Source organism: Pleurodeles waltl, chromosome 11, assembly GCF_031143425.1.
Source record: "Pleurodeles waltl isolate 20211129_DDA chromosome 11, aPleWal1.hap1.20221129, whole genome shotgun sequence".
Taxonomy (NCBI): Eukaryota; Metazoa; Chordata; class Amphibia; order Caudata; family Salamandridae; genus Pleurodeles; species Pleurodeles waltl.
Window position 1 is genome coordinate 547,708,923 of NC_090450.1, and position 576,716 is coordinate 548,285,638.

Genomic DNA, 576,716 nt, shown 5'->3' on the forward strand with positions numbered 1-576,716 from the left:
TTGCAGAAAGGTGGCATGCGGGCCTGGGGATCAGTATGCTCGGATACCTCTGATGGTAGTCTTGTTGTCCATGCAGAGCTTGAAGCTGAGGTGCTTCATGGGGGTGGTAGTGCTGTTGGTGCACTGTGTGGTTTCTTTGTGGACTATGGCTGTTCCTCCTCCTCTTTCAAATGTGATTTTATATCCATTGAGGATTGCTGTGGCAATGTCTGAGGCACATGTGGGTTTGAGGCAGGTTTTGTTGAGGAAGAGGATAGCGAGTATGAAGGTATTGATGATGAGGTCCCATAGTTTGGTGTAATGCTTGCACGTCGAGCGTGTGTTGCAGAGCAGGTAGATGAGTTGGTGTGTTGCTTTTGCTATGTTGTGGTGAGAGTTTGACGTGGTTCTGTGTGGTGTAACAGTGGTTGTGCAGGACAAAGTGCGTCTGGTGCAGGAGAACGGTCCCACGGTTGGTGCGCTGTGGAAGCAGCTTTCGCTGGGTCGTACGATGTTTAGGTCATGGAAGGTGGTGGCGTCTTATCTGTGGGTGGGCCAGGGACCAGGGGTCATCCTACTGGATGTGCTCCAGGCACGAACGGGCACAGACAGACTTGCCTTTGGCATTCTGGTGGCGCAGCTGCACTGCGGTCTCCATTAAGTTTGTCCTGGGAGGAGGCAGGGACGCTGGGAGGCAATGAATGGGCTAGGTAGGAGGTGGGAAATAATGGGCAGCAGGCATGGGCAGCAACGAGGGAAGAAGCAAGGAGAAAGCAGTGAAAACCAGGAAAAAATAAGGAAAAGGCTCACAAAAATCAGGGGAAAGCAAAGAGAAAGCAATGAAAATGAGGGAAAAGCAAGGAGAAAGCAGAGAAAATGAGGGAAAGGCAAGGAGAAGGCATACAAAAAATGGGGGTAAAATCAAGGGTAAGACAGGAGCATGAGTGATGCAGCAGAAAGGGGAGAGCTGTGCCTGGGACCTTTTGTAACTACTTACCTCTTGTTCTACATTCAGATACCCTAGCTTGGAAAATAACTTTCAGGCTAATAATTACATCCGTCAGTGTCAATGATACCTTGCTGCTGGAAGCATGTAGTCTCCTCTAGTGCACACAATCTCTGGACTACATAAACATCTACAATATGGAAGGATAATGACTCTGGTAAAAAAATGTTGTATTCAGACATTTGCCCAGGATGTCCCTAAACTAAATGAAATCGCAATGGGAGGGTCCTTACATGAGGAGTTACCTTGCTTATCATGGCTTGTTCTAGTTGATATCCCCCTCTGTCAGGCCTCATCTTCCCACTTCCAAAGTTGTACACCACACTATCAATGCAGCGCACCATCACTTCCCCTGACCATTCTCTCTCTGGCACAGCATTATATCCTTCCCTTGCTATTCCTTACTAGGTGCCCTCAAGATCATTTATCAAAAATGCAATAATATTTCCAATGTGACTGCAAATGACTTCTACTCCTGGCCATTACTCAACCTCCTTTCAGCAATTATTCTCCACCAAACATATTTAATCTCCTAATCTTCTCCTTCATAGTATAATATTCTGCTGTAAACAAAGTAGATCACAGTGGAAAAGATGGAGCTGCATTGATCCATTTTAACTCACTCTTTTTCAAGAAATTACAAGATCCACCCTATTACTCAAGAGAATATATTCTAACTAAGGTAGTCGCAAGCCGTATCACCACCTGGTCTGTGAAGTTCTTTACCCCCACCCAAGAAATACCTTCTTTTTGAGTGCCTTTCTCTTGAGCAACACATTCTAGCTGCCTTTGACCAAGCTTTTATTTTTAATCTTTGTGCATTTATTATCTTGGAAGATGCAATTTGTAGAAGTCCACATTAGCAAAGACATGGGTTTCTCTTGGCTCTATCAAACTGGTTAATGAACCAACTGAGAGCGAGGACTTACACTAAAGCTATCGTTCTTCTTGTTATCTGAGCTTCAGATATTAGGGCTCTGACAACTCACCTGACTGGTCACTATCTAATCAACATCCCCATTGACAATGATCTTGGGAAAAGATTTCATATTTTTTTTGGTTACGGGACAGATCACCTCATAGAGAGTTTTGAATAAAATTCAGTCCTTCACCCAACAGCTTCTTGAAATGCCCCAACCACATCTACATACTGTAATATTTCTGTATCCAGGGAGTGAATGCTTGTAGTTTGCTCTGCTGGAGTTTTTCAGGGCAACGTTTTCTGCAGATGAACAAACCCTTGATTTGGGTAGGCTTGAGGAGTCTGAGAGTGCCATAGTTCTGTGCTTGACAGTTCTCCAGTGTGTATGAATTCCTCATTGTTTATCAGAAACTTGTTTTCAACAGTTATGTAGATTAAGCACTAACCCCACTTGGCATTGGCTTATTTGTCAGAGCAAGAATAGGACACAGCTCTGTAGATATGCTTACAAGCAGTTAGAAATGTATATCTGAAAGGGATTTTGTTTCTCAAGTTTATGTTACACTTTTATGGATTTGGCGGCTGCTGCAGGAGTGGGACAAGGGGCAGTCCTTGGAGTGGGTGGGGCAATGCACAGAGTGGGGAAGGATAGTAATAAAATTGATAAATAAAAGACTTACCTGCTGCTGCCGGCCATCTGTTTTCCTTTGCTCCTGCCACAGATGCTCCTCTTGTTGCTCCCCACCCACTCAATCCAGATGCTTTTCGCATGCTGTTCCCCCAGCATGAGAGAAGCACTGGGATTGGCCTGAGTGGGCTGAAATGCCGCTCAGTGAGGGAGTGGAAGCCAGCGATTGGTCTCCACCTGGGTGTGAAACACAGCTCGGGTGGAGGGTTCTAAGTGTGCATGTTGGTTTGGCCGGCCTAACACGGCTGGCCAAACTGACATGTGCACTTAGAGTGCCCCTAGCATTCCTCTTACCCCTGTTGATGGCCCCGCCCTGCACAGGTCAGCAGACTGGCTAAGCGGAAAAATAAAATGATAATAAAATACTATTATTATCATTTCATTTTTTGCTTTCTGCTGCCTTTCTGCAGTGGGGTGATACTCCTCCACCATAGGAGACGGACCTCCCCTGTCTGGGCACTAGCAGTGCTTAATTTGAGCCAGTGGTTGCTGGTGGGTGCCATCAGCACTCATTTTGGGATCACCACTGTTTTTTTCAGCATCAGATATTTACAAAGGTTAAGACATGAAAACACACTCATTGCAAAAAGGCAGAGAAGGAGATGGAAAAAAGAGAAACCATGAACCTCCAAGAGTGAGCATAAGCTGCATTGAAGTGGCATGAAGTGAATTTAAGACTATGCAGCCTTGGAATTCGGTGCACCAATATTTAATTTATGAGTAGAGCTTTGGGCCCCGGACTCATTGTTCAGAAAGTAAGCACTGGGTGCAAGCAGGGCCGGACTGTGGAATGAAAAGCAACCTTGGCAAAAGTGTTCAAACGGATACCTTTGTCTTGCCACAATCTCTGTCGATCTTTCTTCTGAAGATTGCTTGCAGTATTTAAACTCGGGGAGCTGTAAAAAGTGTCAGAAATACCAGCAGCGACCCTAGGCTTTCAGAAACGGCCTCCAAGTGCACCAACCTACAAGGGAAACGCTTGGTTCAGTAAAGGGCGTGCTAAGCCCTGGGTGCAAACCATATTGTTATGTACGAGACAAAAAATAGTGTAATAACTTCCTCAGCACAGTAGGAACAAGGCGTTTATCTCACCCGAAGTTAAAGCATTTCTTTGGCACCCGTTTGGAACAGTCATCCGGAGGAAGTGCTAATCAATTAACACATGCAGGTATTTTCTGAGTTCACACACAGAGAAACACATGCTATTGGCTCTCTATTATATATTGAAAAGTAGGTAAACACTGCATTGTTTCATCTAGCTCCCTGCTAATGAGCAGTATAAAAAAAACCTTGGGGATAGAAATCATATCACACCAGTCTCTTCTTGTTTCCACTTCTCCTTAGATTTTCCTTCCACTTTTGGTAGGTTTGTTAGAGTTGATTTGAGGATTGCAGGGCACCGGGACTTTTTTGTCCACAAGCCTCAGCAAACACTTACTCAACTACCTGACCAGGACTGCCCCTTCACATTGACCCTTTTAGACCTTTTGACCACCTTCTCAAGTTTGAACATTTACATGCAGCATTCTCTGATGTCCCACTGCCTTTCACAGTGTCACCTTTGCATGGAGGACTTGTGGCTCTGCCTGACTGGTGAAAACACAGAAATCCTGCTCCTGGGCCCTGTCATGGGCCCTGTCAGAACAAGCCCTTTGATTCTACCTGGGTTTGTGAAATAGAGCAATCTTCCAATCTGTCTAAAAAAAGCACATATTTTGGGAGTGGTCTTTTAGTGAGATTGTAATTCACAAACTGCCTTTCTAAAGTCACTACAGCCAAAAATTGAACCAAAACAGTAATATGTTACTCCAGCTCAGAGCCGAAGTAGGTCCAGCATCACACATGCCGAACCACTAGTACTGCAACACCAACCTATGTAAAGTAATGGATGTAGGAATTAATAGCAAGGTGAAGGTATTATATGGTATGACTAGGTAGTTTGATCCTGGAATATCAACACAATACCCAGTAGTGGACCTCGGATTCACCCTCAGCAAACCCTACCTCAGTCCTGTTAGTGTGGCAAAGAGCAGTCAGGCTACTTAGAGAAACAGGTGTAAAGCATTTCACATTATCAAACTGGACGATAAATAAATGACATGACTCAATAGAAATCCGAAACCAATTTAGAAAAATTGATTCAATTTTAATCTTAACTAAAACACCAAAATTAACTTTGTAACTTTTGTACAACCGGAAGTTGTGACTTTTTAAGTCTGTAGAAAATACAGTACTTTGTAGATTTAAAGGGCTACTATTGAAGCCAATGAGGAAAATAGTAGTATGCACATGGGCACTTGTAGGGTGAGTTGCGGTGAACCCATGGGAACTTAAGGTTCTGCAGGGGCCGGTTGCAGAGGTGACTTGGCTGTCTTTGGTGCTGAACTGTCCGCAGTGGCTGGTGCATTTTGCACTCCGTTGCAAAACTGGACTTGGGGGTGGACTCACACTCTACCTTTTGGATGTAGAGGTCTTTTGGGGGTCAGGACCAGGAATCAACGCTTGTATATTCACCACCTAGTCCAGTGTCTCCTTGTACATAGGTAGCTCCTACCTATCAATCACTGGGCTGGTTGTGCCAAAGATTAATTGCTGCTCCAGTCAAACTCACATTCTTCAGGTTGCAGTCCCACAGGAGAGAGGTCACTGGTGATGTCATTTCTCTATGCTGGGGGTGTCCCCTGGAGTCAGTGAAAGTCGTGTGGCCTTCGGTTTCTGGGCATGCGACAGACAAGCCTTGGTAAATGTAAGGGTGGTCCACTGGCTTTCTGGCTGCTAGAGGTCGTTTAGCAGGGAGTAGTGGCTTGAAACTTGGCACGGGCTGACCTCACACTCTTAAGATGCTAGGAACTGAGGCCCATATTTATACTCCCTTTGCGCCGGATTAGCATCATTTTTTTAATGCTAATTCGGCACAAACTTAACACCATATTTATACTTTGATGCTAGACCCGTCTAACGTCAAAATATCCCAGTGTGCGCCATTTTCTGGATGCGTGAAACCGCCTTGGGCAATGAAATGCAAGGTAGGCGTTCCCGTCTAAAAATTGACTTAAAAACCGTACCCCATATTTATCCAACCGCGCAAAAATGGCGCACGGCTGGGAGGCGGAGCTGGAAAATGGCGCAAATCCCGATTTGCGTCAAAATTTAACGCCTGGGTCAGGGCAGGCGTTAAAATGGGGCAAAGACACCACTACTTAAGGAAAACTCACACAAGCAACATCATAGCTCAAAAAGGAAGACATGGAGGTGATACTCATGCAGCATGCACGAAGACGCAGAGCACAGGAGCAACAGCAGCAGCTACCACCACACCAACATGGACCCCAAAGGCAACGCAGAAGGCAGGAGAGGATATTCAGTACCAGGACAAGCCTTCAGGTCGTCAGGTAACATGCCATCATCCAGAGGTACAGACTAAACTGGCAAGCCATACAGCAGCTGCTGTGCCACATTGAGCCACAGTTGGCACCCAGCTTGCAGACACCCCACATCATTCCACTGGAGACCAAGCTGCTAGCTGTCCTGCACATGTTGGCAAGTGGCTCTTTTCAAACTACTGGTGCCCTGGTTGCCGGGATCTCACAGCCCTCATTTTCAGCCTTCCTTCCCAAGGTACTTGATGCCATCATCTCCCTCACACCCCGTCACTTCAGCTTCCCCAACACTCAGCAGAAGCAGCAGGAGACCAAACAGGGCTTCTATCAAATTCATGGCTTCCCGCACGTGGTTGGTGCCATTGACTGCACACATGTTCGGATTGTGCCACCTGCTGCAACCGAGCAACTATTCCGCAACAGGAAGCACACACACTCCATCAATGTGCAGGCCATTGTGGATCACTGTGGATTGTTCACCAACATCATGGCAAAGTATCCTGGGAGTGTACATGATTCATTCACCTTCGGCCACAGCACCATCAGTCAGCACTTCCAGGATGGATGATATGGCAATGGCCTACTTGTTGGTAAGTACAGAAACCTAGTTATTTACACACAGCGCAGCAACCCTGTAGGGCACCCAACACATACACCACTACATTGACACGTGGCCAGGAAGACACTGTGGTGTGACACTGGTAGTCATGTTTGATATCCTGACCCAATGGGATACACACCTACAGACAAATGACAGATGCAAATAACAAGAGATGCCACTCTAGAGCCACACGGGACCAATTTAAAACCCCACAGTGACAATGACATGGCCATAACTGGCAGTACAACTTGGAAGATGAACCTTTCAATATCACATCAATAACACTCAATCCCACACCCTTCCAAGCAATACGTCCTGTGTAAGGGGTGTGTAATGTGTGTTGCTGCAGGTCAAACACCATGAGACACATAGCATGATGACGCTGACTCTAATGAAGGTGACATGGAATTATTGAGGCAGTACCAACATTTTACATCACTCCTGGGGTGACATTGCCAGCTAGCATTAAGGAAGGGGACTCTGCTATGAAAACATGTGGATGTGACATTAATGCAAAGTGCACACTGCTACACATACGGATTGAGACAATTCCCCATATACATAACAGATGTACAGGCAGATGGACCTTCCAACACTAAAACCTTCACCCCCACAACCAAGTTATCTTTCTTTCCTGGATCAAGTTCAGTAGTGTAGGTACACGTTTGCACATGAGCCAACTCGGTGAGAGCACAAAAATAGCTTGGCCTAGAACTTTTCACTCATGGGATAATTGTGTATTGTCAATTGTGAACACTTCAGTGCTGCCAACTTATGGAGATGTGTTGTGCATTGTCACCTAGCCAAATCAAAGGCCTCACTGTTGCATTTCACCTGCAATTATATATGTCGAATTGGATGGGATGTTCAGGCCATGTAGTGCAACCATGTTACCCCCATAGTGGAACTGATTGTGTGTGTGTGTGTGTGGACGTATCATGTCACCTCCAGTGAAGTCACACAGACACTTCTTTCACATTACATAATGCATGGGAGATACACATTGAACTGCAAGTTTCTAAATATGCCACTGATATCATGTCAATCAGCCAAATACCAGTTTTGATAGTTAAACAACCCAATGCAGAAAGAACATCACAGAGACTAGGATCCCACACAATACCACAACACAGATGAGTCACAGATGACACAAGATAACAACTGCCATGTAAAGTGACAATCACGGTTCAACCAACAACAAAATACTTACCCTCATTTTCTCTTTTAGCTGATCAGGGTTACGGGAGCCTGGACATCTCCGGATGCAGCCTCCTATATTCCCCTGAAATGGTCTGCAAGATAATTTTGACCTGTGCCATCCTGCACAACATTTGTGTGTGGAGGAACATTCCCCCTCTACTAACCGGATCAACAAATGTCTGAAGAGGAGGAAGAGGAGGATGCTGTCGGTGAAAATGAGGGGGAACAGCCAAACACAGCTGCAGGATTGCGTCAGAGACAACACATCGTACAAAACTTCTTCTAACTATAGTCACCATCACCACTTTGTTATCATATGTAATTAAACACCTCACTTCATCACTCAATCATGTTCTGGGTAATTATTTATGCATCACATGATTTCTAGGAATCATAATCAGAGTTTTGCCTCATGGAGCAATGCAGAAATACAAATTTGCATACTGAAAAAGCCACATCACATTTGATGGGTATGAATGTACGGCAAACATCACACACAGTGTTAATGACATGTATCCTGTCTATTTCACATTTGAAGGGCAATATCAGAGCACCACAGCTATGTCCATTGCAACATATGACACACAACTAAGACACAATCAATCATAAGGTAAAAAAGTGCATCATGCATGAGGCAGTGGATGTGCAATTGCATTGGTAACAAGAATGTATGACCAGACCCTTGACAGCAGTAAGTGTGACATCAGCTATCCCTGCAAGTAGCATGTGTGACAAGAAGTGCATCAAACATGAAAATGGATAGCACAAGTGCCCCACGCATGACAAGCATTGGTCACAACACAGGCCCTGCGCAGTCCATCCCAGATAAGAAGTCCTGCCACTGCCATGTTTAACATCTCTGCCCACCCTTCTCTAGGGGGCCCTGTAAATGGACTATCTGTACCCTGAGAATCTTGATCTACACACACCCAGACTCGCATTCTGACTCCTGTGTGCTTCCCACTTCAGTATGGCATGCCTTAGTCATAGTTCATCAGTCTGCATAGACATCAGCTGCGATAATGCACTGCCTGGTAGTCAGTAGAACCTGTAATCAGCTGTCCATTGCTTCCCATATGAAAGGTCCAGTTGGCACTTTGAACTTGATTCTCAACTCCAGGACTCGTGAGAAACTGAAGGTGCACACACCTATGACCACTTCCATGCCGACCAGCCATTTCAACCTGCCCTGCTCTCGCTGCTGCCTGGAACTGCTTAGAAGCTGCCATTTTCTGAATCTCCTTGTTGTGCATTGGCGTACAAATCACTTGTGTGCCAGAGCCCTTGGGGGATTGTGTAACATTGCAAACCACAGCACAAACAGTTTTTAGTTCCCACAGTGGTGTTCCTGCTTGTCCCAGTCAGAGTCCGCTCACTGTGTATTTGCCTTTTTCATGTTTGTTCTTGACGGAGCCTGCATCCTTTTTAGCCAGACTGGTTCCAGTCTTTGTGTTAAACATAGAGGTTCCCTGTGGCTACATTTGTCTCATAGCTGCTTTCCATGCCCTCTGTTTCCGCCTGGGGTATTGTGTCTGGTAGGTCTGCGATGAATCCTCAAATGTATAGTATAGTTTAATCAGTTTACTTATCGTATTCTGTTCTGGGACATGTATTTGAATGGCCTAATCCAGCCCCCTTGTTTGGTTTTGCATTTATTCATTAGTGCCAAACAGTGACAGTGTGCTATGGCTGTATGCATGGATTTGGTACGGTGCCTAAAGCACAACAAACAAGGGCTGCTAATGTGTATGTAAGGACAAAACATTTTTGTGCCCTGACGGTCCACACACAGATTGACTTCTGCTGCCGCCTTTTGATGGGGCTTGCGTGGTGACTAGCTGTGAAATTAATCAGCACAGAGGCACTGATGTTCCCTGTTGCAGTGGGAATTTTAGAGCCCACCCTGTGTACAAATGTTGTGATGAAAGCTGCCTGTTTCCTATTACTGATTCATAAAGTTTTTGAGCACACCAAGGTTGCTCTGACGTCAGCCTTATAAAAGTTCTGCAGTGCCATAGCTGGACTATCCCCATGTGTGTTGTTAGTTGATCTTTGGCTTTAGGTCAATTCTGCTTTGAAGGATACTCTGTTTTTGTTTTTTTTGTATGTTTGTTTATTGATTTTCGTATTGTTAAATTCAGGTAATACAGTACAGCTTGATATTACGTTGTTACAAACTGCGGAAGAGTGAGTATTATCTTGACATGTGTAGAAAGAGGGACCATAAATACACATATTGTAGTGACACATTCCCCATTTGGTAGTAACCTTTCTGAGTGTATATACATACATAGTTTATAATAACAAAGCTGCAAATGGTGTCAACAAATCAAGAACAATTTATAATATGATAAAGGAAAAAAAAATAATTAACAAGTAACTAACAACAATCATCATGCGTGCACATACGTATATAGTGTTGTGAGATGTCAAATATATAGGAAGGTTCAGGTCGTAGCGTGTATAGTGAGTGGTGGGAGCCAGGCTCAAGTCCAGTGTCATGCTGGTATCTGGTCTTGTATATAAGCATAAAATGGCTCTGTATAAATGCCAGGGAGGGCCTCTCAGTTCACAGTGGATGAAGGTCATTTTTAGCTTCCACCTTCAGAACCAATGACTCCCAATATTCCGTCCCTGTGTTAGTCATGCCCTGTGTCTGGAGCCACCGTAAATGATAAGCTTCCGCCTAGGACCATATCAAAAGGTCTTTCAACCATAGCGACATGGACGGTGGGGTCTGAGATTTCCAGGTCATGGCTATCCTGCGTTTGAAAAGCACAAATGCTAAATCTATGAACCTATGAAGGTATTTGTCTCTTTTTGTTTTGGTTCGAATGCTTAACAGGCAAGAGGTCGGTGACACAGGTAATGTATAGTCCATTATGTGCGTAATCGTTTCAGTGATGTTGTGCCAGACAACCCGCAACATTGGGCATTCCCATACCATATGATAAAATCCCACTGGGGATGTAGTGCACCTAGGGTAAACTGGTTTGTGCGTTGGGTACATACAATGGAGGCATTGGGGGTCTAAATATGCTTGGTGTATGTAGTTGAATTGAGTGATTCTAAATCTGGCATTGCAGGAAACCTCCTTTACTGAACGCAATGCTGAGTTCCGCTCTAGTAACGTCAATGAATTTGATAGTGCTGTGTTCCATTTTTCGGATGTTGTTTGCAGTGGAGTGTTGGTAGGTGCACGGAGTGCCGCGTATAGAGTGGTAACGATGTGTTTAGTGGTCATAGCCGACAATATGGCGTGTAAGACATGATAAGTCGGTGGCTCAGTATTCCCTGGACCCCATGTACGACGCATGCCCTTTATTAAAGTGTAATAAGTGATGAATTGCCCTGGTGCAATGTCATATTCAGCAATCAGATCTTGAAAAGATTTAAGCACATCGTCTGAGAAGAGGTGTTCCATTCGTGTGATGCCCTTATCCACCCATAGTGCTCGTGCCTGGGGTGGTATATTCTGTGGTATTCCAGGAATATCCCACAGTGTTATCGCTGGGACTTTAGGTTCAAAGAGTCGCGGCCAGGGGAAGCCTCGGGATTCCCTCTGCAGGCGGCGCTGTAGGGGCTCAGGGGGGACAGGTTTTGGTACTCACAGTATCAGAGTAGTCCTGGGGTCCCTCCTGAGGTGTCGGATCTCCACCAGCCGAGTCGGGGTCGCCGGGTGCAGTGTTGCAAGTCTCACGCTTCTTGCGGGGAGCTTGCAGGGTTCTTTCAAGGCTGCTGGAAACAAAGTTGCAGCCTTTCTTGGAGCAGGTCCGCTGTCCTCGGGAGTTTCTTGTCTTTTCGAAGCAGGGGCAGTCCTCAGAGGATGTCGAGGTCGCTGGTCCCTTTGGAAGGCGTCGCTGGAGCAGGATCTTTGGAAGGCAGGAGACAGGCCGGTGAGTTTCTGGAGCCAAGGCAGTTGTCGTCTTCTGGTCTTCCGCTGCAGGGGTTTTCAGCTAGGCAGTCCTTCTTCTTGTAGTTGCAGGAATCTAATTTTCTAGGGTTCAGGGTAGCCCTTAAATACTAAATTTAAGGGCGTGTTTAGGTCTGGGGTGTTAGTAGCCAATGGCTACTAGCCCTGAGGGTGGGTACACCCTCTTTGTGCCTCCTCCCAAGGGGAGGGGGTCACAATCCTAACCCTATTGGGGGAATCCTCCATCTGCAAGATGGAGGATTTCTAAAAGTTAGAGTCACTTCAGCTCAGGACACCTTAGGGGCTGTCCTGACTGGCCAGTGACTCCTCCTTGTTTTTCTCATTATTTTCTCCGGCCTTGCCGCCAAAAGTGGGGCCTGGCCGGAGGGGGCGGGCAACTCCACTAGCTGGAGTGTCCTGCTGGGTTGGCACAAAGGAGGTGAGCCTTTGAGGCTCACCGCCAGGTGTGACAATTCCTGCCTGGGGGAGGTGTTAGCATCTCCACCCAGTGCAGGCTTTGTTACTGGCCTCAGAGTGACAAAGGCACTCTCCCCATGGGGCCAGCAACATGTCTCGGTTTGTGGCAGGCTGCTAAAACTAGTCAGCCTACACAGATAGTCGGTTAAGTTTCAGGGGGCACTGCTAAGGTGCCCTCTGGGGTGTATTTTACAATAAAATGTACACTGGCATCAGTGTGCATTTATTGTGCTGAGAAGTTTGATACCAAACTTCCCAGTTTTCAGTGTAGCCATTATGGTGCTGTGGAGTTCATGTTTGACAGACTCCCAGACCATATACTCTTATGGCTACCCTGCACTTACAATGTCTAAGGTTTTGTTTAGACACTGTAGGGGTACCATGCTCATGCACTGGTACCCTCACCTATGGTATAGTGCACCCTGCCTTAGGGCTGTAAGGCCTGCTAGAGGGGTGTCTTACCTATACTGCATAGGCAGTGAGAGGCTGGCATGGCACCCTGAGGGGAGTGCCATGTCGACTTACTCGTTTTGTCCTCACTAGCACACACAAGCTGGCAAGCAGAGTGTCTGTGCTGAGTGAGAGGTCTCCAGGGTGGCATAAGACATGCTGCAGCCCTTAGAGACCTTCCTTGGCATCAGGGCCCTTGGTACTAGAAGTACCAGTTACAAGGGACTTATCTGGATGCCAGGGTCTGCCAATTGTGGATACAAAAGTACAGGTTAGGGAAAGAACACTGGTGCTGGGGCCTGGTTAGCAGGCCTCAGCACACTTTCAATTGTAAACATAGCATCAGCAAAGGCAAAAAGTCAGGGGGCAACCATGCCAAGTACCCCCCCCCAAACGAAAGAGGATGAGACTAACCTTTCCCAAGAGAGTCTTCATTTTCTAAGTGGAAGAACCTGGAAAGGCCATCTGCATTGGCATGGGCAGTCCCAGGTCTGTGTTCCACTATAAAGTCCATTCCCTGTAGGGAGATGGACCACCTCAACAGTTTAGGATTTTCACCTTTCATTTGCATCAGCCATTTGAGAGGTCTGTGGTCAGTTTGAACTAGGAAGTGAGTCCCAAAGAGGTATGGTCTCAGCTTCTTCAGGGACCAAACCACAGCAAAGGCCTCCCTCTCAATGGCACTCCAACGCTGCTCCCTGGGGAGTAACCTCCTGCTAATGAAAGCAACAGGCTGGTCAAGGCCATCATCATTTGTTTGGGACAAAACTGCCCCTATCCCATGTTCAGAGGCATCAGTCTGCACAATGAACTGCTTAGAATAATCTGGAGCTTTTAGAACTGGTGCTGAGCACATTGCTTGTTTCAGGGTGTCAAAGGCCTGTTGGCATTCCACAGTCCAGTTCACTTTCTTGGGCATTTTCTTGGAGGTGAGTTCAGTGAGGGCTGTCACAATGGATCCATATCCCTTCACAAACCTCCTGTAATACCCAGTCAAGCCAAGGAATGCCCTGACTTGAGTCTGGGTTTTTGGAGCTACCCAGTCCAGAATAGTCTGGATCTTGGGTTGGAGTGGCTGAACTTGGCCTCCACCTACAAGATGGCCCAAGTAAACCACAGTTCCCTGCCCTATCTGGCATTTGGATGCCTTGATAGAGAGGCCTGCTGATTGCAGAGCCTTCAAAACCTGCTTCAGGTGGATCAGGTGATCCTGCCAGGTGGAGCTAAAGACAGCAATATCATCTAGATAAGCTGTGCTAAAGGACTCCAAACCAGCAAGGACTTGATTCACCAACCTTTGGAAGGTGGCAGGGGCATTCTTTAAACCTAAGGGCATAACAGTAAACTGATAATGCCCATCAGGTGTGGAGAATGCTGTCTTTTCTTTTGCTCCAGGTGCCATTTTTATTTGCCAGTACCCTGCTGTCAAGTCAAAGGTACTTAGAAATTTGGCAGCACCTAATTTATCAATGAGCTCATCAGCTCTTGGAATTGGATGGGCATCTGTCTTGGTGACAGAATTGAGCCCTCTGTAGTCCACACAAAACCTCATCTCTTTCTTTCCATCTTTGGTGTGAGGTTTGGGGACTAAGACCACTGGGCTAGCCCAGGGGCTGTCAGAGCGCTCAATTACTCCCAATTCCAGCATCTTGTGGACTTCCACCTTGATGCTTTCCTTAACATGGTCAGACTGTCTAAAGATTTTGTTTTTGACAGGCATGCTGTCTCCTGTGTCCACATCATGGGTACACAGGTGTGTCTGACCAGGGGTTAAGGAGAAGAGTTCAGGAAACTGTTGTAGGACTCTCCTACAATCAGCTTGCTGTTGGCCAGAGAGGGTGTCTGAGTAGATCACTCCATCTACTGTGCCATCTTTTGGGTCTGATGACAGAAGATCAGGGAGAGGTTCACTCTCTGCCTCCTGATCCTCATCTGTTACCATCAACAGATTCACATCAGCCCTGTCATGGAAGAGCTTAAGGCGGTTCACATGGATCACCCTCTTGGGGCTCCTGCTTGTGCCCAGGTCCACCAGGTAGGTGACCTGACTCTTCCTTTCTAGCACTGGGTAAGGGCCACTCCATTTGTCCTGGAGTGCCCTGGGAGCCACAGGCTCCAGAACCCAGACTTTCTGCCCTGGTTGGAACTCAACCAGTGCAGCCTTTTGGTCATACCAAAACTTCTGGAGCTGTTGGCTGGCCTCAAGGTTTTTGGTTGCCTTTTCCATGTACTCTGCCATTCTAGAGCGAAGGCCAAGTACATAGTCCACTATGTCTTGTTTAGGCTCATGAAGAGGTCTCTCCCAGCCTTCTTTAACAAGAGCAAGTGGTCCCCTTACAGGATGACCAAACAGAAGTTCAAAGGGTGAGAATCCTACTCCCTTCTGTGGCACCTCTCTGTAAGCGAAAAGCAGACATGGCAAGAGGACATCCCATCTCCTTTTGAGTTTTTCTGGGAGCCCCATGATCATGCCTTTTAATGTCTTGTTGAATCTCTCAACCAAGCCATTAGTTTGTGGATGGTATGGTGTAGTGAATTTGTAAGTCACTCCACACTCATTCCACATGTGTTTTAGGTATGCTGACATGAAGTTGGTACCTCTGTCAGACACCACCTCCTTAGGGAAACCCACTCTGGTAAAGATACCAATGAGGGCCTTGGCTACTGCAGGGGCAGTAGTCGACCTAAGGGGAATAGCTTCAGGATACCTAGTAGCATGATCCACTACTACTAGGATGTACATATTTCCTGAGGCTGTGGGAGGTTCCAGTGGACCAACTATGTCCACACCCACTCTTTCAAAGGGGACCCCCACCACTGGAAGTGGAATGAGGGGGGCCTTTGGGTGCCCACCTGTCTTACCACTGGCTTGACAGGTGGGGCAGGAGAGGCAAAACTCCTTAACCATGTTGGACATATTGGGCCAGTAGAAGTGGTTGACTAGCCTCTCCCACGTCTTGGTTTGTCCCAAATGTCCAGCAAGGGGAATGTCATGGGCCAATGTTAGGATGAACTCTCTGAACAGCTGAGGCACTACCACTCTCCTAGTGGCACCAGGTTTGGGGTCTCTGGCCTCAGTGTACAGGAGTCCATCTTCCCAATAGACCCTATGTGTTCCATTTTTCTTGCCCTTGGACTCTTCAGCAGCTTGCTGCCTAAGGCCTTCAAGAGAGGGACAGGTTTCTTGTCCCTTACACAGCTCCTCCCTTGAGGGTCCCCCTGGGCCTAAGAGCTCAACCTGATAAGGTTCAAGCTCCAAAGGCTCAGTTCCCTCAGAGGGCAGAACTTCTTCCTGAGAAGAGAGGTTCCCTTTCTTTTGCTGTGTTGCAGTTGGTTTCCCAACTGACTTTCCTTTCCTCTTGGTAGGCTGGGCCATTCTTCCAGACTCCAGCTCTACTTGTTCACCCTGTGCCTTGCACTGTGCTCTTGTTTTCACACACACCAGTTCAGGGATACCCAGCATTGCTGCATGGGTTTTTAGTTCTACCTCAGCCCATGCTGAGGACTCCAGGTCATTCCCAAGCAGACAGTCCACTGGGATATTTGAGGAGACCACCACCTGTTTCAGGCCATTGACCCCTCCCCATTCTAAAGTAACCATTGCCATGGGATGTACTTTTCTCTGATTGTCAGCGTTGGTGACTGTGTAAGTTTTTCCAGTCAGGTATTGGCCAGGGGAAACCAGTTTCTCTGTCACCATGGTGACACTGGCACCTGTATCCCTCAGGCCCTCTATTCTAGTCCCATTAATTAAGAGTTGCTGTCTGTATTTTTGCATGTTAGGCGGCCAGACAGCTAGTGTGGCTAAATCCACCCCACCCTCAGAAACTAGAGTAGCTTCAGTGTGGACCCTGATTTGCTCTGGGCACACTGTTGATCCCACTTGGAGACTAGCCATACCAGTGTTACCTGGATGGGAGTTTGGAGTGGAACCTTTCTTGGGACAGGCCTTGTCTCCAGTTTGGTGTCCATGCTGTTTACAGCTATGACACCAGGCCTTTTTGGGATCAAAGTTTTTACCCTTGTACCCATTGTTTTGTGAAGAGGCTCTGGGCCCACCCTCCTGTGCAGGTTTTTGGGGGCCTGTAGAAGACTCTTTACTATTTTTAGTTTTGGTTGTCTCATCACCCTTCCCCTGGGGAGTCTTTGTGACCCCTTTCTTTTGGTCACCCCCTGTTGAAGTCTTGGACACCCTTGTCTTGACCCAATGGTCCGCCTTCTTTCCCAATTCTTGGGGAGAAATTGGTCCTAGGTCTACCAGATGCTGATGCAGTTTATCATTGAAACAATTACTTAACAGGTGTTCTTTCACAAATAAATTGTACAGCCCATCATAATTACTTACACCACTGCCTTGAATCCAACCATCTAGTGTTTTCACTGAGTAGTCAACAAAGTCAACCCAGGTCTGGCTCGAGGATTTTTGAGCCCCCCTGAACCTAATCCTGTACTCCTCAGTGGAGAATCCAAAGCCCTCAATCAGGGTACCCTTCATGAGGTCATAAGATTCTGCATCTTTTCCAGAGAGTGTGAGGAGTCTATCCCTACACTTTCCAGTGAACATTTCCCAAAGGAGAGCACCCCAGTGAGATCTGTTCACTTTTCTGGTTACACAAGCCCTCTCAAAAGCTGTGAACCACTTGGTGATGTCATCACCATCTTCAAATTTGGTCACAATCCCTTTGGGGATTTTTAACATGTCAGGAGATTCTCTGACCCTATTTATATTGCTGCCACCATTGATGGGTCCTAGGCCCATCTCTTGTCTTTCCCTTTCTATGGCTAGGAGCTGTCTCTCTAAAGCCAATCTTTTGGCCATCCTGGCTAACAGGAGGTCATCTTCACTGAGAGCATCCTCAGTGATTTCAGAAATGTGGGACCCTCCTGTGAGGGACTCACTATTTCTGACTAACACAGTTGGAGACAGGACTTGAGGGGTCCTGTTCTCCCTATTTAGGACTGGAGGAGGGACATTGGCCTCCAAGTCACTAATTTCTTCCTCTGTGATGTCATCATCAGAGGGGTTGGCTTTTTCAAACTCTGCCAACAGCTCCTGGAGCTGAATTTTGGTAGGTCTGGAGCCAATGGTTATTTTCTTTATATTACAGAGAGACCTTAGCTCCCTCATCTTAAGATGGAGGTAAGGTGTGGTGTCGAGTTCCACCACCTGCACCTCTGTATCAGACATTATTCTGCTAAGAGTTGGAATACTTTTTTAAGAATCTAAAACTATTTCTAGAATCTAATTTCAAACTTTTAACAAACTTTTAAACTCTAAAAAGACAATGCTAAACAGGGACTTAACACACAAGGCCCTAGCAGGACTTTTAAGAATTTAGAAAACTTTTCAAATTGCAAAAATCAATTTCTAATGACAATTTTGGAATTTGTCGTGTGATCAGGTATTGGCTGAGTAGTCCAGCAAATGCAAAGTCTTGTACCCCACCGCTGATCCACCAATGTAGGAAGTTGGCTCTGTATGTGCTATTTCAAAGTAAGGAATAGCATGCACAGAGTCCAAGGGTTCCCCTTAGAGGTAAAATAGTGGTAAAAATAGATAATACTAATGCTCTATTTTGTGGTAGTGTGGTCGAGCAGTAGGCTTATCCAAGGAGTAGTGTTAAGCATTTGTTGTACATACACATAGACAATAAATGAGGTACACACACTCAGAGACAAATCCAGCCAATAGGTTTTTGTATAGAAAAATATATTTTCTTAGTTTATTTTAAGAACCACAGGTTCAAATTCTACATGTAATATCTCATTCGAAAGGTATTGCAGGTAAGTACTTTAGGAACTTCAAATCATCAAAATTGCATGTATACTTTTCAAGTTATTGACAAATAGCTGTTTTAAAAGTGGACACAGTGCAATTTTCACAGTTCCTAGGGGAGGTAAGTATTTGTTAGGTTAACCAGGTAAGTAAGACACTTACAGGGCTTAGTTCTTGGTCCAAGGTAGCCCACCGTTGGGGGTTCAGAGCAACCCCAAAGTCACCACACCAGCAGCTCAGGGCCGGTTAGGTGCAGAGTTCAAAGTGGTGCCCAAAACACATAGGCTAGAATGGAGAGAAGGGGGTGCCCCGGTTCCGGTCTGCTTGCAGGTAAGTACCCGCGTCTTCGGAGGGCAGACCAGGGGGGTTTTGTAGGGCACCGGGGGGGACACAAGCCCACACAGAAATTTCACCCTTAGCAGCGCGGGGGCGGCCGGGTGCAGTGTAGAAACAAGCGTCGGGTTTGTAATGGAAGTCAATGGGAGATCTAGGGATCTCTTCAGCGCTGCAGGCAGGCAAGGGGGGGGTTCCTCGGGGAAACCTCCACTTGATCAAGGGAGAGGGACTCCTGGGGGTCACTCCTTCAGTGAAAGTCCGGTCCTTCAGGTCTTGGGGGCTGCGGGTGCAGGGTCTCTCCCAGGTGTCGGGACTTAGGATTCAAAGAGTCGCGGTCAGGGGAAGCCTCAGGATTCCCTCTGCAGGCGGCGCTGTGGGGGCTCAGGGGGGACAGGTTTTTGTACTCACAGTCTTAGAGTAGTCCTGGGGTCCCTCCTGAGGAGTTGGATCGCCACCAGCCGAGTCGGGGTCGCCGGGTGCAGTGTTGCAAGTCTCACGCTTCTTGCGGGGAGCTTGCAGGGTTCTTTAAAGCTGCTGGAAACAAAGTTGCAGCTTTTCTTGGAGCAGGTCCGCTGTCCTCGGGAGTTTCTTGTCTTTTCGAAGCAGGGGCAGTCCTCAGAGGATGTCGAGGTCGCTGGTCCCTTTGGAAGGCGTCGCTGGAGCAGGATCTTTGGAAGGCAGGAGACAGGCCGGTGAGTTTCTGGAGCCAAGGCAGTTGTCGTATTCTGGTCTTCCTCTGCAGGGGTTTTCAGCTAGGCAGTCCTTCTTCTTGTAGTTGCAGGAATCTAATTTTCTAGGGTTCAGGGTAGCCCTTAAATACTAAATTTAAGGGCGTGTTTAGGTCTGGGGGGTTAGTAGCCACTGGCTACTAGCCCTGAGGGTGGGTACACCCTCTTTGTGCCTCCTCCCAAGGGGAGGGGGTCACAATCCTAACCCTATTGGGGGAATCCTCCATCTGCAAGATGGAGGATTTCTAAAAGTTAGAGTCACTTCAGCTCAGGACACCTTAGGGGCTGTCCTGACTGGCCAGTGACTCCTCCTTGTTGCTTTCTTTGTTCCCTCCAGCCTTGCCGCCAAAAGTGGGGGCCGTGGCCGGAGGGGGCGGGCAACTCCACTAAGCTGGAGTGCCCTGCTGGGCTGTGACAAAGGGGTGAGCCTTTGAGGCTCACCGCCAGGTGTCACAGCTCCTGCCTGGGGGAGGTGTTAGCATCTCCACCCAGTGCAGGCTTTGTTACTGGCCTCAGAGTGACAAAGGCACTCTCCCCATGGGGCCAGCAACATGTCTCTGGTGTGGCAGGCTGCTGGAACTAGTCAGCCTACACAGACAGTCGGTTAAGTTTCAGGGGGCACCTCTAAGGTGCCCTCTGGGGTGTATTTTGCAATAAAATGTACACTGGCATCAGTGTGCATTTATTGTGCTGAGAAGTTTGATACCAAACTTCCCAGTTTTCAGTGTAGCCATTATGGTGCTGTGGAGTTCGTGTTTGACAGACTCCCAGACCATATACTCTTATGGCTACCCTGCACTTACAATGTCTAAGGTTTTGTTGAGACACTGTAGGGGTACCATGCTCATGCACTGGTACCCTCACCTATGGTATAGTGCACCCTGCCTTAGGGCTGTAAGGCCTGCTAGAGGGGTGTCTTACCTATACTGCATAGGCAGTGAGAGGCTGGCATGGCACCCTGAGGGGAGTGCCATGTCGACTTACTCGTTTTGTCCTCACTAGCACACACAAGCTGGCAAGCAGTGTGTCTGTGCTGAGTGAGAGGTCTCCAGGGTGGCATAAGACATGCTGCAGCCCTTAGAGACCTTCCTTGGCATCAGGGCCCTTGGTACTAGAAGTACCAGTTACAAGGGACTTATCTGGATGCCAGGGTCTGCCAATTGTGGATACAAAAGTACAGGTTAGGGAAAGAACACTGGTGCTGGGGCCTGGTTAGCAGGCCTCAGCACACTTTCAATTGTAAACATAGCATCAGCAAAGGCAAAAAGTCAGGGGGCAACCATGCCAAGGAGGCATTTCCTTACAGTGATTGTTTGGGATATAGATAACGATGCCAGGATGTATGTGCTACTCTCAACAGTGGATTTGTTGTGGAACCACCTGCCATAGTGCTGGACAACCAAGTATATAGTGCTGCATCACCCAGTTGGGCTAATACATCACATGTCTCCGGGTGCATCGGGGATGTCAGCCATGCAGTTGGACACTACAATTGCGCTGCTGCGTAAAAGGACTCAAAGTGTGGGGCTCCTAGGCCACCCTCGCAGAGCGGTCTCTGAAGTTCAGAGAGAACTACTCTGCGGCATTTGTCTCCCCATATAAGTCCAATAATAAACTATGCAGCGCCTTAAAGAAGGCGTATGGCACTTGAACGGGCGGAGCTGAGAAATAATACAGCAGCCGTGTTAGAATCACATCTTGGATATCGCCACCCTACCCATTGGGGACAAGGGCAGTGATTGCCAGAAAGTAAGGGATGTGCGAGCTTTTGTTAGCGCTCTAGTGAGATTACCATCTAGGAGGTTTTTAGGTGAATGATAGATATATATTCCTAAATACTTGAAGGTGTCATATTGCCACTGCAATCCTGTGTCATGCGTAGCGAGACGTTTAGCGGGAGGGTATAACGCTAGTGGAAACACACATGATTTAGGCCATTTAACTTGGAGTCCTGATGCTGTCCCAAAGAATGAGAGTAAGTGTTCTAGTTCCGGGAGCGTGGAGTGCACATCTCTGATGTATATAAGAGCATCATCTGCATAGAAGGATACCACATGGAATCTCTGGGAGTCCCATATTCCCGAGGCCTCAGCTTTGGTGCTTAGGTAACATGCCAGGGGTTCCATGGCCAAAGCAAATAACAGCGGTGACAGCGGGCAGCCCTGTTGTGTGCCGCGTTGGACATTGAAGCAACTCAATATCCCTCTGCCTGTCTTCACTCTTGCCAGTGGTTCCCCATATAGCTTCCTAACCCATCACAAGAGGCGAGGGCCAAATCCCATTCTTTCCAGGAAAGCAAATAAGAAGTACCATCCCAGCGTGTCGAAGGCCTTCTCTATATCTACGGAGACCGCCACGCAACATGTGTCATCCTGCGGCGTATTGTGTATTAGATGTAGGAGGCGTCTGATATTTAGATAAGTGGTGCGACCTGGTATGAAGCCTGACTAATCGTGGTGCACCAAAGAGTGCGTTACAGGTATCAGGCGGTTAGCTAGTATCTTACCTAGGATTTTGCAATCTAGGTTAAGTATTGATAAAGGGCGGTAAGATCTTGCATCAGCCATATCGCGCCCTGGTTTAGGTAGCACTACAATAAGAGCTTCGCGCAATGAGCGTGGTAGGGAGCCCTAATGAAATGCTTCCTGATAGACCTCTAATAGACGTGGGAAGAGGATAGTGGGATACGTGGCATAGTATTCAATGGGCAAGCCATCAGTGCCCGGTGTCTTGCCACGCGCCAACTGTTTGACTGCAGTAACAATTTCATCTAATTGTATAGGCTCTTCTATGAGATCCCGTTGTGTATCTATTAGTTTAGGAAGGGATACTTTGTTCAGAAAACTACATGCTCTCTCTGCAGTCAAATCCGCTGGCCGTTCATAGAGTCGTTGGTAGTAGGCACGAAAAGCGTCATTAATTGCGAGCTGTGACGTGGCCATATGACCATCTGGCAGCAGGATGGACATTGCTGGTGTACTGTGGTCTACCTCGCGGAGGAGCCAGGCGAGCACCTTACCTGATAGATCTCCCTGAGCATGTTGTAAGTCCATACGTGTGTGATAATCATAATGGCTTGAAGTGGATTGTGCTTCATGTCTACTGCGTCTAAGTTGTCGTAGTTGTGTGGGTGACCCGGGAGATTGCGTAGCATGAATTTCTGCTTGATGTAAATCCCGTTCTATCTTATTTAAATCTCGTGTTAATTGCTGTCGTACTCCCCAAGTTGTGGCCATACAATGCCCTTGGATTACCATTTTATGTGTTTCCCACTTCGTTGCACGGGAGGAAGCGGTGCCAGCGTTTGTTAGGAAATATTGCCTGATAGTATCTGCCAATGACTCACGGAATGGGGGGGTCTAATAATGCCTCCGTTTGCAGGCGCCATGTGGGTATAGCAGGCCGTGGTAAACCCCAAGATAAAAGTGCTGTAAGCGGATTATGGTCAGAGTGTGTTTCAGCGAGATATTCTGTTTGGTGCAAGAGGGGGCCATTATTGGTGGTACTAAATAGGATGTCTATCCTAGTATAAAGGTCGTGTACCGGGGAATAAAAGGAATAATCATGATCTTGTGGGTGACTCAGTCGACAGACATCAGCTAGTCTCATGTGTGTGCTCCAGGTCCGGAAATGACGGGCAATTCGCAGACTAGGGGCTGCAGATATTGGGGGTGAGAACGGTCTAGTTGAGGATCCATTATACAATTGAAGTCTCCACCCCAGATCGCAGGAGCAAGTGGGTCATGGAACAGGGCAGGAGTAAGGGAATCTAAAAAAGGGACCTGATTAGTATTTGGGGCGTAAACAGCCGCTAGGTTAATGGGTGTGCCGTCTAGCCTACCCTCCAGTATCACATATCTGCCTTCCTTGTCTACTAACTGAGACGTAAGGGCAAAGAGGATGCCAGGAGCCAACCATATGAAGACACCTTTGGCAAATGCTGACGTAACAGTGCCATATATTTGACCACCCCAGCGAGATCGTACCTTCATTAATTCTACTTTCGTGAGATGTGTTTCTTGAAGCAGTGCAATACGAACACTATGACGTTTGAGATATGATTGTATTTTATAACGTTTAGTGTATGATGCCATACCACTTACATTCCAGGTCAGGACTCTGTACTGTGGAGCCTGGGACCACAGTGGTGTGTGAGACATCATTCCTTAACGTTGAAGCAAGGTACAACAGACAATATAGCACACTGACGCATTCTGCTTTCGGAGACGTGCACATGCGAGGACGGCTGAAGCAATATGACCCAATATTTCAAACATCGATGGTATTCAAAGCTGCATATTAAGAAGCATGGTGAATCATATAAAAAACCAATATGAAAAAACCCCAACAGTAAAAACAGTCCCTACCGGGCCGCAACTGTATATTGTTCCACCCAATATACACTAACCGATAACAAATAACAGGTATCTCTGTGTCTCAATGTACAACGCGTCCAAAGGTACATCTTGGTGGGGTAGTGACGAGGTGTAGTGGAAGTATACCCCACTACGGGGCCCCTGATTATTGATGCAGCAAAGGAGAAAAGAACAAATTAGATGACGTTCGCAAGGATATCCCGGTATTCTGTAGTGAAATATATATATTTATGTATATAGAGGGCAGTAAAGTACCATGTCCGCATATCCTGCTATGAACTGTCAAATAAAGTCATCCACCAAGCCGGGGGTAATGTGTGGGGCTTTATTGCTGCCAGTCTCTGAGATCCTAGAAGCAGTGTCCGATCCTGACGTTTGTATGTGCTCTGAGCGAAGTGTGTTAAAGGAATTCTTACAGCAGCGTGTAGCTGTCGCTACTGCTTGGTCTCTTTCTACTGCTGCTTGTTCCTGGTTTGGGCGGGTGCGAGCTGGCCCTCCGCGACGACGTCTCGACTTCGGGGTGATCCATGTGTCCACCTCCTTCTCGTCCTCTGTTACCACAGCCAGTCCCTTGGCATGGAGCCAAGTCCATACATCCTCTGGTGATTGGAAAATATGTGTTGTCTCTTGGTCTACGATCTTAAGTTTTGCTGGATAAAGAAGGGCATATTTGATTTGTAGAGCGCGAAGGCGTTGTTTAACCGCCATGAATGACCCCCTTTTCCGTTGCACCTCCATTGCGTAATCTGGATATGCTGATATTGAAGTGTCTTCGAAGTACCAAGGACCTTTGATGCGGAACATATTGCAGGATCAAGTACCGGTCACAAAAATTCAGGAGGCGAGCTATGAGAGGGCGTGGAGGGGCACCAGCTTTGGGAGGTCGGCCCAGTATTCGGTGGGTCCTTTCAATGGAGAGCAAGGGTGGGGCGCCGTCGCGGAACACCGTGGATCTCAGCCATTTTTCCAGAAACAATTCTGCGTGAGGTAGTTCAGAGCGCTTAGGAAATCCAATAAACTGGATGTTGTTTCGTCTCGAGCGGCCTTCTGCGTCTTCAGCTCTACGGTGGAGGGCATTGAGTTCCTCTTGCATGGATGCTATTTGTGTTTGAAGTGATTGAAAGGTTGGTGGTACAGTCTGTGTGATTGCTTCTACCTGAGTAACACGCTCTGTGAGTTTACGATGATCCGCCCTCAACAGGTTTACTCCCAATGAGACCGTGTCTATCTTGGTTTCCAGTTTGTGATAGTGGATCCAAGGAATCATGGTCAGTAGTGGCCATAGTATCACTTGTTTATTTGTTGGGCCGCGGTTTCCCCATAATGACAGAGGGCAGGAAGACTATGTCAACGAGCTGTAACCCCGGTTATTAATCCGCTGTATATGGTAGTCCCAGTACAGCACTAACTCAGATGTGGTGCAATGAGTAACACTTTCCGAGACAACGCAGCCATGTCACAGTCTCCGTGGGCGCGGTGTCGTATGGATTTGAGCACACAGCAGCTCACGCGCGAGGGAACATCCAAACGTTGCGCACTAACAGTGCCAAGTTTGAGGTAATGCCGGAGGTAAATGTCAACGTGACTTGTATGGAGGCATGAGAGCACAGGTCCCCATGTTTATAGTGTATCTATAAGGTGGTCTGTTAGTTTGGCTATAGCGCTACATTTGCTTGTTTGCCCCTAGCCTTGTGGTTCTAGGTTGTCCTAGGCAGCAGCTAAGCTTGTCCCCCTCTCTCAGGCTTGGCAGGTCAATGAGCATGCACTCGGCACTCAAGTGTACAACCAGTTGAAAGGAGAAAAGAACAGCGAGCAAACTGTCCATATAGGGATTATGCCGAGCGGAGGTGCCCTGCGGTGCACGCATCTCCCTTCCCGCAGCCGCAGTGCACCTACCGCCTTATTGCTGTCTCGGTCTTCACAGCAGTGTGTGCTCCCTTTGACAACCTGAAAGCATCGGGCGCCGCCAACCGACGCCGTCTCGGCCAGCCTCACGCTCTCCGACGTCCTTCCGGGGCGCTCCGGTCCATCTTCTCAGTCGAAACGGGCTGCGAAGACGTCATCAAAAGCCCAGCCGCAGGGTCGGCGCACGAAGATCAGCAGCCCCCTGAACCAGGCAGCCATTTTCACCCTCTCAGTCTCCGGCCTCATTCAACGTGCGAGGACCACCACATCGTGTCGCGCCACCACGGGAACTGCTGATTCTCTCCACTGCGGATAACAGGGCCACAGGGTCTATTCTGCACGTATAAGGCTCCCTTGGTAGTTGTTTGTGCAGGATAGTGATCGGGCCCCGCGCGGAGCTCGTTGAATAGCATCCTATACGGCCGCCATCTTGGCCACACCCCTTGAAGGATACTCTGTTAATTCAGGGATTGCGTCCACAGACTCATGACTAGACCTGCACATATCTGTGAGAACATGGAGGCCAATACTGACACAGGGTACACATGGCCACACACTTGAACTGGACACCTTTGTGCAATGAACCACTGGAAATATATGAACACATGCAGCATGGTCTGCTGGTCCTCCACAGCCACAGGACAAACATAGGCCATTTACATGACTCAAACTGTGGTGTACATAACAATTTTAGGATTGGATTTGAAACACTGTACCTACCTAGCATGTTCAAATGATGGACTTATGGGTAGTATACACACAAGTGACCATGAAATGGTATTCAACATTTCATTAAATGTGATGGGTTACATATCTGACATAGCCATTATCAACCGTCCTCTATCTATCCTGTGTATAGTTCGTCATGGGAAATGTTTTGTCCCCAAAGTCAAAGAAGTACACACAACATAAGACGCAACATATATAACAAACACATATTATGACTGATGTACCTCAATGAATGGCATCTGATGGTTATACACAATTATAGCACATTCATACATGCACATAACGCCAAAATTTTCTCTGGACGTTCCCACAGAGGCACAACAACAATTTGAAGAGCCAATTCACAGACATAAACACACAGGCCATGAGTCTATTTGTTTAGTTGCATAGCCTTGCTATCCTCTATTAATGCAACACCTGCTCAAACTAGGAAATACCAACTGTATTCCAAAAGTTTGTGTTGCTGTTGCGTCAGTTAAGAGAGCTAATCTGGCACAACAACATGAGTATTATAGTCCTCAGTAGTGCGGTCTGCCACATGTGCCCAAACACTAGAACACACACTGCAGGTCATACCATCCTATCTTTGTATAGTTATAGGCTGCATGAATGTTAAAAAATGAAAAATAACACAAACACAGTTTAAAACAGATTTTTTGATGAAAACATGTAAAAAAAAGACGCATATGCGTCAAAATATAACATATATGCGTTAAAAAATGACGCTCACACCCATAATACATCGATTGGTCCCTAGCGTTAATTCCAACACCGCACCCCAGGAAATCGGTTATCCGTTAAAAATGTATTGATCCTTGAATGCGGGGGGATTTTCACGCATGTGCGCCAAAAAATAGTGACGCAAACCCCGTAAGCGTCATAAAATTACAAGCAATATAAAAAAAACGCCCTGCAATTGAGACAGGAAGTGATGTAATAGGATATCCTGTTTACAGAAATGGCACAGTGTGTGTACTTTCACTTTCACTTTGCAGTCTGTGATTATTCTAGACTGTGTGGCTGTGTCCTGAGTTTTCTCTGTGAATATTGTGCTTTTGACTCCTGTGTGCTATTGCCATTGTATTCTGTTGTTTTGTAAGTGTCTGTGTTAATCTGTGTAAGTGTTTTATTGTCATTTATTATGATTAGATTTGTCTTTGTACTGTTGGGAGTATGTTTGTGGGTATTGTTATTTGGGGCATTGTTGGGCTGTCTGTGGGTTAGATAAGTTTCCTTTTCATACCTCCTTTCCCCGTTTTTCCATCTTTACCCCTTCCTATCCTATTTTGTTGGAGATGTTGGGAAGGCCATGTCTGGGGCGAATGGGTGAGGAGGAGCTAGGGGCTTTTGTGTGGCAGGTGTGCCACTTTCTCCCCCTGATGTTGGAGGCTGGGGGCCGGGTGACACAGGGGTATCACATGGAGGCAAGGAGGCTCAGGTGGGCAAAGGTGCTGTTCCACCTAAGAAGAATCTTCAACAGCCAGCGCAACGACCACCAATTGAAACATTGCTGGGCTGACCTGTTGGCCCGAGAGCAGGACCTGCTCGACCACCTGGGTGTGGTGATTGGTGGCCCTGTTGGTGGGTACAAATTTGACTAATGTGTACAGTAAAATGCTCTAGAGTGACAGTAGCAGATTTTGTGACATGCTGCATGCAATGTTTGTGGACATGTGGAATGCAAGTTGAACAAACTGTGGCCCTGATTTATACAAATTTGGCAAGGCATTACCGTCATTTGTTGACGCTAAAGCTGCACAAACTTACAAAATACAACTTTATCTTGTAAATGAGTGTCACTTTGGCATCAAAAGATGATGGTAATGCAGCACAAACCAATGTATGATTCAGGGCCTGTGAGTGTACCAGGAATGGGATGTATTTCACATGCTAATACAAGGAACCAATGTAGTCCCCAGTTTTTTTAAACCATGTCTGAACAGTATTCATGGCCATACGTACAAAGCTCTTCCTAACCTCTGCTAATATCTGAGGCCGATATTTCTACTTTGTTTGTGCAGCATTTGCATTGCTTCTGGATGCCAAAGTATAGCACACTTGCTACAATCAATTTTTTTGTGCTAATTTCCATAGCTGTAGCGTAAAGAAATGAAGCAAATGCAACACAAAAAAACCACAACTGGCCCTAAGTTCATTGTTTCTGTGTGTTTACGTCTGGACAGATAATCTTTCACATGGCCAAACCTAATTGTGTCTAGTTGCTACCAGATTGCAGTAGCACAAAACAGGTTCATCTAGTGGCTTTTCGGAGTAGGCGTTGAAATCCTATCATTGAGTAGCATGGCCCAACAACATTTTTGCCTTGGGCGCAATTGCTGGTACAGAGCTGGTGCAGTTACCATCTGTGCCACTTTATAAGCAAACATTTTGTAAAGTCAATGAGTCATCATGGGATCCCTGCTCTTTGTGAATGCATGTTCTCTAACTATTTATTTGCATGATGTTGTGCGAGGGACCACTGATTGCTTCCATTATACAATTTAAGTGACAAAATAGGTTGTTATTTTACTTTTGGTACACCCCTGCTGATATAGTGCAGCAAATGTACAGTTAGTAACTTCTCAGTATGAAGGCTATCACAGACATGGTGGTATACTAAGATCAGCAGGCCAGCATTCCTGTGAGTGTCGCCATTCCCAGGGTGCTTTCAAATAGAGACCTACCTCATCAAGATTGCAGAAGTAGGACATTTGCTAACCCATGTTTTAATTAGCGGACAGTGTCAGTTCGGTTGTATTACCACAGACCACCCAACTTGGCAATTCAAAGTTAATGAATGTGGCAAAGTGTGATTTACAATACCTGATATAGGTACACAGGGCCCAGAGTAACACATTTCAGATGCAATGAATACACCTGTGCCCATGCATTCTGTCACAGATGATCCAATTAGACACTGTCAGCATACATCTTTTTGTTGTTTTGAATCAGATAAATGGCCAATCCATGTTTAGTGTAACATTGTCATCAAGTAACACACAGGATCCCTGCCATCATGTTGTCATAGGGGGCATATACGGCTCTGGGTACACTGCCAATGTGGCATATGTAACCCACATATAACACTGGCATACATATAATGGACCATTGAAAGCACAATAATTCCTGAACTCAAATCAACCCACATGAGCATCACACAGTAACTCATTGTCCCTTGATGCACAAGCCACAATACCTGAGTCACTGGTATTGCAGTGTACCAGGAATGTGGATTTGCATGTCTCTCATAATAACAAATGATGAAATAGAGTACCCTCTAGAATTAATTAAGCACAAAATTGAGTAATCATGTTTGGCACCACATGATTGTAAGGGCCAGTGCATACTCACTGGAGTGACAGTGTCAATGCATGTTTGCAGTACAATGCCTTTTGGTGTGTCTACATGCCTGATGTGCAGCTCTATCATATAAAATATCACAAATAGTACTTTGTTGTTCCAAGTTTTGTACAGTGAGCAGACATTGAGCACATATCACCCTTCCATGTTTTACAGGTGGACCCGCTCCCTCTACAATTGGTGAAGTGGCTCAATTTGCGGACCCAGGCGTATCCAGTAAGTGTTACTATGTTTGTCCTGTGTTGTGTTTGCAGCTGTTGTGTGATTGACTCCTGTGTGTTGCACTCCTTGCAAGGTATGTGTGCTGGCACGTGATCTGATATGTGACTTGACTGGAAGTTGACATTTTGATCCATGTTAGAGTTGGGCATTCTGTGGCGGAAAGTCATATATTGGGAGTCGAGTAATGCGCTATAGGCATGGACAAGTGAACTGGGTGATTTGTTGCTACATGTATGACAATAATTAATTTGGAGGTGGCCAGTGTCATTAATTAGTCAGCAAGTCAAACCCTGATTCACACAGACCAGTGATGCATAAGTTTTACCCACAGACTTGAGCATCCCTGTTAAGTAATGAACATGTAGGACTGTATGGGTGACTTTCCGGCAGCAGCTAGCTCCACATGTTGTACTCCATTTATGTTGCACTTGAGTGAAATGTCATAGGCGTGCATGCAGGACAAGGTCAGATGGGTGCTTGCATCAATGTGCTTGATTTAGAAAAATAAATGTAGATGTGATTGTCCAATGGTTGACTCAATCCTAGTTGGCAGCCCTCCGTACCTGTGGTGGACTGACTAAACCCATGGACAGCTGTCCAAAGCTTTGTGGTTGTCCTTGATGTTTGAAAGTATGTGTTGCATGTCCACCCCCCCCGAGACACAATGTTAGGGCTAGAAAATATGTGTACCTAGGTGTGATGATCCCAGTGTAGATGACAGACATGTAATTCTAAGATTCATGTGTTCCAAACTACAATGTCCCCTCATGATTACCAGCTGCATACCATCCTGGCAGTTACACATACAAATCACAGGTCTTATGTGCCTTGATTGTGATCCTGAAGATAGTTATTAGTCGACCTGGCACATGTGGAGTACTTGCAGCAGTTGTGATGTGACTAATAGCAGTACAAAGATGCAGAGATAATTTCATTAAGTACACACCTTGTTGTGCATTGCTGTGCTGCTAGATAGTTGATGGGTAGGCTGTGTTGGTATGTCATTCCTCAGGGACATTCTATCATCTGTACTGTGATTTGGACAGTATGTGCTATTTTTGATGAAGTGTTAGAATACCATCTGTAGATGTATCACACAATGATGTCACTAATGTTTGGCTTTCTTTATTTTTACAGCTTCCAACAAGAATGCCCAGGAGATATGGGAATTCCAAAGGTGAGCAGTGTGTTACCACCACATACTCGAGGTGGAGGCTGGTTTCTGAAATATGGCACTTACATATCACCATGAGAGAGCCACAGGGGTAAGGAGGGCATTTGCCCAAAGGGGGCCAGCATTGGCCACAACTGCCACCACCACCACAGCTCAGACCACAGTGGCCCCAGGGATGACAGCCACTGTAGCAGGTCCCTTGACTTCGTCAGCCCAGGACCCACAAGCAGCACCTCCTGCACCTCCCCATCCAACCACGGCACCAGCACCAACTACAGCTTTTACAAGTGGTACCCAGACAACCCCAGCTGCTGTTGTAGACAATCAGGATTTACAGACACTAAAACGTGACATGCAACAAATGTTGCACAGGATGGACAGGCTGCAGCAGGAGGTGTCCCTCAATAGCAGGAGACGGTGGGGTATTAAAAAGGCCCTGCGGAGGGCCAATTTGTAACTTTTGGATCCTCACCCATGATTCCCACCCCTCCCTCCTCTTTCCCCGTTCTTTTCTTTAGTGGGTTTAGGGGGCTTATTGTTAGGTTAGGGTAGGCTGTTAGTTTAGTTAGTATAAGTGGGTTGGGGTGGAAGGTGTTATATTATTACAGGTTTTTTGTGGGTGGGTGGGCGGGGGATGATGTTGGGGTTTATGTGTATAAAATAAAATACAAAAACAAAATTATAAAAAAATATACAAAAAAAAATATATTGGTTTAGGATAAGTTAGTATGTGTTTAGGTTAGTATATGTTGTCCTATATGTGTCCTGTCATGTAAGGGGGGTTGGTGTTTAGAGTGTTTAGTTAAATGTGGTAAGTAAGTTTAGCTTAGGGTAGTTAGGGCCAGTTGTGGGTAATGTGTAGTTAGCATAGGTTAGGTTAGGAAAGGTGTTTCCCCTAGTTTAAGTTTCCTTTATTACTGTAAAATAAAGTTTTAGGTACTCCTTTACAGTATGTGTCATGTGCTTGGAGATCAGGGCATTTGCATGGGTGTACAGTGTCAATTTAGTATTTGCAGTTGTGTTCCATCCTGCATCAGAATCCCATTCTTGACCTGGTGATTCCCAATTCCAAGTGAGCTGTCACATTGGCAGCTACAACAAAGCTACTTCTCTATGCATCTGACATCCATTGCACACACCACTCAAGGTAACTGTGGTTCCCAATGTGTTGTAAAGGTGGGTGTGTTTTAAATCTGTCATTGTTTGAGTCCTATATTGGATTCTTGGGCAAAGTGGGATGTCTGCCTGCAGCCTGATGTTCATGTGAACCCTGATAAGCTGAGTGATGTTATAATCTTATGAAGTTCTGTATGCATAACTCATACCTATCATTTATTACATTGCACTGCCAGGTTACATAGTTGTCCATACACTCGTACACATCCATTCCTGCTGTATGGTGTGTGTGTGTGTGTGTGAATAAAGTTTGTAGTCAGATGTCACATACATAAAGATTGTCTTGAAGGGAATGTTGGCCACATTGAGTTTCATCTTATACATACTTTGGAGCTGACTTTTTCAGTTCTACGCAGCATTGTACTGTTTGTTCTCTTTTAACTTCAGAAATAAACCTAAGGAAGCCCAGATGATGATACAATCCAGACCCCAGTGCATAGCTATCAGCCCACATTCTTTCTACACTGTTGTATTGACATTCTATAGCCATTGACATGTTACATACATCACAAATCTCCTACACAGTTGATGTGTCACATTACACAGAGACAAAGTGGTTGTGTAAGTGCTATTTATTTTAAAGTGCTGTAGTACAATATTTACATAGTCCAGGATTGTAAGTCCATTAGTGTGATGCCTTCTATTGTGATGCAACCCAAGTGTAATGGTGAGGGACATGTCATTGGACATGCTGTGGTGAAGTGTCATTCAGTGCATAGGAACATGAATTGCCAATGAGGTAGTGAGAGACAATTGCAGTGCATAGTGGTAAGGTAAAAAGTGTGCTGGAGAACAGTGCATGTTACCAACTGTAGCAAGACTGGCATGTAAACAAGCACAGGACCTAGGAAATCTGTGCCCATGTGGCATGGACTTGTGCTACCGGGTACTTCTACGGGTGAAGGTGATCTGTTCCACGTCTTCATCTTCTGATGTGTGTGTCGTCTCCTCTGCCCTTGGTGGTGTTTGAAGGGGCAACACACACTTCAGTGTTTGAAGACGTGGAGTCAGAATTCCCAGTAGCTGCCAACTGTGGGACTATTAAGGGCATTACTGCAGCAAGGAGGAGCTGCTGGTTCTTGAGTATAGCAGCTACATCACTGTGGTAGGCAGTCAGGTCAGCCCTGAGGGGGTCATGATTGCATTTGTGCACACAGTGAAATGTTTGGGATGCCAGGGGATGTGCCAACTCTCTAACTGCTGTGGTGAAATCCCTCACACATTGTTGTAGTCCTTGCAGGAGGGGTGGTAGCCCTTGCATGGTTGCTGACTGTTCTGCAGATGACATCATGCACGTGCGCATCCCCTCAAGGCTGGCTTCCATATTTTGTATCCCCACCCACACCTCCTTGGCCAGCTCCCGCTGTACTCCCACTACTGTCCTCTCAAAGGTGGTTCCAGTGTCCTCAGAGTCCTCAGCTGGGTTGGAGCTGGCAGGTCGTACTATTGGGATGGTGGGTGGGGCCTCTGTGATGGCTGCTGCATCTGTACTCCTCCTTGCGACTGAAGGTGGGGTCTGGAGGGTTCCAAGGACATCTTGGAGGCTCTGCTGGTTTATGTTTGTCAGCTCCTCATCCATGTCATCAGGGAAGTCCAGGACAGGCATATCCACAGGAGAGCCATCGTCCTCTGCAATGAGATATTGTACAGTTAGTGTGTCTGTGTTGTGACAGTTGTAATGTGACGTCACTGACTTCCTATTAGTGAGACATTGTAATCTTGGTTCCTGTTCATTGTTCCTGTCATTAATATTAGCATTCTCACAGGCCTATGCTCCACCTTCGTGTCACATGTAGTGTGGACAGTTTGAGGAGTTGTCTGTGTCACATCCTCTAGGTGTAGGTTCTGTCCAAATTGTATGTTGCCACCTTCTTGTCCTACTCAACCCTCCCTCTACTTCCATTAGCAATTTTTCGATCCCAACCTACCTTTACCCCTGCAGTTTAAAGGGGACCGGTACCCCCAGTCAGGGGAGTCTTCCATGGAGTTTCATTGTTCACAGGCACCAATGAGTCTTCACCTCAGGCACATGTCGGATTTGCGATTTCAGTGCTTGTCTCCATAGGTCACTCTGTGTCCTCTTCTTTGCAGTGGGGCTGGAGTCCAGGTCCTGTTGTTGGTGTAGATGTCTCTTTGTGCTTCTTTTTTCTTTTCCTGGTAAGATCTGAGTGTTGGGGAGACCCTTTAGCCTGGCTTAGGGGGCATTTAAGGGTGTGGGGGACAGTGACCAATGGGCTACTAGTCCCTGCGGATAATTTGCCTGTGGTGTGACAACTTCATGTGGGAGTATATCACTTTCTACCCAGAACCCACCATTCTTGTGGTCTGCCAAGATGGCAGAACCCTCCCTCAGTGGTGCAGACCTCCTATCGCCCTTAGGGTGTGACTAGTCCTATGAGGGTGCACGCATCCTGCATAGTTAATTTCCCTCCTGCCCAGACGGGCAGGGCAAGAAGGTTTTTGTCCTCCACTTGGGGGACAGCTACTTACATATCAAAGGTGGGTGAAGCCTTTGAGGCTAACCTCCCTGATGTTTTCTCACTAGCTAGCCTGGGTGGGAGGAAGTGTGACCTCTTTCCTGCTCAGGCCCTTTGTTTTACATCCTGCCAAGGTGCTAGCACTGCCAGCAGGATGTCAGGCTCTTGTCTGGTGGCAGCAGCTCAGGATAGCCTGTCAAAATAGTACAGGACTTGTTGACTTGGTGAGCACTCTCTAAGGGTGCCACATGGGCATTTGCTTTTTAATCCTAAACATGGGAATCATGTTCAGGGTTAAAAGCGCAGTGTTTGATATCAAACACGACAGGATTCAGCTGGGCCACTGTAGAACTGGACATCTGAGCAGTGGTCAGATGGCAGTCTATGTCATACAATGGTCCGCCGGTTACTCAGGCCGGTATCACGTTTGAGATGCCAGCATGGGGGCACATGTGCTCGTGCACATATACCCTCACTCATGGAACAGTGCACCCTGCCCCCTGGGCTAGAGGGGGTCTACCATTGGGGTTGCTGACCTATTCATGGGCCGTAGTAGGGACTGGGTGTGGGCAGTCTCACTCAAGAAGCAGACTGCTCATGCAGGCTGACATGGCAGCTCTGCAGTCTCTATTTTACTTGGGGTACCCAGGGTGACACAATAAGTGCTGCTGGCCTGGTATCCACCTTTATCACCTTTGCCCTGGGTACCATTTACTAGGGACTTACAGGGGTGGTAAGGTTCTTGCCAATTGGCCTATGCAATTTGTCATATTATTTTAAGGGAAATAGCATTGGTACTAGTGCCTGGTTAGCAGGCCTCAGTATATTGACAGGTGAAAAGTAACAGCATCTGACAGCAGAAAGTAGGGGGGTGACCATCCATCGATCCAAGGGGCACTTCACAACTTTACCCCCTCCCCACCGAAGAAAGGGGATGTGCGCTAACCTCCCTTCTTGTAGTCCCCATCTTCTAAGCAGAAAAACCTGGAAAGGCCATCTGCACTGGCATGGCCAGTCCCTGGTCTGTGTTCCACTACAAAATCCATCCCCTGTAGAGAAATGGACCAACTCAACAATTTGGGGTTGTCGCCTCTCATCTGCATTAAACACCTGAAAGGCCTGTGGTCAATATGAACCTTGAAGTGAGTCCCAAACAAGTATGGTCTCAGCTTCTTCAGGGACTAAACCACAGCAAATGCTTCCCTCTCAATGGCACTCAAACGCTGCTCACTTCCTGCTAATAAAAGCTACTGGCTGATCCTGACCCTCATTGGTGGCCTGTGGCAACACTGCTCCAATCCCTAGTTCAGAAGCTCCTGTCTGGATAATGAATTCTTTCCCACAATAAGGTCCTTGTAGGTCAGGTGTTGAGCACATGGCTGCTTTCAGGGCATCAAAGGCATTTGGACATGCTGCTGTCTAAATTACTTTCCTGGGTTGTTTACTAGAGGTTAATTCAGTGAGAGGGGACACAATGGTTCCATACCCTTACACAAACCTCCTATAGTACCCTGTCTGGCCTGAGAAGACTGTGACCTGGGTTTGGGTTGTGGGAGGCTGCCAGACCAGAATGGCCTGGATTTTGGCCTGGAGAGGTCTAACTTGGCCTCCACCTACTATGTGGCCCAAGGAGACAACATACCTCTGCCATACCAGGCACTTACCGGCCTTGATAGTCAGGCCTGCCTGCTGCAGAGCCTGTACAACATCTCTGAGGTGGACCAGGTGATCCTCCCAGGTGGAACTAAAGACAGCTATGTCATCAAAGTAAGCTGCACTAAAGTTGTCCAAGTCTGAGAGAACTCGATTCACCAACCTTTGAGAAGTGCCAGGTGCATTTTTCAAGCCAAAGGGCATCATTTTAAAATGAAAGTGTCCCTCAGGAGTGGAGAATGCAGATCTCTCCTTTGCTCCCTGGGCCAGTCTAATTTGCCAGTACCCTGAGGTTAAGTCAAAGGTACTTTGGACTTTGGCTGCCCACAGCTTATCAATAATCTCATCTGCTCTGGGAATGGGGAAGGCTTCAATCTTAGTGACTCCATTCAACCCCTTATAATCCACACAAAACCTCATCTCATGTTTCCCACCCTTTGAATGAGGCTTGGGGACAAGTACCACTGGGTTAGCCCAGGGACAATCAGAGGGTTCAATCACCTCTAGCCCTTGCATCTTCTTGATCTCTGTCTTGGTGCACTCCTTAACTTGGTCAGACAGTCTGTATATCCTATTCTTGACAGGGAGGCTGTCACTGGTGTCCCATTCATGGGTACACCATGATGTCTGTCCAGGGTTTAAGGAAAATAGCTCTGCCTGAGAACCTGCCTACAGTCAGCCTGTTGCTGTGCAGTACGGGTAGCTGACAGCTCAACACCTTCCACTGTACCATATTGTGGTTTGGATGACAGGAGATCCGGGACTGACTCACTCTCCTCCTCCTGCTCTCCATCTGTGACCAACAGCATGGTTATGTCAGTTCTGTCCTGGTGTGGTTTTAGGTGATTAACATAAATCACTCTGTGAGGATTCCTGGGGGTGCCTAAGTCAAGCAAGTAGGTGACTTCCCACTTTCTCTCCACAATGGGATATGGCACAGTCCGCTTGTCCTGAAGGTTCCTGTGAGCCACAGGCTCCAATAGCCACACCAGCTGCCCTGGTTGATATTCAAACTGAGCTTCCTTCTTATCATACCAGTGTGTTAAAAGCTCCTGGCAGGCCCGAAGATTCTTGTTTGCATTCTTCATGTACTCAGCCAAGTGACAATGCAGGCCTAGTACATAGTCCACTATGTCTTGCTTAGGTTGCTTGAGAGGCTTTTCTTATCTGCCCTTCACAAGACTCAGAGGACTGCTTACAGGGTGCCCAAAGAGACGTTCAAAGGCACTGAATCCAACCCCCTTTCTGGGGAACCTCCCTGTATGGAAACAGGAGGCATGGCGAAAGGACATCCCACCTCCTTCTGAGTTTCTCCGAGAGTCCCATGATCAACTAAGCCATTAGTCTGGAGGTTATAAGGGGTGGTGAACTTATAAGTGACACCACATTCATCCAATATAGCTTTTAGGTATGCAGACATGACATTTGTCCCTCTATCAGAGACCACTTCTTTAGGAAATTCTTCCCTGGTGAAGACACCCAGGAGGGCCTTGGCTGCTGCAGGTACAGTGGCTGTCCTAAGTGGGATTGCCTCTGGGTACCTAATGGCATAGTCCACTACCACTAGAATAAACCTGTTCCCAGAAGCAGTGGGTGGGTCAAGGGGACCAACCATGTCACTCCCTATCCTCTCAAAGGGGGTCCCAACCACAGGTAGTGGAATTAAGGGAGCCTTTGGCCGTGAGCGTGTCTTGCCACTGGCATGGCAGATCACACAGGAGCAACAAAACTCCTTCACTTTCTCAGACATTTGAAGCCCATAAAAATGGGCCACTAACCGGTCCAAAGACTTGGACTGTCACAGTGGAATATCATGAGCCAAAATGAGCATGAACTCTCTGTACACATGGGGGACCACCACTCTCCTGACTGTCCTGGTTTGGAGTCCCTGGGCTCAGTGAACAGTAGGCCATCCTCCCAATAGACTCTGTGAGTACCACTTGTCTCCTTGTTCTTGCCTGGCAGCTTGCTGCCTGAGGCTCTAAAACGTAGGTCAACTTCTTTGCTCCTTGCAAAGCTCTTCTCTGGAGGGTTCCCTGCACTGAGTAGCTCTGCGAGGTCAGGCCAAGCTTCTTCAGTTGCACTTTCCTCCTTAGGCATCAGGGCCTCTCTCTGGGATGAGTTCTCCCCCGATCTTGTTTGGAATTAGAGGCTGGGTCAGCAGTTTTCTTGCACTTCCTCTTGCTCTTAAGGTGCTGGGCCATAGTTTCAGGCTCCAGTTTCTTATCTTTGCCTTGACATGCAGTCTGTGCCCTTCTAGTCACACCCACCCACCCAGGGAGACTCAGCATTGGCCTTCTCTACGTTTGCCCAAGCAGAAGTTTCCAAATCATTTCCCAACAGACACTCTACTGGAATGGCAGGAGACAGAGCCACCTTCTTTGGGCCAGTTACTCCTCCCCACTCTAGATTCACCAATGCCATTGGATGTGACCTAGTATTATTATCAGAATTGGTAATAAAGTGATTCTGACCAGGGGTCATCTGGTGTGGGGAACCAGCCTGCCTGTCACCATAGTGACACTGGCACCTGTATCTCTCAGAGCCTCTACCTCAGTCCCATTGATTCCTGACCACTGTCTCTACTCTTCCAAATTGAATGGTAAAACAGGCAAGGGTTCAATGTCCACCCCACCAGGGGAAACTAAGGTAGGCTCAGTATAATCTTTGGCCTCTCAAGAGCACACTGCTACTCCCAACCTAACACTAACAATGGCTTTGGACTGCCCCTCAGTGGGGGACTTCTTGGTGCAAACTGAAGCATCTCTCTTATGCCCTGGCTGACCACAGTCAAACCATGTCCCAGCCTTCTTGGTATCACAGTTTTTACCTTGATATCCCTTGTCTTTTTTCTGGCGAATAGTCTCAGGCCCACCCTCCTTGGAGTTCTCTTGGGGGCCTGGTGAAGACTCTGTCTTTTTACCCTTGTCAGCGCTACTCCCATTTTGTTGGTGAGAAGTTTGGGAACCGTTCTTGTAGTCACCTCCACCTTGGGCCTTTTAGTCCCGTTTTTTAATCACAGGAGACGGACGCGATCCCTCGCATCTTGGTGTTCCATTCAGATTATGAAAATACCTAATCATGTACACAACAACTGTCTTCAAAAAGCTGAACTCTGTCTAAAGGCCTTGAGAAAGCCCCGGCTTACGCGCCTGGTGGGGCGAAACACGTGTTGGCTGACTCTCATGTTTCCTCTCTGAATTCATTTCTGATGTATCTTATTTTGGAAATTATTTGTTTTCCCCACACAAAATAAACAAATAAAATTGGATCAACAACGACGCTTCTTGTAATCCTGTCCACTTGAACTTAACTGAATTTATGGCATTTGGAGTATAAATAAAGACTCTTTTCAGTGGGACTTTACCACTTTCCTTGGTCACCTTGGGCCTTTGGCCTGGGTTACCCTGGACCTAACCAACTTGTCAGCTATCTTTCCCAGCTCTCTTGGAGAAGACAACTTAGAATCTACTGGGTGCTGTCGCAATTTCTCTGTATAACAATTAGTCAAGATATGCTCTTTCATCAAAAGATTATATAGCCCTTTATAAGTGTTAACTTTATTCCCTTTATCCAGCCCTCTAGTGCTTTGACTGAGGAGTCTACAAAGTCCACCCAAGTCTGGTCTTGGCCTTTTCGGGTATTCCTAAACTTAACTCTGTATTCCTCTGTGGTGAGTCTAAACCCTTCAATTAGTGTCTCTTTCATATGAGGATAGAACTCATGCCCTTACTCAGGTAGGGTCAGAAGTCTATCTCTGCCCTTAGCTGGGAATAACTCCCAAAGTAGAGAGCCCCAGTGCTGTGGACACACCCTCCTCATTCTGCAACATCTCTCAAATGCTGCAAACCATTTGTCTATGTTGTCTCCTGCCCTATATGCAGGGACAATCCCTTTGGGGACCTTAGGGTCACAAGAACCCTCACTTTCCTTACTTTCTTTGCTGCCACCATCTCTGAGAACGAGTCCCAATCTAGCTCTCTTCTCTTCTATGGCTAGTCTCCTTTCCTCAAGTTCAAGCCTCTTCTCCTCCAGGGAGAGTTGTGGGATCTTGTCATCAAGGATCCTACTCCTTCTACCAATGGGGGGCAGAAAGAGTTACTTAGGACACTTCCCACTGGAGAGGGAGTCTGGAGAACGATGGAAAGTCAAGCTCCATTCCACCTTCCCCTTCACTTACTGGGACTAAGGCCGCTTCCTCCTCTCTCATGGACTCCGGTTCTGAGTAGGATGCCTCTTTCCTATTTCTTTTCTCTTCAAAAGAGGTGAGGGCCTCTACAAGGTCTCCTCTCTTCACAGTAGCTTTAAAGCTAAAACCTCTAGCTTTGCACATTGCCCTTGAGTCATCGATCTTGAGGATGGAAAGAATGGGCTGATTGAGGTCAGGACCCTCTCCATTGTGCACTGGTTTGTCAAAGGAGTTGGGAACTTTTTTTAAATTTTAGAAAACTATTTTACCTAACTATCTTAGCTTCTTGAAGAAATTCCTTTGCAAAGCATATATGGCCTATTGGAATGGGATTTAACACAGGGCCCTAGCAATTCTCATTACCCTGCTTTTTAGAAGAAAAAAAATTAAAAATGCTCTTTGAGTCTAACAGTCAATTGAGGATTTCTCTCTTGTGTACTCAAAAACATACTTATCTCTCAGTGGTAAGGTGTAAAACAAGTTCAAGATCTGCACTGCAACAAGACCACCTAGCCCACCCTCAGGATGTGGCTAGTCCTATGAGAGTGAATGCCTCCTGCATAGCTAATTTCCCACCTACCTGGCCAGGCAAGGCAGGATTGGCTTTGTCCTCCACTAGGGGGACAGTTACTTGCACATCGAAGGCAGGTGAAGCCTTTGAGGCTAACTACCCCGATGCCTTTCTCACTAGCCAGCCTGGGTGGGAGGAGGTGTGACCTCCTTCCTGCTCAGGCCCTTTGTCTTAAATCCTGCCAAGCTGCCATCACTGCCACCAGAAGGTCAGACTCTTGTCTGTTCTAACAGTGGCTCAGGAGAGTCCGTCAAAACAGCACAGGACTCAATGACTTGGTGGGCACCCTCTAAGGGTGCCATCTGTGCACCTGCTTTTTAATCCTAAACATGGGCATCATGCTCATGGTTAAAAAACACTGTATTTGATGCCAAACATGATGGGATTGAGCTGGTCCATTGCAGAGCTGGACATCTGAACAGTGGTCAGATGCCAGTCCGTGTTATCCAATGGACTGCCCGTTTCTCTGGCCGGTATCGTGTTTTAGATGCCAGCACTAAGGCATATGTGCTCCTGGACATATACCCTCACTCATGGCTAGAGGGGGTCCGCCTTTGGGGTGGCTGACCTGTCCATGGTCAGTAACAGGGACTCTGCCTACGCCTGATGTGGGCAGAGCCTCACTTGAGTGGCAGGCTGCTCGTGCAGGCTGACATGACAGCTCTGCAGTCTCTCTTTTACTTGGGGTACCCAGAGTGGCACAATCAGTGCTGCAGCCCTGGTATCCTCCTTTACCACCCTTGTCCTGTGTACCATTTACTGGGGACTTTCAGGGCAGGTAAGGTGCTTGTCAATTGGCCTATGCAATTCGACATACCATTTAAGGGAAAGAGCATTGGTACTGGGGCCTGGTTAGCAGGCCTCCTTACACTGACTGGCGAACAACAACAGCATCTGACAGCAAAAAGTAGGCGGGAAGTGACCATCCAAAAGGGAACACTTTACAACACTACGTATAATAAAACCCCATGGACAATAATGTTAAATTGAAGTAAATTATTATTTAAAATAGTTAAAATATAACTAAATATAACTTTATTTTAAAACATATAAAAAATAAAATATATCTATTATTTCATTGTAGAATATATGAAAAAAAAGTTTATTAAATGTATAAAGTAATGCATCAATTTGTATAAACATAATTAAATTATGTTTCATGAATTCTTTATATCACTTTTAATAACTATTAATGCATAATAAACATGTATTTTTTTACACCAGGTTCGACTTCCAAAGTAAACTCCAAAAATAAGGAGTTTTTTATTTGCTTCTTTATTTAAAATAAATATCTAATATTAATTCATAGTAATATTAATTTATATTGATATTTGAAATAAACACATATTTACTATTTTTGTTAATTTTGTATTAACTTTTATCTATATTTCACCATAGGGGAATTCCACAGTCGAGTTGGAAATCTCGGATAAAGTATGGGGAAAATTAAACATGTTTATTAAATTTTAAAAGAAATTAGTAAAACTATTTTTATGTTAAAAATTGTTGAAAATTAATTTTATGATATATGTTGAAGAAAATAAATACAAAAGGTATTGTTTTAAAAGCATCAACATTTATATTCAGGTAAGACTTCCTGACATTCATAGAAGATAAATATTGTAAGGCATTTTAAAGAGTGGTAGTGTAGGTGCATAACCACAAGGGTTCTGCCATTACCTAGATGAAATAACGACTGTAGTGAGTTCCTGGCCCATGGAAGTGAGGTAAACCTAATACTCCACCGAGCAAGGTGCTGGATACCTTGATCTATCAGATTAGGATGTATTCATTTATATAGCATTGTTATCTATGGGTGTAGTAGAACTATCAAAATGAAACAACACAATAAACAATGGCAAAAATAATATTTTCAGTTATATGTTTTGTTTTTGCCCCAAAATGCCATTGTTTTGGGAAGAACAAATACAAATGAATTTTTAAAAGCAAACAATAAACCTTACAATAGAGAAGGACGAATATAACAAAACCCCATACCTCAAATTAAAAAGAGTAGAATTAGCACTGGGCAAGTTGGCCACACGTTCTTCTCCAAAACGAAAAGGGAAAAACCCCTCCTCGTTCTTACCTACTGGCTGAAGTGATAATTTTTTTCTCTAGCGGAAACGGAAATAAAGCACACCTGTCTGTAAGATCTCAACTAGGTAGATAAAGAACTACCACGCAAAAAAATAGTTACTGAAATGGTGTTTTCTTGAAAGACAAATCTATGCTGTTGTTAATACATCGACAGGTCTTTTAAGGATTTGTCCAGTGTTTGCTCGTTTCTTAGACCTTAAGGATCGCCTTTCAAGATAATGAAAATGCACGTTGAATAATGTCATTCAGTATGGAATTAAGTAACATTCTTCTAAAAGTTATGTTTCAGTCCTAATAAAAAAAGGTTGTTTTTTTTTCAATTGAAATTGTGTCATCATCTGGTTCCTACATTGCAGTGAATGGTTGGCCACAATGATCGCGGGAGACCTAGCTCATTAGCGGAATGATTGTTTGTGCTCCCTCTGCGATAACCACCCTAAAATTGACCAAAGATCCTTTGATCATTAGGTCCATTATGAACATTACTTCGACTTCAGTTATTAGGACTTCATCTAAATTGACTGTGCCTGGATTTAGAACAAGGCTGGGCAAAGTTTTAATGATGGCTGTGTAGAGGGATGGAGTCGGGAACCGTTACACTAAAAGAAGGCAAGAGAAGTTTCCCAACTTCCCACAGTTGCCCAACCATAGTTAAAGCCTCCGCAGGTTGCCTTTGATGGTGTTTTCTTGCTGCTGGAAGTCCCGGTAGGGCTATAAACTGGACCAGAAATTGTTTTGGTAATCTTCAGCCCTGAACCTTCCTGTGATCACCAGGTAAGGTGTGAAATGAGGTGTGTGTGCGTCACTCTTGGGCACAGTGTGAGCAGGACCAGGAATGCAGCAGAGAGATGGGCTCTTTGTCCAGAAGCCTTGTGGGGGTGGGCGGTACAGGTGTAAGTCTGGGACTTTGCAAGGGTGGGAGCGGTGTCCAAGTAGCCCAGACTGCCAGTCACATTCCCCTGACTGTCCCCCAGTGTTTCTGGGAATCGTTCCCCCAGAAAGGTATGGTTGCTGAAGCAGTCCTTTTTTTCCCATAAATTTTGTATAGCTTTCACAGTTACAAAAAATGAAATTGTATTTTGGAAGGCTTTGCATCTTCACACACCCCGAAGTCAGAATAGTACATTTTCTCCACTTCCTCATTGCCAGGCTACGATAATAGCTTTACTCTCTGTAATGTCCATGGTCAAGGCAATAGTAGAAACGACTATTGAATAGATGAGGTACATCCGCGTATGAGAGTTCTGGACAGGAGGTCACGAGGCCATGGACCTTGTACAATTTCAATACAATGACTTCCTTAAACTTAAGTGAGTTTGACCCAATGATGCGAGCACACTATTGATTCCACAATTCCTGCTCTGCATTAAAGAGTTGAACACAAAGACCCTTGGTTACAAGGACATTATTACATAGGCGCTTCATGCACTATACGATGGTCTTGAGCACGATGTTCACGGGAGTCTGCACATGCATGAATCCCACATCACAGATGGGACTTTACACGTTGACTCACAGTATCTATGTGCATTGTTGTGTTGGGCCTTATACCACACCAACAGGTTGTGCATGGTGATCCAGGGAGGTGCTGAACATTCGAGTAGTGATAGTTCCTGCACCAGAGGAAGTGCTTGGACACTGTGATCCACAGCAGTTTCGTATATTACTGTTTAACAATAGTTCTTGCATCCAAGCAGTGCTTAGGCACTGTGACCCACAGCATGGTTTACATTAGTACAACAACGGTTTCTGTACCACAGCAAAGGCTTGGGCACCGTGAACCTGCCCCACAGCAGACACTTAAGCCCTGTGATCTTCAGGACAGTGTACATAGGTTTAGCAATGGTACCTGTGCCAGAGTAAGAGTTTGGACACAATAATTCACCTTAGTCTTGCATATCACACGAAAAGTTAATGTGCCACAACAGGGGCTTGGACAGAATGATTCACAGGAGACATCTTTGTGATTATAGCAATGGTTCTTGGCAGTGTACAACAGGCACATGTAAGTATAGCAATGGTTTTGTACTACAGAACTGGCTAAAACACAATAATCCACAGGGGTCTTGTAGACAATAACTGTACATGTCAGGAGCTTGGACACTACCACCCATAGGAATCATGTACATTAGTATACTGATGATTCCTGCACCACAACAAGGACTTAGTGGCTGATTTAAACCTTGTGGCCTTTACTCTGCCTGCCAGGGTGTCATAGAGCATTACATCTGCCACCTTGAAGAACTGAAGACCAGCATTATTTTGAGTACAGTGCTGGCCCAGCGACAATCTCTGCCTATTCACAGTAGCCCCCACCATTGCCAGTGGTGGCTGGTGATCTTTGAAAGTGGTGGGGCATAAAACCGGACAGAAAAAACAGTGAGTAAGGGAGTGAGGGGTGTGAGTTCAATTCTGAGAACCCTGGTACAGGGGCATTCTCCCCAGTGAACATTTTGAAAAATTGAATTAAAGGGTGCATTTTATAGCATATTTTTCTCACAAATGCTAAGAATTACTAAAAATATTCAGTGCCCAGACTTTCGTCCAGAGTGGACTTAATCCTGCCATGGATGGCCCCAAAAACCTTGGAATTGACACCAAATATAGAAGGGCCAAGAGCCAGCCAGCAGACTTGCTTGTGTATTAGAACATTGAAGACTATGGAGTGCTGCGGGCTTTTACTGGCCGATTTTAATCCCCTCGGGCTCCGTGAGCAATTTGTTTTATTTAATAGAACATTCTGCCCTGAGTGGCAGAATGTTCTAATAGCCTTAGAACCTGCGGTAGCGGGCTCTACCGGCTATTAAAAGCCCTTTCCCTTGTTAAATGCCCTCGCCTTCGGCTCGGGCATTTAACGCAGGAGCGGGCCTTTATTAGCTGGTAGAGCCCGCTACGGTGGGTTCTAAGGCTATATTCAGGACTGGGCAACAACACACACACTCACACTTTGAGAAGATTTTCTTTTAACTTAAATTCTGCTACCTTAACAGGTCCGAATTCATCTTCTATTGAGCAGGCAGTGCATCATTGACACTCAGATCACACACTTCCCTCCTGCTTGCAACATCTTGGGTCGCACATGCAATGTGACTGACAGCACAAGTCCTCATTGACCTATGTCCTTTCAAACACACTGTAACTATGACGCTTGCCACTGTCTTTTGAAAGGGCACGTGTGTGTATGTGTAGTGCTCTAGAAAGCGCTGTGAGGCTCTTGTGATGCCCCCGCGACTAAAACAGAGCTCTGCTCCACAACATTTAAATGCATTAACAGGTCATAGTTGGATGGTCAAGTGTGCCTTGTTGGCCAAGATATGTGCATTGTATGAATAAATGTATTACTAACTGTCTGGAAATGTAAGTCTGAAATTATAAGCAGTAATTACAAACAATCGGAGTGCTCGTAAAAAAGTGGGCGGGGGGAGCCCTAACGGATGAGTCCACATTTGTACTCTCAATTAGAATGCTTTAGAAAGAACAAATGTGAGATGTACAAAGCAGGATAAATAATGGCAACGTATAGCCTCCACAGCAGGACCTACTGTTAATCAATAGTGACAGCCTTGAGATTTGTAGTTAACACACAAAACCACTCAACCTGCATTCAATATTAACTTGGTCTTATACAGCGTTTCCTACCATTTATTGTCTTTTCTGTGGACTGTAAATAAAAGGCACTAATTCCAAATTAAATTGCTCAGTGTTTAGCTAACTTTGATGAAAGGCTCATTTGCTCTTGTAGGTATTTCAGCTGTTGACCTAAAGATCACACCAGCTCTCCCTAGCGAATATTTAACTCATTTAAGACATCACGGTTGACATTTTCTGCAAAAAAAAATGTAAAATCTTGACCTTTTTAACAATGACTCAGATGTACGCTATCCACATTATCCATACAAGGAACTAGCCATGTGGCTAAAATGAGAGCAAAATCTATACTCCTCAGTCATGGTGTGTGTGAACGTTCATAAAGAATTTATGGCAGATTCTGCGTGTTTCACGTGAGGCAGCATTTATTCACGTGTGCTGACATCTCCTCTCTACTGTGCCTAACAAGAAGTTGGTACTTTTAAGGCGGGACTGGCAAGGCTGGTTTTAATTCATGTGATTGGCGCTAAAATCTATTTCAACACTCCGGCCCATATTTACAAAACCCTCAGGCAACGCAGCAGCCAAAAAGGCTGCACTGTGTGACAGGGAGGGCGCAGGAGAGCGCCATATCTACAGATATAGCACTCTCCTCTCCTCCCTCAGCGCCAGTGCTAATATCAGCTGCTGTGCACCCCGTGCACACCTTCGCACCATAGTGCAATGGTGTGTGCATGAATCTAGCATAGGTTTTGTACTGGAAGGGAATAATACTATGTTAAATACACTTTCAATCTTTTCTTACTTTGTATGTGTGCTGTACAGTGCAGCATGCAGAGTTGGAAAAGAAAGGAGAAATGAAAATATTTTTCTTTTTAACGCTTCCTTTCAAATGGCGTTAATGTTAGGTACAAAACCCTGTCTACTATTGTTTGTAGATACGGTTTTGCATCAAAAGCCATGGGTGGTTGCATTGGAACACCCAAAAGCAGTGCTTTGCGCTGCTTTGTATTATTTTTAGAGTACTGTGATGGATGGTTTGTGATGGAAAGAAACTTCGGAAAACTAATTTCCTGTGATGGATGGTTTGTATTTCCTGTGATGGATGGTTTGTGATGGAAAGAAACTTAGGAAAAATCATTTTGTGCTGGTTAGTGTCACCTTTGTGACGCTAACCAGCACAAAATGTGTGTATACCTCCGACTCTGACTGATACATACGATTAGGTTTAATATTTAGATATGCATAAGAACATAAGCGAGTATCAATGTGCGTTCCTGTGTAAATGGTTTCATTACACCGACGCTCTTTTTTTGTAAGTGATGCGACTTTTGGTGCAACATACCCACAAGATAATGGAGTGTTAATTACAGTTGGAACTCTGTGAGAAGCAGGGAAAAATATAGGGGACTGAACCTCAATATCTGCCTTTGGAAACATGTAACTAGTGGTTTTGTGATCCACCGGCTGGAACTGTACCGAAAGCAGTGCTTAATTTGTGCTTGTTGTTTCCGGTGCTGAGCACCGGCACTTATTTTTGAGGGCCGGGGCTTGTTCTTCTTCAAGCATTTGCTGCGAGCAAAAGACAAATATGGCAAAGACGGATGAAGGGAAAAACAAAAAAGCTTCAAAAATGGAGAAAACAGCTGCAAGAGTGAGCTGAGGGGGACAGGGAGTGGCTTTATATGGATTGAAGAGGCCCGCGATGGCTTTATGATTACGCTGCCTCGGTATTCTGTGTTCACAAATTTAATTGCAGCGGCCGCGTGTTTTAGAGGAGGGCTTTGGGCACCGGCACCTCTTTATTCACAAATTAAGCACTGGCCGAAAGCCGTACCTGTGATAGCTCTGTCCGTGGGCGCAGGGTCGACAAACAGCTGCGCAAGACTGATAAACAGTCACACCCTTGTGGTGCTCTACTTTTCTAACGGCGCAGAGAACAAATCTCGACCTGCTGCTGAAAGATAAACGCATGCAGCCTTTTTCGGAGTAAACACTGAAGATGGGCGACCGGACAGTGGAATCCCTTGTACAGAATCTTCCAATGAGGTGCGCTTGAAGCACAAGGGGTCTAGCAAGCTGGGCTTCGGCGTGCAACGCTCGACCCCGCTTGTTTTTTTATCAGTGCCTTACACTACAGAACCACATCTCCCTATTGGATTTAAGGGCTGCTAAAATGTAAGCCCTACATAATGACATCAGCAAGGGGCGGATTTGTGTTCTCATGCACTCAATAAGTCAGCCAGTACCTGGCTGCCTGGTCCGCAATTGGACCTTGGACCAGACAACTAGGTAGATGTGGAGATTAAGGGGGGTGGGGGGGGGGGGGGGGTTGGGGTGTGACACGCCCTAAACTATTTAATGGGAAACAGTTGGGTGCAGATGCTTCAAGTCGGGTATGGTGAGCTGTCAGTCGGATTTCACAAGACATTTTAAAATGCACACAGACACACGTAGATAAAAGACGCCCACGCTCTGGCCCTCTCTGCTTTGAAAGTGTTCAACACGTTTGGTTATTTTGCAAAATATTGTGTTTTCGTCTCTTAGTACTCCGGCCAATCCTCATTCCTCTCCCTTCCCACTACCCCTTAAGCTCCTCCCATGCACCCTGCTTGTTGTATGATGTATTTTAACATTATACGCAGGCCTGATTGTTGGGAAATCTGAAGCTGACGCCCCCCAAATTTACTGACAAAGCTACGTCGCTGCAGCCAGGCACTGATGTTTTTTTCACAAGTAATATTTTGAGGAGTGAAATAAAATAAAAATGTTTAAATAGTCCTGCACATCAGAGAGGTGGAGCACTCATGGGAAAACCACCACTGACCATGGAAGTTCCTGGAAAGACACTGAAAGTTTTATACGCTGAAAATGTGGCCGCACACTACACTTTTTTTTAATCAAATTTGGAGTTTGTTTCTGAAAAAAAATCTAAAGCCCCCCCCCCCTCCACCAAACCCCCCTCCAAACCCTGGAAGATTTATTCCCAAGGCATTGGGACCATTATTTCTTATTGTGTTAATGGACAGAAAAAACAGACTATAAGACCACCTTCTCTAAATAGAGTGGGGGTCTGATACCCTTACTTCGCAGGGCCTCTCCTCAGTCATGCCATCAAAGAAAGTTTTCTAATGGGGAGCCAGAAGTGATACGTCTGGAAAACTGATGCCCACCCAACTCAAAATAGGTTGACAGTTAACCCTGTCACATTTGTGACGAGTGCTATGTCCACTAAGATCTACATCAGGAACTTAGACACTAAAATACATATGTTATTGTCAAGACCCCTGGAATTATCTAATTCTGCGGCCATCGCGTTTTCCACATAAATATGGATTAGCCTCCTTTCCCACATAATCCATCATCTGCTGCACACATTTCAGATTTTAACCAAAAAAATGTCTCTAGCTCAAACGGATAAAAGGTTACTAGAAAGGCAGCAACGCATGTTGCCACACAGTGGAAATTCCTTGCAGTAAAATGACTGGTCACTTTTCGATTGCTTATTGTTTTGTTTGGGAGTTTATCTGGAACTAATGAGTTGAATTCTTTCTCAGACAATGTTAAAATATGTTTGGATGACAAAATAATAAAGTAATACTGTAAAAAAAATTGCTATTATATGCTGTATACTTTTTAGTTTTGTTGCTGCATAATTTACTTAACACTGCTGCATGATTTGGTCCTGCCCTGCCATATGATTCCAGTGGCCCTGGGTATGGAATAACGAACCTTCTACCACCATAACAGGCCTTTGGACAGAGTAATTCCTGGGATGCACATTTGTTAAGATAGTGACAGTTCTTTTACTACAGCAGGGCCGGGACTCAATATGTCATGGCTGGGTCAGATTCATTAACATGGTGGCGGTTCTTTTACTACAGTAGGGCCAGGCCACTATGCATAGGCGGTCCATCCACGAGAGTGGCGAAGCGTCGTCCCACTAAAAAAATGCCCCTACAGTGGAAAAATAAAATGGTAATGAACTTTCTTTATTACCATTTTATTTTTCAGCATCACGTCCTGAACCAAGTGTCACGACGGAGCAGGGCAATTGCTGCTGAGTGCAGCAGGGAGCTCTGCGCTAGTTTAAAGTGCGCATGTCCCTTTGACCAGCCGTCTTGACGTCCAGCTTGACATGCGCCCTTTAAACTTCTCTAACCAAGCTGGGGTTAGACAAAGCACAGGCCTCCTGCGATCTTGTGAGCACTGAGAGAGGCCGCTCCCACCAATCCTGACGCTGCTTTCATGCTGGTTACTAACATGAAAGCAGAGCCAGGATTGGCTACTGCAGTTTCCTGGGACCCATTGCGCATTGGAGCAAGGAGAGAAGACGAGATAAGAGGCAGTCCCAAGATAAGTGCTTTTTTAAAATGTTATTATTTTCATACCCTCCTTTCTCCTCATCCCTTCCCCCACCCCCTTCCGCCTTTGTAAATACGAGGCAGGCAGCACTGTCACTATGATCCACGGGGGAATAATTTATTAGTACAATGACAGTTTTTTTTTTTTTTTTTACCACATCAGGCTTTTGGACTTCAAGATCAATAGGGCTCACGAAGATAAGTTTTGGATCACTGGCAGAAGAGATCCTTTAATGAAAAAGTAATCTATAAAACGGACAGACAACCTCGATCTAAGCGCTCTGAGTCCCCTCTTGGCCTCGATCATAAGCACGTTCTGCGCACCACATGCGCTATTCCCTCTGCTCCCACCCCTCGCCTTTCCCGCCACACACACACACGTGGTGCCAGCCAGGATATTAATATATTAATTTTCCTCAAGGGCCTGGGGGATTCGAATGAAATGTCAAACCTCGTTCGTGCACTAGAGACCTGATGTGCGTGGGAGCAGGTCAGAGCTGACCCCGCTCTGAACAACGACCCCCCGGCACATGTGTGCGGGAAGTGGGGTGGGGATGAGCAGATATGTGCCTCTCTACATTTAATCCTTGTCTTCTGCTTATAGCTGATACCTGAAGTGTCGCGTGAGAGGAATTCACCGTTTGTGATGCCCGTTCATTTATTGTTCCCGTCTCACTATTAAACTCTCTACGAAACTGATCTATCTATCTATCTATCTATCTATCTATCTATCTATCTATCTATCTATCTATCTATCTATCTATCTATCTATCTATCTATCTATCTATCTATCTATCTATCTATCTATCTATCCATCTATCTATCTATCTATTTGTCTAGTTATGATCTCTCTATCACTCCTAGCTCTTCTCTCATCCTCTAACATTCTCTATCCGCTCTCGTTAGCTCTCTCTTGCATTCTCTCTTGCTTTCTCTCAACGCCTTTTCCTCACTCTCCCTTCAACCCCTCCTCTATCTCTCCCTCTCTCTTCGTTCGTTTTCTCCCTGTCTGTGCCTCAATCTAATTTCCTTCTTCCTCTTTCTATCTCAATGTATAGCTTCTTTTATGAGGTCTGTCTGTTTCTCTGTCTATCTGGCCTTAACGTACGAAGAGGAAAACGTGGCCGGGTTATTTTTTTATTTTTTTTGGTGTAAGAGCAAGTCCTTCCAGTCATTGCCAAGGATAACGTGGTCTGTATAGTGGTTACGTGGTCGTTGACAGATTTGGGGTGAGGACGGACAGTTCCTTCTGCTTGTGTCTTACAAGTCGCGCACGCGTAAACACAAAAGAGAATACGTGAAGACCGATGCCATCTACACATGGACAGGATTTATGACACATGCTAACAGCACCTACACCAAAGTGATATCTATAGCCATTTTGGGGAATAATCTGACACATGTAACAACAGCACCGGCATATTTCTATCCCTCCCCCTCCCCCACACAAACACAAAAGGAATAGATAAACCAACATCTGTCAGAACCAGTAAAGTAAAGAACGTATCATCCCTTCTGTTTGAGGGGGGGGGAGTAAGGGTTGATTAGAACCTATACATACATGGGAGTACACAAACACGGAGATACAGAGGGAAGGAAAAGCAATATTATGTTTGGAAGACAGTCAAAAAAAGAGAGAGAGAGACAGAAATCAATCTGATTTAAAGTTCTGTGGCCTTTGAGGGTAGCTAGAGAACTTCCCTTGAGAAGAATCTAATTTTAATTCCCCAGCTGCTTAGAAGGAAACTAGTGGATGTCATGTAATAACAACATCTCACCGACTGTTGGTGTGATCTTGGGCAATTTCAATTTCGCACTGAAAATTGCACATTAATAATATTTGCGATTTAAATGTATCAACATCAGCCCAGCTGAACTGGCACGAGGGCAGGGTAAGGTCGTAGGTTAAGTGCAGCGATCATTGACATATCTTTGCTCTCTCAATGAGAGTGCGCATAATGGGACGAGCATCTCCTTGTTTTACGTCCGGGATCACTATCAGAGTGGCAAAGCAAATACAAAGTTGCAAGTCTTTGGAACATGAGAGCCAAGGCCTGTAAATCAAACTAAGGAAGGCTGATGGCTTTATCATTACTCCGCTATTCCGACATTATGCACTTTTACCTTGCCACTAAAACACAAATTGGCACTCTAAGCCCCCAAGATCTGCTTTAAATGCAAAATGAAATGCTTGATACTTTTAGTTCAGTGCCCCAGAGAGGTGGCCTCTAGACTGTAACGTTTTATCTCTCCTGGTGCTCTGACCCAGGCAAGCTGCACTGCGGAATCAGGCCACAGGAACATATGCGCCACAGATGTCCTTAATGACCATCAGCTTCCCGTGGCACGTGCAGGCATCTGTTCCCACAAGCAGCAGGGTCAGTACTGATATGCATAAGGTGGGTCTCTGGAGCTGATTTAGAGTTTGGGGGACAGGTACTCATTGCAATGGCAACAGTAAACCCTGTCCACCAGTCTTAAGGGCTGCCCACCCAATTTTGCGTCGGACAGATTGCAAGTTTTACGCCAGCTGAATATAATTTAATTCAGCAGCAGAAAAACTTCCTCAAACAGCCTGACAGAGTAGGCGCTATCGGAAGTAAGCCATCTGACCATATGCCCATTTTAGAGTGGATAGTCGGATGGATTCTTTTTTACTGTCCATCACTGCTATGTCTATGCTGGTGGTGAAGGAGAATACAAATAAAATGACCTCCATACAATGGAAGAAAACCTCTATGTTGTAAGGCCATTACTTTTTTGATTTTCAGAAGCAAATTTGGGAGTTTGTTTTAGAAAATAAAAAAGCTTTGGAATGTGGGGAGGTCCAGCAAACTTATCCTACATTGACAGGAACCGCAGTGACAATGGTTCCTACCAATGTATAGAAATGTCTGCTGGCGGTAGACATCAGTAAATGTGAAGGGTGGTGCAAAGGTAGGGTGGATTGCTCTGTCTTCTCATACTTCCTCTGCTAAATCACGCTCTATGTCTAGAATGGCACAGTGGGAAAAAGCGATGGTTTGGAATGCTACCCAAAGTATTAGCCAGTAGTTAGACTATTTACAAGCATTCATCCTATCGCCTTTTGGGTGTTTAATTTCCCTGCAGTATGCGTGGAAACCTGGACCTAGTGAAGCTTTCCAGGCTTACTACTGCCAATTTTTCAGAATTCTAAAAAAAGTAGTACATTTGCATCAATTTAAGGAATTCTTCTATGGGTGCAAATTTTCAACTATTTTTGTAAACGAGTCACTATTTACATGTTTAAGTTATTGATCTAAAAAATGAATACGTTAAAACCTCATAGCGAAATCAGGATGACGAGGAAATCCAGCACAGACATAGAAGATCCAACACAGGGCCCCCAGGCCCAAATACCAAGCCAGGAATTAATTTATTTTGGGGGGTGTTGAACCTCCAACATTCCCCTCTTGAATGTACACCTCTGCTTACAGTGGTCTTTGGGCCACCCTTACCACCGATTGGCTTTCTTTTCACTCTTGTTTGCTTTCTTCTTATTTGATGTCTTTCCTTGATATTGTCCCTCCCACTCCGGATATCCCCTTTACCATACTTTTGTTCAGATCACTTGTAATCTTCATCGACTCACATTCAGGGAACTCGTTTTTTTCTTTCTGTACTTTCTGAGAGTGTATATGTTTTCTTGCTCTCTCCCTCATGTGTCGCTGCCACTTAAAATGCCTTCCCCTGATGCTATGTGTTGCTTCCTTCCCTCTCTGCCTCATCTTTCGATTTCCGCAACCCCTATTTTTTCACTTGCTTTATTTTTATTTTTCCACATCTTGGGTTTCTCCTTTGCTCCCCTGCCCACTCACTGTTGCAACCCCCATTGACATATCCCCTAACTGCTTTTTAAATGTACAATTTCTTGGGGCACAGCAGTTACAATTTGCTGCTGTGTTTCTCTGTTTCTGAAACTCACTTTTGTGTGCATTTAAAATCGTTATTTTTTTCCATTTACCACTCCTAGTGTTGTCCTACACCTTGGAACAGCAAAACAGCACAATGACATCTCTGTTACACCTTATGCGTGTACATGAATGACGGTGTATGTGCACCTTTATGTCATCACGTAAGACCATAGTGTCAAAGTGTACAAGTTTGGGAGTGCACATTTTTAACATGCTTTTTCTCTCTCTCTCCTTCTCTCTCTCTCTCCTGCACAACATCGGCAAAAACACTGGCAACGTCCAAAGATCACAAAGACAACACACATTGGCTTTGCCATTGCTTGTTGTTACCTCTACAACTAGAAGTCTGCAAGCCTGATACTCCAAATACTGTCAGGCTTCATGCAAAAAATGTAGAACGTCCTTTCCAACAGAGTTTTTTTCAATGATTATCTCACACAGTGCACTGGTGTGGAACAACCAATCCCGAATTACATAACAACCTGTGAACAGGGTGCTTATCCAATCCGGCCAAAACATCATCTTGCTTTCTGGATAAACACTGGACGGTTGAAATGGAAACTTTCCTCTTCCATGAAACACATGGTCACGTGTAATTTCAGAGCCTATCAGTTAACTGAACCCATACTCCAACATTTGTTTCAATGCACACTCTGGAAGCCTGTCACACGTTAGTAGCATTGGAGGTCTCTCCGCGTGCCCTATAAAAGGGATGACTGATGTTTTACTCACCCTGCTGACCATTGCTTTGCAAAACAGAGCCCAAGTAGAAGATAGAGTCTGGAAAATTAAGGTTATACACCTATTGATCAGTGCGCTGATACAACTAATTTTTTCCTTTAAAACGTGGTGACTTTTAATTTGCCAACAAACACGTGTGGAATGAGATTTTGACTCACTGCTCAGATTTCACGACTTCTGCTCAGATTTTAAAACCAAACAACCAGCCGACATCACTATGTGTGGCATCAAATACAGCAACCATTTTTCTAAACCTGTTCACAACTACAATATTGGAGAAAGGGAAGGGAACAAACAATGAAAAAAGTGAAAAGAGGGGAGGGGAGCAAGAAGAATAAAAGGAACAAAACTAAGAGATTTAGAAAAGAAGGGAGTAGAACAAAAGGAAAAACGAAACCGCATAACGAGTTGTGACTGGAGTACGAATGAGAGGAAAACCGAAAAAGAGAGGACGGAGGGAAGTCAGAACAGAAAGAATGGCAAACAGGAAAGAATGGAAAAGAGAGAAAATAGGACACAAGAACAAAAGGTGAATGTAATAGCAAGAAGAGGAAGAGCCAGATTGGGGTAAAATTAAGGAACACACAAAGGAATGGAATTTATTGGATATTGAAGAAAGAAAGGAGAAACATGAAAATAAAGGGAAAAGAGTGGAAAGCAAGAAAGAAGGAAAAACATCAGAATGGGAAGAGGAATGATGAAATGATATAAAAAAATGAAAATGGGGAAGGAGGACGTGAATGAAGTTGCTGAGAAGAGGAAATAAGGAAAAAAAACTAATCAGATGATCAATTTTGCTGAAACGATGGAATTCTGAAGTGACAGAATACATTTCTTGTATTGTACCCACAACGTCCTGGGCACCTATCAGTCTGGATTTGGGATTGGCTGCAGCACAGTCTACTCCTTTCCATGAAATTGATAACTTTCTCTGCCTACCCTATCAAGTCACTCATGCTAGGTTGATTGTAGTTCTTCAGCTCTGAGTTCAACTGAAATAATTGAGCAAAGATAGAGCAAAACATCTTTCAGTAACACGTGATTCGTAGTTTGACTGCTGGAGTGATTTGCATCTTTCTTGGGTGGACAATTGCAGGCGGTCAAACTTGGGAATACTTCTTGTGAAAGTGGTGAGCACGGGTGAGAAAATGGGAGAAGTGAAACTCCCTAGCCGCGAAGTCTGGCATGACCGTGGATCTTCGCACTTCGCGAAGAAATAAAACATTTCCAATTTCACTTGAGGTGTAGTCTTGTTTTGACAACTCCATTCTCTGCAGGTGGATGTCCCAAAACACCCAACATAGATAGACAAGACTTCAGTCTAAAGGAAACTATGTTTTCAGTGTCACTCAAGGCATGCTAACTTTGAGTGATAGGAGGGAAACTCAACAACCACAGCTTACAAGCCAAGTCAACTTCTTTCTCTGTAAGCTTTGTATTTCACGAGACTCAGAAGTTTTAGTAAAAAAAAACATAAGGTGTGGGCTTTGCATTTTTGGGCAGCCCAAATGGGGTGGCCACAGACTGAGCTGTCTGTCAATGTTTTCCCCTGTGGAGCTGCTGGGAGTGAAATGTGACTCAACGATAATTTGTTTTGACCTGGGTATGGACAGCACCCAACTTTATCTTAAGGTTTCTTCTGTAGAGGTTGTCAAGTGCCTTAGTGTTGCTAGAGGGCAACAGAATATTTGATTGCCGCTGATTACCTTGAACGGAGTCTTCCGAAGGCAAAATGTTACTTTCACCTTCTTCTGTCTACCAGCATCTCCTTCAGCTGTGATAACTAGAGTTGCTTATAAATTAGATCCTATGAGGGTTCCCATTTACAACTGGTTTCATAAGCCAGGTCCACTGGCTTCTTCTGTGATGGCAGACTAAAGATACAGAACCACAGTCAGCAAAAGTCACATTCTTTCTGTTCTCAGTTGCACCATAAAAAAACCCACAAAAAGTATACTGCAACAGAGCAATAGAATATGGTAATCCAGGCGTTGGTCACCTCTTGCCTAATTGGAAGAATCATGCTTTTGTTGGCCTATCAAAATATTTTACGGTAGCGCACAAGACTGCTTTGTATGCTGCTTTCTTTCTAGTTGCATGCACTTGCCAATGGTTCCAATTTACCAAAATCATGGGACTAGCAAAAGTGCCTTTCATGTCACGTGAGTCTGTAATGACAACAATAGGACACATGACCCCTGACCAAGTTATTGGCAGGAGATCAACATTCAAGGACATCAAAGGAAATCTGAAGTCTACTTTAGGCACAAGACTGACATATTTACAGCTCAAGCATGTCTTGGCATCCGTAGTGCCCAAGGTTGAGAGTTCATTGTTTAGGTCAGTTGTACATGAGGCATTGACCCAAAGGAGACAGCATGATTGACAAATATTGACTTTCTACAATACGACGATTATGAAATAGATCACAAATCAGCCACACAGAGCATGAATAGAAAAATAAGCTATAAATTAAGGTTCTGATTTATACTTTTTTTGTGCTGCCTTTGCTTCATTTCTTTACAGAAAAGGGCGCAAACTCACAAAATACAATTATATTTTGTAAGTTTGCACCGCTTTTGCGTCAAAAAGTGACGCAAATGTGGCACAAAAAATAGTATAAATATGGGCCATTGTATTTTGTAAGTTTACGCCACTTTTGCGCCAAAAAATGACACAAAGGCGGCGCCAAAAAAAGTATAAATCAGGGCCTAAGTAGGAAAAAACAGATATTTGGTTAATGAGATTGGCAGACATCAATCAACTCCACAAGAAGCTGTGATGAAGGTGACACAATTTAAACTACAATACAGCTGACATCTGGTCCCATGGAAGTTAGAGAAAGCAGAATACTCAGTGATGCCAAATGTGGTGCATTCTTGGTGACGCAGATGCTACACATCTCCTAGGTATGTCCAGTTATATAATAGTCAGAAAAAATGCTGTAAACCAAATGTCAAAAGATTGCAGGACTAGTGACATGGTAGGACGCAAGTGGATGTGAAGCTTGAGTAACTGTGAGGAGATATGTCAAAAGCTGGAGCATTATCTTGACAATATATTCTGAGAAAATGGTTAACAATCTCAAACCCCCACTACAAAGACCAACTGGAGGAAGAATCAAGGGTCGTTCCATATGACAGGGTGAGGTTTACGATATAGGATCATCAGAATTCATTGCACCATGCACTCACTAACCACTTTCATGTCAAACAAACTGAGGAACGGGACAGCAGGACGGAAGTGGGTTAAAAAAGAGGCCAATCACAACTGTTAAATTAATGTTATGCAAGAGAGGAAGTAAAATGGTCAATTAGAAACCAAGACATTCATCAGTCTGAAAAATGTAATTCATACAACAGAGATTCTGCTAAACAATAGGTCACCTCCACATGGCATGTTGAGGGCAGGAAGCCATGAATTCCACTTTGAAAGTCCTTATCTTCTGTACGCACGTAACAGGATTTGGAGGAGACTATTTAGAGTGTAGTAGATGTGGACATTCTCTGTAAACTAGTGAACGTCCCACTTCCATCACATTTGCTTTTCCTCCACCCTAATTAGAAGAGATACAACCTTTTTGTTTTGGAAAGCAAGGCAGAACCTCAGATGGCCTCTGACATCGAAAATGACCTTTCAGTGGCCTCTCAGTGAGTACACAATTGATGCCAAGATGTCAAGAGTCACCAACAGCCTTGCACAAGCTTCATCACCAGGCTTGACTAAAATTACTGGGGAGCTTTACCAATGTGATAGTGACCTAGTGGTACTTTCATGTACACAGTATTGGTTTAGCTCCTTATGCACTTTCCCCACCCCACACCCACGGGTCAATACTTCTCAGTTCTCACTCTCACCTTCCTTTTTCTGAGATTAATTACGTACAGTACAGATCAACTAAATAGATAAAATACATCATTACTGAGGCCTTTTGAATTCTCACAGTGGCGATACAGAATTGAGGTGTCATAGAGAACAAAGTCTCTCCTTCCTAATGGAGTATTTATTCCCAGGGAGCAACGAGGACTCTGTGCGACTTCCTGGTTGGTGATATTTTAAAATAGTCTTCAATAGATTAGCCTTTTCATGGGCCCCCTATGGTTGAGGTCTACGGAGGCCCTGTCCCCTTTGAAAATCAGTCAGTCACGGGTAATTATACTCGAACATTCCCCGAATCCATATGTGGAGAGGGAGTGTGTGTCTGTTTGTGTGTGAGAGAGAGAGAGGGTGTGTGTGTGTACGCACACGTATGACCTTGATATTCTACTTTTTTTTATCATTGCTCCCAGTGGTCATGGACAAGCCATGCTACAAAACAAATGTAAAAAAATGTGCGTTTTGTATACACTAGCTGAGCCCCAAAGCAGTCATGAATATTGATGCGCACTCCATACCATGAGATGATGAACTCATTTATGAATTGGGGACAACTAAGTACCAGAGTACAATTAATTTAACCAGTGATTGCTGGCAGATTGCTGCGACATCTGGTACAGAGCAAAATCTAGAATTCTCTACCATGGTAAACCTATCATAGTTCTGGGTAATGCTCTTTAAATTGGAGAATGGTACTTCCATCTTTCATAGTTTGGCGAACCAGGTTCTGCGTGGCATGGATAACTGATCTTCTTTGCTAAGGTCAAACAAGAATGCTCAGAGCTGGTTTGTCGGTCCTCTTGGGTCACCTTTGCAAAGTGCGGAAGGCATTTCTATTTCCACTCAACTAAGTGTTAGTGCTCAGTGGATTGTCATAGGCACCATGTTGCTGATGAAAAAAAGATAATATTGCCAAGCTATGCAGTACCATAACAAAATGTGAGGGCCCCCTTAAGATATGCTGAATGGGCACGCTACACACTCATCAGTAGGGGCTAAGACGGACCCCTCGAGTATGGGTAAGTCCCGGGGACCCCTCCACACTGCAGATGGTGCAGGGGCCTCTATTATGCCCCAGAAGCTATGGTCCAAGCCATTGTAGACAGGAGTCTCCCAAATCCCAGAACAATGTTTCTCTTGCTACTGGCACAACTTTGCCACAACCACAAGACACTAGTGACACTGCTAACATTCCTGACCTCTGAGGCAGCCTTAGATGGCTTTTCCTCCTCTGAATGTCATGTCTATTAATAAGCTGAAAATTATCCTAAGTGAAACACCAATGTAAAAGGCTCCGGACTTAAGGTAGCCCTTAATTATTGAGATCAATGCCCCTACCCATGGAGTTCTTCCCAAGCTTTGCCCACTCAACAACAAGATGGAGTGCTAAGTGATCATCAGAGCATCACTGAGATCCCCTTTTTAACTCTTTGGGACACATACGTTATCTAGCTAAATAAATTATAAACTCGTTAAATGACTCATGGCCTTGAAAGAGGGCAATCCCAGGCTGCTTTGATTGTCCATCTCTCTTTAAGGATTAGGGGCCAGATGTAGGAAACTCCAATTTTGCGAGTCTGACCGACTCGCAATTTGCAACTCGCAAAATTGGATGCAGAAAGGTGTCGCAGACACCTTCTGCGACTCGTTATGGGGTCGCAAAGACCCACCTCATCAATATTCATGAGGTGGGTCGCAGTTTGCGACCCCATAGCGAGTCCCTGCACTCACAGGGATGGTGGCCTGCTGTAGTCAGCAGACCTCCATGTATGTGACTGCTTTTTCAATAAAGCAGTTATTTTTTTTCATTTTGCAGCCCGTTTTCCTTAAAGGAAAACGAGCTGCAAAATGAAAACTAAACCGAAACCATTTGGTTTCGTTTTTGTTTCAGAGCAGGCAGTGGTCAATAGGACCACTGCCTGCTCTGAAAAAATATTTTTTTTCGGTATTCATAAAGGGGAAGGGGTCCCATGGGGACCCCTTCCCTTTTGCGAATGAGTTACCACCAGTGTGACACTGGTGGTAACTGTGAGTTGGTTTGCGACCGCATTCGCGGTCTCAAAGCAACTCTGCATTGCGATGCGGTCGCAAATAGGAAGGGAACACCCCTTCCTATTTGCGAGTCGCATTCCCAAATTGCGAGTCGGTACCGACTCGCAATTTGGGACTGAGCATCACGTTCGGCCTTTTGCATGGCGCAAACTGCGTTTTTCGCAGTTTGCGACATGCAAAAGGCTTCGTACATCTGGCCCTAGATTTCACAGTGAAGCATGAGGCAAGGACTTCAAAGTCAATACACAGTACTCCTCATGAACATTAGGCAAAAGGGAATATGCTTGAGAAGAGTAATTTCCTGCTTACGAGTCATCTGGGAGTGGTGAGCTGTGAGTAACAAGGCTATAATGTCTCTATACCCACTATGTACTTCTATGTTTGTTTTTGTTCCAACCTCCTCCCCTGAAAGATATTATTTGGAAAATTCTCACCTAGTGGGCTTCACATCTCTTAAACCATCAATGTACCACTGTTTCTGATTGCTGAATTATGAGGCAGCTGTGCTGCCTAATTGATGGCTTTTTTAATAATAGCTGGGCGTAGCATTTTTCTGCCTCCCAATGGCAAGGTCTATCAGCTTCCGTTTTATATCCAGAGCATTCGCCTCTGGCTCGATTGTTAATACTTTTGTTGCATTTGTAGGTTTGTAAGACTTCTGCAACTGCATGATCTCTCCTATTTGATCAGGTGTTCCTATGCATGTGGTGCACGTGACCCCACCCTGTAGATGCCCCTTGTAAACAAGATGATCTGTGTGCCATGCTGCTTACTAGAAACTCCTTACAAGGGGTTATATGTTTCTTATGTCTGGCTTATGTGAGCTGGAATACGCATCAGCTCCAGCTCAAACCAGTTCCCTCTTTGTCTGCCTGAAGAAAAACCTGCAAGCAGCATTGGATCCTGATAGGACAGATCGATTTTTTTTTTAGCTATGCCGTCTATCTCTCTGGGCCTAGATAGTGTTCTGGTGTGCACAGAACAGAATAAATACTGGGCTGCTTAGTACAGTGTTTGAGAGCAACACTGAATCTGGATCTGTTCTGGATCCTCTGCCTGCAACATATAGATGCTGAACACCAGTGGCCTTCCTACACCGTAAACTAGTGACTAGCCTGAAGGCAATGCTGGATCTTAGGGCCATATGTACGAGAACATTTTCCCATAGACACAGAATGGGTAAAACCCTTTGGTACATCTAGCCCCTAGTTCCTTGGACCCTGGCGTATGTAAACCCGCCCCACATTGTGATCCCTGCCTTTGGCAACTCACTAGTGAAACAGTTGTGTGCCCATAATCAGTGGTTCGTGAAATATTGGGCACTGTAGTTTTTCCGAGTGGCACAAATTCTAGCCACTCGAGCTCCTGGGAACACAGACTTCTGGAAACCAAAAAGCACATCTACCCCAACCAACAAGTAGAAAAAAGCATGTGAAAGGGCCCTGTACTATGTACCCACATTGGCTGAAGGTAGTAAGTCCCCTTTACCTCTGCCCCCATACTTTCTAGTGACGTAGCCACTAACTAATGGGAAAGAGACAGAAATGTAATGGCGATAGCATAGGAAAATAGGAGAAGATGTAAAGAATGAAGGCACAACGCTAAAAGCAGACATAGAGGAAGACGAAGGAGAAAGAGGAGTGAATGGAGCTGGGCTTAAAATGGGACAAACTGACAGTAAATGGAGGAAGTGGGTATAGGGTGAAAAGTACACGAGAAATGTAATTAACAAGGACATGAAGAAGGAAGGAAAGCAGGATTCGCGGAGTTGGAAAAGGAAATAAGATGGAGCAAAAGTCAAAAAGGAGCGTGGGTAGGAGAAAATTGAGGCTGAAAGATGACGGATGTGAAGAGAGAGAAAAATGTTTGAACGAAAGAAAGATAAGGAAGAAATTGGGTTATGAAAATAGTGAAAGCGTAAAAGAAAAGGAGTGGGGAAAGGAGGTGGAAGGAAGGAAGTAAAGCTGGCTGTAGGAGATAAAAAAGGCATAAAGTTGGTGACCTTGATAAAGTCTGGGTTTCCAGCCTGATAAATGACAGATTGTGGAGTGAGATGCGAGGTGAACGAGCGGCCCTGATTACTATCATTGGGCGGGAAGCGGAGGCATGGCAGCCGCCCGCGGAGGCCTGCTTGGTGCGGTGGGTGTGGAAGGCATCATCAGACTGGCAGTTAGCTTTCCATCAGCGTCATGCGCGCGGGCTCTGGAGCCTGGGAGATGAGGCGCGTGTGCGCACTGTGGGTCAGAAGCCGGGCCCGCCTGCACTCTCCTGAGCCATTACGGAGCATCTCAGCCAGATGAACAATTACAGGCATATAAAGACATCAATCAGGGGTCCTGGTGGGGAAGGGAACGGGGGGGGGGGGGGGGGGGGGGGGGGAGAGGGTATGGGAATGGAAGCCCAGAGGGGGCAACAAAAGCCTTGGAGAGAAAAGACGAGGCTAGATATGGGATTCCACAACCATGACTAGTACCTTATATATTCAGTAACCCCTCCCGCAACACTGCGGCAGGCACCTAAGAAAAACTTTGGACTCGTCGGCTTACTTATCTATATAGCTTTCTATTTATATATTTATTTATCGCCTATTTATTTATCTATTTATTTTGGAGGAAGCAATCAAAAAGAAGGTCGTGAATGATGAGGCAAAGAATAGGGAAGGCAGAACCAAGGAGGCGTGACAAGGCTGGAGATGAGAGGGGAGTATGGAGGAAAGGACAGCGCCAGGAGGCCATTAGTCATCGAGGGAAAGGAAAGGTGAGGGTTAGAGTACCTCATAATTAGGACATTAACGCAGAGGCACTGCTAGGGAAAGGCCTGGTGGCAAGAGTGCAGAAACAGGAAGAAAAGGGCGATGCACCACGAGTGTTATTTAACACCACACCTATTGACTTTGTCAATACTTATTATTACCTGAAGTGTGCACATGTAGACCTTGGCCTCATTAAGAGTTTATCAGAGCAGTCGCCCTGCCAAACTCATGGTTTACCTGCCTCATTTAGGTGCAGAGAATTTAGGGTTTCCACTGCTGTAACCTCAGCTAGCTCTGCTTTTAGAAACCCTTGACCAGATGGACTGTCTGCCTCTGGGATGACAGATCATAACAGCATTCACTTATTTAGGGTTGAGTGACTATTACTTGTTTTCCCTGTCCATGAGTTCAGGGCAGGGAGTTACGTTTTTTTACTACGCACCTGAGTGACAATCTGATCAGACTTCAAATCAATCTCTTAACTAGATGGGGTATCTTCCATTAGGGAATCGGAGGCCGTAGCGTCTGCTGACTTGATGGGCTTCCTGCCAGAGGCTAAATTAACCCCTTATGAAACATTAAGGCCTCGATGACATGCGGCCTGGTGCAGAATGTGATAATTAGACACTATGGTGTTTGGAATTTTTTGGGTGTGATGAATATCTCTTAATCTGATTTAAGTCCTCAAAAATGGGCCACAACGTGTGGAATGTGGTACTTTCCCATGGAAATGCATAGGCCTCAGCATTTTCTGGGCATTTTTCCAATGGTACATATTGGGAGGTTTGGTGGTGGAAATGCATACAGTGAATGCAGTGTTTATCACATCCGATAAATAAGTGGTGTGGTAAAACTATGCAACGCATAATTCCAACTCCGGCTCAATTTTTTTTTTTTTTGCAGAGGTCAGATTATTCCAGGAAACTCATAATTCAGCCTATAGATTCAAAATGAACTATTTTAGTCTGAGAGTTAAAATCAACCGTGTTTTATCAAATTGTATTGATATGCATTCATGCATGTCAACATCATTATTTTGGGTGAATATTATTGTTAATTGAATCTGGCGACTGTACATTTTTCGGTCCTAGAAAATATTTGCATTTTTAAAACGTTGACATCCCTTCTATATCAATGTGTCAAAATGGCAAAATAACACTGTCATAAGAATGTGTAACATTTCCACATAATTTGCCTTTTCTTGTTGCATAAGTAAGTCAGCCCTGCTGCATAATTTGGGTGCTAATTTCCTTTATCACAAGATATGAAGTGCTGCAGATATGACTGACTCTATCCCAGCCCAATGCGCTACCCAGGGGCCTCGGCATGCCTGGAAATTTCCAATTTCACTGGGAGGCTGGTTTTCCATTGAGCCCTGTTACATTGTGAATTAACTACTTCAGGGTGGTCATGCTTAAGTGAGAATTACCTTCTTGTGAATTGCTGGAACTTGTTTGATGATCGCATCGTCACCCCAACTCCTGTTTTGGGAGTTCCTCGTGAGTCTCAATGAGGGCATAACAGGGAACCGGAGTCCTGTCAGGTGAGCGTGAGAACAGCCAGGCATCCTCAGTGGCTGCAGAGATGCTTCCCCTTAGAAACATCATTCTAGTCGCAGCTACGTCGATTATTCCCCCCTTGCTCCTGCAGGCCATGCGAGAGTGATGGCGACTCTCAGCCTTCGGTAAGAACCCAATAAGTCACGGGGTTCCAAGGGCCGCTGAATTATAAGGGCGAAGGAGCAGGAACACGACTGGCGAAATTATGCCATTTGTTTTTTGTTTTATTTTCTTGGTCTACCTGCTACGTTTTATCCACTTCTTTCTTCTCCTTGCGTTAATAATGAATCGGGCCCTCTAATGCAGGGGTAGTCAAGCAGCACGCACGCAGCAGATTACTCTGTATGACTTGTAGGCTGAAGGGAAGAGCCCATCCTTCTCAGAGCTGTAGCCAGGACTCTGAAAAAGAAATGCATTCATGCTCTCGCCAAAGCCCACGTGCACGAATAGGGAAAGTGTGGCTGAGACGAGAAATTATGATTTCCTTGCCCATCGTCGGGGCACTGGAATTATGCGGGGAGGGAATTATGCAGGGGAGGTACACATTGTCTGGCAGGGTCGACTAAATTATGCTGCACGAAAAGCCAAGTTATGCGGCGTAATGCTGCAGCTTTTTTAATAGTATTACTTTTTTGCTTTTTCATTTTCAGACTTGTCAGCACTATCTGGGCATAGTTTGCACCTCATTAGTACCAATTTAACACCCAAACATAGAAATAAGCAACAGAAAGGGGGGTATTCAACCTTTGCAAAGGGCCTTTCACTTTGCACCAACACGTGTCGCTGCATGTTTAGTAAGTTTTAGACCACTGGAGCTAGAAAAATATGTTTTGTTAAAATCTGCAGATTATGCAGAAGATGATGGAATATTTTACAAATGCGGCAAATCCATAATTATGTGGAATCCACCACACAAGCGCATAATTCCAGTGGCCCTACCTATCGTCAGCTCCATGACAAGTATTGGCAAAGCTAGTAGGTCTGACTTTGACCACAAGCTTTTTGGTTTCGTCAATAATTGTTTTGTTTTGTCTTGGTTATTTAAAACTGTATTGTTTAGGGAAGCCACTGAGCACCTGTCATTAAAAAAAATGGCTAAAAGCAAAATATTCTTTTGGTCTCCAAAACACATCCTGCCATAGTAGTCCGTAGCACTTAATACTGCTTCTTAGTGTTTGGATGTGTTTCCTGTGAAAGGGAAGGATGCTGTCACTCACTATTAATTTAGCCAATATGTGAAGTGGGTTTACCCATGGCCCATGATGTATGGGGCAGAAGAAACAGGTGAATTACACAAGAACAGACCAAAGGATGAAGATGGCTGTGAGAAAACCTCTTCTGAGTACATTACACATATGTTTTTAGTAAAATCAAACGGTCTTGGTTAACGAAAGACCTAAAAAGGGATGCTATGAATAAAAAACAGTTTAACAGCCAGAAGCAAAATGTGTGGATCCAGAAATGCCGAAGGCACAGGTTTAAGTCTGCTTCTAGCTTTCCCATTTAAGGACATGGCCTTGGATGTTAAAAGTTGTGAGGTTGAGTGACTTTCACGAAGTGTGAAGCTTGCAATTTTTTTGAAACGAGAGACATTTTTTTTTTTTTTTTTACTTGTGCGAGGAACTGCTTAATGGAGTGGGGGTGGTTACCAGGTGACGCCTTGGAAGCCAAATCCAAAGCAGACAATGAAAATGTCATGAAGCTAGAGTCTGATCATCTTGAAAGAATTCATTGCCTGAAAGTTAGTGTTATCTAGACTAGCACTTCTTTCAGTTTGTGTAGTTGTGACAGAAAGAGCCAGAGCACAACCACAGTACTGCCAAGGTGTGGCCAGGTGTCGCTAGACCTAGTACACTGTACAAGAGCCTAGCACAAGAGCTTGATCGAGGAAAAGTGATCGAATCCCAGCACACTGGGTGGAACAATAGAAGATGACTCTTGGGATCAGACAAGAGACACCAGAACCAGTCAAGTATCAGAGTCCAATCAGAAAGCAGTAGAATCAAATGTAAGAGACCCCCTGATCCAGATAAGAGTCCTAGTGCTCTAAGTAAGACTCCATAAAGGAAATAAAAGTCACAAAATCAGCAAGCAGAAACTGAAAATCAGTCAAGTGACCCCAGAGCCCTGTAATGGAAACCAGAATGGATCCAAATAGGGCAGCAGAGAGAACCTATAAAGAGCAAAGAGAACCCAGAACTGAAGCAAACGACCTAAATACCATGCAAGAGAACCCAGAGTCCATAAAAGAGACCCAAATCTCAGACATGAGAACAAAGAGTGTAGCCAAGAAAGCCCTTTAAAAAGAACACACAACCTGGCCAAAAGATCCCAGTGCCCAGATAAGAGAACCCAGAATGCAACCTAAATAACCTAAAGATCAAGCATCAAATGTTAGCCCAACAGAAGAATGTTGTGCCAAGGCACCCATTACCCAGACAAATAACTCCAGAATCCAGTCAAGCAAACCAAGAATGCAGCCAAGTAAACCAAGAGCCCATTTGGGAGAATCAAAATTGCACCACTGAAAGTTCAGGCCCAAAATGCACACACAAAACCCCCGAGTCTAATTAAAAGCATGAAGTATACATCCAGTGTCCAGCTATGATATTGAAAGCCCAGTTGTTTTGCAGAGTTTAGACAGGAGACTTGGAGATCAGTCAAGGATTCCAGAAAAAAGCCAAGACATCTAGGTATCAAGCAGAGTCAAGGAACCACAGAGTGAAGCTAAGGGAACAGAGCCCTTCCAAGAGTGTACAGTGTACTTAGTGGGCCACTGTCCACTGAACCAGTTTTGGTGAGTGATTAGACTAATGCATTACCTGTAGGAGACTATGGCCCTCATACAACCCTGGCGGTCAAAGACCGCCAGGGCTGTTTTGGAGTTTGCACCGCCAACAGGCTGGCGGTGCAAACTCGTGTATTACGACCGCGGCAGAAGAGCCGCTGTCGCACGGCCGGGACCGGCGGTTTACCACCACGTTGGTCCCGGGAGTTTACTGCCACGTTGGTCCAGGCGGATTTAATCCTCCAGGATTACGAGTCCCCCCCGGTAGGAACCACCATGAAAAGGCTGGCGGAAAGGGGAGTCGCGGGGCCCCCTGCCACAGCCCCATGGAGCTTTTCACTGTCTGCATAGCAACTGCACCTGTCGCACCGCCGCAACACCGCCAGCTCCATTTGGAGCCGGCTCCTGTGCTACGGCCAGCATCCCCGCTGGGCCGGCGGGCGGAAACTCGGTTTCCACCTGCTGGCCCACCAGGGATGTTGTGATGGCCACAGCGGAAGTGCGGCCGCATTGACGGCCGCACAGCGGTTACAACTTGGCGGCGGTGGTTGCCGCCCACCAAAGTTGTAATGAGGGCCTATGTCAGAGTTTATGGTCAAAGGTTTTAATCCTGGTGGATCCACTCGGCCTTTCAGCATTCTGAAGTTGATAAAATGAGTACTGTTGAGCTGGATAATAATAAAAATATGTGTGTTATCACTAAGATGCCCCATCGTGTCAGGAAGCCGAAACTTTACAAAACAGGTCCCTAAATCAAATCCCTAAAAAGTTAAAGAAACTCTGAATTCAACACATTGGAGTGAAGGGAAATCAAAAGTCATCTGATTCTTTCCCTGGCAACTTTCCATAGACAGCTATCCTCAGGAAAATGTGCTGCTTTCCAAGTAGGACTCGCTATCATTTGGTGCTGGCATTGGGGAATAAGTGCTGGTAGAATAACACATATTCCAAACTGGGTATATTATTGTGAGGTACTGCAGAGAAGTTCCTAGGATTGGCTTTGGTCTTCCATACCAACAAAGGGTGCCTAATGGTGTCTGGCTTTACATGACTTCACAAGGCCAGTTGTCTTGCTTGCTTACAACACAGCTGAGCTGTTTTTTAGCTGCAGAGTGAAAGCCATTGAAAGCTCAACATTCTGCAACTGGAAAACAATAAATGTGTCAAACAGAGTAGAAAACAACTTACTTAGGACATGAAGATAAGGGGTTGGTGAATTGGGGGCTGTAGCATGGTGGATGGGATATGGACTATGTGAGGGGCGTAAGGAGTAGATAGCACTGCTTAATGTGTTAATAAATAAGTGCTAGTGCCCTTCTCATGGGGCCTCTGCAGTATGCACTCTCCAATGTCCCTGCCAGCACCCAAGCTAGAAAAATGGCGTGCTAGGCAGGTATTATTCATTTTTTATGTATATTGAATTAATTAACATTGTTGATAAGTCTCGTTTCAAAATTAGATAGACAGTGCCATTGTCTGGTGGACTGTCATTTGTGCAGTTTTGAGAAAAAAGTGCTGGCACCGAGCACTGGAACCCACTGGCCCAAGTTAAGCACTGGTAGCTGGTTTGTGGGGGGAAGGAGGTGGACAATGAGGTAGGGTGCAATGTGAGGGAAGGTTTGTGAGCAAGAGACATACTGGAGTTGAAGGCTGTGATGGGGCTGCTCCTGAGCAGCAGCAGTCCACATCCGGGTCCTTGCGGCCACTTCTAGGAGGGTTTTCCTTTTGTAACCAGCCCTCCTTTTTTGTGTAAACATTTGAACATTGCAAACCATGGACTTCTGAACTTTGTACACCCATAGTTCTGAAAGGACTAAGAGTCCTTGTCCAGATGATATATGTGCAGGCAATAGAAAGGTGGAACAAATTCTCACTTGGGAGGTGACAGGTGGGGGCACAGGTTGTTCCTTTTCGGACTAGCTGCAGAGAAGCTTGTCCCCAGAAATATCTTTCTTGTCGCTGGTATATCGATTATCTTCCTGTTCCTGGAAAACATGCAGAGAGTGATGTTGACTTTCACCCGCTTTGAAGAACCCCCATAACTCAAGAGGTTCCATGTAGCCGGCTGAGTAATAAGGGTGTAGACGAGCAAGGAGCAGGAACACAGCTGGTGATATTATGTCATTTATTTTCTGGGCTACCAATAGCGTTTTGTTCACTTGTCTGTTTTTTCTGGGGTGTTAATGAACCAGCCCCTCCAATGTAGGGGTAGCCAAGCAGCACAGGTGGAGAAAATACTCTATGTAGCTTGAGATTCTATCGGCCCGAGGCTATATCGCTCAGAGCCGCAGTTGCTGCTGTCAAGGAGAACACTTCTCACTCTCTGCAGAATTGTTGCACACCATTAACAATTTCCATTGTTTATTAAACGTACAGTTAATCTAGAGATGTGACCATAGAGTACAATCACATTTTTATATATAAAGTGCCTAATGATCGTACATATACATTTCCACAATCTTCTTCACTGTTGTATATTGCTCCTTCCTTCAAAATGTGTTTCATCTTATGGGGATTGCATCCTCCATACATCCAAAGGACTAATGTCTAAAATCTATTGAACAAAACTGTGACAGATGTTCAAATCAATCAGTTCAAATGAAATCTTGTTTAGCGATATACACTTGTTTGTGATCAGCATTCGTGATGCAGTATAATAAAGGGCTCCCAGGAGTGTTCCTTATTTGACCTGTGTGTATGAACGCTGGCATGGAGTTCGCAAACTTACATTTAGAGTTGCGAGTAAACTTGCCAAAGATAGCAATGCAACATATAGAAGGGGTATGGCACTGAATAAGACAGTTTAAAAAAAATATTATTAAAGAAAAGAAAATCCCATTTAACAATGGAATGTAAAGACAACTCCCTGATATATTTACAATTTCAAAAAAACACAAAATAAAGCAGAACAATTGAGGTGAGGGAGAAAAGATATGCAGATAGGTCTACCATTTTTGGAAATAGTCTCAAATTCATGCAGTCCAAAATTGTAATTATGACATTTTTCTGTAAAGGCCAAAGTTATAGGAGTGTTCACCCAAGACCCTCACCTTTGGTTTATGTCTTTAGGATTGCTTTACTACATTTCAAATGAAGTCAAGTGATTATTTTTTCACGCTTAGTAAAGAAAGAGTGAGAGGCCATCCAAGTGAACCGAGAGGCAGCATCTAGCATAAGATTCAGGATAAGACCTTAGCGTTGAGCAAAGAGACCTACAAATGGAGTAGGTGAGTCCACACAGAGCACAAAACCCCACAGTCTAAATAAAAACACCACTGACCACTTAAGAGATTACAAAGTTATTCCAGGAGAGCTCAGACAAAACAAAGAGAGCAATCCAAAAGACACCAGACCTAACCAACAGACATGGCACCTCACACAAGATGCTTAAACCCTGTTAGAGAGACCAAGAACTCAGGCAAATGTCCTTGATTCTGGTGAGGGGAGCAAGAACCAGCTCAAGAAAACTACTGCCCACTCAAGAAACCAAGATGGTCCTACTTCTGTACTGGACTTTATGGGAAAAAATTCGAAGCTCACAAAGATAAAAGAATCAAATTCAGGCAAGGAGATTCAAACATAGATACTATTTCAAAATTCCTCTAAAGGGACATATAACCTTGTGAGTCAAATCATACTTTCTGCCTCAAGAGTAGAGATATCAAAAGACACCAAAGACAGGTAGTAAACGCAAATCTCCACCAGTATACCAAGAATTTACTCAAATGACACAAGCATCAAAGGAAGAGGCTTATAAACAGAAAAAGAGTTCAGAAACCATGCCATGGTCCAGATCAAACGCTCATAGCCAAGCCAAAGTTACAGGATCAACTCTAAGAGTGATTAGAACTTTAGAATGTGGGAGTTTCATTGAAAACAATGGAGTGCTCTGGGCTTCTAATGGCTGGTACAAGCCCAGAGCTCTAACATTCCAATGTTGTCATTCACAGCTGTTGCTGTGAACAAAGGCCTCACAGAGCCCGAGGGAATTTCAATCCCCTCAGCCTCCATTAGGCCTTTGTTTTATTTATTAGAACAGTGGTTCCTAACCTTTTGAATTCTGTGGACCCCCACTTTATCATTACTGGAACCCGGGGACCCCTCCACGGAATCATTTTTCGAATCCATGGATCCCCCACTGAGTCATTACTGAAAGCTGGGGACCTAACCTGTTAATATTATTTAATTTTCTAAGCAGTCGTGGACCCCCTGAGGAAGCTTTGCGTATCCCCAGTGGTCCCAGGACCACAGTTTGGGAACCACTGTATTAGAATATTCTGCCCTCTTGTGGCAGAATGCTCTAATAGCCTTATAACCCTCCGTAGCTGGGCTTTACAGGCATTAAAGTTCCGCTCCCTTGTTAAAGACCCAAGCCAAGGGCCTTTAACTCTGAGGCAGACCTTTAATGGCTGGTATAGCCCACTATGGCGGGCTATAATAGCCCAGACAAAAGACCGAAGAGCATAGCAAAGAGCACCATAGACCAGCAAAGAGAACCGGATTCCATTACTGTGAGAAAACGTCTAGCAAAAACAAAGAGAACCCAGAGTCCAGCTGCAAAACATTGCAGATCTACTGGCTAGTGAAGTGAAAAAGATGTCAGCTAAAACCAGATTATCAGCAGAAAGACCCAGGTCCCAGTTGATAGGCCAACAGCTTAGTGGAGGATTATTTTAGCCCAGTCAAGAGTTTCAAAGCTCAGCCAAGTTTCTACAAGACCAGCCCACAGACCGAGCCTCCACACAAGGAACCTAGCCCCCTGAACAGATTAAAGCTAACCAAAAGAGCAAAGACAAATGCAAAACAAAAGGCCCGCAGCCCAATCAAGAGGCCTGACTGCCGAGCCTTCATTCCAACTCTTTCCACCACATGCTTCCTTTCGCTCCATCTCACCCTTGCAAGTTATTTTTATCCCTACTTTCTCGTTTTTCCGATGTTTTCCTATCTTTCTCTTTTTCTTGTTTTCTTCATTTACTGCATTCCTCTCTCTTTCGTTCTTGTTCAAAGACTGATGATTCAAAAACAGCCTCCATTCAGAGAAAAAAGAATGTCTGCAACCTTCATCACAAACGAATCACGGGTGACAGAGAAAGGCCCGAACAGGCGCTCAGCAACACATAAAAAATCCCGAATCCCTTAGGCGTGCTATGGGACCTACGGTGCAACCAGGAAAATCAACTGTAGCCAACAAGCTGGAACAGAAATAAACTAAATGATTTAAAACTATCATATACATTACAAGAACGATGTGCTGCACGCATACTGAACACTGCAACAATTCTGTGGCATGTCACCTGCATATTGCTACTGCATAAATCACTAGCGAGGCAGAGAGAAGCCAGTCTGTGGAGGAGCATATGGAGGTCACGGAATCTGTGTTTTTTAAAGTCTGTAGCGTTTTGCATGTAAATTTCTGCAGGATGTAATTCGGGACTTTCATAATAACGTGCCTCATCCTTACTTTGGTGCAGTGACAGCTCTTGAAAAGCCTGCCTCACCCTTCTTTGAGGACACAGTCTACAACAGAGGCCTACTTAACCAGCCCTCAGCTCAATACATTGCGCGGTGCTGATTTGCAAAGAGTCTACACACTCTGAATTGGGGGCAACCTCTCCGAAAATATGGGTCACGCGTTCACGGCGTTTCCGTTTCCGCTCTCTCCGTTTTGTGTCACTCAAGAGCAAACCTGCGTGACGGTGTGAAGTGACGCCTGGTGGAGGGGGCCAAGGTGGCTGTTTATCTCTGAAGCAGAACTGAATGCAAAGGCGACGTTTTAGCAATCATTCGTTCTCTTTCATTAGTTTGAACGGGGCACCTTTTCAGGAAGGAGCCCATGACAAACGTATTCGGCTGGCTTGGGCATTAATCTCAGAAGCACTGTAGTTAGCTGCAGCGTTTCAAAAGACGCAGTTAAGCTTTATTTTAATAATGAAAAAGGTGGCTAGTTCCGGTGAATTGCCCAATGGCACGAATTCTTCAGAAATGCAAAGAGAACAAGGTGCAAAATGACGCTGTTTTCAGTGGTAGGAGGCAAGGGATGAACTTATGCGATGTTGCGCACAGCTAGGACATTTCAATATAATACAAGTGAGAGAGACGTATCTCAGAAAATAGAGAAAGAAAACTACTGAAAAACTAAGAGCACCTATGAATGGCGTAGAGAGCTACTGTCGTGCTAAGAAAGCCACAGGACAACCCAATGCCAAACTTAGGTCTTGAAAGCCACAGTGTAACTGAGATGGCTGAAGAAAGATATGAGAGTTTAAATCTTGAAAGTCATGGCTCAGCCAATAAAGATATACAAACAAAAAAGATACATCACATCTCTCCTCTTGAGCCCTTACCTAACCATCCTCTCAGACCTCATCAATCCGGTCAGCTTAACCTGCTACATCTGCCCTGCCTACAACCAGATCACTATAAAGTTGCAAAACCTAAGGGATAATAGACCTTCTAGTCTAGCCCACAGCCACTAAGCCAACGAGCTGCCAACAAGTGGATTCCGAGTAACCACCAGAATCTGAACTCTTTTAAAACAGAGATCCTAACTTCCAGAAAATGGACAAGCTGTGACCCTACAACCATCGGGCCCACCACAAGCAACATTGACAGATATGAAAAATCACAGCGTGATTCCAACTTTTACTTTGTCCCCCAAGTGAACAAACTCATAAGTAATGCTTTCTGTACAACTAAATAGCTCCAAGGATTCTTCCCGCATCTAAGTGTCCCACAGGCACTCAAGGACACTGTTGTGACATGGTGGAGAGATGACAGGAAGCAGCATTGTATCAAAAGTTGTAGGGTTTATTCTCAACACCAACACCAGAAGTCAGCATATGGCATCTCCCAGCAACTCCTCCAGGGTCATTCAGCAACAACCATTGGTTTGAACACTCCCAGGGCTTCACCAGTGATTATGACATTCCAATTATTAAAGCAACATACCCGTTAAGCTCATAACACTTCTTCCTCATCTAAACAAATCTAAATACAAAAGACAAAATAGATAATACAATTAAAACAAAACAAGACATATCTTAAACTACAAACAATAAATAAAAATAAGAAATACAAATTTAACATTTTCATGAAAACTACATTGTCACAACACTAAATAATCATTAAGGTACCTGGGTCTTCTTACACTTCTCTTAGATTTTTGATCTTGGGTGATATTATTGATACCAACATCTATCTTATAGTGTTGCTGCAAACCCAAGTCAAGGTTATCATGAAACTGCAACCTTGAGTCTCCAACGACACCTCTCAAGCACACTCCACTACCAGAAAGAAAATCACCACTTGTAGCCGAATAAGCACTCCCCTCAGAACACATCACATCGTTTTGCTCCTCCTCTAGCGATCAGAGGAGTAGAACCACTCCCCAAAAGATCAGAAGAGTCTAGGTAATTGGTGCTACTCAGACCTTCACTACCACGCACTCTGGCCACATTTCTCTTTGTCACCATTTCCCATTCTCCGCCCTGACCGTATGTTTGGGGACTTGAACAATCTTTGCCTTAAGATAACATCTAGAAGAAAATCTTTTAGATTCTTTCAGTCTCCTCACTCTGACTCATTCCCCTATACAAATTTCAATATCTCTCACATTCTTCAGGTCATTGTATCTGACTTTAAACTTACCTTGATAATTATTCATCCTGGCTTTTACCTGATCAACACTAGGAATTCTGTTATCCACCCTGGTACAACTCACAACACATTTCAATGACAATTTACTAAAAGAGTACTTACCCCTTAACAACACAAAAAGGGCCACCACCCCAGTGGTTGAATAAGGTGTATTGTGATAACACCAAATTCTATTAGTGGCTACTCCCTGCACACTCAAACTTGCAGAAATCACGAACTGAGTAGACTCTTTGAACATCCATTTCACTCTATCAATTATTCCATTCTCTTGTGGGCTATGCAACACTGTAGTAAGATGTTTGACACCCAGACTCTTCAAAAACTCAACCGTATATTGAGAGACACATTGGATCCCATTTTCTTTGACCAAAAATGCTGGGATCCCTTCAAGATGAAACAACTCCTTCAAAAGTGCAATTACATTGAAGGTATTAGGCTCGTTGATATATCTGTATGAGAGCCACTTAGAAGGATAATCCACCACTATCTAAACAAGTATTTTTATTTCAATCAATTCACATATCAGACCAATAAAGTTTGTCACCAATTTCTTCCAAGAACACATAGGATACTCCACCTGGACAAACTGGAATGTTACAAGTGTGAATGGACTTGTCCACCTGCAAACATTCTACACAATTTTTCACCAGTACTCCTGCATCTGTATCTATACCTGGCAGCCAGTATTACAAGAGTAACCTCTTCTTTGTACCAGTAACTCCTACATGACCCCGATGAGCCAGTTTCACCAACCTGCAGCTCAAATTGCTTGGCAAAATGAGAGAACTACCTTTCAGAATCAAGTCACCTTCAATGCGCAATTCATCCTTAACTTTGAAATAGGGTCTACATTTTTTGACAATCAGTCCTTCCCTAGGCCAACCCTGACCAATATACTTCTTTAGTGTATTCTGGCAATTGTCTTTATTCACGCATTCAATCCAATCCTGATGCTAATAAATTCTTCAGACGCAATCAGACCATTCACCAAGCCAATGACCACCTCCTCCTCGTCACACACAATACCATCCTGAGTGAGGTTTGATGGAAATCTGGGTAAAAAAATGTGCCCTGCTGTCTTTTCCTTTCAGAAATGCGCTTCGCCTTGAAATTTAACTCATACATTTAGGAAAGCAACCAAATTAGCCTTGGGCTGTCATCACCCAACCCTTTATCATTCCACAAATATGCCAAAGGCTTGTAATCTGTAACTAAGACAATTTCCTACCTCACAAACATGTGGCAAAATGATGTGCACCCCAAAACAAACTAAGCCTTCCCTCTCAATAGTACTGAATTTTTTTTCAGCTGTTGACAGCGGTCTGTATGCAAAGGCAATAGTATTTCCTTCCCCTCAGCCATCTGGCTAAATACCACTCAAACACATAATCCACTTGCATCCCCAGGCACTATGGAAGGTACATCATCCCAGAAGGTTTACAAAGCAGATGCCTTAATGATAAGGGATTTCAGCATCTCAAACATCTCAATTTGTTGTTGTTCCCAAACAAAGTTTGAACCACTCCTCAACAGTTTCTTCAGAGGCTCAGAGTGTAATACAAAATTCTGCATAAAACTTGAATAGTATTCACACAGACCAAAAAATATTTAAATTATTCCTTGTCAGCTGGAGAGGGACATTTATCAATAACTATAATGAGATCCCCTTTAGGCATTATACCTTGTGTTGATATTGTGAGTACTAAATATTCCACCTAATCCATCATAAATTTATATTTTTCCTTTTTGACTGTGATGTCATGTTCTTCCAGAATACCCAAAAACTTATCATGCTTGGATAAGTGTGAGTGTGCAGAATCATAACACATCAGGATATCATCATGATAAACTAATATACCACTTTCTCCCTCAGAAACGGGTACATCCGTTTCAGAAACTCAAACGTTGCTGAGGCTAGGCCGAAAGTCATTTGCAAAAACACAGAACGCACAAAAAGGCATGTAAAAGCTGTTAGGGAATGGGAATGTTTACTAAGCTCAACGTAGTGAAAAGCCGCCCTAACGTCTGTAATGGAAAATAATCTCATTCTTCTTAACTGTGCCGATAAATCCTGAATCCTCTGCAATGGGAAACAAGCCACCTTTATGTTCTTATTCAAGGGCGTCAAATCAATACAGAGCCTGAGATCACCTGTCTTCTTCAAAGCCACTACTATTTGAGAACCCCATTGTGAGGAATACACTGGCTCAATAACACACTCTTCACACAGTTTGTGTAAATGCTCTTCTAATGCTCAAAGGAACATCATGAACTATGTGAATCACCAGGATGGCATCAGGTGTAAGAATGATTTTGAGCCCAAACCATCTCACTACACCCAAATGGTCTTATGTTTCTCCATCATGTCAGATTACATATTCAATTCCATCTCCAACTTCTTGAGAAAGGAAATGGGGTGCTCCATCCCTCACCTAAGAACCATACCAAATGTATCTTCATCCTCCAACGCAAATATTATAATGTTTGTGGCTACATACACTTTGGTATAGATCCCTCTGCGCTTGTATCTCACATTTTCCTGAAAGTGACCTCTCATGTCAACTCCTGCCCCCAAATGCGACTAAGTGAATACTGGGGGCAACAGATTCACATGTGCCCATTTTTTAGCACATAAATGGTCAGAAACTAAATGATGAGGCCACTGTGACTATCATCTCCACCTCCCCAATTTTTACTTCACAAACAGTTTAGTTCAGTTTCATTTGGTGGACTTATAGAGCGCATAGCTACCCGGAAGCATCCCAGCACTAAAACAGAACTGGGAGGAACCAAAAACAGGACTATGTTGAAAAAAATAAAGTCTTCAGTTTTCCATGAAAAGAAAGTTCAGAGTTGTCCAGTCGGAATTCCAATAGATGGGAATTCCATATATTGGCTGTACTAAACGCAAAGGATCTGCCTCCCCATCTTACTTTCTTAACACGACAAGTGTTAATTAGAGCATCAGATGAGGAACTAAGAGATCTCTGAGGGATGTAGGGTGTGATAATTCGTCTAAGAAAAGCCGGACCCTTAGAATGAAGAGCTCGGTGCACGATACACATAGCTTTAAAGTAAATCATTTTTTGGCTAGGAAGCCAGAGGAGGGAGGCTAAGGCTGTTTTGGCAGATAGAAAACTAGGGATGTCCATGAGTAGGCCGACTGCCGCGTTTTGCACTACCTGCAACCTCTTTAGTAGGCAAGTGGGAGAGCTAAAAACAGACTATTCCCATAATCCAGACAAGACAATATAAGGGCCTGAATGATAACTCTTCTGGCAGAAAAAGGAAGAAACTCAAAAATGTTCCTAAGGATTCTTAAAAGACTGAAGCCAGGGGCCGCAAGTTTATTTGAATGACATTCCATTGTAAGATGAGAGTCCAGCCAGGAACCTAGACTTTTTATAGTTTCTTTTGGAGCGGGGAGATCTCTCAGTCCCTCTGGGATAGAAATAGGGGACTCAAGTAGTGAAAAATTCCCGACCAACATAACTTCAGTTTTTTCGTCATTGAGTTTAAGCTTGCTGTCTGGCGGCATCTGAAAGACAGCAAGATAGAGCGGCCTGATGAGAGCTCGCATTAGTAGAGAAGGAGTAGACCAACTGAGTGTCTTCAGCATGAGATATTAGGGATAGACCACAGGGTTCCACGATCTTTGCCAATGGAGACATATATATATTAAAAATGGTAGGGCTCAGGGAGGAGCCCTGAGGAACCCTGCAAGTAAGGGGAAAAATATTGGAAAAGAATGACCTATCCAAGACTTATAAAGACCTATTTTCCACAAAAGAGGAGAACCATTTAAAGGCAATACCCTCAAATCCTGCTTGGATGGTTCTTTGAAGTAGGATTTTGTGATCCACCATGTCAAACGCGGGGCTCAAATCTAGTAGAATGATTGCTGCATAGCCACCTGCATCCAGACATTTTTGAGTGTCTTCTGTCACAGCCAAGAGGGCAGTTCCAGTGCTATGTTGTGGTCTGAAGCCCATTTGGGTGGGACGAAGAAGCTTATGTTCTTCCAAAAAGCCTGTCACTTGTTTATTAACATGTTTATCAATTATTTTGGATGCAATGGGAAGAAGAGCAATAGTTCTATAATTGCTAGGTAAAGATGCATGCAGCATAGGTTTTTTCGGTAAAGATTAGATAACAGCATGTTTCCAATTGTGCGGCAACTTACCAGCTGTGAGAGAGTCATTAAGAATATTAGTTAAGACAGGAACTATAACATCCGCACCTACGGCTAATATGGATGGAGAGGCAGGGTCCAGAGGGGATCCTGATTTTATATTTGACAGATAATTTCCAAGTAGTTCTCCAGTCATAGGCTGAAAGACTGAGAGAGTAGGTCTGAGAGGAAGATATTCATCCTGTTATGTCAATTTAAGCTCTTGAGAGAAGCTGTTAGAAAAGGTTGCCTGAATAGCAAGGATTTTCTTTTGGAAGAAACATGCCAGATTATTACTGTGTTCTTTAGATGCTTCTGATAAATTAGTAGAAGATGGTTCATGAGTCATTTCTTTAAAGATTAAGAAAATCTCGTTAGGGAACAGGATCTCCTTTCTTTTCATCATGAACTTGATATGAAAATACATCAACAGAGGACAGTATATTTACCGACTATACCAGTCTTTTCTTTAGATCTACCTCTTCCAGATTCTTGATTGAAAGTGAGTCATCTTGTCTACCCATCAACACAACCTTCTGCAAGTCCTTACACATGCGTGCAAAATGACCTACTGTATTTTCCTGAACTTCAAACATGTTTCACCCACTGCCATGCAATTACTGGACTTGGCAACTTGAGCTTTGGAACCACACCTAAATCATGTCCCTTGTGCCATTCTCTTTTCTGTTTTTCTAGACTTCATTGTCATATTTGAAAGCTTTTAGAGGTATGAGATACTGCATTCACACTTTCAGTTAAAATCTGTTTAGATCTACTTAGCTCTTTAGATGCTAAAACAGACCTTAGCTATCTCAAGAGTCTACTCTAACATAGGATTCCTACAACATAGACTCCTCCCTTGAATTGTGCTGTCACAACAATTGACTACAAGTTCATCCCTTAGATACTGGCCAAGTGGACCTATAAACATACACATAGAAGCTAATAATCTTAACTCTGTTTAAAAATTGTCAATAGACTTGAGCTGGAACTGTTTATGTGGAAAGACTTTAGGCCTGATTTAGATCGCGGCGGAGGGGTTACTCCATTGCAATGATGACGGATATCCCATCCTCCAAAATCTAAATACCATTGTTCTTTAAGGTATTTAGATTTCAGCGGGCCGGCATATCTGTCACCGTTGCAACTTAGTAACCCCTCCACTGAGATCTAAATTAGGCCCCTTTGTGTCTTTCTACAATCGCACTTTGGTAATCTCTGAAGTGATTCTCCAATATTTTCACAGCTTCTGTGAAGATATCTCATTGGACTGATGACGGAGGATTAACTTGACACTGTGGCATCTGAGAGTCCAGAGAGAATCTGCAGTAACAGTAATGTAGCTTGAGTAGGAAAAATCTGATTCCACTCTCAACATTCAGTCAGGAGCCCGAGGGAGCACGAGCGTGACCACAGGCCATATGGTGTGCACTCTCCCATTGCGTATGGCCTCAGCTCATGCTGAGCATACCAAAGGAAATATAAGTTGAGGTCTCAGCTCAGGAAACTGTTGCAGAAAAAGAGCCGCAGACTTACCCCTGAAATCCTGGGCAACACAAAGGATGAGATAGCTTTAGTTTAATCTGAAAAGCAAGTCCATGGGTCCTCAAGGTGCTGGCTTCCAACTTTCATCACCAATATATGTTGTGGCGTGGCAGAAAAACGACAGGAAGAAGCAGTGTGGCAACAGTTAGAGGGTTTATTCTCAACTACCAAAAGTCAGTACAAGCCGCCTCCAGGCAACTGTTCCAGGCACACTCAGGAGCAACTGCAGGTCTGGAACACTCCCTGGGCTCCACAGGTGACAACACATAGAAACAGCAATAACATTCCAATTATTTAAGCAACATCCCCATTAATCCCATAACAGACACCATTGCCCTTGTCAGATCTCTTCTAGATCACTAAATAGTCTCTAGCGTTTGCTACTGTGTGAAGACTGCAAAGAAGTCAAAAAGAGTTACCAAGACAAATCTTACACCTGTGCTTAGGGAACCTCATCTGACCTGGACTCCAAGCACCAAACTGCATCTTCATGGCCAGAAGCACCCCTTATCAATATCGCGTAGGCTCTCATTATTCAGGATTTTGAGCAGCAGAATCGCCTGCGGTGTGGGAGACTGAGTCTGACCCACTGCAGGTGACACCTGTCGCCCTAATCCGGGTTTTGTTCCTGCTAATGCAGTGCCTCATCTCTACCCAAGGGCAAGGATGATTGGGCAGCCGAGCGCATGACATAATTTATTTCTCAGGGAAACCATGGTCACTTTGGTCTCATCCGTTTCTCTCAGTTATATTAGTCTCACATACACACTGACAAACAGAGGCAGTATATGTTTCAAAAAAGGTTTAATGAAGCAACTGCATCTTAGATAGCAAAGCATGTACTGCAATAACCAGGACGATACAGCATGACAAGATTAAAATTGTGACAAGGAGAGGAAAGCATAGAAATAACGCTACCATATTGTCACTAGAATCAATTGACTCATTCCTACCTAGGCTATAACAGAGCACAGCATGTTGAGCTCTAATTCTACCCTTCAGGTTCCCCTGGGAAGACATCATCCCCCATACCAGAGAAAAGGCCTGAAGTCTTCATAAGCAGCTGTAGCAAAACGTTCAGCAATCAGCATACAGTTGTGGTCATCTGGCTGGAATCTCCTTCTATCATGTAAGGGTCAAGGAAGTGTTTTTGTAATAAAACAGTTGATGTTCTGAGAAAATGTCCCTACGTAAGGATGTGTGTTTTCTATGAATGTCAGAGACAAAACTTGTACCACGTTCACCAGCAACCTTTCTTACTGCAGCCTTGAAAGAAGCACAGAGTGAACAAGAATGTCTTGTTTAACAACATAGTGCTGGCCTAAGCAAAAACAGCTAGATAGAAATAAATAAAAGAAGACTGCAAAAGTGACTATTGTAGAATAATAAACAAAGCTGAATAAAATATATCTAGGTTAAAGTGCACAGCGGCAGGCCTAGTATGCTAAAATAATGTCCATGGGGCTATAACTAAAATGGCTACACAACAACCTCCCCTTGTCGGTTGAAGGTGGTTCAAAGCCTAAATATGTATAAAAGCTACTAAAACTCAACCTAAGATATATGTGTAAAAAGTGTCAATAATGAGAAGTTAAAAGGACACATAAGCATATATAAAAGGACAATTTAATATGTTAACATGTTACGTAAAAAGGGACCGAATCAAGAGTCAAAGTTATTTTGAAAATTGCCAGTTGGATCTGGGACAATGAACAACAGGAAATCTTCCACTTCGCAGGTGTTAAAGTTGGAAAGGCATCGCCAAGAAGGACCAAGAAGCAGTCGTGTTCCATAGCCTGAGCCTCAGCCAAGGCAGCAGCGTTCCATGGTGTGGCCAGTAACGAGTTTAGAGCCGCATCCTCCAGGAAGGGCATCTCATAAGCAGCTTCCCGTAGCGAACACACCCTCAACGCGCATGTCCGGTAATTAACCCTCAGCAAGAACATCAACAGATCAGCGTCCAATGAAGGCAAGCGCAGCGTAGAAAGGCAAACTTTCAGTGCATGTTAGAACAAGCACCAAAGGCACCGAAAGACAGGCTGCACACATTGCAAAACCGGTCTGAATGAGAGAGACCAGTCACACTCCAATTCCTCCAGGAGTGTTTCTCTAAAGTCCTGCATCATGCGTTCACAACACAGCTGCGCTGGTGGGAGCACCATCATTCCTCCTTGTTGCGGCTGGACAGCCATTGCGCATGAAAAGTAGCAACAGAAAAATGCCAACTATTATAGCCAAAGTTATTGGAAATACCCCGAAAGTACTGGAGAATATTGAGTGGATGGCTGATGGTATCAAACCGAATATGGAGGAGAAGGTGTGAACTAAACCAGAACCAATAGCCTTAAAGAAATTTGCGATTCCAGTAGTACTGGATGCATTAAATATTCATCCCACAAGTTCACCAAAGGGTCTCGGAAAGTTGGTACTTAAAAGGGACTATATCTCTGCTGACAGCCTTTGCACCTGAAGTGTGTAGGTCTTGCGTGCAGATGTGAGGGCCACATGTTTTTGAAACAATAAAGCTTTAAGTCTGGTCAACTTGTCAAAATTTACATTAGAGTAGCAATATGGGGCCAGATGTCAGCTACCTCTTTTAATCTAGTGGGAGGAAAAAGTACGTTCCTGCAGCATATAACAATCTTAGAGAACGAAACAACATAAAGTATTCCGGCTCGCATCCCACAACAGTCTTCACCATTGAAGGGAGCATAGCTGCCATTTGAAAGCACCTGGAACATAGGTCTAACCAAGTGGACTGGAACTCCCTTCAGATAATAAGCCAAGTTCGCTGCAGACATGTTACACGCCCCATGCAAGGACAGCTGTTTACAAACAATCGAATGGCTGACAGAAGTCTCGCATTCACTGCCGCTAAGAAAGACTTCTATCATGCCACTGAGACATTTGTACGAGATGAGTAGCTCCCACACCTCATGGATTTAACTATCTCCCAGCCTTTCATATCTGCCTACCGGAATGTGTTTTAAACAGGACGTGAATGGTAGTGTGGAAATAGGCAGATTAATGACCCGGTGTATTAGTCACTCAGCAGATGGTATTTCAGCCACAGTAAAAGGAAACTTTTCTAACTTTTCAATGTTTAGCATGACATAAGCTACTTCTTTCTTAGCCATTAGCTGTTGTTGTCACGTTAAAATGTAGAAAATATGTCCCTTGCGCTAACGTGTTACCAGGGAACACGACCTGCCTTCAGTGTTTGAAGTGTTAAACCCAACTGCATAATGGACCTTAATTGACTCTGTCCATGGTGTAAGGAAGACATATCTGTTTGTATAATGTTTATAGCAGAAGAGACAATGTTATTTAAGGTATATACCTCGTCGGACAGGGTATTAATCCCATTATCTACAACAGCTAATGCCGTCTGTAAGTTTTCTTGGTCTATTTGCCTTAACCGGGCAGCAGCTTCTTGTTGGAAAAGCTTCCAAATTTCATTATATACTTCATATAAGAAGCACCTTTTGTGTTGTTTTCCGGGGACTAACGGAAAGTCCTGTAAGTCAGTGTTATTAGACAGGAGACTGAGGTGTTCTCTAACCGCATCTGGTGAGGAACTCTTCAACCATTGCTGGCATAGTTTCCCTACACTGTATGTTGTTACGATACCCACATGTTCGGATGATATATAGCAAGGGTCTGGCCTACTAGTTCTAAAACACCCAGTGGAGTTTATAAACGTTTATGACACCCATTTTTATCTATTGGCCACAATAACCACCCTCAAGGATGTGACAGTGAAGCATTAAATGTGCCATTCTGGACCCATTCATCAAGCTGATCTTCAGTTGCATTTATATATTTTTGCCATTTATGACATTTTGCAGGGGCAGAAATACTGGGCGTGTTCAATTCCTTAATCTTTGCTAAGCCTAAACAACTTGTTTGTTGTACAGTTTCATTTAGAAATATCATTTGAACAGGTATCAGGAGACCTCTAAATAAAGCTTCCTTCCCCCGTATTTGCCAATGTCTAGTTCCCCTCACACTTTTTAAGTCAATCGACTTCAGCCAATATTCATAGCCTTCTATAGTCAACTGGGAAACAAAGGAATCCGAATAAAGAAATTTTGTGTTGGTCAATAATATGCGTACATTTTCTGTCGGTAGCAATTTAAAATATTATGACTCAGCATTTTTAACATCGTGCCCAGAAAAATATGTAAACTTTTCAGAGTACGTTTTAGAGCTCCCTTGCGGTGGAGTTGGACAATGTTCCCATTGTGTGTAATTAAAAACAATCTTGTGTACTTGCTCTGTGGATGAAATGGTGTCTATAATAATTATTGCAAAACATATCACCATAATTCTCTTTAGATTGATAAACATCTTTGTTTTCAAATACAGTGTACTACTGCAATTCAGTCATCATAGAATCTACTGTTTTCACATCCCAATCATCAGAAATAACTCCAGGTATTATTTTATCGTTCATTGAAAGTTTAAACACATATGGTCTTTGAATGACCTCTGTAAGGGCCATATATATCAAATGTTACTTTATCCCAAACAATCCCATCTGGAATTGGTATAGCGGAAATGTTCACAAAAGACAAGTCTCTGTGGACCTTGTGAGAGGAAAAATGTGGTTTTTGGACTTCATCCACCAGTTCAAAGGGTTGATTTTTCAGGAAGGAAATTACCATGTATTAGTAAATAGAATGTTATAACAACCCAATCCAAAGCAGGAAAGCCAGTACAGTCAAGGAAAGCCACAGATAGTTCCATGGAAGAACAAAGTAAATTGTTTTAAGCCAGTTTATCAGCTTATGTCTTTTTTGAAAGTTCAGGTGTCAAAGAGGCGAATGAGTCTGAAACGTTGTTGTTGATGTTGGCAACGTATCCAGAAGCAGTTCGTGCAAAAGCTGGAGCCGTATTTGTAGGTGGAGTGGGTGTTTCCCGTGGTGGCTCAGAATAAATGGCGCCATCTATCTGTTTTGAATTTGTGTCAAATCGATCAGTTATTTTTGTATTGTTTGATGTCAGTGGAACCAATGCAAGATCATTTTCCACCCTGCCAAAGCTCGGAGAGGTGTTAGTGTTGCTGCTCACAACTTGTAGAGGAACTTCTTGATCAGTAGTGGGAGGGATTTGGGAACTACTGGCTGTTCCTTTTGGTTGGCTGTGCAGGATCGGTCACATAGTGTAATTTGACATTGTCGATAGATACAAAGCGGTTTTCTCTGGCATCTGCCAACGGTGGTACAATGACAGTTCTGGTACCGTATATTCTCAAGACTGAGTCTGGTGCACAATAAGAAGGACCAAGCTCCTTTTTCACAGCAACCTTTTCACATACTAGATCCCCAACTTTAGGAATACAGCCTGTAGGTGTTACAGGTACATCCTTAATTCCTGTGGAGGCAGCACTGGCAGAAGCGTTCTCTTCACAGAACTGTTGCAATTTCTGTAAGAGAGTGACATATTCATGTATGTCAAAGGGTGTTTCTGCCACCTCCACGCCAGGACCTTCAAGATCTGGAACATACATTTGAGTTCTGAACAGGCACTCATATGAAGTATGACCCCCCCCCCAGGGACCTTCTAGGCAGATTGTTAAGTGCTCTCTGGACTCCATACAGGATATTAAGCCAACTATGACTCGTACCTAAGACTCTGGCTGTTATGGACTGCTTTAAGTCACAGTTTAATCCCTCCATGACACTATTTCCCTAGGGATGAAATGGAGATGAGTACTGGAGTTGGACCCCCAATGTAGTCATGGCGTCCCTGAATGCCCTTGAGGCAAAAGCAGGGCCCTGGTCCTAGTGGAAAGCCGCAACTGCATATGTACCGATAAAAACTTGCAAATCTTTAATAACAGTCCAAGAGTCAGCCAAGTGTTGTGGCCACACCCATAGAAATCTGGAGCAGGAGTCAACAGCGACTAAGATGTATTTGTATGCACTGTCCGGTGTTAGGGGACCACAATGGTCCAAGTACACACATTGCAAAGGTTTGTTGGAAATTAGAAGGGGTGTCTGCGGTGGGCGCTTAACAGTGGAAACTTTAATTTGTTGGCAGATGTCACAACAAAGGACATACTGCTTGGCCTCTTTGTATAGGCCTGGCCACCAATAATGGGCTTGTAACAATGATATTGTAGCCACCCCACCAGCATGGGCAGATGCTGCTCCCTCATGCGCTGCATTAATCAACTCTGGTCTTATATTTTGTTGGGGATATCTCAAACACCTACGCCTGGTATATTAACCTCAGTGTTTAGGCAGCCTCCCATTTTGTAGGAATATTTAGCAGGAAATGCTTTTGGATAGGGCGTACCTTCAGCCGTAGCTTTCACGGCAACCTAATATGTCCTCATCCGGTTTCGCACCTGAGCGGGTTGCTGCAAAACAGTGGCCGAAGCTACTACTAACTTTGCGGCTTCATCAGCCAGTGTATTCCCAGTGACGTGTATTCCAACGCGCTTGTGTCCAAGTCGGTGTACAACATGGACATTTAGTAGCGTTTCCTTCAGATCTGTTACTTTCCCCCACAGAAGTCTGTGTTTAATGGTGTTGCCTTTAGAATCTCTGAACCCATTCTGGCGCCAGTAATGCAGGTATTCATTGAAGGACTGTACACAGTAGTACGAATCACAAACGATCCGTGTTAACTGTACAGGATCCGTATGTTCCAGTGCGATCACCAGAGCCTTCATCTCTGCTAATTGCGCTGTGCAATCCCCTAGGGTTTGAGTATACGTATATTGGGGACAAAATGTATTATCCTCCATGTAGCCACTTACGACTGCGCAAGCAGCGGAATATTGATGCTTTGTGCCAATTGCAGGTTGTGCTGAGCCGTCGGTGTACATGACTCTTTCATACTGATCAATAGGCAATGTGTTTGCTGGAACTGAGTATTCTAATTCATATTGCAAAAAGTTTCGAGTTTGTAATTTTGGGTAAAAAATGTAGTCTACATCAGTGGCTGTCAAAGACGTGGCCCATTGTATCCAATGTGGATGTAATGCTTTAGCGTTTGGAATGCTGGCTTTGGTGACAGCCTCAAGGGCTGGGATTGGAGAGATGACATTTTGCATTTGCCTCGGGCCAGAGGTGTTTCTTTAATGACAGCCATCTGCACACCAGTGAGGATTTTCTCAGTGGGAGCAAAGCGTTGTTCAGCTGCTGAGTACAAATGTGATTTGTATGCAATTTGGACAGTCTCACCCTTATTGAAAGTTACATAGGTGAAACCGATGGCACCAGCAATTACTCTGATGACCAAATGTGTTTTGTTGTCCCTTGTGTGTAAGTGTTGTGCTGCAAGCATGTCTGTCTTCAGGTCTCTGAGAATGCGTGTGTGTTCGACTGTCCAAAATGTACTTAAAAAATCGGGACGTATCAAGTCATATAAAGGTCTTATGCGTGATGCATAATCAAGAATGTAAGTTTTGCCAAAATGTAGGAAACCCAATAGAGATTGGAGTTTTTTAATGGCATTTGGAGGTTGTAATTGTGTGCATTTTTCCAAGAATTGTGGCGCTAAACTCATTCCTTCACTCAATAGCTCATATCCCAGAAACAGGACGCTGAGAAAGGCTATTTTTGTTTTTCTGAAATTGAATTTGTAACCAAATTCGGCAAATCCCACATCAATGTGGGCTACCCGTCTTAAATGTTGCAGCAATTCATCATCCGTAAGATATAGATCATCTACATAGGACAATGCTTCAGGGTCAATGTCGTGCAATATTGAAGTCACACAAGCTGCAAACAGTCCTGGACTGTTCTTGTACCCCTGGGGTAAATGACAGAAGCCTAGTGCACTGAAACGTGTTAAGTCTCTACTGTCAGGCGCTATATTTTGGCAGAAGAAACCATTGGAAATGTCCAGTGTTGTTTTGTATTTTTTGCGCACTCTGTTGTTCATGAGTGTTGTACTATGTGAGTTTTGTATTGCATATGTGCATGTATGACTGTTTAAATGTCTGTAGTCTAAGACTATTCTATATGAATGGTCCAATTTAGCTACTGGGAATAAAGGATTATTCATTGGGGAGAAGCAGGGTTTGATTACGCCCTGGTACTCTAGTTGAGTGAGGATTTCCCTCACAGATGCTTTAGCATCATGTTTTATTGGATATTGTGGTTGAGGTTGGGGTTAATTTTTAATAGGAATTACATGGTAGGGGGATTCTTTGTCCAAACCTACGTGGTTGCGATATAACGCGGGTGCCTGCGCCAATGCCCAATCTATGGCGTAGGACTCTGCACGCTCTTCGGGAACATGAGGCGAGAAAGAAGGTTTGATAACATCTTCCCCACATGGGCAGGTACGGACTAATTCAGGTAGCCAATCTTGTTCAGCCAACAAAATATCATATATATTGACCACGCGATCCCAAAAGATTGTGTCTATTGTGCGTTTAATGTCTCCTAATTGTAACGTTACTTTGTACACCCTATCAGGCGTGGAGACATGCATGTCTGCAGTTTCTACCTGTAAAATGTCATCAGTTGCTTTCACCTCCCAATGCTCTAGAACACTCCGGCGAACACTCGTGACCTCTGCCATGCTGTCTAATAGCGCTAGGGCCTACTTCTTGTTCTTCAGTAGAGCCCTCTTCTTGAGTGGCATGTTGAACTACAACTGCTGCCACCTTTTTCTTTGGAAATTGGGGTTTTTGTTGAGGAGGTTTCTCTTCCTTTTTAACAGAAACCTCTGTTGAGCGCTGTGATTCCTGTCTCAGTTTCACGTACTCTGTTCTTCGTTCTCACTGCCCACCTCTCTCACTGTGTTTTTTCAATGAGTCCTGAAAGGAACGAGATTGGCATGTATCAGTATATTGATATCTGTCAGGCATTTTTATATTAACTCTTTTTCTGAGAATTCTATTTTGTGGGGTCTCTGTGTGTAGAGATTCTCCCCTTTCTTTTTTAGGAGTCTGTTGTTTTTTATCCCAGTGTTTCTTATTACCCTCAGGAGCTTGCTTGGTAAAGTCTTTATTAGATTTACCCTGGAACTGTGGTTTTATTGGTCTGGCCCCCAGGCTATCTCAACGAATACTAGAGTAGGTCTCTGTGATAATCTTAGGCAGCTTGCGTTCTTGATCCTGTTGAGGAACATCCCGGAGCCGCATGCGCACTGATAATGCGACCGCTTCCTCTTTAAGGTTACTTAACATAATTGAGGATACTGTGGCAAAATTGCCCATTAATTGCATCCCCAAATCCAGGGCCAGGGCAGCCCCGTATTCATCGTGAATTTGTTTCAACCTTTCTGGTAAATTGGCATGTGTCGGTGTACCGTGCACGGTAGTATAGAGCATGGCAAATACCGTGCCCCATGTATTACAGTTATCTATTGTGGGAACCATCTCGAATGGCAAGCACATTGTTAATATTCTGTGTTTATCATGAGGTCCCGTATGGGGCAAAACTGAATTTCCCATGATTGAATTTACAGTTGCAGGGTTAATACCTGATGTCACTGCATGTGGTTGTGCTGGAGCAGCATGTAATGGGTTTGTATTTAATGTTTTCATTACAAACTGTACTAACCGTCAGCTCAGTATATAAGCAACGGACTTCAGCTACAGCTAGATTTGCCACAGCAGGGTGAGGTGTATAAGTGGCCAATAAAGACCAGGTTGGGCCATCATTACTTAGAGGACCTATCCTAACAGGTAAAATTGTGTGGGGTAGGGACCATCAAGCCAATTATTATGTTCTTGATAAGATAGAGGTATTTCTAAATATGCATATGCTCTGCATTGTCCAGGCATATTTGCAGGTGTATAGTTATGAAATGTGTTTGTCTTCTCATCAACTTCTGGAAATGTGACCCAAGAATAGAAGAGTTCTGTTCTATAAGCTGCAGGTGCATCCACCACAAATGTGACTGGACCCCCCTGGCCCGTTAGGCCATGTGCCAATAAATGTGCAGTCAGGGGTTGTCTCATATTGACTGCAAATGCTACCTGTTGCGGATGCATCATATTAAATGGTAAATTTGTTCAGAGATAATCACACCAAATGGGGATTATCCTTTTAGAGCTCAAGCTTGAACAACCTCCAGTGTCAGATAGGTGCTCCCTACTTAGCTGAGGAGGAAATTCTCAATACCACGGACATCTTCGTATATGGTACTGAGGCGTTGCTGTATATAGTGAGACAAAGATACTCAGGAGGACCAAAAAATTAGAGCCCGACCGAATGTTGGCGACACCATGTTGCATAGGATTTCATTATTCTAATGAGACTACTAGATTTTGAGCGGCAGATTCGCCTACGGTGTGGGAGACTGAGTCTGACCCACTACAGGTGACACTACAGGTGACACCTGTCACCCTAATACAGGTTTTGCTCCGGCTAACTAGCAGTGCCTCATCTCTACCCAAGGGCAAGGATGATTGGGCAGCTGAGCGCATGACATAACTCATTTCTCAGGGAAACCGTGGTCACTTAGGTCTCATCTGTTTCTCTCAGTTACATTAGTCTCACATACACAATAACAAACAGAGACAGTAAATGTTTCAATAAGGTTTTAATGAAGCAACTGCATCTTAGATAGCAAATCATGTACTGCAATAACCAGGACGATACAGCATGACAAGATTAAAATTGTGACAAGGAGAGTAAAGCATAGAAATAACTCTACCATATTGTCACTAGAGTCAATAGACTAATTCCTACCTACGCTATAATAGAACACAGCATGTTAAGCTCTGATTCTGCCCTTCAGGTTCCCCTGGGAAGACATCATGCTCCATACCTGAGCAAAGGCCTGAAGTCTGCATAAGCAGCTGTAGCGAAGCGTTCAGCAATCAGCATACAGTTGTGGTCATCTGGCTGGAATCTCCCTCTAACGTGTAAGGAACCGGGAAGCGTTTTTATAATAAAACAGTTGATGTTCTGAGAAAATGTCCCTACGTAAGGATGTGTGTTTTCTATGAATGTCAGAGACAAAACTTGTACCACGTTTACTGGCAACCTATCTTACTGCAGCCTTGAAAGAAGCACAGAGTGAGATGTCATCGGTGACATCATCAGTGATGTCACTGACCATGTCATGACTGATGTAATGTGTGGGGTCATAAGGAGTACATTGTGGGGTCATAATTATAGTAAACTCAGGTAATTATAACTACTGAATTTTACTGGTGTTGTATGACTAAAATGTGGGCCTAACTATAACAATCCTGTAACCTTTGTTTTTTCAGTGAATTTTAATTTTTTTTAAATTTTGTTAGCTAACTATAGTGTCCGATGAACCTTTGTTTTTTAAAGTGAATTTCTAATTTTTTTAAAATTTATTTTCTAGCTCTAACCACTAACCTTTGTGTGAGTGTCTCAGTAAGTCTGTGATTGGGTGTGAGAGTGTCTGGGTCTGTCAGTGGGTGTGTGATTGTCTGAGTAGGTCTGTGAGTGGGTGCATGATTCTCTGAGTGGGTCTGCGAGTGGGTGAATGAGTGTTTTGGTGAATTTCTGTGTTTTTTAGTTCAAAATGCTAATGCTGTCACTGATATATTCACTTAATGATAAAGCTACTTTAACCTTTGTTTTGACAGTGAATTTCTACTTTTTTTTAACAGATTGTTTTATCACACCTAACTATAATGGTACTTTAACCTTGTTTTTTTCAGTGAATTTCTAGGATTTTTTTTAACTTAAAGTAAATCTTAATTACAATATGTAAATGCAACCCCGCAGTGCACAGCTAGGGTTAGCTTCAGGGCCAGGCAGCATCCCCACCATACAGCCTAATCCACACTGAGCAGGGCTTTCAGCTGTGCGCAGTGGGGGTGTGCCATAGGGCCTGACCCTGGGGACCCCATCCCCCAGGGCCTTCTTTATTAATGGGGAAGGAGTCTGGCCGGACCCCACTTCAAGTGCCTCTTTAGGACCTAGTGACCCCATCCCCAAGGATTTTACATATAAGGTAAATAAATGGGATGTGGCATGTTGCCTCCTCCTGAGCCTCTTTTGGCCCCGGGGAGCCCATCCCCACGGCTGTACATGTATGTTAAAAGGGGAGAGTGGCCACCCAGACCCCCCTTCCTGGAGCCGTTGTCACTCCCAGAGACCCCAAGGACCACTTACTTATTTAAAAGGGAGGGGGGTCACACCACACCCCCCATTAGCCTCTTTAGGCCCTGGGGACAGCATTCCAAAGGGCCACACCTATATCAAAATAAACATTGGCAAAGCCAATAGGTCTCAGCAATCCGAGAGCTATTGGTACTGTCAATGTTAATGTCTTTTAGGCATTTTGAATAGCAGTGGCATTTACTAAATGTAAGCTCAGCATTCCATCCTTCGGACTGGAAAAAGTGGGAGTTGGGTTAGAAAGACTCGTGAAATTCAAACTTCAGATGTATCCAAATTGTGTTTAGCAAGAGGAAGAGCATTTCTAGCAGCTCAGTGAGTTGCGTAACTGCTGCAGAGATCTGTGTTCCCCCCTAACTTAGTGGAACCTTACCTTTTAACCTGCTGAGAAGCTTGGAGTGAGTACCACTGAGCTGGGCAGCAGCAGCACCTTTTTGTATGATTGTCGAATAACTGCAAGCTGGCAGGACCTAATTGTTCACTAGTCCAATGGAAGCACAGCAAGACTATGACTCCCAGAATGTATTAATTTGTATGTGGTAGCTAAGGTCTAAACACCGATGCTTGACAGGCATGGATTGCTTGTGTGATCTGTGTGAATGACCTGTGTGTGACTGTATCACCAGGAATAGATATGAGATGAAGGAATGCTCATAAAACTATTGTGAAGAAGACGTAGTGTGGGTGTTTGAGCTGTGCAACGTATCGTGCAAGGTACACCAGAAAAAGCAATTTCTGTTGAAAGGAGACTGCCCCTGGCAAGATGTTCTCCCAGAAACCCATAGCGCTCGAAAAATAAGGTGGGAGCTTGGGTGAAGAATGAAGGGTAGGGGGTTACAGAAAGGCATCCAGGTAGAGGCGCTCAGAAATCTTAAGCTGTTCTTAGTAGGTCATTTAATTGTGGACATCTGATGTACATTCTGGCTCTTGTGGGCAGCACTACAAATACCAGAATGCAATGCAGAATCACAACTGTATGCGCTGCTGTGATGTACGTTAGGGCACCTTGCAATCATCGGAAGACCCAGACACACAATGGAAAGAGGTGCAGAGCTAGCTTATATCGAGTGCAGCCTCCTAGTGGCGGGTCCATGTCCTCGCTGTGTAGGAGAAAAGCCATAAACTGGAAGTGGAAACATACTGCTGGTACCCTTCCAAGCACTGCTCAAGTGATGTTATCACTATTTGTCGGGAAAAGGGCAAAGTCTACCCTGAAAACACACCAATAGCAGCAATCCAAAGGCGAGGAAGTGTGTCAGGTTCTCGGTCCCAGATTCATATTGTAACTGTTCATGCTATGGCAACTAGGAAGTGAGGTATATAGTACACACAAACTGTGTGGCAGGCCACATCTCGCCCCCTTAATGTTACCACAGCTAACATTGTTAAGGGTGTCAGAGAGAAGAGGGGCTAGGGAATTCTCAGTTCTCTTTATTTCGGTACAGAAGGACCTCGATCTCTCCCTGTCTGCTGTGATGAGCCAGCCAGACATTTAGGAGTAGTGGCCGAGCAAGCCTGCCCATACTCGGCGTGCAACAATTGCCTGTACAACTAAGACCAGAGCTGCAGGGCAGGAATACGAGCTGTTCATCTGAGATTTTAGCTGGTTATATAGTGCTCTCAGTGTACCAGTGCCAGTGAAGTACCCTTGCACAACTTATAAGGCAGAAGGTAAAATAACATTTCAATTGCGTCCTTTGTTTGTCAAAAGCTCTGTGTAAATATACAAACTGGGACCTGCTAAAATATCCAGGTTGCAACCAATGTTATTGGGGAGGATATGGCTTAATATCCAGAGTTGGTGACATAGGAACTGGAGATTTGGGTTCGAGTCTCGACATCAATCAACTTCCTGTGATTCCAGGAAAATAGCTTATTCTCCCTGTGCCTACAAAAAAATGAACGTGTCCTTGTGTAATGTGACTTGTGCTCATCAAAGCGCTTTGCCCATTTGTGCTAAATAAAAGTTGAAAAAAAAATGGAGTTAACGTGTGATTATGATACCAAGGTGCTTCTAGTAAGGTGCGTACTTCAAGCTCATTGTTTAGTGTTCGGATGTAAGGGGGTTGGCTGGGGTTGGGATAGGGCGGATGGCAGGGGGACAGGAGTACTGAGCGAATGAAAACATGAGCACACGTGTGGAGTACTGAAACAAAAAGAAACAAAATGCTCCTGAATCGAGAGCAGTGGATGGGCTCATGTTCTTGGTCCATGCTCTGAGGGAGGGCTAAACACAAAAAGAGGCATGATGCATGCATGCCATAGACAAATACAGACACAGGCTATGACACCGACGATGGAGCAAACAAACGGGAAGCCAATGGGGGTGCTGAAGCCCACTGATTAAACATAACACATCTATTTGAGACAGCACATGGGCTGTCTAGCTAAAACCTAAAAATGATAGAGAGGTCATGCAGCCCTCCTCCCTGAGGCTCTTTAGGCCTAGGGGACCACATCCCAGAGGGCTGAGTACTTTTCCAAGGGAGGGACACGTCGCAGCCCCCTTTCCAAAGCTATCAGCCTCAGGTACCCCATCCCCTGTGGCCACTTATTTAAAACATCCCCCAGGGCCTGCTTGGTTCCCCTCCCCAATCCTTGTTAGGGCACCCTCTCTGAGCCTTGCTGGGCCTTGTTATGTTCTCCAGGGCCACTCTTTGAAGTAAAGGGGAAGGGGGTGCACATGGCCCCCCTCCCAGGACAAATTTGTGCACAGAAGACCCATCCCCTAGGGTTAGTGTGATTTTCAGGGGGAGGGGGGCCCTCAGCCCCCCTTCCCAGGCTGATTTCAGTCCTGAGGACCCCTTATCCCTGGGGCCCAGGTTGATATTCAGGGGGAATGGGCACACAAACACCCTCCTCCATACTGATTTCAGCCCTAGGGACCCAATCCCCTGGGGCCTTCCACTGTTAAAGGTGGATGCTCTAGTGCTTACCCAGAGCATTCACCATAGTCTCATTGGTGCTCACGGGGTACCCCAAGGCCCGTCAGCCACAACCAGCTCCCCACATACAGCGTGAGGTGGAATTGGTTCTGCCTATAGGCCGCTCCATACGGGTATAAGCAATATTTTGATCTGTGTCTGCTTTGATCTGCCTCTTCAGTGTAGACAGGGAAGCAGATCAAAAGTCTTCTCCCAGAGGGCGGGAGCATTATTAAAACTTCTGCCCACTGGGAGCAGACTTGGTGTTTGCTCCAGATTAGTGTGAAATTAGAAAGTGATCCCACCAAGCGAGAGCAGAAACTGCTATGCCCCTGGAGTGGGCTCCCTGATACATAGCTTGTGAGCCGGCCTGGTGTATGGGGTCTCCAGGGCATTTAATGGCTCAAGGAGTGAGGCCGAGCATCCCTTCTCTTCATTTTGTAAAGTTTTGGCACTGTGGGTGGGCTCCCCGAGGCCTTTGCAGGCTCGGGAAGGAAGAGCGCACTGCCCACCAACCCACATATGACATTTTCACCCAGCAGGTGGGCTCAGTTGGGCTTTTGAAGGCTCAGGGAGAGGCCACCATTTTGTTTATTGGCTTGGTACTATGGGGGAAAAATAGCAGTGAAAAGTGAGATAAAGGGTCAGGATAGAGGCATCCTGACCCCAGAGGACAGATTACATACCCACACACTCACTCAACTTTCTCTGCATGGGGTTGGCAGTATGTGGAGGGGTTTGCAGTATATTAGGGCTTGGTTGTAGAGCCTGGCTGCAGGCGAGGCCCCATGGTCAACCCCATGCAATGCATGACCAAAGGCTGTGCATGGTGTGGGGTTGGCAGTACATAGAGGATTGGGTGCAGGGCCTGGCCACAAGGCAGGCCCTGCAGTCAAGCCCCCACTATGTTAAAAAAAAATAGATATTCACTCTCACAATCAAAGGAATGTTATAGTTGGGAATTAGCATTTAAAAACATAGAAATTCAATGAAAAAAACAAAAAGGTTACAGGGATGTTATAGTTATACATTATGAATTTACTCACACAAAACCATAGAAATTCAGCTGTTGTGTTTAAAGTTATGACAGGTAACTATAACTCATGCACTAAGGTACCTATAACTCGCACCCTTGCCATGTACTGCTACTTTCCCCACACATTCCATCAGTTTTAACATCTTCTATAACATCATTTATAATATAAATGCAAACTTTGCAATAAAATTATTGGTAAGAAAACTTTGCAACGTGGCGTGTGAGTTATGGTTACACACCCACTCACACACTCACACATCCACTCACACATTCATACACCCACACAACCACATACACACGCAGTTACACATCTGTATAGTCCCTCCGACACCCACTCACAGACCCATAGCATGGGGTTGGCTGCATGCAGGGAGTTGGCCACAGCGTCTGTCCAGATACCAGGTCCTGCAGCCATCCACCTGCCGCACATGACCAAAGGCTGTGTGCAGTGTGGGGTTGGATGCATCTGAGGGGGTTGCCTAGAAGTTACAGTTTCTTGAGATAAGTATAACAGTAACTGTTGAATATATATATATCTATATGTCTTTATCTATATCTATATATCTATATATCTTTATGGCTATATCTCTATATCTTTTTTTTGGTAAACAACTTTGTTAGATTTGCACTTGAACATAAGGACAAAACAAATTCAAGACTAAAACTGAAAAGGTCACATCCGCACCTGATAGGCGCTGCATTGTACAATTCCAACATGGTTAACATAAGCATATATTCAAGACTAAAACTTAAAAGGTCACATTCGCACCATATCTCTATATCTTTATGGTGGCCACCACTACATAGTTATAGTTCAGACCTAGTTTCTATAGAAAAAGCTGTTATTTTCTTCTCTATATCTTTGGTGCCGCTTTATCAATCTTCACAAAAGTTTCCCCAAAAATTTGACAGTCACATGAGCTGCTGTGTGAAAAATTTGGGGTTGATCCATCAAGTGGGGACAGAGATTAAGGGGTGGTGAAATTTAGAGCATTTCCAATATTAATTCCCATGGGAAAAATTGAACAGCGATGGGGCGAAAACCACTATTTTGTTATTTTGTGTAAATCTGTTCAGTAGTTTTTGAGAAATTCAAGAATATCCAAATTTGTATACCTAGGGATGTGAAGGATTCGCGACCACTACACGAACCTTCAAGCCTTGAGGAATACTGTGATTGGTTAGTCGCAAACTGTTCAGAAAGTTGCAGCTGCCATTTTATGAACTGGGGCACAGTCCAAGGAATGGAAATAGGGGCTCATAGTAACAGAAGGGGCAGAGTAGAGGTACACTGACCCCATTTGGGCATTAAAGGGTGTGTGAGAGGACAGTTGTTGGGTTTAGAAAGAGAAAAACCCTGTTTTTGGTTACAATTGTGGGGTTGTGACTCTGTTGAGGGTATCAGCGGGGCCCCTATATAACGGTGCAATAGAGTCATGACTCTGGGCGAGCACCCAAAAAAAAGAGGCACTCAGACACTTATGCCTTCTCACAGATCCACTCATACACTTATACACCCACCCATAGACCCACTCAGACACTCACGCATCCACTCACAGACCTACTAAGACACTCATGCACTCACCTAAAGACCTACTGAGAAACTCATGCACCCACTCACTGACCCACTCAGACACTCATGCAGCCACCCACAGATCCACTGAGACACCCATGCACCCTCTCACAGACTCAGTAAAAAGCTCATGCACCCACTCACAGACCTACTCAGACACTCATGAGTCCACCCACAGAGCCACTCAGACACTAATGCAGCCACTCACAGACCCACGCAGACACTCATGCACCCTTTCACAGACTCAGTGAAACACTCATGCACCCACTCACAGACTCACTCAGACACTTGTGCAGCCACCCACAGAGCCACTCAGACACTCATGCAGCCACTCACAGACCCACTCAGACACTCATGCACCTACCCACAGACCCACTCAGACACTCACAAAGCCATTCAGACACTCATGTACTTACCTTCAGACCTACTGAGACACTCATGCACCCACTCACAGACCCACTCAGGTACTGATGAAGCTAGTCATAGCCCCACTCAGACACTCATGCACCCACTCACAGACCCACTCAGACACTCATGCAGCCACCCACAGATCCACTGAGACACCCATGCACCCTCTCACAGACTCAGTAAAAAACTCATGCACCCACTCACGGACCCACTCAGACACTCATGAGGCCACCCACAGAGCCACTCAGACACTAATGCAGCCACTCACAGACCCACGCAGACACTCATGCACCCTTTCACAGACTCAGTGAAACACTCATGCACCCACTCACAGACTCACTCAGACACTTGTGCAGCCACCCACAGAGCCACTCAAACACTCATGCAGCCACCTACAGCTCCAGTCAGACACCCATGCATCCACTCACAGACCCAGTGAGACATTCATGCACCCACTCACAGACCCACTCAGACACTCATGCACCCACTCAAAGACCCATTCAGACACTCATGCACCCACTAACATACACACTCCAGACAACACATGCACCCACTCACAGACCCACTACAACACTCATGCACCCAATTACATGTGCACTCAGACACTCATGCACCCACTCAAAGACCCAGTCAGACACACATGCACCCACCCACAGACCGAATCATACACTCATGCACCCAATAACATACACACTCAGATACTCATGCAGCTATGCACAGACCCACTCAGACACTAATGCACCCACTGACAAACCCACTCAGACACTGATGTACTCTCTCACAGACCCATTCAGACACTCATTCACCCACCCACAAACACACTCAATAACTCATGCAGACACCCACAGGCTCCTCAGATACTCATGCATCCACTCATAGATGCACTCAGACACTCGTGCAACCACTAACAGACCCACTCAAACACTCATACACCAACTCACAGCTCCACTCAGACACTCATGCACCCACTCACAGATCCACTCAGCTGCTCATGCACTCACCTACAGATCCACTCAGACACTCATGCACCCACTCACATACATACATAGACATTCCTGCAGCCACTCACAGACCCACTCAGACACTAATGCACCTACTCACAGACCCACTGAGACACTCATGCCCCCGTAGACACACTCGGCCACTCATGCAGCCACCAACAGATGCACTCAGACACTCATGTGCCCATTCACAGACCCTGTGAGACACACATGCAGGCACTCTCAGACACACTTAACCACTCATGCAGATACTCATGGACTCACTCAGACACTGATGCACCCACTAACAGACCCACTCAGACACTCATGCACCAACTCTCAGCCCCACTCAGACACTCATGCAGGTACTCACAGACCCACTCAGACACTCAGACACTCATGCACCCACTCACAGATCCACTCAGCTACTCATGCACTCACCTACAGACCCACTAAGACACTCATGCACCCACTGACAGACCCAGTCAGACATTCATGCACCCTCCCACAGACCCAATCAGATACTCACTCACCCAATCACATACACACTCAGACACTCATGCAGCCACTCCCAGATCGACTCAGACACTAATGCACCCACTCACAGACCCACTCAGACACTAATGCACCCATTCTCAGATCCATTCACTCATGCACTCACTCACAGACCCACTCAGACACTTATGCACCCACCAACAGACCCCCTCAGGCACTCATGGAGCCGCCCACAGACCCACTCAGACACTGATACACCCACTCATAGATACACTCAGACATTAATGCACCCACTAACAGACCTACTCAGACACTCATGCGCCCACCCACAGCCCCACTCAGATACTCATGCAGGTACTCAAAGACTCACTCAGACACTCATGCAGGCATTCACAGACCCACTCATGCACCCACTCACAGATGCACTCAGACACTCATGCAGCCACCCACACACCCACTCAGACACTCATGCACCCACCCACAGACCCACTCAGCCACTCATGGAGTCACACACAGACCAAGACAGACACTGATGCACCCAGTCACAGATACACTCAGACACTGATGCACCCACTAACAGACCCACTCAGACACTCATGCACTCATACACCCACTCACAGACCCACTCAGTCATGCAGCTGCTCAGAGACTCTTTAGACACTCATGCACCCACTCACATATGCACGTAGACACTCATGCACTCACTCACAGACCTACTCAGACACTTATGCACCCACCCACAGACCCACTCAGCCACTCATGCAGCTTCCCACAGACCCACTCAGACACTGATACGTCCACTCATAGATACACTAAGACACTGATGCACCCACTAACAGACCCACTCAGACACTCATGCACCCACTCACAGCCCCACTCAGATACTCATGCGAGTACTCAAAGATTCACTTACACACTCATGCAGGCATTCACAAACCCACTCAGACACTCATGCACCTACTCACAGACTCACTCAGACACTGATGCAGCCACCCACAGATCCACTCAGACACTCATACACCCACTCACAGAGGCACTCAGACACTCATGCACCCACTCACAGACCCACTCAGACAGTCATGCCGCAACACACAGACCCATTTAGACACTTATGCACCCACTCACATACGCACTCAGACATTCATGCACCCACCCACAGACCCACTCAGACTCTCAAGAAGTCATTCTTGGACCTACTTTGATAGAGTATGGTTTTTATATGCATTGTGTAATTGGTTAGCTAAAAGACATTGTTAGGTTTGTGCCACAGTTCCATAAAACTTGTCATGATCCTGGGAGATTAAAATATGGGTGAGAGATATAGAAGGGGTCAGAGTAGATGTACTCTGACCCCTTTGGGATATTAGAAGACATATGAGGGATTCCTTATACATAAACAAATGGTTTGAATTGATATGGAGTCACAACTTCGTCACAGCGCAAAATAAAGCTGCGATGGAGTTGCAACTTCAAATTTCTCAAAACCAAAATGTAAACTAGTTTTTTTAATGAAATTAATTATAGTTTAGCATGGGAGGTGGCTCTAAAAAGAGCCTTTGTATTTATTTGTTTGTATAAGATTACTGGAGATGGGAGCGGATGCAGAGTTTGAAGTTACTCAAAAGCATCTTGTTGCCTTTATTTGTAAAGTTCACACCAGCTCTTCTTTATATTGCTGGAATGTCAAATTGTAGATTATTATTGTAACTACAACCCATATTATGGTCTCTGAGATATTCTGAAAATGTTTTGTTTTTCTCCATTTCTGTTTCTGGCATATATTTGAAAGCACAAATGTTGTGTGACGGTAAAGTGTCATTAATTGACTAAAGGTATCTTTCATTAGAATTTCTAATCATACTCCAGTGTGTGCTTAGGTCATTACCACTACAGCGCACACTCATGAAGTGAAGTGGTTGGCAATCTTTAATGCTTTCAACTAATGGAAGCAACTGATACCACTTTAACCCTCCCTGGCCAACCCAAGTGATATCCCCATTAGGCAAACCCAGGTCTCTGTTCATGCCTCTCATTCAAGCGCACTCACCTGCCCATCAAACATAGCTGTGAACTACAATCCACACTCTCAGCATTTTGAATAGTAGAAGGAGCAGCACTGAAGAGAAGGCTGCAGTTGACTGAAGGAAGTTTGAAAATGTGAGGTGGTTAAAATGGAGAGAAGCAGTAGGTTAAAAAAAATAAAAAAAATGTTTGGATGTTTAAAATAGATGACTAGATAAAAGTAGATTGTAATTTACAGCATGAAGAGTTACTTCATCTGTGATTGGATGATATTTTGCTGAAAAGAAAAATATATAGTTTTTGATATGCTCAGATTTGCAAACAGTCAACCACAACTGGCACAGAACAAATTTTAAAGCTACCATGCTCCTTGCAGACAGTGTTATGACCTTTTGAACTGCTGGTACAGTGACGTGTTGCAAACAAGGTTGCTACAGCAGCTGAAACAGAACACTATGGGGGATTGCCTTGAAGGGCAATAGAATAGTACACTTATTTTTTTCTTTTGCAGGTGATAACTTACAATAAAATAGTTCTGTTAGTGTGTATTATGACTAATAGAAAAATAAAGGGAAATATTTCTTCTTAAAGTTTTCTAACCCTGTCCAGAGTTGTGAATCCATCAGAGTTTTATACTGGGGGGCCACGCTGGGGGACGCGAAGAATTCCAACTTCAGTAGCATTGTATAACACATTGGGTGAACAGGAGGAAAACAAGGGGTTTAGAGATATTAACCATTCAGTTCTTGAGTAATAAAAGATAAATATGAAACACACCTTTGATTTGTTACGCAATACAATACCAGTGAGAGCAGAGCTCAGTAGGTTGCCATTAAGGTTCCCTTGGTGTGAGAGTACAGTACTATTCTTATGCTGAGGTTTTATGATTATAGAAAGAAAAGAGTACTGAAACATTGTGATAGTATTGTAACTTTCAGAAGCAAATATCTAAGAGGTATGTAAATAGAAGTATATATGTTTTAGTGTATGTATAATTCTAGAAATGTGTATAAATAGCACGAGCAAACACTTATAAAAGGGACAGAAGTGTGTACTGTATGAGACAGAGAGTAACAGGTATTACATGTGTGATTTTAATATATAGTAATACATGTACTTGCCTAAAATTGCATGAATCAGTGCTTCTATTTAATACAGGTACTTTATGTATATATGAAACATATTAAAATGTGTTTCCTTATTTGTATGTGTAGTGAATAATACATCTGACATACAAACATGAGAAAAGTAAGAAAACTTGATTATTTTTACTGTTCTTCCTCTTTAAGATTAGTTATGAAATTCTGTGGCACTGGCATGTACAGTATTTCCAGGTTTGTTACATACAAAATGGAAGACATTATGATGTAGTGGATATGTTTTGCATGAGATTGCCCCAAGTAACATCAATGGTATAAAATGTTCTTCAATAAAATGCATTAGAGATCTCAATGTATTATAGGCCATTAGAAAGTATGCAGATTTTACTGTCTACACTATGATAAATATGGAGATATTGAGTGCAACAGTAATATCTTTAAACAGTTATGCAAACAGTTATGCAAACAGTCATATCTTGAGGTTCATTCTAATAGTTAGAGGGAGAGAGACAGAGACTCAATAATTAATTCATTTGCAAAAGTAATAGGTAAACTGCTGAAAATTATTGTCACAGTGAGAAATATTAAGGGACATTGGTATTTACAGTGGTGTATATAATTAGATATATCTATATATATATATATATATATATATATATATATATATATATATATATATATATATATATTGTTCTAGAAAGTGTACATGAATGCACCTACTAATAAAGTGAAATATTCAATGATATAGCAAAGCATATACTGAAGATATGATTTTAACTGTGACACCAATAATACAGTAGCAGAGGATGAACGGCATAGTGTGTTTAAACACGAAAAGGAGCGCATGTAGAATGTGTACTAAATAGTGATTTCTCTGTTTCAGAAATATGTAACTGTTTATTAATAATTACTGGGAAGTTATCCAAGCAAATCCGAAGGTGTTAATGTATTTTTTCTCTTTTTCAGATATCTGTTTGTATTAAAAACATACATCTACAAGGCCAAAAAAACGGAAAGCCGTAAAAAAATGAGGAAAACATATTATCACCTTGCAAGAGAAAATCAAAAGGGTGAATATGTGGAAAAGTAAGAAAAGACAAAGGAAACAGCGGTAAGAAAACTGAACAATTTGTAAGATTGTTTGCAAAAAAATGCAAAGTGTGCTTAAGGAGGTGCACGAAAAGAAAGATTTGAAATCAAGCAAGGATGTAGAAAAATCATGTCAAATGAAAAGTAAGCAGACATTGAAGAAACCAGATACCATAAGTAAGATAGCAACAGTTCAAAGAAATGAGAGGAAATATGTTCTGTAGAAGAGGAATTCGGAACTTAAAAGCATGAATCAGTATAAAAAGAGAACACAAATGGTTGAACAAAAGAAATGTGTTTTGGGTGTGACAGATAAGGCTTTTCCCCTAAAGAGAAAACCTTTTGTATTGCTACTTAAAAGAATGAAAGCTCTAGACAAAACAGTTTCATAGATGAAGAAATGCAGCCAAAGAAAAAGATGTATCAATAAAAGTAATGTTTTGCAATTTTTTTTACTGCTGAGTGGAAGCATTCCTCCAGTACAGAACCATTCGTTAATGAAGAAGGTTATTTGCAGGACAACGCATTAGTTCATGCAGGTAGATTCAACTGGTCTTTGTTATGAGATAAATGAAGGGACACGTATGGAAAAAGAAAAGACTGTTCCTAAGGATATGGAAAAGGTAATAACTGAAGGGGTTCAGGGAAGGTGTAGACAAGCACCTGTTTACAAATTGAATTGTAGCAGTATTTGTAGGATTCTGCGAGAATCTATAGATTTGTTAAGAGTTTTTGTATGTGATTTTCCATGTAGAAGTCTGAAACAGAAGATAAGAATTTTGCAAGGACTAGATCCATGCAGAGTTAGGAACAATACTAATTTGCAGGGACATTCATTAGCATGTTTGTCAAGGAAAATGTGCCAAAGCACGTTTCATCACTTTAGGGTGTTGGCAGTTCACCATTCAAAAATGTCAAGTCTTGTAAGGAGACTTTACTTTGTGAGGAATCCAGCATTATGTTTAGGGAAAATAAATTGAGTACTTTTGCATGGTACCAAAGAAGAGGTAGAGAAGGTTTGTGATGATGTACAGTTTAGTTTTTTTGGACCTGAAGACGAGTTGAGGGAAGATGAGGAATTTGTAGTTGCAGGTATTGAGGAAGAAAGTTCAACTGTTGCCAATGACAATTTTAAACAAGCCAAAATATATATGCATTTGCTGTAGACACTCTCACTATAAAAGTCAAATACAAAATGTAGATGTAATTTCTAAAACTGAAGGAGAAAACCGAGAAAAGTGGCAAGAATGTGCTGCTTATTTATTTGTAGCTTTGACTTGTCCAGTCAGCAGGCTATATGTAAGTACTGCTATGATAAGTTAGAAAATTGAGAACACCAGCTAGAGCAGTGTATAAAAGGTTGGAACTTGTGAGTATTTCAAAAGAATTGCAAGACTTAAATGTTGATGAATCTATCCTTCCACAGTCTGCACATCCAATTCAAGCACTAATACGATTGGAACCAAAAACAGGTATATTGCATCCAATAGAGTTATTGAAAGGCCTTAAAGGAAGAGTAGTGTATTTGCCACTGGACAGTAAAAAAAATGTTGAGACAGTAAGAATAGAGAAAGAAAATGAAGAGACACTTGTTATCTTGGTAAATGGTGTGCCAACTAAGGATATACAATTGGAAACAGATAGTAGTTGTTAATAAAGTTAAACAAGCACCATTATACTTGGTACAAAATAATGTGTATTACAAGAATGTTAACCTCTTAGATGCAGGGCCTTCCGCCCCCCCTGTGCTGAGCCCTTTTTTGGCTATTTGGGGTAGTTTGCGCTTAGGTGTACATAACTTTTTGTCCACATTAGCTATCCACACCACGTTTGCGTCCTTTTTTTCCAACATCCTAGGGCTTCTAAAGGTTCCCAGAGTTTATGGGTCCCCCTTCAAGAGACCAAAAAATTAGCCAAAACACAGCGAACATAAAAAAAAAAATGGGAAAAAAGGGCTGCCAAAAAGGCTTGCGTTTTTTTCCCTAAAAATGGCATCAACAAAGGGTTTGCAGTGCTAAAATCACCATCTTCCTAGCTTTCAGGAACAGGCAGACTTGAATCAGAAAACCACATTTCTCAACACAATTTTGGCATTTTACTGGGCTATACCCCATTTTTACTATTTTTGTGCTTTCAGCTTCCTTCCAGTTAGTGACATAAATGGGTATGAAACTAATGCTGGATCCCGGAAAGCTAAACATTTCTGAAAAGTAGACAAAATTCTGAATTCAGCAGGAGGTCATTTGTGTAGATCCTGCAAGGTTTTCCTGCAGAAAATAACAGCTAAAATAAAGAAATATCGAAATTGAGCTGAAAAAAACAGCCATGTTGCTCCACGTTTTACTCTGTAACTTTTTCCTGCAATGTCCGATTTTTACAATACACCGTTATATTTGCTGGACTCTTCTGGTTGCAGGCTTTAGGTTCATCAAGATCCCTAGGAACTCAGAGCCAATAAATGAGCTGCACCTTGCAAATGGGTTTTCATTCAATACGGGTATACAGCAATTCATTTACTGAAATATAAAGAGTGAAAAATAGGTATCAAGAAAACCTTTGTATTTCCAAAATGGACTTAAGATAAGGTGTTTAGAAGCAGTGGTTATTTGCACATCTCTGAATTCCGGGGTGCCCATACTAGCATGTGATTTACAGGCCATTTCTCAAATAGACATCTTTTTTACACACTGTCTTACATTTGGAAGGAAAAAATGTAGAGAAAGACAAGGGGAAATAACACTTGTTTTGCTATTCTGTGTTCTCCCTAGTCTCCCAATAAAAATGGTACCTCACTTGCACGGGTAGGCCTAATGCTCGCGACAGTAAAGGCAACATGGACACATCCCATTTTTACATCGAAATCTGACGTGTTTTTTTCAAAGTGCCTAGCTGTAGATTTTAGCCTCTAGCTCAGCCGGCACCTAGGGAAACCTACCAAACCTGCACATTTTGAAAACAAGACACCTAGGGGAATCCAAGATGGGGTGACTTGTGGGGCTCACACAAGGTTCTGTTACCCAGAAACCTTTGCAAACACCAAAATGTGGCCACAAACACTTTTTCCTCATATTTTGGTGACAGAAACTTTTTGGGGAATCTGAGAGGAGCCACAAATTTCCTTTTACCCAGCGTTTTCCCAAGTCTCCCAATAAAAATGGTACCTCACTTGTGTGGGTAGGCCTAGCGCCCGTGAATTGAAATGCCCCAAAGCACAACATGAACACATCACATTTTCCCAAAGAAAACAGACCTGTTTTTTGCAAAGTGCCTCTCTGTGGATTTTGGCCTCTAGCTCAGCCGTCACCTAAGGAAACATACCAAACCTGGGCATTTTTTAAAACAAGATACCTAGGGGAATCCAAGATGGGGTGACTTGTGGGGCTCTGATCAGGTTCTGCTACCCAGAATCCTTTGCAAACACCAAACTTTGGCCAAAAACACTTTTTCCTCACATTTTGGTGACAGAAAGTTCTGGAATCTGAGAGGAGCCACACATTTCCTTTTACCCAGCGTTCTCCCACGTCTCCCAATAAAAATGGAACCTCACTTGTGTGGGTAGGCCTAGCGCCCACAACAGAAAATGCCCCAAACACAACATGGACACATCACATTTTGCCAAAGAAAAGAGACCTGTTTTTTGCAAAGTGCCTATCTGTGGATTTTGGCCTCTAGCTCAGCCGGCACCTAAGAAAATCTACCAAACCTGTGCATTTTGTACAACTAGACACCTAGGGGAATCTAAGATGGGGTGACTTGTGGGGCTCTGACCAGGTTCTGTTACCCAGAATCCTTTGCAAACCTCAAAATTTGGCCAAAAAAACACTTTTTCCTTACATTTCGGTGACACAAAGTTCTGGAATCTGAGAGAAGCCACAAATTTCCTTCCACCCAGCATTCTCCCAAGTCTCCCAATAAAAATAGTACCTCACTTGTGTGGGTAGGCCTAGCGCCCACGACTGGAAATGCCCCATAACACAACATGGACACATTACATTTTCCCAAAGAAAACAGATCTGTTTTTTGCAAAGTTCCTATCTGTGGATTTTGACCTCTAACTCAGCTGGCACCTAAGGAAACCTACCAAACCTGTGCATTTTTTAAAACTAGACATATATGGGAATCCAAGATGCGGTTAATCGTGGGGCTCGGAACAAGTTCTGTTACCCAGAATCCTTTTCAAACGTCAAAATGTGGCCAAAAAAACACTTTTTCCTTACATTTCGGTGACAGAGAGTTCTGGAATCTGAGAGAAGCCACAAATTTCCTTCCACGCAGCATTCCCACAAGTCTCCCGATAAAAATGGTACCTCACTTGTGTAGGTAGGCCTAGCGCCCGCGACAGGAAATGCCCCAAAACACAACATGGACACATCACATTTTCCCAAAGAAAACATACCTGTTTTTTGCAAAGTGCCTAGCTGTGGATTTTGGCCTCTAGCTCAGCCGGCACCTAGGGAATCCTACCAAACCTGTGCATTTTTTTAAACTAGACACCAAGGGGAATCCAAAATGGGGTGACTTGTGGGGCTCTCGCTAGGTTCTGTTACCTAGAATCCTTTGCAAACCTCAATATTTGGCAAAACAAAACACTTTTTCCTCACATTTCGGTGATAGAAAGTTGTGGAATCTGAGAGGAGCCACACATTTCCTTCCACCCAGCATTCCCCTAAGCCTCCTGATAAAAATGGTGCCTAACTTGTGTGGGTAGGCCTAGTGCCCGCGACAAGAATAGATCACACATTGGTCAATGTTGGTCCTTACATGAGGCAATTGTTGACCCTGGGGTGATCTATTCCTGACGCTGGCACTAGGTACAGGCACTCAAGTGGGGTAGTGTTTTTATCAGGACAGGTGAGGAATCACTGGGTGGTAGGAATTCTGTGGATCCCAGCATATACCTGTAGTTTGAGTGACAGAAATGCAAGAAAAATAGAGTTTTTGTTCAACACTTCAGCTTTGCCGGGTATTCTGGGTAAGAACACTGTGGGGAATCCACACAAGTCACACCTCTGTAGACTCCCCCAGATGTCTAGTTTCCAGAAATGTATGGGTTTAGTATGTTTCCCTATATGGCCACCGAGCCCAGGACCAAAAACACACGTGCCTGCCTTACAAAACCAGGTTGTTTTGTGAAATATAATTTTGATGTCTCCACAATACGCTTTGGGCTGTGGAATTTGGGGCTAAACTAAATTGGAGAACTCCCAAGAGAGCACTCTTTCTCTGTGCTTGCTGCCGCATTGACCTGCTCTCTGGGTTTGGCTAACTTGCTATTGTCCCGTTGCACAGACTGTGCTTGCGAAGGGACAGCAGGACTGTCCTCATCGCCTCCCTCATAATTACTGGGGAGTTATTGAAGGGGACTCTTCTGACTGAAAAATCAATCCCAGAGTCTGCGCCACTGTCCTATTCTTCAGATGCTGTCTCAGTATCTGCTGTCTCAGTCTCTGATCCTATATCAGAGCTGTCCTCTATAACCCGAGTGAGGGCGTGAGCAGCAGTCATCCAACGAAATGCCATCTCTGCTACTGGCTAAACGTTTGCTCTAAAACACTAGCCTACGTAGACAGTCACAAAATTGCTGGTGTGTGTGTGATACGTGCAATAGTAGAGGTCACCTTACCTTCGCTTCTTCGTTCAATCAGCACATTCTTTCAAGACACTCAAAAAACACCTTGTCATATACCAATCATCACAGTCTTTAGCACCTCTGGCGCTCAGTCCAACAATCATTATTGGTGCTCCCACTCCCATGTCCTCCTCCTCGGATTCCCTCACTATCACCCAGCAAAAGTGCCCTTCATCTCTCAATAGCCACCCTCTCCGCAGGGCGGGTGACGGGGCGGGGGGAAACACGGAAGTTCTCTCGGGGTTATTTAAAAAAAAGAAAATCGCACCTGAGGATTTTTTAACCCCAAAACTGGTGTCGGACACTGGTCGTGACCCATACCAGAGAGGTAGTGTCCCACACCAAAGGGGTTAATGTTGAACTTGATGTACCTGATGTTGATGATGGCACTTTGTCAGGGTGTGGCCAAATAGAAAAAGTAGATCCATCCCAAGCAGAACACATTTATGAGCACTATAGCATCCATCCATTACATTCTAAGAAAGTAATTTGAGATGCTATTGGCCTTTTCCAAATGAAGCAAGCTAAGGAAGCTCCTATGACTGTGTGGTAAAAAAGGTTTAGAGGCTCGCTGTTTTCTCCACTTGTTTCCTTCTGGAATAGGAGTTTGGTATGATGATTGACCCATACAAATACCAGCAGCTAAATAAAGATCAACATAATTATATTCAGAAAATTCAAGATTTAGACAGTGTATTCCATATATATTTCATCTACGTTTTGAGAGTGACTTGTTTGGACTTTCATATGTGGTGAATCACGTCCTAAAAACAGGAATTGGTCTTCAAAATATATCTGCAAGAGTCTTTGTAAATAAAGTTAATGAAAAGGATGTGAAATTAGAATGCAACTTGACGAATTTGATGGCGTGCCTACGGGGAACCAATAAATATTGGTTCCGGCATCATTGAGAACTGAAATGTATGCTCAGAAACCTAGGTCCACCAAGATGGTTTTTAACTTTGAGTTCTGCAGAGTATGCATGGGATTACCTAATTTTATTCCTAAAAAGCAAACTCTAATATTCAATATATTAATGTAAAAACACCTGTAGAGCAGTGTACATTAGGTCCTGCTAATGTGTGTAGATAGTTTAACAATAGATTTCAAGCCATTCTTGCTTTTATCTGCTACTAGACGAATTCTCCTCTAGGAAAAGAAACTGATTTCTTTTGGGAGAAAGCATGCCAGGCAAGAGGTGCTCCACATATTCATGTGCTAATGTGAATAAAAGATGCACCAAAATTTGGATCAGTAACTGATGGGCCTGTGTTGTTCATTATAGAACATTTTCTTTTTAATTTTATTTTCATTTCAGGTATAAATATTACAAAACAGAACAAGAACTATACATAAGTAGCATTCAGCAATAATAATTAATTTACTTCAGATGGTCGCATCATTATTACCTTCACTAATCCCCTCATATTGGTCGATTAGTTGTATTTGTATAAAATATTTGCTGTGTTTGACTTGATTGCAGAATCAGCAATATATTCACAACAATCCTGTAGTCACTTCCCAATACGTAAAAACAACCAGGTTTAGCTAATCATTTTATATAATGTTAACATAGTATTAACAAGCAACTTTTACTTCGACTCTCGGTATTCCTATTGGTTACATAGCTTTACGTTGGCTTACAACACCACTAAATACTGCCAGATAGCTGTAAACCTTTGTATACTCCAGATGTGTTTTGAGTACACTTCCTCATATTTCTTAGTTCTTAGCATCATATTCGACCAGTTCTGTAGTGTACGAATCGTTTGAGTCTGCCAATACTGCGGTATTAGCGACTGAGCTACTGCAAAGACAATCTTAATAAAATATTGTTGATATTTAGTTAGTTGACTTGATTTCTCAGATATTCCAAACAGAACTAAACTTGGCACCACCTCAATCCGAAAGTTAGAACTATGATTTATTACCTCGTATATCGCCAACCAAAAGATGGTTAATTTGGGATCTTCTAAAAAACATATATAGCCAATTCCCCTTCCCATCCTGATGGCAGCAAAAACATTGATCAGGAATTAATGGAAATAGTCTATGTATCGTCTCAGGAGTGTAGTAAAGCATCCATCTAGAGAGGAAAGACATTCTTTTATAGTTGGCTGCCCTCAAAGATTTGTACTCAACTTCCAAAATTATTCTCCAGTCTTCGTTAGTAATTACACACTGTGTTGTTTTGAAAATGTTATCCCTAAAATCTGTGATTAATTCACATGTGGAACGATCCACTAGCAATCTGTACCAATTTCCTATACCCACTAATTTACTCCTAATTAGAGCCCTCCATGTCGGGTGTTCTTGGTTGCCTGCCATTGGTATGTTAGTATTAAGAAAATGGGAGATCTATAAAAAGCTCAAAAAGAGTCTAGTTGCCATATTCTCCAACCTTATTGTGATCTTCTCCCAAGTTATATATCTACCTCCTGGAAGGAAATCACCCACCTCCTTGAACCCTTTACTATTCCATTGAGCTATCACTGTTTCTGAAAGGTTTAAGCCAAAGTTTTTACACTCCTGTAATTGTCAATAAGTATAACTTGACAGTATTTGAAATGTTTTATTCAAAATCTCTACTCTTTTACTAAAATCGTGAATATACTTATATCCTGTTTTTTTCGGAAGTTTAGCGGTTTTAATAAATGCTGGGGACTTATTGCTGACTCTGCGATCATTCTATCAACCAAAAATATTTCCAGGGTCTCTTTGTTATGGAGATATTGTGCCAATGTATCCTGCAATGCGGCCGGATAATATATTTGAAAGTTAGGAAGTGCCAAGCCCCTTTGGTGTTTGTTGAGCTACACAATTGAGAGCCTTACCCTTGTTTTCTTTCATCCATATGAACCTTTGTATCATGGAATCCAATTTGCAAAAATAGAAGCTATTTATTCTTATTGGTACATTAGTGAATAAAAAAAGGAAAAGCGGAAGAATTGACTTCTTGTTTAAGGAGACTCTCCCTATCAAAGTCAATTGGAGAACCCTCAATCCATCCAAAAGTGTTTGTACTTTTTCAAGCATCCTGGCATAACTTAGGTTAAACACATGTCCATAATGCTTCATGACATGTATTCCCAAATACCTGATGGGTTCAGACGAATTAGTTTGCTTTCGCAAGCCAGGATGGAAATTCTCTGTTCCTGCTTTAAATTGGAGAACCTCTGTTTTACTTTTGTTAATCTTATAGCCCCCTATTTGAGTAATGTGAGAAACTGGGGCTGATTGCAGAGGCCCCATAACTTTTTGCCCCCATTTTCCACTTTATGTTGGTGTTTTCCTGACTCTGATGGTGCCCTGGGTACTGCTAACCAGTCCCAGGGCCTGTGCTCTGTGTAAAATGGATATGCAAATTAGGCTAATTATAATTGGCTAAGTTAACCTACCTATAAGTCCCTAGTATATGGTAGGGCATGTAGGTTTAGGGACCACAGCATAGGTGGAGCACACCTAGGTGCATTGCTGAGGTGCCCAGTGTCATTTTAAAAGCAAGCCTGCCCAAAGTTATATGCAAATTCGACTTTGGAATTAAAGGTACTTCCAAAGTCTTAAACTACCTTATTTTTACATATAAGTCACCCCTAAGGTGTGCCCTATGTGCCCCTAGGGCTGGGTGCCATGTAACTATAAGCAGGGACTTTATAAAAATAGATTTATAAGCCCTGGTGAGGTAAAAACAGCCAAATTCGTTTTTCCCTCATTGAAGTAAATGGCCTTCATAGGCTAGAATGGGCAGACTTTATTTTAAATTTTAAAGTCTCCTTAAATGTTACATACCAAGAATTTGGTATCAAATTGATTTTTATAATAAATCCCACAACTTCCAGTTGTTGGATTTAATATAACCAGTTCAGGTAAAAAGTTTAGACTTTACCTAAAAAGTTGCCAATTTCAGCTCTGCATTGTTTTTGCTGCTGTGCTCTGATTGGCCAGCCTGCAGCAGCTTCTGCCAGGCTACTTTAATGAGGTGTGAAGTGGCCTGACTTCACACAAAGGAATGTGCTTGGGGGAGAGAATCTCCCCTCAGCAGATGGTGAGGCAGGAAGGGGGAGGGCTGCCAAACTGGTCTTCAAAGGCAGAGAAGGACATTTGCAGCACCCAGCAACACCCCCACATCCTGCAACCCCAGACAATTAGGTGCCCCCTTGATTAGATTAGGAGAGGGCAGGAGAGGGGTGTGTTTATGATTTTTAGCCACACCAGTGGGTGGGCTCAGCCAGATGTAACCTCCAAAAATCAGATTCATCCATGTTGGATTTTTAGAGACTGTTGCCTTCTGGGATGGATTTTTGCCACACTTCCCAGGAAGTGGTCATCACAGGGGGACGACCCTGTCCCTGATTGGAGAACCAGGGCCCCCCTGCTTTTCACCCAGGAGCAAGGATAAAACTGGCAGACCTGCACCCACACCTCAGATCCCCTCCAGAATTCAACAAGAAAGGAACTAAAGAAGAAGAAGGACTGCCCTGCTGGACCCCTGGCCTGCACCTGGAACCTGCACTCAGAAGGACTGCACCAGCTGCACACTTGGGCTTCACCACAAGAAGGACTTTGCCTGGCTTCAACTGGTTCAAGGAGGGACTCCCTGTTTGCTACAGGTGAAAAATTGCTAAACCAGAGTCCCCTGCACCAACTCCTGAAGAAAGCGACCAGCTGACCACTGTCCAGTGGCCAAAAAGGAGTTTGCGCCAGGTGCATTCTGGGAGTTGAAGTCCGCACCCCCCAAGGACCATCACAGAACTTCTGGACCCTTGGGGTGAGCTGTGGACCCCAAAAGAACCTTAAAAGAACATCTGGGTGAAGCCCCAGAAGTTTGGAAAAGATTGGAGATTTTTTTTTAAAAAGCTCCATAAAGTGACCGACCCGACGCGGAAATTCTAGCCGGCTTGCCTCAACCGCGACCCGGCCTGACTTCGTGGTTCGTCCCGGTAAAGAAAAACATCCAAAAAAGAGACTAAGTCCGAACGTAAAAAGTTGACCGGGACCTTCCAGCCATCGTATCCGAGAAGGGCTCCACGGACGTCGGATCAAGATCCAGGTTTACCCCGGTCGAAGGATTTTCATCTCGAAAAAACGACTAAGTCCGAAGGTAAAAGTCTCCACCGAGGAAACCCACATCGCGTATCCGGACAAGGGCTCCAGGAGGTCGGATTCAACTGGCAGGTTCGTCCCGGTGAAGAAAAACTTCAAAAAGAGACTTAGTCAGAAGGTAACTTTTTAACCGAGGCCTCCCGCGACTTGTAGCCGAGCAGGGCTCCATCGCGGTCGGCCTGAAAGTTTGACTTTGCCCCGGTCCTGGTGCAACCAGATGACCCGATTGGCGCTTTTTGTTTCTAAGCGCTAGAAAATAATAATACTTTAAAAATTCATATCTCCGGTTCCCCTGAACCGATTTTAATCGTTTTTGTGTCATTTTAAAGATAAAAATATAAGCTATTTTTATAAATTGGTTTTGGATTTTTAAACTGTTTCCTGTGTTTTATTTAATTACTGTTTTGTGATATCTGAATGCTTTACACTTTGTCTCCTAAGTTAAGCCTTGACGCTCGATGCCAAGCTACCAAGGGTAGAGCTGGGATTAATTTACTGAGACCTAACTGTACTTATGTGGAGGTTTGTGGCTTGTTGCTAGGTGTAGGTACCTACCTGCCCTACCAATAACCCATTTTCCAACAAGTAAACTCACTGATTTTATCCATCACTCTTTGTACATTGTAGATCTCTGGTTTTCAATATAAAATAATGTCATCAACAAAGAGGTTAATTTTTGGCATAGCTCTTATTGGCACCATAATTTTGCTCGAGCTGCGTATTATATGAGCCAGAGATTTGATCAAAAAGGCAAACATTATAGGGGAAAGAGGACAACCCTGTGTCCCTTTTGATCTGAATTGGGCCTTTGACCTTTGAGTTGATAACAATTCTGGCATGGGCACCCTGATATAACTCTCTTATCATCGTCGTGAATTGCGAGGGGAAGCCGAATTTGATCAGGCAATATAGCAAGGCTTCCCAGTTCACTAAATCGAAGGCTTTCTCTGCATCTAATGTTATCATTACCTGAGGGATTGTATTGAAAGAAAAATACTCGACTGCCTGTCTTAAAAATTTGGTATTGGATGACATCAGTCTGCCAGCTACAAATCCATTTTGATCTTTTTATATCAGTTGTTGCACAAGCGGTATGATCCTAGTAGCCCAGACCTTTGTTAAGATTTTATAATCTGCATTGAGCAGGCTTATTGGGCGGTTTGAATCTGGTTTCAGCTGACTTTTATCTTTTTTTAAGAAACTGACTTTTGTTTATTCTTTAAATATTGGAGGTATTTCTACACCCTCGAATATGGCTGTGCATAAATCTGTTAGGAACGGCAAAAGCTCCTCACAGAAAGCTTTGTAAAATTCTATTTGAAAGCCATCTCCACTAAAAGCTTTTGCACTTGGCATTTTCTGGATGGCTCCCTTTATTTGAGAGAGCATAATCTTCTGTGCTAATTCCCTCTGAACAGTTAATGGCATCTTTGGTAGCAGAATTAGCTTATAATACCGCTCTATCTGTGCAAGTAAAACTGCGTAATTAATCTCATAAATTCTAGAGTGATGTAACATAAATACCCGAGCAATATCCTTCTCATGTGTAATGATTGCACTTGTCACGGGATCATGAATTTGATGTATTTTCTGCCTTTTGTGTTTTATACAGGTGGTCAAGCCAAGTATTTATCTATTTGTTGACTTTCCTCATAAACATGTTGCTGGTAGGCCCTAGCTGCTTCTTCAAAGATAAAGAAATCTTTTAATTTAGCCTTCGTTTGAATGAGATTACACCTGGCCTCTTCCTGCCCCCTGTTTTCATACAAGCATCTGTAGCCCTATCTATAGTCATCTGAAGTTTTTTTATTTCAATTTCACGCTGTTGAGTCTGCAATGCTTTGAAGGAAATAATCTGACCCCTTGCTGTAACTTTGAAAGCCTCTCAAACTTTTAACAAAGATGCAGAATTCTGATTAAACTGAAAGAACTCCTGTAGGAATTTTCTCATATCTGTGCACAACACCTGGTTGCTAAGTTAGGATCTACTGAACTGCCATCTGGGTCCCTCCTTGCTAGCCACCTCTAGTTCTGTTGTCACCATGACCGCTGAATGGTTAGAAAAAGCGTTTGCCCATATATGCTGACCAACATACTTCAATGTACGAGACACTAGGAAAAAATCTGTTTGTGAGGCTGTTTTATAGCAGTGTGAAAAGCAATTATTTTGGGTGGCTGCTGAGTACTCTTCTCACCAATGATCCCTTAACTGAAGATCGTTTTTTGTTGTATTCAAAATTCTTTTAGTTTTGGTTTTAGTTGTCTCTTCCCCCGATTAGAGGTATCTAGTATAATATCTTGAATATTGTTAAAATCCCCTCCAATACTAAAGGGGCCTATGGCACTCATCGCTATATTATAAAGTTGTACTAGTGGCTGTAGTTAATCTGTGAGTGGCCTATAGTAATTGACCAGATTAATTTGAATTCCTGACAGTATGACCTTTAGCCAGATCCATCTCCCTTTGGGGTTTCTAATAACCTCTTTAATTATTCAATTGGCTCTATTACTCAAGTATATTGCCACCCCTCTTACTGCCAGCCCAGAGGAAGCAAATAGGGCTACTGAGTACTGTTTTGGGATAGATACTTTGGGGTTATTACTTTTTAGATAGGTTTCTTGGAAAAAATGACTTCAGTATTGAATGATCTCAGCCACTTTAACATTGCCCTGTACTTCTGCCCATTTGATATTCCATTTGCATTGCAGGAAGTAATGTTAAGGTTCACTATATCTTATAGTTAGCCTGATAATGGCCTTTTTCCAGCCATACCTAGTGCCTGCTACTATGTTGAGAAAAAAGAATATGTGAAATGTAGCATACCAAAACAATCTGCTGAAAAAGGGCTGTGCGAGCAAGTATTGTGTTTCCAAACACATAGATGTGGAAAATATTGCTGTCGTACATACAGATCCAAAGGACATTTTTGCACAAGATGTTGATTTGGATTCCCACAGCCTGTTAACAGTTTTTTGTCCTCGCTGAGACATACATTGATGAAGAAATTGCCAGAAAAGGCATATAACTTAAAAAGAACAAAAGAGTATAAAATATATCAATGATTACAATCCACTCATTTTAAATATGTGATATGCTAATGTGGCCATTCAATTTGTTTCAGACAATTCCATTGCTGTGGCTCGATATGTTACATCACATACTACAAAATCTGAAAAAAAAGTGAAATGAAGGAGATGTGGGAGGAGCTTTCTGCACTTAGCAAGAAAATGTATTCCTTCAGCCTGAAAAAGCTTTCTCATAGAGAAATGGAGTCCTTTGAGGCATGTGATAGACTTCGTTCAGCAAGTTTGTTTTCTCAAAATCAAAAGGAGTAGTCTGGGTAAGCCTTGGCCTATCTCGTACAAGAAACAGAATACTGAAATCTTTCCCTGAAATTCAGTAACAGGCAGAGGTTGAGCCTGACAGTACAGATTTTGTAAAATTGAATATGTTTGATACATACTATCCAAAAAGAAATACCCATCTAGAAGACAAACGCCTTTATGAAATTCTTCAAACTTACAGATATAAAAGAAATGTTACAGAAAATATAGAAGCAGGAAAGTCTGCAGTTCACAGATGTTATAGGTGTTTAGTCAAACATGAAAAACAAAGTTTAATTAACCATTGAATACTTAGGTGTCAAGCTGATGAAAAAATTGAATTTTTCTATTTAGCTCTTCTTTAACTGTTGAAACCAAGACACAATGAATTGGAATGACTTGGAAATTGTGACTGATATGTGGAATCTTTTAATGCTGTAAAATATACTATTCCGTGTCTCATGTTTAAAAACTACTTACAAATGTTAAATGAGGAGACAAAGGAAGAAGTAAATATTGCTGCTGATATTTCAAAGGCTAGTTCTCAAAGCAGCCAGAGTTGAGCACCTTCAAGTCAAGATCCGCTTGGAAAACCTATTATTGAAAACAAAGCTGCAATAGCTATGAATGAAGTCGAAACTGCCCTGAAACAAGCTAGACAGGATTCAGAAGATCTAGATGCTAGTTGAACAATTAAACAATGAGCAGAAAGATATTTACTTTTGAAGTAAAAGAAAAAATAAAACATGGATTATGACATGACAAAAAAGAATGCAGTTGCTCATTATTTCAGCCAATTCTATTAGACATTAGTAGTCAAGCTGGTAATGGAAAACACCTTTCAATTAAGGTTATCTCTTCTTACTTGCAGAAAATTACAGATTCCAACTTATCATGTATAGTAACTGCACCTACTAGATCAGCTACACACAACTTCAAGGGAATAACTTTACACAGACTACTAATACTACCTGTAGAACATAATAATAAGTTGGAATACATCACGTTATCTGGGGAAGCGTGTCATGAGATAGCAAGAGTTTTGAAGAGGAGGACATTTTTGATTACTGATGAGGTAAGCATGGTTTTAAATTTTATGTTTGCTTTTGTTCACCTGCGAATGTAAGAGATATTAAAATCAGAGTATAATATCTTGTTTGGAGGAAAACGTTTTTGGAGACCTACTATAACTAACTCCTGTAAAAGGACAGCTGGTTTTTAAAACTCTCTCACATGATGACACTCAAAACTCACTAGGAAGTATTGACAATGTTAACATTTGGCAATATTTTGAATACAAGGAATTTGTGAAAAATATGTGTCAAGCTTCTGACATGCACTATGAAAACATTCTAAAAGAAATTAGAGTGGGAGTTCTCACACAGGAGGCAAAATTAATGTTGAAAAGCTGACTTATAAAGGATCTCTTTCCCTCTAACAAGATACCAGCTGAGCTGATGTATACGTTTTCCAAAGAGGGAAAGCATATGGTTTCTTTGATGTCCACACTACAAGAATATGTAATGTTTAAAGAGGAGTTGCTAAAACTAGAAAATGAAAACATTTTGGAGATTACTGCTGTTGACCAAATGGAAAACCGAGGAGTAACTATACTACCTAGTGAAAGATTTCAAGAAAAGTTGGACTGTTTGGAAAAATGGACTACTAAGACTGCTTGATTAGAAAAGTCTTTACTTTCGGCAAGAATTGTAGAATAATTTTAAGACGTAATTTAAAAGTTGAAGAAGGATTGGTAAATGGTGCCATGGGAAAAATTGTTGACTTTCTTTATTTTCGGAAACCGTAATGAGGTTGAATTTCTGGTTATAAAGTTTGATCAGGTTGATGAGTCAAAGCGACTTGGACGATATGTTGTACGGTTTTGCTTGTGAAAGATTTGTATGTACGATGAAAACAGTTTCCAGTTTGTCTTGCATGTGCTCTACAAATTCACAAATCCCAAGGCCTAAGTGTTGAAACTACATTTATTAATAGTGGAAGTACAGTTTTAAAAGAAGGAATGTCGAATGTGGCATTGTCAAGAGTTCAAACGATAGCTTATTTCTAATAGATATTGATGAAAAAAGGTAAGTGCAGACGTAAATTGTGTGACAGAGTATAAGAGGTTAAGAAGTAAATATGTTCCTCATTTAGAACAGCACACTGTTTATGAAAATAAGATACTATGGGGCATGTGTAAGAGCCTCTAGCACCATTCTAACAATACATTAGTGCCATTTTTTTATACGTTTATGTGGCATTACAAGGCCAAAAATGCTGCGCCATATTTACAAAGTGGCTCATTGCTTGCGTTGTGCCACTTTTTACCCGTTAGCGCTATATTATGCCTGCGCCAGGCATAATGTATGCAAAGGGGGCGTTCTCCCATTAGGGAGGGATGAAAAAATGGAGCTATTAAAACTAACAGATTTCTTTGCGTCATTTGTTTGGCACTTTTAATGCCTGCTGAGACCAGGCTTTAAAAGGAGGCACACCATTGATTACAATGGGCCTCAATTAGCTTTGCAGGATTAGCATCAACATTTCTTACGTTAATCCTGCAAAGCTCCGGACTAGGGTAAAAAATGTTGATGCTTGTCCCCTAACTACCGCCATACTGCACCATAGTTTAAATATGGTGCACACATGGTGGCATTAGGGGAGGGCTAAAGGGCACAAGAAAAGTGGTGTTGCACTGTGTGCAACACCACTTTTCTTAAATATGCTCCTATGTTCTAACAAGTTAGAAGCCTAAAGAAGAAGGTGTAAAGAAAAAAAAGATAGAAAAGGATGCAGACATTGTTAGTTTCCAGTTGGATAACACTACTGGTGTTAATTACTAAGCTAATTGTGTTGTCAATGTTCTCTTTCATCTCCCACATGTAGTAAATGCTATCCAAGAAAAATCATGGAATACATTGTGTACAGCACTTTTTACTTGTCTTCTATGGTTATCTCAAAACAGAACTGCAGAACAATCTGCTTCAGGAATTCGAGGGCTAGTAGATAAATACAGTGGATCTATAGTATTTACTCTAAATGCTCGGCAAGATGCACAGGAATTTCTTATGGCGATCCTTGGAATTTTAGAAGGAAGAAAATTTGAATATTGGTGATATATTTTGACTCAGTTATACATGGAATCATGAGTGTGAAGATTGCTCTTTCTCATCTACTACTGAAATTCTATCTGAGCGATTTTTGTACTTAACTCTTCTGGACTATAAAACTGTGTCTTTTGACAAACCAATGAAAAGAGAATTAAATTTTTGAAAAAAAGTCATAAGTGCTTCCAAGTCCCCTGTCAGAATTGGAATTTGTCACTTCTTTGAAGAAAAAAATTGTTGTCGCGTATACATCGTGAGTAGTTGAAAAGAAAAAGAAATACAAAAAAAAATCAATTTCTATTGACTACTACATTTAGTTAGTATTGACAAATGCCTTGTCACAATTACATTTCGAAAAGTTGTTTTTATATGTTTTCACAATACAGAAAATACAATATAAACAATATTTATATATGTATCACTGGCTTCTTCACAGCTTTTCTATATGGATTAATGTCCACCCACATGGGTCACTCTATGGATATGTGTCTCACTTACTCTCTTACTTTATGTAATAAAGATGTCTGACATTATTCAGGACTGGGTGCATTAGTATATATATATATCACCATATGACTGGGTATATCAGCCTCTGCATAGCTGTATACATGGGCATCTCAGTCTATCAATTAGTGTGTAGCTATCTGGCTCAGTGTATGCATCAATATATCCCTCAGTTTGTCAGTGTATATATTAGTTTCTACCTACCCATATACCTCTATATATCACTGTACTCCTAAGTGCCACAGTATATATATGTATATTTGCCTGAGTGCATCAGTGTATGCATTGGTGTGTACTTGTGTGTGGTAGTGTATACATCAGTGTGCCCCTAGGTGTGTGAGTGTCACTCTATCCATCTCACTCTGCCTGGGTGTCTCAATGTATACATCAGTGCACATCTGAATGATTCTCTGAATACATCAGCGTCCACCTGGCTGTGTCACTGCATGCACCAATGTGTGCCTGAATCTGTCAGTACATGCATAGTTGCATGTATCAGTATATGTAAGAGAGTGTGCCTGGATGTGTCACTGTATAAATCAGTGTGTGCCTAGGTGTGTCAGTGTGTGCATCAGTGGGTCCCTGATTGTGTTATTGACTTTATCAGTGTGACCCTTGGTATGTGGCTTGGTATATTAGTATCTGCATTGGTGAATACACAAGCTATTTTATCACTATTTCACTTGTAATGAGACTGACTTTATCTTTTCCTTATTAGCTGTATAAGTACCATATGTTCTAGTAGAGTACATATATACCCTGGGCATAGGCCTCTACAACCTTTTACCTCAGTCAATAAAACTCAGAACAACATGTTTCAACTTTTAATAAAAATACACTCTCTTCTATAGTCTACATGCATCTCCCTTAATGGGTGACTTTCCTTTTCTCACAACAGACAGTATAAACCTACTTAAACACATTTTCTAATGCCAAGTGAACTTAAAAATAAAACTATTGTCACAATTAGTACCCTAAACCATATTTAAACCACAATTTATATACATAAGAATCTATATCATAAATATAGAAAACTACATATTGCATTCAGAATATTACATCCACAAGACATCTCTTACTACAGCCTATGTACTTAAATTCTATATGTGTACATCAATATACAAGTGGTTGTTTATGTCTCTGAATATGTCTCCCTTTATATTTGTATGATTTTTTTATCTGCTTAACAGTATAAATTAGAGAGTACAGCAAGTGCAGTTTTGAGACAATAAAAATGAAAAACACGTTTTTCTCTTCTATAGATGGAGCATATCTGTCCCCATTCACCTACCACAACAAAAAACCGTTCTACCTGCTCTCACTCAATCTAGCTTCCTGCCAGAGTTGGCCTAATTTCGTTCAGCAGTTCAGGCTGTAGTCGTGTCTAAAGACCCTATTGGATAATGCCTGGGAAAAATGTGTTTTGGAAACCCCTTTTTCTTGGCCCCTCACTTGAGTGATCACCCCGAAACTGCCAAGACAGCACCTGAAGTGAGTGTCAAACTAGTCTTGAAACTTTTGTGAAGATTTGTCAAATGACACCAAAGAAAATGGCAAAACAAAAAAAGCTATAACTACCTACCGGCGACCATCAGAAGGTTATACATACATATATATATATATATTTATATATAAAACTTACTTTATAAGTATATATTCACTGACAAAAATCAAAGGTTACAAGGACGGTATAGTTAGGTTGATATTTCACTAATACAAAACCATAGAAATTCAGTAGTTATAGATAAAAGTAATAGTTATAGTTATACTTATATTAACAAACTATAACGCATTGTTCTTCAGATAAGTATAACTATAAGGTTCTATGGTTCTGTATTTTTAAAATGTGAGGCTAACTATAACGTCCCTCTAACCTTTGTTTTTTTCAGTGAATATATATATCTCTATATATATATATATTTGCTAGTGGTTTTGGTGTTGGTGTTGTATATATTTGCAATAAAACAGATTACTCTCCTGGAGTACAATGTGATTACAATTGTTTACAATTGATTGTTTGAACAATTAAATAAGGGAATGTCCGTCCCTAACGTATGCACCAGCCTGTGGAAGTGCACCGCAATTAGGACCTCTTTCTTGTACGATATATATATATATATATATATATATATGTATGAATATATACATATATATATATGTATATATATATATACATATATATATAAATATATATATATATATATATATATATATATATATATATATATATATATATATATATATAAAAAACCTACTGGCCGTTGCCAGTAGGTAGTTACAGTCAGGGCAATGATCATATTGAAAAAGCATTTTTTAGACTAACCTATATCTTTGACGCCATGTGATGAATCTTCATGAAATTCTCCAAATAAAGTGTTCCAGAGAATCTTGTTGTATCTGGGAACTTTTGGAGTGATTTGTCAAGCCCTTTTGAAAAAATGTGGTTTCACCACGAGCAGTGGCAGATCCTCAGATCTGGTCAAAAATTTTAAAAAAAGAAACAAGCATGGTTTTGTACACTTGTTTTCATGAAGCCCCCGGAGGGGGGCAGGTCCAGGGGGCATTGAAAAAGGAGGGAGACCCCCTCTTCCAGGGCTTCTATTAGCCCTGGTAACTGCCACCTCCCTGGGGTGATCAGAAAAAATAATGCGGAAGGCCACGTGGCACCCCACACCCCAGGGACTGCCACCTACCTGGAGCAAAACAATTTTTTAATGGGGGCGAGGCCCTCTGGCCTCCCTTGCAGCTCCGGGGACCACCACCTCCCCAGGGCAAAATATTTTTTTTATATGGGGAAGGACCTGTGGACTCCCCCAATATACCAGGGACCACCACCTACCCAGGGCAAATGTTGAATTGTATGTGGGGGGCTGCATGCCCCCCGCAACCCAGGGGATGGCCACCTCCCTGGGGCAAAGATTTAATTGTATGTTGGGGGCTGCATGGCCCCCCTACACCCCTAGGGACCCCTCACCCGGTGGACCACTACCACCTTGGTGCAAATACAATGTTTGATGGGGGGCCACATGGTCCCCCTCGTGGAGCCATACATAGCTCTGGGGACTGTCACCCCCACCCCCCAAGGTTGGCTCCTGCTATCTTCCGGGCTGCTCATCCCTGGGACATAGCTGCTAACCGCTCCTACCAAGCAGAAGTAAACATAACTCCACTTTTTGCAAGAGGAAGCTGTCAAACAGCTCCATATTGCAGAAAGCAGAGTTTTTATATGCATGCAGGGAAACAGCTAAAAACATTGCTCCCACAAGTGGGAAGTTGCTATTTCAAGCAGCTCCCTGCTTGCGGTAGGAATGCTGCCTCCCACAGGACATGAGGAGTCGGCTAAGAGCGCGGGGGATGTCGGGCACCCCCCCCCCCCAGTCTTGTTGCTTTCTCTTTCTCTTTCTCTCTCTCTCTTCCATCCCATTATGGAAGGTCTAATGTAACTATAACTCAGACCCTTGCCATGCACAGATTTCTTATCAATACTTTTATTGTAAATGTTTCAGTGATAACAGCAAATATGTCATACAAGATCTCATCAATGATATTTTATGTGGAGTAATTATCTGTGCATGGTGAAGGCGCGAGTTATAGTTACCCTATGGCGTGACTTATAGTTACTTGAAAGAACTCTAACTATAACTGCTGAATTTCGATGGTTTTGTACGAGTACATTCAGACCCTAACTACATGGTCCCTTTAACCTTTGTTTTTTCAGTGAATTTCTATATTTGTGTAATGTAAAGAAATTTTAATTACTATATTTTATTCCAAACTCTGGGGGTTATTCTAACTTTGGAGGAGTGTTAATCCGTCCCAAAAGTGACGGTAAAGTGACGGATATACCACCAGCCGTATTACGAGTTCCATAGGATATAATAGACTCGTAATACGGCTGGTGGTAAATCCGTCACTTTTCCGTCACATTTGGGACGGATTAACACCTCCTCCCAAGTTAGAATAAACCCCTCTGTGCGCATGGCCTTCGACCATGAGCGACAGGGGTTGGTCGCAATGCCTGGCTTGCAGCCCAACCCTTGTACCCACCCAACCCTGCGCCACGCCCAGCCTTTGGCCACAGTGAAGGTGGGCCACAGGGCCTGTCCCTGTCAGTGAATATGTGAGTGGGTGTGTGACTGTCTGATTGGGTCTGAAAGTGGGTGTGTGAGTCTGAGTGGGTGCATGAGTGTCTGAGTGGGTGCATGAGTGTCTGAGTGGGTGCATGAGTGTCTGAGTGGGTGTGTGAGTGGGCGCATGAGTCTCTGAGTGCATGTATGAGTGAATAAATTAGTGTATGAATGAGTCTGTTTTTTCTTTCAATTTTTTTTATATTTACGAACATATTGTGAATAATTTGTGACAATTTGTGGAAATTCTTGAATTCTCAAGAATATCATGCATGGTGACAAGAATTTATCTTAAATCTATAATTTGCCCTGAAACACACCTCCACCACACCCCTGGGGTCAGGGTACTTTCACCCTGACCCTTTATACCACTTTCAATTAGGATTTTTACCCCCGGGGACTGTGCCCCATGAAATAAAATGTGGGTTGCAACTTTCTAGACAGGTTGCCATCAGCCAATTACAGCGCTTCATTTTGCATGCACATTCGTGAAAATTCATGGATAGTCGCAATATATTTGCGAAATAATCACAAAATCTCTGCAGCCATGGATATACAAATTTGGATTTCCCTGAGTTTCTTCAAAACTTCTGAAACAATTTACGCCAAACAAGTGAAAGCACAATCTGTGTACCAAAAGCTATCTTTCTGCCAAATCTGGTGTAAATCTGTCCAGCGGGTTGGGCTGTAGTTATGTCTAAAAGTCCTATGAGAAGTAACATGGGAAACGCAACTTTTTGACAACCCTTTTTTCTCAGCCCCGGCTTGACAGATGACCCCAAACCTTTCCATGCCTGACAAGAATCACAGCAACATCTTTTTGAGAAACTTTTGTGAAGATTTGTCGAACGGCGCCAAAGAAATAGGCAAGTCAAAAAATGCTTTTTCTCTGGAATCATGGTCCTAACTATAACTACCTAGTGGTGACTGTATGTATAGAAGGAATATCATTCTCAAGTAAATTATTTTTGTCATTGTTTAACAAAGAAAAATTGTGAATTACTCATAATGACACCGATCATTACACCTGTGTAGCAATAAAAAGGTAATGCACATTACATAGACAATGTGAGATTTACACAGGAGCATCATAGGTAGAATTGTAACAGACAGTGATGGGAAAATCCATAAGAAATACCTTTAGTATGAACCATGTTGCAATAGCAATAGTGCCCAAGTGGGCTGTACAACTTCAAACAGTAATCCATAAAATAAGAACCCATAGTATGAGTATACATTGGAATAGCAATAGTGCCCCAGTGCGCTAACACATTGTATCCACATAGGATGGGTCAACCAGAGAAAATAAATTCCTAGTCACATAATAGAAACCATAAACAAATACTGCCCAAGTTGGCTGGTGTCTGGCACCAGAGATTAAAAGTAGAGTAAGTACCGAAGAACAGCTATAACAATGGCAAAACAAATCTTCCAGGGATCCAAACAGGTAAACATAAACATACGTGTAGGTCCTAGTAGAAAGAGAAACATGGGCCCACCTTCAGTTCTCTTTGCATATGAAAAAAATACAAAGGGAAAACAACTATCAAACGTGCAAAAGACCCACATAAAACCACCTACCAATCTAAACATCTAAAGAGAAAAAACAGAAAAGAAAACTATCACGTCTTATCTGTCGAGTTTCATGTAGGGTCCCCATATGGGAGAGAAAAGGGTAGGGAAATCCAGCCGGATGAGCACTGCTATGCCTCATCCAACGAGTGCCTTCCTTTTCTCCTCAAACATAAAAAGAAGGAAAATATGTAAGGAAAATGGATAAAAACACTATGCCCATCAGATATAATAACTAGAACTGGACATAGATAGCGGGCAGAATGTGACTGAAAAAATCAACAGACATGTAAGGAAATAGAAAAAAGGAACTATGTCCCATGTAAGGGGATGCTAAGTTCTTCTTCAGTGTTCCACCCATTGGGGATTGTAGTGCCAAGATCAATTTTCCATCTAGACTCTTTTTGTCTTAGTTTAAGTTCACTGTGCCCGCTCCCAGCACATGGGGGAATCTGTTCAATGGTAAAATATGGAAGGAGATTCCGGTTATGGAAATGATCAGAAGCAAAATGTCTTGCCCAGGGATAATGCTGACCCCCCTTGTCAATGGCACGCATCTGCTCCAATATTCGCTTTTTGACAGGATGTTTGGTGCTACCTATGTACCACTTCTTAAAAGAGCACTCCAAAACATAGATGGTATATGGTGTGCTGCAAGTTAAGCACTGTCTGAACTCTCTTACTCCTCTGCCAAATGGTACCATATGAAATCTTTTGCTAGGGCTATTCTTACAAGCATTACAATTCTTGCAAGGATGAAAGCCACTAAGTTCATGTTCTATAGAGGTCCTTGTAGCAATGTCACTCTTATCTAGAAAGTACCTCAGGTTGTTCCCTCTTTTAAAGGCTAAATTCGTTTTTTCTTGAATCAAGGGGCCTAAAGTGGAATCAGCTGTCTGAATATTTCAGGGTTTCTTGACTACGTTGGAAACTTTTTTGGTGGCAGTATTGTATGTGGTAATGGGTTTAGTGGTGAGGTTGTTCTCAGCGATGCTTCTTCGCAGTTGCTTGAACACAATGCTATCTCTAGTGAGTGCCCTAACACGTTTCTTGACTTTGTTGAGAAACGAGTCTGGGTAGCCCCCCCTCACACATACACTGCTCCTCCTTTGTTTATGAGGAGTAATCACAGCAGTTGTGTTTATATGGGATGAATTAACCATAAGGAATATTCCATTTCATGGTGTCTGGGTGGCTACTCAGAGCATGCAGGATGGTGGTCCCTGCTGATTTTCCTATGCAAAAAAATGTGTGAGAATTCCCTGCTTTATTTATACAGTAATGTCAAGAAACTATTCTTTATTTGCTTTTATTAAGTCTAAAGCCTAATTTCCAGGTGGTCCTTTTGAATTACGAGACAAAATCCGTGTCGGACTCCTCTGGGCCTTGCCGCATGATGACAACTGTAAAACTGAAAAGTTAACACAAAAACGAGTTGTGTGATTGTGCCCTAGGAATCTGATAGGTTAATGTGACCAGAAGGCAGATTCAAATAGATTTGTCAGGGTCTGTTTTCCATTGTCCTCATAGGGTTTTAGGTATAGATGTGAAAAATTAGACAATTTTGGCATTTGCAAAGAACGTTCAAGTGTCTGACTTTGTCCCAGGTCAATACAAGAATTCACAAGTCCAGTGGAGACATTTACCTGCAGAAAATCATTTTTTTTCTTGCCTTTCATGAGCTCCAGCTCCAAGAGACATCGTGGAACACATTGGACACCTCCTACTAAGCTGTGCCTTATCCCTTCCCCTATGAAAAAAGTCTTCCACTTTTTAGATCTTGTGGACCACTGCCTTCTCCCCCAAATTTTACAAAATAGAAAAAATATGTTTTAAAAGCAACACAGCTTCCTTTGAAGAGTACAGCTTGCTCCACAAAAAAGCTTTCCCATTGAGAAATGCAAACACAAGGAAGGTTGTCTGATGTTTCTCGTAGGCCACCATCCTACAACCAATCAATCAATCACAGGTTGTCAGAAATAGCGACCAACTTAATTAATATTCAATAGGTAAGTCATTTCGTGTCCCACTGCCACTGAAGAATTTGAGAATCATCTGTTTGTACATAGGATTCATTGTAAAATCAGAGATATGCTGCAAAACATCAGTGTACAGTTTGCAATCATTTTTTCGACCAATCTCTTATTAGGTCTGGCCCACAGAGATTGGATCTCATCACTCTCTCAGGAACATCAGCTGAGCACTGCCTTCAATGGAAGGGTGTTGATATCTAAAGATATCAGTGGACCTTTAATATCTTATCAACCTTGGCACAGGTCTTCATTGCACATGGTATAGTTTTAGAATATCTCTGTGTTTCCAGTTTTCTAAGCTTGGTGGAGGTCTGTCTTCTTTGAGCAAAACCGCCTTTACTGTCTATGAAATACATGGAAACAATATTCAGAGATATCCTCTCTTTCTTACCACAATTACCTTCTGTGACATAAGGACGTTCTATGTGATCTGAATTTTTTTCATGATGAAAGATTCATAATCTACTGTATAACAAATTTATATTTGGATTATAGAGTTCACCAGGCAAAAAGCAATCACTTCCTCAACCTATATACAATACTGTCAAAGAAAAATAACCACAATCTGTGAAAATACGAGAATCCTTCCAGTTTCTCATATAAATAACAATGCGTGCAAATATAACGTCATAATGCGTAAAAGATATCTTCTGAAACAGTACGTTACTAGTGAAGATTAAGGCCCATATTTATACTTTTCTTAGCGCCGCATTTGTGTATTTTTTTTACGCAAAAGCAGCGCAAACTTGCAAAATACAATTGTATTTTGTAAGTTTGCGCCGTTTTTGCGTAAAAAAGCGGCGCAAATGCGGCGCTAAAAAAGTATAAATATGACCCTAACTCTACAAACAAAAATTCCTGGGAATAATTCTTTGTACACACTTCAATCTTTCATCCACGCCAAACATGATCACAAATAGTTTCCGAGATTTGCCTTAACTCTGGCAACACAGTGCTGGGCGCAGCAATCAGGACAATGAGTAATAGTAATGTATGCCCTGTGACTTCAAAATGCCTGCCACTATTTGCAAAACTCGTGAGAGTCCTGTGGCTTCATGAGACGTGCAGATTCCGTAACTAATCCTAGGTATCTTGCATCCAGCAAAGAGCCAAAGCCTCCCTCCAAGTTGCACTGAAACTCCATGCACAGCCAGCTTTTCCTGCTTCTCAATGCAGGTACCTTCAATCAGTTTGGAGTATCGTGCTTCTCCACTCTTAGGAGCAGATTTACAAGAAAGTGGTGCATCAGGTCCCGATGTGTCACTTTTCTTGCATCCCCCTTGCCCACCCTAACAACACCATGGTGGTCGTTACCAAAACAGAGTCAACATTTTTTACACTGTTGTGGTGCTTTGCTGCACTAGTGTGAAAAATGATGAGGTTAGTACAGCAAAACACCAGGAGGCCCATAGATTCCTATGGGTGCGTCACTTTAATGCCTGTCCTGAGCAGGAGTTAAAAATGATGGAATAAATGGTGCAGTGAACTCTTGTAAATTTCACTGCGCCATTTCTTTGGGCATACCTGCATGGGAATGCCCTCCTTTCATACATTATGCCTGATGCAGGCATAATGTGGCGCACGGGGTTGCAAAGTGGCGCAATACATGCATTGCACCACTTTTTAAATATGGCGTGGGGAAATGGCCACTTTAACGCCCCTTAGCGTAAAAAATTACACTAAGGAGGCATTAAGGCAGGTCTATGGGCTTGTAAATCTGTCTCTTAGAGTGCAAACAGATAAGAAAGGTCCACAGATCATAAAACTAGTGGAGGTGTGTAACTAGCAGTTACAGCATCTAGAAAGCATCAGAACAAAGGCAAAGCTGACGGACTGGTATGTAGGTGCCAGTACATATTCAAATATTGGGTAAAGTTGGACAGGGCTTAAGCTCCATTGAGCACATACCCAATTCTCAAGGCTTTGTCACTCTTATAAACAGATGGGATTTTTGATTCAAAGCCCATGCTGAGCTGCAGGAACTGGCCAGGGCTGGAGGAGATTGTGGATAGCAGCTTTAATCCAGATATTAACAAAATAGCTCCTTTTATGGAGGTTCTCCCTCTTTATCTGTGAGTTTTGGAGACTTCTTCCTAAACATTTTAGTTTGTGCAGGCCTGGTTAAAACTGATGTTAGTATGGGATGGGAAGATGATGAAGGCCAACTCCAAGTTGCTCATAATACTCAGGCCACTGTCAAGTTTTCTGGGAAACTTAGGCAAGCTCCAACAAGGCAGAGAAAAGATTATCAGACATTGTAAGACTGGTCACTTATTCTGTAATAAAGGGCAGGAAATCAGGCACAGACATGCTACTGCAAGTGATATCATCAGAGGAATGTGATTGTTTACTGTGAATGCACTGATCTGTAACAGGGAAATGATGGTTATCTGATGTAACAAACCCATAAAAAGGAGTCAACGAACAACATTGTAATACAACTTCCGGTTTGAGAAAGAATTCTTCACAGGCATATAGCTGTCATGGTATTTGTAAATCATCAAATGACTACCCGAGGAGGTGGACACCTAAGCTAGCGAGGGGCGTTAGTGCAGGCAACCTCTTTTGATGTTAAACAGGGTAATCCTAGTCCAAGTAACACCCAAGTGGTCAGCCTCAATCAGATGACAATATAGCCTGGGACGGTTAGTAGCTGTAATAATGAACACAAATCAAAGGGGAAGAGTCTGAAAAAGGCGACATCAACTTCAAGAGGGGAACAAAGTGCAAACCAGCACTTAAGAGTCAGGTAAGGATTGTTCAGGTCAAAGTCCGAAAAACAGCAGTCTGAGGCAGTGGGCATGACAGTTAGACTACGAGATGAATCAGTGTTTCAGAAACTCAGAAATGACACCATAAACCAGCTGGTTGAAGAGCAATGAACAGCAGCGAGACCTGGTATTCATATGCTTCTTGCTGACTCGGCCCCTCAGTCATCAACCCTTTCCGCAGACAAGTACATTTTTGCCAGATAGCTGTTTTGTGCGTGCATTGCATTGTCTGTACTCTGTGAGCGGCGCGTTAGACCTGAAGGCATACTTTTTTCACTCACTACATATTTCTGGCCAATGAAATAGACAATCACAGCTAACCCACATAGGGTGACCAAAATTTTAAGGCCAAAAACCGGGACAGTTCCTAAAAAGAAAGAACGAGGACTACAATTTTACTTCAAACGAGCGCACAGAATGACAGCGGTCATCATCACAGAATTACAGAAGAGGCACTAAGACTATAAATAAAATGCTTTTTTTTTTAAAGCCAGTAACGTGCCTATTAATGAAATTGCTTCCTGATAACACCTGATAACTACCTCTTATTTGGAAAATAAAAAAAATCACCTTCCACGGTTTTCAGGCGACTCTCTCTAAAAATTGGGACATGAGCTAAATTTCCCGAAATCTGCCGGGCCAGCTGGTGAAACACCGGGACTGTCCAGGCAAATCCGGGACGCCTGGTCACCCTAATCCCGCACCTCCATGCAGAGGACCGGCGCGCAACGACACAGCACATGACAGGAACTCCTTACGAGACTTGATAGCCAGAATTATCCTTGCAAACACAAAGCCCTTTCTTTTAAAGTGGCGCATCCATTTTCTGTGCATATTTGCATTTCACATTCTAGGTGGGTGTAGATGGTCCATGTAACAGGTGCTGCCTATGTGTCCTTAGGGGGCATTAGAACTCACTGTTTGGGCAGTGGAACATTGATGCTTTCCCATTAAATCAGCTGCCTAGGGCTCTGCAGAGGGAACACAGCAGCTGGTATCTTGTGGTCCCTTGAACTAGTGCCAGATATGTAAAAAATAAGGTAACCTTCAAAGGGGAAATATAATGCAGGGTGTGGCGTATCGACAGCTGTCACTGAATTTTGCATAATTATGTCTCTCCAGCTAAGAACTGATTTATAAGCCTCAGAATTCGTACAGGACACCCACCCACTATCCCTAAAACTCACCTGAAAGACCAAGGGATCTGTCAAAGAATTCAGAATATCAGTGAGGAAATCCAGAGTTCAGCCAGGAGGCACTGAAACCAACTTACATAATTAGGGCCAGATGTGCAAAGTCTTTTTGCAATTGCAAACCCTATAATTCACAAAATCCACATGGTTTGCAACTGCAAAATATGATTCTGCTAGGTACAAAACCCATGTTTCGAGTTGGAAAAATGTTTCCAACTCTCCATAAGATTTTTTGCTATCCATTCTAAATCACAATTAGAAAGAAGCATGAAAGTGTTGCTTCTTGTTAGTTGTGAGTCTCAATCGATTGAATTAATAGTTTGCAATTGCAGTTGCAGTTGTAAACCTTTGATCAGTTACTGACACTTTAAAGGAAGATGAATGTAGATTTAAGGGTGGTATGGGTGGAACAACCCTCAATAATTAATTAGTCGATCTTGGTCTGGCAGTATCCGTTGCATCAGCAGTCTGCAGCATCAGTGACATTCAAGTCACTGTTGCTTTAGACTGGGCAGAGATGGGTGAGCCAAAATATAAACACAGCGAATTGAGCCAAAATGGAGCCAAGAGTCAAGTTTGGCTGTAAATGCCTGGGCATGAGTCAAGATATAGAATTATTTGGCGTGCAAATCATGCAACAAACATCATGCAAAAATATGATATAATCGCATTAAATTAAAGGGTATCCTTCAACATGCTGATGCATTTCACCTTATTACTTCAGCTTACTTCATTACATTTAGAGGCATTTATGAAAAGTAATAACTTTAAATTACAAATTTAGAAATATTCATGCCTCCCTCCACTCTGCTGACAATGCCACTTATGAGATCGGAGGCAAATCACTTGTCATGTGTATCCCGTACATGGCCTAGGATCTTAACTTACAAAATATTTGTCTTAAATATAGGAGGCTTTAGTAGAATTCTTCTTGAAATCACAGATATGAAAGTACTCCCATTTGTGATAATGAAGAAAAAGGACGATTGGTGACAAAAAATATTTGCCTAGGATCACACAATTTCTTTGAGTGGGGATTTTCTGGTATCACATTGTGCAATTCAGCCAGTAGGTATGTATCTCTTTCACTGACTTTGAATCAAAGGGCACTTCTTTGTAAATTCTTGGCACATGAGGATAGAACTTGGGGGCAGTCAGATGCCACATGAAAGGTCAACTTGTGTTGGGCATGAGAGTCTAGGAGGACCTCGAGCTGAGCCAGAGTTGAGCATCCGGCTTGAGATTTCAGTATCTCACTCACCTCTAAGACTGAGCCTGGGATTGCAGAGTGGCCTAGAAAAATGTTGTACCGGCAGGGTAAAGGACATGCATCTGATTGGGCCCCAGCCCGTCACTCCATCCACATCAGTATTCCACGTGCAGGACTTTACGTGGGTCAGGAACTATCAGGGCTAAGATGTGGCAGTTGAACTTGGCCGCTATCAAGTCATAAATTCATGTCCTTTACAGACAAAAACAATGCTCGAATTCCAACACCAACTGTAGAAAGCCTTGAGGTAATCCATAACAACGATGCAGTCTGGGTTTACAGTACAATTTAACTTAATCTTACATTTCCTAACAGTGTTTTTTTTTACTATATGTTGTGTTTCTGTAGTTTTATTATGTGAACAGAGTCACTTCTAGTCATCTGAGTTAGTTCTGGTTGTGGGTGAATGTTTATGAAGGGTCATGAGTAAGAGCTTTGGAGATGATTCTGTTGATTGTGAGAATTACTCACTGTTCCTGTCATTGTGTCATAAAGATGTTCAGAATTTCTGCCAGTGGGGCCGGCAGCTTTAGGAGGGAGGGGGACGGGTGGGACAAACACACACACACACACTCATTATTTCACACACAGACACGCACGCACGCACATCCATAAACAACACTCATACCATTCAAACATGCACGCACGCACCAAACATTCATTTTAAAAGATTGCACACACTCATTCTTTCACACACACACACGCACATCCATTAACAACACTCATAACACTCAAACATGCACGCCCGCACCAAACATTCAATTTAAAACATCACACACATACATACACACACACACACCTTCAGCGTCCAGGTCCCAGGAGGGTTGGGACTGCTGCCTTCCTTCATTGGCTGACCTTAGGTCAGCCAATGAGGGAAGGCAGAAGTCCCAGCCTCGTCACAGAGTGGGATGGGGTCAGTGAGACTGCTGACCCCACCCCACTCTGTAACGAAGTGTCACGGATTGACACTCGCCCTGGGCACTTCAGGGCTTAAACTGAAGCGCCCAGGGAGAGTGTCAATTGGTGACACTTTCCTCGTCACCCAGGGGAGGGCCTCGAGGCACCTTTGCTGAGCCGAGGAGGTCACACCCATAGGAGCTGTGATCTCCTCAGCCCAGCAAAGTTCAGCTCAGGCAGCCAGAAGTCTGCGCAAATCACGCATGTCTGCTCCTGGCTGCCTGAGCTGAACATGGAGAGTGTCTGTCAGGCTGACCTTTGTTCAGCCTGACAGACACTCTTCATGACGGGCAAAAGGTGGGGGGGCATGGCCCCTCCGCCCTAAAGGATGGGCCGCCACTGATTTCTGCATATACTGTACAATCTGGGCTACTAAAGGGCATGCACCTGCTGCCCATTCTAAGCCTGGTCTGCTGATGTTAGGTAGAAGCTTAGGCTAGCCTGCTCTCCTGAACCTCTGTGCCCTACATTGCTTTGAAGGTGAACTGGAGTACGGTGGACAACAAAGCACAGGCTATCCCACAGAGGCCCTTCACTGGCTGGCCTTACATTTCCAGATAACTGAAAACAAATGCTCATAACCCTGTACATTGCCCCCATCCAGTGGTGCCAGCGCACTCTATCCTTTTTAGTTGGGTAGACCTCATTGCTTGTTGGCAAATCTCAAACTCACACACCCCTAACATTATTGACTAAGGTACATCCCTGAAAAAAATGTAGTAAATGATTCACAAAGGCTTTTACCTTTATGAATCCCATTGGGAGATCTCAGGTAACAGGCAGTAGCATTGGAGACCACTACTTATTCTTCCTTGTGTTCCTCCAAATAAGAAATGTTGTTTTTCTTTTTATTTAAGAAACAAGGACTGCTTTAAAAAGAGGTTTCCCATTTGGAAATAAAAACACAGGGATGATGGTCCTCTGTACCTTGCATGTCATCATCCCTATGTTTGTAAGCCATTAAGAAGGTGCACAAATAGAGAGATGCCTAAGTAACAGTCAGCAGGCAGGTCCTTCTGAAATTCCCAACAACTGGAGATTTTGTGAGACAACCTTTTACTGCATACTTCGCGTCACAAAATCAGAGACAGGTCGCTAAAAGTCGGATCGCAAGTTGCAATCATTTTTGGCGACCTCTCTCTAGCACACTGGGCCTTCAGACCCATTCAAGACTCCACTGCTGGTAAAGACATGGGATCCACAGTCCTGTTTTATGATGAAATAAACAAAACTATAAATCCCTGAAATCAAAGAAAAAATCTGGCCTACAGCAGCACATCATGTATGGACCTGGGAAACTTGGCAGGGTTGCTACAACAAAGGAGTTTGAACAGCACCACCTAAAGCATCACCTAAAGCATAACCACTGGCATCTGACTCATATATAAGAAGTTATCATGTCCCCACCTCCGACGCTTTATAAGGCAGCATCAATTATTCAACACTAAATAATAATTAGTGGGAGGCCTAATAAATAAGTCCTGGCATCACCTCGTCCTCTGCATCGATCGGAGCTGGTGCGGTTTTAGAGAGCTGATCTTCTCGGTAGTCAGAGTCATGTTAAATTTTAATGAAAGGGCAGGTCCCGCCACAGTTCACAGCGCCTAGGCCTTCGGAGTGGAAAAATGGTTAAGCGCCTTTATTGTCCCCCCTCAGGGACATGCCAGCGCCTCGCAACACTAATAGGGAGAGAAATGTGCAAATGAAGGCCATCTTCTGCTCGTACACGTGTTTACTCTGACAGAGAGGAAGCAAAGAGAGGATGATGGATAGAGAGGAAGATTTAATGTGTGCCGTCTCTGAATAGCTCCAAGAGGGCTTCAACACATTGTATACAAATACCCATGTTATGATTGCTCATGTTATTCTTCTGGTAGTAGTGAAATGACCCACTGTGACTCGGTGTACAGGTACCACTTCAAGTAATTGGGATACACAGAAATTTACTAAACTACACTGCATGCTAAAATGCTTCCTTTGGTCGATTAGATATTACTGTTCTTACACCGGGAGCTTTACCTACGGTGAGATCCATGCACACAGATACCGAAATGTGTGTGTGCACTGACATGTGTACAATGAAGTGGCAGGTGGGTTTGAGGAAAGCTCGAGGTCTCAAAGGCCAAGATACGCAAAAGTTTTAACTCGGTTTTTTAACGCAAAAATCTAAAACAAACTGTTGAACGGATTACAGTAAACTACGAAAAACAGGTTTCTTTTTTAAATAAAGTTCTGTATTCATACCAAGTTTGGCGACAATTTGTTGAGAAATATTTCTTAAAAGAGCTAAAATAGGCTTTTTTGACCCACCTCCCCCTTATTTCTTCCCCTGTGCGGACCTTTTTTGCACGAACCGAAGGGGTAGTAGGCTCGCACCATATTAGACAATATACTTACTTCATCAATGATCATCGTCTTCACTTTCTGTAAGACACAATACATTTCAAATAAATACAACTTCAGGGGAAACTTTGTTAACATCTTACTTATTGTCATGTTCAACAAGGAAGAAGAAGTAGCAATTTATACCTCTAATGTTGCAAACAGAAAACCCTGTAGGAGAAGTTACAAGCTTTAATCAGTTTGAGTCTGTTTCCTGGTGAAAATCAACTGTTATTGGTTAGATGACAAATATTTGCCTCTCTTGCTTGTCCCCTAAGTGGTGGCTTTTGCATTCTTATGGACAACTCCGAGATCCACTGCTTTAACCACTTTCCACTGTCTTTTCTTTATTTAACTTCTCTTCCATTGAATCCAATAGAACTATTTATTCGTTGGCTTCTACCATGGATGTCTCAGCCTTCTTCATGGCTACTTATATCTCATTCTGAATCAGTGGGTCTCCAAGTGCATCTCCCATTTCTAAGACGGAGCTTTGACTCCCTTTAGAAGGCCCTTCGAAAGTTTTTCAGCAATTTTACAATGCTTGCTACTTGTTCCAACATGTAACCAATACCCCATTAATGAAGTACTTTCAATATGGTCTTTCATTGCTTCAAATGGTCTCTCGTATTATTTATACGCTTTCAGCAACTCAAATTGTTGTATCCATTGCTTAAAAAGCTCAAAGAAAGACATGTAGCAAAGTTCTTTCTTTTCTGAAGTCTGACAATAAAGTCGGCAGTGATTGATTGGACTCGGGGCCAGATTTACGAGGCCCTTGCACCCCTTAGCGCCACATTTGCGGCAAAATGTTTGCCGCAAATGTGACGCTAACGGGCCACTGTCAGAGAGCCATATTTACAAGGTGGTGCAAACTAGGTTTGCGCCAACTTGTAAACCCTTTGCGCCACGTCATTAATAATATATGCATGATGTATGCAAAGGGGGTGTTTCCATCATTAGAGGGTTGCCAAAAATGGTGCAATAGAATCTACAAAATTCCCTTGTGCCATTTCTAACCTCATTTTTAAGTCTGCTTAAAATGACACTATTGCCCCTAACATGCGACATGGTGCGCCGTATTGCAAATATGGCACTACCATGGTGGTGTTAGGGGACACAAGTGGGCCGCAAGAAAAGTGGCGCATCATTAGTGATGAGCCACTTTCTGGTACATATGGCCCTAGGTTTCTTATGCTTCATCAACCTGCCTTCACATCCAGCTCCAACAAAGTTCCTAGCTGCCTCTCTGGTGCTGCTCCCCTCTGATGTGTCTGGTACTAAAGTACTTCGTACAAGCCAGCATTGGCAAATGCTGCACTCCTCGGATAGTATGCAATGGTGAGACAAAGGCCCCCGCAGTGTGGGGGGGCTGCTGAGTTCCAGGGGGTCCCCTCAGCACAGAACACTGTGCATGGGTGGAAGGCCCCAGACTGGGTCCAGGAGGGAGTTGGGCTCCCTCCAGGTACTTTGCAGGGGGCCCTCCTCATGTTTCGTTACACCACTGATAGTAAGTGTGAAGCATGTTTGTATTGACAACATCCAAATTTTCATGGTCCAACCCAGCCATGTCTCTTATCTCATCAAAATCATTTACAAGTGTCTTGCAAGATGAATTTGTTCCTAAAGTTGGCCAATCAATGAGGCCTGTTCTCAAAGGTAAACTTACACATGAGTAAACCTACATGTCAGTTTACTCTCACGCATTTGAGTAACTTTAGTACTTTTGAATATTAACCATTTACAAGTGTAAAGGTATTCAAAAGTTTAGACTTACCTGTCTCCACTCCTGAAGCAGGGAGTGGAGCCCAATTTAGGAGTGCAACATTGTTACTTTCCAAAATGAGCAGAAGTACGTTGCGCACCAAACATGGGCAACCGCTGGTACTGCAAAACCCTCCTGTAGAAAATAAAGGCAGCAGGGAGTTAAGATTGAACCCCATAGGAATAAAACATTTACTGTTAAACAGTTAAGAGTAGGAACAACTGGTAAGGATCAAGGGCCATATGAATGAAGCATTTTTGCCATGCAAAAGGCCCAAATTCCAAAATCGGGACGTGTGCACTGGCAATAATGCTTCTCCAATTGGAGAAACACCTGAACTGTAATTCTCCAGAATTGAAGTTTAGATGTAGAAATCACTATTTGAAAGGGGTGTGTTTAGTGCATTCCAAATAGCTATTGCCTGTGTTATGTTTTAAGGTTTGTTGACTGAAATGAGAAAGCAAAACCTTGGTATTTTACCACCCACTCAAAGTTGGTGGTAATGCATCTGCAAATCGGAAGGGAATGTTGGAAAAACATTTTTAAGAGCAAAATGAATTTTAAATTTTCATTGCTTTCTTTTCAAACGTACTCTGTGCTTTTAAAAAAAAATGATTGCTTTATTTAAAAGCAATCACAGCAATTAATATTCATGTGGTAGAACACAAAACACTCTGCACAAGAGCCATCCACAGTCATGTGACCCTGAACACTGGCAGAAAGGCACATTTGGTTCAGGCAGAGAAATGCCAACTTTCTAAAGGTAGCATTTTCAGAATAGTAATTTAAAATCCGACTTTACCACTAAAAAGGGTTGTAAATTGTAATTCAAATGACTGGAAGAAGCATTCCTCTATCTGTTCCAAGCTTACTTATCAAGTATAATGAGGTAATCCATTGTTAGTTTATGGGAGAGGTAGTCATCCAGCTGTCAAAACAACTTTGGACAGACTAAGGCCTATAAAAAGGTTTCACATAAGACAAGTTGTGCAGTGCTTCTTGAGGGGGTGGCCCAATGAGTGTTGCAGCCCAATAGCATTTGATCTACAGGCCCTGGTTGCAGGTAGGCCCATTTACTAGGGACTTATAAGTAAATTAATTGTGCCAATTGTGTGTGTAGCAATTTACCATGTTTGATGAGGTGGAGAGCACAAGCACTTTACGACTGATTAGCAGGGGTAAAGTGCACAGTGTCCAAATGCCAACAAAAACAAATTCAGCAAAACAGGGAAGTGAAGTTAAAATGACAAGGGGAATACCATTTCAAGGATGTTTGATTTAACAGGCATCATTTTGTTATCACTTTTATCTTTACATTCTTCTAGAACACCTGGAGCTCCCTCAAGTAAATATTTTCCTCTCCTATGAGCAATAAGGCCAAACTAAACTTTAGGCTTTCCTCATTATCTTCAATATTAAAGGTTACATTTATTCTTCTTGTTTGCTCCTGTTGCCAGGCACAGAGACAACACCTTTTGTGAGAGCTTCAGCACTTTGGGGACAATCAGAAAGTTGACGTAGGAATGCATTCTGGCCATTGCTTGTCATTGACTTACTTTTTGTTACTCACATTTTCTTGTTTTCAATTTTCTGGCTTTATTTGTTTTAGGCAATCCAGCTTGAGTTCGCTCCTTCTCTTGCCAAGACCTAATTTAGAGTATCCTTCCAACTGCTCCCTTTCTGTAAACAGGCCTGTAAATCTTGTTCTTTACATTTGCTGTGCATTTAAAGACTGAGGTCAACTGTCAGGCAATGTCTTTCAAGGGCACTTGTTTACTTTTTTTTCTCTGACTTCAAAGTGAGAGGATTTAGGTGACAATCTTCCTCGATACTTGGGGTAGGAAAGAGCTTTTTCTAGCACACGACAACATTTAAATTAAAAATTTAAGTATTTCAGAATATATCAGAATTAGGAACACAATGAAGCACATTTTTTGTTATTTCTGAAGTGTGTTGGAAACAATTTATTATGATCAAGACAAATCATTACTCTAGGTGATGCATATTCCACACATGTTCGTCTGTGCACTGTATAGATTTATTTTAAAATTGTATATCTGTGCAACTGTAATGGTCATTTCAATTGAAAATGTGTTGTCAGTAATGGCAGTGTGCTACCACAACATGACTACTCCCCTCTGTGCCACTGTACCCTACTCTGCACCACTCCACACCACTGCACTCTACTCTGCACCACACCACTTTACACCACACTACTGCACTCTATGCCAGTTCCCGCTACGCCTCTCTTCTCTGCCCTGTACCACTCTACTCTATGCCAATGGATTATTTGCTGCGCTATGCTACACCGCTGTACTTTTTGCCACTGCACTGTACACCACTCCAGTCTATGCGACACCAATCTACACTGCACAATTTCACTCTACACCGCTGCTCTCTAAGACACTTTGCAACACAGCACTCTGTGCCAATGCACTTTATGCCAATGCACTTTACTCTGTAACACTCAACTCTCAGTCTCTGCACTCTACTTCAATCCACTGTATGCCACTCTAATCTACTCTGTGCCACCTCACTATGTACCACTGCACTTTACACAACTTTACTCTACACCATTAGACTCTATGTCACTCTACAAAACTGCACTCTACCTTGCACCACTTCACTCTATGCCACTTCACTCTACTTTGAAACAATCTTCTCCATGCCACTGCCTGCGCTTCATGCCATTCTACTCCACTCTGCACCACTCCACGCTATGCCATTACACTATATGCCACTCTACTCTTAACCACAGTATCAAAAGACAAGGTGTTATTATTATTATTGGCTGTCCTAACCGGGACAGGTAATGCACCACAATTGTCTGGCCACTAACAATTGTTCCAAATGGAGCTGTCTCCACCGAACAGCATGATCTTCATTTTCTCCCAATTCACTTTTAGCCAATTCTTTCTAATCCTTCTACTCATCTCAACCATGCATCTCCTAAACCAATCTACCACCTCTTCCCAGTCATCTGAGATGGACACGATGATCTGGGTATCATCTGCATAGGATTAGACCTGGAAGCCGAATGAGCACACCAATTTTGTCAAAGGGACAACACACAAATTAAATAAGATGGGACTTCAGGAGGACCCTTGTGGGACCCCACGCAGCAATCGAAAGGGGTGGCTTTAAAATCAACACAGCTGATTGTAATGGCCCTATCCATTGAAAATGACTCCAACAGCTTCAGGGCCGTGTCCTTCAGCATGACCTGTGGAAGCCTTCCCACCAACAAGGAATGAGAAATGGTGTTGAAGGCTGTTGGCAGGTCTAACAAGACCAATATAGCTGTCCCCCCTGATCGACTTGTCTATGAATAAGATCCGTGGTTGATATGAGGGCTGATTCTGTACTATGATGCTTTCGGAATCCATTTTGTGGTGGATCCAGAGCATTAATATCACAACGATAATCGGACAGTTCCGCATTAATATGCTTTCCCAGAATCTTAGCCAGCAGTGGCAACAGAGAGATGGGACTTAGGTTTTTCAAATAATTGGGATCTGCATCAGGTTTCGTCTGCAAGGGAATGACCACTGCCTTCTTCTAGTCTTGTGGATACAATCCGGACTCAAGGATCTCCTCAAAGATCCCTTCTAACATATCTGCCATCAGATCCTGGACTAACTGCATGATCCTGGGTGGACAAGGGTCATCTGGGGAACCTGACGTTGTTCCAGCCAACAGAGTCTTAATGTTATCAGCTGACATTGGGGGGAATCTATCTAAACACCTAGAGCTATGTATGTCTAGTGACCCTCCTTCCACTTCCTCCAGTAGTTTCAGTCCAGCTGTCTCTGGACCATCCGCAGAAGCCTCAAACTCCCCATGGATCTTCAAGATCTTTTCTTTAAAAAAACGGTGCCCCTTTTTCACAGAAGAATTGAGAATTCTCAATCTCCTATAGCATCGGTGGGGGGGGCACTAGGAGTTTGTATGGTATTGAATAATTCTCATGGGACATTGATGGCAGCCCTTATCCTCTGGGAGAAATAGTTAGATTTAGCGCCTTTGAATAAGTCATATATTTTCAAACATGCAAACAAGTTCCCCTGCAGTTTACTCCTTTCTTTCTCACTTTGCATACATCTAACTTTTGCAGAATTGTTGTTTTTTCCTTGACATTGCCAAGTGTGTATTCTTTTGGAAACATTTACTATTTGTATTTTTGTTCTTATGTTTGCTAATGCCTAAAGCTTCCATTGATGTGTAGGCTTAGGTGTCACCTCAGACTCATCATTAACAAAATGTTTTCATCCTTTTTCACTGGATCTAGCTCAAAAATATCCACTGGTTTGCTAACTGTTATTTGATAACTACGTCTATTAGTAGCAATTACATGTTGCTGACTAATTCGCTCTATTAAGTTTTAATTTCACTTTTGTTCCCTACCATCATTACCCCTTCCAGGTTTACTCCCTATGCACTCATTATTGTTTTAACCTTCATTGTTGTATAACTTTGTCTTCTGTGAATTTCTTAGTCCCATGTACAGCTGATGATGGCTATACTGGTTGTTGTTAAAAATCCTCTAGTCGGGTTATAGGCTCGGTGCTGCAGGCAAGTGCCTATAATTAGAGACAGGACCTTTAGCAAATAGTCTAGGCCAAATCAGGGAGCTAAGATGCTCTTAGACAATCCACCCACTAAGGATACAATTTTGTAAATGAAAGAGGATATATAGAAGGGCAAATACTGAAATATTGCAGCTGATGATAAATACTCACCATTTGGAACACTCAGGGGGTCATTCTGACCCTGGCGGTAAAAACCGCCAGGGCCAACGACCGCGGGAGCAACGCCAACAGGCTGGCGGTGCTCCCATGGGCATTCTGACCGCGGTGGTACAGCAGCGGTCAGAAACGGAAAACCGGCGGTGTACTGCCGGTTTCCCGCTGCCCTGGGGAATCCTCCATCGCGGCGCAGCTTGCTGGGCCGCCATGGGGATTCCGAGCCCCATACCGCCATCCATTCGGAGCCGGCATCCTCATGGAAGGGGGTTTCCCGCTGGGCTGGCGGGCGGCCTTCTGGCGGTCGCCCGCCAGCCCAGTGGGAAACTCAGAATAACCGCGGCAGTCTTTTGTCCGCGCAGCGGTATTCTGCCGGCGGGACTTTGGCGGGCGGCCTCCGCCACCCGCCAAAGTCAGAATGAGGGCCTCAGTCACTCCAGTGTCTTCAATGGAGCTCTCAGCATTCAAACGTTTGACTAAAATGTGAAGACATTATTTTGCCGAAGACTGCATAGGAGCCTAATTACGTCACTTCTAAACATTACATTTATTTCCACTGTTTCTTCTAAAGGCCACTTTTAGAAATAAAGTATTGTATTTATTACAGTCTATTCAATTATCTCTTGTCAATATATCTCTCATTTATGTCTACTTTCCTAACTTACAAAAGTCTATGTTACAGCATTGCCACCCACTGCCAATGTCTCAACATGGTTTAAAAGGCCCTCTTTTAGTTATAAATCTTGTTTAACTTGAATGAACCCAAACTCTCAATTTCCTATGACCTTCAACATGTTAACTGATCCTTACTCTCGTTGTATTTTAACACCATCAAGTTCATTATCTTTATTAAACAGTTCAACCAAGTTAACTTCAACATCTCCATCACTTGCGTTGTAAATCTCTAACCAAGTTACAGAATTGGGACTACTTTAATATCATACAACTCGACACCCCTAAAAAAAACATACTCCTTACACATTTGCTCTTTACATGCTTTTACTTCATTAATGTTGATGTGACATGTCTCACATATAGTTAAAATTACTTACTCAGAATTGGGAATGTTGAAATGTTATACAGTTCTGCAACTCTAAAATATGGTTCTCCTTCCATGCCTTTATTGGATTTTCACTCCATAGGTCTTACTCATAATTTAAAAGGTTCATTTTCTACAGCAAGCTTAAGTCTTCCGATCTTTTTAGATCTGTGATGTAATAGTGTATCTGTCAAGCAGACTCATTGCTGACACTGCAAATAGATGGGGCTTTGGGTCCACCCCTTTCAGAAATGGCTTTAGTCCACCAACTTCCATCAACCACTGGCATGATACTTTGTCAATCATATGTTACGTCCGCACGGTGGAGTGCTCATCTCACTGATGCTATTGGCTGGTTAAGTGTATCCTCCCTTCTTATCCACTTGAGTGCTTGCACCGAACTGCCAGAGGAAGTAGTTTACAACGAAAACCTTCTATGTCCACTTCTCCTGGCTCCTTCTCCTGTGTATCGCGCTAATGGATTAACACTGCAAGCATTAGCACTTTACACCTACTCCTATTGGCTTTTCCAATGCTTTTTTACTAGTCTGTCATCTGTAAGGGCCTCTTTTACTTCCGTGCAAATGTCAAAAGAGTCTCTTATTTCAATGGATTTTTGGTTGCTGTGAGTGTTTTTCTTCATTGTACTTTGGACTCTGTAGGATTTCTGCTAGGAATCAGTTTCTTAAGTAAAGTGATTGAAAATGTTTTTTACTTCTCTTTAGTGGTTGAAGCACATGTCAGAATATCATCTCACAAGTGCACTGCTATGTAATCCTTGTGTTTACTCTCTGGTGGGCTGCCTTTCATGTAAGCCTGAGCTATCCTTTTAATGCTCTCTACCAACATTACCTTTTTCCAGCAAGCCATTCCACTTCCTCATTTTATATTCATGAATTCATCAGTTTAATCGTTGTAATATAGTCCATTCACCAAATAAACCTTTTCTTTCTCTTTTTATTAAGCTTTCAAATATTTTCTTTAGTGTTTGAACTAATCTCCAGCTTCTAATGGACCAAAAGGAAACTGTGATATAGCTACTAGAGGCCTCCGGGTTCAACTGCTTCAGAATATATGCTGAAAATAATGCCACTGGCTGTTCCTTGGCCCTTCCAAATTGGCATATTTATTTGTTTAGGCATAAGAGAGATACAATAGTTTGATCACAGTCGTACTGGCCGTCCCTGGCATCGGATATTTACCCCGGAAGCTGGAAGTGCGGGGGCTTGTTTTGCTACTGCGGGTAGGTTTTGTAGCAGTGCAGCCGTTTGAAGCAGAGTTACTTCTGTATCCAACAGTCATCGGGCAACGATAAAAGTGCGAAGATAACTTTGGTGATTAATCTACCTGCTGGTGAGAAATCAGAGGTTTGTCTAGTGGCAAATTTGACTCATCAAGGGTAGTGCAAAGGTACATAAGCCTGCTGCAAAGAACGCCTACTATGCAGATCACATAACACGTGCCTCTGTATATGTGTGAGCTATAAAGTGCTCCAACACCCTATGTTTGTAAGAGACACACTATAAAGCAAATAAAATAAATGTGAGAGAGATGATTCCTCCACGCATCAGCATACAGCTCCAGTGCCTTGAGATCCTCATGGTTGATTTGTCGTGCTCCATAAATGTTTGATTGATTGATGAGAGCTGCTGTTAAAGGGTGGGGGAATCGTTGAAGAGCCCTGACAAAGATTGCCTTATCCTGGTGCAATGTAAGGTCATCATTTACTATGCTTTAAAAACTAGTACCATTGAAAATATAATAACAATGTGCTGTAGAATGCACTGTTTTGTCATCATTTCCCAAATATTCTAGTGGGGGAGAGACCCCCCTGAGCCCCATTGTAGTGATCGGCTCACTCATTATGAACCCTGCAGGGGCTGGTCTGACATTTGTCAGGGCTGCTTTGGGTTCCCAGTCTGGCCTTGAGTGTGATGTTCATGGATTGTTGGAAAGATTATCTAATTGTCAGCAAATTGATGTTTGACCAGTGCACTATGGTTGGAACAGATCAGGTATTTGAACTGATGTTAGTCTGACAATTAATACGAAAGCCACTTTCAGATAAATCATATCCCTTTGCCATTCTACAGCCATTGTGTATTCAGACATAAATATAACACAGCACAGCAACAAATGAGGCTCTTTCCTACAATGTTTTGTCCTCAGTTTGAAAAACATCCTAAGAATGTTTATAATGCTATCTGAACATATTTGCAAGTCCACAGTATGCCATCAACATTCCACAATAACATTTGATTTTCATGCAAGATATGTTTACAAACAATGGTGTGACCTTGGCTATTGTTGCAGATTGCATCTTCCTTTTCAAAATACAAAAATGGCTTTACCATATTACTTTGTGAAAACATTTAATTCTTTCAACATGCAAAAGGCTTTTCTCAGAACTGCCTTCCACTACAAACTTTATGTCTAATTTTTCTCTGCTCCCTTATTATTATTATTCTTTTACAAAAATCATGTATCTGCAGTTGTGAATTTCATTCCGCTCCCTTCATTTGATTTCATTACTACCCTCTTTGGCTGAAGGGCATGGACATCAAGTAGCAATCCTACTTTTAGTCACAATCTTTGTGCCCTTAATATGGTGTCATTTTTGTTTCCACCCCTCATTACTTTGCACCTTTTACTACTCCAACTTACCTTTCTTACATTGCTGTACTCGTAATATTTACTATTTGCAATGACTTGTATACACAAAAGTCACAATTCTATATAAGATAGCAAACCACATATTTGCAAATGGTTCACTGTGTTTACGGACTTTACCAGCAAATAGTGAGGAATATCTTTAATAAGGGCATACAGCTTCAACTAAGCTGCATGTCCTATCATTCAAAGAAAACCTTAGAAAGATAAGGTTTTTATATTTCAATTTTAATGATCCAATTGTTGTTTAATTCATTTGAAACTCTTTTTAGGTCAATGCGTACCAGACAGGGCAACTGTTTGGTTTGCTAAAGACATCTTAAGGGCATTCAGAAAGCTGACCTAGCAATGCATTCTGCCTGTCGGTTACCATTGGTGTTGTAGTTTGCAATTCACATTTTGTGGCTTTCTATTTTCTGGTTTTATTTGCTTTAAGCTGTCCAGTTTGAGTTGATCCCTCCCATTGCCCAAACCTTGTTAAGTGTATTCTTCCACTTTCTGTGAATAGACCTTCTGATCTTGTTCTTATCATGTCACATTTGCTGTGCATTCAAAGACAGAGGTCGAATATCAAGCTCTCTCTCCTGAGAAAGCTTGGTCCTTACAGTTCTTAATCTTAATAAGTGTGGTCGAAGCAAATATTTGAAAACAATCAAAACCCACCATTACACTAGGTGATGACATTTGCACACATTGCCATTTGTATACAGTAAAACCATATTTTGGTGCAGATGCATTGGTTATTTCAATTGAAAATGTGTTGTCTGTAATGGCAGTGTGTTACCACACCATGCGTACTCCACACTATGCCTGCCACTCCACTCTCTGCACTTCCACTCTATGCCCCACCAGTCCATACCATGACACACAACTCCACTCTCTGACATGGCACTCCACTCTGTGCCCCACCACTCTATGATACTCTATGACATGCCAAACGTCATGACTTCATGACACTCAGGCTATGCCACTAACTCCATAACACAATACGCTGCTCCACTCTATGCCCCTCCGCTCCACACGATTTACCCCACTCCACTCCACTCTATCCCACTCTAATCTACTCTACTCGATCCACTCAATCAATCACAGTACACCCATTCCACTTCAATCTACCCCACCTCACTCCATTACACCCCACCCCAGTCTACCCCACTCCAATCTACCCCACTATAACCCAATCTACCCCACTCCGATCTACCCAAATCCACTCTACCCCACGCCACTTCAATCTACCCTATTCCGCTCCACTCCTTCAGCCTTATGGAGTATATGGTCACTAGAAGCCATAGATGGGTTATAGTTTGTGTTGCAATTGGGTTCCATGCATTTAGTATGCCCAGACTTGTTGCTTTTTCACCCGGTTTTGGACCTGTTTCTGTGGGTGAGTCTCACTTCTTGTGTCTTACCCACAGTAATCACACAGTGAATGGACTGCGCGTGTTAACCACTAGTGTCTGCCTTTTCAGATAATGCTGCTGTGACACAGCTAGGGTAAGACGAACTTGGTTACATGTGAACACTGCCTGACTAGTTAGTGCCTATTGAACAGTCAGGCTTCTAGAAAACTTGTTCCACAATTGACAAGACTATGGGGGTTATTACAACTTTGGAGGAGGTGTTAATCCGTCCCAAAAGTGACGGTAAAGTGACGGATATACCACCAGCCGTATTACGAGTCCATTATATCCTATGGAACTCGTAATACGGCTGGTGGTATATCAGTCACATTTGGGACGGATTAACACCTCCTCCAAAGTTGTAATAACCCCCTGTGTGCCTTCATATGGGTAGTGAAAGGTATGTATGGAGTTATGTGTGGCATTTGTTGATTTTAACAGTACTTTTGATGTAGTTGATTGTCCAACACTTTAGTATAAGGTTGAAAGACTGGACATTCTGTATGATTTGATACTCCCACCGATATCCCTCCATTCTGACAATTGGTTGAAAGTACTCTGGGGAACGCTGGAAATGAATACTCAGATACAATTCCAGTAGATAGTGATTTTACACAAGGGTGTATTTGGCTCCTTTTTTCTTTTGCACTTCCACATAATCTTTCTGTGAATGAGAGGAAAACTAAAATTATGATAAAGAGGGTCAAAGTGTTAAATCTCCAAAATATTTTTTTAATTGGGGAAAGTTAGAGGTGGTAAAATAGTAGATATACTTAGGAGTGAGTAGTTTCAACTATTTTCATGGGTACATCAAGATACACTGCATTTTTCTAAATCAAATACTACAGAAATCTGCCTTTGCACTTTTTTCAACACACAGGTGAGTAGAGATGTTCAGTCACTTTTAATGCTGAATATGGCTAATGTTATTCATGTTGCATTGTATGGTATAGAGGCAAGTTCACTTTCTTCCTTTAAAACTATATCCAACATTGAATCTGTCTTGTGGAAAGGATACCTTGGCATACGTTCCTCCAGTTAGATTGAAATTATTGGTCTCGAACTGGATGTGACTGGCATCATCTTCCGAGCTTATTGATAGAGCATTATTACTTTTTCAATTGTTCAGTAGTCCTGAAGATACTTTTAAAAACGTTTTTTTGCCAAGAACTTTCAAGGGATTACCAAGGGATTTATACACTTGAAACTATTTGCAAATATAATTGAAATCAGATGGCTTTAAATAGTAAGGTACTATCCTTCTTAACTTGTAGTGCTCTAAGGTGGAGCTTAAAAAGGAATGCTAAAATTGGAAGCTTTCACCCTGATTTGCAACATTGTTCACTGATGTCTGCTCTTCAGTTCAGCTGTATGTTTGTAGATGTGTGCAATTTTATTTACATGCTAATTTATGCTTACTGGAACAAAGATTTATTGTGACATTTAGGCTTAATCAGATTCCATTTGGTGAAAATGTGTGGCTTAAAAAGGGTAGGTTAGCTTGAAAATCTACTTGAGCCACAGCAAAATCAACTCATGGTGCTGTTTGTGCTGATTTTTCAGTGTGAAATGGGCTTTCAGAATTAAATCAAAGTTCGAGGACTGCGACATGCCTATTTTTTCCCGTTGGTGAATCTCTTCAGAATCTCGTGGAATTTTTTGAGCTCTATCAAATTCAGTGGAGTCAAATTCCATGAGTTCTGACGACCCCTAATTAACAGTGTTTCACTCATTTCCCTGAGGAGGAAGGGGTGGGGAAGAAAATCTGACTCAACTAAATAGCTGACACACTCTCCCTAGGTTGGGCACTCTAAGGCCCACTGAACAAAGAAATGAAGAAAGCCCAGACCTCTGGAGCCAGCTCAGGAAGTGCCTTCCCTCTTAAGTTGTGATGCAAAAGTCCCTGGCAGTTATGTCAGCTAGGGGTGGAGCTGAAGCTCCCAGAGGAGATGTGAATAGTGACTTCCTGATGGCACCATTTTCAACTGTCTCATTTTGTGTGCCGGAGTGTTGGGACAGGGGTGGAAGAGTGATCTGACACCATAGGATTCGCAAGTGTGCCTGGCTTCTGAAAATGTCCACTTCCATAAAGAAAGTATTTTATAAGGGAGAGAGTTGTTATAGTAGTTGGACTCTGGACCAGGACTATGACAGCAGCAGACCCATGGAATGCTGAAAAGACAACCTCCCTCATGGGCTAGGGATGCTGCCCACAGTTAAACCCAGGACCAGTGAGTCTCTCTAAAACTAGCGATAATGGTTTCCTTAAACTCCCTAAGTGCCAGTTGGGGGATGATCTGGACATTTGAACCTTAGAAGGAGAAGAGGAGCACCAGAGACAAAGAAACGGGGAAAGGCTAGTTCAGGGAGCCAGTGCAACCAGCTCCCTGTAAAGTGAAATGATTTTGAGGCCAGAAGACCTGCAAAGCTTACCCCCAGAAGTAAGTATTTGCATCCTTTTGTCCTTCTTGTGGTGGCCCCAGGTGGACAGGTGGACCACCAAACAGAATTTTCTATTTTGGGGGGATTGCATGAAGCACAGTACCCTCTCCCCTCCAGTGGATTGATAATCTGACCCTAAATTTATGGGGTGTTTCAATCCTTGAACCCCAGGATTTTCATCACTATTTTAAGAATTTACTAAGGATGGAGATTTTGTTTCTCAACTGGGTCTGCGGTGTCCTTTATGGGTTGATTGTATGGCTGTATTTCATGTGGCCCAAAAGTGTATATAAAATACGAAAACAAATGTTATAACTGTTTTGAATGCTTTACTAGCAATATTTAACTGGCAATGGTTTTTGCTAAGCATTAACATGCTTTATTGCTAATATTAATTGCATTTAAATTGTGATATAATGATGGGCCTATTAACATGAGGTCATTAGTCTTTTCAATGTGGTGACCTTTCACAAAGTCAAACAGGCTTTGCTTATACATTGTTGTGATGACCCCTTGACAATGCCAATAGGCCTATTTTTGTTAAAGTGATACCCCTGTATTATGGGTGTTCTATCTGGTGATGGTAGGTAGGGTGGTACTGTGATTTTGGGGGCCATAATCTTTTAGAAGTTGTGTGATTACAGAGTGTCACAAAGGTATTTTATATTTGCCTGCTGTACCTATTTGTAAATGAAAGCATAGCAATTAATAGTAAGTGTGTGTGTAATTAATGTACTCTTCTTTTTCTAAAACAAAAGCACTGTCTGGATAAACACTTTTTGAGTTTTTTTATTGCGTGCTAGTGAATGGTGGTTCCTAGCCTGTGTTGCCTCCCTTTAGCAGGCCTTGTGCTGCTCTGCTTCCCTGGGAGAGTCAATCTCTACAATGGGGTGCTTGGATCCCATGAAGAAGAAATTGTAGGTCTATTGCTTGCACATCCTACACAGTACACATCCTAATAACTAGCCCTAGGTGAAAAATGTTGCTCTGATGGTGGAGTTTGTGGAGTTTTGCCCACTCTGCTTGGAACCCAGAGTACCAGCAAAATCCAGCCAACTGCCAAGTGGCAAAGTTTTTTCTCATGTGCAGCTCGCCAACATTAAGTTGGCAAGCATGAGCAAGAATTTGTGTCCCCCAGTATGATTTTTGTGTGCTAGAACTCCTCCCAGAGAGATTTCTCAATGCGGGTAGTCACAGCAGGTTGCCACTGTTCAGGCTGAAAAAGATACCGCTAGAGTAGAAAATTTACTCAAGCACCAGAAAGTAGCAGCGCCCTCTGGTGTGACGTATGGTGCTATTTGCGCTGATGTTACATTGTGGAATAAGATCCAGGTGCTAAAAATCAGTGTGAGCAGCACGACATGCCCAAATTCCACCCACTCGCGGAACTCCACAGAATCACACAGAGTTTTTATGAAACTCCGCTGAGTTCCTGGAATGAAACTCTGCGAGTTCCACCTAGGCCTACTAAACACCCAGTTTTCCACAGTCTAGAATATTGGGTAGGAAATGTCGAATTACCAGAATATTTTAGCCAAAATATTGATGTCTAAAATATATAAAAGTTTAGTGCATACAGGTAAGAATAGATTTGCAATTAATAATTCAACATCTAAGTACCTTGAAAAAACATATATAACCAAGGTACATAGATGTGGCGTTAAATATAGTAAACATATGCTTACCTATATCTAACTGACAACATTATGGTTCTCGAAATGTTTGCTATGGTATTCTGGTAATTTCGTATTTTCTTCTTGATATTTCAAACCTGCACCCCCTAGCTGCAAATATGAACCATTTTGCACAGTTACTTGCTATGTATCCTCTCTCTATATATATTCACTCATAATAGTATTTTGAAAGTGAAGTGATGGTTCTGTAATCATATATGAATATAACCAAGCTGCTGGTATATAAAACAAAACCATAGAAATGTCTCTAAACTGTATTTCAGTTAAAGATGAGTTATTGGCACTATCCAAAACCTACAAAACACTAAGTGGTAAGGGGTAGTGGCCACAAAGCATACTTTGACCATGTCCTGCACCCACTCCTCCATCCCAGGGCCAGCGCAACCGCTGATTTGACTTTTGTCCTTATGTCAAGTCCTCTTAGTCCCACCCCAGCTCCTCATATTCTGCCCATTTTTCCCATCCCCCTGGGTCTGCATGTCCCCACTCTCAACCCATTTCTCCTATTCACCCTTTTCTCCAAGGCATAGCTTCAGGTAATGTTTTGTAATCACTGCATTACCCAAGCCATCAATCGCTAACCACCACTCTCTACTAGGATGAGCCTATAGCCATACCCAGCGGGCACTCCCACCAGGAATGACTGAAGGTTATTTCTTGTTCTAACTCACCCTTGTGCTAGTGCCCACTCAGTTTCCTCTCCCCCAGTACACATCAGGTGCAGCCTTTGGCTTACCCAGGGCACCTTGCCCAGATTACAGCCTCAAGCACACCATCGGGCCAGTCTTACATTACCACTCACTCATTTTTGAAGAAAAGTCACTTGTATAATTGGGCAATATGTTATTTCCAATTGTTATTCTCTCGGTGACTTATTAACAGGCAGTCACAAGTGCAGTTATCTTGCGGGCACTACAGTCATGCTTTGAATGGTGCAGCAGGTGCAGTGGCATCAGGCCAAAAGTTGTCAGAACTCTTCTAAACACCATACATTGCTATATTTTACTACTAAACAGGCTGTCACAAGTGCAGTTATCTTGCAGGAATTAATGTAATGATTTGAATGGTGCAACAGGTGCAGTGGCACCGGGGTCAACAGTTGTCATAGCTCCTCTAAATTTCAAATATTGCCATATTTTACTACTAAGCAGTCAGTCACAGTTGGGGTTACCTTGCAGTTAAAAGGAGCATGATTTGAATGGTGCAGCAGATGCGGTGGACTTTACCAAGCACACATTACTATACTCTAATACAAAGCCTTATTAAATATGGTACAACTTATGAGTTTGGATTCCTGGGATATTAATTGAACATACATCACAACATAAACAACTATTAACAGTTTATAAAATTAAAAACAAATAATATTATAACATTTTTCATATATTTTCAATCCAGTTAGTTAGATAAAATGCAGAAGAAAAAAACAATGGTGAAACCAATTGGATTTGCCAATGCTTGTTTAATCTGTACCAGCAAATGCTGAGCACGGTTTGTTGTGTTTGTTGTTTGCCTTTTGCTGGTGAAGTGGTATCATTGCACAAACCGTGGGCTCCAGTCCAGGCCTTGGCAAAATGTGCTAATTTACTTTGTGGAAATTACTCAAAATACCCCAAAAAAGTACTCAAGATTCTGTTATTACATCAAATCCTGACTTTGGTAGTTTGCATTTTTTAAGCTTGAAGAGCATCCTCATGTCCATTTTTGACACGAGGATGCATTTTGTGTTAAAAACAATACCCCCAAATCGCACATGATGTAAATAACAGCCACACGCTTTTGGTTAATTTGCTTTCTTATATGTTCAGGCAATAGGACTTTTATGTGATGTCTCAATTACACGATATGGCGTAATAGTAGTCTTTTTGTGTGACAAACTTAACGTTAAATGCCAGAAATTACACAAGATTACTCTGCCATAAAAGAAAGTTCACTAATGCCTACTCAGGATTTGGCATCCTAAGTTGTCTTATGGCCTACACAACTACATCAAAACTGACTTGGCATGGTCCTGGGTCAGGGTGCTTTCCATTCTTGCCTATCAAGAATTGGAGTATCCAATCTGTAGTGAGAATTATTTCAAGTGTTCAGTGCTGCGTCTGGTTTGTATTTTATAGTCACTATTGTGCAGGGGCGTAGCTTGGTCCGTAAGATTGGAGGGGCTTAAATGGTAGTGGAAAGGGAGAGGAATGCAGTTTGGTGGGGATACTAAGTGAGAGAAAACATATTTTGTAAAATAACAAACATTTTTGAAGACTTTCCAAACAGAGAGAGGGAGTGTGTCTGTGTTTTGTCCATGTCTATGTAAAATTCCGACAGACACCTCACCAACCCTGACTGAAAGCACCTGCACCCAACTAGTTAGTTACCAGAAAATACATTTATTAAGGCGGTATACTAGAGAGGGTGCTCGGCTTTCTTGTGTACCAAGATTTAGTTTACAAGACCTGAGTCTCACCCCTCACCCCACTACTTTGATCTAGCCCAGGGTTCTGCAAAGTCGGTCCTGGAGAGCCAGGTCCATGACAGATTTTTAGCATATCAACATTTAGAAACAAGATGTTTCAGAAATCTACATTTTTCTAAATGTGGATATGCTAAAAATCTGGCATGGACCCGGCTCTCCAGGACCGACTTTGCAGAACCCTGGTCTAGCCCTTTACAGAAATTGTTTTTCCTGATTTTTTTTCCGAACTAGATCTCAACTCAGGAGTCAGAAGAAATGTTGAAGGATGGGTGACAAGCGAACAGTTTGCTGAAATTATCTGAAGAGCAGAGCAGAGATGATGGTCCGGATTGCGCAAGACGAGGTGCACAGTGCTACAACCAGTCACTGCCGCCAACATAGAGGTTGACAGACAGCACAGCGGCACAGATGACGACCAGCAGCGCCAGTTGTGACCAACAAACGGGGTGATAACAAACATCCCAGCAGCACCCATGCTGACCTGAAGACCCGATGACGAGCAGCTGCATACATGATGATCAGTGGTTCAGCAACATAGGTGGTGAGCAAACAGCAGCATGGCGAGAACCAGCTTCGTGGGTGATGATCACTTACAAGGCACCCAATTAGCAAGCTGATCAGTAAAACACAACTGATGCCAAGGCAGTAAGCACTGTTGTTACAAGAAGCGCAGCGGTATATGTGAGGGTGGGTGATGACCAATAGCACAGTAACGTAAAGACAGACCAGAGCACAGAGGTAAAGTCAATGATCCGGATGTGCCGATATGGAGCCCCGAAGTGCAGCAGCGTGTATGATAAAACGGAGATCGACAACAGAATTGGTCCACAGCAAAGGGCTTTACCAGCTAAGACTATGACCAACAGAGCAGCAGCAGAGATGAGAATCAGCAGCACGGACGGTATCCAGCAGCATAGATTCTGCTCTCTTACCTACGATACCCACGATACTGTGCAGAGATTCAGCAATACTCTACCGTATGTCTACTACACTATTGGTTGACTTTAGGGCTGTGTGGAGAATCTGGATATCTCTAAAGTAATACTGCTCTACTCCACGTGGTAGCTCTAATTCATCACAGAGTGTCAGGATTACTCCCTGGTCCCTTCTGTATTACCCTTGGAAGGGAAACAGCCTTTGCAACGTGGCCCAAACCACGCAGGCCGTAAGGACGCAAGCAGAATAACGCTTGCCTGAACAAGGACTGCCTTTTTCTCTGCCTTAACCACGCATGTGCCAACCCATGCATATGTGTGGTTAAGGCAGAGAGCAGTCTAGTGGATCGGGAGAGGACTCAGTGAGGTAAGTGCGGCTGGGAAGCTTTTTTGGGGGGTAGTTTCTAGGAGTGGGGGTGGATTAAGGGTTTAGTGTGGGTGGGGGATTGGGGTAGGTTGTTTATTTTTAGGGGCGGGAATGGGGGTTGTGGAAGTTTATTTTTTACAGCTTAGGGTGGGGGTCGGGGTCGGGTAGTTTATATCTTTTTAGGGCGGGTAGTTTAATTTTTAGGGGTGGAGTTGTTTGTTTTTTAGGGGCAGGTTTAAGGAATGGCAGGAGGAGAGGAGGAAGGATCGGGAGAGGATGTGGTGAGGTAAGTGGCGCTGGGGCAGGGTTTGCGGGGGTAGTTTTTAGGAGTGGGTGGATTTAGTGCTGAAGGTGGGTGGGGGTTGGGGTAGTTTATTTTTTAGGGGTGGGGGCATTGGGGAAGTTTATTTTTTAGGGCTTAGGGTGAGCAGGGGGTCAGTTAGTTTATTTTTTAGGGGTGAGGAAGGTTTAAGGAAAGGCAGGATGAGGGAGGAGAGGGAAGGAAGAAGGTTTGGGAGAGGACACAGTGAGGTAAGTGGGACTTGGGAGATAGTTTTTAGCAGTGGAGGTGTATTTAGGAATTGTTTGGGGTAGTTTATGTGTTAGGGGCGGGGGTAGAGGGGTCTGGGTAATTTATTTTTCAGGGCTTAGGGTGGGTGAGGAGGTCAATGAGGTCAATGTAGTTTACTTATTAGGGGTGGGGAAGGTTTTAGGGCTCAGAGCATGTGGGGGTTGTCAGAGTAGTTTATTTTTCAGAGGCAGGGGTGACAGGGTTCAGGTTGTTTTTTAGGGCTTATAGTGGGTCGGGGTAGTTTAATTATTAGGGGTGAGGAAGGTTTTAGAGCTCAGGGTGGGTGGGTGGTGTTGAGGTAGTTTAGTTTTAAGGGGCAGTGGTTGGGGGGTTGGAGTAGTTTTTTTTAGGGCTTTGGGTGGGTGTGTAGTCGTGGTAGTTTAGTTATTAGGGGTGGGGCACGTTTTTAGGGCTCAGGGAGGGTGGGGGTATCTGGGTAGTTTACTTATTAAGGGTGAGGGTAGTTTTCTGCCTCAGGGTGGGTGGGAGGGGTTGGGACAGTTTTTTAGGTAAGGGGGGTTGTGGAGTACTCCACAGAATTTCAGACATATTACCCATTATACACATAGGCGGTCATTCCGACCCTGGCGGTCATGGACCGCCAGGGCCGGGGACCGCAGGAGTACCGCCAACAGGCTGGCGGTGCTCCCAAGGGCATTCTGACCGCGGCGGTACAGCCGCGGTCAGAAACGGAAAACCGGCGGTGTACCGACGGTTTTCCGCTGCCCTGGGGAATCCTCCATGGCGGCGCAGCCTGTTGCGCCGCCATGGGGATTCCGACCCCCATACCGCCATCCTGTTCCTGGCGGTTTTGGCCGCCAGGAACAGGATGGCGGTATGCGGTGTCGTGGGGCCCCTGGGGGCCCCTGCAGTGCCCATGCCAATGGCATGGGCACTGCAGGGGCCCCCGTAACAGGGCCCCACCATGATTTTCAGTGTCTGCCATGCAGACACTGAAAATCGCGACGGGTGCAACTGCACCCGTCGCACCCCTTCCACTCCGCCGGCTCCATTCGGAGACGGCATCCTTGTGGAAGGGTGTTTCCCGCTGGGCTGGCGGGCGGCCTTCTGGCGGTCGCCCGCCAGCCCAGCGGGAAACCCAGAATACTCGCGGCGGTCTTGTGACCGCGCAGCGGTATTCTGGCGGCTCCCGCCGGACCTGCGGATACCGCGGCCGGCGGGAGTCAGAATGACCCCCATAATACTGTTCAGAGTATCTGAAATATTAAACAGGATCCCTGTTTTACTACTATGGTATTCTAGAATACTGTGCAGAACACATTCAAAAGCAGGAAATATTCTTGTCATATTGCTCCTGGTACCTCCGTGCAGCACCGATTATCTGGAATACACCCCATTATTCCTTCTATACCACCCATAGCACCTGCGTACAGCGTACAGTACACGGAGTACTCTATCCAAATCCTGCAATGCTACTATATTATACCTGTAATATTGTACACTGCATATAGATTAAAAACGGGCACAATTCTTGCCACATTACTCCTGGTACCTGCAGTAAAGCACGGGTTATCGGTAATCCACCCGAGAATTCCTTCTTTGCCAGTCATGGCACCTATGTACTGTGTACAGTACTGGGAATACTCTACCAGAGCCATACACTATTGCTATACAATACCTGTAATATTGCACACTGGGTGAAGAGTACGAGCTTGAAGGGTTCCTGCCACGTTATTCTTGGTACCTGCAATGCAGCACTGTTTATCAGGAATGCTCCTCAGTGTTCTTTCTATACTACCCATGGCACCTGTGTACTGTGACCAGTACATGGAATACTCTATAAGAGTCCTGTGATGCTACTATACTATAACTGTAATATTGCACACTGTGTGTGGAATAAAAGCTGGAACGATTGCTGCCACATTACTCCTGGCACCTACAGGAAAGCACTGATTATCAGGAATACACCTGAGAATTAATTCTTTAACAGTCGTGGCACCTGTGTACTGCGTACCATCCTGGGAATACTCTACCAGAGCTCTGCACTGCCACTATACTATACCTGTAATATTGTACGCTGTGTGTAAAATACTTCATAGAGTTCCTGCTGTATTATCTGTGAAACCACAATGCTGCACAGAGTACTGGAAATATTCCCCGGAATTCTGTTCTACAACCCATAGTATCCGTCATCCTACTAGGAGTATCTGTAATGCTAAACATAAGCACTATAGTACTAGCCTTGTTACCAAACGTATTGTAGATTATTCCATAGGCTTCTTGCGGTCCTACTCATGGTAGCTATGGTGCTACATAGAATGTCTGAACATGCCAAGGACTTCTGTTATACTACCATGGTACCCTCAATACTGTATAGAGTATGTTCAACTGGAACCCTGCTACAATATCCTTATACCTGCAAAGATGCTTGGAGTATCTAGAATTGTCCATGGGAGTCCACCTATACTCCTTAATGTCCAGGTATCGCTGTACAGTCTATCTTAAACACGCCACGAGTATCCTCCTATTCCATCCAGGTACCTGTAATACTATATAGAGTATCGGGAGTTGTTCATGGGAGTCCAGCTATGCTCCCCAAGGTCCAGATATTACTTCACAGAGTTTCTTGAATACCCCACATATATCCTTCTCCACCACCTGCGTATCTGTCATACTGTTTAAAGTACCTGAATTGTCCATGGGAGTCTGCCTGTTCTCCTTAGTGTCTAGGCATTGCTGTACAGAGTACCTTGAAGACATCACGGGTATCCTCCTGTTCCACCCAGGCAGCTGCAATACTGTTTAAAGTATCTGGAATTGTCCATGGGAGTTCAGCTATACTCCCTAAGGCCTAGGTATTATGGTGCAGAGTTGCTGGAATATACCACAGGTATCCTACTCCTGCACCCGGGTGCAAGTAATACTGTTTAAAGTAACTGAAATTATCTCTGGGAGTCCAGCGATACTCCCTACAGTAAAGGCATTCCTGTACAGGGTATCTTGAATACTCCACAGGTATCCTCCTCCACCCAGGTACCTACAGTGCTGTTTAGAGTATCTGGAATTATTTATGGGAGTCCAGCTATACTACCTAAGATCCAGACAATATTATACAGAGTATCTTGAACACACCACAGGTATCCTTCTTCTCTACTCAGGCACCTGTAATACTGTTTAGAGAATTTGGAATTATCTATGGGAGTCCAGCTATACTCCCCAAGATCCAGATATTTTTGTACAGAGTATCTCGAATACTTCACAGGTCTGCTCCTCCATCCAGGTGCATGCAGTACTGTTTAGAGTATCTGGAATTTTCTATGGGAATCCAGCTATGCTCCCTAAGGTCCAGGCATTATCGTACAGAGTATCTTGAATACACCTCAGGTATCCTCCTGTTCCACCTAAGTACCTGTAATACTGTTTAGAGTATCTAGAATTATTTGTGGGAGTCCAGCCATACTCGCAAAGGTCCAAGCATTCCTGTACAGAGTAACTTGAATGTGCCACAGGTATCCTGCAATACTACCCACCTACCCCCCCCCCCCATGATGTTTAGTGTATCTTGAATTCTCTATGGGAGTCCAACTATGCATTACTTACAGATTATCTTGAATAATTCACATATATCCTCCTATTCGATCCAGTTACTTGCAATCGTGTTTAGAATATCTTGAATTGTTTACAAGAGCCTTCCAAAACTCCCCAAGGTCCATGCATTAACGTACACAATATCTTGAATACTCCACCTATATCCTCCTATTCTACCCGAGTGCCTGTAATGATGTTATGGGTATTTGGAATTCTCCACAAACGTCTTGCTATACCCCTTAAGAGCCAGGCATTGTTGTACAGAGTATGTTGAATATTCCATGCTTATCCTGCTACACTAACCACGTACATGCAATGCTGTTTGGAGTATCTGGAATTATCCATAGGAATCATTCTATAGTCCCCTACTTCCCTGCACTACTGTACAGAGTACCCTAAATACTCCACAGGTATCCTGCTATACTGCCCAAGTACTTGCAATGTTGTTTCGAGTGTCTGAATTCTCCGCAGGAGGCCCGCTATACTCCCATAGGTTCCTGCAGTGTTGCACAGAATGCCTGCTGTACTACCACGTTACCTGGAGTGCTGCACAAAAAGCCCACTATATTCCCATGTTACATGTAGTGCTGCGCAGAATTCATGCTGTCCTACCAGGTTACCTGGAGTGCTGCACTAACACGTTACTTAGAGTGCTGCACAGATTTCCCGCTATCACACCATGTTACCTTGAGTGCTGCATAGAACTTGTGCTGTACTACCAAGTTACCTGGCGCGCTGCGCAGGATTCCTGCTGTAGAGGGCTGCACGAATTTCCCGCTATACTAGCATGTTACCTGGAGTGCTGCACAGAGTTCCCGCTTTACTACCATGTTACCTGGAGTGCTGCACAGAGTTCCCGCCATACTACCATGTTACCTGGAGTGCTGCACAGAGTTCCCGCCATACTACCATGTTACCTGGAGTGCTGCACAGAGTTCCCGCCATACTACCATGTTACCTCCCGCCATACTACCACGTTACCTGGAGTGCTGCACAGAGTTCCCGCTTTACTACCATGTTACCTGGAGTGCTGCACAGAGTTCCCGCCATACTACCATGTTACCTGGAGTGCTGCACAGAGTTCCCGCCATACTACCATGTTACCTGGAGTGCTGCACAGAGTTACCGCTATGCTACCATGTTACCTGTAGTGCTGCGCAGAGTTCCCGCTATACTACCATGTTACCTGGAGTGCTGCACAGAATTCCCGCTATACTACCGTGTTACCTGGAGTGCCGAACAGAATTCCTGCTGTACTATCATGTTACGTGCAGGGCTGCTCAGAACTCCTGCTGTATTACCAGATTACCTGGAAGAACCAAAGGATTTGGTCTATACTACCTATTTTCCCTGCAGTGCTGTACAGAGTATCTCTCCACCTACACATACTACAGTATTGTATATCATGCTTCAGCATTCGTGTCTCTTCACCTTCCTCTTGTATATTTTGCACCGTGTAGCCACCTTATTGTTTTTAATGCACATTCGCGTGACCTCCACCATGCAATCTCATGGGTGTGATGCAGTTTTTCCTGCTTAGTTTCTTCATCTCTTTTGTCTCACCAGCTTCCTCCATTTGCATCTCCAGTGTCCTCCGCTCTAGGTCCCCTCAGTTTCCTCCGTTCTCACTGTCCTCTGTTCTACTCACTCTCTCATATCTTCCATAGCACATCCTCTGTCTGCCAAAATGCACCTTCCTTGGTATTCTGTGGCCTGCTCTCCCTCTCTGACCACAGCGGCACTGCATACTGTGTCCTTTACTCAGTGTAGCCTAGGCTATTTCCTCCTTACTGTCCTTTAATCATCACAGTGTCCCTGTCTGCACTTTCTCGGTATACACATTTGCACCCTCCACGGTATGCCCCCGAATGGCCCTTGTCAGCACCTTCCATCGTCACTCTGCTTAAAACGTCCCACACACCCATCCTCGTTAATCTCCTCCTATACTCTCTTGGGTAACCTCCACCAGCAACTGCCTGGGTTTTCTTCGCCTGTGTCCTTCTTGGTAACCTCTCCCTGCACCTTGCCTGTTGACCACCTCCTGTACCCTCCTCTTAATCCCTCTCTTGCACCCAGCTTGGTATTCTCTTTCAGCAGCCAGCTCGGTTTCCTCCTCCTGTGCCATCCTCGGTACCCACCACTCACACCCTCCTCGATAGCCTCTCCTGAATTATATTCCTCATGTAACATCCTCGGTATGTTCCCTACTTGGCGATCTCTGCAACCTCCCCCCGCACCCTCCCCCTGCACCCAGCACGGTAACCCTCTCCTCCATCTTCCTCTGCATCCTCCTCTAGCACGCTCTTGTATATTATCGTCTGCTCGAAATCCTCCTCCTGTTCCACTCTCCTCTGTATCCTACTCCTGTAACTTTCCACGTGCCCTCCTCCTGCACACTCCTGTGTACCATCGCCGACTCCCTCCTCGGAATCCTCTTCCCGCACCCTCCTTTGTAACCCCCTCGTGCAGTCTTCTCCGTATTCTCTCCTGTACCTTCTTATGTATCACCTCCTCCACCGTCCTCGGTACCCTGTCCTGCCCTCTCTGTAGTTTCCTTCTCTCACTCGGTATCCTCTCCCCGCTCACTCCTCAGTATTGTCCTCTTGCACCATCCTCAGTATCCTCTTCGTGTGCCTTCCTGGTTATAATACTCTGGTACCCTCCTCGGTGTCCTTATTCTTTCCTTTCCTCTGTACCCTCATCGTGCACCCCCTTGGTATCCTCTTCTTCACTTTCCTAGGTATCCTTCTCCTGCACTCGCCTGTATATTATCATCTGTTCAATACCCTCCTCTTGCAGCTTCCGATGTAACTTCCTCGTGCGCCCTCCTCTGTATTCTCTCCTGGACCCTCCTCTGTAACCCCCCCTCCCCCCCTGTACCCTCCTCGTACACCCTCCTTTGTATCCTCCTCGTGCATCTTCCTCAGTGCCCTCCTCCTCAGTGTCCTCTTCTTGCACCCAGCTCTGTATTCTCCTTCTGTGCCATCCTCAGTATACTCTTCGTGCACTTTCCTCTGTATTTTCCTCCTGCACCTTCTTATGTATCCTCTCCTGCACTGCCCTCGGTACCCTTTCTGCTCTCTCTCTGTAGTTTCCTTTTTTCACTCGGTATCCTCTTCCTGAACGCTCCTCAGTATTGTCCTCTTGCACCATACTCAGTATCCTCTTGATGTACCTTTCTGGTTTTAGTACTCCGGAACCCTCCTCGTTTCCCTCTTCCTGTACCTTCTTAGGTGTCCTCCACCTAGATCTTCCTCCGTATCATCGCCTACGCCCTCCTCGGTTTTTACCTCCTGCACTTTCCTCTGTAGCCGCTTTCTGCACCCTCTCAGGAATTCTCTCCTCCACTCTTCTCAGTATACTCCTCCTACACCCACCTCGGTATCCCACCCTGCACCCTCCTCTGTACCATCCTCCCGCACGATCTGGATAATATCCTCCTGCCCCCTCCTCACCATCCTCCACCTGTACATCAGTATCTTCTTCGTGCACCTTCATAGACATCTTCCTCCTGCACCTTCCTTGGTATCCACTTCTTGTACCATCCCCAGTATCATCGTCTTGTACCACCTGGGATTAATCATCCTGCACTCTCCTCTGTATCCTCTTCTCCACCCTCCTCTGTATTTCTTCTTAACTCCAGCTTAGGGTTCCCCGTCCTCTGTTTCCTCTTCCTGCATCTTCACAGGTATCCTCCTCATGCAACCTCCTCTGTATCGTTTCCTGCTCCCTCCTCTGTAGCCTCCTCGTGCACTCTCTTCTGTATTTTCCTTCTGCAGCCTCCTCTGTATCCTACTCTTTGGTGAGCCTGATATCCTCCTCTTGCACCCTCCTCTGCTTCCTCATCCTGCGCCTTCCAATGTGTCCTCCTCCTGCAGTCTTCTCTGTATCCTCGTGTAGCCTCCTCGGCATCCTCCCTGTATCCTCTTTCTGTTCCCTCCTCTGTATCCTCCTCGTGCCCCTTCGTTTGTATACTCCTCCTGCACCCTCCTCTTTATCCTTCTCTCGCACATTTCTCTTGGTATCCACTTCCAGTACCCTTCTTGGTATTTTGTACTCTCCACGATATCCTCCTCAGTAACCTCCTCGCGCCCCCTCCTTGCTATCCTCCTCTTGCACACTCTTCTCTGTATCCTCCTCCTGAACCCTCCTGTGTATCCTCCTCGTGACTCTCATCTGTATCTTCCTCTTAACCCCACCTCAGTAGCCTCCTTTCTATCCTCATCTTGTACACTCTCCTCTGTATCCTCCTCCTGTATCCTCTTCCACCCAGCTTAGTATCCTCGTAGGCTCCCTCTTTGGAATCCTTCACCTGCACTCTCCGTGGTACTCTCCACCAGGCGGCCACCTCACTTTCCAGAGGCCTCCCTCCTCCTCAGTAGCACTCACGATGGGGTGCCCTCAATGCGCTCCACTCTGTACCCCTTTACTGTGCCCTGATCCTTCCTGGTCGTAGGAGCTGTTTAAATCTCCGAGCAAAGGCACCTTCCTCCTCTCCTCACCACAAACTGTCTCGTCTCTTCTCTTCTCTTCCTTTGCTTCTCCGCCTTCACCATTATATCCTCCTCTTCTAGGTCTTGCGTGATCTTTCTGCACTCCTGTGCCCCTCTACTTCTTCCACTTCTGTGTCACCCTGAGTCCTGCATCACCTCTCTTTCCAGTACCCGTCTCACCCCTGCACCCTCCTTCTTTCCCCTCTCCTCTACATCCCTTTCTGTTCCTCCTTGCAGCCTTCCCATCCTTCGTTCCTCTCCTCCTTACGCCCACCATCTCCTTCCCCCTACACCCATCCCCTCTCGTCCCTGTACCCTCCTCCTCTCACCCCTGCACCCCTCCTACCCCCGCACCCCTCCCCTGCTCTGCTCTCCAGCCTCCCAGCTGCCTGGGCTGACCACTTTCACCGAGAGCTGCACGGAGCAAAAGCTGCAGTTCCGTCTCTTCCCAGTTCCCTTCAGCCCTCCCTCCTGTACTCTCCCTCCCCTCCACCCTCCCGCCTCACCGTCAGCTGGGACTCCACCCGGACCTAGGAGCGCTGAAGCCAGCTGCAGATGCCCCACGTGAGAGCAGCGGGGAGCATGACAAGGATCGCGGTGCACCCCAGGGCCCGGCACCCCCTGCACCCCTGACGTCTGCACCCTCTGCACCAAGCTCCCACGCCCCCATCACCTGTGTTCTGCTGTCAGGACCTTTCAGCATCGCACTCAGGGCACCCGGCTCCTGTCTGCCCAGGATGCATGTGACTGGGGTTTGCCAATGATTATTGCCCGGACCTCGGATTTTTATACCTTGTACAGATATTGGGGACCCGAGAGCATTTAGTCCCCCGCAAGGGGAACCCCTTGGATCCTGCACCATTAACTTCCCCAGGAGATCTGCGAATCTCCCACGCTGGTGAACATCTGAGCTCGACAAGCAGGAACGATGAACCAGACACTCTGAATTCTTGAGTGCTGCAGGTAACATCTAGATCCCGGGATTTGTGTATTCTGGAACCCAGGATCCGGAGAAACGTCTACCTAGTCCTCGGACTACAGCATCAACCATTCCCGAACAGGGCACCTAGGATCCGCGGACTGGCACCTAGGATCCGCGGAGGAACCGGGCACCTTATGGATCTCGAAACCCAAACATTCAACTGAAAGAGGAGCTGGGATTTTCGAACCCCGAACGCGAATCGCGATTTTTTTTTCTGCATCCTTACCTCTTGGCTGTACCACTTACCACCACACACTTCTGTAGCGATACAAGTTAAGCGTGCAATCCTTCATCACCCCTCGCTCCTCCGAAAGATGCTGAGGACCCGCTGTCGGATTTTGCAACAGTGGAAGAGCTAGGTGCATATTTTTGGTACACGGCTGAATTTTGGAGAAAGCTGCCGTGTTTTCGTTAGGGGAAAAAGACGAGGCAACGGAACCGCAACGTGATCGCTGGATTTGTGTGATCTGTATTTTTTTGGGGGATTTTTGTGGTGAACCAGTTGGATTTATCATGTTCTTCACACACGCCGTCTGCATCATCCTCTTTTTGGGTGAGTCTAGCCTCTCGGCGCTAGCACTAGCAGTTGTATATGTCTTCTAGAGGTTTGGGGGCATTTATCGTGTACGGAAAGAGGCAGATTCCGTGTCCTGCTCCAGTTTTCTGTGTTGGGGCAGCCTTTCTAACCGGGGCAGACACCCACGATCTTTAAATTGGGTTGGGGTACAAAGGACTAAGCTTGAGAGGTAGTTTCGTGTGTTTGTTAAAGTTGGGGAGGGAAACGGGGTGAAATTCGTCCTAGGGGAATGTGACATGGCTGTGCTTCCGTTTTCTTTGGTGGGGTGCCTGGAATGCTAATGTGTCTCCGGTGAGGGTGTAATTTTCTTCGACGGGCAGGTGGCAGCTATTTCCTTTACTTTGGGGGTGTTAGCTTTTTTGTCATGTTCTGCGTTTGGAGGGGGTGGCACAAGTGTCATGTGTCGCTAGTGGCCTCCTTTGGTGTGTGCCTTGGGGTTGGAGGGCCCTGAGGGGCAGGTGTCATGTCATGGGGGGCATGGGGTATTTCTCGTGGGGTAGATGCATTTTATTCAGTCTATTGGGTACGTGTGGACCTGGACACATATGAAGGGGTAAATGCCCTGACTGCAGTTTATTGAGGTGGTCGGTAGTGGGATATGTCTTTATTTTTTGTTAGGATGGGCATTTTTTGGGTGCTAGATGTCCTATCTTGTTGGTTTAGTCGGCATGGGCACTTTTACGAGGCGGCTAGTTGTGATGGTGGACACCGTGCGGATTTCTGGAGGGGCGGATATCTCGGCTTCAGTTTTTGAGGTGAAGGGCACAGGGGGCATTTCTCGAGGGGCAGCTGCGTTGTCTTCAGTTGATGAAACATACAGCACTGCAGGCAGCTGTCTACGAGCGGGTGCCCTCTGTTCTAGTTCAGGGGCACCGAGGTCATGCCAGTCAGGGACAGATCTGGCTTGCGCTTTAGATTCGAATGTGCACCAACCTCAAGAAGGAAATCTCCTGGTGCGAAACTGTCAAATGTGGAGAGGCAGATATTATGAATACATTAAAATTCGAACGTCAGTCTAACTCGTACGATAAAGACCCCCATCCCTCGCCTTCCCCCCACCCCACTACTCACCCCCCTACATGTATGCGATTATTTCCTCCTTCTCTAAGTAACTGAGCCCAGATCATACCTGTGGAACAATGTCTAATTATTACACCCCAACATACGCACACACGCACGCGCGTGCCACGGCAGGCTCACACACACACCTTTGCTGAAGGTGCCCATTTCCTCTCAGTTTCCCGCCCACAACCCCAGCCACCAGAGCGCCGGCTCTACCAGCTCCCGAGGTGAGGGAGCCACCAGCTCCCTACCCCGGGGATGTGTCCAGACTCTCAGTTCACGAACCCGCAAACACCTGACTTCCAAATGACAGCAAGGTTGCTCGGGCGAAGGAGCACCCCATGCATGCCCCTCTGAGCCCCCCTCCGCCCACCCCCACAGGTGCACGCAGTAAGTTTGTCTGTCTAGAAACGGTGCCCGTTATCCTCTGCTCTTAGAGAGTGTCCGGACCGCCAAGCTAAAGATGTGGGTTTTGGGGTGATATTAAGGGGTGAACCGCTGGCGCGGAGCACGTCGTTGACTGTCAAGGAATGGCTGTATTAGCAAGGAGGGGAGCCTCGCAGCGCTGGGGCACGATCCACACATCGAGAGGTGAGGCCCAGGCAGGCTTCCCATCCCTGCACCCGCTGTACAATCTCAGCCCGTGCTCACAGGTGCTCACCGAGCCACACCCCTGCTGCCCCACCCGAACCCCGCTTTCTCTCCGCCTCCACCTCTCCGCCTCTCGCTCGCTCCCCTCGTGACCCCCCTCCCTCTCTTGCTCGCTCCCCTCGTCACCCCCTCTCTTCATCTCTCCCTATTTCCCCGTCTCTGCCTTCTACCTCTCCATCTCACTCCACCAGTGACCCTCTCTCTCTTCCATCTCCCTTCTCTCCCTCTCTCTCTCTCTCTCTTCAACCTCCCCCTCTCTCTCCCTCACTCGTCCCCCCTCTCTCTTCCATCTCTCCCTCTCTCACTCGCTCCCCTTGTCACCCCCCCTCTTCATCTCTCCCCATTTCCCCGTCTCTCTGCCTTCCACCTCTCCCTCTCGCTCCCCAGGGACCCTCTCTCTTCCACCCTCCTCGCTCCCTTTCTCTCTCTCTCTTCCACATCTACTCGTGCCTCCTCTCTCTTTCTCTCTCTTCCACCTCTCTTACTTGCTCCCCCGTGACCCGTTCCGTCTCCCGCTCTCTCTCTTTCTCTACCCGTCTTTCTCTCTTCCACCTCTCCCTCTTCTCCCTCTTGAACACCCTCCCTCCCTCTTTCTGTCCATCTCCGCCCCTGTCTCTCTCCCACCTCCCCCTCCCTTGCTTTTCATCCCTGTACCTCTCTCTTTTCCACCTCTCCCTCCCTCCTTCTCTCTCGTGACCCTCCCTCTTTCTCTCCCTCCCTCCCTCCATATGTCCATCTCCGTCTCCATCTCTCTCTTCCACTCTCATCGTGACTCACGTTAGTCTGTATTTCTTTCTGTCCGTCTGCCTTCCTCTTTTTCTGCCTCCATCCACCACAATCCCTGTGTTTTTTTTGGTTATTTTTTTGCTGCGGCGGGCTTGGAGGCATGTATTCTCTATGTAATCGAAGATGCCTCCCTCCCCTGAATGGCCTCTTGAATTCCCTCATTAAGTGTCTTTCTACTTTGACCCCTTTCGAAAAGTACCCCTCTGTGGCCCCCTTGGCACCCCCCCCTTCGAACCCCCCACCTTCCCTTGAGTGCCCCTTCTTATTCCCTTTTCCCTCTAATGACCTCTCCCTTCAAACTGCACTCCTGTGCCTTGAATCCCAACCCTTAAACGAGAACAGACGTTTAGTTGAAAAGAGATGGACAAACCCATGACCCGTGTACGTGCCCTGTAAATAATGTGTTTTACCAGTAAACAGAAAAGCAAACCATATGAAAATACCCAGTGGGAAACCAGATTTTGCCAAGGCTAGAGGGCCAGGATGAGCTACTATGGTGTGCCATTTTTATTAAAGCGCCTGTGCCGTTCACATGACACTTCAAGGCGCTTCTGCTGAACTAGACTTGGGGAGTAAGGCAGGAGTAGGCAAAAGCGTTGGAGGGTTGACTGAGTTTATGAAGTGATCGTGGGGAAGAGAGCGCAATTTGTGAGGAAGACGCGGATTGAAGAAGGTTTTCATAACAGAGCGATCTAACATTTTGGAAAGAATGAGTTGTAATTTTCACCTTCGAGCTGATTTAAACACTGTACGTAGCAAGTTTGACACTGGCCTTTTTCGCAAGCAAGGAAATGGTCACTTTGACTGCTGTTGGGACAATAAAATACAATTATCAGGGTCCACTGGGCCCGTCGGGGCTCTGATTCCTGGGACCTCTGCACCAATGGCAGCTACGCACAATTAAATAGTCCCCCTGAGTAAAAAGAGGAGGACCCCTGACCTGGGAAAGATAAAGCGAGTAGAAAGCTGAGCGGGGCCAAGAAGGCGGCGATTGAGTGAGTGTGTGCGCTTGTTAGGTGGGGGAGGGGAGTCTGATGTTATTTCACCATTTGATTCACCACCCCAGCCATCTTGTTTTCGTCTCTAGTCTTCATTCTTAGGGCAAGCGCCCCAAAGCAGTCATCTGAATTATTCAGCACCATTTAGAAATCTTTGAACTATACCATACCGTGTCACACAATACCATTCCAAACCTTGACCTGCCTATTCACGCCTCCGTAATCACACCGTATCCTGCCACTCCAATCCCCTCCACACTGCCTTACCGTACCTTTGCCACCCCACACCACACCATACCACACCACACCATACCATACTACACCATACCACACCACACCATACCATACCACACCATACCACACCACACCATACCATACTACACCACACCATACCACACCACACCATACCATACGACACCATACCACACCACACCACACCATACCATACCACACCATACCACACCACACCATACCATACCATACCATACCATACCATACCATACCATACCACACCATACCACACCACACCACACCACACCATACCATACCATACCACACCATACCACACCACACCATACCACACCATACCACACCACACCATACCATACCATACCACACCACACCATACCACACCACACCATACCATACCACACCACACCACACCATACCATACCACACCATACCACACCACACCACACCATACCATACCACACCATACCATACCATACCACACCACACCATACCACACCACACCATACCATACCATACCACACCACACCGTACCGTAGCACATACCATGACAAACTCATCGTGCTGCGCTATGCCACACTCCATAACACCGCATCACTCCTCACCACCCCACTAACATTCACTCTAATTAACTCCACCCACCACACCCCAGTAGATGATACAGCACTCCTGACAATACCATGGCATAATTTACTATTTTAGTGTATTATACATAGATTATCTGCTAACCTGCTGGCACTGCTTATCTATCGTAGAATAACATACCATACCATATCGTACCACACCATACCAATCAGTACCATGCTATGACACTCCCCACTCATAACACTGCATCACTCCACACCACCCCACTAACATTCACTCTACTTAACTCCACCCGCCATGCCCCAGTGCATGATAAAGCACACCAGACAATACCATGCCACAATGTACAATTCTAGTGGATTGTGCACAAATTATCTACTAACCTATCAGGCCTGCGTACCTACCATACCATACCAGACCATACTGTACTATGGAATGACATGATTTCCTGCATCATACCACACCAAATACCACAAAACCATACCATGCTACACCACAAATCACACCACACTCCACCATTCCATCTCGTACCATGCCATTCATGAAATGCTAAACTATGTCTTATCATACAATAAGTTATCATACCGTGCCATGACATACTTTATCATACCACACGTCACCGTGCCATAAAAATATTACACAACTTAACAGCAGTGTTTGATGTTTAGTAGGTATTCACAACACAAGGCCTGTCTGTCACACTGAACGCATTTTCCTGTTTTCGTGGGACTCTCTGATATTTGAACCACCCGCCCCCGAGAAAAACCTGTTTTCCACGTTTTTCCTACTGAAAAATAGCTTTCATACGAGGCAGGCCAACGGAATATTAAACTACATCTCAAACAGTACATCTGGAGGTCTCACAAGGGACTGCTATTTCGAACGTGCCTTGCAGAAAGTATAAAATGCCCCGCCCAAGTACCACTAGCATGCATGTTAGTGGGAGACAGCTTTGAATCCAAGCAGGTCTGACTCAGCCTTTCATCGAAGAGCTATATAGATAGTCAGAAGGATAGATCGTGTCATTATTATAACCAAGCCTTTTCGGATTCAAGGTTTCATCGATGGACCTGCAGCTGCTTCTCCTGCCCACTTGGGGGCACTGTTGCCTCTGGCTGTGGCCATTTTACTGTACAGTAATTTTAATCTCCCCTGCACAGGAGAGAAATGTGCTGATTTTCCCTTTCGTCTTTTCATTTCGTCTGTTAAAAAAGAGAAGAATGCAGTTTTTTGATCAATAAGGTTTTTTAAATCGCTGTCCTCGCGCTATCTCCGTGGAGTCAGGAGGGCACGTCACACACCTCGCATGCCATCTTACACCAGCATTTTTGAAAGACACACAGCGTCCCGAAGCCTCCTCCCCTCTTCTGCAGGTCTGTGTTGGGCCCTTACACCTGACACTAAGAATACATTATGTTATTTTTATTTGTATCGTTAAGCTTGCTCCCTGGGCAGGGCTCCAAGAATTTTCCAAAATTATTTGAATTCTTGTTAACCTTTCCTATGAAATCACAGTGTTCTAAGTGCCGGGTTCTTTTCACAATTTTCAATTGACTGAGAAGTCGAGGAAACCATAATACGCGACTGACATTGAGAATAGAATATCACATTGTTGTCCTTTATATCTTGAAACATAAAGGTGTCAATAGCTAATAAAGGAATAAGAAGCATAACACAATTGTTTTTAAATTGTCATGCAATACCTGGAATTAAAACTAGGGGGTTGATTTCCCCCTATCTTACTCTCAGCATTTAGCACTAGTTTCTTAGTGCAAAATGTTCTCTCTTATCCAAAATGAAAGCAGGGACAGTGGATTAACAAAGGCCCCCACAGCCCCTGGCTCCAGGGGCCCTCCTCAGAACAGTACACTGGCCTGAGAGGTCCTATGTGAGTCTGGAAGGGGCTTCATGTACTGGCAGGGTGGGCCCCTCAAGTTTTGTTATGCCACTGAGCAGGCATGCATTTTGCACTAAGACATTAAAGCTAAATGCAACATAACACATACAGCAGCTAAATGTGCTCTCTCTTAGTAGGATTTCCCCCCCAAATTACTATTAATTATGCAAGCAGGTGTAATCACGTTATGTGTTATTCTGTGTCAAAGAGTAATGTGGAACTAGTGAAATTACTCCGGAGTAATTGAATTTTTGCTCCTACCTAATTAAAAAATGCACAGCTATCTGCAATATTATTAAAACAGTGCACTGAATTCCATGGGACCTCCTTGCAGATATCCACAAATTGAACTTGTTTGAATAACCAACCAAAGCATCTCTGAGCCTTGAGTAAAATTAGAAGAGGTCCTTTACACCCTTTTAAACAGCTTTTGACATTCTGGGAATTTATGACTTTTCAACTGTTTCCTCAGGGGTAAGAAGTGATTTCATAGGGCAAAGGTCATCTGAGAACTTGTGGTACAGTGGGGGGGATGGAGAAAATGAATGCATGAGAGCGCTATGGGCAATGGCGTTTTTAAAGGGAATTTGTTTCAAAGCTTAGTCGTCACCAATGCGAAATGGTGGCTTTAAACACAATGCACAGTGCTTGCTTCTGCTGGGGTATACCAGCTGACCGGATGTGCTGGGGGTGATGTGTGAGTGTGATCAGCCTCACAACTGCTTAGAATTGCTGGGAACAGAAAGGGAAGATTTTTTGAGAAACACAACCAAAACTGGATTACTGTGATTAGGCACAGCACTGACAGAGTATAAAATCTGTTCCATCCTTTAGCGTTTTTTTCAGTGGTTGGTGTCTGAACTGTAGCAACACAAGGAAATCTTCAGTCAGGCACTGGCATGTACGTCTGGTGCTAAGTCAAACACATATTTGGCTTATCACTTTTGCTTTTTGGATGCAATGTGTTGTTAGCAAACAACCAGATAATCCCGAGTAGTCTAGCTTGGTTGAGAAGACGTGAGATTTAGTAATGGTTTGAAATTGTTTTAGAGGAGCTGGGCTGGAATCCAAAGGCACATGTCAGAATTTTATCTGGATCACAAGTCTCCTTCACTGCAACGCGTGGCACCCCTCCCTTCGGAGCGTGATCAGGTGGGGCATAGTGGCCTGGTTTGCATGGTTTTCGCGATCATTCCCTAGTTCAGTGCCACAGATAGGGACATGTGTGGGAATGGCTCAGTTTTCTTGCTATTACTGGGGAAAAGTGTCTTGGGAGAGGCGTGCTCCTACATACACCAAGTAATCAATAGGCCACAAGTTGTGTTATTTAAGGAGGCAAAGGAATTTAGGCCTCTAGAAAGTTTAAGACGTGTCAGGGCAACTGTCAAGACTACTCTTTGTGCGGTGGCCAGGGCCGTCAACCTTTTAACTGGTTGTACCCTGCTGGATGTCTCTACTGAGATGCTCAGGCCTACAATATGGCAGTCCCCTCGCACAAGGACCAAGATCCAACTTCCTGGGTCAGAAATAACTAAAGAAAGCTGGTGTGATGTAGTTCAGGGTTGACACTCTTACTTTAGACCAGAAAGAAGAAGGCATAGGAGGCCAACAACTGCTCATAGCTCAATCATTTTTACACAGCAAATTGAATTTTCTGGAGGCGAAAAGCCATGGATGACACAGTCTCTAAATTGGTCACTCCGTAGGCAGCTCAACAAGCCTTCTGCCACCACCAGATAGTAAGAAATCTAATACTGCATTACCACCGCTGGACGAGAGGAGTCTTCTCTCCACAGCAGTTCTGCGAACAGGCAAGACCATACCCAAACTCTCAGCAGAGACTGTTGGACTCCTTCATAGGAACAACGTTTTTGTTTCTTATTTGCATCAAAAGTCTTGCATGAGACTTTCAAGCCCATCATACCTAGCAAAATGTTCATGCCTGAAACAAACTAACGCAGAGGCAGAATTAAGGATGGGAAACTCCTTTGTGAATCCCAAGAACTTTCTATGGAAACATTCTGAATTCACCCATAAAGGTAGACATTATCAGAGAAAAAATACACCTTCTTGGAATGATTATTTGGGGTTGCTCTTTGTTCACAGAAAGGGCCATTGATCGAACAGGTTTGAAGTGGTTGGAAGGTCTCTGCGAATCTACGCACAATAGGAGTCGCCACATGCTAGTCATACTGGTAGGGGAAACGTGTTCACAGATTTTAACACACGCTGCAGCCAATGATTGATCTCTTTCTAAGACGCTGTTTGGAAAAAAATGTGGAACAAAATTGTGCACCTTGACACACATTTGCAAATGTATTTTCATATCTACAAAAAAATCCCTGGAGTCTAAAAACACTTCGAAAAAGGACTTACAAAAGATGGCTGGAGCAACTGATACCATACTTATCACTATAGTGCATTTGCTTAGTTAAAAAAAAAAAAGTGATGAATGGGTGCACGAGTATGAGGGGCTAGCCACCATGGAACCTCTGCTAGGTAATCACCTTGCTCATAAACTCTATACTAAATATGTTACTCAGCACTCCAAAGTAAGTCACTAAAGCAATACAAATCCAACGATAATATGAAACAACTGTTCATGTTTCAAAAGAATACAGTCGAAAAGTCCTATATGTAGGTATTGTTCAGTTCTTTATTTCTCATCTTCTCCAAAAATTGTTTGGATTGTAGACATAGGCAATGAGTACCCCGCACCCAAGAGATTTCCTCAGGCCTCCTTCCACACATATTTTTGGGAAAAAAAAAGAAAAAGACTATACCTGATTACTAAGTTACCTCATTGAAGGACCAAAGGCATTGCTTTGACACCACAAAATGTGATTGGCAGGAGCCCTGAAGAAGTCTCCCGGGGAATGAAATGCATTGGCTATGCCTACAATCAAATCATTTTTAAGAGAAAATCAGAAATAAAGAATTATATATGCTACATAAAAAGGCAATTTGAATTATTGGGGCCACTTGAGTTAAATACAGTAAAATATCTGGTGGTAATAGGATTATAAAGGGATGCCTTACATACGTACAGATGTTTAAATAAGCATTCCACTTCGACCTGCTGTGAACAGAGAACGTATAAATTAAGCACTATTTTCTATGATGACTGTCCACATGTTGCCTGTTAAGCAGTCTACCACAAACTGTGCCTCAGTTACTGAGCACAACGTGCTTTGCATACATTGTCTGATCACAGACAATTCTTTGATTGTACGATTGTAGCTTCCTATCATTAGTAAGCAAGGGAGACTCGCTTAAAAAAATATATATATATTCAGCACAAGTACAGGGCCCTGAAAAAGCACGGGCCTTGGAGAAAATGCACCCTCAGCACCTCTTCTGAAAGCCATACCAGTTTTTTTGTTTTCTGTTTCTCATTGCTCCTCCCACCCATTTACTGTTCCCCCACTTTCGCTTTCTGTTTGCCTCATGTCCTGGTCCCCAAGCACCTGGAGGGATGATTACCAGTGGCCTCCGTAGAAAGAAAATCTATGCTTTCAATAGTGTCTAATTCTGCTCTACAGCTCCTCTAGCGGATGGTTCTGGCGGCTGGAGACAGATGTACCCTCAGGGTGGATATGAAGAGGCTCCTTACTATCCCAGTAGTGGACCACTGGTTATCAGTATATCACACTGGACAGCACGGGATTCTCGTCAGTGGTAAACAACGCAGAAGCGGTACCAAGAGAGCTGAAATTAAACAAGTAGAACATTTGTAAAATGGCCCTCTCCATAATGCAGTTTGAGTCTTGGTTGTTGCTACTTCACCACAGCCTGTCAGACTTCCCAAGTGAATTTCCTAATCCAGAATGAACTGTTGCTGATAATCTTAATCTCCAGCAGTAGCTTCAGGCAAATGGTGATAAAGCTCCAGGGAGAGCAACAGAAAGCTGGGTCAAGAACGAGTGAGGGCAGTCAGAGGGAACCCTCTAAGGGCCGCTTTACCGGATGTGGAGTATGTAAATCAACATAAGCAGCGGCTGCCGCTGCAAATCTCAAGAGGGGGTGGGTGGGACAATGGGGATGGGGGAAATAAATAATTTTGAAAAAAAAGTTACCCATTCCCGATGCTGCTACCTCGCTCCTCTTCTCTTCTCTTCTGGTGTCCCAGCATTTCCTCAGACACCAGCACAGGCTGCTGGGCAATCCTGACACTGCACTCATGCTAAATCTAGAAGGAGGGCAGCACCAGGATTGGTCTGGGCGGCTTAGTCTGCCACACAGACAGTGCACGGGAACCTGTGGCCCAGCTCCGCCCCGCCCCCTCACTGCACATGCTCCTGGCTGAGCCAGCAGCTGTAAAATAAAACAATAATGTAATATTGTTTTATTTTACAGCTGCTAGCTCTTAGCCATAGGGTGGACACTCCTCCGCTATTGCGGGGGAGCCGCCCCTGAAAGAAAGAGGAGTGACAGGAGTAATTCAAGCAGGGAGGTACAAGAACCCATGGCACTCAGCCTTTGGAGGAAGGAGAGTAAGGCATGAATTAGAATAAAGTCAGTGCAAAGTCCTTAAACAGTCAAGGCAGGAAAGCAGAAGCTTGTCTAGACAAACAGGAACAGTCTAGCAGGGCATGTCTCATACTGAGGAAGTTTCTAAGACACTGCATTTCTATGGGTTTGCCTAGTTTAGGCCTTTCTCTGATGGCTAATTAGTGTCAGATGCACTGGCGTGGTGCCTGAGCTTGGCCCCCTCCAGAGTGACTTGCAGTATAAATGCAGAGCTTTATTGCTAGAGGCTTCCTACTCCCTGCATGGTCATTGTGCTTCCTAGAGCCCCTTGATCTGTTGACTGCCACCCCTACAACATCCGTAGTCTGCATGGTGTAGTCCAGTATAGGTAAGTGGGCACATGCTTCCTGCAGTAGTTTGGGGTGTGTAGTGGAAGGATGAGTGCAATGGCGAAAAAGTCCTAACAGCAGGACATTCTTCCAGTGCTGGCAGTCAATGGAATTCCTTTGGTTTCATCTTCTGTTTTTCGAAATGGATTTTCAAGGTTGTTACTTCTGCTATGTGAATTACGCTTGCGCGGTCGCCTTCATGAAATCTGTACTTATAGGACACCCTTGCGTACAAAATTCTGACCTGGTACATGTTCAGCATTTTGGGCTATTTCTAGGACAATTTCTACTCAAACGGTTCCCTGCATGCAAAAATTATGCAAAACCATACGTAAAGCGAAAAATATGCAAAACATGTGAAACCCAATATTCAAGATTTACATGAGAATACGTTTGTGCAGAAAATATTCCTCTGTCTAATGCAAGGGGATAGCCATCATGGCAAACATGTCACTGGTGGAAACGGTGTCAGAGGGAATGCAATTTTTAGTTTATCTATTTTTACGACAAATCTATCCTGTGTCCTTCTGTTTGGTTAACAGTAAATCATGGAAGTCCTGGATAGAAAAAGTACAGAAAAGTTCCCACATACTTGGAACATGTTCTCAGCATGGGAAAGACATTAATTTAGGCCTAGGAGGAGTTTGCGGAGTTACGCTAAATGGAACTCCTCGAAGTAACCAAAAAACTCTTCCGCACTGCACCGAATTCCGCAAGTGGCAGAACGTGATAGGTCACACAGTTTTCGCTTTTGCCCTGGGTGTTTGTCCCACCTTGAAAAATCAGCGTAAACGTAACTACGCATAGCACAAGAGGGTGCTCTTTCTTTTCTGCGACTCAAGTAGCTTTTCTACTCCAGCGACAGCTTTCTCAAGGCGAGCGGAAGGTTTCTCAACGCAAGTGATAGAGATCATCCACGTTGAGCAATCTTGCTGGGAGGTGGTCTGGAGTAAGATTTTCCTCACTTTCGCTCGCCAACTTAACATCGGCGAGCACAAACAAGGAAAAAAACTCTGCTCCACTATGCTATGCTGAGTTTTTCCAGACTCCGCACTCTAAATGGAGCGCAGAGTGGGAAAAAACTCTGCAAACTCAAACCCACCCCTACATTAATTATACTGCATGCAAACATTGGCCCCCTGATTTTGGGGAGGTGGGTCTAACTTCAGAAGTAACATATTACAACAGGTCCACCATGACAGCATAGCATGGTGGGCCTGCTGCTCCACTTTTCCTCTGAATTGTTCCTGCCAAAGATATGGAAGCCATTTTAGGGAAAATGTGCACCCATAAAGTCGGCAGCTTTAATTTTAAGAGGGCAACTGCACTTGATGTGCCAGAGGCACTGCTCACTGTGCCAGCCTTTTGACATGAGGCCCTGGGCGCTAAAAACAACCCTCAAAGTCTATGTTACACTTCCTTTAGAGAGGTAGATGCGCAGATATATCTGCACACAGGAAGTCCTCGGATGAACCTTACTTGGTGGGAGAAAGACCTGACACAGTATGAGATTGGATGGGTGCCAAGATGGTGATGACCCTGCTGGGGCTACTTCATATAACTGTTAAATTATGTTGTGCCCTAAATTCATTTGTTTCTCATATTTGCCATTTCTTACAAAATAAAGAACAGATTGTCATTGGAGATGCAAATCTCAGTTTCAGCTCCCATATGGGTCTTTTGATGCTGGATGCAGTTGGCATGCTACCTTACACTTGGGGAGCCCTTTCAGCTTTCAAATACGCAATCCATCATTGGTGCCACTCACTAAGAAGGGACTGTGAGTTCTTCACCAAAAAAGCACAGTGTTATTGGTCTTTCGTGATGCAGTGAAAGCATTAGCTTGGTTGTTTATTCTTTTTTCATTCGTCTTTTGCATTATACTGTGCATGGATCGGGCCACGGGGGGTGATTGCACTACTTCAATACACTAGTGATGTATTGCATCCGAAAATTATATCTCTTTGTAAACATTTCTCTCTCCGCCCTTCTATATTATTGTTCTCGCTTCTCTATGTAGGTTTAAAAGTCTCGACTCACCTCTATTTCACACACACGCATACAGTCTCTCTCCGTACATATGTAATTCTATTCTTATCTCTTTGTGTGCCAATTTCCATCTCTGCTTATCTCTTTTCATGCCCCGTATCTCTCCCTGTCACCTTCTCCGTATCTCTCGCTCTGGCGTATTTCTCTCTGCTACATCTCTCACACGTCCTCTCTCCGCCCATCATCACCTCTGCCTGCCCTAAACCTGCTCTTTCTCTATTCCTAGGCTCTCGTTTCTTTCTGAGCTGTCCTCAATTATCCCTGCGATCTCTCTCTCGCTCTGTCTCGTTCTCTGTCTTTCGAAATACGCCAACCACTGCTCACTTGTCAGCCTCTCTTCGGTATCTGCTTCCGCCAGCTGTAATGTTCTATAGCACTGTCTCGCGCCTCTTACCGCGTGCACCCTAACAGTAGGCTCGCGCCTCATCTTCAGTCTCTTATTGCCTCGCTTTTCCCGCGCAGACACGGGTGTGCCTCCCGCCCCCTGCTTCAAGGCAGCTTCAGAATCGTTGGTGGCTGCTCAGTGGCAGCTTACCGCGAACCACCGGAGTGATTTTGGAGCCGGGGAAGGAAGTGCCTCTTAGAGGACGGACTATTTCCTCCTCCTTCAACGGGGTGACAAATCCGAGAGAGAGGTACCATGGGCCTACTATCGTGGAGTTTTCTTTCTTGCCTGGATGTGCAGGGTGGTTGTGCAGACTGCGTGGGGTCTAGTAGAGGTGGGCAAGCCATGCAAGGCTTCGGCCCAAATGTCTTGTCTGGCTCGGCTCTTATCCCATGATGGCCAGAGAGCCAAAATAGAGCCGGACGGGCAGCCGTAAGCATCGCCCTTTCCCTTCTCAATGGAGTTTGTGTTTGTAAACTATTCCTTTCAATGAATGTCACTCGGTGCTTTCTTCTAATCTCGTTTATTACGCTGATGATGACGAAATCACATTTTTTAAATGTTAATACGTTTTGCAAAACCTTTGTCCTGACGTTTGTTGTTGGGTTTAAGTGCCAAAATGTCAATGTTTCAGCTCATACCCTGGACCTTATTACTAGGGCTGAACTCTCGCTCGGCTCTGTCTGTGAACTGACAAAAGGGAAGGGACTCCAAAACTCTTCAAAACCCCACGCCTGACCAGAATAGTATGTTTAGCATCATGTATTTGATTGGATTTTTAAAACAGTAACAGGATTTAACTGTAATGTTTAAATAAGTGTAGACATGTTTAAACATTGCCAATGTAATGGAATAATGGGAACAATTCGGAGGGGGGGGTCCCAGTGATTTCTTTTTCCACTGGGGGGGGGGTGCAGCATTAACACGTTTGAAGACTACTGTACTGGTCTAGAGCGATTTCAGCGCTCACCACAGTCAACAGTGTAACTTAGGAGGCTCCACCATTCTGAGGGCCCCTCTTCAGCCCAAGAAAAATGTATGTCTGTGAAATATAGGGAGAGTCGGGGGGCCCTGATAACATTCTGTCGGGACAGAGGGGCATTTTGCATTGCGCCTCTGACCTCAGGAACACCTGCCCCCCAGATTGCGGCAGATGCAGCCCTCGCTTGAAAAGCAGCTAGTCTCCAGAGTTGTTTCACTTCAAGACCAGTCATTCCCTGGAGTCAGTCACTTCTGGAGCGGCCTCTTGTCACTGAGATGGTCACAGCACAAACCGCAGTAGCGTCACTCTCCGGAGTGCTGTGCATTAATAAGTCACTTCAAGAGCAGTGGCTGAGCAGGACATTTGGCACTCCCTTCAGAGGCACAGGCCCCTCCGTAATCCTGTGCATTCAGCACTCCCTTCAGGACCAGCTCTCTCGCCAGTCAGCACTTACTCAAGGATCAACCGCTCTCCGGAGTGCTGAACATTCAGCACTCAGTTCAAGAGCAGTCACTCTCCGGAGTGTTATCACTTCATGTACAGCCACTCTTCGGAGACTACTCGCTTCAGGGGCAGCCACTCTTCTGAGATCCACCGTCTGCTCTCACTTCAGGAGCATCACTCTCCTGAGTGCTAAGGAGTCATTCACTTCGGGAGTAGCCAAGGTGATGATCAGTCAGCGCTCACTTCAGGGCCCCCTCGGGAATGCTGTCCATTTAAGAATCACGCCAGGAACCCCTGCTATCCGCAATGGTGCTGATCTAGTAATGGCGTCGGGATCAGCCTCTCTCCAGAGTGATGACCGTGCACCACTCACTTCAATTGCATCCGCGCTCCAGACAACTGAGCATTCAGCACTCAGTTCCTAAGCAGCTGTTGTGTAGAGTTTATGTTTTTTAGTTTTACATCCGCTGGCGCTTATTTCAAGAGCCCCTGCTCTCCGGTATGCTGTGAATGTAGCACTCCACTTCAGGAGTGTTCGCTCTCCAGAGTGCTGGGCAGTCAGCCCTTAGTTCAGGAGTGGCTGCTCCGTCCAGCACTCCTTACGGGAGCAGCCGCTCTCCGAGGTGCTGGGCAGTCAGCCCTTAGTTCAGGAGTGGCTGCTCCGTCCAGCACTCCTTACGGGAGCAGCCGCTCTCCGAGGTGCTGGGCAGTCAGCCCTTAGTTCAGGAGTGGCTGCTCCGTCCAGCACTCCTTACGCGAGCAGCCGCTCTCCGAGGTGCTGAACACGAGCAGACACTTAACCCCCTCAAGGAGCAGCCCCCGTCTTTCAGAAGCACCGAGCGCCTTCACTGCAGGGACGAGCTGCGCAGCCATACTGGCTTTACTTTGTCACCACATCGAGAAAAGACTGGTTGAAGGAAAATATTCACGAGTCACAAAACGAATTTCATGTAAAGAACACACATGAGAAAACAACCCCCCTTGACTGATTTGAAATAATAGCTAGTTTTACTGGTTGTCGCATACTGCTCAGAACTTTCTCTCCCGAGTTTTGAGTGTGGAACGGATTATGACTTTGCTAATCAACAGATTTTTTATTAAAACCTCATTTTGAGTGTATTTTATAAAAATAATAATTTTACTCTGGATAGAAGAACCCAAGGTCACCAATTGGCTGGATCTGAACAATGCTGCAGTTGTTTTTGTTACACGAACGCGACCAAGAGCCTTAATGACAGATACAGACTATTAAATCTACTTTAGCCCTGGGTGAGCAAGTCAAAGCCCACAGTCATAGATGCTGAGACAAGGAGGAGATTACATATCTGACCCCTCTTCCGAGGCCTGCAGCTGTGGCCTCTGAGCCACATCTCCGACCCTCCCAGAGCAGACCTTTTCCAAAGAGTGAATATTTGCTAACCTTAGTGCAAAGAAGGAACGCAGACAATACAGTTGCTTGCTGCCTTTACTGATATTTCTAACCACGATGGAGTAGCTCGCAGTTAGATGCCAGCGCCTAGACAACATCTCTAGGGAACCTCTTCCACCGTGTAACTGTTTAAAATGTAAAAGGAAATGTGACTCATCCCTTCCACCCTCTGTGCTTTGTTGTGAAGGATGAGCGTGACGTTTCTCAGCATTTTGTTAAATCTTTACAAAGGTTTTATGGAGGAAACTCTTGTCAATTTCACACACCTCTAATCAGGATTGCGTTTTACGTTTAATATGTCCTGTCTTATATTTACAATCAACGTCAGATTTGCGCTCCAGTACAAAGAAAAATCAGCTCACTACAGTCTGAGAATAATGTGTTTATGATTAAGTTAAACAGCCACGGCGTAAACACTGCACATATGACATCCCCGCTCCTGTTTCTTCGAGAATAGTGACTGCCATCCACGCGTGCCATTTGTTTGCAAACGATTTTCTCTGAATAGGTTAAACAGTGTGCTCTTCATTGGACTGATTTCTTGTCCAGCATTCAAAAGGAAGAAAAGGTTCCCCTGGCTTCTGGCAGAATTTGTCTCTCATGTACTATTTTTACTACTCAAGACCTGATAATGAACATAGGCTTGGAAGTGCCAGTCCTGAGTTGAATTACATTCCCAGTGTATGTAAGTGTCCCGAACACCACTGCTCGAAGTGTGACAGGGTGTGGTGCATAGTCTCACAATCGTTTGAACATACCAGACTCTGGGGCTAGTTATCTTGCCCACTGCTTCCATGCTTTGCAGTGGAGCCAAGACCTCCCCACAAGTGCCTCTCAGGCCCCTAGCCTGCGCTGGCGGTGGAGGGGTGCACCACCCTATAAAGTAGAGTAGCGTCTCTATCAACAGGAGTGGGACCAATGCCTGGGCGACCATGTGATGGTATTGCCATAGCAACACAGAGGGATGATATCTTCTTACCAAACCCCCCTGAGTGACTGAGCGGCAGAAGTTAGAACCTTGATCTCTGCTTTTCCCAACAAAGCCCAATCTTAGATTGTAGTTTATACAGCACCTTCTGGATTTCCAACAAATTGCAGAGAAGGGAGTAGTATAGCCAATGCTCAAGATATATTATTAGTCACAGGCCTTCCTAATAATATGCCTTTTGTTGCATATTATTAATGTGCCAGAAGAGCACATTCAAAAATCGTTTGGAAATATGAAGGGTTGCAAGTTCCTTTTGGAATACCACGCTTTGCGGGGGCACTTGAAATGCATGTGAAATATGTAGCAAGGCCCTACGAGCGAACATCAATCTGCACGTCACTTTCCTTCAGCATTTCATTTTTGTTCACTACCTCCTGAGAGGGTGCTGCTGCACCTTGTACATCTCCTAAGCCATCTATGTTCAACGGAGCCTCCAAAGGTACTAGCTCCTCTTGTGCCACAACTATTCCCCACTAGGGAGCTACAAGACCCCAGCTGAAGCAGTACATTTGCTACATATCTATTGGAGACTCTAGAGAAGCAGTGACCTTATTCCTAAAATATTCAAATTCACATCCCCCGTTGCACTTCTTCCAATATGGCAAACATGGATGTTCACTCACACTGTGTGGCATCCACCATCTTATCTCAGGAGATAATGAGACCTGATTAGGAACTATGCAGAACACATACCATCATTGATTGAGGCTATCCATGTTCCAAATCATGGTGTGAATATCCACTTTTCAGTGTAATGCTTTTGGAAGAGAAATAATGCAAATACTGAAAATAAATAAAAATCCTGCCTTTAGCTACGGGCCCACATACTAAAACACAGGGGTTCAAGCCCCCAATGCAAAAAAACTCAACAAAATCTGTGAATACAACACATTTATTATCCTCATGTAAGATTCACAAAGTAAAATCCTCATCCCACAAAAGGAAGAGAAATTATGAACATTTTCTTTTGAGTTAAAACACATAATATTCAAGATTATGTGTGGAAGTATAGGTGTTGGTCGAAATGCAATTGGCTGTTATCTTTTGAGAAAGTTGATATTAAGGTAATGCCTTGTGTATAAGTCACTCAAGATACAGATCTGAGATTCATAAAAGGTCTCATAGCCTTGGCAGACATCAATTTCACAATTCCTGGAAGACCTTTTCTACTTGACAGAATCTCATGTGGATGAAAATGAAATGAAAAATGTATGAATCATGAAAAAAAATGCAAACTATACAAGACCCTATAATCCTAATTCTGAAGGCTACACAATAATATATTTGAGTAATGAAAATTTGAGCCAGGGCTGATTCTCAACCAATATTGTAAAGAAAATATAACAGAAAAGATACTGCCTCAAACCAAATCGTACTTCATCCAACTCCCTGCTCTCACCTTTCCATGGTATCCTGTTGATTTGGAAGTGTTTCTAAATTGAAGGACTCAACAGAGACCAATGAGTGAGAAAGATTAATAATTGTGAGCATCAAAATTCACAGCCCCAGGATCTCCTTGGAAATGTGTTTGGATATTAGTTAAACTATTCACATATACAAAAACTGAATAAAGCCTGGAATTACTTTATTTAATAATAAATCACAAACGTTTTTAGTTTGAAAAGGGATGGGATCAGGGGTAAGATAGAGATATGGCTGGGTTTAGAGGTGGTGGGCAATATTTAAGTTAGTCTTCACAATTGATTCACGTTAGTAGTTCAAGATGGCCACCTCATCCTCGGCTCTTTAATTGGATTGGGCAGTGAGGTGTCCTGAGTTTTCTGATGCAAATTGAGGATGTAGTACTTTTTGAGGAGTAATGTACTTGACCTTTATTCTCCCAATGTCAGCATGGAACAAGGTTCCGGTAATAAACTAAGAAGTCAAAATGTGGTGAGCTGATCTTCATTTACCAATGAAGAATTAGAATCACAATAACAATCAAAATGGATTCCCAAAGATATTTTAGGTCTGGGATAAGGAGCTCGGTCCATTCTAATGACAAGAGTGGACTCGTTGCATGGCTGAGCCTATCAACTAGAAAGGGTCACAAAAAGTGTTACCTGGAATCTGAAAGGAAATGTAAAGAGCAACATGCTATCGACTACATAAGTATTCCAAACCATGAATTTACTACAAAATTCTGAAGAAGGTAAGTGACAGTGCTCGTTCTTTAAAGTAAGTTATCTTAAATGGAAAGGGCGTGCCTATCATGATAGTCCATCTCCCTGGAGATGTCCTTGTAGGCAGCACCCTAAGCCTCACCCAGTGCATTATTTCGAGTGTACCAAATTTGCTTTGGTTGCAGTGCACTCCCATACCCTTGTGTTCAGAATATGTCCGTTTACTGTTTGCCAGTGACATAATCCATGCCATGTCATACTCACAATAAGAACCCTGAAACATCAAATGACGATGGTCACTTTTGCTATTAGTGCAACCTAAGCCACACAGTGCCAAGTAAGTGAGCCTGATATTATTCTTACAGCCACCAGCAAAGGCCCATTATTAGTGGCCATTTATTTCTGATCGGAGTCAGTGGAATTACAAGACGATGGATCCGATATTTTTCACTAAGACATTACAGCTGCAGAAAGCAGCTAAAATTTCAGGGTAGACTACTAGTGAGAAATGAGGAATAAGGAGGGAAATTGGGTGCAGAATTACTGATTTTCCTAGCAATTTCTAGTTTCCGAGGAAACGCCAATTGCAAAGCTTCATAACTTCGGGGCTGATTGAATAGAACTTATTGGCCAAGCTGCCATAACCATGTAATGAGACCCTCGGGATCATAGAGGTGGGTTCAGAAGGTCGAAATTGCCAAGTAACGTAAGGGCATCAATATTTATAACTGTGCCAACTTAACCATCCTCAAATCTGCCACGGGGCTAATCCATCAACTAGAACAATCTCCTCCAACTGTACTGGGAATCACACATTTCTGACCATCATATTAATCATTACATTAACCTGAAAAATTAAAGGATACATAAAAAATAGCACTTGTGAAATGATTTAAGAGCCAGTGTGTGATGTAGTCATCCATCTAGAGGATGGCTGATCAAGATCCACAAAAGAATACATAACATAGCAACTAAGGAACTATTTATAAAAGGCTATCGAATTTCAGACCCCCTCTGTCTGAACAGGAAGTAATGAAAATAAATCACATAGCATAGATAAGATTCCCATTCAGAGGCAGATGACATGCTAACATAAGCCCTGCCAAAGTTGTCTCATAAGGAACCAAGAGCTAGACGTCATGTATGTATGGAGGTAGTTATGATGAACACCCAGTTCTACAATGCACCATTTGAAATCAGATGCCCTCAAGAGTTGGTTGTAGTTTTATTGTACACGGTGTGTGAAGAAAATTCGTTATTGTTCGCTGGTTTAAGCATTTAGGTTGGCCATCTCTTAAGGGAGCGGCATTGGAAAGCTATTATCTGCATATCTGGATATTTATTGTAGATCGGAGATGTTCATGAAAAGCGACTCACCCTGGGCCAGATCAAAATGAATTAACGTTCAGGAGTGCTTTGGCAATAAAAACCTGTTTGAGTGACAGATGTGCCACGTTGTCTGTTGTTGTTCAGCGAACCAATCAGTTGTCCCTAAATTTCGTGAGACGACACCTCACAAAATGGGACTATAGTTGCAGAACACAGAAGGGGGAAAACATTTTATTACTAGTGCTGCAAATGCTGGCCTGATAAAAGCCTATGTGGTCTAGTGTCTGTTCCAGCTAAGACCTCTTTCTTCCACCCCCCTGCACACAGAGCCTCTTCATCTTGCTCTTACTTTTTATCCCTACTCTCCCCCTTTATCACAGTTTTCCTATATATCTCTTCCTCTTACTTGCTCCCTTTTCTATTTTTCCTTCTCTTGTACTACGGATCAAAGTCTGACGATGAAAAGTAAGTCTTGGTCCCCTAAGCTGAGAGCCAGTGTCAAACACCTGTAATCACTTGCACGAGTGAATCACTGGTTAGCAATGCAACCTAATCAAAAGATTGTCTGCACTCATAAACATATTTGTAAACGTTTATGAAACTACACAAAGGAGTGTATCTAAGAACCTCTACCGTCACCTTAGCACCTCCATAGCATCATTTTTTTCGCTAAGTCGGTGCTACAGTGGCATTTCTGCAACACCATATTTACAAAGTGGCGCAGTGCATGCATTGTGCCACTTTATAACCCCTTGCACCACACTCTGCCTGCGCCAGGCATAATGTATGCAATGGGGGAGTTCCGTCTCTATGAGGCCACCAAAAATGGCGCAGTGAAATTTAAAAGATTTTCACCGTTCTGCCCATTTTGCATGTGTTATTGGCTGATTGTCATGATCCACTGCCAATTAGCATTGTGCTTGCATCAGCTTTCGCCACAATAGTTGATTAATGCTATCATTTGCATCGCTTGGCAATTAAATTTGGCAGTGGCTGAAGCTGGGATGATAGAATGCTGCTCATTCTAAGAATAAAGTACTGTAATAAACCAGGTGGAAGGTGGGCTTGACAGTTTTCACCACGAGGTAGCAGAAGCTTGCCAATATACTCAGAGTAAAGAACAGACTGATGAATCACAATGTATCTGAATCTTTATTGAGAAATCTGTATTGAGGCTAAACCAAATTAGGTTAAGAGGTTTGTTTCCTCAGGTGATGGATGACATTCAGGCTTTTATTGGTATGTACATTGCTGGGCCTAAAAGTAACCGTGAATTGGAAATTTGTGAAAAGCAGAACACAGCGATCATGTTGTTAATAGATGCATTTAGTTGCACTGTGACATTTTTAGGCCCTCATTGAGAATGGCCCATGATCATTTCTATTTGGCCATACTGGATTTACCATTACTAGTGGTCCAGATAATAACGAAATGAGAAACCTAAGTGAGCATGGGTGTTTGACTGGCCTCCGATGGTAGGCCACACACACATGGGCACTCAGGTGCACTCTCCCCTCCTCCCCCTTCCTTGGCCTAGCCCCAACCCTCCCTGCACTGCTGGCTGTGCCAGAAGCAGAAAAATTAAACAATAGTAAACCATCATTTTATTTTTCTGCTTCTGGCTCAGCCAGTGGGTCGACGCTCCTTTGCCATAGCGAAGGAGCCGCCCCTGCAATTTATGAATGTTTTTCTGCTGTACTCCTCCTGGAGATTTCACCTGTTTGAAGAAGGTGAAATCGTTGGGAAAAAATCCCACTTATCTGTCCGCAGTGTTACCGCCAAACTCATATTTCCGATCAACTCAGTAACTACTATTGGAATTAATGAACCACTAATAATGAGGGCCTTAGAATGTGTCTAAACCCGTGTTTTCCGTTCTGCACCTTCTCTGTAATGACGCTCTTTATAGAAAACTCCTCCTCCTACGGTGTGCACTTCTGCCTGGTGAGGATACCTGCCTTAACAAATAAATGATTAGGTCAAATATCTTTGCTGTTTGATGTCACTACCTTATCATTATTCTGAACTGTATTTTCAAACACTGGACTGAACCACATAAAAATAGGTAATTTTAGGAAGGTCCACTGGAGTTATGCAATTCTGCAATTTCAGTGCTTTCTGCAAAAGTCTGGATTTAACACACCTTAGTTTCACGTAATCCATCATCTGCTGCATTATTAGCAGATTTCAGAAAATAAATGTTTCCCGATCCAATGGATCAACAGTTAGTAAAAGAACCAGCAGGACACGTGCTACATCACAGTGGCAGTCCATTTGCAAAGGTTAAATGGTGTCCTATTAGTTGATGGTTTTTGTATTTAGATGTAAAGCTAGAATTAACGAGGTGAAACATTTGCCCTCTCATTTCTAAGGGTGTGCAAATACTTTTTGCCGGCAAAAATTAGCTAATTTGCCAATTTTCTCACTTAGCATGTATTGCAAATTTTCCTGGCTTTATTTCTCTCAGGCAAAGTTCATTCTTTTTACATTGAGATCATTTCCATGCTAATAGTACCCATCCATGAAAAAACACCCACAGAATGCAATCCACCCAGCTGGCATTTTTTAATAAACATTCAGTTCTGGGATATGTATGGATAAGTTTTCTTTGTCAATTTACATTTTGCTAAGATTTTTCAATAAACGATGTCACTGCCGAAGAGAGGACCATTAACTGGGATCTTAAAATGTGTCTTCTTTAAATACACTTTTTAAATGTTGAGAATTATTTGTAACATACCTTGCTGCAAAAGTCAGAAGGTTGCAAAAATCCTTTCAATTTAGCACTTCCATTTATTTCATGTTATTATCCGGTTATTACGCTCTCATTGCCTCTGTTCTATCTCCTACCTGTTTGTATAGCACAGTGCAACCCACTGTGTCTGCCGAACCCAGGGAGGTTCTGCAGAACATGTGAGTAATGGGCACACCACATATTAATTATAAAATGAGTTCTTTCACTTTGCATAACATAACTTCAAACACCATCTAAGTAGTCAATGGCGTCATATAAGGGAAAATAAATTAAATAAATGGAAATAAAAAATAGATGGGTCTTGGCACCAGTGCTTTGGTTAAACAAGGAAATAATTAACCATATTATTCAGTGGTTCCCATAGATGAAGCTATCCAAATGAGGCCAATTTAAAGGACATCCCTAATTTACCTAGTAAATGAATCCTCTTCCAACTCTAAGGAAGGATCCTACTTACAGGGAGGTGGAGTATAAACACATGTAGTAAGGGTGGGGGGTCCTCTGGGTGTTCGACTTCCTGAGCTAGTATGTCAAGTGGAGTAATTACTGCGGAATCCTGTGCCTTGTGAAGAAGCCTTCACTTGATAAAGCAGGATTCAGGGATATAACTGTGACCCCCCACAATCACTGCAGTGATGAGTAGACTCTCAAACCCTCTTGAATCAAAAACTCTTCTATATCCATCCCCTGCACATCCTAAATGGAATTTTAGCCACTGTGAATTAGAATTAGAACAAGCACCTACAAGCAGCCTGAGATCCCGAGACACCTAGAAACAGGCTGTCTCCTGTAAGAACACCGCACTCCTGCAGGAAAACCTGGAAGCATCCTGGGAAAGCAGCAATTAAAGACGCTGACGCCGAGGACGCTGGTGCTGGGTAGACCAAGGCAAGAGAGACGGGAGAGGACGAGGGAAGTGCTGCAGTGCTCCAGATCTGCAGCACGGCACGAGGCAAGTGGGGCAGCGGTGCCGCGGTGCCCCAGGGGCCTCGGGAGCCTGGACCTTGGCCTTGATCACGACCAGTGTAGGCAAACCGGTGACACTTCCATTGCCATTTTCCCACCTGCCCGCTAGCACTAGCAGTCACGGCGGAAGCTTTTCACCTGGCCCCTGCCTCCTTGCTCCCATTGCTCCTGCTGTGGAGGCGGCCTGAGCTGCGGCCCTCCGTGTGGCCAGCTATCCAGCTGAAGTCAGCCACCCGGTGGGGGAAGGACTTAGGACACGCCCGCGTAGGGCTGCCTGACTGCCTGACTACTTCAGGTGACTGCACCAACTGTCCTGCAGTTTGCTCCAGCTGCATAAGGCACCCTCAACTCAGATGTCGGACTTTGGGGGTTGTTGAAATTTTTGGGCCTCATGAGGTGTGCGAGGACTACATCGAGCACATAGAGGAGGCGGAGGCGGGCAGCAGGTGACAGGCGCAAAAGCAAGCAACTCAAGTAAAGTAAGTTATGTTAGAGAGTGACATCAAGGAGAGGAGGAGGAGTAACACGTTAAGAAAATTAGTAACCTCTCGGCAAAAAACTGTCGAACTGTAGTGAGAATTTAACAAAGAACTCATAAGGAAAGGTTACATTCCCCCAATATGTATGGAACAAGGGGAAAATCAAAGAGGGTCAAGAAAGCTTTAGCTCACACAACAAAACCCCTATGCGCTAAGCAGGAACCCGAGTAGGAACTAGAGCAGGATCCTGGAATCACGCAACTAACCCCAGTGAAACCTGGAAGACAAATAGAGGCTGCTGCAAGGGGGTCCAAATTCAGAAGCCTAGGCAATGAAAGCGAGGAAGTGGAGAAGGAGGCTGAGATGTCCAATCTGAAACACTTTTTGCCAATTCGTGCTGATACTGATGACACTGATGATAAGGTGTCTATTGAGAAAACATGCCAGGGCACAACTGATGACATTGGATGTGTAACATTGAATGGGGGAAAAACTGAGGGAAGCACTACAACCCCTGTCTACCCCACAAATGCACGGAGCAGGAAACAACAGAATAAAATTGTCCATCAAGAACCAGTTGGAAATAAAGACACAAGAAAAATCAAGCAAATATCATATAATCAGAGATTAAAGGCTCCTCTACCCCTTACAGACAAACACACCGGCCAGGCAAACACAAATGCAAACACTATAACTAACTACTACAATTATTTTAATTCAAGTGCTGATTGGTTGCAGGCGAAGGCGCAGTAATTCATGACTTGTGCTGGCCCAGTGCAATCACTGGGGGAAAATGGTGACGCTAAGGAGATGGGGGCTGAACCAGAACAATCAGAGGCCTGGTAGTTAGAAACATCCCCACCACAATCAACTAATGCATAATTCTTCAAAGGATTGAGAATCAGAAGCAATTATGCCACCAGAACGGGAAGAGACACCCCTAGGGGATCTATCTCCAGGAGACCAAACTAAGTGCCATGAACTGCATAAGAATTATTCCTGGACCCAACTAGGATCACAGTAACACGGGAATTCCTTTCAAACAACTTTAACAGAAAGTATTCAAGTGGAGGCAATAGCATATCAGAATAAAAACATGAAGAGGTCTGAATTAGGACAACCATCAATCATGCAGTCCTCCAAGCCCTCAGCGCCACAGTCCTCTCCCATAGGCCAAGTAGGAAAAAACAATTCTACATTATGTAGACAGGATTTTAGCTCATTTAGGGGGTCATTATGACCATGGCGGTCCTGCAACGCCACGCTGGTGGGGACGGCCAGACTGCCGACAGCGTGACAGTGCAGGACCGCTAAATTATATCACATAAATCGCGTTCCCACTGTATACAGGGGAAGTCAAGCATTCAGCTTAGGCATCACAAATAAGAAGAGGTTGGAAACAGATCTAGTAGCGAACCCAGCGACAAATGAGGCAAGTGAGGATCCATCTAATGGAATGAACAAACAGAGTCCAGAGACATCAAAACCAAGGCAAAGTCTCAACAAAGATGCACATCCAGAAGGTGGATGGTCACCAAAATAGCATCTCTAGCCCAAGTACACTATCCGAACACAGTGGAAAATCATAATGAAAACTGTCAACAAACGTTTAACACCACTATTGAGTGTACACCGCAAAGAAATAGCAAAAGAAAAATCAGTAGGTCGAAGTGCACTGAGGCTGAGGACAGTAAACAAAGCACAAAAATAACCACCTATGTGGAAACTAATGAAAATCTAATATCTCCGCCCCCCCCCCAACAAAAAATAAAATATTGTCATCAGGCCTGGCCAGAAGAACATAGTTGTCAGATGAGGCCTTTCCAGCAGTCGAATGATAGTGTTCTGCCTGCACCACCACATCCCGCACTCAATGTTAAAAGCAAAGTAAAAGAGGAATTCTGGCCCTCAAGAAGTCAAATACAAGAAGAATGTAAGAACACTGAGATGCATTACGGAAGGAGTAAAGATCAGGAAGGGCCAGTATCCATACGGCCTGCAATTAATGCTAACAGTAAAGAGAAAGATGAAAGCCGGCATCAAAGAAGTCAGACATAGGAAGGATGCAAGCATAACGAGATGCACTCTGAAAGAAACAAAGATCAGGAAGATACGATTATGTTCACCCCTGAGTACTCTTTAAGAGGGAGTCAAGATATTCTAAACAGGAGCAATATCTTATACCTTGTCAACTCCCTGTCAGGCTTGCCTAATGTAACAACTAATGATTTGCTTTCAGTAAGATTCATAGAAAGAAAAGGGTCAAATAGCGAGGAATTATCAGAAACAGCCTGGGCCTCGTCATGGATAGTAAACCAGATCCTAAATCAGTCCAGTCTGATGAAGACTTGGGAAATAACAATTGACATTCCACAAAAGGAACTATACCCATCAATATTTCTTTAAAAAACTCAAACACAAATGTACAAAGTAAGTACGAGCCTAAAGATAACTTCGGCTCGATATTGCAGGGAGCAATTAGCTCCAACCAACAACTACCTAAACGGATAAATCTGAGTAACATGAGGTTCCATCTATTAGTTAACACCCCAAGGAATATCCCTGGTATAACATCACAGCCGCAGATATATGAAGAACAGTCATATAGAAGCCTGTAGCAAAAAATGGATCTTCCGAATATAAAAGATGGAACTAGACCACCACTAAAAGTCTTAAGCTGGAATATTGCAGGCCCAAAAGCCAAAAGTGAGGACAAGGACTGGATAGAATTTAACAAATAACAATATATCAGCTGCTTTCAGGAATCTTGGTCCATCAACACCATCGGCTTAGATGGGTATTCCACTTTTTATCTACCCGCAACCAAACAAAATAAATGTGGAACAATAGGGGGCCTGACTATTTGGATCATAAAATCGCTACTTGAAAACTCTGTAGCAACCTACATTGTACTAAGCAAGGATATCCATACATTAGCAGTGAAACATGAAGCGTGGTCACTTGAAATAGTGAATGTGTATTTCCAACCTATTAGTTGGGTTCAAGTCAAGCTAGGAGTTCGGTTGCTCAAGGAGCACATCCTAAACAGAAGAACTCGAGATCAGTGGAAATCTACAATTGGCTCCATGAATGGTTGCTCTTTCCAATCCCCACCCTATATTTGGGGATGAACAATTATTAGAAGAAGACAACATTTGGAACATTCTGATCCTCCCCATCAAACGATGCAGAGATTCAAAGAAAGGAGAATTAATTTTTGAAGCCCTAATTGAAGGTGGGATTTGCACTTTAAATGGAAGAACTAATTCAGACAAAGCATTGACATCTACTTCAGAGTTGGAAAAAGGCAAAGTATTATTGACTTTATGGCAATAAACATTGAAACTACATCATAGATATGGAAGTAGGGGATAGGATCGAGAGTGATCCTGACCCACTGTTAACGGAGATGGTCCATCCTGACATGGGCACCTAGAAACCTGTTCCTCTACATACAGGAAACCACCCAACATTGTAAGGGCAGATGTGGGCGAACTTCATATGGGTGCCCCCAGTGAAATCTGGATGTCATCACTCTCCATGATTCTAGACCTGCCAGGTAATGAGGTCTCTCTCCTCCTGCAAAAATTTAACAAAATTCTAATACAAACATCAAAGGAAAGCACTAAGAATGTCAAAAACATCCCAACGGATACTGAAGGGTGGTTTGATGACAAGTGCATAAAACTAAAAAGGTACTATCACAAGCTCTAAGGAATCGGCACTTGAGTATCTTCAACAAGCAACAGTTCTCAGACTGCAGGCAACAATACAAGAAATTACTAAGACACACAAAAAAAGACTTTTCCACATAAGCTCTGGGGAGAACTCTTAGATAGATTCTCGGCAGGAAATTCAAAAAGATTTTGGGAAATAATCAGGTGGGGAAGTGAAGGACCTCCATAAAAAAAATGTAGAATCCAATATCAATCCACAACTCTGGGTAGAGCACTTCTCTGCTCTGTACCAAGAAGGTCACAAGCAATTGTCGGATCGTAGCGACTGTAACCCAAGCAAGATAATGCCTCCACTTGAGAACTGCATGCTAATGACTCAGTGGTCCAAGGTGTCTGAATATTAAACAATGGTTGAGTCAGTTTCTAATAATTATTCTCAGACAAAGACCATACAAACGATCTATGTTATACCCTGTGCTATCATGCTAATACATGAATTCAGTGAGAAAGAAATTGCACAAACCATTCTCTCTCAAAAAAATGCACAAGGCTGCTGGCCCAGATAGAATTCCTTCAGATGTATATTGTAATCAACTATCCTTATGGCTAACTGTTTTAACTCGCTTATATAATAGCGTTTGGTCCTTTGAGGAACTTCCGCCCCATGGAGAAAATCAATAATTGTTCCAATACATACAAAGGGGACATGGTGTGCAACTACAGGCCAATCTCATTTCTTGACAGTGTTGAATTGTTTTTTGCCAAATTGATTCAGTCTCGCCTAGACCAGTGGATAGAGGAAGGAGATCTACTATCACCATATCAAGCTGGTTTTAGGAGGGGCCAAAGTACAACAGATCAACTCTTTAAGCTGAGCATGATCTGCTCCAAATATTTCTTCCTAAAAAACTCTCCGCTGTATTTGATATTCGTAGATCTTCAACCAGCATTTGATAGTGTGGATCGCCAAATATTATGGCAACTTCTGATGGAAATGGGTATCCCAGGAAAGATCCTAAGGCTACTAAATTTACTACACACAGGAAACACCACCAGGGTCAGATACAGCCCGAGAAATGACTGTGCGGCAGAGATTCCAATCCAGCGAGGTGTCAAACAAGGTTGTGTTTTGGCTCCAACCCTATTTAACCTTTATATAAATGAAGTGGGTCAAAAACTGGAGACTTTAAACCTGGACATGCCGAAACTAGCTAATGAATGCATACCTAAATTGCTTTTTGCAGATGATGCCGTATTATAGGCAGAAATTTAAATATCAATACATCGTCTACTAAAAGGCTTTGAGTCTTTCTGTGCATCAAGGAATTTGACGATGAACACAGGTAAGACAACATTTATGATTCTCAACCAAAAACAGAAGTTGCGAGCTACCTTTAAGGTTAACAAAAAGTCTTTGGACCAAGTAGTGACCTATGACTACTTGGGTTGCCGGGTGGATGATAAATTGGCTTGGAACCCGCAGGTATATAAAAGCAATATCTCCTTGGGCAACAAGCTGGTGCTGTACTCAGATTTGCAAATTCCACTGGGCATCACTCAGTGAGCTCCACACTGCTTGCGTACAACATGAAAGCGAGGGTGGATGCACTGTATGGTGCGGAGATCTGGGGATTTAAAAAGATCCCAGCAACACAAATAACTGAAAATAAATTTATACGACGACTACTCTTCCTAGGTAGTGGTACACCAACGGACGTGATAAGAATAGACTTGCAAATGAGAAAAATTGAGGATTATACAGCAATGACTCCCATAAGATACTGGATTCGCATTTGGACAAAGGAGTAAATGAAATCATATAAATCTGCAATGATTGACATCATGAATCTACAAAAATATTGAAAACTGCCTTGGTTCAATCATGTTTCAACTACCTTGGCTGCCATAGGCTTAGAAGAACTCTGGTCCCATCCAGAAAAATTCACAAAACTTAGCCTTGCTGCAGTCATAAAGGCATATTGGGACCATAAGATTCTGAGGACTTGTAACTCAACCAGTCCTTTGTTAAAGCGTTATATTTTATTTACCAAAAGCTTAAACCAGCCACCTTCATGGATAGTATTTACCCGGAGGAAAAAAAAATCCCTTTATTTTAAATTTTGTATGGGCACGTTACCAGTGATTTAAGTGACTAAAAAGTGGCAGACTGTTCCACCGGAGAGATCTGATTGCTGCCCCAACCTCTGTGATGGTCAAGAAACATTAGTTCATTTTCTCTTAATATGTCATTTTACGATTCAACTTTGAAAATTGTATTTATGACCACTTTTTAAAAAGTATGGTGTTAGGAAATGTAAGGAAGCTGAAGTGTTGTGCATGCGCTCGGATGAAAAATACTTTGTGATGATTGTTTCAACATATATCTTGGAGGCATGGAAATTAAGATCGCCAATTCAGTCACAACTCTCAGTATCCTAATAACTGTTTAGTGGGTTCCTATAGGTGCTTATTTTGGGGGGAAATGGTGCAGGAAAAGGTATGACAGGGAAAGCATTCTGGGACGCTAATAAGTTGGAGGGTCGAACCAAATGGACTTATATGATCAGCTCCAGGATAACTATACCTAACTTTAAGTTTGATCATACCTCCATTGAGTCGATTAGTGTGTTATGTGAATAAGTCATTAAGGCCCTCATTTCAACCTCAGCGGTCTTTTTTAAAGACCGCCGAGGTACCGCCATGCTGAAGACCGCCAGTGCAGGTGTGAGTATGTACATGTAGGGGGGTGTGGCGGGGGGTCCTGCCATGGTCATAATTCCATTTTTTTTTCACCCGGCCTGTTGGCGGTTTTACCACCACTTCTCCCCGTCCGCCAGGGTTGTAATAAGGGCCTAAATGTCTAGTTAGCCACTGTCGCAAAGCACTTACATGTCTATAAGGGTACTCTGGGCTTTGTGCGCTGGTGTATGCAAATGAACTGATTGTTAAGCATAGTTTTTATTGATAAGTTTGTATTTTAATGTGATTTTTAACGTATCGTGAGGTGATTTTTGTATTTGTATGTATGAAATTGTTATGGCCGGATAGCTGATAACAACAACAATAAATGGTAAATGAAAATGCTAAATGGAATTAGAATTGTACATGATCATTTGGCATTACCTCACTGGCAGAAGTGCAGTACATCTGACTTCGAATGAGCAATCCAGCCCGAGGTCTTCATACTCCCTTTTAGCTGCAGTCTTTTTGTTCAAAGTGTATTTCAGACGCAGCTGCATGCGCAGGCGTTGCTACCTGGTCTCTTGATGCTCAGTGTGAGGGGTGAGGGAAGACCTGCTGGCCGCATGAGATCCTCGACAGGCGCAGCTCTCAGGAATGAGAAAGTTAATGGGGGATGCAATGTAGGTTACATGCTTCTGCCCACACCTGATGTGAGAACATTAAGTCTGCCGCGTGCGCACGGTCCGGCTGCCCACATCTCAGACCCTTACATCCTTTATCTGGGCTCTGCCTGACACTGCTGGAATTGGCTTTGGTGTCTCTAGAGCAGGTTTAGGGGGAGAATGGTGCTGCCCTTCCTCATCATCTAAGTATGGCTTGTGTAAGCCTCGCTGAAGGTCAGACGCAGTGCCAATTAAAATATATAGCTATGCTGCGGTGAAGTGCAAGCAGACGACATCAGAAAAGACGGTGGTGGGGGGTTGTATCCAGCAGAAAATGGGGAAGAGTCCTGGAAGAGGGAACACTGCATTTAAAGGCACAAAAGCAGGATTGGGACAAGACTCCCGCATCAAGAGCACGGTTAAAAACAGAAAACAGCATCATTTTGTAAAATAGGCAGTAGGCTCTATAGCACTGAAATTCGTTTAATATATCCAACATCAAGACTGTGCAATTATATTTTGTTTCTGCCTAGATATCATCTCTTGTGTTCAGGTTCTGTTGGTTAGTAATGATTGAGTTCAAAATTAGACAAGAAGATTAACATGGTGTGCAGTGGCGGCCCGTCCTTTAGGGCGGAGGGGCCACACACCCCCACCCCATGAAGAGTGTCTGTCAGGCTGAACAAAGGTCAGCCTGACAGACACTCTTCATGTTCAGGTCAGGCAGCCAGGAGCAGACATGCGCGATTTGCGCAGACTCCTGGCTGCCTGAGCTGAACTTTGCTGGGCTGAGAAGATCACAGCTCCTATGGGCGTGACCTCCTCGGCCCAGCACAGGTGCCTCGAGGCCCTCCCCTGGGTGACGAGGAAAGCGTCACCCATTGACACTCTCCCTGGGCGCTTCAGGTTTAGCCCTGAAGCGCCCAGGGCGAGTGTCAATCAGTGACACTTCGTCACAGAGTGCGGTGGGGTCAGCAGTCTCACTGACCCCATCCCACTCTGTGATGAGGCTGGGACTGCTGACTTCCCTCATTGGCTGACCTAAGGTCAGCCAATGAGGGAAGGCAGCAGTCCCAACCCTCCTGGGACCTGGAGGCTAAAGGTAAGTGTGTGTGTGTTTGTATGTATGTGTGTTATGTTTTACATTCAATGTTCGGTGCGCGCGTGCATGTTTGAGTGTTATGAGTGTTGTTAATGGATATGCGTGCATGCGTGCATGTGTGTGAAAGAGTGAATGTGTGTGATCTTGTAAAATGAATGTTTGGTGCGTGCGTGCATGTTTGAATGGAATGAGTGTTGTTAATGGATGAGCGTGCGTGCGTGTCTGTGTGTGAAAGAATGAGTGTGTGTGTGTGTGTGTGTGCCCCGCCCGCCCCCCTCCCAAAGCTGCCGGCCGCCACTGATGGTGTGAGTGCCTCCTTACAGGAGGGCTGGCTAAAGCAGGAGGGCACGTTAGGGCTGTGGATGCGTTTTCTAACCAAATAATGACCTTAATTCAGGATTCCTCAACCAGGAGGGGCACTCTGGGACTATAGCGTGTGATTTATAAGTCAATGCTCCCATAACAGAGCATGTTTAGGTTGCAGATTGAGACTTGCTCTTTCCAGTACAGAATGTATGATTGAAGTGGGCTTTGGGTCAGAACCTTGCTCATGAGGGATGCATGTGTTTTCTATTTCAGTTCTCAACTCCTTATTTAATGGCTTTTTATGTTTGTGCTTTTCCCGTCCTGGAGCATGTTTATCTCCCAGGGTTCTGGATTAATGAGTTGTACCAATCCATTGTACATTTGAGCGAACATTGGGGGTTATTACAACTCTGGAGGAGGTGTCAATCTGTCCCAAAAGTGACGGTAAAGTGACGGATATACCACCAGCCGTATTACGAGTTCCATAGGATATAATGGACTCGTAATACGGCTGGTGGTATATCCGTCACTTTACCGTCACTTTTGGGACGGATTAACACCTCCTCCAAAGTTGTAATAACCCCCACTGTCTCCTTTTATAAGGGCCCAGAAGTTGAAAAGTGCTGGTGGTCTTACTGTTTCCTTTTTTTGCTCATTGTGCACACAGGGTTCATTCTTTTAAGTTTTAATTAGCTGCTCTAACAACAAATATTTGTGCACCAGAAGCCATCTTGGAACAAGTTTTCATCATTAGAAACTACTAGCAAGTTTGCCAGACCTCTGTATGCATGAGTCTTGATGCATGCACATGCCCACGAATGAAAAAGCAATGACTAAACCAATAGCAATTTTGGCACCTAGAACCAAGGCCTATTGGCTTTGACCATGCTTGTTGCATAAGGAGGGGCACCTAAGGACTTTGGATTATTTTGTTTTTTTTATAAATCTTTGCCATTACACCAAATAATACTTCCACTGTGAGATGCACATTTTGTCTGTGCATTGTATTCTTCGAGGCAATTCCTGTAGCAAAGGATTTGTGAAGGAACCGACACAGTAAGGCACTGGAGAGATGCTGTGCTTAAATTGAGCAGGCGGGCCTATAAGCACTTATGTAAGGGAACCAGGGCATATGTTTCATCATCAGACCTTAGAATTTTAGAAAAGGGGAAAGAAAGGGAGAGAAGAAAGACCGAATGCCCCATCTAGATTGCCAAGGGCTCTCAGACACTTGACCTCTTAAATCAAGAGGGTTGAGATAGAAATGGGGCAATAACTGTTAAACTAAAAAATGTATTCATTTATATCATAAAAATCACTTTGGTGTCACTTTTACAGTGTTCTTGCAGACTACCTTCCACCAAACAAACTTCAGTACACACGGCAAGAGCTCTGTCATACAGACGGTGATACATAATTCTGCCTAATACAAGTGTTCATATTGTGGGTCTGTATTTTGCTTTCACAGACCAATCTAACACAATTCTACGGTAGATTTACTCAAAGGGTCTTTTGGTGTTGTCTATTAGACAATATACACTTATGTTGCCTGTCGCTGAATGTGCACAGCTGAGAGGACAACTTAGTGCTACTCTGGACTTACAGTCATCATGAACATCGGTATATGTGCAATTTAGTCATATAAGTGCCCCTTATTATCATTAACAACTGGTTATTGATGACTGTTGCAAGGTATGGTACCAGGACACACAATTTTAAATATTGGCATGGTAAATATTTTTGTGACCATGATATTGACTGCCAGAATATATTGAAGGTAAGTATTTATAGGGGTTGGAATCTGGGTTACTGGCTGAGTGGGTGAAACCCTATTTAAGCAACAACCACACTCTCAGTCAGGGTGAAACACAAGCAAACCTCAAAATAGTCTGTGTGTAACCCTCTGGTAGCTTGGCATACAGGAGGTCAGGCTTAACTTAAAGGCAATGTGGAAAGCATCTATGCAGTACCTCAAACAGTTATAAAGTGAAAACACAACACAGGAAAGATCCCACACCAACCTAAAAAATTCAGTAAACTTTAATAAATAGTTTGGGATCAAAATGACACAAATTCAATCAGTAGAACTGGAGGTGTGCAATCTAACGTTTTCATTGAAAACAGTGCTTCGAAGCACACAGTGCCTACTGTGGTTATCTGGTTGTGCTGAATCGGGACAAAGTCACAAGTTGAGGTCGATCACAATGGAGCACGGGCCGGATACAGGAACCAAGTTAGGCCTGCTGAACAAGGTATCTTAAATCCTGTTTGCAGGGCATTGCGAGATGCCATGATGAGGATACATCGCGCAACAGCGGTTCTGAGGAGTTGTGGGGCTGTGATTCGGAGTTCTCTGTGCTATCGTCGAGGATGTTGCCAATGAGGGACTAGTGATGTGAAGTCCAGCGCTGAGGATGCATTGCACAGTGGTGCTTCTGAAGAAGCTACAGGGCTGTGATACAGAGTTGTGTGTCTTCTTTGAGGATGCTGTCTGTGAGGGGCTCGTGATACAATGGCCTGCATAGAGGATGCATGCGCAGTGGCGGTTCCAAGGAGCCTGCAGGCTGCGATGTAAGGTTTGGCATCGGGGATGCGTCACGCTGCAGTGGTTCCAAACCAAAGCTGCAAGGAGATACTTCATACTATTTAGATTCTGTCCACAGGACCACAGTTGGGTTAGCAGCGCACAGTGAGGCCCATTCCCAAAAGTGCAGGACTCGGGTGGTTTTACTTGGGGGTAGGACTCGCAGCAGGCAGAGTCCAGGTTCTGGGTGCAAGGTGGCTGGAGCCCTTTCTGAGGCTCTGGTTGGGAGGTTAGCCAACTAGTCCTTGGAGGCACTCTGGTGAGCATGAGTTCAAGATTCAAGTCCAGGAAGCAGGGCAGAAGAGTAGCAGTCCTTCTTGCAGAGCAGCACAGCAGTTCTTCTGAGTCTTCCATAGGTACAGAAGTGTACTGAAGAGCTCGGTCTGATGGTACAATATTTATATTCTTAAGTCTACGTATGTATGTTTGACAATATATATATTTTCTCAAGGTATTCAAATTTAGATGTAAACATTTTATTGCATTTCAAAATATTTGTATTCAATATTTTGACATACAAATAAGCTTAATTACTCTCTGGTCCCACTGGAGCAATGCAAAATCCTTTCAGTAGATTGAGCCCAGTCACTGATCCAGAAAGTTTTGTACCTGAAACAATCTGGAACTCAACAACTGACAGCGACCGTGAACTATATAACCTTTTGGGCCAGTATTATCATTATACATGTTGTTGGACATGGCCTTTTGCTTGGTGAGATGTACCAGAAGACCCACAAGCTTGGGGGAAAATCCTTCTAGTTACAGCTTTCAGCATCCCTTATTCAGGCACATCTATGCTGGCAGGCATCCCAGGAATCCAGAAAACCGCCGATCGTACGTGACCGCAACTGTGCTAACTTTTTTCTGTGGTAAGATCCACATCCACTGGGCCCAAGACCTTCAGGGACTGGCATGCTCCACCTAAGGACTAACTTGTGCCAAGCACTGCAAAAGTTGAGAATGGCATTGTATAAGGGGTGTACGAAATTCTCGTGTTTCCCTCTGCTTAATTCCGCAAAATTTCAGTAAAATAAAAAAATAAAAATCACAAAGGGTAAAGCTGGCATTTAGCACTATTTTTAGAGCAAAAGGCATCCGCATGTCAATTTTAGACAAAATAATGTATTGTGTCTTAAAAAATAGCACTGAATCGCACATGACACAAAGAGTAGCCGCTTGTGTTCTGTTCCTTCCCACTGTTTCCGTGATCCTGCAATTCAAAGGTGGCGGCTTGTCAGTTCCAAAGTCTGTCCCGTCGTCTGACCGGCCTGCCTCCAGTCTGTTACTCATGAGAAACAGAAGGTGGATTAGGCCTCCTGCGAATAACTCCATGAGCAGTGAACTTGGATGGGTTCTATCAGAGGAATGTTCTGAAAATAGAAGTCCCTGCCATGGGGGGAGACATGACAGTGCTTTTGAGAGATGCCCTTATTAGGATGAAGAAAGTGTGTCTGGGATTTGTTTTCTTATGTTTATGGGGATACGAAGTCTGTTGCTCGCATTTCTCCGTGTGAGGGTGTGCTGTTTAAATGCAGTGAATCAGGCAGTGTGTGTGCGTGTTGTTTTGGCCAATTTCAGTGCTGTGACCTTAGGAGCTTGACCTATATAATAAAAGCTGCCTTGGAGTTACCTGCAGTTGTGGTCCCAGGATCCACAGTGTAAAGAACCTGCATAGTGTGAGCAGAATGCAAGTAACACTGGTGTGTCTTGCTGTATCTTGTTTTCTCTGTGTTTTATGGGTCCCTGTCGTTATATAGTGCTTTATTGAATGTTGCTGTGTCACTTGAAGTGCTCTCAGACAGTTATGTCAGTCAGGTCCAGGGTCATCCGTAATTTTTGCATTTGATTTCACATAATTGATGGAAAATTGGGAAAAGAATATGCAAAAGTATGCAAAATTGTCTTCCGGCGCTTATTTTATAGCAAAATCACTGCTAAAAAATAGCACAAAAACCTCAAGTGCTAAAAAGTGCAGCTGCTAAGATTTTAGCTTTTTCATGCACTCACACTATGGGGCTGATTACAAACTTGGTGGATGGGGCTACTCCGTCACAAACATGACGGCTATACCGTCCACTGTATTATGAGTCCATTATATCCTATAGAAATTGTAATAGAGCAGAGGGAATATCCATCACATTTCTGACTGAGTATTCCAGCCACCAGGATCATAATCAGGCTCTAAAATTTTCCAGGAACGACGATGTGACATAACAACATAATTTAAGGCATTTTATTTAAAAAGTATAATACAAAATTACTGAAATTACACAAAATTACACTGGAGCAACAGAAATTTCACCAGGGCCCAGTCAGAACTAGAAACAGAAGAGGGAAGTGTAATTTTTGTGGTCAGGTATCTGAGAGGTATATACATGTGACCTGTAACTGGACTTGATGTTTAGTAAATATTTTCTGATGTGTAAATAAAGCAGCAAACTGTCAACGAAGTTCAGACTTATGACTTCATATAGGCGACATTGCTATGTGTGCCTGTACTAGAAAAATCCTACAGGAGCAGGGATGCTGTTCCCGTCATCCAGGAGCCTCTGTGTGCAGAAGCAGTTCCTTGTTGATTTTCTCCATTTAAAATAATTTCTCAAAGTTTGGCATAATTCCAGCACAGCAAAGCTATTGCTAGATATCTAATGCTGATTTCTCTTTATGAAGCCTGATCACAGTTCGTTTGCTGTTCCATCTGCTCTTTCATTATTTTGTAGAAGCTTGATGGAAATGTAGTTCTCTTGGGCTACTGGGAAAAAAACCTTGTCTCAGGGACCATGGTTCATTCTCTGAAGTGCCTGGGCTCTACTGTCACCAGTGAGACAATGGACTCAAACACTGCCCTTTGTTATTATTAAAGTTACACCTCATCCTTTCTGTCCAGAGAGGTGTGGCCTCTACCACACTGTAGCACATACTCCATCGGAGTACCTGGGAGCACATAGGAGAACATAGGTGCCAATCGGTGTTTGCGTGCTGGAATAAATTGTGCCACTCTAGACCTTTTAACCGCCATTTGGGAGTTTTAGCACATACGTAGAATGGTAAAAGTGAAACTACAAGTTCCAGCAAGCAAAGTGCTCTTGGCTAAAACTTGTGCTGCTGTGGAAGGCGAATCGCAAAACATAGGTCCACTTGATATGGCAGTAACTGTGGATCAATCTACTTCCCAGTCCACTCAGACCAGCCATACCTCCCCGTTCTCCAGCCAGAGGCCAGGAATGCTGGTCAAATGTGCAAAGTTCTCAGATTTTACACGTCCAAGCGTGATAAAGTTATCCTGTGTAGAACTTTCTTTGCATTTCGGGATGTACCGTCAGAAATATTAATGGGATAAACAGGAACACAGGGCTTAGAATGCATAGACAAAGTGTTGACAGGCTAGGGTGCTCATGCTTAGGTCTGGGAATCTTGAGATCTCTTAGCGACATATATCTATGAGGTGACGTGCAAGGAAATTCACTGAACACCATCAAGTACAAGTTTTTGTAAATAACAGTATTACAGCCCTACCCTCCAACGGACCCAGCAGATATTTATTTAATGAAAGCAAAATTATGCTTGCCTGAAGCCACCTCACTTACTATTGGCATGTGCTTCCTAGAAGCCTCCAAGCAGCAGAAGGATTTCTGACCAGCTCTGTTATCTCACTGGCACTTGTAGAGCGCACAAATGCTGAGTGTTGCCTGCCCTGTCACATGCCTGTCTGCCATATTTTATATTATTGTACTTTTACAAATTGACCACACCTTGCCCCATTTCCCACAACCTCTCCTTTCAAACAATATTCCTACAGTCTAAAAACAACCTCCTCAAGTCTATCTACTCAGCGCGCCAACCATTAAAGAATTCACAACTCCCATAAACTAGGCCATCACAAATTTAAATCATGCTGGTGCATTTAGCCTAATTTTGGGAATTTTGCATTATGCTTGTTGCACAAAATTCCTTAAGTGATGCCTTTATGCCACGTTGCATAATTACGCCGCCATTCACACAGAATTATAATGCAAGAGCGCAGAAAAACTACGAACAACCAAACGCCAGCATCTTGTATTCTTTGTGCTTGTGTTTTTAGCACAAAATGCATCCTATAGTCAAAAAGTGATGCAAGGATGCAATATTGCTCTAAGTTACGGATTTGTATTTCATTCAATTAAGTGTAATTTCACCTAATTGTTATATGAATGCAATTACAGTTAAAATACAACGCAGACTGCCATTAGTATGACCTTGTAGCCTCTTGGCTTTTAAGGGATGGGTCAGTAATAATTTCTGGGGTTTCTGTCACACACTGTGCTCTGAGTCATCCTGTGATAATAAATGTATCTTGTTGAATTCTGGTCCATGACCAGGCATTAGAGAACGTTGAAACATGCAAAAGGCCTACAAAAATCATTTATCATAATGGATAACTGTTGTCAAGCTATTTTTTCTCTAATCCAAGTTTCACTACTTCTTTTAGAGAAACCCGTGTTTATTGTTTAATGCATTCAGTATTTCGAATTTGTGCTGGATATGCCTTCTGTGGCTTTCCTGTGTGCATTCGGTATTACTTCCCTGACCCCTTGTTCTGGTAAGTGACGTGGTCATATCAAGGACACTCATTTTATCATCCTTCTCACGATAAAAGGATGAGCTTTCTTACCAGCTGTGAAGTTTTCTGTAGCACTAGGTGAGATTTCAATTATGCTGGTGCAATCTCACATAATGTAAATAATTTCACGTTATGCTTGTTACGTGAAATTACCTTATTATGCCACACTGCATAATTAAATGCCGTTTGAGATTAAAACGTGCGGGTGCAATGCGAATGACCAAAACGGTAGCAGCTCCTGTTTCCGGTACTTGTGTCTTCTGCACTATTTTTTTGTGGGACATGCGTCCTTAGGTCCAAAATAGACGTGAGTATGCATCGTGCTCCTAAACATAGCACCAAAAGCATCATTTTGCTTAACTTTCCTAAAATGTAACATAATTACTCACTGACAAATTATGCAAACTACACAGGCACTGAGTTTTTTTTTTCTCACTGTAATCTGGTCAATGTCATAGTCACCTCAAAGATGCTCCTTTTATGTCCACAGAAGGATAAGAGGAGGAGCGTTCTTAGTGGCTGTAATGTTTTCTGCCTCTTCAACGGATCATATATGAAGGGGAAGTGGTTAGGGACAAGAAGGGTCGTGAGAATCGATTTAGAAGGCCAGGTTGAAGTGGACCTTTTAGGTGGTCAAAAGCTGCAGATTTCCCCTTCTGTTAGAATTGCAGACTTCACTTTCTGTTTGTAGCAAAGGGGCCGAATATCAAGACTTCTCTGAAGCCAGCTTTCTTTGAATTCACTAGAAGATCAGTATCAAACAGAACTACAAAACTAAACACAGTTTAAGCCATTCCTTGAACTTCTGAGCAAATACATAGAGAAAAAAGTTTATTAAACGAAAGAAAGTTCTTGGAATGGTAATCATAATAAAGCATTTGGGCCCCGAGACCAACTACATTAAAAAATATTCAATCAGTGTGTATTCTCAAAGTGTTCTTGAGATAAGAGGTAATTCATCTGTAGGAGATCTGGGGGAATTATATTTGAAAATATTGTTATTCCATAAATAAAAAGTGTGTATTTTGCCTGGCTCTTTGTCTAAGATTTCAGGTCTGCTCAAGCAAGGTATGAATCACAAAAGGGTACGCCAATTGACATTCATCTGGGTTCTTTCCTTGGACTGTAAAGGACACTCATTATTAAGAGAAAGTTTCATTAACGCACCATGACTTGAAGAAGTCGCTGACTTCTGCGCATTCGGACTGAAACGTGTCGACTGAACACAACTGCCCTCTTACAAGGACAGGCAGGGAACATTCATACATCTCAATTGAATTATCATGTATAACTAATAGAGACATGAACTTTTAAAAAGTTAATATTTTGAAACACTGTTTGTATAGATTGTGCGAAGAGTGCTGCATTCTCTTTTTCTCAAGAATATGTTTCCTTAGCTCTGTGGGTGGGTGACTCCGAGGAGAGCACAGACACCATAGGCTGCTGAACTACTGATAGATAAAAGGGAACTGCTGACTGATGGAAATAACAAATACGCCTTCAAATTTGTACTCTCTGCACATGAATAAAAAACTTGAGGAGAGGACATAAATATATGAGCTTCAAGAGAAATAAAGATACTTTCTGTTTGATAAAAATTAAGTCTTCCTCAGGGTTGTATGATGGAACCAGGCATGCGGCAACCATGCATGCCTGAACAACGCAGTCGGAACAACAACCATGCTGTTTTCACGCATGCCTTTAGCGCGCATGCCTTTACAACAATTTTTCGTTATAAAGGCATGCCTAGTAAAGGCATGTGTCGAAGCGGCATGCCTGGTTGTCGCATGCCACCCCCACCCTAAAAACAGAAGTACCTCGACACCCCCAGTCTTAAAAACTAACGTGATACCCCCCATCCTGAGCCCTAAAACCGACCCCACCCCCAAAAATAAAACAACCCAACCCCTAAAAACAGAATTACCCTGACCCACCACCCTGCCCCTCAAATCTGAAGTACCCCAACCCCCACATTTAAAAACGACCCCAATACCCCCACCCACCCTGAGCCCTAAAACCGACCCCACCCCAAAAAATAAAACAACCCAACCCCTAAAAACAAAACTACCCCAACCCCCCACCCCTCCCCTAAAAACCCAACCCCGCCTGCCCTGAATACAAAATTACCCCACCCCTGCCTCTAAAAACCCGACCGCCCACCAGCCCTAAATACAAAATTACCCTGACCCACGCCCCTAAAAATCAGACCCCACCTGCCCTGAATACAAAATTACCCCAATCCCCACCCTGCCCCTAAAGGACAGCTGCCTAATACTGCCAAAGCCACCATTACTTTATGACTGCAGAGTCTTCGCACATAAATAGATAGGCCTGCTCTATTCTTTATGTGAGGAGACTCCTCAGTTTTAAAGACACTGCTAGTAAAGTACTTTTGTGAATAGCAAACAATTGAAAACCTACACAAAAGAGAAAGTTTACCTTTGTAAATCAGGCCCCAGGTCATCTCCTCTGTACTGTAAGGCTCCATAGCGGTTTGTTTCGTTAATGGGGCCCAGTCTCTAGATGAAGTGGCAGGCTCAGTTTCGAAGTGGTCAACTGTGAAAGCCTCTTTGAAAGTATCTCACTCAAGATACTGTGACAATGTCAGAAAAAAGACAGGGGAAAGGTACATAAAGTTCCACAATTTGTAGGCCTTGCGGCTGTGCTTGTACCTCTCAAGATATTCAAGAAAATTGCCTCAAAGACTGTGTACAGTCTACCTCAAGAGATATTTGGTCACTTTCACCCAAACTAAAAACTGTTATTGTTCCCAATATTTACTCTACTGTCTGACATTCTGTCCAGGAAATATGAACACACATGACATGGGGACCTAAATTCTTTTTGAATGTTTGGCAGTGGAGGCACTGTCATAAATCCATGGTGCTCCCACCCATGACGCTTGCTGTTCTCCTGCTCTATTTGCAATCTGGGGAAGCCTGAGGTTTACAGCGATGGAGCCTCTGCAGAGTCCATCACTGCAAGCCTCTGAATCGGCCACCAGCCAGCCAAGGGACCCCCCAGGTCACAATTACAGTCATCACACAATTGTAACGGTGGCGCGCTGTCACTCGTTTTCCTTGCCCATGTTCACCGTATGATTTACGTCAGAAGCAAGCAGGGAAAATGAAGCATGGCCCTTATGCATAGGCGGATTCTCTGAAGAAGGGTACAGTCCTCAACCAGGGTGCAGAAGCTATGAAGTCCTGACAGACTTGTGGACTCTCCATCAGGGTGTAAATGACCAGGTTACCTTGCAAAATCTTCTTGGCTCTGATACCAATATAATATTTTTGTGACTATTAGCCAGGTCTCTCAAGGGGGTCCTTACTTACAAACAAGAAAAAAGGTGTGTTGCATTTTCACTGGGAGATAGGAAACAAAAAGTGAATACATCTGGCCAAGGGGGTTCTGATGAAAAAAATAATCACTTGGCCTTAAGAGGAGTAGTTTTTATATGTCACCAGCTACCACAGAGAATTCGCTAAATCTCTGGGTTTGTGACTGCTAAATGGCTTTTGGGAATGGTATGAAGTGCAACAGAAATACCGTAATACAAGGCAATACAAAACAATATATGGTTGGTTGAAACTCTGCAGTTCATTGAAATTACATGTGCAAATCAATAGGCTGTTTGTAAACTGACAGGAGCTATATTTGTAAAATAGGTACACGACAGCTATGCAGCATGAGTCACAAAATTGATCACAAACGTATAGGTGTGATAGCGAGTGACATAAAAACTCGATGTTCAGTTGACAACGGCAAGTAACATATCTGTCATTTTCTACTGTCAGTTCATTCATCCAGACTTCAAATCCTTTTCGCTGTTGCACTTGAAACTTGGGAGAAAAAGTGCTACTTATTAGTTGTGTCTCAAATAATAGCTTTGGTAAGTACATTCGACCAGAAATAGTACCTCGGAGTGCGATTTTATATTTCCTAACATGGTTTTTGTGTAGCACACTTTTCGTCAGTTTCTTGGCGCAGTCGGGAGTCACGCGGCAGAGTGAAGACTTCCTGTCTGCGTGCTGCTGATTTGCCTGAAGAAGGGTTCTCTGTAGGTGTAGTTAGGTCTGGTTACCTTCTCCCTTACGTATTACGTGAGTGTGACCACCCTTCGATCTGTTTCGGTATATCCGGGGAGGGGGGGTGGAGGCGCTACAACCACCAAGCTAACCTATGGGCGTAAGTGCATAGGAAAAAGAGCTTGAGGGGTCAGGGGCATACACATCTTCACATGCTTCTTTTTTCATTAAACATATAAATGTGATCTCTCAGAGAGTTTGAGTCAATCATCTGCAGCTCATTAAGGGGGTGATTCTAACATTGGCGGGCGGCGGAGGCCGCCCGCCAATGTTCCCCCGTCAAAATACCGCTCCGCGGTCACAAGACCGCTGAGGGTATTTTGAGATTTGCCCTGGGCTGGCGGGCGGCCGCCAAAAGGCCGCCCGCCAGCCCAGGGCAAATCTACCTTCCCACGAGGACGCCGGCTCCGAATGGAGCTGGCGTAGTGGGAAGGTGCGACGGGTGCAGTTGCACCCGTCACGTATTTCAGTGTCTGCTTTGCAGACACTGAAATACTTTGCGGGGCCCTCTTACGGGGGCCCCTGCAGTGCCCATGCCATTGGGGCCCCGCGGCACCCCCTACCGCCATCCTGTTGCTGGCGGGAGACCCGCCAGGAACAGGATGGCGGTAGGGGGTGTCAGAATCCCCATGGCGGCGGAGCACGCTCCGCCGCCATGGAGGATTCCCCCGAGCAGCGGAAAGTCGGCGGGAGACCGCCGACTTTCCGTTTCTGACCGCGGCTGAACCGCCGCGGTCAGAATGCTCGAGGGAGCACCGCCAGCCTGTTGGCGGTGCTCCCGTGGTCGGTGACCCTGGCGGTCACCGGCCGCCAAGGTCAGAATGACCCCCTAAGTGCCTTCATACATGGCTGTGTGTCACCAGGGCTCTTTTAATTGAGGTATATTACATTGTCCCTGATGCCTACAGACAGATTTACGTCAGTGGGGGTTAGAGAAAATGTAAAATGCTTCAATTAAAGGAGCTGAGGCGCAGCCCAGCCTCCTCTTTCTGCCACTTATAGACCATCACGTGACTGAGTCAGATCGCTGGGGGATCAGAAATGTAGTTCAATGTTTACAGTTTGTAGGAGTTTTCACTATTTCGGCGGGTTTGAAGGGGACTGGAATGGGGTTACATTAAAGGGTATCTCTAGGTAGAGTTACCCGTTTCTAAACTCAGCTCAAGAAATGTAGCAGAAGTGAGTTTTGGAATCTCTTGAGCAAGCTCTGATTAAAGTATTATTACTCTGGCACAATCTTGAGTAGTTCATGTGTTTCGCGGTAACATGCGTTTTATATAATTTTTCTGCTCAACGATTATGCTTATTTGTGTAATTTATCCTCACTAGGGGACTTGGTTTAAGAAGAAAATGTCTTGTGAACTGAGTCTGTGTTGGCAGAATTGTACTCATCAAAGGAATGGGTCTTATAACAGGTATTACTTGTATAAGTGATGGGGGCATTTAAGGATGTTTATCATCAGGAACTTGAGTTTAGCACGGACTAATGTAATAGTGGGGCATTGTGTCTCACAAATCAAAGGATTCTTATAAGCAGGGACACTGAAATTATGTGGTTGTGCGGCAACTGCACTTTTTACATAATTATAGATCTGCCACATTTGCCAAATAATACACCATCTCCTGCATATTCTGCAGATTTTAACAAACAAAAAATGTTTCTTGCTCAAACAGTTCAAAAGTTACTAAAAACTCTGCATTGCATGTTGCTGTACAGTGGAAGGTGCTTTGGAAAGGTCGGCTGGTCACCTTTCTGTTTCTTATTGCTATATTTGGATGTTAAACTGGTGCTAATGAGATGCCACCAATGCCCAGACAATGTGAACAAGTGTAAAAATGACAAAAATGAAGTAATACTATCACAAAACTTGCTACATTAGGCTGCATAATTTGCCTTTTATTGCTGCATAATTTATGTAACCCAGCTGCATAATTTAGCTGCCCCCCTGCTGTATAATTCTAGTGGCCCTGCATATAAGGGATCATTTGATTGGGGGTAGAGGGCTTCTTAAACAATGTGTCATGTGTGGGATGTTCAAATGTCCTTTTTGGGGTGAGCTCCTATTATATGAACATACTTCTAATAAAGGTGCTATTGTAAGGGTGAGGTGTTGACACATAGGTGGTCCTACAAAAGACCTTCATGTGCATGAGGTTCCTATAGGGCACTAATCACATGAGTGGGAGTTCTAAAATGGACATTCTATTTTGGGGGATTTTTTTTCCTTAAAAGGATAACCTTATATGGCAAATATTATATAGGTTTTCTGCTTATTGAGGGGCACTCCTTGAAAGGACCTGCACGTGTAGGTGATTCTTATACTGGGGCATTCTCATCTGAAGAGAGTATTTTTACAAGGGTTTCTTCATTTTCTTATTCAGATGTTTTTGTAAGATAGTAGTCTCATAAACTGCAGTTATGTTAGTTGGTTGTTATTTCTGGGGGTACCTGGGGAGAGGTTTTCTCAAAAAAGGCTATTTTCAAAGAGTGGTTTTTGCAACGATTGGTGTCTCCTAACAGAGTAGGATGGTTTTTTGGGGGCCAACTTTCTCATTGTATGACACTTGTCTATGTACATCTTCTCTATAATCATATGTTCCTTTTTGGGGAAGTTTTGTTTTATAAATGGATGCTCTTTTCAAGAGAAGTTTTTTTAGACAGATTTTCTTATGTGTACATAGCTCTTATGTGGTCACTATGATTTTACTGGTGTGTCGTATTAAGTGGGTGTTCTGCAAAGAAGGGTATTCTAAATATATGCTTATAAAGCAAACACTCTCGTGGGAGGTGTTCTTTCAAAGTGGCTGTTCTTTTAAAATGGTTGTTTATTTATTAAGGGATTTACTTGCATGGATTGGTTTTCTCTAAGGGTGTTTCTCGCAGGGGCCATCCTTATGAATAGAGATGTTCTTTCAGTTTACGAGGTTCTTACAATGTAAATGTTCTTATGCAGTAGATGTCCTCATAAGAGGCTTTCTTCTGTGTGTGATGTTCATGTAGGCGATATAGACTGTGTTGATTTTTATATATGGCTTAATTTGTGATTTTGCTTCCCTTGTTTCATTTCCAGACAAGATCCTGAGCGCCATGGCTGCCCCGTCTTATCTGGCCGGCTCAGGCCCTCACGGATGGCGGGCCCCAATGGACTGTGTCCGTGCCAGCGAAGTTTGTGCTGCAGACCAGAGCTGCAGTGCCCGCTACCGCACTCTACGACAGTGCCTCGCTGGCCGAGATCGAAACACCATGCTTGCCAACAAGGAATGCCAGGCCGCGCTAGAGGTGCTGCAGGAGAGCCCACTCTATGACTGCCGCTGCAAGCGGGGCATGAAGAAGGAGCTGCAGTGCCTGCAGACATACTGGAGCATACACTTGGGCCTAACTGAAGGTAAGGGGAGGAAAGAGATCCCACATTTCCCAGAAAACACTGAAGATGCCGCCAACCTATGACCACAATCTAGTTTGTATCCCTATGAAAGGGGCCCATTCTAAGTCAAATTATACACACACGACAAGACTGTTCCACGCCATAATCCAGCATGGTGTGACTGACACTGACGGTGGCAGTGGTCTCCATGGTGTACTTGTAAATGAATGCTCCATTTTGGTGTAGACATGTCACTAGCTTGTCACGCTGTGACAGTGGCAAATTGTCTTGTATTGGGCTATCTTCAATACAATGCCTTTGTGTGCACGGCCTGTGTTTGTGCATCCGTTGAATAATGTCCAGTATAGCTATAGCTCTCTGACAATGTTTTCTATTGCTGTAGCCATGTGACAAGTCCCTGTGTGGGAACAGAGTGGTTCAATGTCTCCATTCTCTATGTAAGGCGCAGTCCTGTATGGACATATGCGGGCACAATGTCCCGCATTGCTGTAATCTTAGCTCAATGTTCTCAGTACCTGTAGCCATAGCATAAAGGTCTGCCATGGCGTAGCATTTGCATAGGACTGTGTATTATAGTTTCTGCGCCACAAGTCACTGCCTTAGGGTTGCTTGGATGCGATCCCCTATATTAGCACCGTAATTAACTGTCAGGGATTGGCTCAGCCTTTTAGATTGCTCTGAATCCAGTCACTAACTAGTGTTCCTTGCCTGTATTATAAGTTCAGTCAGAGCATTAGGCAAGGATAGGATAAAGGCAGGCATGGGGTGCGTGTATCTGCCCGTGTTGGTTGAGTTTGCGGTGGGCGAGTTAACAGCTGTTGCTCACTTGCTGTAGGGCATTAATATCTATTTATTGGTTCTCCCCAGCATTATTTACCCTCTCCGTCAGCGTAGGCCCACAACTGTGAGATGGTTGATTAACAGTGGATAACGTCCTCTGCAGGGTATAGTGACAATTCGAAGCACCCGATGAAAGGGCAATAACGATCAATTAGCAGTGCTTAATTTGAGTCAGTGGTTTCGGGTGCAGGAACCAGCACTTATTTTTCTGCCTCAAGCATTTAGAGCGAGCAAAGAACAGGTATGAAAAAGAAGAAGGAAGAGAAAAACGAAAAAACGTCACACAGGGAGAAAGCTGCAAGAGTGAACCGAAGGGACAGGGAGTGGCTGTAAGTGGATTGAAGAGGCCAGAGATGGCTTCATTATTACGCTGCCTCAGTATTCTGTGCTTGCACATTTAGGCCAATATTTATACTTTTTTAGCGCCGCATTTGTGCCGCTTTTTTACGCAAAAGCGCCGAAGCTTATAAAATACAATTGAACTTTATAAGTTTGCGCCACTTTAGCGTCATAAAATGACGCAAATGCGGCGCTAAAGAAGTATAAATATGGGCCTTAGTCTACACAGTTTTCAAAATAGTTTCCGTTGAAATTTGACCTATTTCAACCTTTTGGGAAAGGCCATCACATGTGAGTGTTCTAGCTAACTATGACTGACGTTACTGCAATGACAATATGCTATCCTTTTCTCAGAATAAGCAACATTCTCTAAGAATAAAACAACAATTAACAAACATTTGACAGCTGATACTAGGCAAAAGAATTCAACGCACTACACACATTAAACTGAACTTCACGCTGCTTTTTGATGTTTGCTATCTCAGCACGAGGGATTATGTTGTGATAATTAATTAATTCATATATGTATTTATGTGTGCATTTATTTATTTATTTATGTTACCTGCATTTATTACTGTATTTGTTTGGTGGGAACCTGACCCGAGGGTAAACCATTTCCAGAATAGAGAAAACCCACTTAGCCAGCATGAAGTACTCAAGAAGAAGGCGGAGACCATTAAAGGTTCACAATTGGGGAGGTTGAAAATAGGGGGGCTTTTGATTGTGCTGCAGGGTATTCATTTACAGGGCCAGCCTTAACCTTCTGGGAGAACTTTCCACAGCCGAGGGACATTGCAGAGTAGTGCTTGGAAGCACAACAGGAAAATGTTTGCCTCATAATGCAGACTGTTTGCAACTCTGCTTCATCCTTCTGTAGTTAGCTAACTCGCTTCCAGTTACATGTAATTCTCTTCCCTTAGCTGTCAAGAGCTAAAATACTCGAAGGTGCCAATGTTCCAATGTTCTAAATACATATATACACCTTGGCATCCGTGCACCTTCTTAGTTTCCAGAGTAGCGTACACAGAGATGTTTTAAGGCATGGGCAAAGTGGACAGTTGGTCAGGGTCCCCACTTTTCAAGGGCCCCATGATCTTTCTTGCATTCCAAAACATCTTCGTCAATTTCTGTCAGGGGCTCTCTCTTCCTAGCTCTGCCTCTGACTTTCTCTCCTCTGTATCATTTTTTGGAATTTTCAGGACCGAGGAAAGACATTCAGCAGTTTTTCTGTGAAAATTAAAGTATAATTGAATATCATTTGGCATCATCTAGGCTTGAATTAGCAGAATATAGGTAGTAAAGTTCAAATTGCTTCCAAATGAGGACATTTTCCTTGCCCAGGACCCCGAAAAACCTTAAGATGAGGCTGAGAGTACACTGCGATTCTTGTGTTGTGTGTGACCTCGAAACAGATCATAAAGTAGGTAAACTGGTTGTCGGAATTGTAGAATGTTACGTGCAGTGTAGCATATTTTCAAACTGATTATAGTTTTTAGCGGCAAGAAACCAGCGGAGATGGTCAGAAGGGGTCATTGGGCATCAGTGTTTTTAGATGGTTGTATGTCAGTATATCTGTAGCAAAAAGGTAATCTGACTTAAATATCATGGCCTAAATATTGTGTACAAAAATATGGCTCTCTTGGGTGTAGATGTTCTGTCATTAACTCCAATGGGGCAATACTTTTGTAAACAGTACTTAGGAGACAATATTTCTGTCACACAATATCTAGGCCACGATGTTCTGGTACCATATCTTTCAGGCTCTCTTTCAATGATGTCTTTGTAGCTTTGAAATCAAAATCTGGCAGTGGTAGTATCAATGTTTCTGAGCCATCATTGCTATCCTTTCATTTCTTCTTTGGGAATCTTTGCTGTCCTCAGCTACGTGAATGTTTTGGGTTTTATGTATTCCCTCCTGCATTGCCTAAGTCTCAGCTGTCACTCAACCCAAGATAATGACTTTATTTAGCATCAGTAATTTCATAATCATCCATCCTGTGAACTATGCGGATAGCTTGTTGTAGTCACTTGGGATTAAATTGTCGAGTCCCTGAAGTAGGTGTGAAAACTGCAGCCTGTCCCAGTGGCAAAACCTAACATTATATTCATCCATTATTTCATGAATCTCTTGTGCTGTTCAGTGAAACATGTGCCTCTGATAATTACATTTTACAGTTATCTATTTAAAAGAGACATTCACATAAATACTGAGGAAAAACATTCTGCTCTCTGTAGTGATTTGAACATCACCAAATGAAAAAGATAAGACATTCATAAAGATAAGTAGGCCTTTCTGTACCCCAGAAAGACAAGGGCTCATCTCAAGCACTCAGAATGGATTTCAGTGAGAGTATAACTGTGACTACGTGGGTCAGCTGAGCACATGCTAACTGGTTATGTACCTCTCTGATGGTGTGGGTCTAGAATTATGAGTCTGGAATAGCTTCCTTTTGTAATATTATGGCCAAAACATTCAGCACAAAACTATCGACTGGTATTTATATATTTTCAATACTTAATTCCACATATTGTAATTGTAAATTGTATTTAAATAGCTCTCACTACTCCTGACAAGGAGTTGAAGCCCTTTTTGCGAGTAGCACACCACCCTCAAACCCAAAAGGATTAGTGGTGGATTAATATAGGGAATAGTTAATTTGAGAAGTGGACATGTGAGTCAGTTAGTTGTATTGAATAGAATAATAGAGGGATAGAAGAGGAAAGAGTTTAGAAAGTCTTATTTGGGAGATCATTCTAGTAAGATGAGGTTTAGGGTGAGTAAAAAGGAGTGCTGGAGGAGGAAAGCGTCTGTAGAAAGGGATTAGGGAGCTCATAACAGTAAAAATGAGGTTTGGGATGAGTCAAAGGAGGGATGCATGAGGGAAGAATTTAGAAAGTGTTGTTCGGGAAATCATAGTAGTAAACTGAGGTTTGGGGTAAGCAAGGAGGTATAGACGAGTGAAGGGTCTAGAAAGGGTTATTTTGGAGATCCTAGTGGTAGAATGAGGTTTAGGATGAGTCAGAGAGTGGAGATAGAGGATATATTGAGAGAGGTATAGGGTGAGACAGTGTAATGCACTGGAGAAAGTGAACGTTTTTTTGTTTTTTTTCTCTCTTCCACAATAGGAGTAAAGTAATAAGTATGTAAATTCATGAAAGGGTATTTATGTATAAGGAAGATAATATATTGAGATTTAAAGTTGTATTGTATAAACTCAGACTTTCATGTGTTGCTGTACTTGAAACTAATTAATTTGTGCATTTTTTATAATGCAATTATTCTTAAAATGTTATCTTTTCCTCAATACTTAAATAATGAAGAGCTATAAGATAAAATAGTTCTGATTTTTTTTAAACCAATTGTATTAGTTTTCATTAAGTCAGTATTACATAATGCACTTGAGATACAAAACTAAGTATAGGTTCCATATCACATCATTAAGGTCAGATAGTTATGATAATATTTACAAATTGTGGTAAATAAGTGAAACAGAGACCCATAAGCATCTAATCATACAACATATATAAAATAAAAACTATGTAGTGACTTGTAAATGTTAAGCATAGAAATGATATATATATATATATATATATGTTATATGATATATATATCAAACCAAAGCCCTTTCAGGGTTAGAGTGACGCATAAATTATGCAAAAAACAAAGGAGAACTCTGGGAAGTTCCCAATTTTAGGTGGAGAGCTGCTCTTGTAAGGAGCACCCTGCAACACCAGCGACACTCTAGATTTGCTCACCTCAAATGTCTGCTTATCTAGCAAAGTTTTTAAGCATAGGATCAGCACAGTGCCTGGAGTGGTAAATGGCTTTTGTCGTTTACAGCTCGGCGAGGATGACACTGTGTCAATCCTATGCTTAAAGATTTTGCTGTACAAATGGCAAAAGACTTTGTCACTATCTAGCTCGGCGAGGACAGCACTGTGCTGATCCTATGCTTAAAAACATTGCTAGATAAGCAGACATTTGAGGTGAGCAAATCTAGAGTGTCGCTGGTGTTGAAGGGTGCTCCTTTCTAGAGCAGCTCTCCACCTAAAATTGGGAACTTCCCAGAGTTCTCCTTTATTTTATATATATATATATGTGTACATATATATATATATATATATATATATCTCCAGCAAAGCAAGTTATGCCTACTCTGGAAAAATATTACAAAAATCTTTTATTCAACAAGAATCGTTTCAGCCGTCACTGCGGCCTTGATCGCATGATCATTCTACATTTTTCACTTCCTCAAATATTCATAGTAAACGTAAAGAACGGACCAATGTGACATGTAAGTATAGTCGTGATCTTAGAGTGGTTCACTTTGACACAAATTAGATAGTTTATGACCCACAATACATGATTGCTGTTTAATTTCAGGAAATGTATCTATAAAATACCCAATGATATATAAACTTCGATCAAATAACATGATATGAAATAATATACTAAATATACCATCTAGAAATTTCATCCCAAAATAAATCTACATGTGAATTGTTTTGATGTTGTGAATGATGTGGTGCTTTTGCCTTGTCATAACATGCACCTCTTACTAGTGTAATGGATGTAAGTGAAAACAATCAAATTAAAATTGTGACATATTATGGCACCAATTACTCAACCACTATTTAGGAGTGGATTTCTTTCTGGTCCCTTCCGACGCTGGTTGCAGCAGAAGCATGTCCACTTGTGTTATGATGGTGCAGCAAAGTAAGCCAGACAGAGAATGGCTGGAGATGTGCCTGGATTGCGCAGAATATTTTCATTTTATGTCTGATTAAAGAAGACACAGGGAGGCTTAGAGTAGGTCTAGACCTGGAAGGATGGAGTAGGAGTACAGTCGTCCAGTACACCAGCCAGAAGGCTGCTAAAAGGCACTACAAATTCTTGAGTGCTTACAATTCCTACTTCTTAGTAGAAGATAGTGGAGGGCATTACTATTGAGGGCTAATTACTGGCATTTAATTATATAAAGGTGTGCTTATCATTACAGAAACTGTCATATTGAGCCTTGGTTGTTGAGACTATGAATGATGAAGGAATTTTTCAGATTACTAGATCTCTAAAATAATGACTGCCTTACCAGTTCATGATAAAAATGCATGACTGATGACTAAGCAGCAGCTTCATACTCACTGTCAAAAAATTTCTTTATTTGCTGAAGGGTATTCAGAAAATGCCAGAAGTCATGTGCAAAAAAACAGTGATTGGGGACACTCATGAACAACCAACACAATCATCAACAATCAATCAATCAACATTTATAGAGCATGGACAATCACCTGTGAGGATCTTGAGGTGCTGGAGCTGCATGCTGCTGCATGGAGGAATGATCATTCGAACATCCAGGTCTTTAGTTCTCTTCTACATAGCTGGAGTGGCATTGCGGTCCTGAGGTGCAGGGGGAGATTGTTTCAAGCATTGGCTGCCAAGTGCGGGAAGGAGTGTTCTCTGCTGTTGGCTCAACAGATCTATGGTGTGTCTGCGAGGGTGAAGGAAACTAATCGGGGGTGTCTGCAAGGGAGTGGGAAGCTGATCAGAGGTGTCAAGTCGGTTGGCGAAAATCAGGCATTTGTTGATGTATGCTGGGCCTGCATGGTATAGGGCTGTTAGAAATGGGGTCTCTGGTAGGCAGTCAGTTTGTACTCTGTCCAAGCAGGGACCCTCACTCTAGTCAGGGTAAAGGAGAAACACACCTGGGTAACCCCCACTCACCCCGTTGGTAGCTTGGCATGAGCAGAAAGGCTTAACCCCAGAAGCAATGTGTAAATTATTTGTACCAATACACACAGTAACACAGTGAAAACACTACAAAATGGACACCACACTAGTTTAGATAAATAGGTAATATTCATCTAAATCTAACAAGACCATAATGACAAAAATCCAACATACACAAGCCAGGATATGAATTTTAAAAAGAATAAGAGTCATAATCCTTAGAAAACAGTGAGAATGCTGTTGTTACACAAAAGCACCTGGTTTGCATCAAAAATAAAGCTGCACGGGCGAGCGTGTGTCAGAAAAGTCAGCAATGTGTTGGTTCCTTACTTGCAAGTGAGGCCGTGAGTCGTTTCCTTCTCCGGTTGGTTCGGCAATGCGTCATCAAGAGAGCGATACGTCGATTTCCGGACTGGGCACTTCAGATCTGGGCAGGCTTTGCGTCGATCTTTCACACCCAGTGATGTTGCATCTGAAATCTGGTCACACGGTGTCAGGAAACAGTGCTGCGTGGGGCTTGTGTCATTGTCAGCAGCCATTAGTGGGTGTTGCGCTTCGTTTCTCCAGCAGCGATGCATCAATCTTCCAGCCGCGATGCATGCGGAGCGTCGACGTCAGCAGCGAGGCTGGTGGCGCATCATTAATCAGCCGTTTTGCGGATGGTGCAACAAAAGTTTCCCCTAACGGTGGTCTTTGCATGGATTTCAGTCCTTTTCCGCCAGCTTCACCTTTTATGGATCCAGTGACTGGATGGGGCACCAGTTGGCAGGGCAGGAGTCTCACCAGAGAGTCCAGGTGCTGGCACAGGAAGTCTTTGATGGACTTCAACAACAGGAGCAAGCTCAACTGAAGCCCTTGGAGATTCTTCCCAAGCAGGAATGCACAGCAAAGTCCAAAAAACAACTTTACCAAAAGATGTATTTTTAAATCGTGAGTTCAGAGACACCAAACTCTACATTTTTATCGACCCTCAAAGGAAATCTGTGCTTAAATATTATTTAAAGGCAGCCCTCATTTTAACCTGTGAGAGAGATAGGCCTTGCAACAGTGAAAGCTGAGTTTAGCAGTATTTCACTGTTAGGACATGTAAAACACACCAGTGCATGTCCCACCTTTAACATACACTGCACCCTGCCCATGGGGCTACCTAGAGCCTACCTTAGGGGTGCCTTACATGTAGAAAAAGGGAGGGTTTAGGCCTGGCAAGTGGGTACACTTGCCAGGCCAAATTGGCAGCTTAAAATCTCTCACACAGACACTGCAGTGGCAGGTCTGAGCCATATTTACAGGGCTACTCATGTGGGTGGCACAACCAGTGCTGTAGGCCCACTAGTAGCATTTGAATTACAGGCTCAGGGCGCCTCTAGTGCATTTTACTAGGGACTTACCAGTAAATCAAAGATGCCAATCAGGGACAAGCCAATTACACATACAATTTCCACAGGAGCACTTGCACTTTAGCTCTGTTCAGCAGTGGTAAAGTGCCAAGGGTACCAAAAGCAGCAAAAACAGAGTCCAGCACATAGTCAAAACATGGGAAGCAGAGGCAAAAAAGACAGGGAGACCACACCAATGATGCCAGGTCTAACAAGGGCCTTGTAGGTGTGGGTCAGTATCTTGAACTGGCATCTCTTCTGAATCGGGAGCCAGTGTAGTTTTTTGAGATCGGGTGTGATGTGAGTCCTTCTGGGGAGGTTGAGTATAAGACTTGCTGCTTAGTTCTGTATTGTCTGGAGTCTCTTCAGGAAGCGTGATATGATTGCTAAGCTGAGTGTGTTTCCATAGCCCAGTCTGCTGGGGATGAGGGCCTGTGTTACAGTCCTTCTGGTGTCTGCTGGGGGCTATTCCACCTGAAGATCTTGCAGAGCATAAGAAGGGTGTGGAAGCAGGTAGATGAGACTGTGTCACCTTGGTTCCTTATGGATAGCTTGCTATCCAGAATGATGCTGAGGCTGCGGGTGTGACCTGTTGGGGAAGGGGGGATGTTGAGCTCTGCAAGCCACCATGTGTCAGTCCATGGTGAGGTGTTGTTACCAAAGATGAGGACTTCCATTTTTCAGTGTTGAGTTTAAAACAGTTCTCCTTCATCCAGTCTGCTACGTTCATCATGCATCTGTGGAAGATAGTTTTTGTGGAGGGAGGATCTTCGGACAGTGAGAGGATGAGCTGTGTGTCATCAGTATAGGAGATGATGTTGAGTCCATGTGATCTGACGGTGACACCCCGGGGGGGCATTGTAGGTGTTGAAGAGGGTTGGGCTGAGGGATGATCCTTGGGAGACTCCACAGATGATCTTCTTGGGCTCTGAGGTGAATGGTAGAAGACTGGTCCTTTGGGTTCTGCCACTGAGGTACGATGCGATCCATTTGAGGACGTTTCCTTGATTCCCGATGTGGTGGAGTCTGTTGATCAGGATGTGGTGGGAGATGGTGTGAGACACGGCATACAAGTCCTGGAGGATGAGGGCTGCTGTTTCCCCATGGTCTAGGAGGGCTCTGATGTAATCTGTGGCTGCACTCAAGGCTGTCTCTGTGCTGTGGTTATCTTGAAATCCAGATCGGGAGGGGTCCAGGAGGTTGTGGTCTTTTAGGTGTTGGGTGAGTTGCTGGTTGATTGCTTTCTTAAGGACATTTGCTGGATAGGGGAGCAGAGAGAAGGTTTGGTAGTTCTTCAATTTTGCTGGGTTGGTTGATGTTTTTTTCAGGAGGGTTTCACTTTTCATGTGTTTCCTGACCTGTGGGAAGGAGGCTGCAGTGATATAGGTATTCAGGACCTTCCTGAGCTCATACCCAATTGTCTTGCTTCCGAGAATTATGACGTGGTGCTGACTATGGTGCTTGGGTGCTCTTGAGAGTACGGAGTTCATGATGGAGATAGTGGCTTGCATGGTGAGGAGTTCCCAGTGGGTGAGAAGGTGCCCAGGGTTTGTGTTTGTGCATGTGAGCTGGTTAATGCTGCCTGCAGTGGAAGGTTTGAGCTTGAAGGTTTCGTAGATAGCCGAGATCTTGTCGGGGAAGAAGTCTACGAGTTTCTAGCCCAGTTCTTGGGAGAGAGTGATGTCGCTCTCAGTGGCTGCAGGACTAGTGAACTCCTTCATGATGGGGAAGAGATCTTGCTGTGGTTTGTGCTGGCTTTGATGTGGTCTGCTAGTGTGTTCTTCTTAGTTTTCTTCAGGAGGTGGTGGTACTGGTTGAAGGCGGTCCTGAAGGTGGTGCAGTCTTCTGTTTTTTTGCTGATGCACCACTTCTGTTCAAGTTGTCGGCAGTTGCATTTGAAGGAGTGCAGTTCCTCTGTCAACCAGTTTGCTTTTTTGCTTTGTTCTTTGAGCTTGGCTGTCTTGTTGGGGGCGATGGCATCAGCACATTCTGTGATCCACTTGGAGAAGCTTTTGCTGCTTGTTCTGGGTTGTTTGTAGAGTTGGACGTAGAAGCGGAGAGTGTTGTTCCAGTGGTCTTCTGATACCTTTGTCTAGTTTCTTCACGTGGACCTGGGGGCATGGTGCCGGGACATGTGGTTCTGGAGATGGTGAAGTGCATGCTGTATTGGTGGTACCAGGTGACTGGTGTGGTATAGATGTACCTGATTCTGTCACTGGAGGTGAAGATAGGGGTCGAGCGAATGTCCTGCAATGTGGGTAGGGTCGGTGATGAACTGCTTGAGGCCGATGTTGCTCAAGGTTTCCAGGAGATCAGTGGAATTAGTATCACTGGAGTCAAGGTGGAAGTTGAGGTCCCCTAAGAATATGTAGTGCTCGAAGTCAGTTGCTTGTGGGGCGATGAGTTCCAGGATGGCATTGCAGAAGCTGGAGTGTGGTCTTGGTGGTCTGTAGACAACGGTGCCTTTGATGGTGCTATTTCCATCTGTGTGCCGTTGGAAGTTGAGGTGTTCCATTACTGGTGTTGGGATATCAGGGGATTTCATTCAGCGGATTGTGTCCTTGTAGATGATGGCGATTCCACCTCCGTGCTTGTTGGTTAGGTCCTGGTGTGTTATCTTGTAACCTTTGGGAATGGCAGTGGCGATGTCTGGTCCGGAGTGGGGGTTGAGCCACGTTTCTGTGAGGAAGATGTCATCTAGGGTGAGGGAGAAGATCATGTCCCTAACCTCTGTGGCGTGTTTAACTAGCAAATGTGTGTTGAGTATCATCAAATCCAACAAGACACCAAGGGCCAGATTTACAAACATTTTGCACAAACCAGTACAAAATGTTTTTTGTTATTTACTTTCCAGCTCAAAACTTGTTTTGTGCTGGAAAGTTACTTAAAAGAAATGTTACTTAGCGTCAAGGGGGCGTTACATGGGTGGTACATGAGAATTCCCATGCAACCTACAATGCTTTTTAACTCAAAACCCTATCTTCTAAACTTGAGACGGGGCTTTGTATCAATTATTAATGCTGGTGATAAAAAGATACATTTTATTTTCCAACATTATATGTGTGCTGCTCTGTACAGCACACATACAAAGTAAGAAGAGTTGTAAAAGTTGTCCAGGCATAATTTTTTGTACTGGAAGGGAACCCTGTTAGTATAAAACCTATGCTTGACTCACGCACACAACCTTGCTTTATATCGCAAAGGTGTGTGTGGCGCTCGGCAGCAAAATTCTGCGCCAGCGCTAGGAAAAGGGAAGGAGAGAGCCATATCTCTGTAGATATGGCACTCTCCTGCCATCTACTTCGCATGCAACACTGCACTTTTGTGTGCTGCGCTAAGCTGCATGAGAATTGAGTAAATATGGTCCAAATTTTCAGGTGTACGTCATATAAAACATAAGGTGTGTCAATAATAATAGTTAGCCTGGTGTGGTATTATTCTTACTGTCTATGTACTGAGTAGCAGCTGGATCCTGGCCTGTATGATGCTTGTTTTAATAATTATTTGGTACTTTTTAACCTTATTTTTAGTTTTTTAGACCTTAGTCCATTCCATTTATGATTTTAGCCCCGAAAAAGTATGCCCACAATGTGTGTTTCAGCTCCTTCAAAGATGGCCACCGTGTAGGACGTTTCTGCCTTTCTCAAAGAAGGTTGCCAATCTTTCTATGCCTTTCAAATGCTCCTCCTCCTAATACGTGCAACTGTTCCTTCCACTATGTCTTTCTTCTGTCCATCTCAAAGATGTCTATTGTGTATGTTTTCTGACTTCCTCAGAGGTGGTTATTATTGTCTTCCTTTTGTGTCCCTCCCAACAATGGCCACAGAGTAGACTAGCTTTCTTCACTAATGTGATTGAATTCATTTCTGGTTTCTTTAATATTTGTATCTATTTTCAATAAACGCCTTTTCCCTTACTTGTTGATGGTATGGGCGGCGGAAGGCATGTTTTGTTCAGTGCTTGCAAAGGACGTGCCTTACACGGCTTTGGGATTGATGTTCTCCTTCTGAGAGTCTTTGTTTAGTGTTTTCACTTTGGCTGTTATTTTCTTGGCTTCATTTTTCCTTCTTGTGAGACTTTCTGTTTGATATTTTTGTAGGATGTAACCTATATCGCGCTTCTTATGTATTCCTCGAGAGACTAATGAGCTAATGAAAGAAATATGCTTGCATTCATGTAGCTTGAAAGTAGATAGTCTTTAGGAAAACAGAAAGGGATGCTGGGCTTTGTTGCTGTATGGTTTTGTTTCTAAATGCGATTCTATCTTAAAATGACCCGTGTACAGAAATGTACGTTTCTGGGATGTTCCCCCTATCCTTTTCCTAAGACCTCTGCTTTGGTACTGTGCTCATGTAGACAATTTACATATTGTAAATGTATTTATAGAGCGCTTATATGTGATCTCTTTAAACATGTATGCTCTTTGTGCTCGAGAGAGCGCATCTTGTAAGTCAGTTGTGTGCATGTACGATCACTGCTCAACCACCCAGAGGAGAGATGTGTGTAGTTTAAATATCATATTCTATTGCCAACGGGCACTTTCTAGCATCAAAGGATCGGGCTGATTCAAGCGATAGGGGACTCAGAAGAGCTTATAAGTAAGTTGCAGAGCACATTCGCTCACCAAAGACTTCCAGGAGCTCCTTTCACAGCTTGTGGCAAGCACAAGGAGTTCCTTTATATCTTCCTTATGGTTGTGATTGCAAGCCAGACTCCAGCCTGGCAGCACTTCACACTTGGGCAACTTGGCTTTGAGGTCCTGAGATGATACAAGACAGATTCTCAGCATGCAGGGTAGTCTATTTTCACCTTAAGGTCAGCGCTTAATTTGTGCAGGAACATATCCATTGCTGTGGAAAATGTAATATGATATTTAACTTGTAACTTATGATTGGAAAGTGCAGGCAGATCCAACTTGGCAGCATACAGACTGACGTTAGAATCCGGTTATTCTTTGCACATATAGCAATTATGAGATATAACACATATTCTGTATATAGTCAGCATTAGTACATTCCAGTCAAATACACATATTACACTACCTGCCATCACTTTATTTGATCTACATATATGGATGCCTGCACAGGGCCGGCACTCAGGATTACATCAGTTAGTCCCATCTCTACAAAGCAAGAGTTATGCTGGGCTTCTGGGAAATCTGAAGAACGCCACAAACCATGGCAGTGGGCATTAGGTATGACTGTGCCAGAGTAATTTAATGTATGATTTATTTTCTGTGTGAAAGAAACACTGTTGCTATAGTATGTTCACAGAAAGCCAAACCACCAAACATGTTCGTATTGTACCAAGGATTTGAGTAGATGTTGCTAGAGACTTATAATACAGTGGGCATTTGTGTTTCAATGGTGTTTACAACGCAGGGTTCCCTCCATCTTAACATCCTTTGTAATAACGTGGGGTTCCCTCCATCTAAACATCTCTTGCAGTGATCAGCTATTTGTGCTGTCTCTCTGAGCCTTCACTGATTGGCATTCCTAATATTGCAGGGCTGTATGCCTCTGCTTTAAAATGACTCATTTTATATAAATAACTTAGTAAATGTCCGCCTTCATTGAGAATATGCTAATGAAGGTTTAATTATTCTTGCAAGGCAGCTCAGTGTTTTTTTAGTTGGTGTGTGAATGTTAAGTGCAACTTCCGGTTATGAGGCATCTGGTTTGGAGGTGCGGCTTTCAGTTTGAACTAGGCTGTCGGTGTCTCTACTGGTCTGCTCAGGCTGAGACCTCCATCCAACCACATGGTGTAATTTGCTCATAATGTTGAAATCTGCATGGACATATCATATCAAATAACATGCGTTGACATTGGCTAATCTATTAAATGCCTATGGAGATTATTTTCATTTTTACGCTGATGACACCCCGTCCTTCCAGAAACTTCAGTAAAAGGTGAAGGTTTCACCAGGCTCCCACAAAAGCTGTTGCTTAACTATGACCAGGTATTGAATGTTGGAGAACATTTACAACTTAACCCACAAAACAAAGTTCTGTTAACTTTAATTGATTGACGACTACAGGATGTTTCACTTTGGCCGGCGTTCTTTGGAGCATGACCATAACCTAATCAAACTGTAGGGAACCTAGCATAATTTTGGACATCAAGCTGAGTATTAATGCTTATTTTAATATGGAATCGTATGGTGCCTTTTTTGTCCTCTAGATCATGCCCTTGAACTCCTTCACATGTAGTCTCGGAGACATTTTGGCAACCACGTGCACTTTGGTGCAGTACCCAAGGGTGATGTTCGGCTGCAATGGATCCCAAACGATGCAGCCTGAAATCAGATCAAACGTGTCCCAGCTCTCGAGTCTAAAAATGGTTACCAGTTGTGAAGAGGTTTCTTTTCATGCCTACATGCCTCGTTCACATGTTCTACTCCTGAAAGCCAATTCTTGGACTCCAAATTGTACCACTAACCAGGGTCAACATTATGATGGTCCTTGTGGCTGAAACTTTACGCCTCCTGCTTCAGACCTGATCTTATTGGTGTCAGTGTCTTCAGGACACATGCGGTAATAAAGCACAAGGCGAGGTATGGATAAAACTTAACATAACATGAAAAAGGACATCAGCAATGTAGTCTGGTCTCGTAAATGAAAATTCTACCTTAAAAAAGATAGCTGCCCCAGGTTCAGGTTTGGAGAATTTTTTTTTTTTTGGTTAGTATGTCATGTTTCCAAAATGTTTTTTTGTTGTTTCTAGGCACTATACAAAATGAATTCATACATTATAAATAAATTAATAGATCCTGGTGCCGTTGAAAAACAATTAAAAAATATATATTTTATGAAGTTTGAACCCAATAAACGTGGAGATCATTTTTGTGAAAAAAGATTACATTTAGAGGTATGTGAAGTTGTGTAGATTTTTCCTTGTGAACTATCTTTAATTCTTGTAATATGTATAGAAATGTGGTTTAGCCACAGGCTTCACTGGGTACATGTTGTGTGTAATTGCTTGCAAGTTACCAAAACATACTAGTGGGAGAAAAAAATGTGGCCCAAATTCGTTTCAGAGTTATTACAAGATATATCTGCTTCAAAACAAGTTTTGTCAGGACAAATAACGTAATCAGTTTAGGCATAAACAAACATTGGCAAAGCCAATTAGTTTTGTCTATACAAGAGTTATTAGCTTTGCCAATGAGTTTCAGCCATGTTGTACACCAGTATGGCTAAAAGTTTGTGGCATAAAGGAGAGTTACATGGAGTGGACTGTTGTGGATTGGATTGGCATAGAGTGGAATACAGTGCTGTAGAGTGGAGTGATGTAGAGTGTTGTGGAGTGGCATAAAGTGGAGTGGAGGGTTGTGAAGTGGCATAGAGTGGAGAGGTGTATCTTGGAGTGGTATAGAGTGGAATGTCATGGAGGGTTGTAGAGTGTTGTGGAGTAGAGTGAAGTGTAGTAGAGTGGAGTGGAGTAGTCATAGAGGGGAGTAGAGATGAGTCATAGAGTTGAGTGGAGTGGAGAAGAGTGGAAGAGTGTGATGGAGTAGAGAGGAGTAGAGTAGAGTGTTGTCGAGGAGAGTGGATTGTTGTGGAATAGAGTGGAGTGGTGTGGAGTGGATTAGAGTGGCACAGAGTGGAATAGTATAGGGTGGCATAGATTGGAGTAGAGTGGATTGGAGTAGAGTGGCGCAGAGCATAAAGGTGTGGAGTGGAGTAGAGTGGCGTAGGCTGGAGATATGTAGAGTGGATCAGAATGGAGTAGAATAGAGTGGTGTAGAGTGGAGTGTCCTGAAGTGTTCTGGAGTGGCAAAGAGTGAAGTGGACTGGCATAGTTTAGAGAAGCAAAAGGGGTTGTGGAGTTCTGTAAAGTGTCAAAGAGAGGAGCAGAGTAGACTGGAGTGTCATGGAGTGGCATAGAGTGGAGGGTTATTGAGTGGCATAGAGTGAGTGGAATAGAATGGCTTACAGTGTTGTAGACTGGAAGGCATACATTGTTGTAGAGTGTAGGGGTGTAAAGTGGCATAGAGTGTTGTAGAGCTAAGTAAATGGGCATAGACAGGATTAGAGCTGAGTATCATAGAGTGTCATGGAGTGGGGTGTCATACAGTAGAGTGACATAGAGTGGCGTACCATAGAGTGGCGTGGCATGGAGTTGAGCAGAGTGGAGTAGAGTAGAGTGGCATAGAGTGGCATAGAGTAGAGAGGCCTATAGTGGAGAGGAACAGAGTGTTGTAAAGTGGAGTAAAGTAGAATGGAGTGGGATAGAGTGAAGTGGAAAGAGCGGAGTACAGTAGAATTGAGTAGAGTAGCATACAGTGGAGTGGAGTGCAGTGGAGAAGAGTGGTGTAGAATGGAGTGGCGTGGAATGGCATGGATTGGATCAGGTGCTGTAGAGTAAAATGGTGAAGAGTGAAGTGGTGCAGAATAGAGTGGCATAGAGTGGAGTAGAGTGGTTCTGCAATGGAGTAGATCAGAATAGAGTGGTGTAGAGCACCATAGAGTGAAGTGATATAGAGTGGCATGGAGTAGAGTATTGCAGACTGGAGTGGGAGAGAGTGGAGTGGGATGGAGTGAAAAGAAAAGAATGGAGTACAGTTGAAAGGAGGAAAGTGGCATAGAGTGGAATGGAGTGGAGTGACGTAGAATGGAGAGTCATGGGGTGGCATGTAGTGTTGCAGAGTAACATGAAGTAGAGCAGATTAGTGTGGCATACAGTGGAGTACAGTGATGTAGAGTGGAGTGTCTTGGGATGGCATGGAGTGGTGTGGAGTGTCTTAGAGTGCTGTGAAGAGTCATAGAGTGTTGTAGAGTGGAAGTAGAGTGAAGGGGCATAGAGTGGAGTAGAGCGTAGAGTGTAGTAGAGTGAAGTGTCATAGAGTTGAGGGGTATAGAGTGGAGGGGCATAGAGCGGGTTGAAGTAGAATGTCATAGAGGGCTCTGGAGTATCATAGAGTGGAGTGCCATAGAGTGAAGTGTCATAAAGTGGAGGGTTAATGAGAAGAGGGCATAGAGCAAAGGGTCATAGAGTGGAGGGGCATAAGGTGGAAGGGGTGAAGAGTGGAGTAAAGTGTCATAGATTGGAGTTGAATGTAGTGACATATAGTAGAGTAAAGTGTCATAGAATGGAGAGTCATAGAGTAGAGGATCATAGAGTGGAGTGTTGTAGAGTGCAGTGGCGTAGAGTAGAGTACAGTTGAAGGGTGGAGTGGCATAGAGTGGAGTAGATTGGCCTAGTGTTAAGGGGAATCAAGTGAAATAGAGTAGAGTGTCATAGAGTGGAGTGGCATCAAGTGTTATTAAGTGGAATATCAACAAGTGGAGTAATGTAGAGTGGAGAGATGTACAGTGAGGGACATAGAATGGAGTGTTGTTAAGTGGAGTAAAGTGTCATAGAGTGGAGAAAAGTGTTGTAGAGTGGGGTAAAATGTCATTCAGTAGAGTAAATTGTTATTTAGTAGAGTGTAGTGTAGTTGAGTAGCGTAAAGTGAAGTGTCATGGAGTGAAGTTGAGTGGCATAGCATGGAGTAAAGTGGCATGGGATGTCGTCAAGTGGTATAGAGTGTCATAGAGTGGAGGGAAGTGGTGTGGAGTGGAATGGAGTGAAGTCAAGAGAAATGGAGTGGAATAGTGTGGCATAGAGTGGTGTACAGTGGAGTAAAGTGGTGTGGAGTGGAATAGAGAAGAGTGACATAGAACGGAATAGAGTAGAGTTGCATAGAGTGGAACAGAGTACAGTGGCAAAGGGTGGAATAGAGTGGTGTACAGTAGAGCTGCCTAAAGTGGAATGGCATAGAGTGTTGTGGAGTGGAGAGGCATAAGTGACATAGAGGAGAATAGAGTAGAGTGGCATCAAGTGGAATAGAGTAGAGTGGCATAGAGTGGAATAGAGTGGGGTACAGTAGAGTGGCATATAATAGAGTGACATAGAGTGTTGTGGAGTGGAGAGACATAGAATGGCATATAATGGCATGGACTGGAGGGGCGTAGAGTGTCATGGAGTGGAGTGGAGTGGAGCTGAGTTGAGTAGAGTGGAGAATGCATGGTGTGGTAGTGCACTGCAATTACAGAATACACATTTTCAATTGAAATGACCTTTACATTTGCAGACATACAGTTTTACTGATAAAATTATCCAACGCACAACCAATAATGTGTGGAAATGGCATCATCTAGCGTATTGATTTGTTTGAGCATGTTAAAATATGTTTACCAACACACTTTAGAATTATAAAAATACTAATTAAATTGTGCTTTCCGTATTCTGATATGTTCTGCAATATTTGCACAGTTCATTTGCAGCCATTTAAATTGTGTTCTGTGCTAGCAAAATGTTTTGCTTTTGACAACCATAGATTGTCAGATAAATTCTCTCACTTTGAATTCAGAGAAAGAAAAACAAACACCATGCTTGCTCAGTAGGCAGAGCCTCCCATTTGGCTTCTGTCCTTGGATGTCCAGCAAATGTTCCAAGATAAGAACAAAATGTACAAGCCTATTTACAGAAAGCAAGCACTTGTGGAAGAATACAATAAACAGGTTATAACCCAAGTAGGGACAAAGACATGCCGGACAACCTAAAAGAAATAAAGAGAGCAAATAGAAAGCAAGCAACTGTGAGTTACAAAACACAAAGCCAATGGAATGGATTCCCAGGGAAGCTTTCAGAATGTCCCCAAGACGTTTTTAACAAACCAGACAGTCAACCTAAAAAGGAAAAATATTGTTTCCACATGTAGTCCAACCACATCTACTCAAAATTACTTTAGCAGCATATTCAAATTACGCCCACCCTTAATAAGTGTTGTCTTTGGTACTTTCCTATATCTGATGAGTGGCTCTTGTAGCACCTGGTGGCCTGGTATCAACCTATTGTAATGGCACCTTGGTATCGTATGGTACTGGTATCAGCGCAAGTGTACAACAATTATGCATGTTCTGATAACACAGTGTTGTACGCCTGACGGCAGGCGCTGTTCTGTGCCCTGGTAACACACAGCCCAATTGACTGTGAACAGCGAGTTTGCTCCTCAAACACACGGTGCATGGGGCTCTTTACACAGACCATGATCCGCCGCCCTGCGAGGAGAGTCCTGCTTGTCATTCAGAGCCGATGCTTCTCACTGTTTTGTTATTCATAGAATTCCGCACTTTAAACAAAAATGAGGCGAAGGCAGCGAGTGAGAGTCGGCTCTTCATTTCCAAGCCGCCTCGCTGTGGACTGACCCAGGCCTGGAAGCGGAAGAGTCAGCTCTCAGGGACCGAGGCGCGGGGGCTGCCTGATTAGCCTCTCGCCACATCGCAGGCTTTTACCCCTCCCGCTTCCCTCTTGAATTCCACCCATCCCTGCCCTCAGGGGGTTTTCTTGCAAGCTGTGAAGCAGCTATTCTAATTACAGCTGAGAAGCGAGGGGCAACGGAGAGGCGAGAAAACGTGTGCAAATCCTCCCTTGCGGCCCGCGTGGTTCGCAGCTCTGTCGATGCACCTCAGTCCTGCCACGGAGCACCCTTGGTATCCCGGGACGTGCGCCTACGCAGAGGCTTTTAGAAACTCATCAGGCTGGTCACGCACCAGTCGCTATATGTCCAGTTAGGAGACTCACACTCAACCCACTAGTGTGAATACAAAAGCTCTACTGGTGCACCTCATTCCCATCATGCAACACCGTGTGATATTTCTGTACTGGGACCAACACGTAGCTCTTTGGATACATATCAGTCTCGTTACGTACCAATATCTTTAATTTTAGTTCAAGGCACAGCTGTACCGGGGCACCACAAACCCATCATGCAACACCTTGCGATATTTCTGTACCGGTAACCACACGCAGCTCTTGTAGTCCACCGCATCCCCTGCTGCAGCAACCCCTGACACCCTGGTACTGGGATCCACACACAGGTCCGTGCATTGAAAGCCGCTAGTCCTGCAGCATCCTGCTAATCTAATTCTGAGGCCTACACACAGTTCACATGAGGCACCTCAGTTTTCGGCTGCATCGCCCCTGAGTGAATGATATTCAGCACAAATAATGTGTGAGGCCTTACTAAGATATGCTGGGAGACCCTAAGTGTAGCAAAAATGTCCGGAGAGGCTGCTGGACGTATACTTGAAATGACTCTCGTTTGCCATGTCTTATAAAGCCGTACGTTCTTTGTGGTGAGGTTACAACATTAAACCATCTTTGTGGATGAGCCTACGTGTGTGTGTCACCATCTGTACGGGTGAGGGGATGTTTGTGATAAATTCCTAGGGATTCAGGCCGGGGTGTCAGAAACTCTCCCTCAAGGTTTCAAATGGGCAATGGCAAGCCAGATCAGATACGTAGGGAGTGTCCTGGGCACTTTGACACTCCAGTGGGGGGATTAGATGTTGTCCACACTCAAAGGATTAAGCCACTTTCAGATGATAAGAGGGAGCAGAATTAGCACATAAGTAAGCTGTGCCACCCAGTGGTTCGCCAAAGACACACAGAAGTTCCTCCTGTGGTAAGCACAAGGCATTCATGGATTTTCCTTGGTGGGTGGTGAAAAGCGCTGTACTCTCAGGTATGTTTTCCTTATACGTGTGATCATTAGGGTATGCCTCCTGAATATCAAACCTACAATATCGATGTATTCAAATATTGTGGATTACATTTTGAACCTCAATCTCGAAATTTAAGAATAGCTTTTCTATTCCTAACTCCACAAATATGTACCATGACTATATCTAGCTCATAGATGTGGGGTAAGAATAAGTACATTTATACTTCCTCTATATGCACTTACCTTTTGATATTTTGGTTTTTGATGTTTTGTCCACGATTTTCTTGTATCTTGATATTCTTAGCCTCGATAATCACAAGTACAATCATCACCAGACTTCCACGTCTTCAGTTCTAGCAGCACTCCACACTTGTGCAGTGGTCCTCATAGCAACACTTGGGCTGCTGGGCCATTGGTTCTTTAGCTGATAAAAGACAGGTCCTTGGCATACAGGGCAGTTATTTTCACATGCCTTAAGGTCATAGCAGTGCATGTTTTTTCCTTTGTCTCTTCAAGTCTAGTTTGACTCCTGTGAGGGCAACCAACCTTCTACTGGTGGAATCCTTCCACTGATGGTGTACACAGCCTCCAATGGAATTCAGAGGGGAGCACATTCTCTGGTTTACAGGATCACTTATATTCTCATACAGTATCAACTGGGGTCAAATCAGAATTTTTGAACTCATGCAGCACTGCTATTTTTGAGATCCATTTATGTTCAAGGTTACCTAAATTTACTCTGTACAATTTTGGTGACAATTCTCGCATAGTCTCATCAAAATGCTATCCCATAACGCTACTAGAAGTTTCAACAAATGAATTGCTGCCTCTAGATGATGCACACTTTTGGAAGAAGATTTGAAAATTAGTTGTAAATGTTCAGTAATTTAAGTTCACTCTGCTTGATACAACACAGTTATTTTTTTTTAATTCAAAATCCGTAGTAAATGAAGGCAAAATATTCTTAATGCGTTTCAGACTTCCCCCATCAGTTTTAAATCCACTTAACCATTTTTGCATTCAAATTACATTAGACAATTTAATCTATTTAATTCTGTAGCAATGTACTTAATATGCACCGCTACAAACACCTATTTTAAATTGTTTAATGGGCTCAGTCTGTCTGCACAATGCGCACTCAGCTCACACATTTGTGAGATCCGCCTAAATATGATAATTTAAGGAGTGGACTAATGCTGTTAATAGGCCTTTAAATGGCCCTTTGATTAACACTTGCATTACCAATGCACTAGTGATTTGGGGTTTACTCCACCACTTGTTTCTACTACAGAAGCTGAGCTTACACTAGAGAAATGGCTGAGCCCAAAGTGCGTTGCTGTACAGTGCAACAAATGCAGGGGAGTTTGGGCGCTCACAACGTACAGACATCCAAAGACTGGGGGCATAACACAGACCCCTGCAGCCGCTGTGGCACAGGGAGTGCCCAACCCCTACAGGTGCCCCCAGACACTTTAAGGGGACCACAGTCAGGCCAACGTGAATGAATATGTGTAAGCTATTCGCAGGGCTTTAAGGGGGATAAAACAAGTGTAGGGTTAAATTCATTCAAGTCTTACTCTACAAACAATAACTGAAATCAGAGCAGCATATTTTTTCAAACGCATTAAAACACTTCACAAGGTGCATATACATTTCTGTGTTTTAATGAAGGCATATTTATGGTAAGGACCTTTCATTAAACCCTCTCGGTTGCATTAATTAGCTATTAAATGAGTGTTTCTGGGTATGTATTCACATAAGCATTCAAGTCCAACAGGAAAAGACCTTGAATAAATAGATGTTTCAGAGCATTTCAGCAAAGAAGCTGGAACATTTCAGTGCCTTTTCAGAGGTATTAAACGTTATATAAATGGTGCTTTGTCCATTTGAAGAAAAAGGCAGATTGACATTTGCTCTTTCCACTCGATATGCAGCTGCAAAGCTTGGTAGAAGAAACCTTACAAACAAAAAGCCCACACTGACTTCAATTACAGCAAGTTCCCTTTGCTCCAAAAACTGCTGATCTGATGACCAGACCAACCTTCTTTTTCACAAATTCATTATATTCGTTCCCACCCAGTAGAGGACCCCCAGAACGGGACAGGCTCGCCTGATTCCCGCAGTTGCAAACAACAACAAAAAATAGTCTGATTGCGGCAGGTCCATGGTTCATCGTTTACTGGTGTGGGGGAACCGAACAAAGACAATACAGCTGAAGACAGAGTCTACCGGTTCTCACAAGGTGAGTTCAAACCTTTGGTTTGCCGGAGTCACCTCACTGAGAGGATTAATCTAGATCCCAAAAAATCCCTTTTGAATTACTGCAAGACCCGGCCGGTCCAGCCCCCCTCAAAAGCCCTGCCTGTGGGAGACACGGGTAGCCCGTCATAACATTCTGCAGGGGAGTCGCATCAGTTTACCTCACGCCATTGTCCAACATATTGCTGTAAAAGGCTTATTGAAATTGTCCCGGCTAAGGTCTGTAATTAGGGGGGGCAAGCTCCGGGCCCCCCTGAGCACAGTACTCTGGCCTGAGAGCTCCTGAGTGAGTCTTTAGGGGGATGGGCCCTCCCTGTACTGTGCACGAGGGACCCTCATGTTTGGTTACGCCACTGGTCTGTAAATCAGGTACAACAAAGGTGCTACATGTGAGTCCCACATATTCTGAGAGGTAACACTGCACCCAGTAAATATTGATATTGCTGTGTGCAGTAGCCACGAGATGAGGTATCACTTCCTTATTCCCGGTGGTCCTGACGGGAACGAAGCACGTGCGAAATCTTAGCTTTGCTCACAGATTACCAGGTTTTGATTCTCTTCCCTGTTCATATTTACATGGACTCAATCACCAGATGAGCAGTTGTTTTTCCCTTATTCGTTTTCTGCCGCAATTACGATTTCAATGGGAATCAAAATGAGCCCATTTGACCCCCACTGCAGAGCACGGAAATATGGTGACGGATGTCACGCCCATTCAAATCTTGGTCTTTCTGTGAGAAGGTCAAAGGAAGTTCTATCTTGCACAATGATTTTCTTGTGGCGGGGTGAGGTGGAAGATTGATTGAAATAAAATGTGTCCTGACAAGCAAGTGGGGTGATAATTGAGCGGGTGAGAGCAGGTCACTGACAAATATATATTCTTGTTTATAATCACAGTGCTGCCGCATACTAGAAACTCTTTGAGCCTCGTAGGCCTGTAAATGAGAGATGTTGGTTACTCAAATCAAGCATATTTATCTCCTCAAAATCAGAAGGATGAAAGGCTGGGATGCCTTCTTACCTTGATTGCAAGCTTGTGGCTTGCAGGTTACCAAAGATGTCAACAGGTACATTAGTCCAGTCAGCAATGGTACCCGCTGGTGATGAACTTCTTTCCCAAGACTGCTTACCGTGAATAAGGATGTCACTTGTACTGAAAGGGAGATGCCAGCTCCAGATGCTGCGCGACAGCGTTGGTGGAAATCGCGCAGACTCATGGGGGCACACATGTGCACATTGCTCACAGTGACTGCTGAACATCTGCATCTCTGATTCAGAAGCAACGCCCCCATCTACCCACACTGTGTTGCATCCCCTCTGCTGAGTCTCAGCTATAAACCGCACAGCTGGTCCCTCCCGCTGTGCCGCGTCACCCAATGCTGTGCCACCAACCGAACGCAGTACTGCCAGCTGGGTTCCTAGAGCCTTTGATGTGTTGCCTGTGGCATGAAAGCGTCAGAGTAGCAGACAGGGACTGCGAATAGAATAAGCCTCTTCAGTTACAGAGAGAGACCATTGCTTTGCATCAAGTCAGGAAAAGAATGATTGCTTACCTTAGTTTAGCAACACTACAGGGCGAATCCACCATCAGAGACATCAGATCCTTTCAAGTTCCACATTTGTCAAACTTCACTTTGAGAGGCAGATTTAAGAAAAGCGGCGTTGCACCCAGTGCAACTCCCCTTTTCTTGCGCCCCTTAGCAGCCCCTACCCCCACCATGTGTGCACAGTATTTAAAATACGATGCACCACGGCACAGGGTAGGGGGCAATAACATCAACATTGTTGACGCTATTGATGTACTGTTCAGGGTTAGCGCCAAAATGTTGGCTTTAACCCTGAACACTACATAGGGGCCCATTGTAACCATTGGTGTTCCCCACTTTTAATGCATGCTCTGAGCAGGCATTAAAAATGCCACAAAAAATGGCGCAAAAAAGACTTTTAGATTTCTTTGTGCCATTTTCCAGTCCCCCTAACAGGGGAATGCCCCCCTGGCAAACATTATGCTTGGCGCAGGCATAATGTGGCGTAAGGGGTTACATAGAGGTGCAATGCATGCATTGTGCTACTTTGTATATCTGGCGTGGCCATTTTGGCCTCCTTGGGCCACATTAGCATAACAAAAAACTGATGGTAATGTGGCACATGGAGGCGTTAGGCCCTCTTAAATATGTACCTTAGTTTTTTGACTTTGGTAGACGCTTTGGGGAAATTTCAGTGGTCTTCTTCAAAGTTTTTTTTTCCTGATTTCTTGCTATCGATTAGTGTACAATATGCTGTCCCCAGTTAGGCAAGAGAGATATATGTTTTAAAGCATTATGGTGCATCAAGCAGTAGACAATAGGTGGTCTACTCACTTTAGAAGCAAAATAAAACTTGTGCCTCCACCATTAATATTCTTGTCCAAATGACTGAGGCCCTCGTTACAAGCAAGGGAGAGTAGGATGAGGTATCTACCACACCTGGTAAATACCATTTCCCGGAGGTGAAATGTTTACCAAGTCTCTTCCTAATTTCCAACTTACAAATTAGACATACTTTTTGTCTAATCGGTATTTAACACACCAACTGCCATAGTTTGCTTTTTATGGACCTTCTCTGTGAATACGTTTCAATAGGTGTAACCTTTCTGAAAGTATAGGCGAAAACTGAGAGGGTGTAATACATATTGCATAATTTGTAATTCCGATCACAGTGCACATGCTTAGTTCTGAACAAGTAATGATGTCCTCTATATAACGAGAAAGAATCACTGGGAGGAATATCTTTATTCACAAAAAGGGAAAACCATGTGGAACAGGAATACTAGACAGACACAGGAAATGCACCATCAACAGTACTTTAATGCCATGACAACTTAGACCGAATGTTGGACCAAACAAAGAGGTGGCTACATTGTTACCCTTCTTTTTTGATACAAGGGAACATAAATACTATTGGGAATAAAAACATGCTGTAAGAAATTGATTTACTCCTTGAGGGGGTGAAATCTACTTAACCAGTAACCACAGTCATTGTCAGGATGAAGTCACAAGCAAACTCTAAATTAACCTACGTGCACCCCTTGGATAGCTTGGCACAGAGCGGTAAGGCTTAACTCAGAGGCAAGATGTAAAGTATTTATGCAATACTTCAAACAGTAACATAATGAAAACACACCACAAAAGAATCCCACCCCAGATTAGACAATTAGAGAATTTTTAAATAAATAAAACAAGAAAAAAAATTAAAAAATCCATTCAGTAGAACCAGAGATATGCAGTTTTAAAAACTGAAATGGAAGTAGTACCAAAAAGCACAAAGCATCAACTGTGAATATCTGGTTGTGCTAGACTGGGAGAAAGTCAGATGTTTAGGCTGACTGTGATGGAGCATGGGTGGTCTTCAGGGACCCATTTAGGCTTGGTGAACAAGAGTACCTTACATCCTGGATGCAGAACATTGCAAGGTCCTGCGTTGAGGATGTGTCGGACAGACAGAGTGAGGTGTCGGTTTCAAAGGGCTGCAGAGCTATGATGCGAAGATATTGTGTCATCATCGAGAATCTCTTCGATGAGGGCGTGCATTGCTAACTCCAGGGTTGAGGATGCATCAAGCAGTCAAGGTGATGAGTCAGTTTCAAGGACCTGCAAGGCTGCAATGTGGGAACCTGCATTATCACTGAGACTGCCGTATATGAGAGATGTTCACACTTAGCACAGTAAAACTCACAGTTACAGATTCCAGGTGCTAGTTACAAGAGACTAGCTCTTGGAGTCACTCTGGTGGTCCTGGGTTCAGGTTGCATGTATAGTACTTGTTACCCAGGCAGGAAGGCAACAGGCAGCAGATCAACACAGCAGGGAGGAGTCCTTAAGGGCAGCAGTCCAGCAGAGTGGCAGTCCTTTCAGCAGCACCGCAGTCCTTCTTCCTGGAAGAGTTTTCCACAGGTCCAGAAGTGCACGGAAGAGTTAATGTCTATGGCCCAATATTTATACTTGGTGCCCACCTTGAAGTAGGAGAATCATCCAGAGGCACCTCCTCCCAGAGGTGCTTAGAATTTCCTTCCCCTCTGCCTTGGCCCCAGATTGTCTGGGGTCATAATAGACTATGGTCAACCTCTTTGTGAGAGTGCTCAGGGTTGTAGCACCTCCTCTCATTAACTCAGAGTGGCCCATCCTGCTTCATCAATTTCTTGTTTGTCTCACTGTCTGGGAGCAATACACAAAGACCAACTGCTGATACACCTAGTCATGTGACACAAGCTAAGGCTGCAGGCACCAAATGGGTATGACAAGGAAATGCCAACTTTCTAAAATTGGGATTTTCAGACTTGTGATTAAAAATCTGACTTTACCATTAAAAAGGGCTTTAAATTACAATCATTGAGACACCAAACCTAATCAGTCTACCTGCTCCCAATTGGAAGTTATTACTTATTAAATGTAATAAGGTAACTCCAATGTTATCTTTTGGGAGCGGTAGACCTTGCAGTAGTTAAAAAAATAGTTTAGGAGTGCTTCAGTAACAGGACATGTAAAAAGTCAAAGCACATATCCTACTTTTTAAATACACTGCACCCTGCCCTCTGGGCTGTTCCCGGCCTACCCTAGGGTGAGTTATATGTATTAAGGACTGCTTATGTGGGTGGCATGATCTGTGTTGTAGGCCCATTAGTAGCATTTAATTTACAGGCCATCGGAACATGAAGTACCACTTTAGAAGGAGGTTACAAGTAGGTTATCATTGGGTGTAAGCCAATTCTATCAGGTTTTAAGGAGAGAGCACATATACTTTAGCCCTGATTAACAGTGGTAACCTGAACGGAGTCCTAAGGCCAACAAAAAACAAACTCAGCCAAACAAAATGTTGAGGCTAAAGGTAAAATAGTTGGGGGTTACTCTACCAAGAGGGCCATGTCCAACACATATGATGATATTTCCTTTCTAGCCAGGATGTAATATTTTGGCAGGCAACTAAGGACATTTCAGGTAACCTGTCGAATGAGGCAAAGTTTTTATTTTTCAGTGTCTTCTTCTGAACTCTCTTTCCAGACAGTCCCAGTAAGTATATTTTACTGATATCAGTGGACTGTGGATGATTCAGGAGACGATGCCTCTCAGATGAGCTACTATTTCTACACTATCACATTAGGTGAAAAGCAAAGTTCTTTATTTTATATTCCTTAAGTGGCATTGCACAAAGTTCACAGCTTCTTGACTTGAGACAAGAGGCAACTGAAAGGAGAACCTTAGCTACTATGGTCAAGCACCCTGGAAGGAATCTTACCCTAACATGTTTGAGTCATTTGAACTGTTTAGTGGGTTGAGACAAGAATATTGTGAAAGCACTATTGCAACTTAACTGTGACTTTGACATGAACATGGAGGAAGCCATGAGACATATTATGAGGGTAACTCCGATGCTAACAAATGAGACAGTCGTCTAGATAGGTTCAGACCATCCTTCCATAGATGGTTTGGAATATTGCCATCAGAGGATTGTCTTGGGAACTCAAACTCTCTTTTGCCCTTCTCATTGGACGACACTCAATGTAGTGCTTCAAATAGAAATATAAAAATGCAGCTACTCATTATCCCCGTTAACCTATGTACGAATGAGAAGTACTGGCATTCTTCCATTAAAAGTACTGAATCCCAGCTGAAAAGAACAGGTACTCTCCCTTTCATGATGAAGTGCAGCTTTTCACTACCAGACAGGATCTGCTCATTTAAAACAGTGACTCCATACTGTTCTCAAGAACATATCCGCTCGATCATTTTTTAAGATCGTTTCTCCTTTGGTTGATGTCCTCAGATCATGCATGCACCAACTCCTTCTCACTGCCCCTTTCAACCTGCCTTGTTAATTGCAAAGGCGCATCTATCACCTGTGGCATGCTGATATCTGTTAAGATGCGGTTTCATATGTTTGCTATGTCCTCACACGTATCTCATCTCTCCATAAGCACAGTTCATGAATGTCTGTACTGAATGTCCACTTTGACCTACGTACTGTAGTCTTGATCTTCAAGTAAAAGTATTTCTGTAGGGGTCTGCAAAATTACGAAGTTCGGCCAGTTGCAGCTTTTCAATTTTGTTAAAAATAAACTTTGCAAAGACCCCATAAAAAAAAAAGAGGGACAGCCTTAGTTTTCCACACATGGGAAAGGTCAGAAACGTACTCATGATAATGGATGGAATAAATCACTTTCCATGACGGGAAGGTGAAGTGAAGTTGGAGGTAGAGGTTTATCCACAGGGAAGAATATTTTCCCTGTCCATTAACAAAAGTTAGCAAGTGAATTCTCGGCGACTCACAGATTTGTGCAAGGATAAATTGACACTTGCACAATTGATTCGAGGAGTGAACCTGGAATCCTATGGCTGTTGCAGGGATCCAGGCATCCTCAAATTAGATATTCTGAAAGTTGTACATCTATCCCCATGTGAGGTGGTAGTCCTGCTGAAGCAGATTTACTGCTTTCTTTGATAATTGAGCCCTCTGTATTTAGTGTAGGTATTGGACACAATTGGTCACTTCTGTTTTTGAACACCCCATATTTAAATATACTGCACCTGCTCATTAATCAGTTTCTGTGGCAAGTGGCATATCCTGGGTGTCATGGGCCCCAATGCCTGCAAGGAAAATAAGCCTCATTTCCCATGGTTTCAATTTCCCTGATAAATATCGAGGACATAAATATTGTGGTACAAGAATATTATGGACAAAATATTGAAGACCAAACTATTGAAAGGTAAGTGCATATAGAATAAGAATATATTTACCATTAAAAACTCCTCTCTACATACCTTGAATATGCATATATATCACCAAGGTACACATATGCAGAGTTATGTACAGAAAATCTGTACATACTTAATTTTGATATTTTAGTTCCAATATTTTGTCCTCGATATTCTGAAACCATGATATTCCATGTTCAGTATTCAAGGGGCACACCATAGTTTGCTAGTAAGCTACAGCTATAATTGGATGCTTTGGGCTCCTCACCGCCTGGGTGCTGATTTCACCATTCACAATTGATAGCTATGCCCTGTTTGTAGCTTACTCAAGCCACACTTTGACAGGTTTTACACTGTTCACTTATTTATTAATGAGTTTTGTAACATGAGGAACAGTGTTGCCGCTACAGAACGTTAAAAAAAGAAGGTGACCAAACTTTGCAGGGTCGGACTTGGGTAGTTATAGTCCAAATGAATGTTTCTGATGATATTCAAGTATTGCTTTTTCATCACCGGTATTCAGAGGAATGCCAGCGTAGAAAGATCTGTTGTTAAGCCTTTTCTATATTGCAGGTTCTCTTTTCAAAGTTGGTTTTGAGGTGTTTCAGAGTCTAGATCCTTTGACTCCCAGAAATGTACATCCTTGTTTCTCTTGTTTGAAGGTCTGTTGGTGGGTAAAACAGGTGTTACCATTGGTAGAGCATGTGCATTGGCGCAGGAGACCAGACCTCTGGGGGGGCATTGATCCATAGTAATTGCTGTATTTTACAACCATAAGTGTCAACATCAGGGAGTGCCCTGGTGACTCCACTGTACCTGGGAAAACAAATATAATATACAAAAGGTATGGTATATTGTGGGGAGGAATATTGTACAAAGTGTTACAACAGTGAGTACATGAATTAGTCACTGGAATTGTTGAAATTTTTTCTAAGAAAATAATGTATTCTATTAAACACCATAGCACAATAAACTGTTACTCAGTCTACTAGCACCTGAAATATGAGAAAAATCATATCAACATCCACAACCATATAACACACATAAAAGACCACAAAACAAAAAAACATGCCAGTCTTCTGGCTAAAACAAGAATAATTGTGCCAAATACATTCTTACTCCAGTCTTCCGGTACAATAAGCGCAGTGTGCCTGTAATCCATATTTCAAGACCAGTCCACAAAATAGGTAGTTCATGGGGAAATCCACACAAAGAGGGACACTTCCATACACTGTTTATCCCAAGTATAATTGAATAGCTCTCACGTTGAAATAACTCCTCCAAAAAGGTGTTGATGCATTTCGACCCCTATCAAATTCAGTGCTCGTCAAGACAATAGAAGAATGAAGTACCTAAGACAATACAAAAGGAACTCCGAAGGAAAGTAAGCACATCATACACTCTGGAGGGCTTAGCAATAGCCCTCTGTCGCGTTTCAGCCAGGCATTCTGTCATGTGGCACATCAAAACAAAATGCGACCAAACCTACGTCCACTTCCTTCAGACCTAACTTGGCCAACCCAGCAGCGCACAGGTGCAAGTTAGGTCTGAAGGAAGTGGACACATTCAGAAGTGATTTTCAGATTTTTTGTAGTGTGGAAAGGAATGAATACGGGCTTTTAGCCTATTGACAAGGAAGCCTGGTGTGGTCTGGTACTCCTAGTACCAGAATCTCTGCATTTGCCCCATTCAGGGAGAGAACATTTATTTTTGTCCAAAGGAAAGCAGGGCCAGTGCAATTCATGATGCTTTTGTGGCTGTCTCTTTCATGAAGGTATCAGAAAATATGTCTGAGACAATGGTAACTTACAAATGTTCAATACTAAGGGCTAGATTTAAGAGGTCCTAGGGCCTCTTTGCTCCTCATTGGCATCATTTTGTTTATGCTAATGTAGCCCAATGAGGCCAAAATTGCCACGCCATTTTTACAAAGTGCCGCAATTCATGCATTGCACCACTTTGTAACTCCTTGCACCACAATATGCTTGCGCCAGGCATAATGTATGCCAGGGGGGTGTTCCCCCGTTAGAAGGGCCGAAAAAAGGGCACAAAGAAATCTAAATGATTTCTTCGCGCCATTTTTTGTGTTTTTTTTAATGCCTTCTCAGAGCAGGCGTTAAAAGGGGGCACACCATTGGTTACAAAGGGGCCGCTATGCACTGTTCAGGGTTAGCGCCAAAATTTTGGTGCTAACCCTGACCAGTACATCAATAACATCAAAACATTTGATGCTATTGCCCCTTACCCTGCGCCATGGTGCGCCATATTTTAAATACGGCGCACACATGTTGGCGGTAGGGGGGCGCTTAGGGGTGCAACAAAAGTAGCGCTGCCCTGGGTGCAGCACCGCCTTTCTTGAAACTGTTGCATAAAGCAAGAACTGTTCAAGTGACGGAGTCCAGTTCCTTGCTGACACTTGGGGCATATTTAGGAGCCCCTAGCACCACCTTAGTGCCACCATAGAGTCATGTTTTTTTACGCTAAGGTGGTGCTAAAGTGTCTTTTTCCACGAGCCATATTTACAAAGTGCTGCAATGGATGCATTGTGCCACTTTCTAAACCCTTGTGCCACATTATATGTGCGCCAAGCATAATGTATGCAAGGGGGGCGTGCCGGCTCTAGGAGGCCCGCAAAAAAGGTGCAGTGAAATTTTAAACATTTCACTGCACCTTTTTTGGTGTCATTTTTAACGCCTGCTTAGAGCAGGCATTAAAATGACACTCCCATAGAAACCTATGGGCCTCCTTGCACTTTGTTACACTAGGGTCAACATTTAAGACACTAGTGTGGCAAAGCACCACAATAGCGACAAAAAGTTAGGTGTTGGTGGGGGGGGGTCACAGAAAAAGTAGCACAACAGCTCTGGTGCCTCACTTTTTCACTGATATGGGCCAAAGGGCCTGATTACGAGTCTGGCGGTCCTAGTACCACCAGACTCACAGTGGCAGTTGTATATATATATATATATATATATATATATATATATATATATATATATATATAAATCCAACACAACACGTTGCCAAAATGTACAAGCAATTCCAGGGTCACAAAAGCAACGTACCGCGGCTTGATATCAATCCGCGTATTTAATTCGAAATACAGCAGCAAAATACCTGATGTGTTTTGGAGCCTCCGCTCCTTGCTCACAGGTTCAAATACATGCCATTAGAGTTTGGTGACATTACATAACAAACTTCAATGTAGTGATTAACAACATAAATAACGGACCAACACTCCGTTCTCCGTTTTCTGAGAGCGTGTCGGCCATATTAGAGTGATTCGATTTATATACTAATTCTACCTTAAACCTATGTAACACCAATTGCAACACTTCTATTCATTCTGGAGTCACTCTTGAAATGGAGTAAATTAAATCAAATCTAATATAGATCCTTTTCAAAGTAACTAAATATAAAAATTATAAACATTATTGTTGCTATACAAATAATCAATATGAATAGATAAAACATTACAAATAAGCACCGTAGTGATTGTTTTAATGTCTTACTAAATCACTCTTAACCAAATTGATGACTGCATTTCAAAATTATATTCCCCATTATGATATAATAAAAGAAAACAACTTCCGACTCCATAATCACTTTAGTTGGATCGAATCTCTTGAAGCGCTTCAGATGACCACAAAAAGAATCAGATATAATAACTCTCTTGTATTTCCATATCTCCATTCCAACTCCGTCTTCACGATGATGCCCTAATAAATATAAAGATGAAAAAAATAAAATTAATACTCAAACTTAAGTATCATGTCTAATGTCCACTAAACCCGATACCTAAATAATCTAAAAAAATCCTATTGTTTAGCACCTGAAATTCTGAATGCATTAAAATTCAACCTAAATGTACTGATAGTTCTTCATCCACATTTAACCCTCCTGGATGATAGTTCTGTATTTTATAATGAGTTTAGATTCCAATCTCCTAAATTCCTGTTCCCTGATGTCTCCTCTCAAATGAATAGGGATACTGTCCGACCCACAAATTTTTTATAAACTAGTATTTTTGGTGATACATAGCAAAGTGTCTGGCAATAGGGTATTGCTTATCCTCATTTAATATAGCTCTCATGTGTTCAAGCACTCGTTTTTTAGCTTTATGGATTGTGCTGCCAATATAAAATATATCACGTGGACAGCCTAACACATAGATGCTAAATTCCGTATTGCAGGTTAGATGTTTTTTAATCATATATGGCCTTGTTTGTTTCGGTAACTGGATTTGATGGCAGCTACTGCTATATTTACAAGCTTTACATGAGCAACATGTGAAAAAACCTTGTATAGATGTGTGTCTGCCAGTTTGTTTAGATTGTACCAAGCTTTCACAAAGTTTATCCTTTACTGAGGTACATCTTCTGAAAGGCATCTGGGGTTTCTCTCCAATACAGTCAACTAGATGTTCTTCAGTTTTTAATATATCACAATATTTTTTAGACTATGTCTTACCTCCCAAGCTTGGTTAAATATATTTGTGTACAGGTACATGTACATGTATAGGCACATAGTTATGGAGTTAAAGAGAATCTATACTTATTTTTAGATATTTTTGATTCAATATTTTGTCCTCTATATTTGTATACTGCAATATTTTAGCTTTCCTATTCAGAGGGGATACCAGTATTAGTGTGTTTGACTGTGAGCGAAAACGATAAATCCATTGTAGACATATGAAAGGTAATAACTTGCAAGATGTGTATATGCTGTGGCAAGTATTCCTATTGAAGTGCAAAGTAACAATAATATTAGTACTTTCTACCCTGCTTTGTGAAGTGTATCAGAAAAGATAAACCCTGAAACCTCATAAAATGCAGAAAATTGCAAGACTGTGGAACAGGAGAATGTATGAATTTTTAGCAAGAAGACCATGATTTTGGTGACTGGCTTGTCGGAGGAGAGATTATCGGGAGAGGATTGAGAGTTGGCGGGACAAGGGGATGGAAAACACAGTGCTGCATGGAGTAATGGGTAGATGTGTATTTGCAAATAGAGAAATCCTGAAAAGAACAGAATTGCTGGTGACTCATTATATTGTGCTGTGTTAAAGAATTAAAAAAATACAATAAAATATATATTAAAAATATGACCATAGTTTGGCCTTCAGGAGGCAGCAGTTGTGGTGAGAGAGAAGTACTGTGTTACTAAAACAACACTGGCACAATTAGCAGGAGCCCAAAGGGCCAAGGCTGGCCATGGGACTGGAGGGTGCAGGGGGGTAGGTTGATGATGGGTTGGGAGGTTTTGAAAAAGAATTGTAAAATCCTATGCTTGAGGAGAGGTATTTTGCAGTGGAGGAGAGGCAGAGATGGTGATTAGGAGAATGGATGTGTGGAGAGTGAGGGGTGCCGGTTTTAGCGGTGAGGGATGGATATATTTAGGGAGGTGGAGAAGGACAGGCTTGGGAGTGGTAAATTGACAGTGGAAAAGGTTCAGGATTTAGCATCAGAGGAGTGAGGAACCATGAAACACAGGTGTTTAGGAAAATTGCAGAGCTGGAAAGAGGATGAAGTGCAGATCGGGGGAAAGGATGAGGAGAATTTTCGGAAGTGGTAGATGAAATGGTTGACTAGAATTAAAATAGTATTATTTGGAAGTGACAGATGGGTAGTGTTTGGAACAGTCCAAAGAAAGAATTTATATGGAAAAGGATGACAGTCTTGAAAATAGAAATGGTACAGATTTTGGGGAACAGAGAAGAAAACGTTTAGGAAGTATAATGGGAAAATGCAGAGGAGTTGAAATACCATCATTTGGGTGCAGGAGTTGTGCAGAAGTTGGCTTTAGGCAAAACGCAGAATTCATGGAGAGGTGGATGGCCGCTTTGGGTGGTGTGAGGGTGCAGATTTTGTGGAAGGGATAAGGATACATTTTCAGGAGGCAGAGGAGCATTGTTGGGCAATGGTGAAATGCTATTGTTTGGAAGCAGGAGAGAGGCATGGTTGTAGGTAACAGAAGTTCTGGATATAAGAGAAGGAGGATAATACACCTGGAGTGTGGGAGAGGTGCAGGTTTGGAGTTAGGAGAGGAATACATTTGAAAAGTGGGGGAAGATGCAGGTTTCGAGAATGATAAAATTACATTATGAACAGCAAGTGTGTTGTACCTGGCCATTTGTGCATGGTCACCCCAGGAATTTGTGTTTATCTGCCTTCCGTTGATGACCTAATTTTTGCTAGCTTTTAGGGCTCAGTTCCCGTTATTCTCTGATAACCGATGGTAAGGTGCCTGTGCTCTCTCCTTAAAACATAATGATAGTGGCTTACACCTAATTAGTACATTTGAATTACTTGGTTCCTCAGTAAAGAGCACTCCCTGGGCCTGTAAATTAAATACCAATAGTGAACTGTTGCACTCATTATGCCACACCACCAAAGTAGCCCTCAAAACATGTCACAGGGTTGCCCCGGCATCATGTGTATGTAATTTTAAACTGCCATTTTGACCGGATGAAATAAACCTTTAAAAAGTAGGACATGTATACTTACTTTTTACATGTTCTGGCATCGAAAAACTCCTAAAGTAGGTTTCTCTGTTGTACAGCCTAGCTCTCCTATTGACTAACACTTTGTTACCTTATTACATATGCTGTTTCCACTCAGGTGAATAGTTATGTTAAATCATCTTTAATGGTAAAGTTGGATTTTAAGTTGCAATTCTGAAAATGGCACGTTTAAAAAGTTGGCATTTTATTGTTCTAATCAACTGTGCCTCTCTGCCAGTGTCTTGAGTCACATCTGTGTGAATGGCTCTTCTGTTGCAGAGAGTGTATTGCTTCAGACAGTGAGACAAAGGGGATTTAGGTGTGGACTTGGGTCATCCTGACAGAATGACTGGGAAGGGGTTCTACCCAGACTCACTCACACTGTAAAGAGCTTTGCCTACACTAGGCCTGCCCTGCACTTTGTCACCCTAAACAGTTTGGAGCCTGGACCAAGGGAAGGACAAAAACTGACCAGAACCAGTTTTGGGGCTAGGCTAGTGAATTCCCTCACACAAAGAGGGCTTAGATAACCACTCATTGGAACACACTTGGACCTGTGGAAGACTCAGAAGAAGGGCTGCTGTGCTCCCAGAAGGACGGCCTTGCTGCTTGAAGATTTGCATTGCTGTCTGGAAGAAGGAAGTTTGGACCTACTTGTCTTGATCACAGGCTACCCAGAGTGTGTCCAAGGGTAAGTTGTCTGACCTCCTATGTGAGCTGAAGGTACACAACAAGCTTCTAGAGGCCTCCCTGCAACTGCCCAGATAACCAGTTCAAACTGGATTTGCCTGAGCCCTGCTACTAACCTCTTTTCAAGTGAGTCCTGATCTCCAAGAGGTGCCCCCAAGTCTTGGACCCTTGGCTGGCATCAGTGACAGCTCCTCTATAAGAAAAAGGAAAAGATCCTGACGGTTGGGCTCTTCACCACCTCAAATGAGCCTATCTGTGCCAACCAGCAATGCAAGACTTGCAGTTCACGCATAAAGCACTCATCCACAGCTATCATCCAAAGCGAGGATCCAGCAATGAGCAGCTCTTCACCCTACAGCAATGACCGGCCTTGATGCTCACCCTTCTGGTGCTGAAAGTCTCCTTCTTGTGGCCCTCCTGACAAGAATGGGACTATTCATGTCAGACTTGAGAAGGTAACTACAGCTCCACTAACCTGCTGTCTTTACTCCATCTGTGGTTTATCACGGTCAGCCTGAACTTGTGTCTTTTCCCCCATCAAGCGCAGCCAGATACCCACAAGTGGCACTTTCTGCTTCTAGGTGCTATTTTTACTTAAACATTGAAATTCAATATCCCAGGTTCTACTGACTGAATTTTGGTATTCTGGACTTATTTTATTTATTACATTTTCCTCTAGTTTTCTAGATTGGCTTGGAATTTATCTTGTGTTGTGTTTTGTCTTTTATTACTGTTTGTGTGCTGTCTAAATATTTAACATGTTGCCTCTAAGTTAAGTCTGACTGCTTTTCTGCCAGGCTACCAAAGGCTTAAGCACAGGTTAATTTGTTGACTTAATTTGGTGACTTTTGTTGTTCACCCGGTGAAGGAATGTGGTTCTTGCCTGAGTGGGGCTTCTATTCCCCCTCAACCAATAGCCCAATTTTTTACAATGTGTATCACAGTTCATCAGTGGGAGAAAGGCAGTGCAGATTGGGCCTTGGGAGAGGCATAAAGATAAGAAGTGGGGACAAGGCCAAAATTCAGTAGTGAGAGGAGGGCAGTAAATGTGAGGAGGACTTGGACAGCGTTGGAAGGTGAGAGATGTGCATATTTATGGATGGGACGGGAACACCTTTGTGGCTGGGGCTGGTGTGGGGCTCATTTGATGGTTTTGCAGGATGAAGCTGTTATGTTCTGATTGGAAAATGCCTTAGTGCTTCCTGCCTCTGCTCTGTATAAACTCTTCCCACAGCTTGATCTCAGGAGGAAGCCATTGATAATGTTGGTTTTAGAGGAAAATAATCAGCTCAATATTACAGCTACTTTCGCTGCTAAAGATGGGAAATTGTTGCTGGGTGTCAGCCATTGATTTGAGGCACAGTGCTTGGGTGGCTACAGTCCAGCTGGCTACAGTGCTTTCCAGGGATTCCCTCATGGCCAATCAAAACTCACAAGTCCAGCAGAGTTGAAAACTAGCAATGCATTCTCGGGACTAGGGGATGTGAAAAACAACTTTTTTCAGCAGACTGTGCTGCAAGGGATCCCCGAAGTTCCTTCATAGCCTAGCTTTTTAAAGCATTGGTCAGCTCCCAAATAACATTACAGTGTCATAGAATGGCCAAGATCCACCCATTCTCGAAGATGAGGTGTGTATTTATGAGTTATACACCTACCATTGAGAATGAACACTTTTACGCCCATGCATTATGATCCTTCCTTATAAAGACAGGAATCTGTCACTGAAGTTTGCCTTCTTTCCATTGTACAGGTTCAGCGTTGGAAGCAATCTTATAATACCCATTCAATAAAGATGTTTTTGATATGTAATGTAGAACAGAGCTAGCTGCAAACAGCGTACAAAAACTTTTGTATTGTATTGTTTTAAGGTCCTAGGATCCCGTTGAGAGGAGGTTACAGAAACAAAGACATGATAGGACAAGAGTTCAGTAGAGAAATGTGTACTTTAACATTATTGCATGTACAAGACTCTTCCAATCAGTCAATCCACTCTAGTGAAGCCTGCTACCCAACCAATAACATGTTCCAGTGAATTGCAATGAAGAATGAAGTGCTTGCTATACAAATGCAATGCTACAGCTTTCATTCTACAAATGTAATCTACCACATAGCGCAGTAGGTTTCATTTTCAAGAAATATTTGTATTTTCCACAGAGTTAGGAACCATTTTGGGTATATTTGTGGTAAAATGTCAAAATAGCAACATAATATCACCAAAGAACGTGCTGCTTTGGCATCGTGATTTGCCTTACGCTGATTAATAACTCTGTAAACACTGCTACATAATGTAGTCCTCAATTGCAGAATAATTGCAGTGACTGTGATTATATGTCAGAAAACGGGGAAAGAGAGGTACTTAAGAAACTGAGCCCAACTCAAAAAGCACTTTCTGAGGGAAATGCAACTTCATGGCCAAAAATATCTCATTAACAACCACCAGGAATCAATGAAAGTATTCTTGACATCAGTGCTTAATTTGTGCTTGTTGTTTCCGTGCTGAGCACAAGCACGTACTTTTTTTAGGTTCGGTGCTTATTCTTCTGCCTCAAGCATTTGCTACGAGCAAAAGACACATTTGGTAAAGACAGAGGAAGAGAAAAATGAAAAAGCGTCACAAAGGGGGAAAGCAGAAAGCTGCAAGATGGAACTGAAGGGGCAGGGAGTGGCTGTAAATGTATTGAAGAGGCCCGAGATGGCTTCAGGATTACGCTGCCTCAGTATTCCGTGCTCGCACATTTAATTGCAGCAGCTGCGTGTTTCAGATGAGAGCTCTGAGCACCGGCACGTTTTTATTTACAAATTAAGCACCACTTGACAGATATAGATGGATTAATTACTGGGGATTTCTCTGTCCCCATCGCAGATATATCTGCAGCGCCAAATACTATGCAACGAGTGGGACGTGAGTATTACAAGGTGTAGTTAGCTAGCCAAGCTTGTCTACCCCCAGCAACATGCATCTTTGTGTGGAATCAGAAACCGGAAATGGCACGTCCTACCCTGGAAATGGTCGGAATGTTACTCCAGCATAGGAGAGAACTGAAGTAACCCCCCTTTCAGAATGGGAGGGTAAACGACCCCCAACACCCTCTCCACATATTTTGGTGGGGGTGTATTGGAAAGCTTTGGAAAAGAGAGTACATGTGTTTTTTCACATTTGTCTTCCCTTTTCTGAAAATGAAACGGTATGCTATGTACAATCCAACACAGAAGGAGTAGGCAGCATTTAAAACGTCACGTGACAGGGTCAATAGTACATCTGGAAACCTATGATTCATGTAGCTTCCTAGCCCTACTATTATGCTTTTTTTTATGAAAGGCAGAGAAAGTGCAGAAGTACATCCATGTAGAATCCTAGGTCTCTATCTATACTTTGTTAATTGCAGTTTAAAGAGCAAAAGCACATCTTATTTTATTTTTTTCCACAGTGAAACATTTTGGACATTCACAATGATACATAAGTGAACACTCCTTGTAACACTCACTTTCATCCTCTTGTGTGTGATTTACTACTGCAGTTGTTTCCTCATTTGTGGTGGAGAAATCTGCGTAGAAAATCCATTGACACCTAGAAAGCATTTTCAGCCATGAACTTAGTCGACGATCAAAAATTCCTTTTTAATTGGGCCCTAAAGGTGTTACAGGTGCTACTAAGTAAGCTAAGTAGACAAAGCATTTAGGGGGTACGGCCTGCCACTGGACCACCTGCCCCCGCTTTGCATCCATGATACTTTAAAGCTAATTTCTAACCTTTGGGATGTTATCCTTTTGGCTTCAATGACATACTTTGCGGGGACGTAAACTATTTGTAGGTTACTTTGTGCTACCTGGTTGTTTCTTTCTAAAGGTGATGGCTTTAGCAGTTATTCCCTATGTGTGAATGAGTTAATCTATATTTGTTAAGCACACAGGTACCTCAAGAGAAGTGTCCTAGTGTTGTTGTGATAGATCTAACAAGTGACTACTAGATTGTGATGTTAAACAGGTAGATCTTCAGTTGTTTCGTGACGCCCTAGTGATTGGGTTGGGTACTGAGAAGCAGGGGCGCAGATTTCCATGCTTTAAACATCAGAACTGACAGGCAGAGGGGTTCAATACTGTATTTAGGGATCACTGTCAGACATTGTGAGTATGAGTGCACAATATGGAAGGGAAGTATCAAGAGAACTGAGGGGACATATCAGCATCCGGTCCAATCTTAAAAGTAGCTGTGTGACAAAGGCACAGTGCTTTAAAAAGACTTCTGCAAGCTATAGGTAGCCAATGAATTTGATAAAGGTGTATGAAAATGGACAAACTTGTTTTTAAGTCCCAAAACTGTAAGTTCTGCTGCATTTTGTACCATCTGTAGCCTGTGTAAAAAATATTTTGGGAGACCAAATAACACAGAGTTACAGTAGTTAAGTCTGTGGATTATCAGAGCTTGAACTAGACTTTTTCTAGCGGAAGAAAGATGGAATTGAAGAATTTTCCCAATAATACTTTACTGATGGAAGCATGTGGTGGTAAGACTGTTGATATGTTCTTCACAGGAGAGTTTAGAGGCAAAATAATCTCCGTATTTCTGGCATGATGAGAGGGAATCATAAGTGTCTCGTTTGGTATCCTGGTAGAACCTCTGGAGCAGAGCCTTCCAGTTGCCACATTTCAGTAATGAAAAGAAAGTCCAAATTATGTTCCAGCATAAATCCATTTACTTCTAAACAATGCTTAACAAGATGGCGTGTGTTAAAGAATGCACATTTTAAATTAGTTCACAAACAGTAGTAAGTTCATAAGAGTTCACAGGGTGCTACGGGGGTAAATGAGACCATGGTATTGTGTTTTGGTTCAATGACTGGGTAGCGTTTGTCTTGTTTACGTCATCTACTGAGTGTTATGTGTGACTTTGTTATGCTGTCTGCGGTAAAAGTTTCTGAAATCGTTGTCTGTTATGCATGATATGTTATCTGCTAAGAATGAAGTGTCTGCTATTCGTAGTTACCTTCAACAGGCGAGAATAATGGTAGTTGTTGGTGATGTACAGTTGTACTGCAGGAGATTGCAAGAGAGGTTTACCTCTTTCGGTGGTGTGGTGCCCTGTAACAGATGACAGCTAGAATTGTGGTTTACGCTAAGTTGGGAACAGTCGTACTGTGGGTAAAATGTACTTGTGTGTCCTGTTAGTGATGTGGTTATTTGGTGTAGGTGCTGTCGTGTGGTCACATCTAAGTGATTTGGTATCTGCTACAATTCTGGGCTTGGAGTGGTTGTCATCTATGAATAATGATGTGTCCCGAAAGATGTGAGGGCTGTAATGCCTTATTTTCTATAAGTGGTGTGATTTGTGTATATGTGAGGGTCTAGTGGGCTGAGCAGGCAGCAGGGACTTGCTACACAAGGGAGCTGGATTGATAGCTGACTTGTGAGAGTTGAAATACTCTTGTCCTGCGAATGTTGTGGTTTCCAGCTGGAGGTAGGGGCTGAAGTGATAGTGTCCAATCAGCGATGTGGTGTACTGCTGCCGGTGCGATCTGTAGTAGATGTTGCTCTGGTTAGTTTGATTTCCTGCTCTGGTTATGGCTTGAATAGTTGAGTCTTAAGAGTGTTGAGGTCACTTGCTGCAAGGACAAGGTGTAGTGGTTGTGTCCTCTGGGAGATGTGATTTACTTCTGTAGCTAACCTCTATAGTGTTAGCATCCTGTGAGTGATATGGTATTTTGTTGGTTTTTGGAGCTATCAAGTCTGTGTCCCAGGAGTGGTGATGCCCTCATACGTGGAAGGGGTGGAGTTCCTGGCTCTTGAGTCAATGTGTCAACTGGGTTCAGGAGAGAGCAGCATGTACAGCATGCTTTTCTATCCAATAAATGTGATATATTTCCGCAGAAGATTGCTTGTAATGTTTTCTCTCATGTGGACTGTTCTTCTGAATTTTATTCTAAACAACATAGTGTTTCATCTTTGCAATGTTCTCTCACGTGGCAATGTTGTTTTGACCTACTTGTCTAAGTGACATAAATTGACAGACAACTGCCTGAGACCTCTAATGATAGTTTAAAGAGATATTTGGGCAGGTCAAAGCCAAAACTATCATTCAGCCACTGACTATTGCTGTTGCTTTTCCTACCTCTCTAGATTCGAGCAGAGTCCTACTAGTTTGCTGTGAGATGTAGTGTGGGTCTGCTTCAGGACACATATAACTACAACTTTCTGTCTCTTCAACCCCCACTCATGTTGTTCTGTTTCCCAGTCCATAATCCTGACCCATGGTGAACAGGAACAGATTACTTTGTGAACTAAGCAATTTAAGCAAGAGGGATGCACACACAATTGACTGAGTATGGTGTCTCCATGTGTATAAGAGTGTATATGTGTTTATGTATGTAGGATCATACTTCTTTTCATTGTGCATGTGTGTATTTCTTCATTTGTGGCTTATGATTGAGAGTTACTTAGGCACAAGGTGGTATTGACCAGGGTTGGAGCAAAACCTGAGCACATCATGGCGTTGGCTGGTATATTATTGGGATACCTCCACACATGGCTGTAGTCATTGTTATATGCTATACCTTGTCACAACATGACATTGACTGGCCTGCAATGGATGGAAAGTCATTAACTGCCATATAGCAAATCATTTACACATTATACAAATGTGTTGTGTGCAGGCCCCTAGGTATCCTCAGCATTCTTAACACACTTGTGGAGGATCAGAAGGAACATGATGCTTTAATTGGTATGTAGTGTGTAACTGGGAAGAAGATGGCACTGACTGGCATGTAATGATGGTACCTAGACACAGCATGTCATTGGCTGTTATATAATGATGGTACCTAGACAAAAGGTGGCAATTACTTTTATATAATGGTGACACACAGACACAAATTGCCAATTACTATTGTATAATGGTGGCACATAGACACAAGAATGCAATGACTGTGATATAAGGGTGGTAGTTGACACAAGATGGCAATGACTGGTATACAATGATGGTACCTAGACACATGATGGCAATGCCTGTTATGTAATGGAGGTACCTGAACACATGATGGCAATGACATATAAAATGGGAGTACCTTGACACATGTAATAAGAGCACTTAGTACACGTCTAATGGCATGTATCTATTCGCTAAAATGTTACAATACAATATGGGAACAAAATGAATATTGAAGAAAACACCCTGGCATTTAGTGACAAATAAGTAAGTGTATTTTCAGAAACTGCACTCTGGCACAATTACAGCAATGTACTAAAAGTGAAAAGCTGATGTGTGGGGACAAAATATTTTCATAATAATACAGAGACATACTGATGTTCTGATTGGTGTCAACATGAGGATATTAAAAGTAATGATAAGCTACTACTTTAAGACAGGATAAGTGTATTTTCAACTTGTTTCAAGCTGATGTACGAGTGAAATTTTGAGGATTCCTATACTATTGTTACTGCATTGTTTCCTCCGAAACAAAGAACAATTTATTGCCACTATGGTTGTTTTGTCATGAATAGTCATGATCTAAGTTAAGCGCTTTTGTGCCCTTGCTATCACTATGAGTAACTCAGTGCTTTACGTGGAAATATAGAAGTGCAGGTACTCACTATTTGGAGTACCTGTTTGCTCCTTAGAAGTGCAGGTGCTCTGTACCGGATGATATCAGCCCATTTGAAGCACTGATGTAACTGCTTTCTGAGTCTAAATCCTGTAAGAATTTGTTTGACATAGGTCTTCTATCTGAGTCTTTAAAATGAGTCTACTGTAGACACGGCTCTGTTTAAGCCCTATTACTGTGATATCTGTTTAAAGCTTCAGTATTCTACTCTTCCCTTCCAAGTGGATTATCGGTTAACTGGTATCCAGTGCTTAATTTGCAAAAGAATAAGTGCTGATGCCCAGCGTTTTGCTCAGAAGCCCGTTCAGCACTGATGAATGCCGGGTTACTGAATACCAAGGCTGTGTGGTCCTGACAAAAACACAACAGGGAGTACGGGGTTCTTTTAATGTAACGAGGGATAGATCAATGGTGCATAAATTGTGACACCAGATCCCTTGTGGTCCTCAATTGGGGTCGGGGTATCAGTTGGCTATGGTGCTGCAGAGGGTCCGGGAAACAGAGGGGGGGAGAAAAAGAAGAGAATATCCTTTACGGACTAGGTGGTCTCACACACTATATAGGCGGTCATTCTGACCGCGGCGGTCGGCGGTCGCCGCCCGCCAAGCGGTTCCCGCCGAAAGACCGCGGCGGCCATTCTGGCTTTCCCGCGGGGCCGGCGGGCGACTGCCAGAAGACCGCCGGCCGGCCCAGCGGGAAAGCCCCTTCAACAATGAAGCTGGCTCGGAATGGAGCCGGCGGAGTTGCAGGGGTGCGACGGGTGCAGTGGCACCTGTCGCGATTTTCACTGTCTGCAAAGCAGACAGTGAAAATCTTTGTGGGGCCCTGTTAGGGGGCCCCTTCACTGCCCATGCCAGTGGCATGGGCGGTGCAGGGGCCCCCAGGGGCCCCACGGCTCCCGTTCCCGCCATCCTGGTTCTGGCGGTGGACACCGCCAGAAACAGGCTGGCGGGAAGGCGGTCGGAATCCCCATGGCGGTGCTGCAAGCAGCGCCGCCATGGCGGATACCCTGGGCCAGCGGGAAACCGGCGGGAAACCGCCGGCTCCCCTTTTCTGACCGCGGCTTTACCGCTGCGGTCAGAATCGCCCAGGAAGCACCGCCAGCCTGTTGGCGGTGCTTCCGCCGCCCTCCGCCATGGCTGTCATGGACCGCCAGGGTCAGAATGACCCCCATAGTGTCATGCTTCATCATAGGACCACCTAGCCCCACCCAGGTAGGACAGTGCCACCTGGGCGGACTCAACCTCACTGTTAAAGGAACAGGAGGGAGTGCCTAAATTAAATCTGGTTCTGGAAATAGAGGGATCCAGCTATACTAGGGAATAAAAACACCTAAACAGATACCTGTGTGAGTATTTAATAGAAGGTTCTGTTTGGTGTGCTTAAAAAAGAGGAGATTGGGACACCTCTGTGAGAACAAGGACTCACAGGGTCACCTATCTAGGAGGAAAGAGCCGACATGTTTCTGCCCTCAGTAATGAGCTCTGGAAGGTCTCGGGGCATTCATCAGGGCGAAGGATCCCTGCTACTCATGCTAAGTGTATGAATAAGTGCGGTGAAAATGACACTATATAGTGTGTGAGACCACCTAGTCTGTAAAGGAAATTCCCTTCTTTTTCTCCCCCCCTCTGTTTCCCAGACCCTCTGCAGCACCATAGCCAACTGATACCCCGACCCCAATTGAGGACCACAAGGGATCTGGTGTCACAATTTATGCACCATTGATCTATCCCTCGTTACATTAAAAGAACCCCGTACTCCCTGTTGTGTTTTTGTAGTTATTTTGGGAGCTGAGTACGGCTGTGTTCTGCTTTTGTTTTTCCCTTCTCTCCCATGCACTCTCTCATTGTGAATTGTGTGGTCCTGACTCCACCTCATGCCTCTTTATTCCACCAGCAGACACTTCTTGCCCCTTTATGTCACTCTTGCAGGTTCTTATTCTTCCCTGCTTTCTCTCTTTGTCACTGTTTTTCACTCGTTCTCTCCTCCTTCGCCTCTGTTGTATTTTTTTTTCTCTATCTTGCTCTGTATCAAGGTTTTTTTAGGAAAATAGGTGCTGGTCTTCAAAGATCAGTTTCAGTGGGCCACACCGGTAATCTTAGACTCAAATTAAGCACTGCTAATACCACAGGGAATCTACTTGGGAGGAGAAGGACATGAGAAGAAAGGAAGAGGAAGGTAGATGTGAAGGTAGAATCTTTGAATATTTTAATATGTTACTGAGGGTTTATTTAAAATTTCATGAACATGAGATTAGAAGTTACTGTACTCCTATGGTTTCGTAGCTAATTTTGCGTATAAACTGTATCTTTTCCTTGTACAATGCTCTATTTAGTCTTTTTTTCAAAGTGTTCCTAAGGATAAACTTCCTTACATTAAAAACACTCCTTGGTTGAAACAGCCTTGTGGCTCTTTAAACCATGAATTAAGTTTTGGAAAACCTAATGAGTGCTCTTTCAGAACACCGGGTATGACAATTCTCTCTTTAGAATTCAATCAACACTAAGAGCCATCGAGAACGCAGACTAGCTGCCTCTTAGATGAGTGGCTTGTCCACAAAGGACACCACCAAAATGTTCAGACAGGCTGTCACAACAGCTAGAAGTTGCAATCCATTGCACAGCCTAGGGAAGAAAAGAGCTATCCATGCTTTATATTTTGGGCTGGGAATATATCACTATATGTGTGTGGTTACGTTATGCAGATTTGTAGAGTGCATTATCACCAGCGAGGGTATCCTGGCACTGAGCAGGTGTGAGTCAAGCCGTACCTAGGGACTAGTGGGACTACTCCAAAAACCAGGTCTTTAGCTTTTTGCGGAATTAAAGAAGTGAGGAGGACGCTCTTATGTGCAGAATCAAGTCACTCCATGCTTTAGGAGCGATTTAGAAGGCTCGCCCACTGGATCTGATTCTCCATGTGCGTAAGATGTGCGCAAGTAGGTGTCTGGAAGTGTCTGGAACGTTTGTGAAAGCAGATGTGATTTTTGAGGTATGATGGGCCAGTGTTATGGAGTGCCTTGAAAGTGTGTGTGAGGAATTTGAGTAGTGCTCGTTTGTGATTGGGACGCCAGAGGAACTCCTTCAGGTGTGGTGTCATGTGAGTGCTGCTTGCATGGTTGAGAGTGATTTTGGCCTCCGGGTTCTGAATATGGTATTTGCATAATGTGCAGTGTTTGCATTGCATTGCCTAATCAATAGTGTTAACCCACCAGAAAGACAGTGGAGTGCTGTACAGTGAAGATGGAGATACAGTCAGAGTGGGTAAGTGGGGAGGTGGCTGGTTTCTCAGGTGGAGGTAGACTATTTGTTATGTAGCATGCAGTGTTACTTGAAGAAGTGCACCTTCAACTCTTTCCCAAATTGAAGAATGGTAGGGACTTTCATGATGGATATAAGAATAGTGTAAAATGTTTGGAATAAAAAAGGCCATTTAATAATGATCGATCTAACTCAATGTTTGATTTGATGTCCTTTTTCTATTTAAAAAGATCTTCAATTCATTAAACCAAGTGCCCTTCATTCATTGTCCATTTTGCAAACCCTGCTTGTTGTGTGTGGACAAAATTCTGTTAAATAAGAAGTAACAATATTTGCTAGTTGCTTAGAATCGGAGTCTATTACAGCAAGTGGATGGTTTGATACGCACAAGTGACAATATGTTTGTAATGCAGAGGTAGCGTAATGGCTGCTTCTTCTATTGTGGGTGGTAATTGATGCGTAACAACGTCAGATGCTCGAAAATATCTTCATTGTTTGGAGGGAAATCCTTCTGAATCTAGTGGTTTATTTTTGTATATAACAATATAAACTGCTATGATAGTTTTCCTTAAATCTGTATTTTTTTTAAATCTCAGTTGCAAAGTGTTTTTGAAATTGATAACTCGATTAGTTGGTGCGTAAACAGCAGTAAAGAGATTATTGAAAATGGGCTGAGGTCTGGATTACTGTGGCAGCACTTTATAAGGCACCACTCGACAAAATGGGTGCCACAGTTCGGTGGAGTTTGTGACAAGACCTTTGATGGCTTGTCATTTAGAGCAACATACTATTGAGTGCTACAATGTGCAGGCATTGCTAATTGGCACAGTTAAATAATGAACATTAAGGCAGTGGAGCAAACCCCTTGCCTCCAAACTGTAGAAAAAAAAAGAGATATAAGAAATGTGGATCTGATATTTTTTTCCTCAATGGTGCATTAATTCTAGCCAAAGGAACAGCACATTCATAGAAAATATATGTATTGTTTGCTTTGCCTGCAACAAAGAGGTGCTTCAGAGGGCCTAACATAGGAGAAGTTGGGAAAATTTGCAGGTGGAAACGTGAGTCCTAGTGATAATGTGGGCATTTTCTCTGGTGCTCTGATTAGCGGTGTCTATATTGTGTGGTGAAAATTCATTGGATAAGCCCTTAATGTGGCACACGTGCGGCTCGTGCACTAGCATTGGGAATGAGACCGAGATTTGGTCACCTGACCACTAGTGGGTGCACGAAGATTCCAGAGTATAGTGGGTCAGAATGGCGCTCCGAAACAAAAGTGTTGCTTGAAGCAGAGGTGAGAGGGTTGAGGTGCTCATCTCGGATGTGCCGAAACCCAGCCCCTAGTGACGAGCAATGTGAATTCCACATTTTGCTTTTCTGTTAAGGGCGGGAAGATGTGTGTTTCCTCAGAAAGAACGGAGAAGATATGCCATCTTTTTTGGTCACCTCACAAAGTGCCACTGCATTCACAACCAGGTCGCTTTGTTTTTCAGGTGAGGAATTTTATGAGACTTCGCCGTATGAGCCTGTTACCGCACGCCTCTCCGATATATTCCGACTGGCTTCCATCGTCTCAGGTAAGAAGAATTTTTTGGGAGGGAAGTGTTCATTTCTGTGTTAAATTAAGCAGGTGGGGGATTTTGGCTCTAATAGAATCATTTAAGACCTAATCCATGCGTGCAAGCCTGGTGCTAATTCCTTTTTAGTTTCAAATTCCCAGTTCCGGTCGTATTTGCCGATGTGCTAATTACACAAGTACTATTGCCTACCCTGCATTATTTGCCCACAGTTGTGTAGCAGAAAAAATATTGACAAAATATAGCTGGTAAATAGCGCATAATTGTAATTCACGCACAATGGAACCATCAGAGGTGTTTTGATGTTCACACTGTGGAGCACCTTTGCACAATCTATGATGCACAGTTTGGAATTTCATGCTGTTTGCCCCATGATTCTCACTAGGCCCTGTATCATATACTGGTCTGGTCTGCGCCCGTTGCAGCGGTTGGGGATCGGCTCAGTAAATCCTGTTACACTTAGGCCCAGATTTATGAGAAAATGACGAAGCTTGATGCTGCGCCAAATTTGTCAGCACTGCGCTCCATCATTTGCAAGTTTCCCTGAAGGCAGTGCAATGAGTGACTGTACACATCTGCAAGGGGATGCCTGGAAGGTTCCTTGGACCTTTTTTTACCCCTTAAAGGGGTCCAGTCAGAGAAAACACTCACTGTGTACCTCCTGACAACTCCTTTGCACCTGCATACATCTGTAATATGGCACATAAGCAGAGTCAATGTGTTCTCTCATTTGCAAGGGGACAAACCCTTTGTGCCAATGAGGGAACGCCCCCTTGAAATCCCGCTGGCACTGCATGTGAGCTGCATTACAGGTCCTTTTATAAAACCAAACTGGCTTGGGGCGAAAAATGGCGGCACATAAACCTGTTGTCATCAAGGAATTTTCTTGCTGGCAAATTGTGGGTGTTGGACTTTTGCTTATGCAGGGTCATCCCCAGTCTTTTTGCCTCCTGCCTCCTATTTTTTTCTGACCTGTTGTTGTTGGCTTTTCAACTCTGAGCACTTTACCACTGCTAACCAGTGCTAAAGTGCATACTGTATGCTCTCCGTGGAAATTGTATGTAATTGGTTTATCCATGATTGGCATATTTGATTTACTAGTAAGTCCCTAGTAAGGTGCACTAGAGGTGCCAGGGCCTGTAAATCAAATGCTACTATTGGGCCTGCAGCACTGGTTGTGCCACCCACATAAGTAGCTCTGTAATCATGTCTCAGACCTGCCACTGCAGTGTCTGTGTGTGTATTTTTACACTGTAAATTCGACTTGGCAAGTGTACCCACTTGCCAAGCCTAAACCTTCCCTTTTCTTACATGTAAGGCACCCCTAAGGTAGGCCCTAGGTAGCCCCAAGGGCAGGGTGCAGTGTATGGATAAGGTAGGACATATAGTAATGTGGTTTATGTGTCCTGACAGTGAAAAACTGCCAATTTCGTTTTTCACTGTTGCAAAGCCTGTCTCTCTCATAGGATAATATGGGGGCTACCTTTAAATATGATTAAAGTGTAGATTCCCCTAGAGAGTAGATGGACATGTGGAGTTTGGGGTCCCTGAACTCACAATTTAAAAATACATCTTTTAGTAAAGTTGATTTTAAGATTGTGCGTTTGAAAATGCCACTTTTAGAAAGTGAGCATTTTCTTGCTTAAACCATTCTGTGACTCTGCCGTGATGGTGGATTCCCTGCATTTCCTGATTAGCCATCTCTGCTAGGAGGGAGGGGTGGAGTGGTCACTCTCCTCTGAAAGGACTGTGCCTGCCTCTGACAATGCCGGCTCCAACCTCCTGCTGTGTGTCTGATGACTTGCCTGGGCAAGGCAGGATTTCACAAGTAGGTGTGAGTCCCCTTTGAAGAAAGGTGACTTCAAAGACTAAAATGGGTATAAGAAGGGCACCCAAATCTACAGACTGGAGAAACACTTCTGGAACCAAGAGGAACCTCTGCCTGGAGAAGAGCTGATAGCTGAGGAAGACGTGCTGCCCTGCCTGTGACTGTGCTTTGTGGAGCTTTCCTGCAGTGCTGCTTCTGCCAGAGTAAGAGGGCAAAGACTGGACTTTGTGTGCCTTCCATCTTGTGAAGAAATCTCCAAGGGCTTGAGTTAGAGCTTGCCTCCTGTTGTTTGAAGTCTCAGGGACAGCAAAGACTTCTCTCTGCCAGCACCTGGAGTCTCTGGAGAGACTCCTGTTCTGACAAGTGGTGCCCTATCCAGTCCCTGGGCCCTTGAAAGGAAAGCTGGTGGAATCCAAGGAAATCGACTTCGGACGACTCCGGACCGACGCCGCTGCTGAATCCGGTAACGCCGCCTGCACCTGACGCCGTGACCTTCGCTGGAACGCGACACTCTTCGCAGGCCCGTCGCCGCAGCAGCCCCGCTGAAGTCCGCGACTCCGTGGAAGTCGCCGCACCACGTCGTGACCGATGCCGCTTGAAGTGCACGGATTCAACGTTTCGCACAGACGCCGCGATTCCTGACTTCGCGCCTTGGCTTGTTTTCACTCTTCACCAAAAGTACTGTACTTGGGGGTCTACACGACTCCGTGTCCGGCGCCGCTGGTGTCGGCTTGTTGGGAACGACTCCGTCACGACGGCGCGTTAACATCTCATTGAAGCATTTTTGTTTCTAAGCGCTATTTTTGAGTTTAATCTTTAAAAATTCATAACTTGACTTGTGTATGTCGGATTTTTGTTGTTTTGGTCTTGTTTTGTTTAGATAAATATTTCCTATTTTTCTAAACTGGTGTTGTGTCATTTTGTAGTGTTTTCATTGAGTTACTGTGTGTGTTGGTACAAATACTTTACACCTAGCGCTCTGAAGTTAAGCCTACTGCTCTGCCAAGCTACCAAGGGGGTAAGCAGGGGTTAGCTGAGGGTGATTCTCTTTTACCCTGACTAGAGTGAGGGTCCTTGCTTGAACAGGGGGTAACCTGACTGTCAACCAAAGACCCCATTTCTAACAGTGGGTGTTTAGAGGCTGCTGGGCAATCTAAATGTTAGCAAGTAGCATATGTGAAATTAACGTTCAGGAAAATACGACTCGGGTTGTAATCAAGACCTTAGACTGACATGTACACATAAGAAATTAATCTGGTATGATCTCTTTGAGTATGTACATTGTTTAACCATAGAACTGTGGAAATGGGTTTTATTGTGTCTGACGTCTAGAAACCAACTTCGCTCTAGTATTATTTTCACGGTATCCAGTTCACTTTAGATGAGGGAGGGTTCTCCACGACATGCTTATTCTCATTTAGGAGGACATCAGCCAACAACTTTAGATGGGAAGTGTACATCACCCCACAGCAATGGAAGACAGTCCTGGATTCTCCTCTGTCAAAGCAGTGCATTTTGGGAGATATAACCTTGATATAATTCGATCAAGCCAATTTGACTCATCCATGAACAGCAGAAGGAAACGTCAAAACTATAAAAGAGATTCCCCTATGGCATACGGAAACCCTAGGATTCGTGTCCCTACTGCAGATGCCCATTTATTGCAGGTGGTGGAGGGTGGGGGGGAGAATGTTGTTGATTGTCCACAGTGTGAAATTCTCAACCTACTACCTAAATCCATTGGTTTTGATGATTTTAGTGAATAGTTGACTGCAAACATGTTTTATGACAGCATAAACTTAATCCAAAGAATACTTCCAATGATGTCTTGAATAATTGAAGAAGGTTTATGCTGAACATGTATCCAAAAGAAAGTAAACAATTTAGAGGCCAACTAGCCTGCGGGCAAAGAGGAAGGATTCCTTGTGATGCAGTGTCTTTAAAAGTGTGACAGAATTGGGGCAGAATGAATCACGTAAAACCACTTTCTGACTTGAGATTGAGTCTGCTTCAGCATTAACCCCTTCGCTGCTAGGCCTTTTCCCATTCCTGTGCCAGGCCTTTATTTGCCTATTTGGAATAGTTCTTGCTTAGGCCCTCATAACTTTTTGTCCACATAAGCTACCCACGCCAAATTTGCGTCTTTTTTGTCCAACATCCTAGGGATTCAAGAGATACCCAGACTTTGTGGGTTCCCCTGAAGGAGGCCAAGAAATTAGCCAAAATACAGTGAAAATTTCGTTTTTTTTAAAAAAAATGGGAAAAAGGGGCTGCAGAAGAAGGCTTGTGGTTTTTTCCCTGAAAATGACATCAACAAAGGGTTTGTGGTGCTAGAATCACCAGCTTCCCATCTTTCAGGAACAGGCAGACTTGAGTCAGAAAGCCCCATTTTTCAACACAATGTTGGCATTTTACTGGGACATACCCCATTTTTACGATTTTTTGTGCTTTCAGCCTCCTTCCAGTCAGTGACAGAAATGGATGTGAAACCAATGCTGGATCCCAGAAACCTAAACATTTCTGAAAAGTAGACAAAATTCTGAATTCAGCAAGGGGTAATTTGTGTAGATCCTACAAGGGTTTCCTACAGAAAATAACTAAAAATATATATTGAAATTGAGGTGAAAAAAACAGCAATTTTTCTCTACGTTTACTCTGTAACTTTTTCCCGCAATGTCAGATGTTTGAAAGCAATATACCGTTATGTCTGCTAGACTCTTCTGGTTGCGGGGATATATAGGGCTTGTAGGTTCATCAAGAACCCTAGGTACGCAGAGACAATAAATGAGCTGCACCCTGCAGTGGGTTTTCAATCTATACCGGGTACACAGCAATTCATTTGCTGAAATATAAAGGGTGAAAAATAGCTATCAAGAAAACCTTTGTATTTCCAAAATGGCCACAAGATAAGGTGTTGAGGAACAGTGGTTATTTGCACATCTCTGAATTCCGGGGTGCCCATACTAGCATGTGAATTACAGGGCATTTCTCAAATAGACGTCTTTTTTACACACTCTCTTACATTTGGGAGGAGAAAAGGTAGAGAAAGACAAGGGCCAATAACACTTGTTTTGCTATTCTATGTCCCCCCAAGTCTCCCGATAAAAATGATACCTCATTTGTGTGGGTAGGCCTAGCGCCCGCGACAGGAAATGCCCCAAAACACAACATGGACACATCCCATTTTTTGACAGAAAACAGAGGTGTTTTTTGCAAAGTGCCTACTTGTAGATTTTGGCCTCTAGCTCAGCCGGCACCCAGGGAAATCTACCAAACCTGTGCATTTTTGAAAACTAGAGACCTAGGGGAATCCAAGATAGGGTCACTTGTGGGGCTCTGACCAAGTTCTGTTACCCAGAATCCTTTGCAAACCTCAAGATTTCGCTAAAAAAACACATTTTCCTCACATTTCGGTGATAGAAAGTTCTGGAATCTGAGAGGAGCCACAAATTTCCTTCCACCCAGCCTTCCCCCAATTCTCCCGATAAACATGATACCTCACTTGTGTGGGTAGGCCTAGCGCCCGCGACAGGAAATGCCCCAAAACACAACGTGGACACATCCCATTTTTTGACAGAAAACAAAGGTGTTTTTTGCAAAGTGCCTACCTGTAGATTTTGGCCTCTAGCTCAGCCGGCACCTAGGGAAACCTACCAAACCTGTGCATTTTTGAAAACTAGAGACCTAGGGGAGTCCAGTGAGGTGTGACTTGCGTGGATCCCCCAATGTTTTCTTACCCAGAATCCTCAGCAACCCTCAAATTTAGCTTAAAAAAACCTAATTTTTCCCACATTACTGTGTGGGATCATTGCACTGGGACACATTTCATACCAACCAATGTTCCCCTCAGTCTCCCGGTAAAAATGATACCTCATTTGTGTAGGTGGGCCAAGTGCTTGTGAAAGGGAAGAGCCAAAAACATGTCGATATTGAGGGGGAACAAAGCGGGTCCAAAAGGGCAGTTTGCAAAATAACATTTTTAGGCTGACAAGTGCAGCAGAATTTTTATCGGTATAGATGAGACAATGCTGGGTGGTATGAATTTTGTGGATTTCTGCAGATTCCGGAAGGTTCCATCACAAAAATGTGGGAAAATGTGTGATTTCCAGCAAAGTTGGAGGTTTGCAGGGGATTGTGGGTAAAAAAATTATGTGAGGTGCATGTGAAACACACCAGTCTGGAATCACCCAGATGTTTAGTTTTCAGATGTGTCTAGGTCTTGTGGATTTTTCTACATGGCAGCGTCCCAAAGTCCATAAAGTGCAGCCCTCACCATTCCAAGTGGGACGATTTTGAGAGTAAGCCAAGTTCTCGTGGCCCAAATGTAAAACTAAAACCCAAAATAATCAAATGCCTTCTTGCTTGCTGTGGGATAAGATGTTTTAGAGTGTGGGGGAGAGCTGAAAGACTGGTACCCCTTCAGTTGAGGTGGGGGCGTAACCAGGCCCATACTGGTTGGTAGCCACCACCCCAATATTTATTGTTTTTTTAAAATTCCCTGGCATCTAGTAGACTTTCTGCCCCCCGGGTTGTGGATCAGGGGTAATTGCCCCATCTGCCCACTAGTGGGCAGAACAACTTTGGCCCCATTTATTTGGGGTGTGGGTATGGCCATACCCCCACACTCTTTTTTTTGGAAAACAAACTTCCCTGGCCTCTGGTGCGCTTTCTGCCCCCCCCCTTGGGGCAGATGGGCCTTCAAAAAATAGGCCCACCTGCCCCCAATGGGGGGCAGATATGGCCAACAGTAATGTGCTCCCATGGGGAGCGACCCTTACCCAAGGGGATGCCTCCCTAAAGAAAACACATTCATACACACACACCAATCCCTGGTGCCTAAGTGGTTTCTGCCCCCATGGGGGCAGATTGGCCTAACAAAAATTGGCCGATCTGCCCCCAAGGGGGGCAGAAATGGTCTAAATACAATTTGCCCCCCAGGGGACCGACCCTTACCTAATGGGTCACTCCCCATCTCTAAAAAAACAAACAAACAAAAAAAAAAACACAAAAAAAAATTGCCCTGGCGCCTAGAGGTTTCTGTCTCCCCTGGGGGCAGATCAGCCTAATAATAATAGGCCGATCTGCCCCCAGGGGGGGGCAAAAATGGGCAAAAAAAATGTTTACCCCCAAGGCCCCCCGGAAGCGACCCTTGCCTACGGGGTCGCTCCCCTTGCGTGACATTGGCGCAAAAAAAAAAAATCCCCGTGCCTAGTTGTTTCTGCCCACTTGACCTAAAATCACATAGAGAATCAGAGTGAAAAATCAGTGAGATTGATTGGGTCAGACTAAGTGGGACTGCGTATGTCAGTGGGTCTCAGTGGGTCAGAGAGGGTTGATTTATGTTGGTGAGTCACAGTGGGTCAGAGTGGGAATGAGTGAGACTGCATGAGGCAGTGAAACAGAATGGGTCACAGTTCAGCTGAGTGGGTCAGAGTGAGACTGAGTGGGTCACAGTGGTACTGAGTGGTTCAAAATGAGAGTGAGTGGGCCACAGTGGGAATGAGTGGGTCAAAGTAGGAATGAGTGCCACTGCACAAGTCAGCAATACTGAATTGGTCAGCGTGGAACAGAATAGGACTGAGTGGGTCAGAGAGGGACTGAGTGGGGCAGAGTGGGCCTGAGAGAGGCTGCACAATGCAGTGAGACTGAGTGGGTCACAGTGGATCTGAATGGGAATGAGTGAGACTGCATAAGTCGCTGCAGTTGAGTGGGTTAAAGTGGGTCTGAATGGGTCAGAGTGGGAATGAGTCTGGCAGGATAAGTTAGAGGTACTGTGTGGGTCAGAGTGGGAATGCGTGAGACTGCATAAGTCAGTGAAACTCAGTGGATCAGTGTGGGACTGAGTGGTTCAAAGGTGGACTCAGTGGGTCAAAGTAGGAATGAGTGAGACTGCGTGAGTCAATGACATTGAGTGGTCACAGTGGTAATTAGTGAGTCAGAATGGGAATGAGTGAGACTGTGTAAGTCAGTGAGACTGAGTTGGTGAAAGAGGGACTGAGTGGGTCAGAGTAAGGTTGAGTGGGACAAAGTGAGTATGAGTGAGACTGCATAAATCAATGAGTCCGAATGGGTCACTGTGGGACTGAGTAAGTCAGAATGAGAATGAGTGAGACTGGGTAAGTCAGTAAGAATGATTGAGACTGAATTAGTCAGAGTAAGTAAATGTGAGGGCAATTGCGAATTAGAGTAAATCAATCAGACTGAGTGAGAATATGTAAGTCTGAGTGCAAGCAAACCCTCCACCAAACCCTCTGAGAAGAAGTCTGGCTCGCTCATAGAACCATAGAAATTCAGCAGTTATAGTTAGAGTTCTTTCAAGTAACTATAACTCGCGCCCTAAGATAACTATAACTCGTGGCTGGCCATGCACAGTTTTTTTACAATAATTTAACTTCTAATGTTTCATTGATATTTTTATTGACGTTATAAAAGTTGTCATGAGTGCTGTGATATCTGAGGTAATTAGCAGTGCATTTTCAGGGGTGTGAATTATAATTACCTTAGGCCGCGAGCTTTCAAGTAACTATAACTTGCGCCCTACGGTAACTATACCTCGCACCCTTGTCATGCACAGTTTTCTTATCAATAATTTTATTGCAAATGTTGCAGCGATAGCATCAAAGATGCCATACAAGCTCTCATCAATGATATAATATGTGGAGTATTTAGCTGTGCATGACTAAGGCGTGAGTTATAGTTACCTTAGGGACCGAGTTATAGTTACTTGAAAGAACTTTAACTATAACTGTTGAAATTCTATAGTTTTGTATGAGTAAATTCAGCACCTTAACTATAATGTCCCTGTAACCTTTATATTTTTTTTTCAGTGAATTTTTTTTTTATTTTTTTAACGTAAAGTAATTTTAATTACTATATGTTATTCCAACCTCCTCCACACACGGCCTTCAGCACAGCGAGGGTTGGTCGCAAGGCCATGTCTGCAGCATTTGGCCGCGCTCAGAGCAGGTTGTCCACAGGGCCTGTCTCTGTCAGTCTATCTGTGAGCGAGTGCGTATGCATCTGAGTGGGTGTGAAGTGGGTGTGTGAGTCTATGAGTGGGTCTGAGTGGATGCATGATGTCTGAGTGGGTGTGTGAGTGGGCACATGAGTCTCTGTGTGCATGTATGAGTGAATGAATTAGTGTATGAATGAGTCAGTTTTTTCCAATTTATTTCACATTCGCTAATATTTTGTAAATGATTTGCGAACATTTGTGTAAATTTTTTAATTTTATCACAAACCGCGCATCGTGATGCAAAATTATATTAAGCCTATAATTTGCCCCTAAAACACACCTAACAGGGTCAGGGTACCTTTACCTTGACCCCTTATACCACTTTTAATAAGGGTTTTCACCCCAGGGGACCATGCCCAATGAAATAAAATGGCGACTGCAACCTCTAGTCAGGTTGTGGTCAGCCAATTACAGAGCTTCATTTCACACACCCATTCGTGAAAATCCACTATTTTCATGATTTATTCATGAAAAAATCATAAAGTGGCTGTGGCCAGAGATATACAAATTTGTCTTCCCTTTAATTGCTCAAAAACTACTGAACGGATTTATGCCAAATAAGCGAAAGCACACTCTGCGTACTGAAAGCTAGCTTTCTGCCAAATTTGGTGTAATTCTGTCCAGTGGTTTGGGCTGTAGTCATGTTCAAAGGTCCTTTTGGAATTAACATAGGAAACAAACATTTTTTACCCCCCTTTTTCTCAGCCCCCGCTTGACGGACTTTCTGTGTGCAACAAGAATCATTGGAACACTTTTTGGGGGAAAATTTTGTGAAGATTTGTCAAATGGTGGCAAAGATATAGGCAAGTCAAAAAAATGCTTTTTCTATGGAAACATGATCACACAAAAACAATAGCTCTCATCCCTCCGTTCACAGTTATTAATGACTTTATTTCAAATGTTGCATTGATATTATCAATGATGTCATAGAATATGTCATGAATGATGTAATATGTGAGGTAATTAAGAGTGATTTGTTGGGTTCTGCGATCCTCCGCAGCATGAACTGAACATACATTCAAAACCTTATTTTCTCCAAAACTACTGAATAGATTCACACCAAATCACAAAAAGCATGTTTTCATGGTAATGATCTGACTTTATGCCAAATTTGGTGTAATTCTGTTCAGCCATTTTGTCTGTAGCTGTATCTAATATTCCTATGGAAAATTGCATCCATATTCTGGATTTGTCTATATGTAGTTTTGTAGATAGACACAGAAAAATTGATAATGTGCTTAAACACCATTTCCACTGGATGGAAACAGCCTGCGAATGCTCAGCACATGCTTTGCACATGCCTTGCACATCTTAAGAAGCTCAGCCTGGAAATTTAAAGACAGCGTTGTCAGGCAGGCCCTGCATGTCATGTGACACAGGCAGTCCTTAATTTGAGCCAGTAGTTTCTGGTAGGGGCCACCATTAGCTTTATTCATTTTGGGGACCAGCACATATTTTTCCGCATTAAACATTTTCTGAGTGCAAGAGAGGTAAAACAGATATAATGGAAAGTCAGAGGAAGAGAATGACAAAAAAAACACGTCACAAAGGGACAGTGCAGGCATCCACAAGAGTGAGATAAAAGAGCTGGGAGTGTCTGCTGGTGAATTAAAGCAGCATAAGGTGGATTCAATAGTACACGACGTTGGTATTTGGCAACCAACATTTAATTGAACCATCCCTGGGCTTTTGAGCACTTTTGGGCACCAGCGCTCATTCTTTTGCAAATTAAGCACTGGGCGCAGTTGAGTAGTGTCCCAGTCAGCCAAATACCTATACATATCGGTGAGACGCAGAGTCTCGTAGGCCCCAGATCACAGGGTGAGGTCATGGTGTTGCCTACGCCATAGCACAGGCCTCAAATACTTGTATCAAGCAGATGTCCATAGGCCTTGGTGAATGCGACCCCTGAAGGCCACACTGCCCTTGATTCAGAGAACTATGCGGAAAGGTTCCTTTTCTTTAGGTCTTGTGGCAGGATTCCTGCACATCTCAACAGCGCCTCGAGTGTAAAGCAACGCTTCCTTCCCTGAGTGACAGGACAATATTTACCCAGTGTAAGATGTTTGGCGCTGCGCGCCTGGAGCTGAAGTGTTCGATCGTCAATATTTGCTCAAGAGACTCGCAGCTTTCCAGCTTCGTGATGGGGAATAATGAGAGGCTGCGACATAAAGACACGGATCTGGGCCCGCAGCTTCGTGTCAGCACGCACTTTGGATATCATTGTACTATTGATTCTATAGTGTTTGGAGAGGAGCCTGTTTCTAACTCTAGGAACTCCCATATTTGTCAGAGGGGAAACCGTGGCACAGTCAAATAAACATATTTCCAGGTTCACAGTTAAGCGAAAGAGTAAGTCGGTTTTAGAACTTCGGTTTCCTCGTTTAATAACAAAAACCTTAGCTTCAATAGAGACTATTAACAGTGATTTCTAAGAATGTTAATCAAGCTATAATACGGTAGGTACATTTGTTTTTTTATGATGCTGACACCATGATTTAAACTGCCTTCTTGTAGGGGTGGGAGCAAAATTCTGCTCTGCTGGCAGAGTTTGCAGAGTTTCCCCCACTTCGCGCTCTGCTTGGAGCACGTAGTTCCGGCAAACCTCCACAACCGCTGAGTGGGCAAGTTTTTTCTTGCATGTGGTTCACCAACGTTACTTTGCGAGTTTGAGTGAGAATTTACATCCCCAGCACGATTTTCAGGCACTTGAACGCCTCCCGGTGAGATTTCTCAATGCAGGCGGATGCGGGAGGTCACAACCTTTTGCGTTGAGGAAGCTGCTGCTCGAGTAGAGACAGAATAAATCAGCGGCCTCTGGCGCCCTGAGGCAGAAGGAACAAATACGATTTGCCTAAGATCACACAATTTTGACCTAGTGTGCAAGTAGCTATGAGTGCTTAATATGACGTACCTACAAGATAGCACAAGTTGCCGGATTGTAAAAGATCTAGCGTGAACTTACAGTGGACTTACAACCTGCCAATTGCTTACCATTGGTTGGCTTTATTGTCACTCTCATGCTTGCCTCCCTCTTGTATTTGTCAGTTCCCTGGAAATATCCTCTTTTCCATCATTTTGATTGGCTGACTTGCATCATTCTACTGCTCACATGTACAGAAGTAGTTTTTTAGATCGAGCACGCAAGCGCTCTGGCCTGTTGTAATCTATTTGTGGGCTTTTAACCACGCCCACCACATGCCCATCACTATCACTCATTCATGGGCTTGCCTTTCACAAATCCTGTGTTATCATCAGTAAATGCTTTATGTTTGTCCCTCCTTGGGGCAGTTTTGTTACTACTTTGGCCATCGACCCTGTTACATGGGTATTTGCACATTTGCCAATAAGTTTGACTGCAAGTGAACTTCTTTTTCCTTTTGTGTCTCTACTTTGCGCTCATGGCAGACGTGTTGCTTTCAATTGGCTTTATTATGTCAACTGTTTTACTTTTCATTTTCATTTTCAATTTATGTGGCAAGAAAAGTCCAGTTAGGAATTTACAATGCTAATAGCTCTAACTCGAGAAAACATGAGACCCATTGCATTGCAAATGCTTGTTCTTTTTGGCTGAGCACATTATGAGTATCTCTCTCCCTCTTGTACTACTCTGACACCAAATACCAGCCTCCTTTCCCCGCATTGCTCTCTCCTTTGTGTGCTGCTCCCGCTTTCTGATTGGGTATAATTCTCCCCCACACTCCCATGCCCCTTCCCTCTGTGTTGCTCTCTCCCTCATGCATTTCTTCCCCACCCTGGTGTTGTTATCTCTCGTGTGTTGCTTGCTCTCTCATCTAATTTTCATGCTTGCCCCCATGTTTGATGGTGATCTCTCTCCATTTTGTGTTTCTCACCCTTCCCCATGTTGCACTCTTTCTCATGTGTTGCTTATCTCCTCTTCCCACATTCATTCTCTCACCTGCTATAACCCCAAGGTTCTTTTATTTCTATTTTGTACTTTCATGCTAAAGGGGTAGCATTATGACTCATTTTTTTATTTTTTGTGTGGCTGTGGAGCATCTGCAAAGTCAATTGGTCCAAAATGCAAGACCTATTGGATTTGCCAATGCTTATTTTAATTAAGTGTGGTCGCCTCACAAGGTAGAATGACATGCCTCATACTATATTTGCTGTGCAAAGTTTTTGAATCAGTGATACTGTACAGCAGGACATGTATATGCTGGACCTGTGTGAAATTTAAATGATGCCTGTGTAATTTGTGTAATTTTGGGAATTTTGCATTACAATTGTTTTGTGAAATTCCTGAAATTATGTCATTACACAGTTTCACATACTTACATACCATTCATGGCAAAAATGTACCATGAACACCCATTCTCTTAAAAAATGTACAGTAGATGAACAGGAACAATAGAAAATGAGTGGATGTTATTCGCAGTGCGTTTATGTTTTTTTGCACTGTATTTTTTTAGTACAAAATGTGTCTTCACCTTACAAATTGATGGGAGGATCATATCATGCTAACATATAGCATGAATTAACAGATTTGTATTTCATATAATTATGTATGTTTTATTGTACTTTTTCTGAAAACTTGCATAATTATGCAAATGCAAATCACAGAAATGTTGCTCACACATTTTATATATATATATATATATATATATATATATATATATATATATATATATATATATAATGCTTTAATAGTGTGTCACATGCTGACAATGCAAGATCAACTGATGGTTGCTTGACAGCAATATATTTAGAAATGGTAAGTACTTGAAGTTTTCCAAAATCTCCATAGATCTTCGCTTTACATCGGTCATAAGGTAGTATCAGTGCTTATTGTGTGCCGTGACTGACACGCATTTTCAGGGACTGGGCCTTATTTTCCATCATTAGACTTTGACCCTGGGCAACAGAGAGCAAACACTGGCAAGGCAAATAGGTAACCCTTTTTGACCTATTAACTTTGCCTATAGTTTTTGCTATTGCTGTGCTCCATCAGCAAAAAATAAACACTTTTTGTTGATGCAGTGAAACATCAACAAAAAAAAAAGAAAGAGATGCGATGACGTGAATGTTTGCAAGTGCGCATGATGCTGCTCGAGATGATGTTGAATGTGCATTTGTGTTACCACACAAGGTTGTGCCTATAGAATGACATGGGTGTCATTTAAATATTTTATTTAATTACCATTCCAAGATGAAGATCATCACTTGGAGTAATAAATAAAAACATATTTTTTACTCGTGTGAAGGTGCTTTCTTTGAAAACATAGCATCTGCCACACCTGCCAAAAAAAAATATATTTAAGGGCCGCGTGGTTGGAGAGCAATGGAGGAGAAGGTGGTGGGAAGGTCACTTAGAGCGGGTGTGGGTAGCCATGGACTAGACTGAGGCCAATGGAGGCAAAATAAATAAAGAATAAAAAGGCAAGGTGGGAAAGAACTAAACAGGTTGGGCGGAAGAAGCAGCAGCACACAAAACGTGAGGTGGGTGAACCAGCACATGAGATCAAGAGCAAGTGTGAGAAGCAATGGACAAGCTGTGGGGTGAATGAAAGAGGAAGCAAAACAGAGAGTGAGGGGCGGGTAGTGGAAGGAGCAGCGTATGACGGATAGCAAGAAAACACATTTACTCTCCTTGACAGCTCATGCTTTCGCTCACAATATCAGTGATAATTCTGGGCAAACCTGCTAGTCTTGCTGGGACCATTCTGAATCCTGTCATCAGTGCTGCAACCCCTGTTGTTGATACACCCCCCGGTGTCACTTCTATCACTTCCTGGAGATGCTTTTGCAGATATTCACATGCTCACTTGTCAATGAACCTATTGCTATATCTATACAGAGAACATCCCTATTCGTGGTCTGAAAGGGACAGAAAGAATTGGATGGCATCTAATAGGGCCTTATAAATACTAAGTGATATCACCTCTTTGCTGCTCTAATGTTCTTCCACCTTCAATGTCTTTTCTCACCTATATTTTGATGGTCTTCTAGAAGTTCCTTCTCATGCTGTCTCTATCCCTTTTTCTGTCTGTCTCTTATTCTCCTCTTCCTCTAATTCACTCCTCAGCGTTAGTTATTTTTTTCTCCATCTCTACTTGTCTTTCTCATTTCCTCCCTCATTTGTCTTTTCTTATGGTTGCTTCCACCACACTCTTCATTCGTACTCTTGTTTGACACCCTGTTGGCATGTCCTTACCCCGTCACTTTCTTCTCAACCCATCTTTCTGTTGCCTCCACTCTTACTTTCTGCTACCTCCTATTCTCTCTCGCTCTCCACCACCAGGTACGCCTGTTGAACAAGTTGTGGACAAATCATATTGGTCCACTGAACTGTTGCTGGTGCTGGTAGACCTCTTTTTCCCCCTCCAGTTTTTCATTTCTTTCCATTGTGTTTATTCAATTTTTCCTGTGCATGTGAGATTCAAGTGACCTCAAGAAGACCCCAATATGGTTTTGTAATAGCTCTTCAGATTTGGTAACAAGGCCCGATAACGTGCCTGCCTCCTCCTTTATTGTTTGTCTTCCTCCTGACCCTACAATTCTGTTGCATTCATCCTAACTGAATGATATACTTTGTGAAGGGACGTTGCAGGTTTGTCAGCAGGAGGATAAAGCCAGCGCATGAATTTATCTGCTCTGCATTCAGCTATCCTTGTAGGTAATTACCAGCAAAACACTTTGAGTGATACGTGAATAGTCGGTCATGAAAATATTGCAGCAGTAATGTCAAGTGGTTACAGCATAGTGGCCGAAATATCAAAAACCATAATAATGAGGAGGTAAGTGCACTAAAGGAGGTACAGATTTACTGTTTTTAATTCTACATTCCGGTCAAGGGTTACCACCCAAATGGTCATACTGTGAACTCCCAATACTGAATGCAACACACAGATATAAAGAAATACATATTTTGATTCTGACCTCCTTTTAGCCACCCTGAAGTTCCTCATTAGACACTCTAAAATGCAATTAGGATGAATGCAACAAAGAGAAATACATATTATAGCTTTTCCCATAAACTATGTAAAATGGGATTAGATATCTCCTCTTTGTAAAGGAAAAATTCAAATTTCAATCACATCGGAGCAAAATAATTCTTTGATCCTGAAAACTGGCAATGAGGTAGTCTGATAAAGGAGATAATTCTACAAATGTTCATATTTTTGTATATACTTTTTGAGAAGTACAAACTGGACTTTTCATCTGGCTAACATGGCCTGGTATTCCCCATACATTCTGAACATGTCAAAGTGGCCCCAGTCTCCTGTTTAGGTCAAAGCCAGTGCAAACAACATCTTAAGGAGGTTCAGAAAGCTTCAGTGGGAATGCATTCCACCTATTGTTTACCATTAGCTTTGTGGTTTTTAACTCACAGTTGCTTGCTTTTTGTTTGCTAGCTTTCTGTTTTAGTCTGTTCAGCTTGAGTTTGTCCCTTCCGTGGCCCATACCTTATTTACTATTTCCTTTTCCCTTTGAGTTCTCCCTTTCTGTAAACAGGCCTTTAAATCTTGTTCTTATCTTGTCACATTTGCTGTACAAACAAAGACAGAGGTCAAATGTCAGGCTCCCTCTTCCATGAGAGCTTGGTGTTTACTTTTTTTTCTCTGTCTTCAAAGTGAGAGGATTTGTGTGACAATCATGCTGGCCACTGAGGGTAATTCTGTTAATTCTGAAGTGTGGTGGAAACATATATTGATATGATCAAAACAAAGCATAGTGGAAACAAATAATTTAAAACTATCAAAGCAAATCAATAACTAGGTGATGACATTTCCACACATCGTTATTTGTCCGCTGTATACTTCAGTAAAACTGTATGTCTGTTATGGTCATTTCGATTGAAGATGTATTGTCTGTAATGGCAGTGTGCCTCCACACCATATATACTCCACTTTACCCCACTCCACTCCACTGTGCACCACTCCAAGCCGCTGCACTCAACTCTGCACCACTCCACACTATGCCACTCCACTCTATGCCACTCCACACTACTTCACAGCACTCTACTTTGAAACACTCCTCTGTACAGCACTTTACTCTATGCCTCTTTACTATGTATCAATCTACTCTATGCAAATGCACTCTTCCCCACTCTAGTCTACTAAGCACCACTGCACCCTTCACCACTGCACTCTACACCACTCCAGTCTACGCCACTTCACTCTACTCTGCACCACTCCACTCTATGCCACTTCATTCCAAGCTATCCTACTATCCTACTCTGCAACACTGAACTATGTCACTGAACTCTACATCACTCTAAACTACTCTGAACCACTGTACTGTTTGCCACTCTACTCTACACCACTGCACTCTATGCCACTACAATCTACCCTGCACCACTGCACTTCCTTTGGGCACCACTCCACTCTACACCACTTCACTCTACTCTGAAAGAATCTACTCTGTACCACTGCACTCTATGTCATTGCACTCTGCACCAATGAAATCTACTCCACTGCAATCTATGCTGCACTTCTCTGCTCTATACCATTCTCCCATACTCTCTACTACTCTCTTCTTAGCCACGGCACTCTACTCCAATAACTGCATTTTATGCCAATGCACACTATATCACTTTACACAAAACCAGTGCACTCTATGCCAGTGTTCTCTACTCCAATCTAATCTGCACCACCGCCATAGTCTCTACTCTGTAACACTCTACGCCACTGCAATCTACTCCACTCCACTGTACACCATTGTACTCTATGCCATTTTGTTCTACTCTACACCACTGCTCTCTTCCACCTCTTCTCTGCACCATTCTTATCTGCACCACTGCACTCTACTCTAATGCACAACACTGCCACTGAACTCTGCACCACTCTTTTCTAAGCCACTGCACTCTACACTGCATCACTCTACTATATGCTACTACACACCACTCAACTCTGTATCATGTCAGTCTACACAACTTCAGTCTATCCTGCACCAACCCACTCTGCACCACTTCACTGTACGCAACACCACACCACTTTACTCTGCAACAATGCACTCTACACTACTGAACTTTACACCACTCTATTCTGCACTACTGCACTCTTCTCTGCAGCACTCTTCTCTACTAGACTCTGTATCACTACACTCTACACCACTACACTGTACGTCATATTACTCAGCATCACTCCACTCTACAACACTGCACTCAATGCCAATCCACTCTGAGCCACTCTAATTTACTCTGCACCACTGCATTATATGACAATACACTGTAGAGCACTCTACTCTAGGCCACTGCATTCTCCTCCATTTCACTCTACTCTGAAACAATCTACTCTGTGCCAGTGCACTCTAGCCACTCTATTCCACTCAGGGCTATTCCACTCCCCTTTTCAACAGTGCAATCTATCCTCAGCCACTCCACCACGCTTTTCACCACTCTTCTCTATGTCACTGCACTCTATGCCAATGCACTCTATTCCACTTTACTCAAAACTAATACACTCAATGCCACTGCACTGTACACCACTCTACTATACCCTGCAACACTCTACACCACTGTAATCCATGCCACTGCACTCTACACCATTTCACTGTACAACAATGAACGCTACGCCACTCTATTCTACTCTGCACTACTGTACTCCACCCAACTTTACTCTGCACCATTCTGTTGTACACCACTGCACTCTACACCGCTGCACTCTATACCACTCTACTCTACACCACTCCACTCTACAACACTTTACTGTGCAATACTGCACTCTCTGCCACTGAACTCTATGCAACTCTACTCTGTGCCACTCCACTCTGCACCACTGCACTCTATGCTGCTCCACTCTATGCCACTGCACCACTCTACTTAACACCACTGTATGTCAATTCACTGTTCGCCAGTACAGCCTATACCAGTACACTCTACACCACTACACTCTATGCCACTTCACCCTATGACAACCCACTCAACATCACTCTAATCTATTGTGCACCTCTGCAACCTATGACACTGCACTGTACTCCACTCTACATGTTTCTTCTCTACTCTGCACCACTCTTCTTTATGCCAATGGACTCTACTATACACCTCTGCACTCTTCACCAATGCAGTCTGCCCAACTTCAGTCTATGCCCTTCAACTCTACACTGCACCACTTCACTGTATGCTAGTGCACTCCATACCACTACTGTTTGCTACTCCACTCTACCCTGTACCAGCCCTCTCTATGCCACATCACTCTACTCTGAACCAATCTATCTACGCCACTGCACTCTGTGCCACTGCACTTTATGTCACTATGCAACACTCCACCCTGTTTTGTGCCACACCATGCCACCCTTTTCTGCACAACTCTACTCTTCGCCGCTGCGCTCTATGCCACTAAACTCTAAACCACTGCCCTCTATACTCAACACCATTATACTCAAAACTAATGCACTGTACGCCATTGCACTCCATCCAACTACTTTACACTGCTGCACTCCACACCACTGTACTGTGATCTGCAACCTTCTATGCCACTGCAGTCTACGCTACTGCATGCTACACCACTGTACCCCATTGCACTCTATGTCACTGCACTCCACGTAACTCCGTTCTACTCTGCACCACTGTACTGTAGCCATTGCTCTCTGCAGCACTATACTCTGAAACTCTCTATGCCACTGCACTCTACTCCAATTCACTCTATGCCAATGCACTGTACACCACACCACTCTATGCCACTGCACTCTGTGAAACGCTACTCTCCACCACTCAACTCTATGCCACTCAACACCACCACTATGTAGGCTGTTCTACTCAGCATCACCCCATTCCATGCCACTGCACTCTATGCCACTATACTCTATCCTTCACCACTCCGCTCCACCCTGCACCAATTCTCTCTACTCTGAAACAAACTGCTTTTTGACGCTGCCCTCTGTGCCTCTGTACTCTACACCAATGGACTCCCCTCTGGGCTGCTAGACTCTATACTATTGCCCTCTGCGTCATTGCAATCTATTCTGCACCACTCCACTCTACTCTGCACCACTCTTCTCTATGCCACTCTATAATAGTGCCCTCTGTGCCACTGTATTCTATACCACTTTACTCAATACCAATGCAGTCTATGCCACTCCACTCTATGCCAATCTATTCTACACTTCTGTACTTTACTCCACTTCACTCTAGGCCACTCTACTCCATTCTACAGCACTTGACTCTACAACACTTCACTCTTTGATGCTCTACTCCATTAAACTCTACACCACTCTATGACAGTCTACTCTACTCTATGTCACTCCACTCTACTCCACTCTATGCCACTCTACAACACTATTCCATTCTACGACACTACATGCAACTTTCTCTATGAAACTCAATGCCACTTTACTCCACTGTATTCTATGACACACTACTCTACTCTACTCCACTGTATGCCACTCCTCTCCATGCTACTCTATTCCACTCCACTCTATGACACCTTACTGTTCTCCACATCACTCCACTATACAGCACTCTACTCCACAGTATGCCATTCTATTTTACTACACTACTCCACCCTATGCCATGCCACTCTACAACAATCTACTCTGCTTTACGCCACTCTTCTCTAATGCCACTCTACAAAAATCTATTCTGCTTTACGGCACTCTTCTCTACAACACTGTACTCCTCTGTACACAACACTCTCTACACCACTCCACACCACTCTGTGTCACTCCCCTCTATGACACTGTACTCCATTCTGACACTCTACTCCACCATATGCCACTCAACTCTGGCACTCTATTCCACTCTACACCCTTCCACTCTACAACACCCTACTCCCTCCACAAAACACCACAACACAGTAGGCCACTTGACTTTATAGTCACTCCTTGACACTCCACTCCATGGTACTCAACTCTACTCTATACCACTCCACGACTCTCTACGTCACTCCATAATGCTCCACTCTACTCAACAACACTCTATTTTATGACACTCCACTCTCCTTTATGCCACTAACTTTTAGCCATGTTGAACAACAGCCACACTGGTGTTCAACATGGATAAAACATTTTGTCAAAGCCAATAGCTCTTGCATAGGCAAGACCTATTGGCTTTGCCACTGCTTGTTCATCCATGTCATTAAATATGTGCCTAAAAATAGGAAGAATAAACATTGCAATGTGAACAGAGGCTACATTGTCGAAGATCGCTCAGAACATATGCGGATTTTAAGCACTTCAGGTAATATAATATTTTTACAGTTGAATGCCTCCCTTTAAAGTAATACAAAAAACAGCCTGGCCTTTTCTTGTAATTTGGCACCACCTAGTGATAGTGCTCTATGGCAGCCGCCCTATCTCATCTCATAAAAGCACCCATCATTGATGCCATTAATGGGATATGGCTAAAATCAGAAAGAGTAAGGATGGAGCAACAACCCCAGGTTAGCTTGCACTTAATAGGTGTTCAGGTGTGCCAAGAAGACATAGGGCCTCATTTACGAGGCCCTAGCCGCACACTGCACCACCGGAGGGTAATTTTTCTTTATGGTCTGGTGGTGCAGTGTGCAGGCCCATGTTTACAAGGCCATTTAAAGCCACGTTGCATGACTTTTCATGGCCTTGTAAATATGGACTTCTTTCACGCATAACACTGAGTGAAAGGGGCATTCCATGGATGTTGCTGTGGGTGTTCCCACGCAACACCCAAGGAATCCGAAGGAATCTGATGCATTCCCAAATTTACAAGTCTGGGAATGCATCATATTCCTACGCCACCTCAGGGGAGGCGTTGTAGTGGGGCAACGGGGAGAAACAACATTGTTTCTCCTCGTTTCTTTCCTCTTTCTATGTGTGCTGCAGAAAGAGGAAAGTGCCATTAATGATTATGAGCAGGAAGGTGTCTATTCCTGCACATAAACAATCATCCCTGCAAGACAGGCCCCCTTGCACCACGATGCAAGGGTGATAGCATTTGCATTAAGCCGCAATTTGTGCATTAGAGCAGGGGACAAGGACAAGAATGTGCTGTATCTTATAATTACTGCATTTCTTGCCCTTTTGTTTTGACGCAGGGCGGTGCAGCAAAAGGGCTTGTGGGTCTGCTCTGCGCCAAAAACTTAGTAAATGAGGCCAATAGTTTGAGAAGTGAGAGCGCTGTCTTTACTCAAACCAATCTTCTCTTCTGTCAAGCCCTTTCGGTTAGATGGTAAACATCAATTCCAAGGTAAGCTACTATGGCAGGAGGATAGTGAGCTGTGCCTCCTACTCTCAGTCCCACTTCTCTCCCATCTCTCACTCCTCCCATCCTCCGGTGCACTATCTCCGCTTCCTCTTGCATAAGGAGCATCTCTCTAATGAGGCAGTGGCTGCAAGGCCCCTGGGAGCCGCTGGGAAGAAGCCCGAGTGATTGAAGCAAATGAGCTTCTCCTTGTTGTTTGTGGGTAATAAGGCCGGGCCAGCACAGAGGTAATTGCCTGTGGGGAATACCGGGGAATGGCGCTACCTTTAGAAAGGGGCCACGGAAGACGTAGCACGGCTGAGTGTTGGGAACATGGGACTCACGTGGAATGTTAAGCGTGCTGCAAATGGGTCACATGTAGCACTTGCTCAGAGCAGCTCTGTGCTCCACATGGAAGGAAGACTATAGGAACAGCCCTACTGACAGCCCTTTCAATGGATACAGTGTCGTACTAGGACCCGAAGGTGCCTGAGAGAAAGTGGCAGACACTGAAGGGAAGCATGGCATAGCATAGCATGTGATAGTACAGAGGTGTCCAACTTAGGTCCAGAAGAGCAGGATCCATGCCATATTCTCAGGTTTTGCACCTAAGCCTTCATGGCCAGCACCCCTACTTATCTTGCAGTTCAGCTCACCATCTCTGACGATTCTGTTCTGTCTTATAATTTGTCTTATAATGATTCTGTTCTGTGCACATCCGTAGCCAGGGCATCATCAAACTGCAGAGTACGAAATGTGAAAAAAGGCAAAGCAAACCAGCAAGCTTTTTCTAACTATACACCCAGGATCTGGAACAAACATTCATTACTCCATCAGGATCTCTCACAAGGTGCTCCAATTTAGGAAAGAGTTAAAGACGCAGCTCTTTAAAGAAAACCACCTCAAAATGTGTTAAAAGTCTGTAAAGAAGTTATCTGTTGACTTCCAACCTTCTTTTGATCCTGTCCAGCACTCTACTGATTTATGGCTAGGTTTGCACTATAAGAAAAACAACGAACACAGGGGCATACATAAGATCCATTGTTATATATTGGCTCTGTATCTTAATCATTGTGGGAGAGGTGAGCCAGAGCAGGTATGAGCAATCACATCTCAGGCCTGCGAACTACATGTAACTGACACAAATCCAAACCAGCAGGTCTTCAAGGACACTCACACACAGGAAGCTATAGCTTTTGAAAGAGGTTCTAACTCCATCTTTGAATTTCCATTTAAATCAGAATTAAGATCTAGTTGTGAATGTGTGCCACTTGTGAACGAAAGATAAAGCAACAACCTAAGCCAATGAAAGCACGTGCCTGAGAGTGTTTGTAAAACAACAAACCATCTATTGACTACATTTCAAAGTCTCACATATCAATCAAACAAACTTTCAGACTGAGTGACATTAAGCAACAAGTAAAGGAAAGAATACCTTCCCGACAGTGTTTGTAAGGTAACACGCCAATTGCTAAATTCCATAGATTAATGTACCAAGCAACCACACCCATGGATTCTGTGATAGTAAGCAACAACCCTGCAACGGTAAGGTCCTTCAATGTGTTTACAAGGCACCCAACCACTACAAATACTGACTTAGCAATCAACCACACTCACAACATGCATGACAGTAAGCAACAGGGGAAGACGTAGGAGGAGCCCAACCTCCAAATATTTTCCAGTGCCCCAAAACAACTAGTAGAATGTAGCAATGAAGCAAATTCACAGACACCATAATACTGAGTAACTTGACCAGCAACGAACAAAAGAAGTAATTCCCAAGAAGAGCTTACAAGGGGACCAACGATTAATTCAGGTTATTTGAGGGCCCAACAACTGGACAACTAAGAGCCCATCACAGTGTGAGTTTTTTATGGCAAGGAGCCATCCAATGACTGTCTTCAAAATGCTATCATAGACCTCGCTCAACTGAAAAAAACAAAAGGCACGCAAACGTGGTACAAGGTCTGCATGATGACTCCTATGAGATGAGAGGGTGATAGTCAGCTTAGAGGTGCAGAAAGACCAGAGTTGGAGGAAGACCAATAACTCAAGGCTACAAGTCAGAGAATGAGCCAGCATTGCACGTGTGCAAGAGCAAACAAGGTAACTTTTCCTTGTGTTCTTCAGAGCAGTGGTGGGCCAGCACCTAGTGGGTTTGGGAGTAGAGGTTAAAGGTAATCATAGTACTGTGGAAAAAGTACTTTAGTACATTATTCTTGAATCATGGTCAATTTTTCTATAATTCAAAATGTGCAAGGTAGGAATGGGTGGTCTGGGAGTTCTGCCCTAAAGAATTTCTGTTTAAACCCAGTAACAAATAGTGCATTTGTAAGCACATAGGGTCAGTAATGTTCACTAACGACTAGTGGGATTTCAAAGTGACTTTACGGAAAAGTGAACAAAATCATTTTCCACCTGCTTCAGTTTGCAAAAGTACTTCATTTGTACAGTTGCACCATTGCACATGCATTTTTCAAAGATAAGCTTGAGAATGTCCTTGTTGCCCTCACTAGTGGTGAGCATGGCTGCCAAACTGCTAACCCCTCTTTAAACCACTGGTATGCATGATGTACGCCAGTATTTGTTCATTTTCAATGATAAAAGAGGCATATTCAAAAGAAGTCTTTATAAACGATTGTAGGGGGCACTCAGAAGTGACACAGGCTACGACATGAAGCAGAGGATACAGACTGATGTGTACTCAGAATTTACTTTGTTAAGGATATGCTTTAGAGAGGCGATCAGTGCAGGAACAGCATTGAGAATATCAGACAAAAGGTACTTGAAAGCAGGCTCAAGAGTGACAAAAGTTGGGGAATGAATATATCCCCAGTTTTTGGCAAGCTGTAAAGCTTCGTATCTGCTTCTGCTCAGATTGAAGGGCTGTCATATCAATTCCACCATTTGTGGGTATTAAGTGGCCATTTGGGCCCCTATTTACATGGCCCCTGCACCACCATTGCATCACATTTTGTGATGCAACAGCAGCGTAAACCACTAAATCACAATTTGCGTGGCTTTGAATGGCCTCAAAAATATGGACTAAGGCAAGGCAGTGCAAATCGCTGCTTTGCCTTACTCTGCACTAGTGAGGCATTCAATGGGAGTTGCAGTGGGTTATCCCATGTAACACCCATGGATATTGATGCATCCCCAAATTTACGAGACCTTGTAAACCAGGGGAGGTGCAACCAGGAGAAATATCACTATTTCTCCTTGCTTTTTACTCTTTCTATGTGTGCTGCAGAAAAAGCCTCCTAGGATTGTTTTTGTGCAGGAAGGGTGCCCATTCCAACATAAAAACAATCCTGCATGCAACGTAGACACTTGCACCAGGGTGCTAGGCAGACAAAAGTGCACCAGCACAGGGGCAAAGGGCAGGAATGTGCCATGTTGCTTAAATACTTTGCATTCTTGCCCTTTCCCTTTGATGCAGGGCAGTGCAGCAAGGTGACCTGTTGTGGTGTCCTGCGTCAAAATGTCTTAAATATGGGACCTGGTGTTTAGCAGCACTGAATAACGGTGCTGATGAAACTGTTGCTCCTGGCCAACTCAGTGCAGAAAATTGCAGTAAATGGACCAGCAGTGATAACCGTGCTAAATTTGAGCCGGTGTTTGCAGGTGGTTGGCAACAGCCCTTATTTTTGAGGGACGGCACTTATTTCTTTGCATCAGGCAATTACTGCGAGGAAAAGACACATATGGGAAAGATGGAGGAAAGAAAGATGGAAAAGCGTCACAAAGGGAGAAAGTTGAAAGCTGCAAAAGTGAGTTGAAGGGGAAGGGAGTGGCTGTAAATGGATTTAATAGGCCCCAGATGGCTTTAGGATTACGCTGCCTCAGTATTCTGTGCTTGCACATCTAAATGCATCAGCCTCCTGTTTCAGAGGAGAGCTTGTGCATGTTTACAAATTAACAATTTCTCATTTAAGTGTGAGCCCTAAAAGGGATAATCCGAGTCCAAGACTCACATAATGGAATATGCAAAGTTCCGTGGGGGAGGGGATATTTTGTGAAGAAATGTCCTCACTGGGCTTTGGTCTGCCTCAGTGTAAGGGTCAGCATTTATCTTTTTAATGATGTGCGTAGATTTGCCCCCACCTAAAATAGTTCATTAGGTACACATTTAGGAGTGCTCCCTGAAAAATTAACTGCGTGTATTAATCCACAGAATAACCTCAGGGGTCGAGATAACAATGAAGCATTGACACTAGGTTCTGTCAGAAACGACAATGAAATCCGAAACAGAGCAAAAATAAAAGTACAAATGAAAGGAGATTTTTAAATAATTAAAATTGTCACCTAAGTTGGAACCAAAATTGGTTGAAAAAAACATATAACTTCATATGCTGATGTGTAAACAATGCTGGGAAATAATAGCCACTTGTCTCTGTTGTTGTGCACAGTTCTTTTTTCCACCAGCAGAAATTTTACAGTTTTTCCTCCTGCAAATGTGCGACCTCTTGTGGTGTTCCTTTGCTCATGTAAACGTGTTCTGCATATTACAAAATAATGTTCCCCGCACAGCAAACCACCTTTTTTCTCGAAAAAAACCCCAAGGACCCCATTATGAGTTCGCAATTACCTCAGATGAGAGAAACTACAGCTGAACTACATGGCTTTGACTCGTGTCTCCAAAGGAGGTGTTTTTTGTGTGGCTCTTTTTGAATTGTCGCAGTTTTGGTCATGTTTACAGTCACCTATCTGGCGTTATCAATATAGTGGTCATTTGTATCGCATGCACACTTGTAACGCAGCGTTCACTGCGCTTCTAGTCCCCTCAGGTTATGCACCTCTCACTTCCGCACGCTTACAATTGTGTATACAGGTCGACACCAGGCCTTCATCCCTGTCGGGTTATTTTCCCCTTCTCTCCCAAGTCTAGCTGGGTTCGAGTTGCTGTGTATACTTATTAGAAGTGGTTGCTGTCAGCCGAGTTGTGTCAGTGGGTGTTGGCAATGCTTCTTATTTTAAGTTCACAGGGGGCATTTCATTAGATTTATACTATAATGCCAAATGTAATATGTCCCACTCAGTGGAAGTAGTCCGCGCCCTGTCTGGTGATATGTTCGTTTTAGTATGTTTTGTCTCCGCGTTGCTCCATTTGATCAGGTCCAGTTCCGTGGCCAGTGTACTAATGATGCAGCCATCAATGCTTTCCAGTGCATGGCTAGCGCTCTTTCCCCAAGAAACAATGCCACATCTATGAATTTGGAGGTGTGTTTGTCCTTCTTTGGTCTCGCGAACCATCCTAGTAGGAATACTGTGACAGTATTAGGTAGTGAAGTATCACTGCCTGGAATGTCAGGAACTGGCTCATATTTAAACCATAATCATCTACCAGCTCAACAGTTGTTAGCAGATCACCGGCGGTATGTATATCACCTAGGGCCAGATGTAGCCAAGTAAAATTTTGCGAGTTGCAAATTGCGAGTCATACCGACTCGCAATTTGCAGCTCGCAAAATGTTATGCAGAAAGGTGTCTCAGACACCTTCTGCGACTCGCTATGGGGTCGCAAAGACCCACCTCATGAATATTAATGAGGTGGGTCGCATTATGCGACCCCATAGCGAGTCCATGCACTCACAGGGATGGTGGGCTGCTGGAGACAGCAGACCTCCATGTCTGTGACTGCTTTTTTAATAAAGCAGTTTTTTCTTTTCTTTTTGCAGCCCGTTTTCCTTAAAGGAAAACGAGTTGCAAAAAGAAAAACTTCCGAAACCATTTGGTTTCGGTTTTTTCAGAGTAGGCAGTGGTCCATAGGACCACTGCCTGCTCTGAAAAAACTTTTTTTTTGGCATTCACAAAGGGGAAGGGGTCCCATGGGGACCCCTTCCCTTTTGCGAATGAGTTACCACCCACTTCAAGTGGGTGGTAACTGCGAGTTGGTTTGCGACCGCATTCGCGGTCACAAAGCAACTCAGCATGGCGATGCGGTTGCAAATAGGAAGGGAACACCCCTTCCTATTTGCGAGTCGCATCCCCAAATTGCGAGTCGGTACTGACTCACAATTTGGGGATGTGCATCGTGTTAGGCTGTTTGCATGGTGCAAACTGCGTTTTTCGCAGTTTGTGACATGCAAACAGCTACCTACATCTGACCCCTAGTGTGGTGATTCCAGCTTGGCTCCACATCTGCATGACATGATTGGCGGCCACTTTCACCAGTTTTGGTCTCGTTCACAGTGGGAGGTCCGAGGAATATGGTGCCTCTGTTACCAGTCTCCTAGAGTAGAGATCACAGCAGGCGGTGACCATCCGCAATGCTCGAGGGTAGGGGTGCCTAGGTTTAGTCATATCTTATTGCAATTTCAAAAAAATTCCCCTCCCTTTGTATGTGGTGATGTCCCATCTTTCCTGATCTGTCTCTAGCATGAACCATCTTGGCAGCCCTACTGCGCAGCGCTACATAGTAGATTTCCGACTTTGACTCTCCCATTCCCCCACCATATAAGGGGTGCTTAACTTTAGTAATTGCTAGACACCTGCATTGGATTCCTCATATCAATTCTGAGAACATGGATCCCGGGTCCCAAAAAAGGTTTTTACCAAATTCAGGATTAAAGCCATAAAAAGTATAATAGATGGGGAAGAATAATTATTTTTATTATAGCTACACATCTGAGAGGGGAAAGTGTCAGAGTGTCAGGCTGCATGGTAAACCTGGACCCCAAGGTATTTAAAAGTGATAAGTTCCCATTTTAATCATCCCCAATATAAAATGGGTGGTCCACCGAAGGTGGTAACTTCATCAGGGATTGATAGCACTTTTACTAATTGACGTGGAGTCCTGACACTTTCCCAAAGCCAATCAGTATAAGTTCAAGTTGGTGTAGAGTTTGTTTTGGGTCTCTCAGAGACAGCAGCGCATCCCCTGCATACCATGCTGTCACATGATGCCTGTCACCGAGTGGTATTCCTCACTGCGGGTCCCTGGCTCAAATTAGTACTCCAGAGGTTCAAGAGCCAGAACAAACAAAATCAGACACAAGGGGCAATCATGTGGGGTGCAACTTTTTAGTCACCATTCATCTGAGAACTCTCTACCGGTGCAAACCCTGGGCAGGGGTTCTGACTATAACAGTTTGATCCATGTCAAGAGAATACCTTCGATCCCCATGGCAGACAGCACTTTGAACAGGTATAGCCACTTTAAGGAATAAAAAGGCCTTTCCTATGTCTAAAGACACACTGTTGGGGCTTCACGCCCTCTGGACACCAGCCCCATACTTTGAGGTAGGAAGTGGATATTGACATGAGTGTTGTTGCTCGGTAGAAACATGCATTGATTTAGGTGTACCAGCCCTGGTAAAAAAAACAGTAGCTTGTTCACCATAGCCTTCTCTAATATTTTAAATTCTGTAGTTAATAACGAGAGCAGTCGATATGAACAGACATCTAAAGGGTCTTGACCAGGTTTCGATAGGACCACAATAATAGCTTCTCTAGTGGATTCTGGTAGAGGTCCTGAATGCAATGCCTTGGTGTACATTTGGTGTAATTCAGGCGCTAATCGGGAAAGATAAGTAGTGTAAAAATTTGTGGGAATGAACCATCTATCCCTGGTGTCTTTCCTTTTGCTAATTGACCTATGACCACCCTTACTTCTTGGAGCTCCAGGTTTGCATTCAGAGAAGTGACTTGTGTGGCAGTAAGCTTCCAGAGCTGAATCCGAGAGAAAAACTGGGAAACGCAGGAGTGCTGTGGGGTCCCATGTGCTGCTTATAATGTTGTATGATAATCACCAAATGCTCCATTTATTTCTGTCTGTGTGGCGACTATTAGAAGGATGTTTGGGGAATAGCCCCTATAGGTTGCTGTTGAATATCCGACCCCAGTATCGTGCAAGGATACGGCCTGTTTCATCACCCTCCCCGTGCTGATACCGTGAGGTATTTCTAATGTAAGCATCATAGTCTCTCATCAATGATTGATGTGTTTTTGTCAACTCCAGTAAGTGTGTTTTGTCATGCAGGTTCTCCACCACAGATATTTCGAGGTCTTGGTCTCTACTATCTCTAAGACCTCCTTCTCAAGTGCTTTCCTAACCACGTACGAAGTTTTGACACAGATTCCCAGGAGGCATTGCCTTCATAGTCTCCGAAATAACTGTTGGTCACCTCACCAATTGTTTCTCAAAATGAGGGGCGGGGGTCTGAAAGTGCATGTGGTTGTAATCGCCACAGAGGTTTGTCTGTTGGAATCCTCCTTAATGCCCTAATGCCAGTGTCGCCAAAATGGGGTTGTGATCCGAGTCTGTACAACACAGGTATTCAGTGTTGTACGCGGTGCTGTAAATGGCTGGTACTGTCCAGTACTGAGTACCGGCACTTTTTTATTTTGAGAGGGAAAGTACCTGCACCTCTTAAGAAAAATGCAATACTTTTAATTGGAGAGTACCAGCACTTCTCAGAAACAAGCAGGTACTCTGGTGCACTTCTATTTTTCCATTTCAAGCACTGGTCGTACGTGCATGGTATAAGATCCATTGATCCAGGTATACTGTCTAATCGTGTAATAGTCTATGTGCTCCCGAGTAGCAGGAGGATTCTCAGGTTACAGGGTGTGCCTTTCGCCATAAGTCTGCTAGCCGCCATTCTCACTGGGCATTTTCAGAAACCTAGTGTCAATGGCCTACTGGGCCTGATGGGAAATGTGGCAGTGAGCGGTCCAGGGTGCAATCTAGTGCCAAGATATATTAGACCCCGCCCCCCTTTTTTTTGCTGAAATCTGAGGGATCTGGTGAGGTGGGAGGACAGAGTATCTATAAACTGTAGCTTGCTTGTGTTGGGTACAAACATACTAGCTATCAATAGAGCCAGCCCGTCACGTGCCCCATCCAGTATTGTTAATTCGCCTCAGGATCTGTTGCAGTATGCTGTTTCGTGAAAGGTAACTCAAGTGCCACCAATGTCAACGTGCCCCTTGCAGAGGCGGAATACACTGTCCCATATAGTTGCTCTCTCCAGCCTTTCTCTAGTTTCCCCAATTCCATGGCTTTCATGTGTATCTCTTGTAAACAGGCTACATATGCATTCCTGCAGCCGAGGAGAAATATAACTCAAGCCTTTTCACAGAGGAACCCAAACCTCTCACGTTCCAAGTGATAAAGTTATATCCATGAAACATACCTATGTGTCGGGGGGGGAGGGTAATAATGTGACTCGGCCCTTAGCTTGTGTTTGCAAAGTGTGTATACTGAGTAGAGCACTGTGGGCTTGTCACGCTTCGAGTTAGTATATATGCCTAGTACCTGCATGTGTGTGTGTGTGTCACTGTACACTCATCCAAGCCAAACGTGCTTCGACCACTTGAAATGAAACTAAATGAAGCAAAAACAACAATGTAACCATAATCTGCAAATACGTGCACATCTGCAACTGTCTGCCGGATGTGATCTTAAGGAATTTTGCAGTGGTGCTCATCTCCACAATCACAGTGATAGTGGTTGCATCCCCAGCATGTAGTCGGCCATGTTTTGCTTCAAACATTTCTATTAGCTTATCCACTGCGCTTGGGCCCTTTCTGAGACGTCTTTGTGATCTTGATAATTCAAATCTGACCACCTTGGATCTTGGTGGAGTGCCCAGCGGGAGTGGTCTGGATGGTGCTCTGTGACTCTCTCAAGAGTAAAAAAAAAAACTGGGACTGAGTGTTTGCTAACACTTTGTTAAGTAACCGTTCCTCCTCCACGAACAATCTTGCTGAAGGCCCCTCCGTCCATTGGGGTAGGCCCACCATTCAAATGTTATTGTGGTGTGCCCTCTGATTGGGACGTTCTGCCTTCTCCTGCAATGTCTTCAAATCTCAGCAGATTTCTTTGATCCAGAATTACAACACAGCCACTGTCACCCTCATAGTGGCTAGAGTAGACTCAGTTTCCTCCATCCTGTCAGATATTTTCCTATGATCTGTTCACAGTAGCCCAACATCAATGACAACTGCATCAATTTTCTGTATCAGGGCCACTCAGGAGTGACGAATAGCTTGTAATATCAGATCAGAAAAGTCTGCTGTTATAGTTTCTCTATCTATTCTGTGTCAATGGTTCAAGTGGTGCAGTCTTCAAACTCTTATGATCGTCTTGGGAGCCAGCCCTTGCACTCCCATTGCAGGCAGTCTTACGTGTTATTTTGCTCATGCTTTTGGGAGTAGGCAGTGGCCCTGCAATCGGTGACTGGGTCTGCAACTCTCTTGCAGCTGTGTTCTGCATTACATGTTTTGCGTCATGAGTGTACCTGGTGGATATGTGTCATGATGTCCCGCTCTCCCAGAGCAGGGTCAAGCGGGCAGTCTGCTGGGCCTCTGCAGGTCTCAGGCCTGATCCGTGGGTCTTAATGGGATCCAAAGCCTTTAATAGTAGTAGGCTGTCCCAGTTTAGTCTGATTCCTCCCCACTCCCCTCAGAGGTGATGGCCCCTTGGGGTGCCCCCTTTTTTGTTGGTAGCCCATGTACCACAAGAAGGACCAGGAGAAAAGCATAGGCCTTAGGTTACCTCACTCAATTCTAGCTGTAGCAGTCCTTGCCCCTAGCATTTTCAGGCCATGGGTTTCAGGTATGTCCCACACCGCTCAGCCTCCAGTCTCTTGTGCTAACCAACACCACCAAGGGCTCTAGCCTAGCAGGTTCAATTAGTGGTACCATTTTGAGCCTACTGGGTTCAGGGTGGTCGGCTGCAATGATATCTTGGATGGGAACCCTGGCACCTTGCCATGGGTCTCACCTCATCTCAGTTTTCGAGGTGCCTCAGTTGCAGCCCAGCAACTATCAAGGAGGTGAGGAGGAAATAGTTAGGTCCAGGCCCTAGGATGCCTCACTCACTTCTCAGTCACGTCTGCATCAATATCAGGCAAAAAGTGGGGGGTGACTGCAACAGGGAGCCATTTTCCTACAGCGATGGAATATTTGGATTAGTCCAGATTAGTATCTGTGCAAATACCACTGCAAACAACATATAATGGGACCCCAACTGCTTCCTGAAAATGATATGTCATGCAGAACTGCTTTGTGTTACAATAGGGTAAATGCAACATTAAATATTGTAAAACTCACGATGTTTAGACAAAGATGGCAATGTGAGAAACTGCCACCTTTGCATAGTTGGAAGTGATCCTGCCTTATGAGTTGCATACAGTTTTCTCTACACAATTTGCTGCAGTGTTAAATATTGTTCGTAGGTACTGTGTCAGAACTTGAACTATTGGAATAGTATGTGAATTTATCTACAGAACTACTTGTTAAATAATGTAATGTTTGTCATGTTTGTCAATATGTTTTAACAAATATTCTCTTAGGGGTTGAGCCTCTCCCAACCTTTGGGAGAGTGTTAGAACTCAATGGAGGGTTTCAGAGCCACAAGGGGTTCCTGGGCTCCTTTTACCTCTGGTGTTCTGGACCACCACTTTCCCAGTGGACAGAAAATTGAGCACAAAGTACACACCTTTATCACTTGATTTCAGCGCAGCTAGCAAGAGTGGTCTATTGCTCCCCTAGGACGATGTCGTGGACTAAATTTAGAATTCAGGAGCCGCACAGTGCCATTTAATAGATCAATTGCAATCTAGTACTGAGTGTTAATAAGAAGAAACAATTTACTATACACACAAGTAAACATTATATCAGAAAAAGGATATAACAGGAAAAGAAAAGTTTATTTGTATTGTCAGAGGCTCTTGAAATATTTGGATCTAACTTTATAATGGGTCATCTGGTACCATGCTAGAGTGAATGTTCCTATTTGAAATACATTTCACTTGGGCAGTGACTGGATATGAGCTGCCTTTCCAACGGTTTCTATTGCTGTGTACAGTGTCTTGTTCTTTCCACTCAAGAGAACCTGAATGAAATCAACACTGGTGTTGGGTTTGAACGGCACACCCGACTACAGTATTCCTGTTGCCTATCAATACCAAACACAAGAGATAACAACCATTGGCTTGCAAAGCCAATAGGCTCATCAGTGCAAGAGCTATTGGCTTTGCCAATGTCTTTTAGGCATGCTGCTCACTAGCGTGGCTGCTGTTCAGCATTACTAAAAGTTATGGCATAGAGGAGAGTGGTGTGGCGTGGCGTACAGTGGAATGGCAAATGTGGAGTAGAGTGTTGTAAAGTGGAGTGGCGGAGAATGTTGTCTATTGGAGTGGCATAGTGTGGAGTCACGCAGAGTGACATACACTGGAGTGGCACAGAGTAGAGTGGACTGGTGTAGAGTGCATTGGCGTAGAGTGTTGCAGGGTATAGTGATGTAGAGCGCAGTGGCATTGAATTCAGCAAGGTACAAAACAGCATCGCAGAACGCAGTGGAGTAGATTAGAGTGGTGCATAGTAGAGTGCAGTGGTGCAGAGTGGGGTGGTGCAGAGTTGAGTGACGCAGATTGGAGTGGTGCAGAATAGAGTGCACAGAGTAGAGTGGTGCAGATTAGACTGGTGCAGAGTAGTGGTGGAGAATTCAGTGGCATAGTGTGCAGTAGCATAGAATGCAGTGGTGTAGAGTACAGTGGTGCAGAGGACAGTAGCACAGAGTAGAGCTGAGTGGCATAGAGTGCAGTGACATGGAGTGATGCAGTGCAGAGTAGCAAAAAGTGGTGCAAAGTAGAGTATAGTGCCATAGAGTGCAGTGGCATAGAGTGCAGTGGAAAAGAACGGAGCAGTGTAGAGTGGAGTCGTGCAGAGTAGAGTGGTGGAAAGTTCAGTGGTAGGGAGAGCAGTGTTGCAGAGTAGAGTGTCAGAGTGCAGTGGTGTAGAGTGACATATATTGCAGTGGCACAGAGCACAGTGATACAGAGTAGAGTGCAGTGCTGTAGAGTGAAGTGACAGAGTGCAGTTGTGTAGCGTGCATCGGCATAGACTGCAGTGGTTAAGAGTAGAGTGATAGAGTGCAGTGGTATAGATTGGAGTAGTGCAGAGTGGAGTAGAGTGACTTACAGGGCAGTGGCATAGAGTAGATTGGTTCAGAGTAGAGTGAAGTGGCATAGAGTGGAGTGATGCAGGGTAGAATGCAGATGCATAGAGTGACATAGAGTGTAATGGTGTAGAGTAATGTGATGGAGCTTGCACTGGCATAGAGTGTAGTGGTGTAGAGTAGATTAAAGTGGCATACAGTGGACTGACATAGAGTGCAGGGGCATATAGTTGAGTGTTACACAGTAAAGTGCATTGGTTTGGAGTATATTGGCATAGAGTGCAATGATGTAGAATGCAATTTTGTAGAGTGGCATAGAGTACAGTGGCACAGATCAGAATTGTGCAGAGCAGATTGGTGTAGCCTAGACTGGAGTGGTGTAGAGTGCAGTGGTGAAGACTGCAGTGATGTAGAAGAGAGTGGGGAAGAGAGCATTGGCACAGAGTAGAGAGATACAGGGCAGAGTAGGGAGGAGTAGTGTGAAGTGGTGAAGAATGCAGTGGCATAGAGTGGTGAAGAGTGCAGTGGTGTGGAGTGGTGCACAGTAGAGTGCAGTGGTGTGGAGTGGTGCAGACTAGAGTGCAGTTGTGTGGAATGGTTCAGAGTAGAGTGGGGTGGCATAGAGTGGAGTATCCATAGTGTGGAAGCACACTGCCATTACAGAAAAAAACATTTTCAATTGCAATGACCATTATATTTGCACAGACATACAGTTTTACTAATAAAAATATACAGTGCGCAGACAAAAATGTGTGTAAATTGCTTAGTGTAATGATCGTTTTCATCATTTAAAGTATTGTTTCCACACTTCAGAAATAACAAAAAATGTGCTTTATTTGTTTTCCTAATTCTGATATATTCTGAAATACTTACACAGTTTATGTTGTTGTGTGCTAGAAAAACACTCATTCCTACCCTCAGCCTCCAGCAAGATTGCCACATAAATGCTCTCACTTTGAAGTCAGAGAAAGAGAAGTAAACAAGGTCCTTGAAAGAGAGTGCCTGACATTTGACAGGTCAGTCTTTGAATGCACAGCAAATTTGACGAGATGAGAACAAGATTTACAGGCCTGTTTACAGAAAGGGAGCACTTGGAAGGATACTGTAAATAAGGTTTGGGCATGAACTCAAGCTGAGTAGCCTAAAACAAATAAAGCCAGCAATTGGAAAGCAAGAAATGTGAGTTACAAACCACAGTCAATGCAAGCAACAGACAAAATGAATGCATATCTAGGTAAGCTTTATGAATGTTTCCAAGAAGGCTTTAGCAAACCAGACAGCAGTGCTGTCTGGTAGGCTGTACCATAAAATGGCCTACTCCTGCTGCTGTAACCATGTGACACCACCGCTGCCAGCTCTTTCCAGTGCAGTGAGATGACAGCAGTCACTTTCTCTCTGTGACAAGCCATTTCACAGAGGACCCTCAGCATTAAATATGCATAATTGTTGTGTGTGCTGAGGCTGAAAAAAATAAACCAACAGTGACATGCTGCTTGGGGAACTCAAGGCATAAATAAAAGGTCTACAGTGCCATTTGGAGGATAGTTCCAGCCCAACAGCGTGTTTCAGGCGTGTTACACCACCTTTGTGAGATGTATGACTGGTATGGTATCAAAATATTTTCCAGTGTTGCTTTTACCTCACAAACCAGCCCTGTAGTCGTGTTCATTAAGGTTAACTATATTATTACCAATCTATTTAAGATGCACAGCGCATACGAATGACAACTCTCTTTTCCATAGCTGGAAAGAAAAGGTCATCTTGGATGACAGCGGTGCCTTGCCAAAGGTCACACGGTTTGGAAAGTACCTCAGAATAAGATCAGTGTAGTTTGACCCATACTGTGTGCCTTTAGGAAAACTGAACAGATTAGTTACTGCTTTAGTTGTGCCAGAGTGGAATTTAGGAACCCTCAGTGGGGCCAATCAAGCAAGTGGAAAATGAGGCTCGTGGAAAACATGCAGTGGAAAATGAGAGTATATATGCAGCTTAATTCAGGAAACTCAGTCTGAGAAAACGGTCTGTCTCACTACAAATAAAAGACTCCACCAGCTCCTCGTAGCAGACCAATGCTAACAGTTCATCGACAGTTCAACTTAACTTACTATGCAGTACATCAGTGGCCAAAACCACACCATATAGAGATATTTTCCCTCGGGTACATAGATTACAAAGACTGACACTGTCAGCCTACTGACAGTAAGCACTGGTTGCCGGGCTGTTACCTCGAACTCCTCTCCCTATATGGGATATTTCCGCCACATCCCTCTTCCATCCTTTAGGAGAGAAACACTGGACTTGACATCACTTGTCCCATGGCTGTCACAAGCCACTCCTATGTAGGAGCCATTGGCAAATCAGCTCAGGGGATAGTCCGTCTTTCATCTTTACTGCTTCTCTGATTAATTCAGAACAGGACAACGTCCAGGCGCTCCGGCAACCATATTTGTAGCCGCATAAACAGCACTATAGTATCTGTTTTGAGACATCCGCGTACTTCAAGACGCATCCCTCGTTCCTCAAACATTACTCCTCGCTCCTTATCCGTCATTGTTCACCTCTAATTTTCCATTCATCACTCCTCAACCTTTGCACCTCATCCCTGAGTCCTCGTCCATCGCCCTTAATCCTCACCCCTCACTCCTCTTCCCCCTGCTCATCATTCACTTCTCATCACTCAATTTTTTATCTCATTCCTTTTCTCACTTCTTCGTTGCTTTACACCCCCATCCTCGTCCTTCTCTCCTCATCTCTTCCTTCTCAATCTCCACCACTCATTCCCATCTCTCCATCCTCATCTCCCACTCTTAATCCGTATTTATCCCTCACTCCTCACTTCCGATTCCTCCTCACTTATCATCCCTCGGCCCCCGCTCTTCATTCCTCACTCCTAACTTCTCATCACTCGTTCCTATGTCTGCATCCCTCACACCTGGTGAGTGAGTGCTCCATACTCACAACTGTGAAATTACTCCTAAGGGGAAGTGGGAACGTATTATTGGGTGCAGTATCTCTTTGTGGCAGGCACAGGGGTCTTCCTATATGCGGAAGCAGGTTGGGCAGAGAAACAGGAACCGCGTATGGTCTGGGTGCTCCTTTGCAACCATCAGTAGATATTCTGCTAAGGCCGCATTGTGCCCTCCCCTTAAATTCTGACGCTGATTAGCAGTGGCGGCAGAGGGAGGATGCGTGTTATGCCAACGGGGCATCTGGAAACCCACCCGGCCCTGACATTGATCTCACTGACACCCGGTGTCAAGCGCAGTACCCACAGAGCGAACGCTGGCACCTGGCACCAGGCATGGAAGAGCGCCAGCTGGCTCGAGAAGCACACTGAAAAATAAACCAGTGTTACAAAGTCATCTTCAGCCATCTCCTGTCCAGATATATTTGGTGCACTGAACAGAAACGTCATGGCTTCTGGTGCAATCGGGATAGCTAACAGCATGCTAATAATACGGAATTGCCAGGTGAGCTAGTTGAAAAAGCCTACATATCGGCTAGCCGTGTGTTAAAAGAGCAGCCTAGGGCTAATTTTCAGTGATTTGCTATTAAACATGTCAAAACATAAGCGAGCAGTTTTATGTTTTTCAACAGCTTGATATTCGCTTCCTATTCATCGTGATCTACTAGCATATTTCTTTCTTACATCGGACAGCGTTTGATCCTGTTTAGGCGCATTGTGGAGAGAAGAAGTACAATGAACAAGGAAAAAAAGAGAAGGCACCCACGTGCCATTTATTAATCATTAATTCATCTACACATACATTTAAACCAATGTTCAAAACAGGTATGTTTCTTTTACTATTTTCAGTCAGTTATTTAGTGTTAAAGCGCTCTATAGATTTTGAAACATGAACATATTGCAAATCATAACATACACACCTAGAAAAATAATAATAAAAATAATTTATACATTAAAAGATTACAAATAATAAGGGACGGTGTCTAAAAAGTCCAAAAAGTTTAGTAAAAACACGTAATAAGCATTGAGTGGTGGTTTTGGCTTGACTTTTTAAGGTTCGATGAATGAGGTCCTGTTTGCCGTAAGAGTTCCCAAAGGCAACAGTTCAAATACTCTGTGTGGTAAACAGCCAAGGGAAATACCTGAGTTGATCAAATGCTTCTCCAAAATCTATATGTACAAAGCAGACGTGTTTCGACCTCCTTCTTGTGGGACACACTAATAAGTGTGGTCATCATCAGGGTAGTACCCCTGGTACACTGGGCGTAAAAGATAATGAGATTTCATGTTACTTACATAAAAGGTAACAGTATTGTGTTGGAATGGAGACCTTGCTTACTAATATATCCTATATGAATACGGAGGACTGTTTGCACATTCATGATTCCATTTTTTGCACATTAATGATTTCATTTTTTCAAGTGGGGGCTGCCCATTTTTTCTCTCTACTGACATATTTTGCCATTAAGTTGTGAATGAAGTAACCTGTGAGTGAATTGTACACCAAGGACAGGTTACTAGTTTTATTTCTAGAAGACAGCACAATATTCTACGCACTAGCACAGTGGTTCCCAACCTTTTGATTTCTGTGGACCCCCACTTTAACATTAATGGAACCCAGGGACCCCCACTGAATCATCATGGGAATCAGGGGACCCCTGTCTAAGTCATTACTGGAAGCTGGGGACCTAATTTGTCAATATTTGTTAATATTTTTTAATTTTCTAGGCTCTTGCGGACCCCCTGAGAAGGCTTTGCGGACCCCCAGGGGTCCCCGGACCACAGGTTGGGAACCACTGCACTAGCTTATCACTTTGTCTTTTTTGCTTCTAATGCATGCTCTCTTTTTGTCAGTGCATATAGAGCATTGTCTCAATTGGGCCACTAATCATATAAGACTTCTTGCTGTACTTGGGCTGCTCCCAAGAATCAAGATAAGAATAACACCTTAATATTTAGCATCCAATTTCAAATCCATTCACAATTACAGAGCATTTTAAAACTTTCAGTTTCATGTAATTGTACTTTTTTAATCTTCCAATAATATTTACTTTTCCAAACACATGTGGCCCACCTAAGTATGCATCAGGACCACCAGGGGTCTGCAGACACAGGTTAAAAACCAATGTAGATCATAGGATTCTGCCACCACCACTACATCCAAAACAGGTTATACATTCTGTAATGGATTTTTAAAACGCAGAGCATCCACATACGAGTTGGAAACTTATTTTGCGTAGTGGTTTCCAGCTCATCATGTGCTTATTGTGTGATATTGGCAATTCACTGGTGACCTTATGAAGTGTGCTGATATAGTGAGGTGCACACAGCACCAAGTAAGCTGGCAATTCTGTGAAGGCTTTAGTATAAGATTCCCTTATTGATGTCATACCTTTAGAGAGAAACACAGAGTTCAAATAATGACAAACGACTTTGGTAAAATACATTATACAATATACAAGCCATTGGTGCCATGCTTCCTTGACAAATCAACTTTAGAAGACCTCTTTCTTAGCCAAAACTTCAAGGATTTAATTCAGCATATTGAATATGACCGTGACTTCTATTGTAGCAGTATGGCATCCATGACAGCCTTGCTTTTGTCTGTCACAGATTATAGTAGGGTCACTTTTTTTTATCGGAACTGTGGTGAGGTACTGTTTTCCTGCTGTTGCTCGGCTGATGATGACTGATACCCCGAAAGCGGTCCCGGGATTCTTGTTTCTGGTCCAAGGATGGACCTGGCTTGGCAGTTCGGGCTGGACTGTTCCCATGGGTAGCAGGGTGAAGACTGATTTGCATATGGCTGGGTCCAAACTGGGATGGCATAGTGAGCTGAAAAAATGATGGATTAAACCCAAATCTGGGACTGGGGGGTGAATGTTTGATTTGTTCCGCATTTCATCCATCATCTGTTCTTTTTGCTATTTTATGGTCAACAAGCCTCGAAAAATAAGGCCCAGACTTGACCTATCATAACACAGCCCTGGTGAAGAGGGTACTTGTCATTAGATTCTTTATGTACATGGTGCTTTGAGTGTGAAAACTGCTTGTGGGACAGAGGATCTCTTAGAGATCAATTTATCAAAGCTTTGAGCGAATGCTAAGGCACGCACAGTGATGCAAAGTTATGCAAAGTGGCAAAAAGTGGGTTTTATTCTCTAGCACAAAACTGTCTTGCTCTGGAAAGCAACATTTAAATTAAAGTAAATTGTGCTTTGTGCTACTTTGCATCAAGTGTCATTCAATGCTCCTACCCATGGTTTTTGGAAGCAAAAATGTTAGGTACGGCTTTGTGTCAAAAAATATATCCAACTTGAGGCAAACACTAAAACTAGAAACCTTTTAATTTCTCTTAACTTTTCACACATTGTCCACTTCCTGAACTGCACAGCACATATCCAATGTTTAAAACGTTTAAACGTTAGTCTAAGCATAGTATTTTATTCTAGAAGGGTACACTTCCTGTACCAAACCTATGGTAGACATTATGAAAATCTTGCTACAAAATTCTTGTAGAAGGATATTTAGGACCCCACATTCTTTGTAATATACTGCACCATTGAAGTCAAACCTAAAAATATAAATTTAAAACGTGGTTTTGGTCAAGCATTCACCCACTACTTATTCCAGGACTCTCGTTAAAATATTAACAAATCCAGTATGAGAATTTCAAGGGTGAATATAGCAGGGAGAAAAAATACCCGTTTTTAAAACTTAAATACAATCCATGATTTGCCATTGTCCAAAAATATTCACCTAAAAAATAATAATAAGATATCACTACAGGTAAAAAATAAATTGGAGAAATAATTATCACATAGATCCATTGTTTCTAAGTTTTGAAAGTCATGCTATAATATGCATAAGTGGCGTGCCATGCTATGGCATGCTGCTTCGCGTTTTATATCGTGCCTCTGGTCGCCCAAAGCGGTTTCATAGCCTATTTTTGCTTGCAACCTTAAGGTCAGATTTTTAATTTAGAAAAGATGTTTCTGTGAGGAGCACTTTCTTCTGCAATGCTACCTGAACTGTGAATGGTGCTCGCCTTGGGAGTTTGCTGCGTATGCTGGTGACTTTGACTGGATTGTGAGTGCTTGGAGCCTAGTGGGTTTGTTTGCTACCGAGGAATTTCGAAGCTTTTCCAGGAATGGGTTTGAGAGTGAAGAAGAAGGCCTACAGGATGATAAAACATTAAGAGTGAGACCCCAAAGTGTCCTTGGGTAGAGGCATGCAGTCGCAGGTTTATTTTCACTGACTGTATTTATAAGAGGCCTAATATTGATGCTTTTGAATTATGATTGCACTTAGATTCCATTCAGAGAAAGGATGGCCCTATCATTAAAGACAAATTGTACAATTTGTACTCAGGGTACAGAATGGCAATTTAAATAAGATTTTAATCACGACCAGAGGCCAGGGATATTTATTAAATAAACGATTCAAGGACAGTGACTCAAATTTAAAATCCATACTCCCTGATTCAGATCCTTTTATGCTAGGTTCAGAAAACAAAGACCCTAGTCAGGAGTTGACCCAAGTGACGGACATATAACCATCACGCAGAAAGTAGGAACTAAGCCACCCCTTCAAGTAGGCCCACCCATATACCCCACACAACGCACCCAAGAACTCACTACGAAGAACACTCTTGTTGAGCAAGACTATGCCAGCCCACACTTCTCGACGTCAAGAATCCAAAAACAACCCCTTGCACTCCCACATGACCATTTACCCACCTGAGCTCTCCCAGCACTTAGGCAGACATAACCAAACTCACAACTGCAAACATAACTACAGCCATAACCATGCACCAGTCGCCTGAGAGCAACAGATCCTGCTCCCTTACTGATATGTAAATATCACACTAACACAGTGACCAGATGACGCATTCAACCGTTACCATCACCCTTATCATAACCAACGGCAGGAACTCACAGTAACTATAATTGACCATCCATCTGGCCATCAAACACATAAATATTCCCAAGTACTGCCTCCTTGACCTTTACAATTAAGGCCACCAACAACACGCTCATTATGCTGACTCCACAGAAAGGCACTTATCGTACTTGATAGCAATGCCCCAACTTCACCAATCCCGTACTCACGCTCCTATACCACATCTTCAATAACACACACACTCGGGCTCTAATTCTCCTGTTCCCTGCTTTACTATTAATACATAACCATCCACTCCAGTGACCACTAACCCACTACAGAAGCATTCTGATTACCTCAAACAAGATACTCAACAATGGATCACACATCCAGACAAACACTCACCCCTTCATAACAAACAAAACAAAGCCCACACCAACAGCACCCTCAGCTTTCTGAATCAAGACGTTACTAACCAGTGAAACACATTCTCAAAATCATACTGCTCGGTCACAAGGCCTTTCAGCTCCCACAAATTCAAATGATTGAAGAACCACTTAACTCTATCAACTACCCAGCTCATGATCACAGCAACAGCGTCCTATAAAATTGTGCAATGGACCGCTCAACCCATACACCCCTCTCACAAGCAAATCATGCTCAGATTAAAAACACGATTTTGACCTTAGACCAGATTCTAAAAAGGCCTTCATTTGTTTCCCAGGAAACCTAACTCATCAATCTCCACACTGAATTTCACAACCTACAACACATCTAAACACTTCGTATATGAGATATACCCATAACACACACTTCAACCAAACCTGTGTCATAACTGTGTAGGCCGAAACACACATACCAAGGAGTACCACCCTCACCACGGGAACTACCCAGTCCCCAGGATCAACTAATGACTGTGTGATACTCAAAATGAAAATAGCTACACTTTTTTCTTTACCCTCAAATAAACAAGATCATCCCTACTACATCCCTCGAACAATGTCCCTTAATACAACCTTACCCACATAAATAATTACACAGCATATACCAAACATAACAGACACATATTCCTACACAAGACATAATCTCACCTAACTCCATATTGTCCTCACTAGAATACTGATAAATTATCCCCTAAATTTGCAGATGAACTTACTATATGGAAATGTCATCCTAGATAATCTACACATCACTGTCAGAGGAGGCTTCAAGATTTAGAACAACCTGCCTAAACAATCATTCAGTACTCTCCTTGGTCACTAAATTTGGAATTGTACAGCTGAATAGGACAAAGGCAAGCCCACTTATTAGAACAGATGGTGCAATTGTGCACTCTATCACGTGTTTAGCAGTAGTGCCACCTATGCCAACTCCATGGGAAAACATTCACGTAGGCGATTTTTAATCATGCAGCCAGAAAACATCCTAAACTCCCAAACATCTCTCAGTCAACATGCAAATGACATAAAGTAGACCTGTACACCCTTACAGTTTAGCCCAGAGTTAGAGAATTCACCAGCAAACTCTCTAAACTCCAGCTACAAATGTTTATCTAATATGAATGCAGTCATACACTGAGGAAAATCCATTGACACCAAAAAATGTGACAAATGGATCACAACCATACATGCCATCCGAAAGGTGTCAAGCAGCTTTTTTAAAAAGTGATTGTCCTATACCAATTAGGCCAGACTGGCATTCCAATAACAATTTAGAAAACACAGGGATCCATTCTCAGTGATAAAATGACTCACTTCACCCGAACTGTTGATTCTGCAACTCACTCACAAAAAATGACTATTACCACAAATTAAGATCTCTGACCTCATCCCAGTCCATCATTTTTTTGCCCATCATGCCATGTTAAACAGGAATAAACCATATGCAGATCAGTCTTGATCTTCATCCAAAAGAAACTGCCCAGCCTGAACTTCCAGACCATGTCACTTGTGAAACAGAACATAAGCAACCGCAGACTGGTTTTGGCCTCTTTGAGCTTCATTAGTAGGGTGCCGCTTGTTTCCAGTGACATAGTGAGCAGCAGCACTAACAGCATAATCTCACACACTCATCCAAGTTGTTGGAAATGGCCCTTTTTGTAGGGATATCCTCAAATGTTTTGCTTCTGACCTCTTGCTTTTGATCCTGTGCTGAATTTCGTATTTTGCTAGCTATAGGACTCTGGGCACTTTACCACTGCTGACCAGTGCTAAAGTGCATGTGCTCCCTGTCTAAAATGTATTGGTGACTGGTTTCTCCAAGATTTGCATATTTGATTAACTAGTAAGTCCCTTAAATATTGTTCCATGTGTGCCCAGGGCTTATAAATCAAATGCTACTTGTGGGTTTGCAGCACTGGTTGTGCCTCCAGTATGAGTAGTCCTGTAAACATGTCTCAGACCTGCCATTGCAGTGCCTGTGTGTGCAGTTTTAAACTGCCATTTCGACCTGACAAATGCACTCATTTGCCAGACCCAAACTTACCCTTTTTCTACCTGTAAGTCATCCCCTAAGGTAGGCCCAATGGAGCCCAATGGAGCCCCAGGGGCAGGGTGCAGTGTAGTTAAAAGGTAGGACATGTACTGGTGCCTTTTGCATGGCCTGATAGTGAAATACTGCTAAATTTGGGTTTCACTATTGCAAGGATTATCTCCCCCATAGTGTAACATAGGGATTCCATTGAAATATCTTTTAAGTGTACTTTCCCATTGGAAGCAGATATAGATCTGGAGTTTGGGGTCTCTGAACTCACAATTTAAAAGTGCATATTTTGGTGAAGTTGTTTTTTACATTGTAAGTTTGAAAATGGCACTTTTAGAAAGTGGGCATTTTCTTGCTTAACCATTCTGGGCCTCTGCCTGTCTGTGAAATACACGTCTGGGTCAGGATGACAGTTGGCTGTTTATGAATTCACTCTAGGAAGTGACACAAAGGGAGCTGGGGTGTGCCCTGCATAGCCTGATGGGTCTTCCTGAGCTAGAGTGGTAAGAGGAGCTGACACATGCACGTTAATAGGGTTGTGCCTGTCTTTACAGAAAGCAGTCTCCACCCCCCTGGGGTGTGTCTGGGGCCAGGGGAGGAAAGGCACGGTCTTGTGCACTACAAATACTTTTCTTTGAAGTTTGCCTATTCAATGGCAGGAATGGATTTAAGTACTGGACTTCTGACCCCACAAAGTTAGAATCCTTCTTGACTGAGGACATTCTGCCAGGGAGAAGAGCTGAGTGCTGTAGGAGGGACTGCCACTCTACCTGTTGCTTTGCTGTGCTGGTGTGCTGCTTGCTGCTTCTGTCCAATGAGTGAAAGGACTGGACTTTGCTTTCTACATCCTGCTTCCAAAGGTTCTCTAAGGGCTTGGATTGAGCTTACCTTCTGTTAAGCAGTCTCAGGGACATCAAACATTTAATCTGCCAGCATACGGGCTCTCTTGCTCAGAGTCTTGACTTTCCAGGTGGTGCCAAATCCAGTTCCTGGGCCCTTGGGAGTGAGTTCTGGTGCAACCAAGAAGAAATCAAGCACATTGACTCCAGAACGACTTTGGAACTGAGGCCACTGTCTGACTCCGTGCTGTTGACTGCACCGGAGTTGTGGTCCCTGCTAAGTGCAACAACCACAACCGACGTCACAGGCCGGACACCGCTGCAGCACCTCCAAAGTCCCGCAGCAGTGTGAGTTATGAGCACCGTGTCACTGACATCCATGGCACCAGACTATGACTCCGCCGCACCATCTGTGGCCCTGTGGTGTGATTGTGACACCGTATGGTTGACGCCTCACATCTTGACCTCCTGGATTCATCAACCCCACCTTGTCGCAAGGAACTGATGCCTCACCACTGATGCTGCATCACCTCCCTGCAATTGTAAAGAACCAATGCCTCACCTCCCCTGCCTAGCGGTAAGGAACTGATGCCTTACTTCTCTGGAAGCAGTAAGGAATCAACACCACACTGGCTTCAGTGACGCCTCACCTCTCCAACTCCATGCAACTTCTTTGTTTCCTCATCGTTTTCCTAGGTACTGTACCTTGGGTCCGTGCCACTCTGTGACCGACCCGCAGTCCCTCGCAAATGGTGTTGGACTGTTGGGAATGGAACTGTCAAGACACAATTGGAGCTATTGCGTTTCTAAGCGCTTTACTGAGATTTAACCTTTGAAAATTCGTATCCTGTGAATGTTGGCCTTTTGTCGTTTTGGTCTTGATTTACTCAGATAAATATTGGCTATTTTTCAAAACTGGTCTGGCGTACTTTTGTGGTGTTCTCACTGTGTTAGTGTGTGTGGGTACAAATGTTTTACACATTTCCTCTGAGATAAGCCTAACTGTTTGAGCCAAGCTAGCAAGGGTCTGAGCATGAGGTATCCTAGATGTGTGACTCCCTTGCCCTGACTAGAGTGAGGGTCCCAACTTGGACAGAGTGCAAACTACTGCCAGCTAGAGGCCCCATTTCTTACACAGCCCCTGACCTGTCAATGAACCAGATACCAAGCTGATTCAAAAAAACCTTCCCCAACCTACTACTACTAAAAGTAGCACAAGCTAGCAGACTGTCTGAATCATTTGACCCGTGACCACCATGCATCTTAGTGATGTCCTAATGCTACCACCAACTTAAAAAATTATTTTACCATATTAAACATCTGCCTACAGGAAGTTATGTGCTAAAATAATTCAGAGAAGCATCAAACGAATCCCCAAACAACTAGATACATTTCTACTTCCCTTACATTAAAAACTCGTCAAACAGTATCTTCGGCCAACTTGAATCACACTTACTCTTCCACAGAGCCCAAATGGATGTCCATCTGATGATGTCAACCAAGTCCACACTTGTGCCAGTATGGAATGATCTAAATAGTGTAACTGATGACATCGACACTGGGATCCTCATTCTACTGGGTCTTCAATAGTCACTGTAAACAGCTACACTCTGTCACTCTGCACCTACCTGACTTCCTTATTTCCTCGCAACACAACCAATTAAAGCTAAATACCAACAGACTAATCCTTGTGCCCTCTTCAATGTACACCTAATACCATTCATCTCCCCAATTCACATATTTGCCACCACCTGTTATGTAGATAACGCATCCACACGTTACCTTCAGAGTAATGTGATTACTGCATGTGAGTTGTGCTCTGGTCCATGTCAGCCCATTGCTGCCAGCCAGAGATGGGAGACACGAAAGCAGAGGGCCTGGCTGACATGCACCTGCCCAGTATATGCTGTAGATGAGATGAACCAAGGAGGTGGTTCAGGGACGGTACAGGTGGCCGTGGGGAGGGACACAGATGGTAGGAGGATGTGGAAATGACGTGTGCGTCTTGCGGTGTAACTCTGTGGATGATAAAATGTGCTTCAAAACATGGTGCAAGAGTAGCAATGAGGAAGTTACCGTGGCATTAGCTGTAGTGTACGATCGTGCCATGGTATACTGTGAGCAGTTTTCTTGCTTACATTAGTGCTCATCGAGTCAGCCTACTACTGAGTACCACGGGTTTGTCAGTCCTGGTCACCAAAGCAAATAAAAATGTTGTCTGTTATTTCATTCTCTGCCTCTTTCTACCCCGTGCATTGTAGAAATGGTATTAAACCTCTGACCAGTTTATCCATTCATGGTGTTGCACTGGAGCATAGGGAATGTTACATTCTCCTGCACGTTAGTGCAAACGTGTTAGGTAATTTGGTTTTACGTTCCTAGGAGGTCTGTGGCCCCAAAAGGGTTAAACGCAATACCAGATCTCCAAACATTTCAGCCAACATGCAATAAAAATGTAAGCTAATTCGGTGAAGACCACACTCCCCTGGCGGTGTTAAAGAGCCTCAAGTCTCAGAGCTGCCAATCACAACATAGTGCTTGGAATAGAGATGAAGTGGACCTTCAGGCGGCTCTGCCAGTCTTTCTCCCATTTTACTACGACATCCTAGCACTCCATTGACAAGAGGATGTGGCCTCTCTTTAGGATGGAGAGCGTAGATTGAACCCCAAAATGTAATCTTAATCTGAACACAGGTCAAAACCTGATCCTACCTTCCAAACAAAGGTGTTTAGGCCATATGGATCCTCAGTGGTGCATTAGTACTGGTGGGTTCAGGTGGTGGATCCAGCACTTATTTTTGGCGGTCATGACTTATTTTTATCATGAGCCTTTGAACAAAAGTGTCAAAATCAGAAAGGATAATAAGGAAGAGAATGATAAGCAGACAGTGACAAATCTAGAACGCATGTATATGTAACAGTATCCACAAAGGTATCATTCTAGTAAATGAAAATGTATCGCTGTAAGCAACAAGTCGGTAAACACTATATGGCCATAACTCAGTAAAACTATACACTTTGGGACAGATTTAAGAAAAGTGGCACTGAGCCCAGTGCAGAGGCACTTTTCTTGCACCCCTTAACTCTTTCCTAACGCCACCATGTGTGCGCCGTATCTAGATCGTAGATACGGCGATCCATGGCAGTAGTTAAGGAACTAACATCAAAATTTTTGATGCTAGCTCGGAGCTTTGCAGGATTAGCGTCAAAAATATTGGCGCTACTCCTGGAAAGCCCATTGAGGCCCATTATAAACAATGGTGTGCCTCCTTTTAACGTCTGTTCTGAGCAGGCGTTAAAAGTGCAGAAAAAAATGAAGCAAGGAAATATCTTAGATTTCTAAGTGCCTAGTTGAGCTACATTAGTGTGAAAAAAATGACGCTAATGTGGCACAAGGAGGCGTAAGTGCTCTTAAATCTGCCCCTTTGTATTTCTCTAGTAGAATTGCCAGTAAATACAGCAAAGTAGTTGCTCAGAATGTGCAGTGAACACAAAGGGGCAGATTGAAGAAAAGTAGCGCTGCACCAAGTGCAGCACCACTTTTCTTGCGGCCCTTAGCGCCCCCTACCGCCACCATGTGTGCGCTGTAATTAAAATACGGCACACCATGATGCAGAGCAAGGAGCAATAGCATCAGGATTTATGATGCTATTTATGTGCTGTTCAGGGTTAGCACCAACATTTTGGTGCTAACCTTGAACAGTACATAGGGGCCCATTATACATAATGGTGTGCCCCCTTTTAACGCCTTCTCTGAGCAGGTAATTAAAATACTGAAAAAAGGGCACAAAGAAATCTTTCAGATTTATTTGAGCTATTTTTTCGGACCCCCCTAAAGGGGGAACGCCCCCCCTTGCATACACTATTCCTGGCACAAGCATAATGTGGCACAAGGGGTTACATAGAGGTGCAATGCATGCATTGCTTCACTTTGTAAATCTGGCTCGGCGAATTTGGCCTTGTTGGGCCACATTAGTGTAAAAAAATGATGCTCATATGGCGCAAGGAGGCGCTAGGCCCTCTTAAATCTGGGTCAAAGTGCACGCAAAATTTGTGTAAATGGAGTTCCGAAACCTCAAATTATGCAAGGCAGCAAGTCCCAGTTCTAGATGCGATGAGGTGCATTGGTAGAACATTCTTTTGCCATCAGTGCATTGGTAGAACATTCTTTTGCCATCAGTACTTTGGATAAGTTGTGAGGCGCACCGGTGAAGCTGTATATGTGCATCAGCACTGGAATAGCAATGTGTGCCACAGGTTAGTTTTGAGGAGCATTGGAAAAGCTGTGGTGGCTGTCAGGGCTGAAATAAATATTGCGGAAGGTAAGTACTAAGATGCACTGGTAGGCCTGTGTGTGGTTATCAGTGCCCTAAGGGCAATGATTTCTGCGTTTGGTTTTGAGGTGCATTGCGGAATTGTATGTGTGCGTCAGCATCCACTGTCAGTCAGTGCTGCAGGTGAGGTTTGAAGAGCATTGGGAAAGCTGTGTGGGTGTCAGGGCTGAAATAAATATTGCTGAAGGTAAATACTGAAGTCCATTGGTAGGCTTCTGTGTATGGGTATCAGCATTCTGAGAGCAATGGTTATTGCGTTTGGGTTTGGGGTGCATTGTGGAGCTGCGTGGGAGTGTCAGCACCCACTATCAAAGAGTGCTGCAGGTTAGCTTTAAGGTGCACTGGTGGAGCTGAGTGAGGGTATCAGCAGTGTATCAAATTGAGTGTCGGGCATTAGTGTTGAGGTGCAGTAATGTGCACTGTTAGAGCTGAGCTGCATCTGCGTAACACTTCGACCATAGCAGTAAGAGCTGCTGGTTGGTTTTGAGATGCTCTGACAGAGATCTGGATGCAGGTCTCAGTATGGGAAAAGCAGAAAGAGCTGCTTGTCAGGCTGTGGTTCATTAGAAATGCCTGTGTGTGCAGAAATGAGCCATATCATTCTCTTTCCTCCACACAAGGAAGCGGTTTGTATAAATATTTGATGAGGACAGGAGATCCCTTCCGGAGGGGTGGGGGGACGCGCAGGCCTGCCTCAGAGCTGTAATAGATTACATCAGGTGGAGTAGTAGAGAGGCTTCTGGCGGATTGCTGTTTTGCTCCTCTTTATTTCACTAAGTATCTCCAAGAAGGAGACAACAACTCCCATTCAGCTCACTATGACTGTATTCACAAACTCCAAGGAGGATAACTGGCCCATCGGGAAAGATTTACAGAAGACTAAGGGGGTGATTCTGACCCCGGTAGGGTCGGCGGGAGCACCGCCAACAGGCTGGCGGTGCCCCGCAGGGCATTCTGACCGCGGCGGTTTGGCCGCGGTCAGAAAGGGAAAACCGGCGGTCTCCCGCCGGTTTTCCGCTGCCCTGGGAATCCCCCATGGCGGCGCAGCTTGCTGCGCCGCCATGGGGGATTCTGACAACCCATGCCGCCATCCTGTTCCTGGCGGTTCTCCCGCCAGGAACAGTATGGCGGTATGGGTTGTCGTGGGGCCCCCGTAAGAGGGCCCCACATTGTATTTCAGTGTCTGCATTGCAGACACTGAAATACGCGACGGGTGCCACTGCACCCGTCGCACCTTCCCACTCCGCCGGCTCAATTCTGAGCCGGCGTCCTCGTGGGAAGGCTCTTTTGCACTGGGCTGGCGGGCGGCCTTTTGGCGGCCGCCCGCCAGCCCAGTGCAAAAGCCAGAATCACAACAGCGGTCTTATGACCGCGGAGCGGTGTTCTGGAGGGGGGTACTCTGGCGGGCGGCCTCCGCCGCCCGTCAGGGTCAGAATGACCCCCTAAGGCCTTTAAAGGCCAGTAAGGTTTCAGAAAACATATTTACATGCAGACTTGCCTAACACGCAGGGCTTAATTTGTGCCAGTGTTTGTATTTTGTGGGCACCTGCGCTCATTTTTGGAGACCTTGATTGATTTTTCATCTCATGAAGAGCAGGTGAGGGAAAAGGAAAAAAAGGGAGAAAAGAGGAGGAAGGGAAAAGTAGGAAAATACTGATAAAGGGAGAAAGCAGGATGGAACGTATCCAGCAAGAGTGACAGAAAGAGACAAGAAGTGTAGGGAAGAAAGAGGGATGAGACAGAAGCAACACTAGATAGCTTCCACATTTGGCAAGTCTAGTGTTTCACAGCACTGGCGTTGGGCTCCTAAGAAAAACTTAGACCCTTACACTCATTTATTTATTTTGCAAATCAAGCACTGTCAGCATGTGACTAGTTTCTCATGCCCAGGCAGTTTCTGGAAGGACCTTTTTTAGGGTCGCGCAAGCGCATCGGCTCGTGTTGTAATCTCTCTGTAGGCTTGCAACCACGCCCATCAGGTTGGTTGGTTCGTGGGCTTGCCTTTCAAAATTCGCTTGATTTCGTTAGTGAAAGGCATACATACTTCATGCCTTTTCCGGTGTTTAGCCCTCCTCGAGAGCACCGGTAAACTACTGAAAACATACGAGGCTCCATGTTTTCCAAATAGCTTCTGCATTATTTCTTTTTATTTCCTGCGCAGCGCGATCTCACTGGGCAGTAGTCAGGTGCTTTGCATGACATTGGCCCTGTTACATGGATAATTCTACTTTTGCTGGTTACATGGATATTTGCACTTTTCCCAATACATTTCACTGCAAGCGAACTTCTGTTTCCTTTTCTGTATCTCCTTCACGCTCATGGCGACCGTCGGCTCACATATGTGAAACTGTTTTACTTTTCATTGTCAGTTTATGTGGCAAGAAAAGTCCAGTTAGGAGTTTACAACCCTAATAGCTCTAACTTAAGCAAATGCGAGATTCATCGCATTGCAAATGCTTGTTTACTAAGTACTCAGGGTGCAATGGGCATATGCACTTGCCTTCTGCGCCCCCGGGATACCGAGGTATTACAGAAAGGAGCCCCAATGAATGTGAGGATCCTTCTGTGAAACAGGATGTTGCTGCACTTTAAGTGTGCTGGCATCGCCCCCCCCCCCACCAGCAGCAGAAGCTTCAAACCTTTCACAAAAAAAGGATAATATGTTTATTATCTTTTTGTTGTGAAAGGGCCGGGGCCATGTGGGATGAAGGGAATGAGGGGAGTGCACTGTGCACTCCCCTCAGTGTGCATGAGTGTTTGGCCAGCCAACATGGGCCAGCCAAACAAACATGCGCACTGTGCTCTCTCCAGTCTGACACTGTGTTGCCGAAGTGGAGAGAGCAGGCACAGGGTCCGAGTCTGCCTGGGAGCGCCCTGGCTGGGCACTCCCAGCCAAGTCTAATGCTGCTCTGAGCAGCGTCAGGATTGGCCGCAAGACAGGCTGGGAGCTTGTGTCTGCCTGCAGTGATAAGGGAAAGAGGAGCGCCACGGTGGCGGAGCAGGTACGTTTTTTATTTTTATTATTGTTTTTTTTAAATTAACTTTCGCCCCTTCCCCAATTGCTACGCGCCCACCTGCCCTGCTCTGGCTCTTCAGACACCTGAGAGCCGCGACTGCTAATGTTTGGGTTCCCTCATTTACATGGGGATAAGCCCCATGCAAATGAGGAAACCCTTTTATTCTGCACCTGTGCTGTATTACATAACTGGGTGTAGAGGTAAAGGAGTCGTAATAGGGTGCACTGGTGTGCGCCACATTGAGGCATGCACAGTAGGTGCACTCTCGTGAATTCCCTTTAAAAGTGGGTACTATTGATCCCCAGACTGCCCTCTGCTGGCAGGTACAGTATCTAACTATACTCGCCTGCAGGGGGATTTCTGTCACCCCTTGCACATGCAGACCATGTTGCTGCCTGCTCATTTAAAAGCCAAAGGGATCCTTCAGAAAGATGATCCATCGTTTATTGCTGTGCTGCTCCCAGTGCAGGCTTATATTTGTGTCTGCACTGGGAACAGCTCATTTGTTATGATACGCTGCACTGCGCCGCGGCGCAGAATGAATCCGTGCATCATATCCATAATATAGAAGTTATATATATATTTTTTTTAGGAAAGCCAGACACTATACAAACTCTATTTTTATTCCTGTCTCATCCCATTGTACCAACCCTAACGTTTCTGCTAATCCTAACCAGAATCCTAATTCACAACAAATCCAAACCTATACAATAAACCTCATGCTGGCCATAACTCTCATATAAATAAGATCCTTTTTTTGCAAACTACTTTACTCGATTCCTATCAAGAGCTCTGATACCAAGGCTTTCAAATATTAATGAATAAATACACAATCACTGGCCACAGATGTACCTTGATGTTAATTTGTTCTATAACTCAAACTTCAAGGGTAATCCCTACCCTCATTCTGATCATAACTGTCATCTTTTGACTTATTTGTAGTGGTTGTGCAGCAAGACTCCTAGGGGCCAGATGTATAAAGCTTTTTTGTCAAACTACCTCATTCTGTGAATTGGGCCATTGCGACAAGAAAAAACATTTCCCATTGTACAAATCCAATTTTTCTATTCAGTATTCTATTTACCAAATCGCAAAAATGGTTTGGAGCTCGCAATGAGTAAGTGATGTTCCAAGGACCCCCCCTCCCTAATTGCGTGACGCAGTGGTATGTATGATTGTTTTGTGACTGTGAATGCGGTTGCAAAACAATTGCAGTTAACACCAGTTTCGAATTGGCACTAACCCACTCGCAAACGGGAAGGAATCCTCAAGGGACCCCTTCCCCTGTGTGAATGGAAGCGAAAATATTTTTTCAGAGCAGCTAGTGGTCCCAAAGACTACTGCCTAATCTGAAAAAATTAAAAGATTTTTTTTTAATTTTTTTGTTTGAAATGCATCCCGTTTTCCTGTAAGGAAAACAGGCTGCATTTCCAAAAAATACTGCTTTATTTAAAAAGTAGTTAGAGACATGGTGGTCTGCTGCCCTCAGCAGACCACCATCCCTGAGTGCAGCCATTCCCAATGGGGTTGCATATTGCGACCTATCTCATAATATTGATGAGGTAGGCCATTTGTGTCCCTATTGGGAATCAGTGTAATTAACACTAGTACATTTTGTTTTGCGACTCACAATTTGCGATTCCCAAACGGATCGCAAATTGTGAGTTGCAAAACAAAAGGACGTACATCTGGCCTCTAGTTCCTGAAACTGCACACTATTAATAATTAGATTTTTCAACCACAAAATGGTGAGAGAATATATAACTGGGGAAGTGAGATTGATGGGCTAAGATCAGTATTGGCGACTCGGGTTGAGAGTGGGTGCAGTGTGCCACCACTGTATTTATGGGTCGGTTAGTATAGCCAGGAATACAGAGAAATCAGAGGATGGCAAATCAGCTCTGCTTTTGACTGCTACGACATGCAAACACTTCAGGGTACCTCAGTGCATATATTCCGTGCTCATCAAGACAAACACAAGGGGGCCGATTTATCAAAACTGTGAGCCAGCGCAAAGGCTCGTTAGAGTATTTACTTTGGAAACATTTTTTGCTCAGGAAAAGTGCCTCTGTAGTACAAATAGCTTTTTGAGCTTATTTGTGTCAAAGGGGGGTTCCATGGGGGTAGTTGACCATCACAGCACAACCATGTATGGTTTTTGATGCAAAGCCCTATAAACTAAAACTGAGAGGCTGGACTTTGTGTCAAAAAATAACACCTATTTGAGGCAGGTGCAGAGTTGGAGACATGCTTTTGTTCTCTTAACATTTGGCTCATTGCAAGTGAGTGCTGTATTGGAACTGTGCAATTCCAGCACAAGAACTATAGTAGACATTGCACACACGGTTGTACTGTGGTGCAAAGCTCTGCACATGGTGCTATGCAGCTTGTTTTATGCCAGCACAGCAGAAGGCTATATTTAGTAGAGACAGCCTATGCAGCTCTCTCACTCTAGCACTGGGCAGCACAGCAACTCCGGCTGGTGTGCTGCAATATATTTTTTTTAAAAAGAAATCCTGAAAAATGTACATTCAATAATGATTGTTAGTGTGACAAACAATCCCTTCTCTGGGTCCACAGAAGCAGGCCTCCAAGGTGAGAGGCTGTGGGAGCAAAGACAGACGCAAAACCAACAAGCACTGCAGGAAGAAAACCCTTGCGCAGTCAGGTGACCCAGTTTGGCTTTAAAATAGCACCTGAGCGTCTTGAGGCAATTCATCATTTTGACAAAAAGTTCAGCATGATCCCCCCTCCCCTTCTTCCCTCCCTCCCAGTTTGGTTCTGCTGATGGCTGGGATTCTGAGCCCAGATGCTGCTGTCCTGCGGCTTACACTGATGCAGAGTCACGCGGCGCATTCTGCAGCGCCACCGGCGCCCTGCAGAGATGACAGTTGAATGCGTGCAGTCCGCTCTCAGAGTACCATTGAGTTGGGAATTAACCATCAATAATTAATGGATAATTCAGTCTGTGGTGGATGTTTTATAAACACTTCATATTCTTAGGATTATTAGCCCTATTGTAGGACCCATCAGCCCACCAGCTCTTCAAGCTCTCCTCTAGTGCATTTCAGAAGCTGTAGTTGAGTGTTTCGTACATTGTGGTTGATTTCGGCGAGTGGCTATCAACTATGCAGTAGATGCAGTGGCACGGAGGCCCTGCGACTGTCAGAGGCCCAATGCTCCCTAATTAGAGCAGTTTTTTACTGTTCAGCCAGTGGACAAGAGACATTTTACCTTGCTTGCACCATGGTCCCTAGGACCATGAGGTGGAATCAAGACTAGGTGGCCATCATTAGGCAACGTCTGTGAGTTCTTAAGTTAATTCTTGGACCACCTGATTTATTTTTTGTTGCAATTTTTTACAAATTAAGCACTGCATCGCGCATAGGTATGTGAAGCTGGTAAAGGTGCGTGCTCAGAGCTGTCAACAACACAGACCTTAGACTGAATTATTTTGAAAATTGGCACTATTTTACTCAATTCTTTCCATGAGAAGTTTGGACACTCTTTTGATGTAGAGGGGTTGTATGCCATTACTAACTAAACTTAACTGTAGCACTTCTGTTCCCTTACTTTTTTTGCCCAAATCCTGAATTTCAGACAGTGGGGTCCTTGGGGTTGAAAACACAGAATTAGCAGGAGCACTTTCACAGCTTTTCGTACTGTGAAGTGGCACAGATCATTCACCCCTACCCGGCTCTCTGCCCGGAGTGCAACCTTTTTTGTTTTTTCTTTGGATGTCAGCAACTTCAAAAAAGGAGGGGGGTCTGGGCATCCCTGGGGCAGAAGGCCTCTCTGCTCGACCACGCTGTCACTTTGCATGTTACAAAGATGGCTGAGGTCTAAGCAACCTTCCCATCACCCTTAAAATTAGTAGTGTGGATGTGATGCTACTTCCTATATTGTTTTCATGGCCAAAGGCTTCGCCCTAAGACTGCTTCCTTCTAAGAGAGTTTTAAGTTAGACCAATGAGTTCAGATGGTTTTGGCTTTGGAACAGGCCTTCATTAGTGAGAAACACATTTTCACATTTTTCCTTTCAAATCTGATATCACTCTGCAAAAGAGTCACATCAGGAACAGTAATCGACCATTGCCATTGTGCTGAGCGCATAACGAACAACATCTGATCGCTTTGTTTTTTTGCGTTGTGCCTGTGCATTTGAACATTTACCAGGAATAGTGCAAAATTATATGATGTGGCATACTACTGTCATTTTGTGTGACAAGAGTAACTTGAAATTATTGAAATTACACATGATTATGCTGGCATAATGCACATTTTCAGCAGGCCAACACTTAGCTGGAAATTAGGATTTCATTGAAGTTGTAATTACAGCCAAAAACATGCAATACAAACCAAATATTCTTCAAGAGATAAAGAAATAGATTTTGTAAGACAATTAATCGTAAACTGCGAATACCTTACAGTACTCCTTCCTTTCTTCTGAAATTCTGTGCTTCATTCACATGGTTTCCACACTTATCCTTTATGTTTGAATACCTACCTACTCCCTTATTAAAATACAGAAAGATGCCCTGTTTTCAAGATCTTTTTCTACCACTTAGAGCACTTGCTAGATGTGTGCATGAATTAAACATATGCTGAGCTAGAGCTGCTGTTGATTGCATTTCATTCTTTGCTCCCTACATGCTGATGAGGGTTCCCTCTAAGAAACCAGCATATTTATACTCTGTTTGCACCAAATTTGCCTCATTTTTTATTTAAATTTGGCGCAAACCTAACTCCATACCTATATTTTGACGTTAGACATGTCTAACGTCAAAATATAGGAGTTTGCAATTTGTTTTTGATGCATGCACCTACCTTGCCTCAATAAGATGCAGGGTAGGCGTTCCCATCTAAAAAGTAGTACTATCCCCATAGCCCTATATTTATCCCCCATGCTAAAATGATGCACGGGTGAGAGGAGGGCTAAATAATGGTGCAAATCTTGCTTTGCACCATTATTTAACGCCTGGGACAGACCAGGCGGTAGGGGATCTGTGGACCCCTATCTATGGTTAAACACCATGGAATGGGTCCACAGGTGCCCTCCCCAAGCCCCAGCAACACCCCCCCTCCACATCAGAGGGACATCAGTGGATGGGGGACCCTATCCCAGGTAAGTAGGGTAAGTATGGGTAATTATGGTTTTCTTTTTTTTTTTTAAGTGCCATGGGGCCCTAACTTGTGGCCCCTTGCATGGCACAGGGTGCAATGGCCATGTCCAGGGGACACGTGTCCCCTGTGCTGGCCATTGGGGTGGTGGGCATGACTCCTGTCTTTCCTAAGACAGGAGTCATGTTATTGGTGGTTGTGCGCCAGGAAATGGCGCTAGTCTGTTTAGAGGCTTTTCTTTTGCCTCTAACCAAGCTAGCGTCATTTTCTGATGCATAACATTTTCATTCCCTACTGCCACCCCCACCTGGCTAGCATCTTCTTCTAAGACGTTAACCCAAGTTTAGGGCCGGCTTGTGCCATTCAATAAATACGGCGCCCGGCTGGTGGTGTTAAATGATGCAAGCTGGAGCTAAACCTTTTGCCACAAAATTGTATTAGCTCAGTTTTGGGGCAAAAAGCATACATATGGGCCTAAGAATATTTGTTGGTTTCTTTTCCCCAGATAAATGCAAAATATCACTGTATGAAATTTCGTGGTCATTTCCTGGAGTGCACTCATCTTTCCACCTCAGGATCTTTCTCTTTTTAGTCCAAGAAAAGTTTTACAGTGATGCCTTTGACAGTGAGCATCCAAGAAATGTTAAACTTTAAATTGTTAGTCAAGGGTTGATTCTGTGCCCTCATCGTAGCAGCAAGATCTTCATTATTACTGCACTCTTTAGCCATTGCGCCGAAAATCTGAATGTCCCCGGAGATCTGTTAAACTACAAGTCCTATTCCATGGTGATTCCATCAAGAGCGAGAGCTGATACACCATCGCCTTTCGACCTGTAGAGGATAGATTTGCCATCATGCCAAATCAATGACCCAATCAGGTCAGCATCAGGAGGGCTCTGTGCCAGTCAAGAATCTCCGCCTGCCTTCCTGGCTTCAGTCCAGATAGGGCCGGAGTTTCCAGCAAAGATACAGAAGGGCTGGAATGAAGTTTATCTCGGCTGCAAAGTTGAGCCTTTATGAGTATTTTCACCCGAAATTGGGAATAACTGCTCTCATCAGCATTTACAGGGTGCGTTCTGAGCAGTTTTTATTTATTTATGCTAAATAAAATTCTATCAGATTCCACCTGCTTTGAACATGCGGAAAATGTCAGCAGGACTGTTGTTCTGTTGGACACATGGGACAGGGCTGACCGGCAGGCTGGCGCCCATCCGCGGGGAGCATTAACTTCTTTATGGGGTTACCTCGTGCCTTTCTTGCAAAGGCTCTTTTCATCCCTGCTTTCTCCCTTTGTCAATGCTTTTGTTATTTTTTCTCTTCGTCCTTCATTGTCCCTTTTATACATTTATTTCTCTTTGGGACAAGATTTGTTGAAAAAAAATAAGTCCTGGTTTCCAAAAATCAATAGAATGCTGCTGTCCACCACCTGCAGCCCCTGCACAAATTAAGCACCGTTACTGCATTGTCATACGGCACCGCTCTGTGTGCTCAGGGCACGAAGAGAGCATGAGGGATGGAGGCAATCATAGTGAAACCTCAACCTCATCTAAATGTTTTTAATAATATAACCATGATGGTAGTCTAGAACAAGACGCGTTTTACTGCTCAAAAGAACATTAATGATAATTGTCTTCTAATAGTATAGGGCTTCTTGAAAGCTACATTTAAAACATGAGGTTTGATGTATAGAGTAATACTATCTATTGCCTCCTGCACGATTCACTTATATGGATTTCCTTCCTGGGAAGGCACTCTAAATGCAGATGTGACCTTTTGGTGGGCTTCCTTGGTAATTAGCCTCATATTGCAGTCCACAGAGGGCCTTTTATGATTTAGTGTGCTTAGAAGAGTGCAGGTCTTTGCCCTGCAGACTAGACAGATTAAATATGGGAGCCACGCCCCTGAAAGATTGTAAAAAATTAGTTATTAGTTGAGAGGGGTGGAAGTTCCACTCAAATAATAAACACAATCCTTGTCTGGGCAAACCACAGAAGTAATTAAATAACCCTGTGCTGAACCCTCTGGTAGCTTGGCACAAAAGCAGTTAGGCTTAACTTAGAGGCAATATGTAAAGTGTTTATACAGTACCTAAATGTTGATAAAATAAAAGCACAACAAAAAAATCCAGAACCAATTTAGAACAATAGAGTGAAATGTAATAAATAAATGAAACCCAGAATGACAAAAATCCAATTAATAGAACCAGAGGTATGATTTGATTTATAGTTCTAAGTGAAAATAGCACCAAATAGCACAAAGAGTGACTGGTGTATATCTAGTTGCGCTGGATCAGGGCAATGTCACAAGTTTAGGCCATCCACAGTGGAGCGCGGGTCGGATACAGGGATCAGGTTTGTGCCAGTTGAGGAGTCAACCGAGAATCATATTAGACTAAAGATGAATAGCCCAGGCCACTGCATTGGACACATTATTGTACCCTCTTGCAGCTCCTGTGTGGCATCTTGTTCTATTTTGTGATTGCCAACATAGTGCAGACTCCAGCACAGCAGCGGAGACAATTTAATAGATAACTCCAGGGTGATAGGAAAGGCATTTAAAACATAAATACTTTGAAGTAAATTGACATGGTTTTCTCGATCGACACCAGTGGACACAATTTGTAAGTTCAATTGGGGTGTACTAGTACATATACGCTTACCCTGCACAAAAATTAGAAATTCTAAACATAGTTATAACCTAAATTTAGAATTTACACACCACCATCAAATTACTATATATCGCACATGTTTGTACACAGTCTTGTTTCATTAATCGCCACACTACGTTAACTATAATTCACCACTCTACCATACACTATATTCTCACAAATCATGCCACTTGAGAAGCCATAAGTGTTGCTACTGAATGCTATGATTTCACATGGTGTAAGTGATGTAATATGCAAAGGTATAACCAATGCATTTCTAGGGCTTTTTTAATGTAAAGCAATATTTTATTACATACATAACACCAACCCCACAATGCACACTGCCAACCTCGGGCCAGGTCCTGAGTCCAGTGACCAGCCAGAAGCCAACCAGATGCCGTGCACTGCCTTCAGCCATGCCGAGTATGAGGTTGGCCACAGGGCCTGACTGCAATCAACCCCCTCTGGCAGGCAACCCTTTGACAAGCACAGCCATCAGCCACAAGTAGATATTATTACTTTACCTATCCATAACAGCACTTTCAACTTTGTTTATTTCTGTGAATTGCTAGAGTTTTTCATTTTAAAACAATATTTTAATGCCATATGTCACGCCAACCCCTGCAGCCAGGCCATGTGTGTGCACAGCCTTCAGCTCGCTGGAGCCCACACAACTTTAAAAAAATGTTAGGAGGTGCCCCTGTTCCTTGTAAAGACACCACCAAGCTCCAAAAAAAGAGCCATCTCAGGGCATAATGGAGTGCTCCATGCAAGGAACAGTGAATAATAAATGAACAACTGCTACTTCTGACACTTATTTTTGTTATTCATTTATCAATTTTTTAATATGTTGTTTGGTTGTTCCGGGGTAATCACAATACAAAAGGCCTATATAAGAAAGATCTACTTCCTCTGCCAAATAATTCACATTTTAAAACCAGACTTACATACTTTAACACTATTGAAACCTTTCTGTTAATTTTCTGTCTAAAGAACCCTAAAAGAACCTTCGGGTAGACTTAATGCATTTAAACATTATCAAGTCTCTTTCCCGAGAGACAAACAATACACTTGTCCATGGGAGCAACATGTCCTCTACGACTCCCACTATTTTTCACTTGTCTAGCATCCAGAGACTATGTAATATGTGCCAGAACAGGGCATCCCAAGGCCTTTACAAATCTAGATCACACCAAATATATCTGAACAGGTATTCTCCTGTTCTTGGGTACCTATGTTCTCTTCCAGGTGACAGGCTTAAGCCACCAGCACCAAATTCATGGGGCCTCCCCACCCTCTGACTTGGTTAATCTCCTTTCTTTCTCCTTCTAGCAGCGCTATGGTCTCCTTTTTCAGACAGCGCCCTCGTGCAGGCACACTTCCAACACTATTTCCACATTCATGTTAGCCTCTGCTCTCAAAGGAAATGCATATTCTCCAATAGGGTTAGGCTCCAAAGCTTTTGCACTGTCCCTTAGTCTTCAAGCAGCTGAACGGATGACTCCACATTGCAAGCTTCTTGTATAGATGACACAGTCCAGCAATTCCTTTTCTCGAGCAAACATGTTCTCCTTTCTCACTGCAGCCTAGAGCTCTCCATGCAGGGCTGTGCCCATGATGTCCCTGTGAAAAGAAAGCCAACTACAAGAGAGCCTGTGTCTGGAGCTAACTAATTCCCACCCACTTTGCAATGTGGGTCCAGGCACTGGCCAATGAATTAATCATCACACTGATTCAGTTGCCAAACCCAGAGATACATCTCTGAAGCTGATTTTAGGCATTATCTGACATTTGTTTAGCAGGTTCAGGCTGGTCAGGCTAATGTTTTGCCACTCTAAGATCTTCAGGAAGAAGTGGTGAAATAGGTCTTCCCTGGAAGGGGCATTTGAAACAAACATACACTGCCCATCTCTGATGTCTACCATGTCTATCATCCACACACAGGGGATCCACAATGGTTTCCTGCATGTATGAAGTACACCCAGTGCCGCACTCAACAAAGTCCACACATGCAGCACATTCAGTGGCATGTACTCTCCATACATGTCCCCAGCAAACTGCACAGAAACGCCTCCACTAGCTGTACATAGGCAGCTAGCCTTATATTAACAGGTGGGTACTATGGGTTTCAGTTTCCAATTTACACAGTGATTACAGTGTGTCGGACCCTGTTAAGGAGTTTGACCACAGAGCAGAGGTCCAAGTACTAGATGTCAGAAGGCGGAAAAATCTGATTTTTCACATGTTAGTGCCCATTTTCCTATCACATTCTGCTATAGCAAAGTTCTTATAATTCCAACCTGTCATAATAGAAGTCAGTGTTTTTGCTATTATTAGATAATTATGCTTTGCCTTTATATCACAAAGTGCAAATGGGCAATAAATAGGACAGGATGTTGACCCATTCAGTGCTGACCAGTGATCCCATTAGGTAATGGAATAGACGTGGAAAACCTTGGAAGAGAGAAGTCAGGTCTTACACTGCCTTGTTTGAATATCAGACGTCTTTGCCTAGCATCTTGATTCAGCCTATCACATGTGCAACTGTACTGAAAAACCTGTTTTGCAGTGACCAATATCAGTACAATAGAAGGTTTATTTTTCAATTTTCATACAAAAAATGTTTAATGTCCTTAACAGTTGTTGAACGGAGTAAGAGAATCAAAGTTTGCACTGTTATTGTAAGTTCTACTCCTATTATCAATAAAGTTTGATTAATATTTTTAGCAGTTTTATTCTGCCTAGTTATTTATGGTAGTCTCTCGGAAATTTGTCACGTTTCTTTCATTATTCTTGCTTACTACACCAATAGCACTACATGTATCTGCTTTCACCAGTGACTTGCATTGAAATGCTTGTCCTCAGCAAGATTCAGCTCGACAGTACAGCATATGTGTCCTGAGATGTCTTACCACCTCATAACCACAATTGATCTGTCTGCAAGGCTTGTACATTTGCTACTATGTCTGCAATCAATGTTAGCATAGTAACTTGGCATGCATTTGGAAAAGCTTTTGTCATAAATTCAAAAGAAGAAGCATTTGAAAGATCAATGCAATACAAAGGTACCACAGGAGACCTCTTTTCAACACACAAATGGGACTGGTTGTGTTCAATGAAGTATCAATAGCCAGAATATTTTTAGTAAATGTTAAGTGGTACAATCTCAATGGAAGCACCAATTTGGACTCAAATACACCCACTTAATCCTCTAAACAACATGATACTTTGCTAGCACTTGGCCAAATGATCTGATATTTGTTTCTTTTTCACATCTGTGACTGGCATGCAATCACCACAAATGTGTTCTGTGTGGAAATAAATACTTTGGAACTGATTTAAAGTTCGGTTGGTGGGTTATTCCGTCACAAAAGTGTCAGATATGCTATCTGCCATATTACAAGTGCCACTGGATATAACAGACTTGTTATACCACTGATGGAATATCCGTCTATTTTTTTTTAGAGGGTAAACAGTGCCCTGAACCTCAAATAAATCGTTAATTCTTATTTTTGGGGGCATTAGAACAAGAATCATGGTAAGTAGTGTGAGAGTAAAGTATCTAAACCACTAGTTTCTTGTTTTTTTTCTGTGCTGGAATTGGGAAAAAACATTTAGTAACAAAAGATATTTCTTTGTCTTTTAAGGTGTCTTCTAGGAATAGTATGAGGTAGATGTTTGTGAAGTTGAAGAAATCAGTACTGCAAGCACTGTTTAAGAGTTAATTTGCACAGACATGGAAAACCTTCATGGCAAAGGGATATTTTGGTATCAGTCATTCATCATGATTTACTTCCTATGATCCAGACTTTTTTATGAATGGGGTATGCTTATCTTGCATAATTTGCTTTTGAATAATTATGCACAATTATGCATTACTCTGTGAAATACCAATCCATCATTTAGTGTTGTATTTGAATGTGAATCTCGTCCTTTGCATCATGTTTTGACACTAGGATACATTCTATGTTAAAACATAACACAAAAAATACAAGTGCCATCAACAACAGCCAGACACGTTCTCGTTGTTTCTGTGCTCCTGTGCTAATATTTTGCCACAAATGGCAGTGTAATTACATGATGTGGTGTTGTGATGGAATTTATTTGAATTTCGCATAACTATAGTAGACTGAAATTCCTGTAATTTCACAAATTGCACTGGCATAAGCTAAATCGTGCCCGGTCTTAGTCATGAATACCAAGCAATACTTTGTTTAAGACAAACAATTCACTGTAGGTCAGTGGGTTCCTCTACTAAAGCTTCTTCTTTGTTTTCTGTAAAATGAGATGTCCTAAAAATAAAAAAAAATCATAGGCTAAAGAAATTATCATTTTGCTACCTACCGAGGACAATATAAACAACTTTTGTACTTCACAAGATTGCTTAGTTTGTGTAGAACTTTTGCTAAAAGTTAGTTTCGTTGGTTTTTTCCACTCCAATAATCAAATTCAATCAGATCTTCTAAACTTTTTTTTTACTTTTACCTTCTTTGTAGACTCCATAGAGATGGCAAAGTTTTACTAAAACTCCACAAAGTTATAGTAGGCAAGGATTCCCAAATTTCCCAAACCAAAAATATTAACTTTCTACGAGATGCCTTTTTTTAATAATTGGTATTATTTTAAGTGTAGATTTTCATTCTCAGGCCCATGTCTAACCCGTTACTTATTTTTTACCTAAGAGTTTTGCAATTCAGCAGAAATCATGTAATAAATCCATAATATTATGCTTTGATTATCTTCTTGAACAACTAAGACATTTAGGGCCATATGAATCAAACATTTTTGCGATTGCAAACAGCACAACTGGTCATTTGTGATCGCATAAATGCGTTTTGGAATGTAGCAAGTCCAATTTGCGATTCGGTAACTTGTTAATGAATCGCAAATTGGATTTTCGACTTCATACCGATTCGGTATTATGAAGGAGCGTGTCAAGGGCATCCCTTCCTAATACAGTATCGCAGACGTATGTATGATTGTTTTGTGACCATGAATACGGTCGCAAAACAATCGCAGTTACACCTTGTTGAAGTAGGTGGTAGCCCATTCGCAAAGGGGAAGGGGACCCCAAGGGACCACTGCCTACTCTTAAAAAATGAAAAGAAAACTTTTCATTTTTCATTTTTAAACATATCCCGTTTTCCTTTAAGGAAAACGGGCAACATTAAAAAAAAAAAAAAGATTGCTTTATTGAAAAGCAATCACAGACATGGTGGTCTGCTCAGCCCTGCAGGCCACCATCCCCATGATTATAGCCATTCACAATTGCTCGCAAATTGCGACCTACCTCATGAATATTGATGAGGTAGGTCCATTTGCGAGCCCTTGCAAATCGCAGTATGAAACTCCTGGAGTTTCATACATTCCAATAGCAATTACTTAATTGTGATTCGCTAAAAATCGCAATTAGGTAATCGCTATTGTGAATAATGATACATCTGGCCCTTAATGCTTATTTTGTGTAATGAGGAGAAGCCTTGTTTTATTATGCCTGGCATTAAGTATCTCCTACATATCTGCTACTTATCAACTGTAGGATAGTGGTTTTATACTTTGGTACAATCTGTGCATGCTCCATGAATGTGAACTTCTGCAAAATTTTAGTCACCAACAGACTAGTTTGATGGTGGGATCAAGCAGTAGCTCGTGCGAGACATTTTGTGCTCAAAAGTGTCCTCTTGCTGGCATCTTGCATACCTTTTGAACGCAATGTAAGCTTTCTTGTTCAATTTTCTCGCAAGATATAGCAAAATGTTTGTTCAAAATTTTCCATAGTTTTGTGCAGTTTTCATAGAATTGTAAGGTATGTTGCACATTTTTTAAATGCATTAAGCATATTCAGAATGTGTTTTTATAATAACGAAACATGCTATGTACCTTTTTTTCCACTCTGTTGTTATTTTTTTTTTAAATCAGGGTTCTTTGAGCATACATCCTTCTTAGGTTATGAGAGTTTAACCTAACTGTAAATTGTAATTGTAAATTGTAAAAGGATGCCTCAATTATTTGGCACTTGAAAACAAATTATTAAGATGATAGGTGAGTGTTCTAGTTGTTTTAGTATTGACTGGACTGACCTTGATGATTCATCTATGGAGGTCTAGTCTACTTTTTCAACCATCAGTTGTGAAACAAGGCTGGCATCCTAATCCTAATTTCTAAACAGGACAGGGGTGGCACCTCCGTTAGGGCAGAGGAGTGTCGCACCTCGCGCCAGCTGCAAAACCTTTACAAGAAAATGATAATAAACAGAGTTTATTATCATTTTCTTGTAGAGGGAGGGGGCCATAGGAATGACGAATAGTAAGGGTTGGTACACAGCACTCCCCCTCAGAGTGCAGATGTGTTTGGCCAGCCGTTTCAGGCCGACCAAACACACATGCTGATTAGGCTCGCTCGAGACCAGCAACACCGTTGCCGGGCTGGAGAGAGCTTGCAAAGGCTCCCAGCCAATTCTGATGCTGCTCTGAACACCGTCATGATTGGCCGCAGGGCAGGCTGGGAGCCTGTGCCTGCAGCCTGCGACGGAGGAGTGGAGCGGCGCAGTGGGGAATTAAGGTAAGTGGGTTTTATTTTTTCATTAAATTAATGTTTATTCCCCCCTACCCCCTCTGCATGCCACCCCGCCCCTTCCGTGCCCCACAAACCACGACTGAAACTCAACCATATTGTCTGATTCAGGGCAAGTCCCTTTTCCTCCCTTAACCACCAGCATCAAACATTATAAAAAAGAAAGAGATCTTTCAAGTAACAAATGGATTAATAAAATGCCACCTATCCTGTAACTAATTAAAATATTGGAATAGGTTTCTGTGAAGCAAAATCAAGGACCCAGTGTCCTGATTTGTATTATAGTGGTGTGCCATGCCATAATTGTGGAAGACCCATCCCTTCTCTGACTTTTGCATACCTACATTTATTTTGTGCAAGCAGTGTAAAGATCTGCAGCTACCACTGGGGCACACTTTGGAACCCAAAAATGACTGCACATTACATAGGTGCAGAACTGTGAGAAACACAACTTGGAGTAAATGCAAAGTACAAGGCATTAGCAGGAGCAGTACTCATACTGTGCTTAAATGCGCTTGTTAAGCACCCTAATGTGGGACATGTTGCTACGTTAACACACAGTTCCAATACATTACAAGTACATGAATGAAGCCTAAAACTGCCTTCATGACAATAAATGTACAAATGCTTATCTGAGGGACGTGGAAGATGATAAAAGCAGCCCCCACTGCATACCTGCTTCCCCATGTTTGCGTCGAAGTGGGGTCTGTGTCAGAACAATGAGCACTGTGGCACCCCACTCTGTTGTTCCCCATTTCCCCACCAACACTGCTGTGTTACTGTGGTGCAAGAATGACAGAATCAAAATATCAAAATCGGTGTCCAATTGCAATAGAGAAGAATATCCCTGGCTAATTAAAGTATCTTACAATCAATATAGTATATACATTATGCATAGTAAAGCTGTTTGCAAATAACTGAGACATGACATCAGGCGTTTCAATGAACTAACTCACTCCACCACCATTGACAAATCACACTTAGGCCCATATTTATCAAGGTGCAAGGGCAACACAAAACCTAAATTATATTTATCAAGCCTTGATTGGCCCTGTGTGGTTTGACAAATCTAGAGTGTCGCAAGGCAGCACAAATTGCTGCCTTGCGTTACTCTGTAGCAGGGAGGGGTGGAATGGGTGGAGCATAGGTGTTCCCATGCATCCATTCATGGATTCAAACACATTCCCATGTTTACCAACACTGCTAGACCAGGGATAGCGCCAGAATTGTATGCCTTCCCACCAGGCACTAAACAGCGATTGTTAAATAAGTTCCAGACATTGCAAAATACAATTTGCTGACTTCTCAAGAAAATACCAAAAGTTAAGTCTACTTCGACAGGTGTGCAGAGCTTCACTGGCTCCCAGTCAACAAAAGAGTTGCTTTTAGGGCTTTGTGTCTGGCACACAAAGCATTGTATGGAACTGACCAGAGTACCTTAAAAGAAAATTCAGGTGGAATTCTTGAACATGATTGCTGCCATCTGCATCTCTAGTTCAGTAATTGTCCCAAGAATTAAGCAGGCTTAATGGGGCTGTCAACGTTTTGTATATTCCAACTGTCAAGTCTGGAACAGACTGCCCACGCACCTCAAATGTCAGCCTAATTTCCTTAACTTTCAGAAACATCTAAAATCCTGGTTGTGCCCGCTATGCTTATAGATTTTGGTTGTCCACCATTGTAGTTTTTATGTTTTTACATAGAACTGCCAGCACCAAAATGCCTACAGGCATTTGCATGATTTGGAAATTTCAAATCACATCAAGTCAGAGGTTCAATAAGGAGAAATATAATTATTTCTCCTTGTTGTTTCTTCTTTCAAAGTGTGCTGAATTCTGCAGCACACATAGAAAGAAGAAATTGCCTCTAAAGATTGTTTTGTGCAGAAAAGTGTCCCTTCCTGTATAAAAACAATCCTGCCTGCAACAAAGGCACCCTGGTAACATGACGCAAGGGGGCCTGCGCTAGTGCTAGGCAGCCCAAAAGTGTGCCAGTGCTTGGAAAGGACAGGAACACACTCTATAAAGGTAAATGCAGCACATTATTTCCCTTCTACGCAGCACAGCAAGGTGACTTGCTGTGTTGCATGATTTTTTGATAAATATGGGCCTCAGTGTATTTTCCTTGAGCAAAGGTGCCTTCGGTAAAATCCTGCATGATTCAGAGCATTATGTATTTTCATTTACTCTTCAGCACTATTTGTTTTTTTTACTCATAAATAATTATGCAATTATTAGTCAACTAAAGGACAATTCTAATCTGGACAGAATCAGGTATAGCAGTTTATAACTTTGGGGGTCATTACAACCCTGGCGGTCGGTGTTAAACCGGCGGTAAGACCGCCAACAGGCTGGCGGTCTTACTTTGGGGAATTATGACCATGGCGGTTACCGCCATGGTCATCCGCCGGTTCTCCGTTCCGCCCACCAGGGCGGAGACGACCGCTGGGCTGGAGACCTGGGTCTCCAGCCCGGCGGCCGTCACTATACCGCCGGTGGTATTTGGACCCGGCTTACCGCCGTGGATTTCCAGCGGTTTGAACCGCCATGAAATCCATGGCGGTAAGCACTATCAGTGCCAGGGAATTGCTTCCCTGGCACTGATAGGGGTCTCCCCCACCCCAACTCCCTCCCCTACCCCCCCCACCACCCCTGCAACCCTCCAAAGGTGGCAGGACCCCCCTCCTCACCCCGACCCCCAACATCACATCACCGATACCCACACGACACGCACGCATGCACCACCTACACACTTACACGCACACACGCCGACATCCACACACACAGTCAGACACGCACACCCACATTCACACATACAAGCACACATCCATACAGACATACCCACAGACATACACGCACTCATTCCCATACACACAACACCCCTGCAAGCATGCACGCACTCACACAACCCCTCTACATACACACACGCACACCCCCATGCACCCAAACAACACACAACACCCCCCCACCCCTCTCCCCTCACGGACGATCGACTTACCTGGTCCGACGATCCTCCGGGAGGGGACGGGAACCATGGGGGCAGCTCCGCCGACACCACACCGCCAACAGAACACCGCCACGGAGAATCACAGGACGTGATTCGCTGGGCGGTGTTGAGTTGGCGTGGCGGTGGAGGTGGAACAACCTCCACTTCCCCGCCTCCCGCCAGTATGGCTGTTGGCGAATCTCCGTCGGTAAAAGAACGGAGAGCTGCCAACGGTCATAATAGGCCGAGCGGAAAACCGCCACCACTGGCGGTCTTCCGCACGGCGGTCCCTCGGCGGTCTTCAAAAAAGACCGCAGAGGTTGTAATGACCCTCTTTATGTCTAAAAAACAATTAACAGTAAAATATTTAAAAAACACAACAATACCTTCTGAACCCCCAAATGATAGCCCAAAACAAACTACCACATAGAAATGGAGGACCTAACAAAGACACAACTATATTTGGAAAAATATTTTGAGTTTCTATCAGAAGCAAATCTGTGGGAGCAACTCATAGACTTTTCCATAAGAAAAGCACCACTTATGAAAAACCATGTCACCATGTCACAGCTTTTTTTTGACTGTATGAACCTACAAAAGTGCAGTAGATTTGATGCAAGATGAACTCTTATCACAAGAATATCGGAGCTAAATGGGCATATCACTAGGGGTGTGTGTGGAGCTCATCTCCACTGGCACAGCTAACGGGGTTTTTGGAGCTCTGCGCTCTGCTTGGAGTGCGGAGTCGTCCAAAAACTCCTCTAGCCCTGCCAGCGGAGTGGAGCTCACCCAGTGCGCACTGCAGCCCAGTAATGGGCTACACAGTGCAAGCGCAGGCAGTCTGCGCTTGCGCTGTGTAGCCCATAACTAGGGTGCAGTGTGCACCGGAGCCTGGGAGCAGGGAGCAGATGCTAGAGGGAGGCAGAGAGCCAGGCCGCTGAGGACTCGGAGCAGATAACGAGGAGAGGAGGACCCCCTGGAAGAACCAGGTAAGTCCTCATCTCATATTTTCTGTTGTTTGTGCACACTGGTGCACAAAAAAGGACTGAAACAGCAGCATTCACTGCCTCCGGCCCTGGCCTTAATTCAGGCCAGGGCCGGAGGCAGTGAAAGCTGCCATTTCAGGCCTCTTGTGTACCTGCCTGTCCTGTGTGCACTGCACACGAGGCAGGCCAGTGCACAAGAGGCCTGGAAGCTTTCTCTGCCTACGGCCCTGGCCTGATTGCAGGCCAGGGCTGTTGGCAGTGAAAGAAAGCTGCCATTTCAGGCCTCTTGGGCCTCAGGCCTCCAGTGCCAGTGTCCTAACCCCTTAAAACATGTATGTTGATTTGTAAACCCCCAATTGGCATAAGCTGACTTACTAATAAGCCCCTAGTACATGGTACCAAGGGTATAAAGGACATGTAATTTAGAAAGTCCACCCAGGCTGCAGCACTGATTGTGCCACTCTGCATGTGACAAAGTACAAAATGGATCCCAGCCTGTCACTGTAGTCTGGAGAGCAGTTTTAAAACTGCTAGTTCGACTTTGCAATTTAAACCAATGGCAAAGCCCCCTCTTCCCTTAACAATATATATGTTTCCTCTACAGAAGCCATATAGAGCCCCAGGCAGGGAACTGTATATTATTTAGTGGAATATATGTACCTTAATATGTCTTAAAAGGAAAACTTCCAAATTGTTTTTTTTACTGTGAGAAATCTGTTTAAAGGACTCCCAGGCTCAGGAACAATAGAGGCCTACTACAGAAGGAGATGTTACCTCCTCCTTGTAGGAAGCCACACAGGGTTTTGGCCCAAAAAGTAAGTTTCAAAGGGGAAGCCGGCTTTGGTGTACAAATGCCAATCACACTCAAGTAGGACTGCCCCTTTATTCAGGTAGACAGGCTGGCAGCAGGAACAGAGAGGGGAAACCAATTTCTGAACTGTTTTTTCGTGGGTAAATAGCCCACAGACCTCCAGGGGGTGCTACCAGCCACGTAACATCCAAGGAAGGGTTCAGACATCTTGAGGGTGGGCAGAATAGGGCAGAATAGAGCACAGTGGGATTGATAGATGCCACACGTAGCTGGAAGTCCTCATAGTGAGGGCGGAATCCCAGTAGCCCATTGACTAGTTACAGCCTCAACCCCCCAGGACACTTTCTGGTCATACATATGGGACCTCTGACACTCTGAACCTCATATCACATCTTGAATGGAGAGAGAGCAGAAGAAGTCTGCCATGGTCCTGGCATGAGAGGCTGCACCAACTGCTGAACTGCAGCTGCTGCTCCTTGCGCTAGCAAAGTGAGGAATGTGCCTGTGGTGGCTGGCTCGAGGAAACGTTGCTCCAAGAAATCTGTCAGCTGACCCCTCTGTTCTAGCACCAGAGCCATATAAACTGAAGTCATCCGACCTGGTCAATCAGTTTTCACCCGCAAGAAATCGCTGCTGACTGCTAAAATGCAGCCAAGAAGACCTTCACTCCGGACTCAAAAGTTGCACCTGTGTCTGACGGACCTGGAAGAGTCATCAGGATATTGATTGGTCTCCAAAGACGTATATTAGACCATACTAAAGTATATTGCTGGACCTGCTGCGTTCGGAGGTCACAGCCAGCTACAGCTGAACTTCTACTGACTCAAAGAGGACTTAGTGGGTCTCGGACCCCTTGTGGCCAAGGGTGAACTGAGGAATAACCCCAGTAACTCGCCCTCAACCCTGGCCCCTCCACAGAGTGCTTCCAGGCCACCCCGAAGCACACCAAAGGACCTTTTTCCTGCCGCACCTGCAACTTCTCCTGCAACAGAACAACGAAGCCAGCAACAACCAACACAAACCACCTGCACTGCATCCTCCTCAACACACGCTCCGCACGAAAACACGCCATCGAGCTCTGGGACCTGCTCGACACCACCGCCCCAGACGTGGCCTTCCTGACCGAAACCTGGTGGAATGACTTCTCGGCCCCTGACATCGCCATCCCTGACGGATACAAGATCACCAGAAGAGATCGCACCAACGGAATCGGAGGAGGAATAGCCATCGCCCACAAATCTACCCTCAAGATCCACACCCACACGGACGACACCCTCAAGACAGCCGAACACCTCCACTTCCAGATTCACACGGACCCCAACACTACCCTCAGAGGAACCCTCATATACCGCCCTCCAGGACCAAGAGCCCCCTTCAGCGACACCGTCTCCGACCTCGCAAGCACCCATGCCCTCGCATCTCCAGACTACATCCTTCTGGGAGATCTAAACTTCCACCTGGAGAACAACAATGACGCCAACTCCGCATCACTGACCACCAACCTCTCCAACCTCGGACTCCGTCAAATGGTCAACACTCCCACCCACATCGCCGGACACACCCTTGACCCACTCTTCACTTCAAGCAACCACGTCTCATTCAGCCACACCTCCGAACTCCACTGGACCGACCATCACTGCGTACATTTCACCTTCAAGAAAAACACAGAACACCACCGCACCCCTCTACCGCCTCACCGCCGCTGGGGAAAAGTCACCGAAGATCAACTAGCCAGCACCCTCGCCAAAAACCCACCACCCGACCCCACCGACCCGGACTCCGCCACCATCAACCTCCATCAATGGATCCTCAACTGCGCCAACATCCTAGCTCCACTCAAGAGACCCACCGCCAACCAAGAAAATAAAAAAACAGCCTGGTTCACAGACGAACTGACCACCTCCAAACGCACCTGCCAGAAACTCAAGAAAAAATGGATCCTCGAGCGCACACCCGACAACCTTGCTACCCTCAAGGAAGCCAACCGCAAACACCATCAACTGATCCGACTCGCCAAGCGATCCCACTTCACAGAACGCCTCAACAACAACGTTCACAACTGCAAAGAACTCTTCTGCATAGTGAAGGAACTTTCCAACCCCAACGCCAACGTCAACGACGTCCCTCCTTCCCCCCAGGAACTCTGCGACGATCTCTCCACCTTCTTCTACCAGAAAATCGCAGCCATCCACAACAGCTTCAACACCTCACCTCCGCCAGACCCCACCCCCAACAACTCCTCCCACGCCTACCGCATCACCTCCTGGACTCAAGTAGACGACCCCGAAACCCGAAAGACCATGAACTCCAGTCACTCAGGATCTCCCGCTGACCCCTGCCCAAATCACGTATTCAACAAAGCCGACGCCACCATCGCCCCCAAACTCCGCAAGATCATCAACCTCTCCTTCAACACCGCCACCTTCCCGGACAGCTGGAAGCACGCAGAAATCCAACCCCTCCTCAAGAAACCTAAGGCTGACCTCAACGATCTCAAAAACTTCCGACCGATCTCCCTCCTCCCTTTCCCAGCGAAAGTCATCGAGAAGATCGTCAACGCACAGCTCGCCCACTTCCTAGAAGACAACTCCATCCTAGACCCCTCTCAATCTGGTTTCAGAGGAAACCACAGCACTGAGACCGCACTCCTCGCCGCCACAGATGACATCAGACAACAAATGGACAACAGCGAAACCTCAGCCCTGATCCTCTTAGACCTATCAGCCGCTTTCGATACAGTCTGCCACCGCACCCTACTCACCCGTCTCCACGAAGCCGGCATCCAAGACAAAGCCCTCAACTGGATCTCATCCTTTCTCTCCGGCAGAACCCAGAGAGTCCGACTCTCACCCTTCCGCTCCGAAGCCACCAACCTCATCTGCGGCGTCCCCCAAGGCTCCTCACTTAGCCCAACGTTGTTCAACGTCTACATGGCCCCCCTAGCACAACTGGCCCGCCAACACAACCTCAGCATCATCTCCTACGCCGACGACACCCAGCTCGTCCTCTCCCTGACCAAAGATCCTCTCACCGCCAAAACCAACCTCCACGAGGGACTGAAATCCATCGCCGAGTGGATGAGCAACAGCCGCCTGAAACTTAACTCCGACAAGAAGGAAGTCCTCATACTCGGGCGCACCCCCTCGGCCTGGAACGACTCTTGGTGGCCCACCACCCTCGGCCCCCCACCCACCCCAGCCAGCCACGCACAAAACCTCGGCTTCATCCTCGACTCCGCTCTCACCATGTCCAAACAGGTCAACGCTGTCTCCTCTTCCTGTTTTAACACCCTCTGCATGCTCCGCAGGATCTTCAAGTGGATTCCAACAGGAACCAGAAAGACGGTGACCCAAGCCCTCGTCAATAGCAGACTCGACTACGGCAACGCACTCTACACAGGAATCCCAACAAAAGACATCAAATGACTCCAACGCATCCAGAACGAATCCGCCCGCCTGATCCTCGACATACCCCGCCGGTGTCACATCTCCCCCCACCTGAAGGACCTCCACTGGCTCCCCGTGGACAAGAGGATCACCTTTAAACTCCTCACCCACGCACACAAGGCACTACACAACACCGGACCCACCTACCTGAACTCCAGACTCAACTTCTACGTTCCCTCACGCCAACTACGCTCTGCCAACCTTGCCCTCGCCACCGTCCCCCGAATCCAGTGCAAGACCTCTGGCGGCAGATCCTTCTCCTACCTCGCTGCCAAGACCTGGAACTCTCTCCCCACCTCACTACGCCAGACCCAGGACCTCCTCACCTTCAGGAGACTCCTCAAGACATGGCTCTTCGAATGATAGCAGCAGCACCCATCCCCCCCCCCCCCCCAGCGCCTCGAAACCCTAACGGGTGCATAGCGCGCTTTATAAATCTATTGATTGATTGATTGAGTAAGACCCCTGTCATCTGTACTGGACCCAGAGCATCTTTCAGGATCCTCCGCATCCTGCATCCCCAACAATAGGACCTCTCTATTGAAGCGCCTGGTGGTCTTTATGTAAAGTGTGAAACTAGACTTGAGACTGCTTTGGTGACTTGGTAACTGTCTAAATATTTTTTGCTGGTCTCTTGCCCTTCTCCTGATTGGAAATGGTTGTCTAGCCTGGACCAGAGTAGGTGAACACAACTCTTTTAAAATGTTCAAAAGTTTACAAACTTGATGTTTACCGATACTTGTTTGGACTTTAGACTAAAAAGCTGAGATTTATGTTTTACTTACAAATCTATTATCTGTGGAAACCTCCAGTGGATTTTGCTCATTTTGCTGTCTAAAAAATCATACAAATATGATCTATCCTTATAAATTGGTTTTGGATTTCTTTCATCTTGTGTGGCCTTCTTATTTCATTTTTTGGTGCTTGTAAATGCTTTACACTAGTCCCTTTGTTTAAGTCTTGCTGCTCGAAACCACAGCTACCCAGGGTTGAGCTAGAGGTTTTACAAATGAGCCTGACTAGACAAAAGGTGGTTTTGTGAGTGCATTACGTAGTAAGTTTGCACAGCCATACCATGTGATACACCATAATCCTCACAGTGTTTAAATTTGTTCAGCACTAGTTCAATATCTAGGTGGCCTAGGAGCCCATTCTGGTTGCACTCTTATCTTTGTTATTCTTATAAGTACTTACACAAGTATTATGTGACTGTCAGATACCTGTAAAATAGTTTTCAAACAAACCTATCAGTTAAAACTACTAGGAACCTGACGATTATTTGGTTCCAATTATGGACAATGCTTACACTGACCAGCTTACGAATGCAACACAAATCATGTAACAAACAGGTCCCAAAGAAACTTACCCTGGCAAAAGGAAAAAAATAACATCTCACACCAAATCTACTTACTACTTTGTTGACTGTTTATATAGTAAAAAAACATCTTTGACTAAGTGGCAAGAATTTTCAATAGTGGTGCTTATCTTATTGAGCTGTTTCCAGTGCTTAATTTGTGCTTGTTGTTTCCGGTGCTGAGCACCGGCACTTATTTTTGAGGGCCGGTGCTTATTCTTTGCCCCCAAGCATTTGCTGCAAGCAAAGCCACATACGGGAAAGACGGAGGAAGAGAAAAACGAAAAAACGTCACAATGGGAGAAAGCAGAAAGCTGCAAAAGTGATCTGAAGGGTCAGGGAGTGGCTTTAAATGGATTGAAGTGGCCCGAGATGCCTTCAGGATTACGCTACCTCAATATTCCCTGCTCCCACATTTAATTGCAGCTGCCGCATGTTTAAGAGGAGAGCTTTGAGCACCGGCACCTTGTTATTTTCAAATTAAGCACTGGCTGTTTACAAGTTGCTTCCGATAGAAACTCAAAATATTTTCCCAAAATATAGTTGATCTGAGTTGTGTCTTTTGTGAGAGCCATCTTTTTCCATGTGGGAGTTTGTCACAGTGCTCCTTGCAGCTAGACCCAAATGATCGTTTATTGGTTAGGCCTGCCAAAATGTTTTTATAAGCAACATTTCTCAAAATTTCTTATCATTTTGGGGGTGAAAAATTGTGACCAATATTCACCCACAGCTTATTGGTTTGAGCATATAGGGCCTGATCACAACTTTGGCGGAGGGGGTTAATCCATCCCAAATGTGACGGATATCCCACCCACCGTATTACGAGTTCCATAGGATATAATGGATTCGTAATACGGCGAGCGGGATATCCGTCACATTTGGGACGGATTAACCCCCTCCGCCAAAGTTGTAATCAGGCCCATAATATCTTGAGGGAACATTAAAATCATACCTAAGATCATTTTTCTTCTCGCTTCAGAATCCTGCTTCTATACTAGGTTAAACTTGAATGAGAGGTATGGCCTCTCATTCAACTTGCATATGAGATACCGGCCAAGTACGTTTTTAGCAATTATACAAAATTGAGCATTTTTTTTATAAAACTTAACTTTGAAAAAATGTTTGCTCACCTAGTTTTGCTGCAACAAAAAACAGGCCCAGGTCTGAACTGATGGAATTAAAGCAGCAAGGTTGATGTGTTTTGTTGAATGAGACGGGGCTAAAAGTCTGTGTTTTCATTCTGTATCTGCGTCTGCCTGTATATCATTCTTGGTTCATCATATTCTCTCTCTCTTTCTAATTCTCTCTCTCTCTCTTTTTTCTGGCCTCCACCTTGGTATAACCGTATAATCTGGTATGTTACCACAATGCCAGTAGCAAGCAAGCGGTATTTAATTCTCTGAATATCCCAAAGCTACGAAGTTCCTATCTACAACTGCATCCAACTATTCTCTTCGTTGTGATCCATTTTATATTTAGTGATATTTTTACTTTCTTTGAATTGTATCTATTGTATTTACTTTCTCTTGTTTTAAAGTAGGACATCCACACTCCTCTACTAAGAGGTACTGTGCAGTTTTGATTTAATCTACGTTTTCTATAAAACCAAACACTATCTCGGATTGTTCATATTTTTCAACTTTATCCAGGTATAGAGGTTAGAGTACGCCGCCAAACTTTGAAAGACCCCAATCTACAACTCACTCATCTGCTTCTTTCTCCCTTTTATTTGCTTTAAGGTACCACTGACCCATTTACTTTCTTCTGTCTATACAGGCCTGGAGCCCACCTCCTCCAAAAGTAACCACTGCTTGGATGCTGCCAAAGCCTGCAACCTTAATGACAACTGCAAGAAACTGCGCTCCGTCTATATCCAGACCTGCAGCAAGTCAGTGGGCTCCACCTGCAATCGCCGCAAGTGCCATAAGGCCCTGAGACAGTTCTTCGACCGGGTGCCTAGTGAGTACACCTACAGGCTGCTCTTCTGCTCCTGCAAAGACCCGGCCTGTGCTGAGCGGCGACGACAGACCATTGTGCCTGCCTGCTCCTATGAAGACAAGGAGAAGCCCAACTGCCTAGAACTACGCAACTTGTGCCGAACAGACCCACTTTGCCGGTAAGGCAACTCCCACCAAATGCTGTATTATTCCTGAGTTTAGGGGTTCAGCCACTAGATGACATGCTTGATGATGCTACTTTGAGATACACGATTAGAGCTGGTGTTAGTTGCATAATATTTGTATGTAGTTAATTATGTCTGTCTTGATAGTAAATATTGTACTTGTATGGAGCAGGTGCAGGAGTAGGGAGCGTTTGTGACTGTGTATATACCCAAATATATCTATGAAACAAACTGAACCAACCCAAACCCTTCAATTTTCACTTGTATGTTATGGTGAAAAGGGACTGCATAACTTCAGGGACCCATATTGTGCATAAGTCTGAAGAGAGCTCGATGCAAGTTTGAATGGGCATCTGTCCTTTAGAGACCTTTGCTGTGTTTAGTACAGGAAAACCAATAGGCAGAATAAAAGCAACATATTTTTTACAGAGGTCCACGGGGTCTTCAGGTCCTGCGAAAACGTGCAGTTCATGAGTAATGTGTTCCCTATAACTGTATTGAGTCATTGTGGCCAGTTTCTGGATACTTACCCTAACTGCTCACCTTGTGACTCTACTGCTTGGGCTAAGGAGAAGAAGTAAGAGTATCCATCATGCTTCCTTATTTCTCAGGGTAATAGTATGCAAAAACAAATTTGTTTCACCACACACGACTTGGAGAAACTAACATATTTAGTCAGGGAGAATGGTCCTTCTATGGTTCAGTAATGAGTTAGTTATGTAGGTAGATGTTTTCTAGGCGGGCGGAGTTTGTGGGGTTCTGCAACATGGAACTCCGCAAAGTGCTGAAAAAACTCCACCACGGTCCACACAGTTCCACGAGTGGTAGAGTGTGGTAGGTTGTGTTACTCATGTTGATTTTTAGCACAGGGAGTTTGCCCCATGCTGTAAAATCAGCGCGAACTGCACAATGTGCAACAAAAGAGGGCGCTGCTTCTTTCTGCCTCTCGAGTAGATTTTCTACTCGAGCTGCAGCTTCCTCAACACCAGTGGCTGGTTTCTAAATGCGAGCGGTAGTTACCTGCTGCAACCACCGACATTGAGAAATCTCGCCTGGAGGTGATCTAGCTTGTGATTTTTCCTTGCTCGCCCTTGCTAACCTAACATTGGCGATCCGCAAGAGAGGAAAAACCCTACCCGAGCCTCTCTGTGGAGTTTTTCAGAACTCTGCGCTGGGCAAAACTCCGCAAACTCCACCAGTGGAGCGGAATTCATCACTCACCCCTAATATTTTCCAGAACATAAATGGGCATACACTCTATGGAAGAACATGCATAGATAAGAACTTTTCATACATAGCAAACCTAGGTTGATACACTTTCTAGATGGATATGCCGCAAAGAGTTTGTGGTTTAGTATGATGGAGAGCCATGGACAGGCACAATACATGAACAATACATAACTAAAGGAAATCATGAGAATGAAGAAAAGAAGTTGTAGAAGCAAAAAATAAAGAATAAAAGGAGAATGTTTGTTCTCTGGGTGAAATAGAGTACTTGTGATCTCAACTCACTGACCCTCATGGCTACCTCTCAAATAGGTCATCGGGACTACATAGCCTCTTCCCGTCTATTAGAATATAGGTATGATCACATAGAAATTATTTTCTGTAAACATGTATCTATGCATTAAAATACAGAAGAAAGTTTTGAGCCAAATATAGATCTGAGACCTTCTCTTCAGACCGACTTTGAAAAGTCTGTTTTATACATTTCTAAATACACTTCTTGACTTAGCTGGAAAAAAATATATATATATATATTAGAACAGACAGATAAACCATAGCAAATGAAGGAGCTCTTTATAGGGTTTTCTTCAGGTAGAATAAGGTGGTACTCTGGAGATGGGTAATCAAATGTGTTCATCTTCCGAGACTGTCTGTCACTTTGGCTTGGGCAAACAAATTGGCTGCTGACTAAGCCTCTCTGAAAGCACAATCAAGATGATTTGTATCAGATGGTTTTGCTTAATAGCTACCTCGTGGTCTGTTCACCAGTCCTTAAGACAATATGTAAGCCTCACAATATGCAAGATAGAACCAGGTGTGATCTATTTGAAGAACTGGTGATTTAACAAACCAAAGAAAATGAGAACTTGAGCAGATGCTGTCATGCACACTTCACTCTGCCTTTGCCTCGTGCTCATATACTTTTTTGTAGACACTTTAATTCAAATATCCAAGTAGTGCATCTGCCTATTTCTGTTTATTGCAAAAACAATGCAGTTTATTATGACGGAGTTAATATACTGATTTAAACTGTAACAGTTCAGCTGCTGTCTAGCTGATTATGATGTATAAGATCTCCCCTACTATTAGTCTGAAATATTTTTCACGGGCATTTTTGTGATCAAAGTTTAAACAGATCTTAGCCTGTTGGGTCTTTAAAGGGACTTACCTGAAGGAAGACACGTGAATAAGCATGTCTGCTGATGAATCATATTGGGTTGGGAGGCCACTGCCTCTTTGCTGTACTCAACTTATTACTTGTAGTTCAAGGAAGTTATGTTTTTAGCGCTTGGATACTGTGTATGTACATTCTTCGATTCAAAGCAATCAAAGGAGGGGTGGAGTTGGTCGTGATTGACAATGAAGGTCTCCTCTTATAAACATTACAACAGAGACCTCTAGAGTACGTAAAGGTGTGGAAGCCATGCTTCTTGACTAAAAAAAAAACCAACTATAGAGACATAAATTGTATTCAAATTTAGAGTCCCATAAGGACCTGTAATCTGTTCAGATTTGGAAAAATCTGTGTTCAGGCGCAAAGTCGTCGCTAATGCTTATTGTTAATGGATTCACATCTCGAGTAGGGATGTGCAAAGTTTTTATTTCACAAGGAAAGTTTTGCGTAGATCCCAAATATTGTCTGCTGTAGTTTGTGTAGATTCCTGCTTTCATATGCTTTTGTGTAGTTTTCCCCAAAAGTGCCAGTGTTTTCTCATAAATGCTAAGTAGTGCTGACAAAGGGGGGGTCGTTTCTTCTAATTTAACTTTAGAACCGTTTTCCTAAAAACTTTGAAAGTTGATGGAACTTGGCAACTTGACTTTTTCTCGCAAGAACTTCAAAGGGCCTTAAATCCTGATTTTACATTAAAAACTACAGGCAGAAAACTTTGAATACTACATGGGTAATGAAGATTAGGGCCAACTTTGCATACCCCTAATCTAAAGGCAGTCATGTTCAGGTGAAGAGAACTCTTCCCTTATTGAAGGGTAATTATATCTATAGAAAGCTATTTTAAGGTTCTTGTCTTGTACTCAAGCACGGGAATAACCTTGTTCATAAAAGAGTAATTAATTGTGCAGTTAGCACGATAAATGTACTCCTGAAGGAAAGTGTAAGTGTTTCATGTTAGTGTCTTCTGAAAGCGTTTTACAATGCATCATTAGCTTAAGCCGTGAGGCCTTTCACTAGCATTAAGGCAAACTAGATATTATAATGCAATAAATTGTGAGTGGTAACTCCTTTTCTTGTGGGTGGGATTGACCCTAATACACAGATTTTTTAACCACGCAAGCAAAGTGAAGCAGAATAATTCAGATATTTAAAGGTGTAATATCGTTTTTATTAGACAGTCCAAATAAATCCTTAAATATGACCTGTGACAGAATATTATTGTAGTAGTTTACACCTAGAACTGTTCTTATAAGCTTGCAGATGCTTTGCCCTTAGTTGACATAGGCTAAGAAGGTGTCACATTCCATAACCACCACCCAAAACGTGTTTCACCCTAAGGTATTCTTCAGCCTGGGGCGTTTTCAAGGCTTCGGTCTAAGCCAAAACCAGTCATATCAGCTGTGGTCAAAAGAGGGAACACAGAGTGAAAACACTGTATCTATGAAAACTTTGCCTCTTGGTCTGAAAGGGGTCTGTGAGAGGCAGACACATTTGAGGATTGATTTGTATAGTCCAACAAAATGATAGTGTATCTTTATGTTTCTCGTGTATTCAGCTTCATCTTGTTTTTAATGTGAAAGCTTTTATCCATACCTTTCAAGACATCAAAGAGAGGATAAAGAAGAAACCAGACTTACATTGAAAGGGAAACAATTGTAGAGAATCTACAGCCAATAAGAGTGTTTTATAGTGCTGCTCAGTGACTCAAAGCCCGGTTTTGCTCACAGAGAGCACTGCTATTTGTGTGTGGATTTTTATCCTTTTGTTTTGAGAATATAAAGTGACTCACAGGTACAGCTCACTTTGAATGTATCCTGCTAAGGCTGTTGTCGAAGGTCTCTGAGTAATGTGGCTTCATCTAATTCAGTCCTGAGTCTGCAACACCTTGAAGATGTAGTGAAGAAGCTGCAGCTGCAATCACAAGGAGCGAAAGGACACTAATGGGAGTGCGGTGACAATTTAGTAGCATTCAATGGGAATAATGAGTAATCGGTAATGGGTACCCATTGACAGTACTTAACGCGTGTCAACCGACTAACAGCTAATGGATGGCCATAAAGCAATCCCTAATGGGAGTCTATTGTTCAGCGCACTCTTCACTGAGGCGGATATAACTATAGCATGATCGGAAAGCGAGTGGTGGTTTGGTACAAAAGGACAAAAAATTCATCATATAGATAATGCCCTCTTTGTAAACATAGATCAAATCCCTTCATATAGAAAATCCTGTATAATCCAGAAAGGGCCCAACACTCTCTTACTTAATGCCCTAATGTAAGCAATATGGGTTACCAATGAGGTTTGGATCCCTTTCGAAGATGACCTCAGTATATGAAGTGAAATCAAGATGTAGGTAAACCCATATAAAAGATAATTAGATCATATCTTGCTTTTCACGGTTCAAATCTAGATTAATACATCAAATCAGTTTGTGGCATCCAGTGAAGGTTTATTCTGAATATAAGAAGAATATGGATTCATGTGAGGTACACAGGAGGTGAACAAATGCCTAAGAAGAGCAAACACCGACACATGTTTTGCCCCCTAGTGGTAATTGTACCTGGGACTTTCTCAAGGCTTTCCAAATATTCTTAAGAACAGTTCATATAAGATCTCATTATCCTTGTTCAATCAGTTTACAACTTCATTGGGCTTAAAATGCTCTTTGCTGTGGATTTGCTTCTCATACTGTTGGAAACCAGGGCGTATTTGTAAGGGCTCAGTCTTAGATCATGGTTATTTGCTGCTCCCAAAGTGATTAGCTGCACATTACACTGTCAGCTTATGAGTAGGATTTTAATTGGATGCCTCTGGTGCTGCAGACAGGATTTTGATTGGCTGCATTTCACACTGAAGGTAGGAGTCAGATTGGATGAATCTTACATGGTGGGAAGATGGAGTAGCATTTAACGAGTAGCATCTTACTTTGTGGTAAGATGTTGACTGGCAGTATTTCACAATGCGCTGAGTGTTGGATTACCTGCATGCACAATCAAATGCAAAACTGTAATCTGTAGCATATCAAAATAAGACAAGATTCTGATTTATTATATCTTGGGCAGTGATTGGTTGTAATAACGTGATTTCAAGAATTTCATCGGTTGCATTCCACACTGCAGGCTGAAGAGTAACTAGTTGCGTTATTAGAATACTGTGGCCAGCAGTTTGATAGGTCTCATCTCACAAGTCATGAGGATTTTGGTTTGTCGTATTTACTGTTGTGAATGTAGGTTTGGAATGCAGCTGCATAGACTCTGTGAGTTGGATTGGTTGTATCTCACGAAGATTGAGCAGAATTTTATATGATCACATTGTATCCTTGTACTGGTACATGTAACATTCACACATGTACACGAGGCACTCGGATTGTGCCCCCGTAACTTTTGCTTTTTCTTCTATTTGGTGGGAGGTATTTGTGGGTTTTGCGTTTGGACTCATGATTTCTTTGGTGGCATGGGGTGCACTATCTGGTTGCACAAGGCACTTATCTTTCACCAAGAGTACCTTGCTTCAAAATCCTTCACATTTGCCCCATAATATGAACATTCTCTACATGGGCCTAAATCCAATCTACCACGCTGCTCCTATGCTTTGCTTTTCCTGTCAGATATTTGGTTTAAAACTACACAAGTGATCTTAGAGTTGTGGCTCATTGTAGAAGATGTCTTTCTCAGAGCCACTAAATACTTTGAAGCTGGATATTCCTTATTCTCCAGTTCGAAGGATTCCAATCCTATGTTGTGTGTTAAGAGCGTCCCATTCAAATAATGATCCCTTACAGTAGGTACCAATTTTTTACAATTGAAATTGGAAAACATTCATATTTTACCACCAACTCAAGTAAGGGGGTAGCCATTTGCAAGTTAGAAGGAGTGCCAAAGGGCACCCCTTCCATGAATGTTCTGTGAATATTGACAAAAATGTATTCAAGATTAGGCACTGGTCCATTGTACCACAACCTACTATAAAGAAGGTTTGTGTAACTTTTTTATTTTTTTAAACACACCCCCTTTTCCTTTTAGTAAAATGAGCTGGTTAAATAGAATTGCTTTATTTTAAAGCGATAATAGACATAGTGGTCTGCTGACTCCAGCAGGCCAACATCTGTGTTATTGAGGCCAAACGTAGTGAGTCATGACTTGTGATCAACCTCATGTGTATTAATGCAGTAGGTCGAATTGTGACACACTATGATTCAATTATTTTGAGAACTGACTTATTAGTACATATGTCAGCTTGTAATTTACTAATCCATTCGGTAGAGGTTAATGCGTGAACTGAGATCACTCTTACCAAATCCAATTTCTTACATTCCAAATAAGAAATCACAAATTGCAAGTTGTTATTAGTAGCAATTTACAGTTTCTTATTTTGAGTCTTTGTGCGCGAGACTCTTACGGTGATTAAGCATGACACACTTTGTAGTTCACACTGCTAACTATCCAAATGTTAATTTTTATGTTTTTTTCAGTTTTTAAAATGTATGTTTATACTTAATATTAAATATACTGAAAGCAACACTTTTATTAAAAAAAGACATTAGAATTCTAGCAAATGAGTCTGGTAGTAAATACATATGTGTCTTTTTTACTGTGAAACATCTAGAGTTAAAGTTACGGTAAATGTCAGAAATAAAGCCTTGGTATTGATCTTTTTAAGGTAAAGCGCATGGGGTCTCAGTAATGGACTCGCAGTAATGTACATTATCATGCAAAGCACAGAGAGCCTCAGTAATTGTAGATCTCGGTAATGGAACCTCAGTAATGGTGAAGTTAGTAGAGACATACATCAGTCCAAGTGTAAGACCCTGGGTGGCTGCACTCCTTTCTGTCAGGGCAGCAGAGGGATGTACTCGCCATATCCGTAGATCTCTGCCAGCCTGGCTCAATGCCTCCCGAGGAGCTGCCATCACACATTTTGCGGAAGGGCCACCGTGTTTGATGTGACTGCTCTGCAAACTTTAGAGTTTTCCAAAAACAAACTTCTAACTCTGGGGTGTGTTTCTGTAAAACAAAAAAATCCAATGACCGTGGCAACTTGGGAGCTATCGCCCAGGGGGTGGGAATCATTGTGTTCTCCTGTTTGTGAACTTCAGGCCTTTCCTGGTGGTCTTGAACACGAAAAAAATACCTTTAGGGCAGATGCCTGAGGTACTTACACCGACAGCCCCAAGTCCATTCCACTGGCAGACCTGGCGGGGACATTGACCTTAGAAAAGTCGCAGTTGACTTATTCACCTAACTCTGTTAGATTGGGCGGACAATCAGTCTTGGGGAACAAGGTATGCCACCCAGTGCAGTGTTCCCCATGCACTTAATCACTATTAAAAGTTTACAGGGCCTCATCCATCACAGTATTTGCAAACCTTTTCATCCTTCCAAAATGTTTACAGACTATGGAATTAGAGTAGAGTGCGTCACTGTAGTGAGCTTGCAGGCAGTGTGGGCTTTAGGCCAGTGAGAAAGGTGCAGCCGCACTGGGCGCCCACCTGGGAGGGTGCGCTGCACTTACAAAAAAGTTTTGATTTAAAAGAACCTGCTGCAGAGTTCCTTCTGCACTTATCTTTTATGCAGCATTAAAAATGTCAAGATAAGTAATGTGATTACTGTTGCTGCTGGAGGGAGAGATCGGAGTTTTGTCTAGGGGCCGTTTTGACCCGCTATAAAGTAGCACAGAGGGTTAATATGACTGCTGGAAAGAACACGTACCCTGCAGATCAACTTCTGTATTTTATGTGGATAGCTGAGTAGATTACTGCTTTTGTCACAGAGGTTCTTTTGTTGCATCAGTTCACAAGATCCAACTTTAATGTAGAGCAGTGACTGGTATAAACTGTCATCAAAGGTCTGCATGCAAATGGCATATAGGTTAGGACTTTATGGCCCACATTTATACTTTTTTAGCGCCGCATTTGCGGCATTTTTGGACGCAAAAACGGCGCAAACTTGCAAAATACAATTGTATTTTAAAAGTTTGCGCTGTTTTTGCATCAAAAAGCGGCGCAAATGCGGCAATAAAAAAGTATAAATATGGGCCTATGTTTTTTCCCCGTCTTTCATTATACATTCCTAATGTGGCTGAAAAGGTTTACGTTGGAGAGATATACATTCTTATTAGTCAGGTAAGCCTTTAGAAATGCTTTAGAACAAATGAAATGTAAGTCAGCCAGGGGCTATGGAGATCTGAGGGGCGCTTCTGCACTGTGGTAGTGAGGGAATTCGAGGAGGAGGTGGGGGGGCAAAAATGATTGTCGCTCCGGGCGCCACTAGGGCTAAAGCTGGCCCTGCTTCCCGGGTTGGGACCACTGTACAGTGTTTACATATCTTAGTATAATTACACATTGTTTACATGTTTTGGTATCTCTGCAGAATTTTCAAAGCGTCACATATCACTACAGATTTTTCATAGGTCAAATGTTGCTGCAGGGTAGGTCTGATATAAATACAGGTTGTTCAAAGGGCCAAATATTGCAGCAGAACGCTCATAGGGCCTAGAATCGATGCATTGTGATTACATGGCTGATTAGGTTTGTTCTTCCCTATATTTCGAGTGATGATGTATGTGAATGCTACATCATGCAAAAACACGAAGTGATTTTTGGACAGCAAATAGCTTGTGAAATCCAAACACATATTTATGTGGCAAAGTATGACGTAAAATTGTTGCCACAAGTTCTTCCCACTGCATGCATTCAATATCTGGAGGCAGCACTGAGCGGTAACTTTACAGCCACTGTGTGGTTGCCACTGTTTCTGCCTCTTGTTCCTCAAAAATCCAGAATGAGTTCTGAATGCGACAGAGAGTGGCTGATAGTAATGTTAATACCAGACAAGACTTTTCTGGCATATTTTTCTGACTTGTTTATTATTAGGCCCAAAGTCTAATCTGGCTGCAGGGCCTTTTCTAGATTTCTTATTCTCAGGGAAATTGAATGCCATAATACCCCTGCACAGTGTTTAGAAGGTCTGTCATTACACAAAGTGTTTACTCTGTCTTTTCTTCTGGCCAGGTGTTTAAAGAATCTCCATTTCTTATAACGTATTTAGGGCGACCTTTATCACTGCAGCTTTTTATCCATTCCCACCTAACAAAAGAGCAGAATAAAGAATGGGGTATCATTAATGTAGTAGGTGCAGTGACACCAGGTCCTGGAGTACGAGGGGCCAGTGCACCAACATTATACCTGCCTTTTACTACTTTATGCAGGGCATTCCTCGCTTGCATTAAGGCCTATAGCACCCTTGCTTCACCATTGGTTGCAGCATGGACCACCATGACCTTGGTCTTCGTATTTCTTAGGCATATATACAGTGCTTAATTTGTGCTTGTTGTTTCCGGTGCTGAGCACTGGCACGTATTTGTGCGGGCGGGGGCTTATTCTTCTGCCGCAAGCATTCGCTGCGAGCTCTTGTAGCAAAATACACATATGTGAAAGACGGAGGAAGAAAAAAGTGAAAAAAGTCACAAAATTAGAGGGCAGAAAGCTGCGAGAGAGAGCTGGAGGGACAGGGTGAGTCTGTAACTAGATTAAAGAAGCGAGAGATGTCTTCAAGGTTACTCTGCCTCGGTATTCCGTGTTCGCACATTCAATTGCAGCAACCGCGTGTTTCAGAGGAGAGCTTTGAGCACCGGCAGCTTTTTATTTACAAATTAAGCACTGCTTATAAACATGACCTTAGATTCTGATATGTTGAGTGAGAGTTCTTTAGTACACCCGTAGTGCAAATCATGATCTAATATTTGCTGCAAACTTGTGTATGTGGGATCTATGCCACCTGGTTCGCGTGTAGCAGCCAGGAACACTACTGCTATCTTTTCTGAATCTTATGGTTAAATTTCTAGCCTCAATTCTCTATCTTTTCGCTTCCTCTGACGCGGTCAGTCCCTGCGATGTCGCCCCCAGCATCTCTGTCTGTATGCATATGAGATGTTTGTATGGAGCTGCATGGGACCCTCATCCCTCTCGCTCACAGAGCTCAGCACGGCTCAGCCTGTGAGTGAGATTGTCTGAGCCAGGATGATGGAGTACCCTCTCAGGCCTCTCTCCTGGGGAATCATCTCCTGAGCCGCGGACAGACATCAGTGCATTACCTCTGAGCACCTCCGCTCCTGTGGATGTGTTAGTAATGGCTGATGTTGGACATGGCAGGCCAGATACAAGTGCAGGTGAGTCACAGAAGGGCTGACGTGATGTTGAGGCTTGATCCGTGTGTCACAGGAGTAGCAAGGCCTCTGTAATTTTTCTAAAGGTTGAGGGCCTTCTCAAACCTTTTTTGACTGGAAAGGCTATCTGGGACGACCAGGGCACCCGTTATTTGCTGCGTCAAACTGACAGTAAGGGAAATTGGGGTGTTATGCCCCCTTACGGTCTACCGATTGTATGGAAGAGAATCAGTTGCATGCCACAATAACTCTCGGGTAATTTTCTTAGTGCAAGAGTGTAATCGCACATAATTTTGGTTCATAGTTTTGAATATTTATAATCTCCTTTTTATGCTTGTCCGTGTAAATTTCGCATTGGAAGGCTGGTTTGAGAAGAAAATGTCTTATGGGAATTGTGAAACCTGTTGCCCAGATTGATTCACAAGTGCTTCTATTGATCCACGAGAGTAATGAAGCAGGAGCAAAGAACATTTCGCAATATGAATTGAAACCAACCTATTTTGCAGATCTGGAAAACTGAACCAGCAAGACCAACCTTTCCAGGGGGAATTGTCAGAGATTTCTTCTCACAACACAATCACAATAATTTGGTATCACAATATTTCAAATATTTTGGCAGGGACGTGGTACATTTTATGGGTAGCTCTGAAGAGACACTCATGAAATAAATCAGTACAGTGTTCAATGGGGCATTCTTTCGCTGCAGCAGAAAATCATGTGTGCGTCTACAGAACTCGTGTGCTGTGTGCTCTTGGGGCTGTTTCAGAGCTGGGCTGAAGACGTCACCACCCATCCTGTCCTGATGGTCATAGTTTCAGGCTGCCAGTTGCACAGGCATACAAAGCTTGGCCAGGAAACATAAAGAGAGGCTCTGGCTCACACTCCGAGACACTCCTTTGATTCAGCCTGCTCTTCTCAGCTGCCCTACACTCTGCACACAGTGGCAGGGCTTGTTTTCTCAGTGGTCACCTCCCTGAAGTTCAGGTGCTTTTACCCTCTCTCAGTGTGCCAGGCAAGCTCCTTGGTGCAAAGTAGCCCCACAACTCTTTCAGCACAACAGCAGAGATTTAATGTGATGTCCCCTCAACTCTGGCAAACTGTCTGTCTAGGACACCAGCCATGAATCTTAGTAGCTCTTTGAGTATTCTGAAGAGCACTCCCTCTCTTGATTATGAAGAAACTAGAACTGGAACCAAGCTGTATAGTTTGGTTCCCACTATTCCTGTCTTTTTCAAGACAGGTAATGCTGATCCGACCATCATGGTTCTGGAATCAGTTTATAGTTTCCTTTAAATAAACACCTTCTTCTTATGCCTAGGGGACACAATCTTTATTGAATGTGATGGCTTTAACAGCAGCTAGTAACAATACTGCCACCAAACTAGAGCAACCAAAACATTCGTATGAAGACTGACATCTGGCTGTCAGCCTTCTGGAGCAGCACTCGGGACAGACATAGGACATGTGATGCCTTGAAGATTCGATCCACTCAACAAAAGGGAGTCACCTTCAAGATTATCCAAACACACAATCAGCCAAACGGTAATACTCAGGAAGCGATAATCATCATACCCTTGCTAAAAAAGTACAGCACTGTATTTTTAAAGCAGCCCTTTCTCTTTCACTTCTGACTGTGAGGCCACATCATTCTACTCTAGAATGTAAACAAAATACATTATCCATGTCTGGGTAGACTGCTCCTCAAGCTCCATCTTGTGCTATGTTTTACCAGGTACATCAAAAATGTATCCCACAACCATACACTCAAAAACAAAAAAAATCAGCTACCCATCGCCATACATACACACACTCATGACACACACACGTCACTGCAGGGTCTAGGCATTACATTCAAGTGAAACTTTACTAGAATGGGGCCTGTAAGCACCACACTACTACTTAAACAGAAAAAGGTCAGTTTACTATGACCAGTCAGAAAAACAGTATATTGGCATCATGTCTATGTTTCAGTACATGGGTGGTAGCCCCACGTGCACTTGGTGTGCCCTGTAGACCTCAGAGCCAGGTCCTGGATGTCATGGTCAGATGTGAAGCCTAAGCACACAAGATTATTGATTGTGCAGGATCAAACATGTCAGGATAACAGATAACCTACAGCGGGGTAACTTGGAGTGGAGAGGCAATCTTCCATTCACATTCCAATACAAGTGCACAACATAATTTGCACTGCGCAGAAGTGGAAAAATACCAGTTTGCTTGGGTTGGTCATACAAATGGTAAAAAACGTTCTCATTCAGCTCTGAGTACAGCTTATATAAGTCAAGCTAAAGGTAGAGAACAATTTACAATTGGTGGTGAAAAATAAAGAGGACACACAGAGCATGAATTACGCTTAAGCAACATCCAGTTGCTTAGGGTTTTCACACTTTTTTTCTCACAAATATTTATTTTTTACTTGTAAGACCTACTACTCACATAGGATGACATTGGGTTACCTTATTACATTTACAAAGTGATAACCTTTGATTGGGATTCGGTAGGAAAGTGATGTTTGGTGTCTAAGGAATTGTAATGTGAAATCCTTTTTAATGGTAAAGCCAGCTTTTAAGTCACAATTCTGAAAATGCCACTTTTACAAAGTTGGCATTTTCCTGTCCCCAGACACAATAGGCTAGTGTGAAGGGTCAGAGCAGGGAGGCAGAAAACTCTAGACGCCTCTATAATGGGAAATTGCAAAAGTTTCTCTGACTTCAAAGTAGGCACCAGGTGTAAAAAGGTGACCCTCAGACCCAATCTTCAGATCACTTCTAGACCACTGGAAGTATCAGAGGGAGAACTACTCTGCAGCTCTGCTGCTCTGCAAGAAGGACTTCACGTTGCTCTGCTGTTCTGCTGCCCTGCTGCTCTGCCTGCAACATTGACTTTTCTGCTGCCTTAGGAAAAACTAGAGGAAAAGGCAGGAAAAAAAAAATTACAGAGACACAACTGGCTCCTCAGCGCTGACATAACTTTACCCATGTGGATGCAGGACTGAGCATCACAGGTTCTGTTCAACAGCTTCGCAAACACAGACCCAGTGAGACGAATCTCAACACAAACAAGCAGCCCAGCTCGATGCCTCACAATGCACCTCAACGCAGGACTACGTATTGTAGCTTCTGGCAGTTTCACAAGCACCATCCCAGGGTGATGCACCTCAAAGCCAACCACAAGCCTAGCTTGATGCAAGTTCTCGCCGTACCAGTTGCTTCAATGACCTCAATGCAGCATGACACATCTTGCCGCAGGATCTTGCACCAAAAAATGTCATCAATCGCTCCTTGATGCCTGCACCATGCAGTCCAATGCAAGGACTTTTCATCTTGACACTCGGAACACAAGGTACTTGTATCAGCGGACTGAACTCAGTCCTGTATCCAACCTGCACTCCATCGCTTTCGGCCTGACTTTGTGACTCAGACCCGGTCAACTGCTACCAGATAAATGCAATTAGTGCTTCTTGCTTCTAAGTGCTTCTCAGTGCTACTTTTCTTCAAACCGTTTAAAATTGCGTATCTCCACTTCTACTAATTGAATTTTTGTTGTTTTGGTCATAAATTATTTACTAAGGTTTAGTCTATTTTCCTAGATTTGTATGGCGCTTTTTTGTGTTGTATTTTCTCTTTATTACTTTTTGCAGTGGTGCATAAATACTTTACACTTCTCCTTTAAGTTAATTCTAACTGTTTCGTGCCAACTTACCAGAGAGTTAAGCACAGGTTAATTTGGGATCTGATTGTGTTTCACCCTGACAAGTATTGTGATTTTTGCTTGAGTAGGGTTTCACTCCCATCAACTTATAACCTAATTTCTATCACGGATCTACAATTGCACTTCCACTTCATGAACAATTTAAACTGTGTTCATGTGGCTGTAAGTTAGAAGCACTAATAACTGTTATATTATTTTGGTTGCTTGTAAAGTGGTTAATGCAATCCTGAAGCTGCCTCAAAGCGCTTTAAGCAGGAGAGGAATGAAAGGAATAGGTGAGAAGGAATGTGAGAAAATATGTATGCCATACATGGTAGCAGCACAGTACTGCACATGGAGTAGAAAAAGGTTTGTTTTAGGTTGCCAAGCAAGAATGTATAAGCAGAGGAGGCAATGTTGGGGAATGTTGGGTTACAGTGCCAATGAGAGTAAAAGAGGAGAAACTCATGGTAGTCTGTAGTGTCTGGTAAAAGAACAAAGAGAGAGAGTGAAGGACTAGAGGGGTGTTTGTGTGTGTCTTCCTGTTCCTCTTTCTGCTAGTAATGGAATCTGGGCCTGTACGGAGAGTAAAAATCGAGGAAGTCCATTTGAGCTAGACCAGGAAACCAGGAGACTGACCACTTATCCTGTCCTGATAAGAATTTGGATCATTAGTGAGTGAGTAAGCCATGTACATGGTGGAAAATGGAGGAAAGTGACAGTTAGGTGACTGTAGAAAGCAGTGTAGTGTGACATTTCAAAGCATGAGTGCTAAGCCTGGGCAAAGTTCAAAGAGTTCTGCTACGCGGAACTCTGCAAAGTGCCAAAAAAACTCAGCCATGCCACAGTGAGTTCTGCGAGCGAGCGGCAGAGTTTGGGTAAGGTGTGCTGTTCGCATTGATTTTCAGCACTAGAGTTTCTCCAGTGCTGTAAAATCAGTGTGAATGGCATCACTCGGAGCACCAGAGGGCTCTAATTTCTTTTTACCGCTTGAGTAGACTTTCTCAAGTGGCAGCTTCCTCAACGCAAGCTGCGCCTTTCTTATTGCGAGTGAGTGTGTTCAGAAATCTTGCTTATGCTTGCTAACTTAGTGATTTATTTCGCTCGCGCTCACCAACTTAACATTGAGAAGCATGAAAAAAACTCCGCTCTGCGTCACTTCGCGGAGTATTTTGGAACTCTGCACTCCGCCTGGAGTGTGGAAAACTCTGTGTACTCAGTCGGCAGAGAGGAATTCTTTGCCCACCCTTAATAAGGACGTCAGTGGATAAGTGACTGGACGTCTGTGGGCAAAGTGATCATGCAATAACCTGTAAAAATATTTGAGACTGCCCAAAATGTGCTAATACAGAGTCTAAACCTATTGAGTATTACCTGACTTTGGCCTCTCCGCTGATAAAGCACTGGGCGTGCCTCATTTTCAAGTGCACTCATTATTTACATGTGCTTAACATACGCTGCAAAAATACCCTGTTGCATATTTGAATCTCTGTAGGACCCACTGCGCATTTCATCTTTCTGATGTTGACAAATCAAGTTCAGCTGAGTAAGGTAATAATCAAACCTCTCATTTAAGTACCAGGGGGCAATTCATTCCATGCCGTGTTTTAAAGTCAGTTATTTTATAATTCAAATATGGATTTCAGGCACAGATTTTCGCATCTCAGATCTCAGCACACTGGCCTGTTGACGGCCTTGAGCAGAAGCGATGGCTTAGCCAATCATGCAGGGTTTCTATTGAAACCTTTGAAGCCTTAAGTACACTGGGGGTTAAGAAGCAGCTTTCATAGCTACTTGAAAAATGATTTATGAAAGCATTGTCCGGGGGTGGAGGGTGACGGAGAGTGCCGAGTTATCCGTAGGCGCCTAGGCCCTCTCTCATCTCTGCTGACAAGAAACCTTACCTCAGCAGTTTTTCCCCTCAATTTGCACTCCTGAAGTTGTGCGAATCATAGCCTCTTTGACTAATCACAACCATACAGGGTCCTGGGCCTAACCGCACTAGCAATTCAGACTAGTCACTATAACTTTCACTTTATCTATGAAAAAGAATGCTGAAAAACGACTGGCTCAAGCAAACGAGAGTCCCTTGAGAGCCATGCATCAAATAGACACATATGGGTGGATTCAGTGACACAAAGGCCCTGATTACAAGTGCAGGGCTAAATTCTGATTCTTGTGTAAACACGTGTTTACACAGAAATTAGAATTACGAGTTGTGTCACACCCTTGCTGTCTTCTCCTAAAAATTTCCAGCAGATCAAACCTGACAACATTTATTGGTAGAAAAGCACAGCAAAAAAGTCAAAACATGTAGATTTTGGTATGTTAAATACTGATTCTGCATGCTATGCCTCATTGCCAAGTTGAAAAGTCAGTATAGTGGTATTTTCCATATGTGGTAAATACATCACTCCGTGGTAACTTTCCATTATCTGGGTGGACGGTCAGGTGGTTCAGCTCTGACAGCACCGTCTCCATTGGGCCATCTGAGGAAGTACTTTCACCGACGGTATAAATTTACTCCGTCTGCGTAAAGCTTGCAGTATGTTGGACTCAGAATCAGGTGGGTAGACTTTTAGTATGGCAGACATGGTACTCAGTTGCTGTTGCTCTGGAGCACCTGTCCAGCAAACTCTAAATCAGCCCCAGAGGCCCACCTAATGCAGATCAGTACTTACCCGCTCCGCATGGAAACATTCCATCACAGACTTTGTCTATGTTACCTTTTCACCAAGTGAGCCACTGCTTTTTTCAGTAGGGAAATAAGAGATTCACAAACACCCCCCCCCCCCCCCCCCCCCAACTCACCCATCCACCCTGTCCAGTACTGACAACTAAGCTATTCCCATGCCCACAATAGGCCTTTTGCAAACAGATAGCTTGTGCTGTGTGGCGGGCTTGATCGAAAAATTCAGCTGTAGCAGGCGCACACAATCAGTAAGAGAGCAAGATCACACAAAGTAAGCAGAGGCGCTAATAGAGGGTGCATACAGTCAGACAGTAGGGACACTGTAATAGAAATCAGACATACAGAGGAAGTACAAGCAGAAACAGACAACACACAGAATGACCCTCTCCTGCGACTGGTGTACCTCAAAGTCCAGGAGAACTCGGGCAAATTCAATTGTGTGTTAAACGTGCTTGGCATGTGACTGATTCTGCCCAACTCTATGGGCCTTTTGAGAGGCTACTGACCTGTCCTTATGTATCCTTATATTAGAAAACTCAGTCCACCTCTGCAGCTCATGTCAAGATGCATTGGACTTCAGTCATTTTCAATTTACCATATATTCAGTGTCCATGTAGAAAAAAGCCTGTCGCTGGGCTCCAATATTCTGTGATGGTCTGTTTTTTTTCTCTTTTTTTTCTTTTATTGTCCTGGGTGGATGTTAACCTCCGGTCAACAAACTCCCTGCAAATCTGGGAGCTGAGCGGAGACCGGGGCCAGAGGAAAGCGCTGACGGCAGCATCTGCTGCGCACGGACATTTATTCCGACATCAGCAAGTCAGGAGCACAAATAATCGTCTCTTCCACGCTTCACCGAGGATGGGGATTTTTAAGACTTTACTATCCTCCAAAGGCAATATTTTCTCATGATGTGGGAGAAAGGACTTAACATTTTTCATTAATTTTGGCAAAACATATTGAGTTGCTGTTAGAGGATTTTCTCTCTTTCTCTCTCCCGCTCTCTCTTGCTTTCTTTTCTCGTTCTAGCTCTCGCTCTCTTTCTATTTCTCTCGCTATCACCTTCTCTCTCTCTTTCTCTCTCCCCACCTGTCTCTGTCTATCTCTCTCACTCAAACAGACACACAACATTTGCCACTGGACAATGAAAAGAGGCGAAAAAAGAGAAGTGATAAAGGAGGATGAACAAAAGAGGAGAACGAGGAGAGGAAACATAAGCGAGAGAGGGATAAGATGGAGGGGAAGAGATCGATGAAGGGAGGCAAGGATGAGTAAGCAGTGAAAAGCAAGACTCAAAGGGAAGAGAGGGGAAACAGAAAGAAAGACGAGCGAGACCTAGCAGAGTGGAAGAGGTGGGCTACAGAGGTTGAATACAGGGAAGAGGAGGAGTCTGGGGCAGCATATGCAAAAGAGTTCATGAAAAGTGATAGAAGAGGAAAGGGAAATGAAGGAAAGAGGCATAAATACAATGGAAAGGAAAGACTAGATGAAGAAGAGAGAGAGAAGGGAACAGAAAGCAGGTGGTGAGGGCAATGGAGTGGAGGAAAACTAGAGGAGGCAAAGGCATGAAAGAAAATTAGAAAATGAAGAAAAGGAGAGCGAGGACGGGGGACAGAGGGAAGATGAGGTAGAAAGAGCAAAGGGGGAAACAGCAAAAGAGAAGAGGAAAAAGGGAAGCGATCAGTGACCGAAAATAAAGTGAGGAAGGGAAGACAACGAGAAGAAGAGACATTGATCAGTACAGGGAACTAGTCGTGAAAAGGAAAGGCGAGACAGGTGGACTGAAAGGGAAGAGGGAAAGCATCACAGAAAAGAAAGAGGAATATAGACCAGGCACTACAGAAAGATTACATATGTTTGCATTGGCAATATCCACACTTTCGGAATTAACCCCCAGTTCCCTCATTTGGTGGTAGATATTCTACCACGGTACATCCGAATTGGGAAACTTTCAAACACCAGGTTCCTCTTCGTGATGACTCTTTCCCTATTTTCATTGTGAACAGTCGGTCACTTTGGTAGACACACGTTCTGCCAACTTTTTGTAGAAATCTGAATGCATTTGATTCTTCTCTGACATCTTGCAAAGTAAGGAAATCTGCCACAATGGTGACAAAATTATTTTCTGTTCAATTTCACACTCTGAATCAGGCCCAAGATGTTTGGTCACACTTTGTGACTGGGATGATATACGTTATTCGGAGAGTTCAAGGAGGTCAAATGATCAATGGTAAACTAAGCTTAAAAATTCGTTACCCTCAATGTTGGCAATCAAGTGGTGAACTAAAATTTGGCACACATTTTGAGATGGGCTTAATGGTTTAAAGCTCATTAAGCAAACACCGAGCGGCTACTGAAATCACAGTTTTTCTTTCGCCTTGGTGCTCATGCCCAACCTGTGGCATAAATGACAGGCAATGCTGTCCACGACTGCATCCACGTTATCACTAGGAAATTATGTAGCTCCCTAATGTGTGCAACTTTGAGACAAGGACAGTCAGGAACCATTTTTACTTAAGGTCGAAATTGTACACACTACAGTCGTTCTGTTACCCCAATGGATTGATGACATGTATGTGTCTTTAAATTGGTTGAAGGTGAATGGTACAGACCAGTTCCCCCATGGGGCTGTGAAAGCTGGTATACTCCTCCTCTGAAGCAGGCGACATCTGTTGTGTGGTACAGATGAAAAGCCTCACCACAAGACACTATCAAATCCACTCCGCTCATGCTGTAATGTCCATGCATGGTACAAATGGAGCTGGATTTAGTGGAGAGTTGTTGACCCTTCTCTGCTGTAGTTGGGAAGTAGAAAAAGTACAGCCAGAGCTTTAGTGAATGGTACAGTTGTTACAAACTGCCACCGGTCGGGGATAGGGGGTGTTATGTAGCTGACCCAGTGGCAGTTTACACTGGGTAGTTATAGTTAGGTCAGTGTTTACATAGGAAATTCCTTTTTTGTTTTGCTAATAACTTTAGTGCCATTCGACAAATCCTAACAAAACTTTCCAGAAAAATGCAGCTTTTTGTGATTTGGTGTAAATCTGCTCAATATTTTTGGACTTATTAATCTTCAAAAATATTTGCATATCTTGACACTCACAAGAGTCCCTTGATCCCAGATTTAAAACATAGAGCCTTCTGATTGGCCCATGGGCCTTTTTTACCTCTAGACCATATTACTTCTGTGGGTGCAAGGCTCTGAATGGCTCTCTGCAACATGAGATGAAATAATGCAAGCAGCCATTAGAGTACTCAGGGACTTAGTCCCCTGTCCTGAGGTTCGTAGAAAAAAAGAATGTAATGGGGTAGAGTAGGGATAACATGCTCCTCTAGGCCCTAAGGAGAAGCCCCAGAGGAACCCCCTAGGCCCAAAAATACGTATATATATTTTTAAAGTTGAGATCCTGTGAGACCTGTAGGACTCCTATGGTATCATGACTTTTAAAAAATAAAAATAAACGCCCATTGGCTTTTACATTTTTGTTACTTTGGGGAAGGAATTATGTGGCTCCACTACCCGAGCTACAGATGGGCCCTGCAGACCCCATCCCCCGGGGCTGGCCAAGTTTATCAAAAAGGTGAGGATGGTGCACATCAAGAGGCCTCGGGACCCATACCTTGAGGCTGGAATGAATTGCACCCAGCAGGAGCAATAAGAGTTTACTTGCCCAAAGCGGGAGTAGGGAAAGACTTGTGCTCCACCAGGTGAAGCACGCTTGTTTGTCTGCCCGTTCTCTTCCGGGCAGGCAAACTCTTATTGCTCCTGCCGAGTGGGTGCAAGCAGAAGCATGCTTCCCTCATGGCCCCCATCATTATACTCGTGGGTGCCCCAGGTAGCCACTAGGGCACCCTCTTAAATGGAAAATACCCCAAGTGATGGGGCCCCCGGGTTCTCTTAGGACTCTGGGTGGGGTGCAATGCACCCTCCACCCTTATAATTATTTATGGCCCTTGAGGATGCAGTCCCTGGGGACCATTTGGGCTTCAGGAGGGGGGCTATTCACTCTCCTTCCTTATTATTAATGTATTCGGCCCAAGGGATGGGTCCTGGGGCCACTTAAGGCTTGTGGAGGTAAAACATGCACCCATCTCCCCTATAATTAAAGTACAGCCCCAGGAGATGTAGTCCCCAGGGCACTATAAGGCTTTGGGAGGGGGATGCATGCCCCCTCCCTTGATAGTGTACATTGTGGGCCTGGGCGATGGGGTTCCCACAGTCAATAGTTGTTTGGGGCGGGCATGCAAAACCTCCCCTTTTTTCAAAACAAGAAAAACCCCAGGGGAGGGGGACAACAGTGGCTTGAGGAGGAAGGGTATGCAACCTATTTCCCCCGGCAGGTGGGAGGCTGCCTTTGGGTTGGTAGATGTGTATGGCCAAAGGCTGTGCATGGCTGGGGTAGACTGCCTGGGAGCAGTTGGTCACAAGGGCCTGGCCACAGGCTGTTCCACTCTCTCCCCAGTCTCAGAATTGAATGAACCAAAAGAAAGGGCTTCAATTGGGCCACGTCCCTTCAGGTCTCAGACCCAGATGTATTTAAGAATAGGTATTAAAACAGGTCCTTTTCGGGCTTGTTTTCAAGCCCTTAACTTTACAGGCAAAATTACTGATGGTTAGGTGTTAAAAAAAGCTTGCAGCTTCCCTCTGGGCAGTGTATTCTTTCTTATACAGTACACTGTCCCTGTTTGCACCTGATGCACCTTTTGAAAGATACGCCATGGTGAAAACAGGGAATGTTCTGTATACATAATGTGGCCCCAGGTGTTGATAACGTGCCACAATTGACATCTCTGGAGCTGAGGCTAGAGGTACTGGGTCAAAATGTGTTCAAAAGACATGGTAATCCAATCCTTGGCATCTCTGCAAAGCACACAGAGCAAAGGTCATGTATGTCAGTTACAGTTATGATTCTATAAAAATGTGTGTGAAGGAGGTATACACATGTCAAAACAGTGAAAAATGGAAAATAAAAGAAAATGCAGTGCTTATAGGTGAGTGTGTGCAATAGGTGTTTGGGCTAGGTCAACCATTGGCTACCATTGGTGAAGCAGGTGCCGTGGCACTACAGCACAGAGCATTGAGAGGCCCACCGAACTCTGGAAATTGTGGAATTTTACTATTTCAATAGCAGTTAAAGGTGCCATTTCTTTGCTTGCACCAGGGCCCATGGCATCCTTGCTATGCAACTATATTTGGGGGTGGTGACATTTAGTAAATGCAAAGAACTATATACAGGAGAGAGTGAATTATATTTTTACACCCCGTGCCATATTTACAAACTGGCACAATGGTACCATTGCACCAGTTTCTAAACCCTTGTGCCTCATTATACATGCGCCAGGTATAATGTTTTCAAGGTAGGCATTTCCCTGCTAGGAGGCCAACAGGAATGACACAGTGAAATCTACAATATTTTGCTGTGCCATTTTAGCGTCATTTTTTAATGCCTGCTCAAGGGCAGGCGATAAAGTGATGCTAGGCTGATTTAAATTGGCCTCCCTGAGCTTTGCTGGACTAGCATTAACATTTTTGACGTTAGTCCAGCAAAGCTCCACAACTGGATCAGAAATTCTGACGCAGCTGTGCCATGGTGCAGTGTATTGTGTCTCCAGAGCTATCATGGTGTCGTTAGGGGTGCGCAAGGCGGCACAAGCAAACTGGTGCATCGTGATCAATGCGCCAGTTTGTGTAAATGAGGCTCTGAGTGTAACATAGACTGCAGAGTAAAGTTGTGTGAAGGGAAGAACTAGAGTGGTTGAGACGCTCTGAAAGCCACTACCCTCACACAGGCCTCAGTAATGTTTGATTCAGAGTCCCATCATTTCAAAATTGAAACATTTTCAATATTTTAGCTATTTGCTGGATGTTGAGTTACAGTGTGTTTTTTTAAGGCAGAAAGTTACTCTTTTATATACAAGCACTGCATTGAGTTGAACCACGATTTAGTTGAGGCCGGATGCAATCCGAGATTCTCTCAATGTCAGTGGTTTAAAAAAAGGTGTTCGGATCACATGGACACCCACTGGTTGCCCTCTCTGTGGAGCACACAAGGCAATGATCAAGTATGCAGGATGCCCTTGTAATTCTCTCCAAATGTATGGGCAGGGTGCGAATTTTAATTTATATTTAAGCTATGCCTTTAATTATAGAGGCCATGCCTGTTTATGGACCACCCTCACTTTTTAAATCCCAACCAGCAGAGCAGTGGTTCAGGCCAGACTTTTCCCATTTGGTGTTTTAAGAGGTACGTGGAAAGCATTAACAAATTGTTTCTTTAAGTGCGCAGAATTGCATTGATATCAATGTCTTAATTCAGCCCGAAGGAATAGGTTAGGGTGCTGGGGTTTCCTCTGTCACCAGGTCCGTAAAAGGGGCGCCATAAAACGAGGTGCCGCTGAAGGATGTACGAGAACCTATGCGGGCAATGACGACATCAAAGCGTCTAATTGGAAAGCTGTTCCTTTCCATTGAACTGCTAACTAAGCTGAACAAGAGATTGTGTTTACATAAGCAAGCCCTGAGCCGCTATAGACTTGCTGTCACGTCGAGTCAATACTTATGAAAGACCCTCTATTTAATTATTCATCGTGAATTGACTTCTTATTGTGTTAAGAGAGCGGTTAGACTTGAGCGAGGTAGTCAGGGAGCTGGGAAAGGCTTACAACTGCCATGAAAGCGGACAAGCCGTCTTCACCTACACACTTGCTCTGGGAAGTGAGACGTCATCGAATAAAAGGCTCCCAAGGCCTGGAAACGGATCGGCCAAGTACTTCTGAAGGAGCACGTGCCCATCTTGCATTTAAACACAAACTGAACTTCACCTTACAAAACCCTGATCACGCACGTGAGAGAAACCCCTCAGAGGGCTATGCAAAGAATCCGACCTATCAGCTTTGGCAAAGCAATTCTTTACTCATCTTTTTGCCTAACAGCTGACGAGCGTATGGAAGCATCCTTCTCACAAATTGCTTAGATGTCATATTGGAGTTTAAGTGCTTTATGCCAACAGTATCGTCAAATAAAACATTGCAGTGTTCGCAAATTAGTATAATGTGTGGCATTATATTTCACAGGTTGGCGTTGCGTAGTGAAAAGCTTCACCCACGTACTCAGGTGAAATAGGGAAAGAATCTGAAGCAAAGAAAGACAGTTTCTCGAATACCTGAGGTGAAGGATGGTTTTAAGTAACACTTTTCTTACAGCAGGATGTACAGCCCCAGGTGGATAGAATGCTGCAGAAAGGTTTGTTACACACCTTTGTCACGGACGCTGAGGTGCAACAGGATACAATATGTGTTGCTAAGTAGCCCGACCACGCGCTTTCCTTCTGCCGGAAGTCCCCATAGGCCCTTCTTCCAATACGGGAGTGAGATGACATGATTCTGGCACTGCGAGGCGCAGAAAGAATGTTCCTGCTGCTGAATTTGGCCCCTTGGCCACGATTTTGCTATCACATTTTTTAACTGTGCCAAATTACAAATTTGGCAACATTTGTTATTTTAAAAAGTAGCAAAATTGCTAGTTTTTTAAGTTTCAACTTTAAACATAGCATAACATAACATAACATACCATAACATGTCAAGACAGCATACGACATGACACTCTGATGTCAGATAAGGGATAACATGCCGTTTATTTGGCCAATTAACCTAAAAGTCACAAGCAGACATCCTACGATCTACACTTTACTATTTCCTTCACATAAACAAAGTCTCACTGAGTGTTATGTGGATGTAAAGTTAGGTTGTGGTAGTTCACATGAGCTTCTTGTCTGTGAAGGATAACTCCTTGTTTTACAGCCTCTTTTCTTCGACGTGCTTGCAACCACACAACCTTGATTGTTTCATAATACCCCTAAAATGCTTCCTCATGGCATTCTTGTCTGGATTCCTCAGTTGTAGGTCTATAGATTGCATACCCTTGCCTCTCTACACTCGTAATTCACCCCTGTCCTCTTGTCCTTGTATGCTATTCCACCTTTTGCTCTTTGGAGCCAGACATCGCCCCATCTGGCTTTCTGCTGACATTTTAGTGTAGTCTCAATTATGTCTCCAGCTAATGTGTATCCCAGCTATCTCTCTTATCACGCTTCGTCGCTAACACATAGGTAGGTCCAATGAAATTCTGCAATTCTACAACAACAGTACTTTCCACTTGTTGGGATGTGAATGACCCTGACATGGTGATGTAGTATGTACTCTTGCCCGATTGCCAAACTGCTTTTTAATCTTTTATTTTTATTTTTATTATGGCCCTGGTATCACAGTGAGATAGTGTGTATCTAGCGGCCTTGGTCTGTCCATGACAATGCACTATGCAAAACCTCTCCTGCGACCTGGTGGGTCGCACCAAGCATACACTCAAATTGTAGTAATGATTACTGTGACGGTCTTTGGTTAATCAAGCAAGATGGTGGCGGCAGCATACTGTGTTTTTTGACTCTTTAGTCTGGCTAGACATTTTTGGGTATGTCAGTGAGAGTGAGGAAAATTGGTCTCTCTCTGGTAAACTTTCTGATGTTATATGAAGCCCAGAACCTTGTGGTAATATCCTGAGTGTATGCTTGGTGTGAGAGTGCGTGTATAGTATGCATGTAATACACGCATGGTAGTAAGACTGTGGGCCTGATTTACAAAGGTAAACTTACACTTCTGTTTAATTTTACTATTTTTTTGGTTTTCACAAACTATGGGTTTAATTTTACTATTATTAATTTAATGACTGTGGAGACTCTGCAGTCGTGGTGGAGAACTCAGCACATAAAAAGGTAGGACAGGCCTATCTTTTTATGTGCAGAGTCACGGCCACGAGTGCGGTGTCTCCGTAGTCGTAAAATTACTGTTAGGAAAATTAAACTAGTAGATCGTGAATACTAAAAAATAGTAAACTTACATAAAAGTATATGTTGACCTTTGTGAATCAGGCCCTGTATGTGTACAAGACTCAATCCTAAAGCCAATAGTAGACATTTTGGATACCCCTGTTTTAGCACAGTACAAGATAGAGAATGAGGACAGCTCCCCCAGACAGGGGAAGAGTATGGTCTGCGTTGTTGCGTTTGGAGATATAAACACTGAAGTGAGGAAGTTGGGGCCAGAGTTACATTTAGAAATTCCATGAAGACTTTTTTAGCAAGGGACTGCTGATTAGTTCTTCGTGAGCACTTTGATTTGGTTTATGGTCATATTCAGGGGTGGGTCAGACATTTCTGTACAGGGTGAAGAGGTTTCTAGGTCATCTCTGCCTTTTCGTCAGTCTTTGTGTACTATTTGGGAAGGCTAGTGACAGGTAGATGTGAAAACCTTACACTCCATTGTGCCCATGTTGTGGGTGATCCAGCTTAAAGGCAGGCCCAGTTCAACCTGTGGTGATGAGTATCACTTTACATAAAAAGTCTGGAGAGAAGTCTGAGAAGGACACGCAAAACAGAACCATCCCAAACTGTTTCTGAAGTTTGAGATAGAGGATCCACATCCCCCATCTATTACATGTTTATAAAAGTGGGATCCCAACCACCCCACTTTGTTTCAGTTCCACGTTCTTCATGAAGGAAGGGAGTGCTCTGCAAAGTGCTCAAAGGACTCAAAGAACTGCTATGTGACCAGGGCTGGTGTCTGCCTATCAGCCAGTCTCCCAGAGGCCAGAGGACATCACTTGAAGTTTGCATATTTTATTGAAAGAGCTGAGAATCTGCCTAGTGCCTAGAAGCTTATAGGCCTGCTGTGGGAGGGAAAGAGTTTGCCTGGCCCTGCAGGAATAAAGACTTTCCAGGGGAAGGAGACCAGCGAGATCCTAGCATGGGGAATCACCCAGAGAAAACAGCTTGCCTGAAAGAAAGCCCAGTTATGACCCATGCTGCAACTGACTCTCTGGGACTCCTGCCAAGGATCCCATTGAGAACTGCACCAGAAAGAATGCTGATGTGTGTGCTAATGAGTGGTGTGGGCCATCATTCAGCACTGCCACTGCCCGTGGCATGACAAGCTGTGACACAGATGTGGTAGAATTAATGGGCCTACATAGTCTGCAGCTGTCCAGAGTACACATCGACCCTTCAAGAGTATTGCAACTGCCTTATTGTAGTATTTGTTTACATTGGCACAGACAATGTCTACAACTACAACTGTCAAAGATGCCGGGATTGCTCAGCCAGGACCACTGAGTGCATTTCTTCTGGACGCTGCATGTCAAAGAGAAAAGCAGCGCTCAAATTCCCTCATTGACTGTGGAGAAGTCAATAAACTCGTTCCACGGGTCTCTGGCTGTGGCCCAGACAGAGTACTCAAGCACAAAGAACTAGAGTCTTATTCTGCCCACAACCACCTTGGGAGTGAGATCAAAGTGACTGATTGTGCATTTCAACGTGTGTGGAAACATCTTCTGCAAATGAGTTTAACTCATATCTCTACTAGAGGCTGCTTTCTTCCAGGGGCAACTTAAGGATTTCAGGGGCCCTGGAAAAATGGAATTTGTGGGTCCCTGTCAACAGCTTTGAATTTATGATCTAAATTCAGCTCTTTCATGTCCTCTTTGTCCAGGTCACTGACAGTGCACCCACACACTGGCCTAAATTCAAAATGTGTTTACATCTAATATTCATTGATAGTGATGTGTTTTCAATATTATAGTACAGCAGCACGTCACTAATATTATTGCAAATAAACGTTGGGACCCACCTCCCTCCCATTTCTCAAATGTGAGGTCCCATTTTGATCTAAAAGCAACTTTGTTAATGGAAAATGACATTACTCTTCAAAATGTCTGTAATAGACTCACATACATCATCCACTTTACAATAAATTAAGGGAAACGGTATTTAAAACAACCTGTGTAAGAATTAGTAAAGGACATTGAGGCAAGACTCCCTGCAAAACATAAATGGCTCCGTCAGGGGGCTCCTTTCCCCATGCCTCAAAATGTCTCTGGACTCATCTGGGCAGTAACAGAGCACTGGGTAGAGGTTCGGGGTAGAATTCCATGGGGATGGGAGTTGGGTGGATGGAGAGTAGGGAAATCATCAGGAGCAACACCCTGCCTCTGCGAAATGGATTGTCAATATTTATTTCTGCTGTGGGATTAAAAGTACTTTACTTACTGAAAACGCAAGAACCGCGCTGGACATTGAGTTAATTTGTCTGTTGGTCTATTGTTAAATTTAGAGTTTTTCAGTGCTTAATTTGTAAATAAAGAGGTGCCAGTGCTCAAAGCCCTTCTCTTAATCACGAGACTGCTGTAATTAAATCTGCCAGCACTGAATACTGAGGCAGCGTAAACCTGAAGCCACCTCGGGCCTCTTCAATCCATTTACGGCCACCCCTGCACCTTCAGCTCATCCTGCAACTTTCTACTTTCTCCCTCTATGACGCTTTTAAGTTTTTCCTTCTTCCGTCTTTCCCATATGTGTCTTTTGCTCGCAGCAAATACTTGAGGCATAAGAACAAGCCACGGACGAGCAAATGCTTGAGGCATAAGAACAAGCCCCGGCCCTCACAAATAAGTGCCGGTGCTCAGCACCGGAAATAACAAGCACAAATTAAGCACTTCCTTCCAAAGTAGCTTCTGTTAACTGATTGCCCTCACTACCCCGAAATCAAGTGTGGATAGGGTTTGGGACCCAGTAGTATATGTCTTCCCTGCCACCCCAAATCCCGGGACGACACCACTCAATTACGAATTTGCATGCCCTCACCACATATTCATCCTCAGCTGCCTACTTTGCTATTTTCGACAAAAAATGTTGTAGCCAAAATGGATCGAAATTTACGGGATTTTTTCACGTGGCGTTCAACAGAAAGTTAAACACTTTGCAAAGTGAACTGGCAATCTTGCAGGTGCTGATGTGTAAAATTAGACCAAATGGTATCGATATCCCAATTTAAAGTTGCTTTGTCTACAGCATTCTTATAAATTTTAATGTGATACCCAGAGGATGGAATGAATGATCCCTTCATTATTATGAAAACCTTTTGTTTCACTAGTTATAGTTACATGACAGACACGGTTCACAAGTGAGCAGCTATTTAAAAAGCATTCCAGGTTTAGAAGAACCACAACTATTTGGCATCTCTTATTAAAGGATAAGGTATTAAAACTTAAAGTGCCTCCCAGTGAAACACATGGATAATGAATATGTAATGCACATACTATTCCAAAAGGGCTGAATAGAAAATGTGCTTCCTCTGACCATGTTTCATGAGCACAAAGTACACAAGAAGCCAAAGATAAGTTTTAAAACATTACTGGATCGTGCAGAATTAAGGAAATACATCTTTGATTTCAAGTACACTACGAAACCTATTTTGCACTTGGAGTTAGAAAGTACAGTATTGAAAGACAGAGGTAATAATATGGTAATAAAATGTTGTTCAAATACTGCAATACAAAATCACAAATTGCATTTTTTTTATAACTAATATCTGCATTCCTGTAGTATTGAGATCCATTTTGCTTCAGTGTATGTAAACATGCCAAAACTGCTACATAATAATGCTAAGAACCTCTTGCATAGTCTGCTTTAATTGCATATTATGCAATGAGGTGTGACTTTAATCGCTGCATTAATTTCTCTGCCAAATAACTTGATCAACCATGCCAAATAATTTGGCTCTCCATTACTACAGAATCCCATAACCTACCATGCATTGTTTTCTACTACAGTCTTTTCGTCAATATTCAAAAACGCCAAGGCTCTTAGGGCCTGCTTGGGTGTTTAGGTTGAAGTACCCTTTCCACCAGACTCTCATTCCACCAACCCTGTTGTAAGTCAGCTTTCCGTCAGCTGTGCCCTTGTTGTCTGTGCCAATGGAAAGCTTACACCAAGGGCCTGACAGAGTACTGGCCCTGAGGCATCGCACCACCCATACTATTTAGGACTGATGATCAGATGTCCTTTTTTTCCTGTGTGGCACTCACAAACAGGAAAAATTAAATAAAGACACCAGCACCCAGAGAAACAAACTACCTTGGTGAAGGGGTCATTAGTTATGTGTTCTTTAGAAATAATCTCCAACTTTCGGAGTTTGTTTTTGAAAAAACAAAAAGAAAAATGTTTGTGGGACGACCGTCAAAACCGTTGCCAGCCATGCACCAAACGTTTGGTACCATTAGAGGAACTTCCATAACAGTTATTCCTCTGTAACCAGGTAATGCTCTCCATCACCTTGACGGAGAGAGTGCCTGTTGTCAAACACTCAATCAATAACTTATTCTGTGACATCTAATGGGAGACACGGTTATCTCTTCACACTCTCCCAACATCTCCTACTGGCTTACACTTTGCCCATCACTTATGTTTTCTCTGAAATATTTTTGCATTTGTATCCACTATAAATTGTTTCACAGGCTGTCTCGAAGGCTGATCAGGGGAGGCTCCTTCGTTATGGCGAAGGAGGGTTGCCCTCCTGACTGACCGTCAGCTTGACTGACCCGGCAGCAGAAAAATAAAACAATAGTCATTTTATTTTTCTGCTGCTGTCTCAGCCAGCAGTGCAGGGAGGGGTGGGGCTGGGCCACAGGAGGTGGGGGGGGGAGGAGTGGTGTGCCCGAAGTGCGCATGTGTGTTTGGCTGGCCGTCTCAGCCTGGCCACACACAAATGCACACTTAGGTTGGGTTTGGTGGCAGTCAGAGCAGCTCAGACCAATCCTGGTGCTGCTTTCACGCTAAGTTTAGCATGAAGGCAGTGTCAGGATTTCATGGGGAGCCTGTGCTGGTGTCCTATCAGTGAATGCTGGGACACTACATAGGGAGAGGCGAGAAAGATGAGCGGAACGGAGGCATTGAGGTAGGTGCGTTTTTTTATTTTTTATTTTCACCTTTTTGTCAGCTCCCCACCACCACCCCACCCCTTGATTTATGCGGCGGCTGCCACTGAGGGTAGTTCCACCTTTTGGTAGTTTCATATTAATCTTAAAATGTTCAAAGAAGCAGCAGGTGTGCAAATTAAATATCAAAGTCAGACTAGCAGAATAGGTACTAAATATCATGGAGAAAATTAAAAATATATATATTGATAGATAAGTAAATGTAGATTTTCTATGCCAAGTTCTGCATATGTACCTATGCGGTACATATATTTTCAAGGTATGAAGATGTGGAGTAAGGAATAGTAAAGCTATACTCCCCTACATGCGCTTACCTTTCAATATTTTGTCCCTCAATTTTCTGACTCCCGCATTCTTGTATGTCAATATTCTTTATGTCGATATTCAATAGTACAATTGAAGTAGCATTTTAAGAATGTTAGCTACAACAGAGTGGAATGATTACTCTTCTCTAGGACTAGTCTAGTAGCCATGTCAGTGGCGGCATCAAGCATCTTGTATTATTGTACCAAAGCCTGGCTAAATAGGAGTTGTGCTGTATTTTGAGGCAGTGTGGTATTTAAACCCCAATGCCCTCTGAAAAAAGATATAAGTATTGATGTCTGGGTTTAGCAAACATTCAAGAAGATCACGAGGGCATCCTGGCAAAAACAATTCCCTACATCAGGCACTACTTAATCTCTAGCCAGAGAGGGTTGACCGTGGTCAGATGACCTCCAATACACAAAGGGCCTGGGTGCCTAAAGAATGTCTCAGAAATATTTTAGTGATTTTAGAGCTCCGTGCTTGGCTATGCTGAGGTCCAAAAGCCTGTTTCACTTCACTTTGCAGACTATACTGTGATAAACTGGGTTGTTGGCGCCTTGGCCTGTCATAACTTGAATTATATAAATCTCTTTTTTTTTGTGGTAGGAAATATCACCAGGGTGGATTATCCTTGGACCCAAGTCATAGGCATTTGTGCCTATTGACTTTGGCACCGAAGCTGCAATGTTCCTTCTTTTTGCTGAGTCCCTAAGTATAACATGCAGCCAGATGCACCACACCTCTGCCCCTCCTCGTACAGCTCCACCATACCTCTAATGTTCAGATCACAGCTGTCTGCAAGGCCTATTGTCACCAAGTTTGTGGGAGCTTCGAGACCTTCATCAATGTGCATTTTCAGAAGTCTTTATCCTGTGTGCAGGGAAAAGCTAGACACTCCAGCTGCAATTCCTTGCCCTCTAGGTTTGGAAAAAAGTTAATGTACACCCCCCTTCACCCAGCTGGGAGTGCATCCCTTTTTCTCGTCTTTCAAGATCCCCTTGACGTGCCACAGGATGCAAAAGGCAGACCTTCTCACCAGTTGTCAATAGTTAAACACGTGGTATATATAGACTCCTTGACATGAGCATAGGCTGAGCCAACAGGGTTATTCATAGCTGAGGACCAGGCCTTAGGAAAATGAGGAATGCCCATCTAAGAATATGTTTGGAAATAATTGAAATTCAAAAGATGTTGATCCTTTGGCTGCTTTTCAGACCATCTTCAATGATTTGGCATCTTACTGAAAAGAAATTAAACACAAAGGGAGCTCGAGTCTTGCAACTGACATCCCACCCGTTATCACCAGACTCGTCTCATCAGCCTACTATTTGAAGCATAGGCTTGAATAAACAAAGCAGAGGGCTGCTACCAAAGGGCATCTGACTTGGCTAGAGGAGACCTACTGATAATAGCACTAAGATACTATCTGCCACCCTACTGAAGTCCGGAGAATACACAATCCCATATATAGACTTCACAAAATTGACTATCAACATATTGTCAAGGTAAGCAATCAGAGATAAATATAGACGTACCTTTCTTAACTCCACATCTATTAATCTGAGCAATATGTTTCCAGTCAAAACAATGGAGTTGATATGATGGTAAAACAACCAACTTGAGAGACTACCCTAGTGTCTAAAGAACACTGTCTCAATGATTATGCTCCCTCACTTTTTATCTCATACTTTACGTATCGGGTGTATTTTCCCCAGGAGACCCATTTCTACCGTTTTATGCTTTCCCAGTGGGTCAGCATCTCTGATGAAGACTCTCAGCTTCAGACCTGCTTTCTGTAGAACATTTCATTGTGACTGTTGTGTCTTTGTACCTTAGAGATTTTTCAGTTTGTTTCACTCGAATAAAACGCAAAACATGTCAAATCCCTACAAAAAAGAAAGGTCCCATACATCTGATAAAAATCAATATCCCTGATTTCGATACCCTTGATCAGGTCACAAGGGCGGTTCTAAACTTTACCCCGAAGGTTCACACTTATCCTGGCAGTTACGATGTCTTTGCAGTTTTTCTGATCTCTTGGAATGGTAGTTCAGAGACTATGAACGGTGCTCCGAATTTTACCAGGTAGTTCGCATTTTTTTCGGGAATGCTCTGAGTTTATCTGGCCTGTTATAAATAAGGCACAGCAGTCCAAACTAGGCCTCACATTTTTCGATCAGGGTGGCCAGCTCTGGACTTCTGTTGCCAGTTCTGAGTTTGTCTTGCCTGTTATGTTCTTGGATAGATGTTCATTTCTCTGCTTGTCGGAGTGGTTCCATGTTGGGCAAATTTGTCAATGGCTTCACAATTCTGAGATAGGCCCACCGTAATTGTTTGGTTGGGCTTCCGTGAACTTTGACAGCCATTTATCGGCTTGTCTGGATGTTCTGTGTTTTTCTTCTTTTTGGACTTTTCTGGTTTTCCCTTAAAAATATCTTAAATATGCTTAGCGGTGCACAAGGTTTAAGGCCAGTGTAGCGAGGCGAGCAGGGCCTCGCAAGCGCGCTGATCACAAGGAAACACCCCACACAATTATGCTGCATACTTGCTGACTGACCGCGAGGTCAGCCGGCCATTTAATTTATAACTTCTGGGGTCGAAGCCCTGCCTCCATGACCTGGAGGCAACAAAGTGTAGGAGAGCCTGGATGGCTCTCTACAGCCAGATCACAGCTTGGCGAGAACATGGACACCAATTCTCCAAAACGTTATGGATAGTAGAAGTAGCGTCATGCATTCTTTGTGTGACACCACAGACAGCACAGGTTTGATCGCATCTCCTTTCCCCTCTCAATCCCACCCTTAGGCCCTCAAGAGCTTCCTAATTGTACTGGGCGGTAAGAACGTTCCTACGTGTGCCTTAATGACCGTAGGGATCCGGTGTAATGAAATCATTCGGTTCTTGTGGCACCAAAGGACAAACCCGTGGTACCCTAATTAGTGGTGATCGACGAGAAATTCCCTTTGTGAATGAGCCTTTCTGAGCGTGTATGAACACGTTTCTGATTTTTCTCAGCTTGTTTCTAGAGTTGTCAGGGGTATGAACTTGTTTCTGCTTGTGCTCAGCTTGCCAGTGTAGTTTTCAGCGCTATAAATACGTTTCTGATTGTTCTTGGCTTGTCCCTGCAGTTATCAACGGTAGGAGCATACTTGTCCGGACAGTCCTCAGCGCTGTGAACCTGTTTCCATTTGGCCTGGGCTGGTCTGTCTGAACACTTCCCAGCGGTATAAATATGTTTTTTTGTTTTCAGACTTTCGGCCAGTTCTCAGCCCTATGGATATGTTTTCATTTGCTCTCAGCTCGTCCTCGCTTCCCAGCGCTATAAACGTGTTTTGCTAGTTGTTAGCTTATCTTCTCAGTAGTATGAATATGTTTCTTGTTCTCAGCTTTTCTGGGCAGTTTTCGGTGGTAGTAACATGCTTCTGCTTGTTCTCAGCTTTTGATGGAACATATTTTTATTTTTTTCTCATTTTTTTGGGAAGTTGGGAGCTTCATTAGGAAAACTCCAGTTTGGCTTTGCCTGAACTGGTCCTCATTCGGCATTTTCGTGCTGTCACAGTGTTTTTGAAGGAATACAAGAGAGTTTCTTGGAATGTTCCAGGAACATTCATCCTGCCAACGAGGAGGAACCTGTTTCTTTGCTATGCTGTGGGCATGTGGGGCATAGCAGGAGCAGAGCTGGGCGATAGAGAACACAAAGGACCAATGTGCATAAAGAAACTGCCACTCAATTAAATATTTTTTCTTTCTCCTGGAAATGATGCTAAGCTGCCAGTTCTGTAAAGTTTACCAGCCACCTCGACCTAGGGAAAAGAAAGAAGATAGCAGGGCTGGTGCTGCTTTAAGACTATTACACACAAGTGTATCACACCACCATTACAAATAACCAATAAATGCAACAAATGAATGCAGAAAAGCCTCTTTGCTAGTAGGAAGGGAGCACACAAACAGCAAAATGTCATTTTTCCTGAGACTGACTGTTTTTGCACCAGAGCAGTGCAGTGAAAAGGGAAGATAAGAATGGGGCAGAAGGACGCATGAGGAAGAAAAGAAATAAGTGGGAAAATAAATGAATTGCGAAAAACAGATGAAGACTGAAGGAAAGAAGCGGTGAAGTGAATGCGAAAGAAAGAGAAAAAGAGGGAGGAGGGGAAATGGAGAAATGAAGGAAGGAAAATAGGGAAACATAAAGGGAACAAGTGAATATGTAGAAGTATTGCAGACACAAAACAATAATGGGAGGATGTTAGAAAAAAGGAAGAATGAATGGAAGAAAAACGTAATAACATAACTGAGGGATGAAACTAGGAACCGGTTTATGAACCGTATCTAGTATTTAATTCTGTTATCATATAAAGTGAACTTTATGGACCTAATCACATTAAGTACGTTTGCAATCACTACTTCACGGCTGCTTGTTTTTTATGTGAAAAATTATATTTTCGCTATATATATTGTGTTCAGCTGATAACATTCGCAACTTTTTAAAGCTGTGAAGTTTCCCACTTTCATGGAAACTCATCAGGAAGCTAAATTTTCTGCATAATGTACCGTTTTTGTGTGCTTTATTTTTTCTCAAACATCTTTCTTTTAACAGGATTTTTTCCTGCGATTTATTCCCCAAAGTCTCGCAGCTGTAGCTACATAATTAGTATAGCAGTAAAGTTAAAAAGATCAGGCCTCAGCGATTCCTTTGGCCCAGATCACTTACAACAAAAAATGTATTTTGCCCATTTGGCAAGCTCCCAATTTATACTATATGCCCGTGTCCCTCCCTCCTCCATTTAATGCCAGCAGGAGACTTGCATTTTGTACTTATACACACATTGAAAGGCAGTTTGATTCCATTTGAGTGCACAACGGTTTTCATTACCTCCCGTCCCTCCCTCGCCTTCCTTTTAACCAATGAGGCCTCTCGCCTCCCCCTAGACCCTCCCTTCCCCTTTCAAAACCCCCCCCCCCCACCCTTATCCCCTCCTGTTCTTTTGTCTAGCCCACGCTAGACGTATTTCTTTTCCCTTTCTCACCTGCACGGCGGGGCCTGGAGGTCATCGAAGGAGGCACTCCTCGGGACGCGGAGCTCCGCGAGGAGTGCTACGGCTGGGGCGCGGCTTGTACGAGCAGCATGGCTGCTCGAGAGGCGTGTTCTGGGGGCCGGCTGACGGGGTCAGCCGGCCCTCTGTGGCTGGGGCGTTGGTTTCCGGTTTTCCGCGCCGCGGAGCCACAAGGAACCGAGGACCTTCATGTTTGTGATGCAGGTAGGACGGGCGTTCGGCCCGTGGTTTTTTATGGATTTTAGAAGGAATGTTGCTGTTTTAGGGATTGGTGGAGCCCTGTTGGGGGAGGACAACGGTCCCATATATAGGCAGTTTTTTGGGAATGAAGTCAGTGTGATTTTGTGGTTTACCATGCCGAAAGCTGCAGCAAAGAGACGTAGGATTGTCTCTTCTTCCTCCTCGGAGGAGGGAGGTGAGGATAGCTTGGCTCTTCCTGAGAACCCTCAGGTTCATGACAGAGGTACTCCCCTCATGTCTAGAGAGGAAGTGCAGGATATGATTGAGGTAGCTGTTACCAGGGCACTGCGAACAGGCGTGGCCAGGTCTGGTCAGGCTAAGCGTGCGCTCTCATCGGTAGCGGCAAGGAAATCCTCATCAGAGAGTGAGGATGAGGCCCCATCGACGTCATCTGGGGAAAAATATGTTTCCAGAGAAGAAATGTGGGATGTGATGGCACATGTTCGGGACAATTTGGGTTTCCCAGTGTTTCAACCTTCAAATTCGGATTCTCATTTATTTCCTCAATATCAGACACCTTCGAAGTTTGCCATGCCTTTCCAGGGACCTGTGAAGGATATGGTGTTTCGTGAGTGGAAGGATGTGGAGAAGGCTCAGGTTCCTCGATTCCTTCAGAAGCTTTACTTACTTGAGGGTGAGGAGGTTTTGCCTCCTTCTATTCGCCTGGACTCTATTTTGGCTACTCTGATTGGCAAGACGGCAGTCAATCCGGAGGATTGTGTGCCTACGGATGCCACAGACCGTAAAGTGGATTCGGGTCTTAAGAGGGCTTTTGCTGCGGAGAATCTAGCGCTGAAGGCAGGGATTTATTCTGCTTATGCGTCACAGTCATTGGTTCAAGACTTTGATAAACTGGCGGTAGCTGTACAGGAAGGGGCGGAGTGTTCAGAGCTCCTGGCTGGCATGGAGCAGCAGGCCAGATTGTTGGCTGATGTGTCTTCAGATGTGGTCCGTACTTCGGCTCTGGCATCCGGGTCTTTGATTGGGGCTCGTAGATCCCTCTGGTTGCGTTCCTGGAAGGCTGATCCAGGGGAAAAGGCGGCCTTGTTGAGACTGCCGTTTGAGGGCCGTAACCTGTTTGGAGATCAATTACCATCCATGCTTTCCAAGGCATTTAAGGAGAGGAAGCATGCCTTACCTTATAAAGGGGGCTCTTCTTCGAGTAAAGGGTGGAAGAAGCGTTCCAGATCTTCTCCTTCTAGGGATGCCAAATCCTTTTCATTTAGGAAACGGCGTTTTCAGCCGCGTTTTTCGCCTAAGAAGTCTGCTCCTGCGACCCGGGGTGGTTTCAAGAAGGGGTCCTGACAATCACTGTGGGCCTGGCAGAGGGCCGGATGGGGGAAGATTGAGTCACTTTCTTTCAGCTTGGGAGGACAGTGTAACCGATCATTGGGTACTAGACATTGTGTCCAATGGTTATGTCATAGATTTTGTTGTGGTTCCTCCAGATTCAGGGGTTCGTCCCACTCCTCTGCCTTCAGAGGGGTCACGGAGAAGGGCATTATTGGACGGAGTGCGAGACTTACTGGTCAAGGGGGGCATTTCCCACGTTCCGCTAGACGAACGGGGTCAGGGCACTTATTCGGTCTTGTTTCTTGTGCAGAAGGTTTCAGGGGGATTTCGACCAGTGCTCAGTCTAAAGGAGGTGAATACCTGGATCAGGACAGTGCATTTCCGCATGCTGTCCATTCAGACTATTTTTCCATTGGTCAGGCAAGGGGACTTTCTGGTGTCAATGGATCTGCAGGATGCTTACCTACACGTGCCTGTGGCAAGATCCTCTCAAAAGTTCCTGAGGTTTGCTGTGGGTCGGGACCATTATCAGTTTTGTGTTCTGCCTTTCGGTCTAAAATCTTCTCCTCGAATTTTCACAAAGGTGCTGGCTCCTCTAGTGGCTTTGCTTCATTCAGAAGGGGTGTTTCTGCATCCTTATCTAGACGACATTTTGATTCATGCCCCATCACGAGACCTTTTGCAGAGGCAGGTGGTCCAAGTTCTGGGGGTCCTGCAAAACCACAGGTTTTTAATCAATTGGGAGAAGTCAAACTTAGTGCCGTCCCAGGATCTGGTTTTTCTGGGGGCTCGGTTTCAGACTCTTCTAGGGTTGGTGACTGTGTCAGAAAAAAGGTTGGGTGTACTCCAGGCTTTGGTAAAGAAGGTATTGTTACTGTCTGCTCCCCGAGCTCTTCTATGGTTGCGTCTGCAGGGTCATTTGGCGTCGGTGATCTTTCTGGTGCCTTGGGCACGTTTCCATCTCCTGTGCTTGATGACTTGGTTCTTGAGAAGGTGGGCACCAGGGTCCAGTTCTCTGAAGGACAGGGTTCCAGGGTTCGGATTGATTCGCAGGGAGTTGCAATGGTGGTTGGAGGCAGCCCACCTGAGGGTAGGGGTTTCTTTATCACCTCTGAGACCCGTGGTGGTAACAACGGATGCCAGCCTCTCAGGATGGGGGGCATGGATGGAGTCGGCTCAGATTCAGGGGTTTTGGTCCCCTCGGGAGGCGAGTCGGTCTTCGAATTGGTGCGAATTGCGGGCAGTATTCCTGGCTCTGGTCCATTTCCAGGATTCCCTGAGGGGGTCGGCGGTTCTGGTTCGCACGGACAACTTAGTGGCCAAGGCTTATGTCAATCGGCAAGGGGGGACCAGGTCGAGGGCTCTGTTCAATCTAGTCAGGGAGATTTTTGTGTGGGCTCAGGAGTGGGTTCCTTCTCTCAGGGCTACGTACATTCGGGGGGTGGTAAATGTTCGAGCGGATCTGCTGAGCAGAGTGATTCCTTCCTCCCAACTTTTCTCTCTCCGGAAGTCTCTATTTCAGCATCTGGTTCGGCTTTGGGGTCTTCCAGTGCTGGATGTGTTTGCGTCAGTAGGGAATGCTTCTGCTCCCGGTTTCGGTGTCCCCAAGCATGGGAGGTGGACGGGATGTCATGTCCTTGGCCGCAGGGCCTTTTGTATGCGTTTCCTCCTTTTCAACTACTCAGGGCATTTCTGTTACGAGTAAGGGATCTGGGGTCCAGGGTTATCCTAATTGCGCCTCTTTGGCCGAGAGCGAATTGGTTCCCATTGTTGATGCTGATGGCAGAGGGGAGGATGTGGCCTCTGCCTCTTTGTCCGTCTCCCCTGGAGTTTCCCTGCCTCCCAGTGGGGTCATTGAGGAGGTTACACTTGACGGCCTGGAAGTTGAACGGAGGGGGTTGACAGGTCTAGGGGTGCCGGTGGCTTTGAGTTCTACCTTGCTGGCGTCAAGGAGACGTTCCACTTTGCTTTCTTATGGTAGGCAGTGGAAGGTGTTTTCGTCTTGGTGCTTAAGTCGTAAGTTGGATCCTACCTGCACTTCTATCTTTGAGGTGATGCAGTTCCTGCAGGATGGTGCTCATTTAGGGTTGTCAGTGGCATCTCTTCGGGTACAGTGGGTGGCTATTCAGGCATTCAGAGGACCATGGCGTAATCTTCAGGATGAAGGGCGATTGATGCCTAGATTTTTTCAAGGGCTTGTTAATTTATTTCCTCGCCTGGTACGTTCTTTTCCTTCATGGGATCTGTCCTTGGTTTTGGATGTGTTGACGGAGGCCCCTTTTTGAACCGTTGGGGGACTGTGATTTGCGACATCTATCTTTGAAGGCGTTCTTTTTGGTAGCCATTACTTCGGCTCGTCGGTTGGGGGAATTGGGGGCATTGGCGTGTTCCTTTCCTTCTTGTAAGATTTTTCCCGATAGGGTGGTTCTGGTTCCGGTTCCGTCTTTTATTCCTAAAGTCAATTCTTCGTTCCATTCCCGGCAGGAGGTCATTCTTCCTTCATTTTGTCCGAATCCCTCATCAAGGGAGGAGGTCCGTTTGCATTCGTTGGATGTACGTAGAGTTTTGTTGGAGTATCTGCGGGTGGTGGCTCCTTTTCGTAAAGGGGATTCACTGTTTGTTAATTTTGGTCCGGCTCTCAAAGGTGAGAAGCCTTCCACGGCTTCCTTGAGTCGGTGGGTTCGATCTTTAATTCTGTTGGCCTATTCCTTGAGAGAGGTGGTTCCTCCTCTAGGGATTCAGGGGAGATCTACCAGAGGCATGGCGGCTACGGTGGCAGAGCTTCAGGGGACTTCGGTGGTGGAAATTTGCAGGGCCGCCACTTGGGCTTCTTCTTCCACGTTTGTGCGTCATTATAGGCTGTCTGACTTGGGTAGTTTGGAGTCGGTGCTAGGTCACCGGGTCTTATCCTCTATGAGATAATGTTGGGGGATGTTCTTGGTGCAGGATATTAAATAAAGGTCTTGCAACTCGGTGTCCGTCTCCTGTGTGTTTTCTTGCTATGTCTCATTGGTTAAAAGGAAGGCGAGGGAGGGACGGGAGGTAATGCTTCCATTTTCTTACGATAATGGCATTACTCCTAGTCCTACTCCCTCGCCTTCCTTTTCCGTTCCCTCCCACCCTCCCAGTACGGACTGTCCGAGTTGCGGCTTGGGCTTGGTTTTTGTACAGGAGGGGATAAGGGTGGGGGGGGTTTTTGAAAGGGGAAGGGAGGGTCTAGGGGGAGGCGAGAGGCCTTATTGGTTAAAAGGAAGGCGAGGGAGTAGGACTAGGAGTAATGCCATTATCGTAAGAAAATGGAAGCATTACTTTCCAGAGCTCACTGTCCCGGCGCTAATTTAACACACTTTGATTTTAACCAAGAAATAAAACGTTTCAGCGTCAGTAAAAACATAAGTCTTGTACCTAATTAGCATAAATTGAATAACGAAATAGCATTTACTAATTTCCTAGAGCTGCTGCATTGTTCTTAATGTATTATTGTAAGCAACTCCGGTATCTGCCAAGCATTACGGGAATGGAGTTTTTTCTCATTTACATAAGATTGACATATCACATATGATAAGACGTCATAGAATTTATAAAACATCTACAGCTAATGTAGCTGTAGTAATTTTTTCTACATCAGTATTTTCAAACCAGGACTTTTTATAGGGAGCAGATAGACACATTGTGAAATTTGATGTTGGAGACAAGATCTTTAAGATGACTAGTAAACGTTGACATTCTACTTTGATAATGACATCGTATGCTACTATAGCTGTACTTGGTTTATAACTTCTATGACGTCTTTTCATATGTGATATGTCAATTTTAAATTGGACAATGTTCAATGAGGATTTATTTAGTAATATTGTTTGCGTTTTCAATGTTATCACTGAATTATGCAGTTTATGTTCTGCTTATTATTTTGTGAATATTGTATTGTATCATGCATGGCATAGATAATAAGTGGCATTGCCAAGTCTAGAATTGGAAGTCTTTGATTTGTTTTGTTTGTAGGTCTTTAAATAGATTTGGATCCGCACTACAAATCACGTGATCAAGGCCAGTTATGGCCGAAAGATGTTGTTCTCCTTGTCACGAGTAAATGAAAGTATGGCAAAAAAACTCGGGTGGTATGGCTCGTCCTTGCCCCCAAGATTTGACTGCAATGGAGTGCTTTGGATTGTGTACAACTGTGACACTCGCCGCACGAGCTCCAATCGACAGACTGGGCTGCTTCAGCATCTTGTGCGTTATATATATATATATATATATATATATATATATATATATATATTAAACACTTACTGGCAGTCACCAGGTTAGGATAATGTTTCTATAGATTAAGCGTTTGTTGACTTGCCTATATCTTTGGTACCGTTTGACGAATCTGCATGAAATGTTAAAAAAAAAAAGTGGCCCAGTGATTCTTGTTGTGCACGGGAAGTGTTCGGGTGATCCGTTAAGCAAGGGCTGAGAAAAAGAGGGCTCAAAAAGCGTTGCATTTTCTATGTTAATACCCAAAGGACCTGTCAACATGTCTACAGCCCGAACAACTGGATGGCATTACACCAAACTTGGCAGAAAGCTATCTGCCCGTATGCAGATTGTGCTTTTTGTTCTTTGGTGTAAATCCATTCAGTAGTTTAGGAGATATTTGAGGGCAAATAGATTTGTATATCTCTGCCCACAATTAATTGTGAAATTCGCTAATTTTTGTGAATACGCGTGCAAAAAGAAGCGTTGCAATTGCCTCACCACAACCTGACTAGAAAGTTGTGACTGCCATTTTATTTCACAGGACACGATCCCCGGGGGTGAAAATTGACGTTGGAATTGGCATAGGGGTCAGGGTGAAGGTAACCGGACCCCAGGGGTGTGATATAGGTGTGTTTTAGAGGCAAATTACAGTTTAATATACTTTTGCATCAAGGCATGCAATATTCATGAAAATCTTTGAATTTTCGTGATTTTCCATGATTTATTTGCAAAATATTCACGTGTATGGAAAAATTTGTAAGAAAAAACACATACTCGTTCATACACCAATTCATTCACTCACACATGCTTCCAGAGGCTCATGCGCTCACTTACACACCCACTCAGACACTTATGCATCCACTCAGACCCGCTCATAGACTCACACACCCACTTTCAAACCCACTCAGACACTCACGTACCCACTCACACATCCACTGACAGAGACAGGCCCAGTGGCCAACCTGCGCTGCACAAGGGCAAAGACCATGCCTGGGGCAGGATTGGGTGACTATGAGGGCTTGGCTGCAAGGCCAGGCCTTGCGACCAATGCCCGCCGCGCACGGTTGAAGGCCATGCACGGCAGGGGTTGGAATAACGTATAGTAATAAAAATTACTTTACGTTAAAAAAACATAGAAATTCAATGAAAACACCAAAGGTTGCAGGGATGTTGTAGTTAGGATCTGAATTTACTCTTATAAAATTATAGAAATTCAGCAGTTATGGTTAGAGTTCTTTCAAACTAAAGTTTGTACAATGGATTGAATGGCAACGGACTCCTGCACAAGAGCACCTGTCCTTTATGTAATATCTTTTTCTTTCACAAAGACCAGATATTGTTTTACCTATTCCCAGGGCCACTGGAATTATGCAGAAGGGGAGGACCAAGTTATGTGTCAGGACTGACTAAATTATGCTGCAAGAAAAAAGAGAATGCAGCATAATGCAACAATTTCTGTGATAATATTCCTTCATTGTTTTATACTTTTTACACTGTCTGTGCAAAGACTTCACCTAATTATTTGTTTAAACAAATACAGCAATAAGCACCTGAAAGGTGACCAGTCAATCTTTGCAAAGGGTCTTCCTCAGGGCAGGAATGCACATGTTGCCACATTTTGGTAACGCTGAATCCATTTGTTGTTATAACACATTTTCTGTTAAAATTTGCAGAGCATGCAGTAGCTGATGGCTTTTGAGGCAAATGAGACAAATCCAACAATACATGGAAAACACCACACCGCAGAATCATATAAGTCCAGTGACCTTGTCTAGCAACAGCACTGCTGTGTAGCTAGACCATACAATTGTAAACGGAGAAGAAGGCCAGCGCATTAAGCGCTTCCAAGAACATCTGGTGTGACCATCAGTTTGCAATTTCAAAATCAGACAAAGCCAGTCAGCCTTTCATTTTCTGAAGTTGATAACTTGAGTACAATGAAATTAGATAATATTGTCATCTGTACCTCAACCACTTAGATACAGCAAACCACGGCAAGCTGTGGCATTAAGCTCTATATGAAAAGTTATTTTTAGTTTCAAATTCAAAATAGTGCCATAGTCAATACAGTCGTATAGGAAGGCCTTTTTAAAGCTTGTATGGGGTAAAGTTACATGGTTTATTTCAAGACTTACATAGCAGAGTAGCATTTTAGTTCACATTTCTCTGATCAGGAGAATGCATTGAGTGTCACATAATGGCCCCAGGGTGTTGATAATCCAAATTTCTGTTATACTCTTTCCACTAATTGAGATTGATTGCAAAGCAATTAGATCAGGCTAATCCAACTGGTAGTTCTTGAGCTACTGGTAGCTCTACAGCTACCTGTAAATAGCTCTCCTGTGTGAAGCCCAACTTACGAAATGAGAAACTTTTGCTTGGTTGAATTAATATATATATAGCAAGCATGAAAAGAGTGTTTTCGCGATGGAAATGTGTGTTTGTATTTTCAGAATTTATAAGCTGATGTTTGGAGAAAAATGTTTACATTTCCAAAATACAATTATATATAATATCTGAGATCTAAATCATAAGATCTACTAAATCAGGTGGCATTGGGGATACGATTACTAATATATTTTTTATTTTGGTGCCAGCTTTGGGTGTTATGTATTACCCATGTAGACACATTCCCAACTGATAAAGGGATTTTATATTTGCACTAGTACTGGTAACTGTACTTGATGCACTGAGGTGATCACTGCTCACAATCTTATATATGTGGGCTAATATTGTTATTATAACCAGGGGTAGGTGGAATTGGCAGAGTCCGATTCTGTGAAATTCTGCAGAACTATTTTAAAATCCTGTGAGATTCGGTGGAATTCTGTGACAGGGCAGAGTAGGTATGTGGTGCTACTTACTTGGTTCAAAATGCACCTTCACGTCTAAAAATGGAAGCAAATGTGCATCACCGTACTGCACTGTATCACTGCAGAGAATGTAAAGGCACCGAAGGCTATGCACTGCGTGGTTTATAAACAATGCCACAACAGAGAGCAGTCTCTCTATGATTAAAAACCACTACAGGTTAAACTTTAATCGTCAGTAATTTTTAAACATAGAGAGACTGCTCTGTCTTCCAGCCCTCTTTAAAAATGAAGCGGAGCATCTGAATTTATAAGTAATTCCGCATTACAAGAGTAATGGAATATTACCAAATTCCTCTGATTCTGTCTGTGCAATAAAAAATTCTGCCGACCTATATATAACTGATGTGGTCACTATCACATCACTAATGTTATTGGTGGCTTTCTTTCAACATAAGTAGCTCATTAAGGAAAAGTTTGGAGACCTCTTAATTAGATAATGCCAGACTTTCAGGTCTTCATCTGGTTGTTGAACTGTGGGAGAGGACGGGAGGCTCAGTCAGAGAAGTGGTATAATTTTTGGGGGCATATGGACAGAGCAGTGCGTATCCCTAGAATAGAGAATGTTGTGCATTTCCTTAATACCATCTTAAACTCAATTACATCAGGTAAACAAGTCTCAAAAACTATATGATAAGAAGACCATGCAAATTGTTCAGCCTGTTAATTGTAAAAACACTTACAATTTCACAATCACCCAAACACTCAGTGGTTACAGACTTTAATGCAGTATCCACAGTTTGTGAATTATATACTCACACATGTTCTCCTCTTTAGAAAGCAGGAGACAACAAAACAAGCATGCTTGTAGCAGTGTGTAAGATGACTGGTACCTAGAACTCAACTGCTCTGGGCCAAAAAGAAGCTTTAGTGTTATAAAAGGATAGTGTAGGGATCATCTCGGTGCAATGATGATTTGATTGTGTTGGCTATAAAGAACAACTCTAAATTTGTATACAATTTTGAATTGCTAATTTAGGATTCTAATAGCACTTAAGGGGAAGTTGCCAGGTAACACCAAATAACTTTTCCTGAGATCATAAAATGAAAAGCTGTCCACAAGAGATCAATATAAAATGTAATAGTTTTTATCATGTCAATAATATCGTGTGTACAGTCCACAAAGCTTAAAAAGGATTACTATAGTACAAAGTAATTATATTTAAGGTGCATTAATGGCAACTTTTTATATTGCACAACTCATTGTCTGAAGTACTGATATTCAGACAATCTACTCCCTAATCCACCCTTCAGAGAGGTGAAGAACCACAATCAAGAATTTATTCCTGCACCCATTTGAAGGGCACTGTCAGAGTTTGTATCAAAGATGCCAGCTAGACTTTCTGAGGACCATAGGTGAATCTTTACCCTGACCATGACGGCATCTTGTAATTGTTTATTAGTTACCTGAAATTCCTCAACCATGCGAAATGATTACTCGCACAAGAAGAGGTATCAAAAATAAAAAAATCCCAAAAATCTGCATATTTGGTATGAGTGGAAGTGAGTTATAACAATATTTTATCTGGAGGAAAACATTATAATCTAACAGGATTAATTGTGGTTATTGGCCCTTACCCCATATTCAGAATGGCTAAACTAAATGAACTATAGTGCTACAGTTATGCTATCTTAGTGCTGAAGTGGTGTGAATCTAGCCAAGCCTAGGGCCTAGTGGGACTACTCAAAAAGCCATGTCCTCAACTTATTGCAGAGTTCAAGATGTGGGATGAGGCTTGTATGTGTAGCAACAGGTCATTCCACATTTTAAGAGTGGTGTAGGAGAAGGCTCAGCAGTTGGATCTACTTTTCCGTATGGGTGGAATGTGTGCAAGTAGGAGTCCAGATGAGAGGAGGTGTGTTGAAGGCTTGTGGAAGCAGATGCAATTGTTGTTGTAGTCTGATCCAGTGTTATGCAGTGCCTCTAAAGTGTTTGTGAAAAGTTCGAATTGTGCTTGCTTGTGTATGGGGAGCCATTGAAGCTCCTTCAGGTGTGCTGTAATGTGAGTGCAGTGTGGGAGGTTAGGAATAATTCTGGCTACTGAGTGCTGAATAATCTGCAGCCTTCCTATGAGTTTTCTGTTCATCATGGCTTAGAGGGTGTCCCTGTAGTCCAGCTTGTTTCTAACGTGAACGTGTGTGATAAGTTTCTGGATGCTTATTGGGAGTCATTTCAAAATCTTCCTCAGCATGCTAATGATATGGAAGCATGAGGCAATAGCAGTGTTGATAGGGCAGTTTTGAGTCAGTGACAATCCTGAGGTTCTTGGCGTCAGTGGTCGAGGTGGGTATCGATCCTAGATCTGGTGGCCACAGGTTGAAGTCCCATGGTAAAATGGTCTTCCCAAAGATATTGATTTGGGTCTTGTGTTTTTTTCAACTTCAGACAGCTGGTATCTATCCAATGGGGGATTTCAGTCATACAGGCAATGAACTTCCAGAGTTGTGCGGATGTCATCTGTGGTTGCGATGAGGGCAGTTTCCATGCTGTAGTTGGCTCCGAAACCAGACTGAGTGGTGTTGAGGAGTTGGTGTTTGTTGAGGTATTTGGTGAGGTGTCTGCTGATGATTTTCCTTAAGACTCTGGCTGGGAATGGTAGCAGGGAAATCACAATGTAGTTGGTGACATTTGAAGGGTCTGCTTTTTCATCAATGGGAGGGCAGTTGTATGTTTCCAAATCCTTGTGGAAGGTCAGCAAAGAGGTGCAGGCATTAATAATGGATATGAGTATGGCACTGATGGGTGGCTGTCCTCTGAACCTCTGAAATGTGCGTGGTGGGGCGAGGGGTCTGATGGGGCCCCTGTGTGCATACAGTGTGTAGTGGTGGTGGTTTATTTTGGAGTGATGATGAGCTCTGTGGTTAGCATTGGGTCTTTGGATAAGATCAGAGGTGTTGCTGTAAATGGCAGTGATTTTGTTGCTGAAGATTTGGGAGAGATTGTTGCAGAGGTCCTGCAAGGGGGTGGGGGGTAAAGGAGATTATTAATGAGAAGTCCCAACAGCGTCAACCATTATGCCTCAAATGGGCCAAGGAATACATCCTTTATTGTTGTTATTTCTCTCTCTGGAGTGGGTACTTTGAGTATGGTTAGTAAAAGGGGAGGAGGAATTTAAAAGGAGACAAATACTGACAGGATGATGTTACGGAAAACCGAAGGTTGAAGGTGGATTGAGAGGCATAGGAAGGTATGTCTTCCTCTGCCCTTTGGGTCCGTATTATTACCACGTGTCCTCCTTTTCTACTTGTCATCATTCTTTCTTTTTTTAACTTTCTGTGCGAAACTGGCCCATTTTTATATGGGTGGTGCAGTTTTACTGAAATGTGGAGGTCAAATTAGGGCTCAAATTGGTCATCTTGGAGAAGACAATGGGGGTAGGGTGGTAGAGATTGTCAGGGAGGTCAGGGGTGTGTGTGATTGGACTTTTGGAATCCACAGCTGGCTTTACCCTCTACTGGTCTTCAAAAAATGTGGTCTGTTCCTTATGGTGTGTGGCCTTCCCTCACCACTCCAGAGAGAGGCTTCAAGGGGGATCTAAGAGGATCTCACTCCCAGTGGTGGGGACAGAATAGGGGAATTACACATTTTTCAACATTAGTCTTATGGATGGCTTCACTAGGATGGTTGGAGTTGGAAGTATACCCAGCTTTGTGATCTATACCCATCTGCTGGGCCTAGCATTGCCTCTCCTTGAGCATTCTCCTAGAAGGTAGGCTGACTCTATGTGGACTTCATTTTATAGTGTATCCATTTCATGCTAGCATTTTTCTTTCTAAATTTTAATGCTATCACTAATCCATGTTCTGTATATACTGAATGCTTTACATGTTCTAGTCAGGCTTTGGTGATTTCAAAACTGCATTGTTGCACACTGTTTGCACGGATCCTAACATTACAATGCTGCTGTCATCTGCCTGCCACCCCTACCTTGTGTGTCTTCTCAAATACTAGCTTGGAAGGTAGAAGAGAGAGAACCTTCAACAAATAAACCTAACTGAATGAAACAAAATGCTTTAGGGATGATAGAATAAGTTCTGAGCCTCTGGGAAACAAAGAAGGGTATATGACTAGGTCAAATACTGTTTAAAACTATAAAAAGGATGCAAAAACCCCAAACGAGGTAGAGAACACAACTAATTTTATAGCTAAGGAAAATATTAAACAGTTTTACTATTACATAACGCAAAGATGAGGGGATGTATTTTAAGGCCCTGGTTCAACCTTATCAACTCTGAATTATACCACATAAGAAACGAGTATCCAAGAAGTACTGGAAAAGCCAATAGGTCATACCAATCAAATGTGACCACAGAGTGGTTGGCTTTGTTAAAGTTTAGTCTGTAAAATATTGTTTAAAAACTTTTTGAAAACACTAGAAAAAACAACCAGATATATTATGGTATCTGAAAACTGTACAATGGGTTCAATTTGTTCAATCTTCATAAATGGCATGGTTTATTTTTCAAATACTTTCCAGTCAGGAAACTTTGAACAGAATTTAAAAAGAATAAGGTGGTGCCAGAATATAAAGGGAAACACTTGCAAAGGTCTATTTACTTTTCACTGGTTTCAGCCATTTGGCCTTCTGCAATAGCCCAAGGAGGAGATTTAGGAGCCTCCATGAAAAGTGTCATGCTAAGAACACCTTCCCTGTCAAAGCCAACTGACTCAGTGCAGCAAATGGCCCTTCACCCCCTCCATAAAAATCTTTGTGTGCCAACGCTTATTCATTCTTGCAATATGTGGAATAGAGGCAATAGAGCAAAAACAACGTTGAAATTCTGGTCTTTGCCCATACTCCATTAAAAATATTCCTGTTGCTATACTTTTACAAACAAGCTAGGAGGGATGGATGTCAACTCATTGGTGAGGGTCAGTGTCTGGGGAGGGAAGCAACACAAGAGGGAAATAGCTAAAAAAAACATGCACTCTCATGGAGTGCTGAATGAAAAAGAAAAATGTAGTGCCATTAATATGAGCAGTGAAAGGATAGAAGCCAGTCAATCAGAGAGATGGCAACAAGACAGTGCTCGAGGGGAGGGATAAACACAAGCTGGACAAGCTGGAAGGAGGAGCCAGTCATTGAATAAGAAGCAAGCCAATGAGAGTAACAATTAAGCTAACCAATTGTAAACAATGGGTGGGATGTGAGCCCCCATAAGTAGTTAGTAAGCCCACAAAAGGTCTTTTGCAGCCTGACAGCTTGTGCTCTCTGGTAGGCTTGACTTAAATCACAGCAATATCAGGCACACACAAGCGAAAGAGCAGGATCACACAAACTAAGTAGAGACATAAGGGCACTGCCAGAGGGTGTAAACAAAGAGGCCTATTCACAAACTGCATTTTGTGGCATGTTTAGTATTGCTATGCTAGTAAACTGGCTAATCAAAAGAATCTTCAAGAGACTGTGCTTCTAAGAAGAGATAAACTCAAGAAGAAGAAGCAAGCCATCAAAATGAAGAAAGCAAACAATAATGACGAGAAAGTCAACCAATGAAAAGCAATGGGGAGGGAGCCCTAAGCCTACTGTAAGCTCCCTTTAAGTCTTTTGCAACCAGACAGCACAAGGGGCCTTGCTGGTAAGACCTAAAACATCAGCTCATTTATGACCTGATGCTGGAACAAAGAAGCTCCTAGTATGTAAACATAATCAATGCTATGTTGCGGACTTTTTGTACCAGTACTCCACCACCCACAATGGTGTATGTGAGGTTTGAACGGCTCAGAAATGTGAATTTGACTCTCAGTTCACCTATATTTTTTAACTATGGCAGTCCATTTCTGCCTTTGAAAATCATGACATAGTAGTGCAAAAGTGATGTGTAACTAGTTGTGAGGTGAGCAAACCTGATGACACTAGGTTCCACAGTTCTTAGCTTTACACTACAGGACGTCATACCAATCATGCCTACATCTCAGGGGATGTACTCATATATAGCAAGATTGCTCTTAGAGCTGGTGAACATCCTCTTTTGCAAAGGGTCTTTCAAGCTGGTGAACATCCTCTTTTGCAAAGGGTCTTTCATTCTTTTAAGTATTGTACTGCTAGCTGTGTTCTTGGAATGTCATATAATAAAAATATTAGTGCAGTGAGATACAAGTTTACCTTTTCAACATTGGAGCTATAGGATCCAGGAACACTCTGCAGGCCTAAGTGAAGAAGTGGATTGTAATATAAACAAATCATAATGGATAACTTTTTTTATATGGTCCTACATTGACCTCAGGTGTCTGGTGACATTTACAAATCTCTTCACCCAGTGGTATAGTGAAACTTGAGAGGGCCCCCTGCAAAGTACCTGGAGGGGGTCCCCTACCCCCTGGGTTCGGTCAGAGGCCTGCCGCCCATGCACAATGTACTGTGCTGAGGGGACCCCTGCACTGCAGGGGCTGCTGGGGCTTTTGTTACACCACTGTCTTCACCTTCTATTGTGTGTTTTAGGATGTCACCAGACCTCCTTTCAGTCAATATGTTATTGCGTGTTAAGTATCCTCAAAGTTGTATGCACATATACATACAAATGCACAGCAGAAATAGAACATTGCACAACGTCCACCACAAGCTAACTGTGCAAGTCCATGAATGCACACATCTCTGCCATGGGTGGCTCTGTTGACTTGCTGTGAGGCCTGCGCTCTTTTGCTTTGGGGTGTCAGTGCTTCAGTACATACCTCGTGAGTTAGGTTTTTCACCTTTCTCCTCCATCATTGACCTTTCATCCCAGGCAGCCTTTCACATACATCTCTCAGCTACTATTGCAGTGATCATTAATTAATAAATTATTGATCTGAATTTCGGGTTTCTTTTGGGCTGACTCTGTTCTCTTCCTCACAGTGCGTAGATGTCACAAATATTGGCAACTGTGCTCAATATAAACGACGATGGCACTCTGCCTTTTGAGATCTCAATCCCTTAAATGTCCGTTCTTCATTTGTAATTCCGAATCTCACCCTCGATTGTCCTGAGGCCTTATTTTTATTTTCCAGACAACCATCAACCGTTTTTTAATGTCAGTTTTTGGTGATTTAAAATGAAGCTATCAGCTTCCATTTTTATTGACCTCACACATTTGTCAAAAGGTCAGAGTGACTGCAAATCAATAAAACACTTATTGAGAGTTGTCGTGTTCTTTCTGCTGCCATCATCCTCTTCTATGTACAAACCTCGGATTTAAGGACATAGCAAGCTGACTGTCAGGAAGGATCGTCCTCTCTTTTTCCAGTCTCCAGAGACGGTTCTAATTCCAGAGTTACAGCATTAGAGTGTGTGTTAGTCACTAGATATAAGTGTTTTTCATCCATTTTGTTACAAACTGTATGTGGTATGACAACACTGCTCTCTGGAGAAATGCCGCGTTGGACAATTGGGCAACAAAAGTCCCTTTTTAGTGCAGCTTGGCAGCGAATGATGTTCCTTGCTTTTTTTATAGAACTAGAAGAGGCTTTCTTAAGTACACGACTGCCAAAAAGAGTTGTTGTTGCTGGTTTTACAAGGAGACGAATGTGATAACTAAACAAAGTTACTTGGGGAACAGTGACGTTTTCAGTTGTTTGTGGAAAAGCATGGATTGGGCAATTTCAACACTACTAAAACTTTAGGCCAACACGGGCTTCACTTTGTACCAGCCTGGGCTAGTTTGGTGACCATAGATAGGTCCTTGATGGTTAGAGCATCCCTATTGAAAAAGATAAAGCAAATAGTAGCTACATAGAAAAGGAAAGATTGCATGCAGGCAAGGAGGCTGGAGTGAAAACACACACACTCTCTCTCTCTCTCTCTCTTCTCATACTCACCAATCCAGTATGTCTTCCTATGCACCTTTGGAGGGGACTAGTGTCATGAATATGAATCCCCGGTCAGATGCTCTACGTGTTTGATGTTGGTCACCAACAGAGTGCTACAGGTAAGTTAGAAGGTAGGGGCACACTGTAAGTTAAACATATTTTATTATAGATGTCTCTTGTTCCCATGACCCAGCCAGGATGTGATTAACAGTCGGTAACCACTGATCATTTGCCCTGGGGTACAGTCCTTTTTGACCGGCAACCCAGTGGAGAGACTGCATATTGGTTCCCTCTTTGTAAATTTGTGCGATCAAAGCTGCACATGTACACAAGTAAGGGGCTGCCTGCCTATCCCTGCATAGTCTGTCCTGAGTTACAAAAAACCTCCTGTTTGGTCAGAGGACTATTTGACTAAGATCGATAAAATACAGGCAACCCCATTAGATGCCTAATGTACTCGAAGAAAATGGAGTGGCAGGCAACTTTGGAACTGGGGAACAAGGCCGAGTCCTTCACCAGCCTGCGAATCTGGGCAAATCATTTAACATCCTCTTGCCTAAAAATGTGTAATGCAATCTGATGCTAATGTAAAGCACTCTAACGTCCTTGAGCTAGGTAAGTGATTTACATAACTACAAAAAAAACTTGCAGCTAGTTGCCATGAACGTGTGCAGCATCTACTGAACCACACACTTTAAAGGAGTTGTTCCCTCCGACACTTAACTCAGCTTTAAACCTGCGTATTAACTTGGCTGGGCCAAACCTTCGCTGCTTCTGAATATAGACTATCCCTTTTGATTTAGCCAAACTTCATCTTTTACTTAAAATGCTCTGCATCTGTCTGCCAAACTCTACCTGCAATCCTTGTCAGGACTGCTAAAAGTGCCATAACGCCTCCATTTATTAATGGGCATTTTTTTTAAATAGCATGAATGAAGTCTTATCAATTATTCTGAAAAATAAAAAAAACTGCTAAATATTATATTCAGCATAAGTTATGCAAGTGCTAACTGAACTAAATGGTCTTGAATTTTTAACATCAATACTGCCTAAGATCAAAGCCTAAAACTGAGAAACTTGACAATTCAGTAAGCTTAGAGTAGTACGGCTTCTCTCTGTCTTTCTTGTTCTCTCTCTCTCTCTCTCTCTCTCTCTCTCACACACACACACATCTGCGTGCAGAATTTACATTACCATAAAGTTATAATGCACATGAACTGTGCAGGTTGAGCCCCATGGAATGAGACATTACAATACAGAAACAAATGTACCCGTCATAAAAACCACATGTAATTCCAACTTCTGTGGGTTTAACGCATACATTTACCATCTGCTGTGAACATTTGGTAAGTGTGTGCTTGTCTTCTGTGTGAGGTGGGGATCGCGGGGGGGGGGCGGTTGTGGGGAGTAGGGCAGGGAAGTGGACGATATGGTCTATCAGAGAGGTGCATTGGCTCCCTTGCCAGACAAAATGGAGGACGAGGCTTGGCTGCTCTTGCAGCCAAAGTCTTATGTAATTTTGCTGGGTGGAATTATTGTCCAGGTGAAATCAGGTCCGGTGTTCAAACACCGGAAAAACTGGGTGCAAGAACAGCAGCCCACTCATGAACTCACAGCATTTGTGATATGCCGGACTCATAATCAGGGCCTAAGCGCCCTAAACGCGCTATTTGTCGCCATTTTACCTGATAGAATCCCTTTAGCAGATAACTCCAAAAACCCTTGTAAAGATTTCATAAATGTTATCCAGTTATTGACATTGCTGCTTCCCTGTTGTACGGCAAAATGCGTCACACATTTTCCTCCACGTGTAGGCAGCACTAAACCAACTTATCCAGAGGTCTTAAATAATGATTTGGGGGTTTCAGGCACTTTTCTTTTTTAACCTTGGCCCTGCTTTATGTTCCTGTCTGACCCTAAAAGCATGTAATTACCAGGTTCAACAGCACACACTGAAAAATGCATGTGCCCCAGGCATGTTTGCTTGTACTCCTAGGACTCGAGGCTCCGGGAGATGGATAGACAGTGCTTGCGAACACAATGATGGAATGACACTTAGTCGTCAAGCATTAGACATTACCTAACTCTACTTACATTTTTTGACTGGGGGCTCCACATATTCAGATAAAAAAGTATCAAGCGGCACAACTTTACAAGTTAGCTGTTTTGTGGGACTTCTAAAATATCAAGTTCACTGCATGCCCCGCACTTAACACACACTGAAGTTTCACACAATATGTTGGTTTATGGCAGCTCCAAACTGATGAAAGAAGTAGGTAGACTCACGATAATAACCTACGTTCAGCTATTCAGTGTGTCCAGATAACAAAAAACGCGGACTCTCGCTGTGAGCACAAGCCAAGCAGTCTGAGGCAGACAATTTGTGTGATGGCTGGTGCGTAGGCACAATGGTGCCTGCACACGCCATCAGGTATATTGTTCAGAGCCTGCAGTGTACAGCACTGGCCTCAGACGGAGTGCTTAATTTGGGCTGTGGTTGCCAGTGGAAGGGGGGGGAGGGGTTACGGCACTCATTTTTGGGGAATGGCACTTATTTTTCAGCATCAGATATTTACATGTCCATGCTTAGACAATGGTTTAATTTCACCAGTGAAATTGATGTCATTTCTGAAATCAGCTTCATGCAAAATCTGTGAAATTTCTAAGTGTCACATAATTGTTTATAGAGGGGACACTCGTTCACGCAGAAATTGTTCAAGATATATTTTCGGCCACAGTCACTCTTCTGCTGGTGTCTCACAAAATATTTTTATGCAATTGAATGCTTGTGTGAAAAACTCACGAGACACCTACAAACTACATTTCACCATAAAAGCTTTGCTCCTGAAAAGATTTTGTGGAATTAAAAAAAAAAAAAAAAAAAAAGATTTTTTTTTTTACACAATTCAAATCCTAAGGGCATAGTTACAGGAAAGTGGTGCATCATCCCAATATGACACTTTTGTTGCGTCACCCTGTCCCCAGCTAACGACCCCATGCTTGGACCTTATTTATAATATGGCGCACCATGCGGTCATTAGGACAATAGCGTGAAAATGTTTGATGCTATTGTGGCGCTTTGCTGCATTAGCGTAAAAAATGTGTATGCTAGTGCAGCAAAGCACATGGAGGACCATTGGCTAACAGGGGTGTGTCATTATAACAGCCGCTGTGATCAGGCCTTAAAAGTGATGGAAAAAATGTCTCAGTGAAATGCTGTAAATTTCACTTTGCCATTTTTTCGTAACTCCCTGCCTCGGAACGCCCCCATGCCTACATTATGCCTAGGGTAGGCATAATGTGGTGCAAGGGTTTACAAAGTGGCGCAATGCAAGAATTGCACCACTTTGTAAATACAGCTTGGGAGAAAGGCCTTCTTAACGCCCCCTTAGTGTAAAAAAATGATGCTAGGGTGGCACAAGGTGGCGCTAGGGACTTGTAAATATGCCCCCTAGTGTCTTTTTGAAGCTATGCTTCTCTTACATCTGTTAAGGACACTTTCTCATTCCTCGATTTTCCTTCCGATTTGTTGCAGTCACATAGTCCTTTGCTTTCTGGGTTTGGAGATGTGCAGGAGAGATCTATGTGTGTGCCTGTTTAACTCTTGGAGTACTATATCTCTTTGACCTTGGGGTGTCACTTAGCATTACACACACTCATTAACACTTATTAAATTCGTTTTTGTGCGATGTTTTTTCTCTCCCAAAATCACACAATCTCCACCTGCTCGACACAGTAACGCAAATTTAATTAAGTGTGCCTGGCGGGCACCAAAGCTGTCTCCTCTAAAAGGGTAATATTGCACTATGCAAACCTTTAAAAAACACTATTCGCACTTTAGGGCACTCGAAGTACGTGAAGAAGTACTCCTGTAGTACTACTTCACAAGCTCACACGTCCCTTTGCAAATTGGCCCTAAAACATCTAAGGTTGGAATACGATTGAAATATTATGAACATTTCCAAATACATTTAGTTCAAGAAAAGAAAGGACTGTGCTCATTTTCACTTTTGCTAATAGGGAGCTGGACATTTTGGTGCCGAGTCCCAAAGGCATTTACGAGTATGTCAAGGAGTACTCCTGCAGTATTACTTGATAGACACACGAATGCTTTTGCGACTCGGTCCCATAATGTCTGGAGTTTTCCAAACTACTTCATTGAAACTGTGTCTTTGCCATGCAGCGTGTCATGGGAAAAGCTTATGGATGCCACAAATTAAATGTAATTAATCAATGATTTCTTGGGATTTGAGAAAATTAGACTAATAACTTACCTTTGGCAGGCCGAACCTTTGGTAAAGGACAGAGCATAAATATCTTTCTGTCATTGATCCTAAAACAATTTGATGATAGTATTATGCGTGGAGGCTTGCAATCCCGTGTAAAAGTCTATTTCTAATTTCGTTATTACAGCCGAGTTGTGACGTCTTTCATCACCAGTAATAAAATGACATAGCTGCCCATTCGTAGCGCCCGCTCCCAGAGCCAGCTGCCAAGGGAAGAAGCACTTGAGTGAGATGTAAGGAGTCTTTGGCACTACCTCAATATGCAGAGGGTGTGACCTGTCTAAATGCGGGACTGCATCTCTTGAACCTGTCTGTGACCTTTGTCACAGCCCAGAAGGGCAGTATACCTGCCATGTCACCTCGAGGATGCTGGATCAGCCAAAATCATTGAGTTCAAGACACTGGGTCATGCAAACGTATCTGCTGGCATAAGCACACATTTAGGTCCCTCTTGCCTAACATTTTACACAAATAAGTAGGAGAAAAAAAATAAATGTATCAACTGTAAACCGTTACCTGCACCCTGCTCCCTCCCAGTTGGCATTCAAAATTAAAATTACCTAAGGTGAACGGATGAGTCACTAACGATCACAACTCAGCCTTTTGTAGCACTTGACACAGTGAGACATCTCTAGTGTCTACCTTAGGCAATCAATACTCCATCTTAGGTCATTTATTTGAAGGGGGAATTTACAGCATCGGACTTGTGCTGCGTTTGATGTGTTTCAATACATCAATTTGTAAGTAGGGTAATGTTTTAGTGACACATATGTTACCCAACATAAGAGCTCCATTCAGCCTTGCAGCCCACCTCCTAAGAAAGCAGCAGTTTTGGGATGAGGAGCAGGCCTGGTGATGAAACATGCCACCTAGTATGGCTAAGGTCCCAGCCAGTGCTTAATTTGTAAATAAAAACGTGCCGGTGCCCAAAGCCCTCCTCTTAAACACACGGCTGCTGCATTTAAATGTGCTAGCATGGAATACTGAAGCAGTGTAATCCTGAAGCCATGTCGGGCCTCTTCAATCCATTTAAAGCCACTCCCTGCCCCTTGAGATCACTCTAGCAGCTTTCTACCTTTGTGACGCTTTTTCGTTTTTCTCTTCCTCCATCTTTCCCATATGTGTCCTTTGCTCACAGCAAATGCTTGAGGCAGAAAAATAAGCGCCGCCCTCAAAAATAAGTGCCGGTGCTCAGCACCGGAAACAACAAGCACAAATTAAGCACTGGTTCCAGCATTCCTTAAGTGAATTTGCTTCAATAAATAGATCTAGGTACAACTAGATTGTTTGTGGGTGCCCACACACAACAGCTGTAACTCACATCCTGTTTTGCAATATGTTTTCTTTTCATAATGTTCTAAATATTCAAAATGCTCAACAAAGGCTATGCAGCATCTAGGACTGGTTTCAGGGAATGATCCATTTCTGAGAACTGGGAGGCTATTAAATTGTTCACCGTGTACAAATTTTTGACACTACTGATTAATGGTGTGTGTAAGTGCTTAAAATAAATTACACGAATCTTAAGTAAATTTCCCTCCACCCAACTCAAACTTTGCATAGCTGTAGAAAGGGGAATGGTGTGGTAAGCCTGTACTACTTACCAGTAATATTGAGTAGATGTGTCTTCAATGTATATAGGTCAAAGGGGAGAATATTAAATTAAAACTTATATGGTTACATTCTTGTTATTGTGGGTGTTGATATTCTAGCTATGATATTTCTATAGGACTATATTTATGTATATTGTATTCTGACATGCAACCCATGTGTAATGCTTACTTAGCTGCAAAAGGGAATTTCAGAGGATGGATTGATTAGGGATAGTCAGCCTCTGGTTTTAGTTAAGGTGTTTGTTAGTAAAAGGCAGAGTCAAATAATGGTGCGCCTGTCTTAGGTTCAACTAAACCTCAAAGATCAAGGAGTGGGATAAAAAAGAGCAGACCATATACATGCCACCAGTAAGAAATCTGAGCATTCACCTCAACCACTATTCATACTTGGCATTACAATGTATGTATTTGTTGAGATTGTAGCACTTATGTATAATAAGACAGGAAAACATGTTTCAGTGCACACTCAGAACTATTGTTTAATTTGATAACCCCACATCCTTAAAATAAAATAATCAACTTTGACAATAACTAAGTAGTTATGTTCAAATTCTTAGGAAGACCGTTATGCCCACAATGCACTGAAACAGCTAAATCTTATACACCTTACGGAATAATCCATATTTCCACTTTTACAATATTTAAGGCACAATCCAGCTGCTAGTAAATGGTATTGACTTTCAAAATGTGCTTATATTTCTTTGTATCAATGTGTATATTTATGCTTATATTTGCTGTTGAATGTGTGTACCATATTTTTACCTGCCAACAGACACTTCTGATTAAATTGATATACTATTGATTTAAACGGAAATTTAATTTCTTGTGTAGAAGGGGCTGTAGTGGGCTTGCCTGGCCAGTGCGTGGCAATATATATCTATATGAGAAAGGTGTACAGAGGGACTAATTCGCCCACATCATTTTTTAAGTTTATTGTAGGAGCTTAAAAGGTGCAGCGGCCATGGCCAGTTCCACCACCATTATGACTTGCCTTTCCTGCCATTGTGTGTAGGAACAACGCAGGCATTTACGACGCCTGCCTTAAGAACATGGGCCAAACCACGAATGCGTCCCTACAACGCATTTCTTTATCACGCAAGTCATTACAACGACTTGCCTTGGGGAAATCGCTGGAGTTTGGAATAGTATAATTTACTATTCCAACTCCAGTCTGCGCCACAGTAGGGAAAGTGTTGGACATAAAGTCCAACATCAGTCCAACAACACTTTCCCTAAAGCAAGTCGTTGCAATGACTTGTGTGGTTAAGGAATGCGTTGTAAAGACATATTCGTGTTTCGGGCCTCGCTTTAAAGGCATTGTGTGGTTTGAGCCACGTTGTTCAGGCGGTTTCCCCTTTCCTGCCCAACTTGCTAGGGGCTTATTGCACCATTTCTGCGGCATCCTTGACAAGCAGTATTTAAACCGTTAATAATGGAAGCCCAACCCTCAAGCGCCTCCTATTCAGGGACAAAACCCAGGAAAAGTGAAATCTTGGACAAAGATTTATAGTTAGCAAACAAAAGTCAAATTTTGCTTCCTTCCACCTTACATTGGAGCCAATTGTGATGGTTTCATGGCTAACGTGGTGTCCTTTTCCTGGTGGCATGGCCAAGCCTGCTTTGTATTGTAGAGCTTCTGCCCTGATCCTAGATGCAGAGCTGGCACACAAATATGTCATGCTCAGGAACAGCATGGATGCTTTCCTTGGGATGGTGGGAGAAGAGTGTGAAACCTCCACCTTAAAAGTGTTAGGCCTTTGCCAAAAATTGCTTTTAACACGTGATTATGTTATGATGTTGTGTTGGGATAGGCTATATTATGTTATAGTAACAGATATGTATAGTGCTGCCCTGCCTTTGGTATGGCCTCGCAGCACTGTCGGTTTTAGGTACCTGCACGTTCTCTTTTAGAGAACTCCTTCACTGGGTGTAGTCTATTTGGAGTAGCATGAACTGTAGGGTAGGTCAGGTAACATTTATTTATAAGTATATACAGTTGGTGCAATAAATACTTTTGGTTTCTTCCGATTGTCAATTTTTTTTGCCAATTTTTTATAGATCGTTTTGGAATACCATTTTATGCTAACAAATAAAAGGACTACAAAACAAGAATATTAACCTTTCATGCGAACAAAGTATTTGAAGCTGCTATTTTAGCTTCACTTTGCCTTTACAGAAGCACTTAGTTACTCAGCATTGGGAAAGAAAGGATTTTTCGAATTACAAGAAATGTGAAATAAATTAGCTGGTACTACAGTTGACTTGGGAGGACCCCTTACTGCAATATTTCATAACTCGGATGCACGGCCGGGTTTAGGGTGGTGCTACCAGTGCCGCCGCACCTGGCACTGACTTTGGTGGAGGGCGCTGTGTTTTTTTTAAAACAAAATCTAGGCTGGGGATTAATATCACTGCTTTCTGAGGGGTTGGAATTGTGTCTTGTGGCAGTTTTGACTCATAATAAAGTAGTAGAGAGGGATAATATGCCTGCTGCAAAGAACTGGTACCATGCAGATCACAAAACTGAGTGTGAGTACCGCTTTAAAATAATGAAATGTATGTCAGAGAGGGTCTATGGAAAGATGAAGTACACTGTTGGAGAGTGGTAGTGAGGAAATAGGTGGAGAAGGAGGTCATAGGAGGGAAAAATGTCACACTGGGCGCAACCAGAGCTAAAGCCAGCCTTGCTTCAGAGGCCACAGCTTTAAATCAGCCCTCCAGTCATCACTGCACATAATACAAAGGTAACATCTCACAATTGCCAAAAGCATAAAGAATATTTTTTATTCAAAACCACTTTTCGTGGTATCTTATTTCCAGTATCAGCTCTCTTGTATTGTATTCTAGTTCCATTTATATATTATGAAAAGGCTGGTGGAAAGTTAAGTCACGATTAGCATGGCAGTGCTGAACTCAGCGCTACTGTGGCTTCCACAACTTCGACCGCCACCAACCCTCCGGATCTATGATCCTGGCAGTGGCGGTGGTCTCCTGGCAGTCCGACGTCCAGTGTCTTAATCTGGTGGTCGGACCGCCACTGCGATTTTGGCAGTCTCATGAAAAACAAACTTGTAATGAGGGCTTTAAGAAGCAGTTGCTGATGCCTCACAAAGTCTGGTGTGGCTCAGGCAAAGTCACTCTAAAGTCATACGGAGCTGTATGACAAAATTACAATGGCTTGACAGGAACCACCTTCACAGCAGATCCTGTCAATACTTGAAATGTCTGCCGGCCAGACAGACATTTCCAAATTCGGTCATCAGGACCTCAATCAGGGTGACAGAGAAAATGGAAAACAGCCTAAACCACAAACCCTGAACAACGAGGTGCTTTGTCCATGAAAGCGGAACAACGCTTTTGTGAACAATGACTCTGTTGTTCTCTGCCTTAACCACGCATGTCCTGAACAACTAACATGCGTGGTTAAGGCAGAGGAGAACAGACTAAGGATCAGAGAGGACTCGGTCAGGTAAGTTGGGCTGGGGTAGGGTTGGGAGGTAGTTTTAGTTTATAAGGGCGGGGGGTCAGGGTAGTTTTAGTTTTTTAGGGACAAGGGTCAGGGTATTTTTAAGTTTTAGGGGTGGGGTGGTTTAACTTTTAGGGACAGGGGTGGGGGTTTAGGCTAGTTTTAGGATTTAAGGGCAGGGGTGGGGGGGTCACGTAGTTTTAGGGGCGGTGGTGGGTGGTCGGGCTAATTTTAGTTTTTAGGGGCAGCGATGAGGTTGGGGTAGTTGTAGGTTTTGCGGTGGGGGTCACAGTAGTGTTTGGGGCAGGGGTGGGAGGTTGTGGTAGTTTTAGGGGCAGGGGTTGGGGTAATTTTAGTTTTTAGGGGTGGGGGTTCACGATAGTTTTAGGGGCAGGGGTGGGGGATCGGGCTATTTTTAGTTTTTAGGAGTGGCTGGTCAGGTAATTTTAGGATTTTTGGGGTGGAGGTAGGGGTAGTTTTAGGGGCAGGGGTGGGGGTCAGGGTAGTTTAAGTTTTAGGGGCGGGGTTGGGGTAGTTTTAGTTCTTAGGGCTGGGGTGGGGGGGTCTCTGTAGTTTTAGGGGCGTGGGTGGGGGGTCAGGTAATTTTGGTTTTGAGGGGTGGGGGGATCGTGGTAGTTTTAGGGGCAGGGGTGGGGGGTTGGGCTAATTTTAGTTTTTAGGGGCAGGGTTGGGGTAGTTTTAAGCTTTAGGGGTGGAGGTGAGGGATAGAGTGAGTTTTAGGGGTTGGGGTTGGGATAGTTTTAGGGGTGGGGGTTGCAGTAGTTTTGAGGGGCGGGTGATTTTTGTTTTTAGGGGTGGGGTGGGGGGGTCGGGGTAGTTTAAGTTTTTGGGGCAGGTAGTCGGGGTAGTTTTAATTTTTAAGTGTGGGGTGGGGAGTCATGGTAGTTTTAGGGGCAGGGGTGGGGGTTCGTGGTAATTTTACTTTTTAGGGGCGGGGTGGGAGCTGGGAGTAATTTTATGTTGTGGGGGTGGGGGGTCAGGGTAGTTTTCGTTTTAAAGGGCGGGGTGGGGGTCAGGGTCAGATTGTTTTTAGGGGTTGGGGTAGGGGTAGGATTGTTTTAGGGGTGGGGGGTCGCATGCTGGAACCATGCATGCCGTTCCATGCATGCCTTTACCAGGCATGCCTTTACAACGAAAAGCAGTTGTTAAGGCATTTGTGGTAAAGGCATTAGTGGTAACAACGCGGTCGTTGTTACGACCACGTTGTTCAGGCATGCATGGCTCCAGCATGTGTTGTTCCGTCCTAAATTCAGAGAAAATTATTGACAGATGATGGCCCAACCACCAACTTTTAAATCAAGCCCTAAATTCAAAAGGTACACTGTATTTCGGTGTCTTAAAACATGTGTTTGAATACAAATATCTATAAAGTTAGATCCAAGCATCAAATAGTTGAGTCAGCCGTCACCTTTCTGGCTTTAGAGCTGTTTCTCTCTTCTCAATAAGTTAGCCGAGTTCCAAGGAGGAGAAGTGATGGAACCGTAGCTTCATATTTGACATAATCAGCAATATTAGGGGCCAGATGCACTAACATTAGGAATAGTGATTTCCAAGTTGTGATTTTGTTTGAATCGCAATTAGGAAGTTGCTATTCATACTGTATGAAACTTTTGTTTTTAAATTAGTGATTCCAAGTGGGTCACAAATCGACCTACCTCAAGAATATTATTGAGTTTCCAATTTGCAACCCATTATGAATGACAGCCATCACAGGGATGTTGGCCTGCTGGGGTTAGCAGACCACCATATCTATTAATGTAAAAAAAAAAAAAATGCACCCCATTTCCCTTGAAGGAAAGCAAAATGTGTTTAAAATAAATCTAACCAACTAGCTTTAATTTTTAAGAGTAGGCTGTGGTCCGTTGGGGGCCTCTTCCTGTTTGCGAATGGCTTACCACCTCATTTGAGCTGGTGGTAAAGTACTACTGTTTTGTGACCGGAATTTCTTTACAAACCATTAATACATACAATGAGGAATTGCTATTTGGCAGGCACACCCCTTCCAAATAGTTATTCCTTATGCTTTCCTGAACCCATTTAGTGATTTAGTAACATGTTACTGAATCACTTCATGAATTTAGTACATTTCTACAAGTCAGTTAGCGGTCAGAAACCCTTTGATTTAGCCAATCATATACTTTGTGACTGCTAAATAGCATGGTACTTCTGGGCCCTGGTCATTCTAGGATCAAGGAATCAGTGAATTACTTATACAGACATAATAAAGATTTCAATTGCAGCCACAAGCTCATTGTGAGGACCAGTGATGAGTTGACAGAAGGGATGATACTCGCAGCTGTTAAAAATGTTGACTTTACTTGCTGTTCTGTTCTTTTCATGTACAATAGTCCCTCGATTTCTTACCTTGTGTATCTACATTCCAGGTCCAGACTGGCTGACTATCACTCCAACTGCCTGGCGTCCTTCCTCACGCCCAGCAGCTGCCCTACCGACAACTACCAGGCCTGCCTAGGCTCCTACGCTGGTCTCATAGGTAAGTTTATTTACCTTCTCTTTTCTTTAAGACCCTGGGAAGGAGAAATGTCAACTTGTGGTTATTTTATGTTACATTTATGTTTTGTTATTTTGTTATGATTGTCATTAGTATTGAGTGCCTCGACCACCCATAGGGACTGTTAGTGCTTCCTCCTGGTCCAATTGACAGGAACTTGCGGCATGACTATGTTGTCTGAATGTTTGCTGGCCGAGCCTGCATGCCTTGTCCAAACTGATGTAAACATGTGAAAGATCTCAGGTTCTCCTTCTGGAGGCTGATCAATAATCTTTTCCCCTCTTTCTAGGCTTTGATGTGACGCCCAACTATGTGGAATCTAGCCCTGCCAGCCTCACTGTGTCCCCTTGGTGCACATGCAAGGGGAGTGGAAACCTGGAGGAAGATTGTGAGAAGTTTGTGAAAGACTTCATGGATAATCCATGCCTCAGTAAGAAAAAGAAACCTTTTCTCCACATTTAGCATTTGTGATTATATAGGTGGTGCACCACGAAATACAATCCAGTAGATGCACAAGTTCCAACATGGAAGCCCTTGGTGCTGCTTGGACAGTGTAGGATGACTGTTATTGAAGACCATTGTGGCTTGAACAGCAGAGAAGTGCACGAGGCATCACATTCACGGATTAGCGAGACACCAGCACACAGAATAAGACATTAAAGAGATCAAGAGATGTGAGACAACAACATATGACAAATTTGAAAGGAAAACAATTGGTAGATATTAATGGGACCCATCAGAGAGATGTGAGGGGGACACAGGCAGAGATGGATTACAAGATGAGAGATATGATAGGACAAGATAAAAAATCTGTGGGGCATAATATCAGACATGTGAAGGGATATAAGCACAGAAATTTGACACAGTAAAATTCTGAGATGTGAAGGCACAAAAGGGGAGATATGTGAGACATAAGCTGAGATGTGAATGGGGCAGGATGAGAGATGTGTGTAAGGACATCTACTTATTAAGATGAGAAGTCATATGCCATGAGAGCCAAGTGGACACATGATGTGCGAAGAGCATTTACTCTGTGACTTGTGAAGAGGTCATGCTATGAGTTGTGATCAAGAATCCCCATGATCCTTCAGGGGCCATATGCCGTGAAACCTAAAGGAAGCATACAATTAGAGAAATTAGGGAATTTTGCATTGTAAAACAAACAGAGACAAGCACGAGAAACTGAAGAGGAACTGGCCTGTCAGAAGTCTCCACTATGTTCCAACCTTCTACTGGAGCAGTCCACTATGGGCTGAGACGGTTCTCCAAGGATATGTTCCTTTCATAGGGCAAATCTTCACCTCTAATATTATCTCTGGGGCTTTCCTTCTGAAGGAGTCTCCCGACTAAAAATAATTCAGAAATGAAATTTTATCTGAGAAGTAGCTGTTCCCCAATCCAGGGGAATGGGGAAATCCTGGCACGGAATAGACCTCCCTAGTGGATAAAGTTCATTATGTTTCACAGTCAAAGCCCCTGAACCCCCTCCGATGAGAAGATACTCTATATGAGAAAATGATCCCTCCCTCTAAAGAAAGGGGGACCAGGTTGTGCTCCTTCATGCTGACAGGATTTGTCTTCAGCTATCCCATTCATAAAAGTTTAAACTCGGTTTCAGGCTATAGCTCCCCTCCTTCCTCTCCCAACTCCCTCTAAAGGGAGATTCTATTAGAATAGACCCTTAAAACTAAAGAGGGCAGTCTCTGGTGTAAATAAAAATGAAAATAATGATCTCTACCAAATACCTTCTCTATTTCAATTTCCTTCTCTCCCAAACCAAATTTGACTTTTCATTTGTAGGAAATTCCATTCAAGCCTTCGGAAATGGTACAGATGTCAACCTGGCACCGAAACACCCCTCCCCAGTGGCAACTGCACCTCCTAAAACAGAAGAAAGCCCAGCGCTGCCACCTGACTTGAATGACAGCAACACCATATATGACAACAGTCTCATCACCACATGTGCATCTGTACAGGTAAGGACTACACCGTGGCCTGTTTGTATGCCCTATGAACCACTCAAGAAACCTTCTCATGCAGTTAAGGGTCATCTCTGATGTTTGCTGTGTGTACAGGTACGAAACAAGCACACCTCCTATCTGTTTTTATATATGAACTGCCCCAGAACATTCTCTTTATGCAGGGAAAGGGTCTCTGTGAACATTGTCTTTGTGTAGGGAAAGCCACATCAGTACCCTGCCTGTGTGCAGGTAAGGACCACCTAAGGGTCCTGTGAGTGTGTTGGGATATGGATCACTTGAGGGCCATGTCTGTGTGCAGGTAAGGACAACCTAAGTGCCCTGTCTGTGCGCAGGTAGGGACGTAATGTCCTCCACCCCCCTGGCGGGCAGATTAATGTCCTCCATAGAATAAATGAGGCCTTAAGTCTTTGTAGAAGCGTGAAGTGCAAGTAGGAACCGAAATGCCACATTGCAGGTTGGGTTGCTGCCTGCATAGCCATGTTGCTTGTCATAGCGATTGTTGCATATTCCTTTTCTGAGTAGTTGGCATTATTATCCTCTGCCAGGCAATTAAAAACACTGCTACAATTTAAGATGTGCTGGTTAATTCACAGACAGCATCTAATCCAAGAAGAGGGACATATGTACACGCTTTGGAAGCTATTTGCCAAGGTTTTGTGCAAGCGCTGGGGGCTGCAATGTAATACAAAGTATTGTGTTGTTTATAATATCACGGGAGCACAGCATAACATTGCACAGCTTCATGCGAACACCTGCCCAACCCTTGGTACATCAAGGCTTTTGTCTACAACATAATAAACTGTCTGGATGATAAGACTCTTGTTCACCATAATGGTCCACATTCAAGGCAACAAGGCCTAGATCAACGTCGGTGTTCCCGTCCGCAGTATTACTATCTCTCCAGAATATAATGGGATTGTAATACGGCAGATGGGATATCCGTCACATTTGTGACGGAGTATTACCCTCCTCTAAGATCTAAAACAAGCCCATAGTATGAAAAGGAATGCTGTGACAGAGAATCCCTGCAATGAGGTGACAATAACTTAGCACAACAAATAGTTTAATCACTGTTGAATGTAGTGGAAAAGATTAGATTTAGGGGTAGATTTACAAACATTTTTCACTGGGTTTGTGTCCCAAAAATGTTTTTTTTTTTCTAATTTACTTTCCAGCGCAAATCTTCTTGTGCTCTGGAAAGTTGCCTAAAAGTAACACAAAGCATCGTGAAGCATGTATTTGTGTTACTTTGCACCAAGGTAGCACTATATGGGTGATCCATACGCATTCCCATACAACCACCCATGCTTTTTGACACAAACCCTATTTACAAATAATAGTAGACATTGTTTCAGGCCAAAAATGAACACCATTTGAAAGGAGGCATCAAAAATAGATTTTTTTTAATTTCTTCTTTATTTTCTGACTTTGCATGTGTGCCGCCAGAATACCGCTGCACGGTCAGAAGACCGCCGCGGTTATTCTGTGTTTCCCGCTGGGCTGGCGGGCGACCGCCAGAAGGCCGCCCGCCAGCCCACTGAGAAACCCCTTCCCACGAGGAGGCCGGCTCCGAATGGAGCCGGCGGAGTGAGAAGGGTGCGACGGGTGCAGTAGCACCCGTCGCAATTTTCAGTGTCTGCATGGCAGACACTGAAAATCTTTTAGGGGCCCCCAGGGGCCCCACGACACCCCTCACTGCCATCCTGTTCCTGGCGGTCAAAACCGCCAGGAACAGGATGGCGGTGAGGGGGTCGGAATCCCCATGGCCATGGAGGATTCCACAGGGCAGACCGCCGGTTTTCCGTCTCTGACCGCGGCCATACCGCCGCGGTCAGAATGCCCTTGGGAGCACCGCCAGCCTGTTGGCGGTGCTCCCGCGGTCCCCGGCCCTGGCGGTCCATGACCGCCAGGGTCAGAATGACCGCCAGAGTGTTTTATTTTGAACCAATACTCTGTAGCTTGATCATGCCTCGGCCCCCTCAGGCCCCTACTCCTCCTCCTGTCATCAGAGGCAGAGAGGGCTGACCTGTGCACTGGCAGTGTTCATGGAAACATGAAACTCGAAGGAGCCACTGCTGCACAGGGGGCAAAGTGCTTTGAAACTGGCATCATCAGACTAAGAAGTTTCTTTGCCCAGGTCTCCTTTTCTAATTTGTTAGTCTCCTGCGCTCATCAAGAGTTCCCTAGTGTCTTATGGGGTGTACAGACTTACGTTCATAGCCCTGGTTCGAATCTATAGTAAAGAAGCAAACCAAACGGATCCATGAAGATCAGAGAGTAGTATGTGCCTTGGTGTAATCGTAGCATAGTCAAAATAGGCAACGTGATTAGTGGAGACTTCAGTTCCTTCAGGAACAAATTAAACCAAGTGTTTGAACACCCATCTATCACCTAGTGACCGCACCTAGACCTTGAAAGAGGGTTAGTTTTGCTATTGTCACTAGTGATGTCCTGTCATGTCTAGGATAGCTTATGTGATCATTTTTAAGAACAAAAGTAGTACATCATTGTCAGTAGGTTCAAGAGATATTTGCACCAGTCCAGGTTTTTTCTTTGCATTCTGGGACTTGTAGTCTTGTTTATTCCATTATAAAAAAGGACTACAGCTCCCATAATTCAAATAAAAAAACCTGGAGAGGAGCAGCACGTCATGCATGGACCTGGGAATCTTGGCAGATATGCATTTGGAGAACTGACTTAAAAGTGCCTTTTATAAAAGTCTAAGAACTCACTTTTGGAAAGGAATGTCAATCAATAATGTTCAAACACAATTATCAATTGCATACAGGTATGCGCTGAAAAAAGAAACAAGAAAGACAGTTTTGTGTTGGTCCATGAATGGCATTATCAACAACACACTTTTCAAATCGACATCTCAGTGCTGTAAAACTACAGAAGTAACATCCCAATAGTGCCAAAGAAGATCCATATTAGAGGCAAGTTATGATATGGGTTGGACGATATCCCATGGGCAGCACCATCATGCGTGATTTTGAATTGCACTGGGTGTGAATCCACAACAGGTGTCCCTTTCTGTCTTGGAAGGAGGTGGAATCTGTGTGGGCAAACACGCCAAAATTGGGAGTGAATAGGGACTGTGAGTCCCGTATGTTATTACCTATTCCAGCTCAGAAAAATTGAAATATCCTGGTGCAATGGTGGAACTACAAGACGGATTTGGTGATTCTGGCAATGTTAAGACCGCGTGCACCGCATTACTAGTAATCGGGCCTTATATGTAGTGTACATTTTAAAAACACTGTAGGATTCACCATGCAGGTACATCCCTCTAAAATAAAAGATCATCAAACAGCGAGACATTGCCAATGAAAACAGTGCTTTAAACCACAAATAAATAATGAAAGCTAGTAAAAGTAACAACAATGAAATCCATTTGAGTTAGTAACAATTAATAGTTTAAATTAACATTTTACTTCTTTAACAAACATTGCATTTTTTCAATTTTAAACTGAAAGTATGTTGTTAACAACAGCTTTATATGAGATCTGTCTGTACATGGGAGCCTGCAAACCCTCTATAGAAAACGAAAATTAAAAAAATCTCAGATTTTCTTATTGCAGTATGGTTGTGAAATCACTGATCATCTCTAATAAGAAAAAAGTATGTAGTTCCTCAACAGCAGTAAGTTACTACAGTGAGTTATGAGGTTGCAGCGCATGTTGTCAGTCAGCAAAAAGTGAAAAGGGAACGTGGAAGAGCAGAATTCCAACTGCTTTATACAATTAAAACCAGTGTTAACTTTTTCAGTTCTTCTAAGCTGTTTTCCAGAAAGAACTAAATAGTAGTTAGAAAAAAGGAGACAGTGATGGAAACATGTTTATGTTTATTTTTATGGTTACTTTAGAAGTATTATTATTATTTAGAAGTATTATTAAACTGCGTAAAATATGTTTACAGCACTTTACTAGCTGTATATCGGTGTATTTAATTAATCACTGCAATTATTTTACATATTTTCAACTGAACGTGTTCAAATGAAGCAGGAAGATGCCAAAGATATTTGTGGGAAAGGTGATGGTGTCACAATGTATTATAAGGAATGCAGCACCCTCTGTTGTGCACTAAAAGTATGCAGCAAGTCACCTGGCAGATACATGAACTTACAAAGGTACTTGGCCTTCAGACTATGTGTGGTCGCATAACTCCTTGGTGACTTGCAATAAATCTCTTGATGATGTAAGGGAGGGGAAAGGTACTGATGTATAATTCTTTGTGTTCTGCAATCCATACAAATGTGAGCTGGTATCAGTATTGCATTTGATTCTGACAAATAGACTTCCCAGGGCGTGTGAAACTGTAAATTCAGCTAACTCACAACTTAACTTACTTTTACAAAAAGGTACACAAGCTTTGTGAAGTGTTGTATTTGCAGACTTTGAAAATAAGCCTAAAGAGTAAACCAAAAAAAAGGTGCTAAAACACGTCCGGTGGGCTCATTTTGTAGGCATGTGCAACATGCAAGCATGTACCTACAAAACAAGAGTACTTTCCTTTTTCTTTACCCATCTGAGTTGGATCTCTGAATAACAAATAAAAAAAAATAAGCAGCCCAAAAGCATTTTTATATTTTGTTGTGGAGATGATGGGGAAGATACACAAAAGGTGCAGGCAGATGGAAGCAACACAAAGGTGCAGGTTAAGAATGAAGCAATGCAGAGGAGCAAAGCAACACAGGACAGAAAAAACAGATAGGGAGGGGGCTGAGGCAACATGGAGGGCAGGTTTCAAGAAAGAAATATGGAGGGGCGTAGCAAGACCAGCAAGTGAGAGGAATGTGAAGCAAAGTGGAAGAGAAGCACATGGGTTAGAGAGAGACGAACATGGAGCTGTTGGGAGGACCACATGGACAAGAAAGCAACCTGGAAGAAACACGTGAGGCTGACCAATACACAGAGGAGGAAGCGGAGAAGCGCACAGGCGAGAGAGCAACAGAGGGCGCAGTTGAAGAGGGAAGAGCAGTGCAAAAGGGAAACTGCTGAAACACACAGCCACTCTCATGGAATGCGTAAACAAAAAGAACAAGCATTTGCAATGCAATAGGTCTTGCATTTTCTTGAGTTACAGCTATTGGCATTGTAAACTCATAACTGGACTTTTCTTCCCACTTAAATTGTGTCAACCTTGCCTATAATTTTGTCTTGCCATATAATTACAGTGGCCCAGCATTTAACTAAAGCACTTCCATTTACCTTCTTCCTCTATCGAAAAACATGTACAATTATCATATAAACCTTTATCAGAAACAAACCTTTGGCATTAGAGTGTAATGCTCAAAACACCACAAAAAATATAATTTGTGGTGGATTGGAGGGTGAAAGAAAAGAGCGAGTCTGGAATAAAGATGGAGAGGACATGTGGCGTAGTAATGGTTTCATGGGCCCTAAAGTAAGACAGGAAAGTGGTCCTGAGTGAGGTCCATACATCTCTGGGCCCCAGTGCCACTGCACCTGTTGCTCCATTGATAACTAGGCATCAGAACTGAAAGTGGCTGGGGCAGAAAAAGAGAAGTAAATAGAATACAACAGAAAAAGGAAGAAAGATAAGGGGTTGCAAAGAAATAAAAGAAAGAAGAAAAAGAAAGAATGAGAAAAAGAAAACACAACTAATGGAAGGAATAGAGCAAATGTGTGAGACAAAAGAAAAAAGGGAAGAAAGCTAGCAAATGAAAGATAAAGAGGAAAAATAATTAAAGAAGTGTGAAAATAAAGAGAAAAATGAACATTAGAAAAAAAGAGAGATGGTGAGAGAAACAAGCAGCGAAAGAACCCGGGCAGGTATGTACTGACACATTTCCCACAGACACAGAATGGGAAAACCACTTTGACACTTTGGGCCCCAATACTTTTTTTGTGGCTTCCACAGACAGATGGGAAAAGATAAGAAAAACACCAGAGAAAGGAAGGAAGAAAGATCTAAAAAAAAAAGTGAAATGACGCATAGTAAGTCAAAGGAAAAATCAAATAAAAAAGACAAAGAAAGAATAAAGGGAAGAGAAAAATGGTGAAAGAATGAATGCCTGATGAAGAAAAAAAGAGATCAACAAAACAAGGAAAGAAATAACAAAGCTTTTGTGAGCTTGAAAGAGGAGGTAGCAAGAGGAAGAGGGAAATAAAAAAGGGAGAGGAGTAGAAATATATAGTTGAAAGAAAGAGCGGAACTGTTAACATGTGGATTTTAAGAGCTGGAAAGACAGAGAGGTGAAACAGGCCCTCCCAAATAAAGATGGTAGCAAAAAATAGATTTAATTGGTTCCCCCATATCCTCAAACAGAAGTCAGAGTGTGGAACAGTAGGGGGCGCTGCAGAACAGCAGGAGGTTCATTAGCAGAGTTGTATGTGGACCTAAATACAGCAATATTGGGGGCGCTTCAGATCAGGATTGGAGGTATAGACAGCTGTGTCCCAGCCCAGTGCTGGAATAACAGAAAGGCAGTGCGTGAGAAATGAGAAACTGAGTGCAGTGTAATTCCTGGTATTGGAATAATGGGGCGCTGCAGGTTAGGGTTGAGGTGCACTGAGAGTTGTATGTGAGCTACAGTGTTGGAATAGTAATGGGCGGGCAAGGTCATAAGATAGGTATGTTAATGGAACTATGTGTGGAACCAAGTATTGGTGTGCCAGTGTTGCTGAGTGTTCGCTTGGAGGTGCCCTGGTGAAGCTACGAATGGGGCCCAGTATGGGAGTGGCATTGTCCCTTAACCACAGAAGTGAGGAGTCCTGAAGGATACGTGTGTGAGCCGTAGTACTGAGAAGAAATGTGCCCTTAATGTTAGAACTGATGGATTCTGGCAGAGCTGTGGTGGTTCCCATCAACAGAGGCATTGGATGTTAGACTTTAGGTGCACTGGCTGAGTTGTGTTTTGCTCTTTTGGGTCCAATATTGGCAGTGAGACTGAATATTACAATTGAGCTGCTGTAATGGAACTGTTGGTGAGCGGGTCCCAGTAGAGAAGAGGAAGTGACCTCGCTGGGGCAGAATTGAGGCGCACTGATGGCGCTGCACCGGAGGTCATAGTACTGGAACAGCAGAGTGTACTGACTGTAAGAACTGAGGTGCCTTGCCAGACAGCGTGTGTGGAGTTGTGGCATGGCTGAGGGGCTTGGAGTGTGTGAACTAAGGTGCACTGATGGAGCTGCATCCGAGGTCCCAGTACTGGAACAGCAGAGCGTAGTGACTGTAAGAACTGAGGTGCTCTGCCAGACAGTATGTGTAGGGTTGTGGCACAGGCATGGCTGAGGGGCTTGGAGTGTGTGAACGAAGGTGCACTGATGGAATTGTGCCTGAGGTCCCAGTACTGTAACAGCAATGTGTACTGACTGTAAGAACTGAGGTGCTCTGCCAGACAGCGTTTGTGGGGTTCTGGCATGGCTGAGCGGCTTGGAGTGTGTGAACAGAGGTGCACTCATGGAATTGTGCCTGAGGTCCCAGTACTGGAACAGCAGAGTGTACTGACTGCAAGAACTGAGGTGCTCTGGCAGACAGCTTGTGTGGGGTTCATGGTACTGGCACGGCTGAGCGCTTGGAGTGTGTGAATTGCGGTGCACGGATAGAGCTGTTCCCGAGGTCCCAGTACTGGAGCAGCAGAGTGTACTGACTGCAAGAACTGAGGTGCTCTGGCAGACAGAGTGTGTGAACTGTGGTGCACTGACAGAGCAGTGCTCGAGGTCCCAGTACTGGAGCAGCAGAGTGCACTGACTGCAAGTACTGAGGTGCTCTAGCAGACAAAATGTGTGGGGTATCTGGCACGGCTGAGGGCTTTGGAGTGTGTAAACTGAGGTGCACTTATGGAGCTGCGAATGGGCTCCCAGTATGGAACAGAAGTGGGCACTGTCTCTAAGGATTGTGGAGCCCCGGTAGACTGGGTGCCTAGGCTATAAGCAATTACAAGTGATCCCCCACCCTTGCTCTCAGCACGCAGGCAGACACACTTGGTAAAGAAAATCCAAGCCAAGGAGGGGCTGGAGCCAGGCAGCTGAGAGAGGGTGCAGAGAGCCCACAAAAACCAAATGTGATGAAGATAAAAGCCAGATTTATAGGCTTGTTTACAGCTAACCTCAGAGGAAGAATGCTCTGCAAATGAAAAGGGAAGCTTGCCTGGCCTAAGCAGGAAACAAAGTAAAAAAAAAGTCCCCTACAGACCAGATAAACAGGACAAAGCATAATTATACAGTAGTTGGTCCCTGCTCCCACATAGAAAATGGAGGGACAAAGAGGCATGACCGACCACTAGCAAGTAAGGATTTTTAAATGACACTAAAACTAACAAATGAAAAGCTGGAAGCCCACAGAAGAAGTATACTTAAAAATATACAAGAGGTCGTACACTCTCACTTGACCTAAAAAAGTAATATTTCCAGAGGGAGCAGCACAATAAAACAAATAATGCAGCCATGCTCCAGGGGAGGAACAAACACAAGAACTGGAAGTAAAGCCCACACAAGCTGATGAGTGAAAAACAAGCAAAAGAGAGTGGCTTTAAAGCCAACCAGTGGAAATTAAAGGACGGGGTCTAAGCTCATTGTAACCTGGCAAAGGGTCTTTAATAGACAGCTTGCACTGTCTGTTATGCAACACCTAATAAATTAGGGTGTTACTTTTGCAGCCATTAGAAGTAACAGGAAATCATTCTCATTCTCGCTACCTCTGGGGTTCGGTGGCCTGCACGTGTGACTGACACTACTGCTCAGACATACTAGTGCGACCCTTTCTCCGCCCCTCCAAAACACTCTCCTTTACCTGTCAGCCCTTAGTGAAAACATTTGTGGAGCAGGATGTGTGCTGCTTCACAGGCCTGCTTTTCTGCGCCATTAAATTGACAGCATGGTGGGGTGGACATGCTTAAAATCATACCTCGGGATAGCTCCTGAAAAGACAGGCCATTTCTCCCACCCTCGCCAATGTCAGTGTTTCCCAAATTCATGCGGAAAGTTGTAACTTCTCACACACCAGGGTGTACCTACACATTGCCAGGCAGCAATATCTCAACAGTAGGCCAGGAGTACGGGTATTGTAAAAAAATGGCAGCATGTTTACGTGCTAAAGAAAACTGAGAAAGTGAGTGTTCACGTTTTAGACAAGTAACACTGATTGAGGGACATTGCCTCTTTGCTTTCGATGTTTAGCCTTACATTTTACCTACAGATAGCAGTAGTTTTCTGGCAAGTCTGTTAGTAGTATGGGGTATTTTGCATTTATTTATTATTTGTGTGTATGTGTCTTAGCTGCAGGATGTATTTTTGAAGGAAATAATATATAAATGAGTGGCACACAGCTTTTAAGCCCTAATAGAGTGGCATACAAGGACAAAATAAGCCCTGGCAATGCTAATAAGTCTGACTATGGCTTCCAAGTGCAAACATGTCCAAGGCCACATTTATGAATTGTTGTGTGTTCACATAAGTTAACACTTTAAAACCAGACACAATAGCATGGCAAATATTTGTTAGTAGGCATCATAGCGAATAACGCTGCAAGTGTCGGAGAACATATTGGGTTCTGAACTATTTCTCGATCCTAAACTGAGGACAAGCAAGTCATTCAGATCAAGAAAAGATTTTCTGGATGAAAAACTGCAGATGTAATCCTAACACAGATGCACACTCTAGGATAATAGATATGCCCATCCATTGAGGCATACTTGTGCATGCACTCTCTCTCACCACATAATACTTACACACTCCTAACTACAAAAATTCTCACACACATAAATGCCCTTCTCATCCGAGGTAGGCTTCAAGACACATCAGTGTCTAGACTCTCACACACATACACCCACACGCACCCTCATACAGCCTGAAGCACACAGGCATCGGTACACGTATAGAAATACACACTCGCAGAGCGCACTTGAATTGACCAATAAGAGTTACGGAGACATGCAGTGACGTACACAGACACGTCATCTGTGTCTCTCCCGTAACCTCATGGGTATCGTTCTGTTCGAGGAAGGACGATGGTGAAGGAAAAACTGCAAAGCATCCTGGGAAGATAGAAACATATACAATAAATAAAAGATGTGTATCCGTCATACTGTGGTCTGGGGACGGAGCTGCTTGGATCAAGGCATCCCGCGCAACCCAGGGTTGACCTTTTCTAAAATCTTCATGAACTACATCCAGATCACTCTCCATGGCTATGAATTCGAGTTGAAGTGCTTGCCCTGCGTCCAGCACGGAGCAAAGAAATGAAGCGTGAGAAAACATCTGGGAGAAAAGCAAAGGCTGACTCACATGCGTCCTTTTAAAATTTATAATTTCAGTTTCTTATTCAGCAGTATCTTGCTTGATACACCTCCAGAGAAAAAGTTCAACCAGAATCTACTTATTTACTAAAAAGACGTTTCAAGTGTGCTTAACCCTGTGTTTTAGAGTGGCGGAGTATTGGACAATATATATGTTATCGAAAAAAATGAATACAGCACATTGCATGCTGGGAGTATTTATCATATCGAGAGGTATACAAATCTATATCTCATAGAAAATCTTAAAATTTAGAAAATAATTCAGTGGTCCAGTGTGAAATATCGAAAGTGATTCATGAGTGTCTTTGAAATACGGGTTTTATCATTATAATTGCGGTGCCAACCTTACTCAGATTAGACTTCCCTTATCCATTGTTTAATCAGCATTCTAGTATATTGTATTACACCATTTACATAGTGCTCACTACCCCTATGTGAAGTGTTTGTCTGCAAGTGTAGCGTGCTACCCTGAGTGGTGTGTGTGTTTACTTTTTTTTTATTCCTGTGTGGGAAGTGTTTCTATGTCGTGCATTATCATCACCGAGGTGTGATTATCATGTTATGGGACGCAGTGCTTAGCAGTGGGGTAGATCATGAAGTGTGAGAGAGGCATACAGTTTGTGGTTTTCCGTAAGCTGGTAGCTATGAACAGGTCTGCAGGTATCTTTGTGGCATTCCTTATCATCCTAGTCAAATTAGCGGGGTACTACACTGGCTTGTCAATTTTGAGATGATTTGTTTATAATGTATAGTTTTGACCGGACATAGGTTGGAGGAAGATATACTGGAGAAATCTGCTGAGAAGGACTTGGGGATATCATCCAGTGTCTGACTGTCATTATAAAATGCCAAAAGTGGCCTTAGTACATAGCTTGTAGGACCTGCAGACTAAATTGAAGTACTCCATTTGACAGGGGCATGTGGCAGATCTCTTCAGTATTTCTATGTCTGTTTAATGATGATGGGTTTATCTGATTCATCTAGCTGCAGAATCCTTAACTTTGAATTTCCCATGCATCAGACTGGATCATAAAAGTTTTGCGTGAGCAGTACCCCTGTGCCCCTTTGAATGGCTTCATTTGGTTCGGCATCTCACGCGGTTGCAGCTGGAAGTGACTTTGCATTCACCTATATAGGTGCCACACAGGCATGCGGACATCAGTTCTTTTATTTCTGCACCAGTTAACGCTGAACCAGAGAAGAGCCACCCCTCTGGCTCTTTTTGATGAGTTTTTTTTCAACATTTTATTGACTATTTATTGGAAAGGTGTCAAATGTCTTCAAGAAAGGCATTTTCCAAACTGTGTGGCACCTGTCACCATGCCATGCCGGTTACAGACCCCCATTTGGTCTGTTTATGGTGTCTCGAGAGCGACCACGATTCAATGTCATGCTCTGACAGCCGGCCCAGCGGTCAACGCCAGCCAGCGTGACTCCTAGGAGATCTCTGACCCGATTGAGAAGAAGGTCTCAGGACCACTCCAGGAGCCCCAAGTCCTCTTCGTCGTACTTGAGGTCCTTGGGACACTCAGGGAAGAGGTACAAGAAGAAGATGAAATCTAAGCAGACTTCCACTTCGCCTCAACTGTCAGCCGATGTTATGAGTGAGGAGCATCAGTGTTCCAGGCATGGTTCTGAGAAGCCATTGCCAGGTCGAACTCTGTGCCTCCCCTCATTTCTGGGAGCCAGAGCAAACTCCACTCGGATTAAAGACTTCTACAAGGCGATGAGCAGTGTATTTGAGCCGGCCAACCCCTTTGGGCCCCGCGGGGGTCAGAGGAGGCCTTATCAGGTACCACGCCAAAGGCCTTGAACTCAGCTCTGATGGGGTCTCATGGAATCACAGATCTGGATCAGCACAGGTCATGCCAATGCGACCTTCTCTGACACCGATACTCCCAGCACCGTCGGTGTCCCTAGTGGCACTAGCCCCATTCTCATCACCGACAAGTCGGAACTGCGTTGATCGATGCTGATTCCAGCACCGACAGGGCCAGTAGATTTAAGTCATTGCCTGAGCATTTTTCTGAACAGACAGGCATGGAGGAAGAGTGGAGGGGTAACTGGGCCCTTTGGAATACCAGTTATACACCCCTAGATAATATTTGGACTAGTATGAGGAACTAGGAAATGCCAGTGGACTGGACAACTCTTGACAACTCTTGAGATACTGGTTTGCTCTCTCTAACTACTGTGGCTACAGTAGAGGGATCATATTACGCTATGGTGGTGAGGAAGGCAGCAGAGGCCCTTGACTTTGAATGTCCCTCAGTGGCAGTCAAGACTAACCTCTTGACCGAAGTGCTTCAGCCTGGAGCTTCCTCATCTGAGTCCCTCTTGCCCTATAATGAGGTACTGACTGATGTCCTGCTGGGTACTTGGTCCAAGCCCAGCACAGGGGCTCCTGTCAACAGGACAATTGCCCACCACCATCGTCCTGCCCAGGATGATCCTAGTTTCCTCATCCAACAGACCACCCATAGGTACTTGATAGTGCAAGCTCCAACTTTCCGTGGCACATTCCCTGCCGCTCCCCCGAAGTTGGAGTGAAAAAAGGTCAGCAGAACAGAAACTAACTATTTCCCATTGGGTCTTTCTCTGCATCAATATCTGCTATGCCCTAGCTAAAAATAAGCCTCCTGAGGGCTTCAGGTCCCATTCCATGAGAGGAAAAGCTACAACCACAGCGTTACCTTGTTTAGACCCAGTCCTGGACATCTGTCAGGCAGCAGCGTGGGAACCCCTGCACATGTTTGCCAAATACTACTGCTTGGACCGTCAGATTTTCAGGGAGAGGCATTTCACCTGTTTGGTCTTGCAGGACTTTCTAGTATAGAAAGGTTGTCCGCAGCCCACCTACAGGAGGATATGGCTTGGCTATCTATTTAAAGTTAAGAAATCAGCAGCTTAAACTCTCTATCAGATGAACAAGTTACTTTCCTTTGGTAACGCATTATCTGGTAGAGAAAATATCTAGCTGCAGATTCCTTACAGACCCAACCATGCCTCCCTGCTCTGTGAACAAATATCTAGGGCTAGGATTGTTCCCCTTTCAGGGCCTTAGGTTTGACACACATCCTTTAGTTCCCTTCACAGCTCTACTCTTTTGGCGTGGAAAGTGTTGAAAAGTAACTGACGTCTGCGTGCCTGGGAGGTGCCCATCTAGGTGACCGCGATGTCACTTCTGACACCAACACTCCCGATTACACCACGTGGAACTGAACAAAGTCACCCGATGGCGCGCAAGGGTAGTTCTCATGTAAAATTTCCCGGATCCAGTCTCACACCTGGGAAATTCAAAGGTAAGGAATCTGCAACCAGATATTGTCTCTACCAGATAATGCATTTCCAAAGGTAAATAGCTTGTTCTTTAGTACTGTGGACTGGGACAGTACTGGATGTTGGACATGACCCATTGCAGCTTTGCCTTATGTGGCTGTTAGAGTGTCAAGCAGTATAAGGAAATTATTATGTGAGTGTAATGGGACTGGTATTAATGGGAGTCTGGTGGATTATATATTTTATTGTATTGTACTTGCATTTGAGATGCAGGAAATTATGTATTGTTATGTTGCAGAGGCATGATTTTTTAAAGAGAAGTTTGTGATCTTTGATATGAGGCATAGAGAATTTGCATAAATTCATAATACGGATTAAGGCATGCAAACATGTGACTTAGAGTAGACTGTGCAGAGAGAGAGGAGACACACTGAGTGCACAAAAAGTGATGGATATGATGCTTAAATAAATCTTAGGCCTGGTAATTACCCAGGCCGCTCCTAGTCCATCCTTATTTTGCACACCATGCTACCTCAGAGAGGCCCTGCCAAATGCAAATTAGTCTTGACCCTGCTAAAGTGGGGACAGTCTATCCGAGCTGCCAGGACAGGTCCCCCCTGAACTGGAACACAAGCAATCAAGGACTGGTTTTGCCCTGATTAGTGCTTATTAGGACAGGTAGAGCTTGATTACAGTGACAGTGTGAGGGAGATGCTAGTTTAGCAGACATTTCAAGTATTGACAGGATCCACCATCACGGCGGGTCCTACCAATGTATTGTAACTTTGCTGGATGCTCTGTCAAATATGAGGGAGCTATACGTCAAAGATACATTTTTTTGTTTTCAAAGAGAAAATCCCAATGTGAGATTTGCTTTTTACAAACTAAAAATAAACGAAGCCCCCCTCACAACATCCCAAGGTGAGAGGGAAATTGACCACTTTTTAGGCCACTTACCGGCAGGTTTTTCCTGGCAGTGACGGACATTGAAAAATGGATATATGTCTGCCCCTCTAAATAAGGCAGGCAGAAATACAGCCAAACAGCTGAAGGTTCTTACTTTGACAGGCTGTTGGAGGAGTTTGACCAGGGTGGAGATAGAGTAATCTCTGCTGTTGCCAAGCTGTGGTCCAGCCGAATTTAAATCAGGAGAGTGGACCGTAGTGTTGGTGGGGAGAGAACTGCATTGCCATTGTGACAGGGTTCCATCTCTGCCAAGATATAAATCAAGACAGATAATCCATCGCAAAAAAATAACATTAAAAAATGTGCATGTGCCACATCAGTGCATGCTCAGTAGACCCTCAGTCCCCTTACAATACTTCCTACATATCCACAAATATGAGGAGAGAGGGAAAAGAAAAAAAAGAAAAAAGAAGCAGAACAACATAGAACTGCTGGCTCATGATCTCTGAGTGGGTGGGCCAGAGGTCAACCCATTTCTGCAAATCTCTTCCCAGCATTTGTAATAGGCCATGGAGGTAACAGAACTAATTAAAAGCTTTTAATCCCACTTCACCAATATGGCCAGGTCCAAAGAACTACACACATGCCCTCCACCTTATAAAAGGGCAAGTTGATTTAATTTCTTCCCTTCACAGTCCGGTTTAAGGGAATTAGGAGGATGAAGTTGAACCCATAGTCTTCCCCCATTCCCAAAGGCAGGCAATTTCTATTTGGAGGGTGCGCAATTCATGTCATTTGTTTTTGTGTAATTAGGCTAAATTTAGACAACATTTCACAAAATGCAAATCTATCATTGCTCAATAGTTTAGCACCAAATCTGTCCTCACATCAATTTTGCACTGAAAAAATAGTGCAAAAAATCAAAGGCACCGCAAACAACAACCCACATGTCCTATTGTTTCCTTGCATTCACGGAGAATATTTACCAAGAATGGCACATTCACAGTACATTTTTGTAGAGATGTCATGTAATCACACAAAGTGCCACAATGACAACATTTCATGTAACAAGTTTAACATAAAATTCCGAAAATGTTGAGAGCTGCACTGGAATGATTTTAATTTTACCTAGGAATAATTTGTATGTGCACGGGGGTACTGATGAGTTTTCCCGATGCCAATGCAGCCCTTCTCCTAAAATGGAGTGAGGGTTTAAAAAGAGTGGATAACTCTTTATACCTTCCTTTGCTTAACAGTGGGGATTGACTTCCCCATTCCCCATAAACTGTCTTGCTCAGTAGTGTAATTAGGGTTTACACTGTCTAACTCTGACATGAATAAGGGCGGAGGGTGATGTATTTACTACTTCAACCTCAGTTTCAAAGTGTAGGGGTCATTTAGTCCACAATGAGAGGAAGGACGCTTTGTTTCCTGACCTATTAGGTACCACCTGCCTTATCCTTCTTAGCCCACCAAATCTTCATGACCACTGTGGTGACGCTAAGATTACAACTCACTTTCACTGTTCAGTAATTTTTGGGGCACACAATTAATTATTCAGAGACTGAAGTTATTTCATGCAATAATAGAGGTTGACAAGCCAGATAATTCATGCGAAAGAGCAGAGCCAACAAAAGAATTGTCATTTGACTTCAGGGTTTGCTGGTGGATAGTGTAGCAGGTAAAGTGACACCTGGGGCCATGGGTATGAAGTCCATCTGGCACCTAATCATGGCTACCAAACTCTGGGGCGAGACCCAGCTTCCTTGCCTGCAGTGTAACCAATTCCATGCCTGCTATTGCGCTGTGTGAATTCCTAAATAAAACATTCTCTAAATCGCAAAAAACGTGAATACAAGTTGCGCTAAAAATGTCATGTAAAAATATATAAAGACTCTTTAAAATGTTTTTTTTTTAAATGTCATTGTATTTTATTTGTGATCTATTAAAAGAGCTACTCATTTCCCATTATTTTGCCTCTTGCGATAGTCAATCCAAAACGTATAATCCAAAATCCAAACTACAAGTCCTAGAATGCTCAGTGTTGTTTGTCGTAAGCCAGGACTGGCTGAAAGTGTCACAAGACGTTCCATGTGGTAACTTGATTGAGCACTGGAATTTACATACTGCAATGACTGAAGTAATTGACAATATACATCTTGCATATTTCTATTGTAAACTGATTTAGAACTCTTAGGGAACGTGAGCTACATAAAACTGCACATGTACAATATACAAAATGTAATAATATTTTATATGTATTTCGAACAATGTTAATTTTGACTACCACAACACAGCATGCAAGGTACTAAGGGCCAGATGTACGACCATTTCATTTTGCAAGTCTCTGTGATTTTTTGTGACTCGCAATTAAAGACTCGCAAAATGAAATGTACTAATTTAGAGTTTCAGAATGGGGTCATCAATATTAATGAGGTAGGTCGCAATTTGCGACCCATTGGGAATTTCTAACACTCACAGGGATGGTGGCCTGCTGGGGTCAGCAGACCACCATGTTTGTGAATGCTTTTCAGTGAAGCAGTTTTTTAAAAAATGCAGCCCGTTTATCTTAAAGTAATCTACACCACTCCAAAACAATCTGCCCCACTCCAATCCAAAACAATCTGCTTCACTCCAATCTGCCCCACTCCAATCAAAAACAATATGCTCTGCTCCCAACTACCTCACTCCAATCTGCCCCACTCCTATCCAAAACAATCTGTCCCACTCCAATCTACCCAATCCAGAAAAATATGACCCACTCAATCTGCTCAACAAATGCAATCCAAAATAATCTGCCCCACTCCAATTCAAAACAATCTCCCCCACTACAATTCAAACCAATCTGCCCCACTCCAATCCTCCTCAATCTACTCTGTCCCACTTTAATAAAAAAGTATGCTTCACTCCAATCAGCCCCACTCCAATCCAAAACAATCTGTCCCACTCAAATCCACCCCACTCCAATGTGCCCCACTCCAATATGCCCCACTCCAGGCCGCCCCACTCCAATCCAAAACAATACACCTCACTTCAATGTAATCAACCTCACCTCACCACCAATCCAATCCATCCCACTCCATCCCAACTCAGCACACTCCAATCCACCCCACTCCCCTCCAATCCACCCCACACAAACTCAATCAACCCCACGCCAATCTAATACAATCCACCCCACTCCAATTCACCCTAATACAACCTGCCCCACTCCAATCCCAAGTAGCCCACTCCAATTCGTCCCACTTCAATCCAATCCAACCCACTCCATATACAGTCCACCCCACACCAATCCACCCCACACCAATCCTGTCCACCTCAATCCAGCCCGGTCCAATCTACCCCACTCCAATCTAGTCCACCCCAATACAATCCACCCCACCCTAATCCACTCCAGTCCAATCCACCCCCCTCCAATCCATCCCACCCCATTTCAGTCCAACCCACCCTACTCCAATACAACTCACCCCACTCCAATATAATCCAACCAATCCACTCATTCCAATCCACCCCACTCCAATCAGGTCCACTGCTACCCAATCCACTTCACTCCAATCCAGTCTACCTCACTCCAGTCCAATCTACCCACAGCACCCCAATCCATCCCACTTCAATACAATCCACTTTAATCCACCCCACTCCAGTCCAATCCAGTCCACATTAATCCATCCTATTCCAATCCAATCCACCCCACTCCAAACCACCTTAATCTACCCCACTCCAATCCAGTCCACACCTCTCCAATTAATCCACCCCACACAATCCAATCCACCCCACACCAATCCAGTTCACACTACTCCAATCCAGTCCAACCCACTTCAATCCAATCCACACTACTCCAGTCCAATCCACCACAATCCACTTCATTCCAGTCCACCCACCCCAATCTAATCCACCCCACCCCTATCCAGCCCACCCCAATCTAATCCGCTATACTCCATCAAATTGACCACACTCAATCCAATCCACCCACCATGCCCTAATCCGCCACATCGCACCCCACCCCAGTCCATCCCACTCAATCCAGTCACCCCACTGAACCCAATTCACCCCACACAATCTAATCCACTCCGCTCCAATCCACTCCACTCCAATCCACCCCTCAATCTGATCCACCCCAATTTAAACCACCCCAATCTAATCTAACCCAACCCAATCCACCCTAATCTGATCCCCCACTCCAGTCCACCCTACTTCAATCCGATTCACCTCATGCCAACCCAATCCAATTCAACCCACCCTATTCAATTGAATCACCCCCTCCCCACTCCACTATACCCAACCCCGTTTCAATCCACTCCTGCCCACTTAAATCCACCCCATTCCAGTGAACTTCACTCTACTCCAATCCACCCTACTCTACCCCAATACAGTACAATCCACCCACTCCACCCCAGTTCAGTCCACCACACTCCAATGTAATCCATCCAGCCTACCCCACTCCAATCCACCCAACTCCAATCCAATACACCCCACCCCAATCCAATCCACTCCAGTCCACCCCACCCTATCCAGTCCACCCCATCCCAGTTCATCCACCCCACCCCACTCCATTCTACCCCATCTCAATGCAATCCACCCCACCTGAATCCACCCCAATCCAATCCATCACACCCCACTCCAGTCCAATCTACTCCTACCCCACTGCAACCCAAGCCATCCCACTGCAGCCCACCACACCCAAATCCAATCTACCCTACCCTACCCCAATCCACCCCACTCCATTTCAGTCCACATCCGCCAATCCTCCCCACTCCACCCCACCCCTCTCTAATCCACCCATTTACTCCAATCCACCACACTCTTCTCCAATCCTTCACTGTATCCCAGTCTAATCCACCCCACACCAATCCTTCTAAAGCACCCCACCCCGCTCCAATCCACCCCACTCCAATCCCCCACCCCACTCCAATCCAATCCACCCCACTCCAATCCAATCCCCCACCCCACTCCAATCCATAAATCCAATCAACCCCACTACAATCTAATAGACCCCACCCCAATCTAATCCACCCACTTCAATCCAATCCACCACACCCCCCTCCAATCCACCACACTCCACCCCCATTACTCCAAACCAAACCACTCACCCCAATCCAATCTAATTTACCCAAATCCAATCTAATCCACACCAAACCAATCCACTTCACCCTCTTCCAGTCCACCCACTCCAATTTACCCCACTCCAATCCACCCCACTCCACTCTGTCCACCCCACTCTACACCAATCCATTCCATCCCACTCTGCTCCAATCCAGTCAACCACACTACCTTATCACACTACAACCCACTCCGCCCTATTCCACCCCACTCCACTCTACAACACATTGCCACTGAACAACTTAACTCTACTCCCCTCCGCTCTACTCTACGACACTCTACTCCCCCTACTCTGCTCTCCGACACTCCAACCAATCAATTATACAACACTCAACTCCCCCACTGTACTCTGACACTCCATGCCACTAACATTTAGCCATGCTGCACGGCAGCCACACTGGTGTACAACATAGCAAAGCACATTGCCAAAGCCAATAGTTCTTGTATAGGTGAACTGTTGGCTTTGCCAATGCTTGATGCTCCAACATGGGCTGGTGCTTACAGTTCCAGAAATAAAAGACCAGTCACAGGCCAAACATCACATCAGTGAGCTTTGTCACCTCCGGTTCCACTGAGGTGTTCCTGGCAATTAGGGGCACTGCTGCGTTGTTCTCCCATGTGTACTGATTTTCCCTTTCTCCCACCCACTTCCCATTGCTTCCTCCAACCACTCCTGTGTTTCCCCCAATCTCCTCCACACGGGCTTGTTTAAAAAGAAAAGTTTATTATTTTTTGGGGGAAGTGAAGTAATTTTTAAAAAATGTATTGATCCTTCTCAGATCACGAAAAAAATAGAGCCTGTGTTATTTTGTAGGTGTGCATGTGTGTACATGTCACCATGCACGTGTGTGGCTACAAAATTCCATGGAAGCTGCATCAACACACATTTTTCTGTTTCTTTTTGCTTTTGACCACGCTGTACAGCATAGCCAAATGCCACAGCAAACCCAAGCGAGACCTTTTAGCATACCAGTGCTTGTTATTTACCTGACATGAAGCTTCTTAGTACTGACACCCTAATCAACAAACTAAGAGGGCCGATGTGCAAGATCAGAACTGAGTCTTCATCAGTCCCCATTTAAATATTTATAGGAGTAGTCCAATGCTAATTAGCATACCTGTGCAAGACCAGGAATCTAGGTTAAAACTTCACAGGTTTATTCAAAAATATAATCATTACAGAAGAAACAAAGCAATTAGTTACTCATGAATTAGCTCAAGCAAAACAGTCAAAGTCATAATCTGCGAGAAGACTAACATGCAGCCATTTCTAAAGAAAGTTAATGGGCAGAACTAAATATAGCAACGAGACTGATTACCAAAGAGTCTGCTCCCAAAGAAGTAATTAAAAAGACAGTATAAGTTGAATAAACAAACTAGTACAGAGTCTGCCTATTTAGAAAGCCCCAAAGAACATAGCTCATATCCAAAATATAGCATCTTTTATAGGGTTTTCAGATTATAGAAATGTATAAATTAAAAGAATGCCATTACATAAATGGGATGTATTAATATGATATTTTTGAATAGCAACGAATCACAATATTAATTTGCAATCACTAAATAAATCGCCTTTTTCCAACTGAGCGTGATTGGTAAAACAATTACATGATCTAACTACAGGCAGTAAACAAGCATGAAATGAACCAATGCACAATTAGCTTCTGCTGCACATTCATAACAATGGACATAGCCTTCTAAGTCATTGCTTTTCATTCTATTGCTATTTGATAAACACACATGCAGATAGATACTGTGAGCTGCCTCTGACTTGAAATGAATTTCTGAAAGAGAACAAACACATGCACATGCTTAGCTCGTGCACAGCAAATAAAAAGAATGATATGTCATTTTATGCAACGCAGCATTACAATGTTGTGTTCAACTAATGAAAAAGATACATAGAGTCTAGTCCAGAAACCTTGAAAAGTTGCAGATTAAAAAAAACACTACCTCCTTAACAGAACACAAACATTGCAGACATAGCTGTTGCGGCCTCTTTTTGCTAATTTTACTGGAATTGAAAAACAAACAAACATACAGAGAGAGAAGGGCTATGTTGGTGTAAAATAAACATACACTATTATTCTTCACATGCAAACAGTTGCCAAAGCAATCTAACTGAGACCTAGTCAGGCTAACTGAACCACACCAAAATGAGGCATTATTTCTAATTAGTATAAGTTCTCCTACATCAGCATTCCCTCAGAGGGTAACTTTGTCCTCCATCTGTCCCTACTGTAGTTTGCACAGAAGCCAGCACTATGGGGAAGCACATTGATTGTAGCGGCTAGCTATTGTGGATAGCTGGTAGGTGGGTCCACAATCTCCTTTTTTCGGTGTTAGCTATTGTGGATAGCTGGTAGGTGGGTCCATCATCTCCTTTTTCTGTGTCTGTGTACGACTGGTGTGCCAGCTTTGTTTCCCTAGATTGTTGCTGTCTGACGCATGGCTTTGAGAGCCTTGGCACTCACCTCAATCATATGCCAGCAATCAGAGGCACTCCACATACAGGGCATCTCGCAGACAGGGTTCACGTTGTCCCTCGGGAAGTTTGTGCTGATCTCTGGATAAGCAGCAGAACATCCGAGTCACGACGCTTCACGTGCCCCTTCCTCGTGGGAAGCCTCGTGTTTGTTCAGACACCTCGCGCGTTCCTTATTGGACCTGACAGTCCATGAGATAATGTGCAGTGAGTGACGTGTGGCGAGAGAGAGGCTGGCGAGAGAAGAGAAGAGGCTAGAGAGCGCCTAAAGGTGAGCTGGACTTCAGGAGTGAACGGCAAAAGAAAGGAATGAGTGAGCAAGACAAAAAAGAGAGAAAATCAAGACAAAGAAAGGGAGGCTGAAAGAAAAGAGAAAGAGGAAGAACAAAAAGAGTGTTTGCGAGTTGGGGGAGACAGGGAGAGAAAGAGGGGAGAGGGGGCAAAGGCAGTAAATCTGAGATAGATAACAGGCGTAAGGAGCCATAAAGATGAAGGAAGGAATGAGCAAGAGTGAAAGAGAGGAGACTAAAGTGAGACTGAAAATGGAGATGGAACAGAGAGAGAAAAGGCTTCAGTAGTGTGAGGTGACCGGCAGAGAATGAGGTGGGAGTCAAGAGAAGGAAGAAGATGCAAATAGTGAGATGGATAAGAGGAGGAATTAGAAAAAGTAAGGGAGGAAAATGGACTGGAATGAGATGGACAATTAAAAAAGAGCGAGGCAAGAAGAGATATAGAATAAATGAGACAGGGTTCGGGTTGGAAACAATGACAGAGAAGGAATAAAGAGAGATGAAAATCCCAAAGTAAAAAGAAGAAACCAGAGGAAACGTGGGGCAAAGGTAAATAGGCGAGCAAAAGGAGACAAGGAAAGTGAGAGGATTGGAAAACTGTTTAAATAAAGAGGCAAAAGAGACAGAGAGATGGAAAGGGAAGAAAGAAAGAAAAATAGTTAAAAAGGCGAGAAGTAATTGGTAAAACGGGGAGTTATAGACTACCATATCTGAAAGTGGAAAGAGTCGCAGAAAAATACAGAAAAGAGACAAGGAAAGTGAGAGGACTGGAAAACCGTTTAAATGAAGAGGCAAGAGAGACAGAGAGATGGAAAGGGAGGAAAGAGAAATAGTTAAAAAGGCGAGAAGTAGTAGGGAGTTATAGACCAACATATCTGAAAGTGAAAAAAGTCGCAGAAAAAGACAGAAAAGAGACAAGGAAAATAACGAGATATGAGAGAGTGTGAGGGAGGTTGATGATGTGGAGGAAAAAACAGAAAAAAGAGAACAAAATATGAAAAGGGGAGAAAGAAGAGACATAACACACAAATGGGATGGTAGGAAAACTGGGAAAAAAGAGAAAGTGAGTATTGAACAAGAGCAAATTAAGTAATGTAAGAACGAGAGTGTGATAGAAAGATACGTATGGAGAGAGCACTCAGCCATAGGAAATTGAAAAATGGAAGAAATGGAAGAAAGAGGAAATAGACTGTGGAAAGCAATTAAAAAGCAAACGAGAAAATAGACAGAACAATGAAAAGAGAAATAAATAAAAATACTCAGATGGGCTTGTAAGGTTCTCACCTGGCATGCTGCTGAATCAACTGAAGCACTACATGCTGCTAGAGCACATTGGTGATACGTGATTGCACTGCACCCACAGCGGTGACCATCAGCTGATGTTTTAATAGTTCCATCTTAATCCTGTAGGCCTTCCCGAGACCCTGTGACTGTGTGAAATCTGAGTCTTTCAGTACTATCAAACCAGCTGTTTTGAGACATCTCCCCTTTTCATTATAGCCCAGTCGGTCTCTGCCTGACATTTCTTGGAGAAAGCACATAGTTTATGTGTTCCTAATAGTCAGTCACTCTTTCGCATCCCTAATTAGAGGTGACAAATTTGAGTAAGCTCCACGAGGGTCTTAGCCTCTCCAGTCTAGGTACTTGTAGGTCACTTGTGCACTTCTGTATAGGAACTCCCTGTGATAGTTCCTTGTTCTAGGGGTTTAGGCTGTCGAAAGGACTGGTAACAACATGTCTGGACGCTCTTATCACATGAACTTTGGCAAAATATTTCGATTCACCCTCCTGGATGCTCAGTAACGGGAGACTGACAGCAAAGATCCTGCTGAGACCATAACTTACAAGGCTTCTCCACATGGGATGAGGCCATCTTTCTTTCCTGATCTCAACTAATAACTAGGCCTCACATGTAAATTAGCTGGAAGGCTCTGGCCTCAGTCAGCAAGACACTGTGCGTGGCCATCTTTGATGTATTTCTCTGGTTTGGTTGAAACGAGTGCAGGGGCTATCACCACATTAACTGCCTCCAAAATGTGTTCACATAATTACACCATGCAACTGGAATCGTTTTAAATATGAATGTAGCAAAAATGTAACAAAATGAATGTGCTTTGTAATTTAGACTGTTTTTTTGTGAAGCGCTCTGATGCCTATTGAAAGAAGTTTGCCTGACAGAAGAAGGGATCTATCATGTACTTTGTTTGAAGAAAGGTCCTTCCATCTCTTTTCGTGGAAGAATGGGATTTATCCAACAGATATAGGGTGAATCATAACATGCCATTCTGTTCAAGGGGAAGGGGAAGCTTTCTCTCACAATCACCCTAGTGGAAGGGTTATTACATGTTGGTGCCGGGGCCGAGCCAGAGTTCTCCTATTATGTGGTTGGGGTAGATGCAAGGTTCCCCATGCCTTCTCTAGGTCCAGGATTGTGGTTAAAAGATCTTGGCAGGTAGTTTTTCCCACTCACGTCCTGACAAGGGCAAAAGAAGAGAGTTCCGGCCCTGTCATTGAAGAAGGACTCTCCAGTCCTTTTCCTAACTGAAAGCTGGATTATTTGATACAAGGTTGGCAATGTATAAAAATTCATTAAATAAAACATTAACCCACTGTTCCCCATTCTCAAACCATTTCTGGTTGCTTGACCAGGCCCACAAGAGTCCATGTATTCTAATGAATGGCATGATAAGTGGCCACTCCTGCCTTGATTCAAGTTACGGTTTACAGTGAAACTTCTCCAGAATTCACCTACTAGTAATACGAACTAAGTTAACCACAGGAACTGCAAGGATATGTATTGTAATTATATCCATTCTTTTCATTTTTTAGGAATATGGACTGAAGCATAACAAATCCCAAGAGCTGAGTCCCTGCATTCCAGAAGTAAGTGCCCTGGTTCTGAACTGTGTTGCGCATACATTCACCACTGTGAAGAGTAGCAGTGTTGTTAACTGGTTTACTAGTCTCAGATTCATTTGCACAGAAAATTAGGTAATCTACTACAGTTTATCCCTCCAGTGAGAAATGTCAGTTATTTAATGGTTACCTGTGCCAGACTGCCATAAACTGACAGATGCCCTGCCTCACCACATTCGCAACTCCCCACCTCAATTAGAGGTTTGGAAAATGCACTTTCCATCCATGAGCTCACGCAATGAGCAAGGTAACACTATATCAGGGTCATTGATTTTTAGAGCTTTAGAAACAAATTGTCACTTTTGGGGTGTTTTAAAAAAAAACTGTGTGGCAGTCTGCCATCAGTAGATTGTCGTGCCTCTGCCATGCCGGTGATAGCAGTATTGGTGAACGATCTATGTCAGAAGAATGAACATCTCAAAGTATGGAGGATAGTTTCCCTCACTCATAATGGTGACCTAAATCTTTTAGTCTAATGACTTGCGCATTTGTGGGCAATTCATTTATGAATCACAGTTGACTTTCCTGTAATATTATTTAAATCTCCCAGTTGTGGCACTCAGAATCTCACTTGAGGCAATGCCTAAAACCAGGACCTGGGTTTGACATAGCCCAGTAAATGCTCAAGGTTGACACATATTCTAAAGTTTTGTGAATCCATGCTTGTGAGTTCACAGACCTTGCATATTTTTATAATGACTTTGCACCCATTGGAGAGATAGACCTCATGTCACAGCCCAAAGGATCAAATTAGTCCCTACTAAAGCTAGGTAGCTCTCCTCTTAGGTCTTTCTCAGGATATTACTAGACAGGTATTTCACAAGGGGCATCATTTAATCAAAGGTTGAGACATTGGTTTATCTTGATATCAAATGTGCCATTTTTTAATTAGTTGGCGTAGGACAGTAGAGAGAAAAAAAGTTAAGAATAGGGGCAGAAGAAGAATCGTGTAACAATGTCTGTGCTAGACAGGAGCTGAATAGTACTGCGAGACTTTAGAGGGGGGAGTGGGAAGAAGACCAGGGCAAACGGCAATAGAATTAGCACAGGAAAGGCAACAGAGATCGGACTGATAGAAAGGTAGGGAATAAAAGAAAAAGCAAGGTGTTAGAAATGGGGTCTCTGGTTGACAGTCAGGTTACCCCCTGTTCAAGCAAGGACCCTCACTCTAGTTAGGATAAAAGAGAATCACCCTCAGCTAACCCCTGCTTACCCCCTTGGTAGCTTGGCAGAGCAGTAGGCTTAACCTCAGAGTGCTGGGCGTAAAGTATTTGTACCAACACACACAGTAACTTAATGAAAACACTACAAAATGACACAACACCAGTTTAGAAAAATAGGAAATATTTATCTAGACAAAACAAGACCAAAACGACAAAAATCCAACATACACAAGTCAAGTTATGATTTTTTAAAGGTTTAAAATAAAAAGAGTCTTTAGGTAGTTGTAACACCACACTAGCGCTGCTAGCGTGAAAATGTACCTGGTTTGCGTCAAAAATAACCCCGCACGGGCGGTGTGCGTCGAAAGTAACCCTGCACGGCTGTGTGCGTCGAAAACAACTCGGCACGGCGGTGCGCGTTGAAAAAGCCAGCCACACGACGATCCGAAAGTCCCGCGGCGCAGGGTGCGATCTCTCAGCCTCCGTCAGCGATGCTGCGCGTCGTTTCTCCTGCTCCGGGCGTCGGTTTTTCGGTCGCGTTTCCTGCGGCGTCGTTTCTCAGCTGCGGAACCGGCGTCGCGTCGTTTTCTCAGCCGCGATTGGTTTCGCGTCGATCTTTTCTCCGCACGGTGCTCGGTGCGTGTATTTTTGTCCTTAGGCTGCCAGCCTCTCCTTTCAGGGTCCCAGGAACTGGAAGGGCACCACAGAGCAGAGTAGGGGTCTCTCCAGAGACTCCAGGTGCTGGCAGGAAGAAGTCTTTGCTATCCCTGAGACTTCAACAACAGGAGGCAAGCTCTACATCAAGCCCTTGGAGATTTCTTCTTCAAGATGGAAGGCACACAAAGTCCAGTCTTTGCCCTCTTACTCTGGCAGAAGCAGCACTGCAGGAAAGCTCCACAAAGCACAGTCACAGGCAGGGCAGCACTTGTTCCTCAGCTATCAGCTCTTCTCCAGGCAGAGGTTCCTCTTGGTTCCAGAAGTGTTTCTAAAGTTTGTAAGTTTGGGTGCCCTTCTTATACCCATTTTAGTCTTTGAAGTCACCTTCCTTCAAAGGGGACTCACACCTTCTTGTGAAATCCTGCCTTGCCCAGGCAAGGCCTCAGACACACACCAGGGGGTTGGAGACAGCATTGTCAGAGGCAGGCACAGTCCTTTCAGATGAGAGTGACCACTCCACCCCTCCCTCCTAGCAGAGATGGCTAATCAGGAAATGCAGATTACACCCCAGCTCCCTTTGTGTCACTGTCTGGTGTGAGGTGAAAAACAACCCAACTGTCAAACTGACCCAGACAGGGAATCCACAAACAAGGCAGAGTCACAGAATGGTTTAAGCAAGAAAATGCTCACTTTCTAAAAGTGGCATTTCCAAACGCACAATCTCAAAATCAACTTTACTAAAAGATGTATTTTTAAATTGTGAGTTCAGGGATCCCAAACTCCACATGTCTATCTACTCTCTAGGGGAATCTACACTTTAATCATATTTAAAGGTAGCCCCCATATTATCCTATGAGAGAGAGACAGACCTTGCAACAGTGAAAACGAAATTGGCAGTATTTCACTGTCAGGACATATAAACCACATTACTATATGTCCTACCTTATCCATACACTGCACCCTGCCCTTGGGGCTACCTCGGGCCTACCTTAGGGGTGCCTTACATGTAAGGAAAGGGAAGGTTTAGGCCTGGCAAGTGGGTACACTTGCCAAGTCGAATTTACAGTGTAAAAATACACATACAGACACTGCAGGGGCAGGTCTGAGACATGATTACAGAGCTACTTATGTGGGTGGCACAACCAGTGCTGCAGGCCCACTAGTAGCATTTGATTTACAGGCCCTGGCACCTCTAGTGCACCTTACTAGGGACTTACTAGTAAATCAAAAATGCCAATCATGGATAAACCACTTACATACAATTTAAACAGGAGAGCATATGCACTTTAGCACTGGTTAGCAGTGGTAAAGTGCTCAGAGTTGAAAAGCCAACAGCAACATGTCAGAAAAAAATAGGAGGCAGGAGGCGAAAAAAGACTGGGGATGACCCTGCATAAGCAAAAGTCCAACACGACCCCCTACCAGCCTAAAGCCAGGGGAGAACAATCAATACCTTGATGTACTTCCCTGATTGGGGCGATAGAACAAGGACCCAGGCCCACAACAGCAGGGGCATGTTCCAGTTCTACGCCTTCCTGACTCCAGTTGGATCCCTCTGTCCATACTCTCAGGGCCCACTAAGCTAACCCATGGAGAACCCTTCTCCACATCTACAGACACCATCTGTGCAACACCTAACTTTACTTTGCTCACAGATGTATTGCAATGGGCAGATAGTACCACCAGGGCCAACACAGTGGTGCTGCCCACTCCACCCCCGGGGTGTGACTCTCGTCCTCCCCCCCCCAGGGGCAACTCTGTCCACCAGGACAGCAAGCCACAGTGGCCCCAGACAACTGTCAGGGATGAGAGCCCGACCTCAGGCCTCTCTAACCACTGTGACTGTGGAGAGTGGGGGGTGGTAGCCCCAGGTGCCTGGCACCCTTTGACCACTCTCTCTTCCACCAGGTCAGGGATGTTAACCTGACCCTGGTCCTCCCCTCTGGGGCTCTGTACCCTCCCTGCAGAAGCGGCACCCCCAGAGTCAAAAACTGTCAGGGTGCTTGTAGAAGCAGTCCTGCACAATTCTTCCATCAGTGCAGGGATGTTAACCTGCAACTGAGCCTCCAACCTGGGGTCTGTACTTTCAGGTTGGACCAGGGCCAGGGGTGAGGCTTCCCTCCCCCTGCCCTCTCTTCTGGGGTCCTGACCCACCCAACTAGGAGTGCCCCCCCCCAGAAGACAACATGGTAGGGGCACTGTTAGCAGTAGCCCCTTCCTCCAGGTCAGGGGGGACACCCTTAACCTGGCCTCCCAATCCAGGGTCTGTACCCACAGACTGGATCACTGCCTGGCAAACCAGGACTTCCTGGGGGGCATACCTACCCCCTACCAGGTCAGAGTTTACCCTCTGAACCTGGTCATCCAACCCAGGGTCACCTCCCTGCGGTTGAACCACTGCCTGGCACACCAGGACTTCCTTGGGAGCACACTTACCCCCCATCAGGTCAGAGTTTACCCCCTGAACCTGATCATTCAACCCAGAGTCACCACCCTGCGGTTGAACCATTGCCTGGCACACCAGGACTTCCAGGGGGGCACACTTACCCCCCTCAAGGGACACACTGTCCCGAAGGGCCACACAAGAGTCTGGCTGGCGCAGGTCTCCTGACCTCTGCCCATCTGACAGAGTCTGGATTCCCCCCAGCCCAGAAATGGTCTCACCAAGGTCATTCATGGGGGGCTCTGCTCTCAGAGCTGACCCCTGACCCTCCAGGTTCTCCACTGGGGTCCGCAACCCCCTCTCAACCCTCTGCCTGGACTTCTGCACCCCCTCACTAGGAGTGGTACTGCCAGACACCAGAACTGGTGGGACGCTGGCTACAGCCGCCCCCCCAAGTTCTCCTGACACTGTGGGGTCTCCCTCAACAGATGGCCCTATGGTACAGGCTAGGCTCCCCTCCTGGTGTTCCCGCAGGGAACCCTCCAGGACCTGGGACCGGATCTCGGGCACCTTGGGCCTCAACCCATCCCCATTCCCTCTCCTCTGAGACTGGACATGGGGTCCCTCACCCATCCCACTACACTGGGACCTACCTGGGACACTACAATCCTTCCCTACCTCACCTGGTTGGGAACTACCTAGACCACTCCTCTCAGGAGCACCCCCAAATGCCTCTTCAGACTCTCTGGTACTCACCCAGAAGTCTGCCTCCATTGTAAGCTCCCTGGGGTCAGAGAACTCACACTCCACCTGGTGTTGGCATAGCTCTGGAAAATAAGGACTAGACATATGCTCTCCAGCAATTACATCACTCAGCCCCTCGCATGAATTAACCAAAGTACCCTTCACCCAACCATCCAGTGACTCTGCTTTGAAAAAGCACCCCACATCACCCTCCTGAGACTGGTGAGACAGTACCTGACTGTCCCTGACACTCAACCCACACTCTTCTGGGATGTTTTCACACTCCATAACCAGGACTTCTACCTGGGGGGAACCCCTCTCCCTGTCACTCTCACCTAGAGTCAGTAGAGTGTCCCTCCCACCAGTAGGAATATGACTCTCCATGCCAGTTCCCCAATCCACCTCAGAGACCCTGTGCATCACTGGAGCTACCTCATACCCCTGAACCTCCTGGCGTGTGTTAACTCCCTCCTTCAAGTAGGGCACCACCTCTCTGGGCATGTGCACTTCTGCAGCATCACTGGATATACAATTGTTGCTGCCACCATTCCAGCTGGACTCAGCCCTCATGACTTCCAGCTCTTTCAATTTAAGCTCGTAAGCATAAATCATTTTTTTAATCTCTAAGTTCCTCCTCCTTTCTTCCAACTTTTCCCACTTGTCATACTCCCTTTGCACCCTCAACTTTTCTGCCTCCAACCGGCGAACCCTTTCTGCCTGTCTGTCCTGTAACTCTTCAGGAGTCAGACTCTTGGAGGACACACTGCTACCTGCCCTGGAGATTCTCCCCTGAGACATAGCAGGCCCACCCACTACATCAGTGTGAGTGACTTGCAACTCCTCTTCCCCCTCTGGCTCCTCATCTGTGTGCCCCTCAGCTGCTTTGGCTGTCACCCAGGCCCTCAGCGCCTTTTGCAGCTCATCCTTCTTGGATGAGCTCTTAATGGGACAGCCAACATTACTACAAAACTGCTTCAACTGAGCCACTTTGTAGCTCTCCAATTTCTCCAAGTCAAAAGCAGCTTCAGCTAGGGCATCTCCAGACTGGGACATGATGAGAGGTAAAAAAAATATGCACAGTTCCAAAAACAGAAAAGCAAGTTCTCAAATGAAGTTTCAGCAAAGTCAATCACGGGATCAGCGAAAAAAAGAAACTGAATGCAGAGAAAAACAGTCCAAGTAAAAAACCAAAAATCACAAGACTAGTAGTATGTGGTCACGTAGTGGTCTGAGATCAAAACAGTAGTGTACACTTAATCACTGTATGTCAAGTACAAATACAAGTCCAAATCCCGACCGCTGGTCACCAATGTTAGAAATGGGGTCTCTGGTTGACAGTCAGGTTACCCCCTGTTCAAGCAAGGACCCTCACTCTAGTTAGGATAAAAGAGAATCACCCTCAGCTAACCCCTGCTTACCCCCTTGGTAGCTTGGCAGAGCAGTAGGCTTAACCTCAGAGTGCTGGGCGTAAAGTATTTGTACCAACACACACAGTAACTTAATGAAAACACTACAAAATGACACAACACCAGTTTAGAAAAATAGGAAATATTTATCTAGACAAAACAAGACCAAAACGACAAAAATCCAACATACACAAGTCAAGTTATGATTTTTTAAAGGTTTAAAATAAAAAGAGTCTTTAGGTAGTTGTAACACCACACTAGCGCTGCTAGCGTGAAAATGTACCTGGTTTGCGTCAAAAATAACCCCGCACGGGCGGTGTGCGTCGAAAGTAACCCTGCACGGCTGTGTGCGTCGAAAACAACTCGGCACGGCGGTGTGCGTTGAAAAAGCCAGCCACACGACGATCCGAAAGTCCCGCGGCGCAGGGTGCGATCTCTCAGCCTCCGTCAGCGATGCTGCGCGTCGTTTCTCCTGCTCCGGGCGTCGGTTTTTCGGTCGCGTTTCCTGCGGCGTCGTTTCTCAGCTGCGGAACCGGCGTCGCGTCGTTTTCTCAGCCGCGATTGGTTTCGCGTCGATCTTTTCTCCGCACGGTGCTCGGTGCGTGTATTTTTGTCCTTAGGCTGCCAGCCTCTCCTTTCAGGGTCCCAGGAACTGGAAGGGCACCACAGAGCAGAGTAGGGGTCTCTCCAGAGACTCCAGGTGCTGGCAGGAAGAAGTCTTTGCTATCCCTGAGACTTCAACAACAGGAGGCAAGCTCTACATCAAGCCCTTGGAGATTTCTTCTTCAAGATGGAAGGCACACAAAGTCCAGTCTTTGCCCTCTTACTCTGGCAGAAGCAGCACTGCAGGAAAGCTCCACAAAGCACAGTCACAGGCAGGGCAGCACTTGTTCCTCAGCTATCAGCTCTTCTCCAGGCAGAGGTTCCTCTTGGTTCCAGAAGTGTTTCTAAAGTTTGTAAGTTTGGGTGCCCTTCTTATACCCATTTTAGTCTTTGAAGTCACCTTCCTTCAAAGGGGACTCACACCTTCTTGTGAAATCCTGCCTTGCCCAGGCAAGGCCTCAGACACACACCAGGGGGTTGGAGACAGCATTGTCAGAGGCAGGCACAGTCCTTTCAGATGAGAGTGACCACTCCACCCCTCCCTCCTAGCAGAGATGGCTAATCAGGAAATGCAGATTACACCCCAGCTCCCTTTGTGTCACTGTCTGGTGTGAGGTGAAAAACAACCCAACTGTCAAACTGACCCAGACAGGGAATCCACAAACAAGGCAGAGTCACAGAATGGTTTAAGCAAGAAAATGCTCACTTTCTAAAAGTGGCATTTCCAAACGCACAATCTCAAAATCAACTTTACTAAAAGATGTATTTTTAAATTGTGAGTTCAGGGATCCCAAACTCCACATGTCCATCTACTCTCTAGGGGAATCTACACTTTAATCATATTTAAAGGTAGCCCCCATATTATCCTATGAGAGAGAGACAGACCTTGCAACAGTGAAAACGAAATTGGCAGTATTTCACTGTCAGGACATATAAACCACATTACTATATGTCCTACCTTATCCATACACTGCACCCTGCCCTTGGGGCTACCTCGGGCCTACCTTAGGGGTGCCTTACATGTAAGGAAAGGGAAGGTTTAGGCCTGGCAAGTGGGTACACTTGCCAAGTCGAATTTACAGTGTAAAAATACACATACAGACACTGCAGGGGCAGGTCTGAGACATGATTACAGAGCTACTTATGTGGGTGGCACAACCAGTGCTGCAGGCCCACTAGTAGCATTTGATTTACAGGCCCTGGCACCTCTAGTGCACCTTACTAGGGACTTACTAGTAAATCAAATATGCCAATCATGGATAAACCACTTACATACAATTTAAACAGGAGAGCATATGCACTTTAGCACTGGTTAGCAGTGGTAAAGTGCTCAGAGTTGAAAAGCCAACAGCAACATGTCAGAAAAAAATAGGAGGCAGGAGGCGAAAAAAGACTGGGGATGACCCTGCATAAGCAAAAGTCCAACACAAGGAATCTAGAAGTAGACTGAAGAAAGAAAGAACGAACTTTATCAATTCAAGAGCTGAAGCAAGTTGCAAAATAAGCAGCTTAGACAGAAGGGAGAAAATAGACAACAAAGAAGGTGTTCAACGAGGAAAGGAAAATTGAAGTTAAGCTAAGTTGATTACTCAGTAATGAGATGTTAGTAATATTTCTATTTAACAGAGGGTAGATCAGTGTCCTAGAAAGAATGAAGGGGTCTAGTGAGCATTATTCGGAAAAGCATGAGACTTCTTCTAAATATTTTCTGCACTGTGATGTAAAGTGGGAGATGTTTTGATGCCTTGGAAAGTTGAGAAAATAAATATGAACAATGTAAAAGGCAGGAAGGCAAGAGCTCAAGAAGAAAGATATGTAAACCAGAAGCATGTCAAATGCAAATTCAGAAATAAATACTGTAGCATGGCGTTATCGAGTATTACCATGTTGCTAACATACACAAAATTTACAGATAGACTCTTGAGAAAAGATTGAGAATAGGGTTGGATATATTGCTAACCAAAGAAGCTGTCAAATAGGCCGTGAACAGAGTTTATCTGTCCACTGTGAAATATTTTTCACTTTATTCTACCTGGCCAAGATGGAAAATGTACGTAGGTGTTTTGACTGAAAGTTTACACTTTTTCAGAGTTTTGCAAGCAATGCAAGCGTTCTGCCACTTTGTAAATATGGTGTTGCAAAAAAGCCTTCCTAACGCCTCATTAGCGTAATAAAAAATGATGCTAATATGACGCAGGAAGGCGCTAGGGGCTTGCAAATATTCCTCACAGTGTACAACTAACACCTCTACTGAATAAGAAATCAACTATATAAATTAAGCTGAAGATATTTGTGAAAAATGTGCAAAGGTTTCAAGTTCCTAGTCCAGGAAAGGGACATCCATACACACTTTGAGAGCACAAGATGCACAGTTCATCATTGCACCTTCAGCCCACCTCTAGATTATGCAAGAGTAGGCAGTACGCCCTTCATATTCATTTGCCTAACCTGAACCATATGGTACGGGGGCTGAAATCAAATGTAAAAAAGTAGCTTACGGCCCATACTGAGCAGAGGCTAACATTCTGCTGACTGTACACAAAGGGGACATGCTACCACTCACTGAATTTAGAAATATGCATTTCTACTTTTGACAGAGGCAAACTTTCCTTTCTTTTGTATCTATATATGATATGATGTGCCTTAGGAAACAAGTACTTGGTTCCATGGTTGTTTTATTTTTTGGACTGTTCTGTATGGATTTGTATATGTATGATTTTTATTATCCTGGAGATCGGAATAAAGTATTGAATCGGCAAGCTTTCATACACAGAGTTCTGATTAGGTGTGGGCAAAATTTCTCCTCATATAATAAACATAATATTCGTGAAAAATATATTAAATTATGTGTTATGCAATTGCATTTTTCTAATACCTCTCATAGATTAAAAAAAAGCACAAGAGATACCGGAGGGAGACTCATTCGAGCAGAAAATGTCTCACATGTATGGTACACACCACAGATTCCAAAAGACATTTTCCACTTAGACTAATATTCCCAAAAAAATTAAGATCCACAAAAACATAATGCCCAAAAAAAAAAAAACCTCTTTAAATCGGAAATTGTGCCAGATTATGATTTTACAATACAATTTTCATGCAGGTCTATCTATGATCATGCAGACAATGAACACACCTCCACGGTGGGACACAATAACACATAGGGATCCTGGATGCCCCCAAGAAGGTTCCATAATTTACCCGTGGTGACCCCAAGTACCAGCAAATAAGTGCAGGATGTGTTACATCCAAACATCTATGACTGAATAGGACGCAGCACATTTCTTGATGTCCTAGGCACATGTCTCAGATGAACTCATGCATTTTGCACATTTGCTTGTGTCCTAACTACAAAATCGATCCTGATGGTTGTAGATCCGCCAGCATATAGCACAACATTTAGCCAAACATCAAAGCATGTCAATTGAAAATCAAATCACTTGCATACATTTGTGTCCAAGTATCTCATGTTGTAAGCAGTGGTGAAGATAAACAGAACCCGTTGCAGGATCATAAAACATGGGTATTTAAAACCTCGAAAAAGCAGAAGCTGGGAATTGCATCACTTTGTGGAACCTAACTATCTCTTTTTATCTTCTAGACGCAATTGACGACGGATATCATGAGCTACGTTGACGAGAAGTCACAGGGTGCTCGGCTGAACGTCTGGCGATCTTTGGAGTTCTTCCCTTTCCTAATCCTCAAACTAGCTTTATAAGTTCTGGAAGCAAGAATGTGACATCAACAGAAATAGCCTGGGGTCGGGGAGGGGGAAAATGTTTGCAAATATATGGTCTCAAACTCAAAAAAACTGGTTTTCTACCAGGTTCCAATGCCGAAAAGTGGAACTGGACGCATATTGTTCAGAGTTACCAAGAGACGATTTGAAGAGGGAGGGCATGCAAGCGTAGGCTGTGTCTTGGAGGGGAGTAAATTGAAAGTTTATTTTTTTCCCCACGAAGGACACCTTAATTTCTGAGAAAGACCCATAACTGTGATGGAGACAGTGCGACAGGAGATAGGAATGAGTGCTTTTTGGTATCTCAAAGTCAAAGTGCAGAACCTCAACACAAGCCTCAAGAAACTCTGAGGTGGATGAAAGAGCCTTAAGAAGGCGAGTAAAAGGGGCATCTCGCTATCTTGGCTCTAGGACTGCCTTGAAGGAGCGGGGAAACAGGTTTATGAAAATGTTCCTAAAAATCTACGTGTGTTCAACTCTGTTTGGCAACCATTTGTGGTCTCTTGTTTGGATTCCTCATCTTCATCAGAGCGGGGGAATGAAGAAAAGGAAGGTGACATCGCCCCCTCTAACAACCATTGGGCCATCTCCACTGGTGCAATCTACGGTCAAAAGTGTAGTTCATTTTGCAGGGGAGCTGATCGCCTTTTCAGCATCTGTCTCAAAGAGTTGCTACAACTTTGAAAATACAAAAAACCTAACAAGAGGAGAGCTGAAGAAAGAAGACAATATGGCTTTGTTTGAATTATATATTCCTTTCTATTGCTTTCATTGTTCAATTGAAATTAAAAGAAAAAACAAGACAGCGTGAAATTGTTCAAATATTCTGATTGTCCTTTTCTGAATTTTCATGTGTTTTTGGTTATCATGGACCTACTCATTTCACCTCCTCACACCGTGTTGCTCCTTGCTAGTCTGGTACCCCTCATTTCAAGATCTATACGTATATATATATTAGCCTATATATACATATATGGGTATACACATAGTCACATCGCGTGCTTTATTCTTCCTTTCCCTACTTCTTTTTTTAAAGAACAAAATAAGAAAAAACTAATGTATTACTGTAAAGTTTATTTTTTTTAATGATGTCTATAAACTAGAAAAACATAAAACAGATGAAAAAAGAACACCTCAATTTATCGGGCCTGTTCGTCAGTGTTGATGAGGAAAAGGGCATACTCTTAGGAAAAATGATTGAATAAATGATACAACAACCTGAGACGACTTTGTTTTATGTGCCCCATACTGGTATAAAGGAATATAGTGTTTCTACTCAATAGTCTCTGGTTATTTTATCCATTTCTGCACAGGTTTATCTTCTGGAAGGGATATCTTAGTCTCACACGCCTTGATAAGGATATAACTGTTTTTTTTGTTTTTTTTTTTATTAGAAGAGAGGGAATGTAATGGCCTGAAACTTTACCATGGCTCCACAGTTTTCTAATTTTCACTAAGCTTTCTTTAAAATGTTTTTTTCCCCCCACTAAAAACGTCTTTACCTAGAATGGCCAAGATCAAATAGTTGAGAGTTATACCATTGAAATGGGACATCTAGGAGCACCTTGCTACTTAGCAAAATAAAGGAAGTCAACAGAAAAAAATCAGAACGAATGATCATGCTAAAATAAAAAACTTCACAAGTCATGACAAGTCCAAATGACAGTCGCTGTTAATTTAACCCTTTCATTGTATGTGTACGTCATTTGGGGGTCGCCAGGGGTCTTAGCTGTGACTTCTGGCTTGAGCATTGTGAACCCTGGCACTGCCTTTGCGATTGCTGACCTCAAAGGGGGTAAAATCAGTGCCACGAACACAAGGGCAGCTCGTCCTCATGGACATCGGTTGGGGGCTCCAGCTGCCCTGTTTTCTATCCGTGTATTATTAAACTAATGGTAAATAACACATTATTCACTATTAGCGTAGTGAAGAATGGAGTATGATTAATTGGAATACGACCCTCTCTGGCAGCTAAAGTAAGTAAAAAATGCTTTTAAATGTGTGTTCTGTGCCTGCTTGCGTGTGAAAGTTTGTGTGTGTGTGAATGTGTGTGTATATGTGCAAGGGTGTGTGCGTGAGGGAAAATAAAGTTCAAATGGCGTGTGATGTCACTTCCACTTCCTCTAGCATTTAGGTGACTTGAAGTTCATGGAGCCCTGGTGATTTTTACATCTGTCACTATAAAGTGATTTATAGGATTACAAGGTCTATGGTAACTCAGCCATCGGCGGGGTTTTACCTGGAAACCTCACATAGTCAAAGAGGTGGAGCCTCCTGATGAATACAAGTGAAAAATTAGGCTTTTCAAGGGTACCCGATGAGATAACTAGACCCCATAGTGATAAGCTTTGTTCGGTTACTGCATTCAAATAAGCCACATTTTTTTTATTTTTAAACTAGGGATCTTTATCAATACATAACATGTGGACTGATGTTTTTGAGTACCACAAATATAAAGCGAAGTGCAATGTGTTTTATTTTTTAATAATGTATTTCAAAAAGATATGCATTGTTCAGTTCAATGTCTAAAGTATACAAAGCAAAACATGCACAGGTTTTCATACAAGTAACGGGTTGCGCATCTGCTAATGTAATATAGCCATCAAACGAGAAGATTATGCAGAATCACTGGTTGCGATGTAGGGTTTTTGACCGATGGCATACTCATGACCATGAGGAAACTTAAAGGAATGGCATATGTTACAATACTGCAGCCGGTAGTATGAACTGCTAGGCGGTAGTCTTAACCAATCCGGAATGACTGGCAAGAAGTGCCCACAGAAAGGGGTTTATATTTTTCTAATTAAGCTTCCAAAATTTGGTGCTTCTTCTCTTTTTCCCCACACATAGCAATATGCTAATTGGGAAGGATGGTCGTGGGTTTCACCACCTCAAGCCTCTTCCATCCATAGCCAGATACCCCCTGCCCCTTTATCTCATTGTTTCAGGTTTATTTTCATCCAAGTTCTTTCCTTGACACAGATTTCTTTTAGTTTTACACTTTTATTCTTCTTTCTCCCTTTGTATTTTTCTCACTCTTGCTCTGGGTCAAAGTATGATGTGGAAAAGTAAGTGTGGTCCCCAAAAATAAGTGTCCCACCTGCAAACACCAGCTCAAATTACGCACTGCTTATTTACTTAAATATTATTTTGAGGACTATGTGCACCATAATGCCGGGGGAGGTAATAAATACCTGCCAGGTAGAAGAAGGAGTGTGCTGCAGGAAACTCTAAAGAGACCAGGCATAGGTATGATTTCAATAGTTTTTTGGTTACACATTCCATTGTAAGCAGTAAAGGCAAGAAGTGGTTGAAAGAAGTCTTACAGAAAATATATTTAGGTTCGAACTGGTTTAGCGACACATTTCTACTCCAGGACAATAGAAAAACAAAGCAAAGATTGGCAAATATATCACTCTCATGGGACATGAGTTTCATTTTAGGATTCTTGACTCTTTGTGAAGGATGATTTACATGGGTGAAAATATCTGATTTTCTCAATATCAGCTAATTCACAGGGTGGTTTAGGGGACAGGTTGTTCACCGTTAACAAATAAAAAGAGTGAACAAATAAGGAAGCTAGCATATTTTGACGGCAATTACAGGAACTCTGTTTTCTGCATAGCAGTGTCTTTTACCAAAGGTCAGAATTCACAAGCAGACAGATGGCATAGGATTATGAGTTTTGTCATGGACATTTAACCACATATCCACATAGCTTCTTCGATTTGATAATGCATCTAAACAAGCTCTAAAGAAACAAAGCTAATTGCAGTTCGAAAGTTTTTCATATAGTTCTATGGAGAGCTGTAAAATTAAACACAAATCTGTTCGACAAATAGGCATAGCACCTAAACTTCACACTTTTTAAGATGCTGCGATGATTCAGGTATGTGTAAAATTGTCTAATTAGCCACCACTACTATTCTACAAACATGCATACCGCCGAAGCTCCTCATTTTTTAACTTTCCCAAGACTCAGACAATTCCCAAACATTATCTGTCATAGCCCTGGACATGGGCAGTCATTAACATCTTCCCCCATAGGTCAGTTCAAAGCTGTGCTTTCAAAATAACAGGAAATTAAATAAACCATGCAAGGCAGCATTTATCAAGCAACAGAGTTGTATTTCCAAAAAATCACATAAGACTCCTATACAAACTGAGCGAATTTAGATTAACACAACCAACAAAACAACATCAAGAGGATTCTATAATATGCAAGATTTCGCTAATAAGCCTTATAAATATCAACTTGATATGTATCATTAAGCCATGGCAAATCCCACAATCACAATCAATCATAGATTCGCTAATACCACCAGATATAACATGTTTTGGCATGTTTTGTGGGACCTAAGTTGGGTGGTCACCAGGAGGAGTCCCTAGGGGAACTCTTGTTTGTGAAAATCAGACTATCCGTTTTGTCCTGGTTGACTTTGAGGCAGTTTTCTCTCATGCAGTTGGCCACATCGGACCTGCAGGCAGTGAAATTGGTTCTGGTGGTGCTGTGTGTGTTACGGAGGGAGAGAATGAGTTTGTTGTCATTGGCATAGGAGACAATGTTAATGCCTTGGGGTCTTATGATGTGGGCATGGGGTCAAGAGAGCTGGACTGAGGAAGGAGCCCTAGAGGACTCTGCATATGAGCTTCTTGCATTCGGAGGTGAAAGTGGAGAGTTGGATTCATTGAGTCCTGTAGAAGAGTACAAAGGCAATCCAATTCAGGATGGCCCTCTGGATTCCTTAATCCTCGAGTCTGATGATGAAGGGGTCATGGAAGACAGCATTGAAAGTCACCAAGATGTCGCCTATTACTTCCAGAAGGGCAGGTTTCATGCTGTGGTTGCTGAGTAGCCCCTATTGGGTGGAGTCCAGAAGGTGGGGCTGTTCAAGATGACCAGAGAGTTGCTGGTTGATCTCTTTTTCCAGGACTTTGGTAGGGAAAGGCATGAGCACGATGGGCCTGTACTTGCTGAGATTATGTGAGTTGTCTAAGGGTTTCTTCAGGTGAGCTGTGACTTCTGCATGTTTCCAGCTGTCCAGTACGTTTCTACTGAGGATGGAGGAGTTAATGATGGTGATGAGGTTGACGCTGATCGGAAGGCTTCCCAGGTTGCACATGTAGTAAGTGCAGTTGTCCTGAGTGGATGGTCTTCATGATTCTGGAGGGTCATCTGTGGTGAGAGGGCTCCAGTTCATTAGGAGGTGGGTGGTCATTGGGGGGGGGGGGGGGTTGCACAATAAAGTCCTCTATGGTGGACTGGGATGCAATGTTGGTGTTGAACTTGAGTATTTTGTTGTGGAAAAAGTAAGAGAGGTTGTCGCAAAGGATCTGTGAGGGGGTGATGGTATTGAAGGCTTTTGTTGGATTGGTGAATTTTTGACAATGATGAAGAGTTCTTTGCCGGGCTTGGAGCAGGAGTTAGGTCTGAGCACGAGTCCAGCTTTCTTGGCTTCTGATATCTCCCTCACACCCTTGTTTGATCTCTTGCTTGCCCCTTCTTTTGAGCTCTCTTTCACTTCTGTGTACCAGTCACTCTCTGTTCATTTGCCACTCTATTTTTCTAAATTTCACCTCTACTTTGTTATCTCTCCTGTGGCTCTGATCAAATGCTCTCCTCTGTGCCTTTGGCATCTTCCTTTCTCTCACCCTCTTCTCCATTTCTCTCTCTCTTTCTCTTTCTCTTTCTCTTTCTCTATCTCTTGCCCCCCTGTGCATCTGAGGTGTTAAGCATCTCTGTCTTCTCTCTAATGAAAGGTCCATCACCTCAGGCTCTGATAGATCTTTCACCTTTTAGTCTTCGATTTGCCCCCCCCCCTTTCTGACCAACCTCTCACCACTATGCGTCTGTTATTTCTATCTCTCCCTGAACCTCTGTCTTGCACCCTCAGAATTGCTGTCTTAAACCTATGGCCCAGATCACTTGATTTTTCACCATTGTTGTGAACTCCATGTCACTGATCTGCCTCCGTTTACTCTGTTTCTCTTTACCTCACTTGCTTTTGGTGTTTCCAAGCTTAATCAATTTGCCTCTGACCGCATTCTCTCTCATTGCTATATATTTGATCTCTGGGCATGATGAACCCATTTTTGAAAACCAAAAAAAGGGAACATTTCACCAACATGGAAGAAGGACTATAATTTCACATTGACAGAGGGGCTCATAATAAGTAAATAAGACAGTGCTCACCAACAGAAAGCACAGAGTCTAAGGCACTAAGTAAAATATATTAGGCAACTTTTAAACAGAATATAACCTTTGTAAATTAAATTGATTTCTGAAAAGGCTGACAACTGATCCAGCATTGAAATACATAAAAATTGCCTCCTTCTGTGTTCAGTCAGCCCTCTCTAAAACTGGGACATTTGCTAAATTTAGTGAAATCTGCTGGGACAGGTGATGAAAAACTGGGACTGTCCTGGAAATCCAGGACGCCTGGTCACATTATAGCTGGCTCATGTGTAAGTTTCATAAATCTATGTCTGTCACTCCTGCACCTCGAATTTCTTCTTCTTTTCCTTGTGCTCCAATCTCTCATTCTCTCAATCCGATATCCCTGATCTCTCCATCTTTTAACAACTGTGCATATAACTTGGGAAGGATAGGGATAAAAAGGAGACCAGAGGGTAGACTCTTCCCTTTCCATTTTCATGCCACCATCTAAGAGACACAGTTGAGGTAAAGGAGGTGGGTGCTGGAGGAAGACAAATCCTTCTCCCAACCGTCCTTTTCAAAGTCGGATCCTGCATTTGGGTCTGTAGTAGCCTATCTGCAGTTGTTCATACGTGGGCGTGATCCTGCATACATATTCTGATTTTTGGTCTACTCTTAGTTTTCATGAGCCCCTGTTAATACTTACACCTATCTTGTAATCTTCTCTCATGAAAGACTTGGGGGCATATTTACAAGTGTCTTGCGCTGACGGTGCATCACTTTTTTTGACACAGCTGCCGTGCAGGCTGCAGGCCAATATCTGCAAGGACACACAAAATCATTTTGTGTGGCTTTTCATGGTCTTGTAGATATGGAGTAAGGAAATGCAGCGCAAGTCACTGCGTTGCCTTACTCTGCATCAAAGAGGCTTTCCATGGGTGTTTGCAGTGGGTTTTCCCACACAGTACCCATGGATTTTGATGCATTCCCAGATTTACAAGGATTTGTAAACCTGTGAATACATCAAAAGCCTATGCCTCCACAGGTGTAACGAGGAGAAATAACTTTATTTCTCCTCATTTTTTTCCCCTTTCTGCAGCATGTATTGAAATAGGAAAACCCCTCCATTGATGTGCAGGACGACAAAATTACTCAACTTCAGCCTGATTTTCTGTCTGCCAGAGAGGGTACTCCATCATTAAGGTGACGGAGTAGCCTCTCCGCCAAAGCAACATTTTGCCTCCCTCATTTAGAGTCCGGTGGAACTTCAGTATGTAGATAGTGAAGACTACCCTTTCTCCGCCACTTAAATACACCTCTGACGGCCCATCCAAGGAAAGGCCTTTGGAGGTTTACCCATATGTCTGCCCATCCTATTTAAAGTGGATGAATACATAGCCAGTTTACGCTTTCACTAGGTGGTGGTGGAGTATCATTCCACAAAAGTCATCAGAATTAAATTACAATTCCAAGGAATTCTGAGCAAGTCCGCCAAGGGGCAGAGTGGGCAGCAGTGCACACCCCTCAGTGTCCTTACATAACTCTGTAAGGGCACCAACGACTCTATAGTTCAGTCCAATGCAGTGCATACCCTTCGATGTCCTTACATTTTTATGTAAGGGCACAGAGAGCTATCTACTTCAGTGCATACCCCTTGGTGCCCTTTGCCCTTACATACTCATATAAGAGCACTGAGGGGGATGCAGTGCCCTGAAGGGCAGTGCACACCCCTCATTGCTCTTATATAAGTATGTAAGGGCACTGAGGGGTACCCATTCCAGTGAGTACGCCCCAGTGCCTTACATGCCCTTAAATACATATGTCAGGGCACCGGGGGGGGGATGCAGTGCACTACAGTGCAAGGCATACCCCTTGGTGCCCTTACATATGTAAGGGCAAAGAGGGGTATGCACTCGAGAAGTATACACTTCACTGCAGTGGTTTAAAGGGGGCTGAAAGAGTCCCTATATGTTTAAACATAGAGAGACAGAGCCCTATTCCAGCCCTGTTTGAAACCAAATATAGTGCTGATTTTGTTCCACTGACAAAACGTGAAAATGAACTAGTAATTCCAAGTTACATGAATAACATAGAAATATTAAATTACTCCAATTCTGCTGGTGGAATTCAAAATTCTGCCAACCCCTAGCTTTCACATACCAACATACAAAACGTGGTGATATGTGAAAGTAATATTGTGTAAATTACCCCTAAGCCATGGGAGAAATCTCCAATGATGGAGTATTTTTTATTTATTTTAACCCCTTTGCTGCCAGGCCTTTTCCCCCTCAGGTGCCATGCCTTTTTTTGGTTATTTGGAACAGTTTCCGCTTAGGCCCTCATATCTTTTGGTCCAAATAAGCTACCCATGCCAAATTTACGTCCTTTTTTTCTAACATCCTATGGATTCTAGAGGTACCCAGAGTGTGTGGGGTCACCTGACGGAGACCAAAAAATTAGCTAAAATACAGCAAAAAATGTTTTTGTTTTTTTTTTAAAATGGGAAAAAAGGACTGCAGAAGAGGGCTTGTGGTTTTTTCCTTCAAAATGGCACCGACAAATCATTTGCAGTGCTAAAATCACCATCTTCCCAGCGTTCAGGAACAGGTAGCTTTGAATCAGAAAACCACATTTTTCAACACAATTTTGGCATTTTACTGGGACAGATCCCATTTTCACTATTTTTTGTGCTTTCAGCCTCCTTTCAGTTAGTGACAGAAATGGGTGTGAAACCAATGCTGGATCCGGGAAAGCTAAACATTTCTGAAAAATAGACAGTTCTGAATTCAGCAAGGGGTCATTTGTGTAGATCCTACAAGGTTTTCCTACAGAAAATAACAGCTGAAAAAAAATATTGAAATTGAGGTGAAAAAAACAGCAATTTTTCCCCACGTTTTACTCTGTAACTTCTTTTTGCGATGTCATATCTTTTGAAGCAATATACCGTTAGGTACGCTGGTCTCTTCTGGTTTTGGGGATATATAGGGCTTGTAGGTTCACCAAGAACCCTAGGTACACAGAGCCAATAAATGAGCTACACCTTGCAATGGGTTTTCATTGTATACTGGGTATATAGCAATTCATTTGCTGAAATATAAAGAGTGAAAAATAAGTATAAAGGAAACCTTTGTAATTCCAAAATGGCCACATAATAAGGTGTTGAGAAGCAGTGGTTATTTGCACATCTCTGAATTCCGGGGTGCCCATACTAGCATGTGAATTGCAGGGCATTTCTGAAATAGACTTCTTTTTTACACACAGTCTTACATTTGGAAGGAAAAAATGTAGAGAAAGACATTGGGCAATAACATTTGTTTTGCCATTCTGTGTTCCTCCAGGTCTACCGATAAAAATGGTACCTCACTTGCGTGGGTAGGCCTAACACCTGCGACAAGAAACGCAACATGGACACATCACATTTTACATTGAAAACTGACGTGTTTTTTGGGTAGTGCCTAGCTGTGGATTTTGGTCTCTAGCTCAGGGAAACCTACCAAAACTGTGCATTTTTTAAAACTAGACACCTAGGGGAATCCAAGATAGGGTGACTTGTGGGGATGTCACAAAGATCTTTTGCCCAGAATCCTTTGCAAACCTCACAACTTGACCAAAAAACACTTTTTCCTCACATTTCGGTGACAGAAAGTTCTGGAATCTTAGAGGAGCCACAAATTTCTATCCACCCAAAGTTTCCCCAAGCCTCCCGACAGAAATGGTACCTTACTTGTGAGGGTAGGCCTAGTGCCCACAAAAGGAAATGCCCCAAAACACTATCTGGACACATCCAAATTATCAAATACAAAACTACCAGTTTTTGCAGGGGGCACCTGCGTTTTTGGTCCTGAGTTCAGCAGCCATATAGGGAAACCTACAAAACCCAAGCATTTCTGAAAACTAGGCACCCGAGGGAGTCCAGGGAGGTGAGACTTGCGTGTCCCCCAGTGTTTTCTTACCCAGAATCTTCAGCACAGCTCAAATTTAGCAAATACATCTATTTTTTTCCCACATTTCTGTGTGGGATCACCGCACCGGGACAAATTTCCTACCACCCAACGTTCCCCTCAGTCTCCCGGTAAAAATGATACCTCAGTTGTGTAGGGAGGCCATGTGCCTGTGACAGGGAAAGGCCAAAAACATGTTGAAATTGAGGGGGAACCAAAGCGGATCCAAAAGGGCAGTTTGAAAAAAAATATTTTAAGGCTGACAAGTGGGGCAGAATTTCTATTGGTATAGATGCAACAATGCTAAGTGGTAGGAATTTTGTGGATTCCTGCAGATTCCAGAAGGTTCCATCACAAAAATATCTGAAAAATGTGTGATTTCCAGCAAAATTGGAGGTTAGCAGGGCATTGCGGATAACAAAATGGTGCGGGGTTCATGTGAAGCACACCACCCTGGACTCACCCAGATGTTTCGTTTTCAGATGTGTCTAGGTCTTGTGGATTTTTCTACACGGCAGCGTCCCAAAGTCCAAAAAGTGCATCCCTCGCCATTCCAAGTGGGACAATTTTGAGAGTTAGCCCAGCTCTCATGACCCAAATGTAAAACCAAAACCCAAAATAATCAAATGTCCTCTTGCTTGCAGTGGTATAAGATGTTTTAGTGTGTGGGGGGAGAGCTGAAAGACTATTACCCCCTTCAGTTGGAGTGGGGTCATAACCATGCCCATACTGGTTGGTAGCCACCAACACACAATTTTTTTATTTTTTATTCCCTAGCATCTAGTAGACTTTCTGCCCCCGGGGTGTGGATCAGAGATAGTTGCCCCATCTGCCCACTAGTGAGCCGAACAACTTTGGCCCCATTTATTTGAGTGGGGGGTATGGCCATACCCCACCCTCTTATTTTGAAAAAAACATCTTCCCTGGTCTCTTGTGGGCTTTCTGCCCCCCCCCACCCTCCTTGGGGGCAGATGGGCCTTCCAAAAATGGGCCAATCTACCCCCAAAGGGGGCAGATATGGCCAACAGTAATGTGTCCCTATGGGGAGCGACCCTTGCCCAAGGGGCTGTTCCCCCCAAACAAAACACACACATACATACACACCAATCCCTGCTGCCTAAGTGGTTTCTGCGCCCCCCGGGGCAAACTGGCCTAATCGAAATCGGCCGATCTGCCCCCAAGGTGGGTAGAAATTGCTTAAAATAAATTTGCCCTCCCCAGGGGAGCTCCCCTTATCAATGTAAACATTTTTTTAAAAATCCCTGGTGTCTAGTGGCTTCTGCCTCCCTTGGGGGCAGATCGGCCTAAGAAAAATAGGCCGATCTGCCCCTGGGGAGGTGGGGGGGGGGCAGAAAAGGCCTAGTAAAAAAACTCCCCCGGGGAGCGACCCTTGCCTAAGGCGTCGCTCCCCTTATGCCAACTTCATTAAAAAAAAAATCCCTGCTGTCTAGTGGCTTCTGGCCCTCCCTCGGGGAAGATCGGCCTAATCAATATAGGCCGATCTGCCCAGAGGGGGGGGCAGAATAGGCCTAATAAAATGATTTCCCCCTGGGGAGCGACCCTTGCCTAAAGGGTCGCTCCCCTTATGACCCAACACACAAAAGAAAAAAACAATCCCTGGTATCTAGTGGATTCTTCCCCCCCCCCCGGGGGCAGATCTGCCTAATCAATATAGGCCGTTCTGGGACAGAAAAGGCCTAAAAATAATTTGCCCCCCTGGGGAGCAGCCCTTGCCCAAGGGGCCGCTGCCCTTAAACACAAACAAAAAACAAAACAAAATCCCTGGTGCCTAATGGGCATTTCTGCAGCCCGATCGCATAGCGATCGGGATGCAGAAATGCTAAGAGTGACATCAAAGGAAAGGAAAAGGTTTTTCTTTCTTTTGATGTTCCTGCCTGCCCCCTCCTCCCGAGCGGAAGAGAAATGCTCAGAATTTCTCTTCCTCATCGCGCTGGAAGCATGGGAGGTGACCTCTGATGAGGTCAGCACGCGAGCGTGTGCTGACGTCATCAGACATCACTGGTGGGGGAGGTTCGGTGGTGAAAGGGGAAGCGATTTCTCCTTCTAACCCTGCCCATGGGAGGGGGGTGGAGGCCCACGGGGGAGCGCTAGCGCTCACCCATTGGGCCGGGTCCAGGACGAGGTGGTTACGTCTGCAGCGCCTGAGCATCACACCATCGGATGTCACCACCTTGTCCTTGGCACCCAAGGGGTTAAAATAAAATCCCCCTTTGTTGAAACTTTGACGGAGCCATCCATCAAATTTTCAGTGTATTTCCAGAAACCGCTGTGTTGGTGGTCCCTGGAAATGCAAGAGATATCCGCTATGCCTGGTGGACATCTCTAAACTTGGTGGGCAGACTACCCTTGCCATGAAAGGAGCAAAGTACTCTGTTATGGCAATAGTACATAGTCTGGCTTCCAAAGTCTAAATCAGATGCTTCATTTCCTAGATTGGAAATTGAAGTAAGAGGAGCAAGGGTGAATAGTTGAATAAGAAAACTTCTCCACTCATCCCTTCTCCACTTACCTTCAGATTAAGGGGCATATTTATACTCTGTTTGCGCTGAATTAGCATCATTCTTTTACGCTAATTTAGCGCAAACTTAACTCCATATTTATATTTCGGCGATAGACATGTCTAGCACCAAAAGATTGGAGTTAAAGTAATTTTTTGCCTGCAGAAAACTACCTTGCGTCAATGAGATGCAAATTAGGCGTTCCTGGGCAAAAGATGATGATATGTCTGAAATCTAATCTTTTTCTGAAAGAGAGGCTACCATTAGCATTGGTTCATTGAAATACTGTTATATAGGAGTTGTGCCCTGTTAAAAAAAGCAGAGCTCTACTTTTCCTGTTTTCCAGTTGCAATGCTCAGTGGAGAAACTACCTGTCAGAACCCTTTTCAGAGGGCCGTGGGGTAAGACAGGGTTACTTGGCCCATCTGTGGGGGTTATGACCTTTTACTCCTGATGTCCGTATCCAACTTACTATGGCCCCAGTAACTGGGACAAGTACGACTCCATCAGCACTTAACTCTCAGTGGTGGCACAAGTGGAACAGTCCAAGGATTTTCAGTGGGAGGTAGGTGGAAGCTATGCATAGGCTCATAACTCAAACTACCCCCAAAAAATATCACTATCAAATTCAATACTTTCCTTTGGTAAGAAAAGCAGCATTTGTTCTGCAAAGCAAACATGGGACACTGAATAATTCACACAGAATATCTCTCAAAGCTAGCTTCTAAGAGGTGACCTGGGCCATGTTCTACTCACATGGCCTCTCCTCCTTCCTTCTTAATATTAATCAACATACCTTTGGCAGATCTTTGGAGGTGACCTCACAGGTACTGCCAGTACTAGTAATACACATCAAAGTCTAGCTTTCGCCTTGACAGTTTAAACTCTTTTAGTGCTAATCTGCCAAACTCATGAAAATGTGTACCAAAGGGCCTACGGCCATGCTCCTGTCCTAACCAACCGTGGCCTTTAGAAGAGTTCCGGCAAGGAGCGTCTCTTACAATGTCCCCCATATTTAGTGGGCGGACTGCTGACGCTGTCAAGGCAGTAACAGATTCTGAGTGCAGCAAGGCCGTCTTCTTCATGGTTCATGTTGGTAAGTTGGTAGAGAAGTGGCAATGCAGCAGAATGGCTTCTGACCTTTCTTCTGTGTTACTTCTCTTATTAGAGGGACTCCTCTAACACAGATAATGGCCCCAGGGATTCTAGTGGCCTTGTCCTGGCATATGGAGATCACAGGCCTGGGTGGCAGCCCAAGAATATTGGATCCACCAGGCAAGAGCCCCAACAGTTCTAAGGACCTCTGGCATATAGGGTTCATGGACATGGACGATGCCCTAAACAGTTTTAGCTGAAACAGCGACTGTCCCAGCAGGTTCAGTGGCAATGGTTGTTGTCCTCAAAAGTCCCAGTTGCCCCTTCTGGAATACAGAGCTCTTGGACACCAATGACAGCCTCAGCAGTTCCTGCTGCACCAGGAGATAGCCCTCAAATTGACGTCAGCCCTGTTGGGAGTTACTGACATCTACTAGAGATCGGGCGGCTCAGGCAAAATTGATCCTGACTGGACCAAGCCCCTCACTCCCTCCGATGCCCCCTCTACTTCTCAAAGGGCACACTCAGCAGGCAGTTAGAAAGGTGGTGCTCCAGGGCTAGGGAAAGTTTTGGTTTTCTGTGTGATGGCCCCTCATACTGCTGGGACACTGGAAGCCCCTGATCCCCAGACCTGATTGCAGCAGCTCAAAGTCTAAGTGATGAACAGTTCTGTGGACTCAGGCTCCCACCTTTGTAGTCCAAACCCAGACATATATATGAACTAGTGTCTGAGTCTTTTTAAAAATTATTTTTTATTTAAATTGTTCACATGAATGTGCCACATTGCAATACAGAATATATAAAAAGTGCATTTCAGTACATTGGTTTCATAGATAACTACTGCAGTCAAGACACTGGATCAACCCCCTCCTCTTCACTGGTATAGGATTCCTGGTAGCAGACATGCACAGAACACCACATTCACAGTCCTGCCCATAGCTTCATGAATGTCTTATATGGTCTGGATCACAAAGCATAGTGGCATTCTAACCCTTTAATCTTCTTCAGTTTGGACGGACAATGTGCGAACGTTGGGGAAACCTCAGATTTCCAATTTTGAAGAATTTAGGACCTGTCTATTAGTGCGACCAAAAATAACTTCTTTATATCTACATTCCACAGCCTAGGATTCACAGAAGCCCTCAGTATGATAGCTTGAGTGCCCTGTATCAATGTTGAGCATATGAATACAGTATTCGTTAATAGAGGTCCAGTATGCTTCTATTGTTGGACATTCACAGATAATATGCAGCTAGCTCCTTTCACCCTCCATAAAATGCCTGAAGAATTTAGCTTGTGCCTCGGAATGAATACTATGCTGATATTCAGGTGTTCTGTGTAGAAGCCACTTTCTGTAATATTCCATCTGGTGGGGGTTAACTCATCTTATCACAGAGAAATGAAATCTGGTTATCCTGTTCCAAGCCTCGGCCTGAAGTAGCCATTGTTTTTACTTTATTAAAAAAAATCTCTCTGTCGATACCAAAGTATAGCCATCCAGTGTCTGACAGGCCTATGCATATTAGATTCCATCAGTTCTTCATCTAGTGCTGAACTGGCTTAAATGTTAATGAGGTCTCACTCTTAAAAGGGACGTCTTCTTCTGCCTCATGTTCTTTATCTGTCTATTCCTTCTAGACCTCAGCTCTAAAAAAAAAAAAAACCTTTTGATAACCACTAGATTCCCATTTATAGGTGATACCCCTGTCCACAAAGATCTGTATTCCTATAGAAATATCAGTAAGGCGAATGGAGCTATTAATAGCAGGTATACTAAAATATTTAAATAATTATTTCTTGCATCTAAAAAAGCTGTTGTATATGTTTGTAACAAATTGTTTTGGTGCTTTTGTAAGACAGAGGAAGCTCTTAATTTTCTATGCCTGTGCAATCAAATCCCTAAGGAAATTATCAATTGATTTACCGCAACCAGGGTGGATCAAACTGCTAAAAGAGCAATGTGAAAAGTTAGCAAAATAATATCCTATTCGATTGGGCAGTGCGAAGCCACCTTCTGTTGTTGACCTATATTATTATTATTTTTTTCAGAGTGCGCGGCTACTAAGAGGTGTGTCCCGGCGCTAGTGTCCAAACACACAGTCAGAAGCAAAAGATATTAGAAAGTGTGGTTTAACAACCAGCTTTTTAATCCCGTTTAAAGGAGCTCTCATCTTTCATGGCCCACAGATATCAGGGAAGAACATTCCAGTTAGAATTGGCTAGGGCAGAAAAGAAGGAACAGTCCAATTTCGCCTGCTTAGTTCTGGGCAGTATGGTCAGCAGAGCATCTGTGGAATGCAGAGCTCTTGTGGGGATGTAGTGACTTAGACTATTGGCCAGATAGCTGGTTCTCACTTTATAGAACCTTCTATGAGCCAACACCAATCCTTTGAAAAGAATGGCAGATCTGCATCCAATGTAAATCCCCAAGATGAACTCAGAGGTGATCATGTTTTTGAAGGAGTCTGGCTGCAACATTGTGTAACAGATGGAGTCTCTTAAATTGATACAGAGGGAGTCTCAAATACAGTGCATTAGCATAATCGAGCCTCAAGGTTATAGCCGCATGAATGACTGTTTTCTGGCACTGTGCAGGAAGATAGCACACAAATATTTTAAAAATTCTCAAGAGGCCAAAACAAACTCCTATCACACTGTCCTCCTGGAACCTAAAGGAAAGTTTATTATCAAACTTTACACCCAAGTTACAGGCCACCATGACCGGGGAAGGAGGAGAGGGAGTAGAGCTTGGCCAAAAATTGCCACCCCAAATAGGAGAAGGAGAACCAAAGAGTAAGACTTCAAACATACTCGTATTACTTTGGAGATTACTGCGCTCTATCCACAAACTTACAGCTTAAAGACAAGGCACAAAATCATCCTGAACATTGGGAGGGTTCTTATCCGAAGTGAGAATGATTAGTGTTTCTTTGACTCTACTATTACTGCTAGAGGGGTCATAAAAATGTTGAATAACGCAGGGCTCAGAGCCGAGCCCTGCGGGACTCCAAACCTAAGAGTTTTTGTGTCAGAGGCAGAGAGTGGAATCCAAACTGACTGGCTTCTATTAGATAGAAATGATTCGAACCATGCCAAGACAGCCCCACCAATCCCGAGGTTACTCAGTCACTGGCATAACATATATAACAGATAACATGTATAAAGTGCTACGTGCAATCCGTGTTGCTTTGTTAGCCCAATTAAAAGTAGAGAATAGCTCTTCAATTTCCTTAAAAAAAACTTTATCTGCAAGGCACAAGGTAGAACAGTGAATACAAAATTTAATTGAGGCACTACGGACTTGCGAACTGGAGCATCCTGTACCATTTTACGAATTGGCAGTCATGTCCACCTAGAAAAAAAGAGCCTTTATTTTATTAATCAGAGGTGAAAATGTAAATGCAAATAGACCGTCCTTCTCCTCTGTGGTATTAATTCACAGATACCTCTTGGGCCTTTTATTCACTAGTGGGTGAAACACTTGTGGTAGGGTATCGACCTTGCAATCACATAGGGGAATCTCCGTTTTAAGCCCATTGATGTTATACCCATCCACAAACTGAAATTGCTGAAAAATGGCCGTATATGATTTTAAAAATAGAGCAACATGTCTGGATACAGCTTGAATTCTGCCATCCCACCCAGAGGTGGTTCTACACACTCCTCCTTCCTGGTGGCAATCACCAAAAGTTCAATAAGTGCAAACTAAATGGGCGACTGACTGCTGCCCTGCTGCGCTGTGACATCCTCGTAAATGTTCAAAATCACATGACTGAAAGCAGTCGAGAACCCAAATTTCTTGAGAATAAAAAACAGGCTCTTCCAGTTGACAAAGTCAAAAGCCTTTTTGGCATCTGATAAAAACACATGTGCCTGGATCTCTTTTTTTCAAAATAGTTTAATGCCTCAACTAAATAAGTTATGTTCATTGAAAGCTGCCTACCTGAGATGAAGCCTCACTGATCCGAGTGGATAAGAGCACCTACTACTTTGTTAATTTCTTTGGCTACTAGTTTCATGATTGCCCTATAGTCTGTTTTATGGAAACCAATAAGCCAATAGGAATTATTGTTCTTTGGGTTTTTGTATTTTTTTTAAAAAAGCTTACCACTGTAGCAATGGTAAAAGATGGAGGAATATTACCCCCTTCCAAAATGTGGTTAGCAAGTTGTATTATTTTAGGTGCTAACAAAGGGAGATTTTTTTTATAAAATTCAGCGGTAGACCATTTTGCCCACAGGCCTTCCCATTTGGTAGATCCTTAATGATCTCCACCACCCCCTCTATAGTAAATACTGCAGTCAGACACTGTGCTTGTCTTGATTTAAGCCTGGGGATAGGAAGGTTTCCCAAAAAGCATCTAAGATGTTCAACATCAATGTAGTGCATGGTGCTATAAATTTGTTTGTAGTGCTCCCAAAACTCGGTCTGGATCTGCCAGGGATTGGTGATCCGGGTCTTAGACTCCTCACAGTAAAGTGATGTTACTGTATTCCGAGCCCTATTTTCTCGGGTCTGCCAGGCCAGAACCCCCCTCCTCCCCCCGGTGTAGTTGTTCTCTTTGTACATTTTTTGTTGGTAGTCACTATTGGTAGTGTGGGCTCTCTCATTGTAGTAACCCTGCAACAATAGCTTTGCTTTCCGAAGCTCTCATTGGTTATCAATGGTGTTATGATGCCAAGCTTCTTTAGGCCCTGCTCTAACTCATTCCTCCTTCTTGCTAAGCACTTCCTTTCCACTATACTGTTCGAGATTATATGAGACTGTATGGTAATTTTAATGGCATCCCATACTGCTTCTAGTGTGACTGGTTGCTGATTAACCTTGAACCAGTCCTCGGTCTCGATCTCAATCTATTTGGCCCAGTCCTTTGCTTCTAGCTTGGCCCTGCAGAAGGTCCTCTAACAGCAGATTTATCTGACCACATCCCTAAAACTGATGCAGTAACTAGGGAGTGGTCTGAAAACCCACTTGGTATGTGCACATGATCCCTTATGAGCACACCCCACGAATGCCGGATCAAATCCAGCCTTGCTGCTGATTTATAGCGTTCAGAAACACAGATAAATGCAGGTAAATGCACACATGACTGGATATTTATCTCTCCACCATCTCCGACCATCCACCAACTGCAAGGTTTTCAAATGATCAAATAATTTTTGGCGGACCTTGGGTTATCCTGCCATCGAAAAATGTGTTCTTCCTCATTTCTCACGGTATTTTACAATTGTATGGGAGCATTGTGTGCCTGCTCAAGCCCCCGCAAATCCAACCCCCAAATTTCCCTACAGGCTGCTGATAAACTTTCCAAACTTTTGCATGAAAGAGACGGTATTACGGAAAGCGATTCAGGAAAAAGTATTTGTGGTGAACAATGAATTCACGATGCAAACTTTCTCTGATATGACATTGGAATCTGCTCAGAAGTGAAAATAATTAAAAGCATTACTTTCAGCTTTTCGGCAAGCAGGGGCGTAGGCAACCTTCATTCATCCCGGCAAGATGACAATTCTACATAAAGAATGGTTTATCCAATGTGCCACTTTGGAAGAAGCACAGACGCTCCTGAACGAGCTTACAGAGAGTACATACACGCCGGCAATACTGATAGCCTTTCTTATTTTTTTTGCTGGGGGCAGGGAAGCATGGCACAGCAACATAGTGCTAAGTAGGGGAAAATCCGGTTTCAGGGGCCATTGAGGGAGTAGGGGCAGAGAAGGGATGGGGTTCAGGGGGCACAATGAAGGTAGTGTCAGTGTGAGGTGGGGAGCACGAGAGGATGAGGCAAGAATTCATAAAAATGGCAGAGGTCACATGATAAGGAAACCAACGGTATGGAGAGAATTAATGCAGAGTCAGTCAAAAAGGTTCAGGCACGTAAGGCGCTTCTGGGGTATAGGCCCATCAGCACTCTAGTTTTCATAACATATTTGCACTTTGGCACATTGCACTTTGTTTAACCGGGGGAGGGGGGGGGCGGTTCTCCCTCACGTTGAGGATGGAGGCGTTATGGAGGGAGAAGCAAAGCAGGAATATGAGTAATTTGACTCCACTATTGGGGAGCCCTTGGAGAAGTTGAATTGTAGGGATACACACCTCAAATTTCTCCCCTTTCCCATGCAAGTGCCGAAAGGAAGAAAACTGTATGCACCTTACACATCTTGCATTCAGCACATTGAACTTTTGCTCATATGGCACTTTATCTTATGTTGAGAATGGGTGTGTAGAATGGGATGAATGGCTCTTAAACTTTTGAAACATAGGAGTATATTTGCACAATGCACACTGCACTTTGCAACGGGCACTCTGTCATACAACCATGTGGGTTCTGAGTACAAGTTTAGACAGCTCCAGTAGCAGCCTAGGGAGTAAACGGGGATCACACCAGTCAGTCTTCTCTGAAAAATGCTTTATAAAGGGTCAACAAACTAAGCCTTTCTCTCTTTTAATATTTCCTGCTCCACAGTGCCAATCTTATCAGTCTGATCATCTCCTTCACAATGAGCCTATGTACCAAAGACCAGTAACACTTCTTGGAATCAAAGAGGTATTGCTGTCCACAGAGGAGTCTCTGCTCCCCTTTTTCCAGTGTGTGTGTTCTATGAGCCCTCAGGAGTGTTATCAATTGGCCTCTCCTTTCTGGAGGTTGTAGAGCTCACCTCCAATAGCCTCTGGGGCCCTGGCCTTCAAAAATGGAACCCACAGGTTCCATATTATGTACCTCCAGAGGCACACACATGTCCCGGCAGGCTTATGTAAGTATCACGCAATGTCCAGTGCTACACACAGTCCATGCAGCCCAAGGGTGAGTTACATACAAAGCCATGAACTTTACACAAGTGGGTGGTAGGCATTACTCCAGTGACAAAGGTAAAAAAGGCCTGTTCACACTACTCATTTCTATGAAACACAAAATGGGTATGCTGCCACCACCATGGTTATGTGATTTAGTTCCAGGTAAGGGCCACATCCCAGTACCATTCTGAGGGCAGTACTTGGTACTCCCCTCTCAGTCTAACAAGACCACCTCACCATGAGACAGGCCTTGGTCATGGCGCACATGCATAATTCGTTTTCATCTATGATGAAAAACCAGTACCCAGGGATGCAGATATCCATGCAGCTGGGACCCTCAGGGTAAGAGTGCACATCAAATACCATGCAGAAGACTGTTTCCCTCCAGAATTAACAGTTTTATAAATTCTCCAGTAAGACTGGTGAACTGGTGCAAAGCTTACCAAATTGGGAGGATTTCATGTGACAGGAAGACATGAGCAAAGGCAGCAATTAATGTGATATGATACAGACCTCAGAGGTATAATGTGAGGAATGGATGTAGACCTGAGGAGTGTACTTTACTAAATGAGAAAGCCACTGAGGGCCAATTTTCTCTGTGAATTTTTTTTATAAATCAATGACACTTTTTCACAGTGCCCCTTCCAAGTAGATTATCTTTCATTTACTATAGCTGAGAATCTATTTGCAAGGTGCAGTTTGGAAAAATTAGACATTATACAACGCTCACAAATAAAGGTCTCAGGCAGCAGAGGAAGGCAAATTATCCTGGCTCATACAGCATTATGGGTGCTCATTAGACCATGGAGGTTACACCACCGCTACTTACTCAGGCTCAGACAGCAGTACTGATGATATCATAAAAACTTTATTTTTATGGAGGATAAAGTGCTGTTAGAGGAGATACAGCACACACATCTGATATATATATATATATATATATATATATATATATATATATATATATATATATATATGTAGTTATAGTTAGGACCTAGTTTCTATAGAAAAAGAGTTTTTGTTTTTAGGACCTAGTTTCTATAGAAAAAGAGTTTTTGTTTTGCTAATAACTTTGGTGCCGTTTAAGGAATCTTCACAAAAGTTCCCCAAAATCATACGACAGTCGCTTCAGCTGCTGTCTGGAAAGTTTTGGGGTGATCCTTCAAGCAAGGCCGAGGAGAAGGGGGGGTCCCAAAATGCATTTTCCCCAATCATTTTTCCATAGGGATTTTGAACAGCATCAGCGCTCGAACCACTGGACGGAATTACACCAAATTTGTCAGAAAAGTAGCTCTTGTTCCAGAAAGAGTCCTTTTTGTTATTTGGTGTAAATCTTTTCAGTATTTGTCTAGTTATTAAGTGAAAACCAAATTTGTATATATAGGGACGCGGCTCCGTCACGGCTCCTGTGTGGAGCGTTGCAATAGAAGCAGTACTGTGATTATCTGGACACAGCCCATGGTGAAAGTTGCAGCCACCATCTTGTGAACCAGTGCACGGTCCATGGGGATAAAAATAGGGGCTGAAAACAATATAAAGGGGCAGGGTAGATGTACTCTGACCCCATGAGGTTTATTTATAGGTGTCTGAGAGACCCCTTATGACTTAAAAAAAGGTTAAAAACTCTTTTTTGTCACAATTGTGGTCGCAACTTCGTCGTGGTGATCAGCGCACCTCCATGAAACGCAGCAATGGAGTCAGGAACCCTACTGAAATTCTTTTTAAAAAAAATACACATTCACACACTCACTCACACACTCATGCACCCACTCACAGGCCCACTGAGACACTTATACACCCACTCACAGACCCAGACAGACACTTGTACACCCACTCACACACCCTCTCGGTCACTCATACACCCACTCACAGACCCACTGACACCTTCATGCACCCAGTCACAGACCCAGTGGCACTCATACAATCACTAAAAGATTCAGTCAGACACTCACATGTCCCCTAACAGACCCACTCATATTCTCACACACCCACTCACAGGCACACTGACACTCATACACCCACTCACAGACCCATTGACACTCATACACCCAGTCAAATATCCATTGAGACTCTCAAGCATCCACTCAATGACCCATTCAGAGACTCATACACCCACTCAGAGACCTAGGTAGAGTCTCACTCACCCACTCAGAGACCCACTTGGTCACTCATACACCCACTCACAGACCCACTGACACCCTCATGCACCGAGTCCCAGACCCAATGACACTAATAGAGTCAATAAAAGATTCAGTCAGACACTCACATGTCCCCTCACAGACCCACTCATATTCTCACACACCCACTCACAAGCACACTGACACTCATACGCCCACTCACAGACCCATTGACACTGATACACTCTGTCAAATATCCATTGAGACACTCATGCATCCACTCAATGACCCGTTCAGAGGCTCTTACACCCACTCAGAGACCTAGTCAGAGTCTCACTCACCCAATCACAAACCCACTCAGACACTCATACACCCACTCACATACACTGAGCCAGTTATGCACCCAGTCCCAGGCCTAGTCAGACTATCATGCACCCACTTACAGATGCACACAAACTCTCACTCACCCACTCACAGACCCAGTCAGTGAGTAAGCACTAACTCATAGACCCAGACAGACACTCACTCACCCACTCAGAGTCTTACACACCAACTGTAGGAAGCTGGACTGATGTGTGGTGGGTACCTATGGTACTGACACCTTATATCAGGTATCCCCTCTCAGTGAAGTGTAGGCAGTGTCTAGAAGCCAGGCTCTGTGGATGAGCAGCCAAGGCATATCTACGAGACATGCAAAGCTCATGCAATACCAATGCAGTCACACAGTACCTACACACAAGAAAGAAAACACTTGGATATATATATATATATATACACACAGTAAGAGACATAAAAAGGTTGGAAAACAGTGTAAAAGATCAATAAGTAATAGTAGCCCTAGTGGGAGTCCAAACCATATACCAAGAAAGTGAAATGCGAACACAGGGCACCCACCTAGATAAGTAAATTGTGCCGAGGGGAATACTAGAAAACCACACAGGTAAGTAATGCAGTACCCCCCAGTGACCAAGATTGCAGGAGTAACACACTGGATTTCCCTAAAAACCACCCAAAGGATGAAAAGAAGAAAAAGAAGATACCCAGAACAGTCTGAAAGAAATCAGCAATGGATTACCTACCGAAGAGACCTGTGGAGAGAGAGGACCAAGTCCAGAAGTCTGTGGAGTCCAGGGGGAGTAGGAGATACGACCCACCCAGAGGTACCTTTTAGAGTTGGTTGACGAAGAAGGAAGACAGGTTAGCACTGCAGCACAGAAGCTGGAGAAGGGTTCCTGATGTATGCAAAAGGTGTCCCACGCTGGAAGCTGGATATTTCCACCAACAAGTCTTGGCAAAGGCAAATTGACAGTTGGAGGCAAAGAGGTGCTGCCGGGGACCAACAAGGCGCAGGAGGACTCTTCCCAGGAGAGGGAGTTACAGGGGACCCTATGTGTTGCAGAAAGCTCACAGGAGCAGAGGCAGCACCCACAGGGCAGGGACACAGAGGTTGCTGAAGCAGCCCATGCAGCACAACAGAAGTTGCTCTCACGTCGCCAGAGGATGACACAGAGGCCCAGGAGTTGCAGGAAGGAGTGCTGGGGACTGGAGCTACACGTTGCCTGAAGTTCCCCTTGGAGGTAAAGCAAACAAGCATGGCAGCTGCAAAGGAATCTGTGCACGGGGTACTGTTTTGCGTAAAGTGGAAAGGACTTACCACCACCAAAGTGCGACAGCTGGTAGACAGGACCAAGGGAACCCCTCCGGACAACCACCCGTGATGCATGACCCACGCCACTCATGATGATGGGAGATCCACACAGCCGGTCGTCGTTGCAGCCAGGTACCCGTGGATGCAGGGGAGTGATGCCTTCACCCCAAGGGAGATTCCTTCTTCTTCTTGTGCAGTCTGAAGAGTCACAGTCTTCTGATGATATACAGCCAGGGAATGTTGCAAGCTGGCAGGAATTCTGGATACAATGTTGCAGAAGAGTCTTCCTTGTGGATCTGCAGCTTGTAGGTTCCTGGAGGGTCCAGTTGCTGTTCTGAAGGCCAGAAGGCAAAGCAGAGGTTGCAGAGGAGTCCTGCTGGAATCTTGCAATCCGAATCTGAGGACACACCCCAGAGGAAGACCGTACATAGCCCAAAGAGGAGGCTTGGTCACCTAACCAGCTAACTACCTATCAGAGGGTGCCTCTCACGTCACCTGCTGGCCTCGCCACTCAGATTCTCCCAGAGTTTCCTGCCAACCTTGGAATCAAGATGGCAAAACCCAGGGACCCTCTGTAGGAGCTCTGCGCACCACCCCTGGGGTGGTGATGGACATGAGAGTGGTCACTCCCCTTTCTATTGTCTAGTTTCACACCAGAGCAGGGACTGGGGGTCCCTGAACCGGTGTGGACTGGTTTATGCATGGAGGGCACCATATGTGCCCTTCAAAGCAAATCAGTGGCCTAGGGAGGCTACCCCTCCCAAGCCAGTCACACCTACTTCCAAAGGGAGAGGGTGTTACCCCTCTCCCAAACAAATCCTTTGTTTTGCCTTCCTGGGCTTGATCAGATCAAGCAGCAAGAGGGCAGAAACGTTTCTGAGGGGTGGCAGCAGCTAGGCTGCCTGACAAACCCTGCAAGACTGGTGGTAGCAAAGCTGGGGGTCCTCTAAGGAGCCCCCTGAGTGTGGCCGCAGGCTAGGCCTTGAAGCTGCCCCTGCATGGCAGTGGTTGTATTAACTCATAGTAATACTATTATTTTACATTAAAAAAACATAGAAATTCATTGAAAAAAACAAAGGTTACAGGGATGCTATAGTTAGGAAATAGAGGGCCAGATGTAGGAAAAAAGCAAATTGCGACTTGCAATTTGCGAGTCCGTGCGACTCGCAAATTGCAAGTCGCAATTTGCTATGCAGAAAGGTGTCTCAGACACCTTCTGCAACTCGCAATGGGGTCGCAAAGACCCACCTCATAAATATTTATGAGGTGGGTCGCACTTTGCGACCCCATTGCGAGTATGGGCACTCACGGGGATGGTGGCCTGCTGGAGACAGCAGACCACCATGTCCGTGACTGCTTTTTAATAAAGCAGTTTTTTTTTTTTCTATCTGCAGCCCGTTTTCCTTAAAGGAAAACGAGCTGCACTTAGAAAAAAACCCGAAACCTTTTGTTTCGGTATTTTTCAGAGCAGGCAGTGGTCCATAGGACCACTACCTGCTCTGAAAAATTGTTTTTGTGATCATTCACAAAGGGGAAGGGGTCCCATGGGGACCCCTTCCCGTTTGCGAATGGGTTACCATCCACTTCAAGTGGATGGTAACAGCGATTTCATTTGCGACCGCTTTCGCGGGCGCAAATGAAATTGCATAGCATTGCGAGTCGCAAATAGGAAGGGAACACCCCTTCCTATTTGCGAGTCGGAAATGCATTTTGCGAGTCGGATCCGACTTGCAAAATGCATTTCTGCATAGCAGAGAGGCTTTTGCGCCTCGCAAACGGCGTTTTTCGCCGTTTGCGAGGCGCAAACCCTTTGCTACATCTGGCCCAGAATTTCTTAAAAACATAGAAATTCAGTTTAAAAAACAAAAGGTTACAGGGATGTTATAGTTAGGCTTACATTTTAAACGTATGAAACCATAGAAATTAACCTGTTATAGTTAGAGTTATCTCAAGTAACTATAACTCCTGCCCTAAGAAAACTATAAATCGCACCCTCACCATGCACTGCTAATTACTCCACAAATTACGGCACTCATGACATCTTTGATAACATCATTGAAATATTTGTAGCAAAAGTTATAGTGTATAGGGTGTATATATATATATATATATATATATATATATATATATATATATATATGATATATATGTATGCACAAATATATAAATATATACATATATAGTTAGACCTGGCATCCTTGGCGTGGTCTCCCCTAACGTTTTGCCTCTACTTCCCAGGTTGTTGCTGTGTGCTGGGCACTTTTGGTTTGCTGTTTGTGTTACTCTGAGCACTTTACCACTGCTGACCAGTGCAAAAGTACAAGTGCTCCCTGTGTGAAATTGTGTGTGTAATTGGCTTTTCCATAATTGGCATATTTGATTTACTAGTAAGTCCATTGTAAAGTACACTAGAGGTGCCTAGGGCCTGTAATTCAAATGTTACTAGTGGGCCTGCAGCACTGATTGTGCCACCCACATAAGTAGCCCTGTAAATATGGCTCAGACCTGCCACTGCAATGTCTGTGTGTGCAGTTTTAAACTGTTAATTCGACCTGCCAGGCCCAAACCTTCCCTTTTTGTACATGCAAGGCACCCCTAAGTTAGGCCCTAGGTAGCCCCATGGGCAGGGTGCAGTGTATGTTGAAGGTAGGACATGTACTTGTGTGTTTTTACATGTTCTAACTGTGAAAAACTGCCAAATTCGGTTTTCACTGTTGCAAGACCTATCCCTCTCATAGGTTAAGAAGGGGGTTGCCTTTAAATATCCTTAAAGTGCAGTTTCCCTTTGAGAGTAGATGGTAATGTGGAGTTTGGGGTCTTTGAATTCACCATTTAAAAATACATCTGTTAGTGAAGTTGTTTTTTAGATTGTTAGTTTGAAAATGCCACTTTCAGAAATTAGGCATTTTCTTGCTTAAACCATTCTGTGAGTCTGCCTGTTTGTGGATTCCCTGTCTGGGTCAGACTGACAGTTGGACTGTTTGTGAATCTCCTCTAGACAGTGACACAAAGGGAGCTGGGGTGTACCCTGCATTTTCTGATGAACAATCTGGGCTAGAGTGGAGGGAGGAGTGGTCACTTACACCCTCACACAACACAGTCTCCAACCCCCTGGTGTGTTTGGGGCCTACCCTGGTCAAGGCAGGATCTTGTAAACAACAGATCCTTTTATAATTTTTATGAAGAACAGTATTTTTGTTCCAAAATACTATAGTCTTGTTTCTGGCAAATCCATGTCCATGGGTGATCCTCAAACATTAGTTTGTTATTTGCACCAAGTGCTCACATATACTATTGTTGATAGTACTGATTCCACCTTTAATGCTCATTTATCATCATCCAATACCAAACATATCATCATCACCATCATTCAAGGGTGACCACAATTAGTGAAGGATAGGCACCATTGTACCATGGCCACCATCATGCAAAGATAACCAAAACTATGTTGATTATTCCTACCGTATGACAATATTGGGTGCAGACATTCCAGGTACGGCCAAACTAGTTTCATGAATGACCAATTTATGTCAGGGAAGGGCTACTCTTGTGACAGGGACAGTGTCAAGCTTGCCCATAATTTGTTAAATATAGGTCAATATTCTGCTAGGTAAAGACAGCATGTGTTCAAGAACGCCAGCCATATGTCTAAGGTGGGCCACTATTATGACAAGGTTAGATAAAGTGTTATCGAGTGGCCACAATAGGTCAGATTTAAGCCAGTATTTTGCAAAGAGCTAAAGACTTTTTCCAGAAATTGCAACAATATGTCAAGCATATGCCTCTATTGTGCATTAGCCAAACAGGATGCCACCAAGAATACCCACAGTATGCCAAAGAATGCCAACTGTAAGTAGAGTGTTATGATGAATGACTTTAATATGTTGAGGACAGGCAACTTCATGCTAGCATGCTAGCATGCTAGCAATAAACTAAAAACATGTCACGGATACCCACAATGTGTCATGAATGTACCACAATCTTGCCTCAAGTAGCGTGAATGTCACCATGATTCCATGACTGCCCAAAATATATCCAGGATGAACCATTCTTATGACAGGGTATAGCAACAGAGTCCACAGAAAAGCCCAAAATATGTCAAAGATGTGTTTTAATGTCACCTTTTGACCAAAAGACTAGCCCAGACTGCCCAGTAATGCCAAAGTGGATCACAAATAATACATTCATTCACATTCTTGACACAAAGGGATACACTCATTAATACACAGATACACATGCATGAATATACGTGGAGGCTCATTAGCTCCCTATCCCCTCCTTTTATCTCTGTAGGCCCTGCAGGTGAATCTGCTTTGGCTCCACTATCATCCTAGAGAAGCATTAAGATAGAAGCAGAAGGGAATGGAAGAAGCTGTCATGAATAACATCTGTTTGTCCTGCTGGAGGCCCTGCCTGTTCTTCCAATCAGCTCAAAAAGAATGGACAACTAAAATGCTTCACAAAGCTGGAACCTCATTAAAAATCCCATAAAGGTATTCACTATGGGCCACTCTTATGCCGCTCCTGACCGCTACCACCTCGATTGTCACTCATACACATACATTAACTTAAATTATTGCACACGTCTATAGACTTCCACAAAAACACGAACATACATGTACAAAGGATCACTACCTCCTTCCCTTCCTGCTTACCTTTTTAGAGCCACCAGCACAGCACGTCATTCCAATCTGACTCCAATAATGGACAGAAGTAGAGTGAACAGGGAAGCAGAAGAGACACGCAGAAGATTTAATGACTGACAACTTCCATTTGTCTTGCCTCCTATTCCACTCAGCAGAGGAGGAAAGATGGAAGAGGGCCTTGTTGTGCGTCTTTTTTACAGGCACGCTACATTTTGAAAAAGGATTACAGTCCATGCGCCCTCCATTTGCCTGCAGGTCCATGTGTAGGGAAGCCATTATCACAGCCAGAACTGAAGTTCATGGCCGAGCCCTAAAAGGGCCAGACGCCATGGGTGTGCCACAAAGGTTACAAAGGTTATGCTGCATAGTTGGCTGAAATACGTTATTTGTGTGAATTGAGCATGCTATGTATATATCTCTATTCACTGAATGCAGAGCCCTGATTTTGGATAAGATTATGGAATCAACAAATCCACGTAGACCTAATGAGGAAAAATACTGTATACATAATATAATTACAGAAACCACAAATTGAGTGAAAGTGAAAAGTGACACAGGTGAAATACCCAAAAGTGGTGGTGCAAAGACACCAGGAGCCTTATTTGTGAAATTCTCATGCAGAGCAGCAAGTCAACTTGTGCACTGTGCAAGGTGACAAGCAAAGGGCAGAAATGTGCTATATTTAAATAATATGGTGCATTCCAGCCTTTTCCCAATGTTGGTGCACTTTTGGCTGCCTAGCGCCAAAGCAGGTACTCTTGCACCATGGTGCAAGAGTGCCTGTGTTGCAGACAGGGCTGTTTTTGTGTAGGAAGGAACACCTTCCTGCACAAAAACAACCCCTGGGGCATATTCCTCTTTCTATGTGTGCTGAAGTCAAGAGGAGAATAAAGGTATTTCTCCTCATTACGCCTTACCTGGAGAGGCGTAGCAGTGTTGGGGCATTCCCAAGTCTACCACTAATGGTAAATCTGGGAATGCATCACAATCCATGGGTGTTGCGTGGGAACACCAATGCACCACCCATGGGACATCTCCCTGGGGCAGAGTAAGGCATTTGCACTGCGTTGCATTACTCCAGATTTACCAAGCCACTCAGGGCCACGAAAGGTGGCCTTGCGTGGGTTGATAAATCACATTTTGCAGTTGTGTTGTGCTCATAAAAAAATGCCCCAATAGTACATTGACAAACAAACACAAATGATGGACGGAATGCAGAACCAATCAAACATTTACCCCCAGTCACAGATCTGGGTTTAATCCATCCATAAGTACAGTGGCATAGTGAGCCCAGGACCCACGTCTGGGCATACCCGGCACACTTATGGCAACAAAAATGAATGATGGACAGATTGAGAAACCAATCAAACATTCACCCCCAGTCACAGATCTGGGTTTAATCCATTAATTCTTTTGCTCACCATGCCACCCCAGTTGGGACCCAGCCACAAGCAAATCAGTCTTGACCCTGTTTCCCATGTGAACATTCCAGCCCTAACTGCTAGCCCAGGTCTTCCCTGGACTGGAAACAAGCATCCTGGGACCTGTTTCAGAGTATCACTCTTCATCAGCCAGGCTAGCTTGAATCCAGTGGCATAGTTAGCCTGGGACCCATGTCTGGGCATACCCGGCGCACTTATGGAGACAAAAGCAAACAAACACAAATGATGAATGGAATGAGAAACCAAACATTCACCCCTAGTTCCAGATCTGGGTTTAGTCCATCAATTCTTTTGCTCACCATGCCACCCCAGTTTGGACTCAGCCATATGCAAATCAGCCTTGACCCTGTTCCCCATGGGAACAGTACAGCCAAAACTGCCAGACCAGGTCCTTCCTGGACTGGAAACAAGCATCCTCAACAGCAAAGCACAAAGGTTATTCAGGACCGTCCCTTTAGATAAGGAAAATATTCCAACAGTGGATCTTTAATCACATGCACAACTCAGGAGAGCATTGATAGAATGCTGCTTTCCCTTATGACTTTCTCTCTTATTGAGGATTCGGTACTTAACAGGTAATCGATATTCTGTATAAATTAGCCAGTATCTTTCATTAGTCTGTGTGTTTTTGTTTAGTCTATATCCAGAATCGTTGTTCCGCATTCAGTGAGTAAGAATATAAACCTATCATGCAGAATCTATGGTCAATTCAGAGAAATAACTGGTTTCAGCTAAATATGCAAATAAACCTTTGTTATTGTTTATAATCTACTTTACCCAGGTTCATTTCTGTGTGACAGAGTAACCTTTTTGCTACACGTGGCATGCCACAGCCCGTGCACTTGCAAATAAAATTACTGATACAGTCTGTTTTCCTGACAAAAATGGCCATATCTATACTTTTTTACCGTACAGATGAGGGTCGAGCTGCCTTTTACAGTTCCACATGCATGAGAAAAGACTCTCAGGTGTAGAAGGTACAGGAGCATTCAACTGCTGCACGTCCTCATGTTGGGACTCATTACAACCCTGGCGGTCTTTCGGCGATTGTACCGCCAACAGGCTGGCAGTACAATCTGGCGAATTACGACTGTGGCGGTAGCGCTGCGGTCGCACCGCCGGGACCGACGGTTTCCCGCCATGGTTGTCCCAGCGGTTTTAATCCGCCAGGGCAGCACTGCTTGCAGTGCTGCCCAGGGGATTACGAGTCCTCTTCCCACCAGCCTGTCCATGGCGGTAGAGACCGCCATGGAAAAGCTGGCGGGAAGGGGAGTTGCGGGGCCCCTGGGGGCCCCTGAACTGCCCATGCACTTGGCGTGGGCAGTGCATGGGCCCCCAGGCACAGCCCCACCCTGCTTTTCATTGTCTGCACAGCAGATAGTGAAAAGCGCGACGGGTGCAGCTGCACCTGTCGCACTGCCGCAACACTGCCGGCTCCATTAGGAGCTGGCTCCCATGTTATGGCCGACATCCCCGCTGGGCCAGCGGGCGGAAGCTCTGTTTCCGCCTGCCGGCCCAGCAGGAATCTCATAATGCGGCCGGCTGGATTGCGGCCGCATTGGCGGCCGCTCGGCGGTTAAACCTTGGCAGGCAGCCTCAGCCGCCCACCAAGGTCGTAATGAGGGCCGTTATGTCAGACTAATGCAGATCCACGTTTTATGTGGACTCTCATTTTTGATTACTGCCAGGCAGAAATCGCAACATTTACTACCCAGATGCGTTTACATGCCCAACAGTATTTGTAATGTCAGTAGAACTGATCCCACCCCCACAACTGCTTTCTTTATATCGCTGTGTGGAAGGGGGCTACTGATGGATAACTACCACTGTGACCACATCAAAATCTGCCATCTTTTAACCCTTTCACTGAAAAATCCAGCACTGCTGAGGCCGACCCTCACAATGTGAAGATTAGTATTATCCCCGTCGTTCCTTGAGATAAATAGCAGGGGCAGATATTGCAAGAGTTAGAATAAATTTGGCCTTGGTGGTCGCAAAGCATGTGCCAACTTCCCACCAACCAACCACAATATCAAGCGGGAAGTACTAGCAGAGTGTAACCCAGGAAGTGGTTCAAAAGAAAAGCATTCTGGTTGGCCAATAATTTTTCTTAACCAAATGATTACATTCTTCTGTGCCAGATGCTTTTAATTGTGTGTACCCCATCAGTGGAAATAAATGTGGCCAAATAAACAATGCTATTGGAAACCAGCCTGCTTACAAAATTACATCCACTTGTTTATTACTACAGAGCAAAGGTCAAATGAAATACCTTGTCCAGAGTAAAGGCTAATGAAAGCCATTTGACTTTATAAAGGAAAACAGCTGCTTCCACGTTCACAGAGGGATACTGAAGACACTGGAAATCAGTGTAATTTGTGTTCTGGCGAGATGACACTGCTTATAACTGCCACATATGAAAAGACAGTGGGGCATATTTAAGAGCCCCTAACGTCACCATAGCGTCATTTCTTTACGCTAAGGTGGCGCTAAAGTGACTTTTTCCCTGCACATGTTTACAAAGTGGCGTAATGCATGCATTGCGCTACTTTGTAAGACCTTGCACCATGTTATGCCTGTGTCAGGCATAATGTATGCAAGCGGGGCGTTCCAGGTATAGGAGGCCCGCAAAAATATTTTTGCTGTCATTTTTAACGCCTGCTCAGAGCAGGCATTAAAATGACGCCCCCATAAAAAACCTATGGGCCTCCTTGCACTTTGCCACACTAGTGTTAAAATTTTTGACGCTAGTGTAGCAAAGTGTCACAAGAGCATCAAAAATGTTGACGCTATTGTGCTAACGACTGCCATGGTGTGCCATATTATAAATACGGCGCAACCATGGTGTTGTTAGGTGCCGGTAGGGGGCGCAGAAAAAGTGGCACATCAGCTCTGATGCCACACTTTTTCTGAAATATTGGCCAGAATGTTGGAAATATTATGTGCGGATCCATAGAGAGCACTAGGTTATTTATTTATTCAGTTTTAAGTAGAGAAACCATGGTTCATGGGCTTTACAGAGCTTCACAGTGAATATTACAAAAATTACAAGGAGAAGTAAAGCAGCCACAATGCTAATAGTAAAATAGTAAAAATACAAAATAATGAAAGTGAAAAATGCTATTTAATCTTGTTTTTGAGAAAGAAGAGGAGCATCATGAGCTAACAAAGACTTTTTCTATGGAGAGTGATGACCTATTCTTACACCTATCAATAATAATAACTAACATATCACCATAGTCAGTGCATTTGCATTTGCATTAAATATTTAGCAGCACAGAGTTGAATAAAGAATAAAGTGGTCAGTGGAATTATTATGCAGAAAATAAGTCAAGCTATAAAATAAAACTGCAGCAAAAGTTTTGAAAATAGGGGAAATTCTATGATCTTAAAATCTTAAAATACATTGATACATTCTCTTGCGCTTTCGTTCCCCTCTCTCTCTCTCTCTCTCTAAATGTAAATATATATATACTGTATATATATATATATATATCAAACATGAATACATATTTCTACCTCTCTCTTTTGCTCTCTCTCACTCTCCATATATATAATATATGTATATATATATGGAGAGAGAGATACAAATATGTATTAATGTTTGATATTTACTGCAATTTTTTTAAATAAAGAAGAGAAATTGAAGAATATGTGACATATGAAAGGCCTTAGAACATATTGGTCTTCTATAGCAAATAGCAAAGACCGTGAAAGGTCACTCAATCTCAGTGGCAGCTGGGTAGCAGTCTCTCTTGGACAGCCTCGTAATATTGTTTCGACTCACAGACACATTAAGTGATTGGTCCTTCTTGATGCCTCAGGCCCAGAGGTGTACATAAAGCTGCTTTGGAAATGGTATTGAGGAGGATGTCGCCACAGGTGAAGGTGGCTCCTATGGACAGATTATATAAATGCCAATATTTTGTTAAACATTTCAAAGGGAAGACGTTTATTGGTGTATATTAATAAGGCAGGAAGCAGTGTAATGTCTTGAGGGATTCTGATAGAAAGTTTTTTTTATAGTTAAAAAGCTCACTATCTATACTCCCTGGCCTTCTAAAAGCATTAAGGGCCTCATTATGAGTTTGACGGTCTTTTGGCAAGGCCGACGTGGTGACGGCCACCAAAAGACTGCCATGTTGGCAGTCACACAACCACCATATTACGACTCACACAGCAAAACCCACCAAAAAACAGTCAAAATTCTGAAACCGCCAGGACACTGGAGGGCAGGAAAGACACAGTTTCCACCACCAGCACTGCCAGCCCGCCAAAAAATCTCTGGACCAATTACGACCCACAAATCACAACAGAGGTTCTTCCATGGCGGAAGACCAATAGGGTGCGAACCACAGTGGTTGGCGGTCACCACTGTAAGACATCACACCACATTGGATAATTTGAAAACCCCACACCTGACACACATCCACACATCAGACACACCTACACACTGCAGTATAAAACACACCCCAATCCTTTGCAACTAGAACACTATACACAGCTCAAAAAAGGCCGCACTCAAAAATCAGAATCGATAGATTAGGCACCCCTACACACTTCACATAGCACACATCATACACCTGCACAATACACCCAACACAACATTTAGCACCCCACACATTAGACACTACCGATCATCCACTCACACCACAGCCCCTACACTTCATAACCAATTTGTTCTACCTTTTTATTTTCACCCACCACTACCATGTCCCCACAAAAACATCCCCTTTTCACAGATGATGAATTTATGATCATGGTGGACGAAATCATTAGAGTAAAGCCACGCCATTTGGAGCACGAGCCCAGCAAACATCTATCACCGGGAAAATGTAGATGTGGCACAGAATAGTCAACAGAATTCTGTAGGCAACTATCCACGCACAAGGGAGGACATAAGGACAAAGTGGAATGACCTAAGGGGGAAGGTGTGTTCCATGGCAGCCAGTCACCAGCTGGCGGTCCTCAAGACTGGCGGTGGGCCCCCACCTCCTCCCCATACTTTCACATAATGGGAGGAGAAGATCTTGGACATCCTGCATCCTGAAGGCTTGATAGGAATACCTGGGGAGAGGAGTCGGATAAGTCACTGCACCATGAATGTCACCCTAAAGTTCTGTCTTGCATGATCACTGATCACCTTTTGACATCTTAACAGCCAACCCACTTACGATTCCTGTGTCTAACTGTCAAAATACCCGTCTCTGCCATTCCACATGTCAACTAGACTCACCTGGGGCCAAAGTATCTGTGTATGACCTGGGTAGTACAGGGACCGATTACACTACAACTCCCAGAAAGCACTCTTCCACCATTAAGAAAACCAGAAGGGTGTGCTGCAATTAAAATTACCTTTCATGTTGAACTAACAAACATTCCAACCCACCTGAATGCTCCACAATTGTATAGTCTATGGCAATGACAGCAATGCTATGGGCATCTGCTAGTACAATACCATCCAACGAACAGCCACAGCTGTGTTCCCTGCTAAACTGGCCTTTAAACCTCCATTCAAACAATGTAATGTACTCACCTGGGGGCCACACACACATGTATAGAGAGCTGGATGTACCTGGATTTCAGCTATACAGAGGCCCAGCAATCATGGTTATTCCTATACCGTTGGCCAGCTCTGTTTCCATAGCACATTGTGCAGCTGTTAGTGGACTCAATGATGCCATACACCTGACTTGGAGATAACTTTAAAATGTAAAGTCATTTAGCAGACAAGAAATAAGTCTATGAACAGACATCTAGCAACCAAGATACTCCAACATCTTGTAGCAAGATGTACAATATAGGAAATCACTATTTAGCAGATAGCCCTAACCCTGATTTGGAAGCAGGTGTCAATATCATATCAGGGGATGAAGTAAATGCTTTGTGTGCATGTGACATAACATGACTACTGGGCAAAGTTTGATATCACTTGTTGCATTACTTTCAGTAACTGTGTGTTCCACTTCTCCTACAGGTAACCAAGCCATTGTGACAATGGAAAGGAAACCTGGAACAGCCACTTCCCCTCTAGATGAAGCCCTCAGTAAGGAAATCACCCCTGGATGTGTGGACATTGAGGACAACTCTGATCCATCTGGGACACCAGGTCCTTCATCAACTGTCATCCTCACCTTGCCTACATAGGCTCCTCACAGCCCTGTTGCATCAATATCTCAGGCAACCATTCACCCCCAATCCTGTGTTCCAAGAAGTGTCAACCATCATGTGCCCCCCAGTACAGGTATCTGAGTCACCAGTCATTAACCCAGACAATGAAGGACCTGGCACCATTAGGATTGGGCAAACATTACCAGGGGTACAAGCACCTGGGGTTAGGGTGCATGAGAGGGATGGTGTGGACCCAAGGATGGAGGCTCCTAGGGATACAACTGGCCAGGACACCATCTTCTCCCAAGTCTTGAGAGATAACAACAATCACAAGGCCTGATGGGCCAGGTACTTACCATGATGGGGGAGATCAAGCAGCTGCAGAGGGACAACCACCAAAAAGTGATGCAACAGTGGGAGGCCCATTGCAGGGGTGCTGGGAGACCTGAATACCATCCTGAGAAGGTTATGTTCACAACAGCTGGCCACTTACACTAGCAATTTGACATCTGCCCCTTCAACATCTGTGGCAACAGTGGATTGGGGGCCCTGCCAGGGGAGGAACATTCCTCAGACACACAGCTGAAGAACCCCCCACCCTGCAAATTTGGACATCCACCTAAACATCCAGGAGGAACAGATGCTTCAACCACTGCCAGGAAGTAAACCTCTACTGTTTGGTTCTTCTTGTGTTTCACTGATACATCCTGTTGTCTGTCCTACAACCAATTTCCATTTTTCAATGGTACAAGAACACTGGACTTGAGACTCCAAATGATGTAGCAGCTACCCTGATGATTTCATCCACCATGACTGAACTCTTCACTATTTATATTCATTTGTTTTGATCCAGTTCCCACATATGAATGTGCACTCCTTAATAAACGCTACTTAATCACAAATCATGTATGAGAGTCATTTTTCAGTTATATGTAACTGTTAACTGTAATACCTTTTGTACATAGAAGATATGCACAAATGTACCAACCAAGTAAAGTTCTAACTCACATGTACTGTATAATCAGGGTACACTTTGCATCTAAGGATACTAATGGACAAACATCTATTCACATACATTGCACTTTCCTGCATGAAAATGCCAATGATCACACAGTGAAGTACTGCTGCTCACTTTAGTGGGTCAGCATAGGTGTGAATTACTAGCACCCCACAGACCACTGAAGTTTGGGACCTGTCAGTCTTACACTATACGAATAGGCAAACAGATTGGTTCAATGTATCATTAGCTAAAGCCTTTTCAAATACACATATCATACCTCCCAAATAACCATACCTCATAACACTAACAGCGGTCTGTACAAATGCCCCCAGTCATGGAACCTTCAATTTACCATGGTCAGGTATCAGTAGGCATGTTACTCACCTATGACAGTACTGATACACATACACAGTGTCCTGAAATGAGGAAACACAGTGACAGCTACAAACAAATAAGTTATTGTCAAACTTAAGCCATTAGGAAAGGTTGAGGTTATGGATTGCACAGGATGACATGTGTCAGAGACACAAGACCAAACACATGGCACATTTGGCCCTACCTCCCATGGCAAACAGATCTATAGTGTGGGATGGGACACTACCATCCTATTGTCCTGACAGTCTGGGCATAGAACTCACACACTACAAATCTCATACCAGGCAGTACCTGTTCAATCCATGTTAACTTCACATGTCAGACTGCAAATCTCACCTGCCTGTGACATTGTCAGATCTTGCAAAATGAAGATGACTTTGTGCAGTAATCTGCAAAATAAAAATTTCATACATAAGGTACAGGATGGAATGTATTGTAAAACATCATACAGCTATGTCCTATATACATTGGTAACTCTGATTGTGCATTGTGACAAACATGGACTATGGTAATCCTAAAGCTGCACACTACTCCATGTAGTATTTTGCATGCACATCTGAGTGATGTGCTTTGTAGCTCCTTCTGACCTGTCTGATGGTCATACTAAGACCCTTATCAAGCATCCCTACCCCCAATATCCCTCCGAGGTAGTGAAATTACAGGACATTACATACCTACAGTCAGGTGAAGTACTGATTGATGAGATCTGTCTGGATGTCTCCAGCTTCATCCTCATCCCAGTCTTCCTCACAGGGCAAATCTGCATTCCCACACACTGGAACTGCTGGCTCCTTCTCATCTGTTATAAATGAGATCTTATGTCTCAGGGTGAGGTTGTGAAACATGCAGAGGTCAACAATAATTTGACATACTTGGGTGGGTGAGTAAAGGAGGGTTCCACCAGACTTTTGTATGCCGCTTAATCTTTCCTTCAGAAGACCAAAAGTCCACTCCACTACACACATTGGGGGTCATTACGACCCTGGCGGACGGCGGAGAAACGGCGGTAAGACCGCCAACAGGCTGCCGGTCAAATGTTTGCAATTATGACCATGGCGGTTATCGCCATGGTCATCCGCCTCTTCTCCGTTCCGCCCGCCAGGGCGGAGACGACCGCTGGGCTGGAGACCTGGGTCTCCAGCCCGGCGGTCGTCACTATACCACCGGCGGTATTTGGACCCGGCTGACCGCCATGGATTTCATGCGGTTTGGAACTGCCATGAAAACCATGGGGTAAGCACTATCAGTGCCAGGGAATTCCTTCCCTGGCACTGATAGGGGTCTCCCCGACTCCCTCCCCTACACCCCCCATCACCCCTGCCACCCCCCAAAGGTGGCAGGACCCCCCCCACCCCTACCCCCAACATCACATCACTCATTCACACCCGACACGCACGCAGGCACCACCAACACACATACACGCACACACACCGACATACATGCCAACAGCCACACACACAGTCAGACACGCACATCCATATTCAAACATACATGCACACATCCATACAGACATACATACAGACATACACGCACTCATTCCCAAACACACAACACCCCCGCAAGCATACACGCACTCACACACCCCCTCTATGTACACACACGCACACCCCCATGCACGCACACAAACACACAACACCCCCCACCCCCCTCCCCTAACGGACGATCAACTTACCTGGTCCGTTGATCCTCCGGGAGGGGACGGGATCCATGGGGGCTGCTCCGCCGACACCACACCGTCAACAGAACACCGCCATGCCAAATCACAGGACGTGATCCGGTGGGCGGTGTTCTGTTGACGTGGAGCAACCTCCACTTCCCCGCCGACCGCCAGTATGGCTGTTGGCGGCTCTCCGTCCGAAAAAGGACGGAGGGCTGCCAACAGTCACAATACGCTGAGCGGAAAACAGCCTGCACTGGCGGTCTTCAGCACGGCGGTCCCTCGGGGGTCTTGACAAAAGACCGCCGAGTTCAAAATGACCCCCATTGTCTTTCTGTGGGCCTCATTGAAGCGGACTTCCCCTGGCATCGTAGGGTACCTCACAGGTGTCAATAACCAAGGATGGTTTGGGTAGCCAGAGTCCCCTGTAAGGAATAGTTACAAAAATACAAACATAAATCTTGAGCATCCTAACATTTGATAGCCGATAAAAGTTACAGACACATATGACATGTATGACTTACCAACCAGCCAGGCCCTCTCTGTGTACTGTCATGTCACCAGCAGTGGGATATTGCTGTTGCACATGATGAAGGCATTATGGACTGACCTAGGGTACCTTGTACAAACTTGTGAAATGTAGAGGTCAGCCAAACAGACTACTTGGACATTTACAGAATTGGAAGTTTTTCCTGTTCCTATAAACCTAATCATTGCTATCTGGGGGAACCAAGGCTACATGGGTGCCATCGTGGGCTCCCACCACATGTGGGATGTGTGCTAAAGCATAAAATCAGCCTTTACATGGGCCAAATCTTTACGCTGTGAAAATCTGAGGTAGCTGTCCAGGTGTTTCAATAATACAGACAGTACAGCCTTCAAAACCAGACTGAACATTGGCAGTTAGGGCCACTGTATTTTGAAGGGAACTTGTGGATAGGAAGTGCAGCACTGACATGACTTGTACAATGGGTGGTATGTTATAGGGATTAAAATTGGCAAGCATCAGATCTGGCTCCAACTGATGACAAAGATCCATGATTGTATACCTATCCAGGTGGTAGATTTCGGTGATATGTCAATTCTCCATGGTCCGCAGGTCTGCTAGTGGACGGTACACTGGAGGTACTCTCACTTTTCTCATGCCAGGGTAACTATGTGAGATAAAACCAGGATGTATGTGTATCACTCAATCTGTCATTGTAAGTATTACATTACATATGTCAAACATAATGATCGAACATGTCATGTGAAAATTTAGAAACATTGTACACAGCACATACCTAGGTAAATAATACATTATTATTGCAATCACATTCCCTTTCCCTCAATCATGATTTAGAAATGGATAATCATGTCACTAAGAGGGTCTGTGATTATGATATTTTTACCATGTTTCACATTTATAAGACACAAATACCATATTGCGGATTGCTATTGGTGTGCTGACTATGCCACTACAGTTACATTACTTAAAACTCATTAAATGTACAACCTGTACATTAATCGTGCATATTTCTACAAGTTTGCTCAAAGCCTGCAGTGAACACAATGTTGTAGATATGTTTCACAGCTTGTGACGCAACTTTGATTTAACTTTACCCATCATCTATGAGCCTCAAAATTGCAGCTGACTGATCTACTGTACTGGACTTTAGGATATGATCTAACTTCGCCGGCAGAAGTCATCATGGTGGTAGGTGGATACAACCGTGATGGACATGACATTGCAATTGGAACTCATTGCTGCCTTTGGTGGTCTTGTGCCAATGGCGATGTCCACCGGCAGTGATGGTGTCTTACATGGCAGACCTGACCGCCATTTCATACTTCATCTCTCACTTGGCTCCTGACACTGCTGCCAGCAAGAACTCCATGACCTTAGCTGCTGTGTACTGCCTCTGGGAGTAATCATGCCGCATCCTACAGGTGATTCTCCCCGAAGGAGCTTGATAAGTTGGTGGAGGAGGTCCTACCCCTGTATGAACAGCTCTATGGTGCACCAGAGGAACAGGTAAGTGCACCATGTGCATTTATGTACATTTGCTCATCTATCCTTTGTTATGACAAACAATGGTTGATGGGTAAAGTTCATGATGTTGTCCAGGAAATGTGGAAAAATGAAGAGTTGTGGTTTTATGTGTGGTAGGTGGGCATGTGCATATGTGTTGTGACAGATTTTGAGTCCTGAGACATAGTAGAGAGTGTGATATACGTTCCCTGACCCAACTACTGACTATAAAACATGATCAATGAAGGTGGTATGACAAACTTTGCCAGGAATACCATGTTCAGAGGTATGCTTGTGGTCTGGTCATATGTCACAAGCTGACATCTGGAGCTGGATATGTATGTGGTATGCCTGCTTCAACATCACACATCGCCTGACTGCATATGGTCATCTATCATTGAAGGGAATGTTGAAGGTTGTCTGTGTATGGCTAGTTGCACTAACATTTTTTTCACCCTGCTTGTTCTGGTATGGTGCACGTGGACTTGACAGCCTTATCTTGTCTGTGTCATCCATGCAGGTCAACGCCCATCAGAAGAAGGGGGTCTGGCATGCCATCGCTAAGAAAGTGCAGACCCTGGGGGTCCACAGCTGGCAGAGCACCCACTGTAGGAAGAGGTGGGAGGACCTGAGACTTTGGGCCCGGAAGGCCGCACAGGCCCAGTTGGGGATGTCCTCCCAAGGAGGACGGGGTGCCCGTTGGACCTTGACAATCCTAATGGGCTGCATACTGGCGGTGGCCTACCCGGTGTTAGATGGGTGTTTGAGGGCAGTACAGCAGTCACAAGGCAGAAGTATAGACCTAACACAGTTTCACCTGTTTACCACGTTGGTATATGATGAGACAGATTGGTAGCTCTGACGATGTGGTAAGTGCAAAGGGTCAAAGATCTCCAGTCAACACAGTGATGTACAGTCCCCAACAATGGTACTCAGGTGTGCACATTCTAATGTGTATAGGGACATATTACTCACCCATGTTGTCCCTGCTGTACAAAAGCATATGATGATGCATGTGTGACAGTGTCATAGGTGTACCACTATACAGCTTTTCATGTCCTGGTGGTGGTTTATTCCCACCTACAGGTCAATACTCCTAATATCATGATGGTAAGTTGTCCAGGTCCTTGCTCTCTGTCCATTGCAATGTCCCTTGATCCATGTCTATGTGCAACATTGAGTCTGTCAATTTGAAGTTATTCTTACTTTTCAAAAGGTTTCTTAAGAGTGACAGCATCATGTGAGGCTCTGATGTCCATCAGACTTTTCACATGACATACTTGCTTAAATTAGTCAGACCTGTTACAAGATGATCTCCCTTGGTAAGAGAGGGGTGTACATAGACCTTTGTAATGACTCATCTGAGTGGACAACCTACATGTTGGGAACCACAGAGGTTTTGCTAGACTCCTAGTTGATCAAATGCATTGGTGTCAGGCCTACGAATTTTAGTACCATGTGTATATTCTTTAGGTGGTAAGTGGCTACATAGCATTTTCCTTAGCCATACTGTTGTGAGCATGATAAATAAGCAAAGATATCTTATTAACAGTTAGAATCTTATCAGCTTTTATGCCAACATCAGGTGTAAATTGAAAAGTTTTGCCATTGAAATACTTTCTGTTGCTATTTAGGGTATTTTTACTGAGGCCTGTCTGTATGGAACTATTGTTTGCACGGACACCAATGTAGTGCAGGTGTGGTAGTTCACATTAGCATGTGAGTTGTATAGTGTGTGTATTCAGGAATTTCGCTTGAATCATGGTGGGTGTACCTGTCATGGTAGTATCAGATGTGGTTTGTCTTTCTGATTTGTTTAGACAGATGTGGGTTACACATGCCTGATGTGTGGATAGTGATGTTGCCACCCAGTCATAGGGCTACTGATGGAATAATTGCATGATTAGTTATTTCTGATTGTCACTTTCATGCACATGACTGTGGTCCATTGGCTGGAAAAATAAGTTATACTGCCTGTTGTTGTGTGTGAGTAAATGCTATGAGCTTAATAAGCCCTTGTATGACTGATATGTTTTGTTTTCAGAAGGACAATGACTTAGATGCCTTGGTGCACAATGTATTTACAATCCTTTCATACATCACTATTGGTACATGTGTAGGTGACATGTGTACAGACTCGTTCATCTACAAAATGTTAAGTATGCCAATTAGGGGAGTGGCATGATTGCATACATCCACTGTGCATGTTGTCAACTATGTGGCATGAAGTGGGTATATCTTGTGTACACCAGGCTGTCTTGCGTTTACTATAGAATATGTTTTACAGGCTGGTACATGCATCAGGCTTGATTGTAAGTATGTGTTGAGTTTGTGTATTTGAATTGTGGAAATCAATGTCACATTTCTAAACTATAGCTTGATTGTTTCTTGACTATGTTGCTGTGGATAGAGATTGTGCATCATGTTGCAAAGTCACCTTGTCATGGAATGGTCAGTGTGATTGGTTTACCGATATCATGGTATTGTAGGTGTGAGATAGGTAGCTTAGCTGGTGTGTAACAATGTATTTTTTGAGGGATATACAATATATCATGTTGTGACATGATGTGGGCACCTAACTGGTACTTCCTGGGGGTGTTGGTCAACTGGATGTAATGTTACTGATGAGTAAAGTATGATGGAAGTGGTATGTAGAGAATGTGATGACCATACCTCACTTTCTGTTTTTACAGCATCAGCACCAACATGCGAAGGAGATGAGGCACAGCTGGGTGGGGAAGCTTCTGGCTATGGGACCTCCAGTCACAAGAACACAGACACTGAGGGATCCAGTGGCCCGGGGGTGAGGGAAGTACCAAGGGGGAGACCGGATCCAGTACATCATCATTGGGATCCTCCTCCTGTGGCCAGTCCCTGGCAGTGGTGGACCCATCTGGGACCACCCCAGCACCATCTCTGTCCACCACCCCCTTTCTATCACTGCCCTCCCTGTAGCTCCCCACCCAGTTGGCCATGCCCGCCCATCCAAGAGGGTGGGTGTCTCCTTTGCAACAGGCATCTCTGCCTTGGCCCCTGTTAGCCGTGCTGCCTTCAGTGAGGAGGCTATTGCCCTCCTGAGGCTGATCTCTGTGGGTCAGTAGACCATTGTGAATGCCATCCCGGGGCTGGCAACTCAGATACAACAGAGTAATGTGTTCCTGGAGGGCATACATGGTGCACTGGGTGGGCTAGAGAAATCTTTTCAGTCTCTGGCCTCCACACTGAGGACAGCCCTTTGTCTACCGTCCCCCCTCCACCTTCCTCTTCCCAATCCAAATCCCACTTTCCCGACCTACCCAAAGCACACAGACAGGCATGCATCCACCTCAACATCCAAAGGTAGCACAGACAAACATAAGCACCAGAAGACACACCACTGCCATACACAGAAGCAACACCCACCTGCATACACAGCAACAGTTACAACCTGCCCTGACACCCCCACCACCCCCAGCATCACAGACACAACACCTGACACACCTGCAGGCCCCACACCAACATTCACTGATCCTGCCACCACACCTCTCCTACCCACAGACACCACCCCAGCAGACCCTCAGACATCCACCCCAATCATGACACCCACAGACACCACAGAAATGCCTACATGCAGCACATACACCATACCTGCATTCACCACCCCAACAGCCACCCACCCACCACGGCATTCACCAGCACCTCTACCCACTTTCAGCCCAAGACACATTATCGCCCTCATTCACCCACCCAACAGACACCCAACACCCACAAGCATACCTCCCACAGACACTCACCCAAGACATTCACACCAACACCTCCAGCTCCCTCTACACCCAAACCTTTTTGTGATGAGCGTCCCCTGTGTGCAAAAAAACGTTCCTCTCAGAGTTTAACCTTTTCCCTACTCTTCCCCATGATATCCCTAAAAGATCTGTTTACCTCTCTAAGGACATCCCTTCCATCTCCAAAGCCTCCCCTACCCCCCTTGCTAATGCCCATGCCCCTGCCTCACCAAGAAGTTGACCCCTCTCAAGAAGACCCAACCCACCCACAATCCAAAACCTAAACCCCCCTCACAATCTTAACCTCAAGCCCCTCCTCACCAGCCTAAGCCTAATCCAATCACCCACCACCACCCCACAAGACTCCCTAAGGTGCCTGCCTGCCCCCTTGATGCCCCTACCTGTGGAGGTTACTTTGCAGTCAGAAGTCAAGTTGGGGCACTATTTTGTGCCTGTGGTGCACATGTCTTTGTATATATGGACTGGCCCATGGCCTTGGACTTTTAAATTTCAAGTTAAAAAAAATAATATATTTTGACCAACAAGTAGTTGGTTTTCTGGTTACATCTTTGCCCTGCATTTCCTATCCTAGGTTTGAGTTATCGGCTGACATTGGTTGTGTGCCAGTATGTGTGTGTGTGTGTGGTGCTTGTGCTTCCTGTATTGTGTGTGCAGTATGTGAGGGTATGTGCAGTGCTTTTGTCCTCCAGGGATAGGGTGTGTGTTGTGTGATGGGCATGTGTATGTTGCTGACATGATGTTGTCATGGCATTGTGTAGTGTTTGTGTTGACATGTGTTTGTTTTTGTAGTGTGTGGCTTTGTGTGCGTTGACTTTGTGAGTCTGCATGTATTGTGCATGGTATGATAGGTACAATGTGCTGTGTGTGTGTTGTTTGTGTTGCATGATGGTGTATTTGTGTGTGTTCGATCCCAGTTGATTGTACATTGTGTTGTATGTGTGATGAGTTCCTGGCCAGTGTCGGTTGTGAGTGCTTGACGATGTGTTTATATTTGTGCAGTTGTGGTATAGTTGTGATGTGTTGGTATGTTGTATGGGATTGTGTGAGTCTGGGCCTGTGCTGTAATGCTCTGTGTAACTGCGTTTTTGATGTTTGGTATGTGTGTGCTGGTTGCAGTGTTTGTGCTGTGTTAGTTTGGGTGTCTTTGTTGCTGTATGTGAGTTTGCCTCTCACTGTACTGTTATGTGTTGGTATGGCCCTCGCACTCCCCTCTCCTATGGTATAATATGTGAATATACAAAATTTGCCAATATACAAATGTAAAAGGTGAGTGTGTGTACTTACGGTTGCTATTGTCAGCGAAGATTCCTTTGTCTTTCTGCGAGCAGGACAAGCGGTATGACGTCTAGTTGTGGTTCCATTGCGGCTTTGATGAGTATGGCTTCCTGGAGGAGAGTGTCTCCTTTTATACCGTTTTTTTCCACCTGGGTATCCATGGTAGTCCGACGGGGCGGAAATGTTCGTGGTGTGCAATCTTGTAATGGGTCCGACAGAAACGTGGTCTCCGCTGGACTGTTGGTGGCTACAATCGTCCTCTCTGGTCTGACGGCACTGGCAGTGCCTTGGCCGTATTCTTTTTGTATCACCACCAATGTCAAAATTTTGTGGTATTCTCTGCCGCCGCCAAAATGGCAGTCCGTTGACCGTCAAACTCGAAATGAGCCCATAAGTGCTTCATCTGAAAAGATGAGGAATACACTTTCAACACTTTCTGGGTGTAAAACCTAATTACATTGGGAAAAAAATACTTGCGCTCATGCAGAAAATTTGCAAATGTGAAAGTATGATTTTTTTAGATGCTACTGGAAGTGTGATAATTCTTCTAAAATTACTCAGAATGAGTGCCTGCGAGGAGGATAAGCTTCTTCTAAAAGAGGCACTTCTATGTAATTTCAAAGTAATGTGCTTACAGCTCCTACTATCATAAATAGAATATTAAATCTATGAATGGTTATGTTCAGAAGTGTGGCATATTCTTCAAAACCTCTAGTAGATGATAAATATGAAGGAAAATGAACAAGCTTCAAATGCCATTGACACTTCACAATAGTATCCAACCTGGGAAAGTATAATTGAAATTTAGACAAGGGAGAATCCTGGTATGCAGCTAAGCAAAAGGGCAACACAGTTGATGGGGTGCTTGCAGATAATAGCCATTCTTATTATTTTAATTTTATTAATAAAGCTAATATTCAGATTATCACAGAATGACTAGAATGTGTGACTGTTGGAGACAGGGGAGAGTGAATCAATTTAAACAGAGAGATCTTTTTTTTTTGATTTATCAATTCATTTAGCTAAGCACTTCTTTTGCTACATTGGACAATTCCAAATACACACACCTGATACACATACACACATCACTCCCACACACCCAATACAATATAAAACACACACCCACATCGCCCACAAACCCCTACGACCACAATTACCAAGAGAAGGCCAGAGAGAGACACCACAAACAACTACCAAGCATCCACAGGCACACAACACCATCACTCACACAAATTCCACGCACCTCACACAACACACCACTACATATCACCACACTTATCACCACACACTCCACCCCACAAATCACCTACACCACCCCATGGCACGGCAAAGACACCCCAGGTTCTCGGAGGAGGAGCTCATGGTCATGGTGGAGAAAATCGTCCGGGTAGAGCCACAGCTATTCGGATCACAGGTGCAGCACACCTCCATAGCTAGGAAGATGGAGCTATGGCGAAGAATAGTGACAGGGTCAACGCAGTGGGACAGCACCCAAGAAATCGGGAGGACATCAGGAAGAGGTGGAATGACCTACGGGGGAAGGTGCGTTTTGTGGTCTCAAGACACCACCTGGCGGTTCAGTGGACTGGCGGCGGACCCCCACCTCCTCACCCACAACTAACAACATGGGAGGAGCAGGTCTTGGCGATTCTGCTTCCTGAGGGCCTCGCAGGAGTAGGTGGAGGAATGGACTCTGGTAAGTCAAAGCTTTACTATTACATCCCCCACCCTACCTGCATTGTATCACATACCCCCCACCCTCACCCCCAGCACCCAAACTCCTCACATATGTCCCAACATCACAAACCACACATCCCAACACCAAGCCCTGCATGCAACAACAAAGCATGGACGGCCATCACCAAAGCATGCCCACTGCACATACCCATACACCCCCCTAAACCATCATCACACAAGCTCCCACACAGAAATGCTAGCACTGGGGTACACGGTCACCCACCCATTGCACACCATTGCAAACACAGATTTAATAAACATCCTTTTATACCCCTGCAGGACCCCTACACAACGTCACCGGACAGGAGGGTCCACACATGTCCACACCACCAACAGAAGAGGCCCACAGTGATGACAGCAGCTCTGTCCAACTGGATCTAGATGACCAGCCCGGACCATCGGGGACCCATGGACAGTCGGTTCCCCTCACACAGGCACAGGCCACCACAGACCTTCCCCCCTCTGGAAACACCAGCACAGCACCCACCCAGCGGGCCCATACCTCCGTCCCCAGGACACGTCAATCAGCAGTGTGTCCACCACTACAGGGAACCCAGGATAACCCACCACCCCAACAACAACAGGGACCTGGGGCAGTGGTAGTGGGCACACGGTCCAGGGGACGGAGGCCCAGGAACACAGGGGAACTGGGAGGGCTGCTGTGCGACAGGGGGCGGACAGGCCAAGGGAACCCACTCTCCACGAACCCCTCTCCTCCATCATGGGAGCCTACCACCACTCCCAGGAGACAATGGCAACGGTACTGGCCAAGTTTCAGGAGACTCAGCGCATGCTGGAGGAACTGTATATGGGCTTCAGGGAGGAACTCAGAACCATCAGCTCCACCCTGGGCACCATCGTAGGGGTGCAGAAGGAAGTACTCAACACCAGGAGGGACACTGTGGCACTACAAGGGGCCCCTGACACTAGCATGGACGATGAACTGCCCACCACCTCCGCCGGCGCTCGTGGACAGGACGCCCCGCCACAGGACCACCACACCAGCACCCCACCCACTGCAGAGGGAGAACCACCCCGCAAACGGTCCCTGAGATCCAGGACAAAGACAGAGCACGATGCCAAGACCCCCACCAAGAAATGAGACCAACCTGATTGTCATCCTACTGTCCCACTTTGTCACCCTGTCCATAATTAAATTGCCCCAGCTCCACTTCCTATGCCCATATGGGCAATGCACCTGTGAGACTAATAGACTGGACTCTGCCATGGACACTCCTCCGCCATCACCCCTCACCATTTCACTACCCCCTCCAATATTGAGCATTTAAATAAACACACCTAAAGCACAAAACGATCTGGAGTCTGTCTGTGATTTCGAAATAGTGTATTAGCAATTACAGTGCTAAAATGTTTTTTAAATAGTGATGTCAACATACCTATATCACACAGCTCTAGTCCATGAGGAATCTAAGCAGATGTCACACAGTGGGACCACATCTGTGAAATCGTAAGGGAAAGTGACTACTCAGTGACCATACACTGGGTGAAAACGACACACAGGAGAGAGGTAGTAGTGTCAAAGTACATGTAGTAAGCAGGTTTGGATTCCTACCTGTGTCTCACTGGAAATATTGCAGGATCACTGAGTCCCTGTTGTGCATGTCTTCTTCCTCTGCTTCCTCCTCATCACTGTCCACAGGCTCCACAGCTGCCACAACACCACCATCTGGACCATCCTCCTGCAGAAAAGGCACCTGTCGTCGCAAAGCCAAGTTGTGAAGCATACAGCAGGCCACTATGATCTGGCACACCTTCTTTGGTGAGTAGAATAGGGATCCACCTGTCATATGGAGGCACCGGAACCTGGCCTTCAGGAGGCCGAAGTACCGCTCGATCACCCTCCTAGTTCGCCCATGGGCCTCATTGTAGCGTTCCTCTGCCCTTGTCCTGGGATTCCTCACTGGGGTCTGTATCCATGACAGGTTGGGGTAACCAGAGTCACCTGCAAATAGCGAGGGACAACTGTTAGACACACACTAACCTGTAAGGATAACCCCAGACCCAGACAACCATTCCCAATGACTTGCTTCCAGGTGCTCACCTGATAGCCACACACGGTGCCTCTGGAGTTGACCCATCACATAAGGGATTCTGCTATTCCACAGGATGTAGGCGTCATGCACTGAGGCAGGGAACATGGCATTCACATGGGAGATGTACTGGTCTGCCAAACACACCATCTGTACATTCATAGAATGATAACTCTTCCGGTTTCTGTACACCTGTTTACTCCTGTGGGGGGGACCAAAGCCACATGGGTCCCATCAATGGTACCTATGATGTTGGGGATATGTCCCTGGGCATAGAAATCACCTTTCACTGTAGGCAAATCCTCCACCTGAGGGAAAACGATGTAGCTCTGCATGTGTTTCAGAAGGGCAAACAACACTCTGGACAATACGTTGGAAAACATAGGCTGGGACATCCCTGATGCCATGGCTACAGTTGTTTGAAAAGAGCCACTTACAAGGAAATGGAGCACTGACAGCACCTGCCCTTGAGGGGGGATTCCTGTGGGATGGCGGATTGCTGACATCAGGTCTGCCTCCAACTGGGTACACAGTTCCTGGATTGTGGCACGGTCAAGCCTGTAGGTGATAATCAAATGTCGCTCCTCCATTGTCGACAGGTCCACCAACGGTCGGTACACCGGAGGATGCCGCCATCTCCTCACATGTCCCAGTGGATAGTGCCCATGAAGAACAACAGCAAGCACAGAGTCAACCAACTCAGAGGTACGTGCCCACAGTTTACACAGAACACCATCAATACACAAAAGGTGGCCTGTATGTGTGTTGAGCCTGGGCCTAGGTATATGAGATGCAGTTGAAAATGAAGCCATGTGGGCCCCTGAAATGGCGGCTGCCTGACCTCTTAAGTGGGACAGTGGGATGTAAGGTAACTGTGCTGGCGTTGTACACCATCGCGGTAGGCGGTCGGAGACCGCAGCGCAATGCTGCATTGGTTAACATTGGACCCTATGGGTCCCAGGAGCCAATGACGATGTACGGCGCGGACGTGACCGCCATTTTCTATCTGTTCAATCACTCGATACCTGATCTTCGACAGGAGAGGACCTACACTGCAAGTGCTGCTGTGACCTCGGTCTGGAAGAGACAATGGCTCGTGCGTCTGGGGAAAGGGCCCCTGCCTTCACATCGGAGGAGTTGGAGAAACTCGTGGACGGGGTCCTCCCCTAGTACAACCTACTCTACGGTCCTCTAGACAAACAGGTAAGTACACAGCGAGCATGCTGTATGGGTTATGCCTGTGTGGAGAGGGGTGGATGTAAGAAGGAAGGGGGCAGAGTGCTGCGTGCATGAAAGACGTTGAATGCATGTGCGACATGGCAAGGGTAGGGATGGGGGCCAATCACTTTGACGGTGCAGTTGGTAATGACTTCTCTTTTTCCCCTGTACATTTCATGTAGGTTAGCGCCCACCAGAAGAAAGATATTTGGCGTGCCATCGCCAAGGACGTCCGGACCCTGGGGGTCTACCACAGACGGAGCACCCACTGCCGGAAAAGATGGGAGGACATTCGCCGCTGGAGCAAGAAGACGGCGGAGGCTCAGCTGGGGATGGCCTCCCAACGTGGGAGGGGTGCCCGTCGCACCATGACCCCCCTGATGTTCAGGATCCTGGTGGTGGCCTACCCGGAGTTGGATGGGAGCTTGAGGGCATCACAGCAGACACAAGGGGGTGAGTACACTCTCATTCTGCTGATTTTGCGCGCAGTGGAGGTGTCTGGGTGGGGAAGGAGGGCTGTGGGTTTCCCTAGGCCAGGGCAAGTTCCGTAGGCAAGGCCCCTCCGTAAGGCAGCACATGTGGTACCCCACCCTACCTCTGTAGGGTGCCAAGTACAGCTATTCATGCCCCTGTGTCATCTATGTGTGCAGATGTCGTCCATAGCCTTGTAGGCCATTTCCCAGGAATTGAACAGTGGAGCCCAAGAGCGCGGCGTAGTGCAGGGGGCTTCTGTGTCTGTCATGTCCGCCAACGGTAGCAGTAATCCATGCACTCAACATGCCTTTCTTCTGTCGGCCCTCCCCCCTTTTTGTGGTCTCCCTGTTCTTGTGTGCATTAGCATCATCAGGCAGAGGAGCAGTGGCACCGGAGCACCAGGGAGCTGCATCCCACATGGCCCTGGAAAGCAAGACTACGGACTTGGAATTCACCAGTGTGACGGAGGGCGAGGGGAGCACCATGGTGGGGACAGGAGCTGAGACCAGCGACATGGACTCGTCTTCTGATGGGAGCTCCCTTTTGGTGGCGGCAACATCTGTGCCCCCGCATCTACAGGTACAGCCGCCACCCCCCCTACCAGCACCGCCCTCTCAGCAGCCCCTCAGCCTTCACCCCTTGCCCGCTCACCCAAGAGGGTGGGCATCACCTTCGCCCCAGGCACCTCAGGCCCTGACCCAGTCACCCCTGATGCCCTCAGTGAGGAGGCCATTAACCTCATCAGGTCCCTCACTGTTGGGCAGTCTACCATTTTGAATGCCATCCAGGGTGTAGAAAGGCAGTTGCAACAAACAAATGCATTCCTGGAGGGCATTCATTCTGGTCAGGCGGCCCTTCACCAAGCTTTTCAGACTCTGGCCTCAGCACTAATGGCAGCCATTGTCCCCATCTCTAGCCTCCCCCCTACAACTTCCTCCATCTAGACCCAATCTCCTGTACCTCTGCCTATCCCAAGCACACCATCAGACCAGCCTGCACACACCTCAACACTCAAGGGAAGCTCAGGCAAACATAAGCACCACACATCCCACAGGCACTCACACAAGTAACACACACATGCAGACACACCAACATCCACTGCCTCCACTGTGTCCCCCTCCTCGTCGTCTCCCTCCTCCCTCCCAGTCTCGTCTACACTCACACCTGCATGCACTACCTCTACAGCCACTGCGTCCCTCACCAGCACACCCTGCTCACGTGCAGTCACCACCCCCACTACCATTCACACGTCCCCTGTGTCCTCTCCCAGTGTGTCTGTGACCCCCCGCCCAAGATACACAAACGGAGGCACCCACCCACCCAACAGCCATCCACATCACGACAGCCTCCAGCGCATGCACCTTCACCCAAAGTCACCAAACGTACACCTCCCACTACCACCAACTCTTCCTCCACTCCCAAACCCCCTCCAGCTACCCGTCCCAGTGTGTCCAAAAAAAGTTTCCTGTTCACCCTTGACCGTTTTCCCACACCTCCCCCACCCCGTCCATCTCATAGGTCCCGAAGTTGCACCTCAGCCACAACATCTCCGGGACCAGTGGTGCCTGTAGTCACCGGTATGTGGAGTGCACCGGCCACCAGGACAGCCCATGTGGCACGGAGCCACAGCACAGACAGTCCCCCACCTGTGAAGCATCAGAAGTTGGCCAGTGCCCGGTGGGAGAGGTCGAAGACTCCAGCCACCAAAGCCGCTCCCAGGGGTCCCGTTGGGAGTGTGGGGTCAGCTGTGACACCTTCCAAGGTGGGGAAGGGCCACAAGAAACCCGGCAAGTCTAGGAAGAGCAGCACAGCGGAGAAGACTGCCATCATCCCCGCTGCCCAGGAGTCCACCGCCAGCCCAATCCCAGCTGCCCAGGAGGCCACTACCAGCCCCAGCCCAGCTGCCCAGGAGGCCACCGCCAGCCCAGCTGCCCAGGAGGCCACTGCCAGCCCCAGCCCAGCTGCCCAGGAGGCCACCGCCAGCCCCAGCCCAGCTGCCCAGGAGGCCACCGCCAGCCCCAGCCCAGCTGCCCAGGAGGCCACCGCCAGCCCCATCCCAGCTGCCCAGGAGGCCACCGCCAGCACCAGCCCTGCTGGGCCATGAAGGACTGCCAGCACAAGCCCCACTGGGCCATGAAGGACTGCCAGCACAAGCCCCGCTGGGCCATGAAGGACTGCCAGCACAAGCCCCGCTGGGCCATGAAGGACTGCAAGCACAAGCCCCGCTGGGCCATGAAGGACCGCCAGCACAAGCCCCGCTGGGCCATGAAGGACCGCCAGCACAAGCCCCGCTGGGCCATAGAGGACTGCCAGCACAAGCCCCGCTGGGCCATGAAGGACCGCCAGCACAAGCCCTACTCGGCCATGGAGGACCGCCAGCTCAAGCCCGCTGGGCCATGAAGGACCGCCAGCACAAGCCTGCTGGGCCATGGAGGACTGCCAGCACAAGCCCCGCTGGGCCATGAAGTACCGCCAGCACAAGCCCGCTGGGCCATGAAGGACCGCCAGCAGCTGAGACCCTGCAATGTAGACCGCCATCTGAAGCACCGCTGAACAGGGCACCGCCATCTGAAGCACCGCTGAACAGGGCACCGCCATCACAAGCACCGCTGAACAGGGCACCGCCATCACAAGCACCGCTAGCCCATGAGCGGCAGGGTCACTGATGCAACTGGGTCAGTCATGGAGTGAGTGATGCACTCTGGGCACCAGTCCCCCTCCAGAACCAGTGGAGAGACCCATCCACTACCTCTGTCCTTCACAGGATGAAGCACTCTGGGCACCAGTCCCCCTCTAGAACCAGTGGAGACTGTCATCTACTACCTCTGACCTTCACAGGATGAAGCACTCTGGGCACCAGTCCCCCTCCAGAACCAGTGGAGACTGTCATCCACTTGAGAGACTGTGACTTTGCACTCCCCAGGATTGAACAGTGGGCAACCCACCCACTGTATAGACTTGAGAGACTTTGGCTTTGCACTCCCCAAGATGGACCATTGGGCAAGCCACCCACTGTAGAGATGTGAGAGACTGTGGCTTTGCACTCCCCAGGATGGAACAGTGGGCAAGCCACCCACTGTAGAGACTTGAGAGACTGTGGCTTTGCACTCCCCAGGATTGAACAGTGGGCAACCCACCCACTGTATATACTTGAGAGGCTGTGGCTTTGCACTCCCCAGGATGGAATAGTGGGCATGTGGCCCCCTCGTGGATTTGGCGTTGTGCACTAAAGTGGCTGAGGTGCCCCCCCTTTCCCTGCAGTGTTCTCTCCGTCATGGTCGGGGATCTTGTGTGGGCCTCGCCCATACCGTGTGGTCCCAGTGTTCCATGGACTTTCTTTGTGCAGTACCTGGACTACTATGCCTGGTATTTATTTTGTACATTGCGTATATATATATATTTCTGCCTACTTGTTTTTAATATATTCCGATGGTTACACTCATTTTCTTTGGTCTTTGCATTCTTCTGGGGGGGTTTGGGGAGTGTAACTGTGATGTATTGATATGCATTAGTGTGTGTGTTGTGGTGGGTGAGAGTGTGGGTGTTGCGTTTGTGTGTCCCTGTTTTTTCCCTCCCCCCTCCCTTGTGTCGTAGGTGCTGTACTCACCGTGGTCTTCGCCGCCGGCGTTCGTGCTCCTGGTAGAGGAGCAGGAAGACTATCACAGGGAGAATTTGGAGTTCTGGTTCCATGGTGTCCTCGTTCCTCGTGGAGTGTGTAGAGGAGAGTGTTTTCCCTTCGTAATTCCTGTTTCCGCCGTGTTTTTATCCGCGGTGAATCCGCCCTGGAAAAGGTGGCGGATTGGCCTGTCATAATAGTGTGCGCGGTACATTGTCTCCTGCCTGTCTGTTGGCGTTGACCGCCGCGCTGTTTGTTTGTACCGCCGTGGCGGTCTGAGTGTTAAAGTGTCTGTCTTTGTTGGCGGTTTCCGCCACGGTCATAATTGCAATTTTTTTACCTCCGGCCTGTTGGCGGTCTTACCGCCGCTTTAACACTGACCGCCAGGGTTGGAATGACCACCTTAGTCACCAAAACCACCGGCCTTTCTGCTATTTGATTTTAAAATTTAAATTTGCAACCCACCAGCCGAGGCTTAGGGGCTTATTTTAACTTGGTGGGGTGTACTCCATCATGCCCTCTCAGGACAGGGATATACTCTGATGCACTAGTGGAAGGCAGCCCGACTTGTTTAGATTTCTCCACCAAGCAGATAGAGATCTCTGGGGGTCATTCCAACCCCGGCGGTCCTTGCCGGGGATGCGGGAGCACCGCCAACAGGCTGGCGGTGCCCCGCAGGGCATTCTGACCGCGGCGGTTTGGCCGCGGTCAGACCAGGAAAACCGGCGGTCTCCCGCCGGTTTTCCGCTGCCCTGGGAATCCCCCATGGCGGCGGAGCTTGCTGCGCCGCCATGGGGGATTCTGACCCCCTCACCGCCATCCTGTTCCTGGCGGTTCCGACCGCCAGGAACAGGATGGCGGTGAGGGGTGTCGTGGAGCCCCTGGGGGCCCCTGCAGTGCCCATGCCAATGGCATGGGCACTGCAGGGGCCCCCGTAAGAGGGCCCCACAAAGGATTTCAGTGTCTGCTGTGCAGACACTGAAATCCGCGACGGGTGCAACTGCACCCGTCGCACCTTCCCACTCCGCCGGCTCCATTCGGAGCCGGCTTCCTCGTGGGAAGGGGTTTCCCGCTGGGCTGGCGGGCGGCCTTCTGGCGGTCGCCCGCCAGCCCAGTGGGAATACCAGAATGGCCTCCGCGGTCTTTCGACCGCGGAGCGGCCATTTGGCGGTTCCCGCCAGGCGGGCGGCTACCGCCGCCCCCCAGCCTCAGAATGAGGCCCTCTGTGTCTTCAGAGAAGCTGCAGCTACAGAAACTTCTCTGAAGGCACTGAAGCTTTGGTATGCAGGTGCCATGTTCAATGCACTTCCTCATCAAAGGTTTTTGTTTATTAAAAGCAAACTCCTGAAGCAGGAGTTTGTAGTTGAAAAAAGGCTAATGGTACTGATACCCTGGAAGTTCTTTCTAAGTGTGTGGTGATTTTTGTTCTGGACTGCTGGGCTCTTCCCTGGTGGGGACCTCCCCTACTCCCCCAATTTGGTGGACAGTCTGATGTCCATTGACCAAATGCTTAATGTTAGTCATAGACTCTGCTGGTGGAAACATAAAGATTCCCTAACTCTAAATAGAGCTGTGGAAATGCAAGTTTAGCAGTTTGTGGCAGTGTACCTTGTCTGCCAAACTCAAAAGAAGCCTGCCATTTCCCCTGGGTTCTGACAACCCAAACAAGAGATGCCCTCTCCTAACGTTCTATGCATGAGCCCCCAGCCACTATCTTTTAGTAATCCTTTACAAGTCCCCCTCCGGGAAAATGTCCTATCTGCCATTAAAGACTACTTCTCCCTCCTCCTTCCACCTCTGACCAAAGTTTAAGGCAGGATAAATTGATGTGTTAACACCTCCACTCTTTGGAGTTGAAAATGATCCCCATAACAAGCACCCTTAAGCCTGCCAATGGGACAGAAAACCTATAATAATCATTCATACATTTGTTCACAGAGAAAAACAACTAGTTACATGGTCACCAGTACCCTTGAACATTGGGGAAGGGGATAGAGATAGAGAAAAGAGGACCTAAGTTCTTGAACATGTATGAGGGAACTCATTTGAGGAGCACCATTGGTCTACATGCACAAAGATTTGTGAGAGAGATTTATTTACAAAGCACCCTAATCCTTTGGCATGGGTGAGGGAACATATAAGTACCTATACCACTGAACATTTCGAAGTTAAGTATGTAATGAACATCAATAGCTTTAGACAAGGAAACAGGAACTCTCTACATGAACATTAATGTCCTTGGGAACATTAAATGTATAGATTATTCTTTTGACATTGGGGAGTGAGTAATATTCAACTGCACCCATGCTTTTGGACGTGGAATAAGGAGCTATATGTGCACATTCTTGGTGGAGGAACTTTATAATGAGCACTTCCAACCATGTGGGACCAGAATGCTGTAACCAAATTATCATCTGACAGTTATATTGTGTCTTACATATTATTTACAAAAATATGATCCATTGGAATTATTAATAGAAAATCTACACCAAATCAGACAATTTTTCTGTGTGCGATATTTAGGAGACTATGGCCCTCATTATGACATTGGCGATAAATCCCACTTACCGCCATGCCGACTGCTGGCAACATACCGCCGCCACGGCGGATATCCGCTAACCATATTATGACACACACACATACCAATCTGTCAATATATAGCCACACACACAAGTCGGCCAGCCACAAGGTCAGTGATAAACTGGCAGTATCAAAACCCACACCGTTACGCCAACAAAACAACACCCACAACATTATGACCCACGAATCACCACGGAGGACCTTCAATGGTGGTAAACCATTGGCGGTACATACCGCTGCGCTCAAAATACACACACACTAACAAAACAACATCACATTGGACAATTCAAACTACACACACCTGACACCCATACACACACCACACCCACACCACTATAAAACACACACCTACATCACCCACAGCCCTTTACAAATACAAACCATTGGCACAAGACAGATACCACGACCACAGACAAGACCACAGCACACACCACCTACACCTATACACCACCCATGCACCCCACATCACACACCCCAACACATCACCCTCCACACCCACGCCACTCACACCACACTGATGGCCCCACACACTGACACCCCAAGCTCTCTGAGAAGGAGCTAAGGGTCATGGTGGAGGAAATCATCTGGGTAGAGCCACAGCTATTTGGATAACAGGTGTAGCAGATATCCATTGCTAGGAATATGGAGCTATGGCGGAGAATCATGGACAGGGTCAACGCTGTGGGACAGCACCCCAGAACAAGGGATGACATCAGGAAGAGGTGGAACTACCTACCGGGAAAGGTGCGTTCCATAGCAGCAAGACACCAACTTGATGTGTAGAAGACTGGAGGTGGACCCCCACCTCCTCCCCCACAACTAACATGGGAGGAGCACATCTTGGCGATCATGCATCCTGAGGGCCTGGCAGAAGGAGCAGAAGGACTGGACTCTGGTAAGTCAATTCTCTATTACTATCACCCCCCTACCTGCATGCCATCACATACCCCCACCCTCACTCCCATCACTCCAGCACCTCCCACACACCCCACATCACAATATACTCATCCCAATGCCAAGCCCTGCATGCAACACCAATGCATGGACACCCCTCACAGACCTGCATGGACACCTATCACCACAGCATGCACACTAGAGAGAATCAGCTAGCCCACCAAATAACAACTCACACAAGGCAAAGCTGCCAGGGCAATAACAGCCATAGAGGGCAATACACCCATGCACAATATATCACACGCAGAAACAATAACACTGCATTTAAATTCCCACAGGTAACCCAGCCAATGTCACCGGCGAAGAGGTACCAGCAACATCCAGTCCCCCCCCAGAAGAGGCCCACAGTGATCACAGCAGCTCTGGCCGCCTGGATCTGGATGACCAACCTGGCCCTTCAGGGACCTCTGGACAGTCGGTTACCCAGGCACACTCTCACACCACCACAGAGCCTCCCCCCTCAGGTAACACCCCCACAGCACTCACCCAGCGGGCCCAAACCTCTGTCCCCAGGACACGTCAATCAGCAGCGTGTCCACCACTACAGGGACCCCAGGCCACCCCACAAACACAGGACAATCAGGGACCTTGGGTCAGTGGCAGTGGGCACATGGTTCAGGGGACAGAGGTACAGGATAACAGGGAAGCTGGGAGGACTGCTGTGAGACAGGGGGAGGACAGGCCCAGGGAACCGACCCTCCAGGAGGGACTCACTGTGATCCTGGGAGTATTCCAACACTCCCAGGATACGCTGGGCCAGATCATGGACAAGATGCAAGAGAACATGCGGCTTCAGGAGTGACAGTACCTGGGGATCAGGGAGTAATTGAAGGCCATTAACACCACCCTGGTCTCCATTGCAGGGGTGTTGGCAGACATGGCCAACAGTATGAGTGAGGCAGTGGCACACCAGCGGGCTTCTGACACTAGCCTGACTACTGAACAGCCCTCCACCTCTGCTTCTGCTTTTTGACAGGAGGCCGTGACACAGGACCAACAGGCCACCAGCACCCCTCCCCCTGCAGAAGGAGAACCACCTCACAAACGTTCCCTGCAATCCAGGAAGAAGCCAGAGATTATTGCCAAGACTCCCGCCAGGAAATAAGACTCTACTGATTGTCACCCTTGTGTCCCACTCTGTCAACCTGTCCACCTTGAACTGCAATTGCGCCCCTTCCTATGTCCCCTTGGACACTACACCTGTGATACAAATAGACTGGACTCTAACCTGGACTTTCCTCCATCGTCACCCCAGCCCATTGCACTACACCCTCTTCTTCAGAGCACTGCAATAAACACATTTTGATAAAATACAAGTATGGCGTATGTCAAATGTTTTCAAAATGTATTTGTTTAACTAAGTTCAAACATTGCAATTCAACTGTACAGTAATGTTTAGATAGGAAAGACCTATAGTTGGCTGCACTGAACACACCAGGAGCAATAGTGGGGCACCAATATCTGCAAAAAGAGATGCCAAAGGGAACAGTGAGTGGGCATAAAAGTAGGAATTCATAGCCTGCCAGTGACAATGTCACACATCAAACTGTCAATTATATGTGAAATAACACTGCCTTACCTGTGTCTCATTTGACGTATTGACGAATAACTGCACTTCTGTTGTCATCATCGTCAGCCTCTTCATCTTCACTGTCCACAGGGTCCACTGCTGACACATGGCCATCTCCAGCCTCCACCTCCTGCAGAAAGGCACATGGCGTTGCAAGGCAAGGTTGTGCAACGTACAGCATGCCATGATGATCTGGCAGACCTTCTTGGGTGAGTATCACAGGGATCCACCTGTTAGATGGAGGCACCAAAACCTGGCCTTCAGGAGGCTGAAGGTCCTTTCTATAATCCTTCTTGTTCGCCCATGTGTCTCATTGTAACGTTCCTCAGCCCTTGTCCTGGCATTCCTCACAGGAGTCAGTATCCATGAGAGGTTGGGGTAACCAGAGTCACCTGCAAATAGGGAGGGACAATTGTTAGCCACACACTCACCCTTTGGGCCCACAACATACCCATACACCAACATCAACTGGGTGGGAACCAGGGCTCACCTATTAGCCACACCCTGTGCCTCTGGAGTTGGGCCTTCACATTTGGGATGGTGCTATTCCTCAGGATAAAGGCATCATGCACAGACCCAGGATACTTGGCATTGGCGTGGGAGATGTACTGGTCTGCCAGGCACACCATCTGGGCATTCATGGAGTAAAAGCTCTTTCGATTTCTGAACACCTGTTCATTTTGCGGGGGGGTACAAATGCAATATGTGTTCCATCTATTGCCCCAATGATGTTGGGGATATGTGCCATTGCACAGAAGTCAGCTTTCACTGTGGCCGAATCCTCCACCTGTGGGAAAACGGTGTAGCTGCACATGTGTTTAATCAGGGCAGACAACACTGTGGTCTGCACTATTGAGAACATTGGCTGTGACATTCCTGCTGCCAAGCCTTCTGTCACTTGGAATAAAACAGTTGCCAGGAAATGGAGCAATGACAGGACTTGCACAAGGGGGGATCCCAGTGGGGTGACGGATAGCCGATATGAGGTCAGGCTCCAATTGGGCACACAGGTCAATGATTGTGGCCCTGTCAAGTCTATAGGTGAAGATAATGTGCCTGTCCTCCATTGTTGCCAAGTCCACCAGTGGTCTGTACACGGGGGTTGTCTCTATTTCCTATTCATCCGCAGCGGTTGCAATCTCTTGGGCAAAAGACTGAGCAGCTGGTCATTATCTTTGCAATCTAACCACTACAGTTCAATGCATATTGTGACTGTAACAATATTTTGGTGGGATATGTCCAAAATGTGAATTTGTGTACTGTGACGCAGTTAGGATGGCCTGCAACCTCCCCTGAAATGGCGTCCGCCTGTCCTGTATGGACAGGTGGAAATGAGGTAATTCCACCGTGCAACTCCTTATTGGTTATCATTGGGCCCTATGGGGTACAGTGGCCAAAGGTGATGTACACCGTCAGTGATGGTACGCACCGCCGCAGACGTGACCATCATTTTCTATCTGTTCACTCACTTACTACCTGACCTTCAACAGGAGAGGACCTACACTGCATGTACTGCTGTGACCTGTGTCTGGAACCGACCATGGCTCATGTTACTGGGGAAAGGGCCCCTGCCTTCACCTCAGGGGAGTTGGACCGACTGGTGGATGGGGTCCTACCCAGCACCGACTGCTGTATGGGCCTCCAGGTCAACAGGTGAGTACATTGTGAGTACGATGCATGGGGCATGAATGCATGGAATGCTGTGTAAAGGCCTCATGTGGGGGGGTTGGTGGATGGGCCCTGGGCAGTGTGCAGCATGTATGCTGGGCCATGTCTGTGCTAATGGGGATGGGAAGGGGCATGGTGGGCCATAAGTGTAACAGGCAGGATGGTCGGACTAATACCTTTCCCTGTGTCTTTTTCCCTGCAGGTAAGCACCCATCAAAAGAAGGGTATATGGCGTGCCATCGTCAACGACGTATGGACCCTGGGGGTCTACGGCAGGCGGAGCACCCACTGTCGGAAATGGTGGGAGGACCTGAGACGGATGAGCATGGGAGACGGCGGTGGCCCAGCTGGGTATGGCCTCCCAATGAGGAAGGGTTTCCCGTCGAACCCTGACCCCCCCCGATGGGCCGCATACTGGAAGTGGCCTATCCTGAACTAGATGTATGCTTGGGGGAATCACAGCAGCAACAAGGTGGTGAGTACAGTGCCCTACATTACAACTTACGCCTGGTGGGGTGGTATCCGGGTGGGGGCCCTGTGGGTGCCCCTAGGCCAGGGCCGGCATTGCAGAGTGGATCCCATGTTGGGCAGGGTTCTGATGTGAAAGTCCTCCAAGCAAGCTAGTAGGCATCCACTACTGGGCAGGGGTCTGTGGGTCTCAGGTATGATGCAATTTGCTTTTGGTGTCCCTATCCATGGACTGGTGACTAGTGACTAGCATTGTGATTGGTAGTGCATTGCCGAATGCCTAGGGCTGTTCCCTGTGTGTGAGTGTATTGTGTACGCCAACGGTGGTGTTGGTGCCTCCATTTACCAAGTGTATCCTTTGTCTCTTCCCCCCTTCTTGTTTTGTCATCCTGTCCTTATGTGCATTAGCATCATCTGGAGGAGGAGCAGAGGTACCAGCGATGGAGGGAGCTGCATCCCACAAGACCCAGGAGGCCAAATCCACCGACAGTGAAGACACCAGTGGGACGGAGGGCAAAGGGAGCACCACGGCGGAGACTGGAGGGGACAGTTTGGACACAGATACCTCCTCCGATGGAAGCTCCCTAGTGGTGGCGAACACCTCTGTGCCCACCCCAGCTACAGGTACAGCCTCCACCCCATACCAGCACTGCCCTCCTAGCAGCCCCTCAGCGAGTTTCCTGTGCCCGCTCACCCAGGAGGGTGGGCATCTCCTTCACCCCAGGCACCTCAGGCCCTAGCCCAGTTAGCCCGGCTGCCCTGAGTGAGGAGGCTATTGACCTCCTGAGATCCATCTCTGTTTGGCAGTCAACCATTGTGAATGCCATCCAGGGACTGGCAGCCCAAATGCAACAGTCCATTTCTGGAGGGCATTCACACTGGCTTGGCGGCCCAACAGAGATCAATCCAGGCTCTGGCCTCCTCTCTGATGACAGCCATTGACCCTGTTTCCACCCTCCAACTTCCTCGTCTCATTCCCAGTCCCCTCAACCCCAATCTATCCTAAGCACACAGTCAGATGAGCAGACACTGAGAACAACCCACAAGAGTGGACATGGCAAACACAAGCACTATACTTCAATACTTCATCCCACAGGCACTTACACAAACACCATCCAGAAGCAGACATAACAACATCCACTGCCTCCACTGTGACCCCTTCCTCCTCGTCGTCCACCTCTCTTGCAGCACCGTCTCCACTCACACTTGCATGCACTACATCCTCATCCACTACCACCATCACAGCACACCTATCAGTACACACCCCTCACTGGCAGTCACCACCCCCACATCCATGCACACGTCCCCTGTGTCCTCTCCCACTTTGTATGAGTCCCCTCCTCCCAAAGTACACAAACTCAAGCACTCAGACACCCAACAGCCATCCACCTCACAACAGAATCCAGCCCATGCACCTTCACCCAAACACAGCAGACTGACACCTCCTACCACAACTCCCTCTTCCTTCACTCCCAAACCATCTTCCTCTTCCTTCCCCAATGTCCCTAAGAAGCTTTTCCTAACCCTCATTTACCTCTTCCCTAGCCCTCCTCCCTGTCCCTCACGTCAGGCCAGGGTGGTCAAAACCCAGGCAAGCACCTCAGCCACCCAGTCCACGAGCACAGTAGTGTCCCCAACAACTCCAGGTGGGAAAGGATCCCGGCGACCATCCAGCCAGACGGAAAGAGTGCCTGATCCAAGTGCTTCAAGGAAGGGCAAGGAGCCAGCCCCAGCTGCAGGAAGAAAGGCAAGGAGCCAGCCCAAGCTGCAGGAAAGAAGGGCAAGGAGCCAGCTGCAGGAAGGAAGGGCATGGAGCCAGCCTCAGCTGCAGGTAGGAAGGGCAAGGGGCCTACAACAGCAGGCAGTAGAGACAAGGAGCCTGGTGCTGGGACTCAGTCAGAGCCACCACCACCAACCATGGTGGTGCAGCCATCCAAGGCTGCAGGGGATGGGCTGGAGCCTCCCCCCACCACTACCAGCTCCACCAGAAGCACCGCCACCAGCACCGCCACCTGCCCCAGTGGGCAGCCGTCCAAGGCTGCAGGGGATGGGCTGGAGCCTCACCCCACCACTACCAGCATCATCAGCAGCCCCTGTGGGCGGCCGTCCAAGGCTGCAGGGGATGGGCTGGAGCCTCCCCCCACCACTACCAGCTCCACCAGCAGCAGCAACGCCACCAGCACTGCCACCAGCACCACCACCTGCCCCAGTGGGCAGCCATCCGAGGCTGCAGGGGATGGGCTGGAGCCTCCCCCCACCACTACCAGCAGCAGCAGCACCACCACTGCCACCACTGAACAGCCATCATCGCCGGCGGACAGTGTGCAGTCCTGCGTCCATGGGCTGTGGTGAGGTCTGGCCCCTGCAAATCCTGTGAGTAGGACACCCAGCTGAGAGACTGTGGCCTTGCACTCCTCAGGACCAAGCACAGGGCATGTTGCCCCCTCCAGAGCATGTGAGCAAGTCGCTTACTTGAGAGACTGTGGCCTTGCACTCCGCAGGACCAAGCACAGGGCATGTTGCCCCCTCCAGAGCATTAGGGCAAGTCACCCACATGAGAGACTGTGGCCTTGCACTCCCCGGGACAGAGTGATGGGCATGTTGCCCCCTCCAGGACCAGTGACATTGTACCATCTTCCGGCTGAGATGCCCCCGTTCCCCGTCCCCATGAGGTGCCTGGCTATTTTCAACCTGATGCCTCTGCAGTGTTCTCTCTGTGTTGTTGCAGGAGTGATGTGGCCCTGTGGCCCGCGTACATTGAGGACTGGGCAGTGTCCCTTTATTTGTAAATATGTATATAATTTTTGATTTCGATGCACGTATTACTGCTATATTTATTTTTTTACACTCTTTTTACTCTATTATAGTTGTCCTTGCATTATTTCGGAGGGGTACAGGGTCTATATGTTATGTTACTGCATCTGCTTGTGTGTATGGTGTTGGGGGTGGGGGTGTTGCATGTGTGTGTCATTTTCTTTCCCCCCTCACCCACCTATGTGCGAGGCGGCAGTACTCACCGTGGTCATCTTCGCCGTCGTTCGTGTTCGTAGTGGAGCAGCACGTAGAAGAGCATGGGGAAGACATGCAACTCCGGCTCCATGGCGGGGTGGTTCTTCCCTGAGTCTCCAAAGGTGAGTTGTTTCCCTTCTGTGCATTGTTTCCGCCAGGCTTTAGATGTCGTTGGTACCACCCCTGAAAAGGTGGTGGTTTCCTGTCCAATAATACAGTGGGCGGAACATTATCTTCCGCCTGGCTGTAGGTGGTGATCGTCATGGTGCCTGTTGATTACGCCCTGGCAGTCGGTGTGTTAAAGTGGCTGTCAGTCTGAACTGTTTCCGCCGTGGTCATAATTTTGCAGTTATTACCGCCGGCATGTTGGCAGTATTTACCGCCACTTTATCACCGACCACCAGGGTTACTTTTGTTAATTATTATATTATGACATACAACCCTTTATCTACACACAAGGAAAGTGGATGTCAATACATGAACACACATAGATTCTGAATACAAGTTGCATGGTACTGAGGAACAGGTAACACTGCATGCAGTATTACCATTACCATGTGAAATTTGCACACTGCAATTATGAGGAGAACACCAAGGAATGGAGAACTAGTTTGTATGACCAATTTTTATGCTCATAAAAAGCACACATAGCTTACCCTTTCAAGGTGTTTCACTTTACAGTATACCTTTACCACCTTCTTTAAGCAAGATTAAACATATATGCGGGCCTGTTGGTAGGGTGGACGGTGACGTAGGGAATTCAGAAAGTATTGTAAAAAGAATGAAAATGGATGTAATACTGTGTAGATTAACATGTAGGCCTTAGACAAAAATGCAATGTTTTAATTCACGTGAAAAGTTCTAGGCAGTCACATTTACGTGTATTTGGCATGAAAAGCTGACATTGCAGTTTGAAAACTTGACCTAGGTTAGGAATGTGAAATGTAACATTTTCGGTGAAGCTAACATGTTGAAACTATGATGACTTAATGAAAGAGAAGTTGGTTTTAACCTTCCCATGGCATGCAGTCATAATATTATAAGAATGCATTAAATATATTATGTTAATTCTGCTGAATATTTCAAAATGAACAATAACTTACTCTTACAATCAATAGGTGGCTTGTGATTTAATAGAATGGTGTACAAGTCTAAACTTGAATGGAAGTTTTCCTTAAGCAAAGACAACAGTGGTAAACTACTTTGAAGAATATAAAAATTGATATAATTGTACAAGATAAATATTGTTGTATATGTGTTTATCACAAGATGATGGCAAAATGTTTCTGTTCCCAGGAAGACATTGTTGCTGATTGGCTGAGATGGGAAAGAAGAAGATTCATGTTGCAAAAGTTTAGGAGTGGCATTTTATGTTAGTGTGTGCTTCTACAGAAGTTTAGGACTTTCCTTTAGGACTCTGCTGAGACTTTTTCCCATATGCTTCTAGCCATATGCTTCTAGCCAGAGACTTTGCAAAGTCACTCTCTGCATGAATCCTTGCTGCACAAAAGACTCTAATGAGTTTCATTAACTTTTCTTTATGAAAGCTCTGTTGGATGAATATTTGAGATTTGATTCTGAAGCTTTCTGCTCTAACATCTCTATTTGGAGCTCTTTATGGGTTCTAGCTGACACCTTTTTCTCGTCTATCCTAATCCCCTGCTGAGATTTAGATTAGGGACTTTTCCTTAATGGAACATGCTTTATACATTTGCTTTGGTGATATGTGATGATTTATTGATTTATCATCATCATCAACACATCGCTTTATTCGGTTAATTTAAACCATCAAAGCAAAAATCAATTGCTTTATCAATTGATTGATGATTACTTATGCATATGCAATAAATATTTAATCTACTAGAAGATTTATAATAAAGATTTTTGAACTCACAACAACTGTCATAATTGACTGAAAAATATTGACTGAAATTGTATTGAGTAATTGATGTACAGCTTCTGGTTAATCTCATCTATGTCCAATGTCTGTTGGACAATTGGCGCCGGAGTACTGCTCTGATTAGATGGTAAATTTGACTTTTTGAATCAATATTTAACTGATATTTCCATGCTCTAACATAATAAACGCTGTAGATGAAGGAAAGAGAAACTTTTTTCCTAGTAGTGGGAAGCATAGTATGCTCCCATCAATTAAACATGTACTGAGGCTTGTCTACTGCTGAGGCTACAGCCTCATGCAATGTTTCCAGACAGAACTACTGGCTGGAGAAATGGGGCTGGTTCCCCCAGACCTGGTAACACAGGCTGTGGATTAGCTTGCACCCTTTGAATCAGGCAGAGGAGGTTTCCATTCAATAATTCCACTCTGCCTGACTCAAAATCAACCCCATACTGTTGAGAGGGAAGAACGGTGTAGATCTAGGAACATCCATAACCATGGGCATTGGTGATAGACCTGGGATTCATGGGCACCACCACTCTTGGGCTTGTGGGAGTGGCCTAGACTGAACACTGCTGCAAGGTCAGGGAAGAGAGACTAAGGTGCATGTAATTGTGTGAACGTTGCACATATTCAAATTAAATTTTGCAGGTCATCTGTGTGAACACTGTATGCTAGGTCTTATCACATGTAAAAGTGGAAGACTGGTTTATTCCAAAAATGTCTTGTGGCTCATTCACACATCTGTTTCCTGTCCTTGACACCCCTAGAGACAGACTCAAAACATTGTGAACTTCCTGGAATGTGACAAAGATGACTATCCAGCATTCTTTGAAAGGAATTGTAACTGTGTAGCATGCAGTTCAATGGAGAATTGTGGCACAATGGTTTGAGTGGCAGACCCTGATCCAGAGATCTGGTCTGGGACCAGGGTTCAATTCATGCAGGTCTTGGGCTCAATTCCCTTGGACCAGATAATTCTCCCCTCGGTGCCTAATCTAATTAATGGGTCCCACTCTGTAACTCTGGGCAATAGCTTGCTTAATCTCCACAACAGCCCTCACAGCGCTTGAATGCTTGGCTTCACCCTGGGACTGTCCAGGAGTGGGTGCCTCACAGGGAAAAGCCAGAAGGGGTTCCACAGCGGTATGCTTTCAGCACCTTGAGACCCTAATGGGTGAGTAGTTGGTCTATACAAGTGCGAAGTTTACAGTCTCACATCCTCTGCCATATGCATGTTATAAGCAAAAGACATAAAACTGAGAACTAACTAGTGTTATGACATTCAAACCAAGAAATCAATATAGCACTTCAATTTATTTGTTAAATCTGACTTCTATATTTGTAACAGAAGGGTAAATAATTACTACGTAACATAGTACTTGTAACAAAAATTATAAACAACTGATGCAATGTTCTTACGGGATAAACAATATGATCTTTTTTTTTTTTTTAAGTCTCTTGGTGTCTAAAGTGAATGATTGCTAGTCTGACAATCATTGGAAAGGTGTCCAAACACAGGACAGGGTTTGTCATTGTATTCATTAATGTGGTGAAAAGAGTGCTAATCTTTTTGAAGTGCAGGATGGAGAATGACTGACTACAAGCAAAAGTGTCAGTTGGTTTAAATCACCATCCCTCCGACTTCAAGTGCTACAGAAAGCACAAAATCTAGAACACCGAATCAGAAGAATAGTCAAAGTACTTTCAGGTAATCTTCTTTACTCACTTCCTTAATTTCACTTCTCAGAACGTTTGTAATGAAATTAAATCAACACCCGGGAGAATCATAGCAATGACTCCTACAGGTAGATGTGACGTTGTGTGTTAGTTTGTGAGGACTGCAGGTGCTTTACGAGTGATAAGCAAGCCTTGTGTTTGGAGGCCCAGAAAGAGGTATACATTGTATCTAAACAAGGAAGGGAGTCTGGTGTATGAATTTGTTTTGCAATTGTTTCTACCGGCTTTCTGACTGACCAAACATGCATGAAAATCCTAGGTTAGAACCATCAAGAATTCTAGGGTAATTTTGCAGCTGGTGTCTGAAGAGTAAAGCTGTGTTTGATGATGCTGCCCTCTGTGTTTTGCAAAATCTGACATGGGCGGCATTGATCTGACATCACCTTGAACATGGCATAACCCTGTCAGTCCTGCACTCCATAAATGACATGGAAGAATGAACCCACTGGGGTCACATGATTTTGAAGGCAAGGCATCAGGCATCGTTGAGCTTCTGGGGACATATTTTCTTGAGGCGCATCTTCACCAGGAGTGGAGAGGCACACAAGATAAAGAGGAGATGCTAAGCTCGGACCCAGACTTTTAGTATTTTTTAGTGGCCATTAAGTGAGCAAACCACAGTGAGTCAACAATAAGGTCTTCCGTGAGTGAGCTGTAGGGAACTAACTAGAGGGAAGTTCTTACTTCAAAATGAGGGATCCTTTCAACACAGAAATAGGCCCACAGACCACGCCTCATGCTTTTTCATTCTCAGAAGTTTAATAATACCAGACCACCACTTAAGTGAAGCAAAAGGAGCATTACAGGACATTCCAACAGCCCCTTACAGGTTACTTTTTGCTTTTACCACTTGCAGTTCAGTACCCAGGGTGGGTGCAGAACAATTCTGGTACTAGTAAAATCATCACCATGGAGGTAGTCCCTTCCAGAGAAATAGGGAAGGGGCAGTAGTGACTTCACCATCAAGTGGTGGTTGTCTTAAACTCTTCTTGTGCATACGTAGGAGAATATCTGAATTTTCAACATTGTGAAATATCTGGTTAACACAAACCTGTTGGCTCCCTTCAGGCTGACTTTAGGCTGAGTATTATTCTGTCATTGCTTGACAACTTCAAGACTGTGAGAAATGCTGGATAAACATATTTCCAGTGTCTCTGCCTAGGCACACAGTCCATAGCCCCCTTTTGGACATGCCTATGGTTCCTCCAAACCCCCAACCCTTAATGACAACTTTTTAGTAATGATCCTGGGCCAATGAGCCGTGACAAATCATGGATCTGGTGCCACGACCTTCTCTCATGTACGCCAGTCTGATCATAAACATGAGCCATGCACTGGTGACTGAGACCTCTTGTCTCTGCTGAAAGAGGGGGGATTCCCCTCTCACTCACAAGTCCTGATGGAGTAGGAATAAGCTGAACGGTTTCTAGGGCATCTGACAGGGATCCCCAAGATTTATACAAGTACTTATTTTTAATTGTGTAGCCTGCATTGGCTTCTGTTAAATAACCGGTGTTATCACTTAGACAACTATTCTGTCAAGAATGCTTCCCCCTGTCTGTTCCACTAGAATGACACTTGAAGGGCCGAACATATTTCAGACTCATAAATAATGAATGAAGAATATCCTCCTAAGTTCTAGAGTGACCCTGAAGTATCACCTTGTGAGGACAATCATTTCTCCGCTATCCACCTATAGTCTTTGAGGCGGATCTGTCTACAAACTACCACCACAGCTCTTGTTGCCAGCGCCAAGATCCCCAAGTCAGCAATAATCTTCCTGAACCAAAATCTCTCTGCATCTATACAATAAATAACAAATCTCCCAAGCAAACAGAACCAATAAGAAAAGCTACAGCAGAGGCACGAGAAGACCTGGACTGAAGAGACAGTTTGACACCCAAATAAGACTTCTTAGATAGCTTTCCTTGTTTCTGGGCTAGCAACTGATATATTCTTAGAGACCACCAAAGAGGGACAGCCAATTTACACTATATAGGATCTAGCTGTCGTGCCTGTCACAAGTCAGATTCAACCACTGTCAGTGATTTTCATTTTTAAATATAGCAAAGTGATTCACAATTTATCACATTCATACAAAAGCATTGACTAAAACACTCCATGTTTTTCAGGGAGATCTCAAGAGAAACTTATAGCTAATTGGAATAGTTCATAATCTAGCATATTACTCTGCAGTATAACTTTTCAGCACCAGCGATCCATGTTGGAACATATGATAAGAAAAAAATATCCGCATTCGTAAGGGCTACTTACATGCAGGAACAGCTGATAATTCTATTGACTCTGTTTATAACGGGCTTTTATCAATATTTGCTTAAGTTCCTGAAAAGGCTCCTTTAAACACGATGAAATTAAGCCTGTGTCATACTATATAAACAAGGAACTCTGAATTAGTGATTTTGTTTAGGAGTTTTTATAGCTCTGCAAGAATGAGGTACTTGGGCCCTAGATTTTTGGTGGCCTAGTGCCATTCCAACGCCACATTAGTGTATTTTCTTTTTATGTTAATGTGGCGTTGGAAGGGCAAAAACACAGGGCCATATTTACAGAGTGGTGGAATGCTTGCATTGTGCCACTTTGTAACCCCTTGCACCACATTGTGCCTGTGCCAGGCATAATGTATGCAAAGGGGACGTTCCGGTGCTAGTGGGGCCCCAAAAATTAAACAAAGGGCAGGGCCAAGGGGTTGACGAGCAATGAGCGCATGTGTGTTTGGCCGGCCGCCTCGTGCTGGCCAAACACACATGAGCACAGGGCTCTCTCCAGTCAAGCAACACAACACTCCCAGGCAGAATCCTGATGCGGCTCTGAGTAGCGTCAGGATTGGGGCAGGGCAAGCTGGGAGCCTGTGCCTGCAGGGGAACGGTCGGAGTGGCGCGCAGCGGAGAAGGGAAGTGTTTTTTAAAATTATTTTATTGTTTTTAATTTAATCCCTCCTCCCTCCCTCTCCCCTTAATTCCCCATCCCCGTGCAATGCCCCGCCCCCTGTGCATTGCGCAAGTCGTGACTGATGTTTTGTGGTTGACTATGAACCGAAATGAATGTAACACTGATTGATTGAATTTAGTAATTCCCCAGTACTGCAGGCCCTGGAAGCATTCCCTGTTTTCCAGATCACTAGAGTTCGTCTTGCCGTCTGTATGAACCCTCCAGAATTATACAGCTGATATTTCAACATCCAAAATGTATTGCCTTGCCGGCACTGGGTTGGGTTCTAATTCAGCCTCCTCATCGTAATAAAGAGAAAGCCCTAAAAAGAGTATAAAAAGAGTGTGGCCAGGCAGATAGAAGTAAGGTGTATAGGATTCAGGAAATAGATGCCCTTGATGAAGGAATCTATCCAGGGCTGAAGAAACACATTAACCAAGCCAGGATCTGGGCTTCAGCCATTGGCTAAACTACTGAGTTATTGAACTTTTCATACATGTATCTGCCCTTCTTCTCACTCTCCACATCAATGAGAATAACTGGATCAGAGGAGAAGGCTGCATTGTTTTGCTATGCAAACTGCTTAGTCATCACAAGAAAATCCTATTGCTTTAACAATGACATGCACCACTCACTAAGCCACCTCAAGCAGGTCGGATACCCACTGCCTGACAAATTAACTTAGGTACCTAGTAGATAAAGGATCATGCACCTAGTCCCATCGCAGCTGCAGAATTATCAGTTTGATACATCCTCTGGGTAACACTGCCTCTGAACTCAGAGAGGAGGAAGAGACGTCAGTGAAGTTTTTAGCACACAGACCCCAGCGCTCACTGATCTGAAGTGGATTTATATTTCATTTTGGTGGCAGCTCCTTCGTAATGTCGAAGGAGCATCCCTCCCCCCAGGTAAGTCAGGAGATGAAAGATGGAGCTCAGCTACTTAGCAACTGTGTCCCTTGGCACAGTGCATGTGAGGTCAGTGATGTCCTGTTTTCTCCTATTGGGTCCCACTATGGCATCCATGATCTGCACTGTCTGACAGTGACTCTGCCCCATGGTGGGCCGTTTATTGTACCTGGTACAGACATGATGGTGTTGTGAGTCAGTGAGTGTTGCATGTGAGGTGGCACTACAGTAGGTGTGGTATCACTTATCACACATCTGGCACATGGTATGTAATGGCCATTGATCTGGTATTCCTGTGTGTGAGCCAATGCATCAGGCAACTTTGCACGCTACAGGTAAGTCAGGTATGTGTTGATGAGATGTAGTTGGTATAGACGCAAGTTGGTTGGTATTTGATGTTTGTTCTGGCAGTGATTTGCACGGCATGACATGAGGGATCTGTGCCTATATGGAACTTACATAACATGGGCATGGTGTATGCCTCAGCCAGCAGCGTGTTCAGGGGGGGCAGGGCTGGGTCATGGGAGGTGGGGGAGGAGGAGTGGAGTGCACTAAGAGTGCATGTGTGTTTGGTCGGCTGTCTCAGTTCACCCAAACACACATTCACACTTAGGTTTTTCCAGTTCAGCTGTGTTTAACAGCCGGGTTGGAGAAATTGCACAGACCCCAGAGTTGTGTCTGAGTGGCAATCCAAGCCATGCAGACCAATTCTGATGCTGCTTTCATGCTAGGTTTAGCATGAAATCAGCGTCTGGATTGCGGGGGAGCCTGTGCTGGTGTGGTACAACGTGGCAAGAGGCAGCAGCAGCGACGTGAAAAGGTAATTTTTTTTTTTTATTTATTAATTATTTTATTTATCCCCCCTCCCTCCCCCTGTCCCTTCGCTTGGGATTTGCTGACTGTTTGAAGCTTCAATTAATGAGTCTCAGCCATCTGTGGGGGGTGGTGGGGCTAGAATGATGACATCTAAGGAGAGGAACAATGCTTGCCAGGCACCTGAGAAGATACTCGACTTCCACTTAACATCACAAGTGGAGTCTTGGAGGAAAGAGAATGAATTTTCATGAATAGACAAAGAGAAGGAATGAAAAATTTTCTAGGTACTGCTTTACTAGCTTATACATGCCATATTGCACAAACTATCTGATGCACTTCTCAGATATGAAAGGCACATCTTGTGCCACCTGCAGTGCCTTCAGGCACGAGTGGGTGAATGGACTGCTGCAAATGAAGGGTTCTCTCACCTGGCCACAACTCAAACTTTGACATTTATTTGTGCAGCTGAGGGTTGCATGCCAGAACATCTTTAGCAAAAATATCCTCTGACAGAAATATTTTGTCCTAATTTAAAAAAAATCTAATTTGTGAAATGATTGTAATACGTTACTTATAATACTACAAAAGACTTTTCATTATTGCAAAATAACATACATTTTGAAAGTGCTGGCGTCTTGTCTGCACAAAAGCAGTCATGCTTAATTTAGAGGCAACGTGTTGGGTATTTATGCTGCACACAAATAGTAAAAACAATGAAAACGTAACACTAGAAAAATCCCACACCAGTTTAGAAAAATAGAATAACATTTAATAAATACAAGAGCAACAAAAATCCACTTAGTAGAAGTAGATATATGCAATTTCAAGTTTTTTTTTTTTAATGTATAGCGCCTCACACGGTTTTCAGGTCATGCAACACTGGGGAAAAGTCAAAATCTGGTTGACCACAATATAGTATGTTCCGGATACAGGGACTACAGGGTTCATAGTTGCAAACAGCCCAAAACTTCAGAATTTCACCTTTCTTGGCAGAGGAGTGCACTCTGATGCCAGCTGTGGGTGCAGGGCCTGCAGAGGCTCCTCTTGAGGATCAGGGACTCACTCCAGCAGGGGCCAGTAGGACTCAGGTAGGTTCAGCTGCAGGTCCAGGCAGGTCCAGTTGCAGCAGGCCAACCTGACATTTTAAGGGAGGCCCCTGGAGTTTGTTGTGTCCCTGTAACTCAGGACTGGAGGCCATCCAGTTAGCGCTTGGAGTCACTCTGGTTGAGCTGGGTTGAAGGAGCAGGTACAGGCTTCCTTCCTCTGACAGCAGAGCAGCAGGGCAGTCATTCCACTAACAGAGTAGCAGGGCAGTCCTTCTTCTGTGCCTTCCACAGGTCCAGAGGTGATCTGAAGAGTTGTTCAAGAGGTCCAATATTTATACATGGTGCCAGACTTTGAAGTGGGGAGACTTATACCACCTTCACATATGGTTCTGGGAAGTTCCTCCTTTCCCTGTCAAGACTCCAATTAGTCTTGGATGACAAAGGACTAGTGTCAAGTACCCTTGTATATGTGTTGGAGGAAGCTCTTTGAAACATAAGTGGGGCAGGAAACAGCTCTGCCCCAACCATCTTGGCATTGGCCAACACCTAGTCCCCCTTTACCTCACTGGCTGGGAGGGATACACAAAGGCCAATTGCTAAGCTAGGCACAGTCATTTGACCCAGGACACAGGCAACAGGCATCAAATAGGACAAAAATGTCAACTTTCTAAATGTTTTCAAATTGTCATTAATTTTTGGAGTAAATATAATTTTCCCATCTGCTCCCAAACTTGATTTAGGACTTATTAGGTGTAATAAGGGAACCCAATGTTATCCAATGGGAGAGGTAGCCCTAGCAATAGTGAAAAACACCTTTGGGATTTTTTCACTATCAGGACAGGGAAAACTTACAGCCACATGTCCCACGTTTTAAAAACAATGCACCCTACCATATGAAACTTTAGCGCCTAACTTATGAGTGAAATATGTGTTAAAAAGGAAGATTGTAGGCCTGCCAAAAGGTTTATTTTACCAAAGATAAAATGACAGTCTAAACTTAAACTATAGGCTGCAGTGGCAGACCTGAGACATGCTTTCAAAGGCTACTTTAGTCGTTGCAGGAGTGTTGCAGGCCATTAGTAATATTTAATTTACAGATCCTGGAAACATGGACTACTATTTATTAGGAACGTACAGCTAATTAAATGCACCAATTAGGTGGAGGCCTATTGTACCAGGGTTTAAGGGAGTGAACCCAAGCATTTTAGAACTAATTAGCAGAGATAAAGTACACAGAGTTATAAAGCCAACAAAAACTAATTTAGCAAAACTGGAGATGGCTCAAGATTATCAGGTCTAACATGTGCCCCCTAGCTACAACTAAAGAGAACCACCCTGGCTCATGGGAGTTCTCATCCCTAAGGAGAAAGAATATGAGGAGACTATCACACTGGAGTGGTCATTCCCAGGACTATGTTCCATCATAAATTCCACTCCCTTCAGGGAGATGGATCACATAAACAATCTGGGATTCTCATCCCTCATTTGCATGAGACACTTGAGGGGTTTGTGGTCTGTCTGAACAAGGAAGTGAGTCCCAAACAAATATGATTTTAACTTCTTCAGTACCCAGACCACTGCAAAGGTTTCACTTTCTATGGCATCCACCTCTGTTCCCCGGGAAATAGCCTTCTACTGATGAAGAATACAGGTTGTTTTAGGCATCCCTGAACTGGACCAAGGACAGTTGGCGTGCTAGATCTCCCCTAGCTCTAGCATCTTGGATAACATTTCCTCAATTCAGGCCCTCATCTTCTCAGATAGCCTGTAGATATTATATGTCATAGGCACACTGTCCCAGTGTCATTCTTGTGGGACACCAATGGGTGAACCTAGGGGTTAGTCAGAATAGGGAGGAGAACTGAGCCAATAGCTTGTGGCAGCCTTTCTCCTGTTCAGGAGTCAGATATGAGAAGACGTTCATGCCTTCTACTGCTCCATCACGCTGTTTTGAAGGGAAAAGATCCATGAGAGGTTCACTCTCTTTCTCCTCACCTCTATTTGTCTCCAAGAGCACAATGATCTCAGACTTCTCAAAGTGTGGCTTGAGGTGGTTAACATGGAGGACACTTAAAGGGTTCCTGGGAGTCTAGAGGTCCATCAGGTAGGTGACCTTCCCCTTGACCACCTTTATATCATATGGTCCAGTCGACCAGTCATATAACACCTGAGGTTCCACTGGCTATATCACCCACCCTTTCTGACCAGGTTGAATCTAGAGCAGAGTAGCCTTCCTGTCTGGATGCTAAGTTCTTAGTGGCGGTCTGCCAGAGCCACTTCATATGGATTCTTGAAGACAACATGAAGCTGCCAATATCCTGCAGGAGTGTTCTTGGGTGCTTGATCCTATCCTTCCTTTACAAGGCTGAGAGGCCCTCTAAGAGGGTGGCCATACAGAAGCTCGAAGAGTCTGACCCCAACTCCCTTCTGGGGCACCTACCTGTAAGCAAACCCCACTTCCGCCTCAATAGCTCTGACAGGCCCATGACCATGCCTTTCAGGTTCTTGTTGAATCTCTCAACAAGCCCATTGGTTTGGGGATGATAGGGTTTGGAGAACTTGTAGATTTTTCTATACTCATCTCACATCAAATTCATGTGAAATTGGTGCTTCAGTCAGACACAATCTCTTCGGGGAATCTCACTCATGTAAAGTATCTCATCACTGCCGTGGCCACAGCGGTCTCAGTCACTGTTCTCAGACTGATGGCTTTTGGGTACCGGAAGGCATGATCCACCAAAACCAGGATAAACCTGTTGTTCAGGCAGTATTGCGGTTTAGAGGCCCCACAGTATCAATGCCCACTGTTTCAAACAGGGTGCCAACATCAAAAAGGGGAATGAGGGAAGCCTTCTGCTTACTCCTCTATCTTTCTACCGGCCTGGCAGGATGGACAGACCCTACAGAATGCATCCAGTGTTACTCTCAATCAGGACCAATAAAAGTGAGTGATCAACCTTTAAAGGCTTTGGTCGGCCCCAGGTGTCCTGCCAGGAGTACATTTTGTACCAGTCCCAGTAGGAAGACCCTATAGCACTATGGAGCCAACCACGAAATGACCAAAAAACTCTGCTGTGATATGTGGAGTTCCGCAAGCAGCGGAGTGTGTTAGGTCACACTGTTTGCACTGATTTTCAGCACTGGGTGTTTGTATAGTGCTAAAAAGTTAGCACGAATGGTATCACGTGCAGCGCAAGAGGGCACTGCTTCTTTCTCTGCCACTCAAGTAGATTTTCTACTTGAGTGGCACCTTCCTCAATGTGAATAAATGGTTTCTCGATGCAAGCAATAGAGACTGTCCATGACTGTCCGTGTTGAGAAATCTCGCTGGCAGGTGGTCCGAGTAAGAATTGCCCCGCTCACCAACTTAACGTAGGCAAACGGGACTGAGGAAAAAAACTCCACTACACTGAGTTTTTCGGAACTCCGCGCTCTAAGCAGAGCACGGAGTGGGAACAACTCCACAAACTCCGCAAGAAGAGCAAGTTCACCGTTCATCCCTAGCCACTAACAAACAAACTGCCCCAGGCTCAGGAACTTTAGGCTCGCCATACAGAAGATAATTTTACCAGTAGATAAGGTGATCACCAGAGGTGTCTCTATTTGCATGTGCTTCGGTCTGGTGCTGAGCCCCTTCGAGATTGGGGATCTTCTTCTGTGCTTGGTAGAACTCTGCTCAGGAGTGGCCTCCTGTAGCTTGCCAACTGACCAGTTCAGATAGGTCTTTCAGGGCAGCAGTATCTTCCCCTATAGGCTCCTGAGCATACGCCTCAGGTTCTGCTTCCCATTAGATCACAGGAATTTCTTGGGCGGGTTACCAATGCCCCTTGCCTCTCCTCTTCCAGGCAGGTGCCTGGGAGATTATTTCTTGATCCAGGACCTTGGGATTTTCTTCTCGAGAAGCCAAGGACCATGTGGTCAGAGACACCCACTCAGGCAACCCTAGCATCTTCAAGTGTGTCAGCAGTTCCACCTACTTCCAGATGGTGTGCTCCACAGGCAAGCAATATTTTATGTGGTTTTTCATCCCCAGGTGCTTCACATTGCTATTTCCTCATCCTCTATTAGTAATTGTATGAGGTTGAAATATTGCCACATTACTACTGTACTGTTTTTATTTTGGTTTGATGCATATCACTCACTTTGAGGCCCTTCACCCAACCATTCAGTGCCTTACTGAAGTAATCAATGATATCCACTCAGGACTGCCTTCATAGTTTGTAGCTGTCCCTAAATCTCTTGTGGTACTTCTCGGGTGAACCCAGGCATGGTGACAAGAAATTTTTCATGGGGGTGTACCTTATCTCTATTATCAGCAGGGTATTCCTCCCACCTTGGATGTGTATTTCCAGAGATTTACCCCCAATCCTATTCTGGGAAGATATGCATCTTTAGGGCTACTTCATTAGCTGAAAACTATTTGTGAGTGTCATTCCCCACTACATAGCTAAGCACCAGGGGCCCGACTCACAAAAGTAAATTCAGACCAAAAGTCTAACGTTATGAATTTTGGTATTCACAAAGTTAAATGACAAGTAATATCTTTACATCTACTCTCAGGATGTAATTTCTGCACTCATTGCCGAATCTCTGCACTCGGGGTGGAACACAAAAAAGTCTAGGTGTACAACCAAAATAGCACAAAATACATCACTTGAAATATGAAATAGACACATGTTGGCACTGGGCAGTTACATATGCGTATGTGCAGGATGTGTATTGCAGTTATAAATGGTCTGTCAAAAACACACACCACCACAAGAGTATTGAAAAACTATCATAAGTCCAAAAAAATCTCTTCTACAGTTGTACATTTAACCCACAGTCCTGGGCCATGTAATGTAATCTACAGTAAAACTGTGAATGTATTATACCACTCTAAATCTATGAACAAACATCAGATTCATACGTTTCTCCCAAACACACCACACACATCTGTTTTGTGTCAGTGCTTACCATCCCCCCACCCAGCTCCAGCTGGAAGTCATTAGCCAATCACAGCTGCTACCACACACGAACCCTTTCAGATCTTAAAAATCACTAAATTTGTTTGCTGGGTTGCCCCTCATCATGCGATAGAATGATGAGAGGAGAAGGAAGAGGAGAGCAGAGAGGATCTTCAGACAAAGGATTAGCCTCTTTGGGATGTTCAACCAAGATGTCAGCTCCAGATTCAATTTTCCCTTCTGTCATCTTGGAGATGGTTTCAGAGTGGGAGCAGGATCTTGACTCTGATACCTGCAGCTCCCACGCCATCCCAGCCTATGTCTAGATCCTAGCAGCTCTCCATTTCTTTGCCACTGGGTCATTCCAAATGGTGTCCAGTGACATTGTGGCCATTTCACAGGCAAGTCAGTTCTGAAGCTTGTGTAAGGTTCAGAGCTGTATAAATAGGAGAGTGCATATGTACATAATTATACCACATTCACTGGCAGGAAGGCAAAGGGTTGCCAGAGATTTCTACATTTTTTAACGCTTCCTAAGTGTGGTTGGTGCAATTGGCTGCACTCATGTGGCACTTCAGCCACCTCCCCACAACGCACACATCTTCTGCAACAGACACTGCTGCCACTCTGTCAATGTGCAGGGAAAGTGTGATGCCATTGGCTGCTTTATGGATGTGCATGCAGTGTTCCTAGGTAGTACACATGACAGCTGCATATTCTGGAGATCACCTCCTGCCCAGCGGCTGGAAGTGGGAGAATTTGGCGACATGTGACTTCTGGGTAAGTACGCACAACATCAGACAAGTTTGTATATGTTTAAAGTTTAATATATACACATCCATCACAATTTAACATTTCTTGTGACAAATACATGATGTACCATTTCATATATTAGTAACTTTACAAATTCAACAAGGACATGCATCTCAACAGCGGCGGCACCACTGCTTTTGATGTGAAAAAAAAGGAAAAATAAAATGAGAATACCACAACGATATTGTAATTTTATTTTTCCTTGAGGAGCTAGTTTAGGGCAGGGCGGGGCTGGGCTGGAGAAGGAGGGCTCGAGGAGGGCTGGTGAGTGCACCATAAGTGTGCCATAGATGGACGGCCGAGCAGTCATGCGCACTTAGCATTTCTCTACCCAGCTGTATTGCCCAGCCATGAGAAGAAACTGCACAGGGTCCCACTTCCTGTCTGAATGCCGAAGCAGGCCACTCAGACCAATCACGATGCTGATGTCATGCTAGTGACAGCAACGTTGTGATTAGAGGGGAGTGTCGAAGAATGTGTGCTCCAAGGAGTCGGGAAGAGAAGAGGATGAGGGAGAGATGGAACCGTCTCTCCGGACGTAGAAGGTAAGTGTTTTTTTTCAGTTTTTTTTATACCACCCGCCTTGCCACTCCCATTGGGAAATAGCACCAATGCACCTAAATCTGTACATTCCCTTCCTCAGGTGATGCTGCATATGTACTCTCCCTTCACCTCCTCGAACCATACAGACATGCAATCATTGTATCTCAGCGTAGGTAGAACAGGGCACACATAAGGACACAAGCCAATATAGAGTATACTTCTGGAATACTAAAGTCATGATGCAGATGTCTTGACCTTACAGGGGGCATCCTGCTGTACTACCCTGAAGTTGTGTGCAAGATAATGGTAGTATGTTGTGTCTTACACCATATTGCAGTACATCAGGGATTACACATACCTCTGAACCCTCACCTAGGTCTAAATCCAGGGAACAGGTCAATTGTACCACACAGAGTGCAGGGCATGCAGGTGCATGACCAGCTGGTTGACACTTTTTTCTGTTGAGCCACTATTTGTATTATAGGATTTATGTGGTTGCACAGTCTGTTCTCAATGTTGATTAGTGGAAAAGTAACATTCTCTCCATAAATTCCATCTTGAGACTACTCTGTAAGCCAGACATATAGTTTGTCAACAACATATGTTTTCAAAGGTCAAAAGTTAGGCCCTGCAACAGATTTTGTGCCCATGTCAGTGATTACTGCTGACAAATTTGCAAAGGACTCCATTGCTGGAACTACATGTCACTGCATTTGTGAGATCTTCATGGGCAATGGACATTTTAAACTTTGGCAGCACCAAGTGTCAAAGGGATTGTTGCCTATGCATAGAGTCAGGGAGATTTGGCAACGTGTACAAGAATGAAACCTACAGGTATATGTGAAACTGAAAATTTTACAAGTAACTGTCAACCTTAGAATTTTGAGATACCCATTCTCCAAACAAGCATGCTTTTTGCCTTGATTATATGAGGCTTGCTGTGTGGCACACTGTACTTTAGGCAACGGCCCTTACACACGTGTGACATAGGGGTGTCAGGCATTGTTAGAAACGTAGGCCCATATTTATGGGCTTTGGGGCGCAGAGGAACATAGCAAGTCGCCTTGCTGAGCTGCCCTGCGTCACAGGGAAAGGGCAGGAATGCTCCTTAATTATACAATATGGCACATTCCTGTCCTTTTCCCCTGCGCTGGTGCACTTTTGTCATCCTAGAACAAAAGCAGGCACCCTTACTGTAACCAGCTATTTGTGCAGTGTTACATTACTCAAAATGTATGAAGCCAGGCAGGAACACACAAGGTGACCTTGCATGGCTTCATAAATCTCACTTACGGTTTGCGTCGCTCTTGGACTGCGTTATGTGGCGCAAGAGCAACACAAATCAGGCCATTAATATGGCCTTTTATGTTTGCCCTGCTTTATTCATCTGCAGGTTGGCAGAGGATCTTGGTCAGTGGCGAGGATGGCTCAGAATAACCTTAAAATGACTGCCTGCATCTGTAAGTATTGCATTTCCTGCTTTTTATTGCCTGTGCATCATTTTTTGAAGTAAATCTTTGTTTTCCGACTCGAGTGCAGACTCTCCACACCGAGTGCAGAGTCTCTGCCCTAAGTGCGTTAACTATACACATTGAGTGGAACCTCCATATTAGGGCTGAACCCAACGATGGTATACAGGAAATGACAAACAGGAAATAAATAGCAGGAAGTTCAGAACAGGAAGCTGCTGGCAGCCATTTTTATATTCATTCTGAGCCATCCTCATATCAACGCAAGATCCTCTGCCATCCTGATGCTCTGTGACCCTAAACTGTCCTCAACATGACTCAGGAACTTGAGGACAAGGTACTCCCTTTTAGCGAAACTGAATTGAACATACTAGCTGAGGGGGTTATTGATAAGTACGCTCCACTTTCTGGGGACCAGGAGGAACAGCTGAGCATTGCAACATGCAACTGAGTCTGGCAAGACATCTCGGTGTGCTGCAGTACAGTGCTTGTTTACCATCGGCAGGCCTGAATGTGTCATAAGAGCTGGAAGGATTTGCGATGTTGGGTCCGGATTAAGGCCCAGGGCCTACTAGGCCTGTCCTCCCAGATACACTTGCAGAGGTCTGCCTCAGCCAACTGTACAGGAAGGTCCTGCAAAACAGCCTGGCTAACCCTTCATGCTCAGCTGGAGGTGTATGAGCAGCAGAGACCTGGTAAGCACATGAACTGTAATATATGTCTGGTAGTATGATGTGAGTGGTGATAGTGTTGTTACATTATGTTTTTTGTTACCTTTCACCCAATCTGCACAATGGCTGCAGTACCCATAAGGTCTACACCTCCGTGTAGCAATTGGAATGCTGTTTTATGAGGGCATTATGGGACTTGTAATGTTCCAAGTACAACTCGGATAAATATCCTTTGCAGTTGCATTTAAATGAACAAATGCACTTACAATATAACAGGCAGTCAACTAAGGGCCATATAACTGTTATTTTCAGTGGTGAAGCAATGGTTTGCACAATATCTAGTGTTGGTATGCAACATGTTTGGGTGTTGGATGCTTTATCATGCATGCTTTTTGTGTGTGCCTTTTGTCACCTTTCACCTTTTCTGCATAATGGCTACAATAATTATAAGGTCTACGCCTCCTTGGAGCAATTGGAATGTGGTTTTATGAGGGTATTCTGGGACTTGCAGTGTTCTTAGCACAACTGGGATACATTTCCTTTAGAGTTGTATTTTAATAAATAAATGCACTTCCAATACCAAAGCTAGTCAATTAAGGACTTAATAACTGCTGTGTCCAATGGTTACAGAATGGCTTGCACAATATCTAGTGTTAGTATGTGAGGGGTTTGGGTTTTGAATGCTGTATCATGCATGATTTTGTGTGTATTCATCTCTAGGTTGAATATTATATTTTTGGATAATGCAAAAAGGCTGACTTTGTGATCCTTGTCTCAATCAAAATGATACAAACATATCAAAGAGGGGTGAAATACACCCACCTTCTCAGCAGTGGTACATATGTCATTTCTAAAATCATGGTTGCTGTTCGAACTATGCACATGTGGTTACCAGTGTGCAGCAGTCTTGATATGCTAAATGAGGCACTTGCCATGTAGACTGTCTGATGTTGTCAAAGGATATTGCAATATTTTGAATCACATCTTTGCAAAGGGCAAATCCAAGGCCTTATTTGTGTGTCTATATTTATATATATATATATATTCATATATATATATATATATATATATATATACACACACACACCTATATATATATATGTATATAATATTAAAAAAAACGGTGCAATTCAATCACACACCAAAGGGTTGCACAATATCCAAACAGGCTCGTGAGATGTAGAATCGAAAAACACTTGTATGTAATATCATCGGCTCCAATTTATTGGAAAAGTTCAAATTCAGGTTAATTTCACACCGCATAAAAAAGTATAATAAGTGAATGGCACATATAAAAAGTCTCTAAAGTGCCCACAAAGAACAAACACACGCTGTCCCAACCAAATGTCTATATACATATATACACACCCAATTTTGCAGGTATGTATTATTTCAGAATACTACACAACAGATGGCATTTGATAGTAACTGTAAGACTGTAGAGACTGAACATTACAGGATAATCCTGGATCTACTTATAGGTGTGGGTATATTCATCCAGACTGTGTCCTATCTCCACTTGTAAACATTTACATTGGAAGATAACTATGTTTCAATGCCCAGAAACTCACATTGCAACAATGCTGAAGGTGAGGGTTAGTAAATACTGGAGGATACTGACCAAGCTTGAGAAAGATGTTATTGTGTGAGTAATTTCAGGACATTACAGTGATAATACATATACGTTTGGGTTTAAAAAATATAAAATTGGTTAGTGAGATCAAAGGAGTACAAAGTCAGCAGTTGCTTAATGTTGTCATAAGGTTATTTATGAATTGTACACCAACTACATAATTGTTTGCCTTCTATTTCAGTGTACCTAGCTAGCCAAGGAACATCCAGACAGTCTAGAGGAACCTCAGCTAATTGGCAGGCACATCCTCTTGACAGTACCAGTGAGGAGGAGGAGGAGAGAGACTAAGAACAAGGCAGGTGTACTGTGCCCACCCGGCACACAGTAACCCCACCAACACCATCAGACCAGGTGCAGGCTGCAGACACCTCTGGCATAGAGAGGGATACCACCAGCCATTGGGGTACAGAATGGGGTCTCCCCTGGCCCTTAAGAGCTTGAATTCAAAGTGGTGTCCCCAGGGAAGGGCACATCACCATCTGTGCCTGCCACAGACCCATCCCTAACTCCCGAGACCCCATTCCATCCAGACCTCAGGAGTTAGGGTGGGGCACATGGCGGGGGAATAGTGGCAGAGGGTGCTTCAGCTGCACCCCCTACCACTACTTCCCCTCCATATGCCTGCCTAGAAGAGATGAGGGAGTCATCTGCCTCCGACACCCCGAATCCCTCATGTTCAACTCAAACCACTCCATGTATTGTCATTCCGGTGGCTACATGCCTGGGAAGTGAAGGTGGTACCTGAGGTTGAGCAAAATGTGTCCTCTCAGATGTTACAGGAAATCAGAGAAGAATTCTATATTTTCTGAGGGGCACATTCCAGGTATATGGCCAACCTCATTACCTCCATCACTTCCTTGGGTGCAACCATATTGTCTGCGTTAGCCCACCAACCAATCCAAACAACTATTGTAGTTTCTCCAATTTGACTTACTTCTCTGTTTCCCTTCCTATTCCTTGCACTCCTCATGTTGCCAGCTCCTCTGGGGTGCCTGGTACTGCATCCACCAGCCAGAAAGAGCCCACAGGAGCAGAGGACTTGAACATTATTGTCAAGGAGGACAGTGAGGATGCACAGTGACTGGATATTGTTTGGACTGGTGACTTTTTTAACCTCTTGTACAAAGACTGGTTTGCCTGATGGTTCCTCCTGTTTTGCAATTATTTTGCCCACCCCTTTCCATGTCCTGTTGTCCAATCAGTTAAAAGATTCTGTTTCATTTCCTTTCTCCGTTTTCAATGGACAGTTTTTATTTAATTTATTTACTACATGACATAAATCTTTCAAAATCAGCATGTTTTTTGTCTTGTGTTATTCATTATATTTGCTGGATTCAAGGTATGGAATTCTATGTAGGTAGGTGTTTAGCTATGCTTTCAGCATGATACTTAGATATATAGATGGTCCTACAAATCTACATATCTTACTCACACACATTTATCAACACATATATGGTCTACAACCAGAGTAACCAGTTCACCAACATCAACAATTACTCAACTTAATTGAAATGAGGAAGATACCTTTGTAATCACAAATAATTATAGGAAATATATTACAGTGATCTTGGGGGATCTCCCTGGCGACATTGCAATAGTGTTGGTGAGGAATTCTATGAGTAAGTGCATTTACTGTGTCGGTGCTGATGTATGGGTAGGTGTGGTGCATCTGCCTGTACAGGTGGTGTAGGTGCCCTACAGGGGGTGAGGGTGCCTGTACAGATGAGGGGTGTGCCTGTACAGGGAGTGAGGGTGCCTGCACAGTTGGTGGGTGTGCCTGTACAGGGGGTGAATGTGTCTATACAGTTGATGGGTATGCCTATATAGGTGGTAAGGGTGCCTGTACAGTTGAGGGAGTGCCTGTACAGGGGGTTGGGTGGCTGTCCAGGCGAGGTAAGTACCTGTACAGGTGGGGGATGTGACTGGTGGTGCAATGTGCAGGGAGTGGTACCTGTGGATGTCAGGGTGTGCCTGTGCAGGTTGTGGTACAGATGGGTGGGGCATGGTGCAGGTAGGTGTGTTGGGTCCTCGCCATGCATTGACCAGGAAGTGGGATTTTGGTACAGTTTCAACATGGCCTCCATCATCCTCATGACTAAGGCATGGTGTCTTACACAATCTTCCCTATCTATAGCTATGATATCAATTTGTCTCTTTGACATGTCTTGGCAAATCTCTCAATCCTGTCCAAGATATGGGTTTGTCTGTCAATCATCTCTTTCCTGTAGCGAGTCTGAAATATCAGACTGTTAGCCCCTATGGCACGAATGTCCTGCCTCACATCAGCCTTCTACTAGGAACATAGTACACACCAAATTCAGACTCTACAAAAAAGTGGCAAAATCTGCTAATATCTTTTCACAAATAGTTGGTTATTGGGCACAATATGAGAATCAATGATTTACAACACAAAATGGTACATTTACCTGACAGATGTATGGTATTGGGTCTGACTCATGCAACCAGGATTTCTCCCAAACCCTTGGATGGTGTTTTCTGGATCACAGAAGTGGTCCTGACAGCAGCTTTAATATGCCATACATATCCATGATGACGGTAATAATTTTACATGTATATGTCATAGGTATAGACAAGTGATACTCAAAGTACGGCCTGGGGACCACAAGCAGCCCTCCTCGCCTTTACATGCGGCCCCCTGGTCAGCAGCAGCACTGGGCTGCTGTTAACTCATCACTGCACTAACATTGAAAAGATGTGAAATAAAAAGGCAAATGTGTATTTCTAAGTAAATTTAAGTGAAGAAAAGGAAGTAATTAAGGCATCCTGTATAACTAAACATTGGAAACACCTTCAATTGTAAAGACATCTTGCAGCATACATGCAAAAGTATAATAAAGTCTCTTCAATATTCAAACAGGGTATTTTATAACGTACAGAACTGTTTCACCGTACCACATCAGATTATATTGCTGCATTACAGAGTATTTTTTTTTTTTTTAATTGGGATAGTTTTCAGACATGAATTTGTTAACCTTCATTCTTCAACCCCACCACCCACCTCTCACCCTGACAAAAATACCAATGGTGAAATAAGAGGTCAATCAGTTGTAATGTACACTCTTTGGGTGGACTGTGTTCCTATTACACATTAACATCATCATAGTTTATTATATCAACCACTGGATAAAGTTCTGTACATCTACACATCCTGAAGCCATGTATTTCAAGGGTCTGTGTTATGTAATTACGATGAAAGAGAGGGGGAAGTGGAATAAAAAATTGCTTAAGATTAGTGGTGGGCGGAGCTCAGAGGAGTTCTACTTCATGGAATTCTGCAGAGTTGGCTAAAAACTTAGTGGAATTCCGTAGAGTTTTGCAAGCGGTGGAGCGCTGCCTACCCTACCACCCTGGCCTGAATGCACCTGATCTCGGAAGCACTAAGCAGGGTCAGGTCGCCCGACCCTGCTTAGCACTTTTGAGATCGGCTGCATTGAGGCCAGGGTAGTGTTCCATAGGCAGCGAAAGCTGCCGTTTCAGGTCTCTTGTGCTGCTGACAGAGCACACCAGCCTGGAGCCGGCTGTTCTTCACACCTGCACACTTACCTTCATCAACTGTCCTCCTTTACAAACTTGCTTATGAGGGCTAAGCACACCCTCTTTCACACCAGCCTTGCAATAGCTTTCTCTTCACTAACACACAGCCTCAGACCAGCCTTTTCATTGAGGTCCAGCACTAGCAGCAGCAAACCAGCTCACCACCTACCCTGGCTTTCCACTGGGCCTTAAGGCACTCTCTCAGGCCACACACATCTCTATGTGGCAGGGGCTGCAGGTCAACCATTCAGCTGATGCTCATCTGGTCTCCAGCTCTCCCTTTTGACCCCAGTACCGCACCCCAGAACACCACTTCCTTTCCCAGGGACTCTGGGGGGACAGGTTCTTTTCAGGTTAAGCTGTGACTGCAGGTTTACATTTTTCCAAGCACAGACCTCCCTCATATGCAAATACTGTCCATGCACAGTGCAGGCCCCCATGTGCACATAGAAGAGAAAACGAGGGACTGTCTTGGGTCCAGGAGGGTCCCTGTTGCCAGCAGCCTGGCACTCTGCATTCCTCTGCCCCCGCTACCGGGCTGCTCAAGACAGTGAAAGGAGGGATGTCCGGATCCGGAGCTGGAGCCAATGCAGCCCCTCAGCAGCAGCTTGCTGCAGCTCCACGACGACCCGCAGAAAGCAAAGCCTGTCGTAATGGAGCAAATATTGTTTTGGGCTGAGTGTAAAGTGCAGCCCAGTTATGGGCCACACATCGCAAGCACTGACTGTCTGCACTTGCGCTGGGTGGCCCATAACTGGGCTGCAGTGCACACACCAGAGCACTCTGCTGCCAGGCTAGCAGAGTTTTTGGCTGAACTCTGCACTCCAAGCAAAGCCCGGAGTGCCAAAAACTCTATTAACTCTGCCAGCCGAGCAGAGCTCACCGCCTACCCCTATTTAGGATTAAATAATTTGGTTAAGTGGAGATACTGGGATCAATCACATATTTTCAGGTTTCACGTTGTGCAGTTGAGCCACCAGATGTATATGCTTTACTTCACTTACGTCCACCTTACCCCCAACATCCCTCTATCACCCAAACAGCAGCCACCACCCTGCTGGCATCAGTGTAGACCTCAAGCACATCACTGACCATACATTTTTGCCCTTGGTAACATTTTTGCTAATATCCATGATATAGACTTTCAACCCAGTTGTGGCTACTCCTCTTTAGATGACATGATATAGGCAATTTGGCACATTACATACTATATTAATTTAACATAAATGGAGAGCCATTCTTACATTAGCCAACATGCTATGGAGTAGTATACTCGTATGAGCCATATCTGAGCATATGCAGATGAGTGACAACAGGGTTATTACATACAAACCATATACTACTGGCAAATCATCCAATATTTAAGAGCATGAGCATTTTGTGAAATCCTTATTAAGTGTACTTCCTAGGGTCTACCATCCACCCAGTGTGTGATGCCTGACCAGATGTCACGCATGTTCATGGAGCAGATATCACTGTGGGCTGTGTTTTTCTGGCCAACGTCACAGGGCCTAAAATGATATGAGCGTATTTAGGAGCATACTTAAGAGCCCTTAGCGCCACTGGAACAGCATTCTGCAGCACACATAGAAAGAGCAAAATGACAGACATGATTGTTTATGTATGGGAAGGTGCCCCTTCCTGCACGTTATCAATCATTTCAAAATGACGCTGTGGCACTTCTGTGTGTCAGCTTCCTTTGTGTGTGTGCTGGAGTCAGCCTTTTGAAATGTAATTTGAGCAGGGAACAACCCCAACCGTCCTGGCAGGATGGTCCACCATGCCAACAGATAGTCCTCCTTTGTCTCACTGTCTGTAAGGAATAAGCAATACTGTTAGCACGTCAGATTTTAATAGGTAAACTTACAAAGGAGGCGCAAGTAGGTTGATGAACCTTTTGACTTTTGTCAAGGTTTTCCTACCATGTATCCCATACATGCAGATCAATAATCAATAACAATCAATAATATTAGTAATCAGTAAGAGTCAGTAATTGTCCCACACCATGACCTTGCAGCCATGGATAACCACACCTTTTATGTAAAAGTTAGCATGTTTATTTCCCTACATTAACAACACTAATGTAATGTAGGTTAATCTCAAAATCGATTGATAAACATACAGAAACAACACTGGCTGACCAAAACGGTGAGAGAATCACAATCTTATCAAAGCTTGAGCTACTACACATTCCAAAGTTACAGTGCAAATTAATAACAACAATAACTGCGCAAACAATATGACATACATTTAGATTCAACAAAAAAAACATATCAAATGTTATCATATGTATTGAACTTCATTTGTGAGGACCCTAACTAACACCAGATTAGAATAGCATGTTTTGAATTCCTGCAAAACAATTTAGCCAACACAAATTTAGAAAATCATCTATCTATGGCTTTATCAAAATAGCAGTTGGTACCTAGAAACAAAAGCAAATAGACATGGCAAACAACATCATAGCCAATATACCTATCCTGAGTTTGGATCAGCAAGCTGTGACAGTCTTCATCCTCAGGACATCAGTTCAGTCACTTAGGCATCAGGATTCAGCATCAAAGTTCAGAAAAGGCAAAGTCTCTTTAAGCAATAAAGTTGAACATGTCTCTTCTCAAGATGGTCAAGAAAGTAATGACAGTATCTTTTCTCTGTGCAGTCCGGCTAAGTTAGATTTCCTACTTCCCAAGTCCCTATTGGTCAGTGGGATCGCATGTTTGCATTCAGTCCAATGAAACTAAAACTTCAAATCTACATTTCTACTAGTACATGGTTCACATGTCCGTGATTGGCTCCTTTCGTACTGTTCTCATCATCTGGCTTGTCAGGTAACAATATTGTTGCAGCCTATACTCCTGTCAGTATGGTCTTTGTCTTCTCCTGGGAAAGTTAGTCTCACACACATTACATTAAATAATGTTGCATTGGCAAGTACATCATCTCCTTGCAAGCAGTTCTCATGAGAAAGACTTTTAGCTATGAGCATTTGGTCAGCACAGGGGAAAATCACAATTTAATTCTCTAAGAATCCATTTTATAAATCGGTTAAGAAATGTAGCTTGACATGAGGCCGTGGAACTTGGCCAAGACCTCGCTAAGTTAAGGCCTATAATTAATATAGCTAATACATAATTCATAACCCTCAATATGACATATTACTACATTAATCAAACATAAGCTCAACATTTCATATTAATAAGCCATTAATAATTATACATTGTGAACACTAGTGGCCACACTGGTGGGCGCACCTTCAAATGCGTGCATTATTTTTCCCTACGTTATTACATTTTCTATGCAATTTCAATGCTCATAATACATGAATAATCATTACTAATTTCATTTAATAACTCTGTGTTAACAATAAATACTAAGCTACACACAGTCATGTGACCCAGGGCACAGGCAGCAGGCACCAAGTGGTCAGGACAAGAAAATGCCAACTTTCTAAAAGTAGCACTTTCAGAATTGTGACTTCATTAAAGAGGGTTTTAAATTGCAATTCATTTGAGTGTAAACATAATTTTCCTATCTGCCCCCAAAATTAAGTTATCACGTATTAAGTAGCATAAGGTACCCAATGTTATCATATGGGAGAGGTAGGCCTTGCAATAGTAAAAAATTACTTTGGGAGTTTTTCACTATAAGGACACGTAGAACTTAAACCCACTTGTTCTACTTTTGAACTACAATCACCCCACCCTATGAGCCCTTAAGGCCTACCTTTAGGGTAACTTATATGTGCTAAAAGGAATGTTTAGCCTGGCACAAAATTTCTTTTTCCAGGTCAACATGGAGGTTTAAAACTGCCAAAATGGGTGCAGTGGGAGGTCTGAGACATGTTTTGAAAGGCTATTTTTTTGGGTGGCACAATGAGTGGTGCATTTGATTTACAGGCCACTGGTACTAGGGACCTACAAGTAAATTACATGTGTCACTAAGGTATAGGCCAACTGTACCATGATTAAGGGAGAGAGCACACACACGTTTTGCATTGGTTAGCAGGGATACAGTGTATAGTGTCCTACAGCCAACTAAAATAAATTCAGCAAAACAGGAGGTGTGAAGGCAAAATGTTAGATGGTCTACCACTCAGGGTGTCAGGTCTAATACAAGTGTGATGAGTTATCATTAGTGGGTATCCATGTGATTGAAACCTGCCGGGTGTTCATGTATCGGTGTACATTTATTGGTTAGATACATGTGGAAATATACAACTTTCAGCTTAATTTTTTCACAACACCTATAATAAATATTGCTAAATTCAGATAAAATGATCCAAAAATAAATAAGGTTAAACACAAATAGAAATAAAAAAAATAAATACCATAAAACCAGGATCGCTAATTACATTATACTTAGTGGCATATTCATAAAAGGCTTGCGCTGCCGTTGTGTCACTTTTTTTTTTTAACCTCTCAACTGTGTCTATGAGACCATGCAAAGCCACTTTTGCTGAGGTTTGCATGGCCTCGTATATATGGAGTATGGCAAAGCAGGGCAAGTCTCTGCTTTGTCTTACTCTGCACCGGGGAGGTGTTCCATGGGAGTTGCAGTGGGTTTTCCCATGCAACACCCATGGACATTGACGCTGCCCCAGATTTCCATAGTCACATGAACCTGGGGCAGCTCCAAAACCCTACTCCTCCCCAGAAGAGGGGTAACGAGGAGAAATATTTTCATTTCTCCTTGTTTTATCCTCTTTACATGTGTGCTGAATTGCAGCACACATAGATAGAGGAAAATGCCCCTCAGGGCCATTTTTGTGTTCAGGAAGGGACCATAGAGCAAGGGTGCCTGAGTTGGCGCTCGGCAGCCAATTGTGTGCCAAATACAGAGCATTCCTGCCTTTTCAGAGTGGGGCAGGGCAGTGCAGCAAAAAGCTTTGTGGTGCTGCTCTATGACAATTCCCCATAAATATGGGCCAAAATGTACAAAATGAAATTGAAATAAAATTAGCATTATAAGCTTCAACGGCTCAGATGGCCCATTGTTTTGTAAATTCGGAATTGAAAGATTTTCACCATTTGCTGTATTTTCCCATTAAACCTATTACACTACAATAGGTATTTTACAGTGCTGTTGTTTCTTCGACAATGCCCTTTAAAATGGATTTTCTGTTATCAACGTCAAATAAATAATATTTTTGTAAACAATATTTAGCACACTATAGTTCAGTAAACCAATATTTTGGCATTGATATTCTGTTACCAGACGCTGCTGAGGGCTGTTCCTTAGTCCCTTGCCAAAGTAGTATATTAGTAAACAATGACACAGATGTCAGAGTTAAACTCTAAGAAGTGTAATGGTCGGAGATTTTAACTAAAGAATATGAGTGGCCTGGACTTTCCCACAAGAGGAATGTGGTGATGCATGTACTGACTTTCCAACACTGTGCATATGTGCCCTACTCTGTATCCCTTCTTTGTGTGTTGGACAAAATGCAGCATGACGGGATCATGTTATAAACCTGAAAAAGGATGCTGGTGATCTTGGAGCACATGCGAGATGGTGTTCGGACCCACAAACAAGGCCACTCAAGACAAAGGGGGTCATTCTGACCCCGGCCGGCGGCGGAAGCCGCCGGCCTGGCTGGAACCGCCAGAATACCGCTGCGCGGTCAGAAGACCGCCGCGGGTATTCTGGGTTTCCCGCTGGGCTGGCGGGCGACCGCCAGAAGGCCGCCTGCCAGCCCAGCGGGAAACACCCTTCCATGAGGATGCCGGCTCCGAATGGAGCCGGCGGAGTTGAAGGGGTGCGACGGGTGCAGTTGCACCCGTCGCGATTTTCAGTGTCTGCATGGCAGACACTGAAAATCTTGGTGGGGCCCTGTTACGGGTGCCCCTGCAGTGCCCATGCCATTGGCATGGGCACTGCAGAGGCCCCCAGGGGCCACATGACAACCCATACCGCCATCCTGTGCCTGGCGGCCAAAACCGCCAGGAACAGGATGGCGGTATGGGGGTCGGAATCCCCATGGCGGCGCAGCAAGCTGCCCGCCATGGAGGATTCCCCAGGGCAGCGGAAAACCGGCGGTACACCGCCGGTTTTCCGTTTCTGACCGCAGAATGCCCAAGGGAGCACCGCCAGCCTGTTGGCGGTGCTCCCGCGGTCGTTGGCCCTGGCGGATTTTACCGCCAGGGTCAGAATGACCCCCAAAGTTTCATAGTCAAATATCAATTATGAATCAAAGCAGAACTTCCCATAAAGAGAGGATCAATAATCTCAGAAGAGTCTCAGAGCAGCCTAGATTCAGGCAGGAAAATGAATGAGTCTGTGTTAGAGAGTCAGAGAGAGAGTCCCACTCTAGGAACTTGCACTAATATAAACAACATAATCTAAGCTTTTGCAACATGTTTCGTCTTCCTCATCCTGTCAGCCAATCAGCTTTCCATGTCTTCATGGGAACAGGAACATTCTGTTATCTTCTCATCAGGGAAACAAGAGTCCACAGACCACAATGTTTCAGTGAAACATTTGTATTAACTACTTTGTATAAATCCAGGAGGGTTGTCATCATTTTCTTTGCTTAAGAAAACTACAGTTTCATGGTTAAACTTCTATTTCACATCACAAAAGCACAAGCTACTTATTCATTCTCTATACTGTCTTTGTTTCATTAGAAACATTTTGCAGAGTTAAACTAAAACATTTTAATATATTATTGTATTCTATGAAAAGTATGCCTATGTGAAGGTTGAAACTAACTTCTTTTACATTAAGACATCACTTTCACAACGTCAGCTTGTCAGAAATTAAGCATATCAAATTCTTTACCTAGATCAGCTTTGCAGAAGAAGCTGCTTCAGTTATTCAAGCCTAATATGTGTAAATGTGGCAGTTCACTGCATTTACTTAAATTAAAAAGCATTATTTTCATCTAAGGCCTACATGTTAATTCCGCATTAATTTTCATTGTTTGAAATGCTCTATCATAACTAAGGAAACTCCCAGAAACACCAGAGATTCCAGATGAACAAGTTCCAAGGGAGTAAAATAGAAGCCTATGCACCTTGAATCAACCCCCCACAGGGTGAACCAAAAGCTATGAACACAAGGGCCGTAAGCAATAGAGAGAGGACAAAAACCAGGAATATGATATATAGCATGGCCCCTGCAGCCCTCAAGATTGGGCGTGGCTAGGTCTGCAATTTTAAGAACTGGGATTTCTTGTCTCAGAGTTGGATTCCATGACACTTTGAATGTTCTATAGGCACAAGACAAGGCAATACTGTAATTATAAACTTGTATGGTCTCTTGAAGTCAGAAACAAATGAGGATTTATATGTTAAATTCATACATTTCTGTTCATGCAGTCTAAACTAATTGTGTCAAATGTGTGTGGAAGAGTCCGGTGGCATTCCAGTTTTGTGCTGCCCTTATGGCTATGATCTCTTGTGTCTAAAAAATAAAACTCTAAAAAGGGTCCTTTAGCCCACACATTTCTCGTCATTCGCTGTCATCCTTATCACTGTTCCTTGCTGCCTCTTAATTAGGCAAAATATAGAAGGTGTCACTTCCTTTTGCTTGTGTGCACATAAACCACGTACAGATTGATTGATATTAATAAGTGTCCGTCCACTGCTCCTGCTATGATTCAGAAACAATTTCTTCTTTTTCTGGCGTTTTGTTATAGCGTACACTTGATTGGGACGTATCAGCGATTTACATGAGTACCAGTTACATTCCACAACTTAACATTATTTTTTCAAGGAAAGGAAGATTAAGTGATTTTCCCAGAATTACAGGATGTTGAGGCAACATATCAATTTGAACCTGGTTCTGTATTTCTAAGGACAGCAGAAATGCCCAACGCACAAACATCCTTCAACCCCCTCCCATCCGGCACTGCTGTACAACGTGGCTAAAAAAAATCATTGACAAAACCTGTAGATCTTGTATGGGTGAGATCTGTTGGTTTTGCCAATGCTTGTTATAGTTAAGCAAACAACTAGCCTCAAACTACTATGCACTTTAGAAAGCCAAGTATTCCACCTCCTTTGTGTACAAAGATTCCCAGAGTGGAAGACTGAAGTCCTAGAAGCAGCAATATGACAAAATGACCTTTTCAGAAAGCATTGGGGACGTATCGTTGATGTGCAGAGAAGCAGTGTGGTAGCATTGCCGGAAGCCTCCATATTATTGGAGACACAAATCCCACTTACAAGACGCTAATGAGTCAGCTGTGAGTACTGTTAAGTTGATTGTCATTTGATGACTCACGCACCAGAGGCATTCTGCAGAGGTGCTGAGAACTGGCGATATACTCAACCTTCCTTTGCAGCTTTTTCAGAGACATTCACTTAGAAATGGCCAACCAGCTGGATACTTAATTAATGATGCGTAATGAGCCAGGATTCAATTCCAACCCAGCGCCATTGACCTTGAGGGTTATTTTCAATCCAGGCGACAACAGCACTAAAATGGCGTCATTGGCGAACACTGCCCCCTAGAAGAATAACATAACTTAACATGACATAACATAACAGTAAGTAATCGGGCTGGTTGAGAGGGGTGGTAGCCTGACTCAGGCAATAACCACAATCCTTAGGGTGTTAGGGTGAACCATAACAGTCATGAAATGAACCTGTTCTTAACCCTCTGTATCTTGCACAAACCAGTCAGGCTTAATTTAGAGGCATCGTTTAAAGTATATATGCAGCACACACGAAAAGTAATAAAGTGAAACCAGAAAGCAGGAAAAGTGCCAATCCATTTGAAAAAAATATAGAGTTGAATATATTTTAATAAATAGAATGATAGTAGAACAACAAAAATCCAATCAATAAGACTAGCGTTATTACATGTTAAAGTTTTAAGTAGATATAGGGCCTCATTTTGAGGCTGGTGGTCTTGAGACCGCAAGCTTCGTGGTGGTGGTCAGGACCGGCGCTGCTGTGGCAGTCCGACTGCCACATTATTTAAGACTCCTGCGGTAATCCGGAGGGGTTGACGTCGAATGGAGATTGCAATCAGCCAGGGCATTGCTGCTTGCAGCGCCACCGTGCTGATTATGACCTTGTTCTCGGACGGCCTTTTCATGATGGTTTTACCACCATGAAAAGGCTGGCAGAAAACAGGTGCATGGGACCACAGGGTGGCCCTGTATTGCCCATGCACTTGGCATGGGCAGTGCAGGGGTTCCCCTGCCCAGCACCCTCGCAATGCCGCTGGCTCAATTTCGAGCTGAAGACAATAGTGTCTATCAGGCCCATAATGTATAAAAGCTCAAACCGCCACTTGCAGTCATCTGCTACAGATAGACTGGGGGAAAGTCACAAATTCAGACCGATGCAATGGAGTATGGGCTGGTACAGGAACCAGGTTAGTCTCACTGAAAAAGTTATTTTCTCACAGTCTGGTGAAAAGAGTTCCATTTGCAGTGGAGGAGGCCACAAGGAGCAGGGAGAGTGTGATGTATGGTTGACACTGTAGCACAAAAAAAAGGTTGGGTGGCACAGGCTGTTGTCACTGTAGAATGAAGAGCCGGTCTGGTCTCATGGATGGTTAGTTGCAAGAGCTTTGCGTTGGTGGTCACGGCAAGCTATAGTTATTGAACCATGAAATGCCGATCTTGCTCTGTGATAGTCGCTGGTGGTCACTCTAGCGCAATGAGTCATATTTACCGGAGCTTTGTGTTGGCGGCTTTCGTGTGTGGCAGAGTCTCAGCCAAAAGGGCTCCAAAACTTCAGTTCACCTTTCTTCTTAGTAGGAGCTCAGCTGTTGCCAGCCAAGTGTATAGGAGATGAGAAGACATCTCTTGGGGATCAGGAACTCACTCCAGCAGAGGCCAGCAAGGCTCAGGCAGGTCTAATTGCATCAGCAGGTAAGTTGGACAGTTGCTGGGAGGACTCTGGTGCTTTGTTGTGTCCCTAAAGCTCAGATGGGAGGTCAGCCATCTAACCCTTGCAGTCACTCAGTTGATCCTAGGATGAGGGCAGCAGGTCCAGGCTTCCTTCTCAGAGTGCAGGACAGTCCTCAAGCAGCAGGACAGCCCTCTGGTGGTCAAGGTAGTCCTCAAGCAGCAGCACTGTCCTCTGGGGAGCAGGGCAGACTTTCTTCTGTAATGTTCACTAGCCCAGTAATGTATTGAAGAGTGGCTTTAGAGGTACAAAATGTGTACCTCTTGACAGCCTTTGAAGTAGAAGATTCCCTATACTACCCTCACATCTTGTTCTGGAAAGTTCTTTCTTTGCCCTGTCAAGGCTCCAAGATGTCTGAAGTAACAGAAGACTAGTGTCAGGTTCATTTGTGTATGTTGGAGTCAACTCCTTTGAAGTAACTGTAAGTGGGTCAAGGAACAGTTACACCCCCAGGCCATCAATGTAAGGTGTCAGATGGTGGAACCAGCCGAGGCACTGCCATCAAAAAGTTAACGGTCAACCCATTTTACAATATAGTGGGCTGATGTTTGTAGGATCCCAGAAATTCTTCTGCTTGTCCATTTTGTGATAATACTGTGAGGTGTTACAATATTTACTCATTTAAACATATGTGTGAAGTGACACAATGTTGCCCTGCAGTAACTTTGGGGAGTTATAAGTACAGCAGGCAATGGGAAGTTGACAAAAGTATTGTACTTTATTGAGGCATTTATTTATCAATCAATCAAGAATTTGTAAAGCGCGCTACTCACCCGGAGGGTCTCAAGGCGCTGGGGGGGGGGGGACCGCTACTGCTCGAACAGCCAGGTCTTGAGTTGCTTCCTGAAGGAGAGGTGGTCTTGGGTCAGACGGAGGTGGATGGGGAGGGAGTTCCAAGTCTTGGCTGCCAGGTAGGAGAAGGATCTTCCTCCCATGGTGGCTTTTCTAATGCGTGGAACGGCGGCGAGGGCGTGGCTGGTCGATCGTAGCTGGCGGGTGGGAGTGTAGAAGGTCAGGCGGTTGTTGAGGTACCTGGGGCCCAGGTCGTGGAGGGCCTTGTGTGCGTGGGTGAGGAGGCGGAACGTGATTCTCTTGCTGACGGGGAGCCAGTGCATGTCTCTCAGGTGTCTGGAGATGTGGCTGTGTCGGGGGATGTCGAGGATGAGGCGTGCGGAGGCGTTCTGGATGTGTTGGAGTCATTTCTGTAGTTTGGTCGTGGTTCCGGTGTAGAGGGTGTTTCTGTAGTCCAGTCGGCTGGTGACGAGTGCCTGGGTGACTGTTTTCCTGGTTTCGGTGGGGATCCATCGGAAGATCTTTCGGAGCATGCGTAGGATGTTGAAGCATGATGATGAGACGGCGTTGACTTGTCTGGTCATCGAGAGGGAGGAGTCCAGGATGAAGCCCAGGTTGCGTGCGTGGTCCGTTGGTTTGGGTGCGCATCCCAGGGCAGGGGGCCACCAGGAGTCGTCCCAGGCGGAGGATGATGATCCAAGGATGAGGACTTCCGTCTTGTCTGAGTTCAGTTTCAGGCAGCTGTTCAACATCCACTCGGCTACGTCTTTCATCCCTTCGTGCAGGTTGGTTCTGGCGGTGGCTGGGTCATTGGTGAGGGAGAGGATCAGCTGGGAGTCATCGGCGTAGGAGATGATGTTGAGGTTGTGTTGGCGTGCGATGGCTGCGAGGGGGCTCATGTAGACGTTGAAGAGGGTGGGGCTGAGTGACGATCCTTGTGGTACGCCGCAGATGACTTCGGTGGCCTCGGATCTGAACGGGGGGAGGTGGACTCTCTGGGTTCTTCCGGCGAGGAACGAGGTGATCCACTCTAGTGCCTTCTCTTGGATTCCGATGTTGCTGAGGTGCTGCACTAGGGTGTGGTGGCAGACAGTATCGAACGCTGCAGAGAGGTCCAGGAGGATGAGTGCCGCTGTTTCCCCATTGTCGAGCAGGGCTCGGATGTCGTCAGTGGCTGCGATGAGGGCGGTCTCGGTGCTGTGGTTGGCTCGGAAGCCGGACTGCGAGTGGTCGAGGGATCCGTTGGTCTCGAGGAAGGTGGCAAGCTGTCTGTTGACGGTCTTCTCGATGACTTTGGCAGGAAACGGGAGGAGCGAGATGGGGCGGTAGTTCTTGAGGTCGGTGGGGTCTGCTGAGGGTTCCTTCAGGAGGGCGCTGAGTTCAGCATGCTTCCAGCTCTCCGGGAAGGTGGCGGTGTTGAAGGAGCAGTTGATGATGTCCCGGAGGTGGGGTGCGATGACGGAGTCGGCCTTGTTGAAGATGTGGTGGGGGCATGGGTCGGTTGGTGATCCGGAGTGGATGGTGTTCATCGTGTGGATAGTGTCTTCGGTGCTGACCGGGGTCCAGGCACGGAGGGTGGTGTTGGGGGGCGTCGGTTTGGGGGTTGGGTGCGTGGTCTGTGTGCCGAAGCTGTTGTGTATGTCGGCTATCTTGCGGTGAAAGAACGAGGCGAGGGAGTCTCAGAGGTCTTGTGAGGGAGTGATTTAGCACTTACTACCCCTATGTGAGGATCTGAAGTGCTTTCCTACATGGGTAGCATGCTACACAGTGTAGGGTGTGTGGTTGGAAGGATGTTGTCTTGATCCTTTGTGGGACGAGTGCAGTTATTGTGTTATTGGCAGCCTATTTCAATATGGTAGATGATGAAGTGTGAGAGAGATGTGCAGTTTTGTGGTTTGCCGGTCGTCCTCCGCAGGTCCTTTTATGGTATTTCTTATGATATTGTCTGCTTAGCTTGTTACTGCACTGGGTTGTCCAGTCTGTGATTTTGTGCCTAGTTATGATCCTAAGCCAGCATGGTTGGAGGGAGAGAGAGGCGGAGAGATAAGTTGGAAGGAACATTTTTATTACCATCCCATATCTGACTGTCTGTACCAGATGTAAGGAAGAGGTCAGATTATAGAAACATTTGGAACATGAAATGGTAGACTATATTAATGTCCTACAAATTGCTCAGCAATGTGTGACAGATCTCTTCAGTTATTATATGCCTGTTCATTTGGTTATGTTTGTTTTTTGACTGTACAGTCCCGACGACGGGTGATCCTCATAGCAGACATAGCTTAAGTGAATTTAAGCACTATGGGGGTCATTACAACATTGGCGGTAAAAGCCGCTTACCGCCGTGCAGAACACCGCCAATACACCGCCGCGGCCGCGGAATTCTGCCACAGCTATTATGACCCACATCTCACAATCCGCCGAAATTCAGACACCCACACAAGTCCGCCATACCAAAGGTCAGTGATAAACTGGCGAAAACAAATCCTCCACCGTCACGCCAACAGAAACACGCCCATGCTATTACGACCCACGAATCCACGCGGCGGTCTTTCAACCGTGGAATTCCATTGGCGGTACACACCACCGCGCTCAAAATACATACACATCTCCAAAACACCACCACATTGGACAATTCAAAATACACACACCTGATACACATACAAACACCACTCCCACACATCCAACACAATATAAAACACACACCCACATCACCCACAAACCCCTACGAGAAAAATTAGAGACGAAGGCAACAGAGAGAGAGCACAGCAATAGACAACCCCACCACACAGAGGCACACAACACCATCACCCACACAACATCCACGCACAAAACACCACACACCACTACACATCACCACACTCATCACCACATACACCACCCCACACATCACCTACACCACCCCATGGCACGCCAAAGACACCCCAGGTTTTTGGAGGAGGAGCTCAGGGTTATGGTGGAGGAAATCGTACAGGTAGAGCCACAGCTATTTGGATCACAGGTGCAGCACACCTCTATAGCTAGGAAGATGGAGCTATGGAGAAGAATCGTCGACAGGGTCAACGCAGTGGGACAGCATCCAAGAAATCGGGAGGACATCAGGAAGAGGTGGAACGACCTACGGGGGAAGGTGCGTTCCGTAGTCTCCAGGCACAACATCGCGATTCAGCGGACTGGCGGCGGACCCCCACCTCCTCTCCCACAACTAACAACATGGGAGGAGCAGGTCTTGACCATTATGCATCCAGAGGGCTTCTGAGGAGTCTGTGGATGAATGGACACTGGTAAGTCAAATCTTAACTATCATATCCCCCACCCTACCTGCATGCTATCACACACCCCCACCCTTACCCCCTCCCATACCACTCCAACTCCTCACTAATGTACTAATAACACAAACCACCCATCCCAACACCAAGCCCTGCATGACACAACAAAGCATGGACAGCCATCACTAGAGCATGCCCACTGCACATACCCATAACACCCCCTAACCATCATCACACAAGCCCCCACACAGGAATGCTAGCACTGGGGTACACGCTCACCCACCCATTGCACACCATGACACACACAGATGCAATAATCATGCTGTTATTCCCCTGCAGGACCACTACGTAACGTCACCAGACAGGAGGGTCCAGACATCTCTACCCCACCCACAAAAGAGGCCCACAGTGATGACAGCAGCTCTGGCCAACTGGATCCAGATGACCAGCCCGGACCATCGTGGGCCTCGGGACAGTCGGTTCTCCTCACACAGGCACAGCCCACCACAGACCCTCCACCCTCTGGTAACATCCAGCACAGCACCCACCCAGCGGGCCCATACCTCCGTACCCAGGACACGTCAATCAGCTGTGTGTCCACCACTACAGGGAAGCCAGGATAACCCACCACCCCAACAACAACAGGGACCTGGGGGCAGTGGTAGTGGGCACACGGTCCACGGGACGGAGGCACAGGAACACAGGGGAACTGGGAGGGCTGCTGTGCGACAGGGGGCGGACAGGCCAAGGAAACCCACTCTCCACGAAGCCCTCTCCTCCATCATGGGAGCATACCACCACTCCCAGGAGACGATGGCTACGGTCCTGGCCAAGTTTCAGGAGACCCAGCGCATGCAGGAGGAACAATATTTGGGGTTAAGGGAGGAGCTTAGAACCATCAGCTCCGCCCTTGGCACCATCGTAGGGGTGCTAAAGGACATACAGAAGACCATGAGGGACACGGTGGCACTCCAGGGGGCCCCTGACACTGGCCTGGACGATGAACTGCCCACCACCTCCGCCGGCGCTAGTGGACAGGACGCCCCACCACAGGACCACCACACCAGCACCCCACCCCTGCAGATGGAGAACCACCCCGCAAGCGGTCCCTGAGATCCAGGAACAGGACAGAGCAAGATGGCAAGACCTCCGTCAGGAAATGAGACCACCCTGATTGTCATTCCACTGTCCCGCTTTGTTACCCTGTCCATATTGAAACTGCCCCAGCTCCACTTCCTATGCCCATGTGGGCAGTGCACCTGTGAGACTAATAGACTGGACTCTGCCATGGACATTCCTCCACCATCACCCATCACCATTTTGCCACCCCCTCCAATAATTAGCAATTCAATAAAGTCAGTCTGTGATTTAGAAAATGTGTATTATCTATGACAATGACAAAATCCTTTCGAAAATGTAATGTCAACATACCTATGTCACACATCACAAATCCATGAAGGATGCAAGCAGATGACACTCCTGTGAAACTGTAATGGAAATGTACAACTCAGTTACCAAATACTGCTTCAAATTGACAGACAGGATAGAGGTAGACGTGTGAAAGTAAATGTACTAGTAAAGAAATTGTTCTCACCTGTGTGTCACTGGAAATATTGCTGTATGACAGAGTCCCTGTTGTCAATGTCTTCTTCCTCAGCTTCCTCCTCATCACTGTCCACAGGCTCCACAGCTGCCACAACACCGTCATCTGGACCATCCTCCTGCAGAAAAGGCACCTGGCATTGCAAAGCAAGATTGTGAAGCATAGAGCAGGCGATGATGATCTGGCACACTTTCCTTGGTGAGTAGAATAGGGAACCACCTGTCATATGCAGGCACCTGAACCTGGCCTTCAGGAGGCCGAAGGTGTGTTTGATCACCCTCCTAGTCTGCCCATGGGCCTCATTGTAGTGTTCCTCTGCCCTGGTCCTGGGATTCCTCACTGGGGTCAGTAGCCATGACAGGTTGGGTTAACTAGAGTCCCCTAATAGCCACACCCGGTGCCTCTGGAGTTGACCCATCACATAAGGAATGCTGCTATTTCGCAGGATGTAGGCGTCATGCACTGAGCCAGGGAACATATCATTTACCTGCGAGATGTACTGGTCTGCCAAACATACCATCTGTACATTCATGGAATGATAACTCTTCCGGTTCCTGTACACCTGTTCACTCCTGTGGGGGGGGGAACAGAGCTACATGGGTCCCATCAATGGCATCTATGATGTTAGGGATATGTCCCAGGGCATAGAAGTCACCTTTAACTGTAGCCAAATCCTCTACCTGAGGGAAAACGATGTAGCTCCTCATGTGTTTCAGCAGGGCAGACAACACTCTGAACAACACGTTGGAAAACATAGGCTGGGACATCCCTGATGCCATGGCCACTGTTGTTTGAAATGACCCCTAGGCCAGGCGAGTTCCGTAGGCTAGGCCCCTCCGTAATGCAGGCCATGTGCCACTCCACCCCACCTCTGTAGAGTGACAAGTACAGCTATACATGCCCCTGTGTCATCTATGTGGGCAGATGACACTCATAGCCATGTAGGGTATATCCCAGGAACTGCATCTGTAGAGGCCAAGAGCACGGCGTAGTGCAGGGGGCTGCTGTGTCTGTATTGTCCGCCAACGGTAGCGGTAAGCCATGCACTCAACCTGTCTTTCTTCTGTTTCCCCACCCCTTTTTGTGCTCTCCCTGCCTTTTGTGCATCAGCATCATCAGGCGGAGGTACAGGGGCACCGGAGCACGAGGGGGCTGCATCCCACATGGCCATGGAGGGCCACACCACGGACTCAGAATACACCAGTGGGACGGAGGGCGAGGGAAGCTTCACGTCGGTCACCAGATCAGCAACCAGCGACACGGACTCGTCCTCCGATGTGAGTTCCCTTGTGGTGGCGGCACCACTTCTACAGGTACAGCCGCCACCCCCCCTACCAGCACTGCCCTCCCAGCAGCCCCTCAGCCTTCGCTCCCTGCCTGCTCATCCAGGAGGGTGGGCATCACCTTCGCCCCAGTCACCCCAGGCCCTGCCCCTGTCACCCCTGCTTTCCTCAGTGAGGAGGCCATTGACCTCCTCAGGTCACTCACTGTTGGGCAGTCTACCTTTGTGAATGCCATCCAGGGTGTAGAGAGGGAGTTGCAACACACTAATGCATTCCGGGAGGGCATTCATTCTGGTCAGGCTGCCCATCATCGAACCCTGCAATCTCTGGCCTCAGCACTGATGGCAGCCATTGTCCCTGTGTCTAGCCCCTCCCTCCAACTTCCTCCACCCAGACCCAATCCCCTGTACCTCAACCTATCCCAAGAACACCATCAGACCAGCCTGCACACACCTCAACACACAAGGGCAGCTCAGGCAATCATAGGCACCACAGATCCCATAGGCACTCACACAAGCATCACCCACATACAGACACAGCAACATCCACTGCCTCCACTGTGTCCCCCTCCTCGTCGTCTCCCTCCTCCCTCCCAGTCTCGTCTACACTCTCACCTGCATGCACTACCACCACAGCCACTAGGACTCGCACCAGAACACCCTCCACCACACCCCGCTCACCTGCACTCACCACCCCCACTACCATTTACACGTCCCCTGTGTCCTCTCCAAGTGTGTCTGTGATGCCCCCTCCCAAAGTACACAAACTCGGCCACACACACACCCAACATCCATCCACCTCACGACAGCCTCCAGAACATGCACCAGCACCCAAATCACCAACAGTTACACCTCCTACAACCACCTCCTCTTCCTCAACTCCCAGACCCCCTTCAGCTACCCTTCCCAGTGTTCGTCATAAACGTTTCCTGAGCAACGTTGACCTCTTTCCCACCACCCCCCCCTCCAATTCATGGGTCCCGTAGTAGCACCTCAGCCAAAAACATTCTGGTACCAGTGGTGCCTGTTAGAGGTATGTGGAGTGCACCAGGCACCAGGGCAGCCAGTGTGACACGGAGCCAAAGCACAGCCAGTCCCCCCCTGTGAAGCACCAGAAGTTGGACATTGCCCGACGGGAGAGGGTGAAGACTCCTGCCGGCAAAGGCGCTCACAAGGGTCCCGGGGGGAGTGTCAAGTCAGCTGTGACTCCTCCCAAGGTGGGGAAGGGGCAGAAGAAAGCGCCAAAGTCTGGGAAGAGCAGCACGGCGGAGAAGACCGCCATCATCCCCGCTGCCCAGGACGCCACCACCAGCCCCATCGTCACTGGTCATGAGACCACCGCCAGAGTCAGTGCCCAGGAGGGCAGCACAATTGTCACTGGTCAGGAGACCACCACCGGAGTCAGTGCCCAGGAGGGCAGCACAATCGTCACTGGTCAGGAGACCACCACCGGAGTCAGTTCACAGGAGGGCAGCACAATCGTCACTGGTCAGGAGACCACCGCCAGAGTCAGTGCCCAGGGGGCAGCAGGTCAGGAGACCACCGCCGGAGTCAGTGCCCAGGAGGGCCCCGGCATACACAGCCCCGCTGGGCAATGAGGGAACGCCATGGCACACACCGCTGCACAGGTCAGAGACAGCAAAGTCAAGCACCGCTGAACAGGTCAAGCACCGCTGAAAAGGGCAAAGACCCCCATGGCAAGCACCGCTGAACAGGGCAAGCAGCGCTGAACAGGTCAAGCACCGCTGAACTGGGCAAAGACCGCCATGGCAAGCACCGCTGAACAGGGCAAGCACCGCTGTACAGGGCAAAGACCGCCATGGCAAGCACCACTGGACAGGGCAAGCACCGCTGAACAGGACAAAGACCGCCATGGCTAGCACCGCTGAACAGGGCAACACCGCCAACTCAGGCACCGGTAGCCCATGTGCGGCAGGGGCAGTGATGGAACTGGGACCGTCACGGGGAGAGTGATGCACTCTGGGCACCTATCCCCCTCCAGAACCAGTGGAGAAAGGCATCCACTACCTCAGTCCTTAACAGGATGAAGCACTCTGGGCACCTATCCCCCTCCAGAACCAGTGGAGAAAGGCATCCACTACCTCAGTCCTTAACAGGATGAAGCACTCTGGGCACCAGTCCCCCTCCAGAACCAGTGGAGAAAGGCATCCACTACCTCAGTCCTACACAGGATGAAGCACTCTGGGCACCAGTCCCCCTCCAGAACCAGTGGAGAAAGGCATCCACTACCTCAGTTCTACACAGGATGAATCACTCTGGGCACCAGTCCCTCTCCAGAACCAGTGGAGAAAGGCATCCACTACCTCAGTCCTTAACAGGATGAAGCACTCTGGGCACCAGTTCCCCTCCAGAACCAGTGGAGACTGTTATCCACTTGGGAGTCTGTGGCTTTTCACTCCCCAGGATGGTACAGTGGGCAACCCACCCACTGCAAAGACTTGTGAGACTGTGGCTTTGCACTCCCCAGGATGGTACAGTGGGCAAACCACCCACTGCAAAGACTTGTGAGACTGTGGCTTTGCTCTCCCCAGGATGGTACAGTGGGCAACCCACCCACTGCAAAGACTTGTGAGACTGTGGCTTTGCACTCCCCAAGATGGTACAGTGGGCAAACCACCCACTGCAAAGACTTGTGAGACTGTGGCTTTGCTCTCCCCAGGATGGTACAGTGGGCAACCCAACCACTGCAAAGACTTGTGAGACTGTGGCTTTGCACTCCCCAGGATATGGCAGTGGGCAACCCACCCACTGCAAAGACTTGTGAGACTGTGGCTTTGCTCTCCCTAGGATGGTACAGTGGGCAACCCACCCACTGCAAAGACTTGTGAGACTGTGGCTTTGCACTCCACAGGATATGGCAGTGGGCAACCCACCCAATGCAAAGACTTGTGGGACTGTGGCTTTGCTCTCCCCAGGATATGGCAGTGGGCAACCCACCAACTGCATAGACTTGTGAAACTATGGCTTTGCTCTCCCCAGGATGGTAAAGTGGGCAACGCACCCACTGCAAAGGCTTGTGAGAATGTGGCTTTACACTCCCCAGGATATGGCAGTGGGCAACCCACCAACTGCAAAGACTTGTGAGACTGTGGCTTTGCTCTCCCCAGGATGGTACAGTGGGCAACCCACCCACTGCAAAGGCTTGTGAGACTGTGGCTTTACACTCCCCAGGATATGGCAGTGGGCAACCCACCCACTGCAAAGACTTGTGAGACTGTGGCTTTGCACTCCCCAGGATGGTACAGTGGGCAACCCACCCAATGTAGAGACTTGAGAGACTGTGGATTTGCACTCCCCAGGATACATCAATGGGCATGGAGCCCCGTCGTGGATCTGGCGTGGTGCTGTCCTCCGGCTGAGGTGCCCCCCCTTCCCTTCCCCCTGAGGTGCCTCTTGTATTTCTATCTGATGCCCCTGCAGTGTTCTCTCCGTTTCAGGACAGGTATCGTGTGTGGGCCTCGCCCATGCATTTTGGGCCCAGTGGTCCACGGACATTGGATGGTGCATACCTGCACTACTGATCGTGATGTATATTTTTGGCATTTGTATATATTTCTGTAGATATTGGCTTACTGTATTGTGCTACATTACAATGGTTGTACTCATTTTCTTTTGCTTTGCATTCTTCCGGGGGGTTGGGGGTTGTTACTGTCATGTTTGGAAATGAATTGGTGTGTGTGTGTTGCAGTGGGTGAGGGTCGGGTTGGGGGTGGGGGTGTTGCGTGTGTGTGTCCGTGACTTTTGCCTCCCCCCTCCCCTATGTCGTAGGTGCAGTACTCACCGTTGTCTTCGGCGCCGCCGTTGCTGATGTTCGTAGAGGAGCAGGAACACAATCCCAGGGAGTATTTGGAGTTCCGGCTCCATGGTGCCCTCCTTCCTCGTGGAGTTTGTTCAGGTGAACGTTTTCCCATTGGAATGGCTGTTTCCGCCGTGTTTTTATCCACGGTGAATCCGCCCCGGAAAAGGTGGCAGATTGGCCTGTTGTAATACTGTGGGCTGTACTTTGTCTTCCGCCTGTCTGTTGGCGGTGACCGCCACGCTGTTTGTCTGTACCGCCGTGGCGGTCGGAGTGTTAAAGTGGCTGTCTATGTTGGCGGTTTCCGCCACGGTCATAATTCCCTTTTTTTTTACTGCCAGCCTGTTTGCGGTATTACCGCCCCTTTAACACCGTCCGCCAGGGTTGTAATGAGCCCCTATATGTTACATTTTGCTGCTGACTGCTACATATTAGGAGCTTATTATTATTTTAGGCCATAACTGTTATATATGTAAGTAAATAACTATATGATGCGACAGCTACTCATAGGCCAGCCCTTCTTAGTTATCCTGCATATCAAAAGCAGTTTGCTAATTGAGTTGTTTCCCGTTCCTGAGTTGTAAGCTGAGGATTGCACTGGAGGGTGTGACTGTTTTCTAGGCTCTATTGCCAGGGTGTGGTTGATAAAGTTATCTACGAAACAGCTGTGCTTTCAACTGTCACTAGAATCCAGCTGAAAGAGAGGAAAAGTAAATTGCCCCTTTGTCCGTAATGATGTCAGCTAAATACCAGTCTGAACTGCTACATTTTCAGGAGAAACATGAACTGCAAGTATTGGGGTCTGGGCTGAATAAGATAATTCCAGAGTTTTGTCCAATGTTCTCCAAAGCATTTGCCACCATTCTTAAACCCTTTCAATGTTGATACTAATTAGGTTGAAGGTGGTAGACTTAGGATTGTTACCTCCATGAAATATGATGCCAGTGCTTTCGAATATTGTATAAATGGGGAGCAGGATTTACAATGTAGTGTAAGAATATTCACCCTATTTACCTGTGTTGACAATGTGAGTTCATACCCATAACACTTGTTCTGATTAAAAGGCCTTACATTGCACAAAGCAAGGAATAATGCATTGTACGATCTAAACTGTCTTTGAGTAGTATAAAGCGTCAATGTTCTCTGGTATGAGTGTATTGATATTATTGCATAAGGATGGTCTTTTATGGAAGGTTTAAGGTTTTTCATGGGATATTCACTTCCGCTGAAAGGGGTTAAGAATGAAGGCTCTAATTAAAATTTTGTTGGACGCAGTAATGTCCGTTGGTTTGGCAGAGGAAATAAGGTCCACCATCAGAGACTACTCCGCCCGCCAAATTTAGAAATGATTGCCAAGCAGGCAGTTCTTTCTAAAGCATTGGCAGGAACCTCAATCACAGTGGTTTCTGTCTACGCTTTAGCGCACCGCTCTGTCAACATGATGTAGTCATCCATCAAACATATATATTTTTAAATTTCAATCTGAAAATCCAGAAGTGGGATTTTATTTTTGAAAGTTTTAAAAAATGTCCTCCTCTACTTGGGAGTTACTTCCCATGGAGAGTGGCACATTAGACAGTTTTCACTGTTGCTTACCACCAGGGTTTTCCTGATGGTGACGGCAGTGAAAAGTGACCTGTGGGTCATGCCATCTAAATTAGGTGGCCGGACATGAAAGTCATCGTCCGGTGGCCCTTACTACATCGGGTCATCAGATGGTGTAACAATGGTGGAGGCGGAGTAGTCGGTAACTAAATGCAATGGACAGACCATCATCTAGGCTGTAAGGATACTCCATCGCAGCAGAGCATCATTACCCCGATGGTTTTAAGTTTTAAATCAGTCGCTAGGTCTTGAGTGCATGTAAGGAGTACTGGAGGTTCACAAACCTTACAAGCTAGTAATTGTGTAGAAGGGGCTGATTTCTTACTTGACACTATGTTCACACTAAGGTACAAGCGTATTATCTACTTTGGCATACATATGTATTATGTACAGGTTCCAGGCAGTTATGGTGTCTTGAGCCGTGCTATTTACATACATCACCACTAGCCCTTTATATTTCACAAGAAAGTTCACTGGATGTAAGCCCCAATGGAGGAGCAAATTATTAGGGTTGAGTAAATTATTCAACAAAAAAGGCAAACTTACTTTCGTGAATATCAATTTGATCTTAATACTAGGGAATTATTAGCAAATTATGTACCACATTTTATAGCAATACTATGTCGTTCTTTTAAGCTTGAAACACATATTGATGCAAAGTAATATGGGATCTCTGTAATAAAAAACAGTGATTTCTTAAGAAAGAAAAATATATACAGAGAGCAGAAGCAATTTAAAATGCTGTTTACAAATAGGTAATAATTTTGCTTTGCATGAAAGCACAGAGATGAAATGAAGACATTTTCCCATATCCCTTAATTACACATTGTCTGTAAAACAAATACAATGTGCATGTGGCAGAAAGCAAGCCTATATGACCACATCAACTGTGCAAAACGTGTGCCTCTTTTATTCTTCTCATTTCAGGTATATTGTAAAACTTGTCTTCAAGTTTACGTTGGGCTTACAGGGCCTCTGGATAAACCTCTCTCCATTCTGAAACAGATCTACAGAACATATTACATTTTTACAGATCTTCACAACATATTAAATTTCATATTTATTACCTTATTATTTCATTAAGAGAGATTTTAGGATTCAAGACATCAAACGTTTAAAAAAGGTCAGATGTACTATATTTGAGACCCTTCTAATCTCTGAGAGCCATCTTTCAATAACTGCTCATCTGAGAAATGTTTTGGTGACTTTGTGAATTTACACAATAAAACAAACCGTTTTCCTGACCAAGGAGGAATCATTGAATGCACATGTTTGAATTACTGCTAGGTTTTGAAATTGTTTGTTTACTGCTGGAGATAAAAGTCCTTCCCACCCTCAATCTACTGTACATTTTATCACCATCGGCACAACATTGTCACAACTTTAATGGCTTCAAACAGCAATCCGCTTTTGTATAAACGACTAGTTTTTACTGATTGCTGGCGAACTTGCATTCCTTGTGCAGCTATTTTAATGACAACCTTTTGGTGAAAGCTTCTGAAGATGCTGCAAATGTGGATTATGTGGAAAATGTATGTGGAAAATGTTAATTTATGTAGAATAAACTATGGCAGTTGAACTACATTAAAGCAGATACTTTTAAATGGCTAACACTCTATCCAGAAAACAGAGAAATAGAGATTTTTTAAATGTTTCAAATTTTTTCTCATAGGTTTTATTCTATGTCTTGAACAGATTCCTCACTTTTATGGTGCTTACAACCCTGAAATCTTTTTCTCCACACGAGTTTTTTTCGTCTGTGGGAAAACATCTTAATCTACACTGCTATGAATTATGGGGTGCTCACTTGACTTTCACACACAGGAAATCCACTTACTGCTGCCTTTGACAGGAATCATTTGGCATTTCATTCAGTAGTAAAGCAAAAAGTGCACTGTGCCCTAATGAAAGCAAGAAAAATATGCCTATCTGGAACGAGTTAGGTGTTTGAAGAAAGCCGTAATTGTGGTGCATTGGGCCACCCAAATATCTAACTCCTGCTGCTTGCTGTCATTGCCGCTGCTGCACCATGAATAGCCGTTTGGTATCACTTCAGGAGCAACAAGCGAAGTGGCAGTGAATAGCTGCAAATGTAGTGGCTTGAGAACATGTTATGAATTTGAGAGTCCACTCCTCCATGAACTACCCAATTACTCATCTGTATCTCTAAATAAATGATACTGGTGGAAAAAATCAATGCAATATTTAATCATATAATTTCACAAGTGCCGATTTGATGATTCAGGATCTGAAATGTACTTTCACAAATTGATATTTGTGCCCCTAAGTAATGCTTAATGCGCATGTAAATTTTTATTAACTGTATTAACTGTACCCTTGATGAGTAAATAGAGTACTATTCAGACACATAAGGCCTTCAGATGAGTATTTAAACTAAGGGTGATACATAGTTAGGCACAATTATAAATCACACCATACTTGCAATAATCATCAGGGACAGTTTGGGAGGAGAAGGTCTTGCAGATCTTACATCCTGAAGGCTTGACAGGAATACCTGAGGGAGTAGAGTCTAGTAAGTTACATCTCAAAAACTTGCACAACACCTCAATGTTCCCTATCCAGCTTTTGCCATTGTGTTGTCTACCTACTTTCATAACATGTAACCCCCAAAGTACCAGAGATGTTGTTTTTTTCAGTGTCAATTTGTATTGTTGCATATAAGATCTCATGTGTCAATTACCATCACATGCTGCATGTTGTAATGGTGTCTGTAAGTGTAGTCCCACAAAATCTCATTTCAGGACCCGCAATATGTGTCATTAGGTAACTATATTGTCCATCCCAGCTGCATTTGTGAACAGGTATGTGACACCAACCCTTTTGTAAGTCTTATCAAGTAGAGATTGTACGTACTACAACTACCATGAGGCCCTGTTTTTGTCACCCTAAACAGAACAAAATTGTGATTTTGGTCATTCACACTTGTCTGACATATCGCAACTGATGTCCTTTTATTCTGGTGTGAGCAACCTACCTACAATGCTCTAATCATAGAGATTTCTGCCTACTTTGCTTTATGTTTTTTTGTTCTCCTCAACTGAAACAATTGATGGAATGAGTGACCCCCTACCAAGTGTGTGGTCCAAATATTTGCAAAGCATGAAGTTAATGCAGCAGATTAGAAGTTGTGGGTGACCCATTGACTCTGCACTGCTCACATGATGACTATTGCTAAATATACAACCAAGTCGTTTGCTTGCCTGTTTTGTACACAGTTAGGCCTTAGAATGGTCAAATATGCAAAAATGGTCTGTGTTGGCTCAACCCTCAATCAAAAGCAGCATCCCATGATTTCTAATGAGCTTCCTAATTTAAGTATATGTATTTAATGTCTCCGAATGTCATGTCAACAACTTTAATACTACTGAAATGTATTACAATAGTAGTCTCTACCTTTTGTAAGTTTCTACTTACCGTGCCACAAAAGATTAGGATGTAGATAACATACTTCCACCAATAACAATGTTCTCTATTTCCCACCAGGTCGATCTGGCCGAGCACCTACCCAAAGCTCGGACACACAAGAGACACCTACTCCTCCCCAAGACCTAGCCTTTAGGGATGACAAATCTCCTGGTGATCCAGATGAGAAAGGCGGTGCTAGTCCATCCGGTCAGCCTGGGCAGACGACATTAGTGAGTGTCACTGGGCCCATAACCACACCTCCCACCCCAGCTACAATACCTCAGCCAACCTCTTCCACCACAACCTGTGTACCTAGCACAGTAACAACCATTGTGTGCCCCCCCTGCGCTGGATCCTGATGTGACAATTGGGGGTGGGCGTTGAACTCCTCTCCGCTCATGGAGTTTGCAGAATGTTTTCTCACTCTTGCTCTATTTAGAGCACGTTAAGTTATTGAGCGCAAGCAAGAAAATTCTTACTCCAGACCGCCTTCCAGTGAGATTCCTCAACGCAGACAGTCGCGGATGGTAGCTACCACTCTGTTTGAGAAACCTTTCGTTCACGTAGAGGAAGCTGCCACTGGAGTAGAAAGTCTACTTGAACTGCAGAAAAGAAGCAGCGCCCTCTTCAGCTGCATGTGGTGTAATTCGTGCTAACACACCCGCTGCTTGCGGAACTCTTCATTACGTGGCAGAGCTTTTTGGTCACTTCACTGAGTTCTGCATGGTGGAACTCCGTGAACTCCACCCAGGCCTAATGACAATCACCATCCCAGTTACAGAGGATCCAGGAACCAGTGGAGTGGGCACCCCAGAACAAGGACACAGGCTTGTGATGAGAGGGGTTGTGGGAGGGCAACTGGGCCAGCAGAGTGAGGCCACTTTAGCCACTCACACGCAGGACACCATTGGCCAAGTCTTGCAAGCCTTTCAGGAGTCCAAAGGCATGATTGGTCAGGTACTCACCAAACTTCAGGAGATGAAGCAGCTGCAGAGGGACATACACCATCAGATGAAGGCCCGGAATTCTATCATGGGCTCCCTAATAGGGGTGCTGATGGACATTCATACATACCTGTGCAGGACTTTCCCACCACCATCTACCTCTTCCTGTGGTCCAACTTCATCAGGGCCATCAAAATATGCTGCAGCTACAGGAAGGGAAACACTGCCATAGGAAGCTACACCTCCAGACACCCCTGTCTGGCATCGACCTGCCCGACGGCAAGAGCAGGGGTAATAGGGATTGAGTCACCATGCCACCAAGGGGGTGGGTGAGGGTTTCACTTAAAAAAAAGCAAAATGCTTTTTTCAGAAACCGGTGGAATGTCTATGTTTTGATGTTTTCATCAACCAGAAGGGCTCTTTTTGTCAGTACTCACCAAAAGGTTGTATGTGAGCTACCAATAGCTCACAGACCCCTTCAGAGTGCCACACAGCCTTGAGCATTCATATTGAATGACCTCAAGCTGCAATCTGATATTTGGAACTGTTGGAGATGTGATTTCCAGGTGGGATTAGTATGTTCTGCCTGCAGGGAGCAAGGCCTGACAATGAGTTGTGCCCAGTCATAACCATGGGCCAGGCTGGGGGCAGATGTTGTGTGGCAATACAATTGAAGTCCAGAGTATTTTCCGAGTAGAGCTGTGGATCCTTGGAAGATCACTAAAAGTCTGAACAAACAATAGAAGCCCTGATTGCTTTTAAATGGAAAACATATGAAATGGTGACTGAGGTAATCCCTTTGACCTGATAGTTCGCTCCATTGACACACATTCTCAATGTGTCTCATTTCATAATAACAGACCCCTTACACCCACAGGTCTAGTTTCAATTTCCCGTAAGTAATGCTAGCACTGTAATGGCCTATTTAACATGTGACACGTTAACAGTGCAGATAGGTGTTGCTTCAGAAGAGTTTTTGATATATGAATCACCAGTTTTTTACATTCAACCAAACAGGAAATACAATGGTTTGTTGATGTCATCCCTGTAACAGTTCCACAAATGGAAAAAGGTTTGTCCGGTGATGCCAGAACATACTAGACAAACTCTATCAGATGTAGTATGATATTACGTTAAATTGTCCACATGTCTACACATCACCAGAGAGGAAGCTATCACAGATCACAATGAAAGGGCTACCATGTGTGTCCAAGTCTTTGGATGTAGTCTGTACTACGGTTCCAAGCTGTATGGACCGTATGCATCAAGTCAATGGGCCTGGCTATAAAGGTGTCTGTACAATAATGCACAAATAGTGTACTCCCCCAAAGCTCCCAATGGTGTTTCATGATTCATAGTGGCCCCCATCACAGAACATGTATGATGGGCCAGGGCTCAAAGGTGTTAGTGTGCTGGCTTAATCAGTGTAGGACATGAGCAGGGATGAGGTTGAGCAGCAGATAACTACCTAAGTGTATATTCATGTCTTTGTAGTTCTCATCATGTGAAAACTACACGTTATGTGTTAACTTTAGATTTATGCTTGTGCTAGTTGTACTCAAATTGTGTAACAACAAAACAGAAATCCAAATAATTGCAGTGATATACTGTTTTCCCTCTCTCATATCCATACAAGTCAACGCCCATCAGAAAAGTACCATTTGGAAGGCCATCGCCTGGGAAGTGCGGACTATGGGGGTCTATCGTTGGCACAGTGTCCATTGCTGGAAAAGGTGGGAGGACCTGAGGTCCTGGACCCAGAAGATCACAGACGTCTAGCTGGGGAAGTCCTTCCAATGTTGATGGGGTGTGTGCTGCAAACCGGCCCCACCTAATGATCCACATACTGGCCGTGGCATACCTGAAGCTTAATGGGCAGTTGAGGGCCCAACAGCAGCTTCAAGGGGATGAGACCTGGCCAGACTTGTCCATGTTACATTGCCAGCTTTTTGTGTTACAGGCAGCCATTTTCCAATCAACACAGGGGGCATGCTATGTCTAATGAACAGGAAGAGGTCAGGATTGTGTAGGTCTGATAGTAGGTGCATGATGATGTGCTTTGAAGTATGTCTTTATGACCAGGAAGCCAACTGAGTCCAGTACACTGCCAATTTGCTGTTTAGAGCAGATACATGGCTAAGTGAATTCATGATCACCTCCTGGTATTTGATGTTCTGGGTGAACGTTGCACCAAACAGGCCACTCATCTTCATTGTGTCAGGACTGATGCCCACTCACTTCTGTGTCTCATGTGATGCTAGCCATATTACATGTGCCATAGCATACAGTGCACTTTTCCTGCAGTGACTGGACAAAACGTTCCATTGGTAACTTGGGATTAATCAGAACATCAGTGTTCAATCATCATTGGTGGCATCATCATTGGTGCCTACATGTTACCCAGTGTGCCTTTCCCTGTTGTAGTTTCCTCTTCAATACTGTTTCAAGATTTATTAACTGACTGGTGACATGCATCAGGGGGTGAGATGTAGCAATGTAGGGATCATATGTGAGTGTCTGCACACCATTGTAAAAGGCCATTGGTGTTTTCAATACTAAATGGTGTTGTGATGTGCCATCCCATTAGGACTGAAGTGTGTCCACCTCTTCACGTCATTGATATTCACTGACAAACAACAAACTTCTAAGGTATATTGGCTTTTAGGAATGCAATCTAGGAATGGTGTCACTAGTACCAAGCAGGATTGGGGATGTCCGTAGGGCCATCTAGACTATTATGAAGTGTGCATTTGTAGTAGATATATCCCACTGCTTATGCCATGATTCTCTCTAGCCTACTTTTCTATGCTACAAGTGATATGTAACAGAGCTACCTCAGTACAACTTTCATTTTACTATGTTGGCAATTGACATATAAGGAAGTATCAAGGGAAAAATAATATCAGTCTGAACTGAGCCTTGGCGTGTGGCATGATTTCTGCTACAGCATTCATTGCAGTTACATTGCTGAATGATTTATCTATCATCACATCATGATGTTGTTTCAGGAAAATGAGCATTTGCTGAATTTAGGGGCTTGTGTGGACACTGTGGAAATAGATTTTTTTGTAGCCATCATTTCTTCTAACATCAGTTTAGTATGGTATGCTACAAGGGCCAAAGTATACAAGGTGATCAACTGTGCCAGAATATACATGAGAACGGAGTATAGACAAATTACTTCATGCTGTAGGATATTTTTGAGTTTGTGACATCACTGTGACCACTGTTTTCAGCTAATGTAGCATGCACATGCTCATGCTAATGTTGAAGGTCATGCAGTGAACCATGCAGCTGGAGTAATCTGTGCCATTCTGCAATGTTTTGTGTTTGAATATGATGGTCAGGTGTGTTCTCACAGAGTCATTCAACCATTTTTTATGTGTCATTACAGAATCATCCAGGGCAAGTAAAGGATTTAAGGCCAATGTCGTTGGGGAAGTAGCAGGCCACAGTGGTTCCGGTTATGAGTCTACTGACACAGAGGGACCCAGTGGTCAAGAGGGTGTAGGAAGTGCCATGGAGGATGCAAATTCCACATATTCATCACCTGAGTCATTCTCCAGTGGACACTCCCGAGTGTTGGCGGACCCCATAGTACCTGTTCCTATTTCATCCATTTCCGCCATCCTCAGTTCCATCTCCACCCTCACTGTCGCTCCCCACCCAGTTGGCTGGGCCCACTCTCTTGAGAAGGAAGCTGTCTCCTTTGCTTCAGGCACCTCAGCCCTTTCCCCTGTCCCTCCTGCTGCTATTGACCTCCTGAGAACCATCTCTGTGGGTCATTCTGCCATTCTGAGTGCCATCCAGGGGCAAGGAAGCCATCTGCAGCAGATGGTGGCCTACCTGGAAGGCATTCACAATGCAATGTCTGACCTAAAGAAAGCTTTTCAGGCTGTGGTCTCCTCCCTCAGTGCAGCCTCCCACCCCCCAACTTTCTGTCCCTCGCCCCTCCCCTTCCCCATCCCAATTTCCTATTCCCACACCTGCCCAAAGCACACAACCAGCACATCCACACATAAGCACAAACACAGAAAATACAGGCATGCATTCATATAGACCCCACACCCACCACCACCACCCCCACGGACAGCCCCACCATCACATCCACAACCACTGCTGACAATACCATATCCACATCATCACATCATTCCTCCATCACATCTTCACGCAGCACAGCTGACAGTACACACACATGCACACACCACACCCCCACCACCAAATCCACAGTTGACAGAGACAACACCGCACTCATGTGCACCTCCCCACCCACCATCACATTCATTCATACATCACACACAACCACACCCACTGTCACCGCCACATTAACGTCCACAACACCCTCACACAGCATTTCCACTGCAGCAACATCCACAGATCCAACATTCACATTCTACACACCTAAGAAACACAGACACACACAATTAAGCACCCACCAGACAACATGTATACAAGGCACACCCATGCGTGCAGCACATACACCTGACCCACATGCACCTGCACTCACAACAGACCCCAACACACCAGACACAGTCACTCCCTCTCCCTTCAAGACCCCACTCCTTTCCATTCCCCCTCATAAGTACTTTTTTGAACCCTCCCCAACCTCATACCTCCACTTCCAAGAAGGTTCCTACCACTTCCTCCCCCCAGATCACCTCTCCACCTCCAAAATCACCCATATTATCAGCCCATCCACCCCTTCCTGGACCCAAAGAAGCCCTGAAAAACATATTTTCACCTCTTCCACTTCCCAAACTCCACCTCCTAAACATAGGTCCACCCCTTCCTCTCCCCAGCCCACCACTTCCCATACCAAGGAACACCCTCCTAAACCCAAACGTACCCTTCCCAAATGACAGCTTTGAGGTGCCTTCCCTTCCCAATGGATGCGGTTACTCTGGCAATGTCTTCTGAGGCAAGGTTGGTTGCAAAGCAGTGTGTTCCCAACATGTATAGGTGGACTGGCCATTGACCTTTGCATTTTCTAAAACGTTTGTTGAAATGAAAAATAGTCCTTGGTTTACTTTTCCCTAGCCAGTTTTGGAAAGCTTCCAATGTTGCAACATTTAGATTGTGACACAATCACATTGTGTATACACATTATGGCAGGTTATACTCCACATATGTTTATGGTATACTCTGTTATGTACATGCACAATATGAGATTGTATGTGTTGGTGAAAGGCTTTTCTGGGCAGGCATTCATCATGGGGCTAAGCATTTGCCCCACCTAATTTCTGTGCTTTGATTCATTAGGATGTAGGACTGCATGTGTTATTTTCATCCTGATTGGTGATCAATATGACCAGGTTTGTATATTTAAAGTTTGGGATCAGTGCTGGCCTTACACAGGATAAGGGGAACTGTTCTATGGATAGATATGTGGGATGTATCCAAATTTGGCCAGGCATTGATTTAAGTGGTATTTCAAATGGTAAAGGTTTCAGCTTGTCTTGAGCAATGCCAACCTCATTTTGCTTGCACTTCATCCTATGATGGCTATTGGACATGTATTGACAGCGTGCTAGTTATTTGTTTATCCACACCTGGAGGGTGTTTGGTTGTCATGGCTTTTTGCCTTCTTTTTGTGACATGGGTCCATTGTTTTGAGTGTACCTTACACCTACTTAAGTTGAATGTGAAGATTGCAGTTACTGATGTGTTTGTTTTAACATCTTGCACTTACACATTGCACACGTATGCATGGCACCTGGTGATGCAATTTGTTGTCCCTAACATACTTTAAACCAGGTGGCATGTGCACAACGACGTTTTGGGGCATAGGCAAAGTGGACTGTGGCCCAAGGACCCTGACTATCAGGGGGCCACCTGATTCAGCCAACCCTGTTGTGCAGAGAGTGTTTGGAGGATGACCTTGCAATACTTCTAGGCAGATTGTTTGGAATTCCATGTAGGAATTTTGTTTTTTGATGTGCCTGATGTGTGAGAGTCTATTGCAGAAATTATGCAGAAAAGGAGTGCTCCTGTTTCATGCAACATCCTTACTTAAGTTTATTTCCTATCAATAGTGGACCGAGCATGTGAAAAGTTGGAGGGTGCTGCAGTGATTATTTGCTGTGATGTTAGTGAGGAATTGATGTTGTGTTACAGTATTGTGGACAAACATCACTATCCTTGAAAACTAGTTGTGCACACATTTACAATTTAGAAGAGTATCTCTGTGCAGTTTCAGTGACCTGGCCAAAGAGGTCATCCTTGAGCTGACTTGAGATCATACATTGCAAGCTGTTTCGAACAGGGACCTACAAAATAGTTTAGCCCAGGACCCCCATGCACCCTAAGTTGTACCTGCCTGTGCATCTATTAGCTGAGGAGTGAATGGGAATGGGTATGATTGTGGCTTACTGTTGATTGCATCCAGGACGGTGTGGGTTTTGGACATCATCAAGCAGCACCAGCAGCGACAGGACATGTACAATTGATTTGATGGTGGCAGAGGACGTGTGCAGGTGAGTAAAGTTGAGTTACTTCCTTATATCTGTCCCTTTCTGCCAGCTCAGGGTTGAAGGTTTTGCCACCATAGTAACGTTGGCGGGTAGTGGCACCGTGATTTAAGCAGTGGTGAAACTGGTGGTCTGCCGTTAGACATACACATTGGCATCTACCGCCGCCATCGCGGTTGGGATTACCTGGTGGTGATGGCAGTGCTGCAGTGTTCTTTTATCTATTCACCCACTTGCTTCGTAATTAGGTGGGTGGACCAACGCTGTTTTGATGGCAGGACCCTTTCCATCAAACTCATGATCAGGCCCATTGTGTCAAGAATATTGGTACATCAAAAATGTTACATACAGGAATTTTGAAGATAAAAATATAATTTTTAGTATTGTCCGTAATATCTTTGTAATAAATATCAATGTAGAAAATATTGCTGTATGTAATATCGTTGTGAGTGTTAATTTGCATGTGACTTATTGTACTGTGTTTTATTGAAACTTCATATTGTTTTGATTGGTATATAGGCAGATACTTTTTTTAATTATGACATTGTTATAATTTGTTTATTTTGCTGTATTTATGTATGGAAATAATTGTTTGATACTTTGTTTTTCAGTAGCGGGATACTGGGTTTTTATGGGATAAGGGTGAGGAGATTTTTTTTAAATTTATTTTTCAAACTAATATTTATGTGAATAGTTTTGAAGATATGCAAATTAATAAAATAGATGTTGTTAATATATTCTGATATTTTAATATTTTTTAAAAAAAAACATGATTTGCATTTTAATTAAGATACACACACACATATGTATAATATTTTGTGCAACTTTTGAATTTTCGAATGAGTAAAACTGTATTTGATATTTTTGAAATTTGTATTTTTTAATAATAATTGTATTTATAAAATATATTTTAAATTTATAAAAATATAACATTTATATAAATATATTTTATTTTATGATTGGCACATTTGGAACGATACTTTAGTTGTTATTTTTTGGTTTACAGTTTAGAAATGGTATAAAAAATTCATAAACATTTAAACTATTAATATTAATAGAAAGATGTTTTTCCCATATAAGTATTTTAACCTGTGTGTATGGATTTGTAGTTAAGGTCAGTTTGTTTTATATGAAAATTATTTAATTTTATAGTTTAAAAATGTGCATGAGTATGGAGTATTGATTGAGTATTTAAGTTGTTTAAATGGTATTACCTTGTTTGAAATGTTTTATATTGAACTGGATTTTGTATATTTAACCTCTTTAGCACCTAACACCTTTTTCAAACAGACTTAGGGCCTGATTATGACCTTGGCGGAAGGGATTACTCCGTCACAAACATGACAGATATCCCGTCCACCATATTACAAGTTCCATAGGATATCTGGCCCCTAGTTTGGAGTAGGATTAATAAACGTCACCCTTTTAGTTTCCAATACCAACCCCCCCAATATGGTAAGACTGGAGTGGGATTAGTAAATATCACCCCTTTAGTGCCCAAATGCTTTTCCCAAATAGTTTCAGATTAGAGTAGGAATAGTAAATGTCACCCCTTCAGTGCCTAATTCCTTCCCCAAATTGGTTTAGATAGGAGTGGGAATTGTAAATGTCACCCCTTTTGTTTCCAACACCTTCCCCCAATATGGTTGGAGTGGGAATAGTAAATATCACCCTGTTAGTGTCCAACACCTTCCCCAAATTGATTTAGCTGGGATTGGGAATAGTAAATGTACCCTTTTAGTGGCCAGCACCTTGCCCCAGTTGGTTTGAAATGCAGAGGGAATAGTAAATGTCACCCCTTTAGTGTCCAACACCTTACACACATTGGTATCGATTGGAGTGAGAATAGTAAGTGTCACCCCTTTAGTGTCCAACATTGTACCCCAATATGGTTGCATTGGAGAGAGGGTAGTAAATGTCATCCCTTCAGTGTCAAACCTATTCCTCAAACTGGTATAGATGGGAGTGGGAATACTAAATATCACCCCTTTAGTGTCCAAAACCTTCCCCCAATATGGTTGGATTGGGAATAACAACATCTTTCCCAAATTGTCTCAGATTGAGACGGGAATAGTAAATGTCTAACCTTAAGTGACCAACACCTTTTCCCTTTTTTGGCTATTTGGGGTAGTTCACACTTAGGGCTCCATAACTTTTTTTCCACATAAGGTATTCATGCCAAATTTGTATCTTACTTTCTCAACATTCTGAGGATTGTAAAGGTACCTGGGGTGTGTGGATTCCCATAGAGGGGACTGAGAAAAAAGGCAAAATATAGCAAATGTTTCTGTTTTTTGACAAAATTGGTAAAAAGTGCTCAAGATAAAAGTTTCAGTTTTTTCCCTAAAATGGCAATCACAAATGGGTTGCCGTGCTAAAATCACAGTCTTACCAGCTTTCAGGAACATGCAAAGATAGATCCAAAAACCTAATTTTGTACCGCAGTTTTGGCATTTTCTAATGTGGTACCCATCTTCCTTATTGTTTGTGCTCTCAACCTACTTCCAGTTTTTGGTAAAAAAAAGTAGGAAACCCATGGGTGATGAAAAAAAACTATAGTTTTCTGAAAAGTAGACAAAATTCTAACTTGAGCAATGGGGCATATGTGTAGATCCCTCATGTTCTTGCAAAAGAAAAGACTGTTGAAATAAAGAAATATTGAAAATGAGTAAGAAAAAACAAGCATTCGTGACAACATTTTCATCTGTAACTTTTTGTCACAATGGCTGATTAACAAAATCAATATACCACTACGTCCACTAGACCCTTCTGGTTAGGGAGATATATAGGGATTGTAGGTTCTCCAAGATACCAAGAGCCAACTACTGATCTGCACCACAGAATGGCTTTTCATTGAGTGCTGAACATAGACCAATTCTTACAGTGAAATTGGTAGAGTGACAAATGGGTATCAGGGAACCTTATGTATTTCTGAAATGGGCACAAGAAGCAGAGATTAGGAGCAGTGGTTATTTCTACATCTCTGAATTTGTGGGCACTCATACTACCATATGGTTTGGAGGTTATTTTTCAAATATCATCTTTCTAATACACTGGCTTTGAAAGGCACAAATGTAGTGAAATCCAATAGGCAATAACAAATGTTCTACTATTCTATGCTCCAACAAATATAACAATAAAAATGTCACCTCACTTTTGTGGGTAGGTCTAGTGCCCGCAACAGGTAATGCCCGAAAACACAACATTGACCACTGAAATTTTCCACTAGAAAACTGGCCTTTTTTTCCCAATGTGAGTAGCTCGAGATTTGGACACTAGCTAAGCTGGCACCTAGGGAAACCTAGCCAACATGTACATTTTTTAAAACTGGACACCTAGGAGTATCAAAGCTGGGCTGACTTGCATGACTCACACCACATTTTTTAACACATTGTCCATTGCAAACCTCAAACTTTCACTAAAAACACATTTTCCTCAGATTTCTGTGAGGGAAAGTCCAGCACTCTGTGGGGAGCCACAAACATCCTTCACCTTGCATTTCCCCAAGTCTCCCAATAAAAATGGTACCTCCCTTGTGTGGGAAATGTCCCAAAACGCAACAGGGACGCTACACGTTTTTCCACCGAAAACTGACCCTTTATTCCCAATGGGAGTAGCGTGAGATTTTGGACCCTAGCTCAGCCAGCACCTAGGTAAATCTAAGCAACCTGTACATTTTTAAAAACTGGACACCTACAGGTATCCAGGGTGAGCTGACTTGTGTGCCTCACCACGTTTTTTGACCCAAAATCCCTTGCAAACATCAAACTTTCAATTAAAAACACAATTTCTTCACATTTCTGTAATAAAAAGTTCTGGAATATGTGGGAAGCCACAAACTTCCTTCCATCCTGCATTTCCCCAGGTCTCCAGATAAAAACAGGAACCTCACTTGTGTGGGTAGTCATAGGCGGTCATTCTGACTGCGGCGGGCGGCGGTCGCCGCCCGCCATTCGGTTACCGCCGAATGACCGCCCTGCGGTCAAAAGACCGCGGCGGCCATTCCAACTTTCCCACTGGGCCGGCGGGCGACCGCCAAAAGGCCGCCCGCCGGCCCAGCGGGAAAGCCCCTGCAACGAGGAAGCTGGCTCCGAATGGAGCCGGCGGAGTTGCAGGAGTGCGACGGGTGCAGTGGCACCCGTCGCGATTTTCACTGTCTGCAAAGCAGATTACAAGCTGGCGGGAAGGGGGTCGGAATCCCCATGGCGGCGCTGGCGGGAAACCGCCGGTTCCCCTTTTCTCACTGCGGCTTTACCGCCGCGGTCAGAATAGCCCAGGAAGCACCGCCAGCCTGTTGGCGGTGCTTCCGTGGTCCCCGGCCCTGGCGGTCGGAATGACCCCCATAGTGCCTATGACAGGAAATGTCCCAAAACGCAACAAGGATGCAGCACATTTTTCAACCGAAAACATATCCTTTACTACCAATGGGAGTAGCTTCGCTTTGGACCCTAGCTCAGCCAGCACCTAGGGAAACCAAGCCAACCTGTATATTTTTCTAAAACTATACACCTAGGGGTATCCAGGGAGTGTTGTCATGTGTGCCTCTCACGATACTTTCTGACCCAGAATCCATTGCAAACCTCAAACTTTGACTAAAAACAAATTTTCCTCACATTTCTGTGATGAAAAGTTCTGTAATCTGCAGGCAGTCACACATTTCCTACCACCCAGCTTTACCCCAAGTCTTCACAGGAAAAACTTGTGTGTGTGGGTCAAGTGCCACATCAGGTAAAGGCCTAAAATATATTGTGGCGATAATAATAATAATGGGGCGCATACTAATTAGTCCTGGTATCTGCAACCGTTTGAGGGAAACGTATCAAACCCAGACATTTTGTAAAAGTAGACATCAAGAAGTCCAGAGAGGTATTGCCTGCGTGGATCCCCCAAAGTCTTCTTACCCAGAATACCCTGTAAAGGTGCAATGTTAAATAAAAACACAGGAATGTGCAGGGCCCCACAAACTTCCTAATACCCAGCGTTCCCACACTTGTCTCAATAAAAACCATACCACACTGGTGTGCCTGGACCTAGTGCCCACGACAGGAATGGATCACACAAGGGTCAACGGTAATCCTTGCATGAGAACTACTAATGACCATGGGGTGATCCATTCCTGATTGGGGAACTAGGCACAGGCATGCAAGCAGGTCACACAAGGCTAGCATGCTTTGTAGTTCATGAAATATAAAGTCAGATTATGTTTGTTGACTCTATGAAGATTAGGAATTGAAAGCAGAAATTGTCATCTGGCTAGATACTGATGGAATTGTATGGATCCCGAATACCTACAACAGAATATTTTGGGACACTAATATTGTAGACAGAATATCGATGGACAAAAAATTGATAGGTAAGTATGTATAGTATGTATAGATTTATTATACCTAAATCATATATATACCTTAATTACATGTATATGTGCAAGGCACATATTTGTAGGCTTAAGAGTAGAACATCTATACTTCCCTATATGAACTGAACTTTTGATATTTTCTCCCTCAGTAATTTGTCCATATTTGTGTGCCATGATATTCTTGCACTTTATATTTCAGAGTACAATCCAATCGGATGAACTGGTTTGGTTAGGAAAGGTGGGGGAGCCTGTGATAGAAGGAGTTAGAAGTATGAGGGTAATTTATGGTTTAAAGCAGGAGTCTTTAGAGGAGTGTAGAAAGGGAAG

The 576,716-nt window shown here is 44.2% G+C and overlaps 1 protein-coding gene across 1 annotated transcript; it reads left to right on the forward strand.

Moving 5' to 3' along the window:
• The first annotated feature begins 168,384 nt into the window (after positions 1-168,384).
• On the forward strand, positions 168,385-450,282 carry GFRA2 (GDNF family receptor alpha 2). Its single transcript, XM_069213995.1, has 9 exons — positions 168,385-169,760; positions 217,573-217,887; positions 267,185-267,268; positions 346,350-346,689; positions 411,022-411,131; positions 411,439-411,579; positions 412,950-413,125; positions 438,279-438,332; positions 448,923-450,282. The coding sequence occupies exons 1-9, from the start codon at positions 169,721-169,723 to the stop codon at positions 449,037-449,039; spliced, it is 1,377 nt and encodes a 458-aa protein (XP_069070096.1). The 5' UTR covers positions 168,385-169,720; the 3' UTR covers positions 449,040-450,282.
• Positions 450,283-576,716: the final 126,434 nt, after the last annotated feature.

Coding starts and splice junctions, on each gene's coding strand:
- GFRA2 (XM_069213995.1), top strand. CDS start 169,721: ATGTTCTTCACACACGCCGTCTGCATCATCCTCTTTTTGG. Junction 346,690..411,021: donor CGAACAGACCCACTTTGCCG/GTAAGGCAACTC, acceptor TCTACATTCCAG/GTCCAGACTGGCTGACTATC. Junction 411,580..412,949: donor CATGGATAATCCATGCCTCA/GTAAGAAAAAGA, acceptor TTTCATTTGTAG/GAAATTCCATTCAAGCCTTC.